Source organism: Typopeltis vanoorti, chromosome 14 (genome assembly GCF_054136105.1).
Source record: "Typopeltis vanoorti isolate ZY-2024b chromosome 14, IOZ_Tvanoo_1.0, whole genome shotgun sequence".
NCBI classification, from domain to species: Eukaryota; Metazoa; Arthropoda; class Arachnida; order Uropygi; family Thelyphonidae; genus Typopeltis; species Typopeltis vanoorti.
The window spans coordinates 47163219-47680028 of NC_143562.1; the positions used below are offsets into that span (position 1 = coordinate 47163219).

The 516810-nt window shown below is 35.4% G+C and overlaps 2 protein-coding genes and 1 non-coding gene across 5 annotated transcripts; 2 read left to right on the forward strand and 1 right to left on the reverse strand.

The window, feature by feature from the left end:
- The first annotated feature begins 2947 nt into the window (after nucleotides 1-2947).
- Nucleotides 2948-387261, forward strand: LOC150099427 (protein vein-like). 3 transcript variants are annotated; one of them, XM_090403331.1, is made up of 7 exons: nucleotides 2948-3614; nucleotides 274634-274796; nucleotides 276571-276734; nucleotides 285557-285668; nucleotides 287792-287850; nucleotides 326247-326335; nucleotides 385133-387261. In XM_090403331.1, the coding sequence occupies exons 1-6, from the start codon at nucleotides 3008-3010 to the stop codon at nucleotides 326312-326314; spliced, it is 1173 nt and encodes a 390-aa protein (XP_090259457.1). In that variant the 5' UTR covers nucleotides 2948-3007; the 3' UTR covers nucleotides 326315-326335; nucleotides 385133-387261. The 3 variants fall into 3 exon arrangements, with proteins under 3 accessions (XP_090259457.1, XP_090259458.1, XP_090259459.1); XM_090403332.1 differs by having other exon boundaries at nucleotides 276604-276734; XM_090403333.1 differs by lacking the exons at nucleotides 326247-326335; nucleotides 385133-387261 and adding an exon at nucleotides 319596-319730.
- On the reverse strand, nucleotides 378097-378394 carry LOC150099428 (signal recognition particle RNA). Its single transcript, XR_016549438.1, has one exon.
- Nucleotides 387262-435609: 48348 nt separating the features above from the next.
- LOC150099429 (cytochrome P450 4C1-like) lies at nucleotides 435610-506383 on the forward strand. The gene is made up of 11 exons (XM_090403609.1): nucleotides 435610-435848; nucleotides 464899-465011; nucleotides 467693-467778; nucleotides 477769-477959; nucleotides 480582-480651; nucleotides 482980-483109; nucleotides 485362-485550; nucleotides 488785-488958; nucleotides 491290-491356; nucleotides 502318-502497; nucleotides 506182-506383. The coding sequence occupies exons 1-11, from the start codon at nucleotides 435626-435628 to the stop codon at nucleotides 506343-506345; spliced, it is 1587 nt and encodes a 528-aa protein (XP_090259735.1). The 5' UTR covers nucleotides 435610-435625; the 3' UTR covers nucleotides 506346-506383.
- Nucleotides 506384-516810: the final 10427 nt, after the last annotated feature.

The following is a 516810-nucleotide window of genomic DNA, read 5'->3' on the forward strand; positions in this document are numbered from 1 at the left end:
GTCTCTGGGCTCCTTGGACCTAAATTTAAGAAGCATATGTTTTAGCTTTTTTTCCTTTTCTTTGTTTTTGTGCATTATAGAGTGCTGGCGGACTGCTTTGATGTCCTTGTCATTACAATCAACTTGAATTTTGAATTTTTTCAATTGGTCTCTCTCTCTCTCTCTCTCTCTCTCTCATACTCCAGGTTTTTACCTCGTATAAAAGAATAAATCAATTGATTGTTTTGTATATTAATATACTAATTCTGTTTTCAGAGAATTTTAGAAAATTTTTCAACCCTAGTTGTAGAAAGTGTCATTTGAAGTAATGCGCAGATTTAATGAATAGAAGAACACATGGATATAATACTGTTCAGATTCCCGTAAATTATAAATTTCATGTAAGAGCACTGTCGCTTATTTTAAGATGGTTATGAAATGCATTGGTCTTGCCAATGGTGTATTGTAATTGTGAAGGTATCAGTTCGATATTTAGGCATTAAAAGTTAAAATCAGTCATATGTAATTCTAGAGTCTATAGTGCTTTGATGTTAATTTTGATATCAGTAAGTTAGTAGATCCCTAATTCTATTTTTATATGTGCTATGGATGTGAGCTTTTGTAGCAGAGAACAATTACCACCCGATTTAAAATTATATTTGCATTTGAAGCCATAAATAACAATCATGAAGGGAACATTTTTTAGGTAGATTTTTTATATTGAGAAAGAGAATTCTAACTAAATATTGGTGAATAATCTAGTGGCTAGGAAATTTGAACACTGCATTTTTGTAAGTATGTAACTTTATCGTTAGTATGCGTATAATTATCTGTTAGTCTGAGGATTCAGATGAGTAAAGTTGTAATTACAGCTAAAAAGGCTGAGACTATTATTATATATGTTAATTACGTGCGTCTCTCTAACTGGTCCACTTTGTTGGATGAAAATTCAGAGATTTGGAAGGGTGAAATCCTACCATTGTATGAAACCAGCTAACCCACCTTTAAATGAAAAATCCTTATAAAATTCGTTTCCTCTCATTCCAGACAAGATTGGAACTAGCGACATTTTCCAAAAGGGCAAATTGCTCTATGGAAGCGTCATTGTTTGAGGAAGAATTATGTAAATGTAAACTTAGTTGGTTTTATCACTACCCAATGACCCAGGTTAATTAAAATACTGCCGCTCTTCTACAAAAGTAGAATAATTTTTCCGGGATTGAATGGTAATGACTGTTTCTATTTGGGTGTTGAATGTTCTGATGATTGGCTTCAGTTTATCTGGAAAGAGTCTTATAGATATTTATGCCACCATGGAATTCGAACCTTCAGTCTGTCAGTATCAATGCTGTGAACTCTCCCGTTATTTCACCAAAGCAAGCAATGTTGCGTTTGCTGTATTTGTTCTGAATATCACAGGTCATGCAGTGGTTGATTTTCAGTTTCTGCGAGGAAAAACTAAAGCAATCGCAGCATGAGATCCGCTAACTCAGAACTGAGCTGAAAGCTAATTGATAACAGAAGTCAAGCACATATGGTTTTTATTATTTCTTGACTAAGCATACGTGCGCGTGCGCGCGGACAAACGCGCGCTCATTTGTTGGCGTCTCTTAAACAGGTCTTTGGAAGCGTGTATTATTATTATTATTATTTTTTTCATTAAAAAAAGGGACAAATCTCTCTATTTTTAGACAAAAAGACACGACCATCTCAATAATTTCCGTTATCTCATACACTTTTTGATAGATTTATTAATGCATTTCATTACCTACAAAATGCTGTTTACAATAATTTCCTCTCACCAAAGAAACTATAATTTCTCTTTCGCTGCAGTGCCACTTTCCTCTGAGCAGTTATTGACCCTATATAAATGGCAAATTCGTTCGGTCGTAGAATAATGCTGTCACATCTAGGTTGTTGCTCTTAAGAGCACCATCAAAATTCTTGACTTATTACAGAAGAGAGCAGTTTAGACTGATTAATGACACATATTTCTCAGATTCACTCTCTCTTTCACACAGGCGTTTAGTTTCTGCCGTGCTCATTTTCAACAGATATTTTTATGGTCGGTCTATCAGAATTCGCATTGATAGTTTTAATTTTCAAAGTTTGCTTTCTTCTCTACTTTCGACCCATCCAGAGTATTACTGCATTGGCTGAACAACCTTTTCTGTGTCTTTTGTAGCTGTCACACACACACACACACACACACACACACACACACACACACACACACACACACACACACACACACACACACACACACACACACACACACACACACACACACACACACACACACACTGTTCCATAAAAGCGACAGTTATTTTTGAAGTCACCCTCATCTCTCTCTCTCTCTCTCTCTTTCTCTCCCTTTTGTGTGTGTGCGTGTACGTGCGCATGCACGCACACAAAGAGAGAAAGCTTTAAAAGAATGCAAATTATGAAATGATGATTATCTCATTTTTGGAAATGGGCTGTATAATGATATTTTTTAACAGAGTGCCAAATATTTTTCATTGTTTCTAGTTATGGATGGACAGATAAGGACCACGATATAAATTCTTAATCGATACGATCAGCTTAATATGATACGTTCACTTGCTTTACGAATGAGAAATATAAACAAGTAGTGCTTGAATATAAATAAAATTAACAAAAATTAAAAAAAAATAAAAAAGGAGCACTTTTAATCAGCTGGTAAAAGTTGCACAGAATAAATTGATACGTTCCCAGACCGTTCGTATCAGCAGTCTTTAAATATGTACCTAATTAATTTTTTTAATTGGTCTGACACACACACACATACACACGAACAGAAGAGCGGAACACGGTATACGACATGCGCAGACAAATTGTCAGGTCAAGTTCAGCGCGCATGACGTTGTCTTGGGAGCTAACGCTGAGGGCTTTCCCGCAAACATGAAGCGACGAGCGTCATTCAAAGCATGTCTGCGTGGAAGTTGAGGCACCCTTCCCGCTCTGCCCCACTCCCACCCAGCCCTCAGTCAGGCTTACTAACGGAGGCATGAGGACTTCAGTCCTTCGCTGGCTGGTGCTCATCGGCTTAGCGCTCTTTTCTCCGTGGGTGCGGGCCAGCCCTTGCTTTCATGCAATAGATGAAGAAAGTTTTGATCCTGCTTCGAAAGCATATTTATCTCCGGTGGTTTTTCAAGGAAAACTTATAGGATTTTCTTTATCATCGAATAGCAGCATCAACATTGGTGGCAGTGTCATTATTGCCTTATTTCGGATTCAAAAAGTTTATAAAATGAAAGAAGATGTAGTGCTTCAAGATAAATCGGATGTTTTTGTGGAATTTTCTTTGAGCAGCAGTCGCAGGAAAAGCGGCAGCAGTGACAGTGGTAGTGCCAAAAGCAGTGGTGGTCGAGGCAGTCGGCCACCCCGCGTGAATCGTACAAGGGTGGGCCGGGGTACGGACGGCTCAGAAAACATTGCTTGTATGGCAGCTGTGCACGAGCGGGACTTAAGGCCAGAACAGCGGTATATCGTGTTTGTGGCTCCGCGATCTTCCAAGCACTCAGCTGTTGCCACCTTCGTTGCTGTGGCCACCCCGGAGGTGCACACCCGGAGATCTAATCGGGCTGTGCGTAAGATTCTTTGTAGGCGCTGTGGTGAGTAGAACTGTCTTTTGTTATTTTTTAGATGGCAGGATGGTGAAGTACAATTTTGACAAAAGTAGTAATCAATAGTTATTTATCATTGGAGAGTGTAGACGATATTCATCCTGTTCCTGATATATATATATATATATATATATATATATATATATATATTCCCTCTACAAGTATCATGTTATCAACTTAGTAAAAAAAAAAAAAAAAAAAAAAAATACAGTTACACATGTATTGCTTAAATGAAACGTTATAATATTTAACTTTCCTTTTTAAAATATACTTACATTACCGACTTTTATGAGTTTGCAAATTAAATTCTGTCAAGGCATAATTCCATAGTCTGACACATCAAATCATCAAACAACGTAGTTTTTGTAATCCCGTCGAAACGCTGAGTCCAAAATATATAGCTTGCATTGGAACATTTTACAAAATGTGAAAAATCGTATGTATTGAAAGTGCTAAACATATCTCCGGCATTGCTCTTTTAACTAAACGATTAGATGACCTCGCTCGCACGATGATGATGTAAACAGTGAGTCGCCTGTAGTGGCGGGCTTAAGGGAGGTCAGACACTGTTTATCATAGCCATCTGGAGATTGGTCGTCCACTGACTACATCTGGTATTTTGTATCCCTTTTTATGCAACGTATCATGTGCCGAGTACGTACGAGTTTCAATGTGGCCTCTCTCTCTCTCTCTCTCTCTGTGTGTGTGTGTGTGTGTGTGTGTGTGTGTGTGTGTGTGTGTGTGTGTGTGTGTGTGTGTGTGTGTGTGTGTGTGTGTTTCCATTTGTTTAAGTGAGTAAATAAGTGGTATTCAGAGCACCTGGTTTCAAATAATTTGTGAAATTATATTAACTAATTCGTTAATATAATATGACACTATGAAAAATAGCATATGAATATTTTACTGGATTCTTTTTTCCTATGTTCGTTCATAAAAATTAGGAACAGGCTCAAAGATTATCGGCCTACTATGATTATGATTCACATGAAGTTGAATGCTGTTAATCATCACTTTTTAAGAAACTGTACACTCCAGTCCTTCCATGTGAAAATAAAAGTTTTGTTAATTAAATTAATGTAATGTTTGAGTGAAAAGTTTTCAATGGATTTACGAAATTCCTGAAGAATTGATTACAGAGAAGGTTACATGTAACTTTATTTTTAGCGCAGTATTATAAAGTATGTGTTCAAGCAAAACTCAGAGTCCTTATTTGTTTAAACGTGGCACTTGCAGCTTCCTCTCATGGCTCGTTTTCATCATACGATCTAACCACGTGTCACAGCATCCATTAAATGGAGACCGGTGTGTTTGATGATCACGTGGCATTTCTTTATTGACTACAATTAAATAAAATAAAGCTAGAATTTTTATATCGCACACGGTATTGGACCACATGTTTAATTTTTATTCTAACAAAATATGTGTATTTATAATAATAGAAATTTTATGGATTTGCAACCAAGGTTCCATTAAAGTTGCGTTGTCGCGAATAGGTTGTCAAATATCGCGCATTTTGATTGTGTTTTATGTCAGTAGATTCCGCCAAAGAAACTTAATTTTTCAAAATGAACATTTCATGAACATTAAATAACCTTATTTATTTATTTTAAAAAAATATTCTATCGTTTGGGTTTATGCTGAACTTAGACTTCTTAAATAAATAAATAAATAAATAAATAATATATATATATATATATATATGTATATATTATTAAAATAAAATAAAATTAAAGTAAAAATCAAATAGAAATTTTATGGATTTACAATCAAGGTTCCATTTAAGTTGCGTTAACCTATCAGCCTATTTTAATGTAATATGAGTACTTATATATATATATATCATCGGAGATATCCTTAGTGTTTCATGTGAACTCTCACTGTTATGTTGTTAATAAAAATCAAATCAAAACCACGCAGTTAATAAAACACTACACGTATTACTAATGCTGAAGAGAAAAACAGTTGTCGAAGTAGGCAGCTGTTATCTCGGAAATCATTTTAGTTTATTATTTGTATAACATTTGTTATTGGCTTTATAAAAATAAACGTGTTGCTATTCGAATAAAAAAAATGAACGATAAGCGCGTTTCTAATAATGCTTATCTGATGCATTTTTCCAGTATTTGTTCAGCAGGTAATTGAACATAGTTTTAACCTCAAATTGCTGCATCCCACGCCATTGTGAATCAAAATTGCTATTGTGAATCAGCTATTACAGATAGTGTTTATCCAGTATGTTTCATTTTATTTATTCAGCATTTAATCATGCAACTTCTAATTAAATTTTAGGTTACCGACATGCACTCAGCCATGAAATTTATCTTCAGACCATGAAAACAAATGGCGATGTCCTGTAACTCCTATGCAGATGGTCTACTCATCGCCAACTTCTGGGACAGAGTTGCTTTTATGTTTTGGTTTTAGACTTTTTAAAAAAAAGTGTTTACATTTTTTTTCTTATGCTTTCCCCCCATAAAAATAATAATGAGAGAATAAAACGGTATAATTCACAACTTCTGTAATCAGACTGGCAAACTTCATAAAGATTATTTATTGTTTAGACGAATTTCTGAAGTAACTAAAATGGCTTGAAATCCATATAAACAAAACTAACCTGGTTTCGAATTTTAAGCTAAAATCAAACAGGCAGATACTCTCTCTCCCTCTTTCTCTGCCTGTACAGTACAGTAGTTCGAGCGACTTTATAAAGTAGGATTAAAATATCACTTGTCTTTTGCTGGCTGTAATTTCCTTTTCTCGTTAGATAATGTACTGATGAGATTTAGAAGTACCTAAAGAAATTTTAGACATACAAGCCATCGATCTTAAAGTAAAGTAAAGTAAGATAATGTCTTATAGAATGTACAGTTTAAGAAATCCAAATAAAATATGTAACAAAAATTGCATAACACGCTTATAAATATAACATAATATGAAAGTCTGTAAATCATAGTAAATCATAGTAATGTAACCTAAATCTGTAACTGTAAATCATAGTAATGTAACGTAACGTGACGTTGCACAAAGTTTGATTTACTGCATGTGTAGTTCCAAATATGCATGCTACTGTTAGGAATGCATTTCTTGTCCGTGCCAATCGTTCGGTTTTTTATCTTGAGATACAGGCTAGTTGTTTACTGAAATCAAATTGCGATGATTTTGTACTTCAGACTGCTGCTGTTGATAGATCCATTTCGACAAAGTAGACATATGTATACAGGCCTCATCACTCGTTCCTCGTTCTTTGCCCATTAACGCCCACCGCTGATCCCCAAGGTTTCTGGGGAAGGCAGGGAGCACGAGCGGCTTTCTCTGTCTCCACGCTTGGCTGACCGATTCCGAGTTGCACAGAACTATAGAAACAAGGGTGTGCTGTGTTCGTTTGTTGAGTACAGATCCCAAACAAGTTTGATGTGATGAACACATTAGGATGAGCATGTCAGGTTACGTTTCTTTTTCTGAAAAACTGAAGAAAATTCATATTACATATAAAAAAAAGTAAAATATAAAGCTCAGGAGAAATTTTTACGTTTTTCTTGTCTATCACAAATAAAGAACGATGCATCTTGTTGGAGATTGGGTTAAAGGATTATATCTATTGTATAATTCACACTGTAATTTTCAAGTTAGATCGAAAATGTGCTTTTCTTACGTATTTTTTTTCCCCATCTGTATTATGCGCATTCTGAATATTAATGTTTTTTATTTATTACTATTCACTGCATATTACTGAATTACACTTATCATTCTTTACGGTAGAATTCAAAATATAAAAAAGTTTATTAATAAACCTCCTTAATTTGATATGGCTCTATATAACTGTATTGCTGTTAGAAATAATTGTTAAGGTTTAAAGCATTTTGTTCTTAATATAAGAATAATGTTATCAAGCTTTATAACTATTGATCGAATATATAAAACCAAGAAATTAATTAACAAAATAATACATCAATAATTAAATCAAATTATACCACATTAAATTAATTTATACCACAAGAATAAAAAAAGTATTGTATACATTTCCGGAGTAAAGATAAAGCAATTGCTTTAACTAAGAAAAAAGACTAATTACATAAATAATTTTGCACTATATCATATAAGTAGAGGAAATATTCTGACAACTGAATTTTGTGTTAGTTTGATCTAAAATATGGAATATTTCAGTTCGGACGGAAAAAAATAAAAGCACTATGTTAGAAATTTCGTTTAATTTTGTTCATATGCCATTCAATTCTAGACGTATAATCGTTATCCAAAAAAAAAAAAAAAAAACTGGATAACGATGGCTGTCTCTTGTGAATAACACTACATCTGCTTTTTGGTTTGTTTGGCAGTTTCCAAATTATAGCATTTGAACATGAGGTTATTTTCTTAATTTTTCACTTTTATGATTAAAATCCGAATTTTTAATCTCTGCTGTGCGATATTTCAAATGTACTTGCCACTTTATTTATTTATTTTTGAACTCCGTCAATGTGTAAACATTCTCTGACTTTTACATCAACTTTGCGATTTCGTTTTTTTTTTTTTTTTTTGAGAGATTTGCAACATATGAAAATGATTGGAGGAGAATAAAAAGATGCTTTTCACTCTGAGGGATTTAAATTCTTCCAGTTTAAATTAAAATTATATCGAGGAATTTGGAATATATCCTAGATAATAACTTTCATCGAAACTTGACTGCGCAATAAAGCAGATCCACTCTGGCAGATTATGTTGTTGAAAACTTACGGGCAAAGTGTTATTCAAAATAAGTGCCCTTAAGTATTTTCAAAAACACACTCAAAAAAGTTATTGAATCTTGAAATTAAGCTCGAATTTTAAGGGAAGATGCATATATATGTGCAAAGACATGTATCCAACTATCGACCAATTAGTATCTCAGGAGTGGTGATGAAGATTTTGGAAAAAATGGTTACGGCCCGCATTCAGAAAATGCATTGACAGTGAATCTCTACTTTGCAATGAACAACATGGGTTTACTAAGGGAAGATCATGTTTTAGCAACTTGCTCACATTCTTTAACAATGTTACTATTGAACTAGAGAAGGGGAATGGATACACCATGATACTTTTGGATTTTGCTAAGGCTTTTGACAGAACACAGCATGGAAGACTGTTGCATAAATTGGAGAAAATGGGTTTGGGTTATACAATATTAGCACGGATAAAAAGATGGCTGACTGACAGGATAGCGAAAAGTGTTATATGGGGGGATCTGAATCTGTAAGGTTTAAGGTAGTAAGTGATGTACCACAAGGATCAGTGCTTGGTCCACTTTTATTCAATTTGTACATTAATGATATTAGGAAGGATTTGACAAGCGACATACAGTTATTTGCTGATGATGCAAAGATAGGTAGGGTAATCAGGAATGCTGCTGATATGCAGTCTTTGTAGAATGATTTGAATGGGCTGGAATTGTGGGCATGGGAAAATGGGTGTCAGCTCAATGTCAGTAAATGTAAAGTCATTCACTTCAGCATGATTAGATATCCAATGTCGTATTATATTGGTGGGGTTAGGCTAGAAGAAACTGATGAGGGCTGAGGATCTTGGAGTGTTAATAGATAGGAAGTTGAAGTTCAGGAGCCATATGGCAAAGATTGCAAATACAACTCAAAAGATAATTGCAATGCGGAAACGAACGTTCACATGTAAAGATAAGGATGTTATTTTGCCTCTTTACAAGACCTTAATAAGACTTCACTTGGCTATTGTGCGCAGGTCTGGTCTCCTGGTTTCCATTGTGATTCTGATATATTGGAGAGAGTACAAAGGGGAATGTTAAAAATGATATCAGGATTGTGGAATACTGATTATGAAGACAGATTGAGAATTTGTAGACTACAGACACTAGCAAACAGGAGAAAGAGGGGTGATATGATTGAGACTTACAAACTTCTGAAAGGTTATACAGGATTTCAGTTGATGGAATTTTTCGATTCATGGAGGGTGTGGAAAGGACGAGAGGGCATCATTGGAAGCTGAGAATGAAGGCCGCCAAGAAGGGTGTGAGGGCTAGATTTTCTCTCAGAGGGTGGTGCGTGATTGGAATGGATTGCCTTTAAATGTGGCGAGTGCAAGCAGTGTGAATGAATTCAAGAATGAATGTGATAGCTGGTGTGTGTAGTATGTGACTTCCCTCAATGAATCACTGACTCCATGGAGATATCTCTTAATAATAATAATAATAATAATAATAATAATAATAATAATAATAATAATAATAATAATAATAATAATAATAATAATAATAATAATAATAATAATAATAATAATAATAATAATAATATATATCAGTAGTTTACTGAGTTATATATATATAATTTAGTAAAAATGTCCGATAATGCAAAACACATTATCGGAAATTCTTAACTGTTTTGTTTACTTGGGAGAAGGAGTAAAAAATTTATAAAATTACTTGGTATCCTTAATATATATTATTCCCAAGGTAAAAAACTTTTCACATCTTTATCTCATCCAGAGTTTCTTATTCAAAATAAAAGCACCTTGTAGCAACTAGTATAGGTAAAGTTGATAAAGCGCTGTATTACTAAAAACCTATATATATATACATATATATATATCAGAGTAGTAAATAATAAATGAATTTATTAGTTCAGTAAGAAGCACTGCAATTCAACTAAACTAAAACTCCGTAAACTGCCTGATTATGTATATATATATAATATATGAATTTATTAGTTCAGTAATAAATATATTTTCAGTAATAATAATAATAATAATAAAGGAGTAAAATAATCAAGTTTATAAAATTACTTGGTAACCCTAATATATATATAATATATATATATACACACACATTATCAGGTAGTTTATTATATGTGAAATTATAATAAACTATGAAATTATAATAAATTATATATAAATATATATATATATATATATGTGAAAAGGTTTTTACCTTGGGGATAATATATATATATATATATATATATATATATATATATATATATATATATATATATATATATATATATAATATTAGGAGTAAAATAATCAAGTTTATAAAATTACTTGGTAACCCTAATATATATATACACACACACACACATTATCAGGTAGTTTATCCCCAAGGTAAAAACCTTTTCACATATATATATATATACATAATCAGGTAGTTTACGGAGTTTTAGTTGAATTGCAGTGCTTCTTACTGAACTAATAAATTCATTTATTATTTAATTATTTACTACTCTGATAAAAAAAACATAGTGTCTTCATACATCTTGTAATATTTCACATTTATTACAGGAATTTCTTTATAGCGAAAATATTTCTTTCTTTCAACTGTCCTTTTCCTCACTCTATCTGTAGCTGATGATCAATTTCTTTTGTAATGATGTTCCAACTGGTGTACCTTCCAGGACCAACTTAAGTTGATCTAAGTAACAAATGGAATAATAAATTGCGCCTGTTTACTAAGCTTCGGAACCAACTTACATATTAAAATGAATTCTTTTGCATTTATCTAATTATAGAATTTTTATATTCATCGTTTTCTATCAAGTAAAATGATACCCATAAAAATGCAAAGTATTTGCAGTACAAAATATATATTACTAATACTAGTGTCTAAGAATAAGGTTGCTTTAGGTAGTAAGACTTCCGTGCTGTTTGCAGCTGAGAAGGAAATAGTTACATTTAGGTTTGAATGAGAAAAATGTTTGCTGTGAGATTTTGATTGGTACGAATACATTATATTTCTGAATAACAAAAATGCTGATGTTGTTAATGCGATGACCTTGAGAAATACGCACAGTTTTTATTCAGCCCCACTGGGCTGTCGCTGGTAGGGATGAGTAAGCATATTGATATCGATTAGAATAACAGTGAAACGGAATGGAATACAATGTCCAGTAATATCACTGTGTTGCTACTGTCCTCATCTAATTCAATCGTTACTAGTATATAAAGCAGATAACTAGAATAAGATCGCTAATTGACAAAGCCATCCGCAAAGTTTCACATTGCTCTTTACTTGCTCCTGAAACCTAATTGGAATTCAGGAGAATCCACTCCGACATACGAACTAGCCTATTATATGCTCCCTCCGTTTTGGCATCATCCTTGTGTTACTTGATTGTTTTAACCTCCTTCCATTCCTTTAGCAACATATCTGAATGAACTCAGACTAGGTGTCCAGGTTGATCAAGCGGATAGCTTATCCTCTGGCGAGTCCACCGTCTCTGTAGATTTGAATCCCACTGTGGGAAAGAATGTTTATGGATGCTTTTAGATAGTAAATGAACTTCATCGATTGGTGTGAGATTGCCTGCGTTTCGTATCTAAACTGGCTTGAAAAAGTAGCACATTAGGTCTTTAGTGCAAGGATTTTGGGGATTCGAATTATCTAATTCTTAGTCCGCCCATTTGGCTAAATACTAATGTACTTATAGGTGTACATCTTTTTGTGGGAGGGATTCACATTAGAAAGATAAAAGACATCAAAAGTACAAAATGTTCTCTCTTTCTCACGCATTTTTTAACGCATGTCCAGTTAAATTCCATTGTTGTATTTACATCGAGATTTTGCATCTTTTACACCTTCTAGCTCATTCACCTCCATTCTCCCACTGGCAGTCGACTGTCAGACATTACAGTCTTTCCACAGTATGATATACACATTCAAAATGTTTGCTTAATAATTCAACGGTTTCTTGTAATGCAACCACTTTTCTGCTGTCTGCCATTCACCAACGCTATTCTTCCATAATCAGTTTTCTTTTATTTGCCACATAACGAAATAATTTCCTAGCATTTCCTTTTGCCTGCTCAGCTAGTTTTGCCTTTTTTACGGTACTTGCTACTTTTCGATTTCTATTTCTAGTTCATTCATTCATCTCTTCATCATCGTTCTCTCTGTATTTCATCTATATCATTAATCATGCCATTCATTAATTTAATTCCCAGTCAGTTTCTCCTTCTAATTCTGTATTCGACAGTACTCTTTTTGACATATCATTTGATAACGTCCACGTACTTCTGGCATCTTTCTTCTTCAGTTTCTCATGCCATAGTATTTTTTGAGGCTTCCTTCTAAGTTTTTCATATTTCCGATCCTGTATTTCTACCTGTATCCGTTTCCTTTGAAAAATTTATACATACGCGTGACTACCTCTCATCAGGACCGCATAGTCATTCTTTCTTTTCAATTGTTGGCCACCTCATTTAGAGTTACATTATACTTTCTCGGATGTAATTTTTAGAACTAACAGTCTTGATCCCTGGTCCTCATAACATGCTGACAAAGATAATAATCATCAAGTACTCTATAAATTCTTTTTATTTCCCCATGTGCTGTTTTCTTCTACCTCCTGATGTTTCCAATAGTTAAAAGTTTACATGAATGCTATTTTCTACTTAAATTTGTCAAATATGCTTCTTTGATCACTGAGCCTATAACCCACAGTATATATTTGTTCTGTTTGCTTCTACTTTATACCAAGTAGTTTCAAACCAATTGATCTTTTCATGAAACTTCGTTTTTTTCTAGCTTTACTTCTTCTTTTCTCAACAATATTACTTCCTGAAAGCTCCTCTTTTCTTCTGTCTTCTGAAAAATAACACATCTTTCATCCTCTATCCCGATGAGGACTTCCTTCTCTATCAACCATATCACACTTATGTAAATAATTTTTATACACTTTGTACTCGCTACTGCTACAAATTCCTTTTGTTTATTCCTAATTTCGCGATTGCTAGACATATACAACAATTTATCCCACAATAACAACTTACAATTGGTATGTATTCTAAATTATTTACGTGAACAAATTAATTAAATTGAAAGGTTTCGTAAAGGAAATGTAAATACCAAAGAAAATGTAGGAGACAAAATAGCAAAGTCATTTTTGGAAAAAAACAAAAACGTATTAAAATTTTGACCATATCTAAGTTGAACACTTAGAGGAGAAATTTTACCTCCTCAAGTAGTGTGGAGACAGAATTTTTAGGAAAGTTCAATATTTTATAGAAATATTTTGTAAATTAATTCATTTTTGCAAGAAAAAAAATACCTTATTGTTGCCAGCTGTACTCATTAAGTATTTTCAATTGAATATACTGTTAATTTTTTTTCTGTCCATTTTATTTTATTCATGCGACGCCAGCACCACATTTCAAAAGCCTCCAATCTTCTTACATCTTCTCTGCCTAGAATCCAGGTTTTACATCCATACAGTGCAATGCTCCATATCAATGTCTTTACTAATTAAAAAAAATCAAACCAACAAGTCCTGAGAGAGATAAACGAAACAAGAACTCTATTAAAATCGATCAAAATTAGAAGGAATAGGTGGTTTGGACATATACTTCGACATGATGGACTTGTGAAAAGAATAACTGAAGGCAAAATAGAGGGGAAAAGAAGAAGAGGCAGACCAAGGAAAAGCTTTCTTGACCAAGTCAAAGACAGCACGGGTTTGAGGAGTTACCAAGAGGTTAAGAAGAAAGCAATGACAGAGCGGAATGGAGGAAATTGCTGCTGAGCTACCAGTCCCAAGACTGATGCAACTGATGATGATACTGTTAATTTGAACTAAAACTTTTGGTTACTAGTTCTCCTTCTGTAATGTGCTGGTAAAGATAATAATCTATTAAGTACTCAAATTTGGGGGGGGGGGGGTGCTTCTAAGACTTCTCTAAAAATTCAGATGCAGTCCAGAAGAGAATGATCAGTTCACCGATGACCCCTGTCTTACAAATTCTTTCTCTTCAGTCTCTGTCTAGAAACGGCCAGTTTATTATTTCCACATTGTGTCTCTTCCACAGATATTTTCATAGTCTAGCATTCATTATACCTTCATCTGCTAAACCTACAGGTTACGAGCAGCAGCTGCTCAGCATCCTTTTACAGCTGAACTGCAGACTCATGGAACCTGTAACTCCCAGCCGTCTTTTATTCCATCACCTCGGTTGTTCTATAGAAGAGCCTTCACAGTGAAGCATTTCTCAAAGAGAACTACAACCTCCAGCTCTTCCAGAATAATATCAACAGATTATATGCTCTTGACCCTAACCTACACAAGCAGCATTTATTTGATACTAGCCTTGTGGCCTCTCCTGTGTGGGAGTGAAACCTCTCCTAATAGGTTCAAGTGACAGCACTTTGTTCGGTTATAACTAGGAATAAAAATAAAAATAAAAAAACGAAACAAAACAAAAAGGAATCGAATTCGAACCGATAAACTGATAAAATTGATATTTTTTTTTACTTAAAAAATCGAAAAACACTTAAAACGATATTGTTGAAAAACCTAAATCGAAATTCGTACCGGAAGCGAAAAAAAAACTTGAATACAAATTTAAATCAATAAAAATATCAGGTTAAGGCGAAATAGCGAAATAAACCTATGATTACAACACGATAAAACTATATTGCACCTCCTCACTGGTAAAATTAATTACTGATTCTCACGGGATTCTATTTCAAGCCATCAAAGAGTGCAATGTAATGCCGCTTTTCCTCATTACATCCAGGGCTCACCCCTCCAAAGTCTGCAACTAATTACTTAGTAAAGTCAACGTCGGTATATTGCCACAATGATATCCTGTTCTGGTTTCAAACCCGGCACCTCACTAGCATGCCAATGCAATAAGGTGGTTGGTGAAATAATTTGAGTAGTTGGTGAAATAATGCGCAAAAGTTTACTAAAACAGACAATAAAGAAATTTAAAGGTATAGTACCAGTTGTATACAAAAGTCGTTTACACGACTGTCTGGATTTTGATAAACATATTTATATATCATGTTCAAAAAAATCTTGAATCGGAAAACCTAATAAAACTGAAATCGATGTTTCTAAAATTCTTGAACTTGAATCTGAACTGAAATTTATCTTTTTTAGTTTTCCATTTTTGAACTAAGATAAACAGTATCTTACAAGCAGGGCCGGATTTAGACTTGCTGAGGCCCTAAGCTATGCAAAACCCAGAGGCCCCCACTACTGTTTTAAATTACATAAACTGGTCTTTTTGTTCTTTTATTTGAGGCCCCGGCAGATTGCGAGGCCCTAAGCTGTAGCTTTTTTAGCTTATACGTAAATCCGGCACTGCTCACAAGCGACGGAGATTTGAAGTGCTTTCGGTAGAACATGATCAGTTAAAATTCGAATATAAAATTAAAGATTTTTACAGATAAATAAATAAAGAAAAGTAAAGATTTTTGAATGACACTACCTTTCATTGGAATATTATTTATGGTACTATTTAATGCACATTAATGTATAAAAGTTACTTATATGTGTATATTTCTGTGTTTTATATAAAACTCACTTGAGTTTTAGTTCTCTTACCACTTATTAAATTAATACAACAAACAATAATGTGAAACTCATTCACATATGCTATACATATATATTCCCTTTTTCTATGAATTTTTCCGCTAGGTTTCGCCTAAATATACGAATATGATGCATTCGTTAAACTTTTATCCATCCTGTTATCCCATATGCTATCGATATGTGAATATCCATGAAAATCTTAATAGTGACCGAAATGTTTGATGTATAAGTAATTTAATTTTTACGGCTGTTGTAGGGGAAGACATTTTTCAATAAAGGGTTGTGATGTAGAAAGATTCGATAGCTTTAAAAAAAAGAAAACAACTAGCTGTTGTGCGTGCGTGCTTGCGTGTGTGTGTGTGTGTGTGTGTGGAGTAGGATAAACAACATTGACGGATGTACGGATGATTTAGCTATGTAAGTATAAATTAATATATTGTTAATAATATTAATAATTTAGTATTCCCCTAATTAGTATTAATGTTGGAACTAAAGATATCAACATAAGTAAGTGACGAACTGGTTTGGTTTTAATTACTGTCAAAGTAACTAAGGCAGCAAGAAGTCAATACATTATGTCTATTAATTGTGTGTGTGTGTGTGTGTGTGTGTGTGTGTGTGTGTGTGTGTGTGTGTGTGTGTGTGTGTGTGTGTGTGTGTGTGTGTGTGTGTGTGTGTGTGTGCATTCTTTTGGCCAGTTTGCCTGCTTTGCGGGATGAAAAATTCGAGTGTCTGGAGAAAAAAAATATCTAATCTCACTGTATGAGATTGCTAACTCACGTTCATTTGAAAAACAAGTATTTAGAACACTGTTGAAAAATGTAACTATTATTATTATTATTATTATTATTTTATTCACATAATTGATACATAGTCAAAACAAGATATCATATAAATAAAAATTTGACTGGTGATTCAGAACAATTTAGATTCTACCAGTGGCGGCCCGTACATAAGCACTGCGACACTGCAGCACCCTAAGGAAAAAATGAAAAACATAAATTTTGTTTGTGTTTATAAATAATAACAATGCTTACAATATTATATAAATGCAATACAACATGTTAAAGGTCACAGTTTATGTTTCGACATTAATTGAATAATTAATAATTGGAATTGTTCGATTAACGCTTTAGATTACAAAACAAATACACTGCGATCTAACGTAGTGTCCATATTATCATATTCAACCAATTGCAGCCAGACTCGCAGATAATCGTTTGCGCTTCTCATTTGCATAACTAGTGAATCTGACACTGTTCTTTGGGCACTGTATAGTATGCTTGCGCGCGTTATTTCTGTGAGATAAGAAAGGGTGAACTATTTTTTGCAATCTTATTTTATTTTGTTAAAATAACATATAATTATTTATTTATTATAGATACAAGGCTGAATTATCAGGAATGTCACTTTTGAAAATATGAAAAGAATTATATAATTATATTTTTTCAATTATCGTTACAAGAAACAAATACACTGCGATCTAACGCAGTGTCAGAATTATAGTGCCAATTGCAGATAGACTCGCCGATATTCGTATACGCTTGACACTGGTCTTTGGGCAGTGTATCGTATACTTGCGCTCGTTATTTCTGTGAGATACGAAACTTTTATTATTGGTGTTTGTTCGTGGTGAGGGTTAAATATTTTTAATAAAACAATTTTTTAACATGTAAATTTATTTATTAATAAATTAGTTACTGGTTAGGAAAAAAATATATTTTTAAAAATTTTATTTTGTATATACAACACTTCCACTTAAAATTTTCACCGGCCACCACTGGATTCTACCCAAGAATCTCAGAATAGTCCATCAGGTAGCGTCGTAAAATATGGACGATTATAAGTAATGCTGTTTTTTTGTAGGTCATATGGGGTCACTTCATTGATTTTTAATTGCTGTAAATAGTTGGACAGCTTCTTTGAAGTTGCGCCAAGTGCACCGATAACTATTGGGATGACTTTGGTGTGTTTAAGCCACAGTCGGCCAACGTCGATTGCCAGATCTCGATATTTAGTAATTTTTTCCAGTTCTTTGTTATTGATGTTGTTATCACTGGGTACTATCTATCTATCCCAATGGCTTTAACAGGCCTTTAAGGCCCACAACCTTCCAAGCATGCTTGGATTTCGTAACCGAAATACGAGGATAGAATGGTCACTTCTATGCCTCAAGGTATTCTTGGCTGTATCCGTGTGTGTTCACGGGGCCGGTTTGCCTGCTTGCGGGATGAAAAACACCAGATAAACTGGCGGGAAAAACCCTACTGCCCGCGCCCAAGACCGGCTAACTTGGCTATGGCTGAGGAAGATCCTTCAGCTCCTCACGTCTCCGACGGGAATCGAACCTAGGACACTCCTTCCCCAGACATATGGTTGCGAAGCGCAAAGCCACTAGGCTAACCGCGCGGTATCACTGGGTACTGCAATATCGATAATCAAAACCTGTCGATGTTCGATAATTGTGATGACAGGTCTATTGTGTTCCAAATGCCGACCAGTTTGTATTCTAAAGTCCCAGAGAATTTTTGCTGTTTCGTTTTTCAATACAGTCTCTATTTTATGCTGCCACCAGTCATCAGAAGTAGGAAAGCCATATTTTTGGCATACATGCCAATGAACTATTTTGGCCACTTGATCATGGCGGTATTTATAGTGAGTTTGAGCTATTTTGCTTCAGGCACTGATTAGATGTTCTACACTCTCATCTTTCTTATCGCATAATCTGCATTTGCTGTCATTATTGATGTTGAAAATTTTTGCTTTAATTACATTAGTTTGTAATGCCTGTTCTTGAGCTGCTAGAATAAATCCTTGTTTCATTTTTAATGTATCTGTGTTGTAGCCATTGCCATGTCTTGTTCACGTCAATTTTGTCGTCAGTATCTCGAAGAAATTGGCCATGCAAAGGTTTATTTTTCCAGCGCACATATCGGATCTTTTGTTGTTACTTTTTGTAATCGGATTTGTTTCTTGTTGCTTTTAAAAGGCCCTCTTGTGTAATTACTTGAAACATTGGCTCAGAGCTATTGTCGATGTAATTTCTTAAACCAATTTCTTTTTCTTCCACAGTCTGTCTCATTTGCAGCAGACCCCGTCCACCTATTCTCCTCGGTAGGTACAACCGGTCGACATCACTTCGTGGATGTAATGCATGATGCATAGTCATTAGTTTTCTAGTTTTGCGGTCTAGTTTGTCCAGGTCTTCTTTTGTCCAATTTATTATGCCAGCTGTGTATCGGATCACTGGTATAGCCCAAGAATTCATTGCTCTAATTGTATTTAATCCATTTAGTCTTTCTAAAGAGTTAGTCATTCTAACTCTTTTGATGTCTTCTGATGCTGCCTGTTGTTTAATTTTCGAGTGGAGAACATCATTGGCTTCTAATATTCCTAGGTACTTATAGTGTTCGTCAGCTGAAATCGCTTTTATATATTTCTCTTGATCAAAATTAAAATTGATAGTGTCATTAATTTTTCCTCGTTTAATAGATAAAATTGGGCATTTATCTAAACCAATTCCATTTTGTTGTCCTGACTGAAAATACGAACTGTGTTCAATAAAGAATCTATTTGCTGGGCCGATTTTCCATATAGCTTCAAGTCATCCATATACAACAGATGGGAAATTTTAATATTACTTTTAGGAATTTCATATCCAAGTTTTGTTTTCTTCAGAATCAATGGCAAAGGTATCAAAGAAATGTTGAAGAGCAATGGTGACAAGGAATCACCTTGGAAAACTCCAAGTTTAATGCTGATATCTCCAAATCGTTCATTATTCACTATTAATGTTGTTTTCAATGATTTCATAGCAGTAGCCAGAAACGAACATATGTTTTTGCTAATTCCAAATATGTTTAGTAATTTTAGGATCCAGGAGTGTGGGAGGGAATCGAATGCTTTCTTGTAGTCTATCCATGCCATGTTTAAATTAGTTTTTCGTCTTTTTGAGTTTCTGAGAATCATTTTATAAATAAGGATCTGGTCTTTTGTTCCTCTAGATTTTTGAAAATTGCCTTTTTGTTCAATCGGATAAATCTGATTAGCTGATAAGTAGTGGTATATGGAATTTGCTATGATTGCAGTCAACTGCTTAAGCATAGTTGGTAGGCATGTTATTGGACGATAGTTACTTGGGTCCGCATCCTTATCTTTCATGAAGAGAAAAGTGCGCCCAGATATCATCCAGTCTTCCACTGAGCCTGACTGCAACCAATAATTAAATTGTTCTGCCATTCGATCATGTAGACTGGTTAGATGTTTTAACCAAAATTCATGTAGTTCGTCTTTGCCAGGTGTACTCCAGTTTTTTAATTTTCTAGCTTGAGCACTAACCATTTCTTTAGTGATAATGACAGTTTGCATTTGTTTTTGTTTCATTTCCGATTCTCTTTCCTTAATCCATGAAGTATCTTTATTGTGTTCAATAAGATTATCCGATACTGACTTCCAAAATTTGAATGTTTCTTTTTTCCGGGTGAATGATGGTTTGCATTTGTATTTCTCTGGAGAGACTGGAAGAACTGACGTTGGTTCTGTCGAAATTGCATATTTTGTATATGTTTATTCTTGCTTCATATCTTTTAATTTTCTGTGCATCGCTGTAATTCTTTGTTTTAGCTCTTCGGTAACTTCAGCAATTGTTTTGTTGGCCAAATTATATGTTTAATCAGTTTGTTTTTGATGTTATTATTTTTCAACCGTCCTTCTTTAAAACTCTTTAAGTTGCTTAGATCAGCTCGAAGCCTGTTGACCTTTCGTTCTAACTGGAATTTCCATGGTGCAGATTGTTTCATCCTCGGCTTTTGCTCTTTAGGTTTGCAACCAAGCTTCACTGAAATTATATAGGCTGTGCTGTATAGGAGTTGATTTGTTTCCTTTATACTGTTGGTTGTGATGGTTTCAATTACAGCATTTGCGTCTAAGATGAGATGTTTTAGTTTAAATTGTTGTAAAGCTTTTAATGGTGGTAGTCTTATACGGTCGTTTATGGAGTTCATATGTTACAATATCCCTGACTTCATTTTACACTGCCCTTCTGTCAAAACATTCTGAGGTATGTCGTCAGCTTGATGTTTACTGAGTTGAATTCCAAAGTTTGATATAGCTACCTCCTGATGATTTTCTGTTACTGGAGTTGTTGGTTTATTACGTAACTCTTGCAGCTCAAGTTCAGTAAATATTTTGTTACGGAAAATGAAATTCTTTTGGTCCATAAATCTTTGTTCTGTTATTGCAGATTCTGGGAATTTTTGTTTCCAAATTAAATGCATACGCTTTCTGAAACCTCTTTTTTCTGGTGTTGATCTGTAAAAATATTTCATAATTTCTCTGTTTTCTTCTATAAGCCATTTTTTACGTTTGGTTTCTTCCAGTCGCTTTTCAGCTTCCTGCCCTGATTGCCCAGCAAGGAGTGCTGGGTCCTGTAGCCCACTTGTCGCCTGATGCCCAGGATCCCCAACATCTGACGCAGTCCTTGATGACCCGAGCGTCGACTGATCCGGTATGGATCTCTTCTTCCTTTTCACCATTAAGATGGGGGGATGGAACACTGTTAGTCTGGCTCCTCAGTTGAGACCTGCCTGACATGTTGGCCCTGCTGGCAGCTATGCAACCGCCAGAATAGCTCTCTCAACATCACTGAAGCACGCAAGCCCCTCCGCCTCGACAAGGCCGTATTCCTTCGGTGGGGGGGATTATTATTATTATTATTGCCCAGAGTAAATAACATTTACTGTAATAAGAAGTCGATAAATGACTCGATAGCTTTAATAAATGATAATAATTATATGATATGATATGATAATAAAAGTTTAAATAAACATTATTAATAAAAATAAAACAAGGAACAAAATAATTACAAAGAATGAGAACAAAATTAGGATAAAGTAATTGTAAATGTGAATAATCATAAGCCATGATGCAAGATTAGGGAGAATTAAATGTCGTAGTGTATTTATTGGCTTTTCCAAACAATCTCAATCGCCGAGTTAGTCAGCCTTAGCCTATGATTTTAACGGGTTTTTTTATGGTAATCCTATTCAAAAGAGGTTTTTCAACGTATAATGCATCAGTACTGTAGGTGGACAGAAAGGTGAGAAGAAAGAAGAAACTTGTGCTTTTAATTGGGTAAGTTAAACAGCACGCCTTTGCCGCTCCACAAGAAACTTTTTATTTTTAAATCAGTTCTATGCATGAAGGTTGTTGCAGATCCTGTTGAAAACCTGGAGATTGTAATTGACTTCGTAAGGCTAAGGCTATTTCAGACAATAAGGAGACTAATAATAAAAAATATAAAAAAATCACATTTGACGTCTGTGCTGTAGACGCCGTATGGTCACTGCCGTACCTCACATGGTTTTGGCAATGATGTCTTCTGCTAGAATAAGTGGTAGGGTCGCAGATTTCCTTTCCACACAAAGTTTGTAGGACAATCACAAACATCCATGCCCACGGCGGGATTCACACCCGCAGCCTCTTGGTTGGAGAGCGGACACACTAACCACTCGGCCAACCAGGAGAAGACGGAATGAAAAAAAGGAAGACGAAAAGCAGATTACGTGGATTTGCAGTTGGATGTTAAGCTTAGTGGAAAGTGAAGGAATGCTTGATATCTATTGGAGCAGAAATAATAATAATAAATTTGTTAGTAGTCGTTAATTGTCCAAAACTCTTGTGATATGTTATTGTCACATTTGAGGGAGAGATTGTGATATTTAGAATTACAGCCGGTGCAGCTAAGGCTAATGTATTATGTCTTGCAAAGTGAGTTTTTTAAAAAAAAATTCTGACTGGTTGGTTGCATTGAGGAATTGAATTCTGCGCTTCTGGGAGGAAAAAGTTTTCCACCTACGTATAAGAACGGTTGACTTACCTTCAATGAAAACACCCTTAATGTTCTTTGCATCCTAGACGAGATTCGGATTCAGGTGGGTTCAAACAAAGGGCATCATCATAACTAAGATGAAAAGCCAAACGGCTATTTTTTTTTTTTTTTTTTCTGGCGAGGTTGATAAGGGGCATCATCGTTATCGACTGAGTTATGCAGACTCGATATTTAATGCTGAGATTATTAACATGCCATAATTAAAAGAAATTAACTCGTCATATTCTAGTTTTTTTCTAAAAACAGACAAGTAGATATTTTGGAACTTTCTTTCTGGTAAGAGTACTTTCATCAAATAACCAAGTGACTTCTTTGAGAACGTTCTTCTCGTCTTTGCACATACTCTTTAAAATGTTCAACTTGAATAGTTTATTGTAAGGGAGAATCTGTTCACCATAACAATGCATATAGAGAAGATGATAATCTAATATAGCATGATTACCTAAGTTTAATGACAACCTTTTTCTTGGAGTTGAGTATTCTATTGTATATACTGGCATATACAGGGTGTTCGGGATAAATTTGACATATTTATAATTAATTATATTTTTCCGTAAGTTACATGTATTAACACACACTTCTCTTCATTTAAAAGTTTGGACCCTTCTTCATTCATATACAAGATGTCAGAAAGGATGGATAGCTGGAACCCACCTGAATCACGGAAGAGAATCACTTGTATCATGATGATTCGTGCCCGCCATCAAAATAAGGATATTACGACTGCTGCCCAATGCTCCCTGAATACAGTAAAAACAATCAGGCATGAACTAGAGACTTGCAATGGTGACTACGAGGATGTAGCAAGAAGAAAGATCCCTAGCAGACGATCTGATTGCGTTCGTACAGCAGAATTCCTCGCAAATCTGCAGGAACAGGTGTTGAAGAACCCTGGCATTGGAATTCGGGCTTTGTTCGTGGAGTTGCTAACTGTAGTCAAGCCCTGGATAACAAGGGTAGCCAATGGTAGGCCGTATGTACGGCCCCTTGCCACACCTCTAGGAAAAGTCAAAAATGGTTGTCTGAAAATTTCTACGACTTCACCAGTCCAAATGTTTGGCCTCCAAACTCCCCAGACCTTAACCCCATGGATTATTTTGTATGGGGCGCAGTTGAAAAAGACACCAATCGCACTTCCAGTAATACAAAAGCCCAGTTAATGGATAAAATTAAAACAGTTTTTGCGGCCCTTCCCAGGGAGACTGTAGCATCAGCTTGTTCGAGGTTCCGAAGCAGAATTGAAGCTGTGATCGATGCTAATGGTGGTTATTTTGAGTAAATCTTGTTGATAGTATTGTAATTAACTCTGCCTGTAATGTTTTTTTGTCAATTCATTAAATTTAATAGATACAAAGAAGATTTTCTTTTTCCTTACGAAACTGTCAAATTTATCCCGAACACCCTGTACATCTTTCACTGAGTATGTCTTTGAGTAATTTAATACATTACAGTACATTATATATATAAAGTGGTATCTCGCTAATCCGAACCTCTTTAGTCCGAACCCTCCAGTGATCCGAACTGCAGTTTGAAAGAAAAAAAAGTTTTATTTATTACGTATTAATATTTTGTCTACTATTATTTTTATTTAATAATTATTATTTTAACTCTTATTATTTATTTTATTATCATTACAGTACAGTATTTTTTTCATACTGTCGATTGTACGGTTATACTATAGGCCTATTTTGATTTATTCTAAAGACCTGCTTTTAAATGTAATTTCCCCAAATTATGACGTTACCACATCAATAAAAATTATAAATTTGTAGACTGCTTGGGAAGCCGTCGAACCTGAAGCAGTTCGAGTGTCATGGAAAAAACTGAGGCCTTCTAGAATTTACTAAGATAACTACGATGATACACAAAAAGAGGAAATTCAAAACGTGCATAATTTGGTTAAAAATATAAATCCAGATGTTCAAATTTCACAACCAGATGTTACGAAATAGATTACAGGTAGAACCTAAAGTGAATTCGAAATCAAATCAGATGCTGAAATTATAAATATATGACGATAGAATAAATTAGAAGACGATGATGACGATGAAGAACTCGAAGAAAAAAAAGTAAAACATGAAAAGTCAGTTGACAGTTTTAATATGTGTATAGAATGGACTAAGCAGAATGATACGCCATTCCACAAACTTTTATTGCTAATGCAGCTCCGAGAAGAAGCATTCGAAAAAACTTTAGCTTCCAAGAAGCAAAAGAAAATTGGTGACTTTTTTACAAAGAAATAAAAAACTTTTTTTGTGTTATTTTGTGAAACGTTTTTTGTGTTGTGTAAAAGAAAGTGAACTTTTTTACGCAAAATCAGTTACGTACTGAACTATGCAATTTTATTAAATCAGAATTCTGGTACATACAGGTACATACAAACTAAATTTTTTACTAAAATAAACTTGTGTACTGTATTATTATTATTTTTTTTTTGTTTTACATTACAATACAGCGGCTTTTTTTTTCTATCAGTTACTTAATTTATTTACAGAATTAAATTGACCTACCATTAGAATCTGATTTATTTTTGTCTTAAACGCTAGTTATTGTTGTCTCTTGGGGAGGAAATTCGATAATCCGAACTTTTCACGAATCCGAACGAGCACGGTTTTTATTAGTTCGGATTAGAGAGATACCATTGTACAATAGTGCCCAAAAGCTAAGGGCAAAGTACATTTTTACCTGTATATGAAACAAATTTCATGAATATAGCCAAAAGCGACATAAATTTATTAATTTATTGCCAGCATACAAATAAATTATATTACAATAAATTATAAATACGTGTTATAAAAATCCTACAAATTTAATTGCAGTGTGTTTCTGGCAAATGAAAAAGTCAAATTTCCTAAGCACGTAGTTAAAGAATTAATGTACCGTGCTTACAGAAAACGATGCAGAGACACATTTCAGTATAGAATATGTCCCCCCCCCCCCCGAGCTGCGATGCACAACGTCGTACCACCAAATGATTCAGGAGTTCTTGAAGCAAACTGGCCCATTTCTCCTTCAAAGCAAGGATAAGGGGGCGGGGGATTTCGAGCAGCAATGCGTTTTCCTATTGCGTCCCAAACGTGTTCTATGGGGTTAATATCTAGAGAGCGGACTACATTTGATTAATATTCTTGGTATCCAGAAGTATCTCCATTGCTGGTGTACGATGTGGTGTGGCACTGTCATCCATAAAAAATGAACTCATCACTTAGAGCACTATAGAACAATCAACATGGCGTTGAAGCACTTTGTTGCAATATCGTTCACCAGTCATAGTCCCTTTTTTCCAGCACTCGTATTTCGGTGCGTCTATTAAGCATAATGCCTCCCAACACCATGACTCCAACACCGCCATATTTATCCTTTACAAGAATATTCTCGCTATGGTAAGCAGTACCACTTTCACTCCACATCAAGTATCATTTAGAATAGGAGGAAAGACGAACGACTCTCATCTGTAAAGATGAGACTCTCATCTTCTTCAAGCTTTCCAATAATTCTTTCTTGCTTGAAATCACCTAGATGATGTCTTTGAGAACATAAGACATCCAAGTTTGCAACTGTATACCTTCACGAAAAGAGCTTCCTTCAAACACAATTCGCTTAGCGCAGCCTTTTGCTACTACGTGACCCCTTTGCGCACGATTCGAAAATTTGAATGTGTACCCACTTTCTACTCGAAATCGTCAGTTATGCAAGTTATCACCAACTGATTCGTCTGAATTTGCGGTTGTAATATTTATCGTTAGGTTGTAATGTTCATCGTTAGGTTTGGACACCAGTGTGTATATATATATATATTATTATTATATTTTTTTTGTTCCCTGTTAATTTACTTTCTGTTAATACAAATCAAGTATTTTGGATCTTTTTCGTTCCACGTGACCACTGGTCCATGTACTATTGTTGGGCGCTCTGGCCTCTCCCGTACTGATAATACCAATTTGTTACATAATTGTTTTATTGGGTTAATATCGACACTTTGTGTAGTTCTGTCGGCTTTTTTTTCCCCCTATCATTTTTTCAAACCCTTTTGCAAGAACACATGCTACATTTTAACGTGCAATACACACACAGTAATAACGTACAGTAATCTAACGTTCAGAAAAAGCGGTGTCGATATGATTACGGAATTAAGTTTCCATTCACTATTTATGCACATATTGATGCTCTTTTGTAACGGTATTGCAATATATGAGAATTACCAGCAAGTACTTGACGTGTATTCTATTATGTTTATGGTGTCTCATTTTACCAAAAGAAACGTAATGTATTAAATATTAGTTAATAATTAATCAGCATGGTTGGCGGAGTCGTTAGTTTATCCACTCTCCAACCAACAGGTTGCATCGAATTCCTCCGTGGGCATGCATACGTATAAATGTCTTTAAATGATAAATGAATTTTATCGCCCTGTGTGCGGCCAACAGCAGCTGATAGGCCTGATCTGGCCTGAAAAAGTTTCATATCTCCACAGCAGGGTTTTCGGATTGTGTTAAAAATAAATAAAAATATAAAATCTTTAGCCCACGTACTGTACCAATGTACTATAAGTTTGCAATCTTTCGTCAGCGAAAGTATAAAAAACTAATTCAGTATTGCTGTATCACTGAGTGTATCGCTTTGCATGTATCAAATGAAAAACCGGCTCCTGATTGATTTGTGAAAGTGTAAACTTCTAGATAAAGTTTGTAAATAAAGTGTTCATTTTTAAGATATCTTTGGCTTCTAAAATCTGCATTCCTCTGAATGTGTGTAGCAGGATTTGTATTTCTTCTTGCTGGCCTGCATTCTACATCTTTATTGTGTATGAGCAGTTCTGCTTGATGTAGATAAAGTTTCTTACAAGAGTATAGTCGACATCAACATAGCTCTTTCGGTTCTGGTAAGCGAAAGAGTAAGACCACTTTACGAAAATAGCTGTAGATGAATGAAGCTGTTTATATTTTTGCGATGCTTTCAACACATATCGCGTTCATCTGCAGTTTCTGAGGTTTATAGTTATGCGACTGGATGTTAATATCCAGTTGAGTGATATCTTTTCAACATTTATATTGATAGAGTCAATCCTTCGTATAACTGAGAAGAATTTTTTCCCTTATTCCACAAGCAAACTGGAAAATTATTTCCGAGGAGATTACCCTCGTGAATTGATATCTTATGTTGTTTTATGACATGTCCCAAACAACAGAATTCAGAAATGGGAGGTTATGGTCATCCGAATTCTATTATTAGAGGCAGAATTCTTCTAATTCTTCTTCAATAGAAGGGGGTACATGTATGAATTATAACTCTCAAGGAATGCATTCTGTGAAAACATTCACTCCACAAGAGTCGTATTCCTCTTGTTTTTCATCCACATAATCGAGCTCCACAATACGAGGAAACGAGGGATCGCATAAACCTGTCATTTATCAGTCCAACTCCACACACTAGCGAGTTTCAGAATCACCGACAATCATTTTGCAAAGTAGCCACGTCCTGCTCGCCTAAACCGCAGCAGAGTTAATTAAGATATTCATCTATATACTATACTCTTGTAGGACACCTTACCTTGGTCAGAGAGCACCGTCCATAGAAGGAAGAGACAAAACAATAAAACAAACAAAACGAAACAGCCAGTATTCAGCTAACAAGAAGAAATTCATATTCTGCATATTGTCCGTATTCTGAAGTACACAACGCATTTTGCTGTGAAAAAATCCTACGCACTCACACTCCGCTCTTGCATGTTAAAATAAGTATCAGGATATACCTCGTTTTAGATTGAATGAACGAAGTAACCTGTTTTAGATAATTTGAAAACCTTTTCAAAACTATTGCATATCAATTAAATTCGCATAAAACGAGAACAGTTTATCCATATAAAATAATTAAAAGATAGAAGCTAGGATAAACGCATTCTTGTATTAGCCTACCTAACATCACTTAGATTCCACATTGTAATACAGAAAATAATGCAATAAGTGTAGCATCGTACTTTTAACTATAAAATAAAATAAACTTAATTGAGAAAAATAAATATCTAGTAAGAAAAACATATAAATTGCCGCGCTGGACAAAGTGGAAAGGATGAGTGAACGAATTACTAAGGGTCATCCGGGTTTGATGATACCGAAGGAGACGGTAGTGAAAAGAATGAGTGGTTGGTCAGATGTTGATGGCTGAGATGAGGTGTTTTTCGAAAAATATTTCCAAGGATAACTGGTTCGCTTTCCTCTTCTTCTTCTACATTTCGGTGTAACAGCTGATGGCTGCCGAGATATTTTGAGAAGCCTTTGAACTGTTTTCTTAGGTAATACCTAAGTAGTTCTTAGGTAATACCTAAATTATGAAAATCGTGAATAGGTTATCCTAAGTGCATAGCCTGATATCAACAATTCCTTTTAAGTTTTCATGTTTGATTTCCATGCATATGTTTACCTCAGTTGAAATGGAAGGCAAAGCAGTTCAATTCTCAACATTAATGTCAATAACGACATGAAATGCTTGTTCAAGAAAACGCAAAGAAAACTGATATTGATATCTCATTTCACGACTTCTGAGTCGTGAAACCCGAGCTGCTCGTACACAAATTGTAGTGATGTAGGAGTCTTTTCTAATTTTTCTGTACGGTAGGTATTTTTCTCAATAGAAGTGCTAGGATTTCTTGAGAGCTTTTGAGAGTGCGTTTCAAATCGCTTAAATGTAACATACTGGACTGTCCAAATTGACCACACGCCTAAATAAGTGAATCGCGTAAGTTCACATTTGCATAAACCAAAACAGTACAAAACACTAAGTTTTATAGAGTAGTAAGAAAATCTTGGAAATCTAATGCGGAAACTGTCAGCTAGGAGTTCAACGGTCTAACAGAGATACAACTTTGTAGCAGGATGTGCAAGAGCTGCATAATACGAAAGAGCAGTTGCAAATAAACCAAGGGTAAAGATGTCAAGCAACTATGTACACTACACCATTCTAAAGAACATTGTACTGTTCAATGGAGTTTTGGAAGTCAACATATTATGGATCCACGAAATGGAATGTATCTTTATGCAATTGGATGGGCGATTGTACGCGTCCCGGATGGCTTAGAACAGTGATCAGCAACCTTTTTGTCCTTGGTAAATTCTAGTGTCCAAAATGATACACTCTATCAGTATGCATCCTCTGGATAATGCAATATTTCCTATACTGTAGCAATTTTCCGGAACAGAATTATATATATTTCTACACGACAATGGACCATTTCATACTGCAGGTGCTACTGAAACATTTTTTCTTCATTTAAAAAATGATGCGTAACAAAATAACTATATATATATATATATATCCAATAAAATGTTTTATGCAAAATTTTATGTTATGTCAATGTTTATATCATGAAAAATCAACGAACTCCAAAATGCACAGACTGATTGTTTGGGAGTGGTTTATTGTATTCTTTTTGTACGAGATAAGTAATGCAAGATGATGATCTTAATAGCTGTATTTTTCAATAAATTTAATTTTTTAGTTGTGTGGCAATACTGAATCTTATGGCATGTCTTTATGCCACATGATATTTCCCAAAGGTGCGCAGTTATATTTCAGAAAGATGTCTTCTTCTTTAGAAATGTAATTTGCCGAGGGAGCGTTTGTAGACACGCTAGAAATTTGTTAATAAAATGTAGATTTCTAGCTGCAATTCATTGTTAGCTTTTCGAAATTCACATAAAATTGAGATCAATTCTGAACAGCACAAAACGATGCAGGAAGTTGAGTGATGGGAGAATCGATATTTACATTGACTTTCCAACTGGGTGGCCGAAGTCCACCTAAAATAGAATGAATGTAGAACGAGTTGATGAAATAATTCAAAGAAATAAAGCGACTTTAACAAATTATGTTTCGTTCTCCAGTTCCGTTAAGATCGGCTTTAGTAGTGGAACTGTGCATAATATTGCTTATAATAACATTGCTTGGTACTGAATGTTATAATAACATTCAGCACCAAGGAAATTGATAGAAAATAACAAAATATGATATCGTCTGCATTGCTTGATTACATCATTACAGTGCACGAAATAACGCCTTGCAGAAGTCTTGATGCAATTAAGTGAGTTCATAACTTTCCTCAGAAATAAAGAAGACTGTCGGTAATTGAAACCTTCTAATATCCACTATGTCCACTATCTCTTCGGAGTAATTAAGTGATGCTATTAGTGATTTTATGGCGAATGAAGCAACAGTTACTGATGGCTCGTGCTACGCATTACTACGGCATTTAGGAGAGACCATTAAAAATAAATAAAAAATAAATAAAATAAAATGAAACAAAACTGGGACCTTTTAAAGGGAATTGTGTTTTGGGACTTCTTTTAGAACAAATTGCTTTTCTACGGTGCGGCAGATACAAGATATCCAATTTTCGATGTTTTTGCTTTTGTCTGGAAAATCTGAAGGGGAAAACCATCCATCACTATGGCACGTATTGATGAGCATAAGGTCGTATCTTGGTAAGTGATGCGCTATTCTCCAAAAATGTCAAGAGTGGCCACGTGAGTTTCTCCATATCTTTCCGGGCTTGTGTCCAGTATCTGCGCCTACTAATTGGAACTTCAGGCTGCAAAGACGTGGCTGTGGATGACGTTCTCCATTTTTATCCAAGTGATTTGATGCGAGGGCAGCAAGGCGATAGTTTTATGATTAAATGCTGTTAGATAAATTATTATGATCGTAAACATTGTATAAAACATGAGCACAAGTTTTGAGCTTAATTGTGGGATACTAGTAAGAGCAGAAGTCTTGTTGATACCAAGCTATTAAGAAGTTTTCTGTTTTGCCAAAAGATCAGAGGAGGTATGTGTGAAATAATTTTGGTGTAATTTGAAAAGATTTGTGGTCATGTGTTAACAGAATGAAACTGATTACAGGTAGTAAGCCTTATCTTTGTAGGTACTACCAAATGTGAGAGCATTAGGTAGTACCTAATGTGAGACGGGTAAGGAATATGTTTGAGTGATGTTACAATGGTACTACTTGGATGTGTGAGGTGGACGTGTAGAAGGAAAATTTGTGTCTGTTATCCTTCTCGAGGAACCTTCTGGTTCCTCGAGGTATAGAAAAAGGCAAGGACTTTGCATTTGGTACTTTCAAAGTTGCATAAATACACACAGAATATTTCGAGTTTGCATTATAATATGGTAGTTTACTTAGTAGCTATTTATATTACAATATTTTTGTATGATCACAGTATAGATAAACGTAGCAAAACATTTCTTTATTTACATAATTTACATTGTTAGTTAGATAGGGCTAAATGGCCTCGCCTACTCCCCGTATACGGGAATAAAAAGGCGTTAGCTGATTTTTTTTTTTTTTACGTAATTTACATTTCATTTGGTATTTATTACACTTTGTGATTTAATTTTTCTTTCACTGTTTTCTTGAACTTTTTGAACATTATTAAATGTAAGCAAATTTTTTTATTTATAGTGTTAAGCAGTGACACACATTGGTATGAGTCTGCTAAATATTTCAGTTTTCAGGGAAGCATATTCACCTAGGAGTACATTAATATGCTTGAGTTACCACACAAAATGCTTTGTGTGGTATAATTGTATAGTGTGGTATAGCTATATATGTATGATATGTTTCTTGAAAAACTTCGTAAATCTTTTGTGTGTAAATTGCTAAAAACGAACAGCTAAACTGAATGAAAGAGGGGAACGAGAAGTTGTTTCGGTAGGAGTGAAGCGTGAGAGCGAATGGTAGTTGACTAGCAGTTGCAAGTGTATTTCCCAACTTAAGAAAATGAGGAGAAGGAATTGCGGTAGTCAGTTTATCGGAAAATATTCATGAAAATACATATAAAACAATAACAGAAGGTTTACGAGAAAGTGATTGGAACTCGTCTGTGTTTGAGGAAAGAGTTGTCTGTTAAAATATCTCTCTCTCTTTAGGATTTTGCAATAGTATTAGCTACATCAGAAGATGATTTACAAAGACCATTAAAATCATTAAATGATATCTCAGAATAATATAATATGCAATATCTAAAGGAAAAACAAAAATAATGGCATTCAAAGGAGAAAACTCAATAAGAAGTAAAATAATGATAGATAATAAAATATTAGAACAAGTAAATACTTTCAGATACTTGGGATGTGATTTATCATACGAAGAAGAAAAAGACAAAAATATCAAACTTTGTGAAAGTAAATGGCATAATAAATAATATATTTAAGCCATTCCTGGTACAGAAACACACTAGAATCAGACTATATAATGTTTTGTCAAAACCAACTCTACTATACGGAAGCGAAACATGGATCATAAAAAAGAAAGATGAAAAACGAATTCAAACAGAAGAAATGAAGTTTCTCAGAAAACAGCTGGATATACCAAGTGGGACCATAAAGCAAATGAAGAAATTTTACAATCCCATAATATAAAACCAATTAATTACTACATAGGACAGTATAAACAAAAAATGGCTAGAACATTTAAATCGAATGGACAACAGTAGACTACCAAAAATATTATACGGATATAAAATAAGTGGAAAAAGAAGAATCGGAAGACCAAGAAAGAGGCCTAGAATAGACAACATTTTTTAATGTATGGTTTCTATTTTCTTAGTGCGGTACGATTTATCTGTTATTACTCGGAAAGGCTTTTTGGTGTTTTCTAAGTTTTAAATGTCTTTCCTTACAGGAGTCTTCAAGATATTAAATTTTGTGGTATTATAATGCCAAATGGCAGACAATTAAATATCTTAGAGATTAAAGATAATCTCTTAGATAAATATCTAAGAGATTATCTTAGAGTTGGCAAAATGTTTATACAAAATCAATGTGTATATTTTAGTTGCCTTCATATCTCAGTCGGAGATATCTTTTGAAGAAACTATTTGGTTGGAAAGACGTGTTCGAAATCCCATCTACGACGCGAAGAACCTTTATCAAGGCTTTTCTGTGGGAGTTCAGTAGTTGGTCTCATAAGAAGGTCGCAGGAATTTTCTTGCCAGAAACCCCTTCCTGGAAACCCTCATCTCCGAACTGCCAGGAGAATGCACGCAATTTACACACAAAAGATATACATTTAGGTATAAGACTAACTATATTATTATAAAATTATGACAAAAAAGACAATCATGGAAGACAAGAGGCCTTAAAACGCCTGTAAGCACCTCGGATTGTAATTATTATTTATTATTTTTTTTTAGTGAGAGATAATTACATATTATTTCCATAGCTTTTGTACCTTGTGAGTTCTATATGATTTTCATTTGGGTTGGAACACACGTACACACACACGCACGCACGCACGGACACACGCACGCACGCACACGCACGCACGCACACACACACACACACACACACACACACACACACACACACACACACACACACACACACACACACACACACACACACACACACACACACACACACACACACACACACACACACACACACACACACACACACACACACACACACACACACACACACACACACACACACACAGATGCGTGCGACTGTCGATGTGTTTTTTGAACAGGTGAGGGTTGTGGTCTTTGGGAAAGACAGAAGCTGTTCCAAGGAAACAGAAGTAGGTAGATAGAATGAAGCGGAATTGGTTCGGTAAGTTTGAAGCGTAAATGGGTGTTGAAAAGCAGCTGTTCTTGTTCCTTGGGTTTGGAAGAAACTGGAGGAAGGATAGAAGCCAGTTCGGCAGAACATTTTCCATGGAAGTACATGTAATGTAGGGCATAAAGCAGAAATTATGCGTCTGTGACAGAGGGACTCATCTGTCACAGACGCATCTGACAGAGGGAGTTCATCTGTGTGAGAGGGATCATCAATTACTCCGATGCCCTCTTTGCCAACACCACGAGGTGGTAGGAAATGAGAACTCACCACGTTATTTTCCCCAAACTACATAGCATGGAAGCTGAATTCAAGGATTACCAAGTAAGGAAAAGCACCTCTCCTGGGAATTGGACGGATGTCCCCGGCAGGAGAGGAAATCATCTTAGGATTTCTCAGGCTGTGAACCAACAAAATTCCTGTAAAATAGGTAGATGGAACGTGAGATCTATGAATTAGTGTGGAAAACGAATTCATAGATTAGAAAATTTAAAGTTGGAAATGAGACGGCTGAACATTGATATTTTTGCAGTTAGGGAGGTAAGAGAGTCAGACTATGAAGATTTCTGGAGTGGACATTACGGGTTCACCAAATGATATAGCAGGCTTTGGGTTCCTGGTAAATAAGAAATTAGGACATAAGATTAAAACCGTTTGGGGATATAATGAAAGAATAATCCTTCTTCAGAATCAAGCAAAACCAAGAGATCTAGCCATTATAGAGATATAGATGCATAATATATACAGATATATATATATACAGAAGTACTGATGAAAGTAAATGATCAAGTACGTACGTAATCATCCGAAAAACGGATGATTACGTACGTACTGCATTGTCGGCTAAGTTCATCTGAAGAATTTTGGTCAAAAAGATCTGCCATTTCTGACTCGCCTTGTATATGCACTAGTTGAAAAAAAAAACACACCAGCATGCAACATTACAGACTTCTGAAGCGTTTTCATCGCAGAGAAATTTTTAAATGAGTGTGAACGACACTAAAACAATTTATTTTATTATATTTCTTATGCCACAACCGAATCTCGAGACCCAGCACCAGCCTCCTAATAATGCTATTATATTTTCTTTCTTTTTATTTTCTTTTAGTTTATTAGTTTGATATTGGCTTAGGTGCTGCTTATTAGACACCAATAGTAATATTGAAGAGCAACTAGCCGTCTTGTTTAGCCGATAGAATAGTGTCTCTGCTCCTCGGCTATGGATTCGTTTTCTACTCTAGTATCCATTCTTGTGAAATTTTTATAAGTGGCATATGCTTTTCATTACCAAACTTTCACTCTTCTTATTGGAAGCCTAAAGTGACTTGGAAAAATACAAAATGATAATTGCTGCACTCCAGAAACTTCCGTTCAATATTTTTTTAACGTCCACAATGTTAATGCACTATGTGTTTACAACATTTCGTTGATTAAATTATCATACAAAAAGTTCAATAGTTGCAAAATAACAGCTTCCAGAATTCTGTCCTCCAGGAATTATTATTCGAACATTTCCACGGAGTCCTGAAACTATCTTTGGATGTTCACTTCCACTCTAACCGCTCGTTTTTCACCTACTTCTGATTGCTCAACATTGCTTCAAGAAATACATTCTGTTCATTAACCACTCATTATGAAAAAAATAGAGTCCTCATATTTTGTTAACTACATTCATATTCGGCTTTTTATTGTCTTGTAAATTGTTTCCTGTATATAGCATGAAATCTCTATGCTAACTTGCATGTCCCTATCATTATTCGCATATTTTGTCTTTAACTTAAATATTTTCTTCACATTCCGTAAATCTATTCTTCTAGTCAGCATTCCAAAATATGGCATTATCTTATAATGCCTCTGCACCTTTTTCAGAATTCTCTCACATCCCCTCAACATCTAAGAGACAAAATCTGAGCACGATAGTCCAAATGTAGCGGTATTAAGTTATCATAACGAGGAAGTCTGTTATCGCTCACAGATCCCTTGCGTCATTTTTTGTATCGAAGTCCCGTGAATATAATCCACAGTTTCTTCCTTCAGAATGCATCACCTTACGCCGATACACTGAATCGGCATTCGTTATCATTTATCTATTGCACCTGTCTATTCAGATTCTCCTGCAGGGGATTTCATATCAGAATCTTTTATTATCACTTTTCTTACCTTTGCGTCTTCAGCAAATAACTGGTATTTCTCCTTCCAAATGTTCTCGATTGGAATAACGTGAAACTTTAACAACAGCGACGCGACTCAAGGTCACCTTCTCCCTGCTGCACATTTATCATACTGAAATATGAAATACTTTCGTCAGTTGCAACAGTCAAACTCACGATGTTGCAACCTTCGTGAGTCTAATTCGTGAGATAGTACTATCATGAGATGTCTCTATTTCCCTTATTTAATCCATTTGATACATCATGAGTGACTCTGAAATGAGTAGATACTATTAAGGCAAGAGCTTCCCTTCTCAAAGTGGTGCTTTTCCCATAGTGTCATATCCTTCTAGAATTCAACTCCTATCCAACTTCTTAAAGACTTAATAACTTCTCTAAAGTACTAACTTACAAATCATTCATTATCTGTGATTTAGTACTACTTTTGCGCGATGGAATGGAACTATCTTATTCTCTTTGCACTTCTTTATGATCCTCTAGGAGTCAATTCTTACTAAACATCTAGGTCGAAGACGTTAACACTTCTATATTTCAATAACAAACGCACGAGCTAGAGTCTTATTTAATCCGACTGATGGCTAATTAAATGATGCGTTCCACAGTGATAAAAGCACTGTGGATTGGGCTAGTAACAGATTGGATTTGACGTTATTCTGCTAGAGGCAATATTCTACAATCAAAGTCTTTATGAAATACCATATTCGTTTTAATCTAAGCGATGACACAATAAATTAATTTCCTTAAAATGAAAATGAATTTATTTACCAATAATCAAAAACAAGCATCAGATTTTCAGAAAGTCGTGCATGATAGAAATGAATTAGACTTCTATTTCATGCTTCACGCCCACACACTCACATGCTAAAATTGTTTGATACAAGCCACTCAGGACATAATAGAAAAGAAAAAAAGTTAGTACGAGTTGTTACGTGCGAGATTATGCTCGCAGGGCACCATTAAAATCTCCGCCGCTCATGGTCCGCTTCACTGCATACAGCATGTATGTCGGTATTCATGTAAAGTGGTAGTTATTACTATCAGATTTTAAAAAATTAAAACTACTCGGAAAATTTTCCTCATAGTATGAAAATTTTCCGAGTAGGCATAAAAATCCATCTATTCGCAATATGTTTCATACAAACGGACTGATGACAAAAGACGTGAGAGGGATAATGCTTACTGATTTACCTATTCACCCACTGTGCTGGCGTGCTGCAGGTGTACAACCTTTCCTGGGTGGGAAAGGCTAGCGTGGCAGGATATCCCAATGCCGTTTTCTATCAATATTTTGAAATATCGTTAGCACTTCCAACTTACACTTTGTTCTTTCATCTGTTATTCTCATATAAGCGGATGCTGTTTTCTATGTGGATGTTTTCTTATATACTACATAATGCAGAGTGGAAGCGATAATTAATGTTGACTGAAACAGTGCTGCTCCAACACATATATCTATCTATTATATATATATATATATATATATATATATATATATATATATATATATATATATATATATATATATATATATATATATATATATACTCTCTGAACTTCAGCTATCGGCTACTGTCATACTTGCATCTCTAGTCCCTTCAGTCTCGTCACTCCCACCAGTATGACATACTATATACCATCTGCAATTGCTCCAGTACAAAATGTATTCGTTTAAATAGTTATCCATACTCCTCTTCTCACACTATTAATTTACTTGAAACAGTTTTTATTAATCCTCTACACATACACGAGTTGCAGAACATACAGCATATTAGCGAAGTGTGTGGACAGTGGATTAAGAGAGAACAAACCTATAGATAGAGTTTGAAATCCAAATCCCTCGAGAACATTTTGTTGCAGGTGTCTATTCCAGACAAAGATACAGAAAATTGAAATAGGAGAAGAAGCAAGAGTAGGTTAAATCGATTAGCAATAGCAAATGAATGTCCATGATAATGTTCATATTGTTATAGGCGTAGTGGAAGGTGATGGATATCAGTTCAGTAGAATAGATCTCATGGAAATACCTGTAGAAAAAGAATGAAACAGAAATAGATCTTCTATAAGATAGCTGTTGAAGTGAATGAAGTGAAGTGATACCAAAGGAAATTATACCATTCTTTTCTGAGATCGAAAATGCTCCAGCTCTGATTATTTGTACAAGAAAAGAAATTGTTAAATGAGAGAGAGAGAGAGAGAGAGAGAGATTGTAAAGCTCCATCATGTTTGTCTCTAGAGAAGGTTTGTCACTAATCCTAAGTGCACCTACGGTACTAAACATAATAGAGGTTTGCAAACTATTCTGGATGGGATTCACATATGTAGAACAAACGAATATATATCTTCTTGTTATTATAAGTCTGTCTTATTGTTATAAGAACATTAACATTATCATGTGAAAGAAGGAACTGGAGGTCAAAAAGCGTTAGATTTGATTATAGTGTCAGAGGGCGTTTCAGTTAAAGATGTAACTATTTTGCCTTCGGTTAGTGATAGTGATCATGCGGTACTCACTTGGGAAGTTACTAAGTTTATGAATGTTCTTCAGAAAAGTTTACACGCTGAACTACAAAGCAGGAAATTATGATCAACTGAGGAGTATACTGAGTTCAGAGAAATGGGATTGGTTGTTGGATGGGAAGAATATCGACAGCGCATGGGAAGCATTTAAACAATACTTGAATGATGCGATATCAGAATGTGTCCTGAGAGGAGTTGGAAGAATAAATAGGGTAGGAGTCAAATAGATGCGTAATTTTATTAAGCAAGAGATTCGTAAGAAAAAGGATGATGGAAGGAATACCGTATGCATAAGGATGATGGAAGGAATACCGTATGCATAAGGATGATGTCCGTTATGAAAATTATAAACACCAGGCTAGAATAGACACAATTGTTGTACGGAAAGGAAACTCTGAGTATGAATAGAGACTGACTCTACGTGCTAAAGACAAGCCACAAGAATTCTATCAATATGCTGCAAGTAAAAGAAAGAATGGATACGAAAGAATAACTCTTCTAAATGTTCAACTAATGAGTGCTCATTTTGTTAAAAGATATCAACCTCGAGTACACGTCATTGAGCTCACTGCTACCTCTTCACTAGATGAAGAAACTCTGGCATATGAGGAAGAGGTATTAGAGCCATTGCACAAACTGAATAAGAATTCACCAATAGGGACTGATGGGATATCAGCACATGTGCTAAAAGACTGTTAGCTGAACTGGCTATTCCTTTGACCAGGCTGTTTACTATGAGTCTCAGAATAGGGACGATTTGTATGGAAAGAATGTATGGTAATTTAATTGCACAAGGGTGGTGCAAAGACCGATGTATCCAACTATCGACCAATTAGTATTTGAGAAGGGGTGGTGAAGATTTTTGAAAAATTGGTCAGGGCTCGCTTTCAGAAATGGATTGACAGTGAATTTCTACTTTGCGGTGAACAACATGCGTTGACTAAGAGAAGGTCATGTTTTAACAACTTGCTCACATTCTTTAACAATGTTACCATTGAACAAGACACTGTGAAGGGATACACCATGATACTTTTGTATTTTGCTAAGGCTTTTGGCAGAATACAGCATGGTAGACTGTTGCATAATGTGGAGAATATGGGTTTGGATTATAGAATATTAATGTGGAATAGAGCATGGCTGACTGATATATATCAAAAAATGGTATACGGGGTATATTATCTGCAAGATTTAAGATAATCAATGGTGTACCACAAGGATTAGTGTTTGGTTTACTGTTATTCAATCTGTACATTAATGATATTGGGAAGGATCTGACAAGCTACATATAGCTATTTGCTGATGATACAAAGATAGGTAGGGTAATCAGGAATACTGCAGATATGCAGTACTTCCAGAATGATTTGATTAGGCTGGAATTACGCGATTTATTTGATAGATGGTTCAATATTGTTTTTCAATATTGATAGATGCTTCAATATTGTTTTTAGTGTTAGAATGTTTTACTCCATCGGATTATTGATTCAGAGGATGTGAGTAGTAGGGGAGACACTCTGAACAAGATCAAGACCAAGATAAGGAATCGTGACGTTTTTGCATGATAAAATGATTGACGTCATTGTGATGGAGGAGTGGCATGACGTCATGAGGTTGGAATGTTTGGAATTTCCCTGGGGGGCACATATGTGTCAGTGACATAACTAGTGTATTTTTGTTTGCATATTGCTTTGTGGTGATGGTTAGAGATAAGATATCTTGGAATTTCCCAGGGTGACACACATCCGTCATTATTGTCAAGTTTTGTCTTTGGATGTCTATAGATGGCAGTACTAATTTTCCAATACAGTTTGTGGTATCTCTTTCCTGTTAAAGGTGGGAATTCTTAGAGTAGAGTTGTGATGGTGGCATTGATTCGGGTTTTCTGAATAATTTAATTATATGCTGGTGTCCCTCAAACACAAACTTTCTTTTTTTTTTACATAGCCCATACATATTTTATTCTAAATTCATATTCTAAAGACCATGGGAATTCTTAGAGTACAATAGAGTCGATGGCGCAGCGCTTAGGCTTTTCTGAATAATTTAATTACATGCTGGTGTCCATCAAACACACACTTTTTTTTCCCCATAGCTCATACATATTATATTATATATTCATATTCTAAAGACTATGGGAATTCTTTCTAGAAATTCTAATGATAATTTAAATTATTTACAGTCTTTCCAGAATGGCTCTTCAAAATTTGAATATTCCAAGAATTTTTTTTCCATAGCTCATACATATTTAATTCTACATTCATATTCTAAAGACTGTGGGAATTCTTAGACTATAGTAGAGTCTAGTGGCGACAGCGTTTAGGATTTTCTGAATAATTTAATATGCTGGTGTCTATCAACCACACATGTTTTTCTTTCTTTTTTACATAGCTCATACATATTTTATTCTATATTCATATTCTAAAGACTATGGGAATTCTTAGAGCATAGTAGAGTCGAGTGGAGGCAGTGTTTAGGCTTATCTAAATAATTTAATTATATGTGTTCATCAAACACACACTTTTATTTTTCCCATAGCTCATACATATTATATTCTATATTCATATTCTAAAGACTATTGAAATTCTTTCTAGAAATTCTAATGATAATATAAATTACTTACAGTCTTTCCAGAATAACTCTTCAAAATTTGAATATTCCAAAAAAGATATTCCAAAATAGTTGAATTTTATATCCACAGCACAACAAAAACGCTCACATAGAACAATATTTCTGTAAATAACCAGAAATTATAGTTGACTACATCTTTAGATTTCCACCCGTTTATTTTTTCTGTTCATTTTCATGGAGATGACTCATTAAGTTCAGGTCTTAGTTTTCGGTCCTCTTTTCACACCATGGAACTATAGTTAGTCATTTTGTATACAACTAATCACATCCTGTATTAGATGACTTGCAGTATTGTTCAAAAGGTATAATTTCCCACATTTTTTTCCCCATATTCCTGGCGCTTCTCTGATTACTGACATCATGGAAGAAAAGTAAATTCAGTGCTTGCCTTTCTCTTAATCTCATGTATTTCCAGTCTTAGTTTTCGACATCTATCACACTGTGAAACTGAAGTTTAGTCTGTTTGTATTAATCACATCATATATGAGCTGCAGTATTGTTCAAAGGGTATCATTTTCCACGGTTGGATGTTTCTCAAACACTTACATATGACTAAGTGATTAGCATTCGAATGATTGTGATGACACATATTCTAAATTATTCATATCTGATTAAGGATTTTATACGCTTATTGTTTTCAAGTATATGCATGTTTGTTTGTTCACATTTTGTGTAGCTAATAAACGAATTTATTTCAAATGAATATTAACTCTGTAATATATACTTTGTTAATTTCTATGTTACCTTTTATTTCACTGTAATATTATTAACAAATTGTATTTACTGAATCTAACATACAGAAATTAAATAAAGTGAAAAAGACAGTATTTTTTTATTTATTTTTCTCTTATTATTCTGATTTAACATTTGCACTCATGTTCATAGTGTATAATTTGCCACTGGTGCTTAGGTGTAATTCATGTGATTTTTCTCCATGTGACATTTCAAAACAAGTTGAACTATGGTTTTTACATAGTTCAACTCTGTAAAACTCATTTCCGTTAGTCCCAATTGACTGTTGTCCTCTCAGCCAGACATTTATTCACAGTAGAGATATTTATATATATATTTTAACATAATTATTATATTAGATATTCTTTCCAATACAAATAAATAATTATTTATTCTTATTTCAAATGAAAATTAAATTAGAAAGAAAAAAAATCAGCTAACGCCTTTTTTATTCCCCTATATATGAGTAGGCGAGGCCATTTAGCCCTATCTAACTTTTGGAGACTGAGTGGGCAGTTGAATCTCCACTGGTACCAATCAGAGATAGATGACTCACGGCTATCACTAATTATGCAGTACACAGTGAAGAGAGATGGCTCAAATGTGCTGCCATCTCATGGTCCCTAACCCTAACACAATATATTTAATGTCTGAAATAATATGGGTTCTCCAGTCGATTTTCTTGAGTTTACGGGACAAAAAACCAGAGTTTCCAGGAGGAAAAACCCGCTTGCCCGTGCCAGAGATCGACTAACTCGGGAACTGGTCGAAAAAAGCCTTATAAAAATTTTCTCTAGTCGCTGACTAGACTCGAAACAAAGTCTTCCTTCATGCAGCTAAGTGCCATGATGTGCAAACACCACATCCACTGAGCTACACTTTTTTTTAAAAATCAGCTAACGCCTTTTTTATTCCCGTATATGGGAGTAAGATCAGAAAGAAAGGAAGAAAAAAAGAAAGCTTGCAAAGAAAAAATGTTTATGCTCAAATAAATATTTATAATCACAGTAAACAAGAAATTCAAAATTCATCAGTTTTTTCAAAGTTTTGAAATTCATGCACATATTGTTTTCATCATTTGGTACAATTAAAGAGAAGAACGTGCCTGGCTATTAAGTTCGTTAATGTTTTTTTGTTTTGATTTTTCTCTTCCAATGATGAGTATTATTTGATATATGCATGTTCATTCACTTGATTTTATCTGCACACTACAATAGCTGTTTTCAACAGCAATCTTTTTAAGAGTTTTAGTAACGTGTTGGTATGTAATATCTCTCTGTAAAATAACCAAATTCTAACAGTCGTAAAAGTGCGACTGTTTTTTTCTAGTCTGTTGGAGGTATCTACAGATATAATAACAAAATTGTGACATTCAAGGTGAAATCATCTGCACTAAAATTCTGGCTATTAATTAAATACGAGATTCCTTTTGTTTCCAAGAGTTGACAATTTCTCTCTTGAAATATCTGAGGGCTAAGATGAACAAATAAAACTTAATTCACTAAGTGGATTTAAAAATAAGGTCTTACTTAACACATCAACAACACCCAATTTGTCCATTCTAATTTACACATTTTATTTGAGTGAAAAGTTTATTTACAATTGTATTTACAGAATGTAACATACAGAAAATAAATAAAGTGAAAAATACGATCTTATTTTTTGGTCCTTAATCTGCTTATTGTTAATTTTCTGCTGTTGTTCAAAGGTTCTTCCCATGGTTACAGAATTGCCATCATGTGGTTTTTGACAATGTGAATCTCATCTGAAAGTTTCTTTCTTTGTGATCATTGGGAATTTGTTACTGTAGTAAAATTAAGGGTCACATTTTTATTATTTTGAAACTAATACATATATTTTTGAGCATTATTAAAAGCACAGAAACGTTTCCAAAGCATTTAAAAGTACACATTATGTTTTACGTTTTGGGAATCCAATTTCATTTAAATTAAGTACAGGTCTCCCTATAAACTTTGTTAATGTTTTTGATTTTTCTTTTCCTTTGGCGAGCAATATTTAATATTTGCATGTTGATCCTATTATCCAATTTCTTAGTTTGTCCAGAGATAGTGAACCAATATTTTATTAACCAAGCATTCTGTTTTTTAACTCTCAGGTAATTCATTCCAAATACAAGGTGATTTTGTCAATGCATATCTTACAATAATTCCATCAGAAATATGAAACTGTTTAGGAAAGAAATTTGAATTCTTATTCAGAAGAAATTGAAGATCAATTATACCAATGATAACCAAAATTTCGTATTTTTCACGCACTGGAGATTTTCATATTCATTTTCCTTCATTCTTCTTAAATTACCTCATTGGCACCACAAATAAATAGTTATTTATTATTGTTATTATTATGATTCCACTGATTATTAGCTCTGATCTTATATTTTATGTTAACTTTCTGTTACAAAATTCTGAACTGTTAGAACTTTTCACAAAGAAACTTTCAAAGAATTTTGTGGCTCACCCATTATTTTTACATTACCGGACACAAAACACCACAATACAATACAGCAGCTGCATGTGGATGAAAGATTACCTTAAGTTCAAAGTCACTCGACTCTATGGTTTTTTCTTATTTATCCCTATCCTGACCGTTCCTTCAAAAATGAACCTTTTGCACAGGTGACTCAACAAAATGATTTCAAATGCTGCTGGATATACTGTTGGTGTGTTTTTATCTTACTTTGTGTGAGGAAAAGTAAAATTTGTATTTGTGTTATCTGTAGAATACAAACATTTTTTCTATACCTAACTTGCAGTGTAAGTCGCGTTTTTGCGTTAAATTATCTGCTGTCTCTCTGTAAAACAACCAAATTCTAACATTTTGGATTTTTGATTATGTGAATGAAATGTTTTCTGATAACACAAACAATGTCAATACGTAGCAGTAGAAAATTTCTAAAATAATGAATTACGTGGATATCAGTTTTCACAACTTTTTTTACCCCATCCCTAGCATTAATTTCACAGTAGTGATTTATTTTACAATAATTAAACAGAATTGCATTAAGGTATAAAGTTATGGATTTAAATATCAAATTCTAATCAGAATAACTGGGTAAAAAATTCACTGTGGAAAAACACAACAACAAAAGCACACATCTTTGTTCATCTACATTTACAAATGCATATTTTATTTTGCTGAAATACTCTTTACAAGTATATTCACAGAGAAAAATTCGAAAAACATTTAATTACCTAAAAATATTTCATGATATTTAGTTTACACTCTTAACATTTTCCAAAGAGTTCAATAAAGAAAATTTCCGTTACTCACTGTTTTTTGGTTACATTACATCAAAATAGATCATGCAAAACAGTTTTGAGATCCGATACCATGGTAAGCACAGATCCATACATTTGATATTGTGTCTGTCTGGAAATGACACCATGCCTCTCTAAACTTTCTGGGTATTCTTTTGTCACCAAATATACATAAACAGTTTTCTTATAATGTTCATAAATGTACCAAAATAAAGAATCTTTATCGAATCTAATTTTACCATTGACGAATTTAAATGATTAGCGATAATTTCCCCCATGATACAAATAGCTGGAAATTCAATTTCCAAAAATAATAAATGATTATCAATGTCATACATTTTTGGTGAAAATCTCTCAGCTTCTTCACAACTAATAGAGAAAACCTTAATTCCACCAGCTCCTGTATCATCGAGCATTAATTCCACATCATGGCATCTCAGAGTATAAAACTCACCGAGGTCCATTTCGTAGTCAACTCTTCTTTGCAAGTAGTAGCCAAGGATGTCAGACTACTTCCTGTGTAAATTTTCCCAAGGGGTCCTGGTTAAACACATCATAATGTATGTGTCTTCAATAATAATAATAGATTTCCATCCTTTTAGAGCTATGTGAAGAGTTTTGTCTTGTGCTATTTTCCTGAAGAAAAAAAATTTCAATGACTTGTGGCTCAACCATTATTTTACTTTACTGGACACAAAACATCACAACACAGTACGATAGCTGCACTGGCTGAACGAATTTGCCGTAACTGCAAAGACACTTGACTCTTTTGTTTTTCCTTATAGTACTATTTACCAGACCCTTAACCCTGACTGTTCCTTCCAAAATGAAACTTTCACACAGATGATTCGTCGACATGTTTCTACATGCTGTTGGATATGATGTTGGTGTGAGATTTTCTTACTTTGAGACATCATAGTTATCTGAAAACATTTCGATCACATAATCGAAAATCCGAACTGTTAGAATTTGGTTGTTTTACAGTTGGCATGAATTACCTGAAAGAGTTAAAAAAAGAATTCTTGGTTAATAAAATATAACCATCAGCTGAAGTGAGAAATTGGTTCACTATCTCTGGACAAACTAAGAAATTGGATAACAGAATCAACATGCAAATATCAAATATTGCTCACCAAAGGAAGACAAAAAATCATAAACATTAACAAAGTTTATAGGGAGACCTGTTCTTGATTTAAGTGAAATTGGATTCCCTAAATGTGAAACATAACATGTACTTTTAAATGCTTTTGGAAACATAGTGAACGTTTCTGTGCTTTTAATAATGCTCAAAATATATGTATTGATTTCAAAATAATACAAATGTGATCCTGAATTTTACTTCAGTAACAACTTCCCAACGATCACAAATGAAGAAACTTTCAGGTGAGAGTCACATTGGCGAAAACCACATGATGGCAATTCTACAACCATGGGAAGAACCTTTGAACAACAGCAGAAAATTAACAATAAGCAGATTAAGGACCAAAAAATAAGATCGTATTTTTTTCGCTTTATTTATTTTCTGTATGTTAGATTCAGTAAATACAATTGTAAATAAACTTTTCACTCAAATAAAATGTGTAAATTAGAATGAACAAATGAGTGTTGTTGATGGGTTATACAAATTTAAGTTAGAATTTTTTTTATTTTTTAAATCCACTCAGTGAATTAAAAGTCTTATTTGATCATGCAAGCCCTGAAATATTTCAAGAAACTGTGTCAACTTTCACAAGCAAAAGGAATTGGGTATTAAATTAATAGCAAAAACCATATGTAAAAACCATAGTTCAACTTGTTTTGAAATGTCACGTGGAGAAAAATCATGTGAATTACACATAAGTACCAGTGGCAAATTATACACTATGAACATGAGTGCAAATGTTATATCAGAAGTATAAGAGGAAAAAAATACTGTCTTTTTCACTTTATTTAATTTCTGTATGTTAGATTCAGTAAATACAATTTGTTAATAATATTACAGTGAAATAAAAGGTAACATAGAAATTAACAAAGTATATATTACAGAGCTAATGTTCATTTGAAATAAATTCGTTTCCTAGCTACACAAAATGTGAACAAACAAACACTCCATATACTTGAAAACAATAAGTGTATAAAATCCTTAATTAGAAATGAATACATTTAGGATATGTTTCATCACAATAATGCGAATGCTGATCACTTAATCATATGTAAGTGTTTGAGAAACATCCAACCGTGGGAAAATTTGAACAATACTGCAACTCATATATGATTTGATTAATACAAACATACTAAACTACAGCTCCACAGTGTGATAGAGGTCGAAAACTAAGACCGGAAATAAATGAGATTAAGAGTAAGACAAACACTGAGTTTACTTTTCTTCCATGATTTCAATAATCAGAGAAGCTACAGGAGCGTGGGAAAAAAAAAGTTGGGAAATTATACCTTTTGAACAATACTGCAAGTCATCTAATACAGGATGTGATTAGTTGTATACAAAATGACTAACTATAGTTCCATGGTGTGAAAAGAGGACCAAAAACTAAGACCTGAACTTAATGAGTCATCTCAATGAAAACGAACAGAAAAAATAAACGGGTGGAAATCTAAAGATGTAGTCAACTATAATTTCTGGTTATTTACAGAAATATTGTTCTTTGTGAGCGTTTGTGTTGTGCTGTGGATATAAAATTCAACTATTTTGGAATATCTTTTTTGGAATATTCGCATTTAGAAGAGCCATTCTGGAAAGACTGTAAGTAATTTAAATTATCATCAGAATTTCTAGAAAGAATTCCCATTGTCTTTACAGTATGGATATAGAATATAATATGTATGAGCTATGGAAAAAAAAGTGTGTGTTTGAGCGACACCAGCATATAATTAAATTATTCAGAAAAGCCTAAACGCTGCTGCCACTCGACTCTACTATACCCTAAGAATTCCCATGGTCTTTAGAATATGAATATAGAATAAAATATGTATGAGCTATGTAAAAAAAAAAGAAAAAAGTGTGTGTTTGATGGACATCAGCTTATAATTAAATTATTCAAAAAATGCCTAAATGCTGCCGCCGCTGGGCTCTACTATACTCTAAGAATTCCCATAGCCTTTAGAATATGAATATGGAATTAAAATATGCATGGGCTATGTAAAAAAAAAGGAACCTTTGTGTTTGAGGGACACCAGCATATAATTAAATTATTCAGAAAATCCTAATGAATTCCGCCATCACGACTCTACTCTAAGAATTGTCACCTTTAACCAGAAAGAGATACCACAAACTGTATTGGAAAATTAGTACTGCCATCTATAGACATCCAAAGACAAAACGTGACGCTAATGACGGATGTGTGTCACCCTGGGAAATTCCAAGATGTCTCTTATCTCTAACCATCACCACAAAACAATATGCAAAGAAAAATACACTAATGATGTCACTGACACATATGTGCCCCCAGGGAAATTCCAAACATTCCAACCTCATGACGTCATGCCACGCCTCTATCACAATGACGTCAATCATCTTATCATGCAAAAACGTCATGATTCCTTATCTTATCTTGATCTCGTTCGGAGTGCCTACCCTATTACTACTGATGCGATTTCAGAGTATTAATAACTACTGTATAGTTGTTGTCAATACTTCCACCAATTATCAAAAATATGAATACCATATTTTTTGCATACATACCAATGAATGATTTTGGCCACTTGATTATGGCGGTATTTGTAATCAGTTTGGACTATCTTGCTATAGGCACTATTATTAAGAGGTGAGACTGTTTTTCAGTGTCATCTTTTTGGTCTCATAATCTGCATTTTCTGTTATTACTAATGTTTTCAATTTTTGCTTTGATTGCATTAAAATTTGTAATGCCAGTTCTCGAGCTGCTAGAATAAATTCTGTTTCTTTTTTTAATATACCTGTGTTGTAGATACTGCCACATCTTGGTAACGTCAATTTTTTACTCAGTGTCTTGCATGGCCATACAAGGGTGTATTTTTCCAGCGCACATATTTTTTGCTGATCTTATTTATAATTGAATTTATTTCCTATTGCTTTCAGATAGTTTTGTGAAATGACGTGAAGCATTTGCTCAGTGTTATTGTCGATTTAATTTCTTCGATGTAATTACCGATTAATTAATTAATTAATAATATTGTGATTTACTTTACTTTGAAAGTAATACCTTGCACTCCTGAAACTGAATACTTGTATTTGCCTTTGCAAAATGGCTTTTTTTTTATGAAAAGTAACATGTTACCTTGTTCATTAGGGGTAACTGTGATCAGCTGCCGCTGGTCAGAAAATGCTTTGATTATGGCGGTATTTGTAATCAGTTTAGACTATCTTGCTTATTATTATTATACGGGTATCTCCATGGAGTCCGAAAACTCATCGCGGGAGACCTAATCTATCTACACAATCAATGATACCTCTCCTTGGACCCATTAACAGACAAAGCACTCACTGACTCTGGCAACCCATTCCACTCATTCACCATTCTCCACGCAAAAAATGTTGTCCTCACACCCCTACTAACCACACCTTTATTCAACTTCTAGGGATGACCCATTGTTTAGGTCCTCTCTAACCAAGTGGTGAAATATTTCCCTCGCATCTATCCTATGAAACCCTTTAAGCAACTTAAATGTTTCTATCATATCCCCTATTTTTCTCCTATCAACCAGCTTTCTACAATCCACACATCTTTAATATTTTCTCACAGAAAAGATTGAAGACAGACCACTCATCATCTTGGTCACTCGCCTCCAAATCCTCTCCACCGATTCCTCATCTCCAAGAAACCCAGGGAGCCAGGGGAGAGAGAGAGAGAGAGAGAGAGAGAGAGAGAGAGAGAGAGAGAGAGAGAGAGAGAGAGAGAATAGGGTGGCTTGCCTTATGTACAGTGCGTGCATAAAATTAATACACTTATTTCAAATAATATATAGATATTATATCAATATAATATCATTCTAATACAATAAACAATTGCGACTGCTTTACTGACATCATTTAGAATAATTAGATGTTTTGTTGCTCCAAGTTGAGTTTCAGAGGAGAATTACATGCTAAACAATCAAAGCAATTAATGTCAGCAAGTAGCACTTCTAAACTGTAGCCAACAGCATGCTTCCTCAGTGCTTGGTTTACTTTACATAAATTTTTTTAAGATATATCACTTAGTTTTCAGAAGTAGGTAAAATAATCAATGAATAAATTGTCGAAATAGGACGAATGATGAAATAGGAAATAGGGAAACTGTGAACAACATAGAGAGTCTCTATACATAATTAGCATGAAAACGTTGTAGTATTTAAAGCTGTTCTTTCGTTTGCTGCATTGTTAGGAGAGTGCGTGCTTTCAGCATCACGTGAACGCCAGTACATGATTACAGCTGAATGACTATCTGAGAGTTGTAGCGCAAGTTATTATTTAGCTGTTCAGGATTGAGGATGATATCCCTAGATTCTACGATTTTTCTCTCCAATTCATCATGCCAATGAAAAATGTTAGTAGATCTGTTCCCAGCGGACTGTATGACTTAGGTTTTCATCATTAGTTTTCATCATTTTCATCATCACACATCCACAAATTGCACATCATTGTGGTGTGGAATTTGTGGATGTGTGGAATGAGTTCGATGGGCGAAAGGACTTATATAAGATGGATGGGTTACATTTGAATGGAGTTGGTGTACGGAGACTTGAAAGAGTGTTGATGAATGATGTGGAAGTGGATGTACAGACTCAGGGAAACTAGATTTATTAAGAGGGGGGAGTAGATATGCAGACTTTAGGGGGGGAAGTTAAGTGTATGAATGAGTATATTATGCCCTGGCGAGTACGACGGACAACAAATCAGAATGGGATAGTTAGTATAAGGCATCAAAGTAGGGATGGGCTTCTGCGATTCATGTACACTAATGCCAGGAGTATTAGGAACAAGAAGGAAGAGTTTTTGGCCATGGTTGGCACTTCCAGCCACAGGTTGTCGGTATTAGTGAAACATGGCTGACAGAAGATGATAAAGCTAGTGGGATTGAATGCGATGGGTATAGCGTGTTCAGGAGAGACAGGGTGAATAAAAAGGGGGGAGGAGTGTTATTGATGATAGCTGATGAGCTTCAGCCAAGGAGTATAGAAGTTGAACTGCAGGATGGGGAAAAAAGCACATTTGAGGCTGTTTGGTGTGAGATAGAATCTAGCAGAACAAAATATACAATTGGGTGCTGCTATAGACCGGGTGATGGAGTGGATGGTGGGGATAGTATGCATAAGCAAATAGAAGAAATGAGTGGAAGGAGGGTAATTATTATGGGTGATTTCAATTATGGTAACATTGACTGGAAAGAGGAGAGGGCACATCGGAAGAAGGAATTGGATTTTATGCAGTTATTAAGGGACAACTATCTACGGCAACGTGTATTGGAAAATACCAGGGGGCAGAGAGTGCTGGACCTAGTAATTGCAACTGAGAATGTAGCTGTAACGAACATGACCATGTTGCCACCAATTGGTGAGAGTGACCATAAGGTCATGACTTGGGAGGTGGCTAAAGGAGTCGAATTTACAATTAAGACTGGGTACATGTGGAATTACCGGGCTGGTAAGTATGACAAGCTTAGGTGTGTGCTTGGCTCAATGCCATGGCATGTAAAACTGCAAGGGCTGGATGTTGATAGTGCATGGGAGGTGGTTAAGAACTGTTTACAGGAAGCAATGGTTGACTGTATACCAAGAGTCCGAATAATAAATCAAGTAGGGGTTAAATGGATGAATAACACTGTTAAGCTTGAGCTGCAAAAAAAAGAAACAATTGTGGAGGGAATTTAAGGAGAAGGGTGACCATCAGGTGCAGGAACAGTATAAAGCTCAGGCCAGGATGGTAACAAGGGTGGTAAGAAAAGCAAAAGCAGATTACGAAAGGAAATTTGGCCATGCAGGCTAAAGAGAATCCCAAACAGTTTTTTCAATATGTTGCAAGTAAAAGGAAAAATGCTCATGGTAGAATGATCTTAAAAAATGCTGAGGGTAGGGAGGTAACCGAATCAGTCGATGTTGTGGAATTACTGAGCGAGCACTTTGCAAGAGTATATCATCCAGGTGGTGACTTTGCAGAAATGGAAGACCCAACAGCTTATACTGGAATTGTGATGAATGAAGTAGAGGTAACTAGTCTATTACAGAACCTCAATGTCAATACATCTGTTGGATTAGATGGTATACCAGCTCGTGTCGTACCTGAAGCGGCCAAAGAATTGTCAGTGCCCTTGACTATTTTGTTTAATTTGAGCCTCAGGACTGGGTCAGTCCCAAGGGGGTGGAAAGAGGGGAAAATAGTTCCACTGCACAAAGGTGGTTCCAAGGCTGCTGTTGAAAATTACCGGCCAATCAGCATAACAGGAATCATTATTAAGGTCTTAGAGAAATTAGTCAAGAGGAAAATACAAGATTGGATAGAAGAAAATGGGATACTATATCGGGGACAGCATGGTTTTGTGAAGGGTAGGTCATGCCTCAGTAACTTGCTCACGTATTATAACACAGTGACGGCTGAACTGGATAAGGGTAATGGGTTTACAGTGATTCTACTGGACCTTGCTAAGGCCTTTGACAGGATACCACATGGAATTCTAATCAGTAAATTGCAGCATATGGGAATGGACATAGGGTTGGTGAGATGGATAGGAGGGTGGTTGACGGAGAGATATCAGAGAGTGGTTGACGGAGAGATATCAGAGAGTGGTTTACTCAGGAGTAGAGTCCACAAGACGGCCTGTGACTAGTGGTGTGCCACAAGGATCTGTTCTTGGACCACTGCTGTTTAATTTGTTCATAAATGATATAGGAAAGGATCTGAGAGGAACAGTTCATTTGTTTGCGGATGATGCGAAGTTGGGTAGGGCAATAGTGAATGCAGATAACGTCAAAATTTTGCAGGATGATTTGGATAGATTGGAGGTCTGGGCTAGGGAGAATGGATGTCAATTTAATGTGGCAAAATGTAAGGTTATGCATTTTGGGGTGAAAAGATTGGAGGCAGTTTACTGCATTGTGGAACCGTGCTCCAGGAAATTGATGAGGCACGGGATTTAGGAGTGTTGGTGGATAAGGAATTGAAATTTAGGGGACACATTGCAAAAGTGGCCAAATCAGCTCATCAAATCACTTGGTTGCTGAAGAATACGTTGACAAGCAGGTTATTGTTCCTCTGTATCGAGCCTTGATAAGACCCCATCTCGACTACTGTGCTCAGATTTGGTCACCTAGGTTTCTTCTTGATGGGGAGGAGGTGGAGAGGATCCAGAGGCGAGTGACCAAGATGATAGCAGGTCTGTGGAATGAATCGTATGAGAACAGGTTGAGGATTTGTGGGTTGCAAAAATTGGTTGATAGGCGGAGGAGGGGAGATATGATTGAGACATTCAAATTACTGAAAGGTTTCTATAAAATTAATTCAGAAGATATTTTTGAGAACAGGGCTGGTTGTGGGAGGACTAGGGGACATCCATGGAAACTGGGCAAAAGTGTGGTTAGTAAAGGTGTTAGAGCTGGGTTCTTTACTTTTAGAGTAGTGAATGAGTGGAATGCGCTCCCTGAGTCTGTGGTGGATGCTGTGACAGTGAATGAGTTTATGGTATGATAGATACTTTATGAATGTCGAATAGTTGTGATGAATATGATTTAGGGCCTCCCTCGATGAGTCTAATGACTCTGGAGTTGCCCGTAATAATAGTAATAATAATAATAATTAGGATTATCCGAGAAAAGGATATGGCTTGATAAGGGACTGGCTCGCTGTCTCTTGTAAGCAATGTCCCTCATGTGTTCCTCCGTACGTAATTCAATAGATTTGTCTGTCTGGCCAAAATAAGGAATATCACAATCGCACTGAATTTTGTATACACCAGGAAATTTAAGATGATGATGACATGGTTTGGGGTGACTTATTAAGGAGCGGATTTTTGGAAGTGGAGTGAACAAAGTTCTGATATTGTATTTTTTTAGAACCTTGGATAATTTTTGTGAAACTGAACTTATGTAAGGAATAGATATATTGCCTTTAAATGTATTTATTTCTTCTGTGTGATGACTAGGAGGATTAAGAAGGAGTTTTTCAATAATTCTTTTAGAATATCCATTAAGTACGAAAGTAGTTTTTTAACCTTCAGTGTTTAGTGTTTTTTCTTTTATAATGTCACCTGATAAAGACTGTTATAAGCCGAAACTAGTCGTGTTTTACTATTATATATATATATATATATATATATATATATTTAATTCAAAAAATAATTAATTAAATATAATTAATTATATTTAATTTTTATTTAATTCAGGTAATTCATATAAGTTAAGAAAACATATAAACTATGAAACAAATACATAGTATAAACTTATAAATTACAAATTGTACGTAAACTTCATTGCACATAATGCATAAATGTTTTAGGCAAAATAAAATAAGGTGCATATTTTAATTGTCATCACTGTCTTCAAAAAATGACATTTCGTAGATATTCTTTATTTACGAGTGGCCGGACGTCGTCATCAGTTGAAATCTCTTGGACATCATTGGTATAATTCTCATTGCATACTTCGGCTGGTTTATTTATCAAGAAGTCAAGAATAAGACCATGCTTACCACTATGCTGCAATTTTTTATTAAGTTCATAATGTGGAGCTAAACAAATATCCAGTTGTCTCGTGAATTTTCCGGAGCGCTCCATTGAGGGATCAATATCCGTAAATAAACTTCTTAACTTTCTTGCCAAGTCCAATTCTGCGAATTTCTTTAAACTGAATTCTTTAACGGATTCATCACAATCAAAATCTTCGGCAGAACTTTCCCCGTTATTTGATTCAACGTCATCTATTAATTGTACCAGTTCCTCCTCATTTAAATCTTTTCCCCTATCAATTAATTCACTAATTTCGTTTTCGACCATATCGCAAAAGCCCTCTAAGTGGCCATTACTATAAAAATGTTTTTTTTTTACATAAAAAAGCATTACATATTGCATGTAACAGAAAATAAAGTGCTCAGCTTAAGATCAACACACTTATGATTTTTAATGTGCTTTTCTGACAGAAAACGAAGATTTCAACGATAAACACTTTATACGGTAAATAATTGACGTACATCTAATATAAATTCGCTGCTTATAACTACATGCGTGATACCGGTAGATACAAATTTAACAAAGATAAAATTTGATTTTTAAGTCTCTCGCTGAAAAATATATGAAAAGATAAAAGGGCCAGAATTTGTAAACGGTGTTATATTGAAACGGTGTTATATATATACCATTAAATTTTGTCAAGATGTCTGAAATAGTTCCACACAGGAGGTTATTATATGAATTCGGATGAATGGATATGCAAAATAGGATTGTGACATGTTGGCTCTCTGATAGGTATCAGAGCGTGGTGCATGGAGGAGCTGTGTGTAACATAATAAGGGACATTAGGGCTTAGACTACTGCTGCTGCTGCTGCTTAACTTGTTATTAATGACACTTGCAAGGAAATATTCACATACTGAAACATTGACATACTGATAATCCTTGCAGGCTGATTTTATCAGCAAATGTTTACGTCAGTTTAATGTAGTTATGTACAAGGTTATGCATTGTGGACTGCGAATATGCAAGCTGAGTATTATATTAATGGAACTTTGTGTTATTTCTTACATAATGGAACCTTATGTAAGAAATAACGCAAAGAAATTTACAATATTATTTCTTACTTGATGTAAGAAATAACATTTTAATTTTTGTATATAATGTATATTGTGGTTTGCGCTGTGGTCGCAACTTGCTGGTAGTTCCTAAGGTAAACAAAGACATCCTTTGAACACCTAGCAATAAACAACTATAATAAACTGTGTAAATAAACAGTAGTTTGTAATTTCAGGCTATGCATTTAGAAAATGATTGAGTGACGATCTCGTGGTACTAAATATGCTGACATTTATTTTAAACATATATTATAAAGAGATTGCTAGCAATGTCAGCTATATATTATATCTTTGAAAATGCTGTATATGTGACATCATGTAAAATTAGTCTAAATACAGTCATTTAATTTTGTAGCGACTGTTTATGGCACTTGGTTACATTGTACAGTTCCTTCTAATTTGTGTTTCTCCCCCCCCCCCCCTTTCTTTATTTTTGAGTTGTTTCTTCAAACTGTCACTCTTTATATTATCACTGTATAATACTAGTTTCAAAGAATAGTAAAAAATCGAAATGCGGAAATATGTAAGGTTTGCGTTATTCAAAGTTTCCAGAGACTCTACAAGTTTCATCTCGAATTTTATTATTATTATTATTATTATTATTATTTTTTTTTTTTATATATATATATATACAAAAACTTGGTGAATGTTCCTTCTCATTTGCAATTTCGACCCATGGTCCATACGCCTAAGTAGTAGGAACACGTTGAAACTAGAGACGCCAAATGTGTTGACACCCTGTGTATATATATATATATTGTTGATGTTTTAGTAAAAATGTTTTAATATAAAAAAACGACTAGTTCAGGCTTGTAACAGCCTTCATCAGGTGACATTATAAAAGAAAGAAAAAAGAAAAAACACTAAAACACTGAAGCTCTTAAATAAACTATGAACATCATAGAGAGTCTCTATACATAATTGACTTTAAATCATTGTGGTTATATTTAAAGCTGTTCTTTCGTTAGTTGTATTGTTGATGTTTTAGTGTTTTTTCTTTTTTCTTTCTTTTATAATGTCACCTGATGAAGGCTGTTACAAGCTGAAACTAGTCGTGTTTTTATATTTAACCCTTTTTACTTAAATATCGGTTCTAGTCATTGTTTATTCATTGTTTAGTCATATATATATATAATAATTTTTTAATAAATAATAAATAATATTTTTATTCATTGCTAAAATATTTACACGTATGTATAGAATAGTTATCTTGAGTATAATTTTACAAAATTTTTCTACATTGGAGTTCAGTTAATAATTTTAATAACACTCTTTGCCTCTGTATTATGCATTTACAACACATGTTCTAATATTAACAGTGATGGTTATAAAGGATTTTTTTTTGTGAATAACTAGTATAATAATAATAATTTGGGAGGCATTTCTAATTTCTTCTTCGAAGCTTTGCAGAGCTTATCTGAGGAAGATAATAGATGGCGGTGGTTTCGTGGTTATGTTCCTATACTGGTCGCAAATAATAATAATAATAATAATACTAATAATAATAATAATAATAATAATAATAATAATAATATTTTTAAATTCAATAATTTTTTTAATTAAAATTATGATTATATATTATGCATTTACAACACACATTGTTCTAGTTTATAATTTTATATTCTAGCGAAATATATTGCACATATTTGAGAAATATATTCCACAGCAAACCTTTTCTTCTTTCAGTGAAGAAGAATAGGTTTGCTGCCTCTATTGGATTTTTGGGGAGATTTCGATTAATCGATCAATTTGCATTCCCCTCCCCCCCCGTATACAATTTTTCAAAGTAATTTGTTCACGAATTGTGAAATGTTATTTTTCGCAACAAGAGATAAGAGCTTTCTGAAAAATTTTATTTTTCTCAAATGATCTGATCTTTCGATTACAAAAACGGAGAGGATCTCGTATTTAGACATAAGCGGAAACACAAGTGTCGATATTGTGAACTTCGTAGTGCACTGGATTGAGCCCATTGAGCCCGAACAGCTATACAGTGAAGCAAGCAGAATGAGACGAAGCTCCAACACCGTGCAGCAGGGAGTTAGTAAGTGGTAGCGAGTAATTGTGTATGCACTTTTCCTATTATACGTGTGATCTAACGGATTTCCTTCCTATTTTTACTCACTCCTCCTTATTCATTGAAGTACAGATACTTTTTAAATTAGAATTGGTTTTCCTATTTTATCTTTGAATTGTGTGTGATTTTGCACAATAAGATATGGCAGCAATTACGAAGATATTCCCTGAGATATTTTGAGAGAGAGAGGGAGTAATAAGGAACTAGGGAAGGGCATTTTAAATTATATATAATCCTCGTAACAACTTGAGTTACGATCACGGCTATATTAATACACTAGCAGAGGTCAAGCGAATCAATGATTCATAATTATCTAATACGAGAATTACACTAATCTACCAAGAAATGTCCGGACACTTGAGCAATTTACAATTGATACCAGCAGGCGAACCCTAATATCGGGTATGTCCACCTTTGGCTTTGATCACCTCCTGAGGGAGAGGGGTGATCGAAAACATGCTGCTGTGGACCTCGATTGCCGCTAAAATTCGTCCCACAGGTATTCGATGGGGTCAGGACTTCGCGCAGGCCAGGGCAGTCATTTAATACCCATCTGTTCATACCATTCCATAATAACAACTGCAACTTTGTGTCATAGAACATTGTCGTCTTGATAGTAACACGGATCCGTTCCATAAAAGCTCCACAGTGTAGGCAGCACCGTTTTAACACTTTCCTGTTCCTCTCAGTCATTTTCGACGACCTCCCTGGGTACTTCCCTGTAATAGTGATGCCAGAACGTCTTCATTTGTTAATCACATCGCCACCCGTTGATGTCGGATGCTCCAGTTGAGCAGCAATGGCACGCATGGACATGCCACCAATGTGACAGCCCACGATGACACCTCTCTTGAAGTCATTGACTTCAACTGCTACTATGAAATACTGCTTCCTACAATCTGTACACTAGTTTTTATGTTATTAACAAATCTGGAATGTTTCATCACTTCAAATAACAGGAGTGTCCGGACAATTATTGATGGATAGTGTATGTATATTATATGAAATTTATTTTAGTGGAAATTTATGATCACTTTCCAAAACTTGGATATAGGCATACATTCAGATATGGATGGTGATCAAATTTAAATTCACATGTGTAGAGTGTGTTAGGTTGATTACAGTAAACTTCATGACTAGTGTCCCTGGCGTAATATACGTTTTTTATGTTTCCCACCTACGAAATATTGTAAACTTACAGCACACTAGCACCAGGAGTGGAAAAGCACAAGTTCTTAACATCTTCAAAATCATTTCGAAATTTTTTTTTTTTTTTTTTACTAAAAGAAAGAGCCAAAAGGATTTATTTCGGCGATGCAAAATTATATAAATCATGATATAAATCATTTGATGTATATAATTTTGCATCGCCGAAATAAAGCCTTTTGGCTCTTCATTTTAGTAAATACTTTACACACCGACCGAGAGTTCGCTTACGAAAAATACACCTCTCTGACACTTCGAGTTCCTTGGCACGGAACGAGAGTTTTTGCTCTTTTAAGGTTTCTCCTGGTCTCTGATGAGAACCAATCAGTTCGAAACATTGGTCCATTTTGATAAGGTTTAACTGTCAGGCCAGTTAAACCTTATCAAAATGGACCAATCGGAGGCGAATATAAGGACGCTTGGGCAGCGATCACGTTCTCCTATAAGGTCCGGCTAGGGCAACTCGTAAATTCCGGCGAGTGAATTCCCGTAAGCTCTCTGGTTAAATTTCGTACGAAACTTTTATAGTATCTGTTTTCGGCTTTGAAATAATGATGGATTTAATATCCACTTGATTTATATAATCATTTCGAAATTGTTTTTTTCTTCTACCTATTGCTAAGGCCTTACTTATCCTTTGGGCTGAAATATTTTGTTTTAATTTTTTTTTGTAATTTTTTATATTTTTTAAAAATATAATTAATTTTTGCACCTTCTGATGTAATCTTGGTATTCTTGAATTGTGATCTCAGCGAAACAGTCATTTTATCCAAAATAAACAATATGAAAAAAGTAAGGCACTTGAGAAACACCGAAGGGGAGCGGGTAATTTGGCCTTGGCCGTAGATAGAAGAGATGTCAGTCTTCGAAATGATTTGAAGATGAGAAGATGAGAACTGGTGCCTTTTCCATTTCGATGTACCTTTAAGGTAGGATATGAAACGCTTTTACCAAATGATTGAGGTCTAGTTGAAGTTTGATGTTTATCAAAGATTCTTCGAATGCTAGCCTGGTCATTCCTATTAGCACTCCTAGTAATTTTTGTTGTTTACTTCATTGTCGGATTGAACTCAGTAGAACAAATATTTTGACAAACACATCTGTAATGAATGATGATGTGATGACAGTTCGATGTGCTACCTGTGACTGCAAACTTCCGATAGACAAAAAATCATTGGAGCTATGAGTTTATTTATTTATTTATTTTTTGACATTATGATATACATAATTTACATAATTCTTGCCTTCTGCTTGATCATTGCGAATGTTCATTGGTTCTTTTAAATTCTAAAAAAAGTGTTCTCTTTCTCATAGAGATGCAACCAAGATTAGACTAGTTGTAAATTATGCGGCTTTTATTATTTGTAAAATTGTTTTATACTGTTACTCATTGAGCGGCTTGATGTTACCCTTGTATTAAGAGGTGGAGAAAAGATTAGGTGTCATGATTTTTTTTTATTATTATTGCATCTGTTAAAGTGTTATTCATTTTTTACAGTAAACAACAGCAACAACAGTTTTAGATTAAAGACGTGAAATGAAAGTAACTGGTTGGCATAGGTAGTTTACCTCGTTTAGAGTAATTGTATATATTTTTATAAAAACCATACCGTGTCTCTCTCTCTCTCTCTCTCATATATATATATATATATATATATATATATATATATATATCAGCAAAGTGCTTTATTATTCCTACAGGTTTTTCTGTGGGTAGTAGAGTATTTACAAAACTGTATACAATTACTCTAAACGATATATATATATATCGTTTAGAGTAATTGTATGTATATGAGTAGTGTGTCTGTGTGCGTGTATGTACACACACACACACACACACACACACACACACCATCCCGTCTGATAGCCAACAGACGTCATGGTTTTTGGGCACATCCATCAATGGACCAAGCCCCATCTAACTGAAATATCCCATACCCAGCTTCCATCAAGCTTGACAGTTGAAATTATTAAAATGCAGTCCTGCAGGAATTTGGTGGTAAAAATGCATTTTAATTGCATTTCTAGTAACGAGTGGGACCACCTTTATCCTGAATGATAGCAACTACCCTATGGGGCATGCTTTCAACCAATTTCTGATACGTGGTAACAGGAATATTCTTCCGTTTCCCGTGCAAAGTTACCCTTATTACTGATGACTGCTGCTGTAGTCTGGAGAGTGAATTCGATGTTCTAATTCGTGAGAAAGATGTTCGATGGGGTTGAGCTCTGCTGAGCCGGCCAATTCAACCCTGTAACGTTGTTTTATGGAAACCAGTCTCGGACAGGCAGTGCAGTACGGCATGGAGCATTGTCGTGCTGAAATATGCAAGGGTCACTGCTAAGGTACTTCCACAGCGTCGGAAACATGAAATTGTGCAGGATGTGCCCAACGTCATGGTTTTGGGCACATCCACTAATGGATCAAGCGCCCACCCAGATGAAACGCCCCATACCATTACCGAGTCTCCATTAATCTTGACAATTGGAGTGATTGCAGACTACCCATTCTCCGGGTAGTCTACAATGAAACATTTGGAAGCGTGTTTCGTCGCTCCACAGAACTCTTTCAATTATCTACGTTCTAGGATCGGTGTGAAAGACATCAGTCTAAATGTGGTTTGGCGTTGAGGGGCGGGGGGTGATGTGCAGCTCTGTTTTCTAAGTAACCTAAGGTATGCATCTCTCTCTCTCTCTCTCTCTCTCTCTCTGTGGACAGTTAGCGCTGTCAAATGTCCCTGCAGCATAGCATCTCACCAACTTTCCATCTAGAAATAACATAAGCAATGGGGTATTTTAGTATCCTGAGACGGTTAGCAATGTCAAGAACAGAAAGTTCGCTGATGTAACATCCAGCTGCCATCCCGCGTTGGAAGTCTATCCATTCAGCTGAATGTGGCATCTTGACATCAAGTACAGTGCAAAATATGCAGCAAATCCCACTTCTATTACCAAACTTACTCAGGCATTTTTCCTGAATATTTGCATATGGTAGGATCCGATACTTACATGGGCGTAAGGTGTCTATAAACTTTTGGACATCTTACGTTATAAATAAATAAATTTATTTATAATTAAATATATTAATTAAATATATTAATTAAATATATTAATTAAAATTATTAAATTAAATTTATTAATTAAACTTACATATAAATTAATGTAAGTTCGTAACTTTTACGTAGCAGTTTTATGTTGTCTCATAATATTCAGGGGCGTGTGTGCACCCCTGATGTGCTAACCCAGACGTATATGGTTTAATTAATCTACTGTATCCTAGTGTATGAATTATGACAGTATTAAAATCACGAATTTCTGGGACAAAAAATGACTTATTTGTGCCAGAAATTGAATTACCTACTAAATATTTCGCGTAATTTCATGCAATTATGCGTAGATGTCTTAAAACACATACATCAATTCCAATTTAAAAGAAAACATGAATGTTTATACAGATTTTAAGATATTCAAGCACACTTTCTTGAAATGATGCGTAAATGTTACCTAATAGTAGCAATAAGTTTGCAGCTGTTAGGTGTGAGGTAGAGTCTATCAAGATAAAATAAATCGTGGGGTGCTGTTATAGATCTAGTGATGACAATGAAATGTATAGCCAAATAAGCCGAATAGGTTATGGACCATCAAATCAGTTATTATGGATGACATTAATTATCCATAATAGCTTCCATAACCAAACTTAGGTTGCATAGCAGTGAGATCTCATGAAAAGAATGAATCTAAATATATTGATGTGTCTAACCATCAACTTATTGGTATCTCTGGTGAAAGTTTTCGAAAAGTTGGTAAGAGTAGCTTACAGAAATGTGTTGACAAAGAATTTATACTTTGAAATGAAAAACATTTATTAAGGGACTGTCATGTTTGAGTAACTTACTTACATTTCATAATAATGTCGAAGTTGAGTTAGCACAAGGTAAATGCGTATATCATGATACATTTGGACTCTTGTAAAGCTTTCGATAGGATTCAGCATGGAAGGCTTTTGTATAAGTAGATAGTGACAGATAATAAAAAGTAGTGTATGAGGGATGTGAGTCTATAAGATTTAAGGTGACCAGTGGTGTACCCAACGTATCAGTGTTTGATCCACTGTTATTCAATCTTTACATCAACGATATTGGGAAATATTTAGTAGGGAGGGAGGGATGCAAAGATAGGCAGGGTAATCAGGAATATAACTGATTCAGTACTTGCAGAGTGATTTGAATAAGCTGGAATTGTTGGTATATGATAATGGCTATCAATTCAATGTTATTAAATTTAAAGTTATGCACTTTGATTTAATGAGATGTCCAATAACGTATCATATTGTCGGGATTATGCTCTAAGAAACTGATCAGGCTGGTGAATCGTAGAGTTTTAGTAGATAGGAAGTTGAAGTTCACGGGTTATATAGCAGAAATTGCGATTACAACCCGTAGGATAATTGCAATGTATCCATGGAAGTTATGAATGAATGTAGTAAAGAAAGGGGTGAGAGCTAGATTTTTCTCTCATTGAGCAGTACGTGACTGGAATGGCTTGTCTTTGGAGGCTGAGAGTGCAGATACACATACCGGCCACTGAATTAGAAACCTTTATGCAGATGTATGTAAATGTCACTGATGCAGCGTATATGTAAAATACTTGGTCACTTGTTCTAGGCAACTATTTAAGGAAGATAATCGACAATAGTGTTGATCACAATGGGAAAAACAATGGATCTTTTGGAATTCGATAAAAGGCTTATTGTGAGTGCCCGTATGACTAAAGGCCACGATTTTGCAAACAGCAAAGCTGACTGGTTTCTCAAAAATGAGATATCCCTGGTGTTTAATCAGTGGAAAAAGAATTCGCATTACTTGTCTTAGAGGCGTAACTGTGGTCCTAGTGGTCTATGGTAACTGTGGTCTATCAGTAGCGAGACGCCATCGTCTAAGAAGGCATGTACGGACAAACAGGACTTCATGTGTGTGCAGCAATTGACCGGAGCATTTAATGAAGGCTGTTCCTGTCAATTTTCTCAGCGAAGTATGGGCAGGGAATCGGAGAGGATCATAATTGTATGCATACAACAAACCACCGATTTCTAAGAAGTTTCTAATTCAGTGGCGGTATGTGTAGTATGAATGAATTCAAGAGAAAGTATAATATGTAGTTTGAGCGATTTGGCTTCCCACCATGAGTCCATGACTCTCCTGATGTCTTTTGTAATAATAATAATAATAATTTTTTTTAATAATAATAGTTTATTATCTCTCAAATAATTACATGAATATACTAAAATTTAGGCAACAATGCAACTTTTGCTTGCAAAATGTTTCAGTAAAAATTATAATTACTCGTAATATCATTATCATTTGCAGAATTTCTCATTGACACAAGAGTAAAAAGCGTGTATTATTACCATTAATAATAATCATAGTAATACTTGACACTTAATAACTCACAAGCTAAACAATATTACTTATGTTGAGTTTACATAATAATAATTTTTTTTAATTTAAATATGTAAATTAAATATATAATTTTAAATTTAAATATATAACTGAAGTATTACTATCACATTTTCTGTTTACTACAAGTATTCATTACAGAATATTAAGTAAATAATGTTAGATAAATACTACTACTAGGATGTAACTCAACTGCATCCTCGAAGCTCTGTAATTAGCTTATCTGAGGATGACACTAGTTATATATATATATATATATATATATTATTGATTTGGTTGCTGTGTTGGAAGTAGGCAGGTGTTCGGGAGGTCAAATGAATGATCTGAAAGATCTGATCGAAGTGAAATTGCCGATATATCCTGTGTTATTGCATCTGTCTTGATGGTTCACATCCTTTTATATTGTGGGCTTCTTTTTGAGCTAATTAGGAGTATTTTTTTCACAGTGGCAGCCCTTCTATGTCTTCTGAGCTTTTAATTTGTATCGGCTTTGAAGTTTGTGACTTCCTTATGAATATCTTGGCATCTCTGGTCCACAAAAATTAGTAATTTTTTTCCATTTTTTCTTTTCTTGCTTGGTACAGCATATTCTGGTTGAATGGTGTTAAATATTCGGATAGGAAGATTGGTGTATTGTCTTACTGTGCATTCAAGTCCTTGGCAACTGGTTTTCTCTGCCTGCTGGCTTTTATGAGATTTTCTCTTGTGGACTTGTTCGTAAGACGAATTATGACTGGTGTAGGTCGTGGAAAGCCTTGGTTTTTGCTCTTCCTAGGAATTCGATTTACGGTCTGAATGTCATTAAGCTGTAGTGGGATATCAATTACATGGCCTAATTTTAAAACCACGTCTCTGTGGTTTTCTGTAGGCGCAGTTTCAGGAAGACCGTTTATGACAAGATCTTCTTTATGTTGTTGCTGATTTAAATGTTCGTATTGTTGTTTTAGAGAATGAAGTTCTTGATAATAATAATAATAATAATAATAATAATAATAATAATAATAATAATAATAATAATAATAATAATAATAATAATAATAATAATAATAATAATAATAATAATAATAATAATAATTCCAAATTTCAACATAATGAAGAAGTTTCAGATATATTAGATTATTGAGAAATACATGAAAAACAGAGAACTTTTAATATTGAAATATCTATATCGTTATTCTCAAGAATTTATCACGAATTTTGATAACATTTTGAGAGATAAAAGTATATGAAACAATTATTACTCTGAATATTTAATGTGAGAAACGGATAACTTTTGGAAGAAGTGAGTAACTTCTTAATTTGAAGAAATGGATGTTTCTCCACTGTTGTGGAGAACTACCCATGTCATTCGGACTGTCAGCTAATGAGTGAAATCAAGTTAATTTTAATCATGCCTATGTATATTTTTGTCAGAAATTGCCTTGTGATATAAAAAGGGAATTCGTGATTCGTCAATGTCGTGAAGAATGATGCTTATATATCACAACGAAAAAAAATATTTTAAGCCTACGATGATATATGACTTGACACTACAAAACGAAAACTGCACATGGTTCTCGGTAAGATCTGCAAAATACCCCTCTACAGTTGCAATCACTTCTTGCTTCGAAGAAACACGCTGACCAGCGAGGAAGATTTTTAGTTTTGGGAAGGTATAGAAATCAGAGGAAATAGTTTAATTAACTATGATGGCGATTTTAGCAACACAACACAACACAACACCGATATGTCAACTCTTCCTTAATCCAGACTTTTTTTAATCAACAAATTCCAAATTCCTTATTATGCTCATCAGTTTGTTAATTTGTATTTTCCTTATAGCTGATTTTGTCTATATTATGCATTCACAAAATCATTATTGAATTCATTACATTTATTCACTATCGCAGCAAGTTCTTTCTCAGTCATACCCAAAGAGAACTTGTTAGTTAGCTTCTATCCTAATTTCCTTACGCTTTTTTTTTACATATTGTATTTATAAAATTTCTAGGATTCACCTGAGTTAGCTGTCAAATTTAGCTTCAGATTCCTTTTCGATATTTTCGAAAGCCTTTTCTACTTGAGTACTTCTTAGGAAGCTCAACCACTCACCAAACCAACTCAAATCTTGCTTTGAAAAATTTTTCGGTGAATAAATTGTATATATTATGCTGCAAAATATCCTTAAACCTTAAATGTGTTGCATTTACTATTAGTTTTTTTCCATTAAATTATAAATTCCATTTTTAAATTGACATTTTTTTGTCATATTCTCGAAATCTGCTTTCTTAAAATGCGATCTTTTTGCTTTCATATCACGACCTCTCTTTTTTTAATTTCGCTTTTTCTACGAAGGTTAAATAATCGCGTCCATAACGTGCGTCGTCTCTGGGCAGTTGATATTGACTATTCTTAAATCATCTGATGTTATAATGAATCAAAGATTTTTACCGTCCCTAATTGGTTTGCCTACATATTACTTTAACAACTTTCATGAATTATTTCTAACATTAGTTTTATCCTTAATGATTTCATATCCATTTCCACTCACATTTTCATCTGTAAAATCACACCCACACATATCACTTATTTACGACTGTGTAATTCTTCCAATCAACAGCACTGATATTAATATTTTATTTTTTTTTAGCTCACTGAATAACCAGTGAGCTGAAAAAACTACAGTAGTCTGTTAATTGTGCGATAACACACTTCCACTTTTAATTTTACAGTTCTCTTTGTTAACATAGTCTCAGACCCCTCATATATGCACATAAATTTAATGAGTCGTGAGTTTTGGAGATTAGATCCTTCCTTATAGTAATAATATTCCTCGTGTATTTTCTAGTTGTTCTGTTCCGAAAACATAGTAATTATCGTCATATATTTTAAAATCCTAACCAAATTTGGAATAATCCGAGTGCAATATATGAATTGATATTTCTAGTTAGTACTTTGAACCACAGAACGTTATTTTTTATGTAAAAAAGATCATGGCATTTCATTCAAGGGCGAGTTAGCTAGTCTCATACGATGGTTTCCCCCCCCCCCCCCCCAGAAACACGGGTATTTCATCTATCAAAACAAGCAAACCGGCCTCGTGAAAACACATGGCTACAGACAACGCTGTTGGATAACAAAGATAACGGGAAATCATCTTGTTCTGAAATAATTCCCTAGTAAAATACAAGGTTGAGGGTACTCATGTATCGAAACTTCTTGGTGAATTCCCATTCAAAATGTAGAACGGGAATCAAGGGATAGTCATTTGCAGTGATTGTCCCTTGATTGCTCTTTTATATTTTTAGAACAGTGTAGCTTTCTCCGTTCTATGCCAATGCTTTCAAGCCACCCCCTGTTCCTAATAATGATCCAGGAGATTGTGGATTCTCAGCCTTGTCAGATCAAAATTCAATTTAATATCATTTCTCTAACCATAGATGTTTCACTATCAAATGGAGATTACTGTGTATTAGTAAAATTTACTTTATTTACTAATCATGTTGTAGATACTGTGTGAAGGTGTCAAAATTTCCTTATTTGTATATTTTATTGATGCATTTTGAAATTGTTACTTCCTTTAGCATGTCACTGTCACTGTTCACTGGGTATCTACAGATGCCGTATGGTCACTCTGATGCTCGATGATGTTCCACACCAGGCCTCGCCATGTAGTCCTATTGTTTGCTTTTCTAGCTGCCTCACCTCTCTGAAGATCAGTCACTCCACACACGCCATCCATCCATCTCATTGATGGTCTATCCCTGACTCTTTTTCCAGGAACTTTACCTTCTATTACTGTTCTGAGAAGTCCTCCTTCCATCCTTTCTATGTGTCCAAAATATTTTAACTTTCTTCTGTCTATATCCTTAAGGAGCCTTAAAGTTCTACTAATCTTTTCTAACACCCATTCATTTGTACGCCTTTCAGTATATGATATCCTCAACAGCCTTCTGTAACACCACATCTCAAAAGCAGATATCCGTTTCCTATCTGACTTCTTTAGGTTCCAAGTCTCGCATCCATAAGTCGCTGTTGGAAAAACAACTGCATCTAAAATCCTTAACTTAGTTCCCATGGAGATAGATCCATCCTTCCAGATTTTAGACAGGTCTCTTACTGAAAATTATTTTCGCTTTCCTTGTTAACGACAAATCTTGTACTTCTCATCAGGAATTTTTACTAGAGATATATTCATGTGATGAATTCTGTTTAGTATATGTTCGAAGCGACATTGTCATGGAATCTTCATAAACTGTCATATACTCCTTACTTGTACCGATTTGGTAGTTGAAAGCGATAGTACAAGAGATGAACTACAGATGAGAACCGTAAAATCAGTGGATGCTTTTAAGTATCTGGGCTCCATGACGGATGTTACGGACATAGCATTGTGAGCAGTGCAGTTATTAGGAGCGGGAATGGTATTTTACAGAGTCGTTAAGTTTCTAGGATAACTAAGTATATCATGTATTGAGTGATTATAGAAAAAAATAATGACTTATGGATTTTTGAATGTTGAAAGCCATAGGAAACAAGTGGAAATTGTGGAAATGAATTTCTTCAACAATATGAGAGCCACTCGTATGGACTTCCTAATGAATGTCTTACATTCGAAGAGATTTGGAAGTTGAAGAGTCTGTTACAGACAGAGAGAATAGAGACACGTGCTTTGAAATGGTACGGACATGTCCAGAGAACTAGAAAACTAAGTCCGTTGAGAATAATGAATGTAGGTTGAAAAGACCTCCTCTTTTCGACCCTCGAAGGTTGAAAAGAAGAAGACTAAGGATTATGTGGAGAGAGGGACTTTTGTGCTATGGACAAAGGAGGTTAGGATGAAGATTGAACAATCGTAGGGAGTAGAATCTGAGAACGGGCTGCTTACAAATAGAAACCCTTGTCAGCTGTCTGTTCTTCACGATTTTGATTGGGAGAGGAGTGATGATATCGGAAATATTTAGTGCCCTATGGCCGAAACTGTAGTTAAAAAACTTCTTATTTAAATATTATTCTGAAACATTATACTATTAGGTTTTCATATCTTGCGAAATCAACTAAAGCAATGAGGCAAAGATATTATATCTAAAAATTGTTCATGTTCTTCTACCGGTTTTGGCTATTGTTGATATTTCTCTGCTGTTCCATTTTGTGAGTTTGAATTCCATCTTTGTAAATGTTACTTGGTGATAGTTGATTTTTGTTCCTATGTGATATCATCACCACCACCCTACCCACCAACAGTTTGAATTGGGTTGGAAAAGTACCGCCCTTGACCTGTAGAGCAAAATTAATGGATTATCTTATTGTGGCTCACCGACAGTACTAGTGCGCTGTAAGTTGCAACTCTTGTGAGTAGGATGGTATTCGAAATGTTGGACACTATTTTGTCAATTTATTTTTCAAACCACTAAAAGTGAGATAGCGATGGGTGAGACAACTTAACAGATTACCAAAACATGATTGAATTATAGAAATACCCTACTGTAATTGTTGTAACTTCCGGTAGAAGTGTTTGTAAAGTATATGTTATATTACAAAATGGTTAATCGGATGAAGAAATCAATAGCGTGATCCTCAGATGATATGATGGAACCGCACTGGATTATCGCCTGAGAGATGCAGTTTTTCAGGATAGAATAAAAAAGTATGCATATTTTTAAATTTTAAATAAAAATTTAAATGTTTAAATTTATGAACAAAAGCTTCAATAATGATATGTCGTCATTTTAAATACATTTTGTTTTCAGTTTTGAAAATTGAAGATCCATATTGGTACTCGATTTATCATTAGAATGTTGTTTTCGAAATTTCTGTATTTTCCTTCTAATTTTATATTCTAGTTCATTTGAAAGTGAGTAAAAGTTCGAATTACTATTTAATTTCCAGTCAATTGTAATCTTATAACTAATTTTCATTTAGATTGGTAAAATGTACTGTTATAATGTTTTTTTTTAAAGCAGTATGATTATAATTATATCCTTAATTTTAACAAAAGGTATTGTAATAACGAGTATGATTTTTATTTTTTATTCTTAAGTGTATATGCTTTGAATTCGTGGCATCGTAACATGTAATTGCCCGTGCGCTAAGAACAACAGGCTGTGGGGAAAAAATATATATATACATAGTGGTATAATAAAAAATTATGAATTTCTAAGAGTTTTTCCCTGAGATTTGCTGATGATTATGGGAAAGGGATAGAGAATTTTTCTAATTTCTATAAAACAGTGTAGTGTCGAATGGTATTAATTAAATTTTTGATAATACTATCCGTCTTCGAAAACCTTAGTAGTTTAGTTGATAGTGTCCTTTGATAGGAAGGATCTGGAACTGAATTCGGTCTAGTAAGATAATACCATTTTAAAGGGCTTTTCCCAAAACATGCATTTTTCATCTTGGATGAAAACCACCAGAGAAAGATTATGGAAAGAGGATTTACTGTATGATGGTGCCAAGTAAATTTTCTTTTACTTGGCGCCAGCATGCCATCGAAAATTCGATCTTTCTTATAGAAGCAGCACAATTTTGAAATTCAAATTGTTGTTATACATTTGAATTACCTTGCACTTTGCGCTATTCATTATACCAAACATTGCCTACTTTTAAGGTCATTACAGGTGAGAGAATGATATGATATAAAATATACCAAGATATCAACGCTATGCTATAATTTTTTTATGTCATTAGTATTGGTTGTATCAACGATATAAACATTATGACTGCAGCAACTCTAGCTGTGAACTGCTCATGTTCATTAGCTGAATATGTTCTTCAAACATTCTGTCTGTTTTGTGGAATGAAAGTTTCTAACAAGAAGAAAAAAAGAAATTTTCTTCTTTCACGATCTCACGAGAGTGATTAAACCACGTTCTGTTAAAAATCTCCTTTTATAAGGATTTTCCTACGAGTCCTTCCAATCATCTTCCTCACCACTTCATTAAAAATGTTCTTTTTGAATTAACCCCCACATGAAGGTATCCTCAGCATACAGTGCCATTCGATAATATTATGTATATTTCATCTTAGTGTTGTCATTTCTGGAACTAATGGCAGTGTTAAAGCAGATTAATGACATAGCATCATTGAATACAATTGATATGATCGAGGTTCATCCTTACAATTTAATTATCACAAAGCTGAGTCATATATACCATGCAGGGCTCAACAGCTGTTGGGTATTATTAATTTCTTATTTGTCTGTTTTTTGGATTGAAAGTTTTTAACAAGAAGAAAAAAAGAAATTTTCTTCTTCCACCATCTCAAGAGAGTAGTTAACCCACGTTCTGTTAAAAATTCTGGGGGGATTGAGACAGCCTTCCCCTGCCCCCCGCCACTAGTGTTGCCTTGTGGTACATTGTTGGTGCTTCAGACAAAAGAAGCCCCAGAGATGAATCACAGGCAACATGAAGCTAATGTCTCAAGCAAGGCGTCCAAAGGTTTCCAAGCCTCCTGGATTACTTACAATTATGATGAATACAAAACATAAAAAGTTCCATGGCGGCTCGATCGTCGCCCTGAATAACAAGGATCGCGTTGCTTGTTTAGGTGGAGGGCAAGCTTCGAAAAATATGTTGCAGTCCCCTAATCAACACTACCTCAAGATATGTTCCCTAAACATAGAAGGGATATCTAAATCCAAAGCCGAAGTCATCGGCAAAATAGCCAAAGATAAAGCAATTGGCGTCTTGACTCTCCAGAAAACCCATGTGCCTGACACAGCCCTCAATAGACCAAAGATCCCAGGACTCATTCTCGTGTCTTATAACTGCCACCTCAAGCATGGCCTAGCAACCTATATCCGGCCTGGTCTCAAGGATATAACCCAAAGTGTTTCTGATACAGAATACTCCATAGGTATTAAAGTTCAAAATATCACCATCTACAATGTCTACAAAACCTCCATTGCAATCCTGGCCTGATCAGATGGACCGACCTCCTCCTCACCCTGCTATCTATGTTGGTGACTTCAATTCCCATCACACCATGTGGGGCTATTCCTCTAACAACTGGGATGGTAATAATATAGCTAACTGGATGGATACATATAACATATATTTGAATTATGATTCCAAGCAGGACATCACTCTTTACTCAGCCAGATGGAACAGAACCTACACCCCAGATCTGTGAATAGTCACTAAAAACTCCGAAGACTACCCTCTTCCATCAACCAGAACCATCCTTAACAGATTCCCTAATAGTCAACATCATCCTACATTAATAGAGATAGGAACATCAATACCAGTCATCAGCGGAACACCAATCGTTAGATGGAATCTCCGCAGGTCCACCTGGACTGCATTTCAGAAACAAATCGAGCAAACCATTAGAGCAATTCCACCCACTCTTAATTGCTATCCTAGATTTGCTAACCTACTCAAATCTGCAGCAAAAGCCTCTATCCCTAGAGGCTACAGAAAACAATATATCCCATGTTGGAGTAGAGAAAGTGAGGAGCTCGAAGCCAAATATGAGGAAACTGAAGATCCAACTATTGCTAAGGAGCTCATATCAACTCTGGATAAAAACAGAAAGGAAAGATGGATCACAGCCATTAATGAACTCGATTTCGTCATATCTAGTTGGAGAAGCTGGTCGCTTCTGAGAAAATTAGGTGGAGCAGAGCCAACGACACACAAAACAAGAGATAACTTCTGATCAAATGGCTAACCATTTATTGAAAACCTCCAAGATTTATCCCAGCTCTACCAGGAAAATTGCTGTACAAGTTTCCATCAGACAAATCCTGAAGACGGAACCCGAGCTTCCTGAACTCGTACACCCAGTATCCCGGGAAGAGGTACAAATAGCCTTGAAACTTACCAAGAATGGCAAAGCTGCAGGAGTGGATGATATACTCCCTGAGTTCTTAAAACATCTTGGTCAACATGGTCAAACCAAACTTGGCTGGCTGCCTTTTTCTCAGAAATCATCATGACTGGTAAACTACCGAAGCAGTGGCGGGAAGCCAAAATAATTGCCGTGACCAAACCAGGGAAACATCCAAATGATGTGAAAAACCTACGACCTATCTCCTTGCTTTGCACCACCTTTAAGCTCTTTGAAAGAATTCTCCTTAGAAGAATTTCACCACTGATTGAAAGAGCACTCCCAACTGAACAAGCTGGCTTCAGGCCGGGAAGAAGATGCTGTGACCAAGTACTGGTCCTGACACCTCAAATTGAAGTAGGCTTATAGAAGAAACTAAATCTGGAGCCACTTTCATTGACCTAACATCTGTTTATGACACTGTCTGAATCAGGGGCCTCCTCCTCCTAAAACTAGGAAATATTATAAAGTGTAAAAAAACTTTTAAACTTTTTGAATCTATTCTCCCCAACAGAAAGATTCGGGTCCTTATTAGCGGAAAAAAGAGCAGGCCCAGATTCCTTCACAACGGTCTTTCTCAGGACTCTGTGTTATCCTCTATACTTTTTAACATCTACGTGTATGATCTACCTCATACCAGATCAAGCAAGTATATGTACGCCGATGACCTAGCGATCTTACATCAATCCACCTCCTTTACCAACCTATAATCAACATTGAATACAGACCTCAACACCCTGGAAGAGTACTTCAAGCAGTGGTACTTGAAGCCAAATCCAACGAAAACAGTGTCCTCAGTATTTCACCTGTACAATGCAGAGGCGAATCGACAACTCAACCTTTCTTTCTGTGGAAAAATGGTAGAACACGAGCCTCACCCAAAATACCGTGGAGAGAGCCTGGACAGAAGCCTAACATAAAAAAGCCACATCATCAACCTCTCCAATAAAATTAAAACCAGAAATAATATCATTTCAAGGCTTGCTGGAACAACCCGGGGTTGTCGTGCAGAAGTCCTAAGGTCGTCTGTACTAGCCCTCGCATTCTCTGCAATATTGTGCCCTTGTCTGGGAAAGAAGTACACACACACACTAACATTATAGACATCCAGCTAAACTCTACCATGCACACAATTAGTGGGACAGTGAGAAGCACCTCTCTCTCCTGGCTGCCTGTGCTATCTAACATTGCTCCACCACACATACGGAGAAGACAAGCCTCGATTAAGTAATTTAATAAAGCAATGAGCAACCCACTCCTGTCCCTACACCAGACTCTCATAAACCCACCTAGTCTTCGCCTCAGATCTAGAAAGCCTCTCTGGTCCATGGACGAACTCTCTTCAGCTGCGCTGCCATCAATATCTGACACATGTAGAGAATATTGGTCCAACAATCTCCCAACAAACGGCTTCCTGGTAGAAGATCCCTGTGCTCCGCAGCCTGGTTTTGATCTTCTTAGAAAGATTTGGTCATCAATAAACAGGATTAGAACTAGTCAGGGCAGATGTGACTACCTTCTACATAAATGGGGACTCTCAGATCACCCTCATTGTGATTGTTCTTATTGTGATTGTGATTGAGTATGGTGGTGGAGGTGGTTATGGAGGAAACAGAAGATCACGGTCCCATCTCACCACGAAGATGTTATTCCTGTAGTCACTCTAATAGTCCTCGTCATAGTATCAGCAGAACTCCTCATGTTAGAAGATGATGATACAATGTGAAATGCGCCCCCCCCCCCTTTAATGGATCAAGTTTTCTCACACAAGACACAACTGCTCTCTAATTAAACCTCGGATACAGCTACATGTATGTTGTGAAGTATTGTGAGAACGTGCTGCTTGTCATACTTGTTGCAGCAGGACGATAATTGTCCCTGGCTGACAAGTTACTATGACAAGTTACTTTTGCTTTATTTAAAAAAAAAAGACTTAGAAAGCAGGTTGTGCCTTTTATGTAATGAACTTTTATATGTTAAGATTTTCATCATTTGTTTCTGGAAATTGATTGTACTTTTCACTTACCAGTTTCATGTAGCCATAAGCATAAATAAAATAAATTAATTTTTTAAAAAAAAAAGAAGAAAGAAAACAATTCAAAGCATCCTTGTGAGCACGCAATTTTTTTACTTTCTGAAGTTTAAGCAATGGTTAAAGAGATGAATTTATTTTTTCACTTCCTGATTTTTGAATTAGAACCTTATGGTTATTACTGCCTTATGGCAGTAAGAGAGTACTTGTCAAACAAATGTTCCTTAAAATAATTAACTAATAAGCAAAATTAATTTTAACATGATAAAAGTTTATATGCTGGGACCATGGTAATTTCTACATGGATGATTAATTTGGCACACCGTATAACTATTATCAGCATGGTTATTGCCTTTTCTTAACGATATGTTATGTTACGCTCAATGGCCCGACATGGAGAAACTAGGCTTCATGATAAGTATCATCATAGGGAGTTAATTTTTTTTTTTATCTAGTTTCCATGTTTCCATCCCAGAAAAACTTTTTCTGTAAATCTGTCATTTATTCTTCCCTTAGGTAAACTAGGTAACCTATATATAGACTAGATATCTATATATAATCTATCTATATATATAGACTAGACTAAACATGGAATGTTTTCAAGCCATTTCCTGGGCTCCAATAAGCAGGGAGGTGGTCTCAAACCGATCGATGAAATTCTTATCTCGCCTAAAGACAGTCACAAACATCCATGTCCACATTAGGATTCCAACCATAATTTGGAAGGCAGGTACGCTAACCACTCAGTCAACTAGGCTGACAAATTGTATCCTCATAACTTGCTTTGTGTGCTTTGTGAACGAAGACATTTCAAAAGAGCTAAAAACTAAATCAATAGAAGAAAAACTAAACAATTATAAACAAAAATGGATAGAATATATAAACCGAATGGCCAACACCCCATATCCTAAACAAATATTAAAAGATAAGCCAATTGGAAAGAGAAAGCAGGGTAAACCTCAAAAAAAGGATATTGGATGGATAATGAGACGGGAACAGACCAATATGATCTATACCTCTAATTAGAGTTATGATGATGAATGAACGTGCTTTGTCTGTCAAAGCGTGCATTCTCTGGCAGATTTTTCTGTTTTATTAAATGAAAAGCTAAAGTTTCCGTTTCATGGATGCATCTCTTCGTTGTAAACCATAGCATATTTGTGCCATGGTTAGGCGAAGGGAATTGGAAATGCAAATTCTTACTCTAGAGCAGCGGTCGCCAAACTTCTTTGCCCGTCGACCCCTTCAAGAGTTTCTTGACTTTTTATCGAGCCCCTCTATTTTACTATTATGTAATTTTAATATTACCTAATATGTATGTTGATGAATTTTAGAACTTTAACGCTCACTTGTATGTCGATGCGCAAAAATGAGACTCGGTTCGAATACGTGTAAGTATAAGTAAATAAGCAACTGCGCACATGTTGCAATCTCGCTCCTGCCACGCCAGCCGGGAGGGAACCACTAACATCCGTTTATTGGTAAATACGTCATTTTGGCCTACTTGATTGGCCTCCGTAACTATTTTCACGACCTTACTCCATCTTATAGGTCCTATTCATATCACTGTTCCCACGATTCACTCTTAATTGCGTTGTCATTCAGGATGGAGGTAATCCAAGTTAACTGAATTAAATATTACCCGTACAACGATGTCTTATGTTTTTCTATCGACCCCAATCGACCCCTGAGCCCGAATCGACGCCTAACAATGTTATATTGACTATTGACCTCTGGGGGGGGGGGGTCGATATCGACCACTTTGGCGACCACTGCTCTAGACAGAGTGAGAATATAATATTTTTCATGCCATTCAGACCTGTAGCTAGTAGATCTGAGACGTTATTCAAGGCCATCAAGGCCAATGGACAATGTGTACGAGGGTAGTAAGAAAAGTTCTCGGCCTAATAATTAAAAAACGAATTTATAATTTCAAAATTATTTTTATTTTTCAACATAATCTCCCTTAAGACTGATACATTTATTTCAGCGATGCTCCAGCGCCATTATCCCGTCCCTGTAATGATTCTCAGTAAGATCTGCAAAATACCCCTCTCCAGATGCAATCACCTCTTGATTCGAAGAAAATCGCTGACCAGCGCGGAAGAGTTTTAGTTTTGGGAAGAGACAGAAGGCAGAGGAAGTCAAATCTGGGGAATAGGGTGGATGTTCCAATAATTCATCCTGCAGATCACATATTTTTCCCATTGCCAAAACACCTTTGTGGGCAGGTGCATTGTCCTGATGAAAGATGATTTTTTCTTTTGCAAACCGGGTCTTTTCTCACGAATTTTTTTTTGTCTAGTCTGGTTATAAGATAGGAATAATATTCCCCGGTTATTGTTTTACCATTTTCAAGATAATTAATGTTTTGGGATCATGGCATCATGGTCATGGCATCGATGTTTTGGGATGCCTTTAGCATCCCAAAACATCGATGCCATGACCTTTCCTGCTAGTAGTAAATCAATGCACAAAATCAGTTTATTCTTGTTAAAACGCTCCAAGCACTGTTCAGAGATTTTCATTCGGGTACGTTTTTGATCTGCTGTGAGCAAGCGCAGCATCCATCTTGCGCAAAGCTTTTTCATTTGCAATTCTTCATGGAAAATATTTCCTACACGTTCTTTTGAAATGCCTATAGTCTCAGCAGTTTCACGCACTTTGACTCGCCACTCATCCAGTACCATATCGTGCACTTGATCAATGAATTCTGGTGTTACACTTTTTGGACGTCCTTCACGTGGATCATCTTCAATGCTGATACGGCCACGTTTAAACTCGGCAGCCCATTTCGTAATTGTCGAAAACCAAGGAGAAGAGAGCCCATAAACTTTTATGAACTTCGAGCGAATTTCGTTTGGCGTTAAACCTTCTTTTACAAAGAATTTTATAACCACATGATACTCAATTTTATTCATTTCAAGGGATACAGACAACACTTTTGCTTCAAATAGTTATAAAACAAAGTACTTGACAGAATGATTTGCAGTTTCGCACGGATGCTTACGACAGATGTACCAACTTAGAAAAAAAATCTTGCCTATAGTGTTCCACTATGCCTGAGGCCGAGAACATTTCAGATTATCCTCGTATGTCTCAACAGTATGCAAAAAACGTAACTTTTCAATGTACAAATCCTATCGCGCGTATGAATTACTGTTGGTCACTTGTATACATTGTTTGGCTCCTTTTACTCCTTTTCTTGCTTCACTACCTCATGACTCACCAACTACTGTACTGTGAATTAAAGCAGTCATCTCCTACGCTGAACTGTAGGACATGGCCGTGGCTAGCAAGAACACCCGACAGCATACGAATCAAATGAAAGGTACGCTTATGTGTCATCATGGTCTATTAATTTACTCTATCTGTGACAACATCTGACATAATCTGTGTGATATACTTCTTTATAGGCAGCTAGTGTATTGGGATGCTATTCTTGTAACATCTTCCTCACTTTAGAAATTCCCTACTTACGATCAGAGAGCCTCTGTTAGTGAAATTGTTTCTGGTTGTTGAACCATTCTCTGTACACGAAAGTCACAGTAACGCAAACATTCCAGTAGGAGGGCGATTTTCATGAAAATTGCACCAGCTCGTCGGGTTTCGATTATCATACAGCGGTCACAATGACAGTTTGTTATCACCTTACTGTGCGCTCGCGCTCGCGCACACGCACGCACGCACACATACACACGTGGCCTGAAATAGACATGAGATACCGTCTTTAGTGAACTGTTAAAAATCGATGAATGAAAGTGATGTACTGCCTAATATTCTGAATATGTATCTATGCTCTGAGTATATGATGACGCTCAATATAAATAAATACACACACACACACACACACACATGAAATGAGTTTCTGATATCATATAGGGAAATCGTCTGGATGTATCATTGTTCAACCATCGAGAATTCATACATCCTCATTTAGCAGTGTGCTGAAGAAATGAGAGTCGAAATGATACCGAGACATGAGGAAAAGCCAGGTTTGGTTCTTGAGATTAGTTTACTCATCCCTTTCCGGTCGAATATAAAAAAATATTGTATATGTGAAAATGAAAATCGCCACATACAATCTTTTAAATATTTCCCTGACACGTGGAGAACTCCATGCACGAATTTTCAGAAAAGACTTGAAGACTACAGATCTTTGCTTTCAGCAATCAATATTTATCGTCCATTGCCATGGACCACGTTACGACGGAAGCTGGTTCAATGGAGAAATGAATTATGTTACTTGCTCTTCCAGTCTGATGGACTTTTTTTGGGGGGGGGTTTGTATGATGATGTGGGATTGCTTGCGGCTTGGATTAGTTCCACGGCTCTTAGTACTAACTGGTCCGACACTGATATTCTGGATAAGTGCGTGCATATCCCACCGATATACTGTGGCAGTTTTGAGTTTTGGCTCTAACATCTTCCAATGCTCATTGTCATAAATCAATGATTGTAGACAAGTTTTTAAGAAAATAACAATTGGAACAACGTAATGGTTAGCACAATGCCTTGACTTGAGCTAAATAGACTATGCCGAAGGAAGAACTGGAACGTAACATTGCGGAAGTTAAGATAGTCCACTTCAGTAATGAAATTACTTACAGATGCGTTCAAAGGACAGTGTGTAATAATATCAAAACTTCTCACAAGATATTAGTAAAGAGTCTTCTACGAGAGCTGAAGACATTTCATGGACAAAGATGGGGCAACAATTTATTAATTTTTCTGAATAAAGACATGCTTTGTATCTGCACATGCATAATATATTTTGGTAAGGAGAGTGTGCTGTGTATCTATATACATTGATTGAAAAGAAGTTAAGTATGAGGAACAAACAATCATGGTGCTTATCTTAAGATGATGTTGGACCTCCTTTCGCTGCAATGACTGCAGCGATCATACGGGGCATACTTTCCAAAAGCATACGATAGCAAATGGTAATTTTGGACCATTCTTCTTGTAGGCATGTAATGAGATGAGGTCCTGGAGTGTTGTGGGACGGACGTCCGTTGACCTCACCACGCTCCGGTTCATCCCACAGATGTTCAACAGGATTCAGATAGAAGCTCTCAGTAAAGGGTGGTGATGTTCATGTCCACAAACCACGCAGTTAGAGCAGCTCCTTTTGACACGATGTATTGTTTTTCTGAAAGAGACAATGGTCATTTCCATAGAAACTCTACAAAGTAAGGTTTGCATTGTCCAGATTGTTCAGATACCTCTCGGAGTTGAATGTTCGTGGCACCATAAACAGAGGTCCGAGGCTTAACCAGGAAAAATAAGACCATACCATCACACCGACATCTACGAACTTCATAGTTGGAGTCACGCACTCTAGTAAGAGATATTCACTGGGCATACGCCATATCCACGCCTGTCCATCTGCTCTGTGGTGAGCGTAGCATGAATCGTTGCTCTATAACACAGCTTTCCAAGCTTCCACGTACTACTGTACACGCTCTTTGCACCACTGAAGACGACGTTGCATGTTGGTTCGGATAATGTGGGACTTGCATATTGCAGTCGTACCATGAAAACCTATGTTGAAAATCCTCGGTTGTGAATGTTTTGTGCAGATTCGTGTTCCAGTTGATGCCTGGAATTTCGCATTCAACGTGTTGGCTGACGAATAGTGGTTTTACATGTTATCCTATGCTTTGTATCATCTACGGTCACGTTCGGTGAGTATGGTAGGTCACCCACTGTGGGTAACACATTTCAGTTGACTCATTGCGCTTTAATCTCTGTATGGCATCACTGATTGCTGAGTTGCTATGGCCCAATTTGTTAACAAATTTGAACAGATAGGCCTGCAACAAGATATCCTATCCCAACGCCTCTTTTAAACTTAAATAATTTAAAAAAAAAATAATAATGATAATTTACTGATTGCTAAAATATTTATACATACAATAAACATCTTGTGTGACATTGCACCTTATAATTTTACAGAGTTCAACACTAAGTACTTCAATTTCTACATTGGATTTCAATTAAAATTTTTAATAATACTTTTTTGCCTTTATATTATGTATTTACAACACATGTTCTTCTAATATTAACAATGAAGATTATACAGATTTTTTTTTTTCAAAGTTTGAGAAAGAGTGATTATACAAACAAATTTCTGCATTTGTTTATACGGATTACTTGTAGATGAGTGAGGCAAGTTAATACCACCTACTTCGAAGCTTGGGTTAGCTTTTATGAAGACAGTGCGATTTAGCCTTCACTATTTATGTTGTTGCTACTGTTCATGTATGGGATGTTGGCAGATGCTAGTGATTTGTGATGTGTATGTTAGTGTTAATGGTATCTTAACTTTGTTGGTATATTTTCCAGAGTTCGTTTTTTAATGTTCTGTAGTTATCTACGTATTTTAAATTTCTTGGTAGGTTGTTGAGTTGCGTGAGTATCTGATGTGATCTCACAAAAGAACCGTATGAGTTGTTGAAGGGTGTGGGGATGTAGAGGGTTGTTGTAGGTCGTGTTATACGATATGTGTCTTTGTTGTTTCGATAGGTGATGTTGAAGTAATTCCTTGTTAATGTTATGTAGTGTTTCAGGTTTTTAATGCTCAGAATTCTGTGTATCGCCATATGCTTGTCGGATATTGGTTGTTGCGTGTAAGGTGTCCAGATCACTGTTAACACGATTTTCCTGTGTAATGTTTCTAATTTTGTTAGGTGGCTGTTTGATGTATTTGCATAGACTGTTATTCCGTATCTGAGTAGGGATTCGCAGATACCGTGATATAGGAGTTTTTTTTATGTTGGATGGAATAATGTCTTTAACTTGGAAGAGTTTTGCTGCGATGATCCGGTTGGTGTGTAGGTATTCTATATGTTTTGTCCATTTAAGGTGGGAATCTATATAGAGACCGAGGTGTTTTGCGTGTATTACAGGTTTGATTTCGCAATATTGGCAGGTATTTTTGTTGTTAATGCAGCGGTATGTGTAACAATGTATCGATAGTGATGAGGAACGTATGATTCTTGGGTTGTGTATTATCAACATCAGTGTTTTGGTGCCGTTGATTAGAATTGCGTTTTGGTGGAAGTATGTTGTGATTTCATTTAGGTCTTGTTGTGCTTTGCAGAGAGCTGTGTTAATGTCTGTGTGGATTGCTAGTAGTGCAGTGTCATCTGCGTATTGAAATATTTGACTTCTTATGGACATGTTATGAACATCGTTAATGTATATGTTGAATAAAGTGGGTGATAATATGGCACCTTGAGGTACACCGTGTTTTGTTTGTATACTCCGACTGTGACATGTACCTATTTGTGTTACTTGTTTGAGAGGTAGTTCTTGAACCATGTATGCAGTGTTCCTCTTATACCTATTGAGTATAGTTTGGTGAGTAGTATGTCATGTTCAAGTGTATCAAATGCTTTGGTTAGGTCCAGCAGTATAAGGACGGCGTACTTGTTTATGCCGATAGCTTTGTTTATTGTGTCGGCGATGTCTTCTAATAAAGTAATGGTGCTTTTTGTTTTCTGAAAGCCGTATTGGTTTTGTGAGATGATGTTGTATTTCTGTAAATAGACCTGTAGTCTGGTGTGTGTTACTTTTTCTAGAATTTTTGAAATGACTGGTAGTGTAGCTATTAGTCTGTAGTTCTGAGTATTGTTTCTTTTGCCGTGTTTGTATATTGGCGTAATTACTGCAGTTTTTAGTTGCTGTGGAATAATGCCTCTGTCGAATATTATGTTCACAAGTTTCAAAAGTATTGGATTTATTTGTTCAAAGTGTGTTATAAGGTCTGAGAGTCTTATTTTGTCTATTCCTGGAGTGGTCTTTGGTTTTAGTTGTAGGATTGCTTCTTTCAGTTCCTGTTTTGTTACGGGTGAAAAATACATCGTTTGTTGTTGACTTTGTGTTCGGTAGTTTTTAGTTGATCGTTGGTAGTTTGTCTTTTTTGAGTTGTGTGATGTTGTTTGTGAAAGCATGGTTGAATGAGTCTGCTAGTTCCTCTTGGTTTGTGTCCTGACCGAAGCTTTTTGCAATAAAATCTTGTGCTGAAGTTTTCTTTTTTCGAGTAGTTTGTTGGGCTACAAACATGGGCTACACTCAACTATTTCGTTGAGTGTAGCCCATGTTTGCTTAATGTTGTCGTTATATTCCATGAATTTTTGGAAGTAACTACGAATTTTTGTTGTTAGTTGATTTCTTGTGTTTTTGTATAAGGTTTGTAAATGTGTGTTACTGGGTGACTTTTTAAGTTTTTTCCATAGATTTTCTTTTACAGTAATAGTATTTATTGTGTCATCATTTATGCATGGATTGTCTGCTTGTCGCCTCGTTTGTGTAGGTTTTGTTGCTTTTTTGTATATTTCTGTGAACTTTAGTTGAAAATTCTCGTATAATGTTACAGGATCATTTATTTTAAGTAGGGAATTCCAGTCTGTATTTTTTACTTGGTTATCGACAATGCTCTTTAGTATGATCGGGTTTTGTCGACTTTTGTGGTGGTGGAGGGGGGGGGGTAGGAAACGTAATAAAACGAAGTTGAGACAAAGTAGTGATCGGCAATTTTGACGTTAATTATTGATGATGTATATGTATTGATGGGAGCACGTATGTCGATATGATCAATGCATAATTTTGTTAGTGAGTTATTGAGTATTTCTTCTTTTATTGGGGAGTTAATGGTAGAGTTTATGTTGTACTCACTTAGTATATCTAGATATGTATTAGTGGTTGAAGAAGCGTGGTCAAGCGTATTTATGTTGATGTCTCCTATTATGATGAGCCTGTGTGTTGTACGGGGTTCGATGCCGCTTAGCCATGTTTCTAACTAGTGAAGAAAACTGAGTGGATTATTATCTGGGGGTCTGTATATTGTGTTTATTGTGTATTTGATACTATTGTGGCTATTTGTGATTTCCAAAATTAGTGTTTCCGCATGTTCGAAGTGAGTTTGTTTTTCAGTCACATTGTATTTTTCTTTGATAAATGACACATTGCCAGCTCCTCTTTTGTTTGGTCTACGTAGGTTGTAGGTTTGATAATTATTTATGTTGTATGCGTAAATTTCTGTGTCATTTATTGCAACTTCGGTCAGTATTAGCGCATTTATGTTTATCATGGTATAATTGAGCTGTGTTATCAATGCAAGCCAGTGTTTTTTTTATACTTCTTATGTCTGTGTGTATGATAGTGAAGTTCGTATTGGTGGAAATGTTGCCTGACCATTTCTTCAAAGAGTCAAAGACCTTGAAGTTTATGTTGTCTGACCGGATATGTTCGCCTGTGTTTGAGATCTCTATTAAATAGTTTTTAAATGAGTTCTAATCTTATTCTTAAGGATGTGAAAAGCTACTGTTTTATATTGGTAGGATGTGTAAGTCGGATTCACTTGTAATTATGTATGCTCGAGTGTTTCATTCTTTCTCATAAATATCTGGGAATTCTTTGTCCACAGGAACTTGTAGTTTTTCTCTGTTTTTGTCTTCCTTGCTTGGTATAAAAGATTTTTGAAGTATGGAGTCCAGTGTTCCGTTATATAGATTGGTGTTGGAAGTTTCTTATCAGTTAGGATCGTTGTTGTCGGCCTTGTTTTCTTGCTTGCTGTAAGAATGGAGTCTCTCAGACTTCTGTTGGTAAAACGAGCGATGATTGGTCGCCACCAATCATCGCTCTCTTTGTTTTTTTGTCTCTCTTTGTTTTTTTGTGGGCCTCAGTTAATGGAAGTGATATCTGTGGTTGCGATTTGAATTCCAATTTTGCTGCCGATCAGTTGCATTATGTTGCTCAAGTCTTCTGTATTTTCTTTCATTATTCCCTCAATTTGAAGTTCTTTTTTTTTCTTTCTTTTTGTAGCATGTGCTCCATTTAACACTTGAATGTGTTTACTTCTTTCGGCAATTCTTGATTTTCGAGCTGGAGTGTTTCTTGCGTTTCTATCGCTACTGTTAATTTCGTTTTTATTTCTCGCAAGGTGTGTAATATTATAATAATATTTTTATTTTTATTTTATTTTTTTTTTAAATTATTTCTCAGATAAATTACATTATATGAAGACAATTATGCATAACAAATACTATCTCGTACATAATTTAAAAAAAAAAAAAATAATAATAACAATAACTATTTACAACATATATTATTATAATATTCATAATGATGATTATTACAGATGTTTCTTTGCAATTTTACACTCTATATATACAATATCAATGGATATAATCACTCTATATTTCATACTTTTGTTACAGTTATTACATACATTTGATACATTACTTACATATGATTACATATGATACATTACTTACATTTGTTTACATATGATACATTACTTACATTTGTTTACATATGATACTTACATTTGTTTATATATGATACATTACTTACATTTGTTTACATATGTTACTTACATTACATACATTTCTTTACATATAATACATACATTACATACTTTGGTTTACATGTGATACATCTAGGATGAGAACTAATTTCTCTGCTTTCATCCTCGAAGCTTATATGTAAGCTTATCTCTGAGGATGACACCAGTTAGTTATTATTTATTGGTGTTTTTTTTTTTTTTTTTTGCTGTGTTCGGAAGCTACGAAATCTATGATTGAGAAAATCATCCACGTATCAAACAGACCCTAAACCCAAAGTATGGTGGAGATACGTGGACTATATTTTTATCGTTTTTGGAACCACACAAAAAAGGACCTGTTCGACTTTCTTAACAAAATCAACACTCTACCCCACACAATCAAATTCACTCTAGAACTTGAAAAAGATAACCAATTATCATTTCTGGACACTTTAATTAAGAAGCTTCCGAATGGTGGTATCAACCTCTCAGTTTACCACAAACCTACCAATACAGGACGTTATTTACATTTCACTTTCTGCCACCACATTTCTCAGAAACTTATATTGTACACATGTTGAAGAACTGTGCCTCCCTCCTTACAACAGAACAACAAGACCTCCAGGAAGAACTATCCCTGATATCCACCAACCTTACCATGAATGGATTTCCTCGAAGACTCGTCCACAAGATACTTTTCTCTGAACCCGAATTTTTAAGAAAGCCACAACAGTTGCCCGCTGTATACAAAACCTTAACAGGAACCAAGGACTAATCTTGCCCGTGATCTGGAAGACCCTTATCAGATCCTTCAAGTCGCCAGAACTGAATTATAGTGCCAACTATAGAACGTTCCTAAATAACAACAAGTGATATCATGCATGTTCTATGCATGTATTGTACGCGCTCTGTTCTTTGTTTAATATAATTGGAATCGGTTGATTATAGTTTGTAACAGTTTTTTACTTTTTAGTGCCTTACATCAGTTATGTACCCTGAAGATGCCAACAGCCTTAGTTGGTGAAACTAGTTGGTATAACATAGTTGTTTATTATATGCAGTTGATCAATATAATCCCATTAAAAGTCTTTCCAAGTTCGGCTTCTTTTATGGTTGGGAACCATAATGTCTGTTTTGATTGTGGTCCAAGTGGAGGGTCTCGTTTTGTGATTGGGGGAATATTTCTGCGCAGTTCTTGGATGGAGTCTGCAAAGTATTGGTTAAAGTCATTTGCTAGTTGTTGGATAGGTTTTACGTCTTTCATGAAGCTGTGTTTTATGGTTTCGGAGGCGGTGGTGTTGGGAACAAAATCTAACATCTCATTGATCAAATGCCAGGTTTGTTTCATGTTGTTTTGTGCAGAGGTTAGTTTGTCTCTGTAGTAGCTTCTTTTTGCATTTCTGATTTGTGTTGTAAGGCGATTCCTTGTTATCTTATATTCAGTTTTTAAAGTTGTGTTATTTTGATATCGCTTTAATTCTTTCCATAAAGCGTCCTTTCTGTGTATTTCTAGGATTAAGTTTTGTGTTATCCAAGGATTTTGTGTTGTTTTTGAACGAATTCTGACTTTCTTTGTAGCTTTCTTATATATTTCCTCCAGTGTGAGTTTAATGTTGCTGTATAAGATATCTTCTGAATCTGATGCCAGGTGTTCCCAGTTTGTTTTTCTTATTTCGTGGTTGATTATTTCTTCGTCTATTATTGTTTTCTGTCGCTTTTCTTCTGTGGGACATTGCATGGATATTGTCTTGGTGTGCAGGTTTAGAGCGGTGAAGTAATGGTCTGCTACTTTGCACTTTATGACTGATGCAGTGTAACCGTTTGGTGGTGATCGGACGTTTATATGATCTAGACAGGAGTCAGTGATAGTATTTGCGAATATTTCTTCTCTAGTACATGATGTTATTGTTGATATTAGATTATACACGGGTAGCGTGTCTAGGTATTGTACAGTGTTGTTCTGGTTTTCGTTTGCAATATTTATGTTTATGTCGCCAATTATCATTAGGTATTCGGGTGAGCATATTTCTTCGCTTGAAAGCCAGCAATTGAGTTCGTGCAAGAATTTTATTATGTTTATGTTTGGTGGCCTGTAAATATCATTTAGTATTATGGGATGCTGTCTATTGGTGGTATTAGTGATTTCGAGGCAAAGGGTTTCAGCATGCTCAAACTGATAGGTCGTTTCTTTTGCTATTAATTTTTGTTTGATAAATATTAATATTCCATCCCCTCTTTTTGTTTGCGGCATGATCTATGTTGTTGGAAGCCTGAAATTTGGAAAGCAGTCGCTTTGTCATTAGTTAGGGATACTTCTGTAAGAATCAATATATCATAATATCAGTGTAATTCCTCAGATAAGCCTGTAACAATAACCGATGTTTTCGGATGCTTCTGATGTTAATATGCAAGATTGAGAGACCTCTTGCTTGTACTGTGTGTTGTTTCCTTGCATCAAGCGATTCCAAAGTACAATTACTGATGTATTCTGGTGTAATTACATCTATCTGATGGTTCACATTCATTTTTGTTGTGTTGAGATCTTTTTATTGAACTAAGTTGGAGTCTTTTGTTTCACTCTGGCAACCTGTCTATATCTTCCGAGCTTTTTATTTGTATAGACTTTGAAGTCTGTGACTTTCTCAAGAATATTTTGCTGTCTTTGATTCATAAAAATTAATACTTTTTTCTGTTTTTTCTTTTCTTGCTTGGTTCAAAAGATTCTGATTGAAAGGTGTTAAATACTCATATAGAAAGATTGACGTATTGTCTTGCGATGCATTTAAATCCTTGACTACTGTTTTTTTCAATCTGCTGGCTTTTATGAGATTGTCTCTTGTTGCCTTGCTTGTCAGACGAACTTTGACTGGTGCGGGTCGTGGCGAGCCTTGTTTTTTGTTCTTCCTGGGAAACCGATTTATGGTCTGAATATCATTATGCTCTAGGGGGGGATGTCAATTGCATGGCCTAACTTTCAAACTACGTCTCTGAGATTTTCTGTGGATTCAGTTTCTGGAAGACCGTTTATGACAAGGTGTTCTTTATGATGTTGTTGGTTTAAAACTTTGTATTGTAGTTTCAGGGAATTAAATTCTTGACGGAGTTCCGATGTGTCTTTTATCAATTTGTGCTGCCTGTCAGTTAATGCGTTAATGCTGGTTTTAATGTCTTTTACTTTGTAAGACTTCTTTGACTTTTGAGTTATTAAATTTAACAAACTCTTCATATTCGCTAATTTTTTTTTGTTATCTCTTTATTCTGTTTATCAAATAGTTCTTGGACAACATCTACCAAGCTGGCTTTTATATTTTCTAAACCTTTTTCTAGTAATAAATTTACGGAACTCAAATTATAAGACTCACCGGTATTTTGTTGTCTGTTCAGTTCATCGTCCGATTCTGCCTACGGTGTAATCAGTTGCGCCGTGGGTGGCGGCGTTTCTTTGTTCTCTCTACAGTTTAGCCACTTCCATTCATCTCGTTTGGCATTGGATTTGCGTTGCCATGTTGTTTCTGAAAGTCTGGAACATGTAAAGTGAGATTCCTATGGCATTTCCTGCAGGTTATATGACATCCGTCGGACGGTAATTTCCTTCAGGCACTTGTTACACTTATAATAATAATAATAATAATAATAATAATAATAATAATAATAATAATAATAATAATAATAATAATAAATCTTGTTGTGCATATAAAATATAAATAGTGTTACTAGATACTCTGTTTATTTTGTTCCAAAACCATACAATGTTTGCTTTACTGCTCTTTCTGTAACGTTTTGCATTTTATAACTTAGATGAACTATTGTTCTTAGGTTATTCACATGATTTTTAGCTACCACAAGTTTGTACAACAGCGTAAATTTAAAAATAAATATAGAATTTAGACAGTAAAAGAATAACAATGCCAACAAGTACGATATTATGTATACGATTATTATGTTCTTGAAAATAAGCGTGTGTGTGTGTGTATGTGTGTGTGCCTTGCGCGCGCGCGCGGGCACGTGCCTTCCGTTATATGTATGGTTGCGTCTTCTGTTGCGTATGGATCATAACTTGATGCAATCATATAGATTAATGCTAGGATTTATATTCAGATGAATAGGATTTAGCATGATTGCTGTAGACTCCTAAAGCAGCAGTTTCAAAAACACCAAGCAGAAAGCAGAATGATCCCAAATACCAATGTATTTGGGGTCTTTCTGCTAGATAATCATGCGAGTTTGCTGAGGATCACTAGTAATCATAGTAAGGAATGCATTTTAATCAAGTGGATTCAGTATGTTTTGATTCCACACTCAAGAATTATGGATAGCTTAGCAGATATGAACCCAGTATAGGGAATAGAAATATAACCTTTAACTTCCTCGTTCAAAAGTTAGTCGAATTTTCTGGCTGTCTTTTTCTAAGGCACGTTCTAAAATGGTTCGTTTGTCACAATTATTTCTAGGAAAGTTTTAGTCAATAGCTGGAACGCATCGGTTAACTTATTATTTCCATTAATAAGACCACGAACTCATGCTTTCAAGGTTGAAATAATTCCTCATTTGTAAAGTTTATAACTGTGAAGAACTGCTAAATTGTTTTGAATTTCGGGCTAAGCAACTAATGAGGTATGTCAGTTATTTGCATGTGTCCCATTTGTTTTGTGAGACGAAAAAATGCGTTTCCCGAGGAATAAACCTCCACCATCATACTAGATCGATTAACTTCACCTTCAGTTGAAAATGGTAGGAAGAAGCATGAAGATATTTGTTAGTGTATGTTTCTTTCCGGTTTTCGGTAGGTGAAGATTTTTAGCTTTCTCAACAGTGTGGTCAGTTTTATATCCTAAGAAAGGGAGAGTGAACAATTTGACTTTAGTTCAGCAGTGAATTTTATATGATTGTATAATAATAAATTTCGATTCTCTTTTTTCGCAAATGTTCAAAGTGACTTGCAGTAGCACTGAAAATTGTATAAGTTTTAATGTCATCACTTTGCCAGTACCGTGCGTAGTGTTCCTGCACTAATACACTGATATCCTAAAGGAATAAGCTAGAATCAGTTCTTGCCTTTTCAGTAAGCACGCAAATGCCTTTTTCGACTTTAACTTTTATGAATATATGTTCTTATTCTTGGATATGATTTTCTTGGTTAATGAATGGAAAAATATCACCAACCTAAATAGAATTGATGCCGAAATCTCTGTTGTTAGCAACATCCCTTATCCAGGTCGGAGATACATTCCACCTGAATTCCCAATAACGTTTTCCATTTTCCCAATACTTTGGAGTTTTTTTTTCCTTGACCAATAAATTTTCCAATTATGCTGATTATGTTAAGTCTTTCAGAAGTAATTTTCATTTTAACTTCATGTAAAGTATATAATTTCGTTTCTGATTGTCTTTTACATGTAAAGATGCAATGCTTTTCATCCTCTAATTCATAGGTTCCCAAACTTTTTCGGGCCACCGCCCACTTTGCAAGACATAAATTTTGTAACGCCCCCCATTATAACAGTTTTCCGCGTTCAAGCAGTTTGATATTTTTGACGTAAATAGCAACTAATGATACATTACTGTTTATGCCGTTAAATTTTTAAAAAGAAGTGGCCAATATGTGCTTCATCTTGAACACAGTTATTGCTATACCGATTTTGGTGAAACGTAGCCCATATGTAAAGATTGTAAAATGTATGCTCGAGTAACATTATGCACAGTTTCATACAATGGTTTAAATATGAAAATGTGAAATACAATTAAGAGATTGCATTGCATTAGTAAGAATCTTATTGTAATAATTAAAACACCATTAAATATATTACAAAATTGTTTATTTCTAACATATAAAGTAAAAATACAAAGCAAAAATAACAAATTAATGTGAAGTTTCATACAATGGTTTAAATATGAAAATTCGGAATACATATTAAGAGACTGCATTACATTAGTAAGAATCTTATTGTAATAATTAAAACACCATCAAATGTATTTGATGGTTTATTTCGAACTTACAAAGTAAAAATACAAAGAAAAAATAACAAATTAATGTGAAGGATGAGCCTGGTGAATTTTTAAAAGTTTGTTAATATCGGGTTCAAGCTTCGTTAAAAACAGTCGTAAATCGCCACGCTCAGTTATATATAATCGGTTCCTTTTCTTAGATAGCAAATTCACTACAGCACTAAACCCACGCTCAGCCAAATAAGAAGATGGAAATGCAATTAAAAATTTCTGCACTATTTCCCATAATCCACGGTACAGTGTCGGTTTTGATTTTTGAAGCCAGAACTCTTGGTATCCAGTTTTGAATTTTATTTTTAGTTCTTCATTTGTTGTGAGTTCTATGAGTTTCACTTCTAAATTTGATGATCCTGCTGTGCTTACATGTGAGAAAGGATCTAGAACCCAATTTGGTATATTCATGTTTAGAATATCCTTGAATCGCTCATTGAAATCATCATGGAGAACCTCCAAGTGTTGGCAGTATGTAAGTAAATCTTCCTTTTTGAGAGACACTGCTGATAAATTTGAAAAGTGGCTATATTCCCCTCGGCCCATATTCCGCTTGAACAGAAGAAGTTTCCCTACAAAAGCGGCAATAACGTTTTTTGTTTTAATTCATTTCAATTCATCACCTTGTAGTTGTAGATTGACTTCATTAAATATTTTATAGAGGTCTGTCAAATAAGCGATGTCATTTTTGGATGTAATCGTTGGAAATGTAAGGATGGCCCGCAATCCGTCGTCTCTGTTTTCTAAGAACTCTAGTACTGAATCAAACAAATTGTAAAATCGATTCAGACAAATACCTTTTGAAAGCCAGCGAACTTCTGTGTGAAGCAGCAAACGATTGAAATCTTCATCGTTTTCACTACAAAGTTGGCTAAACAATCTGTTGCTCAATGAATTGCTTCTAATCTTGTTGACTACTCTAATAACGTAATGGAGCGACGTGTACAGGCGTTCACTTAATTTTTCGCAACCAAATGTTGACGATGAAGAACACAATGTATAGCGAGTACATTTGGTACTGCTTGTTTCAAATGTGCTATCAACCCTTGTGGCGCCCTGTCATTGCTGGAGCACCATCAGTAGCAGCAGACAAAATATTACGAATAGGAATGTCAGGAAGGTGAATTTACATTTTGTATGACTCCACTTATCTATCACACTTTCGACTGATGATTGTTGCAAAGTACACAAAAAATAATGAAACTTATTCCTAAACCACTGGTATTTATAGATTTGAAATCTAGCCCGAATCGACTTGCATGCATTGACTTGTTTGCGATACCATCGTACTCGTGCTTTGAACAAGTCACTGCAAACACCCATATTCCTGGGTGCTTGCAGAACAAAACATACTGAATCGAGTGAATTACCTACGTAATAGTTGACCGACATTCTACTAGTTAAGACTCATCTGCTGCGTGGATAGACTAAAGCCTGTATAGCACGATCAATTTTTACAATAGCAAAAAATTAATAAATCTTTTAAGTATATAAAAAATAGAAGTTAAAATATTCTGTATGACACGTTTAATTTTTTATTTTGCACGCAAGCGCATTTTGTTCGTCCGACCGCGACATTGTCCGAATAATTATAAATAATAATTAATAAATAAAATAATTACACAAGATATAAACAACAAACCTACAAAACATAACCACAGAAAACAGTATAATAAGTTTCGAATAATATTTGCTTTGTTTTTTCCCTCTAGTTAGCAATATAAGTTAGTACTTATATATGAAATATAAGTTAGTACTAACTAGGCTAACTAAACTTTACGATTTTATTTCTTTCTTGCCATTATTATTTTTACTCGTAATATTAAATTATATAAAATTGGGTTTATTTTTGTACAAATCAATTAGAAAAGTGGTTTTATATATTTTATATATATTTTGAAATGAAATATAACGAATATATTTGCTACTGTAAACATAACCTATTATACTCACATATATACATGCTCTATTTTCTCATTGACATGGAAAATTGACATTTATTTCTATCTGGCATGGTCAATTTTCAAATGATTAAATAATTGAAATAGAAAACTGATAAAAATATTGATCGTGTAAGACGGGCATAAGATGAATTAAAATGCAATATTTAAATTTTAAATGATTATCTAATCGCAAAATCACGAAAATAATTAATTTTTAAATATATATTATTAATTTCTTCTATAAAGAGCCACCGACCCCTAGACCACCTGAACGCCCCCAAATGCTTCTGATCCCACTATAGCCCCCCCCCCCCCCCAGAAGGCTTCAACGTCCGCTGGGGGGGGGCGGTACCGCCCGCTTTGGGAACCTATGCTCTAATTCTTGCTACCATTGACGGATATCTGCAGAATTATTCATTCCTTTTACTCTCGTCTAGTGGATCAGTAACCTTCTTTCATCGGATACTAATCTTGCTGTCCAAATCATCAAGAGCAAAGGGCTGATTGTGCGTCAAAAATCTGTCCTTTAACTTCTTGCAAAAAAAAAAAAATAATAATTAAATTAAATAACTGCTTGATAAAACACTGATCCACGAACAAAAACAGATTGGGATTATTATCACTTATACTCAGAAATCACTGTAAATTATGAATCAACAATAGGTGTCTTCCCAGTATCTGTTGATTCCTCATTTATAGAGCGTATATGCCGTTTTGTTTAAAAATACATCATACATTTTTTTATATATCATATGAAATATCAGATCCATCTAGAAATAGCATATTATTGTTCCAGAGGGATATTCTGCTTGCTTAAACGTCATATATTTGAAGAATGGGTGTCTGGTTACAATAAGATGTAGTTTTTTGTTTTATTATTAGCCATTCCACTGAATATTTCTTTGATTACTTGCGCTCGCTGGTAGGCTATCGCTTTTTCAACATAATTCAAGTTATCTTTTTCTGAGTATTTGAAATTCTGAATTAATTCCTGAATTTACTACAAGATGCTCATGTTTTGTAGGTAAATGACTATATAATTTCTTGTAGAATCTCATCATTTGCGAACATTGCCAAATTAATTTTCACCAAAATTAAATTTTAGTTCATTACCACCGTATAAAGTAAATACAATTCCTAAATACTTGAAAAAACTATCCGACCACAGGTGCTAGAACCCCAGATGGCAGATCGCCAAGAAGAGTCAATTCATGTTGAAGAGGAGAAAGGAATAATGCGATGCACGAATTCGATACCAACAAGCGAAATCACGTTCTTTATACGTAAAATTTGCCAACTGTAGTACAAGCAAAATAGTTACCACTTTAAAATCTACAATTTTCACAAAAGAGAAGCTAATTTTCCGACGTACAGTAATAAACGCTCATCCCACGAAACGCATTGATTACCCTATTATTGGAATGGATTCACCTTCTGCCACGCGCAGAAGTGTCGAGGAGTCCGCATCTGTGGTCGGATAGTAACTCTGAACACAGAACAGCCAACATATCACTTGAATTACATTTATTAAAAACTAAACTATTTAAAGAAGAAAAATTTAAGTATTTTGCGATTTAAATGTAAATTCAATTATTAAATTATTATCTTCAAATTAGAAAAGTTTTAAGAATTTTTGCAATTAGAAAAGACGTGTGTTGCAGAGATTGCTTATTATGTGGTCATTCCGATAATTTGCTAACTTTTGATATTTTAATATATTTGGTATCAAAATATCTTTTTGATATTTTTGACGCATATCAGATTAGATAAAACGCATTGGTAAGGAATCTGCGTGGTTTCCTATTTTTATATTCCAGCATTTAAAAAGCTAATTTCAACTATTGATATTATTTTTTTTTTAATCGTTATGAAAAAATCTGACGATACCCTGAGACAACGCTGACATTCTAGTGTGTTGTTGTACCCTGCTTGGATGAACTAACTAGTACAATAAAAGTTTGAATCACACCTGACGGAGTTCTACAGTAGCTCGTATTAGCTTTTAAATATCAATTTACTCGAAATTACACTACATATGGCGTTTAATGCATATTTACAGTGCTCATTGTCAAAAGACACGATATACATTATATTTCTCTATTGAAACAATGTAAAGAATATCTTCAACTGAATTTGATATATATTCTGTTTCTGATATACATTATAATCACACACACACACACACGCACACGCACGCACACGCACACGCACGCACACGCACACGCACACACACACACACGCACGCACACACACACACACACACACACACACACACACACACACACACACACACACACACACACACACACACACACACACACACACACACACACACACACACACACACACACACGTTGAGGAATGAAATATAAACATTACTATTATATCATAAAAACTGCCTATTATAGAATAGCAGTCTATTTCTAAATTCAGAAATTCTTTGCTGATCCAGATCTTTAAACAACTTCACCTTTTTAAATGCTGTGAAAGTTAGGCCTTTAAATAATAAATTGTCAGAATATAATATTATGGGAATATTTTCCCGTCATTTTACATTTATATAGCATATTAGGAATATATATTACTATGTATACCGACATAAAATTAAAATAATAAACTACAGACTTGTTTCCCTGTCTTTTTTTTTAATACTGACAGACGGGAATCCATCACACCGATTTCATCTGTTTTTGCATTTGGTGGATCTACAGACGTCTTAATAAAGTGCACGTTTCTTGAGAGCATATATGGAGACATCCCTCAACTTGGAGCTGTTTCTAACTTTGTCAGCTTGTCAGAAGACAGGCGGGAAGCTTCAGGAAATGTAAGGTATCTAGTCTAAGTATAATAAAATGTATTATGGAAAATTAAATTGGTTTTAAACGGTTATATAAGTTTGAGCTGTTTATACAGCTTCACTTTCATAGACAAATTCCTAACAGTGTACTCTAGGTGGAACTCCAATCTTGAAGTTGTGTAAGCAGCTTGAACTTAGATTTATTGCCTTTATCGAGCTGGCCGAGCCACCAAATGCAAAGATATACTATTTTCGCTAATGTGTAGTTCCAGTCTGACTGAGAATAACAGGGAAATTAGGTCTGGGAATTTAGGAAAAAGACAAATTTAGACGTCTGCATTTAGTATTAAATGCAATGTCTGTATTGAAGCTGTATAAAGAACAACTTGAACTTGTATCATATACTAATTTTAAAACAGTTTCTTTCTTTCTACCCTTGATGTTTATTTATTTACTTAGATTATTTATAGCAACATTTTTTTCCCTTGGTTTAAATTCAGTATTATAATTCGTTTCGATGGTGTTAGTTTAACGAATTGCTTCGACCTTCAAATTTATTATTTGTTTGATTAAAAGTGACTGCTGAAATAATATGCTTCCTTGATGTTTTCAATTTTAACATCATCGTGTCATGTCTCCGGAACAACTCATCACAGTTATTTTATTATTATTTTTATCTGTCTTAAGGCTTCCATAGTTTATTTGATGCCATAATAGAAATTATATTCGCTGATATTGCGGTTTAAAATCAAGATATACCTTACATACCTTATATGCTAGTTTATTAATTTATTTTGAATCAAGATACATTAGAGCCAGGATACAATGAAAGAATGTAACTAATTCTTGATTTTTGTTCTTTCAATCCATTGTCGAAATATTAATTAATGTTATTCTCGATCTGCATTAAATTATTTTCAGTTCTGTAGAATTTAAACAGCGAAGGTGTGGATTCAAGAAAATGAGTGTGAGATTTATGTGCATAGCAGAAAACGAAGACCAAGGTATACTTTGTGGAAAAATAAATAACGGATAACGTCTTATTTTTAGCACAACCTTAAAACGTGGGCTTGTAAATATCTTCAATTACGGATTTAGAGAAATAAAGAAAATGTCATTATTTCTACTATCTAATACAGGGGTAGCCAAACTTCTTTGACCGTTGACCCCTTCAAGAGTTTCTTGACTTTTTATCGACCCCTCTATTTTAGGTATCCGGAGAGTTCATCGAAAAGGCAATTCATCGAAAGACAATTCATCGAAAAGGCAATTCATCGAACGAGAATTCGTCGCAAATGCAATTCATCGAAAAAACAGTTCACCAAAAATTTAAAATTTTCGAAAATGTTATGAGAAAATTGATTCATTTAGAACAAAACCTGAACCGTGAATAAGGAGATTACAATGCTACTTTCATAGGGAAAATTATAGAACAATATGGTTCTTATAGTCTTTCTTGTCCGATAACTGTTTCATGTCTGTTCATGGGACTGATTTGCCTGTTTCCGGAAAAAAAGCCCAGCCGTATCTATATTATGCCTGCTAACTTGCCTTTAGCAGAACAGGACTGATAAAAATTATGCGTAAATGAGATCCAACTACCCAGTTTTTTCTAACTAAATAGCTTCGTTTTTTCCGACTGAACTATGAGGGCTTCATTATTATTATTATTGTTGATAGTAGTAATATGCGCCTCCAATACAGCAATTATTATGGGATGAATTTTACTGATTCGCTATTTGAAACTTTTACAAGAAAACGTCGAACCGTTCCAGTTTTCAGTTCAGCTATATTCGGCGCGACAAAGAAATAACGTGTGCAAATTATGTACTGGATTACAAAAACTCTCTGACTTGGCGGAATTAGTATAAGTTGCAGTACAAGAAGCAGTCTGCATGGTTAAGGTTTTTGTTCTAAATGGATTATTTTACCATAACATTATCGAAAATTTTAAATTTTCGGTGAATTGTTTTTCGATGAATTGCATTTTCGACGAATTATCTTTCTATGAATTGTTCATTCGATGAATTCCCTTTTCGATGAATTCGCTTTTCGATGCATTCGCTTTGCGATGAATTTTCCTGTAACCTTATTTTACTATTACGTAATTATGACAGAACAAGCAAAAAAGACGCATATGTGAGTTTTTAGATTGTTTATTTTAGAGTTACAGTGTTTCTTAATAATAATATAGTATATATTATTATATTGGCTTAATGTCAAAGGGATATATTTTTGTTTTTGACGTCCTTATTAACATTATATATTTGATAGGAGGGATAAATAATATATACAATATATAAAATTTAATTTAGATAACAAAATAATGATAATACAATCTTCCTATAGGTATATATAGGATGTACCACGCTATTTATTGGTTCCATTTATTCGTTTATTCAAACTATTTTCATGACCTTGCTCCATCTTACAGGTCCTACATGTCACTGTTCCCACGATTCACTCTTAATTGCGTTGTCATTCAGGATGGAGGTAATCCAAGTTAACTGAATTAAATATTACCCATACAATGATATCTTATATTTTTCTATCGACCCCTGAGCCCGAATCGACCCCTAACAATGTTATATCGACACCTGGGGGGTCGATATCGACCACTTTGGCGACCACTGATCTAATACAACATTTTTAGACCTTTTTATGATGATAATTATCCTGGTAGTCTTCCTGCTTTATTTTTTCAGGATAATGTTCTATATTTCAGAATCCATTTTTCTTAAAGTTATACTCAGATCCTTATTACCTGAAGCTTAAGAGATCGACATGAGAATTATACACACATACTCTTAGTATGCACACACACACACACACACACACACACACACACACACACACACACACACACACACACACACACACACACACACACACACACACACACACACACACACACACACCCGCTCGCCCGCGCGCACGCGCGGCTTCTGCAAGCAAGTTGGATATGTGCCTGAAAGTGATTCTAACACCATCCTTTGAATGTTCTATCAATTTTTTCAAGCACCAGTACGCCGATTATTTATTTACTTACTAACCGTGATTTGTCTGAACTACAAAATCAAAATTGTGTATAAGCTTATATCAATGTATCAGAAGTTCTTATAAGAAATTGATACATGAAACTTATTTGGATAATTGCAACAATAAACAGAGTAATATTAATAAGAAAATTAAGATTCATAAATAACGATTAATGACAAATAAGAGTGCAATCATGTATTTTAGAATTTCATTATTTACCCCTAATGGCTAAAGGACCCTTGACTATAATAAAATATCATAGAAATTTCATCTTTTAGCCTACGAGCAGGGGTGTAGTCGGGCCAGGGCGACGCCCTGGTACCTTTTTTACAACTATCAACATTTTTAAATTCATTATAATAAATTATAAGAATTATAATAATGAGACTTATCATGCATTTCCAGCTTTCGACCAAAAAATAGCAGCTTGCCGCTCTTGTCATTTCGTTTCAGAAAACAAGACAATCTCTCTGCCATATGGCCATCGTAATAATAATAATAATAATAATAATAATAATAATAATAATAATAATAATAATAATAATGCCGCACTTCGTGCTCTGGATTTTTGTTTCCAAGCTACAGCCCTGACACTTTTTCTTTTAGACCAACGAGTATAAGGGTCCCTTTAGCTAATGCGAGTAAAGGATGAAATTCTGAAATATAGCAGCAGATCAAATGGCTGTGCAGACGGTCTATGATTGTGGTATATATAAAAAGATAAGCCGAAATCTGAAACGTTTTTATGTCATTTTATGTCTTACCGGCTTACCAGCCGGGAACTCGGGGGGTTGGGCGCCGTAGGCGCCGGGGGTGGGGCAGAGCCCCCCACTATATATATATATATATATATATACACAGGGTGTTCGGGATAAATTTGACATATTTATAATTAATTATATTTTTCCGTAAGTTACATGTATTAACACACACTTCTCTTCATTTAAAAGTTTGGACCCTTCTTCATTCATATACAAGATGTCAGAAAGGATGGATAGCTGGAACCCACCTGAATCATGGAAGAGAATAACTTGTATCATGATGATTCGTGCCCGCCATCAAAATAAGGATATTACGACTGCTGCCCAATGCTCCCTGAATACAGTAAAAACAATCAGGCATGAACTAGAGACTTGCAATGGTGACTACGAGGATGTAGCAAGAAGAAAGATCCCTAGCAGACGATCTGATTGCGTTCGTACAGCAGAATTCCTCGCAAATCTGCAGGAACAGGTGTTGAAGAACCCTGGCATTGGAATTCGGGCTTTGTTCGTGGAGTTGCTAACTGTAGTCAAGCCCTGGATAACAAGGGTAGCCAATGGTAGGCCGTATGTATGGCAGCAGGATTCGGCCCCTTGCCACACCTCTGGGAAAAGTCAAAAATGGTTGTCTGAAAATTTCTACGACTTCACCAGTCCAAATGTTTGGCCTCCAAACTCCCCAGACCTTAACCCCATGGATTATTTTGTATGGGGCGCAGTTGAAAAAGACACCAATCGCACTTCCAGTAATACAAAAGCCCAGTTAATGGATAAAATTAAAACAGTTTTTGCGGCCCTTCCCAGGGAGACTGTAGCATCAGCTTGTTCGAGGTTCCGAAGCAGAATTGAAGCTGTGATCGATGCTAATGGTGGTTATTTTGAGTAAATCTTGTTGATAGTATTGTAATTAACTCTGCCTGTAATGTTTTTTTGTCAATTCATTAAATTTAATAGATACAAAGAAGATTTTCTTTTTCCTTATGAAACTGTCAAATTTATCCCGAACACCCTGTATATTTTGCAGCCTCATGTGCCAGTAGGCATGGAAAGACTTGATGATGATTATTTATTTATTTTATGCGAATACAATTAATTGAAATGTCATTTTTGTACTTTCTGTTTCTTTTCCCCCTTATAATCCTACTCATGAAGAGTTATAAACGTAAAGTATCTTAAGGAATGTAAGAATCTTACTTCTGAGACCAAACATGGCATATTTTTCAAGCCGCTTCAGGTATTCAAAGCGCCTCCATCGATATCCCTTTGGTTGAAAAGACCTGGATTTAGAATCTTGGATGCGAAGAACCTGTATAATGGATTTCTGATTAAAGAGAGACTTCGTAGCCCAGTGTATAAATGACTGTTACGGCAATGTCTGATGGTTGGAAATATCTGGGATTAGGATCCAGGATCAGAAGAATAACAGTTTTCAACTGAAGGTCAGTTAGTCAGTCTCATACGAAGGCGAAAGGGTTTTTCCTCTTGGAAACTGGAGTTTTTCATTCCATAAATTAGATAAAACGCCGAGAAGAACACTCGCAGAATATTAGACATAAGAACATTAGACAGAAGAATATTAGACATCATGCACTAAATTCATAGCTTTTGCTTCAGCCCCAATTCCAACGAACCAACCATCATATCTTTAATAAGAGGGGTGGTTGTCTCACATTAGGATGAAAATCATCTATTTCTAAATCATTAGCGTATTTGCATAAACATATCCTTCATATCCAAATCCAGTTAAAAGTCTCGACTTCTTCTTTCTCTCGTGTATTGATATTTAGTTCGTATGTTATCAATTTATATTAAATGCTGTTCTGCCTAGCGTTTCGTACAAATTACCTCACTCTTTCAATGTATTTTTTGCTGTAATATATTACCGGACGTCGATATCGCCCTTTATCTTTCTCTACCTTGGGAAATGGTAGTCAAACACGAGCTATGAATTCCTATGTATTAAAATGAACATGGTTTTTAATTAATCGAATTTGACAAGTGTCCATTCGGTGTTGCCACTTGCTCAGTAATAATGTGCTGGCTGGAGAGCGGAATGACTATGGATTCGAGCTCACTGTGGGATGTTTGTGAATGTCATTAAGTGGTAGATGAATTTCTTGTTCCACTGTGAGACCAGGAACTTGACTATAATAAATTGGGGGCCTGAAATGACTCCAAACGTTCAATTTTTGATCACTAGAGCAGGATTTTCGATTATCTAACCCATTCATAGTACTAATTATGCTACAGTTGGATAGAATTCAAATAAAAAAATACGATCAGTCTCTTGTTTCGTTTTGAAAAAAAAAATAGAATAATAGTACACACAGAAAAAATAAGTTGTAAAATCAAATTTTGGAAGCTGCTGCACTGAGTCGCACTCGTAGCGTGAGTGCAACACACACTAAAGAAGACCAAGATACAATGATTGGATTTTTATAAGCTGCAAGTGTAACGATTCAATAATTATTTGAACCGTTACACATATTTATTCAACAGTTACATACCGTTATATATACAGAGTGGCCATAAAATAACTTTCCCTCTTTGGAGTCATCTGTAGCTAAAACCAATAAACGGAATGAGGCCGAATTTTATATTGAGACTTTTGAAGGCATTTTGAAACGATTTCCGCGAAAAAAAAAAGTACAAAAAGTCCCCGACAGGGGAAATTTTGCCGCTGGCGGAGCCGAAAGCAGTCAAATATTTGCAGTAAACGTAGGTAAAAAAGATTATGCAAATTTTACTGTGCGTACGTGACAGCAGCGCCACCAATTCCACTTAAAAAGGGATTGGGAACGTTCAGGCAGTTATTCGAATGACTAACGAATTGTGCTCAATATGCGTCCTACCTTGCCTCAGCGTGCTTTACTTGTTAAGTTGTTTTACCCTAAACAGTGCAATGTCGTAGTGACCCTTCGGGAATTTAGAAGGCTTCATAACCTGCATACAGGTCGAATGTCAGCTGTAGCACTGAGCGCTATGATTAAGAAGTTTGAAGAAACTGGATCACTTGGAGTTAGACCTGGCAGAGGACGTAAAACAGTGCAAGAAGAGACAGTAACAGACGTTACACAAGAAAGGTCAGCAGATTGAAAATCGTGTATGTGGTCCAGGGGACCCTGATTCTGTTGAATAAAACATTATTTCCTGTGAATTCAATCACTACATTAATTTCTTTTCTCTCGCAAGTTGTTGTTTAGTTTATTATTATTCTTATTATCATTGTAACACGCCACATATCTAGCTGAAATGAGTGACGCGGCTGTCGCTTACACCATCGAAATGTTATTATTCGATTTTCTCTGATTTTAATGTAATTATCCGCTTGTTTTCTGCTCCACCAGCGCCAAAATTTCCCCTATCGGCGACTTTTGGTGCTAAATCTTTTTTTCGCCGAAATCATCTCTCCATGCCTTCAAAAGTTTCAATATAAAATTTGGTCTCATTCCATTTATTGGTTTTAGGTACAGATGCCTCCAAAGAGCGAAAGTTATTTCGCGCTTTGGAGACATCTCCATATATATATATATATATATATATATATATATATATATATATATATATATATATATATATATGTAAAGGTGGGTAAAGCTCTCATCACTATCCTTAGTGGTCAGAGCTTTAGATAGTGGGTAAACCTTTACTCGTTGTAAAGGTTTACCCACTTTTACAACGAGTTGCCCTGGTGCTGCACTACCTTTAGACTTGAACTACGTTCAGGCGCAAATTTAACTGTTTTGCTTACTTGGGAGGAGGAGTAAAAAACCAAGTTTATAAAATTACTTGGTATCCTTAATATATATTATACCCAAGGTAAAAAACTTTTCACATCTTTATCTCATCCAGAGTTTCTTATTCAAAATAAAAGCACCTGGTAGCAACTTGTATATGTAAAGTTGATAAGGATCTGTATTACTAAAAACCTTGGTATTTCAGGGTCTAGCTACTCACTGAGGAGAACTCAAAAAAGGTTGAAACCGGTCTGGGTAGTGCCCCCCCCCCACCCATAATGTATAACAGTATACATCTCCTAGTGAGATGTGTTTTACATTATGGGAAATACTAAGAATAGTGATCAGAGCTTTACCCCCCTTTACAACGAGTTGCCCTGGTACTGCACTACCTTCAGACTTGAACTACGTCCAGGTGCAGACTTAACTGTTTTGCCTATTACTTGGGAGAAGGAGTAAAAAACCAAGTTTATAAAATTACTTGGTATCCTTAATAATCCTTAATAATATAATAATATAAAATTACTTGGTATCCTTAATAATCCTTAATAATATAATAATATATATTATTCCCAAGGTAAAAAACTTCACACACACACACACATATATATATGTGTGTGTGTGTGTGTTCATATTTTTTACTGACTGAATTCCAAGAATTAGACAAACAATTAATTTTATTTAACAGACAACATGTTTCTTCAGGCGTGAGAACATTCAAAGCAAACATAAAAAACACCACAAAGATTTTACCACTACAAAATCGACTATAAACTACAGTTAAGTTTGAACTGAAGTTGCAGTCCGGGCTAAAGTTCTATTGTTAGGCATCTGCGAGCGTGTGACTTCACGAGTGTGCCAGTATCTGATAGCAGAGCTAAATGAGTCCGGTAAATTATTACTGATGTTGCTTTTTATGTGATGAGAGTCCAGGACATTTGTTTAGACTCAACTATGCGGCGTTCTACCTCGTCATGGCATATATGAAGATTTGATGTTGTGGTCCAGTTTATCTCATGTTGGCGGCCTTCACTGTTTGTGTTCACTGAGAACAGGACATGGCTTGAGAGGGCGCTTGCTCTGGTTCTGTTGTAAGCAATGTCCCTTTGATGTTTCTCGAGACGTAGGACTTCTCAGTTTGGCCATAATATGGTTTCCCGCAGTCACAGTGATTTTATACATCCCCTGGAAACTGAAGATTTGAGCCTGTTTAGGTTTGCTTAGAATTGATCTGAGTTTAGGAAGAGTAGAAAAGCACGTTTTTATGTTACATTTTTTCAAAATTCTTCTTAGTTTCTGGGAGAGCGGGCCGATGTACGGTAAAGAGATATAACCTTTTGGGGTTGTCCTGTGTTTCTACGTTGTTTTGATGACGGCGGTGTAGTTGATTATTAATAGTTTTTGAAGAGTAGCCATTATTTGCGAACGTTCTTTCTAGATGTTGTCGTTCGTTTTTTAGCTCTTCCTCATCTGACAATACAGACCTGGCACGATGCGCGCTAGAGTGGAGATGACACCCAACTTCTGTGCACGATAGTGGTGTGAGGACGCATGCAGGTGCGTTGATTTTCTGAAGATCGAGATTTTTATGGAGTCAGACATCTTAGTAAGTTTAACGTCTAAAAAAAGGCAGAGATCCATTTTATTCAATTTCTATGGTCAATTTGATGTGTGGGTGGAAAAATTGTTTAAGTGATTTAAAAAAATGTGAAGATTATCTTTACCGTATTCCCAAATAAGGAATATGTCGTCATCGTATCGGAGCCATATTTTACGCTTAAGTGTAGCAGAGGAGATTGACTTTTCTGCGAAATCCTCGAAAAAAATGTTGGCTAGTATTGGAGACACGGGATTGCCCATTGCCAATCCCTTATTTTGTTTATAAATTTTTCCTTCAAACTCAAAGTAGCCTGAGTTAACACAATGTAATAGCAGAGCAAACATCTTTTTTGAGATCTTGTTACTTAAAAGATTAAGAACCTCTTGAGTTGAAATATTTGTGAAGAGTGCTACCACGTTAATTCTTGAGCTTTATATTTTTAATTTTAGAGACGAAGTGGTTTGAATTTTTGATGTAAGAAGGAGATTTTCCTGCAAAACCTTTTAAGGATGATGCTAGATATTTTGGTAACCTATATGTAGGTGAGTCAATACTATCAACGATAGGCCTTAGTGGAAAATTTTTCTTGTGTACCTTCGGGAGGCCTTATAATCTGGGGATGAGCGGATGTAAAGAACAAAGAGAAAGGCTAATGTTTCGTGGAAGTTCCATGGTCGTTTTTAGAAGGTTGTTTGTTTTGTTATGTATCTCCATCGTTGGATCTCTCTCTCTATCTCCGAGTATGTATCTGATTCTAATGACGTTAAGACTTTGTTAGGGTAATCTGTTTTATTTAGGACTACAGTTGCATTACCCCTGTCAGCTTGAAGGATGATGATATCCTTGTACTTCTTAAGATTTTTAATGGCTAGTTTTCACCAGGGGAGATGTTATTAGATGGAGGTTTTGCATTGTCGATCGCAAATATTGCTTCTATGCGAAGTAGACTCGCCTCTGCGGTAGGAATTAGTGAAGCAACTTTTTCTATCTTGGCTAGAAACAATTCTCTAGGAATTGTTTTAGGCGAAAGGACAAAAGTGAGACCTTTTGCGAGATTTTGTTCTTCGTCATGATTAAGAATGTACGACAATTGGTTTATCACTAATTTTTTTGAGTCTTTCATGATGATTGTTAAAGGTGGAACGTTCTTGTGTTGATTGGAGCGAATTAAACTTTCTAATTAGCTTATATTTATTTATGTATTGAGATCTTAAGGTCCGACGTGTGCTGATTTCTTGAATGTAGTTCCATGATACGCAGTCTAAGGATGCGTTAATTGGTTTTCTAAAGATGATTTTTTTGGTAAAGAGAAGAGCTAAATTGCGTTTGGAATTCTAATTCTTTCTGATAAAAAGTTCTAATTTTGCTTTTTTTTTATAGATTCTGTGTGCTCTTTCTGTAGTAATGATTTCCCTGAATTGTAGAAATTTCGGAATAATAGAAAATCAATTCTAAGCAAACCCAAACAGGCTCACAACTATCTTCAGTTTCCAGGGGTGTATAAAATCACATGTGACTGCGGGAAACCATATTATTGCCAAAGTGAGAAGTCCATCCTCCTACGTCTCGAGGAACATCAAAGCCATGTCCTGTTCTCAGTGAACACAAATAATGAAGGCCGCCAACATGAGATAAACTAGACCACAACATCAAACTTCATATATGCCACGACGACGTAGAACGCCGCATAGTTGAGTCTAAAGAAATTGTCCTGAACTCTAATCACATAAACAGTGGCTTTAGTTATAATTTACCGGACTCATTTAGCTCTGCTATCAGATACTGGCGCACTTGTGAAGTCACACGCTCGCAAATGCCTAACAATAGAACTTTAGTTCGGACTGTAGCCTCAGTTCAAACTTAACTGTAGTTTTATATTAAACACACACACACACACACACACACACACACACACACACACACACACACACACACACACACACACACACACACACACACACACACACACACACACACACACACACACACACACACACACACACACACACACACACATATATATATGCGAATTCGCTTGTTTAAAAAAACGATCGAGCAAAGCTAAAAGACACTGTTTATTTGATGAGCACAAACTGAAAAAAAGGTTGACCTTTTTTAGACAACAAAACGGTGACTATTGTTGAAGTTCAAACTGCAGTGTGTTGGTTACGATCGTATTCAAAAGGCAAATCATTTTCTCAGTGATAAAGAAGTAACCGAGATGAGGTATACTTGGTTTGCCGTTCAGCCTTTTTTTTATATCTTAGCAGTCATACAATAATTTATCCACAATTGGATTAAATATATGTGGTAGAGGGTTTTTGTTGCCTGGTGTGAGGCCGCGTCTCTTCCAATCCTGTTTATCGAAGCGCTGAAGATGCCTTAAAAATTACCACACTTTATGGTTATGCATGGAAACCGGATGAACTTATCTATACGATATTAATGTACTACAGGTTTACAATCTTTTGTATGTGGGATTCATATAAAATAACAACAACAAAAACTATATTGAGAAACGACGCATTTATTCTCTTTTGTTTTATGCTAAATTTTAAAAAATTAACCATGTTGCATAGACATCTCCATACTGTTTCCAAACAGTTTATTTTCATAAATCTCAATACAACATTGTTCCACTTTTGGCAGCGGGTGCATACTGCTCTCCTTGACAGACATTCCTCTAAATGTTAATAAAGATACGGATGTTTTAGTTTATTTCGTCATCCAAAATAGCAATTCTTGTCAATTCTTATAACGAAGTTATGCGTGTTTATCTCTCTCTCAATATTATAACTCTTTCGAAAGAGTTTCACAGGTTCATATAGAACTTTATGTTGGCCAGTCAAAACTTTGCACCCATTTTTTCACATCGCCACAATCCTTACAGTACGACCTTGTACATGACTATATTAATACGCATCTTAGCCATTTCTAAAGAATTTTTATACCAGCGTAGAAATCTCCAGAATGTCAATATAATGTTGGCTTCATTGTTGCGGAACTACGACAAGGTATTGTAGTGTATCTCCTCAATAATATCAATAATCACATCACAGCTGCATGATACTCTGATAAATAATATTCTCTTGACAGCGTCTATGATCACACACTTCGATCTGAAATAAAGCGTGTGCATAAATTCTACAACTTTCTAATTGTCTGTTTTTCAACTGTAAGCTACACACTGCTCATGTCCAGTCCTACTATTTTGTAGGCAAAAATGAAACAACCTTTTCATGGAGACCGATACACTGTATTTCAGGGTATATCCACAAATCTGTAAATGTGGATGGCCCGAACTACTGATTGACAGCATAATCTGCTGAAGGACTGCAGCAGGAACATACTACACTTTGCCGAGATCTCTTTATATTTTCGACAGTTCATAAACAACATGACTATTATTTGGATTTATTTTCACTGTTAGGTTTTCGCCCTTTTATTGATGCCAGCCAATGATCCCAGATGCTTAATTGCACTGCAAGCTTGTAACACAGTATTGGAGCTTAACTTTAAGCCTTACTTCATTTCCATCGTTATATGCAATCATATTTGAATTATTACAGTTGAATTGTCGAATGTTCATATTTTTGTTGTTTTCGCAGAGCCTATTTCACAAAGTGATGTTTGGGGGAAATTTTTCCCCCCAAACATCACTTCTATGGTATCCTCGGCTTCGCAAAACTTTGCATCCTTTATTGATCAACACGTTACTTGTTACCTGTCTACCTGATGACTCCGTACAAATTCCAAATCCATCCTACCTTCAATGACTCTCCCTCTGCAGACTGTCTCCAGTCACTCCCTCAAAGATGGTCAATGTCTGTCTTCTTTTTTTTTTAGAGAAACTTGTGCTATAGTTTTATGAATTATTTATACCTAATCACAAGGAAAAGGTAATAATTTATTATAAGGCCATATATATTTCAGTCTGAAAATTACAGACTATCTTCACTGCAAAAATACGAGGTAGAATGCAAACGGATTTATTTGAAACAGAATGAGCCGCGTGATGTTATATTTCCAGTAACGTTATGTTTTAATTGAGGAATAGGTTAATCATTAATAGCATAAAAAATTAATGATGCGTTATTCTAATCAGACGTTTCCATATTTTTGATAACGATTATAGTTCATTCCGATTCAAGTTCGCACGCTGAAGCAAGGCTTCAGCGCCCGAACACTCTTCTTAAATAAACGTTCAAATTTGTATCAACAACGATGTATTAGTCGTCTTTCAGATCAAAGAATTTTGTGGTGTGTGTCTACTCCGTATTGAGCCAATACAGATTTATCGGATTTCCCCTGTTAAATATATCATTGATGTACTTGCATTCTCTTTTTCATTGAGCTTCCAGTTTGTCCAAAGTAGTATAGACGGCAGTCACAAAGAACTTGATATGCACCTGGGAGAGACATTGGAGGCGTTTATCTTTTGAAGAGGTGAAATAAGTTGAGAGTTTATTGATGGGGATAAAAGTAGCTACGAAATCATAGTAAGAATTCTGGAAATCGGTTCTGAAACGCCAGAAATGTAAGGAATTGGAAATCGACTTACTTTTTCCTTGTTGTTTAGGTTAGGTTTGTAGGAGTCAAGCAGATGTTGTATAGTACTTTTTGAGAAGCCATTTAATTTCATATATTGTTCGACATTTGAGAGTTCTTCCTGGAATTGATGAGGAGTCGAACAATTAGTCTTAGCTGGTCGAAATAAAGACTTTATCATTCCTGTCTTTCGAGATGGATGATGTGCAGATTGTTGAAGAATATAGCGTCCAGTGAAATTGGGCTTTCAATAAACCGATGTGGTTAAATCATCCGATGGCTAGTGGATGAGGGGAATATCTAAAAAAGATAATTTGTAGTATTTTTCAATTTTCATAGTGAATTTGATAGGAGGATATAAAGTATTTATAGTAGCTCAAATTGTTGGTAATGTTTCTTTATTGTGAGGCCACTCAGCGAAAATGTCAATATATTGAATCCTTGAAGGTTGAGGGTGTATGGGCGAAAAGAGGTTGTCTTGTAGATGCTCTAAATAAAACGTGGCTAGAGCAGACTTCCCATGGACTTCCCATGGCAGTTCCTTCCGCTACGTTGTAGAATTAGTTTCGACAAGCAAAATATCCAGAATGCATCACAAATTCAAATACTTTTACTATATCTTGGTGGAATGTTTCAGAAAGTAGCTGCAATGTCTCCTTGAGAGGTATGTTTGTAAATAGGGATTCTATATTGAATTTCACCATAAGATCAAGGTTGTGTGGAAACATTTTGGTTATGCGATACGTAGGTGAATCAGTACAGTCTACAACTGGATGGAGTTGTAGTAGTAGCTAAAACATTCGTAAAGTTTCTTTATTGTAGCCCCACAGCGAAAATGCCGTCAATATATCGACGACGACAGAAAGCTACAATAGGTATGGATTCGGCAAATTACAAAAGAAAAATATCCCTTTTACTGTGAGATCGTTCAGTTTACCAGGAACTGGATCATGACCCCCACAAACAGGCAACTTAAGAAATTAAACTCCCTTCCAGATGAAGTTATAAGTTTAGATGCAGACACCATAGAAAAGCTAAAAACTTATATGAAGTAATAGAAGAAATAATAATAATAATAATAATAATAATAATAATAATAATAATAATAATACATTTTCAGAGTGCTTAATTTTTTAGAAATATAAATATACAATTCTTTAAAATTAGCTAAATATTTATCCATCGTATTTACATATGGATTGGCGTGAATATGCATACAATTCACTATACAATGCAGTAATACAACGTCCTTTCAATAGTAATAACAATAATAATGGAATAATTTCATATAAATATGCATAATTTTTCTACTTTTGTCATTTGTATTTTTCTTTTAATATTTTTTATACATTCTGTATTTAATACAGATTTTTTTACCACAGATGTTTTTAATACATACATCTTTAATAATAATTATTTTTATTGTTATTTTACTTCACTACAAAAATTCAGTATACTACAGAATACATTCTTGTGGCGTTTCTGCTGTCTGCTTCGAAGCTTCTGCAGAACTTATCTGAGAAAGATAATGGATGGTGGTGGTTTCGTGGTCTTGTTTCAGCACCCGTAAAAAAGCTAAGTAAAAATTCCTCTAGTCAGTGACTAGAATAGAACAAACGTTCTTTCTTCGGGTGGTTTAGCGTTCTGAAGCACATACCACTTCTATTAGTTACACAGGTGCTATGTAATAATAATAATAATGATAATGATAATAATAATGGAATAAATTATATAGGTGTATGTAATTTTTTCTGCATTTTGTCATTTGTATTTTTACACCATATAATTAAATAATAATGATAACGATGTTCAGGCTGTCTTTTCACCCGCTACAGTGTGAAAGCCTCTCTCTTATTGCAGAGAATTGGGTCTAATTCTCCCATGGTGACCCAGTCCACCTTGGAGAGTGTATATATTATTATTATTATTCCTGACACCTCCAAGGAGTCCGAAGACTCATCGCGGGAGGACACCTACAACTGTCTCAACCACTACACCGAACCTCTACTACGAATCATCTCCATCAACGCCATCTACCGCCCACCTCCACCACCACCATATATTTGGATGAATGAATGTATTCAGGTGAAAGACAGTCACAACCACCCATGCCTAGGTGGGATTAGAACCCGCAGCTACATGACTGAAGGAGGATATCCAACCAAGCCCGAAATAATAATGATATCAATAATAATGCAATACCAATATCAAAGTTTGTTTGTTAGTATATGGCAGATTTGTATATTTAGTATTCAGTATACAATTTATGGAGTACATTCCTTTTTGATAATTTTGTTTGTTGTATAGCGTTTCTGTTGTCTTCTTCGAAACTTCTGCTGAGCTTATCTGAGGAAGATAATAGATGGCGGTGGATTGTATAGATTATATGCATGATTAACTGTTTATATGCATGTGCTTGGAAACATGTATATAAAGATATATGCTTGTTATTTTTTCGATTAATGTGTAGAAGTGACACCACGGCATTTCCTCTGTTTAACCTTTTTGAAGGGGGGGGTTAGATTTGGATATGGCCTGTTTGTTTCCTTGAAATGGTGTTTGAAAGGAATTAGTTATAGGTTTGTGGGTGTATAATTTCCCTCTAATTTTCAATCTCCTTACAATATCTATATAGCGCCTGTTTCAGTTCTCTGTGGGCCACCTGGTTTTCTCGTCGAATTCCAGTTTGTTGATCATGTGAGGTGTGTAGAAGCTTCGGGTGGCTTTTTCTGTAGTGATTTCTATACTTGTATGTTATGTGGTTTGTTGACTGTGGTCTTGTTATCTGATATGTTGTTCTGGTTACTCTATAAATTGGACTGAAGTTTAGTATGACTGTGTAATGACATAAGTGTTTCACCTTAAATATTTTATGTTCTGTTCTTGCTGCCCGTATATGTATGATCTCTTCCCTTTGTTCTCACAATATCAGTATTACCATTTTATTTTTCAACGAATGTAATCTGTTAAGTTCGTAGTCTGCGCAGAATGCGGATGATAGCATCACCTATCTTAAAATGATTTCAGATAATGCTTTAAAGATGAGTATTTTTATGTGTTTCGGAAAATTGTCTTTTAATCGATATAATTTGTTTGCTATTATCCTCAGTTTGTTGTGTAGATAATTTGTATGGCTATTCCAACTTTGATTAGCATCATCGTGTTGTTTTCACCTGTATGATGGTTGTGGTTTTAGGATCAGCACTTTGTGTATAGGAGGATGGATGTCAGATAGTGAGATATTTAGTTTCAATAGGTAGGATCTGCGAGTTTTACACATCATTAGATTTATTTTTTCAAGGTTTATATATATGCTGTTTTCAGTTAGGCAGTTGGTAATCAAAGTGATATCATGTTTCGTATTTGTGTAAGCTATATTCGCTTTGTTGTTGTGAATAGATGCAATGGCCGTTTTGTCTGCGTATTGGAAGATATCACTTTTTTAGGGGTGATGGCTAATATCGCGTGCTTGTGTGTGTGTGTGTGTGTGTGTGTGTGTGTGTGTGTGTGTGTGTGTGTGTGTGTGTGTGTGTGTGTGTGTGTGTGTTAAACAGAATGGGAGAAAGAACAACTCATTGTGATACTTCACAGTTACCGACACCTCTTTGCTGAGCACGTATTCTATACATGTGATTTTTTTTTTTTTTGGCTTTTCGTGTGTGTGCTTTGAACCACTGGAATAAACGACCTCCGATTCTGATATGTGTTAGCGTGTTAGACGCTTTTGTTAGTTCAATAAAAACGACTAATAATATTCTGTTTTTATATAACTCAGAGTTTTTTAGGTCTGTGAAATCTTCCAGGAGTGTTGGTGTTCGTTTGTTGTTTATAAAACGATATTATGTTTTTGGGATAATTTGGAATTTTTCAATGTATGTGGAGAGTTTGCTATACACAATCGCTCCGTGATTGCGTTGATTACAAACAATGTGGCGATGGGTCTGTAATTAATTATGTGTCCTTTTTGATGTTTATGTAAGGGAGTGATTAATTCAGTCATTAGTGTTTCAGGTGTGTGCCCGTTTCGAAGATTTTATTTGACAGTTTAAGTATAACTGGACAGTTAGTTGAGCGTTTTTTTGTTTGTCTTTTGGTCTGATTCCGTCTATTCCTGGTCTATTGTTAAGGTTAGTTTGATGAATTGCAAGTGACTGTTCTTCTTTTGTTACTGTGGGGAGCCGCATCGATTGAATTGCCCGTGTTCCTAGCGGAGAATATTTCTTTGTGTATGTGTGTGCGTGTGTGTGTGTGTGTGTGTGTGTGTGTGTGTGTGTGGTGGTGAGGGTGGATGTTTCTTGCAGTTTTTTGAAAGAATTCACAAAGTGCTGATTAAAGTTGTTTGCCAACTGTGTGAGTGATTTGGGCTCATAAGCAAAGCTGTGTTTTATCGTTTCTGAGGCAGTGGCATTTCATTGATCAGGTACCAGGTTTCCTTTATATCGCTTTGTGGTGTTGTTAATTTGTTTCTATAATAGTTTCTTTTTTGCGACTCTGTGTTGTTAAGTAATTCGGTTTCTTTTGTATTCAGCTTGTAAAACTGTATTGTTAGGCGACCTTTTAAATTGTTTCCACTTCAGCCATCCGTTATGATGGCTGAAGTAGCGCGTAACTAGGAGGGGGGGGAGCGGTCCGTCCCTGCCTGCACTTTTCACGTGAGACAATTTTATTTTTCGACGATTCTTTTATTTATGTTAACTTAGTAATTTTTATTACTTACTTAATAATTAGTGTTTAACAACTATGCTTACAACTAAAATAAACATAAGGTTTTAATTTATTTCCCTATACGTCGTTTTGAATTTTGCAGTATTTTTGATGTCTATTGAGAGGAGTGGCAAACTCAGTAACCGCCCCGGGCGGCAAAAGCTCTAGCTACGCCACTGGACGGCTGCTGTATAGCTGTTTGGAGGGGTCCGTTTATTTATGTGGTCAATGCAGGATGAGGTGATTGTGTTTTAGACTCTCTCTTCTCGTGTATACGACCGCAATTGAGGTTATGTTATATGCTGATAGGAGATTTGGTATTGTGCTGTTATTTATGTTCATAATGTTTATATTTATGTCACCAATAGGTGATTATCAGGTATTCTGAGGCGCCTTCTGTAGTGGAAAGCCATCAGTGTAATTCAAGAAAATTTTTATTGAATATGAAGGAGTTCTCTTGTTTGATATTTTTTTTTTACTTCGATGCATATATTTTCCGCATATTCTAATTTATAGTTTATTTCTGTTATTTCTAATTTATGCTTGCTAAATATTATTATATAACCACCTCGTTTAGTTTCTCTACAGAGCTGGTGTTGAAAGTTCGGAATTTGATTACTGGTTGCCGTCTTCGTTTGTTGTGGATACTTCTGTTAATACTAAAATATCTATGTTATATTTATTTTTCTTCAAATAAGCTTGCAGGGTCAGCCAGTATTTTTGAATGCTCCTGATGTTGATATGGAGAACAGATAGTCCTTTTTTTCTTTTTTATATTTCTGGCCAGTCTCTTTTTTCCATTAAGTTATCGATTTAGAATGTGGCAGTTGTCATATTCTGGGATAACTGGATCTGTGGACTGAGTTCATGTGGGTTGGCATGTTGTTTCCTTCTTTAGACCCATCAGTGTTCCTTTTAATGTAGCACCTTGTTGAGATCTTCTACGGATATTATTTGAATTGGCTTTACATCTTGTGTCTTTTTAAGGAATATTTTGTTGTCTCTTATCCATAGAAACTGGCAGTTTTTTTTCCTGTTTTTATTTTCCTTGTATGGTAGAATAGTTTCTGATAATATGGTGTTAAGCACTCGTACAAGTAGATTCGGGTATAGTCGTGAGTTCCATTCAGATCCTTGGCTACTGTTTTCTTTTCTTTTCTTTTCTTTTTTTTTTATTTATCCTACTAGTTTTATGAGGTAATCGTTTGTTGGGTTGTTTATGAATCTTACTACGACAGGAAGAGGTAGGGAAAACCTTCGCTTTTCCTTTTTTGAGGTAATAGATGAACTGACTGGATATCGTTTGGTTCAAAGGGGAGGGAGGCAGTTTTCTGCTATAACTGAACTGCCGTGTCTTAAACGTTCAGTCAATGCGGTTTCTGGAAGGCCATCTATGAGGAGATCATTTTTATGCTGTTGTTGGTTTAGGAGCTTGTAATGTTGTTTTAGAGAATTTAGTTCTTGCCATAGTTCCGTTGTCACTTTTATTAAGTTATGCTGTCTTTCCGTTATCACTTTTACGCTGGTTTTCATTTCTCTAACGATCAGTGGTACTTCTAAAGAACTATTATTAAATTTAATAAACTAAACTAAAATTATTAAATTTAATAAATAAATAATATATTTTAGTATTACTTATAAATATTACATGCAATGAAGCTCTTAATCAGTATCACATTTCAGTGACAATTTCAACACAAAACATTGCACTATAAACCTCCCTTTTCCGATCTAATTAGTTCCAGGAAAACTATCGTATATTGAACCCTTATTTCTCGTAGGATCAGTGTCGGAAACTAAGATTATGTTCCTGTAAATACACTTGAAGACAGCCTCCATAGCTCAGTCGGTATAGACGAAGCCCTTTGATCGGAAAGACTGGGTTCGATTCCTGTCCATGACGTGAGGAACCTTTCCCTGGTCTCTTTCGACTAAAGGCGAGTCAGCTGGTCTCATACCGGGATAGAGGGTTTTTTCTCCCAGAAACTCGGATTTTTCATTCCTCAAAACAGACAAACAGGTCAGTAGAACACACTTAATTTAAGGACAAGAATACTTGCAGGAATAGCGGTAACTCCCTTATCCTCGTATTACGTAATACTCGTAATACTTGGAATGCTATGGGTGCTTAAGTGCCTGTTAAAGCCACTGATGGATGGAAGGAAAGACACTTGAAACTATAGAACACACGCAATTTACAGACAAAAATACTAGCTGTGGTGGTCTTTGTGGGCAGTAGAGTGCGTTGATGTAGGTGATTGGTAGTAGAGGTTCGGTGCAGTAGTGGAGACGGAGTGTTGTATAGTAGGTGTCCTCCCGCGATGAGTCTTCGGACTCCTTGGAGGTGTCACAAATAATGATAATGATATATATAATAATAATAATAATACCTACCGAAATGGCCACCAACCTAAATTATGGCACTTAAATCATATAATAAAATGATAAAGAAACACTTTTATTTAATTACACAAAAAGTGAAAATGATAGAGGATTATCGTCTGGAGTTTCTTAAAATAAAAATCTATATATAATTTATTTTGATTTTTTTTTTTATGTTGAGCGCATATAAGAGAGGTTGATCAACCTATAGTACATTAGTGCCGTATATGGGTAGTAGGTTGGGAAAGGAGGAACTTGTTTACATTTGATTTAAATTACTGTATATTGTGTTCCTTGGGAAATACAACAGGGGAAGACTGTTCCACAGTACAGCAGTGGCAGGGATGAAGGAAGAGGAAAATAAACTGGTTCTTGTTTCAAGATACACTGTGAAGGGATGTTGAGCAGCAGCTGCATGTATTCCAACGAGCTTATTACTAAGTGGGGGAATTATTGATGCTATTTCAGATGAACATTTCCCACGGAAATATTTGTAGAATATATACAGGGTGTTCGGGATAAATTTGACAGTTTCGTAAGGAAAAAGAAAATCTTCTTTGTATCTATTAAATTTAATGAATTGACAAAAAAACATTACAGGCAGAGTTAATTACAATACTATCAACAAGATTTACTCAAAATAACCACCATTAGCATCGATCACAGCTTCAATTCTGCTTCGGAACCTCGAACAAGCTGATGCTACAGTCTCCCTGGGAAGGGCCGCAAAAACTGTTTTAATTTTATCCATTAACTGGGCTTTTGTATTACTGGAAGTGCGATTGGTGTCTTTTTCAACTGCGCCCCATACAAAATAATCCATGGGGTTAAGGTCTGGGGAGTTTGGAGGCCAAACATTTGGATTGGTGAAGTCGTAGAAATTTTCAGACAACCATTTTTGACTTTTCCCAGAGGTGTGGCAAGGGGCCGAATCATGCTGCCATACATACGGCCTACCATTGGCTACCCTTGTTATCCAGGGCTTGACTACAGTTAGCAACTCCACGAACAAAGCCCGAATTCCAATGCCAGGGTTCTTCAACACCTGTTCCTGCAGATTTGCGAGGAATTCTGCTGTACGAACGCAATCAGATCGTCTGCTAGGGATCTTTCTTCTTGCTACATCCTCGTAGTCACCATTGCAAGTCTCTAGTTCATGCCTGATTGTTTTTACAGTATTCAGGGAGCATTGGGCAGCAGTCGTAATATCCTTGTTTTGATGGCGGGCACGAATCATCATGATACAAGTTATTCTCTTCCATGATTCAGGTGGGTTCCAGCTATCCATCCTTTCTGACATCTTGTATATGAATGAAGAAGGGTCCAAACTTTTAAATGAAGAGAAGTGTGTGTTAATACATGTAACTTACGGAAAAATATAATTAATTATAAATATGTCAAATTTATCCCGAACACCCTGTATATTACAGAAACCAGACGTCTGAGCGAAAGTGAGGGGAGTGAGTTGGTAAGAGAGGGGTCATTAATAAGGCTAATTGCTCTATTCTGTATTAAGTCAAGCATTTTGAAGAAGATTTTAGGGGGCTCACCCATTTGTGAGAGCGGTATTCAATAGCTGGGCGGATTTGTGATTTGATCTGAACAGCTGTTCAGGGGTGATGTAACGTCTTAAACGAAAGAGAAATCCTAGTTTTTTGAGGCTGAAGATGCAATAGTTGTGATGTGTTTATGCCAGGAGAGGTTTAATGTCAGGATAATTCCAAGAAAAGAAATCTCAAATTGTCTGGAAATTTGGGTTTTGTCAAAAAGATACCGAGAAAAATGGTTCTTTTCTTATTTGCATTGAAATTGATGTGGTTATCTGAACCCCATTGTAGGATGACTCGGGGATCAGAATTGAGGGCGGTGGTGTTTGATGTTCTGTAAGTTGAGGTGAGTTGTGTAGGGTAAGGTTTATCAAATGAAAGAGAGGAGTGCAATGTGCTGCCGTCTGCAAAACTGTGTATTGGGTTGGAGGTCAATTGAAGTAGGTTATGGATATATAGCAGGAAGAGGGTTGGTGAGAGGACAGAACCTTGTGGAAGCCCAGTATTAGTTGAATGGTGAGAGGATAAGGAACCATTCACCATCACACTCAGTGTGCGTCCAGACAGATAGTTGACAATCAACTACAGAAGTCCTGGGACAGACCAAATGATGGTAGTTTGCTTAGTAAGCCTTTGTGCCAGACCCGCTTTGGAAATGTCAAGGGCAACCACTTGAGATTCGCCAAACTTCTTCATGGCATTTGTCCAATGAGGTGGCATATGCGAGCAGATCTTCTGTTGATCGGCAGCGATGGATCCATACTGGTGGTCGTTTATTAGGTAGATGCCTTCAAGGTAGTGTAGGAATTGACAATTGATGATTTTTTCCCATTACTTTAGGCAGACAAGCATGTTTTGAAAGATATGGCACCATAATTAATTAAATTGGAAGTGAACGATTAAAAGTGTATCATCATTGAACAAAGTTTTAATTTTTATTAAACAAATAAATAAGATGATATAATTATGTTACTACTTACTTTTAATGAGATGGTTGAGCTTCTCGGCCCTTGCAGAGTTGCTGAATATCTGGCTCAATATTGGTGAACTTCATTCGAAGATCGGCACAAACACTAAGACGATTTCTGTATATTGTTTTTATTTGAAGGAGCGATGAAAATCCTTTCTCGCAAAGATAGGTTGTAGAAAACTGCAGGACGATTTTCAATGCTTCTTCAGATAATTCCGTAAATTCGCTTCTCACTGAAGACGAGATCCAAAATCGAACAAAACCAAGATCACGGAATTGCAATTTAAGTCCACTGTCACTTGAAAGCTCCTGTTCCTTTTTCGATAACGAAAAGTCGTTCTCGTGACTGCAAGCCTGAAATGGATCGCGAACCCACAGAAATTTCTTTTAAAAGTTATTCGGAAAATATGTTTCAAAATGCCGTTTCAGATTTTTGAGGTGGTCACAAACCCTTTCCACAAACTCATAATGAACAAAAATATTATTTTCCACTACAAAGGATTCCAATGTTGGAAAAGGTGCAAATTGTCTGTCTTTTACATAATTAATCCATAAAACCAGTTTTTTCTCGAATGCCTTTATTTTGTCGTAGGCATCAAGAACAGTTAAAACATTTCCCTGAAGAGAGAGATTTAGTTCATTTAATTTCTAAAAAATGTCTGACAGATAGGATAGTGTTGATGACCATGCTTCGTCAACAAGGAGTGATGCAAAATCAGAATGACGTTCATTTACAAATAATGAAACTTCGTGCCTTAATTGAAATAACCTTGTTAGTACTTTGCCTCTGGAAAGTCAGCGAATTTCAGAATGAAGCAAAAGTTGTGTATATTCACTGCCTATTTCATCGCAGAGTACTGAAAATAACCTGTTATTTAACGGTCGAGCTTTAATGAAATTAACTAGCTGGACAGCGTTGTATAGCACAGTTTTAAATTCTGGTGGCATTCGTTTGGACGCTAACACTTCCTTATGTATGAAACAATGCACCCAATTCATATCCGGAGCTACTTCTTTGACTTTAGAAACAACCCCACTATGCCTGCCTGTAAGGGCGTGAGCTCCATCCTAACAGAAGCCTATACATTTTTCCCACTGGATCCTTTTGTGTATTATGTAATTATTGAGAGTGTGAAATATTTCTTCTCCAGTTTTTCGGGATGGCAAAGTTCTACAAAACAGAATAAAATCATGAATGTTGTTATCATGCGCATATCTTACGTAGCATATTAACTGCGCATCATTTGTAACACCAGCAGTCTTGTCTATTTGTAACGCATAATAAGGGCGCTTCTTAACTCTCTTGATTAATTGTGATTCTACGTCACCTGTCATATCATTAATTCTGCGACAGACAATGTCATTTGAAAGAGGAATCATATCAACATCTTTTATTAACTTGTTGCCAAAGATAGTTTTTACCACATCTTTTATAGCTGGAAGTAGTAAATTTTCCACGATAGAATGAGGTTTCTCTGTTTTCACTATGTGCAAACTTAAGAGATAGGATGCTTCCAGTACTTTGCTATTAATGGAACCCATGGCTGAAATTATATCTTTCCCATGATTTAATGTCCCTAAGCGTCGCTGAAAAAATCTAATTGGATTATTTTTCACATCGCAATGTTTAGTTTCTAAATGTCGTCGGAGTTTCGCAGGTTTTATGCACTCGTTTGACAACACTTCATAACACAAAACATATTGAGGATTCTGTTCACTTTCATCTCCACACCAAGTAAACCCAAATTCCAAATATGAACGTTTATATTTCCTACTGTATTTTTTCTTTGAATTGCTTGTTTCTTCTACTTTAATAGTATCAGCCTTACTGGCCATTACAACACTTGTATTACAATTAGGGTTATCATTACCTGGCTCTTCTATTCAAAGTCCTAGTTCTAAGCCACTTTTCCATTATTAAAAAAACGTTTCCGAAAAATATATAAATATATAAATACTGGGGTTAACTCACGGCACACTTTGTTCAAGTATCACTTAGCACTTATGAAGATATACTGAGCCTTGGTTGAAGGAAACCTTCAATAATAAAAATCAATACACAACAGGCAATTGGTTGAAATGTGGATAACCCATGTTCACTTGAAATCTGACAAAACAACAAGGGAAGGCGGAAGCAATAAAACTATATTGTTTTTCACTTTACCCTTCTTTTATTATTCGTCATTCTGCAGCTACAAATTTAGCGGCTGAATGACGAATAATAAAAGAAGGATGAAGTGAAAAACAATGTAGTTTTATTGCTTCCGCCTTTGACCACTCTGACGCTATTTGTTGTTTTTTAAGGCTTCATTTGATTTCAATAATTTTTACTTATTCAATTTTAATTTGTCTTGTTTGGATAGTTTAAAAAATATTTATTTAATTAATTTAAGTCTGCATGGGAACCAGCTGTCCCATCTTTGAAGACCACCTGTGGTCCGCGGACCACAGGTTGAGAAACACTGATATAAAGCTTAGTTTGGATAAAAAATAAAAATAAACCATATTAATTAATTCAATTATAGCACTCAATTAATGATGCCAGTTAGAATACTCTCTCTCTCTCTCGGGTTTTTGCTGTGACCTCAATGAGTCAGCAAGCTGCTTTTGAAGAATACGCATCCAGGTCCCCTCGGCCTTGTCATCCGGAATTTCATAGTCATAAATAGGTGTCCAAAAACCGATGAACACTGCATCTGATACAACCGCAAAGCAAATTTCAAACAAATTTGCTTGTGGCAATTTGTATAACTGACAATTTCTAGTAGAAAGCGGATACACATTAAATTTTTCGAATTTCACGCAAAGGGATCACATAGTCACTCAACAGGACAAACGGCAAAAGGCTGCGCTAAGCGAATTGTGTTTGAAGGAAGCGCTTTTCGTGAAGGAATAAAGTTGCAAACTTGGATGCCTTGTAATGTCTCAAAGACATTATCTAAAATGTAGATGATTTCACGTGGGGAAGAATGATTGGAAAGCTTGAGAAAGCCGCATAATTACTGATATTACAAGAGTTTGGAGTCTCACATAGCGTTGTATCCAGGCTCTGGGCAGTGTTTCAAACAATGAAATGTGTTCTGTTTGCTAAGAGGCCGCACAGCCCTCGCTCTATCACGGAGCATGAAGACAGATTTTGGTTATAACAGCAAAACGTAATCGAATCACCACGGTAGATTAGCTTTCAAGTCGGCTCTATTCAAACACAGGTACACGAATATCTCGATAAACTCTGCAAAATATCTGCGACAAGTAGGCTTATACGCCCGAAGGCCTGTAGTCCCTTGATTCACAGCAAATCGTATAGCACGTTTTCAGTGGTTTTGTACCCATAAAACTTCGCAAGACATCATTGAACTAATTTATTCTTTACAGGATGAGAATTGTTTTAGTCTTTCCTTCGATTCTAGACGACACTTGATCTGGCATGAAAGTGGTAATGTTTACCATTGCGCGATTGTTCTTGAAAGGGATAGATACGGAGGTACTGCTGTCATGGTGTGTATGTGGGGGGGGGGGGGAGGCTTTATGCTTATGGACGCACTGAACTACAAGCTAGAAAAAAAGGGGGCTATGACTGGTGAACAATATTGCATCGAAGTTCTTCAACGCTATGTTCGATTGTTCCGTGGTGCTGTAAGCGATGAATTCATTTTCTATGGATGACAGTGCCACACCACATGGTACACGAGCAATAGAGATACTTCTGGATACCGAGGATATTAATCGAATCGATTAACAAGCACGCTCCCCAGATCTCAGTCCTATAGAACATCTTTAGGACGCAATAGGAAGACACATTGCTGCTTGAAATTCCCTTCCAAAAAACAAACAAGGCCTTATCATTGCTCTGAAGGAGCAGTGGGCCAGTTGGCCTCAAGACCTCCTGAATCTATTGGTGCTCAGCATGGTAAGACGTTGTGAGAGCTTCATCGGCGTGAACATGTTCCATACTGAAATGTCTCTACGCATAGGTTTCTGTCAGCATTGTACATTAATTGTTAACTACGTCCTTAGGAAATTTGTAACTTTTGTTAAAATCGCATTGCAATTTAATTTGTACGAAATTCATAACGTACGTTTTTGTGTAGTTTATTAGTATGCTAGCAATAAATTTATGTCAATATTTGGCTGCAGTCATGAAACGTTTCTCATATACAAGTGAAAATGTATTTCGTCCTTAGCTTTTGGACACCAGTACAATTAGAAAAATGGCTGTGGAAACAGCATGAAGTAAACTTAAGCAGGCAGTAGTAAAGCGCGCTGGTTTACTGTATATATATTTTGTCTATTTAATTTAATTAATTTAATTTAATTTTATTTTTAATGCATAATTCCATCTGAGCTCGCATTTCAAACTAAGTAAGTTCTGTTGTCAACAGATAGCATTTAAGTTTCTTTATAAAAAGCAATAACTTTCATAGCTTCAATATAACAATTCTGAAGTATAAGAATTCCTTTTCACTGCACTATATATACTGGTTAGAAGAAGTTAACAGACATCATATTGTAAGGAGCATCCAGCCATGGCGGCCACCTTACTAAGATGCAGGACCTCCTTTCGCTGCGACGACTGCAGTAGTCCTACAGAGCATACCTTCCACAAGCGTATAATAGCGATCAATATGAATTTTGAACTATTCTTTCTGTAGGCATATAATCAGGTATTGGACTGTTTTGGGGGAAAACGTCCCTGGAATTCTCCCGACACTCGAGTCGAGTGAATTCCAGGGCTCTGTTGAGGCAAGTAAAAAAAAAAAAACTGCTGCTGTAACCACGCTGTTACAGCAGCAGTTTTTATGACAGGGTGCATTGCCTTGCTTAATGAGACAATGATCATTTCCGTAGAAACGCCACAAAGTAGGAATCATTGTATTGTTTAGAATGTTCAGATACCTCTCAGAGTAAACAGGAACCATACCTTCGTACTACCACCTCCGAATTTCATACTTTGGGTTATGCACTCTGGTGAGAGATGTTAACCGGGCATCTACCACACCCTCACCAGTTCATCTGCTCGGTAGAGGGTATAGCAATCATGACAAACTAGTAGTTAAAGTGGAACAGATATGGTTGACAGCAGATTAGTGGGTTGAATTAGAGATTGGCTGTCTGATAGGTATCGACAGGTTATGTATGGGGAGGGGGGAGAGTGATATCCCAGAAGAGGAACGTCACAAGTGGCGAGCTCCAGCGGTCCGTTTTGAGGCGAATTGTTGTGTAATTTGTATGTAAATGACATTGGAAATAACTTAAATGATGATATACTTAAATGATGATGTCAGTTTAATGTCGCAAAGTGTAAGGTTTTAAAATTTGGGAAACAAAGATGGAATTGCAGTGTAAAGCATTGGCGGGGATATTTTGGAGGAAGTCAGATGAAGGATTTGAGGGCTGTGCTGGATAGGGACGTGAAATGTCGTGGACATTTTGCCAAAATTGTGACGACGACACAGCGGACTAGGGGAGTGATGCGGAGAACACCAACGTGTACAAGTAAGGGTGTTTTGATTCCATTGTACAAGACTTTGATCAGGCAGCCTATGGATTACTGTGCACATATTTGGTCGGCAGGTTTCCAAAGGGATTATGAGATGTTGCAGAGGGTCTGGAGACGATTGACTAAGTTGGTTTCTGGTTTCTGGAATGTGGAATATGTGGACAGATTGAGAGAATGTAAATTACAGAGACTAGTGGATAAAAGGAAGAGGGGAGACATGATCAAGATGTATAGGTTGATAAGGGATAGTTACTAGGTATGAGAATTTTTATAGAATATCTGGAGACAGGGGAACGAGATGCCATCTCCTGGAAACTGTGTAAGGTGAATGTGAGCAAAGAGGTGAGGAGTAGATTTTTTGCATGGAGAGTGGTGGGTGATTGTAATGCATCACCTACGGAGGTCTGTTGATAATAATGATGATGATGACACAGCTTTCCAAGCTTATACGTCCCACTGTGCGTCTTTTCACCATTGAATACGACGCTACATGTTTTTTTTCGGGGAAATGTGGGGCTTGCATATTGCGTGTTCCAGGCGATACCCTAATGTCCGCATTCAACGTGCCGACCGAATGGCAGTTTTCACATATTATCCTTCGTAGCACCCTAAGGTCACGTTTGGCGAGTGTGGTAGATCGTCCACTGCGGGTAGCACTTGCAGTTGACTTTCTGCGCTTCCATCTCAGTATGGTATCACTGATTGTTGACCTGGGATGGACCAGTTTGTCTACAATTTTCTGAACAGATAGGCCTGCCAAATGGCATCCTATCATCGCAACTATTTCACCCGGACACAGTTACACTGACTTGGGGGTGTCATGTAACTCGTTACATGGCACGATGCACCTTACCCATGCGGGTGTCCATTGACTTCTTTCCGAAGAGTACATATACAGTCCAACTGGTGAATTCAAAGTCCACCATAACTCTGGGTTGGACTCCAACCGTCCGCATGGATATTTATTAATTTCTGTAAGTGGTGAATGACTTTCACCGTCTTATGTGAGACTACTATTTTACTTATTACTGATTTCAGAAAGTTTTATGTTTGTTCTTCAGAGTCGGTTTGTCATAACTAATAGTTAGCCCGTCCAATGTACTAAAACTAATGCAATAGGTTTACGACCTTTTCTGAGAGGGTTTAATATAAAGAATGTTATTTTGTATTTCAGTAAACAAACGATTTAATTCAACGAGAATTATTGGAGGTCAGTAATTGTCTTCGATGCTTCACAAAAGAATAAAGTAAGAGGTTATTTTATATGGGTGGGCATTTTTAAGAACATATTCTCTCGTAAATAAGAAAACGAATTGACATGTAATTTACAAATGTCATAATCAATATTACATAAAAATATAACCAAGTACCCAAGAAGGAGGAGATTATCTGCAAATGAGTGGCTACTTTACCAACTTTTATTTTTAGTAATCTGTGCTAGTGTTTTTGTTATCTATTTTATTGTTCGAATTTCAGAGAATTTCATTTTTTAAAATATTCAAGTGACCGGGTCTGAATTGCAGCTACATTTAAGTTTCATTGATATTGGCTCACTGTTTTAAATATGAAATGTTTTTACACAATTCACTCACACTTCTTGAAAAGAAGTTAACGAACACACCCATGGGCAAGGTGCATCGTGTCATATAACGAGTTACGTGTTTGTAGCCGGTATAAATTGGAGAAATATGATGCTCCAAAGTCGTGCAACTGTGCCCAGGTGAAATGGCTGCTAGAAGGAAACTGACGCAATTTGAAAGAGGCGTTGTTATAGGATGTCATTGCAGGCCTATCTGTTAGGGAAATTGATGAAAAATTGGACCATAACCGCCTGGTCAGTAATCAGTGATAATATACTGAGATGGCAATGCACGGGAGTCAACTGCAATTGCTATCTGCAGTGGATGACCCACGCTCACCGAATGTGAACCATAGGGTGCTACTAAGGATATGTAATATGTAAAAAGGATATGATATGTAAAAACCGCCATTCGTCGGCCGACACGTTGAATTCGGAGTTTCAGGCATCGACTGGAACACAAAACTGCACAAAAATATTCAAAACCGAGGATTACAACATGGGTTTCCATGGTAGCACCGCAATATGCAAACCCCACATTTCCCGAACTAACACGCACCATCGTCTTCACTGGTTCAAAAAGCTTGTACCCTGGGACGTTGAAGCTTGAAACGCTGTGTTATGGAGCAACAAAACACGTTACATCCTGTAGCGAGTAGATGGATGGGTGTGGAGGATGCCAGGTGAGCATCTCTTTCTAGAGTGCATAACCCCGACTATGCAATTCGGAGGTGGTGGTGTGATGGTATGATCCTGCTTTTCTAGTTTTGGCCTCGGATCTCTGTGGTGTCACGAACATTGAACACCATTTGGTACCTGAACATTCTGTACAGTACAATGCTTCCTACTTTGTGGCGTTTCTACGGAATTGATCATTGTCTTTAGCAATTAAAAATTGCTAAAGATCATTAACAATTGGGGACATTTTCACCATGTTCGAAATGTGGTTAGAGACTCTGCGATTGAACGATCCTACTTGTAGAGATATCTGCTAAGAGGAGAAATTGTCCTTACAGTCTTCAATTATTTATTTTAGTTCAGATAAGTTGGCTTTTTCAGAGTACGTTAAGCAGCGTCAGAAACGTTTTCCAAATTTGGTAGATATCAGTTCTACGAGCTGCATAGATACAGACATCTCTCATTCTTTCCCATTCATTTTGTCAGATTGGGCTGAAGTTCTCATGAGGAGCACGTACAACGTAAGAAATCACTCCTCCAAGTTTATTCAAAATCGTTTGATGCTACCTAAACAGGTATATCGCGCAGGAAATTAACTCCCTCATTTTAGTGTGAATGAACTGAATTTCTTGGGATCTTTTCAGCATAAGTACAACTGCAACCCAAGTTTAGTTGAAATCGGTTGAATGATGCGATCTTGCAATCTGCACAAGTGTCTCTTCTCATACGAAAGAGAAGCAGAATATGAAGTAAAATAAAATGACAATTTGGGGACATTTTCACTATTTTCAAAATGCCCTAGAACTTTTTATTTTTATTATATTAACTGGATTTAACTTTAATTTTGGCAGTCTGCATCCTGTTGGATTCTTCCTTTTAACAGGATACTTCGAATATAAGAGATCGATAATATTTAATTGATAACCGGAGTTGTTTAACTCCGGCTATCAATTAAATGTATCAAAACAAGATTGAATTTCGGCCCTAATGGTGACTCGCTAAGAACACTGCTCGAGAAAATTAGCAAAATACTTAAAATGTGGTGCAACTTGTGCAGTTTGCGATGAAGCAGGACAAAATTTGGTATGGTAGTGTACAATATAGTAACACTGTCATGAGGCGACAGTGAAAAATTTGACAAGTAAAAGAACATTATATACAGGAATATTACCAAAAAGATCACGTTACAGAATTGGACACTGTATTCTCGAAATATGGTTTAGATAACATCAGTACGGCGTATAATACCCTCTAAAGGCTTCTTTTCCTTTAGAGAATGGTCCACACGGTGGATCATAGCTCACCAAATCACCAAATGTCGGTGTGCAATTCGTCGCCGAAGGGCATCCCACTCTTTCGATTGGATTTAAGTCTGGCGATCATGCAGGCTACGGCAGTCGTTGGATATATTTAGCTTCTCAAACACTTTAACTCTATAGGCAATGGCATTATCATGCATGAAAAGGAAACCTGAGCCATCCTTACAAAGTTGAAAGGATATGTTTTTCGGTGTCGTTGCGCAGTTACAGTATCCTTATAAAAAAAAAAACAGGAAGAGGGGGTTCTGCCGTTGATTATTATTCCGCCCCACACGAGAACATTGCTTTCATCGTAAGTGTCCCTTTCTTTGATGTCAGAGGGATGGCAGAATATTCATCGTTCTCTCCAGATCAAACAATGTCTAGAATCCGTTTTTGGACTAAACAGGACTCATCAGAGAACACGACTGTACTTCACTTGTCAGCTCCTAAGTCACATATTCTTAGTGCTCGACGAGCACTAAGCCATTTGTGGTTGATAGGATTCAAACTACTCGCTTTCTTGCGTAGAGTCTGCTTGAATTAAATCAGTTAACAGAGTCTGGTTGGTAATGTTTTCACCTGTGGCCGCATCATCCTAAAGAGGCAGTTGCTGATAGGACATCGTAGGATTCCATCCTATGATGCCCTATCTGTTAGAGCTGGATAGCGATTTGTTCTATTTTACATAGTTATAAGGAGACCTTGTATAGCTCTTCTTGTAATAGTGCCTATCTCCTGAAATTGTGTCCATCCCGAGACAACACTTCGTGATGTTTAATCAATGTATCATCTTTTCCTGCGACTGCTGAGCTTCAAGTTGTCCAACGGCATCATCTGAAAGAATCACTACAGGATGATGACTTTCCTTCCTGAAAGTACTGGAGATGTTGGTAACCCACTGAACAAATCAAAAATAAAGTGATGTGTGGCAACCTGTGATTTTAGAGGCATGAGTAATTTGCACTGTGTATAAACCTATTGAGTGGTAGACAAATTTTTTTTGGACACTCGGAATTTGCATACCACTGTGCGTATTATATTATGTCGAATGTTTGCCTCCAGAAACACTGTTAAAATAAATATTCATGAAAAACATTTTTTTTTCTGTTAATTCGATGAGCAATTTACTTAGCTTACAATCGCTGCTGTAATTCTTGATATTTAAACAATACAACTATGAAAGCTCATTATCAACAAAATTTTCGACGTCAGTAAGAGAAAAGGCTCACTTGTGGAATGGAATAGTGAGTTAAATTCTTATAACAATAATGTAAAATGCATGAAGTTACAGGTGAGGCTCTGTGTCGTCCATTATCGAAATGTTTGAAGAAGGAAGAATATTTGGCCTTGATTGGCTCTACCAGGCCACCGGTTATTGGCATTAGTGAAAGATGGCTGACAGAAGATGATATAGCTAGTGGGATAGAATGAATAAAATGGGGAGGGACAGAGAGAATAAAATGGGGGAGGAGTGATTCCTTCATCCCATCACACGGGAGGAGGGAATTGGATTTTATGCAGTTATTAAGGGATAACTATCTGCGACAGCATGCAATGGAAAATACATGTTGGGTCAGAGAGTGCTTGACCTAGTAATTGCATCCGAGAATTTGGCTGTAATGAATATGACCACGTTGCCACCAATTGGTGAGAGTGATCATAGGGTCTTGACCTGGGAAGTGGCCAAATGTGTGGAATTTTCAATTACGACAGGGTACATTTGGAATGACCAGGCTGGTAAGTATGACAAGCTTAGGAAATTGCTTAGTTCAGTGCCATGGCATGTAAAACTCCAAGGATTGTTAGTGTTGATAGTGCACGGGAGGTGGTTAAGGAGCGTTTGCAGGAGGCAATGGCTGACTGTATAGCTAGAGTCCGAATAGTAAATCAAGTAACGATTAAATGGATGAATAACACCATTAAGCTTGAGCTGCAAAAAAAAGAAACAACCGTGGAGGGAATTTAAGGAGAAAGGTGACCGGCAGGCACATGAATAGTATAAAGCGCAGGCCAGAAGATTTTCTAAGGAGTGTGGTAAGAAAAGCAAAAGCGGATTATGAAAGAAACTTAGCCATGCAGGCTAAAGAGAAGCCCAAACAGTTTTTTTTTTCGATATGTTGCAAGTAAAAGAAAAATGTATATGGCAGAATGATTTTAAAGAATGCCAATGGTAGGGAAGTAACCGAATCAGTTGATATAGTGGAATTACTGAGTGAGCACTTTGCAAGAGTATATCATCCAGGAGGTGATATTGCAGGAATGAAGGAACCAACAGTTTATACGGGAATTGTGGTGAATGAAGTGGAGGTGAATAGTCTATTACAAAACCTCAATGTGAATGCATCTGTGCGATTGGATGGTATACCAGCTCGTGTGGTACGTGAAGCGGCTAAAGAATTGTCAGTGTCCTTGACCATTTTGTTTAATTTGAGTCTCGGGTCTGGGTTAGTCCCGGGGGGAGGGTGGAAAGAGGGGAAAATAGTTCCACTGCATAAAGGAGTTTCCAAGACTGCTGTTGTAAATTACCAACCGATCAGCGTAACAGGAGTCGTTGTCAAGGTTTTGGAGAAAGCAGTCAAGAGAAAAATACAGGAATGGATAGATGATAATGGGACATGGTTTTGTGAAGGGTAGATCATGCCTCAGTAACGTGCTCACGTTTTATAACACAGTGACGGCTGAAATGGATAAGGATAATGGGTTCACAGTGATTCTGCTGGACCTTGCTAAGGCCTTTAACAAGATGCCACATGAATTGTAATCAGTAAACTGCTGCATATGGGGATGGATATAGGGTTGGTGAGATGGATAGGAGTGTGGTTGATGAAGAGGATATCAGAGAGTAGTTTATTCAGGAGTAGAGTCCAAAAGACTGCGTATGACTGGTGTGCCACAGGGTTCTCTTCTTGGACCACTACTGTTTAATTTGTTCATTAACGATATAGGAAAGGATCTGAGAGGAAGTGTTCATTTGTTTGCTGATGATGCAAAGTTGGGTAGAGCAATAGTGAATGCACAGGATGTCAAAATTTTGCAGGATGATTTAGGTGTTTTGGAGGACTGGACTAAGGAGAATGGATGTCGATTTAATGTGGAAAAATGTATTTTTATGAATTTTGGGGGTGAAAAGATTAGCAGCAGTATACCACATTGGTGGAACTGTACTCCAGGAGATTGACAAGGCCAGGGATTTGGGAGTGTTGGTGGATAGGGAGTTGAAGTTTAGGGGGAACATTGCAAAAGTGGCTAAATCAGCTCATCAAATCACTTGATTACAGAACAATACTTTGACGAGTAGAGACAAGCAAGTTATTATTCCTCTGTATCAAGCCTTGACAAGACCCCATCTAGACTACTGTGCCTAGATATGGGCGCCAGGGTTTCTTCTTGATGGGGAGGAGGTGGAGAGGATCCAGAGACGAGTGACCAAGATGATAGCTGGTCTATGGAATGAACCTTATGAGAACAGGTTGAAGATTTGTGGGTTGCAGAAATTGGTTGATAGGCGGAAGAGGGATAATATGATTCAGACATTCAAATTACAAGGGTTTCTATAAGATTAATTCAGAAGATATTTTTGAGAACAGGACTGGTGGTGGGAGGACTAAGGGCCATCCATGGAAACTCGGCAAGAGTGTAGTTAGCGAAGGTGTTAGAGTTAGGTTTTTTACTTGGAGATTGGTAAATGACTGGAATAAGCTGCCAGAGTCTGTTTGGGTGCCATAACTGTGAATAAGTTCAAGGCGAAGTATGATAGATACTGTGTGAATGTTGAATAGTTGTTCTTGACATGGTGTTAGGGCCTCCCTCGATGAGTCTTAGGACTCCTTGGAGTTGCCCGTAATAATAATAATAATATTGATTCTGTGATTCTGAAGAAAACAAAACTTGGATATGAAATTCCTAAATGTAATATTAAAATTTCCCATCTGTTGTATATGGATGACTTGAAGCTATATGGAAAATCGGCCCAGCAAATAGATTCTTTATTGAACATAGTTCGTATTTTCAGTTCAGGACATCAAAATGGAATTTGGTTTAGATAAATGCGCAATTTTATCTATTAAATGAGGAAAAATTAATGACACCAGCAATTTTAATTTTGATCAAGAGAAATATATAAAAGCAATTTCAGCTGACGAACACTATAAATACCTAGGAATATTAGAAGCCAATGATATTCTCCACTCGAAAGTTAAACAACAGGCAGCATCAGAATACATCAAAGGAGTTAGAAAGATTCTGTAAACAAAACTAAATGGATTAAACACAATTAGAGCAATGAATTCTTGGATATTACCAGTGATCCGATACACAGCTGGCATAATAAATTCGACAAAAGAAGATCTGGACAAACTAGACCGCAAAACTAGAAAACTAATGACTATGCATCATGCATTACATCCACGAAGTGATGTTGACCGGATATAGGAGAATAGGTGGACGGGGTCTGCTGCAAGTGAGACAGACTGTGGAAGAAGAAGAAATTGGTTTAAGTAATTACATCGACAATAGCTCTGAGCCAATGCTTCAAGCAATTACACAAGAAGGCCTTCTAAAAGCAACAGGAAACAAATCCGATTACAAAAAGGAACAACGAAATATCCGATATATGCGCTGGAAAAATAAACCTTTGCATGGCCAATTTCTTCGAGATACTGAGAACAAAATTGACGTGAACAAGACATGGCAACGGCTACAACACGGATACATTAATAAAGAAACAGAAGGATTTATTCTAGCAGCTGAAGAAGAGGCATTACAAACTAATGCAATCAAAGCCAAAATTTTCAACATCAATAATAACAGCAAATACAGATTATGCGATCAGGAAGATGAGACTGTAGAACATCTAATCAGTGCCTGCAGCAACATAGCTCAAACGGACTATAAATACCAACATGATCAAGTGACCAAAATAGTTCATTCGCATGTATGCATAAAATATGGCTTTCCTACTTCTGATAACTGGTGGCAGCATAAAATAGAGACTGTATTGGAAAACGAAACAGCAAAAATTCTCTGGGACTTTAGAATACAAACTGATCGGCATTTGGAAAACAATAGACCTGACATCACAATTATCCAGTGATAACAACATCAATAACAACGAACTGGAAAAAATTACTAAATATCGAGATCTGTCAATCGAAGTTGGCCGACTGTGGAACACACCAAAGTCATTCCAATAGTTATCTGTGCACTTGGTGCAACTTCAAAGAAGCTGTCCAACTATTTACAGCAATTAAAAATCAATGAAGTGACCCCATATGACCTACAAAAACAGCATTACTTGGAACAGTCCATATTTTACGACGCTACCTGACGGACTATTCTTAGATTCTTGGGTAGAATCTGAATTGTTCTGAATCACCAGTCATATTTTTATTTATATGATATCTTGTTTTGACTGTGTATCAATTATGTGAATAAAATAATAATAATAATAATAATAATCTAATAATCTGAGAGGCATAAGCTATAAAAAGAATGACTAACTCTGTGTACTTTAAAAAATATATTGCAACAGCGATGTTTTTAACAAAGCCATTTCTAAGAATTGGAAAAACTTTAGCAGTCAATTTTTGTTTATAGGGCGCAGTGCTCTCTTTGCACAGTATTCATATGAGATTCCTACTTTCTTCTTATTTGTAGCAAAATCTGCATTCGTGGAAAACGTTTATTGTTCCAGTGCCTCTGTGAATGGATGAAATTACATGTTATGCAAGAGTAGACTTGTTTGAATATTGCTAAGATATATAGTCTGCATTTTTCTTAGGTGGACATTATTCGAAGCATAGTCACATTAATATGCACTTTGTAAACTACCACATGAGACAGTGGATTAAATTTGCACTTAGTTGAAGTAAAAAAAGAAGCCAAATTGAGTGTCGAATAAAATGTGACCAGTCTCTTACAGAAATTGCAAGGTGTCGCTTCTTTCACAAAATAATAGATATATAGTCAATGTTTGAAAAGACCTTCACGGTATTAAAAGTATTTCCATTTCTTTTGTTCAAGAAAGGGGAATATCAGTGTAATGATATTTTTGTACTCTACAGATCACATTTCATTTAATACACTAGTTGGCTTATTTTAGCTTACAGAAATCAGTGAGTTACAGCAGTGCCCTTTAGTTGAAGAGACCTGCCATCGAATCTGATTTATGACTTTAAGAACCTTCAGGGTTTTTTTTCTTTCTTTTCTTTCTGAAGGTCAGATCGCCGATATCATATGGAAGTGGAAGGTTTTCTCTCCTGGACATTCCGGTTTTCTATTCCTCACAATAGGCAAACTGGTCAGAAGAACATACAAAATATACACAGCAACAATTTGCGTTACCTAAGCACAAACTTCCATCTCATGTAGACGCCTAGGCTCATCCGTCACGCTAATTAGTATTACGGACGATCAGAAGTAATGCTCATTTTCAAACTATCCTTCTTATTAAAAGCGGGGCTGTTGAATATTTCTGACCTCTTTACCATGACAAACACAAGTATCAAATCTGAAAAGAACTAGTTTACACTAACTTGTACAGTAGAAACCATGTAAGATAATATATAGCCCTAAAAGTTAATATGTCGACTGAGGATGCGAAATTTTCTCTCTTTTATTTGATGGAGTACATTCTGAGCATTCTGAGTACGCCTATTTTGGAAAAGAGTGATTTATCTATCAGATTATTTTCCACCTTCACTTCTCCCTAATCTTACTGTTTATGTCTGGCCTTGGCAGCATTTCAGATGCAACTTTGCATTCAGTTGTGTAACAAGAACCTTGTGGATGGCTGCTGTGCCAACATACTCTTGATGGTGGAGTTCATGGAGTACAGTTTTGTTTTTATATATATATTTATATAACTGAAACTGTCTGCTGGCGTCTAGTATTGAACTGTCTGGATATTTGCCAGACCCTGGTCTCCTCTCGTATTGCATCCAATGTACGCTGCTAGATGAAGTCTCTTCTTCCCTCCCTCTGCGCGACGTCTTTTATCCCTTTTTCCAGACGATTCTGCACCGCCTCAGCTCTCTGTGATGACATCACTTTTTGATATTGTTGCTCAGTTCATTAACACTTATGTAACGATGCACTGTATTCGAAACGTATGCTCTGAACAGACTATTTTTTTAATAAATGCATTTAAATAACCAGAAAAATAAATAAAGAGAAATATTGCAAATATTTCTCTTTGTATGCTAATATATGACAATTCTTTTCATATTTTTGAATTTTAAGCATTAGCAACTTATCAAAATATCTACTGATTAATAAACTATCCATTGATTATATTTAGCCTTTCTACATCGTTTGTTAATTAACTAAAAGTAATATTAATATAATTGCTTGAACGACTTTTTGTAAGGATATATATTTATATTTTATTTCATTTTTATACGTGGTATAACTGAAGTCCGTTCTCGTAAGGAAATGAGATATAATATTAAAGGAGACAATGATTTTAATTATGCACTGTAAATCAATATTGTCAAATTATCGACTTCAACACAGTTGTTGCCAGATATAATTATCATATTAAATTTATCAACAATAATTTACCGATGTTTTAATTAATACTATTATGTTTGTTTTCAACTACTAGATCTTTATGTATCTTCTCACAGAAATAAGTTTAATTGATCTGATAATAAACAATGACGTAGAAAACATCACAGTTAGACGACCGTGGACGGCTATTATTATTCATTCGTCTGGAAGGAATACTCATATGTTCCAACTCACACGAAGCGCTAATTTCATTATGAAAAAAATCTCATGAATGTAAAATAATTTATACGCTACACACACTATCTTGCAGTAATGATATCAGTCCTAAATTGACTTTTCTTTTTTATGAATTGATAGCTGTATTATATAGTAAGTAAGCTTATGTAAACTGTTTTTTTGCTGATTATTTTCTAGACTCCCGTCGTTGTTTTTACCTTAACAATTACTGAAAAAAATTGATTTGAATCATGAATGGCAAAAGAATGTAACTCAAGTGTAGAATTTGCTGTAGAATTTGAAATACCGAATTTTCTAATATTTCATAGTAGAAGCTTTCGACGAGTAGAATTAGTTTACCTGTAGATAAAAGTTATATCATGTTAGTTGCAAGTTGCATCACGTTAGAAAAGCAAGGCTAGCATTATATTTTCGCAATAAATGATATTTGTTTGAGAGATCTTTAAGCAAAGTTTTATTCTTTCCCGAGAATTGTAATTCTATAGAGCAGGTTTTGGAACACTGCGTCGAACACTTCTCTACCCCCCCCATCTCTCTCTATCAAATCAAAGTTATTCTTTAGGAATGTAACTGTTAGTATGTCTTTTAAGAAATCGAACGATCTGGATTTCACTTCGCTAGCATTCATGACCTGACATGGAACATCTAAAACTCAAGAAAAAAAAACACTATGATTAGTGAAGAATTAGCGGTTACGTCTAGTAGCGAACACCAGTGTACACTAGTTTCCATAAATTAAGAGGAAACTCCACCACGATAACTCAAAAAACTGTATGGGGAAATTTTATGCAATTCTGTGAAATCCAGTATGATATGAGATATGAAAGAAACACACAAATTCTGTAAATAAATAATTTATTCGGTAACACATGGGTACATGAAGACAACGGTCAAAAACAAGAGATCAAGGGAGATTGTCAAAATGCCTCAATAAGGAATGTGGTCATCCCTAACAGTAATACTGCGCTCACAATGATGTTTCATACCAATTATAATAGTTCAGTAGGTAATAACAACCATTGCTCCTGCAAAGCTCCTCCTAAGTCCCTCAAGATATGGGGCAGGGGTAGTTTGAGAGTGACAACACGTCTACTTAGAGTAGCGTTTCTCAGATTTTTCCTACGACGGAATACTTCAAAAATCGTGAAATTTTCACGGAACACCTTGGTTATTTTGTAATGTATTAATAATTAATTAATTAATTAATAATTAAATAATAATTGATTATTAATTAATTGCAATATTAATAATTAATTATGGCATAATCATAAAGAATATTAGTACACTTATGTATACGGTGGGGCATGTTGACAAATATAAAATTACATTTAAATCAGTTATCAATCACTGGACTAATGAAATCTTGTAGCATACTGTAGTTTCCTTAGGCCAACATTATTAAATTCATTTGTGCTGATTTTCATTGACATATCCCATTCTGATCACCAAAAATTTATAATATTATTATAAGTACTTACGAGTGAATGCAGACTTTTTCTCCTGTGTGCTGGTAATTTCGTCCTCCTTTTTATACATCCTGGAGATCGGTTTGTAGGCTGGATGTGGATGAACCACTATCTGTTGCGTCACAAACACCTTCAATAAGAGATTTCTTAACACCAAAATTAAACAAAGTACCTTTCTCTTATTCATATTAAAATTTAAAACTGTAAGCCTATTACTTTTAAAAAATTACGGTACTACGGTTTCGAAACAAGCACTTTCACCCTGCAATATGAACTTGCGAAGAAAGTATTCAGTATTACTAGGTTTGAGAACCGGATATATACTACCTTGATCTTCAATTTCATTGGAAAATTTTTTTATACTTCCTTGCTGATTGGTCACTAACATTTGCAACACATGTTATTTCGTTCAGTTTTGAGAACAGAGGATACACCGCCCATTGGTGTAATCGACTTGCAGGCAATTTTTATGATCGATCATAAACAGCGGTATTCCCTTTCCCGAATTACTTCCATGTTTAAAAATACATGGCTTGGTCACTGACATCATGGAACACTTATTCACTTTCCGCGGAACACAATTTGGGAAATCCTGATTTAGAGCATCCCAGACATGCTTAATAGGATTAAGGTTAGGAAACCTGACTGCCCATCCATAGGTACGATAGTCTCTTGTTGCCTACAACAGCGCTTCCCAAACTGTGGGCCGTAGGTTTTGTTGAGGGGGGCCGTGAAATAATGAAAACAAATTTAAAATATTTTAAGACTAAGTAGATTTTTTTTATTTTAAAAGAGACGTATTTAACTTTTATTATTTATTATTTCTTTTTTGTTATTTTTTTATATTTTAATACAAAAATTCACACATTGGTGTTGGTTCACAAACTTTGCTTCCTGCATATTTCGGCGCTTAATGAATATTAGTAAATATTGTTTATTCATATGTTTCATTTCAAAGCAGTGGTTAATCGTATTTACTTCGAATGCTCTCCAGGGAAGCTCCAAATCTTCCTGCCCCTTTTATCAAAGCGTTCGTAATCAGGGACTGTTGATATTGACTTTATATACATATCAAAACTCGTTTTATATTATCACTGTCATCCGAGCTAGTTTTCTGTTACCAATAAAAGTTTCGCATATACTTCACACATGAAAAAAAAAAGCTTAAACAAGTTCATGTGGGGAGATAGTAACTCGCTTGCAGTGGTAAACAACACCCCTCCCTAACAACCACTATACTGCAGAGACAATAAAAACAAGTACTTTTATTATGCCAGTGAATAAGGAATGAGGCGTCTGTGTAATATATTTCTCAACAAATAGTGCAATTAGAGACAACTGGGATAAAAACACACTAATTAATGAATCACATGTCCCCTCATACAGAAACTATGCTGCTGTATAGACTAAAACAAAACCATATGTTGCATGGGCAAAACGGTATCTAACTAAAAACTATTGTTATTAATTAGATGTGTGTGAGTTCGATTTCCCAAGGCAGCAATAAAATTCAACCGAACGTGTTAAAATTCGTAAAAGTGTTAAAACTAAGTAATATATATATATATATATATATAATGAATGTTATGGCAGTTTCACATATGGAATTCGGTTGAAGAGAGTTTGCATTTCAACTCAATTGTCAGCTGTGCTTTTATCTTTCGGTTGCGCGATCTTTTGTTAATACCGCACCAATCATATGCACGTTTTAATAACCTGCCTTGGCGTCTGTTTCGCGTTAGGCTTAATTACCGTAAAGGGAGAAAAGTCACAAAAGAGAAAAATGTTCCTGGTCTGGGGATTCCCTTATTCAGGTAATATTCACTAATTTCATGTTATCAGTCTGTGGTGTGCCAGTATCGATAAGTGGTGATATTATTTGATCTAGTCTACGTTAAAAAATTTAACCCTGAGATGGATAAGTGGCTGATAAAAAATAAAAAAAAAATCCCGCGAAAATCAGAAGAAGCAGAAACAGATTCAAAAAAAAAAAAAAAAGGACAGTATTTCATATTTTACCAGAACATCCCGCATCGTCTTCAGAACCAAACGGTAAGAGGCAAAAAATGTAATATATGCATTTGATTTTTGCAATATTCGCTGTGCATGTTTTGTATTGAATATAAATACAATAAATATTATAATAATATATCTCTCTATTACGATTTTTTTCGCGGGGGGCCGTGAAATATTTTAATTTTTGCAAAGGGGCCCTGACATCCAGAAGTTTGGGAAGCACTGGCCTACAAGTTCGCTCGAATGAGGACGAGCATTATGGTTTTCTAGGATAAATATATTCCTTATGCACTCGCATACGGAGGAACATAGGGATCTAGGACCTCGTCTCTATAAGTTGCAATGGCCCATTTCAAACGTTGTCTCCTGCTGTGTGTGGGGATAAGGGCATGCAGACTACTGGTTGTCTTCATACAGGATATAATCGTGAAGCCTTCTGGGCACAGTGGAAGCAGATATCTACAAGGGTGGTCTGAAAGGTTCTCTGCCTAACAATGAAAAAACGAATTTATAATTTCAAAATTATTTTTATTTTTCAACATAATCTCCCTTAAGACTAATACATTTATTCCAGCGATGCTCCAGTGCCATTATCCCGTCCGTGTAGTGGTTCTCAGTAAGATCTGCAAAATATCCCTCTACAGCTGCAATCACCTCTTGATTCGAAGAAAAACGCTGATCAGCGAGGAAGAGTTTAGTTTTGGGAAGAGATAGAAACCAGAAGGAGCTAAATCTGGGGTGGATGTTCCAACAAATCATAGTGCAGATCCCTTAATTTTTCCATTGCCAAAACACCTTTGTGGGCACGTGCATTGTCCTAATGAAAAATGCTTTTTTACTTCTGCAAACCGGGTGTTTTCGCACGAATGTGTTTTGTCTAGTCTGGTTAAAAGATTGGAATAATATTTACCCTTTTCAAGATAATTAATAAACAAAATGTTTTTAGCATCCCAAAATACCGATGCCATGACCTTTCCCGCTGATGGAACCGACGACTTTGTCTTCTTTGGCGCTGACAATCCAGCTTCTGTCCACTGTTTTGACTGCTGTTTGGATTCTGGTGTGTAATGGTGAATCCATGTCTCATCCGTAGTATTAAATCGACGCACAAAATCAGGTTTATTCTTGTTAAAACGTTCTAAGCACTGTTGAGATTTTCATTCGAGTGCGTTTTCGATCTGCTTTGAGCAAGCGCGGCACCCATCTTGCGCAAAGCTTTTTCATTTGCAATTATTCATGCAAAATATATCCTACACGTTCTTTTGAAATGCCTATAGTCTCAGCAATTTCATGCATTTTGACTCGCTGGTTATCCAATACCATATCATGCACTTGAACAATGATTTCTGGTGTTTTTACTTTTTGGACGTCCTTCACTTGTATCATCTTCAAGGCTGGTGCATCACGTTTAAACTCGGCAGCCCATTTCTTAATTGTCGAAATCGAAGAAGAAGAGTTCCCACAAACGTTTATGAACTTCGAATGAATTTATTTTGGCGTGAAACCTTCTTTTACAAAGAATTTTATAACCGCACGATACCCAATTTTATCCATTTTGCTCCAGACAGCTGTATAAAACAAACTACTTGATAGAATGACTTGCAATTTTACATGAATGCTTACGACTGATGCACCAACTTAGAAAAAAATCTTTCCGATGGTGTTGCCATCTATGGTCGAGGCCGAGAACGTTTTAGATCACCAGCATATGTTCCTGTATCCAACGCGAGGACATATCGTAACTGATTCAGTGGTAGCACTTCTGTTTCGTTGATAATTGGAGATATCGTCACCCACTAGGGTGATGGTCCGTGGCCTTTCTTCCCTGTGTCTACGGGTTGCTCTTTATGACTATTCGAATGGGTTCCACCATCTGTGAACCACAGAGGGACTCACGTGCAACCATCTGACTACCTCCACCTGAATTTGGCCGGCTTCTAGTCTTACGATGACTCGTCACCTGAATATTCATTTCTTAAATGATGCCGTGAAGCCATATTCGAGAAATTTGCTATCACGATACCATTCCAAAAAAAACCAGCTTTTATGCCGTTGCTCATTTGCATATGTTGTTGACAGTGCCCCTCATTTGTATACGATAACCAGACTGAGCGTCATTTTTATATAATCTCCCCGACTTTCATATTTTCCCTTTTTCTCTCCAAGTTATCGCGATTTTTCTCTTTCTCCCTTAATTTATGAAACCAGTGTAATATGGATTGTATATATGTATTTTTATGAGAATTCAACCCAAGAAAAATTCTGTATAGCACATTACCACTCTCTATGGACAAAGGATTCGATAACCTTATTTTAGATACCAAACACTAGAGCTCTTTTTACAATGCTATATATTACTAGCTGCTTCAGGACTCTAGTAAGTAGGGTGATGGCCTCAGACTAGGCGATGGCGTTCCTCTGCCACCTGAAGATTTTCACAAATATTATACTCACCGGGGAAATCGAACCCAAGGCCTATTAGTTTTCGGAGTGATATTCACTTGAGCATCCAGCTCGGCTACAGTATCTATATTATATTTGCAGAAATGTTATAATACTAGGAATTTGGAATTAGATTTTAATAAATAAACTGATAATTCATATCGACTTTTTTTTTTTTACCTGTACATGGGCATGAATGTTTTGTGAATGGCCTGTAGATGGTACCTGGATGTCATCGCCCTGTTTGAAACCATTTACACTGTGACTATTGGAAGCGGGAAGTAATTGAAAAGGTTCATGTTCGATCTCTAGTGTTAAGTTTTGGGATTGTCTACCTCTTCTCCCATTCATATTAATACAAACATTATAAACTTTTTATAAGTCTTTTGACCGAAATGGGGAGTTTCGGTCTTGTCCTAAGTTAAACTCTAGATCTGGGTAGGACCACTTCAGTCGATGCAATGACAAATGTAGTGTCGTAGGAATTGTTAAAAATTCTGGTTCTGACATACAAATAAAAAAAAAGAAGCCATCTGCAAATTTTTGGTAATTTTTTATGTGAATAATCCCATCAACAAAATTCGGTAGGTGGGCTAAGGGTTAAATAATCTGGAAAGCGTGCGCTAGAGACCAATCATGGAACTTTTTCAAGTTACATAAGGCCGCCAGTAAGAAGGATGGTATTCTCATACGGGACGATGAAATTCATCTACTTCCTGAAAATATTCACAAAACATAATGTCCATGTTTAAGCCAAATGTAGCAATATGAATTATGAATTTATGTTTTTATTTTCTGTTTGCTGTGTTTATTATGAACTGTTTTTGTTGAAAATTATTTACGTGTGATGTCAATTTTACATGGCATTTGTAACATTTCTAGCATTTTTATACTTCATCATGCACCCCCATCAAGCTTAGTGTCTGATTACTATTTGGGTTTTCATTCATTTATTAATCAAGGTTCGTCTTCGAAAATGCTTCACAGAAATATAGGTTTGAGAATTTTCAGATGGATTATCTAGTGTATTGTCATCACTGTTTATAATCTTTTCTTTTCATTTCATACTTAGCGTAGGTGAAAAGTTCGGGTTAGAAGAATATTATCTTGGCCTTTGCAACTTAACTCACGCAAAGATTGTTACTTGTGTATTTGATTTCTATAATGCGTTGCCGATTTTCTTTGCTCGTTTTTATACAGTATTTATTTCTTGTTTATTAAGTTCAATAAGTCTTATTTATCAAATTTGTGAATAATTTTTTCTGTGCCTTTCTCTCTTTCTTAAGATTAGATCTTTGAAATTATCTTCTTATAAATTTTCTTCGATATTCATTTGCTATTATGTGTAATAAGTAAATTTATTGCTTCAGATTATAATTCTCATTTTATGAAATATATTGCTGTTTTTGTGATATATATGACAAGAGATATCGGTGATATCTCTTGTCATATATATCACAAAAAAGATATCTCCAGTTTCATTCCGACCAAAGTTTGCTTTATTTATGATTTTTCTGTGTGCAAAAACTCTATATGATGCATTCTGTATGAGTACAAAACTTGCTTAAGAATCAAAAGAAACTAAATTCTATTTACATGTCATATTTGACGTGAAAATCAACTTCAGGTTCTTTCCATTTGCAATCATTAATTATATCATACACATTTACTACATTTGGTAGTAAGATTTTTAATGTTATGCAGCACTTCTCGTCGCTTTGTATGAATTATATTCCTGGGCTCCGTAGTTCAATAGCAATTGGCATCGCGCCACGCTTGACTTAACGATGTTTGACTTTCGTTAGTATTATGCGAATGTAAATGGTTAGAATTACGGAAGAGACAGCTGAGACTATGAGGACAACATCCTGCGTCAGATCAAAGCACATGGTGACGTGTCAAAATAATTGCCCATCTGTTTCAGATACTCTCATATGCCTGATGGAGAATCGAATATGGATTCCATTCTCCACATATGTATAACGTATTGTTGAAACGTTGCAAGTACTGTAGTGTGATTTTTCACATTTTAATTTAATTCTGTTTTTATTCCACAATTTTAATTCTTCAAATTGAATGAGTGATGCCGGCAACATTTTTTTTTTTTTTTTATTAACAAAAAGCTATTTCACCACCTTACCGGCCATTATGGATCAAATACGCAAACAGACAAACTTGACTTGTTTGTCTGTTTGTTTACTTGGGATATGGAGTAAAACCAGGTTTAAAATAGCTTGGTATCTTTAACATTTATTATACCCAAGGTAAAATACTTTCTACATTTATATCTCCTCCTGAGATTTTTATTTAATAAGGTTAAAACACCTTATGGTAACTTGTTCTGGTAAAATACTTATAAGCTCTGTATTACTACAATCTTGGTATTTCTAGCCTGGCTCCCACTGACGAGACCCCAATAATTTTTTTCCGGCACGGCCCGGTGAGGGGCTTTGTCGGTGAATGCTTTTCTTCGGAATTTGAGTGGTTCTGCTCTGTGGTGGTGGTGGGTGGAAGGCCTTCACTGAGTGGAGCCACCGCTGAGATGGACGGTCTTTCGCCCAAAATTGAGTGGCCTAGGGATCGTCCGAATTTTTAGAGACGGCTTTACTTATTCATTAAGGTCGAAACCGATGGGGGAGGCTATTATGATTTCGCTCTCTTAAGGTTTTTGCCTTAAGGGAGCAATTTGAGTCTCTGGGGAAAGTGTTTTCCGGCACGGCCCAGTGAGCGGCTTTGTCGGTGAATGATTTTCTTCGGAATATGAGCGGTTCTGCCCGGTGGTGGTGGTGGGTGAAAGGCCATCACTGAGTGGAGCCAACGATGAGATGGACGGTCTTTCGCCCACAGTTGAGTGGCCTAGGGATCGTGCGAATTTTTAGAGACGGCTTTACTTATTCATAAGGTCGAAACCAGTGGGGGTTATTATGAGTTCACTCTCTTCAGCTTTTTGCCTTAAGGGAGCAATTTGAGTCTCCGGGGAAAGTGTTTTCCTGCACGGCCCGGTGAGGGGCTTTGTCGGTGAATGATTTTCTTCGGAATATGAGCGGTTCTGCTCGGTGGTGGTGGTGGGTGGAAGGCCATCACTGAGTGGAGACAACGCTGAGATGGACGGTCTTTCGCCCACAATTGAGTGGCCTAGGGATCGTCCGAATTTTTAGAGACGGCTTTACTTATTCATAAGGTCGAAACCGGTCTGGGTAGTGGCCCCTTGCCTTTAATACAAGGCATCATACATCTCCTCCTTTGCATTAAGGGTAAATATGAAGATTACTGATCAGAGCTTATTCTACTTTTACCATTAGTTGCCTTGGTCTTGTCTTGCCTATGTGCAGGGTCAGCTAGACTTACAACACTTGCAGGCGCAAACTTGACTTGTTTTTCTGTTTGCTTACTTGGAGTAAAACCAGGTTTAAAATAGCTTGGTATCTTTAACACACACACACACACACACACACACACACACACACACACACACACACACACACACACACACACACACACACACACATATATATATATATATATATATATATTAGAAAATAAATTTTAAATTACTTTAAACCGAGATAAAATATTAAATTTTAATGAATGATAATGATACAACTAGTTTCAGCCTTTTACAGCCTTCTTCAGGTATCCACTAAAGGTAGAACACAGTAATAAAAAATTGAAGTTACAAAAAACTGAGAATTACAGGCAAAAAATGTAATTCTCAGTTTTTTTGTAACTTCAATTTTTATTTTTTTTAGTGGATACCTGAAGAAGGCTGTAAAAGGCTGAAACTAGTTGTATCATTATCATTAAAATTTAATATTTTTATCTCGGTTTAAAGTCATTTAAAATTTATTCTCTAAAATATATCATTACAACCGAGTAGAAGATCAAGAATACATCTATAGCCTAAATGATGAGGCATCTCTTACTGACATCAAAAGAAGTTATAAAAAAACATTGAAGAAAATAGGACTGAGAATGAATAGGTTGGTTTTCCTAAAACATTGTAAATTCAATCAAGTTTTTCCTAATTTCATTTCGTTTCAAGAAACGATTACAACAGAACGCGCTAAAAGAATTTATCGTGAAGCAAAGTTAGATCTTCTCAGCGAAAGAATCTCAGATACAAAACGTTGTCTTGCCCATCCATTTGTTAACGTAAAAAGATCTCTTTAACTCAAAAACCTGTAGAGGTTATGAATAATGATAATTTTCATGATGTTATCTTTAACAGTGAAGCGCAAGCTATACGGATACAAAATAAGAATAAGCTTAATCTTATTAAGAAATTTGATACTCTTAAGAGAGTTCAAAACACATCTTTTCCTACTAAAGCCTATATTAATCCTGACAAAGTTGTAGTAAACAATTCGTCACATGTTTTAACAGTTGCTGAAAAAGATATTCTAAGCAAAGGTCTAAATTTCATTCCCTCACCTAAGTTTATTTAGTAAGTAGAGATTCCAAAAGAATCTCTACTTACTAAAATAGAAAAAGCCAGTTCACTTATTCCTAATCATTTGGCAAAATTTCTCCGTATTGAATCCATCTTCATTATCAATAATGCTAAACCTCCAAGAGATAATCTTTCTCCTGCAGAAAGACAGGCCTTAAAGAATCTTAAAAAGAACAAAAACATCATTATTTTACCTGCAGATAAAGGTGCCACAATCGTCCTCATTTCTGAAGATTACCACAATAAAATGCTTCAATTGCTTGAAGACAATATTACATATTCAATTCTTCAGGATGATCCAACAAGGGAACTACAAAACCGCACAAACAATCTGTTAAAGACTACATTTGAACTTCCTCACAATATGTATGCGCCTTTCTTTACGGTCTATTCACCCTCTTATTCCACGCATTTATGGAGTTCTGAAGATACACAAAGAAAACATCCCTCTTCGCCCAATTGTGGAAGGAATTGATGGTCCTACGTATAAGCTTTCGAAACATCTTGCAGAATACCTCGTGTTTCTCCAATAAATCTTCATCGTTCATCAAAAACACCACAGACTTCGTTTCTCATATCAAAAATATTTCAATCAGTGAAAATGATATAGCAAGTTTTGATATTATCTCATTATTTACTAACGTCCCTACTGAGGAGGTATTAACATTACTTAAGGACAAATTCTGAAAAGATATTTGCTTTACTAAAGCATTGCATTCAATCTGGCTACTTCAGATATAGGGACTCCATTTACAAACAAAACCAAGGCCTATCAATGGGCAACCCTTTATCCCCTGTTCTAGCAAAGATTTTCCTGGAAGATTTTGAAACAAAAGCCATATCGTCCTTCTCATTTAAGCCGAAACTTTGGAGACGTATGTTGACCTCATTTTCATTATATGGAGTCAAGGACACACATCTCTCATGGATTTTCTTCAACATCTTAACAACCAGCATCCTAATATAAAATTCGCCGAACTAGAACGAAATAACTTCCTTCCTTTCCTGGATGTAATTCTTACACGATGCTCTGATAGATTTAAAATATCTATATACCGAAAGCCAACTCATACTAACAGATATCTGTACTGTCAATCTCATCACTTTTCACCACAAAAGCTCGGAACTATTTCTACCTTACGACACAGAGCACAATCTCTTTTAAATGAAATATATGAACTCCAAAAAAATTGAACAACTTTCTCTTATCTTTAAACAAAATGGATATTCTGAAAAAACAATTAAGAAATTTCTTCTGGGCAGCGTACTACGGAAACTATTGATTTTAAAGGTAGCATCTCAATACCTTACATTAGTTCAGTCTCCAATAAATTGGCTAAAGTCCTTAAAAAATACAACGTCAGGACGTTTTTCACTACACTCCCTAAAGTCCGTTCTCTTATAATCCATCCGAAGCCTATTCATCATAACCTGAAATATCCAGGTGTTTACAAGTTATGGTGCGACTGTAATATTCCTTATTTTGGACAGAGTAACAAATCTGTTGAACTGCGTATTGAGGAGCATAAGAGAGACATCTCCTATAAAAGATCACATGCATCTGCGCTATCCAGTCATGTTCTTTTCTCTAATAACCCTCTTGACGATCTACAGAGTCACTCAGTTTGCTGGGATAAACCCGTAAACATTTTTTGCTGTAGTGATGAGTTTGAAAGAAAAATCATGGAGTCCAGAGAAATCCTCCTTAATCCTTAACATTTGAGCAGCAATTTGAGTTATAACATTCCTGATAGCCATACTGCAGTCGTTCAATACTGGTGCTCACCAGAACCTGCAAGCACGCATACAACAAACAATAGCACGTTAGATAGAACGACTTGAAAAATACAACGTTTTTGTGTCAATTATGTATTGCATTTTTTTTCTGTAATTCTCAGTTTTTTGTAACTTTAATTTTTTATTTCTGTGTTCTACCTTTAGTGGATACCTGAAAAAGGCTGTAAAAGGCTGAAACTAGTTGTATCATTATCATTAAAATTTAATATTTTATCTCTCGGGCATGTTCTTCAATAAGTTGTTCAATTGACTTCAATTGAATGCCCGAGATATTAAATGCCGTAGAATCGAAGCCTCAGCTTTGTCCTCACGTACATGTGTTCACTTCGGAAGATCCACAAGAAGCTACGCAAATGAGATATCAAATATTATAGAATAAATGTGTACTATGACACCGTTGCTATGACAACGCGGAGAGAAAAATCTTGGAGTCTTTGAAAATGACATTAGATCCTAAGCATCCGAGTATAAACTTGTCTTAATACATTTCTAGCCATGATTAGACAAACACGTCCACGCTAATGTGTAAACATGCACACATACTAAATACTGCAACATACAATTAGAAATATATAAAAATAATTTCGGTCTCTTCTATAACAACATAATGCTTGTTACCTTTGTTAGTCTTGACTCTTTTGTCTACCAGTTTGCATGTTTACATGTAAAGAAATCCTGTGCAACTAGAAGGACATGTTGAAGTTATGGAACATTCCAGGTTTGTTAATAACATAAAAACTGGCGTACAGATAGTAGGAAGCAGTATTTCACCGTAGCAGGTGGTATGGCAACATGATATGAGTTCAGTGGCTTCGAGAGGGAGGTGTCATCATGTCATCATGTATAGACATACCATCAATGGCATGTCTATACGTACCATTGTCGCTCAATTGGAGCAACCAAGATCAACGATTGGCGATGTGATCAATAAATGGAAACTTTCTGGCATCTCTAGTGTAGGAAAACACCCAGGACGGCCGCCGAAAATGACTGACAGGGACAGGAGAGAGATAAAATGGATGGTACACAAAAACCAGCTGTAATCGGCACAGACCCTCCATGATGAGTTCCAGAGTGCCAGTAGCACCATGGTGAGCACTAATACTGTACGAAAAGAACTCCATTTACTGGAGTTTTATGGAAGAGCAACGGCACACAAGCCGAATATCTCAACAACGAACAAGGCCGCTCGTTTGGCCTGGTGCAAAGAGCGAGGGAAGACAATTGACCAGTGGAAAACGCTACTTTGGAGCGAGGATCGAGATTCACCTGTTTCCGGTCTGATGGCAGAGTGTGGAGGCAGCCTGGTGAACGTTTGTTACAACAGTGTGTTGTACCTGCAGAACGTTTTGTGGTGGAAGAGTAATGGTGTGGGATACATTCAGCTGGTTTGAAGTGGGACCACTGGATATTCTGGATAATCAAGTGCTGCCTACACTGTGGAGTTTTTAAGGAACGGACCCGTATTACTGTCAAGACAACAGTGTCCCATGCCACAAAGCTGCAGCTGTTATGGAATGGTATGAAGAGATGGGTGTTAAACGACTGCCCTGGCCTACGCGGAGTCCTGACTTGAATCCCATCGAACACCTGTGGGAAGAATTGGAGCAACAATTGAGGTCCAGAGCAGCACGTCTTAGATCTGTTCTCAGCTGAACTCAGTACTGCTTTGATGCAGGAATGGAGACAAATTCCACCTGATGTCTGCAGCACGTTGGTGGAAAGCATCCCTCAAAGTGCAGGAGGTGATCAAAGCCAAAGGTGGACATACCCGATATTAGGGTTCGCCTGGTGGTATCAATTGTAAATTGCTAAAGTGTCCGGACAATTATTGATAGATAGAGTACATATATATACAAAGGCTCCTCGCATTCTAGATGAGATTTGATTGAATCAAGACCGAAGCAATTAAAATTATGAATCCAGTATCGTCTTTAACTTCGTATATTCTTGAAATCTGTTTACCTATTTTTCGGAATGAAAGATCTTTACCCCACCCCATCTCCACTTGTATGCGAACAGCTACTTCACCTTCAGTTGTATTGCCCTTATAAAGGTTATTCTGGACCCCTTAACGGAATTCAAACCTTGGTCTATCCAGCCGAACGGCGACAAGGTTTGAATCATGCTGTTTCTAATTGAAGGGCAAATATTGCAGCATCTTTGCGACTGTAGGGCAGAGTCAATTGGCACTCACATCAGTTTACTCCATGATCTTTAATGAGATGAAATCTTTATTAGATTACATAATATTAATAAGATTATATCTTTAATGATAATCTATAATGAACGTTTATCATTTTTATAAGTCTGATGTCGAAAAAAAGCAAGAAACAGTATATGAGATTAATCCTTTAAGGAAAATCTTTAATGATGTCTTTAATTATGATGTTTATTGATATGAAATATTTAATGATGATTTTTAAATGATGAGTTTAAATTTTGAAACCGAAGTTCTTCTATAATAATTTCATTATAAACATACAGTAACGAACTAGTTAATCCGAAGAAGCTGAATTTTCGTCATATTTTCGATTTTGGTTTGGTTTTTTGTTGCAGCTCACAATAAAATTGGTTTCGGTTTTGGCTTTAGCTCACTATTTTGGTTGATTATTGCATGTTTTAGCTGTTTTAACTGTCTCTACGATATTTATTAATAGTCTTGTGCGTTTTTAAAAGTCTAAACAAGTTGACATTCTTAGTTTTTTTATTCATTTTGTATAGCTTTAAAATGGATTCATCTCCAAGAAAGTGTTCAAGAATATGTACTCTTTCTCAGCAAACACCTATGCCTCAAAGACAAATTGCCAATGAATGTGGTGTTGGTTTGAGTACTGTTAATGTAGTTTTAAAGATGTTTAGGGATACAGGCAGTGCCGGTTTAAGGGAAAGCTCACAGGGCACCCGCCTCGGGCACCAAACGTAGGGGTCGCTGAAACTAAGGCCGGCACTAGGTCCTTAGAACCTGTGCTCCTTCCAAAAATAATGAAAATAATGATTTGCAAATTTCAAATTCAAAAAAATGGCACTTTACTTCCGGAAAACATCAGTTCGCTATTAGAAACTTTACAATTTTAAAAGCAATCAATTTGCAGACAATAGTTCCAAATACAGCATGGGTCGCATTAATTTTACTGACCATTCCTAAAACGGTAGCAACAGCTGAAAGGAGTTTTAGTAAATTAAAACTTATCAAAACATATTTGCGATCGACAATGGGGAGTGAGAGATTAAATTCTTTAGCCTTGTTATTTATTGAAAATGCTGTTACTTAGAAAATAGACATTAGTGAAAGAATAAAAGCTTTCGAAGATTTAAAATCAAGAAAAAATATATCTAAATTATAACTGATTAAACTAAAATTACAGTGTAAAATCAATAACTTTTGTTTGTAATCATTTTTAATTGTTTCTTTATTATATAGTATATCTGAGTGAATAAAAATGATAAATAGAAATAATGAAGTTATGAAATTATTTTAATATAAATGAAATTATTTTAATATTAAAATATTTAATATTTTAAGTTATCAAATTTTAATAATTTGAACAAGTACTTATACTTACAGTTAGAAAGTACTTAAGTATAAAAAAAAAACTTAGGGGCATCACACAAGGAGTCTGCCTGGGACGCGAAATTATCTTAGTCATTCACTGGATGCAGGTACCTTTTTTCCTGACTGAAAAGGAAAGTGTGGGCAAAAAAGAAATATACACGTACGCAAGATCGATTATTAGTTAGGGAAAGTGAAATGAATTGAAGATTGTCTACTATAAACTTAAATAGAGACTTGGCAGCTAGTGGGATTAATGTTTCTGACATCACAGTCCATCGACGATTGTTGGAAGCATGGAAGACTGGCCACAGATCAAAGAAGAAACACCACTTAAATTAAGGGGATATTAAATCCCACATAGCTTTAAAACCGAATAAGAAACTCAAAGATTGGAATCAGAGAGTTTCTCTGATTCCAATCTTTGAGATTCCAATCCAAACTCGTTCGCAGAGTATATAAGTTCTTTTCGCTATACACTTTGGCATTAGGTCTAGCTACTCACTGATGAAGCCTCAAAAAAGGCTGAAACCGGTCTGGGTAGTGACCTCTCTCCATAATGTAATAACAGCATACATTTCCTAGGAAATGTGTTTTTACATTATGGAAAATACCTAAGAATAGCGATCTGAACTTCCTCCACCTTTGCAACGAGTCGCCCGGTATTGTACTACATACTAGGATCACTTGCATTTGCTAACGCTAGTGTCGCCGATACTTTATAGTTTACTATATTCGGCAAGAAACTCTCTGATCTGATTCCAATCTTTGAGTTTCTTATTCGGTTTTAAAACTATGTGGGATTCAATATCCCCTTAATTTAAGTTGAAGTTTAATTTTTGTACTTATTTTCTTGCAAAATTAAAAATTTTCTTTAAAACGTGAGTGTTCGGATTAATTTGTTCGCTACTACGTGTGTGTGTGTGTGTGAAACATTTCTTGTTTAATTTTTATTCATTCATTCAAAATGGTATTATTATTATTATTATTATTATTATTATTATTATTATTATTATTATTATTATTATTATTATTATTATTTTACGATGACCCCACACATGAAGGGTCACGAACTATAGCACTGCAGTAGCATGTGCGGGCAAGTATTTAGGGCGAAAATGTAGGTTGTTGTTTTTTGTTTTTAAAGGATGTATTTAGTTGGGAAAGATTGTTCCACAGAATAGAGGTGGATCGCATGATGGAAGCCAACAACAAATTAGTTCAGTGTGTTTGAACTAATAAATAACTAACTTGTTCACGCTCAAAAGGCTCATGGTTATTATTTCTGTATATGAAATAAATTAACGATAATCAGTAAATTTCAATGTCACATTTATACTTTGTTTATCTAGAGATATCTGATGTACTATACCAGCAACTGTTAAAATTTTTACGAAATTTGCTTCTGAGCAAATTTCGTAAAAATTTGCTCCTTTTATTTTTTTTTTATATTTAAAATAAAATAAAATTCTACACCTACCCAAATCATATTTTTCTCTGTTATGAAAACATATCTCTAAATGAACTGTGAATGATCCTGACATTAATCCAAAAGAGAATTCATGAGATATAGTGAAAAAGAGACTTGGCACACAGAAAATATGTCTAATGCCTTACACTGAAGGGATCAGTAAGTGACTGTGAAGTGTACAAGTCGTTCTTATTATTTTATTTTATTTTTATTCTTTGTGTGAATCCCACATGGAAAACGTTGTAATCCTATAGTGCTTAGCAAAAGCTAGAAAATTTGGAAAAACTGCTCTAGTGATCAACTCTGGCAACTTTTTCCATGGCACTTCTCTCCTCTAGTAAGTAGCGTGGTGGTCTTATTCAGGGCGTTGAAAATCAACAAACACCTAATGACATTAACATATATTCGTGCCCATAGTGAGATTCGAATGCATGACCTCCATTTCATCATCGCATTATTTACAACACATGCTTATAAATAAGAAAACATAGTGCAGTACAGAGAATACGTATACACAGAGCTATAGTTTAATTTCGATGTTTCTTTATTTATCCGATGATGATACAACAGCTTGGATAACCACAAGGACATTCGCCACCATCTCATTTATCTGAAACTTGTGTGTGTTCTGCTAGCAGGTTTGCCTGGTGACGGAAGGTAAAACTCACTACCTTCGTCTAAGACCAGCTAACTCACCTTCATTTGAAAATCTCCGATAAAGGTTCTTTGCTTCCTATACGGGATTCGAATCAAGGTCTTTACAACCAAAGACCTTCGTCATGCCGACTGAGCTATGCAGGATCTAAATTTGATTTTTAACGTTACCTACACAACTGTCATCGGCACTATAGTGCAGAAGCATGGAAGCGCCTTCTCCCCCCCCCTCCCCTCAAAAAAAAAAGTGATGACGGTTCTGTCATAAAATTGTCGACGTATTGCCTTTACATCATTACCTTTATTGCCTCAGTGGCTCTAACAGGCACTCAAGCGTCCAAGATCTTCCAAGAATCCATGGATTTCGGAACCATAACTCCAGTGTAAGTCGTCAGCCGTGTTCTTATAAATATCTTTGTCTGTAAATTGCTTGTGTTCTTCTGGCTGGTTTGCCTGTTCCTGGACGAAAATCCCAACTTTCTTGGAGGAAAAACCACTGTATGAGATTGGCTATCACCTCCACTTGAAAAGTCCCGATAAAGTTTCTTTTTATCCTAGACGGGACGAATTGATGAACTCTCTCTCTCTCTCTCTCTCACACACACATACGCATGCACGTACACACACACACACACACACACACACACACACACACACACACACACACACACACACACACACACACACACACACACACACACACACACACACACACACACACACACACACACACACACACACACACACACACACACACAGTCTTACAGTGGTTGTGGTACTTTTTCATTTGCGTTTCACTTACTTGGAATTTACCATTTCTCCATTTTCTCTAAGCCTTCAACACCGACACCAACAGCTACTAAACATCCATCTATGTTGAACTTAACTTCTAACCCTTCGAACTTGCTCCTCTCATTTCTCTTTCATCCAATTTACCTTTATTATCTCAAACAATCTTGCACATCCGCTCTCCAATCAGCAGGCGGTGGGTTCGGATCCCTAGCTTTAGATGAGAAATGAGTTGCATTTTCTGGTCTGAGACCACTGAGAAACTGAGACCCGAACGCAGGTAAAATGGGGGGGGGAGCAGTGGTGAACTACCCTGTAAAAATCTCACCAAGAATACTTTGTGGGCAATGCCTACAAAGTCACCTTCGGTCGGAACGACTGAAAGGGAAAACCAAGTATGTGCATTTTGAGGATGTTTTGAAAAGCGACTGTTTTTTTTTTTATATTATTATTATTATTATTTTATGTGAGTGAACTTATATTCTGGAAGTCATTCACTTGTTCTTGCTGGATGAAGGATATATATCCTTATGACTTGCTATTATCTTATTTTTTAATTTAATTTATATTTTATATAATTTTTAGTAGTGGAAGTAAAATTTGTTAACATGAAACTGAGTAGATAACATATTTGGACAAATTAAAACCATGTCATCCGCAAAGTCAAAACTTGATTTTTGACTAAAGAGGAGTATTGTTAGAAATCCTCAATCCAATAGACTGCCCATGGTTTCGCAAACAATCACCCATTCAACGGTGCATTATTTTATCAGTCGAGCTATCGGTATGCTCTTCTAGCTCTTTAATCAGAAGTAAGGTAGTAGTCTGTGGAATGGCCATTGCAGAAACGAAACTTACTTGTAAACTTAATGCGCTTTCCTGCACGGGGTCAGTAAAATAAACCTGCTTTCGTATGTGTTTTTCTTTATTAATGGTGGCTTAAGTTGAATTAAGAGCATTATATGTTACATGTTGGCTATGTGCCAAGAAGTAATTCGAAACCATTTTTTATTGCTGATTTCACCATGATGTTCCTTAAAACTCACAAGCAGTTCTTGCACGATGATTTTTTTAAATGACAACTCCATCTACGGAAGCCAGAAAATCTATAGAATATTATTCTGAGCGTGGGTGACCAAGCTTCAAACTCTATTATGAAGGCCAAACATGTTTTATGCTAAGTCAAATGTTACATTAACTTTGCATGATGTTGCGATGATGAACTTCCACTTAAGAAATAAGAAAATGTACCTAAGAAAATGTGTATCATGTTCTGAAAGTACTACTACATTATTGTTTCTGATATTAATCATCATTGTAGGATGTACATAATCTGAAATACCATTGAAATTTATTTAGCTGATTGAGCCATCGATTTAGCTGATTACAGTTTTTTTTCCCTATTTTAAATCGCAGTTTTTTTTTAGTTTATGCAGATCGTATTTAAGATATAAAGAGCAAGATAGATTTATTGTGAAACATTCTGTGCAGAACGAGTACTGCACATTTACTATTTTTGGTCCAGAAGATGCATATTCTGTTGAATGTAAAACCTGTTCATGACTTGGGTTATTTTCCTAAGTGTGAAATAAATGCAAGTTCCTGAAAACTAATGGTTTCAGTCGCAAAAATTGAACAAGGAGGGCCTCTTATACCTTTATTCTAATGTAAACGTTTCAAGTTAATGAACTAAACACAGAATTAAATCAGCTTAATGTTTAAATTGTTTCAGAATGCCAATTACTTTAATAATTTTAATGATTGCTACCGTGGCAGACTATAGTTATTATTATGGTTTGGATTTATGTCTTTCATCACATAAATTTATCTCTGGCGTCTGACATTTTCTCCACATCCACCAGGAAACATATTTTGTTATGTAACAATACAGTAGACTTAGTTGTGTTATATATTACAATCTGAATTTTTTTTACCATGCGCATTATATATAACTAGCCTCCATACAATTAATTTCCCCTATTATTTAAAAATGGCTATCTTATCTTACGTAATTATTATAGTTTTGAAACTGTTAAGCAGTATTTACTATGTTTTAGTAATCCCCTTTCTCTGAGATGTCTATATTTAAGCCTTTTTATGAAATTACTCTTTAATGCCTTTTTCAAGAGTGCGTTCTTTTTTTACTGTATGCTTTTCATTTATATGCTTAATTTCTGCTTTTTACCAGAAGTGCTTTTTCCAGCTCTGCGCTTTGAGCAGCGGACAGTTCATCTTAATCTACAGTGGCAGGCTTCTGATACTGCCACTTGTAACCTGATCACTGTCTAGGGTTTTGCTGCGCGGTAGCTCATTCGCTTCCCACTCTAATCTATTTTAAGGGTTCCACTCCAGGCCTTATAGTCTTTTCGTTCCTTCTTTCTTCCTTCCTTGTTGGTCTGGGAGGAAATCCTTGAAAATGACTTTCCGTCGTTGGGAAGAAACAATACTGGTTGGCGAGAACGTGGCCTTCGTGACTGTCACAGACGGCATCACTGTCCTACTAGGCATGATGATACTGAAATACTCTGGAAGCGAGATTACACAATATGCTCTCAGGGAAAGACGACACGCAGTCTCTTTAAGTGTTAGAAAGTTAAGAATCCGTGCCAACTATCTTGCTAAGCGCAATGCCAAACACATTTTCAGGCATTTTTTTAATAGTTCACTGAAATTTTGATGGAGGGATCGCACTGTTATAGCTGAATTATTATTTTTTAAATGTAGATTACTTTTTCTTTGATTTTTTGTGTATATTTGGTATTAGTGGTAGCAAGGCTATTTTATTTCGGAACAGTGTCTTTCAAATTACTCCGAGATAAAATTGCCTTGCTATTAGTAGAATTAATGCGATCGCATTGACTCTACTAGACTAAACTTCTCTAAATACATTCTTATATTTGGATAAGAGAAATTACTGTAAATTTCATGTGCTTCTTTTGAAGACGGTATTAGATGAATTTGCTGTTTTTATTTATTTAATAGCAAACTTCTTCTTTAAAAGTGTATATTTTAGGCTCAATGATCCTGCAATTTTACCTGTCTATCTTAAATTGTTCTTTTCACCTGTAGGGAAAAGATGGAAATTTCTCCATCTTTCCCCTACAGATTTACTAATTTGCTAGGTTGCTAGTGCTGTATAATCTAGTGTTAGACATTCCATGTTTACTCCAATTCTGTTGACGCAGCATTATTTCTGTGTTTTGAACCTCTGACATTTATTTGGCCATCCATATATTTTATACATATTTTTGCATCCTTATAAGAGGCTTTGTATATTATATGTTTAATTGAACTAAATAAACTAAATTAAAATTAATTACTTTGCAAATATTGATTGATAGAGTGTATCTTCATAATATACCTATCGGCTATACCAGCGACTTTGGCATAGTTTCAAATTCCCGTCATTTTGACTTGTGATTACTAGTTTTACCTTTACCTTTTAGAGGAATTAAAATAAATGCTAATTTTAGAAATTAAACTTTTGCTTAACTTTCTAATCTCGCATTATTGCCATTGTTGTACTTTCTTAACTAGAGACTATGGGTAGTAATAATAAAAATAATATATAGGCTTCCTTCAAAGCTTACACCGAAGCCCGTAATAGATGCAAAAAAACAATCAACGCTTCCAAAACAGAGTTTGAAACAGAAAACAGAAAACTAGCAACCTGTTCAAACAGCAGCCGAGCCTTTTGGTCTCTAGCCAAAGCAATTGGCCGTAACTTCTGTCCAACACTATTCCCACCCATATCACACCCCGATGTCTCTACTGCATCATCACCCACAGAAAAAGCTAATCTTCTGGCCTCACACTTTGCTTCAAATGCATGCATAACTGACGATGGTAAATGTCCCTCAACCATTCCAGACACCCAACATACAATGACACCTATATCCTTTTGCCAGAATGAGATCAGAAAAATACTGTCCAAATTAGACACAAAAAAGTCTTCTGGCCCTGATGGCATTCCCCCAGTTGTTCTGAAAGTTTGTGCTCCAGAACTGACCCCTATCCTATGTCACCTATATGTACTCTCCTACTTCACTGGAATCTATCCCACAAACTGGAAATTGGCCTATATTCAGCCCATTCCCAAGAAGGGTGACAAGTCACTGCCATCCAATTACTACCCTATCACGCTTACCTCAGTCCTGTCAAGGGTAATGGAAAAAACCATCAATTCCCAACTCCTTCACTATTTTGAAGACACTCACCAAATAAATGACCGCCAATATGAATTCCGCCAATGCCGATCAACAGGAGATCTACTCACATACGTCACCCATCTCTGGATAAATGCAATGGAGAGGTTTGGCGAATATCAAGTGGTTGCACTAGATATCTCCAAAGCCTTCGACCGGGTCTGGCCTACTAGGCAAACTACCATCATTCGGCCTGACCCAGGACTTCTGTAGGTGGATTGCCAGTTTTCTGTCTGGACGCACCCTGTGTGTGATGGTGGACGGCTCCCTATCCTTTCATCACCCAATTCATGCTAGGGTCCCACAAGGTTCTGTCCTCTCCCCAACCCTCTTCCTTCTATATATCAATGACCTACTGCAATTGACCTCCAACCCAATACACAGTTTTGCAGACACAGCACACTACACTCCTCGCTTGCATTTGATAAGCCTTACCCTACACAACTCACCTCAACCTACAGAACATCAACCACCACCATCCTTAACTCCGATCTCGAAGCTATCCTACAATGCGGTTCGGATAACCTCATAAATTTCAACGCAAACTCAAACCAGTTCTGTACTATTTCCCATAAAAAAGAACCATTTTTTCCCAGTATCCTTTTTGACAGTACCCAAATTTCCAGACAGTTTGAGATCTCACTCCTTGGAATCACCCTCACATCAAACCTCTCCTGGAACAAGCATATCTCAAATATTGCATCCTCAGCCTCAAAACAACTAGGATTTCTCTTTCGCTCAAGACGTTAGTTCATCCCCGAACAGCTATTAACATTATATAAGTCACAAATCCGCCCAATTATTGAATACTGCTCCCACATATGGTGGGGCCCCCAAAAGCTCTCTCGAAATGCTCGAATCAATACAGAGGAGAGAAATTAGACTTATCAACGATCCATCCCTTAGCAACTCTCTCCCCCCACTTTCACATAGACGTATGGTCTCTGCAGTATGGATATTCTACAAATATTTCCATGGGAAATGCTCATCTGAAATAACATTAATAATTCCTCCGCTCAGTACTAAACTCATTGGAACACGTGCAGCTGCTGCACAACATCCCTTCACAGTACACCAAGAAGCAAAAAGAACAAATTTCTTTTCCTCTTCCTTCATCTCTGCAACTGCTACACTGTGGAACAGTCTCCCACCTGCTGTGTTTCCCAAGGAATACAATTTAAAGTCATTCAAATCAAATGTAAAAAAATTCCTCCTTTCCCAACCCACTACCCATACACAGTACTAATGTACTATAGGTTGACCACCCGACCTCCTGTGTATCGGCCCAACATAAAAAAAAAAAAAAAAAAAATAGGCATCTTCAGGATCAAGGATTTATCAGGGGTGGTCCGTAGAAGAATTCCTCGATACCAATCATATATCTTCCGGAAACTTTCACCAATGACGCACAATGTTCACTGGCAGCTTATTCCATTCGCTCAATAAAAGCCATTAAAAAAACCTGGATCTCACATTTAACTTCACCACATCCGAACTCAACTTCCACGGATGACCTTTCTCTAGATAGGTTATGCAGCCAAATATGCTGAATTAGACTTGCACATTATTATTGAAAGCAAAGGCAAATATACCGTTTACATTTTCTAATAAAGAATGCGTGGATATGAGTTTGTATGGTTTTTGTAATATAATGCAACTACGGCATTGGGAAATATCGGCGATGATTTACATGATGAAGAGTCCGAGATTGGCAGTATTCAGTAATCGTTGCGTACGTTCCTATGGAGAGAGGACATGCTGGGAATGTTTTTTTCGGTATTTTTGACAAGTAAAGAATAACATGGAATAAGAAACCATTTGTATTGATTTTTCAACTAGTTTCGTGAAAATCTTTTGTTTCACTTCGTCAGGATAATTACGTGAATAAACTAAAAAAACAAACAAACTAGAAAACAGGTAATGACAGTTAACATATATATTTGAACATGAATAACAATGGAAAGGGCGCATTTGGTATGACGTTGTTTGCTGGTTCACGGACTACCATATACTACTGGTAACTGCGTGAGTGTCCTATAACATTCCTAGTGTTCAGTGATGCTCACCCGACATTACTGATTGCTTTGATTGGTGAGATTAATAGAACAATAAATAGATGAACACATAATTAAAATGGTACAGCAATCTCGTGTTAGTAGCGGAAGAATTTATTTCACTCTCGATGTTTCTTCATGCATATTAGCCTGAGAAATATTGCACAATACACACCTTATCTCCCTATCACAGTCGAGATAACATTTGTAACATTTGCCCTTCCGTGGCCTTCCATAACGACTTTTCATAGAAAGGAAGGTTAGCCAACCTCATACAAAAGTGACAGGGATTCTCTTCCCTGATTGCTAGACTTTTTATTCCGCAAAATAAGCAAATCGGCAGCAGTCAACACAAAATTAACAGCAACAGTTTTCTAGCCTCATCTTAGTTCATCTTGCTGTCATTCCAAACAACTCAGTCTGAAACATTGCAGAACTGTGTCTCTGCCATATCCAGCTAATTAATGATCTTTTAACCGAAGAGATGGATGGGTCAGAAGTTCGAATTCTGTGTTGGTTCCACACGTTCTCCCCTTTGTTTCACCATTATACTTTGTTCACCTGAGACATATCTTCTTGTAATCAGCAACATCACAATGGGCTTTCGGTAATCCACACGGAACAGTAGTTTCTGACACGGAAAAGTAATTTCTGACACCGTTTTTCAACAAACATGTAGTGTAGTATCGTGGATGTATAGCTGATAAGGCTATACAACTTTCGTATAGTATTCAGATTCTCATATCTGAATGTTTGATAAGCGATAATTAAGGTGGATTTTTGCAAAATGATCCGATGACACCCTTGAGAAAGTTGCTATTCATAAGGAAAGATGTAATGCCAACACGACAGTCGCTAGATGCATATGCATCTAGCGCAACTTCTTGATATAGAGCAACTTCTTGATACGTACAGCTGGAACTGCTGACAGAGGATATAAACCGTTGCATAAGAAATGGTTCCATAAATGCGAATGAAAAAATAGATAAACAAGTGATATTAGTACTTAATCTAAGAGATTTTATTTGTGATCGTATATCTTATGCATTAATAAATGCAAATAGGTGAGGATTTGTAATTATTTTTGTTTTATTTATTTATTTTAATCCAATAAAAATAAAAATTTACAAATGCTGCAGCTTTTCATTTTATATTCTTCTTCTTCTTATTTCGCTAGGAGTCTTAATTTCATCTATGACACTCTAGCACTCTAGCTGATATAGAATTCCCGTGAATCGGTCTGACTGACACTTTTACAGTACATATGGCGCTACCATCAAATGTATTCGAGATCGATTTTATTGTTTGCGAGGGAGAAAACTTGACCACCCCAGAAGAAAAACACTACTTTTCAAAAACGACACACACACACATTAAGTATTTTGAAAAAGTTGAACATGTTAGCCATTTGCTGAGTCATCATCACTGTTGCCAAATCGACACCAGAAACACGAGATTATAGGATTATAGGATTATATCCTAAAGGATTATAGGATTACTTGTGCATGCTCTGGATAATATCTCATCATTTCTCTGATCTCCATTTGCTCACTTTTTTCATTTATGTTTTAAAAGAGTTTTCTTTTCTATTGTCTATATTTTTTAAGAACTTGATATGTGAGCTCCGTCTACGATTCTGTTATCTTGGCCGCTGCTTCTGCTAACGCTCTGTATGCTTGATACTTTTGCTTTGAGTAGTTATTGTTTTCCTATTCTTATATCCTATTCTTATATCTTCATTCTTTTAAGATTATATAGACATGAACAAATATCAGAATGACTTGTATTTCAATACATGGATATCTTTCATAATTTATGCAGATAGAAATATATTTGATGTCGCTGGGTGTGTTCAAGCGTGCTGTTTATAAAAGCAGGAGTTGTAAGTGTTTGAAAGGTGAATTCGTATATCTTGATTTTGCAATGTTAATTGCCGCAGCAGCATAGTTGAAAAGATGACACGTGCCTCTTTGGATGGAAACTCCTTGTTGATTTTCTTCACCGACATGATGAACATTTGTTTGAAATAAAAAGGCATTTTTATTTATCTTATCTGAAGATAAGATAACCGGTCTCATGCGATGGCAGTGTTTTACTTCCTGGATATCTCTCGTTTTTCACTTCATCTCGGAAAGAGACCATTTGACCTGAGAACATAATGTGAAATTCACGGAAGAACATTGAATAATATCGAGAAGTACAGGGTCTGTAAAACGTGCCAATGCAGGAATGGTCAGGGGTAGTAGAAGTTGGGGACCTGAATATAGGAGCAATAAAATATCAGAAGTGTTCACCCATATAAAAACCAACAAGCCAACCCAACTAACCGTTGTTACAAGGCAGTGAAACCCAAAGAACACCCGGATACGGAAGAATAATCATAGTGTAATTTATTATTTACCTTGCTAACCTTTGTCAATCCCGATTATTGGTACACTAATGTAGCCAATTTTAGTCGGAGAGTCGTTTGTTCCAAAATTAATGTGTTTTTTTATTTTTTTTTATGTCACTCTCAAAGGGTTATAAATCTATCGTACATTTGTACCCTGGGTTGACAAGTGTTTCGTCTATTTTCTTCACTGTTCCTTAGAAAAAAAATGAGAGAATATTGAGCTCTTAGAATGGCAAAAACCTTATTTGGGCGAGCGAGCTCAACTCTGATCCTTTTCGACTTTAAGTATGTTTATAAAGAGAAATATAACGAACAGCTTAGTTATTTTTCAAAATGCCGCAGTTATTTCCGTTATTGCCATTTTTGACATCTCATTTGACTGGATTGCTGGATTTCACAAGACTCATACAAAAATCGTACATTTAAGCCAACTCTGTAGGGAGTTACTTATAACATCGGTAAAAGAAAACCACTTATTACCTCAATTTGTTTTGTAACAAAACTTACGTTCGAATCTCTACCACGAGGAACATTTTGTATACGCTTTCGACTAAGGTTGAATTATGAGATATACGGAATTAAATGACGTTTTGTGTTTTTCGTTGGAAAAACAGATAAAAGAGGTCACTTGACGCGTAATGAAATCACAATACATTCGCCTTAAGTTCCATCTCGAAACATTTCTCAACAATAACAGCAGTATCAAATGTACCACTGATATGAAGCATACATTTTAACGTAACCAATTGGCCATTCAATATGCAACATATCGATTGGAAGTTCAATTTATAACGGTTGTGCATTTTTTTTGTTTCTCCCATCCACAAAAAGTTATTTGTAAATCTATAGTACATTTTGTACCGTGGGTGAGCTAAGGAATTTTTATCAATTTTACATATTTTTTGTATGTTTAATTTATTTTTTATATAGTCCAGAAATCCTGCTCTAGAGACCAAACGGGGAACTAAGAGTTGCTAAGAGACAGGACAATAAATCTTTAATCCAGAGATCATTTTAAATCCCATTATCTGAATATCATCTCAAGTTTTAGCCTTTTCCAAGTGCTGAAATGTTATGAAGCAATTAATTCGCAAGCCAAAGAGGTGACGTTTTAAATTACTAGAATCATGTCTAATATTAACTGAATACTGGTGAAGTTAATATACAGTCACTATCGACTTAGGATGAATGCAGCTTACGACGGCCATCCCATTAACATGATCACGATTATCACCTTACTCCCGTAACTCCTGGAGAGAGGGATTACTGCTGCCTTCAAGACATTTATTTAAGAAAAACGTCTGCTGAGACTACTGCTGCTACAGAGGGTGAAAAACTCTCAAGAGTTTTTTAGAAGAATATCATATTTTCATCGTACAAAGAATGTAGATGGAGCATGTAGTTAGTGAAAGTTATATGAATAGCTTTTGGAAGATGCTGCTGAAAATATATATTCATACATTCGCAGGATTCGTAAAAGACAAAGTTTTCCAGGAGATTATTGACAAGACCGCTGCTAGTTAAGAGCTGGAAGTGTTCACAATGAAAAAGTAGAAAAATTAGAGGAAGAGCTCTCAAATAAAGACCTTATAGAGCTAGAAGCACAGAAAACTGCAGAAGAGGAGAGAAAAAGCAGAACTAGAAGATGCAGCACAGCCCTCCCCCCCCACACACAGAGAAAAAGTTTACAGTGAAGAAATTGGCACATGTGCGTCTATTAATAATAACGAAATTCGGTTGTTTGACGAAATGAGCCCAACATGGAGAGATTCAAAGCAGTCAGAATGATGTAAGTTGCAATTCCTTGCTACAGAAAAATTTATAAGAAAAGAAAAGGTAATCTGAGCAGACTACACTGGACCTGGGCAAAATGTATATATTTCTAATAAAAGCCCCTCTTGCTGTCACCTTACGCCCTGAAAATTAGCGTAAACGTTTCGCAAGTTAGTCATATAGCGAACTACCCTCACAATGCCTTGTTTCAGTTTCTTAATTTGAAGAATTTGTTGAACACACACACACACACACACACACACATACACACACACACACACACAGAGAGAGAGAGAGAGAGAGAGAGAGAGAGAGAAATGTGCAGACTTAGCCACTCCTACCTCCTATCGTCGAATTAATAAAGCAACAGTTTTGAAGAATTACTTACTCCATGGATTTCCAGCTGTTATTTTATCAGTAAGTGCAGAAAAGCACTATACACTCATATTTCATAATTTATCACAGTACAGTACTGTACTGTTTACCGTAATTATGTGAGTCTATGCATTGCATCATTTCACTGTAAACAAAGAGTAAAATTCGTTTAAAATATAAGAAACACAGACTTATAGATCTCAGCATTCAGGCATGTCAATTATTAACATATCCTTCTGGTTAGTATAATGATTTCCGAATTATGACCTTTTCGACTTACGACGGGATAGTCGGAACATAACCTAATCATAAGTCGAGGACTGAATTTACAGTTGATATAGTTTCTTGTTTAATTTCCTAGAAGTTGTTTTCAATAAGGGCGAAACTAGTCTTGTCTATGCAAATAATGACCAGGGAATTCAGCCGACTCCTTACGTCATAAACTATTCTTCAATGTCTGCACGCGGGCAAAGTCTAGCCGGATTCATATACAGCTTGCATAAATTTTCTTTCCCAAATCCCGAGTTTTTAATTTCAAATAATATACAAAAATATACACAGTTTACGGGCATAAATGCATTAATTTCATAGCGGTGTTTTGATATAATCTAAATAAACAGCTAGAGATTTCGTGTCAAAAAGCACTTTAGATCATTATTCTTTTTTCGAAGTAATAAAAGCCTCTATTGGACTGGCGTAACACGTTATCTTTGGTTGGAAAGAACTTCATTTGAATCGTAGCAAGAACATTTTCTACAGTAGGTATGTTCAACCAACGCTGAATTTTTCGATGTATTAGACGAAGAGCTGATGGTTTTCTCCTCGTAAATAGCCTTTTTTAATTTTTGTAAAACAGGAAAATTGAGCTGATGAATACACTCAAGTGGCATAAATAATGCATTAACTAATCGTGTATCTGGCATTAGTTATAAACAGCAAAATCCAAAACAAAACAAAACAAGAAATTTTGGTGTGTGTGTGGGGGGGGAATTTCACTGTTTACAAATTTAATAGCTATACATGAAACGATAGTGAAGTAGATATTTTCAGATAATTCTTTTGACACACATGTTTATTAAAAAAAACTCGAAGGCTGCTGTTAGTAACAGATATTTTTTATCAAAATTAATTAATTATTAATCCCGTCGTGTGGTAATTTTTGCAGGCTTGGTTGCCCGAGTGGTTAGCGCACCTGCTCTCCAACTAGCAGGCTGGAGGCTCGAATCCCGCCGAGTGCAGGGATGTTTCTAATTGTCTTTAAATGGAAGATAAATGTCAGCTCTCGGTGTAAGATTTCAGAAGCATTCTTTAAGTGATTCATCCTATGCACATCCTCTAATTAACGAAGAAAACTTGAGAGCAGTCAAGCTCTTATAACAAATATTATGAGAGCTTGACTGCTCTCATAATATTTGCTGTGTGTTGTATATATACTGAAATATCCTGATGCTCTGAGGTGTGAAGAAGCTGTTATGAGATTTTGTCTCATAACAGCTTCTTCGGGTTTTCACTTGGAAGGTTTAGCAAATGCGTTGACTACATGACACTGCCATGATGCATCCATTTTCACCGTATATGTGTTTGATGTGTGCTCACAAAATAAACCTTCATTAAACCAAGAGTATTCTTGATTTTGAAGAAGGTGGATGTCCCATCTATTAGACCTTTAGTAACAGCGTTAAGCGTTTGGAATATATAGGTGAAATCGATTCCTGCCGCGATTGTGATAAGGGTGTATTCTGCTTGTGTATTTTTCCGTGACCCTATATAGAATGGGTATAATAAGAGAATAAATAGATTTAAGAACCAGTATGACGCTTTTCCTGAACTCGATCTCGACTGCTATGTCAAGATGATTATTATTATTAGTGTACTTTTTAGTTACATTTTGGGATTCTTACCTAATTAGTTTCGCGCGCGCATATGTGTGTGTGTGTGTGTGTGTGTGTGTTATAGAATGTGTTGGAATAATGATATACATTTTTTATGAGTTGGTCTTTCAGATGGTGTTGGATAGTCCAACATAAACCGAAAGAGGGTTAGCTATTAATATAGGAACTGATTCTAATTGAAAAAAAGTAGTAATATAACTAAGTTATAATTGGTGGAATAGTGCGCACTACGTTTATTTTTACTACCAGAAGTGCTCAGATACTTTCCCAGGAAAACTTTCTAGACCTCTTCTACAAAGGAGACTTAGCTTTTAGCTGATGATCGAATGTATTATCTCTATCTACATGCTGCGTACTAATTCCATTAAAACATTCCTTTATTATTAATTTAACTTCTTGTGTGTTATATCTTCTGTCATTCCAAATGTCAACCAAATCAAGAAAGTTATCGATTATTCTGGAATGCTTTAGAAATCCTATATAGTTGTTATTATAAGATAAAAGGAAAATCTTAGAATCATGTTAAATCCCTGTCATCTAAATGTAAAATGTATTTTTGTGACTGCTGTGTATACTGCTGTGATTTAACTATTACCCAAACTACGAGTACTAAGAATTCATGTGATGAAATAAACGAGTACATAGATATCATTTAAATAATCAGAATCCTTTCTAATAAAATAACTGTTACCCGTGCTCATATGTTAGATTTCGATGTGCGGCTCCTGTCTAATTTTCTACACTCAGATAGAGAAAGGCTTATGAAAAATTTTATTTATTTATTTAATAATATGAATCTCTTCCATGAATGGTTGTAAATTTCATGTACATTAGTACCGTGATTCTCTAAGGGTTAAATAATCTTAGTATCCTTCTTTAAACCGAAAACTGAAAATTCTAGAGACCGAATTTTCGACAATTAAAAAAAATTCTACTCTGCACGGTTTCAACCGGTACTATATATGAGCATTATCAGACCATGGTCACATGGTCGACTTTCTTTAGTGGATACTCTGGAAGGCAGCAATTGCAATTTCCGCTGTTAAATCAGTCTTAGGTTGAGAAGTACGGGATGATTGGCAGAGTGCTCTGTGTACCGCTCTCCAAATAATTAGATGCAAGTCCGAATCCAGCTGTATAGATGGACGTGAAAGCTTGAAAAAATTTCATGTTTTCTCACTAGAAACGTGTTTCCAGATTATGTAAAAATTAAAAATAATTAAATATAATAAAAAAAAACCTTTGCCACCCAAGACACTGATATACTATTGATTTACAACCTTCCATGGGCGAAGTCACTCAAAAAAAAAAAAGCGTTATCGAATATTTTTCATTTCCTTAGAATTCCATTTTATTGCCTGCCATATTTGTTATTGTTCTGAGTTACAGCTAGAGCAACCAAAGTTATAACACACTGCATTGTGTGTTCTGGCGATTTGCTTGTTTTGCGGGGTAAAAATCCCAAGAACACGATACCTCACATTCATTTGAAAAGCCTCTGTAAAGGTTCTGCGGCCTAGACTAATTCAAACTCACGATTTAAACCAAAATGGTTTGTCTTGTCAATATACCTACTCAGCTATTATTGAAAAACAATTCGAAATAATAATAATTTCCTCTTTTTTGTTATAATTTTTATGGTGAATCCTACCCAAGAAATGTAAACCAACAGTACATTAGTTTCATTACCGTCGGTGAGCTAAGAGATAATCAGGAAATCTTACTCTAAACACAAACATAAAAATTTCAGCCTACCTCAGACCTCCAACTTTCAGCTGGATTATAAGTGTTTAAGAATGTCTCAAAGGAGAAATATGGAATTAAAATCCATAGAAAAGAATTCTCCACAATAGATTCACCACACCACTTCAGCGGATAAAACACACACACATGTGTATTTGTGAAAAGAGCCTAGGTTTACTCATATGTCACATTGGTGATTACTCAGTATATTGTTTACTCTTTTCTCCTCCATGAGTTAGATTCAGCTGTTAGTTTTCTTCTTGGTGCTACCGATTAATTCTCAGGTTGCTGTTTAATTCTCCAAATAAAACTGATCTGTAATGTATAGTCAAACTATGAATCTGTGTAATCTGTGTTCATGTGTTTTTGCCTCCTAGACGGACTAAATCTGCTGACAAAAGAGTTGATAATAATAATAGCAATATGTTTATTATACACAATATTTATTACATTATATACAATAATTGAATAGCAAATGAATATAACCTCCATGCGTATTTAGTGTTTGTAGATTTTGAAAAAGTCTTTGATTCTCTACATCAGTCAGAAATAAACAGTTTAAATCAGCAAGTCATCCCACCAAAGTAAATCAGATTCGTAAAAACTGTATATCAAAAATCAATAGTCAGCATAAAGCTAGAACATCACATTCGATATCGGGAGAGGAGCATGGCAAAGATATCATATATTATCCAAAATGTTTTCAGCTGGATTAAGTGTTTAAGAATGTCTCAGAGGAGAAATATGGAATTAGAATCCATAGAAAAGAATTCTCCACAATAGATTCACCACACCCACTTCAGCGGATGAAACACACACACACACACACACACACACACACACACACACACACACACACACACACACACACACACACACACACACACACACACACACACACACACACACACACACACACACACACACACACACACACACACACACACACACACACACACACACACACACACACACACACACACACACACACACACACACACACACACACACACACACACACACACACACACACACACACATTTAGTCTGCTTGACTAAATAACCAATAAAAAGACCAAAACAATGAAAATTGGCAGGAATGAATACTTTAACCACATTCTGAATGGAGATCACAAACGAATTAAAGCATTTTTAGTTATTTAGGCACAATTTTAGTGAAGATGATAAATTAAATATGAAAATAGATAATAGAATACACAAAGCTGGTATCACAGGGAGTCAACTGAATAAATCTGTATCGAATTTGAGAAACATTAGTCAAAACACTAAACTGCCAGTATACTAGATAGCGTTCAGACTAATTTTATCTTATGGATCAGAGAGTAAGGTTAGAAATAAAACAATTAATTAAAAGACTACAGACCACAGATATGAGCGTTCCGAACTTGAAACAGAATGGGTCACTTCTGAGTAATTCAAACAAAATGAGATATGAAACATTAACAGAGCAGGTGTTTCTTGCCAGGAAAAAGACTTAGAGAAAGACAAAGATCTAAGTGGTGCTTAGAAGACCAAATATAAAATCTGACATTTCAAATCCTGCTAATTACAAATTCATTTAGAAGAAAATTGTGGATAAGAATTTAGTAATGTAACCATTTTGCTGTACTGTATATACATCTCTTGAGAGTACATATCAGGAAATTAATGAATGATGACGACATTTTTATAAACACGATACCCTCAAAGCTGTTCGGGTAGAGTTTTTTTTTTTTTTTTGATGATGCATAGTAATTAGCTGACAATTTATTATTACTTAATAGTATCGCGTGTTGTAATTTCAAGGGACTCTAATCTATTTATAGTTTCTGTAAATAGATTAGAGTATCCATATTAAAAATACCCTATAGAATCCATAGGGTATTTTTAAGGTCGATGTAAATATTGCGCACTGGTTTACTGAAAGTGCATTGAACATAGAATGAATATAATACAGTCTTATTGTTTGGCTAAACTTGCTATTGTGGCCACTGGAAATATATTTCCTTGTTTGTTGACGAAAGACGTGGTCTGATTCTTGAGTTGCTGTGTACTGTTTTTGTAGTAGTGCCTTAGAATTAACAATTAACATTTAGGAACTGTGTCTCTAATTTTGAAAAGTTTCGCTGCAATAGTTCCTAATTTCAATTAAAGGTATTTGTTAATACGTCTAGTTCACTCCATACCGTGATCTATATGAAGCGGAGATATTTTGCTGTTTTCTGTATTTTTCTGGGATTTTTAATCTACCGTAAAATGTGTTTCCTCTGCTGAGGTGAATAGAATTATTGAGGAACCACTTTGTAAGTTGATTTATATCTTCTTGTGCTTATTCTACTGCTTTCTGAAGTGTAGTTTGTGCTACATCAGTGCTGTGATATTTGCATGTGGAAAGTATATGGATTATCATTCATGCAAATATTAAAACGACACAGAAGACAAAATGGCTCCTAATGGCAAGGCACATCATGTTTCTATTAGTGTACAGAGTTTCCTTTCTATAATTTTAAACTTTCTGAGAGGTGTTATTCCATCCATCCAATACTCGTCTGTTCAAAATGGATGGAGCTGTCTGATTAAGGATTTTAAGCACTTTAATGCAAAAATTCCTTTGCTACATCCTACTAAGGATATTTTATGTTTGAAGTAATGCGTACTATGCCTGTTTGTGCGATGAAAAATGCACATTTGTGGGAAGAAAACTCTTATTTCTTAGTCTATACCTACTGAGCTATGGAGGCTCTCAGAGGTGTAATTGAATCCGTTTAATTTGCCATCGATTTGTCTTGCTGTAGTTATGTAATTATCAAAAATCAATAGTCAGCATAAAGCTAGAACATCACATTCGATATCGGGAGAGGAGCATGGCAAAGATATCATATATTATCCAAAATGTTTTCAGCTGGATTAAGTGTTTAAGAATGTCTCAGAGGAGAAATATGGAATTAGAATCCATAGAAAAGAATTCTCCACAATAGATTCACCACACCCACTTCAGCGGATGAAACACACACACACACACACACACACACACACACACACACACACACACACACACACACACACACACACACACACACACACACACACACACACACACACACACACACACACACACACACACACACACACACACACACACACACACACACACACACACACACACACACACACACACACACACACACACACACACACACACACACACACACACACACACACACACACACACACACACACACACACACACACACACACACACACACACACACACACACACACACACACACACACACACACACACACACACACACACACACACACACACACACACACACACACACACACACACACACACACACACACACACACACACACACACACACACACACACACACACACACACACACACACACACACACACACACACACACACACACACACACACACACACACACACACACACACACACACACACACACACACACACACACACACACACACACACACACACACACACACACACACACACACACACACACACACACACACACACACACACACACACACACACACACACACACACACACACACACACACACACACACACACACACACACACACACACACACACACACACACACACACACACACACACACACACACACACACACACACACACACACACACACACACACACACACACACACACACACACACACACACACACACACACACACACACACACACACACACACACACACACACACACACACACACACACACACACACACACACACACACACACACACACACACACACACACACACACACACACACACACACACACACACACACACACACACACACACACACACACACACACACACACACACACACACACACACACACACACACACACACACACACACACACACACACACACACACACACACACACACACACACACACACACACACACACACACACACACACACACACACACACACACACACACACACACACACACACACACACACACACACACACACACACACACACACACACACACACACACACACACACACACACACACACACACACACACACACACACACACACACACACACACACATTTAGTCTGCTTGACTAAATAACCAATAAAAAGACCAAAACAATGAAAATTGGCAGGAATGAATACTTTAACCACATTCTGAATGGAGATCACAAACGAATTAAAGCATTTTTAGTTATTTAGGCACAATTTTAGTGAAGATGATAAATTAAATATGAAAATAGATAATAGAATACACAAAGCTGGTATCACAGGGAGTCAACTGAATAAATCTGTATCGAATTTGAGAAACATTAGTCAAAACACTAAACTGCCAGTATACTAGATAGCGTTCAGACTAATTTTATCTTATGGATCAGAGAGTAAGGTTAGAAATAAAACAATTAATTAAAAGACTACAGACCACAGATATGAGCGTTCCGAACTTGAAACAGAATGGGTCACTTCTGAGTAATTCAAACAAAATGAGATATGAAACATTAACAGAGCAGGTGTTTCTTGCCAGGAAAAAGACTTAGAGAAAGACAAAGATCTAAGTGGTGCTTAGAAGACCAAATATAAAATCTGACATTTCAAATCCTGCTAATTACAAATTCATTTAGAAGAAAATTGTGGATAAGAATTTAGTAATGTAACCATTTTGCTGTACTGTATATACATCTCTTGAGAGTACATATCAGGAAATTAATGAATGATGACGACATTTTTATAAACACGATACCCTCAAAGCTGTTCGGGTAGAGTTTTTTTTTTTTTTTTGATGATGCATAGTAATTAGCTGACAATTTATTATTACTTAATAGTATCGCGTGTTGTAATTTCAAGGGACTCTAATCTATTTATAGTTTCTGTAAATAGATTAGAGTATCCATATTAAAAATACCCTATAGAATCCATAGGGTATTTTTAAGGTCGATGTAAATATTGCGCACTGGTTTACTGAAAGTGCATTGAACATAGAATGAATATAATACAGTCTTATTGTTTGGCTAAACTTGCTATTGTGGCCACTGGAAATATATTTCCTTGTTTGTTGACGAAAGACGTGGTCTGATTCTTGAGTTGCTGTGTACTGTTTTTGTAGTAGTGCCTTAGAATTAACAATTAACATTTAGGAACTGTGTCTCTAATTTTGAAAAGTTTCGCTGCAATAGTTCCTAATTTCAATTAAAGGTATTTGTTAATACGTCTAGTTCACTCCATACCGTGATCTATATGAAGCGGAGATATTTTGCTGTTTTCTGTATTTTTCTGGGATTTTTAATCTACCGTAAAATGTGTTTCCTCTGCTGAGGTGAATAGAATTATTGAGGAACCACTTTGTAAGTTGATTTATATCTTCTTGTGCTTATTCTACTGCTTTCTGAAGTGTAGTTTGTGCTACATCAGTGCTGTGATATTTGCATGTGGAAAGTATATGGATTATCATTCATGCAAATATTAAAACGACACAGAAGACAAAATGGCTCCTAATGGCAAGGCACATCATGTTTCTATTAGTGTACAGAGTTTCCTTTCTATAATTTTAAACTTTCTGAGAGGTGTTATTCCATCCATCCAATACTCGTCTGTTCAAAATGGATGGAGCTGTCTGATTAAGGATTTTAAGCACTTTAATGCAAAAATTCCTTTGCTACATCCTACTAAGGATATTTTATGTTTGAAGTAATGCGTACTATGCCTGTTTGTGCGATGAAAAATGCACATTTGTGGGAAGAAAACTCTTATTTCTTAGTCTATACCTACTGAGCTATGGAGGCTCTCAGAGGTGTAATTGAATCCGTTTAATTTGCCATCGATTTGTCTTGCTGTAGTTATGTAATTAGAATGATATACCGTATTTGCCGGCGTATAAGACGCACCCCCATTTTTCTACACATTTTTTAGGAAAAAAACTTTATCATTGAATATTATAATGAATTTACAGTATTTCAAATATAAAGTAATATAAGTAGGTCTACTTTCAACAAATACCTAATCTAACTAGGAAAGAGTACCCACATTTTAATATTTTTCTTCAAAAACGAGAAATTCATCTCCAGAGCTAAATGAAGAGACATTTGAAACCTCTTCTAAATCAGAATCTGAGTCCTCATACAACAACTTGTCCTCTGTACCATCCAGTGCATTACTAATGCCACACTTCTTAAATGATTTAACCACTGTCTCAGTTTTCACAGCATCCCACGAAGCTTTGACCCACACACAAACTTGCGAAATACTAGACCTTTTCCTTCTTCCATGATGGCGTAACCTCAAAATCTGAAGACTGCATCCAGCTATTCCGCTTCTCCTTCATAAATCCCTTAAATGGTTTATTAATACAGACATCTAAAGGTTGAAGCTAACTAGTTATCTCCTGGAAACACAGCTAACTGAGTTTTCAATTCCTTGAGTTTATTTTTAATATCTTCTGTTCTGTGAGAACGAAACTGATCCCATACTAGCATGGCAGGATTCTTAAACAGGGCGCCAAGACCACATTTTATCTATCCATAACTTCATTCTCCTGCATCCATCCAGCCTTTTGCGTAAACATGTACAAACACACCCTTTAAGCAGTTTTTCTTTGGGTAGCATCTTCCTTATAAAAATCAATAGCGGCGGCAATTTTGTTCCACTAGCACAGCAGGATAAAACAACCGTGTAGTGATTTATTTCGTGCCCCGAAGTTTTAACAGTAAGGGCACTTTTTGTGCCCTTAACAGTAGATTCCTATAGATTCCAAGGGCACCTTTTGTGCCCTTGGAATCTTCTGCAGTTTTGTTTGAGGGCACATCAAAAGTCAGAGAGAGAGAGAGAGAGAGGGTGGTCTGAAAGGTTCTCGGCCTCGACCATTGATGGCAACACTATCGACAAGATTTTTTTTTCTAAGTTGGTAGATCTGTGATAAGCATCCATGTCAAACTGCAAGTCATTCTATCAAGTAGTTTGTTTTATACAGCTGTCTGAAGCAAAAGTATTGCCTGTATCCCTTGAAATGGATAAAATTAAGTATCGTGCGGTTATAAAGTTCTTTGTAAAAGAAGGTTTAAAGCCAAAAGAAATTCATTCGAAGTTCATAAAGGTTTATGGGCATTCTTCTACTTCGTTTTCGACAATTAAGAAATGGGCTGGAGAGTATAAACGTGGCCTTACCAGCCTTGAAGATGATCCACGTGAAGGACGTGCAAAAAGTGTAACAACACCAGAAATCCTTGATCAAGTGCACGATATGGTATTGGATTATCGGTGAGTCAAAGTACGTGAAACTGCTGAGACTATATTCATTTCAAAGGAACGTGCGGGATATATTTTGCATGAAGAATTACAAATGAAAAAGCTTTGCGCAAGATGGGTGCTGCGCTTGCTCATAGCAGATCAAAAACGTACTCGAATGAAAATCTGTGAACAGTTCTTGGAGCATTTTAACAAGAATAAAACTGATTTTGTACATCGATTTATTACTATGGATGAGACTTGGATTCACCATTGCACAACAGAATCCAAACAGCAGTCAAAACAGTTGACAGAAGCCTGTTGTTCATCGCCAAAAAAGACAAAGTCGGTTCCATCAGCGGGAAAGGTCATGGCATCGCTGTTTTGGGATGCTAAAGGCATTTTGTTTATTAATTATCTTGAAAAGGGTAAAACAATAAGGGAATATTATTTCGATCTTTTAACCAGACTAGACGAAAAAAAAATTCGTGAGAAAAGACCCGGTTTGCAGAAGGAAAAAAATCATCTTTCATCAGGACAATGCATCTGCCCACAAATGTGTTTTGGTAAATGGAAAATTAAGGGATCCTAACTATGAATTGTTGGAACATCCACCCTATTCCCCAGATTTGGCTCCCTCTGACTTCTATCTCTTCCCAAAACTAAAACTTCCTCGCTGGTCAGTGTTTTCTTCGAATCAAGAGGTGATTGCAGCTGTAGAGGGGTATTTTGCAGATCTTACAGGGTCGGATATGCTGAGAAAAGCATCTGGACACCTAGTTGTGGTCCAAAACATGGATTTTAATTACATTTCTAGTACCGAGTAGGACCACCTTTGGCCTGAATGACAGCAATAATCCTTCGGATCAGACTTTCGACCAATTTCTGATACGTCCAACAGGAATATTTTCCCATTCTTCGTGAAACTACCCCCATTGCTAATGCTGATGACGCTGCTGTGGTATGAAGCGAATTGGGCGTTCGAATTGGCCCCAAAGATTTTCAATTGGCGTTGAGGTTGGGACTCTGAGCTGACCAGTCCAACACTACAACGTTGTTTTGTGGAAACCTGTCTCGGATACGCAGTATGACAGGGAGCATTTTCGTGCTGAAATATGCAAGGATCACTGCCTAAGAACTTCCACAGCTTCAAAACATCAAGTTGCCCAGGATGTCCAGGTAACCATCAGACGTCATGGATTTGGGGACGTCCACCAATGGACCAAACCACATCCAACTGAAACACTCTCATACCATTAACGACCTTCCACCAAACTTGATCCATCAGAGTGAAACATTTTGAAGAGTGATTTGTTGCTCCATAGAACCCTTTTCCAATCATCGTTTTGCGTGAGGAGAGTGATATATCTTCTTCGCACCTGCTTTGCAGTGGTAATCTAAGGCAGGCAAAACTCTTCTTAGGTTGACTGCGAGGTCTGCCGCTGATGACTTGCGGGATACTCGAATATTCCGAGACAGTGCTCATCGATCTCGGTCAGTGAGTGTCAGTGGCCTCCTAGGGCGTTATTTTGCTGTGGTAGCACTATTAGCTTTCCATCTACGAATGACATGAGTAATGGTCGATTTCGGTGAACTGAGTAGGGTAGCAATGCCAGTGACATTATGTCACTGACAGAAAGACCACTGATGTGACACCCAACTATCATCTCACGTTGGAAGTCTGTCATTTCAGCTGAACGTGTCATCTTGACATCGCGTACAGTGAAAATCATGCAGCACATCCCACCTTTTATTACCAAACACGCAGATATTCCCTGAATATTTGTATCCGAAATGTGTATGGCACGTGAGGTGTCATATGTTGTGTCCAAATACTTTTTGACACAACATATATATATAGGGAATATGGAGATTCAAGAAACAGCGACGTAGACATTTGTCTTTGCATGACTGTAAACAATTTCAGTTCGCAATAAACTGTCTTATAGATAAAATATAATCCTAAAATTTATTTAAGCATGCAACAAAGTTAATAGAGTATACATTATTTCATTACATTCTTGAACGTTAAAATCACAGACTGTAAGGATGTAAAGTATTTCGAAGGAAGCCGACATTTCTGCTTATATAGGATTAACTGTCTAAGAAATAAGAATCTTCTATAAGTTAGCCATACAATATTAGAAAACTTTGAAATTAATTTGGCGTTTTATAGGCGTTCTACTCTTCAGAAGTTAACTGATACCATCAACTTCGACCGATATTATCCACTGCTAATCTGGAAGATGGAAATAGGCATGAAATACCTATTTCACCCCTATTTCCTATACCACCAGGCTTTCTACTAGTAATTTTCAGTAGAAAGACTTCCATGATGGATCGGCAGTTATTAAAGTCAAAGGCTGAACAATGCTTAATTTATTTCTCAGTAAAGATATGTTTCGTTTATATCCGCATGCGCCTCATGACTTTTGTTAAGATAATAAATATTGCGTTAACTAACTTGTTAACTTCAAACCTCCTCTCCCTTTTTTAACTCTCCTCTTTTACGGACATGAGATTTATTGATTTAGTTTTTAATAAAGTTAATTCATTTACTTTATTGATAAAAAAGTAATATAGTGAATTAATAAAATTGATTAGTTCATTAACTATGTTAATTACTTGTTAATTTGTGTAGTTTGTTAATATAGTTAATTAATGAAATTACGCACTTGAAGTTAATGAAGTTAATTATTTCAATTTATTAAATAAATTACTTTAAGTTAACTGATTTAGTTCATTAATTAAATTACTTGTAGTTAATCGTCTCCTCTCCTCTCCAATTATCTGTTCTCCAACTAGAGAACAGACAATTGTATTCTGCTGAACTGATGTTTGTTACCCATCATATTTTAACTTAAGTTAATCAGATTACAGCTACCTGACAGAATCTTTCGACTATTATTATACAATTCCCACATAAACTTATTGAATCACCTTAATATCTTCGATTATCTTAGCATCCATCGGTGACTAAAGAATATGGGTGACTAAAGTTAAGAGCTGTAATCCAGTATTGGTTTTCAGAGCTATTTTTAGGTATATCTTATCTTATTTCCTCATACACGTGAAGCTTTTCAATAATATTTTTATTCGAAAGTAGCACTTGAATGGTACGTTTGAATAAAATAAAAGTAGTACTACTATTTTATGTTTAGGACAGAACATAAAAATTGATCTTCTGTCCTAAACATAAGATATACGACTATATACTAAATACTACTATTTAGGACAGAACATAAAAATTCATGTTCTGTCCTGAACTTATTCCTAAGTGGTTTGAGAAACATGATCGCGAACTCAGTAATCGTCTCTGATTACGGAATCACACAACGCTTTTCAGTGCCCAGTTTAAAATCTGCATGGATACATTACAGGGATATCAGAACGTGTTGTACTGGAGTGTAGTTCTCTGCGCACATCATTAAGGATCTTGAGACATTATCATAGAAGAATGGCTATAAAGGTTCTAAACACTCAGACTGCATTCACATCAATGCGCTGCGAACTGAAGCTATATCGCACGCGATGCCGAGGTAGGATGTTTTTACGAATAGGCAATCTATGTATTAATTTTTGTATCTTTTAATTCATGTAATTTCTTTTCTTTCTTTCTTTTCTCACGTAAGCAACCTCATTTTTTGCTTATATATATATATATAAAAGCAAAAATGAGGTTTCTTATATATATATATTATCATGTATTACTCCAGTTTCTTACCGTTTAGACCGGATGTCCTTGACATAAAGGTCAATTTTATGCGAAGCAACTGCCTTCTACTTTTCAAATATCTAAGTGTTTGCACTCTAATTGTGTGCTTGTCTTTGTTCTTCAGAATTTTATCATATAGCTGTTTTCTTTTCTTCATGCTCACTGCTGATGGAATTAAAATTTAATGAAATTCATCCGATAACCATCAAATCAAAAAGTAGCAAAAATAATCATAATTCAAGAAAAAAAAAAGTCAAATGCATAAAATATATATTTTTTATAGAGAGATGTGCATAAAATGTACATACTCTGTATATAGAAAACATGCCTATCGTTATTCACAAAGGAAAACATTTCTTTATAGAGAAATTCATCGCACGTGTTTCCTTTTTACCACATATTGTGTATGTATATTACATATTACTTGTATAAAGAAATATGGTTAGGCATGTTGTCATAAATGACATCTTTCTAGATATCCTTGGTTTAGAGTTTCTTTTCAAACCATTACAAACAAATTCCATAGAGATAAAAGAAATAATCCCGTTAATTCAGTTTCACATTTGTGATTATATCTTATCATCACACGGTAAACAAGATAAATGAAGCAGTATAAGTGGATATTAAATGTACAACTGGCATGTTACTGTACATAATCTTTTTTGATCTTAATCTTCCTTTTTTCCCCATATAATCATCTAAAATCCCATTCTCCATTATTCTGTCCGAAGATAGCCAAAGAGTTCTTTTTAGCCGTTGCTCTGTCTAGAATCTGCGGCAGAAGAGGTCGTAGACATGGGGTTGGGCCAAACAGATCTAAAATAGAAAGCTGTTTGTCTCTGGTCTTTTCGCGGCCATCCCTCAACTGCACGTTATTAAGTACGTGAGCATGACGTCACAAGGCTTGCCGCAGTCTTGGCGGGCGGCAGTTGAAGGTGACGACGGTTTGGACCATCGTTTTCGCTAGGAAGGTGTCATCTTGCGGGGGCCGATCCATCACCGCTAACGTCACAAACGAGAGAAGGTGCAGTCATAATGGCGTGCAGACCGACACCGCAAGCCGAATTGTCCTTGTCTTTTCTGGGCCCCCAGGGATGGATAGATGGTAATGTCCTTTCTTCTTTAGGTATTGCGACAGTGATCTGCTTTCGTCGCTTCTATATTGGTGTCAGGAAATTTGAGGATTATTGTTTTTGGATATTGGTTATCCTGAAAAGCGAAATTTACAGAGTTGAGGTATATTTTGTAGACGCTTTGAATAATAGTATTATTCAAGCTAAGTTTTTGCCATAAGCCCTTCACCCTCTCTTTCTATAATAATACATATATCACTGTTCTAAATTTACTGGTTTGAAAGATAACTCTTTCTACCTTTGAGTATCTGCAAATATTTCTCGACGTAAGTACAATGAGACAAATGAACAACTGTGATTTCATTATTCTGTATACTTCGATTGCAGAAAAAAAAGAAGAACTCTTAAGAATATATAAAGGAATAATAATAATATTCGTATTGCGTTTCCCTCCCTTTCGGGGAGCAGGTTGAGCCCTCCTGATGAGGGATTGTATATGTATATATTATTTATGACTGTAGATCAGTGTGTGTTCACGGGGTTGGTTTGCCTGTTCTGAGGGACGTAAAAATCGAGTTATCGGGTTGAAAAACCTTCTACTTCCGTATGAGACCGGCTAACTCACCTTTAATCGAAAGAGACCCGATAAAGATTCTTCACGTCATAGACGGGAATCGAACCTAGGTGTATCCGACAAAAGGGATTCGCCTATGCCGACTGAGTTACAGAGGCTCTACAAATGAATATATATGAAATGAATCTATATAAATATATAGATTTTAAATTAACACATATCTAATTGTGGAAATTGTACATATTTACAATAAACAAAATTTCAGTCGTGCTTTATGTAAAGCTGGCTTTGGAGTTGGGATCGAAAGTCTTAAGTTATCCAAGTTGCCAACTGGTTGGATGAGTGAAAGCGTCTCAGTTCTGTTAGCAACTATGTGTTCGAATACCACTCTTTCAGTTTTTGTGAACGTCTTTAGTTGGCAATGGAAAATTATTTCCTGCCTTTATACTATCAATTTGCTTTGGCTTGAAAGAGTATCATGTTTGGTCGTAAGATTAGTGTGTTATGGTAATAAAATGTGTCTGGTAATAAAAGGTAAAAAAATATGCTTCATGTTTTGCACTGTACGCGATGTCAATATGTCACACACACACACACACACACACACACACACACACACACACACACACACACACGCTTATTTATTTATTATGAATGGGAAATATATCTCTCCTGTGGTTTGTCTGTTTCGCGAGAATCAGAACAACCCTTGTTCTTTCCATATGAAACAGGTAGCTCTCCTTAAGTTAAAAGGAACTTATAAATGCTCCTCTAACTTTCTCTAACTTTTATGTTTCTTCTCAGTAAAATAGAACGATAAAATGCATAAACAATGCTATTATTTTTGAGAAACTACTTTTTCACCACCACATATAAATTTCGGTCTCATCCTTTTGGATGGTTCTTATTTTCTACACAAGCAACGATCCAACTGTTCATCAAGTGTGCATTATAACCACTGAATTTCTAGATATTCAGCCCTGCATTTTATGGTAAATGCGTACTGAACTGCAAATTCGCAGCTGTAAAGCAGTGGTGGAAGCATGTTACTGTAGAGATGCTTTTCAGCAGTGATCAATGGATTTTATAGACAACATTATGTTATTATATTGTGACGTCTTCGTTAAAACAACAGCATCGTTAATAATGATGAAGTTCTACTGCGATCGGTGTTATATTCAAGGAAGAAGTCTCACAATGCGTATCTGTGCGGACTACTCAATTCGAATAGAACAATCTTTAAGTGACCATATATTCACAGTTAACAAGAAAACTGAGAAAGCATCCAGATCTTAGTAGTCCAGTTGTGCAGCTGTACGGAATGAGTTGGAGAGACGGTAAACACACACACACACACACACACACACACACACACACACACACACACACACACACACACACACACACACACACACACACACACACACACACACACACACACACACACACACACACACACACACACACACATGCAAATATTCAGGGAGTCTTCCTGATATTGCTATCCATCTCATTATACCGAAATCTACCATTGCTTATGTCATTCGTAGATGGATAGTTGATGGTGCTACTACAGCAGGAAAACGCTGAGAGGCCACCGATGCTAACTGACCGAGATCGACGAACTTTGTCTCGGAATGTTCCAGCATCCTGCACGTCATCAGCGTCATCACCAGTCCAAACGACGTTTGGATTGGTGTCTTCCACATCATTCGTGGACCGTAGATACTTTTGGAAAAAATCTTGGAAAAAGGTTCTGTGCAGCGACGAATAACGCTTCCAAATGTTTCACTCTGATGATAGTGTTTCGATCTGGAGTTGGAGAGATAGAAACGATTCCGGCAGGACTGTTTCTGTCAAGCTGGTGGAGGCTCGGTAATGGGATGGGGTATTTCATTTGGATAGGTCTTGGTCCATTGGTGAACGTATCCAAATCCTGATGGCTACCTGTACATCTTGGACAACTTCATGCTTCGGATGATGTAAAAATACTTCGGCAGTGACCCTTGCGTGTTTGAGCACAACATTGCTCCATGCCATACTGCACTGCTTGTCCACGCTGGACTGGTTTCCACAAAACAATGCTGTTGGAACTGGCCAGCTTATTGTGCAGACCTCAACCCCATGAAACTTATTTGGGAGAAATTAGAACGTCGAATTCGTTTCAGACCACAAGACCGTCATTATCATCAATGGAGGTATCTTTGCGCGAGGAATGGAAAAATATTCTTTTTTCGTCGCATCAGAAATTTGTTGAAAGCATGCCCCGAAGAATAGTTGCTGTCATTCAGGCCAATGGTGGTCTCAATCGGTACTAGGAATATAATTAATACGTATTTTTTTATCACAACTAGGTGTTCAAATACGTTTGTCAACATAGTGTGTATCTATATTGTATATATACAGTGATTTGATCTCATTATTAATTCAGATACATCACGTTATATGCGCACTTAGTTTATATACTACACGACTTATTAAGGATCATTCATTAAAATGCTTTGCTGGATGGGACTATTTTCACTTCAGCTTTCTCGAGGGTGAGGACAGGACTTGATAGGGTATAGATAGATGAAATTGTTCTAAAATACTGATATGTACATTATCATCATTACCTCCAAATTACTGATAGAAATCTCAGGGTTGTCTAGGATTTTAGGATAGTATTGCACATTAAGTTTACATTATTATTAGTTTACTAACAACAGTTTTCTTCCAATTTATTCTGTTATTTGTTAGGACTCCGATACTGTTAGATCTTATATCTCTATCTTTTAAGGCACTACTTAATATCAAGGTTTAGGTGGGCAGTTCACCTAGATCTTGACCTTTCTCTAGATAGCTTTCCTGAATCAAACAGTAGTTTTACTAACCTTTTCTCTCCCTTTTTTATGTGATCATGCCATCTTACTTTAGCAAGATTTAAGAAAGAATGTGCTGACATTTTTTTTCTTAAGTGCTAATAATCTCAGATTCCTTTTTAATATGATCATGCCACTGATACCATCTGTTCACTCCACTAATTTTTCTCACTGTCATACCTGTAGTCTCTGGTCTTTGATCAACTCTTTTATTTCTAAACCAATTCTGAGGCAAAATTGGTTTGTAAACTTTCTCTTGTATACTGCTAGTTTAGCGTTTTGACTAACTTCTCTCTGATTTCATATAAATCTGTTGCACTGGCTCTCCATTATCACTATGCGCTTATTTTGTCTATTTCCAGTAATTAATTTGCTGCCTTCACTTAAAATTGTCTAAATAGCTAAGATATTTATTTGATTTATAGGTTATCCATTTGAGAACGCAGTTAATGTTTTCCATGTTGTTTCCTGTTTTCAAAGTTTTTGTCTTTTTTCATGCTGATTTTTATACCAAAGTTGTTTAAGTAGTTTAAAGAAGCCTAAAGATATGGTCTTAATTTATTTAGAAGTATGACATTATCTACACAAAACAAGCAGTTGAGGTGAGCCACTCCAAGTTTTATGCACACCAACTAAAACGAGATATTTTGTCTCGTTTTAGTTTTTAGGAAAAACTTCGTTTCAGATTCCGTCTCGAAAGCCAAGAAGGTTCATTATTAAAAGGCTTTTCAACTGAAGTTGAATTAGATGGGCTCATCATATGGAAGTGACAGGTTTCTTTCCTTCAGGAATATCGAGTTTTGTTTTATATCGAAAAATAGGTGAACGAGCCGGAGAACATAAGCACTTAACAGACAGAATACTTGGGCCTCCATTGCTTTAATTCTGTAGTATTTTCAGTCAAATTCCAAATAACTATCCGTTGGGGAAAGTCCATTTTCAGATTTGTTTTTCTCGAAACCTTCAACGACATCTAGGCAGCTAGTTCTATTTTACCGAGATTCTTTGCGATTTCTTCATCTTTTAGAACCGTAATTTGAGGACTAACAAATATACTTCCATAAGTTTGGCCTTTGAAATTTTTGGAAAGCTTACAGTTATGTACTAAAATGCAGATCTTGCAGGTTTTACATGAAATCCAGTTTAAAATGTGGAGGTAGCATTTTTGTTTTGTTTTGTTTTGGAGAGAATGTTCATTGATGGAGTTGAATTTTAGAGTACTGTCTCTGTTCCTGGTTCAAAGTAATTTTGAATAAGCCATATAGAAAATATGCCTCAAATACAAAAATAAATAAATGAATAAGAAGAAGAATGAATACTCAACAAGAAATGATATAATGTTTCCCCCATTGATATATCGCCTTATAAGCACAAAAAATTTGCAACATTTTGGCGATTACCCAGAGGTAATGTAATTAAATAGCCACAGCTGTTTCAGTCCTTGCAACTATTTCATCCAAATATTTTCACTTTCATTTTCACTTGCTGCATGCTTGAAAAGTAAGAAAGCCATCGTCACAGAACTGCTTTGAACGTTTGCGCGCATATAAACGTGCCTCTCTATCGCTCATCTCGCTCACGAACAGTAAAAAATTCTATTCTTTGTCTGAAAATATTAAGCTAGGATTTTGTTTCTCTTTCTAAAAACAGAATATTTTTATCCTTGAGCTAATAAGTTCTATTGCCTATTGCCGAAGAAGATATCCCAGCAGTTTAAATTGCTAGATAAATTATGCTATAATAATATATCGATAAATTCGAATCACTAGCAAGGTTGCCTTATCGTTTCTGTTTAATTAGGCAGATTGGTAGATTAAATAGGCTTCCGTTCTCCAGTTAATAGGTAGTCGGTTCGAACCCAAACTGGGACCATGAATATTTGTGGTAGAGGATTTCATCCTCGGTCTGCGCGCACGGGCGCGCGCGCGCACCCCCCCCCCCCACACACAAAGATACGTATTGTTGATCATTTCATAAATGCATACATCTGATACCATGATTATTTATCCAGACTGGAAATGGACGACATCACATTTACTGCAACAGCGCATTGCAGTGACAGTACAGCACATGTAGGATATAACTGTGAGGTACTTGCCTATGACAGATTCTAAGGTTTCGTTCCAAATATCTGATGTGGAACCTTATTTCAGAGAAAAAAATTCTAGTAAGTGAATTTTTGTTGTCTCCAAACCACTGTCGCACCAAAAGAATCATATACCTAATCCCCACCCCCACCCCCGAAAAAAAAAACCTTCGTCGAGTTAAATGAACTTTATGAGACAGGTGATGAAGTTTCTACTTTTTTTTTAACCTTGAGCCCTTATTTTGCATCTAAAGGAATAAAAATATGAAATCCTCGTGAGAGTAATATTATGTCTCACCTTAACACTTATAAAGGAACCACTTTTGTGGTTCCTATATAATTGTTTTACACAGTCTAACTTTCAAATGTAACTTAATAACATCAAGTGAATGAAATTAAATGTAATCCAATCGGAAATTTGCAATTTTCGATTACTTGTATAATTTATACCAACAGTTGGACAAGAACTTATCCTTGGCCAGTTAGATCTCCAGAACTTAACTCCTTAGATTATTGTTTCTGGAGTCATATCCAACCTTAGCATACACATAAAAGACTGAGATAGAATTCAATCCACTGTATCGATGCTACAGACTTACATTGGAACGGCCAACCACGATGTGAATGAGAGAGAGAGAGAGAGAGAGAGAGAGAGAGAGAGAGAGAGAGAGAGAGAGAGAGAGAGAGAGAGAGAGAGATTTGGGAGGGACAAGCATTATTACCACTTAATTCTAGCGATTCTAAGTATATGAACGTGCTGAATCCAAATCTGTTACCAAAAAGTTGCCTCGTGTAAGAAGTTTTGTTTTTAACAAATATATACACTTTATATAGTTTTTTGGAATAGTTTATCATGAATTATTCATTATTAATACTTAACGGTTAAGCATTATCGGTTAACAGGTCTATTGTAGCTACCACGTGCCTTGTGATTCTTAAATTCATGTGGTAGTAGACTGAAAATGAATTGAAGCATTTTTCACTATTTCAACACGTATTAACCGGTTTAACATCAAGAAGTCTGATGACATTATGCTTCATAATTCTAATTTGTGCTCAGGTGTCTTTGCACCCCTTGTTCATTCAAATATTATTCTTACATTGAACATTTAATTTCATTCACTTACTGTTATTAAGTTACATTTGAAAGTTTGACTGTGCAAAACGAGTATACTGCTTTTGTGGAAAAATATGATGGCGCTCCCGATGACAGAAATTCCAATGCGTCCATAAAGGAGCATTCCCAAAAATCTCTTCAATTCATTTTACAAAGAAGAAAATATATAATAATAGCAAGAAGAAAAAAAAGAGGAGAAGGAGGAAGCTTTGTAACTCAGGGAGTATAGAAGAAGCCCTTTGGTTGGAAAAATCTTGGTTTGAATCCTGTCTAGGACGCGAAGAACCTTTATCAGTAAAAAGTGAGTTAGCTGGTCTCATACGGGCAGCATGTTGTTCCTCCCAGAAACTGAGTTTTTCATTTCAGAAGACAGCAAGCAAGCCGGCCAGAAGAACACACACAATTTTGTAGACAGCATGTAATGCAGATAGGATTAACCACCTTATTGTAAGCATTAAGCAAGTTTCTACGATATTAATTACTTGGTCGTGACAAACCATTAAGCTTAACACGAAAGAGAAATGAGATGATGAGATAATAATAATATTGATAATGTTTTCTCACTAGACGATGGTAGAGTGTATGTTTTAATTAATTGGTTCCTAACAACACGACGCATTTACCAAAATAGGCAATAGAAATCTGTTTTAATCGTTGTGTTCAGATTATCATCAATCTGTAAATGCTTATTATGAGTATTATCGATTCTCAAGAAAACGTTGTCTTGATCGGTAGAATTAAGTGTAACTACACATATCAAGATTTCGTATCAAATCTTGATATGTCCAGTTCAACGAAAAACGCCCACTGATGCTCATATCCATGTCTTCAAAGCTATTTTATATAACACTTGTTACAGATGTCAATACAGTTTCCAAACAGTCGTATCGTTTTAGGAACTGCAAAATGTGCGAATATTCTTCATAGTGCTTGTTTATTTTAATTGGAAATTCGGTCGAAGCAACTAGGCTTCAAGGCCAATCTTTTGTGCCAGTTAATTGTGTGTACACTCTGCAGCGAGTTTGTCTGTTTTGTTTTGCGGGATGATAAACATCAGCTTCCTTGAAGAAGACCTTAGAATCTAGGATCACTAACTTACCTTCAGTTGAAAAGCTTATAGTTTCTCGCATCTCAAAAATCATTTTAACCAATGTGCCGTTCATTGAGCTCTTTCGAATCACCCTCGAGACTGGAAACGTTGCATTGCTGTCACTTTTTGAAGCAAGTTATTTTGAGATGGATGAGAAACATCACGTTCAGATAGAACATCAAATGATTTAATTTCTCATAGATGCTAGCGTACCTCAATAAAAATGAAGAAATGAAGAAAAACAGTTCAGAAAATTATTGTTTTCGAATTGCTATTCATAATAACATCAAATGAAGTGGATGTCAAGGTACTCCTCGTCTGAAACTTAGCTGTGAACTTTTCAGCAGAAAAGATCACTGTAAAGTACGCAGCTGAACATTTTCAGCCCAGCGGAACTCTCTTCAGATGCTCTGAGAATGCTTGTGACATATTACGTAACTAGAATATGATACGTACACTGTCAGGAAACTCATCATTAAATGATGAGTTTCATTAAATCATTAAATTTTAATGAATCATTTACTGCCAATGGATATCACTTGCTGATGAACAAACCGGTCTTACAAATTATTCGAAACATTGATGCTATTAAATATATTGACCCTTCCAAGTATATTTTGAGTTATTTGACCAGCAGAAAATTCAGAACAATTTAGAGTTGATTTCTCCTCCATTTTGTAACGCTCACACAGTCCTGTCATCGATAATTTGCCTGCCATTAATTCTTATTAGTATCATAATCATAATCAAAATCATATCATTATCATAATTCTTATTAGTATAGTAACATCATTCTCCACTTCACTTTAAACTGAAGTTCTTATCTGTAGTATATCGAAGAAGTTCAAGAAGAATTAAGCACATAGCAATCTGTTTTCATCAGAATGTTCATCTTCCCATTTATGTTTATACTATAGTTCGGTATACTGCAAGAAAAATGTCATTTTCGAATACATCCAGATATCTGAAGATGTGATCAAATTTCTCTTCTTGGAATTACTCTAACCTTCAATATTTCTTACTATTTATTTGTAATACTACATTTGTGTTGAAGGCCTTATCTCTAACCAGCTTAACTCAATACAATTCACAGATCCGTCCAGCCAAATGAATACTGTTTTTGCATTTAAGGTGGTACTGCTAAAATATTTTACTAAAATACTTCAATAAATATAGAAAAGAGCAATTAAATTGATTAATGACCCGAATCTCACCAGGCCATCCCACTCTTTTCAACGTAACTGTTCCATTTCTGCTGTTTGCCTTTGCTACACATATTTGTTCATCAAATTCATTGGCAATTCTCCCAATCTCCGCTAAATATGTTAAAACATACGCAGTAGCTGTTCATCACCTCATCATACTTCATCTAAATTCACAGAACAATATTTGCTTCCTCTTTATTTATTCCCTTCACTGCTTTTTTGATCAGTCTTTCCTCGTGTATTCCCCCCCCCCTAATAAAAGGCAATCTGCCTATTTTTCAAATACAATGACCATCATATTCTTCTTTGTACTAAACTTTTTATCCATTTATAGTACTGATATACTATAGATCGGATAGTTCTTGGTGTATGGGATTACAAGAACAAATTTATGAAATATTAAATTAAATTGTATGTGATACGTCATAAGATCTGACCAGTTATCAATACTTATATCTGTAATGCTTATAAATCTGACGTCATGAAACGATTGGAAAGCATCGTTTCCTCCTCATTTTACCTTCATCGAGAGAATGGCATTTATCAGGGAGTTATGCAAAATAACTATTATTCCAGAAACATTGTGGTCTTATATGTTATAAAATTATACAAAATTATATAACTCATTTTCATTTTTACTTCCCGATACTGTTTATGGGGAAGTAAAACAGAAGGGCTGTAATCCTTGAGATTACAGAAGTTTCTTCTACAGAACTGAGGTAGATGGAATAAAAGACGACTGGGAGTAACAGGGGTGAATCTACCATTCAACTGTAAAAGGAGCTTGAGCAGCTGCCGCTCGTGTTCCTGTAGGTTTGCATAAATGAGAGGAGGTATAGTTGAAGTTAGTTCTGCTGAGTAGTGTCTAGGAAAATATCTATAGACGATATTTCAATGCAGAAACCGATGGTCTATGGGGATCATGTCTGAAGAGAGTCTGGTCATCATAAATCAACAAAACTCCCTTCTTTGAACTACATCAATAATTTCTAAAAATCAATATTTTTAGAAAGATTTGAGGTGTGTCATCTCAAATATAATAACCGTATTCCATGTTTGAGAAGATTTCGGAGTTAGAGTAAGCAAATGGGACAGAAGAAAAGTAACGTGTAGAGTGAAAAAGGATGACAAGTTTTCTGGAGGCTGAAGATGCTACAGAAGTGATATGATCATGCCAAGAAAGATGAGGAGTAAACGTCAATCCGAGAAGAGAGCTGATCTTGATCAGCTATTTTCTCAGATTGACGTTTACTCCTCTTGAAGTTGAGTATTATCAAAAGTAACTGGAGAATAACTAAGGTATTTTTTGCGAGAAAATATGCAAAACTGTGTTTTGAAAGTGAAGGTGATTAGATTGTTGTCTTGCCCCATTGCAAGATGATGTGGAGATCAGTGTTTAGAGCACTTGTCGTAGACAACCTTGAAGCTTCAGATATTTCAGCAACGCAAGATTTAACATATGAGTAGTAGGAATGGAGAGCAGCATCATCGGCAACACTGTGAATAGGGTTTGAGATAAGTGAGAGCAGGCCTTAAGGAAGATGGTAGTTAAATAACAGAATCAAGAACATCTGAATTACCAGAATAATCTGTAGAAGAACACCTTCCATCATTACTCGTAAAGAATGACGTGCGAGAAAACCAGCAATCCAAGTACAGAGGCAGGAAGGTGGACCATAAGATGGCAATTTGCTGAGAATATCTCGGTTCGAACATATTTGACTCTATCAAATATGGTGAGATACTAAAAATGTTTACAGTCTCAATATAATATTATTATCGTCTAGACCAGTGTTTCTTAACGGAAATATATCATTCCAGAGGACCAAAACTGTTTTTTTTTTGGGGGGGAAGGGGAGGGGAGATTTGTTTTGGATGCAAAAATATTAGGAATTACGCCATACAGCAATGTAACACCTTCAGACAAAACATAATTTATATATATACTCGTATATAACAAATGAGAAATATACACTTAATTTTTAAAATAATTAATAAATATTAGAATTTCCTTTTAAGGAATGCTGTATGCTATACACTATGCCGTATTCATTCCCTATAGAACATGTATAGAGTGATGGTATCTGAATCAGATACCATCTTTCTGGACCAAAAGACTTTTTACTGCCTAGGTCGTTTAGTATTAGTTTTGTATTTTTGATGAAAGAATCACATGTGGCATAAGGTGCTCGAGAGACGGTTAGGGAGTAGAAAGCTAGATGATCAGAAATTGTATCCGATGCCTCTGTAAGGGACCAGAAGACATGGCTTCCATTTCAACAGGAAGAGAGCTCTCCGACGTTGGTCTTCACGAACTAAAGTTTGTGCTAATGACTGTTCTGCATAGGATGGCATGGAGAACACTCTTTATGGTTGTATATATGATCTTGAAGTTTTTTGGGATGCATGAATACTACATGGTTTGTTTGCTGAAGCACGGATAGACTGAGTATGAAGCACTTTTTCTTGTGACAAGTCACTGTAGTAAGCTGAGATTTTTTTTTCTTCAACTGCTTTGGTACTTCTGTTGAACCAGGGCTTGGAGAATGGACGAAAATTTTGAGTACAATATGGAATGATAGCATTCATCTGATATAAAGTTCAGGGAGTTTTGTGTGAGGAAAAAAAATTGTAGAAGATTACGATCTGAGTTACCGAGTGGAGAAGTAACCTCTACGGTGTATCTAGAAGGAGAACTGTTTTATAAAAAACAGATTAACGATATTGGATGATTATCTGGTATTCAGGTATGTAGATGTACGATTTGCGTTAACTCATTTTGACTATTTTGAATATTCAAAATACTTGATAATTTCATATATTCATCTAGGCAGCTTGCCTGCTTTGCGGAATGAAAACTCGAGTTTCTGGCAGGGGAAAACTCTGCCACTTCCGTATTGAGACCGGTTCGTTCGTCTTCAGATGATAAGTTTTATAAAGGCTCTTCGCAACCAAGACGGGCTTATTCGATCCTCACAAGTATTTTCATCCAGCATCATCGTCGATCGTTATGGAATGAGATACGGAGGTTCGATGCGAATAGCTATCAAGTATTTGCTGGCTTTTTTTTTTTTTAAATAGAAGTCCTGCGAAATGTTGAAATCCCAAAATACCCAAGCTTAGTGAGTGTGTTTCCAGTTAAATAAAGTGAAACTCTTCCTTGCAACCCGAATTTGTCTTATGCCATCTCGGGCCTCCAAGCATTAATCTCTGTCAGCAATGAAAGTCATTTATCATCAAGTCTTTAATTTTTATATAGATAATATAAATATGTTAAGCGTCCATTCTATCAAGTATTCCTTAATCTGGGCATGTTAGGGCCATTCAAAAGTTGTTTGCTGTACTCCTGTTGTTAAACCAAACATTTGTTTACAAAATACACTTCAACGCCTTTAACATAATCTGCATTCTACCTTATCCCTGCTTCTCAAAGCTTGGCTAACTCTTGTATCTCTGTTAGCAAACTTTTTTTTTGTTATGTGTTCATTAAGTCGTAACTATAGCAAAACATCATCATCATCGATATTGGTGGTAGTGAAAGGTTTCCCAAAGAATGGTCGTTTAAGCTTATGGAACAGATCAAAGTTGGAAGGGGTCATGTTGTCTCGACTGTGGGAAGGTGAGGAGGAAGCACTTGCCATCCATACTTTTGTAAACGTTCCATTACTTTATGTGAAACATGTGGCTTCACTTTACCTTACATTACTTAGCAAGAATGTATCATTCTTGTAATCAGAATTTTGTGGTATAAAATGTCTCTTGCAGAAATTTCCTGTAGTATGCTGTCAAAGTTGAGCATGCAGTAATTCTGTCTGTCGCTGTCATTTGTCGTAAACCATTATTATTATTATTATTAACTTAATCTTCGTTGTTACTATTATTATTATTATTATTATTATTATTATTATTATTATTATTATTAGACCTCTATGGAGTCAAACGACTCATTGCGGGAGTTCCACTATGACTCTCTCTCTCTATCACACACACACACACACACACACACACACACACACACACACACACACACACACACACACACACACACACACACACACACACACACACACACACACACACACACACACACACACACACACACACACACACACACACACACACACACACACACACACACACACTTTTAAGCTACGGTATTCCAACCACATATACCATTCTTCAGAGATTGCCTCTGGTTCTCCTTCTGTCTCCACCCATTCTATGAAAAAGCTCATCTGCATTAATACCTACACACACACACTTCCCTTTATCCGCTAGACCTCTATAATTTGACGCCGATATTTTTTGGACTAAGAAAGGTTGATGTTTCCACTTTTTTATTAACTTTTTAGTTCTCGTTCAAAATTTCGTATGCATGTTTCGTCAATGGCAGCAATTATTTAAAAAAAACTGTTACCTTCATTCTGATAACAATACGATAAAAAAGTTCCTCAGATGGTATAGATCCTAAATGGTAGCAACTTTTCCTATTCTTCAAACTTTTATTTAGAATATTGTCTGTCCATCATTGCCCATAGCAGAATTCGAATCCCTTTGCATGTTGGCTGGAGAGCAAGTACCTCAACTCATCCGTACAACTAGGCTGATTTTTGTCCTTATTATTCTTGGGGACAAATGCATGCTATATTTATATACTTTTTTTTCTCTGACGGGATCTCGAGATTTTAATTTATAAAACAGTAAATTGTAATATTCATTTTAGTTATTGTTTTATGGTTTCGTGATGTATATGTGTATAGAAAGTTTAGTCAAATTGATAAACTGAGATACAGTATGATGTTTATCGTATGCGTGTACAATCATGGCTCGTTCTGAATGCCAGTTCAGAACGAGGTTTTTGACAATTTTATTTATTTATCCATTTTTTGCAGGCTCATAAGATTTACGTGCCTCTAAAAGAGCTGACATCAAGCGATATTTGCTTGACATTTTAATCCCCTGATAGCTGGCAAAATGATTGCCTTTCAAAGCACTTTTAAGTGGCCCAAAGAAGATGTGTCCAGACCAGGTCTGGACGCAATGGAGGATACATCAGGATCTAATTGTAATAGGTCTTGTATAAAGAGGGAAAATAAAACAAAAACTATTGACAGTAATCTACGGCGTTTACTCTGAATCGTTAGCATCAACTTCTCATGCAAACGCTGTCGCTAAGATGTACTGTCTGCTGTAATTATCCTTTCCTTTCATTTTAATTTCAAGGACTAGTTCTTGTGAATCCCAGAAAAGTATGAACATTACTTTTCCATCTGAAGATATGATCTGAACTGTTTGTCCAGAGGACGTGAAGTTTTTCCACTCCAAATTCTCTTATGTGACCTCGAACTAGCAGATGTACATATATCACACTATTGGTTCCAAAGGTCATTAGACATGTCCACTTTTATTGTGCTCTTCCATGAATTGTTTGAAGCATCATGCTCCCAAATTTTATGGAAATGAAGTCTGTTTTAGATGGGCTCTTAGACAGAATCATGATAGAAAAATAGGTGAACGTTGGAACCAGCTACTGCATACTGCTCTCAATTAAACAGAAAGTGCATTATATGGAGAGTAAGGTGAATAGGGAAGAGAGATGAAGAGATTGTAGTTGTTCGGAATTACCGCCAAATCAGCTAGGCTATGAGGCCAGTGTATTATGTATGTAAACTGTGTATTCTTCTGGCCTGTTTGCCTGTTTTGCGAGGTGAAAAACATTTATAAGGTTCTTGGCGTTCTAGGCAAGATTAGAAACCAGGTCTTTCTAACAAAGAGCATCATCGAGACCGACTGAAACATCAATATTAATTTACTATTCAGTAAATTAGCAGTAATATGCAATTTTGCATATGAAAAGAAAAAAAAACATATACTGTGTGTGTTTATATATATATATATATATATATATATATATATATATATAGAAGCATGAGCGGAAATATATATATATATATATATATATATATATATATATATATATATATATATATATATATATATATATATATATATATATATATATTTCCGCTCATGCTTCTTGGATAATACAGTATTTATTCACCAATGATCCTATTGGACAGGAAATAAGCAGTAACTTGCTCAACGGCTGAAGCAGAAAATGGAATGCAGTTTGCAGTTATTCTTATTGACAGTTTATACTGCTGTTCAAAATGAATATACTCTTTCTTTATTTTTTTCACCAGTCAGGAAGACAGCATAGCTTCAAAAATCAAGTCCAGCAAAACAAAAAATCCTTGAGGTAAAAAAACAACAACTTTCAGATGTTTCCGTAGCACTTTTTACAAGGTTTAATGTTTCCTTGCTTGTTTAAATTTCATTAATATTTTTTACCATCTAAGACTTTTATGGTAAGCGCAAGAAATAGCAGCATTATTTGTTTTAAATATGATATGATTTTCTGTTTGAAAAATATCAAATTTGTTTCTGTTTTGTATCTGATACTGTGTCTGCGTGTGATTCATCAGTAATCCTATCTCTACAGTTGTTTCTGATATTTCTTCTTTATGGTATTTTTTCTTTTTTAAAATTTAATTAAAAGAACCAATGAAATACGTTTTGCCAGATTAGTAACGTTAGTAACGTCCTAATTTAGAGAAAGGACACCATGCAAATTAACAGTGATCACATTAAGGAATCTGATTACTTAGATAAGTTTTAAATATTTTTAAGAATGAAAGCGGTAGGATTTATTTGTCTAAAATGAAATGTGATTGTGTTTGTGAAAACAAACATTTCTTGCTTGTTTTCACAAATTTGAGTATACAGTATGTTTGTTTTCCTAAACAAAAAAGTGTTTTATACATGTTAGTGAGGCATCTTTGGCTGTAATTATAATATTATCCGCTGTTTCCAACCAACAGAAGGTATTAAATATCACTCAACTGAACATAAAGATCATAACAGCGCTTAAGAGATCATTTTGCATTTTATCTTCGCCAACAAGTAAACATTTATATATAATTCTTCTGAAAGAACTAGAGCTTGTTTTGGAAATATCATTCTACGTTATTCTATTACGAGTGATTAAGGTGTATGCGTTCTAACCAACTGGCTGCAGGTTCAAATCCCGCTGTGAGCACGTATGTGTATAATTGTGTTTAGACTGTAGATGAATTTTGTCGTCCAGTTTGAGACCACCATCAATATATTAGAGAGAATTGAAGCTGCTTGAAATTTCCATGCTTGGTCTCTAGAGAGGAAATTCTACTCTAGAATCCAAATGTTAAAAATAAATAAGTAAATAAAAAAAATTAAAACATAAGAAAAAATTCTTAGTCAACCCATGATACTAATGTATTATAGGTTTACAACCTTTTCTTGGTGGGGGGGGGGGTTTACATAAAAAATATCTGTTTGTGGTGTTAGTGAATATGTTCTTTTTTATTGCCATTCCCCTTTAGAATTTATCGTTGATTTAATTTAATTTACTTTTATTACGTTCGACACGCACACTGATTTGAATTTGTCCTTTCGTTATATTGATAGATGACTGGAAATAAAAGATTTTTTTTTTTTTTTTTTTTTTTTTTTTACCAGTCAGTGTTTTGAAGTTCGTCATTGGTTATTTTGCTTGATGGAGTGGAGGCAAAAGTCATTTTCGATGGATTTTGTTTGTTTTTTATATGAGTATACTAGTTGGATGAAAGCTGTTCTTAAAAACGTTTGACTTCAAGTAGAAAGTACAAGCAAATAGTAAAAATAAACAGTTAAAATTTAATTAATTTCATTTTCGACCGCACTTGCTTATTTATTGTTGGAAAACTGGTAATTTAGTTTTCCAAATCCACTTCCTTTTCTCTCTCTCTCTCTCTCTCTCTCTCTCTCTCTCTCTCTCTCTCTCTCTCTCTCTCTTTCCCTCCCTGCGTTTTCTAAATCACGCATATACAAATGAACACTTATTATTTTATTTTTTTGTTAAAAAATTAGGAGTAAATTTAGATTTATTTTCCAACCTTTATTTAATTAAAAATTCCAATTATTGCACTTATTTCCTGCCTCTCTGACCGAGTATGCATTATCTCTGTTCTAGTGTGTGTATATACAGTATATATATAAGTTAAAGATACCAAGTAATTTTATAACCTTGCTTTTAATCCTTTTTCCAAAGTAAGCAAACAGACAAGTAAGTCAAGTTTGCACCTCAATGTGGTTCAAGAACTTATGGTGGTGGTGCAACACCAAGGCAACTCGTGGTAAAGATGGATTAAGTTCTGATCACTTTCCTTAGTATTTCCCATAAATGTAAAACACATCTTCTAGGAGATGTATGATGTTATACATTATGGGTGGGGGTCACTACCCAGACCGGTTTCAACCTTATGTATAGGTTAAGCGGGCTCTAAAAATAAAACGCCCCCGAGAGATCGCCCAACTCAGCGTTGTTCCACTCGATAACAGGCTCACCCCGTCACCGAGAAGAACTTCTCAGCATTGGCTCTACCCTGTGGCAGTCTCACCCCACCACCACCAAGCAGCGCCATAATCTTAGCGGTGGCCCCCACTCAGAGACAGGCAAAAACCTGCCTCCAAGCGGAGCCTCTCAAAGCCAGATCCGCCCCGCACCGGTTTCCACCCTCATTGGGATCTCATCAGTGAGTAGGTAGACCCTGAAATGTCAAGGCTTAAGTAATGCAGAGCTTATCAATTTTACCTATGCAAGTTGCCAAAAGGTGCTTTGACCTTATTAATTAAGAATCTCCGGATGAGAGAAAGATGTGAAAAGTTTTTTACCTTGGGTATAATATATGTTAAAGATACCAAGTAATTTTATAACCTTGGTTTTAATCCTTTTTCCCAAGTAAGCAAACAGACAAGTAATTCAAGTTTGCGCCTGAACGTGGTTCAAGACTTATGGTGGTGGTATCTATCTATCTATCTATCTATCTATATATATATATATTAATGATGACTAGAGCGAACAGTATCAATCTGTAATTTAAAGCTGACATACATTTTGCTTTTATACGCATTCCGGAACTTTTCATTTGGATATTCAGCTATAGGGCCAAGCGTAAAATAAATAAATAAATAAAAATAAACGTTCAGTGCTTTCTGATTTATCTTCATAAAATGTACTTGCTTACGTATTGTTATCCTGTCTGTTAATTAATTAAAATGCATCTAACCCAAAAGAAATTTAGATTCATGGTAAAGAATGCACTAGAATTCTCGATTTCCACTGATGCTTTATTCTTCTCCTTCCCCATTTGATGTTTCGGCAGTAGGATAAGTATTTTTCTTGAGAATACTTATTTTTATTCAAAAGCTAATTCTAATGACTACACGCATTTGCTTGCAGAAAAGTGTTGATAAACACAGTAATAATTTCCAGAACAGGATACACATAAGGAGTTCTTTGTGAAAGGAAGAATTATGGTAGTTTTGCTTAATCTTGCCTCGTTCATGAATATCAGTCATGTATTTGGCGAAACTCCAAATCGCTAGCAAGCCTTCTTCTGTGCTGCTGTAAACGCTTATGCATTGCTAGTAGGTCTGAAGTATCGTTAATTTTTTCTGTCATATCATTCACTTGTTTTATCACGTTCTGAAAATTCCACGTTCTTACTGTGTGATTAGCATAAAAATCAGAAATTAACTGATACTTATTTTTCAAATGTAATGCAATGAGAAATTCCTTATTCCAGACTATGGATGTTCACATTTCAAGTTTTCGGGCTTTGAACTCTTTTTACGGTTGAAGATGATAAGAAAGACCCGAATTATAGTGACAGTTAAACACGGAAGATTGTAATTGCTCGTGCACATATTTTTATGGAATATAGTTAGTTCTCTTAAAATTTGATTTTGTAAAATCCTATTAAAATGTTGCTCTGTGTGGTCTTACAATTTTCTTTTCACTTTATATTGCTTATGAACCAAAGCATGAACGAATTAATAAAGGTTAAAAATTTTAGCTGATGCAACTATAAAATTGCAGGATGCCAACTACTCCATTTCATGATAATGTATACTCAGTGGCGGCTCGTGGCTTGAAATCATGCGGGTGCTGCATTCGAAATATACATACACACTGTAAGTACAGTGTATATACGTGTTTGGATAAAATATCAAAATTATGGTAAAAATTTAAAAAAAATTAAACATGAAAAAATATTGTTTATTGTCGATAAAATTATACGGTTTAGTATAATTCAAAATTACTTAAAAATAAAATCCATTATCATAACCCCAATAATGTTCTAAAATAAAAACTATAACAAATGTTATGTCTTTAATTGTAATGTCCAAATATTTATCGAGACGGAGTAAACACGACGAACACTCTACTACTGGCGCAAACTGCGTATAAACAACAGTGGCACTGCGCGACGGACAGTGCCGTATTACGCTAATAGCTCGCATCTCACTATGACGAGCATATGCTTGCTCGCGTAGCAATATGACACTGTGGTAAACACAGTGCTGCTAGCGTCCTTCGCCCTCCTAAGTGCTACAAGATGGATTTTTATTATTTTTTATACAAAATAAGAGAATTGTATGGGATTGTTGATGATAAAATTAAATATTACAAACAAATATAAAAAAAAATAATTAATATATTTATGTACCGAGAAAAATTAGGGGTGCTGCAGTTCCGCAGTGCCTATGCACGAGCCGCCCCTGCTTATACTGGAATGTTTTTCTGCTGTAAAGAAGTTAATTTTGATATACTGATTTTCTGCTGTAAAGAAGTTAATTTTGATTAAAAATATCAGATCACCAATAATTAACAACCATCTTTGAACATCCAGTAATTCGAGGACCATACCAATAAGTTCCCTCTGTCTTCTTACCAATTTGCTGACAACTTGCATTGAAGCACTATTGGTTTTGCAATCTCTGTTTGTAGGAATTAATATAACGAAACAGACTATTATACTGCATATTAATGCTGGATTTAATATCCACTTGGTTTTTATAATTTTGCATCGCCGAAGTGAAGCCTTTGGCTCTTTATTTTAGTAAAAGACTATTATACTGTATATTTTTTCATGTTAAAATGATTTTGCCTAATTAATGTAAAACTCAATAGTGTGGTTTTGAAAGGGGAAGCCTACAACATTGTTCATCCCTCACACTTTATCGCGAGCGTCTATAAATTGAATAATGATTGAAGTCTAATTTTTTTTAACTTCTATCACTTTGAGATGTTAGAGTTTCTAAAGGCATTATTTTGGAAGACTTAAAAAGGGTTATATTGCTAAATGATTTTAAGTATATTTTGAGTACCTTCTGAATATATTTTGTACTTATCCATTAGTAAAGTTAATTGAGTAATTTTTTTCCTGCTACTATGTAGCCTAACAAAGCAACCTAAACTATTCAAATAATATCTGTATTGCATACCTACTTTTAGAAGAACTGTAAATTTTTACAAAACTATTATCGTTGAATTAAATTTTAAGCGGAGAATTAAGATTGTTTAACTAACAATAGAACGCATATATATTACGTTGAAATAATTCTTGGCACTCGACTTTCGAATGAAATCAATGAAACACTATAATATTGTAGTTATAGGATGCTACATCAGTAGCCTATCCATTTGTGACATTGACAAAAGACTGCACCATTCAAAATTAATTGTAGATAACATTATCAATCTATGGCAATGTGAATATCCACTTCTCCAAGAAACTCACAAGAAGAGACCCAGAAAACAAATGTCAAAGGATCAAATGTTTTTTTTTTTTTTTTGAAAAGTGGTACGGAAAGATCTCTGCAGCCAATGTGGAAACAACCAACCAAAATATCAAAGAGTTAACAGGAGCATTCATGTTTGTAAGGTAGTAGTATGGCACTACCTTACAAACTTTAGTCCCTGTTATTAGAAAGGGGTAGTCCCATATAAGCCACTTTACGTCAACGAAATTAGCAGCGCAGACTACATAGGTGTAAATGACATCGTGAATGATCCTTAAAACATTGGAAGCTCCTGATTTGAAGCAACGAATCGTGTTATTTTACAATAAGACTGGCGAGTGCGGACCTGGTGGATGCCTGGAGGAACTTATTCCCGAGTACAATATCGAACAGTGAAGTTTGGTTGCAGAGGTGTAATAGACTGAAGCTGTTTATCTTGGATAAAAGGCAGTGCTTCATAGATTTGTGGTAGCTTTACTTTTTCTCAGAGAATTCACTTACTATTACGATATGGTTTGAAGCAAACGATACACAAAATTTAAGTGCTCCGCGAAGAGTACAGACCACAGTCAAATACAACACCTTTAGGATGAAATGGAACGTAGGATGTAGCCAGATCACAACGATGATAACAGCATTAAGGACTGCTTCGAAAACTGGCGAAGAAAGCTGCCTAGAATTCTGGAATTGTTAAAATAGTGCTAACACGCTATTTAGATCATGTTCAATATGCTGTAATATTTCTTCTTCTCCTCCAACACTTACTTGATCTTCGGGTATATCTAGTAACAGTGTAGCTCGCTTACGATTTTTAACACGTTCCTAGAAAATCGCAACTTTTTTCTTTCCATGATAATAACAACATATTATTTATTGTCGTGCAGGACCACCCCTCTGAAAAAACTGATCCGGAACTCTATATAACACATGAGTGTCAGAGAAACTAAATTATAATGGGAGAAATAGTGAGAATCTGTGTGTAAGAGCAACAGTGTTATGTAACTGTGTTAATGACGAGAATGGACATTATCATGGAAGTGATAATGCCCTTTACCGTCATGTTGTGTTCGTCCGTTTCGAATCCATCAAACATGTGCAAAGATGTCTGCATATATAAGGCACTAGTGAAGAACTGAAAGCTGTCCAACTGAGTCATGCAGACTACAGACAAGAGTAGGCAAAAGAAGATGCAGGTAGATTATTATGTCTGTACACGAATTCTAGGAGTATCAGAAATAAAGGGGGTAGAGGTTGTTGCCTTGGTCAGCATTCTTGGATCTCAGATTGTAGGCATTAGTACGACCTGGTTAACAGAATCAGACATACTAACTGGTATCGAGTGTAAAGGGTACAGTATTTTTAGGAAGAATAGACAGGTTAAGAAAGGAGGGACGTGCTGCTATTGATATCGGATGACTTGAATCCAGTTAGTGTTGAGACCTATGATTGTAATACTAGTAACAATTTTTTATGTGAAAGTGAGCCATCTGGTGTGAGGTGGAAGCTAAAAAGATCAAATACATAGTGGGATGTTGTTACAGACCAGGTGGAGCTGTTGCTAGTGACGAAGAAATGCATCACTAAATAAAGACGATGGGCGCGAAAAGAGTAGAGTAATCATAATGGGGACTTTAATTATCCAAATATTGATTGAGTAGTAGTAAACTTTCATGACAAGAACGAAACTAAATTTATTGATATGATGCGAGGCAAATTCCTCAAGCAGCATTCGACAGAAGGACCTGGAGGCTAAAGAGTATTAGATTTGATTATAATGTCATAGGGTGTTTCAGTTAAAGACGTAACTATTGTGCCTCCGTTTGGGATCAGCGATCATGCAGTATACTCACTTGGGAAATGGCTAAGTTTATGAATGCTCCATTCAGAAAACGTTACACTGCTGAACTACAAAGAGGAAATTATGACCAAGTGAGACTCGCAAGCAGAATGGTGTAACCATTCTGCTTGCGAGTTTAATAGATTTAAGGTAACCAGTAGTATACCACAAGAATCAGTCCTTGGTCCACTGCTATTTAATCTATATATTAATGACACTGGGAAGGATTCGACAGGCGACATACATACAGCTATTTTCTGATTATCAAAAGACAGGTTGAGTAATCAGAAATGCGGTTGATATGCAGTATTTGAAGAATGATTTGAATAGGCTGGAATTTTGGGCGTGGGAAAATGGATGTCAGTTCAATCTCAATAAATGTAATCTCATGCACTTTGGCGCCATTATATATCCTATGTCGTATTATATTGGTGGGATTACGCTAAAAGAAACTGATGAGACTAGGATCTCGTAGTTAGTAGAGAGGAAGTTGAAGTTCAGGGGCCATGTAGCAAAGATTGCAAATAACTCAAGAGATAATTGCAATGCTAAAACGAACTTTAGCAAGTAAAGATAAGGATGTCATTTTGCCTCTTTACAAGGCCTTGATAAGACCTCACTTGGACGATTGTGCGCAGTTCTTATCTCTGGTTTCCGTTGTGATTCTGATATAGTGGTGAGGGTGCAAAGGAGATTGTTAAAAATCATATCAGGATTGTGGAATACTGATTATGAAAACAAATTGAGAATTTATAGACTGCAGACATAGCAAACAGAAGAAAGAGGGATGATATGATTGAGACTTACAAACGCCTGAAAGGGTCATACAGGATTTTAGTTGAGAGAAGTTTTCATTTTACGAAGGTGGGAGAAAGGATGAGCGAGCATCCTTGTAAGCTGAGATTGAATGCCGCCAAGAAGGGGGGGGGGGGGTGAGATCTAGATTTTTCTCTCATCGAGTGGTGTATGAGTGGAATGGATTGCCATTGGATGTTGTGTGTGCAAGCAGCGTGAATGAATTCAAGAATAAGTATAACAGCGCGTGCGTGTAGTATGTGGCCTCCCTCTATGAGTCCCTGATTCTCTAGTGGTATCTTTCAATAATAATAATAATAATAATAATAATAATAATAATAAATGTGAGTCGAGGATTTTTAATATCGATTAAGGCATCTGAGGCTAATTGATATTAGTTGCTGGTGCGCCTCTATCTGGTTTATTTGTTCTAAGTAATGGAAAAGTCGAGGTTTGGGAGAAATGTGATTTGAGTAGTTGAATGTTATGCGTTGTCCACTAAACGCAGTGTTACCATTATTAATTTGAATTATTAACAATTCAGTGCATCCATAGATTTCATTGACATTAATTTTCACTTGCACACGCATAATGCAGCTGATGTCTGTTGGCTTTTTGATTTTTATCAACTATTAGGAAATAAAGTACTGCGTTTATTTTTCTAATAGTGCATTTAATGATTATTTATTTTCATTTAGAAAAATTACAACAGGAGATAAAAAATCATTGCTTGAAACTTAATTCTGCAATACTAAAATATTGAAGAATAAATACGAAATAGTCTTCAAGAAAAAGAGAGAGAGAAAGAGAGACGATATGCAATTTGACAACGTTAGAGGAGCGCGGTGTATCAGCAATTCATTCAATTAAACAAATAAAAATTTGTCTATTTGAGATATCTTTTTTATTATATTTTTTTTAGTGTTTATAGGAGATAAAATTCGCTAGGTTAATTTATGGTTACTACTTGAAAATAACAAAGTTGAGATTTCATCAAGAAAGGGAGCAATTTTCAAGATTTTTTTCAGATGAAGATGCAGTAGATCGGTCTTAAAATTAGACTGCTGTAGTTGCTCTTGAGAAACTGAATTTTTTAATTTCTCATTTGTAAATTGTCAGGCTTTTCAACTAATAATGCCTTAGTTCTGTGAATGGGCAAAAAGTTGAGAAGAAAGAAGACTTTTATTAATATTGAATTTGAGGAGTTAGTTGTTTGCCAAATTCCAAACCCGCATGGTGATTAATGAAACCTAAAGTATACAGTTATATTTTCAAACAACCTGTTCATTTGGCTTTATTTTTGTGAAAGTTGTAACTGTCGAAGTTGTATCAGGTTGCATAATTCACCTTTAGCTCGGGGTTTACGTTCTCCGCACTCTTGCTATTTCTTGGCTCTTCCTGAACGTAATTTATTGAAATTTTGTATTTTATTCTGTATTTTGGATCGTTACTAAAATTTATTACTTTCGTCGATTTATCGTTTCGATCTATCTCCATAAAGAAATTAGGGAAAAAGGTTGGAATGCATATACAACAATTCATCTAATTGGACTGGATTTTTTTCAAATACCTATCCGATATTTCGGAGGTGATCATTCTTTTCGTGATATTTCGCTAAACCGAATTAGCATACTTAAGTATAAAGAGCTAATAACTTGCATTGGCTAACGCTAGTGTCGCTGATACTTTATAGTTTACTATATTCGGCAAGAAACTCTCTGATTCCAATCTTTGAGTTTCTTATTCGGTTTTAAAACTATGTGGGATTTAATATCCCCTTAATTTAAGTAATGTTTTCATTGCCGAAATGAAGCTTATTAGCTCTTTATACTTAAGTAACTTAATGGTTGCACCTGTTTGAAAAACTCGTTCGCAAAGTATATAAGTTCTTTTCGCTATACACTTTGGTATTAGGTCTAGCTCCTCACTGATGAAGCCTCAAAAAAGGCTGAAACCGGTCTGGGTAGTGACCTCCCTCCATAATGTAATAACAGCATACATTTCCTAGGAAATGTGTTTTTACATTATGGAAAATACCTAAGAATAGCGATCTGAACTTCCCCCACCTTTCAACGAGTCGTCCGGTATTGTACTACGTACTAGGATCACTTGCATTGGCTAACGCTAGTGTCGCCGATACTTTATAGTTTACTATATTCGGCAAGAAACTCTCTGATTCCAATCTTTGAGTTTCTTATTCGGTTTTAAAACTATGTGGGATTTAATATCCCTTTAATTTAAGCCGACTTAGCATATTTATACTATGTAAACTAACAGTTAAGAAAATAATCATAGACTCATAAAACGTGCATTTCGCAAGAGCATTATTATAGAATTGAACTTTATGTACTATAAACATAAATTTCATTTTGTCTAAATTTACCACTAAATGGTTTGACTGAAATGACTAGACATATTTTAAAACGGATCAGATTGTAAACATCAAATTTCATTAAGTGAAAGAAGAATTGTTCTAATCATTTTAAATGATTTTGACAAAGTTTGCAGTTATAATAAAAGTGGCTGCTTCTTGTGTTTTTCTTTCTCTTTTTTTTTGTTCTATCGCGAAAAAAATACTTCATAAACTAGTATTGAAACTATATTTAAATTGAACTTGAATTATTGCAATTAAAATTCTAAAACTACTGTACTACAATACACTATGCATGTGAAGAAATATTAAATGGATTAGCAGGCTCTTATTTTCTATTTTCTTGACATGCATTGGAGGCGAAAAGCTTACCAACATGTTAGCTACACAGAGGAAACAGAATCTCCTGTTCATGCATCGTCTCACAATGCCGTCAACATACCACTGTTGAGCTTTCAACAACGAATTGGCAGAATAAGAGGTAGATGTATTATTCTCCGGCTGGAAGGGAAGAGTTCTGATTCGTTACCATCAGTTTAAGTTCACTTCCAGTGATTATCTAGGACTGGCTTGTGGTAGATCCTTACTACTCTTACTCTGGAGTAAGAGTAAGGCCAAATTAATGCTAAATTTACTGTACGCTTTTACACATGCCGAGCGCAGAATTACAAACCTTTATGCAGATGAACGTAAACGTCACTTACGCAGCGTATATGCCAAATACTTGATAACATACATCACCACGTATTCTAAGCAACTATTCAAGAATACTGCTTGTCAGTAATCGTCAATAGTGTTGATCACAATGGGAAAAATAAGAATCACTCGGTGTTCGAAAAAGGGTTTATTGTGGGTGCCTGTCTAGCTAGAGCCACGTTGCAAACAGCAGAGGTGACTGGTTTCCCAAAAAGTGAGATATCTCGCGTGTAAAATCAGTGGAAAAATAACCCACATGCTTGCTAAGAGGCGTAACTGTGGTACTAAGACAGTCTGTCAGGAACGAGATCATCTTCGTCTGAAACGGCGACAGGATTTCCTGTATGCAACAATTGACCGAAGCATTTAATGAAGACTCTTCCTAATCCGTATCTCACCGAACTATCCACATGAAATTGAAGACGATCGGCATTGAAAGTCGCATGCCTATACGGAAACCACTGATTTCTATGAACTGTCAGATTCGTCTACAGTGGCGTCAGGAACACTCTGACTAGACACTGAAAGACTGGAAAAAAGTGATGTGATCTGACGAGTCACAGTATACCCTGTTCTGTACTGACGGTAGGCAGAGAGTTTGGCGGGAACTCCATGAAGCAATGTGACCCAACGTGCCTTGTAAATACCACTCAAGGTCCTGGAGGTGGTATCATAATGTGTGGAATGTTCCGTTCGTAAGGAACGGGTCCCCTGATATTGCTGGAGGGTCGGGTGTTCTCCAAGGAATATGTAAATATCTAAATTGCTGCCGATCAAGTCTATCATGCAATGTTGACTTTTTATCCAGTAGGTTGTTTCGGACGACAATGCTACTGTCCATCGGGCAAGAATTGTTCAGCAGTGGTTCAGTGAGCATACAGTGACTTACACAATCTTCCCTGGCAGCCACAAAGCCCAGGCCGGAACCCCATTGAGAATGTATGCTTCATGTTAGAAAAACAGATCTGGGAGCAAAGTACTCTTCCATCAAATCTGAGCCAGTTAAAGGACTGTCGGGTGAACGTCTGGTATATTGTAGACGTAGATGATCCAACACCCTGTAGAATCTATGCGAAACCGCATATGTGCTGTAATTCGGACTAAAGGAGGTCCAAGACGGTATTAAATAAAAGTTTCTAATTCAGTGGCCGGTATGTGTAGATTCGCACAGTAAATTTGACATGCCCTTGCAGAGTATGTCAAACATACACTGCATGTAAGAAGTAAGGATGGGAGAGCAACCTTGCCATGGAGATTAAATATGGCAACGGCCCTTCAGGTCTCAGATAAGTAAGGTGGTCTCTTTCACCGAGTGATGAAGGTCATTTGCTCATCTATCATCTAGTGGCCTAACTATCATTTCCTTTAACTAGAGAAGATGTGCTTTTGTGACGGCAAAAGTATCTTCCCTTTGTTTATATAAGTGCATAAATACGATACACGAAACTGTTCGCAGCAAAATTTTCTATTATTAGTATTTTCTTGTTTTCGCTAGAACGACGATAATGTCGTGGAAGAATTTATATTATTCGAAGAACGTTGTGATACGGCAATACTTGTGTAAACATTTGACGAAGGTACGAAGTGTCAGAGCGCAGTTTAGGAAAACCTCCAACTGCTTTAGGCTTATGTATTTGTAGACATCTAATTTTGTTTTGAGTATTAATTCACTCAGTCGGATAACTACAAACGGACCGAGTGAAACCGAAATTTGAATGCCTTGGAAAATTTGAATAGAGATCCTAAATATTAAATTTGATTAAATTCAATCCAGCCAACCATTGCGGAATTATAACTATCAGTTTGAATCGTTTTGCTAAATTTTTCCAACACAAATTATGAGTGGATTGATAGGGCAGTTGATACAATTGACTACAATTGATTTTGAATGCATACTAGAATATAGACTTATTCTAGTGTACTTCATAAATGGCAAGTTTTATTAGAAATTGATAGGTGCTTGCTAATTTTGAGATACTCATCAAAATCATCGGCTCTGGGTTTAATTTTTCGAGAATACGATTATGAAACTCACGTTTTTCTATGATTCTCTCTCAGTGTTTTTTGCAGACTTCTGTGTTTAGTTAAAGTCCATATTTTATTCCAATTTTTTTTTCTTTTCGCTTGTGAAAACTTTATTAAAAAGTACTTTAGATAAATTTTTGTTGATAATATGATAATGATGATACCATGTCAGTCGAATTCATAAGTGTAAAGACATTAACAGACAGTTTATTTACTGCGAAACTGTAAGAGATTTTCAAGAACTGCTCGATACGTTCCGCACCACGAAGTAATTTATTTGTCTCTCTCTCTCTCTCTCTCTCTCCATTTCTAGCGCACGACTCCTACTCAGTGCTTAAATTGGATGCGGCTGACAGGTAGCTGGTCAACGTCTTCTATTTCTTTTCACTTTGTGTGGGCCGCCCGCTCTGGCATATTTACCTGGCAGAGATCGCAATGATGTATGATGGTCCGCAGCTCCTCTAGAGAAAGTGATAACCTGTGACCAGAGCTAGTCTTGCAGCCCTCCGCCTCCACCACGCCCCGGTTCGCAGGTCGTTCCGACACGCTCTTTACTCCCGTAAACGACCCGCAGTTCTTTTCTCGTGATCGCCTTTATTATGACCGTGTCACGAGGGTGAGTCTAAATAGAGACGTCACAAACTCAAATTGGAGACAAGGTGTGGACCTCTGAAATGCGCTACTCTTGTCTTATTCCTTTTCTTTCCCATTCCTTTTATGCTAACGGGAGCCCAGAGCTGGACCTTCGAGGTCAGCCCACACAGGTAGTAGGCGACGGTGACCCCCCTTTCCCGGAGAGTTCAGGCCATTGTTACCTCAGCGTTGTCGTAGAGCTGTCCCGTATAGGGTGTGGTACTCAGTGTTGAAGCTAAAAGAAGTGTTGGTGACAGAGGAGTTCTAAAAACTCCTCTGCCGAGAGGATTTTGGCAATTTTCTGGCACATTTCTGTTTACTATAATTTGATCAAGATGATGTCTGGTCTTCGTTACAACTATATAGGTTCAGGTTGGCGTAGACGTTCATACTCTCTCTCTCTCTCTCTCTTCTTAAGACCACACGCAGCGCTTGGACTGCCGTGGTATCCCGCCAGAGTTTGCAGAACTAGTTCGGTCCCCTACTTAATTGGGAGGCCATTGTCTGGGACAAGTCTGGTTTATTAAGTCTGTTCCTAAGATAACTGATTCGAAGTAGGAACATTTATCCAAATTTTGTTAGTGCAATGTATTTCTATAATTTAAATTCCATATATTTCAGATTCGTTAACTAACAGTTGAATTTGCTCTATTCTGTTTTTTAAACTGCCGTACAAAACTGCATAAGGAATATTTTATGTCTAGTGAAAATGATCATGCAATAAGTCGAAGTAAAAATATGCACTGATTGTTACCAATTTCTCTTAAAAATAATAATCATTTAATGCTCTAAGAATAAATCATTCCTTACTGACTTTTATAAAATAATTTTAGTTCACAATAAGTATGTAGAATTTTCGACCAAAATACAAATAGGATGTAAAATAACTTACATTGGGTTTTATAAATGACTCACTGCCATTTTTTTCATGTATGATTAAGCGATACACGAAACATCGGGATACATTCTAATGATTTTCCTTCGCTGTCGTTCCCTATGTTTAGAAATGTTTGAAGCCAGTCATTGACGTCATTTTGAATGCTCATTACATTAATGCTATCATTTTTATTACAGATAACAAAAAGGAAATTAAACTTATTTGCAGTTGCATCGTATGCTTATTCTTTTTCTCCAATTTTATAATTAAACTATCTGTAATATACTGTACTATATTATCCATATTAACTAAATTTGCTCTTCCGTGGAAACAATTCCTTACTTTTTCTCTATTAGCAAATTGCTGTTTGCTTTACTTACACGTGCAATTTGTTTTTCGTAAATTGCGTACAACGTGTGTGTGTATGCAATTTATAAATTTTACGTGTGTGTGTGTGTGTGTGTGTGTGTGTGTGTGTGTGTGTGTGTGTGTGTGTGTGTGTGTGTGTGTGAGGGGTATCTTGTTTAACGCCATCGTTGCTCACTCCTTGTAACTCCAATCAAAGAACTCCACATTTACCTGAGCATATTATAATATGCATCTCAATAATAACAACTAGTCAATCAAACAAATTAAAATAAAAAAATGAAGTTAAAATAAAAACAGTGAAGTTATATATATATATATATATATATATATATATAAGTTTTAGTAATATTTATTTAAAAAAATATTACTAAAATTAGCCTCAAAATAAACAAAAATCTAATACCATGAAATCTTTCGAATCATGTTGTTAACTCCTTACTGATTTTCCCTTTGGAAAAAGTAGTCCAGTGTCATCTGTTATATTTTTTTTCCGCTTCGTATAGGACGGATATTCAGGTAGCCATTTAGCTAATAAATATTCCATTTTAGTCAAGAACAAACTCAAAATGCCAGAAACTTTGCTCTCTGTTAATAATGTGACAGTTGACTTACCGTTTATTTTTTCTATTTTTTAACTGTCTTTGCATTTCATAACTGTTATGAAACAGAAAGAGTAAATGTATGTTCGCTCTACATGAGTTGTGCGTGAGCAATTCTTCACATATTACAATATAAGAAACTGATGAGTTCACGATGGAAAAATGGATATTGTATGCCGAATTCCCAGAGCGCGATGGCAGGAGGGAGGGCTAGTTTAATATCTGTAAAATAACTCAGGGATTGAAAGTGATCTTTTAAATATTTTGTGAAGCTTTTTATTAACTTTATTTTATTATTGCATCTTATTTACTTTTTAGAATCTTTTTGATATTTACTCCAATATAACAATTAAATAATTGTTTCTGAGCTTTGTTAGTTTTACACATATTTTCTTTCTTTCTTCTTTTGTGTGTGTGTGTGTGTGTGTCTCATCAAGTTTCCGAGCTTTCTGTAGTACTGTTCCAAAGACCAGTACATTTGATTGATGTTATTTTGTCTATTTTTCTAATTCGTGCTACTTGAAATTTTCTGAACAACTCAGCCACACCCTATAGAGGAAGAAAAATATATACAACTGTTGGATGATGTCACAATGATGATGATATAACCACATATGCAGCTTTATACCAGCTAAATTTGAATTATGCACTGCACAATAAAATTTTCTCTAGAAAAGGAAATATGTTGATCTAGAGTCTAGATCAACATTATATTTTTGTTGCCCAAACTGTGTTGTCATAATACTCACTAAGACATGTTAATAGATCGTTTTTGTCGATAAATTCTTTTAGGTATTAAAGAGATGCCACTATGATTTTTAATTCGGTAAATAAAACAAATGACAAATTCAACAAATGAAAAATGAAAAAAAAAAAAAAGATAACAGATCGATGTATGCTCAAGTATTAGTGAACGATATTTCGTATCATATCTATTAATATCAATGCAAATGCATCTTTTTTCATTAATTTAATACTTGTTTCATAATAGCTGCATTTGATTTAATGAATAAATATTGTATTGTATTACTTGTATTATTATTATTACACTTCAAAACATCATGAAAATATATCTGTTCTTGTTTAACTTATTTTAAAGCGATTCTTGATTTGACTTTTTCTCGCATTAATCAAGTCAGCATATGTGCATTACTGGAAGTTAATGTACTTTAGCCATATATGACAGTAGACGAATCACTGGAAAAAGCAATTATGTTAAGCGATGGTCGAAATATGAGACGGGAAGGAAGAAAGACAGCGAAGGAATTGGATAGACAACATACAGAAACTTACCCGTATCAAATTGTTTCTACTGAAAGAGGAGACAAAGAGAGAACGAGAAAGAGAAAGAGAGATGGAGATCCTATGTTCACATGATCATTACCTGAAGTTAGAAATGACTAGTAGTATGTGGCAACAAAAAAATCAGACATGATTTGGTTTTGCCTAATTTTGTCCTTAAGATTATTCAGCTGAAAGGAAAAATTGTACTTCATCAAATACTGTTTAAAGCTGTTCAAAGTTGAATTTTTCGATTGCTGATATTTCTGATTTTTTTCTGCGATTTTTCTTCTATCTTTCTAAAAATCCAATGATTATGTCAAAAGTCATATCGTATTTTCTGACACGTCAGTTCGTTTTTGGTTTGTGCACTGTAGACAGATAATTTTATTTGGGCTATTGTTGTCATGGCAGATAATTCAGCTGAAACTAAAATTCATGTGACTGTACAAATTTTAATAAAAATCCTAAATACCAAAGGTTATTAAATTCCATCCAGTAAGTACAGAATTAATACAAATTCGATTTGGTTTGCCAAATTTTATTCACCCCCACAAGCAAACACCAGAAAGTGAGTTTCTGGTGTTTTGCATTTTGTAGAAAGCACCAGAAAACTACTAGGAAAAAAAAGAACAGATTTAGCATAACCAACAGACATGCTGATCAATACTTGCATATGTTTAATCATGTAAACATTGTTCCGTAATTATTTTGAGGTCCCGATTTTGAACATCATACGTTTCTTTGTTTCAACAGTTACTGACAAATTTTAATTTTAAAACATTAAACAACAGTCTTACAACATAGCAAACTTCATTATGTTTCCTGAATTTTTTTAATGTTCTGCAGGCCGCCCCCTCCTTTTTGTCTTATGTGAGTTTTCTCTTTACTCACTTACGCAGTTTCCGCAAAATCAAGCATTTTGATTTTCTAATTATAATTTGATTAAATATGTTAAAACCTTATTTATCAGTATCATCGTAATTACATTAGCGATGGAGATAGAGTTTTATTTTATTTAACTTGATAAACGATACATTGGAAAATAGGCAAGAAAAAGACTGTTTACATAATATAAGCATATATATTACAGAGAAAACAAGGATTTTTCTTTCAGATATACAACAGAAAGGAGGCAAACGATACATGAGTGGTAGAGAGGATGTGTCTTTTTAGTAAAAGAGACAACATTGCAGTTCCGTATCACTCTTAGTTATATTTCAGTTGAAGTGTATCGTCGTCGGCAATCCAAAAGAGGGTACCAGTTGGATTACACTGCTCTATGAATTTCGCGACACTTCGTGTTTCTTTGTAATAATCAAGTTTCAGTGAAAGCCTGCTTTGTAGTTTCCGACGTAGGCCGGTTATTTCTTGTGTGCTTAAGGTAGAAGCTGTAGATGACAGCCTTAGCACAGATGAAGAGGAAATTGCATATTCTGTGTCTATTCTCTTCTGTATGGACTAAATTCCAGTAGTCTTCTTCTCTGTGTGTGTAGTTACAGATGCTAGAGGCAGTATTCAGAGTATAGGTGATCATCGCTTTGTTTGCAAGACAGGTTAGATGTATGTGTGTTCCAAGGTACCTGAAACTTCGCAGAAGAGACACAGATCCGATTCTCTAAGTTGAAATTTGTAGAGCCTACTAGGAGTTGGCAAGATGTTATGCCGTAGCCTCCACTGTATGTCGGAATCTGGTTTGGCACACTTCGATTTATATGGAAGACCCACTGAAAACTGTATGGTATGTGCAGCATTGTAGATGAGAGAGTTAAGGATGAATATACGAAGGGTGAAGTTGGAGGCACTATCATGAGGAAGTAGCATATCTTCATATATATATATATATGGATGAATATATGTCCCAAAATTCACGCAAGAAGTAATTTTGATAGAAAACACAGGTTTTTAATTAAAAATTGTAATTTCTTATTGATTCATAAAGTATACAGTATAGGGTTAGGCATGGAATAGCATATCGTGTAAATGGCCTCCACGGCTTTGCTGGCACACTTTTGTCGAAATTTTCCATGACCGTTTTGCATAAATGTGGCTGAATTTCGTTGATACAGCGCTCAATTTCCTCCTTCAAGGTGTGGGTGATCGTGGGCCTTAGACTTCAAAAAACCCCAAAGAAAAAAGTCCAACGGCATTAAGTCACGTGATCTGGGCGGCCAATTCTGATCACCAAAACGGGAAATTACACGACCAGGAAATGACTCATGCAGTAATTGAATTGTTTCTCGCGCTGTATGGCATGTGGCACCGTCTTGTTGAAACCACATGTCGTCCACATCCATATCTTGCAATTTAGGCACAAAAAATTGGATTATCATGTCGCGATAGCGAGCACCATTAACTGTTATTGCCTTACCAGCCGCATTTTCGAAGAAGAATGGACCGACGATGCCTTCAGCCCAAAATACGCACCAAACAGTGACACGTTGTGGATGCATTTGTTTCTCAACAATCACTCGTGGATTTTCTGAACCCCAAATGCGACAATTTTGTAGATTAACGAAGCCATCAAGATGAAAATGAGCCTCATCGCTGAAGATGATTTTGTTCGAAAAATAAGCATCCACTTGTTGTTCCATAATCCATTCAAAGAACTCTCTTTGCTGTGTGTGGTCAGTAGGCTTCAGTTCTTGAGTCAATTGAACTTTGTAAGCATAAAGATGAAAATCTTTCGTGAGAATACGCCGTAGAGAGCTTCTCGAAATGCCCAATTCAAGACCATGGTGCCGAATTGATGTTCCCGGACTCTCAGCAACACTCTCACGAACTGCTTTGATGTTTTCTGTTGAACGACTTGTTGAAGGACAGCCAGAGTGTATAAGATCACTAATTGATCCAGTTTCCTTGAATTTTTTAATTAATTTTCACAGTTGATGAGGTTAAATCACTATTCCGACCATATTTTATACGAAAATTGCGAACTGTAGCTGCCAAACCTTCATTATTTTTAAAATATTGCTCAACAATGAAAATGCGTTGTTCTTTCGTGTAGCGCTCCATTTTTAATAACCCTGAACTGTCAGCTGTCATGCTGTCTTTTTTTTCTCGTTGGCAACACTTTACCGCACAAATGGTGCTAAATTTAAATCTTGCATGAATTTTGGGACACCCTGTATATATATATATACCATGTTTCTGGAATTAATATTTGTTAGCAAAATATGTTACTTTGCATATTTCACGACGTTCAGAGCAATTTCTCTCCTCTAAACGGCCTTGTGTGTGTGTGTGTGTGTGTGTGTGTGTGCGCGCGCGCGCACGCACACGCACACATTACGCACATACAAAGAAAGAGAGAGAAACAGAGAGAGAGAGAGAGAGAGAGAGAGTAAAATGACCCGATAACCTTATTTTTCTAAATGAAAAGTTGGATATACGCAAATTCTCTTTGAAGAGGCGGCATAGCCATGTGTTGTGTAAATGTCACTCATGAACTTAAGTTCTGTTTCATAATCGTATTTGCTTTTAATCTCGAAAACAATTTAACTATCCAATTTCTTATTAGATGTACAGGTTTTCTTTAATCTTTTTAGGTTTTCAGTTAATATATAACATTTCAGTTAATATATAAAATTCGAATTTAAATAAAGTTACAGTAAATTCTGCATTTATAATTTTCTGATCTTTAAAGTTAGTTAATTCGTATGATGTTACTACTTACATTTAGGTTGTTATTTTAATTTAAAGTTTTTAGTACGGGAGGAGCCTCCCCCCCTCACACACTGCTTTTCCGAGAATCGAAATGACCATTGTAAATCGAACCCTAAATTCCCATAGGCTCAGTGTCATTAATGGAAATTACGTTTCTGGAAATATACTTTGAACTTATAATACCATACACCGAAATTGCACTTTAATAATGAAATGGTAAAGAAACACATTTACTTAATCTTGCAAAAGCGAAAATTTTACGTTATTTATCTTTTCGAGTTATCTTTATAATTTCTTTTTAATTTATTTTCTTTTTAATTTTGGAACATACGGCGAAATGTATCGATTTAAAAAAAAAAAAAAAAAAAAAAAATCGATAAATTTCGCCGTAGCATGAAAGTGACATTATTGACACTTCTGAGGGCTTTCAATATCCGCTTTATTGACAATTTGTTTTCAAAACTAATTGAAATATAATAAATTTGCATATTGTAAGTTTTTTTCCACTTGGTTAGACTATAATAAATTTAGTTCAATCCTTTATCCAAGTGTAAGCAAACAAAGTTTGCGCCTGAAGTATCTTCAGGACTGAGGCAACTCGTGGTAAAGGTGGACCAAGCTCTCATCACTCCTTGTTTCAGCATCTCCCATAATGCAAAGCACATCTCCTTGCGGATATGTATAATGCTATGCATTTAAGGGAACTCAACTTCAATAAAGGTCGAAACCGATCTGGGTAGTGACTCTTCCCTTGATGCATAGCATTATACATGTCCGCAAGGAGATATGTTTTGCATTATGAGAGATACTGAGACAAGTAGTGATGAGAGCTTGGATCCACCTTTACCACGAGTTGCCTCAGTCCTGAAGATACTTCAGGCGCAAATTTTGTTTGCTTACACTTGGATAAATATGCAAATTTATTACAATAAATTTGCATATTTTTCAGACTGGAGTCAATTAATCACCTAGAATTAGTTTTTTCAATATCATACTGAAATTCTTTGACTGCCATTTCCCATTTCGATAACGTCTTCGATGGTAGGCTTTTTTTTTCATGGACATGCATTTTATTTCAGCAGTTAATTTACGTTTTTGACAGAGACTTTTAGAACCAACCGATTTGCTATCTCAGCCACCGTTGCTGCCTTTTCCAAAGAAGTTCTGTCCAAAACTTGAAATTCCTCAATTAATTGTAAGCAGTGTTTCTTCAAATTTCCTTCAGATTAGATTCATCGAGATCATTCCACGCATCTGTAACGGTTTATATAAGCGCCCAAATGCTGAATTTTCGCCAAACGCTTTGCATCGTTGAGCTATCCTCCTCATCGACAACCTTTATTAGGACAGAGGAAATCATAGCAGGTGTTTTTATTATTATTATTTTTAACATATATATTTATATAATATTCTGTGACGGAAAATTTAGATTTTGGAATGAAAAATAAATCATGTTTATTCATTTATCAGACTCAATCATACTACTTAAAAATTTTATTCATGGTTGTATGGTTGGTTTTCAGTCAGTAGGAAGCCTGCTGTCGAAGGATACGCGTCGCTATCTCCTCTCTTTGCCCATCATTTCGTGAATCTATGCAGAAAATTTATACCAGTTGTAAAAGCGGGGGACAGTAAAGCGAGCGGTCGTAAAGTGGCGTGTGTACTGTACTCATCTTCTATACGAAACAATAATGGTTTTTAAATGTGCTATGCATTCCAAAATATGGATATTTCAACTTTTCCCACGATATAACGTTTCCCTTAAATGAAATGTTTCATAAAATATTTTGGGCTGTACCTGAATTATTCTGTGCACTATGTGCTTAATTTGTATGGAGTCAGAGACACAGTTAGTGTTACTATATTAATCAATAGTCAAAACAGCTGACCACTATGATCAAATACTGTTGAATTTTCTAGTGGTGCCATCTGTTGTCGCAATTTGTCTTCTGTATTAGTTTCTTTGGCCTGTATGCATTCGCATTCATTTATGGAAGATATTAATTGGTAAACAGAGATGTCCTCAATACCAGATTGGAATACAATTTAACCATCTTAGAAAATACATTATTATATTGCATACAGATATATGGTAGAAATTCCAGTTTTCTCTTATATAAGCAAATTTTCAAAATGCCCTTGTTTATATTCAAGATCATTTTCTAATGAGAGATGACACCATGGATGTAGCTAGTGTTATCTCAGTGATTGTTAAAGTAGCTATTATTTTTATCATCAGTTTCTGAATTGTGCGTATGTGAAGAAAAGCGATGTAAACCACAGATCTATATCAGGGTCTCTGATATAGATGACTTATGTTTGAAAATAATTGCAAGTCGTAAATTCTACAAGAGGGTAATGGCCAAACTATGTACGCGAAAAATCTCTGAGCCATCAATATAAAATCATACAATTATGGCAGTGATGAGACAACTCACTATGGAGATAATCCTTATCAACAGTTCCAGTGGATGTCACTGTGCCTTGGAAAAAATGTTTCTTCTATTATTACTCCTTGTACTTTCACAAAAAATAACAAACAAAAGAAATAATTATCCTTATTTTTTTTTCCGAGTTCGTGAGAATTCTTTGAAGCTCATAAGTGATAATTCTATTATCCCATTCAGGAAGGCTTTTGTTGGACTACCAAAAATATAAGAACAGAAATTTCATACTGGGCTTCCAATATGTGTACAGTTAGCAGCTGTGCAGGTGGGGAAGTAGCGTAATGAGAAGAAAAGGACAGTGTTTTTGGAGGTTAAGGAAGCAGTGCAAGTGATGTGTTTGTGCCAAGAAAGACTAAAGGTGTGTCCAAGGACGCATTTGAATTTAAGAGTTAAAGCAGATGGCTCCAATATATTTAGAACTACTGCTTTGAGTACAGTCTCCCTCTTCATAGTAAAATATTTGAATAGAAATCAAAATGAAATGCAAGATTAAAAGAAATCTTATCCACAAACTTTGAATGCGAATGAATACAAATTTATTCCTTAATTAATTGGGAGTTTAGACCGATGATTATAAATGACGTCAAAAACAGTTCATTATGGAGTAAATTAGAATTTATTTCACAATACCAGCGGTGTTCCTACTCACAATATTTCAGAGGAGTGTGATCTGCTTTAGGTGCATTTTGCAAAATGTGTTGGCACTTGTGAGAATCGTTTTGTCCATTTGTCTCTCTACAAGTTATTCCCGGATTCGGACTGGATGGAAGTTACTAAATTTTGGTACTAAGGAATCCTTATGAATATTTGTTGTGCCAGGCCAATTTTTTCAGGTGAACAAAAACGCAAAACGTGTGGAAATTATATATTGCAGTAACTTTGCTCTGTTTGAATGGAATTTAAAGCTTGGAATATCGAATACATACCAGAAAATGTTCATTACGTTCATTTTTGTTTCAATCAGCTTGTTTTTCCTGAAAATACGATTCAGATGTATATTAATAATTTCTCATTGACTGAATTGTATGTAATAAAATTTGGTATTTGTGATCTTAATTGAAATTTCGAGTCATTTAAATTATGATTTTAATCCAACAGTTTGCTGTGGCCAAAACAAAATTACGTGTTTAGAATATATGATCCAAACACTTGTTTGCTTTTAATAAATCGCGTTAGAACTTTTGACACAAGAGGGATTTTTCAGCAGCAGCAGTACCACCACCACTACTCGATAGAGTTCTTTGAATAACGTAACTATGTCAGAGACATTATGATAGTTCTTCCAGAAACAACGGAAATGCGGAAAATCGAAAATTTGGCACTCATAGAAGTTAATACTGTATATCAACTTTGATAGGTGTTAGTTCAAGGTAACAGAATGAATAGGACAGTTGATTTTGCCGTTAAACTCGTTCTTTGTTCAAGACTGCTTAAAAGTTTTTTCTCTTTTGTCCTAATTCCGTTTTTATCACCAAACCTATTCCTATATGAATTTTGAACTAGAATTATATTCTTTGACAGCTAGACATCTTGCTGATCATGCCAAAGTCCCAGTTGGAAACGGACATACCTCTTGAAGGCAGAGTTGACTTGAAACGGAAAAGCAATATATTGCAATCACCGGTCTATTAGTAGCACATTCTAGGATGAATTTTACATTTCTTTATGTTTTCCCATTTATAATGTGCATTCGTTATTATGATACTTTTCTCATCGTTCGAATTCTCAGTACAACGGACTTTTATTGAATATAACGATATCATAATTTTCAACGAAAAACAATTTGAAAGCCAAAGGGATTAACTACAACTAGCAGTTACTAATAAGTCCTTATATAACTAATAAGCTCCATCATCGTTCGACTCCGTCCATCCTTTCCCAAATTTTCTTAAAATCTGGGTTAAAAGTAAATCAAGTAATTACTATATTTAGTTGAATTCATTCCTCATATTTTCACGCCTTGACGATCGTTTTTAATTTTAATCTTGATGGATCGGTTTTTTTTTTATGATGGAAGAAATTTTTTTGCAATCTCTATCTATTAATAACTAATTGTTAGCTAATTATTTTATTTCTATTGCAATCTACAATCTACTATTTTTTTTTTATTTAGGACTAAAATCATGCGATGAAAGTAAGATTATAAGACTAGCAAACAGATTTTTAATGCTCCAGTATACCAACGAAACACAAATCTTTGTTGTGTTTTGTAATATATATATATTGTTATGTTTTGTTTATGGCGATCGCATGCATGCGTTTATACGGAGTTAAATGATGAAACTGTAACTACAGTTTAAGTAAGCATATAATCACCATAAACAAAACACAACAAAGATTTATGTTTCGTTGGTATACTGGAACATTAAAAATCTGTTTGATAGTCTTATAATCTTACTTTCATCGCATGATTTTATTCCTAAATAAAAAAATAATAATAATAGAGTTCAATAGGAGTAAAAGAATTAGCTAATAATTAGTTATTTATAGATAGAGATTGCAAAAAAATTTCTTCCATCATAAAAAAAAAACGATCCGTCAAGATTAAAATTAAAAACGATCGTCAAGGTGTGAAAATATGGTGGTTTCCATTATTGTAATCGCCTGGATAACGCTTTCAAAAAGGAACTTACACAAGGCTAGTGATAAAACGTTGAAACAGCAAACTATCAATGTAATACATTGATAGTTGAATGTATAATAATAATAATAATAATGATAATAATAATAATAATAATAATGATAATAATAATAATAATAATAATAATAATAATAATAATAATAATAATAATAATAATAATAATAATAATAATACCCTAAGCATGGTCAGAATATTATATCCAAAAGTTTATTTGAAAGAAATATACATACTTTATTTAACAAAAGTATTTTATAGCCATTTTAAATTAAAATATCTAATTGGTTATGGATAATAATGATGGAATGTTATCATGCCTTTTATGTAGCAGATTAGATCGCCTTGGAATATAAATAAGCATGGAAATAACTGTCATACAAAAAATATCAAATTATGTTCGTTCAGGATACTTGTATTTGTCTATTAGATTGCTTGAAAGATGCGCATTGATAGTTTGCTGTTTCAACGTTTTATCACTAGTCTTGCGTAAGTTCATTTTTGAAAGCGTTATCCAGGCAATTACAATGATGGAGACCACCTAGCAAGTCATCACTTAAAGATTTGACATCTTCATTCTACACACAAAACGCATTCTCTGTAAGAGTTTCCTTAGTAAGTTCCGAGATGAATAGGTTGTTCGTGGGTGGTATTAATATTTTAGAACTGTGTAGGGCTTGCCATTAATCTGCAGTTTGCAGAGCTAGCCTGTAATATAAAGTAATGATGTGTATCAAGAGGGTTGTCTTGTCCTATCAAGTTAGCAGGCAACAACCGTTAAGGAGGGGAGAATTGTGCTGACGAAAAACAAACAGGGAAGTGATTATATACCTGCTGGGAACAAGAATAGTCGTCGAGCAGGTGTGTAGCCTAGCCACCCTGGCAGTAGCTCTGTTACTCAGGCGGCACATGGCTGAAGCAGCCGGCTTTCCTCCCCTCTCATTTAACCATAACCCCCTCCCCGTATCCTTTGGCCAACCCAGCATTCCCAAGCGTGTAATCACAGGGTTTCTTTTTCCTCCCTCCCTCCTGTCAGTGCCGTGTTATGTTATAAGTACGTGACACACTGAAAACAACTTCATTATCGTTTCTACGTATTATTCCTCCCCTTCCGAACATGCATATATGTTTGTATGTGTATAGCGTACTGCAGCCACCTTGGGCACTTTGAGGATACCGTTTATTCGCCACCTGGGAGGTCATCGCTAGCACCCGAATATGTTCAGGATAAAAGGGTGGGGCATTACGGTCTGATTACAGCGGCGCACATAGTATAATGAAGCGCGACAGCGGAGGTCTGTTTGCGGAGTGAGGAGCGCCAAAGAGTTATTTTGCCCAGGTTAAAAGCCTCTGCTTTGGAGCGATGACTGGTCGGCACCGGTACCTGTAATTTGTAACTAGGGTTTCATTTTTGACGGAATTTCGAATGATAGCGGATTTGACGAGGAAAGGGAGGACTTAAAAATTTCTAGTTTAGGTGTCCCTTCAGGATGTCATAAAATTGCTGACTGGATATAGTTGCGTGTGGATCTATTATACGTTTTATTTTACCCCTCTGATAATAAAATCCATTGTGGAAATTCTGTATTGAGATTTTTGTGTTTATTCATTCTAGTTAAAACATTTTAATACGTCTGAAGTGGATTTATTTATTATTTTTATTTTTATTTTTTGGTTTTACGAATTCTTCTCTTTTTAAGGTTCTAAGTAAATTGGAGTAATTTTGTTAATATCAAGAAAATCATTTTGTTATAGTTTATTTTCCATATATATATATATATATATATATATATATAGTTTCTTTTCCCCGTACTGTGTATCCCATGAGCGGTTTAGAGATATGGAAACTAAATATACCCATTTACCCATTACTATACCCATTTATTTCATTTCTTTCCAGTTTAGAATTAAGATAAAGTTCGGTTTATCTACATAGTTTCTACATATATATCAAGGGTTCCGAAACCTTTTTTTTTTTTCAGCTAATGAGAAGAGTGGACTTTTAGCATCGCTTTCGTATGCTAATTTGCACAGAACTAGTTGTTAGTGTGGTAATCTAGTTGCAATAAAACAGCATAATTAAGCATATAATGATCTTAATCTTGATAATATAGAATGTATACAAAAATTGCAATTGTGTATTATAGTTAATTTTGCATGATGGCTGTTCCAAAAGCTTAACCCATCAAGTATCTTGTGGACCGTAGTTCGGATATTCCTGCAGTTTAGATAATTCAGTGGCATACACACTTGAGATACTAGGAACTGAATTGATAACCGTGAACTGTTATTTTAATAATAATTATGAATTTCATAACAAAAAGACTGTGCTTTCGAATCCCGCTGTGGCATTGATGTTTGTGATTGTCTTTTGTGAAAGAACTTAATGGAAAAACAAAACGTACACAGTCTAATAACATCAAGGACAAAGATGGAAACATACTCATTGATAAGGAAAAGATAAATGGAAGATGGGTGGAGTACTTATGAGATCTCTATGATGATGATAATGGTAACATGTTAGATGATTCACGACATCTTAAGTTAAACGTAACCACAAGAAAGGAGGTAGAACATGTAATTAAGAATCTTCCTAATAATAAATCCCCTGGGTGTGATAATATTCCGACTGAGCTGCTGAAAGCTTTGAAAGCTATTTAGTGGAATCCATTCAGGACATCTATAAAACAATACAATTACCTAAAGTTTTTACAACATCTATTTACATACCAATTCCAAAGAAACATAATGCACAAAATTGTGAGGATTACAGAACTGTGAGCCTAGTATCCCATGCATCTAAAATTATTTTAACCATCGTTAACAAACAAATTGAAAGAGCCATAAGCGGTGAATTGAGTGAACAACAGAAAGGCTTCAGAAGAGGGATGGGAACCATTAATGCTATCCTGGAACTAAAAATGATAACAGAAAGATCACTTGAAAGAAATAGAAACATTTGCATATGCTTCATAGACTTTTGAAAGACTTTTGATCGGGTAAAACATAATAAAATGTTCAATATATTAGATAAATTAGACAAAGAAGATCATGTACTTAAGATTATAAAAATGATTTACACCAAACAGAAAATGCAGCTGTTTAACTCTGAGACTTCAGAAGTGAAAATAAAAAGAGGAGTTAGACAAGGTTGTATCCTTTCACCAAATCTATTTAATATCTATAGTGAGACAGTGATGAAAAAGATTGAAAAACAAAAAAACAGAGTATCAATGGTATAAAACACAACAATCTTAGATATGCTGATGATACCATTCTAATAGCAGAAAACAGAAATAAATTAATCAAATTACTGCACGTACTAATTGAAGAAGGTCAAGAATTTGGATTAAATATTAATGCAAAAAAAAAAAAACAAATTTATGAAAATCTCAAAAGAAAGCAGATCCGAGCCAGAAATATTCATAAACAATATGAAAATTAAACATACAACAGAATAGAAATATTTAGGCACCTACTTTACTGCAGATGGAAAGCAAGATAAAGAAATAAAACTAAGAACAGCCATAGCTAAAGATGCATTCTAGAAAAATAAAGATCTGCTCAGAAGTTCTGTGAGTATAGACAAAGAAAAGAATGATAAGAACATTAGTGTGACCAATTTTCACATATGGAAGTGAGACCTGGATATTCAAGAAGAGAGTAAGGCTATAGATAATGGCCTTTGAAATGTGGTGCTATAGGAGAGCTCTGAAAATCCCATGGACAGAACATGTGACAAATACAGATGGCCTACAGAGAATGAGAACACAGAGATCTTTATTACAGGAAATGATCCAGAGAAAGATGAGATTTGCAGGATATGTACTGAGAGGTTCATCAGGACAGAGGATACAAACCGTTTTAGAAGAAAAAATAATGGGAAAAGGATCAAGAGGCAAAAAACAAAGGACATGGCTTGCAAATATAAGATCATGGACAGGATCACATGGCTATGCAGAAACAAAAAGGAAAGCTACCAACAGAGAGAACTGGAAGGACATGGTGCTGCAGCCTCTCACTGAGGAAGCTACATGAAGAAGAAGATTGTCTTTTGGTGGTAGATGCATTTCATCGCCCGGTGTGAGAGCACTATCCCTGCTTATTTGGAAGTGTAAAGTGGCTTGAAAAAGTTTCATGTCTGTTTTCTAGACCACAGTTGTCAGACTAGTTAAAACATGAATAAGAAATTTAAAAAAATATCGTTTGCCAGCCCACGGTACTAATGTACTATGTACTATAGGTTTGAGTCCTTCGTGGGTGAAGCCACATAAAAAATCATCAAAAACCTGGCTCAAGCAGATGTCGGACATCTACCCATCACATCACATCGCTAGTCATCATAATATAAGAAGAATCACGAACGCTCTATAATCCTAATCTAATCTAATCTAATCTAATCTAATCTAATCTAATCTAATCTAATCTAATGCTAATCCAATAAGAAGCAAAATAGTAATAAACAAAAAAATAATAGAGCAATTAAATACATTCAAATATTTAGGTTGCACAATGTCATATGAAAATGAAGCTGATATAGAACCAAAGATATCAAACTTTTTAAAAGTAACGGGCATTATAAATAAAATTTTTAAACTCAATTATGTACAAAAACACACACGAATAAGAATCTACAATACAGTAGCTAAACCAACCTTACTTTATGGCAGTGAGATATGGACAATAAAAAAAAGCAGATGAAAATAGAATTGAATCATCCGAAATGAAATTTCTGCACAGAACTGAAGGAGTCACAATAATGGACAAAATGAAAAGCAGCGAAATCAGAAAAAAAAATTGGAATTACAACCTTCCTAAATGAAACAGTTATTTGCTATAGAGAAAATTGGAAAGAACACATACTAAGAATGAATAGAAGCAGAATACCTAAACAAATTCTAAATTACCACCCAAAAGGTACTGTAGAGGAAGACCCTTAAAAAGATGGAATTGAGTCCGGAACAGGCCACTTGGCCTATAAGCCTGGAAAGGAAGAAGAAGATGAACGCTCAACTTTGTACTTAGTATACACCGTATTTCAAATGTTTTGTATTACTGATACCGTGTTTGTTGCAAAAACCCAGTCAGTAAAATGCATGTTTAGTTTTTTATTTTACCTTCCTTAAGAAGTTACTCTAATTAATGCACAGAGGTTAAAACGTAAATTGTTCATAAAAAAAAGAAAAGAAAAAAAAAAGAACATTTACTATTTGGTTTATATACCAGGCATAAACTATCGACAACGATAATGTTGAACGTTTATAAAATATCGCATAAAAATCTAAAGACTGACTAGTATTGTCTAGTACAGTTGTCAAGGTTTATATTATCTTACGAAAGTAAAATATATTGTAATATTTTCTTGTGTTTCATTGTGCAACTTAAATTATCCGTCTGTAAATCTTCAAACCTAGTATAGAACGTTAATCGAATTAAACCAGATTGATGGTTTACTTTAACTATTCATCTACGGAATCTTCATTATCAGAGCATACATGAAAGAATCGAATTTACTCATTTTGTATTTTATTTAAAATAAAATACGAAATGATTTAAGCCCAGATAAAATCTGTGCTTCTGATACCCAAAGTACTTCATTCAAACTTGCATAGTGTTTCAAGAAATATGCCCAAACTAGATCAAGGAGCACGCACGAATTCATTTGTATTTCTAATTGGCATAGTATATGCTTTATTTTTATTATTAGCATGAGATAAGTGACACTCACTATCCTTCAGGTCTTTCATTCGATATTCCTGCTTAACTCTTGATTCTAGAATTTCAAACCGAGCTCAGAGATGGGCTGCCACTTGTGTATATCTTTTCAAACAGCTTGCTCATCAGTGCATCCTACATAACGGATCTTGAGAGATTTTAGAATAACCGTATCCTTAAGAAGCAGAGGAAGGGAAAGTTATATACACGAAAGTAGTTTAAGAAAAAAGACAAATCTTGCCTAAATACTGGCTGGAATATTTTCTAAAGATTAACACACAACAATCAAGCAAGCTTGGCTGTTAAGATTTTGGGCTTTATTTTACTATACTCGGTGTGTTATCGTTTAAAATAAAAAAAAAGCCTGTGCTACATGCTATGTATGTAAGGCCCTTGCCGGAAAGGTGTAGAAACTGTATTAAGTGAAACGTTTTAAACACGTCCTGTGAATGAAGTCAAAATGCTTATTATTAGAACATTTAGCACTGAGATTATTTAGTTAATTTACATTATTTCGAAATACATTGACAATTAAGAACTTAATATTATTTTTCCGTGTATTCAGAGTAATCTTCAAAATTAAATTGATCTTTCTTAACCATTTATTTGTCTATATATTTATCTCTATAATTTTTGTACATTAACCAAATAATCTAGGTAGGTAGATAAGTTATTTACCCACAATTTATATACATGAATACAAGACAAAGTATTCAGTTTTGTTTTCTTGGAATTCATATTAAAATGATTTTTTTGTATTAATTATAAGCAATAATTAAGGAACACGTACAGGATACGTACAGGAACACGAAAACTACTACATACCTTTTCAGTATTACTTTTCGGAAACAGTTCTAGAATTGCAAATTTTGAGATTATATGTTAAAATAATATTCTTTTTTTTTTTTTTAAATTCTGATATATAATATAATATCGTACATGAAAACAAAATTAATAGAAATATAACTTGAGTAGTTTAGCTTCTTTGCATTCATTGTTGCATGCAATTGTAGATAATTTAGAAAAATTAAATGTCCACAAGAATGCATGTTTCCGATGTCCTTTACTAACGCAGGCGAAAACTAAACTTTGTAATGCATGCATCGTTGCCAAAATGAATGAATGAATAAGCGAGCAGAAAAAACAGCTATAATACCGTCACTTTGCTCACTGGTGACTTGAAACACTTGAAAAAAAAAGTAACGTGTGTTCTTCACACCAGAGTTTTCTGGACTATCTAGCCATTACCACCAAGCCTTAAAATGTACATTACTTTTAAAATTCTTCGTGGGCGAGATAACATAAAAATAAATAAATAAAATTGATCTGTTACCCAAAAAATGAAATAAATACGATCGAATAAACGTGATCGAAGTGTAATGCATTCATATATCTTGGATTCATTGATCCAGGGGATAAGAAATTATGAGACGGTAAGAGATAAAAGATGATATGAGGTAAAAATATTAAAATTTCAAATACTGTTAAGGTAAATGTCACAAATAATATTTCTGACCGATTCTTACTGCAAAAACATACAGAGTATGGTGATTCAATGTTGTATTCACAGCAATTTTGCTATGCGGAAGTGAAACAGTCCATAAAAATAAATAAAAATGAATGAATGAATAAAGCAATTCAAAATGGAATTAAATTTCTTAGAGCAGTTGAATGTACATGTCTTGTACATTGAAAAACACAAGTTGACATATGACTAGAATTGAATCGAAATAGAAAACAACCATGGAATACACGGCATGTAAAAACTAAATATTCAAAAGAAGAAGAAGATAGTGAATACGTGAGCACATTCTTTAAGACCAACTTTCAATTTACAGAAGAGTGTCGAAATTTGACAACTGTTTGTCTTTGAAACATCGGAGATAAGACTTCTTTCAAAGTACTCTCTTTGTAAAACAAACACTTGTGCATTTTGAACTGAGGAATTTTATTACAATTATTATTGCTGCAGTAAACTTATTGCAAAATGAGGTGACCTGTAATGCAATAAAATAAACTAATGAGATGTCATTATTCATATTACTGGTGTTTATGTAGATCAGGGGTCTCCAAACTACCTCCCGCGGGTCAGATGCGGCCCGTGATATGATTTTATCCGGCCCGCCAACTGGACTAATTTTTCAATAAGAATCTGCAAAAAAAAAACAAAAAAACACGGGGTGTTGATAGATTTCAAACGCATTAATTAAAATGTGTTCAAAATATATTCCCGAATAGCAAAAAGTACTAACCGTAATCCAAGTTACGGTCTTTCTGACTGTAAAAGGTCGGTTAAAATGGACTAACGATGAAAACAAATTTGAATTTTACAAGCAAATTTCTTCAAATTTGCTTGTAAATTTATTTCTATTTTTGGGACAACGTATCTTTGCGAACAAACTTTTTCCCAAATGAAATATATCAAGTCAAAATACAGGGCAAATTTATCTGGTGAACATTTGAAATCGCTACTTGTAAGTGCACTTCAAAATTTGAACCTGAGTTTAATAAGATTTTAAAAACACAAACACAGTTACATCATTCACATTAATCGTTTTATTATAATTTGTGATAAAAATATGAGAATTTGCTGATAGTGTTTGTTGTCATTAATATACGATAATTTAATCTCACATACTCTGTAATCAGTTTTTACCTGCTTTCAATAAAACTCATATCTAGTTCTAGAGGTTTTTTTTTTACTAAGGCCCGCTGAACAGTGCTGAAGTACCCAATGTGGCCCTCACGTTTGAGGGCCACATTTGAGAGTCAAGTTTGGAGACCACTGATGTAGATAATTAAAATAATATTCTATCAACAACTCGGCTTGTACACATCAAGTTGATCTGGCATTATATCTTTCTATCTCTTGTGTCCTTTTTTTTTTTTTCAGGAAACTGTAGTAATATACGCATACGCATATTTTGCGGAAAGGAGTGTATTTCTACACACTCTCTCTCCTAATAAGATTATATATATATAACCTTATAACTTATAATTTTATATATAATAAAGATTAAAAGGTTTTCGCTTTTATATTATTAATTAATATCAGTAACGTGCAATATTTTTAGAGATGCTAAAAATAAGAAAAAAATATTTTCTTATATTTTCTTATTTCCTGCTTCTCCAGATTAAATGCCGTTATGATCTACATTTCTGAGAAATTACCGAGCAGCTCTTATATATTCCATGTTCTAGTTTTATTCAGCAAAGTTATTGAATTTTAAAAAAAAAATTCCTCGTATTTCTCTCCCTCATCTCTGACTTCTATTAAATTTTAGGAAATTTGTTATATTTTAGAAAACTTGTTATACTTGTTATGTTTGTTCATACATTACTGCTTCGCATTTCGAGTCTAGCTGCTCTTTCTTCAAGCATTTTTAAAGGATTTAAGATTGCGTTTTGAGTGAACGAATATGACGGAAATAGAGGTACGCGTTAGTCTAGGTTGGAAAATGGCGAAATGCCAAGTGATGACTAAGTTTCATTCCCCCCTTCTCTCCCTTCTGCAACTGTGTGCATCACCAAATCCATTTGGCCTCCGAATTATCGTCCACCAAGCTTGTTCACAGGTGGACCCTCTCTTTTCTATTCCCTGTTCCCCATCCCTTCCTCTTGCCGTGTCTATTGATAACAGAGTATCCAAGTAGCAGTGAGTATGTAATTGGATTTTGGAAGCAGTGCCTCATATGAGTCAGTCATTATCCCATCTTTTATTTTCTAGGACTGATAATGTACAATGAAAACCTTTGACTTGTATCTCATTTATGCAGAACATCAATAAGTTGATACTGCTCATCGTTGTATTCGTAAGAATAGTTTCAGATTTAAGACTAACTTCGGGAATTGTTTATGACTCAATATAAGTATTACATTGCAAGAAATGCAGACAGATATATGCGAAAAGACTCAAATAAATTCGAAAAGAAAAAAGATTCCAAATTTTAAATGGCCTTTTCTGATTTGCCATGAATTTTTGATTATAATATACAAAAAAATGTTTATTATATAAAATCCATTTGCACAACAGACAATTTGCTTCAGCAAATTTTGCCGTATGTTAATTGCAGTTTTGTAGTATTGTTTTTAAAGGATATCTTATGTAATAGAGGGAGAGAAATATTACATTACGTAATAGAAAACTGGGTATTTGAATCGTTTGTTTTAATTTTTTCGCTCATCGATGGGGCTATTTATTAGAACAAAATACTGATTGTCTTATTTACCATAGAGAATTACATCTAATTTCTTGCTTTTATTTGCAAAGGATATCAATACAGAGTGATATATGTTCTCCAGTTCTTTTTTTATCTTTATTCCTGTTCACCAATTTATCTTTAATGTATCTTGTTTCCACTGTATATTATCGAGCATACATTTCAGTTCAGTTCGTTCAGTTCACTTGATCATAGAACGTAAAGAAGAATTTATCACCATCATCATTATTATTATTAAGGACTGTAATATAGTGTAATATAGGCTTTTAAAGGTACTAAAATTACTTAGACTGAAGGCTGAGGAGAACTTACGGATAACTCGTATTTTTCTTATTGGAAACATACGGACTAGGCTAAGAACATCAGATAAGAACATTGCGGGCTCGTTGTAATAAGACACAATAAGTGGCCTATTTTTCCTATTTTCGTATTCCACCAAAGAAAACAAATTTGGATTACAATTAAGGAATTACAGGAAGTATGAATGGTTCCCTTGTAGTTTGCACAATAAAGAGCTGGTATGTTTCTTTAAGTTAAATTTTTTTCTTTAGTTGTCAAGTTTCCAAACTCTAAAAACAAATCTGAACAAATATTCTCTCATAAACAACATCTCGCAGCTTTCCGCTTGCTTTTCTGGAAAGCCTCCATGCCCATCTAGTTGAGGAATATTCAGTTTTTGCTGAATGCCAGTTAATGGATCTCATCCGAAAATGGTAGTAGTATATCCTCCTGGTAAATCGACTTTTTTTACTAACGCATCTGCTTTAAACAAAAGAAGTAGAAAGAAAGATGTTATTTATATGTAACATTTACAAATATGACAAAAACACAAAGAAAAATGGGCATAAAAATAAAACTTTTGCCGCCCCTTCCTTCCCCCACCAAACTTATACTCTAAATTCGTTATAGAGAGCTGTGTTTTTCTTTCTTGTTCTGTAATTCTTATATCCTGGTAGGAAAAGTGTATTTTAGTGACATACAGCAGCGTAAATTCTGATAGTTATGCAACAATTTCAATATCACTTCTTTGTTTGTTTGTTTTTTGCTAAAAACGAAACCAAGAAATTACGGATTTAAGAATATCTTACGCTGCTAATTCACTGGAGAGTGATTTGCATTCCAAACTACTATAGTGGAAAATAAAATCTAATGTCTCAAATGTGCAGGCACAAGGATGTCTTCGATTTTTGCTTCATTCTGTTTTAGATATTTTTTTTGTCAAAACAGGAATGAATGAGGTCATGCTTTGCTAAACTGAGTATAATAATTTAAATGGCCGTAAAGTTTAAATCTCAAGGGAAATTTCAGCCGACAGATTCTTGAACTTGTTTCCACTCATTAATTTGAAAAATTCTGTTCTGAAAAAAAAAAAAAATTCTGTTCTGTACTTTTACCAAAATTAAAATAAAATGCTAAATCTGTAACTTATATTTATTATATTACAAAAATAGTTGAATTTAATTACTCATCTTTGTTATTAGTCTAATATAGATGCCTCAGTACTTAATTTAGCGTATACCCTTAATATTTTCAGAATAAATAATTTTTTTTAAAATTTCATGCTTGATTTTAGAAATAAAAGTTTTACATAATAAAGAACGTAAGTAAATAAAAAATTTCAAGAGTAAATATATGAAATATGTAGCATAAGTGAAAACTCGTGTCCAATAAAAACTATATTTATATTTTAAGTTCTTATTTGTTGAGTGCTTGATCTATATGCAGTTTTTTAAATAGTTTTTCTGATCCATGTTCATTTGTGGTAGTATTATCTTCGACAGCCAAACCTTCTGGTATTAGGTTACTAGAGTATGATATATTTTCGAAATTTGTCACTTCAAGTAGTGAAGCATAAAAGAAATGAAATATAAAAGCATGAAATGAAATTTCAATATATCGAAATGTCATCTGGGCGAGATGATTATCATTCTCAGACTGCTGTATTACATTAGTTATGTAATAAGAACTTTTTATCTTTCATATTAAGTTAATCTTAGTTTTTGTTAATGAAGAAACGTCTATCTAATTGCATTTTTTCTTATCAGTAATATGCTTGCTTTATAGAGAAGTATTTTATATTATCTGGGAAGAACTTATCTTATTATCATCGCGAATGAACATTAGAGATTACATATTTTTGTTATTTCTACTAGGAAAGCAAAAGCCTTCGAAAAATCGCATTTTATTGGATTTCCTGGGCAGGCGCTTCATAGCCACGGTAATTATAGGTGGTTAAAACAAATTACTTTTAGAGATAAGTTTGCTTCCTCCAAACACAGTTACTTGTTATACAACACTCATCACCTATAAGAAGATGTTAGTTGAGTTATCGCCACTCTAACCTTCAGCAACCTGCCAAATATATCTAGCACAATTGCGGTAGACTAAACACAGGCCGCCACTATGCAGCCGCTGAAGAAAGATATTATAAAGATGTCGAATGCACTCTCGTTTTCTTGTCATATTTCAGGAACAAGGAAAACGAGTTCGTTTATATAAGGATGTGCTTGTTTAAAGATGAGTATGCAAAAATTCATTCTTTGCCGGCACGACAGTGCAGAGATGAAAATACAATGTCATTGTATTTCATTTTAACCACAGTATTAACCACAGTATTTCATTTTTGAGTTAAGTCAAGAAAACAGACCTTGGAGATTAGAACACGAGATTTTCTGGTATATCATCAGTTATATTCATAATAATATATCATAACATAATGATATCATAATATAAGGTATCATAATATAATATAATTACTGATTTGTACTTTGTTTAGGAGCGTATTGTGGACATTGTGGGAGATTCGCTTAGTTCCATCTCTGTATTTTTTCAATTGAAAGAGAGTAAGTGGCTTAATACGACGGTATCACTCCATCCCGGATGTTTTTTTTTTAACTCAGCATTTCATACTGATATTATTATTTTTATTGAGGTAAAAAAACAAAGCAGGGAAATATACTAAATAATAACCAATCGAGTTTTTTTTTTTTTTTAAATAATTTCTGGGTTGTAGCTGATATGAAATTTGAAGAACATCCTCCCCTTCAAACATCCCGTTCGGGAGTGGAAGGGGGTGTTCAAAAGTTGTCTTTCTCTTGAAGCTTTAATATTTCATCGATCTAAACAGAGAATGAGCACAAAAGCCACTTAATTGACAAATACAAAACATCGAGGCCTCAATTAAATCTCCACTACGAGTTCTCGCAATGGTGCAATGTAGAAATTCTTTGGATCACTAGAAAAGACAAAACAAAAAGATATAAATTAAAAAGAAATTGAATCAAATTTTTAGTGTTATGTAAGTGTAAAAAATACTAGAACTAATAGAAATTTTCGAGGGAAATTTTATAAATGAGGAACTACTGGGTTGCTGCTATATACTGAGACCTCTCATTGTTAAAAACATGGTACAGAATAAAGATATGCATATATTCGCGTAAAAATAGCAACACCAGCACAGAGATCATATTAATTAGTTATCATCTAGTTCAGAGTAGGATAAAATCAGCCGAACACTTAAAGATAAGTGTAAAAGAATTTTGAAAACAGTGAGTGTTAAGCAGCATAATCCTCTCCGCTCCGTCAAGATCTCCTAACACCAACTCTAACCAAATGGAAAGAAGAACACTACTCAAATTAAAGAATAATAAAGACATCATCATACTTAAAGCGGACAAAGGCAATAATACTGTTATCTTAAATACAAAACATTATGAAGAGAAAATTAACAGTCTATTATCAGACACGTCTGTCTATGATGTTCTCAGTACAGATCCTACACACACACAAAAAAAAAACCATAATGACACCAACGAACAATTACGTGGAATGACTAACTGGCCTAAAACTCCATGCACTCGTTGACTCCAAGATTGTATGGCGTTCCTAAAATACACCGTTACGTCCAATAGTTGATGGAATCTATTCTCCAACTTACCAACTGTCTAAATATCTAGCCAAAATTTTACAACAACACATTCACAACTCGGATACGTATATCAAAAACTCACAACATTTTATTGAGAAATTAAAAAAAAAACACCCCTATCTCTGAAGATGATATACTAGCAAGCCTTGACGTCACATCTCTGTTTACAAACATTCCAGTTGTGGAAGTCATCAACATTTCAGATAACTTGTTCCCAAGAAACATCACTACGTTGTTCAATCATTGTTTACTTCAAACTATTTCGTTTGGAAAAAAAACGGTCTACAAACAACTTACCGGGTTAGCCATAGGTAGCCCCCCTCTCTCCTTCTTGTGCTGACTTATTCATGGAAGACCTAGAAGATAAAATCTTATCTCAAATTACCCCAAAACCTAAACATTGGTACAAATATCTAGATGACATCTTCATCATTTGGAATAATAAGAAAGAAGAACTAATGGATTATCTCAACAAAATCAATAGTTTCCACCATACCATCAAATTCATATTAGAAATTGAAAAAGATGAAAAACTTCCATTCCTAGACATCCTAATAAAGAAACAAATCTTGATGTTTTAAGGATACTTGACTGAATAATATATGCACGTAAACACAAGAAAGATATTTAATTAACCAAATATTTCGGTCTGGAAATAGCAGACCATCTTCAGTGGCACTACAAGAACAGTTAAAAAAAAAATACGAGGTGGAATACTAACAATAGATCATTTAAAAATAGAACAAGCCGCGTGATGTTATATCACTAAGTATTAAAGGGAATATTTTTAAGCAGAGACATGATTGAAATAAAGATATTAATTAATAATATTAAATAACATAAAATTAATATGAATTAATGAGTTATGCTGATTAGACTTTCCCAGATTTTTGATATAGATATACAGTCATTCCGATTCAGGTTAGACTATGGAGTAAGGCCTCTACACTTTCTTTGAATAAACGTTCAAATTTATAACGGGATCTATGTAAGAGGCGAGTTTTTGAACAAAGGATGTTGTGGTTAGTTTCAATCCCGTGCTGAGCCAATCCAGATTTTTCAGGTTTGTTGTGATGAATGGAGGATTGATTGGATTCGTTTTTCAAGAGAACGTCCAGTTTGTCCAAAATAGGAGAGATCACAGTTTTTATCAAATTCCCTGCAACTGATAGAGGCCTGATAGAGGTGAGCTAGGGGAAGACCACTGCGATGTTGAAAGGATAACATCCAAAAAAGACTTTAGAGATTGGAATACTAGACGGGATCGAAAGAATTCAATAAAGAAAAGAGTGTATCAGTCAATAGCATACATAATATGCTATTGACTGATTTTTTATTTTAATCATTTTAATTCATTTATTTCTAATAAAGTTTTAATTTCATTTTATTAAAATGAAAAGTTTATTTCATTTTAATATCAACTTTAATTTTTGTTCATATTCTCAAGCCATAAATTCATACTTATAATACTAAGGACTGCCGGATTGTAATACATATCAAATTTAATATATATTAATATTATATTGAAAACATACATTTTTGTTCTACAATTTCTGATAAGTAAGAGGAATATTGTAACGAAATTTGGATTCTGTTGTATTAATGATTTTCCGCTAATATTTTAATATTAGTTTTAATGATAGGAAAGAAATCTAAAATCTCTTTTGTGCTAAGGTATTACTGATAAATGATTGTGCACAACACAACTGGCAATCTCCAATCTCTCTCTCTTTCTCTGTCTGTCTTCTTTAAGAGTGATTTCCTTCAAGATATAATGTCAGCTTTATTGTGGAGAATAGAATCACCTCCATTTGTAAGAGAAGCAATTTTTACTTGCCGACCGCCAGAAAGTACATGATACCAAATCTGTGTAGCACATCAAGAGACATCACAGTTAGCTGGGGTACGATGAGTCTTCTGACTCCATGGAAGTTGTAATAGTAATAATAATAATAATAATCCAGATGCTCTGCCAAGAAGGTTTCAGTATAATCTATAAAAAAGATTTTCGGGCCTTCTTAGAAGCAGTTTGTCGTATTTTGCAATTTCTAATGATTTTCGTAATCTGTAAATGTTTCGTATTTTTCAGGGCATAGAAAACATTTCACTTATTTTCTATATTTTAACATAGGATTTTTAATGTGAAGTTTTATGACTTCTGTTATCGGTTGGCGTTTAGGAGAATTCTTTTGTGAAAAGATATTCAATTACATTCTGGGCGAAGGTTGTATATATATATATATATATATATATATATTCAACGTTTAAGGTCTTAAATATATTTTTCAGCTGTTTTCATCAGACGTTTTCTTGTAGTGTTTTTGATTTTTAGAATTTTTAAGACATATTATGGAAACAAGGAAGGAGTGAACTTTATCGCGTTTGATTTCTAGAGACAAGGTTTCGAGTTGAAAACTATGAGTTTTCAACCTTTCGTGAGTAGTAGTCACATAAAAATAGGATATCATCAAATATTTAAACCAAATTTTCCTTATATAAATATATAAGAGAAGAAGAAAAAATAACGAGTTAAAAGGGTTTGAAGCACTTTTATTACTTAAAAAATCTTGATTTCTTTACAACAGAACTTGTGTCCTGTAGACTTTATTTTGCTTTGCAAATAATAGAAGCTGTTTTGCTTTGAAACGTAAAATACGTCGTTTATATTATAAACTATAAATTAATCTTCTGTAAACTCTTAATGTTTTGTAAAGAATCACTGAATTGTTTTGTAAAGAATCACTGGATGCAACTAATTGCAGAATAGCAGCGTCTTTCCAGCACCATATACCATAACTAATGGAATTATACCGTATTACGGAAAAGTGCCCGCCAATATCACGCAAAAAAATTAGTATTCGCTGGTGCATGCAATCTTACTTGAAATCTTAAGGACATGCACTACATCCACATGGGATAACCAGAAACCAGAAACACATAATTGTTACATCCTCACTGATAAGAGAATATTTCAGGGCCTTATTCAGGCAAGGATAAATTATCTAGTTGCAGCAATGATGGTTCGCTTTTATTTTATTATTAAATTTTTTTTCGATAGCTCGGTTTTTTTAGTCCGTTAAAAGAAAAAAAACGACCCAGATCACAAGGAATTTACATACGTTACACACACTGACGCTTACTTCGAACAGTAATATTTAATCAGTGCCATTTGTATATGCATCTATTTGTACAATAGGACTGTAGATGAATAGAGTTAGCTAATCCGAGAACTTTTTATTCAACATTGCACTTTTTCAAGCTACTCCAGGTCTCCATTAAGCATGATGATGGTGGTGGTGGTTTTATACCAGGCGATGAACATGATCTCCCCAAAACTATAATGAACTCTGGAGGACAGACTGTTCTACGATACCTACACAGGTGTTAAAGGAAGGTTGCAATGAGCTGAGCATTCATAATGCGCATAAAAGTACGCACTTACACACTGTATCTAAAAAGTTGCAAAGCAGTTATTATCTGTGTTGAAGTGGATGACTAAATAACTGATTGCTTTTAATAACTTCTATAATGTAGTAAGTAAATTGGAAAACATATAATAGGAAAGAATATAATTTCTTTGAAAGTGCGGAAAGCAGACGTAGCTTTGAATTTTTTGTTTATCTCTAAATAAAGGTTCAATTTCAATAACTTACACGCATTTATCATGCATCCACATTTCTGTCACATGCTATGATTTTAATTTAAGTATCAGTTAAAGGATTGTTTTTGTATTTTACTCTGAATTTAGTGTATGCACGATTATCACATTTTAAAATTATTTATGAAGATTTTATAGCTTCAGTAAAGTTTGATAAACTGGCCATTTACGAGTTGCAATTTCACATAACTGTGACAAGTTTCAATAGTCAGTTCCATGAGAAATTTTGTTTTCTTTGGTAGCTTTTTAAGTCTAATGCTGAAGTTACAGAATTGATCATTGGTTGGTTTCACTCCAAATAGTGCACAACTAATTATTAGTTGGTTTCACTTTAAAGCGCACAGTCCTTCAGTTATTTGAGTTTTCGGCTCTGTAGCAAAACAGTCTGGAACAAATTCATGTAAGCAACTTGACCTGTAGATATTTCTTAAAATAGAACTGTAATTACTATGTACGTATTAATGTTTTCATTATAAAAAGTGTACTATTATTCTAGCATTTGGAGACTCCCTTAACAACTCAATTACACCTTCCCATGTAAAACGCATACATGACGTATTTTCATTTTGACTGCATATTAATATGGTGTGTGACATTTGGTAATAGAAGTAGTCACATTGACCTGCCTAGATGGATAACGAATTCAGAATATAAAATTTGATTGCGTTAATATTATATATATATATATATATATATATATATATATATATATATATATATATATATATATATATATATATATATATATGTTTAATATACTCGAGACACCTTCCCACAAACTTGATTTTTCCTCCCCAAAACAGTCAGTTTCTTGAACGAAAATATCTCACTAAATAATTCAGAGATATAGATTAAGTGACTTTCAGATGTGGAAAATTTGGAAGAGTTGACTGTTCTGATGGCATGGTTCTGGAGTTATTTGTTTTAGTTTGCCATGCTTCACACTAGCGGAGCTATGTTTATAGGGTGAATGGGTACGGTTAAGTGGAAGTCTGTGTCGTTCTATGTATCCGGTCAACGACCCTAGTAAGCTGATTTAGCGTGTCGCCGGTGTTCAAGACAGCGTTGCAGAATTTCTGTCAAATTATGAGCATTATACTACTGTAATATCTTTGGTGCTAGTCTGGTTAATAAACCTAAATGTCTCATATTATTTATCACTAACTTATTTCGTAATTCAAATTAGGAATAATTTGTCTTTCGATTTATATTGAATGTAAATATGGTGTAAAATCGTCTTCCACTTAAAAATAATTAAGATTAAGTATAATTGAAAGATTTTTAATATTTCATTCATGTCAAAGTTATGTATGATGCTTACTCTAATTATCTTATCTGAACACTTCTCCCCACAGTTTTGCTGTCATGAGATTTTTATAATATAGATTTTTAGTTACTAATCTGTGCTTAGTTTCTTTGGTATGATTTATTACTCGACATATAAAGAAAATAAACGCAATCAAGACTCACCAAATTAAATTGTATTTTATACATTAAATATCGGTTGCAGCTCTGATACAAATACTGTATAATAACGCGTTTCTAGTGAAAGATCCAGAGAGAGAGAGAGAGAGAGAGAGAGCGGTATAGCTGTTTGATAGTCCTTTCTTTCATATTTATGCTGCAAATCTTGAACTGGTGAATTCTTTTCTTTTCTTTTTTTTTTTTTTTTGTTATTTCACTCTGATCACTTTATTCCCCCAATCCTCCCCGTAAACTTTCAGGAACTAACTAAAGGTTCCACGAGCAGATTAAGCATGTGAGAATGGTTTTTTGACCTTCGTGTCATCACTTATGACTAGTGAACAGGTTGCCATCTACCGAAGAGTAGCTGATGGCTGTATTGCCAACCACGCCCTTCTAGACGATAGCTGAATTACTCTAAGTGGGTCTTCTAGGGTGGTCTTATTACATGAGTATAGATTTTTCTTGTTTAAGTTTAGCATATTAGTATAGCAGAACTACGTATATGTTTATAAGAGAATATGTGGAAATAAAAGTATTTCTTGGTTTAAAGGAGTATATGCGTTGCAAAATACGATATGACAGAAACATATACTAAGTGCCTTAATTTAAGAATAAATAAATAAATAAAATTGAAAGAAAACTGAAAATTCGTAGTATTGATTTGCTAGGTAATAGGTATGAGCCTTGTCAAGAAGATTAGCAATTAAACTTCTGTAGCTTGTCATTATACTTTTATTTTCAACTTAAAAGTTTAAAAAGAACTATTATTGTTTATTAGTGAATTAATATACGTTTCTAGTAATAACGAGCTTAGTGTAGAACACGACATTAATTATGAAATATCTTCAAAGGCACATTCCATAAATCACTATTAGAGTAACGAAATAGTTTTTATTATGTAAATTTTTCTGGCAATCAATAAATATCGTTCCTGAGTTATATATGAAGAGCTAATAATTAAAAATTAACAATTAGGAGTGAACGAATAGTACCAGTAGCAGAATCATATGAAAAACGAAGATAATAAGCATTAAAGAATGTGTAAGCAGAGCTAATCTGAGGTGGTAGTGTTGTTACTTCAACAGAATTGGGGAAAGAAAGATTAGCAAAACAGATGTTTGACGCAGGATCGCAGGGGAAAAATGCACTCAAGGGGAGACCAAGGTCTAGGTGGATTGATGCCTGATGCACTTTCTGATGCATTGAAGTGTAAAAAATGACATTAGTGGAGACTTGACAAATAACTGATTACTTTAGGAGGTATATCATTTCGTGTATGTCATTTTCGCAGAGAGATGCGTGAGGACGTTTTTTCAAAGTCATGACCTTAGCAATATTAGTAATCTGCCTTAAAAAAAACAGGAACTAACTGTATCACACTGGGTCAGGTGACTTTCAAATAAAATCACTTTTGAGGTTAGAGAAGCAAGCATGAGGCTGAGTCTTCTTTGGTTTCAAATGACTGGTTTTATGGTAGAATATGTAAAAACAACTCTGGCCAGTAAGATTATGGTCAGAAGATCCTTTTCTATCAATGGTCCTAACATACTTAAGCGCCCGTGATCTTTTCAAGTATACTTGGACTTCGCAACAGTAACTCGAGGATAAGGTGGTCAGCCCTATGCCTCTCAGAAGGTATTAGTAGAAATATAATATTAAATTGTTGCAATTGTTAAGCATGCAAATATGTGTTATAACCTCGAACACAGAATGATATCAAGGATAATTGCCAAAGGCATGGGAAATGTTATAAATTGAATAGAAATATATAAATATTATAATTATATTAAAATGTTTAAAATGATTAAACTGCATGAATAAGAACATTAAATAATTAAAATGTGATGAACCAAGCAATTGAAGAGATCAGGAATTTAACCGGACACATTCGTAACAGTTATGGGGTTAGCAAGTGCAGCAAGCAGTTGCAGAACTCATTGTATATTTATGTTTGTATGAAAAATTACTCTTAAGAGATCTGATGCCGTTATCGAAAACTACTCTGATAATAACTCCCATATTCAGTAGTTTTGATTATTTAGAGAATATTTTCCCTCCGTGAAGATAGTTTCAAAATCATTTGGTTTCGGAATGAATGAAATGATGCTACAGATCTATCTAAAAAGAAAAGAAATTTGTTCATATCAGGGTACAGGAGGTTTCCCTTAAATTCTGTCCTTTTTTTTGCAGTTTTCGGAAATTTGAATTCTTGAACGTCTTCATCTTACTTGATGTATTAATTGGAATGACGATATAACAGTTGCATTTATTTTTATTATGTAGTTTGCTTTGTTCTTGCTAATCCTTTCAAAATGTCATTTCATAATTCTGGAATATCTTTTTAGATGTTTTGTTTCGCTTAATACTGTTTGGAAATAAAATACTTGGAGTAACTATGATTTATTCCATAGCATTAACTACTGCGATAAAATGGAAAGAGCTATTTATTAGAATAACAAATTCTGAAGCCACTTCTGATGAAATGTGAATAACGTAGTAGTAAATAGCAGTCCAGACAAAATATTTCGCAATCGGCCATTCTGCCCCATCAGGTGACACTCGTATCACAGTGAAAACCAGTATGCTGTACCTGATACTAAAAGTGTGTGATATTCTTCATTCGAAGTGGGTGATATTCTTCATCCGACATGGACAAGGGACGTGATTTGATGACTTTGACAAAGGCATGAAGGTAGGGTATTACACTCTGCATCAGTAGAAGGGTGGCGATATTCAGGAAACTACCTCTATTGTAAGTACGCGGAGTGCTGCAGTTAAGGTGTTCCAATAATGGAAGGATAATGGATACAGGATAGCAGTAGCCAGGCCAATGGTAAGAGCCCATGCCTCATCGATTCTCTTAGTGAACACAAGTTCTGCCTTGTGCAAACCTATAGACTAAAACATTGTCGTACGGCTGGCAGTATAATTTAACCATGGAACGAATGGCGGTGTTTCTGAGACCACAGTCTAACTATCTTATCCTTGATGTTGATCTGCAAAGCAGGTGCTCAGTCACGATACTTATGCTTACTCCTAATAATCGATAACTACGTGCATAGTTTGCATCTGAGAGATGTCATTGAACCACCGAAAATCAGAAAATAGTTTTCCAATATTTTTCCAAAAAGATTGAAAACTAATTGGATGACTCTAGTTTCCAGGTATGATAGCTAGGCAGTAGGTGGAGGATCTGGAGAGATAAATCATGCCGATATTATGGTTCTACAGAAACAGGCAGGAAGCAGCAGGATTCTAATATGGGGATATGTTTTTTCTGGGAATCTCTTGGAGATTACAATACCCTAGACTACTAAGAATGCTACAAAGTTCCTATCCATTGTGGCTGATTAGTAACGTCTAGGTATTATTACCAGTAACAGTAACTTCTAGATATTATCGTGGCTGCCGAACTCGCCCGATTTGAATCTTATAGAACAGCTCTGAGGTTGTGTGGATGAAGAGGTCCGACATTTCAATTCTCTTCGACTCCAGACACTCGGAGATCTATGGAAGCAATCCTGAGGACGTAGCGCAGTACATCTCCTATTTTGTTCAAAGATCTTTTCGAGTGCATTCCACTGCATAGCAACAGTTCAGGTAGCAGAGTGGGGAGGGAGAGAAGCTATGAACTATTAGGACACCGTTCATAATCTATATACGATGTAATTCTTGTCCCTCACTAGATCATCAGTGCAACATTCAAATCTTTATTTCAGTGTTACTACGTAAGGTTGAGTATGTCAGTGAAGTGACAGTTCCAATTTTAAATTTCATAAGGATATGGTCCAAACGATTGAGGAAACCAGCATCGTATCCCGCGCAAGAATTATCTTTCGATGGATTTGAGCATATGTATCTGTAAAATAGATGAGAGAATTTATTTCGACCAAAATTTCTCGATGTGATGGAAAAAGGTTGGCGATGAATGCATTTAAGTTGTTGATCCTCCGTCTTTCCTATATAAATGAAAGTTGTATTACCCGTACTAGCAAAGAAGCGTGTTCCAGAAGATAAAACAGCAGAGATAAATCAAAAGGTACAGGAAGAATAGGAACAGTAAGTGTGCAGCGAGTGAGTTCGAAATTGGACTGCGAAGGAACAGTGACTAGCTGCGACTCATGCTCTAACAAGATTAACAAGTTTTGAAAAGAGTAACAGAATGAGACTTGTCACTTTAGCCTAACAACGCGGCGCAGCGCATGAAAGTGCCTGTCTAAGAGGCACGAAGTAAACATGAACGTGCGTAGCAGAACAGCGCCCACGGAAATATCTGGAAAAGAGGCGCCAATCAGTGTCTCTACAATAGAGGACGAAGTGAACAGATCAGAAATAAGTTATTAATTATTATGACTGCTTTCTTTTTGATAATGTTTTGGGACACTTCTCTGTAAAGGAAAACACTACATCCAGCTTTCTGGATGCAAGAGCATATGTAGCTGTAATATGTGTTTGTCGTAAAACATTCGAAACTCTTTTCTAATTAAAGAAGAGAAAAATCTTCAGGACGTGAGTGTTATTATACATAAATGCAGGAAGACAGTTCTTCTGTTTTGTAAGAAACAAGACACGATTAAGTTTATCTGGGAAGAAAGCCCTCTCAGGATTTTTTTTGAGCATTGAAAATTTTAAGAAATAGGAAGAAAAGTATAGAGCTAGGATCGGTGTTAACTTAGGGAGATATGGCGTTGTACTCGGAAAATGATGCAAAGAGACATTTCTTTGCTTTTTTTAATGGAAACCGAGTTAGATAGTGTGATTGAACAAGTGGTTTTTATTTCTCTGACAAACTGGCGTCAATAATCTGAATAATAAATACACACTCAGTTGAAGGAGCTTAAATATGGTTAGAGCGACTGTTAAAAGTTTTTTTTTTAAGTTCTACATTAATACTTTGGAGAGGCAATGTATATATACCAATATCAGTTTATCTTGATGGATAGAATGAGCATTAGTGGAATTGCATTACTCAGCAGAGCAACCGACAATACCACGAACAACTTATAAATTCTCAGATGATAGCTGATAAACAGAAGTTTGCAAACTTCTGTTTGCGACGCTTAGTGCGAATTTCTGTTTGGAAAACAGAAGTTCGCACTAAGCGTCGCATCCAAATAGCTATTACCATATCACCAGGTTTTGTAGTAATTCATCAAATAAAATCGAGATATCCAATTTGTAACGTATATTTACAGTGTACTGCTCCTTATGGCTATCTGTAGCTACTTAGATTAATCATGTTTTAATTTTGTGATGTCTGTAAGAATAATATATCATTTCTATGAGAATTTCATCCACAGAACTGTAAGCTATCACCGATTAGTATCGTGAATGGGTTATGGGATAAATAATCTGAACATGACTAACTTGATAATTTTTTAAACCACTTCACAGTAAGGAGGGCAGTAGTCTCGCATCGGCTGATGAAAGTCATCTACCTCTTAAAAAGTATTGTAGAAGTGGTGGAAGTTCTAGAATTGCGTCTTGTGCAAAATTTGGTTGCTTAAGTTTTTGTAAGACGTTTCATTTAATATATAGGCTAAAGAGGAGTGCCACAAGATAATATAAGTTCTGCTATGCAAGATTTGAAACCATTAATGAGATTGTGCATTCGATATCCATGTGGATCACAGGGAAATCCTGATATTCTCCATTTTAGTAGTTGTAATATATTATGCATTATCCCGCTCATATCGCTTTGCATATTGGATAGTAAGAAGTCTGTTTACAGTCAAGTGATTTTTGTAAATTTAAATTTGCAAATTTAAATTTATAAATCTGTGATCTCCTGTGTCTTCCCCGTGTGAGGCATGTTAAGTCGCATTTTCTTTAAAAATCCTTCCAGGTATTCCTCTCGTCCTGGAACTGAATTCGAATCGAGGTCTTTCTAACTTTAGTTACATCGGTTTGTCGCTAACATGTATTGATGCACTCAATAATCAAATGGAGCAATTGTTGTTGGTACAGTCCTATCCGGTACTCTGCAAAGGGCAGTGCATTTGTATATGCATTTTTTTTTCTTCCTGCGATGCTTCGGGTGCAAGTTTAGTTATTTATTATTAAAAGTTTCAGAAATATTTCTTAGTGAATGATTTATGTGTTTCTTTTCTGGCGACCAGACATCCTAATGAGGACAGATAAATTGGCTTTCACTGATATATACATATAATACAACAGGGTGTATAAATTCCAGAAGATTCTGCACGATAAGTTTGTCATTGATTGATTCAGTTTCCCAAAATAATTTTGTTGAGACAAACAATAATCAATTAGCGAAACAAACGAACTATGAACATGTTATTATAATTACTGTAACTTAATATTCTTCCAGTTTCTATGTACTTAATTCTTATGAAAGCGAAGAAAAAAACTGTCAGTATTTCATACCTATTCGTTCTCAAGTTCTTCAGAAACATTAATGGAAGTACTATAAATTACATTGGGCAACTTGTGCTCTTCATTTCTCGACGAAGCAGCAAACATATGCTCTGGCAAAGAATAAACTATGTTGACATGCAGTTAGATAAATTCATATACGCTTCACCACATTGACAGATAACGATCTACTTTCATTTGTTTGCTATTATGACTCAGTTTTACCCCACTGAGCAATAGTAGGTCTCGAAATGGACCATTTTCAGTGAAATCATAGATCTGCTCTTGGTAAATGTTAATGTTGTTTAAAACTCTGGTTGTCATCATTCCCTCTTTGGTTCAATAATTCCAACTGTTATTCTCATGATCATTACCGTATTTACTCGAATATAACTCACCCTCAAGTATATCTCGCACCCCTGATTTTACTTTACGAAAAAAGAATAAAAAGTCTCGCATATAGTTTCCCTCGTACGCGAAAAAAAAAGTTTAAAACTTTAAGAAATAGACAGTGAATGTTGTTATGGCAGTTTTAGATATTTTAGAATTCGGTTGAAGAGAATCAGCATATCAACAACAATCGTCGGCTTGCCTTTGTCGTTGAGTCGCACGATCTTTTATTAATACCGTACCAATCATATGCACGTCTTCATAGTTACGCTAACTCTACCGGCCTACCATTGCTGTCCGTTTCGCGCTCAACTTTCACTTCTCATTAGTCATTCGCTAATTTGAATCTTTAGCGACAATGCTAATTGTTACTCAAGATTAAAATATATCGCGTGATGAAGGTGAGCGGCCGATCGCGTAAATAATATTGGTAATTAAAATTTCGATGCATTCATTTTATAAATAATGTGCACAATTGTAAATTATAATGAATACTGGGGATTTAATTATAAACGTCAATTTAGTTTTTTCCTGAAAAAACTTAGGTTGAATTCCGAAAATATCCGCATATATCTTGCACCACGATTTTTAACTTTAATTTTTGGGGAAAAAATGCGAGTTATATTCGAATAAATACTGTATTTATCAGCAAAACAACATGTCTCATTATTTTTTTTCATAAATGATATTTAACAGTGAAGTCGAGACTGACCTTTCTTCTTGTTGCAGATGGATTCAAACAAAATTTTCAGCAGTTGATTGAAGAAAGGATTTTCGCTAACGTATAGCCAAAATAAATAAACCACCTGTATAGGATGTCTCTTCAGAAGTTGTCAACATACGCACGTGGGCTGTACAGACAGTTTTATGTTAGTTATAAAGTAATAACATTTACCTTCCCACTACACGGCTGTCCAATAACAACAAGTTTTGCGCCATATTACACTCACGGACCGTAGTGTTTATGTCCTCTCTCCCTCACTATGTGAATAGCTGCCTATGTAACTAAGCTAGCGTGGGTATAATGTTCTTAGCAAACAGGTGGCTTACGCCTCTTTTCTTGCTGCCCACGATTTGTTTTGAATTTTGGACAGGAAAGTTTAGTGGTTCCGTGAATTAAGTGTGGCATTGTTGTCATTCGTAATGGCAGACTTTAATTATTGGAAGTTTTTTTTTTCTTTTTCGGTCATATGGTTTGTTAAGGATTTCTACCATCTGAAGCACTTATTTATTTTTCTTTCTTCGTTTCGTATAAGGCTGAAGATGAATTTGTGTATATATAAAGACGCTTACGTTTACAGTTGAATTATTGAAATATAAAAGAAGCAAATTGCCTGACTGAAAAGTTCAAGGAAGTTTTAAAACCTCCGATAAAATAGTCGATTTATTGCTTTTCCAAATAAGAACCCTAACACAGGAAGTGAACCGATGTTGCATTATTTATCATGACACACACACACACACACACACACACATACACACACACACACTATTTGTTGGATTTCTGTTTGGGAATAGTCAAGCATAACAGTGAACCGGGTCAATAATTAAACGCTAAATAAATACTTAAGTTCATCTTCCTCGCAAATTTTCTCCAATCTTCTGTAGAAAACAAAAAAAAAATAATCAAAACGTATATATAAGATGTATTATTTATAACTGCAAATTATTTAACCAGAACTACCTAATTAATTATATTAAAAACTGAATCCAACATATCACGAGAACACGATTATTTCTGTTATTTTTCCTTTAAAAAGAAAAGCTAATGTATAAAAACTATTTAGATTTCTAGAGAACTATTCTCATGTACTTTTAGGTCGCTTTGATAAAGAAATGATTTTACAAACCCATTTATCATTAGAAGAAAAGTCAAAATGCTATTGTATCACACTGCTCAGAGGTTCGTTACTTGTAGACTGCTCTTCTATATGAAGAAAGGAGCCGATATTTTTGATTGTGGCTGTGCCAAAACAAAGTTAACATCGACACGTTGGTCAACATAAACACCTTTCATTATTTTATTATATCAACCAGTGGAACGTTTCTGCAGTCAAAAACTCAGTTCACTTCACAGTGCGCCATATTTCACTTTATAATCCTACTATTTTGCTGTGAAACGTCACACGCAAAATTGAAAAAATCTGTTATCGATGAATAAAAATGATTTGCATTGTTGATATTTTATAAAAAAAATAAAGGAAGATAATATTTCTCCGTTATGCTTATCATGCATTGTGTGTAATCAGAATATTTATTGTCTTCTTTCTAGGGTTAGCACATGAAGAATTTGAAGTTTAGTTTAGTTACATTAGAGGAAATCTTAAATAGAAAAGTTGTCCGACTTGCAGCATTAGAGGAGTTAAGATAGATAGATAGATAGGGAGAGAGAGAGAGAGGCGTCTTAATGTTGACTTGAATTCTAGCTTTGATGATTTCCTAATACAGTAAAGAGTTCTCATACTTTTCATGTTTAATGCGTAATATCTAGTAATATAATTTTAATATCTGAATCTCTTTTTTTTGTTTGTTTAGATTTCACTTTCGTTCCTATACATTACATCATCATCTAAACTGAAAATGTACAATAAATAATAAAGTTTTACCTTTCCATTTATTTTTCCATTTCTATTACACTGTTACATATTCTTTAGTTTAATAGAATGATACGAATAAATTTTGGTCTGATTCTCTTATTCCACTGTCATATTGTTTTCAAACCCATTTTGCGCATGACGTTTTGTTTATAAATTACTATGAAAACCGATAAGAAATGCAGTTTTTGCTCATGAACAAAAAATGACTTTTGGATATAAATATTTTTATACTTTGCTTTAGTGCTGAGAATTTGATAACGCCATAAGATGTGTTTTTTTATGCTAGTAGGTCGTGCTGCGCCATTCTGTGCATTATTTGATTTATATGTAGCAAATCTCGTGTTTCATTTGCTTTTAGAAATACTGTTCTAACCTATAACTACCTGCTGATATCTGTCAGACAGTTAGTTTTCTGTCTATCTGAATTTGAATTACCATTAGTAGTAACATCTCTAGAACATTATATGTGAATAAATTGTCATTTGCCTTTGCGAAATCCAATAGTATCACAGTATGCGCTTCTTTTTTTCTAATGCTACTTTAATTTTATCATAGCATAAATCATCAAAAATCAAGGTAAATAGATTAATTTTCTTTTCTTTAAAATATAGTTTTGTTTCTTAAGCTGTGCTTGTAATTCGTAAATTAAATGGCTTAACTAAATGACATTATTGCTATTATTAATTAATAGGTTTATACACTATGTATAAACCTATGTTTATACATAGTGTATCTAGCGGCTTCTGTAATATACTGGGAGGCATCCTGGATTAATACGTTCACTTTATCTTTAAATGGTATCCAAGTGTATGGTATCGGAGTGCTAGGTTTTACTGAAATAGCTCTTAGCCAACTGCAAGCTGTTTCTGTTTTTCACATCTTTTTCACTTTGCATACACGAAAAGCATCATGCGATGAATTTTATAATAATCAATAATAGTCAAGTTCTATTAATGTAGTCAGCCGAAACTATAAAACATAATGGCTTTCACTGAATTTTGAAGGAACTCTTTTGCTTAGACAAAATTTTAAAAATGCATCTAGCCTTACTCTAAGTATAGTGATCTGATTTTCACTGCTAAACTACATCTATTTTCTATAGCAACTACTTACATCTCGATTTATTTTCATTACAAAACAAACTTTATATGCTAAATGTCGTTATTTTACGTTTTATTTCTTTAATATGTACTAAATATTTAATTATTAGAGAAATTTAAGCCAGTTTGAAAAAAAAAATGAATTACATGAGAGAAAGCACGTTCAGCTAGCTTTTACACCTTACAGCAACTGGTCCGATTGGCTGAGTGTATAGCTTCTTCGGATAAATTCTCCCTTTTACAACTAACAGATTGTGATATTGTTGATGCTTGTGAAAGTTTTTAGGAAGTAGACGTTTTTTACCATCTAGTGCAATAACATTATTCTGCTTATCGGAAGTCTGCATTAGCTTGAAAGAAAAAAACACCTTGGTTAACCTCTAAGCAGAGTTTCCAGATAATCTAATCTTAAGCTATCCACAGTACGGAATTGCTATAATAGGATTTTTACAACACTTGGTATGTAGGATTGTCATTAAAAATGTGAGAAATTCAGTAAACCTCCTAGTATATATGAATGTTTTCTCGAAATGATTGTCTAAAATTTTGTAATTTTAGACAATAATTTTACTTTCTATAAGTAATTCTTCAGTTTTTTGAAAATTTTCGAAGCATTCTGTATGCTTGTTATTTTGATGATAAAGTTGTTTCAAGAATATTCCTTATAATAAGTAAGTGTGAGTAACTTTGCTTTATTATATTATGCAGGAAGATCTATTCTTAGAATATTTCAATGAATAAATATTAGAAACATGTGACCTTTCCGAACATTAGAAAGTAGGTATCAAGGCTATTAGTTTTCTTTCGAAACAGTCACCTTTCGGGTGTTAGCCATTCAGCACTTCTCTTTTTCTCCCTACCGTTGCTCCACCTATCGTATGAATTTTACTGTTTAAGTTGAGGAATGTGGCAATCATTCCATTGGTGAGAAATGAAATTCTTCTGCTTTCATACAGTGTCGTGTTACCTGAACGTCTTCTCTAGATCATGGGTGGATACTGGTGTCATTCCTGACTCTGCCCTCACAGTAGAAGAATGTAGTACAGGTAACATCGCTGATTACATCAGTGTTTCACGTGATAAATCACATGGTCTCATATGGGCATAATCGTATAGTGGGAATTCGCATAGAGCTTTCAAAATGAATTGCTAACTAATGTTTGCCACACATGAAATAAACTATTTTTTATATGTTGAGAGAGAGAGAGAGAGAGAGAGAGAGAGAGAGAGAGAGAGAGAGAGAGAGAGAGAGAGAGAGAGAGAGAATGTTCTACGGTGCGTATGTTTTCTAAACAATTTGTATAACTATATGTACTTTGATTCTACCTAAGTACTGACATAAAATCACTGGCATTTAATATTGGTATTCAATGGACTTTATGCAGTTGTTACTAGTACTGCAGATGCGTCTACGTTCTGAATGGAAGGAACAACAGCATAAATACTGTTGATCTTTACAAATACGGATCTTTACAATAATCGCGCTTATCAAGTTTATGCACCACAGTGTTCATATCTCTGTGATCACGGGTCTTATTAATGCTTTTAGAATAACGATAATAGTCCAATCCAGGAATGTTATTCTAATTTTAAAAACAAATAAATAAATAACACAAGCATTGATACATATGCACACAAGCATTCGTTCTCCATAAACACTAAACCTCTCATAAATAAAAATGGTCCTTTTGAATATTTTTTTGAAGTGGATATCAGCTTATCTCTCTTCCATTCACTCCGAGCCTTGCCATCGTGCCAGAAAAACACAGACATTTAATAGAGATGCTTTAAAGAAAACTACATAAACAGAAAAGTGCACTACGAATACGGAAGTAGTTGATTTTAAAGTTTTTTTTTTCATCTGTAAAACAAACCTGTCAGAAGAACACAATTAAGAGATATAATACACACTAGCATAATAACAGACACAAAACAATTAATAGACATAATAATATATTTTTATTTATTTCGTATGGTGATTCAACGGCCTTGAGCCCCTTTTACAGGGAGGTACGGCACCACCTCAATCCCCCCTATTTTTATCCGGGCTCGGGACCGGCATAGCTGACAATTTAAACATATGGCTGGAGGGATTGTCTTAAGTATTCCTGAATGTATCCGTGTGTGTGTGTGTGTGTTTTTTCCCGCAAGCAGGCAAACGGGGCCGGTTTGCCTGCTTGCGGGATGAAAATCCCCAGATAAACTGGGGGAAAACCCTGATGTCCACGCCCAAGACCGGCTAACTTGGCTATGGCTGAGGAAGAGCCTTAAACTCCTCACGTCGTCCACGGGAATCGGACCTAGGACACTCCTTCCCCAGGCATATGGTTGCGAAGCACATAGTCACTAGGCTAACCGCGTGGACAATAATATATTAATAGAATATTACTTCATATACTTCAGTTGCTTTGGCCGAAATTCAAATCAAAGGTATTCACAGGCCTATTCGCCCATTTTGTCAGATGATAGATATAACCGTCAGGAGCAAATAATACTTCTTACACTCTGCATCTAAGACTGCAGCTAGTTTAGTTTAAGCCTGAAATAGGATTAAACCTCCCTCCCCTGCCTAAAGTGGCACCTGAACACAACTGCACTAATAAGGTATAAAGAAAAAAATATAGCACTGAACTTCGACACCCGTTTAGTCTATAACATATATCGTTGTAGTTATCGAGTACTTTTTTTTTGCGCCAGACTTAGTTTAACAATAATGCGATGCGTTTCGAAAAATAAAGTAATAGGATGTTGAATATAAAAAACGAACTGTTCTCAGGGATGAATTCAATGAAGAGAGCTTTAGCATTCATACGATCATGCGATGACTGTACATAGGCATTATGTGGTCATTATATTTATGGCTATGCTATATGTAAGAATGTAGAACAACTAAAAACGTTCTCGTATGTGAAGTTGTGGAGTATGATACAAATCGTGTTAAGATTTTGTGCCAACAGAAAATAATCGCTTACTGATTATTCATCATCTCCCCTGAAGAGGAAAAAAATTAAAGTAACACCATCCGTAGATTATGCAAGAGTGATTTGTGATCACACAAATTTTCCGGATAACAGCGGATAACGATCTGAATGTTGAACGCTGCTGTAACACATTGTATTAGTACCAGCTGGTCATTCATCACCAACTCTCTCCTGTTGCGTGAAGGTGTCATCATGCTGTCGGTATAAAGTACGAATTGCCACTATACACACGAACAGTTGCATTCGTCTTTATAGCTGTAAGTGCTACTTATCACTGGACGCTTTGCGGCCGGTGGCATTTCTCCGTCCATCTTTTTTTTTGGATAAAACAGCACCTCACTGTTAAACCATTTCAGGCTTACCAGCCAGGGTTGTATGCAGCACGCTTTTGTCCCTGGTTAAAGAGAATTGACGGATTTCTTTTATTCTGGGTTAGATGCCTTAGTGCTCTGGTGAGATACATGCATAAAGATCCTTAGCGATTATGCAGGAAAATGATGTAATACTAAAGTCGATTTATTCATCAAAATACACCAAAACAAAATTAGTTACATATTAGCATTTATTTATTTGTTTATTTATTTGAAACACTCTCATATACGAACAGAAGGAATATAGAATTTCGTATGGCACTGCCATTTATTTAGCATCGGATGGCTTTCAGATTTCAGCACAATAGGCCCCAGACATTACTTAAAATTTCACTTTTAAGATTATATTTGTGTAGTATGCATGTATACAGTATGTACCAATAAAATTGATCCACACCACAATTTATTGTATGGTTTGTCCAGACAGTATGGTTGACTAGATTTATCGTGTTAGACAAAGGATGCAAATCTTTTATTACGCATTTCTGATTTAACCAGTTGTGCATCGCATGGAGTACAGAAACAAGAGCTCTGTGGTCAGCCGAATTATGTGAGCCTTAATAAGTAATCTGTTGTAATAGCTGCTAGTGGGAATTCTTAAGCAGAGTGGAATATAATATAGTGACTGCATAGTTATCAAGTATGGGAGTACGTTATTTATGTTTGTGTCAAGGAAATTTTTTATAATGACATTCCCATCCACGAAAGGTAGCAATGGATAGCGTATTAGCTGCAGATTGGCGATTAAATAAACCAAAAATTCTATTCTAGAGAAGAAACACGATATGTGTTAAGCAACTTCACTCCTCCATTAAGCAAGATGGATCTCATAATAGGAGATGAAAATTACCTAATTTTGTGAAGTGGTAACAGTATCATCTAATCTTATGTTATCTCCTCGTGAAACGAAAGTGGAGAGACATTTTTGTGTCTTTCACCTACGATAGATTTTTGTAAACCTATAGTACATTAGTACCGTGGGTGGGTTAAGGATTTTTTTCCCTATTTTAATTATTTTACATATTTTTGAATTTTTTTCAAATTTAATTTTTAAATAGTCCGAAAGAGACCAAACACGGAACTTTTTCAAGCCACTTCAGGCATCCAATAAGTTGGGTGATGGCCTCACACCGGATAATGAAATTCAGAAATTCATCTCCCACCAAAAGACAACCATATTCATCTCCCACCAAAAGACAACCATATTCATCTCCCACCAAAAGACAACCATAAACATTCACGCTCATGGTGGGATTCATACCCGCAGCCTGTTGGTTGTAAACGGATACTGCTCTCCAACCAGGCCAACCAGGCTGGCAATGTTTGGCTTATTCTTGTTTCTTCTCGGTTTTTATTTTGTTGCTGTGGAAGGAGTTTTCTTCTCTAAATGCAGAATTATTAATAATAATAATCTGCAGTACTTACAGGTGCTTAAGGCCCACGACTTGCCTACATTAGTTTTTGTAACCATAATTTTTGTATAATTCCAAAGTGTATATTTTTATATGTAAATTACGCGTGTTCTTCTGTTGGTTTTCCTCATTGCGGGATGAAAAGCTCGAGTTTCCAGGATTAAAAATTCCTGCTGCCTTCTTATAAGAACAGATAATTCACTTACCATTGAAAATACCTGATAAAATTTCTTCAGATCGGGATTCGAACCCATGTCTTTCGGCTTCGACTTCGAAACCAGCTGAGCTTCAGCTGCCTGCTAAATTCCGAATCCCTACTTTTATGAGTGTCTGTTTTTATAGTGTGGAGCAGGGGTTCTCAAACTTTTTAAATTTTGTACCACATAAATAAGAATAAAAAATATATATGTACCACCATGGAACAGTCTATTTGTTACAATATTAAAATACATTTTTCTGAACATTTATTTAAATATTTTGTGTAAAAATTTTATCACCAAAAATAACGTAATGTACCATTAGTGGTACGTGTACCACAGTTGAGAAACGATGGTGTGGAGGACAAGAGAAGAAGGCAGTCAGATAGATATGTCACCTATACGAAGTGCACACCTTGCACCCTTGGTCTCTTGGTCATTCCAGCGTGCATCCATTAGATAACTACGATCCCTCTTTTTTCGACTGTCGTGGCCCAAACAATATGAACTTTTGAACGGAGACACGCACGACTGTTCCTTCCCTATAGTGGAGAATATTAGTCGGGAGATCTGGGCAATTGTGTTTTATTAATTTATTTTATCATTCTTGCAAACAAGAGATTGCTGCAGAACCTTTAGGCGGTACACATGGCGTAAAGGTCATATGTACCGTGCATAGGCAGTTATGATAAAATAAACTGCACTATACAGTCAAAATATTGACATCCGTAGACGTCCGTGGATTATGACCATTGTCCTAACAGTCGTAAGTCCTCCCATTTGCTACCAGAATGGCCACGTAGTAACCTAGGGGCCTGAAAGAATTATATAACATTTGTAGAAGGTATGTCGTAGCATGTCGTCAGAATTGTTTTTATACATCTCCATCTGTTCTGGATTGAGGATCTCCTGATTGATTTAATCCTAGAGATGTTTTATGGAATTCAAATCTGGCGAATTCGGCTGCTGTTAGCACCTGGAAGTGATTGGCATGTTCAGTGAACCACTCGAGAATGATATTGGCAACGTGTCGCATTATTCTGCTGGAAAACACCAATATTATCTAGGAAGACAGGCCGTGAAGGTATATACGTAATCAGCTACAATGAATAGGTATTTTGTTGCATTCGTAAAAAAAAGTTCCAAGGAGCTCGCAGGATTCCAAGAGATTTCGAAAAAAAAATATCTCCATATAATGACTCTGCCGCTACTGCCTGTTTCTGCGGGACATTGATTTCTAAGTGATTCCTCTTTCTAGGTTTTTGCCTAATCCTTCACTTACCTTCCACACAGTATAGATGGAAACGATATTCATCTGAAAAAGCACTTTTTATTCCAGTCTTCAGTAGTCCAGTGACAGCTCTCCCTACGATCAGGCCTTTTTTTTAAAGTCCGTATGATCATGTCCCTTTGCCCTTGTCGACCACGAATTTCGATAAACAATACGTCACAAACCTTTAGACAACCAAATATTTCTGCATAATCTGGAGTTTGAAATAACAATTTCGAACATAATCGTACTGGCTTGGTTGGTCGAGAGATTATCGTATCCGCTCTCTAGCCAAGACGCTGTGGGCTCGAAACTCCTCATGTGCACGGATAACTGTCCTACTAACACCGTGTGAAAGGGCATCTGAGACATTACCACTTCTTGTAGCAGACGACGTCACTCCCAAAACCCTATATGGTACGTGAGTGCCATATACGGCGTCTACAGACGTCAAATATGAACAACTAACCAACATAACTGAAATCAAGTGTTCAACGTGAACTCAGAACATTCCCGAAAAATAGTCAATAATGTATTTGTAACAGATAGTGTAACAACTGTTGCGCACCGCTTAAGATAATACCATCTATAAAGAATCCGTTCGTGGTCGAAACGAGGTAGGCCAATGCACGCGCTTTGAAGATGGAAGTTGGCACGCCTCAGTAAGAAGAAAGTGCATCTTAGAGTACAGTAATGGAAACGCATAGCACCCCGGGCGATATTTATTGCAACACCACCAAAATACTCAAATAACCTAAATTAATACATTTATTTATTTAGGTTATTTAATAAATTTATTTCAAAAGATATGCTTAGAATAAAGTTAAATTTTAATTCACTTTATTGAAGGACTCAAGGAATGCAAACCCGGTCCAGCAGTCAACAAAATGCATGCCATAACCAAGAAACTGTTTTTGTATTTACTGAAAGAATTCCTTAATCGAACTGCATTGTTGCAATAAACGGACATTGTTTTCTCAAATTTTCATCGATCCATCGAAGGCAGGCTATTGCCCTGACTGTCATCGTCTAAATGCAAAAGACATCCGAATTATGTGCAATGACTTGCATCATCTTCAAAGGGAAGGAGAAGATAAGCCAAGAGTTTGGTGGACGAAGCCAAAAAGTGTGTGAAAGTCAGCCAAGAACTGACTTTTTTCTATGTTAGCAAACAGAAATTTTGTACAAAGTGAAACAAAGTTTCATTTCTTGACTGACTTTCATTTTATATGTAGTGCTAAATTTGGAGTCGTTTTAAAGTTCATAAGATATCGATATATTCTGACGTTGGTACATTCGCCTTAAAAATCTTTTCATGGCTGCTGTTCAATTTTAAACCATTGAATATAATCACCGAAGACTCATATTATTTTTATTATCTTTCATTATCTTCAGAATGCATATCTATAGAAGTATTAATCATTGCTCAGTAACTAAATGCATCACTGTGACTAAACGCTTTCACGAATAGATAAAATCACGTGAAGGCATTTAGCCAAGCACTGACACTTTTCTTTCTGAATAATTTCCTTTGCTACTGCTCACAAATAATTATAAGCATTATATTGGAAAGTTTTAGGTTCGGTATATATGTCTTATATGTTTATACCACGTAGTTTCACATTAGCGCTTCTTATAACTAGTATTAGATATTTTCTTAAGAGAGAGAGTGTGTCTCATTTTTAACTGTGATGATGAACGTTTGATTCATTTATTTGCTCGTCCTATTTCTGTTGATATAATTTCTTCCTTTCTGGTGTGAAAATTTGTCAGAATAAACTATTATCAACACAGGATTATCGCGTGGCTAGATCTAACGCGCGCGCCAGCGCGTGTGTGTTATTTAGTGTTATTATTTTGATTTACAAAATTGATTTACACTTGATATGCTTTAAAACCATCTTGGTATTTGTGCTACTTAAAAAAGCAATCTTTGAAGTACTTGTGATTTCCTTTTATCACTGCATAATTAAGAGATTGAGTTTTATTTGGGTTTTATCACTTGGTTTTATTATTGTTTTGAACCCGTTGGGCAACTTGAAAACATTGAAAAGATCAGAAACAATTAAACATCTTTTAGTAACGTTATCTTTCACTTATTCATAATAGTTAATCAAACGACTGTAGATTTTCGTTTGGATCAAATATCAGTTTGTTAGTTTTTAAGTTCATTCGAAAATTCTTACATTTTTGAAGTCAATTAAATATCATATAATATAATTGCATATTCATTGCAGTAATTTTATAATAACTAATGAATGCTAAAAAATTTGCCATTTATATGATATATATATTTTTTCACATTTAACATATCCAGCTGTTTCCACAAAAAAAATTATCAATAAGGAGGTATCCTACCTCATACCAAATTAACGCTTCGACTTTTATATGTAGTTTGCTTTGTCGCTAAAGAAATGCCGACTAAACTTTAAGTGTTTAGCTGGAAACAACTTTATCCAGTATTACAATAATTATAGACATCACCACAACATTAGGAAGTATGTTGTTCTGCTACCGCTAGGCTCACCTTTCACTATTTTAATTCCTTTGGCAGTAGTTTATTGCTTTAAACAGGTGATCGACGTTCATCCAACTTTATAAGATGCTTTAGTTTATCGATAATGTTAAGGTGTGCCTTTTTAATTGGCTATAAATAGGAAATTAGTAAAACATTCGCGCTTTGTAATAGGATCATTAACTGGCAGTTTTCGCTCTTGGTGCTTGTGTGCGAACGCTTATGACTACCGCCAAAGTGAGTATTTACTCGAGGAAAAACACCTGCCAAATCAATCTTTCCTTCAACTTTTACGAACCTGGGGGGCTTGGCGGCAGTCACTCAAGAATCAGGGTCAATTCCAAGCGTAACTTTATATTAGTAGCTATTTAAGATGCTTCAGGTCCATCTGAAAATTGGTAGTGAGACAGTTTATATATATATAAATTGTCACTTAAAATATCACTTAAAATATTTACTCTTAAATATAGTTAAATTAAATATATTTTTTAAAATATACTGATAAAAGAATATCTATGTATTGAAGTATATTGTTATAGACTTTTGTATCAAATAATAGTACAGGTAGTACACAACGGCGTCCTTCCGATTCAGCTCTGTGGTAGACTGTAGGATCTCCCTCAATCTTGCATCCATATTATCATGCAAACTATGTAAATTGGATAACTAGTAAAAGCTGCGAAAGTTGATATATATATATATATATATATATATATATATATATATATTATTTCCATCCACGAAAGGTTGTATAAACCTACAGTACATTAGAATATGGATGGGCTAAGGTTTTTTTACTATTTTTATTAATTTTATATTTTGTTTTTGTATTTTTATTTATTTTTACATAATCCGGAAAGCCTGCTCTAGAGACCAAGCATGGAAACAAATCAAGCGACTTCAGGCCTGCAATAAGCGGTGTGTTGGTCTCACGCCGGGATTTAATATTTAAAAATTGTAATATTTTAATCTAAATATTTATATATTTTATTTCTTTTGCATGTATTTTCACGTGCATACACAATATACACTTGAAAAGTACACTCAAAAGAAACAAAAGAAAATGAACAAGGGAAATAGCATATTTAATGCTGGATGTGAAAGTTGTTCTCATCATGATCTTTTTAATTCTTGATTATGAACTGACAGAAATATAAGGGCAGTGATTCGAAATTTGTTTAAAAGTGATTATCAGTTCTATTGTTGCAATGTTCAGGATTTTGTAGGAGCAGCTTATAAGAACAATATTTGAGTTGAAGTATGGTCTTTGTCTTTCGTACAGTGAAATAATTATTTTTTCCAAGACATACTAGGCTTATCCAGTTTTGAATTCTTCCGTATCGTATATATGTTTTTTTTTTTCCTATTTCTTCCGACCTTGGCTGTCCGTCCTGTTGCGTATCCTCTGTCAGTGTAGTTCCCAGTATTCTGTAACTGCGTTGTATTCCTTTTCACTGATTACAGAATATTGCCACTTGGAGCGCAACTCTCGCATCTGCCATCAGTTAGATGACTTTCCTTGTACTTTAGGTCATTTTAGTTTGTGCCTTGGTCGAGCGTGTGGTTTCAAGTGTTTAAATGAAAGTTGGAGCCAGCAAAATGTTGACGTGTAAATGTTGTTAAATGTTATAATTTGTCTTTGTTTAATTTGTTTTCTTATTATTATTATTTAATTGTATTCAAGTTTAGTTAGTAAACTTTAAAACTTTTTAAAACTTATTAAGTTTCAATACTTATATCATCTCAGCTTTAATTCATGAATTTTAAGGTTTTGCATGAAAGCATAAATTTATGATTTTATTATAATATATCTTTTTTTTTACTTCTTTACAATAAAAACGAGATCTTTTAAAGCTGTCTGTATTGGTACATAAAGCTTTGAGTGTCATACGAGGTTCCCCGAAGCAGAATAATATCCAGTACGGTTTCTACTGACTTTCAAAATATTCAAAGAAGAAAATTAAAGATATATTGATTCCAACTCTTTAATGTTCCAGGTCTTATCTGTGGACACTACCATGTCTGAATTGCTTCTTCGTCACTTTCCATAAAAAAATATATGGAGAAAAAAATAACCATAACTAAAGCACAAAGAAGTGATTTCATTTATATCGATACTGTGGCGAACTGCTTATCAAGCATGGAATTTAATATAATTAAGCGAAATGGCTCCTATCTCAGTGAAGGTGAAGTGCGAAGTTGAAATACTAGAAAAAAATAACGCAGAAAAAAAAAACAACTCAAATATAAAGAGAGAGGAATACAGAGGTGGGAATATTTTATCATTGAGGTTCTATATCGTTGCTAGATCATGGGGAAATATATCGTAATCCATGACTAAATATCGTGTAGTTCATTTTCTTAAACTTAAGAAAAAACTTTCAGTTTTTTTTAGTTTTTGCCTTCATGATATCTAAGAAATATAGGATAATTTATACAGGTAATACTCGGATCCTATGAAAGAAGCTAATGAACCAGTGGTAACTCAGTCGTGTTGAATAGCTTGATTTGCTTGATCGGAATTACGTTATGAGATCGGTATATTATTTCTGTTAACTGCGTATGTTCTATGGCCCGTTTGCTTGTTTTGTGGGATTAAAAAATCCTTCCACACTAATAATAACAGAGCAGCAACATCTCCATTTGAAACTCTTATTAATATTTCTCGAGTTCTTAGCAGTATTCAAATCCAGGTCTTTTCGACCCAAGGTCACTTTTTTCTTGATACGGAGATGCTCATTGTGTTATGCATTAGTAAATTTTTCTTTGCATCGAAGAACTGAGTTTTTTTTTTTTTTTATGGCCGACTAGTTGGTCGGGTAGCTTCACTGGCATCGATATTTGTGAATGATTTTGGTGCTACATGAATTTCTTGTCAGGTGTGCGACTACCACCCTGCTTATTGGAAGTAGGATTATGTGTTCGTCAACTCACCTATTATACTAATGTGCTCTACTATTACAACCATTTATGCGTGGGATTTTACATTAAAGTGTTACTCGTGAAAACCATGAAATGCCATTGAAATGATTTAAACCAGTGCATAAGTACAAAGGGTAATTTCGGGGAAGATCCTGAGTAGAGGAAGAGTCTCAAATTTTGGAAAGCATGAAAAATACAAGTATTGCACAAATGTCACTTAATAAATTTCTTTATATCACTTTTATATGTTTGCATTTCATATCTTCCACACCACTTGCATATTTCACACTTTCATATTCCGCAAACGAAAACATCCAAGTTACAAATAAAGGAAAGTAGGAAGTGTTTTTTATACTTTGTACATCAAACATAATAGCCCTTTGATGTAATAAGTATACATCAAATATCTGCCATGTTTCTTTCGGTTTCAGTGTTTTTTCGAACTAATTGAAGCCAGCGTCTCTTCGTGGGCTTAAATTTTAGAATATTAGTAAATGAAGCAGTTTTAAATAAGATTGGCTTCGGATATGTATTTTTCATTACATACGGTTCAAGTATATTATTTAGTGTGCTTAATTGCACAACAAATTAGAATGAGTATCATTTGTACATAATATGAAGAAAATAGTTATACATATAATGTGATATATGTTCTATAAATAAATAAAAAAATATGTATTGAATTAGTTAAAAACGCAAAAACCATTCAAAGGAAGTGTCCCTAACGTTTGCGATTAACTTGGCTGAAGCAGCAATTCTTGATGGAATGCTATTCTGCGACATGTGCTTAATTACCTTTTTTACAGTGAAAGTACAGTATAATAATAGAATATATCCTCTAATGCATTTTCTTCCCAGAGGAAGTAGGCTGAGCTTCTTTAACTCAAACGAACATTTTGAAGAAAGGTGGTTAGCCATTTCCATCCTGCAGTCATCAGTCATAGTGAGCTCAAGGCTATCAATGAATCAAATCTTTCAGGGTAGAGATTATGTCAGACAAGTGTCACCATCTCGTGATCTTAAATCTTAAAAAGCCATATACATTCGATATTTTTGAGATAGAAGGCTAAAAAACCGTAAAGAAACTCTACCGAGTGTGTATATCAAAGATCGACTAACTTGGGAAGCGATAGAAGAAAGGCCTAAAAATTCCCTATAGGTAAGCTGGATACACAGGCTCCAGTATAGTATAATCGTTTAAATAAATTTAATTGGTATTTTAATTTTATTCTCGAAAATTAAAATGGAAGTGGGTAATTCCTGTATTATGTTGACACGAGTATGTCAAGGTATATAAATTGTACCCCTTCAATAATTAATCTTCTTCAATTAACATGCATACTGTATTTCATGAATAGTATTATATAAATATTATATTCATATTATATTACTGTATATTGTATGAATATATGCCCTCTTCGGTGGCCTTGTTGGCAACGCTTTAGAATGCTAAGACAAAACAAAAGAGATAAAAACTCTCTCTATATATGACAACACCTTTAATAGAGGGTTGAAGTGGCATCATTAATCATTGGTGCTTTGAACAGAACTCCCGGATAACCTACGGCTCATCTACGATAGGTTTTTAACCGATTCTGGGTAAAGTTCACATGAAACAATATAAAATTATTGCGTGGTGTTTCAAATTAATTGGGGGCTACATTTTTTCTAGTGGGTTTCTGCTAAAGTTAAGTTAACAATAGAATAGTAAAGGAACTGATATAACCACAAGAAAGAAAGAAAGAACATACGAGGATATAAGAATATAAAAACGTAAGTTACCTTCATAACTCTGCTACTAGTATGTTCTTTCCTGTGGGCATATCAGTTGCTTAATATCATTTTAGTTCTAGGTGTTTATCAGAACTTTCCAGACTCCTTCATATACTTTTTTGTGCTTAATGCTGCTGGAAATATGTCATTTCTGGAGTACGCGACATATTACTTAATGCATTAGTTGTTGAATATATATATATATATATATATATAAAATAAGTTTAATGACTATTACCGAGAGAAAAGATGGCAAGATATATTTAACAAGATACTACTAGTTTACTAGTTTCGTTACAAGAACATCATCAGGTATCATACTCAAAGAAATATATAAAAAATATTTTTTATATATTTCTTTGAGTATGATACCTGATGACGTTCTTGTAACGAAACTAGTAAACTAGTAGTATCTTGTTAAATATATCTTGCCATCTTTTCTCTCGGTAATAGTCATTAAACTTATTTTATAATATTCCTACTGAGTAAAAATGAATTCTCCTAATATATATATATATATATATATATATATATATATATATATATATATATAAGTAACTAATTATATGAAGAGCCAAAGGCTTCAATTCGGCGACATGAACTTATTTAAGTTAAGGGATATTGCATCCCATATTGTTTCTTAGCCGAATAAGAAACTCAAAGAGTTTCATGCCGAATATAGAAACTATATAAAGTTCGGCGATTCGGAGCTTGCTCCACCCTTTCTATGAGTTGCCTCAGTTTGCACTACCAAACGGGTCAGATGCTGCTATCCAGGTATTTGCTTACGCTTGGAATCGCCGAACTTTATATAGTTTCTATATTCGGTGACGGGGTCAAATGGAATATAGTTTATATATTCCATTTGAAGAAGAAAAGTGAGAAGAAAATTTGAGCTCCAGAATAATTGTAAATTTTCTCAGGAAAGTTTCCATTGTCTAAAAATAAATTTGAAATTGTTTAAAACCGACTCCGTCACTCTCGCATCCATTTTTAGCGTAGAAAGTATTTAAGTTTGTAAATTGAAATGTTGCACATAATGCAGTTGTTGCAGGGCAACTTAAAGGGTTATAAGTTTGTGAAAGTCCATATAGAGATAGAAAATTACCAACGAGATCCGTCTTTAAGGCAAGGTTAGGTCTGAGCGTCAATATTCGATTCATCTAATTAATCTGATGGTCTTTCTTTCTATCTTTCTCGTATATTTACTGACAATGATTTTATGTATGTTTTTATTATAATCTGAGGAATCAAGACTTATTATGTCGTTGAAGGATTGAAACAGTCTTTTCTATGGTCAGAATTAACCACATTAATAGCTAATTTTAAAAAAATGAAACAATTTGATGACAAAGCTCAGGATTACATCCCTCAGAACAGGCAAATACACACACAATCACATGGATTACAGCTATTAATACTTCCATCCCAGCCGTAGATCTAAATTGTCAGCTATGTGCTTACAAATAATACATTTAGTTTAATCCTTTATCATAGTATAAGCAAACAAAGTTTGCGCCTGAAGTATCTTCAGGACTGAGGCAACTTGTGGTAAAGGTTGACCAAACTCTCATCACTCCTTGTCTTGGTATCTCCCATAATGCAAAGCACATCTCCTTTCGGACATGTATAATGCTATGCATTAAGGAAAGGGCCACTACCCAGACCATTTTCGACCTTTATTGCTTCTGCCTTAGTATCACCACCTCTGGGTCTGGCTCCCACTGACGAGACCTCAATAAAGGTCGAAACCGGTCTGGTAGTGTTCCTTCCCTTAATGCATAGCATTATACATGTCCTCAAGGAGATGTGCTTTGCATTATAGGAGATACTAAACCAAGGAATGATGAGAGCTTGGTCCACCTTTACCACGAGTTGCCTCAGTCCTGAAGATACTTCAGGCACAAACTTTGTTTGCTTACACTTGGATAAAGGATTAAACTAAATTTATTATAGTCTAACCAAGTGGGAAAAAACTTCCAATATGTGCTTACAAAGTTACCACGACTGAAGGGTTAAATCACTATCATCAAAAAATTCACGACATTTATTTTTCTTTTTGCTGCTTTTAAAAATTTTTTTGTTTGACTAAAGTTAATCTTTTAATGAAATAAACAGTAGAGTAGTAGTATCACTGTTAGGATCGGTGTGTATTTCATTTTGGATATTTGAGCTGTGTGTGTGTGTGTGTGTGTGTGTGTGTGTGTGTGTGTGTGTGTGTGTGTGTGTGTGTGTGTGTGTGTGTGTGTGTGTGTGTGTGTGTGTGTGTGTGTGTGCGTGCGCGCGCGCGTGTGCGTAAGAGGGAGAAAGGGAGAGAGAGAGAGAGCTCAACAGTAGAATGACATTATTAATAGCTTTTCGACTATATATTGTCTTTGATATATTTTACAGATTTTTTCATTTTTTGTTGATATAAAAATGTGTTGTACTGTACTTTATAATTTCTACTCTTATTTTTTAGAAGTCGTATGAATCAGATCTAAATCGAACAATAATAATATTACAAACTGTTCCTTTCTGCAACTGCCACTCTACATCCATTGGCGACATTCTGTCGAGCAGAGATTCTCATGCATCTTAAACTCAAAAATCTGCCGCCATACCCGTCTCCGAATTGTAGATTTATAGACAGACGTCTGGATCTTAAATTTCTCCTGTGTTATCAGTTTTGCTAAAATCAGGGAACCAGAGAAATAATTCTTTTGATGATTCACTGGCTATACGAACATAGGTTGTTTTTAAAGACTGCTATCTAACGTACCGCATCTATTACTGTTATTTATGTCGTAAGAATAAAGCTAAATCGCATTCTCGAATGAAGGAAGAAAGAAGAACTCGGGATGTGCTTCCTTCCTCTTTTCTTTCCATAAGTACTTTATGGCCTAGCTTCTGGATCCCTGCAGTCTGAAAGAAAATATTTCTAGGAAGTGCACAAAAATAATGACTTAAAAGTACTCTATGCAAAATAAAGAACTAAAGCATAACGCAGCCGATAAGGAATGCATCAAAATGGTTAAAGTTTGAATGTAAGTTGAAAGTCTTGTTGAGAGAAATTAAAAAATACAGCCTGCTTTACTAAATAGCATTTCTTAAAGAAAATAGTATAGTAATTTAATTCTTTAGATTACAACAAATATATATAATAAGCACAGAACAACAGCTGAAATAAGCTAGTTTGTGCACATGAACACAACGAGACCATAGATTCGAAAATACAATACACGAAATTGTTTACCAGAGATGAATGGAACCTAATTATGCAAAAAAAAAAAAAAAAAAAAAAAAAAAAAAAAAAAAAAAACACCACAAGTAATTTATTATTTTTCAGTGTGATCATCCTCCACTTACTATGCTTATTCCGTTTGGATTTTAAAATTAATTACTGTGCTAAATAAAAAGGATAAAGATGCGTAGTTAAGCTCTTCGATTGCAGAACACTAGCCATCAGCATTATTTTAGAAACTGTGAGTATGCGATGGTTTCTTCAATTTTTTGAAATAAGTAAAAATCACGAAGATAAAGATAAGCGGATGAAAGCAGCAAGTTATTTTTTCAAATTCTGTATCTACATGTTTCTGCGGTTGAAAAATTCTGTTACTCAGTCTTCTCCTATGTTTTTATAAGCTACTTCAGGTTTAAGAATAAAGGTGTGCTTACTGTATGCCCAGATCACTTGAAATGACAGTCTTTCCTTTGGGCCCTCATCACCAAAGGCAGACTTTATGGTATTGGAATACAGCGATTATTATGTAGTGTCCCTTTCAATCCTCCCATATTTGAACCTACTACTATTACTATGAAAAAAAAATTCAAAAACTAAATGAATGCAATTTGTGGTATGAGAAACAGGAACTCAAATAATGTAACAATTACTATTTTAGGATGTTCTAGTTTAGTTCCACTTCAGAAGGTGATTCATTGGTGTCACGAACAACAATTGGCATCACTTTCTTGCCATGTTCTTTTCCACATTGGTGAATGATAAGGAAATTATATCACACATTCATTCAAGTATCAGAGGAATATTAAAGGATCACGTGCAGCGTCTTTGATGATCCCTATTAAATGAAATCGAAGAGATCAGTTTCTTGGCCTATGATGCTGGGCAAAGAAATTGATCCGTGATCCCGGACTCCCAATTCAACGAGCGGGGAAGCTTTTCGCGTGGAATTTGCAAACCTACAAACTCTAGTGTAGCATAATTCCAAGGTTCGTAGACAAAGGTCGAATTCACAAACTAGGGCACACCAGCTTTTCCAACATGGTAAGGTAAATTCTTGTATCTTTCATTGTATCTTTCACGAAAAAAAAAAAAGAAAAGAAAAAAAATGCTATCGTGGCTTCTGCGGGGAAAATAAAAAAGGCTTAGTAATTCGATCCTCTTTTTAACATATCTGACATTTTGCTTTAGGGATATCTCGGACCACATCTGTTTGGCTGTGAGGATTTTCGGATTTCCATTCACTTGCACGGCGTGAAAAAAGTTTACTTGATTGGCAGAATCTAGCTTTATAAGAAAACCAGGGGCTTGAAAGAGGAATGTCGATTCACCTTATCATCTTAGTATTTGTCTCAATAAGTAATAATTCTCATTTGTCCCATGGTAATCTGCACTTCCTACGCAAACAGATGCACCCTCCTTTTGCAGTTCTCGTTGCTTTGTCGTACGTTGTACATTCATTTATCTCGATCCTTGACAGACGGATGAAGTCGGACTTTTGAAATCTGGTGCGAATTTATTCCACTTTCTCGACGCAAACACTTCGACTTGCATTTCCAGGCTGTTTGCTTACGCTCTGCCTCGCTGGCAACTTGTCGTTTTTCCTTCAAGCGACTGTCATGCCACACACAGAGGCATGAGCAGTAACTTCAAGGTCATGAAATGAAATTATTTCGCTTTTCTTTTCTTATAGCGCATATATTATTCTAGCGATTACATTTTTTTTTTCACGTCAGGTTTGAAAAGGACTCTGTATTTTCAGCTGTTTGTTAAACTATAAAAAGGATCGGTATTAGTATTGGTACAAAGACCTTCTGGTAAGGTTACTGTCCTTCCTTTCGTCTGTATTTGAAGTTCGATGTTAGTCTGGTAAGAGTAGACTACTTTTCATCATTTAATTTTTTCACTAGCTCCATCTCAATACTGTTGACATAATTAATTAACATCCTTAGTTAGGAAGATGCCGATGTTTGAAGTCCATGTAAATTCCTTTCTTCACTCCTTCCTATTTATATCCTGCACCATGCGGGCTTTCGAAACCAGATCCGACGGAATGCGAAATTAAAGCTCCCCCCCCCCCCCAAGTCTCCTATGTGTGTATATTGCTTGTTCTGTTCTTCTGACTTGCGGGACGAAAAACCCGAGTATCCTTGCAGAAAAAACCCTACCACCTCAGTCTCAGTTGGAGACTTAAGCTACCTTCAGGTGAAAAGCCCTGTTAAAGGTTTTTCGCTTCCTACACGGGATTCGAACCAAACTTTTTCCAACTAAAGCACATCATCGAAACCAAGTGAGCTAACAATTCTGATTTATACGTGCTTTTCGAGATGAGTTAGTTGATACAGACAAACTTTCTGATCATGCATTGAAAGTTTTAATAGAAAACGTTTAACAGGGAAAGAGAGAGAAGATTAAATGCCTTCCTCATTATTACTAAAATTAATATATAAGAAGCTAAATGACTTGGAACCTGATCTGATGAATTCCGGATTCCGGAATTTGTATCAGAGGAATATCAAGAACAAAGTGTATGCTGACAACGAACAGTACAGGAATACCATTAGCAACCAAACTGAGTTTGCAAGAGAACCATCGGCATGGAGAATGATTCACAGGAACTCAATCCTTCTATATAAGGAATACATAATTGAACCTTATATATAAGAATTATGAAATGCGACTTTTCCATCTCCGAAGAAAAAGTTATATGTTCAATTTTAGTCAACGAGCAGAAAAACCGTTTCCTGGCTTTTATCGGTAGATTCTACAGTTAGTTAATCTTCGGTTTGCTAATCAGTTAGCTTCTCTTTGACAAGTGAGTAGATAGAAGTTTTACTGCAGGAAGAAACTAATTTTTCATCCCGAAACTGAATAAAATCGACCGTAAATGAAAAACAAAATAATGGAAATTCCGTCTACGAAAGGATGTAAACTTATGAGTATTGCGGATGAACTAAGGGTCGAGTAATCTGGCCACCGCACTGTAAAAACCAAGCATAAGCATTTTTCAAGCCACTGCAGGTCTTTAATGTATTAGCAGAATGGTAGTCTCACTCTGCGTGATGAAAGTCGTCTGATTCCAAAAGATTTTCTGTGTAATTCGAACGCATGCACTGATAGTTCGGAAAACAAGGTACATTAACTACTCGGTCAACCAGGCCCGAAACGTTTAAATGTATATAAAAACAAATACTAGTTATGATTAAAAATTATCTCTTCTTTCTAACTTTTTTTCATATGGAGTTAAATAATGTTAGAAAACAGAGCAATGAAAAAAGATCAAAGTTACTAAAGAAAGACAGACAATAATATTAGGACAATATTGAGAAAAAACATCAGAAATAATGATAATTAAAAACTGATAAATAAGATAGCACTGCAATAGCAGCTTTTGCAAAAATTAACTATAAACACACAAGCATTTTAAGAAATTAATTGGTCATTTGAGCTACTAATATTATTTTCTGCAGTTATTTATAAGAACTCAAAACTAAACATAACTGTAGACTGCTACAAATATTCATCCAATACTACTTGTATAAAGAAGCTGAGTAGTCCTGTAACTCTAACGTTACAGGACTTTGTAACGTGTTTGTTTTGCTGTTACTCTTAAGGAATTCTTGAAAGTATGAGTTCCACCATAAGAACCGCAATTTACCTTAATCTTCTCGCAATGGGCATACTTCCTCTTAAGATAAAGTGATGAAAACCTTATTAAAACAGCTTGTTCAACCGACATTGTATTTGTTTTATCGAGGTCTGGAAAGTAGACTTCGCTTATCAGAGATCTACTTAGCAGTTTCGGTTTATTTTGCATCATTAGGATGTATAAATTCTTCTGAGTATGCGCGCGTTTCATGACATGTGCACTTACTTTCCTGCGGGGTTAGCAAGAAAAGGTCATATCAGCGGAGGTACCAGTATACGAAGGTGGACTGAAAAGTTCTCGACCTAACAATGAAAAAACGAATTTATAATTTCAAAATTATTTTTATTTTTAACATAATCTCCCTTAAGACGTATACATTTATTCCAGCGATGCTCCAGCGCCATTATCACGTCCGTGTAGTGGTTCTCAGTAAGATCTGAAAAATACCCCTCTGCAGCTGCAATCGCTTCTTGATTCGAAGAAAAACGCTGACCAGCGAGGAAGAGTTTTAGTTTTGGGAAGAGACAGAAGTCAGAGGGAGCCAAATCTGGGGAATATGGTGGATATTCCAACAATTCATAGTGCAGATCCCTTAATTTTCCCATTGCCAAAACACCTTTGTGGGCAGGTGTATGGTCCTGATGAAAGATGATTTTTTTTTTCTGCAAACCGAGTCTTTTCTCACGAATTTTTTCGTCTAGTCTGGTTAAAATATCGGAATAATATTCCCCGGTTATTGTTTTACCCTTTTGAAAGTAAAGTGCCTTTACCATCCCAAAACACCGATGCCATGACCTTTCCTATTGATGAAACCGACTTTGTCTTCTTCGGCGCTGAACATCCGGCTTCTGTCCACACTGTTTTGACTGATGTCTGGATTCTAGCGTGTAATGGTGAATCCAAGTCTCATCTATAGTAATAAATTGACGCACAAAATCAGTAAATCAGTTTTATTCTTCTTAAAATGCTCCAAGCACTGTTCAGAGATTTTCATGCGAGTGCATTTTTGATCTGCTGTGAGCAAGCGCGCACCCATCTTGCGCAAAGCTTTTTCATTTGCAATTCTTCATGAAAAATATATCCTACATGTTCTTTTGAAATGCCTATAGTCTCAGCAATATCACGCAGTTTGATTCGCCGGTCATTCATATCATATCGCAGACTCGATCAATGATTTCTGGTGTTGTTACACTTTTTTGGACGACATTCCCGTCGATCCGCTTCAACGCTGGTACGGCCACGTTTAAACTCGAGCAGCCCATTTCTTAATTGTCGAAAACGAAGGAAAAGAGTGCCCATAAACTTTTATGAACTTCAAATGAATTTGTTTTGGCGTTAAACCTTCTTTTACAAAGAATTTTATAACCGCACGATACTCAATTTTATCCATTTGAAGGGATACAGACAACACTTTTGCTTCAGACAATTGTATACTACTTGATAGAATGACTTGCAATTTCACATGGATGCTTACGACAGATATACCAACTTAGAAAAAAATTTTGCCTATAGTGTTGCCGTCTATGGTCGAGGCCGAGAACGTTTCAGACCACCCTCATATCTACACATAATACTCTAAAATTCTATATTCTGTTGATTCTTTTTATTTACTGTCATATTTAGATGAAATGTTTATTAAGACATAGAAGTTAGTTATTTAAATATTGATGTATATTTCAGCGAAACCGCCCACAGTTCGTGGTCTCTCTGATATCAAGATTGAGGAAAAGAAAAGGTTACGACTGAAATGCAAAGTTTCGGGAAATCCACCTCCTCGGATAGAATGGTATCGAGACGGAATTAAAATTCGGTCACGTGATCGGATACAGATTAAAACAAAAAGGTATCATATTTTCATATTTTCATCGTTATTTACACTATCGTACGTGATTACGGTGTGTTTTTTTAACTTTACGATAAAAGCATGTTTACAAAGCTTGAGTTAAACTGCTCAATGCATAAAAAATGGTTTCAGCAGCTGTGAAAAGAATTAAATCAAATGGAAAAGTAACAGTTATTTACATATCCTGAAGATAGTCGAAATGTTATCTGATATGAACGCGTTCGGATTAGAAAATTGATTACAGAATCTTTGAAATGGTAAAATCAGCTCAAGTTTCGAAGTCAGTTTCTAGCAAAGCTGTTTGCTCGTTTTTGAAATAAATATTTTCTAGGTATTAAATATATTTTGATGAATTATCTATCTATGTCTTATTTGCTGAAGGTTTTACAAAAAATCTGTCATTCAGTGTGTTTCGCAAAATGAACAAGCACCGATTGGATTCTGGGTCGTATCCTTCCATAAGTTGACAAGTTAATCTTCATCTCTCTATGAACAGGTTTCATAGAAATTCGTAGAATCCTTAAAAGTATTTGTGGAAAAATTCCATTTTCTTTTTGCTTATTCTGAACAATTTCATGGGAACAAGGGAGAAAAACGTATCAAAAGTATATATTGCAATAACTCCCCCCCCTGCATGAGTGTTACTTAATAAAATTTGGAATTTAGGATAAACTTTGTATTTGTGTGGTATAAGGTTTATTTTAATTGAATCATTTTTATTGATAAAATTATCGAAATGTTATTAAGAACGCCTCGATAGCCGGATGGAATTAATGGGATTTGTTATTTAGCATCTATATTAAAATGTCTCGTCTCTGTAGTGACAAAATTATCATCGTCGCTGCCTAATCTAATCTAACAACTTTTTTTTTTATTTCTAGTCGGGGCTATTTTAACGATAACTAACTTTTGTAAACTGGAGAACAACCGCTTTCTACCATTAGCTTTCATTACCAATAGCTGACTTCATAACTCTGGCATCTCTCTCTCTCTCTCGGTGAAATTGGCAAATCAGATTGACAAAAACTCGAGAAAAGAAAACTAGATGTTTATTGCTCATAAAACAAAAACGCATCGGCATTTAATAAACGGGACGCCTTATTTCTTTCGACACATCATCTAAAGTTTTACAAATCCATGACCACTCGACACAGCTCTAAATAAAGTAAGTTTGTTACACTCTGATATTCTGTGTGCGTTGAAGCATAGTAACTATTAATTAGTAATTGTCAGATTACTAAGCGTCAGTTACTAATCTAATTACTAGTTGTCCATTCCAAGGTCAAGGATGAGTGGATAATATTTTTTTTAGTTATTTTTGTATTAATTCCCTTTTTATTGGCAAGACCATTTTTAAATAAATAAATAAACATAAACATAATAATAAACATAATATTTATTAATTAATTAATTCCTGTCTGACTTCATGGAATGAACTTTAGTACTGTATTTAGGATATCAGAGTTGAATTCTTTGTTGAGTCGTTTCAATTGGTTTCCTTATAATGACCAAATTAGACAAAATTGTGTCTAGAATACATATGAAAAAACGAGTTTTGAAATCTTGGGACATTGAATACTGTCACAATACTAGGCAAGCTTTTACGAGATTATTTCCTTGTTAGTTTTTGATCAAACTTTTTAAATTATAAGGTATTGTATGATATTAAAAATAAATGAATCTGATTTGAAAAGTTGCCATATTTTCATGTTTTACATTCCTAATTATGTATTTCTGAAAAATGTATATTTATTTGACTCTCTCTTTCTTCCAGGCGTTATTCTCGCCTGGTGATTAAACGGGTTAGTCTACAAGACAGTGGAGCATATGAATGCCAAGCCGAAAATGTGGTCAGTAAAAATCCAGCTTCTGCAACTGCAGAGGTTACCGTAATTCGTAAAGGTGACAAAAGGCCAACAGTTCCTCAACCAACAAATGGTAATTGCATTGAATATGATTTTGTGCTATGTACGAAAATATCAATGTAAGCAGTATTTATCGATATATATATATATATATATATATATATATATATATATAAATTCCAGCTAACAAAACACGTGTACACATCAAATATCAGTCATTGTTTTTTTCTCAGAAAAAAACAAGTTGAACTACGCTTTTAAACTTGGATTTTAAATATCTGCTTTCATGAAACCATAACAGCTTTCAGAGACAATACACCCAAATCCTAAGAAAAACTAATTCCTTTGTAATAAATTATTAGCGAGAACCGAAAAAATTATTTTTACATTTCCTTGTTTAATCTCTGAACTTTGTGTTCAAAATATAAACATGACATTTATTGAAACCACTTCAAGTTAGCAGGGTGACGGTCTCAACCGACATCCATGGAATTCATCGCCCACCTGATGACATTCACAAGCATCTCAGCCCATGGTGGGATTCGAAACCGCAGCCATGTAGTTAGAGAATGAGTACCAACTACTCCGACAACCAGGATAGCAATTTACGGTCAGCGAAATCTTATGATTTTACTAAGTATATATCACAATCTTAACAAGATGTTTGGATTACGCATATCATAAACGAGTTAGAAAACTATAGATATAGTTATCATAAACTTTGCATTTTTATATTTATTTTATTTATTTATTTTATTTATTTACTGTAAGGCCTGAGACTACTATGCAAAGTAACAACAAACACTTTGCATAGTATTCTCAGGCCTACAGTAACATTCTAGCTCGTAGTCCGCTGAATAAAACCAAGAATATTAGTCAGTCGCCTGCTATTCACCGAAAGAGAAACGAATACACGATAATAGGACCATAAATAGTGATGAGAAGAATACCTCACTTCTGGAGTCTCGTTGCAGGAGGTGCCCAACAGCATCAGTGTAATACACGACGTAATCGAAATTCTGTATAATGAATTTCCTTTCCATGCCAACTGCTGTCCTGTCCGAAACATAAGAAGAAATTACCTGTTCCCCGCTGAGATCTGTGAAACTGTTTCCAAATCCAGTTAGCACACAAACGTTTTTCAAATTTTAATCTTCTCTCTCTTTTATTTATTTCTGATCTTCAGATTTTACATAATGGATCGTTATTGACACCATGAATTGAAATGCTTTATGCAGAATAAAATACAGCTTTTCCAGTCAAGGAAATAAGTAATACACATACATCATATAGTTTTGCGACATTTAGATATGCAGATGAATATAAATAATCGAATATGTTCTTTTATAACCTACAAAAATTATAACTGCTTAAACTAAATTGTTGTTTTGACCTAATAAATAAAATTGCAATTGTCACAGCACTTAGACGAATTAATTTCTGACGTATTATTTAAGAAACAAATTTATTTATTTATTATTTTTTTTAAAAGAAAAACAGCAAATTCGAACTATGTATCATTGGATAGTTTCTAAACCAGATCTTTTTTTATGAAATGCTAGTTGCTTTCCTAGTAAATTCTATCATACTTATATTTAAAAAAAATTCAACTTAGCAAACACATGACGAAACATACAAATTAGTTTAAGCACAATATGTACTTAAATTGATTTTAAACTATGCAATTTTATTCTTCAATTATTTCAATTTTGAAATTAATAATTTCGGGATATTTTGCGTCTGGCATCATAAAAGAAAACAAAAAGAATGTTTCTTTTTGTACCTTTACATGATGTTACTTAAACATATGAGCTAGTTCAGTGACTCAGACATCACGGAAACGTTAATTTTTAAATTAGGGTGGCAACGATAAAGTGATTAAGCTACTTGGATTATTTACTAGGACCATTTTCCGGTACTTAAATGAAACGCTGGAGAAGCACGCCTTCATTTGACATCCGCTATAGTCTCTTGGAATGCTGTTAAACAGTAACGGTTATTTCACTGCTTCTGGAATTTAGGTTAAGACAGTGTCTTCAAGGAAAACGTTTTCTTTCTTGAAGGTCCATTACGAGAATGGTTGCATGTATATTAGATGCTTCATATGTTTCCACTAACACAGTTGGGCATTCATAATGGAATACATTAAATCACGCAATAGCTGTTGAGAAGTCTCTTCAGTCATGTGACGTCATGAAGGTTCCGAAACTTTTTTAAGAAAAGAGAGATAGAGAGAGAGAGAGAGAAAGAAAACATAAAAAAAAATTTTCAAGCTGCCAGACAAAATATTTGTGATTAGTTGCATCAAAACCGATTATAAGGCTAATATAAAGAAACCTTCCCTTTCCCATATTATTCCTATAATATTTATAGATAGAGCAATTTCCAATTTATAGCCCACTGTACTTGAACTTATGTAGTAGTGATTTCAGCAAAAAAAATACAAACGTTGACTGTGTTCATATTGAATTTGTCTCAAACGTTTTACTATTTTTACTTTCACTCAGTGAGAATACTGTCATTTTATCAAAATGTGATATTTCATGATAAAACTCTTTTACAATGATCCTTATAGATTATTTGCATAATTTTCACAATAAACCTCCAATTCTAATCAACTTGACTGACCTAATTAAAAATTGACTGAACAAACTGAACAAATTTAATTATTTTCAATTTGTCTTTCTGGGTCAAATTTTGCTTTCATATAGGAAGATAATCCGGTGGAGATTAAAGAAGCAGTTTTTTCTGAAATGAGGAGTAAAAATTTGCTTGAAAAAACAATACGACAAGATATTAGTCTGCATATAATTTAAATAAGCAAAAGAATGGCGTGTTGTGTACTTTAGCTTAAATAAATAAACAGGTTTTAACAAAACAAGGGATAATTTTGAATCTGTTTTAATTATTGGTTTTAATTATTGATTATAGGTTTTAATCTTGTCCAGAGAGAGAGAGAGAGAGAATTCGAATCTCAAGTGAAGGAAGCAGTAGCTAGCTAAACATAAAATACACATAGCTAAAATAATTAGTTTATCTCCAAAAGAAAATATAAAAAAACGTCAATCTGACCAACGATATTGGTTCAAATAAGCTACAGTCACTAATGCGGAATGTGCAATACAATACATGCGGGTTACACATTACATTTTCACTCATTTGGGCTAAACCATCAGATAAACCTGTCTTATATCACTTTATAAGTACAAAACAGAAAATCAACTTCACAACGAAGTTGACTGGTATGATGGATTCAGCTTTCGGAAGAAGAAGAAATAAATTAGGTTAGATTGTTTTGAATTACAACAGAAAACTATGAGGACAGCATGCTGTGTATTCCTCTGGCCGGTTTGTCTGTTTTGTGTGATTTATTAAAATGTTCTTTGCGTCATTCCATCATAGGATGAATGCTTTTTGGTCTGATAGACCAAAAGGTATCGTCACTATCGAATAAGTTACTGAAAAGAAACAGATTATCACTAATCTTTAAAAATTAGCGATCCAAATCAATTTTACTTGAGATTCCTTCGAACTAAAGGACCATAAAATATTTTAAATTTTGGATGGTTTAAATTTGAGAACAGCGTTTCGTAAATTCCTGCCAAAAGATCAGGCCAGACCCGGATCAGTATATTGAAATACAGCACGACCCAGAAAAGTCTTACAATAATGAGTGTTTGCTCTACTTTCCGGTGTGGTTCTCAAGTTGATGACATTTCGTTCTCCAACCTAAAGGTCATGGTTAATTCCAATGCCGGCACGTTTACGAATGTTTTATGTGAAAGATGAATTGCACCAGCTTGTGATAAAACGCCTTCCCTAACTGGAAGTTGCTTAAAGTTTCATCTTTATTCTCTGGAGGTTCTAGATTATTTAAATTTCACCCTAGCTGTGCTACTACTATACTTTCGTGGATGGGATTCATATAAATAAAACTGTGTTTGCTGCTTTAAGAAAAATAACACGCTACGAAGTACGGCTTGTTTTTTTTTAATTATTTTTAGTTTCTTCTTGCAAAGCGCAGTGTTTTCACTTTTGTTTTTGTGAAAAAGGCATATTTTATGCTTCGTTTACATTGCGTAATCATCCAAAATGCAGAATTCGTTGCCTACTAGATGGCGTTTTCGCTAAGTGATCAACATTCTTATCTGTGGTATTATCGACTTATCTAACCTTTAGCCTACCCACGATACTTTATTGTTATGTCAGCAACCGTTCATGGATCTAATAAAATGTATCCTTCTCCAAACATTGTCGCATCTACAAAATGTAACTTTCAGAGTTTAGTTACTGAAAGTGTTTTAGATAAATTTTATACGGTCTTCCTAGAAAACTAACGAATTGAAGACGGTGTTGATAGAAAACAGTCGCAATGCCACCACTTTTTTTAGAAAGGATTTTTTAGGTTTCATAATGCAAACATTAGTACGATCAAAATCAGGACTTCAAATTTCTTCAAAAAATCGTGTATAGTAATAAAGAATACATCACAGCATAAGCTGAGTTCTCAAATAATAAATGGATATGCTATGCTCAATTTTTTCTCTATCTTTATCATCTTCGCTTTCCTTTAATTTTATCTTCCTAATCCATTTCTCTTTTAATCAAGCAAATGGCTCTGCCTGACTGCTTCCTACTTCTCTGTTTTACGCTTACTCGTAGACCTTACGATGCAGGCTTTCGTAAGGTCTACGACGGAATAGGGCTGACTGCAAAAAAGTGTATCGATCCGTTTTATTATTAATAATATATATGCTTTGCCTGACTTATGATGCTCTTTGGTAACTGTTACTGTTACCAAAGTTATAAAAGTGATTTCGATTATTAATCGAAATCGCTTTTATATTGATATTACATTTATAATATCATTATTTTAAAATGATATTACATATCACAAAAACTAATTATTTAAGATTTCAAAATATCAAGTATTTGTTTATAATATTTCCGTATATTTTATAATTATAGCAGAAATATGTAGTTCTAATTGTGTAAATTGTTTTAATTTGCTACATTAAAATTAGAATGCGCAAATCTTTTTCAGTACAACTAGTGTAATGTAACACTATAATAATACCATAGTTCAATAATACTAACACTAAAACATATTTATTATTATTATCAAAATAACAATATTGTGTACAAAGATCAATAGACATTAATTACGGGAATTCCTCAACATTCAGGTAAAGAGAAGATTTATATGTACTCTCTATGGCATGCTATAATAGTTATCAGTTTGAAGAGAAAATCGAAGTCAGACTTTTAGGTTCATTTTTCATATTTTCACACGAATATAATTCATTCTGTATGCAAACAAAAATCTATTTTTGGGTATTTTTAGTCTAAGGTGACTGCTAGGTTGTAAAGTGGATTGTGATGATGTTGCTTTGCTGAGTCAGAAACCGATTCTTTCATTCTAGTATTAAAACAAATCAAGGGAGTTGCTCTCATGGTGATGATCATAATGTTTGTGAAAAAGACAGCTTCTCACCTTCTGTTTGAAGCTCTAAGCAGATATTCATCTGCCTTTCTTTCTCTGTGTCTCTCTTTTTCCATGAATGTGTAGTGTTGTCTGCTCTAGCGCGTTGCATACCGTGTGGTTTTTAATGTTGCATAGACGAGATATCGAGGCGTTCTTCTTATGAGTACAAACAGCCGCAGATAGAACTGCAATTTCCCAAGACAACGGGGTTATTTGGTTATTAACAGACATTCCATGTAGATGCACCGAAAAGTTCCTGTTTATGCTATTCCCCATTGTATGTCACTTCTGGTTTAACCACTCTTCTCCAATAAGGTTGAAGTTGGGGATATTTTCGAAGATGGTAAAGGTTTCCGTTGTGAGGCTTCTTGCTGTTCGATTAGTATTACACAGACTTCGAGCATGGTGGAGGAGTAATACTTTGCTGAGTACTAGCAAGGTATTACTCCTTGCAAGCAATATATAAGATCTTCTCCTGTTAGTTGCTGAAGGCTTCAGATGTGATTTCTGGAATGACTATCCGAAGCCCAGATTTCATAATATCTGTTTAGTCTGTTTTCCATAATCAAAGGTTGCTTGAAGTTTGAAAAATAGCTATAAGAGGCTTATACGCCTTAGGGATAGGGTGCTTCTATGAATTACACTCCAAATCATGTAAAAAAGAAGGTTGCTTCTTTGTAGGCTTCTTATTCTGGAAAACAGGCTCCTTGAGTGTTTCAGCAAGTGAGTCTGGTTTCAGCGTGTGAATATTGTTTGTATGAAACTTTATAAAAAATATAAATTTCAATAACTGCAAACAAAAATCTATTTACATTTTACAAAATTTGTAAATTAGTTGTATTTTTAAAAATTGTAAAACATATTAGAAAGAAAATAAATATTATAGAATACAAAATCGAACAGTCAAATAATTAGGAAGGAAAGGCTATCTGTTTTGTATCACAGGAGATGCTACAGATATGGATCGCTTTCAACTATACGAGATTCGCATTATCTTCACTACTCCAGAAGAAGGTACCTGCAGGCTTCAATTCTTCGTTGAATTTGGCTATAATTTTCGGTTCTCTGTAGTGCTGATTTCAAAGGAGAGTCTGCTTTATAGTTTATTGCGTAAGCTCCATAAGAAGGGGTTGCTCATACTCAGCGAATGATGGATGCTGGTTATGTCATGTGTTTATAGTAAGAGCTGTAGTTGACAACCTTAGTGCAAATGAAGAAGTTACATATTCTGTCTCTCATCTGTATGGAGTAAATACTTGTAGTCTCTTAGTTGTGTGTGTGTGTGTGTGCGTGTGTGTGTGCGTGCGTTGTTATAGATCCAAGGTACTGAATATGTGATAATCGCTCTGTTTGCAGAAATTACATCAAATCGCATTAGATATGCGTGTTCGGTCATTTTCAATTTGTGATCTTCATTGGAGAAAAAACACGTTTTGTTCTAGGAGAGATCCTATTGTAAGTTTGAATGGAAGATGTAGGGTATACACATCTTCATTCTTCTGTGGTTTGTCGCAGTAATATGGGTAGATGGTGGTATTTCTTGATCTTGCAGAGTAGTCTCAGAATACACGAGCTAAAATATGTGTTCATGAGAGTTTCCAGTAGTAAACTTTATTCTTTCAGCGTAGCTACATTTATAAGGGCTATAATGATCAATGTTTGTACCAACGCGTACAAATAGCCATTAAAAAAGTCTTTTACAAAGATTTGCAAGGTTAGGTTTTCAGCAGTAGACTTTCGAAATTTTCCACTTCAGATTTAGGTCTATGAGGTCTCATAGGATTCTTATTTCTGCTCAGTCTATGTAGATCAAGAAGGTGCGGGCCAGTTATGCAACTTATTCAGTTTCTGTTTGCAATCTAAGCACAGGTATCTGGGATGACCTAATCAGTGTGTGTGTGTGTGTGTGTGTGTGTGTGTGTGTGTGTGTGTGTGTGTGTGTGTGTGTGTGTGTGTGTGTGTGTGTGTGTGTGTGTGTGTGTGTGATGCTTTTACTGAGGTTCTCTGTTGGAAACGCTCAGTAAAAGGAGAACAGTTTGAGGGTGACAATGTACATACTATTCAGAGAAAGATGATTCTAGATTTTTTACAAGGGAGACTAGGCCCTGATTTCTCTTGTTGAGTGATGACTAGACTGTCGAGTTGGTTTTCTTCCGGAGAAAAAATGCGGTTGTCTTTTGGGTATCACTGTGTTGGCACATAGACAGATATAGGCATTAGATGAGTACTTTACTTTCGCCTATCGTGTTTATCTGAGGAGTGAGCCAACAAAATTTGTAATTTCAGGCATACAAATTGAATTTGAATGTTAAATGTAGGGTGCTATATATCTTTTTGATTTCATGCCGTTAGTCTGATGGCGTTAGTTTAAAGTCAAGAGGTTTTGGTTCTACTTTCCCTGAACTTCACAAACGCAGATACTACTGAAGAAAGTGATGCACAGAAATTAAAGTCTGGGATTTGGGTTCGCGTTACTTTGAATTACATCCGATGCAAACTAAGACCAATATATTATGTCTATGTGAATTGGGTACGCATGTTTTAAACCAGCTTGCCTGTCTTGCTTGATCAAACTCTGCCACCTCCTTATCAGGGAGACTTATCCACCTTCTTGAGAAGTCCTGATAAGGGTTCTCCTCCTGGATGGGATTCGCTATAAAGTCTTTACAACAGACGGGTAAATGTTGCAACTTCCTCGCGAAGACATTACACTCATCATAAGTTAAATAAAACGAGTTAAATTAAACCATTTTGTCCAAATACAATATCAAACTTTGGAATTTCACTTTCCATTTTCATCTTCAGAATCACAGTTTCCTTATTGCCATTTCACTCAATGTTATTTTATTATTGCAGTGTTTTGAACTATCAGTTTATGTTTTACGTTGATAATTAATTAGCTCATTTCTTTTCATTTCATAAATCATTTCTTGTTAATTTAGCGCCACAAATAATTTGTAGGAGGTTGACTGAAGGAGAATGAAGCAATCTACGTATGCCATGCTTTCTAAATTTCTATCATTTAAGACATAGGGATCGGAGTTTGCCTTATTTTCAAGCTAAATGTTAGGATGTTAGGAAATATTCACACAGAACCACAATACAAACAAAGTTTCAGGTGTTACTCTGCAAAGTCACTCTGTCTAGTAATACGAATCTTATAAACTAAACTAATGTAGTTTGGAGTTTGGCATGCTATTTATTTCACTCTGTTCTTTAAATATCTTAATTCCCTTGATATAATTTGCATATCGAAGAAAACTTTTAGGTGAAAATTATCTTGTGCAGCTGATAGCAGAAATAGCAATACGCCTCCTGTAACCAATCTTAATTCGAGATCACTAAGTCTAGCATTTACTCACGGTATGCGTTAAATAATACTTATTTTGTTATCGTATTTTTCCGCATAGATTCCACCTTGTGGCCTCTAAAAGGACAACCCTGTCCTCCTTATGAATACGAGTATTGCCTGAATGGAGCTAAATGCTATCTCTACGAGGCCGTTGGAGAATATGTTTGTTTGTAAGTATGTTTTCTATCTGCTGATGAGTAACAAAACTAAAAAAATATATATATTTGTATTACTTTTCGATTATTTATTTGATAATTACCTGACATACTGGACAAATGATATAAGCATTTTAGATAAAGAACATGGAGTTTTCAAATATCTCAGCTAACTGTAGTAGTACGTCCAAAGATATTCGCACACGCAAAAAATAAGTTATCATGTAAATAATTTAACTTGTAGTATGTTGCACAGGGTTTCACTATTGGATATCAGTTCTACTAATGCCCTTCACTTCCGTACAAAACTCAGAAACAAGCTTAAAAGATTAACTAGGATACGAAGAAACTTTATAATGGCTTTTCAACTGAAATCGAGTTAGCTAGTTGCATATAGAAGTGGCAGGGTTTTTCACTCACAGCAACTTAGTTTTTATCATTTCGCAAAGCAAGAAAAATCTGATTAAAAAAAAACATACGCAACTGAAATACATTAGTCACATAGCCTTATATACTTTGGCCGTAAATTCAAAACAACCACCCAATCCAAACAGAACTGAATAGGAACAGTAATCTAAGTCATCCAAATACATGAAAACAAAAGTTTGTCTTCCTATGTGGTTGTTCCTTTATGCATTCTGATCCTTTCATCACACAAATATTTGTAATGATACGCTTTTACTGCACTCTCTCATTTTCGGGTGTATTTGGGGTGTATTTACAAACCAATTGATGTGTGATATCACATTCGGCTACAATACACATTGATCTGGTGGAGCACACGGTTTCCATCCCCATCCCATTTTTCGTGTTATGTAAGGCTCAGTCACCTATAATACCAGGTAATGTGGCTTCTTTGAAACCTAATTAATCCTCGTAACATATTTGCAATTAGTGACTGCTAATTGCGTATATTCTTCTGGCCTGTCTGTCTGTTTTTGCGAGATGAAAAACCCGAATTTTTGGAAGCAGTGTGAAAATGATAATTCATCTTCCGTTAAAAAGCAATGATAAAGGTTCTTCGCTTTTTAGACAAGCTTCGAACCCAGGTATTTCCATCCGAACAGCGTCATCGAGTACATCATATGCACAGAGCTACTTTAAAACGACCGATGTAAAGTAGCCCTGTACATATTTTCCAAGATATCGCTTTTTGGTGTAGGTACTATACTTCATTTCTTCTTTCAATAACATATTAGGCTCAATAGTCTGTTATGGCTTGAGTTACTTAGATTTTATAAATCCAATTTATGTTATGAGGGATTCATCCAACAAAAGGACGTGGTCACTATTGACTGCGCTTAACAGGTTCTCTAAACGCTTCGAAATTTCTATTTAGAGTATGAAATGGTACAAAATGTCAAAAATTGGACACAGAACCGAAATTGGGTCAAAAAAATAACTTATATGAACTGATCCCGTGATCCAGTGGTTTAGGCTTCACTTTTATGCTTAGTAAAAATACTAAAAGAAAAATTAACCTGGGTTCGATCACAATGGAACTTATATAAAAGCCTTCCAACTCAGGGTGATTAAATATGCCTCATACTTAAGGTGACAGGGTTTTCCTACATGAAAATAGTTTATTTTTCCTTAGCTCCGAAATACACGCAATTAACGTACCTAATTGGCTTCAGTAGCATATTATGTTGTTACTGTTGATTCTTACAGTAACGTTTTATAGAAGAGACATGGTTCCCTTACACTGCTTCAGTGTACGAAGTATTATATTACCATTCTTGTTGAATATATGTTGTGGGCAATTTATTATTCAAGTGGGTATGTTCAATATTAATTTTTAAAGAAGCAGTTTTTATTTTTACTCGGTAACACAACATATGACATATTTTACATGGCGTTTAGTGTAATACAATGGAAGAAGAAGGGGATTATTCAAAAAACATACTGGTGAATAACCACAGGCTGATATATTATTATTAAAAATAAGAAATACATTCTCACAAACACAATATACCTAGAGAATTTTTTCAACTTTTATTTTTATGAAAATGCTTTTATCCTTTTTATATAATAGTCAACAGCAAATCGGGTGCATTGTATTATTTCATTTACTTGACAACTTGCTCGTAAGTGATTTTTTATGAAAATATAACTTAATACATTATTTTCTTTTTTAGGTGTGCGGATGGATTCAGAGGTCGTCGTTGCGAGAGCAAAGCTATCTCCACGTTAGGTAGTACGTAATTATTTTATTACATAATAATATCAGTAATGTGTTTGTTGAGTTTGTGTCAATTACTTTTCTTTTATAAAGGACATATCAATGGCTACCAGAACTTCAATCTGAGAAATGGTAAGTACTATTTATTAATTAGGGAAAAAATCATATAGCTGCTTCAAAGAATATTTATATTTTTGAAAACGCATGTACAGAAAGACATGTAAAACTTGTAATCCATTAACAGGCAAATTAGCATAGTACTATTGTCATTTAGTGTGTATTGAGGAATTATTTGGTGCATAGATAGATGATGTTGGCAAGGAGATCTTGCTGTGGAACAAGGCTTTTATCTTCTTTCTTTGAGATTGTGCGATGCATGTTTCCATGCTGAAAAGAAGGTGCCAGATGAGTATGAAAGATTGCAAAGACAATACAGAATGTGTTTCTACAGGTGCACAAGTTTTAAGCATAACTGGGGAGGTAACCATTAGGATCAGAAGACTTGTTGGTATCTTGGCTGTTCAGGATTCTTCCTATGTCTTTTTAACGAAGGATTAGAGGAGGCATGAAGTGTGCAGTTTTTTGTAATACTTTGGCTTCATCGTTTAATAGGAATTATGGAATTATAGAAATATAGGAGAGATAGAGAGAGAGAGAGAGAGAGAGAGAGAGAGAGAACTGCATCCATCTCGTGGAACTAAGCCCTAACACTCATATTATTGTCTGTAATGGTGCAAGTTTCGTCGAGTTTTGATATATACGATTTAATACTCAATATTTCATAGGAAGCAAACCCTGCTTTTTGCTACCAAAGATCAACTAACTCAGAAACCTGCCGAGGAAAGGCCCAAAAAACGTTTCTATAGTCGATGACTAGAATCGAACTTATAATGGTCATCCTTCATGCCTCAAAGCGCTATAAAAGCATACCAATTTCACAAGGCTAGCTACGCCATAAAGAAATGATTCTGTTGTAAATTTATAAATATCTGACGTCACATTTGATCGACTGAAATTATTCTTTCAAATTTAAGTAACATATACTAATTAATTTCAGAGAAAATAAGCTTATGCGATTAATAGATTTTCTTACAGGTATAATTTTTAGCTATATAAGTATACTATGTTATATTGATTTGTAATTAGAGAGGCTACGCGAGAAATTTTCAGAATTCAGATAGAGTTTAAGTTTATTTTATTGGACATTTAATCACAGAATAATTAGTAGAATCAAAATTAATAGAATCAACAGAATTAATAGAATCAAAAATGAGTCTATTAATAGAATCATTTTTAATTTTTATTTTTCTGAATACAATACAGAACATTTTTTAAAATACTGAATTTGGAATGTTCAAGAATTTTGTACTATGAATACGTAAGTTTCTGCGGTTTAGCAGGTTTATAGATAGCTTCCAGTATTGAGACCACATGCTTTAAGATAAATATTAGTTTAATAAAACTAAACAAATATAACCCTACAAGCTTCGTAAGTCGTCAGACTCGCATCGTTTCTTTTTCTTTTTGAAGCAAGTTAAGTTTTTAATCAAGTTATATTTCATTTTATTGGAAACAGCTGTGGCTTTGTTGTATGTAAATCTGTTAGTAATTTCCCAAAAGTCTGCCGGTGATAATGTTATGGTGTTCAGTTACAAAACTAGAGAAATTCGCATCAAACGTAAGAACTTCATCAATATATTAAAGTTTCTGGTGCGATGTATAGACAAAGGTATTACACCTAAATTCTTGAGAATCAAGCATACATTCCATTCAGACAAAGCAGATAGAATCTACAAGAAAACAGAACTGGTCTGGTGATGTTAGGAGAGCGTATCTCAGCCACTCGATTACAGCTTTCAGAGCTACATCATGATACGTTCACTGTACATAGTGAACCAGGAACGTTACTACCGGCAGACTTATGGGAAATTATTGACGAACCTACATACAACAAAGCAGCTGTTTCCAATAAAGAGAAAGAGAATTTGATTAAAAATTTAACTTGCTTCAACAAGAAAAAGAAAAACAAGAAAAACATCTAGACTACTCAAGAAATTGTCATTAATCTTTCTTCCAAACACCTATCTGGCACCCAAAAGAATCTCTTAGCTAAAGGGTTTAATTTTGCCTTATACTCACCGAACATTCCAAAAGTGGACATATAAAAGGAATATACAATCTTCCAAGAGACCCTGTAGACCTGGTCCATTTAGACTTCAGCTTTATTACAAACTCAAAACTAAATTACCACCTAGAAACATACCGAAATTGGAGTTAACAGCTCTTACCGAATTACGACGAGACAGAAACATAGAAATAGTCAAGGGAGACAAAGGAAATACAACAGTGGTTATGAACACAGACGAATGCATAAGAAAAATGAACAGCCTATTAAAAGATTCTAACACCTATTTAGCCTTAGATCGGAATCTCACATGGCATACACATATATAGCTAATGACTTGCTTGATTAAAAAGTTACCTAATTGGAAGAAGAATTGAAAAAATCTTCATCATCTAAACATCCATTAGTCCCAAGAATTTATGGGCCACCAAAATACACAAAAAAAGATATTCTGTTACGGCCTATTGTAGATGGGAGAGATTCCCCGACCTCAAACTTGGCAAAGTAACTGTCGAACCTGGTAGTTCCACACATAGGAAAGACAAAATCATATGTGAATAATAGCTTACATTTTATTGAAAGGTAAAAGATTTAAGTATAGAGAGTCTGACATTCTGGCAAGTTTAAATGTAGTCAGTCGTTTGAGTAATGTGCCTAGGGATGACACAGTGGATCTGCTTGTAAACCTTTTCCTCACCAGACAGTTAGACTATTCAAACACTGTATGTTCCCAATATTTCAGGACAAATATTGGGAACAAACGAGGACTTGCCAACTTCCTCATGGAAAATTTTGAAATGAATGCTATTAAAAACCGCCACAAGAAACCAAAAACTCGGTTACATTACATATTTTCGTTATTTGGGCAAGAACAATGGATGGCTTAATTCGTTTCAAAGACTGTCTGAACAGCTTGCATCCCAATATAAAATTCACTCGTGAACTGGAAGATCACAACAAAATACCTTTTCTTCATATCCTTGACGAAACAAACAAGAAAGAAAAATAAAGATTGTCTTTTTCAGAAACCTACCGCAACTGGAAGATTTTTACATGCCACTCCACACCATCGTCCATTACAAAAGATAGGTGTGATTAAAGCATTACGAGATAGAGCATACAATATGGCCAGTACGTCGATTATTTTGAATGAATAACTGCGCTACCTGAGGCATAATCTCACACTCAGTGGTTATGAACTCCAGACGATCAAATCAACAAAATTCTTAATATACTTCCTACAGCTCCTTTACTTAAACACGATTTTAAAAATGCAATCATTCTACCTTATATCAAGAATGTTACAAAGTGGCAACTTTGCTCCCTGAGTACAACATTAAAGTGACTTTTTGCTATTGCATAAAATCTCTAGATTCTTATATCTACCAAAACCTCCACATTATCCTCTGAAAAAAACCAGGCTTTTATGCGATTCATTGCTCTTGTGACATTTGCTATGTAGATCAGATGGAAGATCGCGGGAGATCATCATGTGTGAACACGTAAGAGACGTCGGGAAAAAAAAAAGAAGAAGACAGCAAAAATCTGATTTGGCATCTCAAACTACTACCACAGGCCATTAATAGTTTTTCGGTAACCACAAAGACTTATATTGATCATAATTGTTTTACAAAAAAGCCTCTCAAATGCTACGGATCCACACACAATGTATCAAAAATTAAGGCCTAATCCTACATCATGTTTGGTCGTACTTTCATTAAAAATCTAACTGCTGCGGATCTAGGATACAACACGTGCGATGCAACAGAACGTGAAAGCAGCATCTAGCATTGTTCCAACACACATACAATAATTACTTTAACATTTTTTATTTTATTTTATTCTGGTGACTTGTTTAGATGTGCCAGTTGTGAAGTTCTGATAATAACATCTGACATGTGTAATTAATTGTTTCTACTCTCTTTTTTGTTACAACTTTTACTAACACCCTTGTAGATGTAAGTCTGACGATTTCCAAAACTTGTAGTGTTATATTTGTTTAGTTTTATTAAACTCGTTATTTATTTTAAAACATGTAAATTCAATACCGGACGCTGTATACAGAATTTTGTATTAGATTTTTCACAATATAATTTTGAATCTCAGAAATTTTTGTACTCAGTCCATTACACAGTTATTACTTGTGTAGCTCTCCTGTTAGTTTTCTTATTAGTAATGCACTGTGCTTATATTATGATGTGTAAGCATCTATTTCCGAACTTTTCAAAAGATCAAGCCAAGAACTAATTCACAATCGATTGAAGTTAGAGAATATTTCAAAATAAAACCATTATTCGTAATATAGTGATTCACTGCGTTACATTGGAGCTATGCAGAGAAGAGAGTTTTACAATGCTTGACAGCAGCAGTAATCTAGTAGTTTTATTTATTTTTGTATTCATTTATCGATACAAATAGCGTGCTATTAAGTGTATATGTGTGATTACGTATGCGTTATTCGCTACGTATATGTGTATATAAGCAAGCTAACAGGCGATGAACCGAGAGAGAGAGAGAGAGAGAGAGAGAGAGAGAGAGAGAGAGAGAGAGAGAGAGTCTTTGAATTCTTTGCTTTCGAGTACTGCTACTACTGAGGGTTTTGTGAATTTTTTTAGGCTGAAGATGAATTTGATCATCAATTTGAGGCTATCCGCTTTTTTTTTTTGGAGACCTGAAATCTCTAGCATACTTTCAAGGTTATATAACCCTTAATCCACACACGATACTAATGTATGATAGGTTAACAACGTTTTTGTTTGTGGGAGTCACATTAAAACTCAGATGTAAAATAGTTCCATGATTTCTTTTTCCTAATCGAAAGACAGTTTTACTCGCAATTTTCAGCTTTTTGATCCTGAGGGAAACACATGCCCAAATGACGGTGTCATCTTATCACGGAAGTAGGCTTATAAAATAGTCCCATACATATAAATGTTAAACGTCATTGTTTCAATGGTTATTCTTTATATTGCTGGAATACCAGATTATAACTAATTTTGTTATTTTTACATAGAACTTATGGTCAGTTGTTTGTTGATTTGTACGAAAAGGTTTTTTTCAAGTCTTTGAATTCAAATTTGAATTTATTCTGTTATTTGAAGGCTCTTAAGTTGATGCTTATGTATATTTGGCAACCTTTATCACAGCTAACGAAATAGTTTTCATTAAAGACTGCGCTTTGTCAAAGATATCCATCAATTAGTATTCAAGCAGATAATACCAATACAGTTATTATCAAATATAATTAATGACGGCTTAGGTGTTTTCTGAATTCAAGAAATCAGAGAACATTGTGAGATCTTTGTTGGAATTAAGGAAATACAACTAACTATCATAATGAATTTACGTAGTGTGAAGGGAGAAAAACATCGGAACGTCATCTGGAATAATAAAAATAAGTGACATTATAAATCGACCCTTATTTCATAGCCAAATTGTTAACTGAAAAGTAAACATTTCGAAAACAGACCAGAGAGAGCTTATGAGAATACAACCTGGTTGTATTCTCAATATTGGTCTGCACTACTTAAAAGACATGAGCTTCGCTGATGAGCCCGTATATTCGCCTTTTATTAGTGCTTTTAATTAAGGTTTCACTGGCATGGAGCTGTTTCGAACCGTTGTTTCTCATCAAAGACCAATCAAAAATTTTAAGATAGCAAAAATCCTCATATCACTACTATAGCAATCTTATGTTGGAATGTTGCAGTTTTCATTAGTGAACTCTCGATCACTACTTAATTGTAATTTAAAGAGCAGTCTAAAAGGTTTCAGTTGGCTATTTAAATAAGAGAAATAGGGATATTCTAAATCTACCCTTATTTATTTACTAGTAAATAAGGACAGATGTATTTATTAGTAATTATTTACTAAGAGGTATTAATAATTTATTACTTTTTACTTGTCACTCATTTACTCATAAAAAACTCATATACGACCGTAACCAAGCCCTTGTCTTTTACATATTGCAAGCCAATGCATCGCCAATGATGTTGTAGGTTGTATTCTCAGAAGTACTGCGATCTATTTTCGAACCTTTTTGCGTTTCAATCCATTATTTAGCTATGAAATAAGGATTGATGTATAATATATCTTGTTTCTATTATTTTACCTCCCTAAATTGAAGTCTTTTTGGTTCTTCTTCGACGGTCACTTGACAATTATTTTCTTAATTTTCGTGAAGTCCAGGTGTGATGATGTCCTTTGACATATGTGAAGACTTGCTTTCCACTTGCTATATAATCCTTTAATGGAAGCTTAATAGCTTATTTGTGGCTATGCTCACGCCCTTGCAGCGAGAGATCTTGCTCACAATATACGCGGCGACATGTTGAAGAAGTGCGAGTTTCTTATATGAAAGCATGTTTAGTGTATCGACTGGAACCAGAGCTGGATATTAAAGGCGATAGGAAACATTTTGATGAAAGCAAATAATAGCACTGTATAGGAATAAAATTAGTACTGAGATTAAAAATATGTGATGATATTTTTCAGACTCGAGATTGACATTCTATAGGATTTTAGCCGCAGAAGAAAGAAGAAAAAGAAGGATAATGGCAACTTTTCGCACACTCTGTTACTAATGTAACGGAACATGCAAAAGGAGAGCAATAGTAGGCACCTTGTGGTGATTTTCCTTCTGTGTTATCTCAATTTTCAGCGAATATTTGGATTTCGAAAATTTTAATTTCCATTTGAGGCAGAGTTTTATGTAGCTGTAAAGATTTTAGTAATGTTCTTGTTTATCAGGATTATCCCTACGGAGGTAGCAGAGATTTCCTCCTCCCGGAATTTTGGGTTGTTACCTCTGCAATGACAAACGAACAATCTGGAGAAAATAAACACATTTAACAAACCAACGCAATACACGTGGTTGGTGGCCTTAGTTTTCTTACTGTATTTTCATAGAACACACGAATAAACAATAATAGTTTATTCGTGTGTTTTATTCTTTTTACAAACTGAATGATGATTTTTCAGTGCGCACTGCAGTATGTATATATATTTTCATGTCTGAGTATGAAAAAATATTCCTAACTTTAGTCACTTAGTCACAAAAATGTGTATTGATTTGAAAAGATTACGTTGTTTAAAATATGTTTTCGATTTTTAAAGACAAAAAATAGTTGATAAAAATATTGAGCTCATTTCCACTGTCATCTTCCCCTTGTACATACAGAAATAGTTAATATTTTTTTAAATCGGAAAACTGAGAACATATCTAAGAAATGAATCGAAATAATCACAAAAAATAATTGTGTGGCAATTGGGACAAAATGGATTTGTACTCAGACTAAGTTATTTATTTTTTCGGAAAGAAATATTAAGAAAACCTTAGTTCCCCTCTCTGGATAAGGGGAAACGCTTTGATTTTTCTGTGAGATAAAATGCATTTACCACACTTGATAAACGTTCAGTAAACATTGAACGGAAATTAGAAGCTTTCAACCGACTTCTTTTTTTTACTGAAAAAAAGGTGCAATTTATTTCTTATCACTGAAGAATTTGGCATAATAAACACGAATCTCCAAACTGATGTAGTTATTTCCGACTTTGATAGATCGCAAGTTTCTCTCCGTATTCATTCCATCTATAATTAATAATTAGTTGGCTAGCAGTTGAATTTTATAATTACAACTAGCCAGCTCGGATTTCACTAGCAAAAGAAAGATGATAAATAAAAGGGTCATGTTGTAGAACGATGAAGACAAAATGTCACCACTTTAACTTTACAATAACCAGATATTCTAACACCAAAACATAGCATGAAATCATTGAATTCCCATTTAACAGAAGAAATTTTACTCATTTTACGATACAAATAAAAGATAATAAATTACTATGATCAATATTATTATACACAGAATTGTCTTGTACAAAATAAAGCTTTCATGAAGTCAAAAGGAAAACAAAACTTTAATAATAATAAATTTATGGATGATAAGCATTTATTTTCTTCTACAATGCCGGTTCTTGACAATATTTTCAGCACTCTGCAGTATATTAAATTTGGGAGACCATCCGCAGTGATATCGGTTGTTCTTGAATTGTAACTTGGTAATCGAACTGGAAGAGTAATTTCTGTCTGGTCATAAAACATTTTATTTCAAAATAGAATTCATTCATTCAAGTTCCAAATATGTAAAGTTTGTACATTCGATGTAAAAAACAACAACAACGATGTTCGTCTGTATTCGTTCAACTGTTCAAGAGAAAACATCAATACATTCCTTCTGTCCACTCAACACTAAACTCACACACGCTGTATTGATATACTATAAGTTCTCCCACCTCTCGAGTATGAGACTGGTACAAAAAGTTAATTTAGAAATTAAAAATAATTATACCTCTGGGTTGGAAATTTGGACAAAGTTGAGCAAAACTGTTGAGATGAGATAAATTATATATGTAAAATATTATTATATAAGAATTATAAAGTTCTAGATTAAAATACGAGAATGAACTCTAGATGGAAAGATCTGGGTTCGAAGTCCTTCAGCTGTAAAGCCCTTATACATCTTAGATGGGTTTCGAACCCAAGTATATCCAACCAAAGTGTGTCGTACACAGATATAAGTGTTTCCACCCCCGGAAGCTGGATTTTTTTTTTATCTCGCAAGATTTACAAACTGGCCAAATAAACACACACACAATTAATATATAATACACTGGCCTTACCAACTTCGATTTTAATTGCGATTATATGTTCATCGGCTCAATCCTTCGATGCTCTTGGGACACTCTCCCTCTATGAGTCTTTGGACTCCCTGGAGGTATCACATAATAATAATAATAATAATAAGATTTTATCGTGGAACACTTACCATGTTGATATGAAACATCCTGATTTTAGTATATAAAATGCAGTTTCCATTGCTTAATGGTGACTTTAATCTTTGACTTCATAAATGACAGCACAAGTCTAAGAAGATAATAAAATCAAAAACTGAAGCAAGGTTATCCGCATTTTAGAAGATATTAAATATCGCACGTGCCGGCCATAATAAGAAGAGAAAGAGTAATTTTTGCCAAATCGGCACAATAAACAAACATATCGTTAAAATGGAATCTCTGCATATTTGTTCTGATTAGCATAAAGTTTATTATTTTATTGTTTCGTAGTGAATTAACAGAGTGAAAGTGTTTTATATCTTAAACGATTAATACTCAAACTTTTAAAGAGAAATTCCTATTAAAAGTATTAAAATTATTAAAAGTATTATTTTAATTAAATAATATTTAACCAAAACAATATAAAGGCTTTTTTGATTCTTTATATATTTAGTCAAAAATAAGGCCATGGAATTCAGTTCTTTAACGGAATTAGAAATTATTCGAATATATTAACGTCAAATAGTGCTGATGATAGTATCTCACATGAAGAAAATATCCAAGTAATATTTCGAACATTATACTGCAACTCCCATTTACGTTAGCGCTATCTCGAGCATCGCCCCCTCCCAAAAAAAAACAAACAAACAAAGGTTTACATATGTACAGTCGACTGCACATTTATGTCAGCAGATGCCAATTCAGAAAATATCAGTAGTATCAGTGGCCTATTCGTTCACCATCATCACTGCACAGTCTTTTTGGATAATGCAGTATTTTTCCATTGGAAAAAGACTTCATTATCCAAAATCAGCAGTACTCAAAATGATCTGCAGACAGAAATGGCAGGATTCCCCTTTTGCTATTAAGTGCAAGGAAGACTAGGAACTTACTTCAGTAGACCAAACGGTAGCTGAAACGATGGTAATGTGACATAGAAACGATGAATCCTGAATTCAGAGAATGTGTAGGGTTAGCAGTAGTAGAAAAGTGTATTTTCTTTTGGTCTCCTTGCTCTGGAGACCAAAGGTTCTTGAAAAAGTTCCATTTTGGAACTTTTTCAAGATAATTGAGACCTGCAATAAGCAGAATGCGGTCCACAACTGGACCGCATTCTGCTATTCCATAGAAATGTAAGTGCATACTGTAAGTACTATTGTGAATATGGTATGAGAAAAATGATGTAGAAACCTTAATTGTTCAACTCATTCAGAGTCCCGATTTCAATCCAAAACAACACCTCTGAAGAGAAAGGGAAGGCCAGACCAGTAGGTACAATAACATTACATGTACTGGTTAGGTCTTGTCGAAAGAAGATTGATCAAAAGTACCTGACTTATTATCACAAATTGATGAAAATAGGTATAAAGAAAGGTTTGATCAGTGCCAAAGACTTACATGCTTCTGATTCTGAACTATGCAGTTTACTTCCTTTAAAATACAGTCCTATCCCAATAATTATTTCACCAAAGTCTTTATCTGTAAGGAGAGTGATGGTTACATCGTTACTAAAGGTGTAAATAGGGTTAGGTAATGACAGTTGCTCATCTGTTATTTTGCAGTTTAATTCAGAAAACCAAACGGAAAAAAAAATACCAGTTTTATATCAGCGAAAAGTTTGCACTTAATCATCATCGCAGAACAGTTTGTCAAAAGCTGTTTATAATCATGGTTATAAAGCCAGTGAAATATTAATATATATATATATATATATATATATATATATATATATATATATATATATATATATATATATATGTTGTATTTATTTTGTTTTTTGGTGTTGTGAACTAAACCATAAAATTATAGATGGGTGTTATCACTAGTCATATCCTACACCTTCGGATGTGGCGACTCGATTTAATGTAATGTGACTTAGTGAATATTATTTTTAAGCAGTTGTTCGCTTTTTTTTTTTTGTGAAACACAGACGTCACCAAGTTTTGCTTTCGTGCCTTAACGAATTAATGTTGCTTAGAGGATGAAATTCATGTTTACTGAAATCTCGGTGCTTGTGCAATATCTGTCTTGGCTCTAATATGTTGAAATACGTTATTCTGAGAATGGCTAAGCCATTCCAATGAATGTCTTTTCGAAACACCGTCCGTTTCGTGGAGTCGTCAATATTACTGAGGAATAGCATTATTAGTTTAAAATCTTTTCTTCTTACACTTCCTAAAAGTTCTCTGAATTTGGAATGAGTTGGTTTGGATCGTTTAGAATTACAGCCAGTTTACATATTAAGGTTAGTATAAAGTCAGTAAGTGAATGGCATTATGACTTGAGTTCTAATAATCGTGCATACACAGGATCCTGTCATCTATTGTAACATACGATATTAAAGCTTGGAAAGGTTTCGCCGACTTTTGGAAAGAAAAGCATTGTATAAAAGCAACGTGCTAACGCGTTTTTCTTCACTTCGATACTTCACGCAGGCACACACACACACACACACACACACACACACACACAAATTACAAAAATGTATTTTTTTTTTTTACTCTAATCGTGAAAAGTATTCGGTTTTCTTTGACAGCTATCAAACAGGAGATTCATTTTGTCCTTTTACGAGGGGGGCTAAAAAAATTCTGATAAACACCTAGAAAAAAAGATGATATTAAAACATTTCTTCTTATACTGTATATCCTAAAAGAAAAACAACAAATTATTACAATTTGATTAAACATGGGGGTTATTCTTACAATTATTTTCCAAGATGGAAATAGATAGATACTTGGAAATAGATACACTTCTTTCTAATCTATTTCCCAAATGGAAATAGATTAGAAAGAACTGTACATTGCGTGTAACCAAGGGTTGTAGCCATACTGGTTACTATAAAAATACAATGTTGTTGTATTATAAACAATCAATAAAAAAATTAAATAAATAAACGAATACATAACAGAAAATAATCGAGACGTAATATATAATATTGGAGTAATTTTCTATAATATACGTTCAAAATAACATTCAACATTATTTTTCCCATGAGGTTGTCTTTCGATCTTTTTCTAAAAGTGTACCCTGGTGTTAGAGAATTTATTTTATTGGGCAATTTATTGTAGCTGCTTGTTGCTAAGTGCTCAACTGATTTGTGAAAAATTTCTTTGTTTGTTTTGAGAACTACTTGCAAGTACCGGCCACAAGCAAACCATAGTCCACATTATATACAGAAAATTTTAAAATGTTATTTCTTAAATATAGTATACAATTATGTAGATAAAGTTTCCGTAATGGCAAAATGTTAAGAATTGCAAATAGGTTACTAGTTGAATACTCAAAGAATTTAGTAATGGCTATAGCTCTGATTCTTCTATTTTCTATTCGAATCAAAGGAAACGGAATGCTTGTAGTAATCTCCATCTCAACAGGTGATAACATATTGCAATGAAGAATTTATCCATGAATAATACAAGCATCTTAAAAATGTTGATTAAATTACTTAACTATAGCATGTGTTCGGTCTCTCTCTCTCTCTCTCTCTCTCTTAAATCTGAAGTCTATTTTGTCGTGTAGATAATTCTGGTTCGAAAGTAAAGTAATCAGTTACACATTTTATGCATATTAATCGAATTTTAATAAAACCTTGAACGTAACACACTTGAAAACAAGCAAAAATTTGACCTTTGTAATAAAGATGATAACTTGCTTTTGAGGGAAAATAAATGGAAAATACCAATCTGTTCTCCAAGCGTACTTTATGATCATTTATCCACCTACACTCTATGAAAGGATCTCCACCTCCTCCATTTCCTAAACCTTCTCCTTGTAAGAATTTGGAGGAGTTAAACTGGGTTATTTATGGCAAAGTAACTCCGATTGAGGGAAGTGTTTTATGCTTCCTAATTGCATGTATTTTCTCCTGTCGATTATTCTGTTTAGGATGAAAAATAACCGTTTCCAGAAAATAAAATGCCTACCACCTCCACATGAGACCGGTTAACTCGCATTTAGTTAAAAAGCCCTTATAAAAGTTCTTAGTATCTCAAACGGGATTCAAACCATCTTTCAAATCGAAGAGAAAATTTCGCGACGTCTTTGCAACTGTACGACGGAGCCACTGGAATTTGAATAAAGCTTAGTCATTTGTTGCAGATGAATCTAGATTGACAAATAAAGATGAAGAATTTATGAGTATACAGTACTTCAATAAAGGATTTCCCTACGATTGTTCAACGTGAATTCTGAATGATGTCTTTTCAAATTTGATTTGTCGAAAAATGTCTCTTCTGTTACCAGAACTTTGGAGCCTAGATTACGAAAGATGGACTCCATTTTCAAAATTACTTATTGGTTCATCATATTCACCAGAATAATTCATAGCTTTTCCTTCAATAAGGACCGCCTTCTTTTAACATTATCATTAGTTAATCTTGGTAGCTTAAATGTATGATAGAGAAAACAGATTGTTTTTTCTTTGACTCATTAAAATGCAGTAGTAAAATGGCTCTTTTATATCATTGAAATTTTTGTCCGGCAGTTCCTCTTTTCCGTGTTAGTTATATAAAAGTTTGAACAAAATTATACAAATTCTCTTTAGTAAGAAACAAATGATAAATATGTGGTATTCTTAAAGCTGTTGGAGTGTTTACAATCTGTACCTCCCCCAAATATTAATATATTTGGGGAGATACAGAGAATTTATTAAGTACTAGCCAACAATCCAGTTGGCTAGTACTTAAAAAAAAAAAAACCTAGGTAGAACGAGTTACAGTAATTAACTTGAAGATTATAAAAGTTTAGATGATCTTTCTTTTCATTAGCACATTTATTTTATAGCCAAACCATGGAGATCATGTGAAGCGAATCTATCATTGTATTTGTGCAAGAAAGAAATGATACTAAAACAGTCAGCGTTCCGAACATTAAGAAATATTTCCAGAGATAAACAAGGGAATCGTCAGCATTATTGTAGAAGGTTAATCAAGAAGTACTGCATTTCAAAACAAAATTGCATTCATAAAGACTATTATAAGGAATGTAATATATTTAAGGAAGCAAAAATATCGATTTTATAGAAGTCATAACATGATAGCAAAATTTGGAGCGTTCATTTTGCTATATTGTAAAAATACATACAGAAAACACTTATTATTAGATAATAAAACAAGACAGGTTCGAAAACTTTCTTTTCACATTAAGGAAGATTCCACTCATGCTGAGTATGGATATCGCAATTTAGGGATCTGACATTTATGGATACAGCACGAAAGATCACTTCCACATCGAGTATCGTAATAAGCTCTACAAATAGTGATATACTTTTTTTAAAAAGAGTTTGATTTTTTAAATACAATAACGAAATCTCTGGAAGATTTGAACTGGTGCTGCCCGTGAAATAACTGCAGTATTCCGTTGTTAATATTTTACACAATGTGTAAGCATCGTTGCCACCGTACATAAGCAAGTTATCGTGGCAATCTTAAAGGACTGGTTTTAATGCAATATTTAGTATTTTAAATATTCACAGTAGTCTGTCGAGCAGTTTTAATTTTTGTTTCAGTTGGATTATTTTCCTGAACACAAAATATTGTAATAGCTCTGGTGCTTAGGGTAGATTGGAATTTATAATATGCGCTAGAAAATAGAGCTCTGCGAATTAACTTTAATTTCAATTCGATCACTTACGTTGTCCAAATTTGCAAAAACCATTCAAATTATTTTTACTGAAAATTCCGTATTGCATGCATGAAATTTAATAAAATGTCGTGTTTAGAATATGTATTAAAATTTACCATGTCGTTTCAGTTTTGGTTTTAGTCGGCCATTTGTACTGGCATAACTGAGCAAATCAAAATTAGATGCTTCTACATGCATAACATGGTATGCAGACATTATTATAGTCGTATATGTAATAAACGTGTTAATCTGATTTAAGAACTTATTTTGGTTCGTGTTAAATATTCGGTGATTTTTAGTAAAGATTAAAACAGAAACAAAGACTGACTTTCAGTAAAAAATATACTTGTACTACTTCCATGTTAGTACACAAAATCGTACTAACATGGATGTACAAGAAATTCTGTTTTCATTAGGGCCTTCCTCGATGAGTCTAAGGACTCCTTGGAGTAGCCCGTAATAATAATTATTATTATTGAAGTTTATTGTTTCAATCCCAACTATAATAAGACTTTTGATTTGTAGTAAAATGTTTATTTTTATTTACCGTTATTTTTACTGAATGCCACAAAGTATTTCGCTAAACAGAAACTCTGACAGATAACGATAAGAAAAAATTGAGGATCATTGCGATACAGTGTTTAGTTTATTTGGAATTCTAAATGGAGAAACCGAGGCTATGAAGCAAGCATATTATGCCTGTTAACTGTTTTCACTGGCCATTTACCTGCTTGTGAGATGAAAGGAATAACCCTGTTCACGTCCCTAAGTAACAGACTGATTTTACGAATTTACCTTCAGTTGAAAAGTCCTTAAGAAGGTTCTTTGCGTTGTTGACTGGTTAAACAAAAATATCTGCTAACTGAGGGGAATTATCGCACCATCTCTGCAAATGTGTTTGCAGTACAGTGACAAATGATGTCTAATATTGCTTTGTCTGATGATATCTAAATTGTGAAATCTTTAAAATTTTACGATACTTTCGAATCAGCTACGAACTTGTAGCTGATTCTAAATTGTATTTCCACTTTAGTATCGGACTCCGTTAATTTAACGAAGTTATTCACCCTATTTATTATGTCAACAGTTTAAATAAACATAAAAATGCTTTGAATTTCTCTTTAGAATGTTTAATGTCTTAATATACAGAAAACGATCGTTTATAACAAGTTAATACAGTCATGCATCCATATCAGATTCATATGGACTTCTGGGAAAAGAAATTCTTTATATTTTAAAAATGACACTTTAATTAGTTGAATATTGCCAAAAGAATTTTTTTTCACATTTTCTTGTATGCTTTAAAATTTTTAGATAATCGGATCACTCTAGAGACAAAACGTGACACTTTTTCAAGCCACTGTACGCTTCCAATTAGCAGGGCGGTGATCTCACACCAGGCAATAAAATTCACAAATTCATCAAATGAAATTCGCCTAAAGGCGTTGACGAACATGCCCCAGGCGAAATTTGAACTTTGTCTGTTGGAAAGCAAATATTATACACTATCCACTTGCTCAGCCGGGACCGAAAACTATTAAAACTGTTCAGAGGTTTGATAAGTTAATTTTATTAAGAGTTTGATGTGAATGAATAAATAAATATATAGAATAAATAAAAAAAAGTGCCTCTGTGGTGACGCAAAGCAGTGGGTAATGTTCACATTAAAGGAATCTTTATCAACTTTTGATTAAGTACTTTTTCTTACACTGATTTATAACTGAAATTATTTGTTAAAAGATAATGAGACTAGCCATTGGAATATCATTTTATTTCCAATTAGAAATAAATTTAAACATCAGAAATGTTCGAGTCTCAAACAAGATGGTTCATCCACAGTAAAAACAATATCCGGGTATTAATAGCAATAATTCCAGTTTCTAATGGAGATCTTAAAACGCATTAAGTCCTTATGTTTGTATTAGGTCTCTAACTGCTTCCATGATCGTATACATAAATCTCTGATGCAGTATAAAATAAGAATTAATCTTTAAGATTAATACCAGTTCTTTTACATTTATAGTCGCAATGCCGTTCAGAAAGGCGGAAAGGTTAAGCCTTTATGAAAAGAAGAAAACTATTATGCCACCTTATTTCGATCAATGCATTTTCAACTTAAAATTGATAATACCTCTCTCTCAGACTGGAATAATTTATTCCTATAGCTAAACATTTGAAATCATCAATATTTATAACTATTTTATTTATTCTAAAATAATTAAAATGTAACATTTAACAACCAAAAGAGTTGCCTTTGCAACTCTTTTGGTTGTTAAATGTGCATTTAATTTAAGAGAGAAGAAATACATTGATATATATTTCTTCTTATTCTGTAATTGGTGGTCGATTAATTAGATTCTTTCCTATATTTAAATAGTTCGAAACTAAATTTAGTAGTTTATATATATATATATATATATATATATATATTTAAGACAGTCAGGAATTAGGATGTATTAAAGGTTTTTGTTATACTTTCTCGGGTTCTAGTCAGTTAAATTTATTTTTATAAATGTATACATCCCGAGTAAATCCTAATTCTCCCCTTCTTGGATCTAAAGATCAGTAGATTTCCTGACTGTCTTAAATTTTCAATTTTTCGAAAAACCACCCACACTGATAGATATTTACATGGTTCTTCTCATCACTTCCCACCTCAGAAACTGGGCATCATCTCCACCCTCGCCCATCGAGCAAGATGTCTCATTTCCACAGAAGAAGACCTTCAAACAGAGCTTAACTTCCTGAAAAACACCTTTTAAATAATGGATATTCGTCTCGTAACATCACTAAACGCTTGAGACAACGCCAACATCCTCGACAAGAAGATGACTCCATCCCTATCACTCATATACAGTTGCCTTTTATCAGCACTCTTACCCCAAAACTAGCTAAGATTCTGAAAAAATTCAACATAAAGACCGACTATACTACGCTGCCAAAACTTCGTTCTTTTCTGAGTCGACCAAAACCAAAACACAACCATCTGCATTTTCCTGGTGTTTATAAAGTTTTGTGCAACTGTGGTCGACCTTATTTTGGCCAGACAGACAAATCTGTTTCACTTCGTCTTGAGGAACATAGACGTGACATCTCCTACAGTAGAGCACGAGCGAGCGCCCTTTCCAGTCATGTCCTTTTCTCGGCAAACTCTAACCTTGAAGAACAGCCACATCAAGTTGATTGGGAACGCACTACTAATTTATATATTTGCAAGGATGAATTCGAAAGAAGAATCATCGAATCAAAAGAAATAGTTCTGGACCCTTCACATTTAAACAATAATCTTAGCTACAATCTTCCCGATTCCCATAGCGCAGTAATCCAGTACTGGCGCTCAAAAATTAGCTGTCGCACACATTCTACTCATGCCAACGGTAGCACGCGGTCACCTATTCAAATATGACTGTTATTATTCTGCTTTTTATTAAGCTGTAAAGTTCATTTTTTACCGTGTTATTTTATGTCTTATGTTTTTATTTCTCACCTGAAGAAGTCGGATCACCGATGAAACTAGTTGTGATGTATTAAAGGTTTTTGTTATACTTTCTCGGGTTCTAGTCAGTTAAATTTATTTTTATAAATATATATATATATATATATATATATATATATATATATATATATATATATATATATATATATATATATATATATATATATTGTTATTTTTATCTCAATTCCTCATCTGGTCATTGTTTCGTCAGATATCTTATTCAAACACAGCAATGAAATATTGTGTTTACAAAATATTCTCTGATGCTGTATATAACCTTCTTGTTATATACAGAATTTGTAAAAACGAATCCAGATTTGAAATGTTAACTTCTGCAGTAATAGTATTGCCATTATATTTATTACAGGAACTTATAACAGCAATATTTCTACAATAGCATTGGCGAGCTGCTTTTGCATTGCATTTTCGTAAATCAGCTATCGGAAAGAAGTTCAGTCTGAGTAGGAGAGTCTGACTTCTAATCGTTATTAAATTAAATTAATAACTTTATGTTTTATAAATAAGTGACGAGAAAACCTAATATCAACTCTCTGTGAAGAAAAACTATCATTAGTTCGCTTACTGAATAAAATCCATTTAATATCCGGCATTTAATATTTTCTACTTGGATAACAAATACTTTAAATTGAAATTATATTTCTTACTTGAAAATGACTGGCATACGTATCGCTTGCTAAATTTAGAAACTTAAAAAAGAAGAAATATCGATTCTATTAATACGCTGTATGTTTTCTTATATATATATATATATATCTTTGATGCTAACCTTTAGGCTCATTTTCTGAGCAAACTACACTTCCTGAGGAAAAGAAGAACGAAAGTTTTTATACTTTCGGGGTGTTGGCAACGATTGTTATAGGCTTTCTTCTGGGACGGTTTATCGTCATGAAGACTAGTGGGCCAAAAGCGTTACGGCATTCAGAGACGTCGCACTGTCTCGTCTGGTCGAAATTCCATAGTCTGTGTCTTGTCTGACTTTTACGTCACCAAGAGTTTGCTTCGCTTCTGTCAATCACATCTTCTTAGAAGGAGGAGGAGGAAGTAGAGATAAAAAAAGAAAAAAAAAAGCGTGGCTTGCTCAGCAGGCCTTTGGGTCTAGGTGCGGACTGGCGGCGATCCAACACTCGTATGATGATTGACGACACGTGTGCTGAAAGCGGACCAATAGGCGTGGCCAAGGTCAAGAGAAATACTCAAACAAGAACCAAAATTAGAAAGAGAGTACAGAGTATAATGCATCAAACTGGAAGTCTCGTTTTTTCAAAGAGCTGCTAAATTTTGAATTGCTAACTCATGTAATCCTATTAACCAAAACATCTTATATCATAAGTTATAAATTTTTCATCAGAAAAAGAGAAAGGAGCATCTTTCCTACTACTTCTTTGGCTTATTTTGTATTTATGCTATTTTATTTGCTTATGGTTTCCATAAAATGTACAGTTTTGATGAAGACAGAGAATTACTATTATTATTATTTCTGAAAAAGGAAGTAAAATAAATATTAAAATATTTTCAGTGAAGTTTCATTGGTTCTTCAGTTGCGAGCCATATTCTGTTTGGTATCATTAGGAACAAACCTTATGGTAACTTCGATAACAATGGTTCGAAAGAAGAATGACCAATATATAAGTTCGATTCTAGTTATCGACTATAAGAAACTCGTTCTATTTTTTTTTTCAGCGAGTCCAGAATTAGTCGAAAGGTAAAAAAGGGGGAAAAAAAGGAAAAGAAAGTTTTCCTTTGCTTTTTTTTTTTGCGCAGAAGAAACTTAGGTTTTCAATCTCTCAACTTGGACAAATCGACCCAAAGACACATACAAGTACATGCAAAAAATCCTACTTCAGGATTAGGAGGCATTATATGTTGTCTAGCACGCAGCAGGAATGCACTCCACAATGGCAATGGTGGAAGAAGGGCTGCATGCTGAATTTAAAAAAAAAAGTAGGAATAAAAAAAATACTGCTTATTCCGTTTATGGAATGAAAAGCGGTAAGAATTCATTAATAGTTTTGCTTATTGTTGAAACCTCACAAAATAATATTATACTTGAAAATCTTTAAAAATCTAAGAATACCTAATAGCATTTTTTGCTGAATTAAAATAAACAAATAATCACTTCTGTCTAATACACAGCGTTCTTTATTTCTTTCCTTAGAGAAATAATTTTATCAAGAGTTGTCATAGCAGCAGCGATTTAAGAACAGTTCAGTATGACAATGACTTTCAAATATGATGGAATAAACGTTTCATATTTCGTTATTTTGTGGAAAGCGTCCAATCCCTATATCCAAGTAATTTGAAATTATGAAGTAAGCACTGCTATAAAATTTTTTTTTATGGATCCTCATATCTTTGTGCGATGGCATTTTTATCATAGAAACAACAAAACGTTGAATCGAATGTCCAGGTTTGAGCTTTTTATTTATGTGTTCGCTAGTTTTTCGAATATTCACTATGTATTTGAGTGTTTTACACACACACACACACACACACACACACACACACACACACACACACACACACACACACACACACACACACACACACACACACGGCGCATTTCAAAAAATGTTCATATTTAGTCTCTATGGCAAGGGTTATTTAACCCTTAGCTCAATGATGTTCTAATGTATAAGTTTACAACATAAAAAGGGATTGAGATCCTACGAGTTGTGAATTCCTGAAAATATGACTCGAAAAAATAAAAACAGGGGGATTTTACCAAAAAGGGGTTATTTAGAGCGCTAGTGCTAGGGATCTGTTTCTCATTCTTATCTTACCGAATTCTCTGATTGTCTCTTGACAGGATAAACCGCGATGGTAATATCAGAGAATGCAACAGAATAAAACATTTAAAAAACTTAATATTTTTTTATATTCATATTTTACGATTTTTAATTTTGTGTCCTCTTGACACAACTTTGTTATCGATCAAAAATAAGTCTTCTAATGTCTTTTATTCCCAACGGAAGGCAGTGGAATTCTTTTAGCCCTATCTAACTTTTTTAGAAGTCAATAGGCATCTGATCTCTACCCTTAGCTATCACTAATAGCAAATCACAAGGCTATCAATTCTAAGACATATATATTATTGTCTGAAACAGCGAGTTCTGCTGTCGATTTTTAAGTTGCTGGGTTAAAAAAGTCGATTTTCAGGAGAAAAACACTACCTGTTTCGTCAAAGTTCGATTCTCGTTTCGATCTTTGACCGAGTTAGTACATTTTTTTATCTTTTGTCTGACCAGCGCTATGTGTTGATAAATAAACTGTTTGTGTGTATACCGAGGAACTCTGGATGCAAATATAGGTGGACGCAGTATTTACGTTTTATAGATCTATGTAATTTACTTTTCACCAATCGTGCATTGGTAGTATCTGATGAGGAAGGTCTTTATCATCAGATACTACATAATCCAAATAATGGAACGTTATTTGGATTATGGAAATCAGAAAAGTTCGAATAAAAAACAAAAAACAAAACATTATTCAAAATGAAGCCACAAATATTATAAATTCGTCTCATGTCCGCTCAAGTTAATTTTTGTCAAATGTGAAAATGTGGAAATTCTCTTACATTGTTGAAAATGTGTGTTGAAATATATTTTAATGCATAGAAATCAGTGAAACGTAAAAAAAAAAAAAAATCAGAAATTTCTCACTTTTAAGAAATCCTACTTCTCTTATTATCTGCATAGCTTATGAAAGAATGCATCAGTTGGCTGCTTTCATACATGGAGAATCCCGGATTCCGGGATTCTCCATGTATGAAAGCAGAATTAATCGTGCAATGTTTTTCCTAGTGCTCAGCATTCATTAAGCTCAGATAGCGTACAATTTATAGATATATAAACCATCTTACTTCAAAGGACCTCTTTGTTAGTAATTAAAATGTCACGTAATAATAATAAAAGGGATTGTCAGCACGAGTAGGGCTTTGTTAAACTTTTAAAGTATCGTGTTGTATTTACGCTTTCATGAATTTGAAACCATTTATGGCGTTATGAATGGTTTCAAAAATGGTTACCTCACCCAAATGCTTTTATATTCTGTCGTTGTTTTTTTCTTTCTACTTTCTAATAACATAATTTTTTGTTTGTTTAATAAGATAAAATGATACCTACTTCACATCGGTACAGTTATATATATAATCAAAATATAAAAAAAAAAGAAAAGAAAAAAAATGTTCAGTAAACGTCTCGTTTTAGTTTCATTTCTTGTATTTCTTTAATCCAGTACTAATTTCACTTTTTAACAAACTGCGTTTATTGCTACTTCATTTGATTATTGTAATAAGTATTATAAGCGCAATGCAATTTTTTTTTATCGTAGTCTCGAATTTTTTCTTTCATTTAAGGACAAAAACATTTACATTCGCAGGAACTTTTTAGGTAAAAATATTTTCCTTGGACCGTTTTTGAAATATAGTTATCATCGTGACTATAATGACATTTTTCAAATATATTAAGTTATGTAACTTTTTTTTAAAAAATCAATAAATATTCTCTTAAAACATTTAAGCTCTTTAGAAGAGCTATTAAACTATTTTAAATTATTAGTCTATCATTTTTGAATAATGTAGTATGATTGGCATTCATGGAGTACTATGGAGTACATAGAGCGCTCTGACACAGAAGTATTATATGAGTGACGTTGGAAAGTAATGCCTCCCTTCTGATAATTCCTCACCCAAAAGTTAGTGCAATAGAAAAGTTAAAAAAAAAAAAAAAGGTAGTTTGAAGCATCTACTTTATTTGCATGCACTATTTCTCAGCATGATCTTCCTTCGTTTCAATATATTTTCTTCACCGAATAACAAGTTTTTCAAATCCACTGTGGTAAAATTCGTCAGGCTATTTTCTAAACCATTTCTTTAAATCTGCTTTAACCTGTTCATCACTTTCAAAATATATATCTTTCAGATGTCTCTTTGATTTTGGAAATAACGAGAAGTCTGATCGAGGTAAGTCCTGGCTGTATGGAAGATGTTCCTCCACAACTTTAAATTCGAACATCCCCTTTAAGGTATCCCTTTTGAAACATGAACAGGGCAAAGCAGAAATTAGAAAATGATTCAGAAAACAATCTTGACCTGTTTTATTATGACGGCTTTGAAAAACTTGTTACGTAGTGGCTAAAATGTATTCAATGAGAAGAATATTATGTTGAGAAATTGAGCATCCAAAAAAAAAAAAAAAAATAGGTTCAGTACTACTGTCTTTTTTTTTTTTTTTCATTGACATATCTTTTTTTTTGGGGTGGGGAAGCTATCAAAATGAAGGCATTATATGAACACTCCTTGTATATTTCAAGGTATATTTAGTTTGTATTTAAGCAATAGTTTCGAAGTTAAATTTGTAGGATATATAGGACAGTGGTCAGCATTAAGTCAGTGTGAGGAAAGGTCGTATATTATCTCCACTGTTAGCTTGCGGCATTTAGGAAAATAATATTAATTCTGATGTTAAAACAGAGAAAATTAAACTTCGTTCTTCATATTATGCAGATACTGTTGTTTCACTTAATTAGATCTTTTCCAGACTTCATACATATTAACGAAATTAAATAACTGTCGTAAAATTCTGTATGAAAATTGGTAACAAAAAGGCCAATTCTGTCGAAATAGGTAATTGAAAAGGTAAGTCTGCTCTGATGAATAGCCATAGTGTTCAAGTGATTTTGTGTAGAACAGGAGTAAGACCAGCATATTGAAATACATTTTAATTTCCTTAAACCTTCTGTAAATGTTTTAAACATAATATTTAAACTTACAAAACAGGTTTTTAAATATTTAAAGTTTAAATAATTATTTTCCAATAATAATAATAATAATAATAATAATAATAATAATAATAATAATAATAATAAAAACGCAAAAACTGCAGTTATTTGAGCATATAAACGAAAAAGCTGTGCATGTCAAATAAAATAAAACTAGGATTTAACCCCCAAAATATTCCGCGGTGTAAGTTTTTATTTTCTTTCTTATGGATTATCCATAAACGATGTTATAACATTATTTAATGTTAACTTAATTAAACCCTTTCTCAACCACTCGCACACTTTTAAAATTCTTTCTCCAATATAGAACTGTCACAATTTTTTTAAAGAAAATTTTATTTAAATATATGAAGTTTTGCCTTTAAAATGTCCGGATAAATTACCTTGTTTTTCTAACTTCAATAATTGTATTACAGATTATTATATATGCGTTTTGAAATCATAAGAAAAAGGATTAAAAGATTAGGCTGTATTTTGTAAATTTCCTAATTAATTAATTTTTTTTTTAAATCAGTGCAATCTGAAAGTTTTTCTTTCTTTTTTGAAAATAGTTTGACTCCTTTGTGTCGTGATATCGTTTTTGTTATAACTCTCTCTTCTAGTCATGAAACACCACAACTGAAGTCATGAATCAGACCACAACTTTTAGTCTGATTCCCATAGGTAACTTAATTTTCACCATCGTTTTCTTTAAAACAACATACAAATAATTAAAAAAAAACGCACGGTGAACCATTTTGAAAAACAATTTATTATTTTAAGATAAAAGTGTGAAAAAAAGAAGATATTTCTTCATTTGGTAGTTTGGTTTGCAACCTTGGTGGGAAGGAAGCAATGTGTCAGTTTCATCCTAGACATCTTAGAAACCAGCATAGTGAACATAGAACATGAAAACAACAAGCACACTTCATCGTAGGAAGTGGCGCCACATGAACAAAGATGAAATGGTAATCATCAGCTAATTAATCATGTTAATTAATGCAAACAGTAAAAAAAAAATCTAAACTAATCGTGATGGTAGAACGAGCATGAAATATAAATAAACACATATAATGATAAATTGTGAAGTTGACATGGCAGTTAGAAACGTTTCACAGATGGAAGGGCATCGCTAAAACTATTAAATGTTTTTAAGCATTTAGAACACTTAACTAAGCACGTAAACCTTTCATCGGTTAATTGATGGCGTCGGCAGGCTAGAATCCCCTCACAGGCAATCTGTGTTTTCTTTAGGAGACTGATACTGACAAAAATAAAGAGTTGGGGGGAAAAATAATAAGACCGCCATTGTTTGTTTATTTATCGTAATTTTCATTTAACTCCAGGAACGGACAACAAACTCTCACAACAATGTTTAAATCAGAAATTATTTTTGATTCAACTCTGGTTTTTCGTTAATTACGAAATTGGCAGTATTCAATATTGTGATTTATGGTAGAGACCAACACATGCAGTCTGACTAATCAACTTTTCATTGCGAAAGCAATAAACACTCTAATATTTCTGGTTATTATTTCATGAATTTCCTGTTATTCTTTCATTTCAAGCGTTATAATTCTTCGATGTATTTCGAAGTTTGGCTCTAGTATTATTGCAAGGTTGCATTATTTTGTAAAATTTGAATTCATTTATGTGTACATTTCGTTTACTGATGCTGCAAAATGAATATTATTTCCTTACATTTTTGTTTTTTTTCCCTTCTGTATTTTTAGTTCTTTGTAGTAGGTATCCATACGATCCTTTTTTTAAAAATATTTTATTTCTTTTGCTGATTTTTGTTTATTAGATCTCTGCAAGTTTTTGGATGTTTGTCACCCACAACAAATTTTATTTTTTCCCCTTACCATAGTATTTTTTATTTATTCCACTAAAACCCATAAACGCTCCTACAATTGCAGGAAATGCGTACCACTACGTAATATGTAAATTACTGACCTGTAAAAGAGATTATTTGTTCGCTCATAAGTCACTATAATCTTGTAAGAGGTGACTATATGGAAAAGGCAAAGTTTCAGAGAGAAATGACAGGTATTGCCATTTGAAAAAAAAAAAAAAAATGTTTATGTGTGTTAAACAAAGAAAGCAAAGCTATTTTTTGGGAGAGTTGTGTTTTCTTTGTTTAATATATCAAGTCTAGGAACATCGTGATTTTCAGAATTAAAAGTATTATTATCTGTACGTATTGTTATTGTTCAGCGATCAAGTATTCTTGAGTCCACTGTTAGCAACATGCTGAAGAAATGGAAATCTAGAGGTAGACTTGAAATACTGAGTGACGGAAGTTGACGTTCCTTGAGAAGGTTGATTAACACCCGATTGTCAGAACATAAAGAATCTGTGAAGATGCGAATGGCTATAAGAAACTTCATAAGTTTTGCACTACACTTAAGGAGCAGCGTGCTATGAATTTTCATGGATGAAGTCCACGAGCCTTTGCTCTTAAAAATGAATACACACTGTCAATTAACATGGGCCAATGCAAAGAACCTGTACCATAGAGCCATGGAAATCGTTCCCATGCATCATGATGAAATACTTCCTGCCTGAAATGAACAGTGAAGTTGTTCAGACGGCAGTGTAATGAGGTTCAGCTGCTTCATGTGGTATAAATCAGGTCTACTGATCATTGCGTATGAATCTTGGAAAAACTGCGATAATGTCTTATGTCACAAAGCACTAATCATAAACATTTGGTGTGAAGAAAATAGCACCGGGAAATTTACATTTGGACAGCAGATTCCTGATCTGAGCTCGATGGTATACGTTTGGGATGACCTGGAGCGTAGAATTGGCACATGGCCAAGACGGCGCCCTCTTCATTAGTGAAACTTTTTAATGATAATAAAAACAAAAGCAAAGCGCACCCCCACAACTTTCTACCAGAAATTAGTACGAGGACTTCCACTACTCATTAACGTAATTATTACTGTCAAAGATGAAACAACACACTGACTTTTTGTCAATAAGGTCATGTTAGACATGTTTTGTTTAGATCTGATAAAAATCACATGGCAGGTGACTTTTGGTAATTAATGTTCATGAATAATAAGGCATAGTTAGCAAAAAAGCAATACAGGGAAATCAGTCAACAGGACACAAGCAATTTACAGACAAAAATATTATTTGTAGTAGTGGTGATGATGGCGGACGGTAGATGGCGTAGTGTGTTCATAGCCGTAGTGTTGTAGTTGGAGGATTAAGCAGGAAAGACAAAGTGAGTTAGGTGTGGAGTAGTGCCGTTCCACAACAAGTCCTTGGCCTCCCCGAAGATATCACATAATAATAATAATAATCTCTGTAATATCATTTGATTAAAATGCTTTATAATTTCAGTTTCTTCATTTCCAAAATAAAACACAAATGCGACTAAAACAAGTGTACAGAGGTGGCTTTAAATCAAGGAAATTAAAACGAGAAACTATTTTTCCACTCAGTTACAAACATTAATTATCCCATAAAAAATAAGTACAATAATAATTATACTAATAATTTATTCCATGATCAAAAGAGAAAAGAGAGAAAAGTAAGCGATACATTTTCTTGAAACGTGATTGATCTGAGGATATATATATATATATATATATATATTTTAATATTCTTAATTTGCAGAATGAAAGTTCTTTTGTTGCGATGGTGATATGGGATTTATAGTATGAAGGTAATCAGGCAAACACGGTAACGAGATACCGTATTATATTACTCTAGATTTTCTTAGAGGTAGCTATTGTGTGAAAACTGATGTTTCAGAAGTTTTGGGACAGAGTTTTTAGACAGTTTGCTATTTATGTTTACAGGTTTCAAAGACACAAAATATGCATAACGAAGTTACTCTTTGGAGAAGCTGATTTGGAATTCTGCAAATCGAAGTCATTTGAATCTTTCTTTGGAATACTCTAATGGAAAAATTCATTATAAGCATAAGTGGCTTCAGATAAAATCATTGATACTGGTATTATCTCCATGATGCCAAAAGACTTATCTCAGAAGATAAATAAATATTTTAAAAAATTAAAGGAATGTTTTTTTTGGTAAAAAGAGAGTGAATAATTAGTATTTTTTACTTGTTAAAAAATAATAAGAAAAAAAACTTAGAGGCATTTTTCACTTAGGGAGTGAATTAGCATTTTTCCCCTTGTGCAAAAATTCGTGGATGCGTATTATTTACTATTTCACTGAGATACAAAAAATCTCCAGTTACAGCGCTGTACACTAACTTTCATTACATTTTTTTTTTTGAGTGGTAATGGAAATCTTGACCGCATAGAGATGATGTGGAGACAAGAGTGCCCAACATCACAAGAATTTGCTGTTATGCATTTTTTAAAATTAGCACAATAGTTATGTTACCCGGAATACTTGATTTCACACTGAATTCCGGAGAAAAAAAAAGATAATCGATTATAGTCATGTTTTTTGGGTTTTTTTTTTCCCCTTTTTCTTCTCCAGCTGATTCCCAAGATAGTTAATCTCTGGAACGAACTTGTACTTTTAAACCTTTAAAAAAAAAAAAAAAAAAACGCAGAATGCACTGTATTAACGTGCAGTGATGTACTAGTTAAGATTAGGCACACGAGATGGCAGTAGCTATTTGTTGTGTTCTCCCTTTTCCTCTCCGTCTCTCTCTCTCTTTCAGTTGTGTTGCTTTCATCTGATCTGATTTTTAGGATCGCATAATAATCCTAAATATCAGAAATAATTCAACTACGAAGGTGAGAAAAGAGAAAAGAAAAAGAAAACCTTACTGTACAGTTTTCGTAGAATATTTCTGTTCGGCTATGATCCAATTTTCGTTTCTAGAACAGGATTTCTGGATTATTTAACTTTAGTCCATACAAACCCACCTACGTATTAATGTCTATTAGGTTTCTTCAATAGGTGTAATTTATTAAAAAAAATCCTATCCATAATTTTTGACTGCAGTTCCAGTGTGTATTCAAAATTCTTAATAAAGACTTGTTCGCTTGCTTCCAGCTGATTCTAAATGTGCCCTATTTTATATGCAATATACATTAACGAATGGTTTGGTTCTTATATCATATCTCTAAGAAAGTCAGTAGTGAAGTCATATTTTGACTCATGTATTTATTTAAATTTATAAATGTGTCCTTCAAAAATAAAATAAATAAATAAAAATAACCCTGCAGTTTTAATTACTTAATAAACTCACAGATTTATGTCTGCTCTCACGTAATTGTCACGTACAGTGCTGTCCTCTTGCAGTCGATTTAAGAAGTAGATTAGAAAAATTTGTGGAGTGAAGCAGATCAGTATGCTAAAATGGTTCGTCAAGCTTGTAGTAAAAACAAAAAAAAATATATATATATATATATAGAAAATTTCCGAGTATGTTAGGTCAAAAGGAAGCAGTTTAATTAAGCAATAATAATAATATTAACGCTAAAGTAATAAAATAGTTGTACAAAAAAGTCAGCGAGGACGATGCGCATTTGTATGCAACTTCATAGACACACATTTATGATTCTGTATTGCAAATTTGTGTCAACGTTGACTTAACAAATTACTTGGCGTGGTGTTAAAGTCAACGCACCAAATTTAGTTGTACGATGTTGGCAACTGTGAATGGAGGGGGCTGAATTTTCTGTCAATTCTTACAGATTTAGGAGATAATTAACTGAAGAAGTACAAAGCATGCTTCAAACTGACCTCAGAAAACGTTCGCGAAATTAAAGAAATTACTATATATATATATATATATATATGTTAAGGATACCAAGCAATTTTATAAACTTGGTTTTAATCCTTATTCCCAAGTAAGCAAACAGACAAGGAAGTCAAGTTTGCGCCTGAACTATGTTCAGGTCTGAGGCAACTCGTGGTAAATGGAGTAAGCTCTGGTCACTTTCCCTTAGTATCTCCCCTAATGCAAAGCACATCCCCTTGCGGATATGTATGATGCTATGCATTAAAGGAAAGGGCCACTACCCAGCCCGGTTTCGACCTTTGTATAGGTGAAGCGGGCTCTAAAAATTAGACGATCCCGAAAGATCGTCCAACTCAGCGTTGTTCCACTCAGTGACAGGCTCACCCTGTCACCGAGAAGAACTTCTCAGCATTGGCTCTACCCAGTGGAAGGCTCACCCCAACACCAAGCAGAGCCATAATCTCAGGGGTGGCCCCACTCAGAGACAGGCAAAAACCTACCCCCAAGCAGAGCCTCCGAGAGGCTCTGCTTGGGGGTAGGTTTTTGCGACCGGTTACGACCTTTATTGAGGTCTCGTCATTGCGAGCCAAACCCAGAGATGCTAATGTTGAAGTAATGCAGAACTTATAAATTTTACCTAAACAAGTTGCCACAAGGTGCTTTGACCTTATTAAATAAAAATCTCAGGGTGAGAGAAAGATGTAGAAAGTTTTTTACCTTGGGTATACTATACGTTAAAGATACCAAGTAATTTTATAAACTTGGTTTTAATCCTTTTTCCCAAGTAAGCAAACAGACAAGTAAGTCAAGTTTGCACCTGAACTATGATCAGGTCTGAGACAACTCGTGGTAAAGGTGGAGTAAGCGCTGATCACTTTCCCTTAGTATCTCCCCTAATGCAAAGCACATCCCCTAGCAGAGATGTATGATTAGGTAAAATTTATAAGCTCTGCATTACTTCAACTTTGGCATCTCTGGGTCTGATTCCCACTGACGAGACCTCAATAAAAGTCGAAACCGGTTTGGGTAGTGGCCCTTTCCTTTAATGCATAGCATCATACATATCCGCAAGGAGATGTGCTTTGCATTATGGGAGATACTAAGGGAAAGTGATCAGACCTGCCCACCTTTACCACGAGTTGCCTCACACCTGAACATAGTTCAGACTCAAACTTGACTTACTTGTTTATTTGCTTACTTGGGAAAAAGGATTAAAATCAAGTTTATAAAATTGCTTGGTATGTTTAACGTATAGTATACCCAAGGGAAAAAAAAACTTTATATATATATATATATATATATATACTCGTTTTTGGCTCAGGGAAGTGATTTTCAAAATTCAAAAATTATTTCTCTCATTTACTTTTCAAATATAGTTTTCACAGGTGATATTAGAAAAATGTTTTTGGGAGTGGTGATCACTATAGCTTACAAATGGATTTTCAGCTTTTGTCATTTTATGCGTTTATTTATTTTAATAAATATATATTATTATTAAAGAAACCAGATTTCTTGGTTACACTCTTGCCATCCGACCAGAATTTCGTTTCCAAATCAATTTTTAGCAATCCTAGTTTAAAGTATTAATATCAAAGTTACTATTTCTTAGTATACAGTAGCGAACAAATTAGTCCGAACAAGCCGAATCTTCAAGTTTTTGGTTTGAATTTTGTTTCGGTTCACAATAATTTTGGTTTTGGTTTACAATTTGGTTTTAGTTCACTATTTTCGTTGAGTGCTGCATGTTTTAAATGTCTCTACGATGATTATTAACCCTCAGCCCATGTCGGTGGGACTTTTTTGTCTGGCCGAAAACTATTGGTTGTAATATCTTTTAGGATGGGACAGGTAGCACCATCTGTGATAGCGGTATATATATAAAACTTTAGGCCGAGCACTACAATGTAGGTTGGTAGTCCGTTAGTTTCGGTTTGTCCTTTCAGGTGTAAAGAGGTCTCGAAGTTGCTGAAGGACAAAAAAGTCCCACCGACATGAGCAACGGGTGTCAAATGAAATATTGAGTTCGTGCTCTTTTCATTTTATTACTGTGTCTGGTGATATTTTTGTGCAAAAATTACTAAGAAGGGTGAGGTAAGTGTTAAATTTTTTTTTACAATAACTGTAGCAAAAAAAAAAAAGTTTTTGAGAAATGTAATTTTTCGAAATTTTTAGTTCCAAAAATGGCTCTTCGCAATTCAAATGAGATTGTTTGTTCTCTCCGCAAGCGTGAACCCATTAATTATGTCGAGAGCGAGGCGTCCGAGGAAGAACATGAACACTTAGAAACAGAAGAAGGCGGCGAAAGGCGGCGATAATTTTTACACCGAGAAAGACGAAGAGAACTTCGAGCGACCAGTTACTCCAACTGTGGGACGAAGACCTTATATTCGAGGTAGAAACGGTCAAGTGTTCTTCAAATATTCCATAAACACGTGGTCGTCGATCATCGGATATTCGAATGCATTTTCCGTCTCCATGAGGAGATGCGTTAAATATTCGCTGTCCATTAGACGCATGGAGCTTGCTTATAACGGACGATATTTTGACTATTATTGTTTTGCAAAGTAATCAAAACATTCGATCTGTTGCGAGTAACGTAAACGATACATTTCGAATGAATATTTTTATTAAATAAATAATGTAAATAAAAAAAAAGCATGCGTTTATACCATTTTTTTTACCTTTTTACGATTGCTATAAAATTAGCAACTTTCAATTGCAAAAATAATTATTGTAATTTAAAGATACGATGATGTCATTAATTTTGTGTTAATGTATATACATTTACCTACAAAAAAAAAAAAAAAGGGTTTTGATCTACAAGCAGGAGATATGAATTTTAAAATTTTGCTCTTTTCCAACGCTTATTTGTTTAAAAAATTATTTAAATAATTTTTTTTGCTATTGTTATTGCTTGTGTTTTGGAATGTATTAACAATGTGCTCCGTGAACGTCAGCTTAATTATTCAATAAAAACATTATTTAATAAGATCCGGACACAAAAGTCACACCGACATGGTTTACGTTGATCGAAAACAGCGAAATGGGATGAGGGTTAATAGTGTAAACAAGTTGACATTCATAGTGTTTTATTAATTTTGTGTTGCTATAAAATGGATGCATCTCCAAGCAGTGCCGTAGCTAGAGCTATTGTCGCCCGGGGCGATCCCTGAGTTTGTCGCCCCTCTCAATACACGCTAAAAATACTGCAAAAAGTCAAAACGACGTATATAGGGAAATAAATTAAAACACTATGTTTATTTTAGCTGTAAGTATAGTTGTTAAAAAATAATTATTAATTAAATAATAAAAATTACTAATTTTATTAAAAAGTTAATATAAATAAAAGAATCGTGGAAAAATAAAATTGTGTCTCACGTGAAAAGTGCCGCCCAGGCGGACCTTACTCCCCCCTCCTCCCCCGAGCTATGGGGGATTGATTATGAGAACATTGATTATCATTTTATCATGCCCTCTACTTCACCATGGTTTAGCCCAAAGCAGGAAATCTACTATCTCATATATATATATATATATATATCTTGAAATTAATTATAAACTCTTCAATTAAATCTCTTCTCCTTTTATTCATCAGATTGCAACTAACTAATCAGTGCACATAATTATCATAATGCAATTCAAATAATTCTTAGTCAGTCTTATGTAAATTTCCTCAATTTTCTTAGCAGCCACAAAAAACTTTAGCAAGTAAAACTGTGAACCATAATCCAGTATTGGCTTTATTGAAGGCATGTATAATGGTATCACTATTTTCTTTCTCTTATGAGTGAAGCTTCATTTGATGTTATACTGAGCCTTATTAATTGCCTTACTAATGTGATTCCTGAACTTCCATTTCCTATCAACCAAAATTCTGAAATCTTTATATTCATTAACTTTTTTTAAGCCTGTCCAGTCAATTTATATCCATCTAATATTATATTTTTTAGGAAATCAGATATATTTGCATTTGTTAACATTAAGTCCCACTTCCCCTTCCATTATTTTAAAATTCCCTTGTAAAAGACCTTAAATCACCAGAATAGTTGTCTACTTTGGCCTACTTTACATCATCAGCAAAGAGAGAAATTTTGCTCTTAATATTTGAACCTAAATCATTTATAAATATATTTAAAAAGCATCTTAACACTGTACCTGCCTTAAAATGGAGTTGTTTATTGCTTTATTGGCATATTTCATTATGTAAAACTGATTTTATTGCTAGAGGAATGAGGAGGATTGAATGTTTAGATGTGCATGAGAAGAGTGCATTTTGAATACTAAGTACTCAGGAAGTTAATATGATAGTGAGACTGGATGGGATTTTGTTATGTGTTTAAGGGAATATGCCAAGAAACTGACAGTTTTGCTGACTAGCTGTTCACTGAAAGTGTGGCTGCTGGAAAAGCACCCAGTGGAATGAGGATAGATGGTGCCATTGTCTAAGGTTGTTGACAGAATGAAGGCATCAAACTATAGACTAGTTGTATTTCTTCCGTATTATCTACAATTTTAGAGAAATTAGTGAGAGATCATACATAAAATTGAGCCAATGAGGGTGATCAGCACGGTTTCTTAAGAGGAATTCTTGTTTCAGAAATCTGCTTATTTTTAAGGGTGGTCAATGAGGGAAAGGCATATGCTGCCTTACTCGCCTCTCTCAAAGGCATTTAACAGGACACCTCATGATAAGTTTATTTATTTTGCAAACTTATTTCGATAATTGAATATACAACTTTGATAGATAGCAGAGTTGCATATAAGGAAGCAGTATCAAAGAAAAGGAAAGGTCATAAGTGAGGTTCCACAGAGCTCAGTACTAAGACCTTTAAACTTATGATTAACATTTTTGAGATTGTCATTGGATCGTAGAGAGATATTCCTTTGTTTGCAGATGATGTGAAGCTTGAAATGGGTATTAGTAATAGTGTTGTAGCCCTTCAGGAGGATTCAAATAAGTTGGACAGTGGTGAGCAAATGAATGAGGATGTCAATTTAATGCAGTTAAATGTAAGGTCTTAAAATTTTTGATCCACCAATGGGAGGTTGCATGCTCTGTTGGTGAAGGAGGCAAGAGACCTTAGGGTGAGGTCAACATAAATTTGAAGTTTAGTGGCAGTGAAGGTAACCAAGAATGCTGCAATGCTGATAAGGATGACTATCAGAAATAAGAGGATGATAATTCAATGGTATAAAGCTTTGATCAGACCTACACGTGGATTATTGTGCTCACATCTGGGTCTCTAGGTTTTAAAGGGGATGAAATAACTGTGGAAAGAGTGCAATGGCAGATAACAAAAATGATATTGGGACTGCAGAACATTGATTATGAGGATAGACTGAGGGCATGCAAACTGCAGAGTTTAGTGGATAGAAGACTAAGGGGGTGATGTGATGGAGACATTTAATCTGTTGAGAGGTATTTACACGATTGATAATGGGAAGATTTTTTTCGTATGGTAAAACAAGGAGCTATCACACGGAAGTTGCAAAAAAGAAGTGATACATTGAGAGGGATTTTTTACATGGAAATTGGTTGGACTATGGAATGCACTGCCTGATAGAATGGTGAGAGTGCAGATAGTAAAGCAGTATAATATGACCTTGTATTATTAACCACCTTACTGGCCATTATGAATCAAATACGCATCCTCATATGCTTCGTATCCATCATATATTTCAATGTAATATCAACGGTATTAAAATTTTAATATGCACTTCGCATCCATGATAACCTTGACATCTATAGACGTCTTGGCTGGTAGCATGGTTAACAATACAGAAACATTAATAGGTAAGTACTAGTGTATAATTATGTATAATGTAATTTTGTAATATAATTATGTGTAATAACTTTGTATATACCGTATTTGCCGGCATATAAGACGCACCGGCCTAAAAGATGCACCCTGTTTTTTGTACACATTTTTTAGGAAAAAAAAACTTTCAACAAATACCTAATCTAACTAGGAAAGAGTAGTACCCACCTTTTAATCTTCTTTGTCAAAACCCAGAAATTCATCTCCAGAGCTAAATGAAGTGACACTTGAAACCTCTTCTAAATCAGAATCTGAGTCCTCATAAAACAAATTGTCCTCTATATCATCCAGTGCATTACTAATGCCACACTTCTTAAATGATTTAACCACTGTCTCAGTTTTCACAGCATCCCTTGAAGCTTTGACCCACTCACAAACTTGAGAAATGCTAGGCCTCTTCCTTCTTACTGACAGCATATCCTCAAAATCTGAAGACTGCATCCAGCTGTTCCACTTCTTCATAAATCCCTTAAATCATTTATAAACACAGACATCTAACTAATTATGAGCTAACTGAGTTTTCAATTCCTTGAGTTTATTTTTAACATCTATTATGTGAGAACGAAACTGATCCCAGACTAGCAGGGCAGGCTTCTTCAACAGTCTGCCAGGACGCCTAGACCAAATTTTATCTATCCATAACTGGAATGCTCTCACACACCTCAAGGAAGCAAGAAAGAAATCGTGTAACTCGGAACAGAGAAAATTTCCAGAAAGGAAATTAATAAAAAACTGAGTATCGGCATATAAGACACATCCTGTTTTTCAGACCTATTTTCAAAGAAAAAAAGTGCATCTTATACGCCGGCAAATACGGTATATTTGTATATGTGTATATATATTTATGTATATCTACATATATTTGTGTGTGTGTGTGTGTGTGTGTGTGTGTGTGTGTATATATATATATATATATAGATATAGATATACATCACTTTGGTATATATCAGAATGTATTTCCAAAGGTCAGGAGGTTAAACAGAGCAGGCATGCAATCTAGAAGAACAAGGTATTATTGGAAGAAGCACAAGTTGAGTAGTAACAACCATTTACATGAGGAATACAAAGAGCAGGTAAGAAAAGCAACTCGCTAGAGAAGGGTGGCAAAAGATCAGCATTTAGCTAATAAAAAACCCTAGGGAGATTTTTTGATATAAAGGGTAAAAAAAAAACGATTATGGAAGGATGACATTGATTAGCGAAAGCTGTGGAATGATGATCACTGTAGAGGATATAGTTGAGGTATTTAATAAGCAATTCAAAGAAGTATTTCATTCTTGTGAATGTGACATCATGCAAAACTTGAATGCAGTGAGAAGTGAGAAAGAGAAGGAACTAACTGAGCAGGAGGTATATGACAAATTGAACAAACGATGTTAATAAGGCTGTAGGACTTGATGACATTTTGCCACATGTAATGAGGGAATATTCCAGGGAGTTAACAACAGCTTTGGAATGTTTTTAATATGAGTCTTGCACTGGGTCAGGTTCCCAAAGGACAAAATTGTTCCACTTCATAACAGAAGTGATAAGACTTAGGTTTTGAATTATAGGCCAGTTTGTGCCTGAAGTTGTAGTTAAAGGGCTAGAGAGTTAGTTAGTTAGGACCAAGATTCAATTCTGAATCTTGGTCCTAACTAACTAACAACAGCAAAGGGTTTGACAACCAGAAGGTTTGACAACAGTAAAATACTCTTTGATGGTCAGCATGGGTTTGTTAATGGAAGATCATGTTTTAGCAATCTGCTTTCTTATTATAACAAGGTGATAAATTAATTGAATAAGAGTGATGCATATACAAGAGTGTATTTAGGTTTTGTAAAGGCCTTTGATAAATTGCCATATGATAAGCTGGTAATTAAAATTGGAACAGATGGGGCTAGATTAGTAGATTAGTGCACTGATGGCTATCTGATAAGTATTAATAAGCTGTCTGTGGAGGAGTGATATCCCAGAAGAGGAAATATATCCCAAGGGTCTGTTTTGGGACTGTTGTTGTTCAACTTGTATGCTAATGATATTGGGAGAGGTCTGAATGGTGATATGCCATTGTCTGCAGATGATGCAAAGTTGGGGGAAAAACTATGCAGAGTAGAGTGGATACTGTGGCTTTATGAGTGGACTTGAATGCACTGGCTGAATAGATAAGTGAGTGAGGTTATCAATTCAGTGTTGCAAAGTGTAAAGTTTTAAAATTTGGGAAGCAACAATGGAATGTAGAATACACAACTGGTGGAAATATCTTGGAGGAGGTAGAGGAGATGAGAAATCTCAGAGTGATTGTGGACAAGGACCTAACATTTTGGGGACATATGGCTAAAATTGTGAGGACAACACAGTGGATAACAGAAATTATGCAAAGGGCACTGACTTGCAGAAGTAAGGATGTTATGGTTCCATTGTGCAAGGCTTCTACAAGTCAGTGCCCTTTGCATAATTTCCATTATCCACTGTGCTCACATTTAGTCACCTGGTTTTCAAAAAGATAAAGATGTACTGTAAAGGGTGCAGAGACCACTGACTAAGGTAGTTTCTGGCCTCTGGAATGTTGAGTATGAGGATTGAAAAAAAAAATGCAATTTGCAGAACCTGGTGGAGGAAGGAGATATGATTTAGACATATAAATTAAGGGATTATTACTAGATTAATGTGGAGGAGGTTTTGTACAGAATGGGCGAAGACAAGGAGAGAATGAAAGGTCATCCCAGGAAGCTATATAAGGAGAGTGTGAGCAAAGGGGTGGGGGAGTAGATTTTTTGCATGGAGAGTGGCAAGTGATTGGAAAGCATTGCTTGAGAGTGTGGAGATAAATATATTTAACACGTGGTATGATAAACCATGTGTGTATGTGACAGTGGAATCTCCCATGATGAGTGGTTTGATTCATCATGGGATAATAATAATATTATTATAATCCTGTATTATTGAATTAATACAGAAACATTATTAAGTATTAGTGAATAATAATGAAGCATATGAATAGTTATCTGTAGTGATCATGTATTAACTTTACTCTGCTATTTTCTTTTGTTACTAACAAGATTTATTTTACTCCAGCTGTTCCTCGTGTACCAATGGATTTGGATGCAACAACTAGGATGTTGCAGCTCTACTGGGGAAAATAAATAGTGTTTATGAATATAAAAGTAAGCAAATTTCTAACCACATATGAGATAATTTATTAAAATTTTATGCTAATATGGTGATCATCTGACATCTCAGGATCTAAAATTTTGAATTAGATCACACTCATAGTTAAAGAAATTAAGTAAAATTTTAAAACAATATACTGTATGTATATATATATATATATATATATTTATGAATGTTCTGATGTTTTGGATTAGTGACAAGCATATTATCTAGGCAAGTAGTTTACCATAATTACCAAAGAGTATACAATATTAATATGGATTTTCAGTAAGAAGGGGTATATGTGGAAACTACAGGGCAGGTGATTATGACAAGCATATTCACTCTCCAATGAACAGGCTATGGGTTAAAATTTTTCCATGGGCAGGGATGTTTATGACTGTCTGTAGGGGCAGGAGATGATTTTTTTTGCCTGGAGTGAGACTATCCTCCCTCCACTTATTCAAGAAAGCAACTCGAAAAAAAGTTTCATGTTTGGTCTCTAGAGCAAGGTTTTCAGACAGTGTAAAAATAACAAATAAAAAAATACAAAAAAAATGACTAACAAATTTTTATTTTTCCATTGTACTGATGTATTATGCAGCTTACAACCTTTAATGGGTTAGACATACACAAAAAGATAATAAAACAATAAGAATGCAATATGCCTCAGCCTTGTAGAATCACTAATCTGGTATTGATGCTATTATCACTCATGCTGTTTAGTGAGAAAACAGACATCTAAAGCTATTAATTAAGTAAATTTATTAGCTAATGAGATTAATAGGCCAATATTTTGCCTTCATCACCAAGGCATCTTCATTGGCACAAAAAATATAATTAGCATGTAACATCACAGTGTGCCTCACACAAACTGCCAGTTAGTGAGAGGCAGACTGTGAAAGGTAGATTTGGGTTGGTTGGTTTATTGACCCAAGGACAGCAAACATTATATTGTGCCATAGCAGATTTCTGACTCTCTTTCTTACTATTAATAAAAGTAAGAAAGCGATAATTTAGCAAGTAATATGTATGTACAGCAGTTGTGCACTCAGGATTTAATCTTGGGGGGGGGGTGGAAGTTGAGTTGACGATTTGAGAATAGACACTATGAATTGCATACGACCTATGACTGAGAATGTGCAGTGATTGGCAATACATGAAACCCGTGATCTCCTCTGGCCTGGCTTGGGCAAACGAAGTAGTGCTTGGTCTGCCCGAGCACTACCTCTTTTGCCTTGCATTCACAGGAGCCGTGATTCCCAGTAACTATAGGGTATTCCCGCTTTATGTGACCGTTAATTCATAAGTAGTATAGAAATAGAAGACATGACACAACATAAATAAAAAAATTAATTTTAATTAGGAAAAGATTTTTGGAAAATTTTCTAGTGCTTTTTTTTCCCTTTTCCTTTTTTTTTTTGTGGGGGGGGGGCTCCTATCCTCCTTGGGTGCACCAGTGATGTGCAGAAATTAAGTTAAACAATGCACCTCTGTAGCAGTTGGAAGAATGACAATACGTTGCACCCTTCAATTGGAAAAGGCCTACATTCGATTCTTGTTGTGATGAGAGGAATCTTTATATAGGTGATTTTCAATTGAAGGTGATTTAGGCAATCTCATACAGAGGTAGCAGGGTTTTTTCTCCTGGAAACTTGGGTTTTTACACTGTGCATACGGACAAATTGGACTTGAGAACACACACACAATTTACAGACAAAAATACTAGTGGTGGTAGTGGGCAGTAGATGGTATTAGTGTAGATCAGGGCAGTCCAAAGCACTGCCTGTGGGCCGCATACTGCCCACGATGCAATTTTGTGCGACCCACCTGTGGGTTTTGATTTTCATGAGTGAAAAAATAAAATAACAATTTGAATCAAGCATTTTAGACATTTTAATTCTATCACTAATCGATAATCTCGATGTTGGTAATTTTATTTGGTGTTTTTACATCACAGTATACTCACATGTTTTTCAACACTAGTCGCATGCTCACGAGGAACGTGAGCATGCAATTAGTGTTGTTCGTTTGTTAAGCTATCCAGGTTGTGTCTCTGCTGCTCACCAAATTACTAGATGCACATTGTGATGTGGCCCTCGGATAAATACTTTTTTTAATGTGGCCCTCATATTACCTAAGGTTGGACAGCCCTGGTGTAGATGATGATAGTAGTTGCGGTTTGCTGTCAATCAAGCATGTGTCTAGCTAACTCTGAGAAAAATGAGTGTGAGTGCAGGAATGACTGTGCGGAAATAGCCAGCCCAGGGACAGATGAGTGAAGGAATGATTGTGGGCTTCAGGGGATGTTGAAATGAATGTACACAAATGTCTGAAGTACCAGAAATAAGGGAGCGGAGTGTTTGGCATTGTTAGCTCAACTTGACCAAAAATTATTGGCATCAGTGAGACCTGGTTGTCAGAGGATGATGTGGTTACAGGGATAAAATGTAATGGATATTGTATTTTCAGAGAAGATTGAAACAGGTCAAGAAATAGGGCAGTTATTGGGAGGGTCATTATTAATGATAGTTGAAGAACTCCGATCAACAAAGAAGTTAAGGAAGCTTGTAGATCTGATTGAAATGGTTCATTTGAGGATGTCTGGTGTAAGATAGAGGCCAATGAGATAAAATATATATATACATTGTTGGTTGCTGATATAGATCTGGGAGTCCAGAAGAGAAGATGTGGATGACATGCATCAGCAGATTAGCACAATGAATGTAGGCTGAGCAATTATCATGGAAGACTTCAACTATGGTGATGTAGATTGGAAGGAGGAAAGGACACATGGCGAAATGGAATTTATACTTTTATTTAAGTTAAGGGATATTACATCCCATATTGTTTCATAGCCGAATAAGAAATTCAGAGTTTCATGCCGAATATAGAAACTATATAAAGTTCGGCGAGTCCAAGCGTAAGCAAATACCTGGATAGTGCAACACTGAGACAACTCATAGCAAGGGTGGAGCAAGCTCTGATCACTGTTCTTGGTATTTACTCATAATGTGAAACCCAGCTCCAAGGAGCTGTATATTACTGTTATACATTATGAGAGAAGGTCACTACCCAGACCGGTTTCAACCTTTATTGAGGTCTCATCAGTGAGTAAGAATGGGAGTTCATATCTTTCATCACCGGCCTGTGGAGTCTAAAAGTTGTGCTGAGGGTCAGCAGATAGTGAGAGAGGAAGAGAAAAAGGTAGAGAGGATAGTAGTAGGTATTAAAGAGGCCTCACTCAACCTGCTTGGCCCACACAACCTATTAACAGGTCTGTGGCCAAGCAGATCTCCGACATCATCTCCCTACATCCGTTCTCACAGCTCTCGTTGGCCAGCCATCTTCAGATGTCTGACCGACAAAACAGGAAAAAACAAATACAAAGAGAACACACAAATGAACAAAGAACAGAACTGGGATATAGCAAGAGAAATTACACAAACAAAAAAAGAACGAGTGAATTGCAAAATTCAGACATGAAAGAGTGGGGAAAAGAGCCTGGCCCGAGTGATACAGCCCACGAGGAGCTGCACAGCCTTACAGTAAGCCTTCGCTGCTCAGGTTCTCAAGTCTACCCCTCCTATGTGGATTAGTCATCAAACCTGAGCTAAAATAATTTTCCAATAGCTGTTATAAAAATTCCGTGTAGATTTTAAGAAAGACCGATATCATCTTCCGGTCAAGTTCTTCTGGCAAATTCCCTCATGATCCAAGGATATCTCTTTCCATGTCTGACTGTGTCAGCGACTCCAATGGTTGCAAAATTGTCTTTTCTCATCCTCGTTAGGTCTAGGTGACCGTTTAATTGATGATGCACGACTTTGGTTATATCTTTGATATAGAGTTCTCCCCATTTAAGTCTTGTGCTCCTTTTAAAGAATGAGAAAGTCGGTTCCCCTTCTATAGTCATTTTACTGAACATGTTGTTTATTATTTTAACGGTATAATAGAACACAGAAACTAAGTAAATAATTAATTTATTCACTTGATGCTGATATTTCGCTGGTATTATAACCAGCATCTTCAGAGCACAAAAACACTGTTTGTCACAATACGCGAGACTAAAACAACATGGTGTACATTAACAAAATTGTAGCAGCAACACAAAGACTAGAGTCCTGATTTTGGCGCCCTCTATCTGAAAAAAAAAAAAAAAAAAAAAAAAAAAAAAAAAAAAAAAACGCTATCATATATTGCTAGAGTCCTAGAAAAGTGCTAGTTTTTCCTTAATATGACTGTCTCCCAGATCTTCGGCAAGTTAATACAGCCATATTTGTTGAGATTTGGGGTGTGTTTTAGGGCTTCTGTCGCCTCTAAGAACAATCTCTCTGATTTATATGGGTTTCTGTGTAGTACTTTTGTGTTTTTTACTTTTGTGAATATGTCTCTGTTGCTGCTACAATTTTGTTAATGTACACCATGTTGTTTTAGTCTCGCGTATTGTGACAAACAGTGTTTTTGTGCTCTGAAGATGCTGGTTATAATACCAGCGAAATATCAGCATCAAGTGAATAAATTAATTATTTACTTAGTTTCTGTGTTCTATTATACCGTTAAAATAATAAACAACATGTTCGACGAACACATAAGTCTGTCCACACATTTTACTGAACAGTTTTTCTGCCGTTTTGAGAGGCCCTTTAAAGCTCTTTAGAATTACAGAACTATTTAGGGTACTACGTCAAAAAAGTAATCTGTTTCTTCCATAGGTTTTTTGTTGTCTCGTTGCTCATTTTCTTCTGATGGGGATTACTTCTTCCATTTCTGTGTGGTTTTCTGTTCTGGTCTCGCTTTCCTCCTCCTCCTCAGAACCTGAAGCTTCTGCTGGGCTTCCGTTGTCTGGTTTAGTTCTTTTTGTTTCTCCTTCTTCTGGTATAATGGGTCGTTTGGAGGGCCTGCGGAAGTGGGCATGCGGCGCCGTTAGGATGGGGGTGCCGCCGCCAGGGAACGGTTTGTAAGTTAATTTTTAAGAAACAAAATTTTTATCATAAAAACAAAATAATTCTTAGAATGATCAATATTAAAATAAATGAGGCCGTATACACTGAATAAAAATTAAAAAAAAATGTATATTGCCGCCTCTTCGATCAGCCGGCTGTTTACAATTTTTCAGCTAGAGCAGGCTAAATGCTTGCCTGCAGAATGTTGTGTCTACTGCAGTCTATCTAAAGTGAAACAGTGAACAGTTTTTATGCGCAGAAACGAATTTTCGTACAAAACATTTGTTGCTAGTTAACCAGTCATATGGTACGCATCTCGGTAGGCTACTGACAGTAGCGCAGTGCAGACTATTATTTCGTCTCTGGACGAAATAATAGTCTGCACTGCGTCATGTTGTGTAATAATTTCTTGTGGGTATAAAATAGAAATGGAATCGAAAATTTTAAAAAAAGTTATCCGGTGCACAAAATCATAAGTGTCATGCTGCAAAAGAAGCAGATATTAAGAAACAAACTGGGGCTCTTAATAAATTTGTTAAAATATTCTGATGCAGACTGTAACCAACTCGATACATCAGAAATCAGAGTTGAAGAACCGTGCACATCATCCAGTTTGCATGAAGGTACTATTGCAACTATTGAACCAGATCATTGAACATGATTTAAGTGAAAAATAGTTAGGATTTAGTCAACTACAACAAGATTAAGTTGTAGTTGACCACGACACTAATACATTGTTAGTCTCTGTGAATTTAGATCCAGGTGAACAGGGAAATATCGATGAAAAATTACGAGTTGTTTTAATTGAAATGGGGCTTGTTAAATAAAAATATAATATATCCCAGAGATACATATGGTCGTAAATTTGGCGACACGTATTATAATAGAAAAATGGAAAACGGGAGCTTGTGCCAAGAACATGGCTCATTTATTCCGAAACTTTAAATTCTGTTTTTTGCTTTTGTTGCAAACTTGTCGCACCTACTGAATCACCCACTGAGTCTTGTAGAAGGTTATAACGATTGGAGAAATGTAAGTACAACTTTACATAGACATGAGACTAGTTTAACTCACATGAAAAATTTCTTAAAATGGAAGGAACTTGATAAAAATTTAAAAAAAAAAAAAACTACTATTGATTTCCAAACTCAAAGCATATATGAAATGGAAAAGAAACATTGGACGAGTGTTTTAGAATGCTTGAATGAAATTATAAAATTCGTTGGTAGCCGAAATTTAGCTTTTCGCAGATCATCTGATAAATTATATGAAAGAAATAACGGCAATTTTTTAAAATTAGTCAAACTGTTTGGGAAGTTTGATCCCGTTATGGAAAATCATGTTGAAAGGGCCTTACAACAAAACAATAGAGTACACTGGTTGAGTAAAGACAGTCAAAATGAAATATTGGCAACTTTAAGTAACGCAATCAGGGATACAATTACAATTCTAAAATCTAAATATTATTCCATAATTTTAGACTGCACACCTGATGCAAGTAAAACAGAACAAATGATCATTATTATTTGCTTTGTTTCCTGTGACAATAGAATTGTCAAGATCAGGGAAAACGTTTTAGATTTTGCAGATATATCAGATTCCACAGGACGTGGTTTATGTGCAACAATAATGGAACAACTGGAAAAATGGAACATTCCCACTGAAGACATACGAGGTCAAGGGTATGACAATGGGACAAATATTGGCTCCAAAATTTGCTTTTGAACAAAAATCCTCTAGCTTTTTACGAGCCATGTGCTGCTCATACTCTAAATTTAATCATTAATGATACAGCCAAAGTGAATGCAAATACAATTAGTTTCTTTGCAATTATTCAAGAAAAATATACAATTCTTTTCATTCTCTTACAGACGTTGGGCAATCCTTTTAAAGTTCGTAAAACATTTAACATTGAAACAGCCATCAGAAATGTGATTGGAAAGTAAAATTAATGCAATCCGCCCTCTACGATATCAGTTAGGAGAAATTTATGATGCACTTTTTGAAATTTTAAATAATGAAAATTTTAATAAAGAAACTCAGCATGAAGCACAAACATTATATGCTAAAATAAAGGCCTACAAATTTATTTTCTCTCTTATAACTTGGTATGATTTACTTAACAGAATAAACCCTGTGAGTATAATGCTTCAAGACAAAAATATGAACATTACACTTGCTTTAGAATCTATCGTAAACTTAAAAATATTCTTACAAGAGTATCGATCAGATACAAATTTGAAAGAAGTTCTAAAAACGGCAAAATAACTGAGTGAAGAGGTGGAGGGAGAACAAGAATTTAAAACTGGTACGGAAGTTCAACGATGATAGAAGACACGACAATTTGACCAAGCATCATGACGAAACGCCACAATCGCCAGAAGATAAATTTAGAGTGAATGTGTTTTATACACTTCCAGACGTTGCAATGTGTTTGTTAAAACGTTTTGAACAACTAAAAGATATGATAATTTCAATTTCTTGTATAGATTACTACAAATTAATAACGAAGATTTACGAAAAATTTGTGACGAATTAGAGATTCTCTTGAAGGACTGCGACAATAAAAACGTAAATGCAATAGAACTATACGACGCGTTATGTGCTTTCCGGGATATTTTTCGGAAGGATAATTTAAATATTCAAAAGCCCTTTCGATATTCTTAATTTTATTGTGTCCAATAATTTATCTTTCCCTAACTTTTCAATTGCTTTAAGAATACTATTAACCTTAACTGTTAGTGTAGTGAGCAGTGAACGTTCCTTTTCCAAGTTGAAATTGATTAAAACCTACTTAAGAACAAGTATGGCACAAAAAAGGCTTGTTAGTTTGGCGTTAATAGCTATTGAAAATGATATATGTGCGGAATTAGACATTAAGACCATTATTTCTAATTTTGTGAATATGAAATCAAAAACCTTAAAATTTTAATTTAAAAAATTTCAAGTATATTTATGTAATTTAAATTTATTAATTTATAATTAATTAATTTATTTATTTATTTATTAATTTATGTAATTTAAATAAATTACATAAATTAAGTTACATAAATTTAAATAAATTACATAATTTAAATAAATATATATAAATTTATTTAATTTATTTTCTGTTATTCTGTAAAGATATTTTTTGAATACTTATTAAATGTTCTAATTATTTCTGAATTATTTTATTATTTTCTTATCTATCTTGAGTTTCTTTTAATTTCCTAAAAGATAGTTCCACTTATAAAAATTATTACAAGTTACTAAGAATTTAGTAACTTGTAAAATGCAAGAATTTTTTAAACTTTAGTTCAAATAAATTTTAACTTTAATAAAATTCATTTTAATTTTGTTAGCGATTCGGGTCGGTGAGAAAGCTATAATCCCTGTATCATTATATTCAACGATTAAAGTGAAGTGGCTTTATCAAAATTTGCTTTAACTTTTGAGAATTTTTTGAATATTCAGGTTTTTAACGATTATCCTTCCTAGTCAACACTCCCAGTTCGTTACATTTAGCGAACCTACATGTGGCTGTTCTGTCAAAATTTATTTAAGAAATTTCAAATAATTTAAATTTTTATTATTGTAAAAGAATCTCACACTCCCGTAAAAGAACCACACAATCGATATTATGGGATTTCTGTGCATTACGTTTCTTTTTTTTTTTTTCTTTGTTGTTCCTTCTTCGTTCCTAGTGGTTGCTGATTTCCTTTTGTAACTGTCACGATAGCTGGGGATTGGAGGATTGGAAAATCTTCTGGCTCCGTTATTTGAGGCCATTCTGCTGTTTTTCCTGTAGCGGGAAAGTCCTGTTTTGTGGGTTCAGGACTATTTACTGGAGTGGTTGTTTGGGCTGGCAATATGGTGCCTCATATTCTTTCTGCCTGTGTCCTGTTAGGACAAACGTCTACTTTGTGGGTTGTTTTTTCACATTTCAGGCAAGGTGCTTCACACTGAGCTAGGGCATGTCCTGCCACCATGCAGTTCCTACACTTGTTCTTGGGATAGTCTGTGCCTAGGTGTCTGAGTGATCTGCACTGAAAACATTGCTTCCAAACCCCAGGGTAGTTAACCACTACCCTGGCAGAGCCTAAAAACACAAAGTCGAGCACTTCTTTCTTCATATTCATCCGGAAAGTTACTTCTCCGGTCTTCCAATTAGGGAAATCGATGTCATTGGCGATTTGGATATCGCGTGCATCTCCCCATGTCTCAAATACTTTCTTTATTACTTCAGTTTCCCCCTCGAGATATTCTAGAGGGGAAACCTCTCTATCTTTAGTGTCTTAAGGATACTACCTACTAAAAAGTGATAGATGGTTTTCCCCTGGCACTCATTGCCTTCTAGTAGTTTTTCCATAGTTTCTGCATTTTTTGCTACAACTTGATATCGGCCGCCTCCATAAGGGGTAAGACTAAAGATATTGTCTGTGCCTATGACATCTACTAGAGCTTTCGCTAACGTCCACTTTGGGATCTTGGCATCTATTTCGACGCCGAGCATCCTCACTCACGGTAAAAACATGGTCATAATTTTGAATGAAAAGATTAAGTTCACAAACGGACAGACCTTAAGAGAAGGCCTGCACAGACAGAAATAGGGACCAAAAAACTGTAAAGGTTCTTACCAAAGAGATACTTCTTTGCAGCAGGACTGGACCTCTCTCTCACGGCCGCTGGAACTGGAACTTCTGGAAACCAAGGGACATTTCTTGCAGCGAAAAATGGTCATCAATCATTGAGTTGATGAAAAACAACATCAAATTCAATTCAGCAAAGAACACAGATGAAGGAGTCCAGATTTAGCCTGAAGATGCATTGGACTACCGTCTGCTCACCAGACATTTAGACGAATTGAAAGTCCCATATCACACTTTTCAACTTAACAGTGAAAAAAACCTTAAGGTGGTCACAGAGGTTTGATAGAAACCATACCATCTGAAGAAATAGCCACTGATCTCAAATCGCAAGGATTAACACCAATAAAAATATCACGCATGTACAGAGCAGATAAGCAGCACATGCCTCTGGTCTTGGTGGAGATCAGTAAAGATCAATGAGAGATTTATGACCTTAAGACTGTCTGTAACTTGGTTATCAAGACTCAACCCTCAGAAGGAAGACATCTGCCGGACAATGCCATCGCTGTCAAAAGTATGGTCATGCGCAGAAACTTTGTAAGGCAGAATACAAATGTGTAAAGTGCAGAAATAATCATCCCTCGCACACATGTGCCAAGCCAAGAACCACTCCTGCTAAGTGTGCTGACTGTGGCGGCCCATATCCAGCTAACTACAAGGGCTGTTCACTCTGCCCATCTAACCTCACAAGGACTAGGGAGGCAGTAGCCCATCCACTCAGAAGCAAGTCACACAACTTGAATTGGAAATTAAAGTGCGGGCTATTACACCTGATAAATCTTATGCCTCTGTAGTTTCCTCACCCAACAAATCGGCAGAAACCATACCAAGCAGCCAAAACTCTGCTGCAATGCTTGCAGCCACTTTGGGAGAAATGCTATCAGCTTTTAGCAAATCGAATCAAATCCAAACCATGCTGACACAAACAGATTTCTCAAAAATACCCAAGTCATATTCTCATTGATTACTGGATAATTCGGCCATCACAATAAATTCTATACAGGTTGCATTCTGGAATGCTAATTGACTTATCAACAACATTCTAGAACTCCAAGAATTTGCTGCCCACTACAGAATTGATATCCTGTTAGTTAATGAGACCTATCTGCGGCCCTGTGATAATCCCAAGCTAAGAAATTACTCTTTAATTAGAAATGATAAGACCTAATGCCAGAGGTGGAGGTACTGCAATCTTTATCAAGAAAAACATCCGTTACAATGAGATAAAAAAGATTTCTACAACTAATCTGGAAAAAACTGGCATAGAAATTTACACCATTAATGCAGGCAACTTAAAAATATATTCTGTTTATAACCCTCCAGGCAGAACTCTGTTATCTTTTGATCTTTCTCAGCTGCTTGACACTACGGAAGCAACAATAGTAGCAGGTGATCTAAACTCAAAATATCCCTTATGGAATAGCAGGTGTGCCAATTACAATGGAAAAATCCTTCATAATTTTGCTAAGCTGAGAAATATTATCATCGCAGGCCCAATTGAACCAACACACTATGGAACACACAGCAGGTCCGATGTATTAGATATAGCCATATTCAAAAACACATCTCATCAATTCCAGCTGCAAGTAGTTAACGACCTCAGTTCGGACCACAACCCAGTACTTCTAAAACTGGGAGAGGATCCGGAACTTATTCCCAGTCAGTCATTTACTAATTTCACAAAATTTAAGGTTACAATCAACACTATCATGGATTCGGTGCCGAATATCTCCTCCTGTGAAGAAATTGATGCAGCAGTCAATAACCTGGAAAGCAAAATTCAAACTAGCTTAACTGCTGCCTCTTCTATTTCCACTCCAGCTCAAATAAACCTACTTCCAGAAGAAATCCTTGCTCTAATCAGAAACAAAAATAAAATCAGACGTCGCTTTCATAACACGCTATCTCCTCAAGACCGCCAAGAGCTGAACAGAGCACCAAACTTACTTCAATATGCACTAAAAGATCACAGAAATCAACAATGGGAAAGAAAACTTTGTTCACTGAAAACTGAAGATAACTCCTTGTGGAAACTGGCAAAAGCTCTCCGCACGGACTGTTCCAATATCCAGTCCATTCACAGAGAAAGAGGTATAGTTTATAGGGATGATGAAAAGGCAGAAGCCCTCGCTGAAGCTCTTCAACTTCAGTACAGTCCTAATTATGCATGCAGATTTGGTTTTCATAGAGAAATTTCACCGGCGAGTCCATACTGCGCTCCGGCAGCCTAGCAGCCGTGAAAATATCTGTCCCACCTCGCCTAAAGAGGTCTACTCAATCATTAGGAAGCTTAACAACAAAAAAAGCCCCTGGCTCAGATGAAATTAACAACAAAACAATCAAGGCCCTTCTGCACAAAGCTGTCATGCATTTCGTAGCAATCATAAATGCAATACTCAGACTAAACTATTTTCCAACCCAATGAAAACAAGCAGATATAATCCTCGTTCATAAGCCGGGAAAAGCACCTCAGTTACCACAAAGTTACAGGCCCATCAGTCTCCTTTCATGCTTGGGAAAAATTGCAGAAAAAATCATCCTCAGTCGACTTCAAGTTGTGGTGAACAACAACAACTCAATACTAAAAGAGCAGTTTGGGTTTTGAACCAGGCACAGTACTACACAACAAGTTCACAGACTGGTTGAATTCATCACTACTGGATTCAATTGGCAACAACATACAGGAGCTGTTTTTCTGGATGTAGCAAAAGCCTTTGATAAGGTTTGGCACAAAGGCCTCATCTATAAATTATTTAACGCCAAAGTTCCGCTCTACCTTATCAAACTTATCGACTCCTTTCTGAAAAACCGGAAATTTCAGGTCAAGTTGAGAGGACTCAAATCCTCTTTGAAAAGAATCACTGCAGGTGTTCCTCAAGGTTCGTTGCTCTCTCCGCTGCTTTTTAACATCTTCGTTGCTGACGCCCCTAACATGACATCAACCACCACAGCTTGCTATGCGGATGACATGGCAATTTTGAGTAGATCTCTCAGGCCGAACTTAGCTACACAGTGCTTACAAACCGCAGCAACAAACCTAGAAAAATGGCTCAGGAAATGGAGAATAGCTGTGAATGCCGACAAAAGTACTGCCATTCTCTTCACAAGATGGAAGGCATCCCACTACAGAGAAGTCAAACTTTTCAACACAACTATTCCATGGAAATCCAGCACCAAATATTTAGGCATTCAACTAGACAACCGCCTCAACTTTAACTCTCACATCGACTATGCCTGCAGCAAGGCAAACTCTGCAATTATGCAATTTTACTCTCATCTCAACCGAAGAAGCCATGTTGGCACCGAAAACAAACTACAGATCTATAAAACAATCATTAGACCCACATTAAGTTATGGATCACTAGCTTGGGGTCGCACCCCTCCTGGCAACATCAAAAAGCTACAGGTCATCCAGAACAAATGTCTCCGTATGATATTCAATGCTCCGTGGTTTGTCAGGAATACTCTCCTCCACCAAGACAATGACATTCCTGATATTCACACGTTTCTCCGTGATACTGCCATTACATATTTCACCAAAGCAGCTAGTCATCCCAATCAACTCATTCGAGAGTCATCTAACTATGATGAAAACGATAGGTGGAAACACAAGCATCCGAAAGTGGCTCTGCTCATTGATACAGACGCTCCCACACTGCCCTAAAATGGGTGAGCCAGGTGCTCGATAAATTCTCATTAATTTAAACCATTTTTCATAGAGATGAAGGGATAATAATCCATGGGATTGAGGTCCATCAAGCCACAGAAGTTATCAGTCACTTCTTGCAGCAGGGCTGGCAAACATGGAGCTCTCCCTCAGGGTCGCTGGAACTTCTCACAATTGACATTTATGTCTTTAGGGGTGAAGCAAGATGCTTTTCATATTCCCCGCTATCTGTTGTGGTTACAGTGAGGGTAAAATTTATGAGCAGTTTGCTCGACCTGAATGGGCATGGAGATTATGCATCGCTATAGGAGGCTAATATAGCTTTTGGTCTTCTATATTTGAATGTGTCCGTTGCCTCATATGCTGCAGCTTGCTGAACCAAATCGTTGGGGTGTGTGGACGTCTTTAGGAAAAACTTGATTGCTAAGGATTGTAGAAAAGAGAAAATATAAGGAATATTTGCATCTCTATGAAGTTGGTTGTTTCTAACATACCACGGGGCGTTCAGAATCAATGAACTGCTCGCCAACTGGATCACGAACAGGTACTGCAATCTCGATTAGCACTGGGACTGGATCTCGCGAGTAGGTAGACCTAGTTAATACTGAGTTGTAACTTGTAACTTCTGTGGCTTGATGGACCTCAATCCCATGGATTATTATCCCTTCATTGCTAAGAAATAGATTTGTGTTAAAGATTAACGAGCACTTGGCTCACCCTATTCAGGGCAGTGCGGAAGTGCCTGAACCAAAAAACAGAGCAGCTTTCGGGTGCTTAGAAAACTCCTGAATGAGTTGCTTGGGATGAGTGTTACAGAGCATTGAGGAAATGTCTGGAATATCAGCAACGATATGCAGGAGAGCATGTCACTTGTTGATCATGGAGAAGATGACTTGGGTATTCCTGAGGAATTTGTTGGTGTCGGCTTGGCTGGGGTTCATTTTGCTAAAGGCTGTTAGCATCTCCCCTAGTGAGGCAGCAACCAACTAAATATCATTCCACAAGAACAATTTGGCTTCCGTCAAAATCATAGCACCACCCAACAGATCCATAGACTGGTAGAATACATCACCACAGGATTTAATTGGAATCAACACACTGGAGCCGTCTTCCTGGACATCTCAAAGGCCTTCGATAAGATCTGGCACCAAGGCCTCCTCTACAAACTTATCATCGCTAACCTTCCACTAAAGATGATACACCTGATCAAATCATACCTCTCCAACAGGAGGATGCAAGTCCAAATCAACGAAACAGTCTCAACCTAATGGAAAATCCTTGCTGGAGTTCCTCAAGGATAACTGCTAGCCCCAATCCTGTTCAACATCTATATGGCAGACATCCCTCAAAATCCTCTCACATCCACCATCGCCCTTTATGCAGACGACACGGCTATACTAGCCAGATCCCGCCAACCACATCTCCTTACCAAAAAACTAGAAGACACCATCCTGAATCTAGAAAAATAGTTTAAAGACTGGCGACTAGAATTAAACCCCCAGAAAAGCAAAACAATACTCTTCACAAGAAGACGAGCATCCCCCAAAGGAGACATCACCCTGTTCAACTCTAAAATTCCCTGGAAAACTGAAGCCAAATACCTCAGAATACTTCTCGATGAGCGATTATGCTTCAACAGCCACATCAAGAGCACATGCACCAAAGCTTCAAAAGTTATTGCCCAGCTATATCCTTTGATCAACAGACACAGCAAACTAAGCTCAAGAAACAAAATTCTACTGTACAAGACAGTGATCTGTCCCACAGTTATATACGCCTCCCCAACCTGGAGCCATACCTCCAAGACAAACATCCTCAAGCTACAAAGACTACAGACCAAGTGCCTGCGAATGATACTGGACACCCCGTGGTTCATCAGGAACGCCCAGATCCACCGGGACATAAATATCCCCTACATCTCTGCACTACTACGCTCCTTAGCAGAAAAAATCTTTATGAAGCTATCTATGCATCCAAACCAACTAATACAACAAGCTGGAAACTATGATGGTAATGACCACTGGAAACATAAAAGACTGAAGACCATCCTAATACTCAACGACGAATAACCACTTGTGCCCACTCAGGGCGAGCTAAAATAGCTCACGAATCTCTCCCATCACTGCTCCCAAAACAGACAACAGGGAATATGAAAAGCGTCAAGCTTCACCCTCTGCGCCATATACAGGGTGTTCGGGATAAATTTGACAGTTTCGTAAGGAAAAAGAAAATCTTCTTTGTATCTATTAAATTTAATGAATTGACAAAAAAACATTACAGGCAGAGTTAATTACAATACTATCAACAAGATTTACTCAAAATAACCACCATTAGCATCGATCACAGCTTCAATTCTGCTTCGGAACCTCGAACAAGCTGATGCTACAGTCTCCCTGGGAAGGGCCGCAAAAACTGTTTTAATTTTATCCATTAACTGGGCTTTTGTATTACTGGAAGTGCGATTGGTGTCTTTTTCAACTGCGCCCCATACAAAATAATCCATGGGGTTAAGGTCTGGGGAGTTTGGAGGCCAAACATTTGGACTGGTGAAGTCGTAGAAATTTTCAGACCATTTTTGACTTTTCCCAGAGGTGTGGCAAGGGGCCGAATCCTGCTGCCATACATACGGCCTACCATTGGCTACCCTTGTTATCCAGGGCTTGACTACAGTTAGCAACTCCACGAACAAAGCCCGAATTCCAATGCCAGGGTTCTTCAACACCTGTTCCTGCAGATTTGCGAGGAATTCTGCTGTACGAACGCAATCAGATCGTCTGCTAGGGATCTTTCTTCTTGCTACATCCTTGTAGTCACCATTGCAAGTCTCTAGTTCATGCCTGATTGTTTTTACTGTATTCAGGGAGCATTGGGCAGCAGTCGTAATATCCTTATTTTGATGGCGGGCACGAATCATCATGATACAAGTTATTCTCTTCCATGATTCAGGTGGGTTCCAGCTATCCATCCTTTCTGACATCTTGTATATGAATGAAGAAGGGTCCAAACTTTTAAATGAAGAGAAGTGTGTGTTAATACATGTAACTTACGGAAAAATATAATTAATTATAAATATGTCAAATTTATCCCGAACACCCTGTATGTCCTGTGTCCAACTTGGTATTAACTAGGTCTACCTACTCACTGATGAGACCTCAATAAAGGTTGAAACCGGTCTGGGTAGTGACCTTCTCTCAAAATGTATAACAGTAATATACAGCTCCTAGGAGCTGGGTTTCACATTATGAGTAAATATCAAGAACAGTGATCAGAGCTTGCTCCATCCTTGCTATGAGTTGCCTCAGTGTTGCACTACCAAATGGGTTATGTGTTGCCCTATCCAGGTATTTGCTTACGCTTGGACTCGCTGAACTTTATACAGTTTCTATATTCGGCTATGAAACAATATGGGATGTAATATCCCTTAACTTAAATAATTTCACGTCGCCGAATTGAAGCCTTTGGCTCTTCATATAATTAGTAATTGGAATTTATACATTTACTTAGGGATAATTACCTGAAACAGCATGTGATGGAAGGGGCCAGGGGTTTGAGTGTTGGATCTGGTAATAGCATCAGAGGATTTGTCTTTAATTGCAGTAGCAACTCTAACTCCGAGCAGGGAAAATAACTATGCAATCTTGTCCTAGGAGGTTGCTCAACATATGTATAATTTCAGTCAAGAAAGGGTTTATGTGGAAATACAAAGCTGGCGATTATGACAAGCTTAGTGGACAACTTGGAGCAGTGCCATGGCATAAGAAACTACATGGAATGAATGTCGTCACTGCATGGGAAGCAGACAAGGATTGTATGAGCAAGGCAGTATCAGAGTGCATGCCCAGGGTCAGGCGAATAAACCAAGTAGGGATTAAGTGGATGACTAGCAATATAAAGCAGGAGCTGCAAAAAAAGGAAAGCACTGTGGGAGGAATATAAAGAACAAGGTGATCAGCATGTCTATGAGCAGTATAAAACAAAAGCAAGAAAGGTAACTAGTGGTAAGGAAGGTTAAATCAGATTATGAGAGAAAATTAGCTAAGCAGGCTAAATCCAAAAAAGTTTTTTTGCTACATAGGAAGTAAGAGAAAGAATGATTGTGTAAAGATAACTTTACTCAGTGCTGATAGCAGGAAAGTGTCAGAAGCAGAAGAAATTTTAGTTACTTGATTAAGTTACTAAGTGATCATTTTGCAACGGTATATAATCCAGTGGCGACTTTGCAGTTACTGAGGTAACAGACACTGATGTGAGTATTGAGGTAGATGAACTGGAGGTACTCAGTATATTGAAAAATATTCATGTGAATACAGCAGTAGGCCTGGATGGTATGTTAGTTTGTGTGCTACAAGATTGTGCTGGTGAACTGGCAGTGCCTCTAATGAAGTTGTTTAATCTAAGTCTCAGCTCTGGCAAGGTACCAAGGAACTGGATAGAGGGTAAACTAATTCCAATACATGACGGTGGCTCCAAGACAGAAGTAACAAATTACAGACCAATTAGTATCTCTGGAGTGGTGGTGGTTAAAGTACTGGAAAAGTTGGTTAAAAGTAAAATGCAGGAATAGGTGGATAGGAATATGATACTGTATAGGGGGGGGCAGCATAGCTTTGTAAAAGGTAGGTCCTGCCTTAGTAATTTATTCATATTTCATAATAAGGTGACAGCAGAATTGGATAAAGGAAATGTACTCTGATACTGCCTTGCTCATACATTCCTTGTCTGCTTCCCATGCAGTGACAATGTTCATTCCATGTAGTTTCTTATGCCATGGCACTACTCCAAGTTGCCCACTAAGTTTGTCAGAATGATATTACTGGACTTTGCAAAGGCATTTGACAGAATACTGCATGGAAAACTATTACATAAGTTAGAGCAAATGGGAATGGATATGATACGGTGGCATGGCAGAGGAGAGGGGAGCAACTAAAGGGATTCTATAAGATTGATACAGAAGAAATTTTTCAATATATGGGGAAGTAGGGGGAAAAAACAAGGGGTCACACTTAGAAGTTGTCTAAGAATGTGTGTAGGTGGTAAGGGTGTGCGGACTGGGTTATTTACTTAGAGAATGGTAAATGAGTGGAATGAATTGCCAGAGGTGGTTGCAAATGTCCCGACAGTGAATAGGTTTAAGGAAATGTATGATGGATATTATGTTAATCCCCGAACTGGCCACGACATCTATAGATGTTCAGCTAAATCTGGATACGAAGCTCTAACCCATTGAATAACATAGATAAGTGCAATTTGGTGTCACTATTTCATTCACATCGGCTGGTAGGGAGGTTAATAGCTAGAGTGGGTCTCCCATGATGAGTCTTTTGACTCCATGGAGTACCCATATAAATAATAATAACTCTGCTGTATAATTACTGCAGTCAGGTAGGATCTAGTTGTAGATAGCTATGTAAGGAAGCACAGCCAACAGAGATCTTGAACCATCAGTATAGATGGGCAAGAAATCAGAGTGAGTTGCTCTGTGTGCATTAAATAATTGCAGGTAGACAGATGATAGAGTATGAGACTTCTGTAGTTGACAAAGTGAGAGGTTGCAGGATGGAGTGCAAACCTACATGGAGGGATGCCATTATGTTTGGTGTAGACAATGTTGTCAATATTCATGCCAACATGCATACCAAAAGAACATATGGTGGTCTGACGTGTATGTGATATTTAACTTCCCAATACAGAGAAAAGAGATTAGCCCACAACATAGGATGCTCTGGAAGACACTTTATTTTTAGGGCATAATTAAGAGGAGAAAACTGTTTCTGGCTAAGTGATAGTCAGTTCATTTGCTTCAACATAAAGACTTTGAGTGGGTCATGTGCGAAAGACACCAGTAGCTATCTGTATAACCTTGATGACAACATGTGATGAAAGACACCAGCAGCTATCTGTATACCTTGATGGTGGATAGGATCTAACTACTGCAGGTTATCTTCCTTGCAGAACTATAGACTTGAGATGTAACCCAGCTTTGAACCTATAAGTGCATCAATCCACACCTAATTCAGTAGAGGATAGAGTGCAAAGGAGATTCGATGCTCTTGCACTTTTCTGTTAGTTGATGAATGCAAAGAATGTAAGTTTTCTGTCAAAGATGAGTCATAAGAACTTAGCTTCTGTGGCTACTGGAATAAGAGCTTGTCCCATTTTTAATTCAGGATCTGGGTGAAGAACGTGTTTTCAACAGAAATATACACAGACACTTTTATCTGTTGAAACCTCAACCCATTACTATGAGCCCATAGAGAGACATGATGAACTGCTTGCCAAAGTCGTCTTTCAGCTACCCTGAGAGTGACAGTAAATTGTGAAGTCAACAACATACAGAGCATTGCCTACAGTGGCAGGAAGCTATTCAGTGATTGAATTAACTTTGACAGCAAAAAAGTGTCATAGTATCATACTTAAGACAGAGCCTTGGGGAACACCCTGTTCTTGATGATATTGGCCAAGATAACTCAACACCCATATACTTCCTGCTCTCACTTGGAAAGCACACCTGGACAGAAAGTTTTTATTTAATGCCGAAAGATGTCCTCTGAGACCTAGGTTATAGGGATCTCTTAATATGCCATATCTCCAGGCTGTGTCATAAGTTTTCTATGTCAAAGAACACTGAAACCACATGTTCTTGCATTCAAGAGTGATCTCTTATACAAGTTTCTTGATGGACCAAATGGTCCAAAGTCTACTGATGTCAATGAAAGCCATATTGTGTATTGGAGAGAAGATTGTTGCTTTTTAAATTCCAAGGAAGTCTAGCATTAACCATTATCTTACAAGGGCAGCTGGTCAAAGCAATAGGTTGATAATTATTTGCTTGTGTTGGATCCTTTCTTGGTTTTGGGATAGCAGTGAACTCTTCCTCTGCAAGTAGTCTGTTATATATTCGATGGATCTCCTTCTCTTAACATGCAACAGAATACTTCCAGTGGAAGAGTTTATGGATACTTGATGGAAGATATTTATCATTTCAGACTGGATGTCATCAGGACCTACTGCACTAAGGTGAGACAGTAGAAGAGCTCTTTTTAGTTCTTCCTTAATGAATGACTGATTGTACAGCTGTTCCACTAGTAGAAAAATTTAGCTGCTGTTTCTCTTTCAATATTAAAAATCAGGAGGATATGAAGCTGATGCTGACATTCTGGCAAAATTTTCTCCCAATGTCAGTCAAGCAGGCTGGCCTGGTTGGCTGAGTGTTTAGTGTATCCCTTCTCCAACCAACAGACTTGAGGGTTCGAATCCTGCCGTGGGCATGGATGTTTGGGATTGTCTTATTTTCGTTAGGTGTGAAATTAATTTCATGGCCTAGTGTGAGATCACCACCCCCATTATTAGAGACTTGAAGTGGCTTGAAAAAAAAAGTTCCATGTTTAGTCTCCGGAGCAGGGTTTCTGGACTAAGTAAAAAAATAAATAAAAATATATATATACAGGTAACCCTCGTATAACACGGTACTTATACAACACAGTTTCGATATAACGCAGTCTACAAATTGTGGTATCCCTTGTTCAACGCAGTTTCAATATAACGCAGTCTACAATTTCTAGTAACCCTTTATTTATTTATTTTTTCATATTTTTCACTGCGGGACTTAAAAATCAAATTTTATCTTCATTAAATTTGTGTCTGCCTGTATCGCGCAAGTAGTTATAAGTATTGAACTTAGTTTTATTGTATCACTGAATAAGGTACTGTACAGAGGGCTTCTGCAGCCTGTGTCATTCTCAACAAATAGTGCAATTAGAGATGGAATAAAAACGGCGCTAACTAATAAATCACATGTCCCCTCTCACAGAAACTACGCTCTATAGACTTAAACAAAACCATATGTTGCACCAAAACACAGTATCTAACTAAAAACTATTGTCCAATTTTTTAATTATGAAATAAGTGTTTTTTTATTGCATTTGAAATTCTCAACATCATTATGACAGATCACAAAGGCTAACTTAAAATAAAAGACTACCAAGAATTGAAACATGGCCATATAATGAATGTGTGAGTTCGCCTGCCACCTCAAACACAAACAAGAAGCCATAAAATTCAACCAAGGGTTGAAACGTTTGTGTGAGTTGAGCCAATGAGTAGTGAAAAGTTCCATCGGAATGATAAATGACACCCTGTTGTGAATGTGTTAAAACTAATAGTGAATGTTGTTATGACAGTTTCAGATGTTATGGAATTCGATTGAAGAGAATTAGCATTTCAACTCAACACTTGTCAGTTGCTTTTGTCTTTGGGTCGCACGATCTTTTGCTAATACCGCACCAAAACGTCTTTATAGCTGCTGTCTTGTGTAAAACGAAATTCAGCTTGTACGTATTGTAACAATTAAAAAAAAACATGAATAACTTATAAGCATATAAAAGGATATCACCTGTAAATCGTTGACGTGCCACCTCTGGCACGAGTGTCATAGGTTCGCCACCTAGGGTTTACTGTATAAAGTGTTTATTGTTGAAAATTGTTTTCGTTTTCTGCCAGGAAAACGCATTTAAAATCATAAGTGTGTTATTCTCAAGCAGAGCAGTTTATTTTCTGGTGAGTTACATACATATGTAATGCTTTTTTTTTAATGTAAAAGTTTATTTTTATTATAATGGCCACTAAAACTGCAACGAAAGGGAAAAAACCAAGATTGAAGAGGAAATTCATTTCTCTCGAAGAAAAAAATTAAAATCTTGGATCGGTTGAAAATTGGAGAAAATCCAGGAGTTGTTGCAAGGACTCTGAATTTAAATGAATCAACAATTCGAACAATCAAACAAAATGAACATAAAATCCGAGAAAGTGTTACTGCTGGGTCAACGGTAAGTGCAAAGCGCGTTGCTCGTGTTTGCGATATTCTAATAGAAAAAATGGAGAAATCTCTAATGATTTGGATGGAAGATTGCACTCAAAAGAAAATTCCTTTGGATGGACACCTTATTAAGCAAAAAGCTCTCAAAGTTTATAAACATTTAAAAGAACTTGATCAAGATTCTTCAGAAGAAATCTCTCAGCATGGATTTTCTGCCAGTAAGGGTTGGTTCGAAAACTTTAAAAAGCGGTTTTCTTTGTATAATCTTAAAATCCAGGGAGAATCAACATCAGCAGTTGTTGAAGCTGCCCGGAAATATCCAGCAGAACTTTTAAAAATCATTAAAGAAGGTGGTTAGAGTGCAAATCAGGTGTTCAATGCAGATGAATCTGGGTTATATTGGAAAAAAATGCCAAAACGCACCTATATTTCGAAAAATGAAAGATCAGCTCCTGGATTCAAAGTTTCCAGAGAGAGAATTACTCTACTGTTTTGTAGTAATGCATCAGGTGATTACATGACAAAACCAATGTTTATTAACCGATCTGCAAATACTCATTCGATGAATGGGCTCGACAAGTCCATCCTACCTGTTTATTGGTGGGCCAACAAAAAGGCATGGGTTACAGCTAGCATGTTTGAAAATTGGTTTTTCAAGTATTTTGTACCTGATGTAGAAAGTTACACAAAGAAAAAGAATATGGACTTCAAAATTCTAATAATTTTAGATAACGCACCAGGCCACCCAACAAATTTAAGCCATCCGAATATTAAAATAACTTTTCTGCCGCCTAATACTACTTCACTTATTCAACCACTCGACCAAGGAATAATATCAACATTTAAGTCATATCATATTTGGCGAACATTTCAATTAATTTGGGAAAAAATGGAATGTAATCCAAACATCACACTGCCTCAAGCGTGGAGAGTTTTCAATATTGAATTGTGTAAAAATTATTTCTCTGTCCATTAAGGAATTACAACCCTCTACGTTGAATGCTTGCTGGAAAAAAATATGGCCTGAAGCCGTAATGGAACAAAATTTCATACCTCCAGTGGATGCCGAGCTACGTCGTATAATAAACGTCGCACACATTTTTGGTAGAGAGGGCTTTTGCGATATGGTTGAAAACAAAATTAGTGAATTAATTGATGGAGAAACAGATTTAAATGAGGAGGAACTGGTACAATTAATAGATGGCGTTGAACCAAATGGCAGGGAAAGTTCTGCCGAAGATTCTGATTGTGATGAATCCATTAAAGAATTCAGTTTAAAGAAATTAGCAGAAGGATTGGACTTGGCAAGAAAGTTAGGAAGTTATTTTACGGATAATGATCCCTCAATGGAGCACTTGGGAAAATTCACGAGACAATTGGATATTTGTTTAGCGCCATATTACGAACTTAATAAAAGATTGCAACATAGTGGAAAGCAAAGTCTTAATATTGACTTCTTGATGACTAAACCAGCTGAAGTATGCAATGAGAATTATACAAATGATGTCCAAGAGATTTCAAGTGGTAACGACCTCCGGCCACTTAAAGAACATTTATGAAATGTTATTTCTGAAGACAGTGATGACGATTGAAATATGCACTTTATTTTATTGTGTCTAAAACATGCATTATGTGCAATGAAATTTATGTACAATTTGTAATTTTTATAATTTTATACTACGTATTTGTCATAGTTTATGTTTTCTTAACTTACATGAATTACCTGAATTAAATAAAAATATTGTTTTTGTTGGATATGTCATTGTTGTTTATATAATTAAAAATGGGGTTAGGGTTAGGTTTTGAAAAAAACGATTTCGAAACCTAACCCTACTTTTTCTATGTGATCTATGTCTTGTATAACGCGATTTATATAACGCAGCATTTCTATGGAACCTAATGTCTGCGTTACATGAGGGTTACCTGTATATAAAATTGATAAAAAAATAGGGAAAAAATCACTATCTCAACCTACAATATGAGACATACTATAGGATCTAACCATTGCAGGTTATCTTCCTTGCAGAACCACAGACTTGAGATATAAGCTTTTGTGGGTGGGAGCAAAATAAATAAATAAAAAAATAAACTTTGGGATTATTGTCTAAAGTAGTGTTCTATATTATTCATTTTCCAGATTTTATCTCTATACAATTTTTGCACCGGTTGTTTGATCAATGAGGTAAATTGAATCCAAGATTCTTTTTGACTCTGTCTCACATAACATGATTTGATCTGAGCATGCTTAAAAGCTATTAAGTGTGATGTGGTGGGGCATCTACGAAATATACCCCATGCTCTGGTTTCCACCAAGGATTAGGAGGATCTCCTCTTAATTCTTTTTGACTCTGTTTATAGAAATGACGCTGTTGCTGCCTGGACAACACAGTCTGTTACATACTTTACTGCTTCATTGATAGGTGTTTGACTGTATCAGCATTAAATGTTGCAAGATGGAGAGAAAGTATTCCAGTCAGCCTGGTCCATTTTCTATATGGGCATACATGCAGGAGAACATGGTTTATATGGAGACATTGTAGAAAAATAGGGAAAATGATCATTCCATAGATGTTGTTTCCAACATCTCGCATGAGCAGCGGGAAAATGGCAGGGAAGCAGATTGTAAGATCGATTGAGGAATATGAGCAGGTAAGCATATAAAAGAAAGTATCGAGTCTATTGTTCAAAAGGGAGAGGTCATTATTGTCAAGGATCTGTTCAATGATATGACCTTATCCATATGTGTTGGCACTATCCCACAGAGTGTTGTACCCATTAAACCTATCCATAAGAAGCATGGGCTCAGGCAGTTGCAAGATAATGTTATTGGAATTGATTTCATTTAACTCAACACCCATTGGTAAATAAATTGAACATATTGTAATACAAAATCCCATAAATAGGTGAATTGCTACTGATTCCAGAGCAGTATTAAGCTGAACATGATGGAAAGAAGTATGACTAGCCACTAGGACCACCACGAGTAGGACTACCTCCAGTTCTGTCCTTGCATATAAGTGAAATTCCTTAAATGAAATATATTTCCTGCAGACAGAAACAGAAAGGTTTGCATATGCACCTCATGCCTGTCATTCCCTGATCTTTAAGCTCTGAGCATATCGCCTCATCAGGAACATCAAGGAGATCCCATTCTTATATCACTTCTCTACTAGAATTAAATGTTTTATGAGGTATTACTGTGATTGGTATTCCACCCATTGGTGTTGCTCTCAGTTTCTCAGAATATGCCAGGCACAATGTTTCCAGAACAACAGCACTTGAACATAGTTTCTTAAAGTTTTGGGGGATTCTGCCAGTTCTAAACATTTTTGAATAAAGAAAGGTGACATTTTCCCCATTTTCACATGATACCAGTATCAATGTACACTGGTACATTTATACTGGTATCATGTGTCTTTTGTTTCTTACTTCTGTTACCAAATATTGTATCCATGGTATCAGTAGTACTCGGTCCCAACCAAGTACTGATACCATGGATTATTTTGAGACATTCAGCAAGTGATAGCCTCCCAGATTTTTGGCAGTGTGATGCAACCAACTTTATCTAAGTTTGGTCATAAATAACATTCCCCAAACTTAAATAAATTCAACTGCATCACACTGCCAAAAATCTGGGAGACTAGCATTTTGAGACCTTCAGCATGTATCCATCAGTGTGCCTGTTATGGGTGCAGTGATGGACACATGCTGCTTTTACAATCAGCCTGTGTTTTCTTTCTTACTAGTGTGCTTGCCTGTGTGTGCTCAGTATATTTCTTTGTGCATAAGGTAGTTTAGTTAATATAGATTAATTAATTAGCTAAGTAAAAATAGTTAGTTCATTATTAGCTTTAGACATCTCTTTTTCCACGAAACAACGAGTTAGCCTCATAGAAAAATGCTAAGCATATCGAATTGACCTTTTTTTTTTCTGCTGCTGCTGCTGATTTTTTTATTTTTATTATTAAATTCGACTCTTATAATAATAATAATAATAATTAAAATCAGTATAAACCTATTGTGCATTGATAAACACAGTACATGAGTTAACAGTTAAATAATCTAAAACCTTGCTCTAGATACCAAACATGAAACTATCAGGCCTCCAGTAAGGAGAATGATGGTCTCTCTTCACATGAAATTCATCTTCCACTTAAACACATTCACAAAAATCAACGCCACAATTGGATTTGAACCCACAATCAGTTGGCTGTAGATGCAGTCTCTTTGGCCAACAAGCTGGACTTGGTAGTGATATAGGTAGTTTGACATAGGAGCATGGGTAAGGATTTGTAAGGATTTATAGTTTGTTTTATTTTTAATTTTTCATCATTAGAGGCAGTGAGGATGGTTTTCTATTGCCTTGTTGATTCCTTGAAAGTACTTTCTGTCACTTGGTGGATGAATTATTTTTTCAGTGGACTTTTGCTCTTTTTATGTGGCCTGCCAGACCTTATTTATAATACTGCAAACTACCTTGTGCACCCCATAGTTTTTGGTAGACAATTTCTCCTAAATATGTGTTGGAATTTGTGTTCATTATTAAAAGGGGAGATTAGAGTTTTACCAGAAGATTTAGCTAACATCTTGAGATTAGGTATATAGTGGCTGTATCCAGACAGTTCATCGCCGACAGTTCATTGCAGGAAAATTGATCGCTGAGAATTCATTGTGGAGACTAATCATCGTGAGAAAAATTATTTGCAGATAAATTTTCACATAGATTTTTAAAATCTATGTGAAAATTTTTTCACATAGATTTTAAAAATTTAAGAAATATTTTAAAGAATTAAGAAATTTTTTTAAAACATTTAAGAAATATTTTATATATTATTGAATATTTCGATTATATTTAGCTTTCTGAAAATTTTTATTCAGCATAAATTTATTCATCGCAGATATATGTGAAAAAAATAAATATTTCCCATATAAGATATATTTCAAAAAATTTAAAAAATAGCTGGCCTGGTTGGCCAAGTGGATAGCGTATCTGCTCTCCAGCCAAAATGCCGTGGGTTCGAATCCTGCTGTGGACATGGATATTTGTGATCATCTGTGGAAATACAAGTGATAATCGGCAGTAGATGCTGTTTGTGTAGTTGCAGTCAGTTGGTGATGGAATCTTGAAGATGGAGTTCTAGACCAGGTGCCTTTCTTCGATGAGTATTTGGACTCCCTGGAGGTATCAAATAATAATAATAATAATAATATTTCGATTACACAAAGGTGGTCTAAAACGTTCTCAGCCTCGAAAAATAGATGGCAACATCGGCATGATTTTTTTTTCTAAGTTGGTATAGCTATCATAAGCATCCATGCAAAATTGCAAGTCATTCTATCAAGTAGTTTGTTTTATACAGTTCTCTGAAGCAGAAGTGTTGTCTGTATCCCTTGAAATGGATAAAATTGAGTACTGTGCAGTTATAAAATTCATTGTAAAAGAAGGTTTAACGGCAAAACAAATTCATTCGAAGTTCATAAAAGTTTATGGGCACTCTTCTCCTTCGTTTCTCACAATTAAGAAATGTTTCAATTTTGTAAATATTAATATTTCATTAGCAAAACCTGCAGTATTTCAGTAATAAAATATATTTACAACTTTTTAAGATGAAACAGAAATTAGGAAACTCACCAATCAATAATATATTACTTTCATTGTATAAGAATAAAAATATTATGAAAATCTAATTAAAATCTAAACAAATAATACATAACATAAAAAACTATATTTTGTGAAATTTATCTTGCACTGCATACTTTTCATATATTGGTATATCAATGCAATAGCATTTCAATTTTATAGCGAATAATGTTTTAAACGAATTTTTTCCATGATGAATTTTCCTGCAATGAATTTTCCCAGTGTAAAATTTTGCCCTGCGATGAATTTTCCTGTTGGTGAATTATCCCTGCGATAAATTTTCCTCTCGTTGAATTTTCCCCGCGATGAATTGTCTATTAAAGAAGAGAAGCAAGACAGAAATAGTGCCAGTGATTTTGAGGCAGTACGGTGTGAGATAGAGGTGAATATAATCAAATTAGCCAAGCAAATAAGAAAAGGGTGATCATTATGGGTGATTTTAATTATGGCAATATAGACTGGAATGATGAGATAGCAACTGGAAGTAAAGAAAATGAATTTCTTGTGTTTTTGAGGGATAACTACCTCAGACAGGATGTAACAGAGGGCACACGAGGATTAAGGGTCTTGGATTTGGTCATCTCATCAGAGGATGTAATTATAAATGAGGTGTCAAATCATCCACCAATTGGTGAGAGTGACCATCAGATGATTACCTTGGTAGTTGCCAGCAGTGTGAGAACCCCTGTGAGAAAAGGGTATATGTCGAACTACAACGGGGATAATTATGAAGAGCTCAGGAGACAGCTTGCAGGTGTAGCATGGAATGAGGAGTTAGCTGGAAAAGAGATCAATGCAGCTTGGGGGATTTTCAAAAACTATCTAGTAGATGCAATGCCTGAATGTATTCCAAGGGTGAGAAGGTTAAATAAGGTAGGTGTGAGATGGATGAATAAAGAGATTAAGCATGCGATACAGAGAAAAAGGGCATTGTGGAGGCAGCATAAGAGAAGTGGAAATAACCAATTTCATGAGGTCTACAAAGACCAGGCAAGGAGGGTGACTTGGTTGGTGAGAGTAGCTAAAGAGAGGTATGAACAGTAGTTAGCTAATGAAGCCAAAAAGAATCCTAGGGAGTTCTTTCGATATGTAGCCAGCAAAACAAAGAATGATTATGGAAGGATGACATTGATTGGAGAAAATGGTATAAAGACAGCTGTTGCAGAATGTGTGCTGGAGATATTTAATGAGAAGTTCATAAAGATCTTTCAATCTTGTGAATGTGACTTCATGGAGAGATTGAGATTGATTACACTCACTGACTGTAAGTGAGCAAGAGGTGTTTGGGGAGTTGAGTAAACTAGATGTAAATAAGGCTGTGGGACTTGATAATATATCACCGTGTATTCTGAAGGAATGTGCCAGGGAGTTGACACCTGCCTTGACATATTTTTTTAATACGAGTCTTGCACTTGCTCAAGTTCCAAAGGAGTGGAAGGAGGGCAAGATTGTGCCACTTCATAAAGGAGGTGATCGAACTCAAGCATCAAACTATAATCCTATCTGTGTGTCAGGTGTGGTTAAGTTGTTGGAGAAGCTTGTGAGAACTAGGATTCAGAGTTGGGTTGACAACAATGGTATTATCTTTGATGGACAGCATGGATTTGCTAAAGGGAGGTCATGTTTTAGTAATCTACTTACTTATTACAATAAAGTAACTGCTTCCTTGGACAGAGGAGAAGGATACACAGTAATATACTTGGATTTCGCAAACGCTTTTGATAGAGTACCTCATGATAAGTTCACAGTCAAACTAGAGCAGATGGGGTTGGATATTAGATTAGTGCATTGGATTGGAGACTGGCTTTCTGATAGGTATCAACAAGTTGTGTATGGGTGTGCGATATCCAGGAAAAGGAAAGTCACTAGTGGAGTGCCTGAGGGGTCTGTTTTAGGGCTATTACTGTTTAACTTGTATATTAATGATATTGGTGAAGATTTGGATGGAGATATTCAGTTGTTTGCAGATGATGCAAAGTTGGGACAAACCATAAAGAGTAGTGAAGATGTTGTGGGCCTTACAAGAAGACTCGAATAAATTGATTGATTGGGCACGGAAATGGGGATGTGAGTTCAATGTTGCAAAATGTAAGGTTTTAAAATTTGGAAAACAAAGATGGGATGCAGAATTTATGCTTGGTGAGATTATAATGTTGGAGGTAGAGGAAATAAGAGATATGGAGGTGATAGTGGATAAGGATCTAAAATTTACGGGACACATCGCCAAAATTGTGAAGACAACACAGAGGCTTCTGGGAATGATGCGGAGGACACTGACTTGTAGAAGTAGGGAGATTCTTGTTCCGTTGTATAAGGCTTTGATTAGGCCACACATTGACTATTGTACCCAAATTTGGTCACCGGGTTTTCAGAAGGATGAAGAGATGTTGGAAAGGGTCCAAAAGTGACTGACTAAGGTAGTTTCTGACTTCTGGAATGTTGAGTATGAGGAAAGATTGAGAAGATGTAATTTGCAGAGTCTGGTGGACAGGAGGAAGACAGGAAATATGATAGAGACTTACAAGTTGGTAAGGGGTTGTTATAGGATCAATGGTGGAGAAGTTCTACAGAGAATAGTGGGAGATCAGGGGAGAACCAGAGGTCATCCCTGGAAACTGCATAAAGAGGGTGTGAGTAGGGGAGTGAGAGGCAGGTTTTTTTTGTGCAGAGTTGTGAATGATTGGAATGCCATGCCTGTGAGTGTGGTGTCTGCAAGGAGTTTGAGTGTGTTTAAGACATGGTACGATGAGATGTGTGGACCTCCCAGATGAGTCTTTGACTCCATGAGGTCTTGGGGAATAATAATAATGATGATGAGCCATAATGGCTCATATCCATAAGGCATCCACTCAGTCTGAAATAAACTTGCTATCCAAAGCAATCGCTCCAGCACTCCTTTCATTAAATAATAATCATAATATTATAATTAATACATTCTGATGTGTGAATTATGACAATCTTAATCCACAATGAACATACCCTATCTACTGAAGTATAAAGGTGGTGATAAGTCACCTGTGTGTAATGCCATATGCTAACAGAGCTTAGTTAGGTATATAGTCATGAAAAGTAGAATGATAAAGTTGCATTTGTGGGAGAAGGTCATATCATATAGTTTCAAAGGGAAAAGAATATAATCATTGGGCATTGAATGGATAAGTCACACCTTGGTTCTTCAACCCACAGATACTGTGGAGTTTTATATATATATATATATATTTATGGGCAATGGGCAGTGAGAGAAGGACACATTGGTGTAACCAAGAAGTCCAAAAAACTGTCTGGGCAAAAAAGGAGTCCTACCTAACATGGCTTAGGATCAGGTCACCCGAGATGCATTTGTGGTATGCTGAGGCACGAAAAGCTGCTGCTGAGGCAGTAAAGACAGTAAAGCAGATGGCTTGGGAATCCTTTGGAGAAAGATTAGACTCATCCTATGCAAATGCAAACAAAGCATTCTGGCAGACCATCCGCCGCCTTCGAGGGAGGAAATCGTGCACAGCAAAGGCAATTAAGGCCTCTGATGGTGAACTATTAACAACCGAGAAGAATATCCTCCACAGATGGAGGGAATACTTTGAGAGCCTTCTTAACCCGGGTGGCCCAGCAGTTGTGGACATCCAGGAGATGCAGATCAGGGCAATGACTAGTCTCACAGCAGAAGCGGTCCATTTAGCAATAAAATCGCTAAAATCGGGCAAGGCTGCTGGCGATGATGAAATTTGGCCTGAAATGCTAAAAGCCTTAAATCGAGATGATGTTCGCTGGCTGACTCGAGTGTGTCAGGCTGCTTGGATATCTGGGCGAGCACCAAAGCAATGACAGACAGGCATAATAATACCTGTCTTCAAGAAGGGAGACCAGAAGGATTGCAGTAACTATCATGGCATCTCTCTGCTCAGCCTGCCTGGGAAAGTGTATGCTAGGTGCTTGGAAAGATGGTGCAGGAGCATAGTTGAGTCAAAGTTCCAGGAAGAACAATGTGGCTTTTGTCCTGGTAGAAGCACAACTGACATGTCTTTGAGAAATCTTGGGAATATGCCAAGAATGTCTACACATATTTTGTGGACTTGGAGAAGGCATATGGTTCCTCGGGATAAGCTTTGGCAAGTAGTACAGGAGTATGGAGTGGATAGCCAACTATTAGCTGCTATCAAGTCCCTGTATGAATGCCCAGAGTTTTGTATCAGGGTAAACAGCACAAAGTGTAAACCTTTCACAGTCTCTTGGCCTCTGCCAAGGGTGTGTTCTATCACCCTTCCTTTTCATTATATTTATGGACTGGATTGATAGGCACAGCCAAGGCAGTGAGTGTGTCAGAATTGGAAGATGTAGCAATGGATGTCTGCTTTTTGCAGATGACCTAGTTCTGCTTAGCTCTTCCACAGATGACCTCCAGCAGACCCTGGATAGGTTTGTAGCTGTTTGTGCAGATGCTGGAATGAAGATCAGTGTGGCCAAAACTGAAACATTTGTGGTCTCAAGACAACCATCACAGTGCACTCTACATGCAAGTGGAGTCCCAATTAGCTCTTCCACAGATGACCTCCAGCAGACCCTGGATAGGTTTGTAGCTGTTTGTGCAGATGCTGGAATGAAGATCAGTGTGGCCAAAACTGAAACATTTGTGGTCTCAAGACAACCATCACAGTGCACTCTACATGCAAGTGGAGTCCCAATGAGGCAGGTGGAGAAGTTTAAATATCTTGGGTCCATATTCACGAATGGTGGAAAATGGGACGTAGAGCTAGATACTCGAATTGGCTTAGCAAGCTCAATATTGCAGGAGCTTGGCTGTTCGGTACTACTGAAGCAGGAGTTAAGCCAGAAGGCAAAGCTGGCTGTCTTCAATACAGTCTATGTCCCCATCCTCACCTATGGTCATGAGAGTTGGGTAATAACCAAAAGAATGCGGACACGAATCCAAGTGGCTGAAATGAGGTTCCTTCAAGGAGTTGCAGGGCTGACAAGACTCGACAGAGCCAGAAGCTCTGCAATTCGGGACACCCTCAATACTCAACTGCTGCTTCTCTGTGTTGAGAGATCACAGTTACGCTGGTACAGGCACCTGGTCAGAATGCCACAAGAGAGGCTCCCTCAGCAGGCCCTCTTTGCCAAGCCAGAGGGTGGGAGGCCACGTGGAGGGCCAAGGACTAGGACTCGCTGGACAGATTATATCCAAAACCTTGGGTGGACATGTTTGGGAATCCCACCAGAACACACCTGAGCTTGGTGGCAGAGGATCGTGACCATTGGAAGTTCTTCTTGCAGCTGTTGCCCCCACAACCCAATTAGGAAAGGTGGGCCTTGAAGATGTATGTATGTATATATTTATGGTGTTTTTATATATATATATATATATATATATATATATATATTTATTTATTTATCTCGTACATGAGAAGGTACAAGAACCTATATATATATATATATATATATATATATATATATACATACATATATATATATATATATACATACATATGTATTTATCACGAGAGGTACAAGAACCTATAACACATCATTGTTATCCGTGAGGTGTAGATGAGGATTGGGAAAGAGAGTTGAAGGGTGAAGTTGGTGGAAAACATGTTATGAGGAAGGCTGTTCCAGAAGGCAGAGGTAGATGGAATAAATGAAGAATTGAAGAAGCAGGTTCGATGTGTTTGCACATCACAAACAGTAAGTAATAATTGCTGATTAATTGAAGCAGTGACCATAGAAGTACCTGTAGAAGAGACATAGAGCTGAAACATTGCATTTGTGAGACAGAGGTTAAAGTGAGCCAGTGAAAGAAGTGTCAACTGTGAGTTGAACAGCTCTCCTCTGGACAGCATTAAGAATTTTTAGGGAAGTTTTAGGTGCACTGACCCAAATGTGTGAACAATATTCTAAGGATAAGTGGATTTGGTATTTATATAGGGTTAGTAGCTGGGTGAGTGTACAATAGCTGCTTGAATGGAAAAGAATACCTAGTTTATTAGAGACTGAGGAAGCTATTGATGTGATATGTTCGTGCCAGGACTGTCTATCCAATTAGAGAGATATGATCCTGTTTGGTGATGTGTTTACTGAGAAAAAAGGGAAGGTGAGCTGAGATCAACTTTTGCAAGAGAAAAGGCAGGATTGTGTTTTTTGGTTGTATTGAAGACAACCAGATTACCCTTGTTCCACTGAAGGATCATATGGATATCAGTGTTTAAGGCATTGCCTTACCTATAATGCTGTCAACAGACAAAATTATCTCCAAACTCAAACTGTGAAAGCGTACAGAAGGTAAGTGAAAGGTGCAGCCCCTTGTGCTGGATAAATGACAGGTGATGGGGCTACTGTAGATGTCACAATACAACATGAGGGAATGCAGGAATAAATCTAAGATTATGTAGGTGAATTTCATTTTCCAGTGTGAGACCACTTCAGGTCTCCAATAGAAGGCAGGATATGGCCTGAAAAATTACCTATTTGTTTTCTAGAGTAGAATTTATGATTATCTTACTCTTACCCTACCCACAGTACTAAATTTATGATAGAGTTACCTACTGTTGCGAGTGGGATTCACATCAACTTGCAAAGGGGAAATAGTGGCAGCAGTTTTGAGGCAGTCTGGTGTGAGGGTAGAAGTGGATAGAATGAAATATTTAGTTGGATGTTGCTATAAACCTGGTAATGTAGAGGGTAGTAACAATGAAATGTATAACAAAATTAGCAAAGTAAATAAGGATGATAATTATGAGTTATTTTAATTATGGTAACATAGGTTGGAATGACAAGAAGGAAGAATGGCAATGGAATTAAAGAACAACTTCCTTAAGCAGTATACAACAAAGGATATGCAAGAATTTCAGGGTATTGAATTTGACCATTTCATCAGAGAACTTCATTATAAATGAGGTGTCGAATATCCCTCTGATTGGTGAGAGTGACCATGATGTGATTAGCTGATGGTCTGGCTATATGAAGATATCTTGTGAGGAAAGGATATGTGTGGAACTATAAGGCTGGTGATGTGAACAGCTCAGGAGACTGTTGCAGTTATATCATGGAATGAGAAGTTGGGAGAAAAGAAGAACAGTGATGCTTGTGCAATATTTAAGAACTGTCCAGCAGAAGCAATGTTTAAATGAGTTCCAAGAGTCAAATATATTCATATATGACTAAAAAAAAAAGGAAGGTGTGAAGTGGATGAACAGAGAGAGAGATTAGGCATACAGCTCGGAGGAAGAAGGCTTGATGAAGGCATCATAAGATGAGTGGCATTAATCAATTGTAGAATACAAAGGACAAGGTGAGTATTTGGAAAAGGTTGCAAAAAAGTGCAGTGTGAACATTAATTGGGTAATGAAGCAAAACAACAACAACAACAACAAAAAAAAAAAAATAGTGAGTTCTTTCAATATGTAGCAAGCAAAAGAAAGAATGATTATGGAAAGATTATACTGGCCAGTGAATGGCAAAAGGAGAACCACTACAGAGGATATAGTTGAGATATCAAATGAGCTGTTAATAAAGGTATTCCATCTTTGTGAATGTGACATCATGTAGAGTTTGAGCAGAGGAAAGGGAGGAGGAAAGACTGATTGTGAGTAAACATAAGGTATATAGGGAATTGAGTGAACTTGATGTTAATAAGACTGTAGGACTTGATTATATATCACTGTGTGTTTTGAAGATATGTGCCAGAAAGTCAACATTTGTCTTGACACTGGGCCAAGTTCCAAAGCAGTGGAAAGACAGTATTCTCTCTTTGATGGACAGCATGGGTTTACTAAAGGAAGATCATGTTTTAGAAATCTGCTTATTTATTGCAATAAGGTGGGTTCAATGTATAAGGAGATGCATACAGTGGTATATTTAGTCTAAATCTAAATATACAGTGGTATATTTAGATTTAGCAAAGGATTTTGAGAGATTGACAGTAAAACTGGAACAGACAGGATTGGATTGGAGACTAGTTTTCTGATAGGTATCAGCAAGTTGTGTATAGGTAGCAATAGCTCAGAAGAGAAAAGTCACTAGCAGTGGTTGTGTGCCTCAAGGTTATGTTTTAGCCTGACTGCTGTTTCACTTGTATTAATAAAATTGGCAAAGATCTGAATGGTGATGCAGATGAATGATTCAAAGTTGGGAGTAATAATTATAAGAAGTAGAGCAGATTCCATTGCTTTATAAGATGACTTGAATTGACTGAGTGAATGGGCATGGTAGTGGGGTTATCAGTTCAATGTTGAATAGTGTAATGTTCCAAACTTCAAAAAAGTTTGGAAAATGAAGATGGGATACAATGTATGCAATTGGTAGAGATATTTTGAAGGAGGTGGAGGAAATAAGAGATCCGAGAGTGATGGTGGATAAGGACCTAAAATTGTGAGAACAGCACAACAGATTTTGGCAATGATGTGGAAGATACTGACATGTAAGGAGATTATGGTTCTATTGTATAAGGCCTTAATTCCATTATATGGATTGCTGTGCACAGATTGGTTACCTGGTTTTGAAATTTATATTGGAAAGGATCTAGAGGCAATTGAGTAAGGTTATTTCTGGTCTCTGGAATGTCGTGTATGCAGAAAGTGAGAAAATTTAGAATATGTAGTTTGCAGTCTGGCTTGCAGATAGCAGGAGGAAGAGTGGATATGATAGAGACATAGTTGACAAGAGATTTTTAATGTGGAAAAAGTTTTTCATAGCATGGAGGAAATAAGAGATCTGAGAGTGATGGTGGATAAGGACCTAAAATTGTGAGAACAGCACAACAGATTTTGGCAATGATGTGGAGGATACTGGGGTTAAGGGGGAAAGAATAAGAGGTCATTTCTGAAGCATATATGGAGGGTGTGAGCAAGGGATTTTTTGCATGGAGAGTGGCAAATGATCGGAATGCACTGCTTGAAAAGGTGTGATGACTGCAGAGAATATGAATGTAAGTGTATTTAAGGCATGGTAGGATTAGTGTGTATGTGACATAGGGACCTACCTTGATGGGTCTTTGCCTCCATGGAGATGATGATGATGGTAATAATACAGTATAATAATAAAACAAATACTGACTTTATTAGATGTTTAGAGGCCACATTGCCATACTGGATATAAGCTGTTGATACATCTGTGCAAACATTGGCTGTTATATTATAATAGCATACATTTTAACAAAAAGATACGGGCTTTCAAAAGACACCATAACATATGAAATAATAGAAATCACAGCTGGCCAAGGAAATAATCCTTTTTTTTTTCTTGAAATTTTCTGATTAATTTTGATTTACTTTAAGAAATCTTTAAGTAGTAGGGCATAATTTGAAATTCACTAACAAAAAGGTCATCAGATTTTGTCAGTGGTCTGCAGAGTCTTTCCAGTAGTGAATGTGGTCCCTGAAGGTGAAAGGTTGAAGTAGATTAGTTTAGATAATTACTTTATGGAAGTACTTGAACAATACATTGTAATCTCAAAGTTGAGGGTCTCCATTACTCAGTCTCTATAGATGAAGCCCTTTGGTCAGAAAGACCTAGGTTCGATTCCTATCCATGAAATGAGGAACCTTTATCTGGTCTCTTTCGGCTAAAGGTGAGTTAGCCAGTCTCATATGGAGATAGAGGGTTTTTCACCTGGAAACTCTGGTTTTTCGTCCCTCAGAACAGGCAAACCAGCCAGTGAACACACACAGATCTACAGTCATAAAATACATACTTAATCCCTCATTAGGAGGGCTCAACTAGTCTTAAGGGATGGTGGTAACCCCATACAAATAAATATATAAATCTCAGAGTTCAAAGATCCATCATTTATCTGTGTTACAAACAGGATGATCTATTTAAACTAAACATATTTGGTCGTTTATAATTAAAATACAATTTTATTTAATGCTGACCATAAAAACAAACTTATATTATAGCTTACCAGTTTCTCCAGCAGACTGTCTGGCTTTTTCAAGGCGTTTATGAAAAAAAACATAAAAACTAGTAAATGCAAATTGAAAGGAACATAAAAAATGTTGTAAACCAATTAGTAGCTAAGGTTACACGTTCACGTGACAGAGAGGACTTATTGTTCTTATGGATTATCACGCATACGTGTTTGTTGTAAACGTGCAATGTGATTACTGGCTAGCTGTAAAAACAACAGCCAACTGCATTTTTTAGACATTTTGATAAAGAAACAATCAAACGGTGTCAAATTATCTATTTACAGAAAGCCCACAGATACTGGAAGATATCTTCATTATACTTCAAACCATCACAAGACACACAAACTGAGCATTATCCACATGTTGAAATATAGGGCCAGAAAGTTTATATCAGAAGAGGAGGATACTCAGACTGAACTCTCACTAATAGCCAACACATTATCACAAAATGGATATCCTCAAAACATCATAAAAAAATATCTATACAATGACAACTCCAGACAAGAAGAATCACACTCCCAGCACATTTCTACTGTAGTGATCCCTTTCATCAAGTCAATTTCGTATCAAATAGCAAGAATACTAAGAGCCTACAACATCAGAGTGGTCTTCAAACCAACCAACAGCATCAGACAAGTTTTAGGATCCTCAAAAGATAAAGTACCTTTCTACAAATATCCAGGAGTATATTACATTCCCTGCTCCTGTGGTCTTGCCTACATAGGACAAACTTCACGGAGTTTAGAAATCAGACAAAAAAAGAACATGTTGGTGATTGATGTAAACCACAACAGAAGTATCTCTTCCGGCTTAGCACATCATTTCTGTACGTCTAACCACACGATAGAGTGGCAAAACAGCTCCATGCCATATCTCGATGACGACTACAAACATCGTTTATTCAAGGAAGCCACAATAGTGTCAATAACTGGCGGAAACCTCAACAGAAATCAGGGTGTAATTCTAAACAGTTTGTGGAAAAACCTTATCCTCTCTCTTAATCAAGCTGAACTACAGCTAGCCAGTAATCACATTACACGTTTACAACAAACACGCATGCGTGATAATGAATAAGAACAATAAGTCCTCTCTGTCGCGCGAACGTGTAACCTTAGCTACTAGTTGGTTTACAACGTTTTTTATGTTCCTTTCAATTTGCATTTACTAGATTTTATGTTGAAAGTTTATTTTTCACTTGGTTAGACTATAATAACTTTAGTTTACTCCTTTATCCAAGTGTGAGCAAACAACATTTGGCAACTCCTATAGGTAGAGATGACCTTGCTAATGCTTCTGCCTGGTGTCTCCACTTGGGCCTGGCTCCCACTGAAGAGACCTCAATAAAGGTCGAAACTAGTCTGGGTAGTGGCCCTTCCCTTAATGCATGACATTATACATATCCACAAGGAAATGTGTTTTGCATTATGGGAGATACTGAGATAGGAGTGATGTTAGCTTGCTCCACCTTTGCAACGAGTTTCCTGGTGTTGTACCACCTTACCCCAGTCCTGAAGATACTTTCAGGCGCAAACTTTGTTTGCTCACACTTGGATAAAGGATTAAACTAAAGTTATTATAGTCTAACCAAGTGAAAAATAAACTTTCAACATCTTTCTCTAAATCCAGAGTAATTTAATATAAAAAGGTTGCACACCGTTTGGCAACTCCTATAGGTAGAGATGACTTTGCTGATGCTTCTGCCTGGTGTCTCCACTTGGGCCTGGCTCCCACTGAAGACCTCAATAAAGTTCGAAACTAGTCTGGGTAGCCCTTCCCTTAATGCATAACATTATGTTGGATCGTACTTCCTTCTTTTTGATCTGCCATCTTGTTTCAACTCTGTTCTTAAACAAGTAATAAGTTGCTGGTTGATTACTAATTTAAATATAGAGAAATTTATATTTTTAGACTGCGCCACTCTATATTTAAATTAATCTAATGAAATGTAGTGAAACCAAACATCAACTAATTTTATATCAATAATATTTCTTACGTAGACCGAGTTTATCTCTTAATTTGAAGCTCCCGCTAGGTCCGATAATTTCATGAAGGGTGCAGTAAAAGAGATTCAGGCAAAGACAATTTTGAAATCATCAAAACAAAACATTTAATTCTGGGTTATATATTATACATATAAATTCAATTCTGAGAACAAGATAATATACAGGGTGTTCGGGATAAATTTGACATATTTATAATTAATTATATTTTTCCGTACGTTACATGTATTAACACACACTTCTCTTCATTTAAAAGTTTGGACCCTTCTTCATTCATATACAAGATGTCAGAAAGGATGGATAGCTGGAACCCACCTGAATCATGGAAGAGAATAACTTGTATCATGATGATTCGTGCCCGCCATCAAAATAAGGATATTACGACTGCTGCCCAATGCTCCCTGAATACAGTAAAAACAATCAGGCATGAACTAGAGACTTGCAATGGTGACTACGAGGATGTAGCAAGAAGAAAGATCCCTAGCAGACGATCTGATTGCGTTCGTACAGCAGAATTCCTCGCAAATCTGCAGGAACAGGTGTTGAAGAACCCTGGCATTGGAATTCGGGCTTTGTTCGTGGAGTTGCTAACTGTAGTCAAGCCCTGGATAACAAGGGTAGCCAATGGTAGGCCGTATGTATGGCAGCAGGATTCGGCCCCTTGCCACACCTCTGGGAAAAGTCAAAAATGGTTGTCTGAAAATTTCTACGACTTCACCAGTCCAAATGTTTGGCCTCCAAACTCCCCAGACCTTAACCCCATGGATTATTTTGTATGGGGCGCAGTTGAAAAAGACACCAATCGCACTTCCAGTAATACAAAAGCCCAGTTAATGGATAAAATTAAAACAGTTTTTGCGGCCCTTCCCAGGGAGACTGTAGCATCAGCTTGTTCGAGGTTCCGAAGCAGAATTGAAGCTGTGATCGATGCTAATGGTGGTTATTTTGAGTAAATCTTGTTGATAGTATTGTAATTAACTCTGCCTGTAATGTTTTTTTGTCAATTCATTAAATTTAATAGATACAAAGAAGATTTTCTTTTTCCTTACGAAACTGTCAAATTTATCCCGAACACCCTGTAAATGTCTTAGCTTAACTGGTCACAACATCTTACTGATTCAGTCTATGGGCATTCTGCTATCAGACTTATAGCTTTCGCAATATTAAAATAACTTTTAATAGAGTTCAATACCATAAAATCTCTTAGTAACAAATTTTACTATTATCACACAGTCAGTAAAGTCTCAATACATTAATGGTGGCAATAACTGCTTCATGAGTATACCTTTCATACTTCATACTCCAGCTGATTTCAGCAAAAAACATTATAGTTAATGTGGGGAATAACAGGAGGAATTACACATATATCTCTGCACTGAAGTAACATAAAAATTGGACAGTTCTTATCGGAAAAATCCTTTGCTCATCAAATTTACTATGGGCATACTTTATAACTATATTTACTTAGTACACTATGGCAACACTATTTAGAATAAATCTTCTCAATGATAACTGAACTATTAATGGTCGCACTTCACATGTATAGACGTACTTGGATAAAGGAAAATGCTCATTCCTTCTTTAACACTATTCGACCAATTTCAGCTCTCTGTTAAAGTTCCATGAAACTAATGGAACACGTAGTAATTCTTTAACTTCTAGAATTATTCTCAGTTGCCTATTTACATCCTGATCCTTTGTAATCTAATTACAGCACTTAATTCCTATTACTACAGCCTCTTACTTTACTCCGTGCTGCTAAATAGCTATCTCTTCATCTCTTCTTAATCTAATTACAACACTTAATTCCCATTACTACAGCCTCTTACTTAATGTTGCTAATAAGCTATCTCCTCATCTCTTTTTAATCTAATTACAGCACCTAATTCCTATTACTACAGCCTCTTACTTTACTCCATGCTGCCATGAGTGCTCCCTGCTTCCCACCTCTCCGCACTGTCGTGAGTGCTCCCCCCTCTTTCTTCACCACACTATCGTGAATGCTTCTGGTCTACTGATCCCTTGTATACTCTCGCTTTTCGCTTATATACCTTTACTTTCTTTCCTGCCAAAACTTGTTCTCACAGTCTAGCTCATATCAATTCCATCTCCTTTTGAATACCATAGCTCACGTGCCACCATGCTCGCGCTATCTAGTTTTAATTCCGTCTCCATGACAACAATCAAAATGAAACATACGTATAAGCATCATCACATAACATTTTACCTTTACATGCAGTAATGAAAATTAATAAAAAAAAAAATATATATATATATATATATATATATATTACAGTTCACATAAGGCTCATAAAGTTACATACATACAATTTCTTATAATATTATTGAAGGAATAAAGTAATAAAATAAATGGCATTTACAACAGAATCCTTTTATTATTATGACATATCCTAAAATTATATAATTAATTTATAACTGATAAAATACAGAGCAATTATATGAGTAATACAGTGTAAGCAAGAGACAAACAATAAATAATATTTACAAGTCTTGCTTATTATTATTATTATTATTATTATTATTAAACAAGACCTCATGGAGTCAAAGACTCATCTAGGAGGTCCTTTTATCTCACACACATCTCATCATACCGGGTCTTAAACACATTCAAACTCCTTGCAGACACCACACTCTCAGGCAAGGCATTCCAATCATTCACAACTCTGCACGAAAAAAACCTGCCTCTCACTCCCCTACTCACACCCTCTTTATACAGTTTCCAGGTATGACCTCTGGTTCTCCCCTGATCTCCCACTATTCTCTGTAGAACTTCTCCACCATTGATCCTATAACAACCCCTTACCAACTTGTAGGTCTCTATCATATCTCCCCTCTTCCTTCTCTCCACTAGACTCTGCAAATTACATCTTTTCAATCTTTCCTCATACTTGACATTCCAGAGGTCAGAAACTACCTTAGTCAGTCGCCTTTGGACCCTTTCCAACATCTCTTCATCCTTCTGAAAACCAGGTGACCAAATCTGGGCACAATAGTCCATGTGTGGCCTAATCAAAGCCTTATACAATGGAACAAGAATCTCCCTACTTCTACATGTCAGTGTCCTCCTCATCATTCCCAGAAGTCTTTGTGTTGTCTTCACAATTTTGGCGATGTGTCCCCTAAATTTTAGATCCTTATCCACTATCACTCCCAGATCTCTTATTTCCTCTACTTCCAACAATATATTCTCACCAAGCATAAATTCTGCATCCCATCTTTGTTTTCCAAATTTTAAAACCTTACATTTTGCAACATTGAACTCACATCCCCATTTGCTTGCCCAATCACTCAATTTATTCAAGTCTTCTTGCAAGGCCACAACATCTTCACTACTCTTTATGGTTCGTCCCAACTTTGCATCATCTGCAAACAACTGAATATCTCCATCCAAATCTTTGCCAATATCATTAATATACAAGTTAAATAGTAATGGCCCTAAAACAGATCCCTGAGGCACTCCACTAGTGACTTTCCTTTTCCTGGATATTGCACCCCCATACACAACTTGTTGATACCTATCAGATAGCCAGTCTCCAATCCAATGCACTAATCTAATATCCAACCCCATCTGCTCTAGTTTGACTGTCAACTTATCATGAGGTACTCTATCAAAAGCTTTTGCAAAATCCAAATATATTACTGTGTATCCTTCTCCTCTGTGCAAGGAAGCAGTCACTTTATTGTAATAAGTAAGTAGATTACTAAAACATGACCTCCCTTTAGCAAATCCATGCTGTCCATCAAAGATTATACCATTGTTGTCAACCCAACTCTGGATCCTAGTTCTCACAAGCTTCTCCAACAACTTAACCACAACACCTGACACACAGATAGGCCTATAGTTTGATGCTTGAGTTCGATCACCTCCTTTATGAAGTGGTACAATCTTGCCCTCCTTCCACTCTTTAGGGACTTGACCAAGTGCAAGACTCGTATTAAAAAAATATGTCAAGGCAGGTGTCAACTCTCTGGCACATTCCTTCAGAATACGCGGTGATATATTATCAAGTCCCACAGCCTTATTTACATCTAGTTTACTCAACTCCCCAAACACCTCTTCCTCACTTACAGTCAGTCTCTCCTCCCTATTATGTTATGGAAGATAATGTTGGATTCTGAAAGAAACACCAATGACTTTAATTTCTCTTCATTCAGAATCCAACAATTATACATATCCACAAGGAAATGTGTTTTGCATTATGGGAGATACTGAGATAGGAGTGATGTTAGCTTGCTCCACCTTTGCAATGAGTTTCCTGGTATTGTACCACCTTACCCCAGTCCTGAAGATACTTTCAGGCGCAAACTTTGTTTGCTCACACTTGGATAAAGGATTAAACTAAAGTTATTATAGTTTTTATGTCTTTTCATAAATGCCTTGATAAAGCCAGACAGTCTGCTGGCCAAACTGGTAGGCTATAATATAAGTTTGTTTTAATGGTCAGCATTAAATAAAATTGTATTTTAAACAGGATGATCATTAGAAAACATGGCTATAAACTTAAAGGAATATTTCAGTTCATGTGCACTAATGCCAGATGCACAGCAGTAAGGAAGATAAACTTTTGGCATTGTCAAAATTCAAGCAGGCAGCTTTCATAGATTAACTGTACACTCAAATATACAAATATTATTGAAGACAAAAAAAAATGTAGAGACTCATTAGCAAACTGACAAACTCTAATTTCTTCAGCGAGTGAGACGTGGTGAAGTTGTTTGCAAGATAGAAAAATCCAAATTTCATCACGTTAATAAAGTAATTCCAAAAAGGAGAATACATATTGAAAATTTCTAGCAAGTGTAGGTCTCTGAATACAGAGAAAAATATAAAAAAGCTAATTCGTATACAAATAAATAAACAAAAACTGCTGCTTTCAAACAAGCTTTTGACTCAATCAACAGAAGTAAACTGATTAAAATTTCAGAAAATGAGGGTTTGACAAATACCTATTAAGTTGTATTAAGAATTATTATTCAGAAACATAAGCAGTAGTAAAATATAAAAATACAGAAACAGACCAAATATCAATTAAAAAAGGAGTTACAATAGGATGCCCATTGTCACCATATTTATTTAACCTGTACCTAAAAGAAGTAGTAGATGAAGCACTACAGATGTGCGAAGGCATAACTGTAAATGGAAGAAATATACACATTTAAAGTATGCTGATGATATAGTTATTCCACAGACAGCCAAAAAAACTAAGAAAATATTCTGACCAAACTGCATCCAACAAATAGCAAATATGATATGAAAATCAATTTTGGTAAAACAAAACTAATGGTAATAGGAAGAAAAGGGAAAACAATCCAAATGAAAATAGGAAACAATAATATAGACCAAGTAAAAAAATTCAATTACCTAGACTCAGTGATCTCAATTATTTTGAAACCATAAAACACAGAATCACTAATGGATGGATAACAATAGACTGACTAGAAAAAATATGGAACAATAAAAGATTAAGTAAAAGATATATAAACTATTGATAATTCCTACAGTACTGCATAGCTTAGTACTAGATCTTAAGAAAAAAAGAAATGGATAAACCCGATGCTTTTGAGATGAAATGCCTAAGAAAAATCAATAAAACAAACTGGACAAAAGAAAAACAAATGAAAAAAGTCAGAGAAGAACTTAACTTCAAGGAAACAATAATTACAACACCAAAAAAGAGTCAACTAAGCTGGTTTGAACATGTTTCAAAAATGAACCCATAAAGACTACCAAACATATTATTAAGTAGCAGAATTGAAGGACAGCCCAGCAGAGGAAGACCAAGAAAACGATGGATTGACAACATAAAAGAAAGCATCCACTTAAAACTCCATAACAGAACTATACAAAAAGACAGCAGACAGAAAGAAATGGCGAAAAAATTTTTTTGAGGAACTCAATCTGCCATGAGCTGAAGAGGAAGAAACCAAAGCTACAGGGAAAGTTTAACAAGAACAGGTATAGGTGAGAAAATGTTTTAGAGGTTACTGGTGAAGCTTAGAATTAGAGGAAATAGTACTGGAAAAGAAATTAGAAAATAATAAAGATGACAAGAAATGATGTCTTGTCATCAGATCTGACAAGACCTTCTTAAATTGTACAGGAGTTATAGAAAAGTAGTAGAAAATATGCAAAAGGAATGCAATTAGAAGCCCATATCAATAATGAGGTGGAAACAACTGTCAAAAACCTAAAATGTGGAAAGGACAGCTGGACAATTGGATATTTATAGTGATATTTGTCTAGCATTGCTCAAATTTATTATTATTTGGTAACCTCCATGGAGTCAACAGACTCATCGTGGGAGTGCCACTCAACCAGGAACATGTCTATCATGATGAGCTTTGAAGTTATTTACACTACCTGCACTCAGGCAATGCATTCCAAACAGTAACAACACTCCACCTAAAAAATCTACTCCTCACTCCCTTCTTCACCACATCTCTATACAACTTCTAGGGATGGTTTCTTGTTCTTCCCATTTTATCATCCACTCTTTTTATAATTTATTCTGTATTAATCTAATAGAATCATATGACTATTAAAATTATTAATATTAATATATGATTATTAATTAAAAGAAACTTTAATAAATACTTCCTATATTTCGGCAATGTCACCTTGCCATCTTCATGGGAACATACAAATATGACACGTGCACGCAGGCACTACAAAAAAGCAAATGAGGCAGAAGATAAGAAACTATTATAAGAGACCCCCCCCCCCCCCGGAATATATGGACTTCCAAAAATTTATAAACAAAATGTGGCATTACATCCCATAGTGGATGGCATTGATTTCCCCCACATATAAAATAGTCAAACATTTAGCCAAAGTGCTCACACACTATACTGGCAACACACCATCACACATAAAAAACTCAGCCCACTTCAAAGCCAGTATAGAAAACCTCTCACTCCAACATACTGACATAATGGTCAGTTTTGACGTCTCCTCCCTATTCACAAATGTCCCACGCAAGGAAACCTTAGAGCTCATCCAAGCCAAATTTCCTCCCGATATCTCAGCCCTATTTCAGTTCACAATGACCTCAGGCTATTGCGTTTGGCAAGGAAAATTCTACAAACAGATAGAGGGGACAGCCATAGGTTCACCACTCTCCCCACCCTTGGCCAACTTCTTTATGGAGACTTTTGAAGAGAAAGCCTTAAACTCTGCCCCACAAAAACTCATTTGGCTTCGCTCCTTCTTAACACACTTAAACAACCAACACCCCAGAATCCTGTTCACCTTGGAAAAAGAGGAAAACAACAGCCTCCCATTCCTAGAAACTCTAATCACGCACCAGCGTGATGGATCCTTGGCTTTCTCTATTTATAGAAAACCCACCCATACAGGCAGATACATTCACCAGAAATCCCCCCCTTCACAACAATATGGGGTTATTAAAACACTATATAACAGGGCAAAATTAATCTGTTCAGGTGACAATGCCCTAACTATGAAACTAAACCACATCCTTAAAACTTTCTTAGTCTATGGCTACAACCTCAAAAAATATTAAAACCAGCAAACCACAACCCCCCCCCCCCCCCTTCACAATAAAGATTAGACTATATTTATCACCATTCCCTACATCCGGGGCACCTCGGAAAAAATAACCAAAATCCTTAAAAAAAAAAAAAAAATGACCTGACTTCTTGTTACAAGCCATATAAAAAATTGGCATCCCTTATCTGCTCTACCAAAGACCAACCACTTCCCCTAGACCTACCTGGGGTATACCAGGTCCCTTGCAGCTATAAACTATCCTACTCTGGCCAAACAAGCAGGACAGTGAATATCAGGATTGCGGGACACAAAGACTACATCCGGTTTCACCAGTATAGCCACTCTGGACTTGCAGACCATGCTCTGGATACCCACCACAGAATACGTTGGAAGAAAGCCAACGTAATACACCGCAGCAAGTTTAAGTATGAAAGATTATTCATAGAATCTGCCTCAGCTCTAAAAAACGTTCAAAACCTCAATAAATTTGAGTGCATGAGACTGCTCCAAATTTGGGAGACTTACATCATGAGAACATCAGCCCAACGGCCAAGACAACTCAATATAGCCTGCTGGGGGCACCATCAGGACTTTAGGAACAACAATAGTTTCTTATCTTCTGCCTCATTTGCTTTTTGTAGTGCCTGCATGCACGTGTCATATTTGTATGTTCCCATGAAGATGGCAATGTGACATTGCCGAAATTTAGGAAGTATTTATTAAAGTTTCTTTTAATTAATATTCCAGTATACGTTGTAAATTCCTTAAATAATTTAGAGTCATGTGTTGCCAATGTATAAGCCTTTCTACAAGAATTAATAGAATCATATAACTAACTTGAAGGTCTCTATCATATCTCCTCTTTTAATCCTATCCCTTGCAGCTGTAAACTGTCCTACTTTGGCCAAACAAGCAGGATACCAGGATTGCGGAACACAAAGACTACATCCGGTTTCACCAGTACAGCCACTCTGGGCTTGCAGACCATGTAGTTTACATTCTCTGAAAGACTCTTCATAACCAGCACTCCAGAGTTCTGATATCACTTTGATTATTTGTCTTTGGACCCTTTCTAGTGTTTCCACATCACAACGAAAACTAGGTGACCAAATCGGAGAACAATAGTCCGTGTGTGGTTTGACCAATGTCTTATATAGATGCATCACCACCTCCTTATCTCTACATGTCAATGTACTTTTTATCATAGTAGCAATATTATGTGCAGTCTTTGCAACATGTGCAATGTACCCTCGGAACTTCAGTCCACTGTCCACAATCACTCCAAGATCCTGAATCGCATCCACTTCCTGATGCACAGCTCCATCAATACAGTATATTGCCTTATATCTCTGTATTCCAAAGTGTAACACCTTACATTTATTAACATTAAAACTACAAACCCACTCATTTGTCCAAGCTAAAAGTCTATTCAAATTTTTCTATGGAGAATTAACATCAGCACTACTCCTGATAATTCTACCTAACTTTGCATCATCAGCAAACATTTGAAAATTCTCAGTCAATATCATTAACAAACAAGTTAAACAGTAGGGCCCAAGAACAAGAAAACCCTGAGGCAAGCTGCTGATCACCTTCCTTTTCTGAGACACAGCTCCATCATACACAACTTAGTTTCATTCAGAGAGCCAATCTCCAATCCATCCACCAATATATATCTATTCCTATCCTCTGCAGCTTTTACACCAACTTATCAGGTGGTAATCTATTGAATGCTTTTGCAAAGTCCAAGAATATCACTGTATATGATTCTCTCTTATCCAACACATTCATCACCTTATCATAAAATATAAGCAGTTTGATAAAACAAGACCAGTCCTTCACAAACCCATGCTGACTGACATAGAGAATCTTATGTTCATCAACCCAATTCTGTATTCTATTTCTAACCAATTTTACCAACAATTTGATTACAACTGCAGATATACATATACAGAAAAGTCTATAACTGGAAACTTCTGTTTTCGAACCATGCTTGTGGAGGGGATTATTTTGCCTTCTTTCCATACCTTAGGAACTTGACCCACATTGACTATATTATTGCTAGGGATGTTTCCTCACTGGTGCAAGACACTAGAGTGTACAGTAGATTTGCAAGTGGAAGTGATCACCATTTAGTCTTGAGTAGTATAAAATTGAATTCCATATTGAAAATAAGAACATTTAAGAAAGTTTTAAAGCTAATAAAATCGAGCAGCTCTCAGATGTGAACTGTAGACTAAAATACACAAACATTATTCAAGAAAAAATGAAATAGGTTTTGAACAGGAACCAAACCTTGGAGGTTCAGTGGCAAATTCTAAAATAAACATTGATTGATTCAGCCAGAGAGGCATGTGGTGAGGTTGCCTGCAAGGATAGAATAATGAAAACTCCATGGTGGACACAGGAAGTTAAAGAGGTAGTGAAGGAAAAGAAGAAAGTATATAAAAAGGTCTTGGCAAATAAGTCCGCATGTGCTATTAGAGAATACAGAGACAAATGTGAGAAAGCTAAACACTGTATAAAACTAGCTAAAGAAAAGTCATGGGAAGACTTTGGTAAGAATATAGAAAATAAATATCAAGAAGGCAGCAAGATGCTGTGGTGGTTGTTGAAAAAGTTCAAATATAGAAAAAAGAGTGCTGTAAAAGGAATTAGAGATGACATGAAAACTGGAGAAAAGATATCCTTGATGTATGAAGTAATTACTTTGAAAAATTGCTAAATGAAACAATCAATAATAGCACAGTGGTAAAAAACTCTCAACAGGCATGCAATCAGGAATGCATATCCATAGAAAGAGCCATCAAAAGTCTTAAACGCGAAAAGGCAGCTGAAGTAGATGATATTTGACCAGAAATGCTCAAGTATGGAGGTACATAGTTCAGAAGGCTGGGACAGAGGGATGAATTCCAGATGAGCTCTCATAGTACTCATATATAAAAAGGGAAATAAAAACTGAATGTGAGAATTACAGAGATATTTCCCTACTGAGTGTTCCTGGTAAGATTTATGCAAGTATACTTAAGAAATGGTTGAGAAAGATTGTGGAAGGGAAGCTTGGTGAAGAACAAGCTTGATTCAGGCCAAATAGAGGCTGTCAGGATCAGATTTTCACTTTATGACAAATAGTTGTGAAATCATGGGAATATAACAAAGATCTGTATTTAAGTTTTGTGGATCTGGAAAAGGCATACGAAAAGGTGCCAAGAGAGAAGCTATTCAAAATAGCTACAGTTATATGGTATTAATGGGGCATTATATCGAGCAATACTTAGTCTTTATTATTATTATTATTATTATGGGCAACTCTAAGGAGTCGACAGCTCATTGAGGGAGGCCCTAACATCATGTCAAGAACAACTATTCGACATTCACACAGTATCTATCATACCTCGCCTTGAACTCATGCACGGTCATAGCACCCACAATAGACTCTGGAAGCTTATTCCACTCATTCACCACTCTCCAAGTAAAAAACCTAGCTCTAACACCCCTGCTAACCACATTCTTGCCCAGCTTCCATGTATGGCTCCTAGTCCTCCCACCACCAGTCCTGTTCTCAAAAATATCTTCTGGATTAATCTTATAGAAACCCTTTAGTAATTTGAATGTTTCAATCATATCACTCCTTTTCCGCCTATCGACCAATTTTTGCAACCCACAAATCTTCAACCTGTTCTCATAAGGTTCATTCCACAGGCCTGCTATCATCTTGGTCACTCGTCTCTGGATCCTCTCCACCTCCTCCCCATCAAGAAGAAACCCTGGCGCCCACATCTGGACACAGTAGTCTAGATGTGGTCTTATCAAGGCTGGATACAGAGGAAAAATAACTTGTTTCTCTCTGCTTGTTAAAGTATTTTTCAGAAGCCAAATGATTTGATGAGCTGATTTAGACACTTTTGCAATGTGCTCCCTAAACTTCAATTCACTATCCACCAACACCCCCAAATCCCTGGCCTCATCAATCTCCTGGAGTACGGTTCCACCAATGTGATATACTGCTGCTAATCTTTTCACCCCAAAATGCATAACTTTGCCACATTGAATTGACATCCATTTTACCTAGCCCAGTCCTCCAAACTATCCAAATCATCCTGCAAAAATTTTGACATCCTGATGCACTCACAATTGCTCTACCCAACTTTGCATCATCAGCAAACAAGTGAACACTTCCTCTCAGATCCTTTCCTATATCATTGATGAACAAATTGAAAAGTAGTGGTCCAAGAACAGAACCCTGCAGCACACCACTAGTCACAAGCCATCTTTTGGACTCAACTCCACAAATTCAACACCACTCGTCATGCATAACCCACGAGATAAAGTCATTTGCAATTATGGCCCTCCTTCTAAACACTTCACTGTCATACCGCAGCAAAAGACTAATCATCCTAACTCTCTCACTCTTTTCTTTTGCTACCTCAAACAATTCATTCTGATCCTCTATCATTTCCATTTTATCTCCTTTCAAATCATTCATACCTGCAACAACTATCATTTCTTTCACCCTTTCCTTTTGCTCTCTAATAGACTCACTCACGTCCTTGATAGTTGCACCAGGTTGGTACGATTTTGTCAAATCCTCTACTAACACACCTTGTACTAACGAATCTCCATACAGCACTCGCTCCTTCAAAAAAATAAATGAGTTTGGTTATGTTGTCCTGGCTATTCCTCAATGCCTATTCACAGACTCGATCCCACTACTGCACGACGCGGAAGCTTTTGCCTACTGCATTTCCGCCCTGGGCCGATTCGCTTCTCGTTAGACAACCTGGTGGCTCTGAGCTCCCTCGAAGTCATCATATTGACGCCATGCTTAGTGCAGACATCTGATCGACATAGGAATGTTGGGAAACAGATCTCTAGTTCTCAAACCATCCACCAGCCCAAGCCTCCTAGTAGCTAGATTACAAGAGACAGCCACGACTCCCGGCATTTGGCTTATAAGTCAGCAGTTAAAATTGATGGACGTACAGGAAGATGGTTTAATGTTAAATCTGGTGTCAGACAAGGCTGTACATTATCCCCTCTGATTCATTATCTATATGGATTACATTATGAAGGAAAGTGGTATTAAACCTGATATCAAAATTGGAGGTGTTAATCTCAGTTCTTTGCTTTATGCATATGATGTTATACTTCTAAATAAGTTTGCTACAAACCTGCAAGATTCCCTGACTAAATTAAATAACTGTTAATAGATATGGTATGAAGGTCAGCAATAACAAGACAAAGACAATGAAAAATAGGTAGAAGCATTGAAAATATCAACTGCATTGTGAATGGAGAAGCTATAGAGCAAGTAAAACATTTCAGCTTCTTGGCACAAGAAGCTGAAATGTGATAAATTAAATATAGAAATATGGTAAATTAAATATGGAAATAGACAACAGAATCAACAAACCTGGTATGGTAGGAAGTCAAATGGAATAAGGGAGAAATTAATCAAAGCACTAATTAGCTATATACAAGACAGTGTTCAAGCCAATTTTAACTTATGGATCTGAGAGCTGGGTTAGAAGTAAAACATTTCACCAAAGACTAGAGATTGTAGATATGAGATTCCTGGGAAAATTAGGGGCATGAACAGATGGAATAAATAGTAACATCATATTAAAAACAAGGATATTATGAAAGAACTTTAATGTTAGCATCCTGGAATGTGTTCTCTTCTTCTTTGGTGCTTCAATCCGAAAATTGGTAAATATAGCAGCACATTACAACATCCTGTCTTGTGACTTCCTTTTTATCTCTTCATGGAATGTGTTAACAGAGCTAATTTCAGGTGGTATGGTCACTTAAACAGAATGGGAGAGGAAAGATTAGCAAAACAAGTTTTATCTGCCAGATTGATAGGAAAAAGACCCAGAGGAAGACTATAACTTGGGTAATAATAATAATAATAATATTATTATTATTATTACCCAAGACCCAATGGAGTCAAAGACTCATCCAGGAGGTCATATTATCAAACACACAGCTCATCATACCGTGCTTTAGACACACCCAAATTCTCTGCAGACACCTTACTCTCAGGCAAGGCATTCCAATCATTCACAATTCTCCATGAAAAAAACCTGCTTCTCACTCCCCTATTCACATCCTCCTTATACAGCTTCCAGGGATGACCTCTGGTTCTCCCCTGATCTCCCACTATTTTCTGTAGAACCTCTCCAGCATTGATCCTATAACAACCTCTTAATAACTTATAGGTCTCTATCATATTTTCCCCTTCTTCTCCTGTCCACCAGACTCTGCAAGTTGCAGCTTCTCAATCTTTCCTCATACTCGACATTCCAGAGGTCAGAAACTACCTTCGTAGGTTGCCTCTGGACCCTCTCCAACATCTCTTCATCCTTCTGAAAACTAGGTGACCAAATCTGGGCACAATACTCCATGTGTGCCTAATCAAAGCCTTGTACATGGAACAAGAATCTCCCTACTTCTACAAGTCAATGTCCTCCGTCATTTCCAGAAGCCTTTGTCTTGTCTTCACAATTTTGGCTATGTGTCCCCCCTAAAGTTCAGATCCTTATCCACAATCACCCCCAGATCTCTTATTTCATCCACCTACAACAATATATCCTCACCAACCATAAATTCTGCATCCCATTTTTTGTTTTCCAAATTTAAAAACCTTACATTTTGCAACATTGAACTTGCATCCCCATTCCCAATCACTCAATTTATTCAAGTCTTCTTGTAAGGCCACAACATCCTCTCTACTCTTCATCGTTCATCCCAACTTTGCATCATCTGCAAACAACTGAATATCTCCATCCAAATCTTCACCAATATCATTAATATACATTAATTATATACATTATGGATATCGCTCTCCCATACACAACTTGTTGATACCTATCAGATATCCAGTCTCCAATCCAGTGCACCAATCTAACATCCAACCCCATCCACTTCTATTTCACTATCAACTTATCATGCAGTAATCTATGAAAAGCCTTTGCAAAACCTAAGTATATTACTGTGTATCCTTCTCCTTTGTCCATGGAAGCAGTCACCTTATTGTAATAAATAAGTAGATTACTAAAACATGACTTCCCTTTAGCAAATCCATGCTGTCCATCAGAGATAATACCATTGTTTTCAACCTAATTCTGGATCCTAGTTCTCACAAGCTTCTCCAACAACTTAACTACAACAACTGACACGCAGATAGGCCTATGGTTTGATGCTTAAGTTCTATCACCTCCTTTATGAAGTGAAACAATCTTGCCCTCCTTCCACTCCTAAGGAACTTGATCGAGTGCAAGACTCGTATTAAAAAAATATGTCAAGGCCGGCATCAACTCCCTGGCACATTCCTTCAGAATACGTGGTGATATATTATCAAGTCGAACAGCCTTATTTACATCTAGTTTGCTCAACTCCCCATATGCCTATTGCTTACTTACAGTCAGTCTCTCTTCACCATCATCAACTGCTCTTAATCTCTCCATGAAGTCACATTCACAAGATTGAAAGACCTTTATGAACTGCTCATTAAGTATCTCCACCACACCTGCAACAGCTGTCTTTACACCATTTTCTTCAATCAATGTTATCCTTCCATAATCATTCTTTCTTTTGCTGGCTACATATCGAAAGAACGTCTTAGGATTCTTTTTGGCTTCATTAGCTAACTGCTGTTCATACCTCTCTTTAGCTACCCTCACCAACCAAGTCGCCTGCCTTGCCTGGTCTTTGTAGTCCTCATGGAATTGGTTATTTCCATTTCTCTTATGCCCTCCATAATGTCATTTTTCTCTGTATCACATGCTTAATTTCTTTATTCTTCCATTTCACAACTACCTTATTTAACCTTCTCACCCTTGGAATACATTTAGACATTGCATCTACTAGACAGTTTTTGAAAATCCCTCAAGCTGTATTGATCTCTTTTCCAGGTAACTCCTCATTCCATGCTACACCTGCAAGCTGTCTCCTGAGCAGAAGCATGAGGCTATGGCCAATGTGGCCCTGCCATAGGCGCTAATTTTACATAGGTGCAAAAATTGAGCTTTTAGTTTTTTTTTTTTTTTTTTTTTAGAATGCTGCAATTTTCTTTCCTGGCCATAGGTGCCAAAAATTCCTCAAAACGTCTCTACTCCTGAGTTCTTCATAATCACCCCCCTTGTAGTTCCACATATACCCTTTTCTTACAGAGGTCCTCACACTGCTGGTAATCAACCAGGTAATCACCTTATGGTCACTCTCACCAATTGGCAGGTGATTTGACACTTCATTTATAATTACATCCTCTAATGAGATGACCAAATCCAAGACCCTCAATCCTCGTGTGCACTCTGTTACATACTGTCTGAGGTAGTTATCCCTCAAAAACTCAAGAAACTCATTTTGTGTACTTCCGGTTGCTATCTCATCATTCCAGTCTATATTGCCATAATTAAAATCGCCTGTAATGATCACTCTTTTCTTATTTGCTTGGCTAATTTGATTATACATTTCATAGTCACTACCATCCACATTTCCTGGTCTATAACAACATCCAACCAAGTATTTCATTCCATTCACCTGTATCTCACACCATAGTGCTTCAAAATCACTGGCACTATTTCCCTCTTGCATCTCTACTTTGTATGGACATAACTCTTTCTCTATCATCAATAGCACTCCCCCTCCCTTTTTACCCCTTATATCCTCACAAAAAACATCATATTCTTCCATCTCTATTCCTGTCAGAATGTCATCCTCATCTAACCATGTCTCACTTCTTCCAACAATTTTTAGGTCAACAGACTCGATTAGTGCAACCATTTCATCTGCCTTGTTTCTTACACTTCTAGCATTTGTATATAAACACACAGCTCATTCCTGGATCTACATCTAGTTCCACTGATAACACTCATTCGATGTGATCTCTCCATGCTCGACCAGGGCCATTTCCCTTTCTGCTTACAGAAAGATTACAAGCCGTTTATCACATTGATGGCACTGTACTCCAGGAAATAGATGAATCTAGAGATCTAGAGATTTAGAGATTTAGGGTGGTAGACAGAGACTTAAAGTTTAGAGGACATATTGCTAAGGTAGTTAAGATAACACATAAGATTAGTTGGCTAGTGAAGAACACATTAACAAGTAGATATAAGGAAGTTGTAATTCCTCTTCATAAAGCCTTGATATGCCCACATCTGGATTACTATGCTCATGTCTAGTCCCCTGGGTCTCTTGGGGACTTGGAAGCTGTTGAGAGGATTCAGAGGAGAGTGACCGGGATGATGAGTGGCCATGGAATGTACCCTATGAGGATAGATTGAAGGTGTGCAGATTGCAGAAGTTGTTGATAGGAGAAAAATACGGGATATGATAGAAACATTTAAGTTGCTTAAAGATTATAGGATAGATGCTGGAGAAATGTTTCGGCATTTGGCTAGAGCATTGGTTCCCAACCAGTGGTATGTGTGCTTCCGGGGGTACGTATTATTGACTTTAGACATTATTGATGCGTTATTAGTTGTTATTGAATGAGTATAAGTAAGCGTGTTACATTAAGATAGGCACTGAACAAAAGTGTCAGTATTTAAAAACAAGGATTACAATTTATAGAAATAGGTTTAAAAGGGGTACACGAGCAGCAAAAGGTTGGGAACCACTGGGCTAGACGGACCAGAACAAGGGGTCATCCCTGGAAGTTGAATAAAGGTATGGTCAGTAAGGGTGCAAGGACTGGATTTTTGCTTGGAGAGTGGTGAATGGGTTGCCATAGTCAGCTGTGAGTGCTTTTTCTGTTAATGGGTTCAAGGAGAGGTATAATAGATTGTGTGGATATTGTGTGGATTTGGGTCTCCTGCAATGAGTCTTCTGACTCCATGGAGGTTCCCGTATAATAATAATAATACATAACTTTCTAATATCTTTCAGAAAGCCAGTTTCCTCACTAACTGAATAATCAGATTGATAAAATTCATGTTAAATATCCACTTATCATGCAGAACCCTATCAAATTCCTGTACAAAATCTAGAAAAATGACAGTGTGCCTTTCCTTCATTCCACTGTTCTTGTTACTTTATTATAAAAGGCATTCTGATTACTAAAACAACAATGTCCCGTAAAAAATCCTTGTTGGCCTGCATAAACAACACAATATTAACCTTTATTTCTACAATTCTGTATAAAAGTTCCTACCAATTTTCACAAAATCTTAACAACTTTCAGGAAAATAAAAACCCCTCTATATAGTTTGATGCCTCCATTCTATCCCCACCCTTATGCAGTGGTACAGTCTTACCCTCTTTCTACTGCTTATAATTTACCCATTTCAAGATTTTTATTAAACAGCCAGGTTACTGATATCTAGAGTGTGCTTGGTATTCAGAATACATTCTCTTCATTTAAATAAATCCATATAAAGTAAATGAATACATAAAATATAAATAAACATATAAGCATACATAATCATAATCATGTATTCATTCATAATCATAATTGTATTTGGTCCTCTGGTTTTCATGGTGATGAAGAATATATTGGAAAGGGTCTATAAAAAGACTGACTGGCCTTTGGAATATGAGGACAGATTGTAGGAATGCAATTTGCAAAGTGTTGTGAATAGGAGGAAGAAAGGGGATACGATTGAAACATTTAAGTTGGCAAAGAGTTATAAAAAGGGTTGTGGCAAAGAACAAGGGGACATACCTGGAAGATAATAAGAAGAGTGTGAGGCAAGGGCATAAGGAGTACGTTCTTTGCATGGAGAGTGGTTGGTGAGTATAATGCATTGCCTGACATTGTAGTGAATGCAGATACATCAGAGAGTTTAAAGCATGGTGTGATGAGCTTTGTTTGCAATGGTGTTTACCTCCAATGGAGTCAATGAATCTTGACTCCATTGGAGGTCTGGCGTTAATAATTATTACTAGGCATCACTAAACTTATCCGTTTTCTTGTTCATTCTAAAAATTCCATCTTCTTGTAAATTATTTCTGGTGTATTGCTACTGACCACCTAGATGAGCTATGAAACAACAAACTTCCACTAATATCAGATTTTGAATATTTTAAAATTCTTACTTATTAGGTCCTTCAATGATGAAAATAAATTGAAAGAACTGTAATGTCTGAAAGTGAACCATTTATGGCTTTTCATTGATTCCCAGTCATTTTGACTCTTCCAACAATAATTTGGAGCTGAATTGAAACTGGATTATTGTCTCTTCTGTAATCCACATGGTGGATTACAGAAGAGAAAATAATCCAGTTTTATCTGAGATAAATCCTATATTACCACCTTTCAAAAGGTGGTAATATAGGATTTATCTCAGTGGATTAACCTATAAGAGAGAGCCATATTTTCTGCTCACTAGCTTTTTTTAGTATTGAATAATGGATTATGTAGGTGGCATTTTGAAAATGCCATCATATCTGAATATCAAATGCCATTGAACTAAGATATGTGAGTATAATTCAAGTGATGTAGAGCCATCAGTGAAAATGGAGACTATGTTCAGGAACAGTTTTCAATTATGTGAAAATTTTCCTTCAAATTTCAATTTTAGCATGGTTGAACTGTTACTTCCAAGCTTATTTTCATATATGAGATAGTTGCAAAAATGATCTTATACTAGTAATTTTAAGTATTTTAAAATTTTAATATAACCTTCTTAATTTCTTATTTCATTCAAAATAAATTATATTTATTATCTTTTCAGGTCATTTATATATGCCTTCTCTTCATCCTACCAGTTGAGATCAGTGAAGCTTATAAATGTTCTATATTATTGCAAAAAAAGAATGTCTGTGAAGAGAAATCTACTGCCTTCTTATTCATAGTCATTTCGTAAAATCAAACAAACAAAAAAAGAGTTATTGGATATTTGAAAATAACTGCAAGAAATTGATAGTGAAGTTATGACTAATGGCAAGATTTAAAATAATGTTTCTCATAGTTTGAAGAGAAATAGAAAACTTTCCTTTTACATTTCAAATAATTCCAAAGAAGGAAATAAAAGAAGGGTGGGAAAGGTTTATTTCTACTTTATTCAGAAATATGACTAAATAATTAATCTTTTATGAGAATATCTTACATCAGAGAGTTGTATATATTTCAACTGGCAAGAGGCAAGTATTAGAGTGATATCTGCAATCTTTATTGCAAATGCTTTCAAGTTACTTATAGAATAAAAAGTGGAACTGTAAAAGTTAGATGTTCTGATTTAATAATTTCAGGGGAATTTTGCTGAGATTTTGCAAGAAAGAAAGCAGTAAACAGTGCCAAGATATGCATGAATCTACATGTGTGTGTGTTTGTATATTCAACTCCCTTTGTTTGCTATGGAAGCTCAGTCCCAAACATAATAACAGACTGCATTACACCTTTCAGCAGAATTTGAATATTTTCAAAAGTTATGTCATATAGTGGGGATTGGACATTGAATAACATTGTGTGTATAATAAAACATTACCTCTTAAATGAAAAATACATTTATGTACATTTATTAATATGATCCCCCCCACCCGAACATTTCTACATCATTTCATGTTTCATTGTGTTCAAGTTCAGTTGTCATGTGTTGCTTTCATAATGGAATGCATAAAATTTTTATTTAAAAGTGTGAGGTGAAAGGTGCATGCCAATTCCTATAATTCATCTACAGCATAAGCCTGCTATTGTGTATACCATCGCTGGAACTAGAAAAGAGAAAAGTTTTGATATGTACCTAAATTGACTTTTCATCAATTCACAGAACCATTTCTTATATTCCCATGGAAATTTACACAGTATCCTTATGACCTATATTTAGATACAAAGTGACATAGGAAAGTATTATATGTCAAATTGATATTGCAAAGTGTGTCACTGTGGTGAACACTGGAGGTATGAAGATTTCAATACTAAACAACATACAACCTCTACTGTACATAGATGGATGTATATTTAATGTGAATTTCACCTATATATCATAGGTGTGACCAGCTAGCTGTCTTTGTAAGAGACTTTAAAGGGTTGAAATTCATTGTGAATTAAGCTGCGTAATATATTTCTGTATTATTTTAACTTATTGAACTGACTTGTTTTATGTTGTTTTATTATTTTTTTCTTTATACATGGAAGGATTTCTCCCTTAACATTTGTGCGTATATGGTAGTGGCAGCTATTTCTGAGCTGAAGTATGTGTGTGAGTGATAAAATGTTTTTTTAAAACAGTATTTAAGATAGTTCTGATGAACACTCATCCTTACTGCAGTGTATTGTATGGAAATGACTTACACAGCAAAGAGTAAATAATTTATTTAATGTTTCTATGAAGTGGTACATAAAAGTGCAAATCCAACAACAAGGTTGTGACATTTGATAATTTTTATTCTTCACAGTTTAATGAATTGTGGCTTTTAATTATTTTGTATATTAATTCTTGAGTCTTAGGGACAATTAAATAAGTGTAGTACTTTGTGAGCTTAACTCTTGCATGTATAGTTATATGACTAATTTTATTATTTAAAATCAGACTATATTTTTTTATCATTTGGGTAATAATGTAGAAATTTTTACAGCAGGCAGTGGATAATTTTATATTAACATTATATTTTATATGGATAAAGAATGTCTTAGAGAAAAACTGAACAGAGAGATTCAACCTAAAAGTAGAAATTTGAAAAGCAGAAATAAGTTTATTGTTTATCACATAAAATGGTCTGACATAGCTAAAAACAAATAAATATGCAGTTAGTTGTTTAACATATAGCTTATTATTTATATCATGAAATTCACAGCTAAGCCACAGCTAAGTAATAACATGTAAGTGTGAACAGAATTAAATATGTATGCATAAATGACAAGATTGTAAGCAGATGAAATAAATTATGAAGATAATCTGTTTGTGATCTTATTTTAATATTTTCATACAAGGGGAATTAAAAATTCAAGGAAAGCAAAAAATAAACTCTTTGATCACTGCTCTCATAAATACATTATGTTTGCCAAGTACTATTCACATATATTATTATTATTACGGGCAACTCCAAGAAGTCCTTAGACTCATCGAGGGAGGCCCTAAACATCATGTCCAGAACAACTATTCAGCATCCACACAGTATCTATCATACTTTGTTTTGAACTCACTCACTCACTCACGGTCATGGCACCCACAACAGACACTGGCAGCTTATTCCACTCATTCACCACTCTCTAACCAAAAAACCTAGTTCTAACACCCTTGCTAACCAGACTCTTTGCCCAGTTTCCATGGATGAACCCTAGTTCTCTCACCACCAGACCTTCTGAAAAATTTCCTCTGAATTAATCTTGTAAAAACCCTTCAGTAATTTGAATGTCTCAATCATATCACCCTTCTTCTGCCTATCAACCAATTTCTGCACCCCACAGATCTTCAACCTGTTCTCATAAGGTTCATTCCATAGACCAGCTATCATCTTGGTCACTTGCTTCTGGATCCTCTCTGCCTCCTCCCCATCAAGAAGAAACCCTGGTGCCCAGATCTGTTATATACTAAAAGTGCTTCAATTCAAATAATTATTTTACTCTCTTACCTATTCATCTTATAGATATTTTTCTGCAGATGATATTTATAAACTGACTTTACTACATTCTACTTTATATTGCAAGTCTTGTAACATTAACTGCAGTGAAATACACATTTCATTTCAAGGGACATATAGGAGATAACATGATAGTTTAATATCAGGAGTTGGGGAAAAAGGAAACCATATGAATAGGACAGGTTATAATGGATAGGAGTGGTTATAGACCTAAAAATGAATTACTGTTTTTGTTTCCTCTTTACGAATGCTAAACTATCAGTGAAAAATTCCGTATCCAAGCGAGCGAAAAAACAGCTACCGAAAAGGTGATGAACTACAGCAATGTGAAATCCATGTTGATGGCAGTGTAGGAAGAACCATTGTTTGTTTAACTCGAGTGTCAAGTGCTTTTATGAGATGTTTATTTGCCAAGGTATGAACGTAGCGAGATGACACAGAGGATAGGCTAGTGAGTGGGGGGAGTAGGGGGGAGGAGGAAGAGCATTGATATCCTAAAGTCAACAAAACAAGCCAATTTGCATGTTATGATGATTACTGTGTAGCTATTATGTAGTTTGGAGGGGCCCGTATATTTATGTGGTCAATACAGGATGAGGTAATTGTATTTTCGACTATCTCTTCTCCTGTATATGACTGTATGGATGTGGTCATGTTATATGCTGATATGAGGTCTAGGCAATAAGGGAGATGAAATGGTTTCACTGATTGAGTTTATTCGCCCCAAAATCATTGGAATAAGTGAAACATGGTTGAATGAAGTTGATATTCTAATGGGAATAGATATGGAAGATACGGTACTTTTCGTGAGGATAGAAAGGACAAGAAAGGGGGAGAAGTGCTGATGATGATAATAGCAAGGGAATTATGACTAAGTAAGGTAGACATGAAAGAGGGAAATAGTGGCAATGGTTATGAGGCAGTATGGTGTAATGTGGAGGTTGACAGGAAGACATATTTAGTTGGATGTTGCTATAGCCCAGGGAATGTGGAGGGTAGTGATGAAGAGATGTATAAACAACTTGGATTAGTAAAAAAAAAGGAAGGGTAGTTATTATGAGTGATTTTAAATATGGAGTATAGATTGGAATGAAGAGAAAGTATTTGGGAATAAAGTGACCATGAAGTGATTACCTAGGTGGTTGCCAGCAGTGAGGACCTCTGTGAGAAAAGGGTATATGTGGAACTACAAGGGTGGTGATTATGAAGCACTCAGGAGACAGCTTGAAGGTGTAGCATGGAATGAGGAGTTAGCTGGAAAAAAGATCAATTCAGTTTGGAGGATATTCAAGAACTATCTAGTAGAAGCAATGTCTAAATGTATTCCAAGGGTCAGAAGGTTAAATAAAGTAGGTGTGAAATGGATGAATGAAGAGATTAAGCATGCGATACAGAGAAAAATGGCATTATGGAGACAGCATAAGAGAAGTGGTAATAACCAATTCCATAAGGATTACAGAGACTTGGCAAGGCAAGTGACTTGGTTGGTAAGGGTAGCAAAAGTGAGGTGTGAGCAGCAGTTAACTAATGAAGCCAAAAAGAATCCTAGGGCGTTCTTTTGATATATAGTTAGCAAAAAAAAAAAAAAATGATTATGGAAGGATTGCACTGATCAGAGAAAACAGTGTAAGGACAACTGTTGTGGAAGATATAGTGATTTATTAAGGAGATACTTAATGAGCAGTTCATAAAGGACTTTCATTCTTATGAATTTAATTTCATGGAGAGATTGAGAGCAGTTGATGATGGGGAGGAGAGACTGACTGTAAGTGAGCAAGAGGTGTATGGGGAGTTGAGAAAACTTGATCTTAATAAGGCTGTGGGACTTGATAATATATCACCACATATTCTGAAGGAATGTGCCAGGGAGTTGACATCTGCCTTGAACCATATTTTTTTAATATGAGCCTTGCACTGTTCAAGACTCGTATTAAAAAATACAAGTTCCAAAGGCGTGGAAGGAGGGCAAGATTGCACCACTTCATAAGCGAGGTGATAGAATGAAGCATCAAATTATAGGCCTATCTGTGTGTCAGGTGTTGTGGTTTTTTTGTTGGAGAAGCTTGTGAGAACTAGGATCCAGAATTAGGTTAACAACGATGGTATAATCTTTGATGGACAGCATGGATTTTCTAAAGGGAGGTCATGGTTTAGATCTACTTACTTATTACAATAAGGTGACGGCTTCTTTGAACAGAGGACAGGGATACACAGTAATATACTTAGATTTCACAAAGGCTTTTGAAAGATTACCGCATGATGAGTTGATAGTCAAACTAGAGAGGATGGGGTTGGATATTAGATCAGTGCATTGGATTGGAGATTGGCTAACTGATAGGTATCAGCAAGTTGTGTATGGGGAAGCAATATCCCAAAAGAGAAAAGTCACTAGTGGTGTACCTCAGGGTTCTGTTTTAGGGCAAAGATTTTGTGGCCTTGAATAAATCGAGTGAATGGGAATGGGGAATACGAGTTCAATGTTGCAAAATGTAAGGTTTTCAAATTTGGGAAACAATGATGGGATGTAGAATTTATGCTTAGTTGGGATATATATATTGTCAGAGGTGGAGGAAATAACAGATCATGGGATGGGTGGATAAGAATCTGAAATTTAGGGGACACATTGCCAAAATTTTGAGGACAACACAAAGACTCCTGGGAATGATGGGGAGGTCACTGACGTGTAGATTCTTATTCCATTGTACAAGTATATTAAGGCTTTGATTAGGCCACACATGGACCACTGTGCACAAATATGGTCACCTGTTTTTTTTTTTTTAATTTCGATGGTGCTTAATTAGGACTTTAGTCTTGTGTTGCATGCTGCAATTACTTATACTAGCCCCACTGTTACACTGGATTGTGATTATCTCGTTACTGTAACAAACTGTGTTTGTGCTCTGAAGATGCTGGATATAATACCAGCGAAATACTAGCTTTTAATTAATAAATAGTTATTTTCTTAACAATCTGTGTTCGCATCAATACCGTTAAAATCCAATTCAACATGTGGGACGAACACAAAAGCCTTTCCACACGTTTAAATATTCTTCATGGAGATGACTAAGGTAGTTTTTGACCTCTGGAATGTCAAATATGAGGAAAGGTTGAGAAGATGCAATTTACAGCGACTAGTGAATGGAGGAAGGGGGAAGATATGATAACGATCTGCATGTTAGTAAGGGGTTGTTATAGGATCAATGTTGGAGTGGTTCTACAGAAAACAGTGGGAGATTAGGGGAGAACCAGAGGTCATCCCTGGAAGCTGTATAAGGAGAGTGAGCAGGGGAATGAGAAGCAGGTGTTTTGCATGCAGAGTTATGAATGATTAGAATGCCTTGCCTGAGAGTGTGGTGTCTGCAGAGAATTTGAGTGTGTTTAAGGCACAGTGTGATGAACTTTGTGTATAATAAAAGGACCTCCTAGATGAGTTTGACTCCATGGTCTTGGGTAGTAATAATAATAATAATAATAATAATAATAAGGATAATGAATTTCTCAAGTTCTTGAGAGATAACTATCTTAGGCAACATGTAAAGGAGGGCAAGAAAGGATCAATAGTTTTAAATCTGATTATTTCATCAGAATATGTAATTGTAAGTGGGGTGTCACACTTTCCTCCAGTTGGTTAGTGACCTTGGTTGTGGCTAGACATGTGCAGACTTCTCTGAGGAGAGGATATATGTAGAATTATACGGCTGGTGATTATGACAAGCTTAGGAGACAGCTTGGAGCTATAGCTTGGAATGAGGAGTTGAGTGGTAAGGAAATAAATGCTGCTTGGGAACTGACAAAGAAATACATTACAGAATCAATGTGTGAATGTATTCTGAAGGCCAAAAGGCTGTATAAGGTAAGTGTAAAATGAATGAATGAGGGCTTAAGCATGAAATCTGGAAGAAAAAAAGGTACTTTGAAGATAGTACAGGATGAATAATGGTAAAAATCAGTTACATGAAGAATATGAAGAATATAAAGAAGCCATGAGAGTGATTCAGTTAGAAAAGTTCCTTTTCTAAATGCTGACAAATTGTGAAAATATCACTGATGTAATAAAACAGCATGGAAGATTGAGAATGAATTAGCTGAACCAATGATGTGAAGCTATCATTATGTCTAACTGTCTCTAAAACAGAACTCTTCCTACCAATGCAATGATGCTTCTCATGCCTTGTGTTGTTAAGCAGTACTAGCCAGAATTGCTTTCATACTGTTCAATGTTATTTCTCTCATGATGGGATCACTTGAAGCACTAAAGTTGCTGTAAAGACTAAGCAAATTCTTCTTTATATACCACTGGAAGCACAGCCTGTCTTTGCCTTTAGCAAATTACTATCTTGCCTACTTGGTACAACTCAGAAAAACAATCTCAATATATGGTGGCTGGTGATCTGAGCACAACACTGAAAGCAGTACCTAAGGATGTCTGTGGACCATATGGTGTTCTGCACATCACAGCAGCTACCATATAACTGTCTGAGACTCTTCTTCGGAGATGTTCCAAGTGTTCAAGATAGTAATTGGCTAAACATGAAGACAATGGGTGCCTATGGCAGTTCATTCAAGTTTAGCAATTTTGTTTTAAACTATGTAAATTAACCTGATCACAGAACAAACTTGATAAAATTTAATATGGTTCTATAGCTAATCTTCAGGTAAAAATCCAAACTACCAGCAAGAAACATTTTGGTTATAAAAGGGGGGGGGGGGGCAGGGATGATATCAGAGCTAGTCACAATTTTAGAGTAACTTAGTTTTAGAATCTTGCTTTTGGAGATGAAATTAGAGAAATATTTATTAATATAAGTACAGTATCTGGCAATGGGGTGCCTGTGTAGCCTCTGTGGAAATGATGTTTACTTCCATAGTATTAGATAACCAGAAGAGAAAGATGCTAGAACCAGCTAATTTGGTTCTAGTTGCATACTATAGGAACTTTTTCCAGGTCTTTATTTTCAGCATTTCCCAAGTTAGTCAATCTTTGGCACAGGCAAGAAGCCTGGATTTTTAACCCTGCAACTCAATAAAACTATAATTTGTGCTATTTCAGACAATAATAAATATATGTTTTAGGGACCACAAGGTAGAAGCAGTTATCTATCATACTCTTCTCCCCAGATTCCAGTCAGAATCATTAATAATCTTGAACTAGCTCTCAGCGATGGCTAATGGTTGAGTTGGCTGCCCATCATTCTTCAAAAAGGTCTAACAGATTTATTTATATTTATTATATTTGGCAATATGATAAGTCAAACTGCCAATGAAATCCACTATGGGGGAAGTGAATCCATTTGTGGCATTTGAAAAGGCCATATATTATTAGCTCACTTCTGCAATATGTTAATTTACTGGTCTAAAAAATTGACAATGTAGCAATATATAGGGTAGCATGTAAGTAATGGCATTCTGTAGAAAAAGCCCATCTTTTTAGATGTAGAGGTAGAAACTTTCTATTGCATTCATAAGTCCATAACTATGCAGAGGCGTAGCTAGGGAGGGGTGGTGGGGGCAGCACTTTGAACTTTTTTGAACTTTTGCAGTTAATTCTAAAATACAGTCTCGAGAACTCATTTCCAATTATTGTAATACTATGCGAATTTTCCTCACAATTGCTGTTAGTGTTGCTAGTTGTGAGAGGAATTTTTCTAAATGAAACAGATTAAGAATTACCTACATTATTATGAAACTTACTTTGCCAATGTCATCGACAATTTTAATAACAGAAAAGCAAGAAAAATAACATTTTAGAATGTCGAAATTAAAGTTTTACTTCAAAAATAAACATAGTGTTTTAATTTATTTCCCTATACGTCGTTTTGACTTTTTGTAGTATTTTTGGTGTGTATTGAGAGGGGCAACAAACTCAGGGACTGCCCTGGGTGGCAAAAGCTCTAGCTACACCACTACAATTATGGTCACATTTCCTTCATCTGTTTTTGATGTGGTAATATTCTAACTATCTCTGAAAGAAAACAGCTTACAGTTTAACTACAGCAATATTGAACAGGAATAATTTGGAGCAATAGGACTTCAAAGCAAAACTTGCCCATTTTGCTACTTGAAGGTGGTAAATTTCTTATTTATAGATTTACTATAAATATTGCCTTTATTCAACATTAGCTAATGGGTACTGATAAAAATTTAGATCCATTTGCTTTGCCTTGACTTGTTTATTTTCTCCTTGAAATTAGACTCACCTGCTTTTTCTTTCAAGGAAAAATTACGTGAGTGATTTTCGTTGTGTTCAGTTTGAATATGAGTTTAATAGTGCCTTAACCTCCAGTTTTTCAAGAATCAAAATTATGTGTTGATATACTACTTAAATGAAATAATAATAAAATGGAGTAAAAATTTACACCAAGGAATTAAACTTTCACCTACAGTTAACTTAAACACTCTCCTCTTTGCAGACGACCAAATAATAATTACAAATTCTGAAGATAACTTACAGAAAGCTATTTTAAATCTAAATGAGATATCCAAAGATTATGGTATGATAATATTAACAGAAAAATCAAAAACTATGGCCTTTAAAGGACAAGATCCAGCAAGAACTAAAATAGTAATAGATAACAAGATCTTAGAACAGGTGAATTCATTTAACTACCTAGGATGTATGATCACATATGAAAATGAAAAAGATATAAACGTAAAAATTGCAAAATATTTAAAAATAACAGGTGTAATTAACTCTATATTCAAACCAAACTTAGTTCAAAAACAAACCAGGCTAAAAGTATACAATACATTAGCCTTACCGGTCTTAATGTATGGAAGCGAAATCTGGACAATAAAACAACAAGACAAACAAAGATTAACAACAGCAGAAATGAAGTTTATGAGAAAAACTGCAAAGTATACCCAATTTGATCACAAAAGAAACGAAGATATTATGAAAGAATTAAACCAAGAACCAATAATAAAAAAAATTAAAAAATATAAACATAAATGGATGGAATACGTTCAAAGAATGAAAACAGAAAGATTACCAAAACAAGCCTTAAAGTACAAGCCATTAGGAAAAAGAAAACCAGGACGTTCTCTTAAGAGATTCAACGATGACTTCTAAGGCCGGAACAGGCCATGCTAGGCCTAAATCCTTGATACGTATGATGATGATGATACTAATTGATTTATGGTTTTAAAAGGCCTTCCTTGAAGTTTTACACTTAGAGGTATCAATGGTTCTACTGATTCAAAACTAGAAAAACTGGCAAGCATACATGGTGAGAGATAGTGTGTATAATAAACTTTGAAAGTGAATATGGAGAGAACAAATTAAGTGATAGTAGAGTAGAGAGCATTGATACAAAATAGAAAAATGTAAATATCGGTCATAATATGAAAGTGTGGTGGTGGAAGTTCAGGAAACGTAGAAGACTTAAAATAAAGAAATTGTCCACTTGCATTAGTTTTTCACAGGACATAACATAAAATTAAAAGGCTGCAAAAACAGCAAGGGATTAATCAAACTGAAAATAGAAAAAAACTAAAGATCCGAAATCAAAAAGAAAATTATAAGAATAATCAAGAGAAGTGGTGTAAGCAAATAAAATTAATGCCGATTCTATGATAAGAGGGGTTCTTCCTTACAAAATATTGTTTCCCTTCTGCGAAAATCAATAATATTAGTAATAGCATAAGAATGCAGAAAGGGAAGGTGAAAGAATTAATTGTTTATTATTATTATTACCCCAAGTCCTCATTGAGTCAAAGACTCATCTGGGAGGTCCTTTAATCATACACACACAGCTCATCATACCCTGTCTTAAACACACTCAAACTCCTTGCAGATACCACACTCTCAGGCAAGGCATTCCAATCATTTACAACTCTGCACGAAAAAAACCTACCTCTCACTCCCCTACTCAAACCCTCTATATACAGTTTCCAGGGATGACCTCTGGTTCACCCCTAATCTCCCACTATTTTCTGTAGAACTTCTCCAGCATTGATCCTATAACAACCCCCTACAAACTTGTAGGTTCTATCATTATCTCCCCTCTTCCTCCTCTCCACCAGACTCTGCAAATTACATCTTCTCAATCTTTCCTCATACTCGACAATCCAGAGATCAGAACTACCTTAGTCAGTCGCCTTTGGACCCTTTCCAACATCTCTTCATCCTTCTGAAAACCAGGTGACCAAATCTGGGCACAACAGGCCTAATCAAAGCCTTATATAACGGAACAAGAATCTCTCTACTTCTACAAGTCAGTGTCCTCCGCATCATTCCCAGAAGCCTTTGTGTTGTCTTCACAATTTTTGCGATGTGTCCCCTAAATTTCAGATCCTTATCCACTATCACCCCCAGACTTCTTATTTCCTCCACCTCCAATAATATATCCTCACCAAGCATAAATTCTGCATCCCATCTTTGTTTTCCAAATTTTAAAACCTTACATTTTGCAACATTGAACTCACATCTCCATTTCCGTGACCAATCACTCAATTTATTCAAGTCTTCTTGCAAGGCCACAACATCTTCACTACTCTTTATGGTTCTTCTCAACTCTGCATCATCTGCAAACAACTGAATATCTCCATCCAAATCTTTGCCAATATCATTAATATACAAGTTAAACAGTAATGGCCCAAAAACAGACCCCCCCCCCTCCCGAGGCACTCCACTAGTTACTTTCCTTTTCCTGGATATTGCTCCCCCACACTCAACTTGTTGATACCTATCAGATAGCTAGTCTCCAATCCAATGCACTAATCTAATATCCAACCCCATCTGCTCTTTGACTGTCAGCTTATCATGAGGTACTCTATCAAAAGCATTTGCGAAATCCAAGTATATTACTGTGTATCCTTTTCCTCTGTCCAAGGAAGCAGTCACTTTATTGTAATAAGTAAGTAGATTACTAAAACATGACCTCGCTTTAGCAAATCCATGCTGTCCATCAAAGATAATACCATTGTTGTCAACCCAATTCTGGATCCTAGTTCTCACAAGCTTCTCCAACAACTTAACCACAACACCTGAGACACATATAGGCCTATAGTTTGATGCTTGAGTTCGATCACCTGCTTTATGAAGTGGCACAATTTTGCCCTCCTTCCACTCTTTAGGAACTTGACCAAGTGCAAAACTCGCATTAAAAAAATATGTCAAGGCAGGTATCAACTCCCTGGCACATTCCTTCAGAATACGTGGTAATATATTATAAAGTCCCACAGCCTTATTAACATCTAGTTTGCTCAACTCCTCATACATCTCTTGCTCACTCACAGTCAGTCTCTTCTCCCCATCATCAACTGCTCTCAATCCCTCCATGAAGTCACATCCACAAGTGGTACCTGATGCCACTGATACCTCAGAAGTAAGAAATTATTGACATCCTCCCTCATGCTGTATAAGGGAGAATGTCAAAGAAATGTTGGAAAGTAGCAAAAAAGAAGAGAGACAGGGTGAAGTTTTTGAGTCTGCTGCCATGCTATGATAGCAGCAAACTGAGGAGAGCAATGATAGCTGATGAATCAATATGTAGGTTGTGCAGAAGGAATGATGTAGAGCAGGAGTTGGCAAAGTAGTCGATATCGACCCCAGTCAATGTGGTATCCAAGGGATCGATAAATGTCTAGGGATTAATAAACAGCTGAAATGATTTTGAGTAACCTAGTAAACATGCAACTATTCATCAAACACATCCTTCTCCTTAACCATTCCAAGTAAATCAATAAAATATAAGTAAATTTTTAATGTTCTTTATAAATTTCTTTAAGTATTTTCTTTAAATTTCTTTAAATATTTCTTATCGAGAAGCAGTAATAAAGTAAAATGTGAAGGAATTATTATTTTTAAATTGAGAAATTTATTACTGATAACATTTATTCATTTATTTAACATGATGAGGGATCAAGGATTCCATGGTCTAAAATGTTTGCTGACCCCTAATGTAGAGTTTTTGGACCTATGGCCTGAGTTTGATGAACTGAAAGATTTGCACAATGCTGATGGACTGTACTTAAATGGATTTGAAGTTAGGCATCTGGCCAAACAACATCATTCACTGAGTGAGAGTGTGCAAGAGCAAAGTCAGGAAAACTAAAGCAATTGGGTGAATACAGAACAAGTGTGTGTGTGTGTGAAGGTACCTATGTAGCAAATGAGTGTGTGAATGAACAAAAAATGCAAACCTCTCAAGAAACAATATCGAATGGGATAGTCGATTCAAAATGCAAAGTTGGTTAGGGGCCTGTAGGGATGCTAGACTTTCTATATACTAATTCTGGAAGCATCAGGAATAAGAGGAGAAGGATTTTTGGCATTGGTTAGTGCAACCTCACCAAAAGTTATAGGCATTTGTGAGACATGGATAACAGCAGATGACATAGTTATAGAGGGGAAAACGTGATGGATTTAGTATGTTCAGGGAGGATAAAGCAGATAGGACAGGAGGTGAGGTACGGTTGATGATAGCAGATGAACTGCAGCCAACAAGATTAGGAGTCAGGCAGGCAGATGGCAATACTTCTGAGTCAGTCTGGTGTAAGATCAATGCCAGTAGTACAAAATATATAATTGGTTGCTGCTATAGGTCGGGGGGAGGGGGGGGGTACCAAGGATGATGTGGAAGATATGCATCAACAGATTAGTACAATGAGTGCAAGTTGAGTAATTATTATTATTATTATTATTATTTGACACCTCCAGGGAGTCCAAAGACACATTGAGGGAGAGCGTGCCAACAGCATCGAACGATTGGCCCCCTTCCAAGTATAGTTAAGCATGAGCTGCAAAAAAAGAAAATTTGTGGAAGGTATGGAGAAAGATGACCAGCTAACTCATGAACAGTACAAGGATCAGGCAAGAAAGGTAACCAGCATGGTAAGAAAGCCAAAATCAGATTATGAGAAGAAATTAGATGAACAGACATTGGAAATCCCAAAGAGTTTTTTTTTTTATGTGGCAAGTAGGAGGAAGAATGACTATGAAAAGATAACTTTAATGAGTGCAGATGGTAGAGAAGTAACAAAGACAAATAAAACTGTTGAGCTACTGAGTGATCATTTTGCAACGGTATATCATTCAAGTGAGAATACTGTTATGACAGAGGTGATAGGGACTGATGTGAGAACAGAGGTTGATGAACTGGAGGTACTCAGTATATCGCAGAATCTGAATGCAAATATAGCCATGGGATTGGATATGATATCAGCTTGTATTTTAAGAGAATGTGCTGGGGAACTGGTGATGCCTTTGATTAGGCTCTTTTAAGTCTCAGCTCTGGAAGTAACAAGAGAGTGGAAGGAGGACAAAATAATTTCTTTGCATAAAGGAGGATCTAAGTCTGTGATGGAATTGCAATTTGTGATGGAATTGTATGGATTGCAAAAAGATAATTCAGGAATGAGTGGATAAGAATACTGTATTATACTCTTTGAGGGGCAGCATGACTTTGTGAAAGGTAGGTCATGCCATAGTAAACTATTAATTTTTTATAATAGGGTGACAGCTGAGTTTGATAAAGGGAATGGCTACATGATGATACTACTAGATTTCACAAAGGCATCTGACATGATACCACACAGAACTCTGTTATTATGCAAACTGCAACAATTGAGATGGACATGAAACTGGTGATATGGATAAAAGAGTGTCTGATTATTATTATTATTATTATTATTAAACAAGACCTCATGGAGTCAAAGACTCATCTAGGAGGTCCTTTTATCTCACACACATCTCATCATACCGGGTCTTAAACACATTCAAACTCCTTGCAGACACCACACTCTCAGGCAAGGCATTCCAATCATTCACAACTCTGCACGAAAAAAACCTGCCTCTCACTCCCCTACTCACACCCTCTTTATACAGTTTCCAGGGATGACCTCTGGTTCTCCCCTGATCTCCCACTATTCGCTGTAGAACTTCTCCACCATTGATCCTATAGCAACCCCTTACCAACTTGTAGGTCTCTATCATATCTCCCCTCTTCCTTCTCTCCACTAGTCTCTGCAAATTACATCTTTTCAATCTTTCCTCATACTCGACATTCCAGAGGTCAGAAACTACCTTAGTCAGTCGCCTTTGGACCCTTTCCAACATCTCCTCATCCTTCTGAAAACCAGGTGACCAAATCTGGGCACAATAGTCCATGTGTGGCCTAATCAAAGCCTTATACAATGGAACAAGAATCTCCCTACTTCTACACGTCAGTGTCCTCCTCATCATTCCCAGAAGTCTTTGTGTTGTCTTCACAATTTTGGCGATGTGACCCCTAAATTTTAGATCTTTATCCACTATCACTCCCAGATCTCTTATTTCCTCTACTTCCAACAATATATTCTTACCAAGCATAAATTCTGCATCCCATCTTTGTTTTCCAAATTTTAAAACCTTACATTTTGCAACATTGAACTCACACCCCCATTTGCTTGCCCAATCACTCAATTTATTCAAGTCTTCTTGCAAGGCCACAACATCTTCACTACTCTTTATGGTTCTTCCCAACTTTGCATCATCTGCAAACAACTGAATATCTCCATCCAAATCTTCGCCAATATCATTAATATACAAGTTAAATAGTAATGGCCCTAAAACAGATCCCTGAGGCACTCCACTAGTGACTTTCCTTTTCCTGGATATTGCACCCCCATACACAACTTGTTGATACCTATCAGATAGCCAGTCTCCAATCCAATGCACTAATCTAATATCCAACCCCATCTGCTCTAGTTTGACTGTCAACTTATCATGAGGCACTCTATCAAAAGCTTTTGCGAAATCCAAGTATATTACTGTGTATCCTTCTCCTCTGTCCAAGGAAGCAGTCACTTTATTGTAATAAGTAAGTAGATTACTAAAACACGACCTCCCTTTAGCAAATCCATGCTGTCCATCAAAGATTATACCATTGTTGTCAACCCAACTCTGGATTCTAGCTCTCACAAGCTTCTCCAACAACTTAACCACAACACCCGACACACAGATAGGCCTATAGTTTGATGCTTGAGTTCGATCACCTCCTTTATGAAGTGGCACAATCTTGCCCTCCTTCCACTCTTTAGGGACTTGACCAAGTGCAAGACTCGTATTAAAAAAATATGTCAAGGCAGGTGTCAACTCTCTGGCACATTCCTTCAGAATACGTGGTGATATATTATCAAGTCCCACAGCCTTATTTACATCTAGTTTACTCAACTCCCCAAACACCTCTTGCTCACTTACAGTCAGTCTCTCCTCCCCATCATCAACTGCTCTTAATCTCTCCATGAAGTCACATTCACAAGATTGAAAGATCTTTATGAACTGCTCATTAAGTATCTCCACCACACATTCTGCAACAGCTGTCTTTATACCATTTCCTCCAATCAATGTCATCCTTCCATAATCATTCTTTCTTTTGCTGGCTACATATCGAAAGAACTCCCTAGGATTCTTTTTAGCTTCATTAGCTAACTGCTGTTCATACCTCTCTTTAGCTACTCTCACCAACCAAGTCACTCTCCTTGCCTGGTCTTTGTAGAACTCATGAAATTGGTTACTTCCACTTCTCTTATGCTGCCTCCACAATGCCCTTTTTCTCTGTATTGCATGCTTAATCTCTTTATTCATCCATCTCACACCTAACTTATTTAACCTTCTCACCCGTGGTATACATTTAGACATTGCATCCACTAAATATTTTTTGAAAATCCCCCAAGCTGCATTGATCTCTTTTCCAGCTAACTCCTCATTCCATGCTACACCTGCAAGCTGTCTCCTGAGCTCTTCATAATCACCCCCCTTGTAGTTCCACATATACCCTTTTTTCACAGGGGTCCTTGCACTGCTGGCAACCACCCAAGTAATCACCTCATGGTCACTTTCACCAATTGGTGGATGATTTGATACCTCATTGATAATTACATCCTCCGATGAGATGACCAAATCCAAGACCCTTAATCCTCTTGTGCCCTCTGTTACATACTGTCTGAGGTAGTTATCCCTCAAAAACTCAAGAAACTCATTTTCTTTACTTCCAGTTGCTATCTCTTCATTCCAGTCTATATTGCCATAATTAAAATCACCCATAATGATCACCCTTTTCTTATTTGCTTGGCTTATTTGACTATACATTTCACTATCACCACCATCCACATTACCAGGTCTATAACAACATCCCACCAAGTATTTGATTCTATTCACCTCTATCTCACACCATACTGCCTCAAAACCACTGGCCCCATTTCCCCCTTGCATCTCTACCTTGTATGGACATAACTCTTTCTCTATCATCAATAGCACTCCCCCTCCCTTTTTACCCCTTCTATCCTCACGAAACACATCATACCTTTCCATCTCTATTCCTGTCAGGATGTCATCCTCATCTAACCATGTCTCACTTATTCCGACAATCTCTGGGTGCACAGACGCAATTAGTGCAACCATTTCATCTGCCTTGTTTCTTATACTTCTAGCATTGGTATACAAACACAACAACTCATTTCTGGATCTACAGCTAGTTCCACTGATACCACTCACTCGATGTGATCTCTCCATGCTGGACTGGGGCCATTTCCCTTTCTGCTTCTTCATTTTAGAACCCTTTGCAATTCCATCTGTTTCCTTTTGATCCCTGATCATCCCATTACTTTCCTGCCTACACATTCTCTCACCTCCTCTTGCAGCATCCACCTTTCTCACGCTGTGTATCCCTGTCCACCCTGAGCCTCCCCGTTTCCCTGCTCCTCTTGCACACCCATTCTCTCATTATCTATACTCATACCACTCACTTCCACATTCATTTCCACTCCTTCAATCTCTCCTGTCTTACTCTCCTGCTCTTCCACATCACTCCCCTCTTGATCTGATTCATTCTCTCTATTCACTTCTCTACCTTCCAGCAGCAGTCTCTCCAAGCGACTCACACCATAACCACTCAAATGCAGTCCATCGCTCCCATACAGCTCACTTCGTCCCTCAAACTTATTCCACACATTAACAAACTGTACTCCCATCTCCTCACACATTTCAGCCAGAATATCATTCATAATCCTTGCTCTCCGCCTCATTTCACCACAATCATACCTAGGCAACACACTGACCACCCTTCCTGTCACACTATTCTCCTTTATCTTTCCAAGCAGTCTCCTGACATTCATTTTGACATGCTCTTTGTTCTCTCTCAAATCATTTGTTCCAATTAATACAATTAACTCTTTTGCTCGTTCCCGCCTCATGTTCAATGCCTCAATCACTCTACTCATTTTACCGCCTGGAAAACATACCTTGTGCATTTTATCCTCTAGCACACCTTTAATAATGGAGTCGCCATACAACGCCACTCGCTCATCTTTTGTTAACTCTTTCATGCCATCATGATTTATTTTAATAGTTTTGACCTGCATTCTCTTAATTTCATTCCGCATCCATTTCATTTCTTGCTTCATCCAATCCAATTCACCTTCTGAACCTCGCGACACATTCACTCTATCATTAAATCTTTCTAACTTTCTAACTCTCGACCCTCTCTTCTCACTTTCCCTCTCATTCATCCTTCTTTGTTTCCGTACTTTCGGTCCAACATACGTCCAACTTTCACTGTCATTCTTCTCACTTTCACTCTCACATATCTTTCTTTGTTTCCGTACTTTCGGACTAACATGCGTCCAACTTTCGCTATCATTCTTTTCACTTTTACTGTCATTCATCTTTCTTTGGTTTAGTACTTTCGTTCCAACATGCGTCCAACTTTCGCCATCAGTCATTCTTTCGATTTTTTTTTACTTGCGGTTTCTGCACCACGCCATTTCTACTTTCATTCGTTCTCTCAATTTCGTTTCTTTCCGCCTCACTTTCGTCCCTTTTAACATCCGTTACGGTTGTCAAATCGCTCTTTTTCTTTTTTCCTGATTTTTTAACATTTTTTCGCCTGTCTTTCTCGCCATTCTCTTTCAAACGTGCACTCACGACACAATCGGTACTAGCACTTTCTGTCATCAACTTCATATTCGTATTCATCAATTCCTCGTTCAGGTCACATTTCGCACACACCCTTCTTCCATCCGCACTAAACATCCACAAATCATTTATGTAATCGAAGGAATACATATAACAGACCTCACACTTAACGAACCTACTGAAATCCAAATTAAAATCATGGAATGACAATGCAGCCGCCATTTTTTTTTCTCTGCAGGTTACTAGGTCTAATATTAACGTTTTCGTATTTAGTTTAAGCAAGGAAAAAAAACCCACACTAATACTATCGGTAGCGTACAACGTTTACAGCCGCTCTTACTTAAACAATTACGCATATATACTTAATTATTCCTAGTAAAACTTATCTGAATCAGGAGCTCTTCAAAGCACGTTCGTAGCGCCTGACCCACTAGCGCCCCCTTCATCCGTCTGATGGATAGATACCAACAGTAGTATATGGAAGAGCAGAATCTAGGAGAAGGCAGGTGACTAGTGGTGTGTTGCAGGGCTCTGTGATTGGACCACTACTGTTTAATTTGTACATAAATTATATAGGAAATAATTTCAAGAGCAATAGTCAGTTGTTTGCTAATGATGCAAATTTGGGTAGGGTAATAGTTATCAAGGTGATGTAGAGAGCTTGCAGGACGATTTGAATAGGCTGACAGTATGGGCATAATGGATGTCGATTTAATGTGGAAAAGTGTCACGTTATGCATTTTGGGATACAAAGATTAAAAGCTGTGTACCACATTGAGGGAAATGTACTTCCAGGAAATTGATGAAGCCAGGAATTTGGGGGTAGTAGTAGTAGTAGATAGAGAGTTGAAGTTTAGAGGATACATTGCTAAAGTAGCCAGGGTAGCTCATAGGATTACTTGGAAACTGAAGAACACGTTAACAAACAGAGATAAGAAAGTTATCATTTCTCTTTATAAAGGCTTAATATGACTACATCTGGATTACTTTGCTCAGGTCTGGCTGCCTGGGTTTCTTGGAGATGAAGTAGTGGAGAGGATCCAGAGAGGAGTAACTAGTATGGTGGGTGATCTGTGCAATGCTTCCTATGAGGATGAATTGAGGGTATGTATGGATTGCAAAAGTTGGTTGATAGGCAAAAAATAAAAAAGGGGTGGGTGGGTGGATATGATAGAAACATTTCAGTTACTTAAAGGATTTTTATAGAATTGATGAAGGGGAAATGTTTCTGCACTTGTCTAGTGGGGACAGAACAAGAGGTCATCTCCAGAAGTTGGGTAAGAGTGTAGTTAGCAAGGACATGCCTGTGCAATAATAATAATAACACTAATATTAGAGATCCACTATGAATACCAGTGTTCCAAGAAACATTATGATGGATGTCCCATATTCTTCACTGATGTACCTAAGTTCAAATAAATAAATAAAGAAAGAAATTAAACTGTTAATACACAAATGTATTAACAGCTTAAATGATCTTTTCTTTTAGTGTTACATGGTGATCGGCATTTATTTTTGAAATTATGGATTTTTACAACCGTGTCATAACTAACTATTTTTATTATCCCACCGTTTCGATCTTCATATCAAGATCATCATCTGGAGCATACACAAATATACAAGACAAGTTTGAGTTACATTACAAACCGTAAGCTAGAGAAACGATGATTTGATCACATATTATTCTACTGGCATGACCTCTAGTGAAAAAAAAATAAAATTAAATTAAAATATTTATAAATTACATCAAGCTAGATTTAATTTAAGATAACATGAATAAACATTTTTTCTTATAGATAGTTTTCTTTCAGTAACGATGTCCTATTTTTAGTATTACAATTGTTATTTTTGATTTAGGATCCTGGATTTACTACAGTCCTGTTTATAGTTGTTCTTAGAGAGGAAGGTTCCGTCGGTTGAATATATGCCTTCCATATGTATGGGATTTTTAGACCTTCATTATTGTTCAGATTGGGGTAGTTGATAGTGATCTCACAGGCTTCCTTAAATTTGCGTTCATAACATGTTTAGGTGTGATGTAGACAACTAGTGCTTTTCCAGTCAATTCTATGTAAATAAAAATGCCAATAAAATATGTAAGGTGTTCAGGGCATGATCAGAAAGGCCAGCTTCACCATAATTATTATATTTAATGTGTCGTTTATGTTCTTTTTGTCTGATAGGAATTGTGCGTCCTGTTTCTCCTATATATGGTATGTTACAGGTGCAATGAATATGGTATACTCCAGGGTGGGCCAGCAGGGGGGGAGTGGGTCTTTGGATGAGTTGAGTAAGCTTTTTAATTTTTCATGGGATTTAAAGGTGGCTTTGAGGTTGTATATTTGTAGTACTCTGTTTATTTGTGTAGATACTTGTCCTTTTCATTATTGTTCTTATTTAAAGCTTTAATGAAATTTTTCATTAAGCTGAGTTTGATGTGAAGCTGTGGTAAGAGAACTTCTTTCTAATAGATTTTTTTTCTAGAGGACAATGTTTTTATTGAAAATGCTTTTATTGCCTGACAGTAAACTGTGACCAGTTGCACATTTTTTAATCTCAGTGGCAAACTTTAGCTTAATGATCTGCTCTCATAAAAATCAACAGTATTTCATGAGTCCTATCTGCATGCCCATTAAAACTGCATGTCCATTCTTCCTAAACAGAATACACTGTTACACTTGATACAGAGGAATATCTCTTTCTAACATATAGAACCATAGTCTTCTTACTAATCTTTCATTCAAAAATCTATGAACAAGCACCATTCATCAGTATCATGTTTTTTGCCAATATTTCCATTAATTTGTTGACAGCACTGCAAAACATGTCATCACCTCTCATAGATAAAAACAATCCTCAATTTTTCTGAACCTTTGAAACACAGTTATCTTTGAGTACTTTCTGAGGAGGTTCCAACTTTTCAGTCTAAGATCTTAAGATTTTAGCTACTTCTTTAGTAAAATTCAGTTCTCTTTCTAAATCCCTTTGCTTAGGTTATGAAATGAAGCACTTCCATAACTGTCAACTGGGAAATCTGTAGCCAGTTCATGAGAACATGATGTGGTACTTCACAGTCAACTGGTGTTGAGTTGCTTTCATCCACAGGTCATGTATCATGTGGTTTAATAATTGGCACTATACTGTTATAATAAGGTATTGATGTCATGGCTGGTGGAATGTTTTATTATATGCTTTAACTTTCATTTTAAAAGCCAGAGATATTTGTTAAGCTGAAGTGGCAGTTGCTTGCATGACCTTTATGCTTCCACTTTATCACTATGATTAAAAAAAGGCATTGATGAATGTATATCCAATCTTAAAAATACTAATGTTTAGACAAATTGGTTGGACATGTAAAAAGAAAGTGATCGTGACAGGAGACTTTAAATGCAATACAGAATGATAGGAGAAGGTAATGTATGGGAACCAGGCGAGTGAGTTTGTTGAATTCTGAGGGATAAATACCTTAAGCAACATGTGACTCAAGCAACAAGAGGATTTAGTGTTTTGGATTTGATGATAACTTCACAAGATGTAGTTGTTAATGAGGTATTAACACTGTTGCCGGTTGGTGTAAGCGATCTACTTGTTTTGGAAGTGATGAAACAAGTAAAGGTTACAACCAAAGAAGAATATATGTATTGAATTATAAAGTGGGTGATTATGGGAAGCTCTGTAGTCAACTAGCATCAATATGTTGGGTAGATGAGCTGTGCAGAAAAGATATTGACAGTGTCTGGAAATTCATAAGGCAGGATCTGAAACAAGCAAGTATAACAGCATTCCAAGATCTGAATGGAATGCAGTTATACTTGCATGCTATAACTAGATCTGAAAAGGATTAACAGTGAAGAAAAAAGAAAAGGTTATGAAGGAGGTACAAGACAGTTGGTGATAATCAGATACATGAAGAGCATAAACTACAGGCTAGGAAGGTGATGAGGATAATAAAGAAGGAAATGCAGTATGAGAGAAGACTTTGCAAAGCGTTTGATAGATTACCATATGATAAGTTGGTGTACACATATATATATATGTGTGTGTGTGTGTGGTATATAGTATAGTATAAATAAATAGTATACCTCCAAAACAAGTACCTCATGATCACTCACACCAACTGGCAGCAGTGTTAATACCTCATTAACAACTACATCTTGTGAAGTTATCATCAAATCCAAAACACTGGTTAGATGGATCGGTGATTGGCTTTCTGAATGATACCAGTTGTATATTATTATTATTATTATTATTATTCAGGCCTCCAAGGAGTCAAAAGACTCATCGAGGGAGGTCCTTCCTAAGACATAAAGTCTGTCAAGACTCACTGAGGGGAGGTCCCCCCCCTGAGAAACACAAAGTCTATCATACCACTCTTTAAACTCACTGACCGTTCTCGCTCCCACCACTCCATCAGGCAATGCATTCCACGGCTCGACCACCCTCCACACAAAGAAACCACTCCTTACCCTCTTGCTCACAGTTTCCTTTCGTAACTTCCAGGGATGGCCTCTTGTCATCACTCCTTCCCGCTGATCAACCAAGCGAAAGAACTCCCCAGTGTCAACCCTGTAACCACCTCTCAACAGTTTAAAAGTCTCAATCATATCACCTCTCCTTCTTCTATCCACCAAACTCTGCAGTCCACATTCTCTCAGCCGATCCTCATAACTATCCTTGTACAGTCCTGAAACCATCTTTGTCATCCGTCTTTGTATCCTTTCCACAGTTAATTTATCCCCTTCAAATCCTGGGGACCAAATCTGAGAACAATAGTCCAAGTGTGGTCTGATCAGAGACTTATACAACGGAATGATAACCCTCTTATCTCTGCAGGTCAGTGTCCTTCTCATAATAGCAGCAATCCTCTGTGTTACCTTCACCACCTTTGCAATATGTCCCCTAAACTTCAGGTTTCTATCAATCATCAACCCCAGATCTCTTGTCTCCCCTACTTCCTCCAGTATAACTCCTCCCATAGAGTATGCAGCATCCCATCGATGTTTCCCAAACCTCAAGACCTTACATTTTGCTGCATTAAACTGACACCCCCATTCATTTGCCCATCTATCTAGCTTATTTAAATCCTCTTGCAGGGCTACCACATCTGCACTATTACTAATAATCCTTCCCAGCTTCGCATCATCTGCAAACAACTGAATATCCCCCTGCAATCCACTGGCTATGTCATTGATATAAAGGTTAAACAATATAGGTCCTAGTACTGAGCCCTGTGGGACCCCACTTGTAACCCTCTGCCTCCTGGAAACTGCTCCACCATACACAACTCTCTGATACCTATCAGACAGCCAATCCTGAATCCAGTTGACCAATCTGACATCCAGACCCATGTGCTGCAACTTAAATATCAGCTTATCATGTGGCACCCTGTCAAATGCCTTCGCCAAGTCTAAGAAAATTGCAGTATATGCCTTTCCCTCATCTAATGTTCTTGTAACTTTATTATAAAAGGCTAGCATATTGCTAAAACAAGAGTGTCCTTTCACAAATCCATGTTGATTCTCACAGATAACATTACCCTCATCTGCCCAATGCTGTACACGGTCCCTCACTACTTTCTCCAAGATCTTAACAACTACTGATGACACACAGACTGGCCTATAATTAGACACTTCCAGTCTGTTACCACCCTTATGCAATGGCACTATCTTACCTTCCTTCCATTCCCTGGGCACCTTTGCCAAAGCCAGACTTTCATTGAAAAGCCACGTTAAAAAGTACTGTCAATTCCCTAGCACATTCTCTCAAAACTCGTGGCGAAATACCATCCAGTCCCACAGCTTTACTGACATCCAGAGTACTCAGTATCTGAAACACACTCTTCTCCTGTACCTCCAGACCTCGTACCAGTCCTATCCCTCTAGCATTAAAACTGACTCCTCTAGGATGAAATACTCCAATAAAGTGTTCATTGAACAATTCCACTATGTCCTCTGCATCAGTCACTCTATTCCCATTTTTATCCCACAATATCATTCTTCCACAGTCATTTCTCCTCCTACTGGCCACATAGCTAAAAAATTCCCTAGGATTTTCTTTGGATCTTAGGGCCAATCTCCTCTCATATTCCAGTTTCGCTTTCCTTACCACACTAGTCACTCTTCTGGCCTGTGTCTTATATTCCTCATGCATCTCTTCACCTATCTCCTTATATCTCTTCCATAGCCTCTTTTTCGCATGCAATTCCTGTTTAATATTGTTTGTAATCCACTTTACTCCAAATTGCGTCCTCTTCTTCACTCATGGTATACAACTTACCATTGCTGATAACAAATATTCTTTCACAATTTCCCACGCACTGGTGATATCCCGGCCTTCCAATTCCTCCCTCCATGAAACTTCCCGAAGTTGACGTCTAAGACTATTATAATCACCTGCCTTATAATTCCACATAAGTTCCCGTCTCTTTGATACTCCTGCATGTCTATTCATTTTCCAAGTCAACACCATATGGTCACTCTCTCCAACTGGTGGGAGAGACGTCAACTCAGTTATTATCAACTCTTCTGATGCTATAACCAAATCCAAAATTTTTGAACCTCTTGTTCCCTCTGTTACATGTTGCCTAAGACATTTGTCCCTCAAGAATTCTAGAAATTCCATTCCCCTATTGCTACATGCATCTTCCTCTCTCCAATTTATACTACTGAAGTTAAAATCTCCCATAACAATCATTCTTCTTGCACTTGCCAAACTTAGCTGTCTAAACATCTCTTGGTCCCCATCCTCTGTGCTCCTGGGTCTGTAGCAATACCCCACTAAATATCCTGTCTTGCCTACCTCTACCTCACACCATACGCTCTCAAAATCATTTGTCTCACTTCCTTCCAAATTCTCCACTCTTAGAGGACATAGGTCATCACTTATCATAAGCAGTACCCCACCACCACGCTTTCCCCTCCTATCCTGACGAAAAATGCTATACCCAGCGACTTCTATTCCTGTTGTTATATCCCCTTCTGTCAACCACGTCTCAGTGATCGCAATAAATTTTGGCCAGGCTGATGCTATCTGCGCCACCAATTCCTCTCCCTTATTCCGGATACTCCTGGCATTAGTATACAGCATATAAATGCCATTGTTTCTATACCCAGCATTATCTCTTCTGGACTCCACTGGGCTCAGTGTTACCTGACATTATGATAGAGTAGTGTTTCAAAAAAAAAAAAAAAAAAAGGGGGGGGGTAACCAGTATGGAATGCCCCACAGTTCTCTTCTTGGACCCTTACTGTTTAACTTGTTTTTAAATGATATCTAATGTAAACTGGTTGAAAGGTAGTTGTGGGGTTGATACTGGGGAGTTCTTTCGCTTGGTTGAACAGAGGGAAGGAGTGATGACGGGTGGGCCATCCCTGGGGGTTGCGAGGGGTGGCCGTGAGCGGGAGGGTGGTTGAACCATGGAATGCATTGCTTGATAGAGTGGAGAGAGTGAGAATGGTCAGTGAGTTTAGGGAGTGGTATGATAGACTTTGTTTTTCTTAGGGGGGACCTCCCCTCAATGGGTCTTGATAGAATTTGTATTTCTTGGGGGGGGGGGGGGGACCTCCCACGGCAAGTCTTTTGACTCCATGGAGGCCTGGATAATAATAATAAACTGACTGAGGATCTTCAGCTGTGTGCTGATGATGCAAAATTGGGGAGAATTATAAGTAGCACTGCTGATGATAATTCCCTTCAAGAAGATCTGAATAGATTTTGGACTTGAACAAAGGAGTGGGGATTGTAGTTTTAATATTAATAAGTGCAAGGTGTTGCATTTTGAAGTGCAGAAATATAAGACCGTATACTATATTGATGGTGCTGTATTGCAGAAAGTGGATGAGATTCAAAATATGGGAATGATGGTTGACAGTAGAGTGAAGTTTGTGCAAAGGCTGGATATCATAGTGCTGCAATGATAAGAAATACACTAACATGTAGAGAGGTGGTAGTGGTGCTACTGTATAAAGCACTGGTCAGATCACACTTGGACTACTGCTCAGATTTGGTCACCTGGTTTTCATTGTGATGTGGAAACATTGGAGAGGGTTCAAAAATGAGTAACTAAGACAATATCAGGACTCTGGAATGTTAGTTATGGAGACTGGTTGAATAAATGTGGATTGCAGAGTTTGGTGGATAGGAGGAAAAGCAGTGATATGATATGATATGATAGACACATTTAAGTTAATGAGGGGATTTTATCAGATTAATCCACAGGTTATTATAAGATGAGTAGAAGATGAGGGGAGAAGAACCAAGGCTATCCGTGGAAGTTATGTAAGAGTGTGGTGAAGAAGAAGAAGGGTGAGAGGAGTAGAATTTTTACATGGAGAATTGTGGATGAATGGAGCGAATTACAAAATATGTCATTAATGCAGGGAGTGTTAAGGATGTTAAAATTCAGTATGGTAAATATGTTATCAGTTAAATGAACCTCACATGATGAATCTGCCAACTCCATGGAAGGTGTGATAATAACAATATCATGCAGACAAGTTTAAACATGTGGGGACCCAAGTCTGTTTCTGATCTCCCACTTGTACCTACATAATATAAGTCAGTTTTCTTGATCAGAGGAATGATTGCTTATTTTGGAGAATTTTAAGGTAACTCTGCCATATGTGCGACTCCATACTGTTCATACACTGAGGCATTGAACAGCTGCAACTTCATATACAATCAGAATTACTTCATTTGTAAAATTAATAGCAACTTGCAAAACAGTTTGTTATTTATAAAACTTAGCTTTTTTTTTCCCTTTATTTTTTCTCTGTGTTCTCAATGGACTCATGCTATTAATCATACTTCATATGATTTCTTCATATGATTTCTTCTTTAGTTTCTTGGAGTTTGTCAAAGAGTTTTTTTGGTGTTCCATTCCGATCACATAACTACATGCTTCCTTTCATAATATAAAGTGCTCTGACACAGTATTTAGAGAAAAAAAAATTATGGGGAAAAATTACTTCATTCCCTGCAAAATACTATATTCCCTGAAAATCATTGGAGTCATGATTCTAGATTCTATTGCCTGTTCTATATTCTCATGTCACCTTCTTCTTCTTAACATATTTAATTCAATGGCCTGTAATGGCCAATAACTTAGATTCACAGAAACCTGATCATAAATTGGTGGTTAATCTTACTTGGTACAATCCCTATCTGTAAAAAAAGTAACACAAACGACACATTAAATTTAATAATTTTCGTGAAGCTGGCCTCTCAGATCATGCTCTTAACATCCTACACCAAACTGATTGGAAACATACCTGATCTTTACGTCATACATACAAAAACCTGGTATGAAGGGAAATTTAAAGAAGTCTGTGAAATTTTGATTTACCAAAATAATTATCAAAACAATAATTATTTTGGTTTGTATTAAACCGAAGTTTTACTCTAACACGGTAGTTGTTTCCATAATTTTTAAAATGTACAGTCATTCCTCAATTTACGTCTGTTCGAAGATACGTCCGTGATCCCATAAGGGAATAAATAACACTTTTGACTATACTTTTGATCAAGATGCAACCAAGTGTAAAGTAAAAAGGTTTCTATTTAGCAACAATGTATCATGTGCAGTGGTAACAGTGCATTCATCAGCGACCTCCCTCAGCAGTCATCACGTGTCTTCAACAGTTCCTCTGTTGATTTTATTGAGAAATACGTTGTGTATTTATTGTTAAATATTTCATGATATTTTGTGCAACATATCCCCTACATGCCCAATCATAAAACTTAAGTGAAGAATTACAGAAAAAGAGGTGAGCAATTGATCTTGAAAGGAAGTTGCAAGTTATAAAGCAATATGAAACTGGTAAGCCCATCAGTGTGGTCGCACATGACTTCGGATGGTCTCATTCTACAGTGACAGCCATTTTGAAAAATAAGGATAAAATCGTGGAGGCTGTGAAAGGATCTGCTTCCATTAAATCAACAATAGTGCCGAAGCAAAGACAAGGTCCTATCGGTGATATGGCAAGGCTACTTGCATCATGGATAGAGGACCTGAAGCAAAAGCACATACCCCTTAGCACTATGACCATAACTGCTAAGGCACTAAGTCTCTTCAACATGTTGAAGGAGAAAGCAGGGCCCCAATTACGATGACGAATTCAACTCTTCTTCCAGTTGGTTCATGAGATTCAAGCAGCATTTTGCACTCCATAATGTGAAAATGTATGATGAATCTGCAAGTGCCAATGAGAAGACTGCAACAGAGTTTGTGAAGAAATTGGATAAAATTATTACGGAAAAAAAAATTATTTGCCACAGCAAATATTTAATACAGATGAGACCTCTTTGTTTTGGAACAAAATGTCCGAGCAGACATTCATCCATCAAAAGCTAAACTCTATGCCTAGTTTCAAAGCTCTTAAAGACTGTATTGCGATTCTGTTAGGGGGTAATGTGGTTGGATATAAACTGAAACCATTTGTGATATTGCACATTGAGAATCCACGAGCCTTCAAAAACATTAGGAAGCATACTCTTCCAGCTCATTATCAGAGCAATAAGAAGTCATGGATGACTCAAAAATTGTTTGAGGATGCCTTAATCAATTATGTGAGTGAAATGGAAAGCTGTTGTGTGAAATTCTACTGAATGTAAAATTTTATTAATTCTCGATAATGCTCCAGGTCATCCACCTTACCTCGGTGATCTTCACCCCCCAAGATCAAGATCATGTTTCTCCCTCCAAACACTACTTCATTGATCAAACCAATGGATCAGGGAGTTCTTGCATTGTTTAAGGCTTATTATCTGCAGGCTTTTTCACAAGCCATTTCTGCCACTGAAGGAAATTATCAGACTCTTATGCAATTCTAGAAAGCATTCAATATTTATCATGCTATTAAAAACATTGCTGTGGCTGCTTCCATATGTATGAGTGGCATATGGAAAAAGAAATTAAAAAGATTTGTGCACTATTTTGGAAGTTCTGAAAAAAATGAAGACCTTTGTAAACTGAAAGCAATCTGAATCTTGAAGTGAATGATGACGACATAATTCAACTCATAAAAAGTGCCCCTTGAAGAGTTGACCAACACGAAGAATTGGTCGAACTGCAGGAACAACGTGTTGCAGTTCGACCAATTGCAATTCAATTGCAATTCAACACGTTGTTCCTGCAGTTCGACCAATCTTGAACAAGAAAAGGAAGAGGGAAAAGAGAAACAAGAAGGGGGTAGTGAAACAATTTACAGTGAAGGGTCTTGCAGAAATGTTCTCTGCAGTTAGCAATGTTCTCAAAATGGCTGAAGACATGGAACTCCAATATTGAACACTACTTATTAGCAGAAAGGAAAGTACATGATGCGTTTTTTTTTTTTTTTTTTTTTTGCTATAAACAAATTTATGATGAAAAAAAGAAGAGGAATAAGCAAAGCACATTGGACATTTTCATTAAAAAAAACAAAGGTTACACCAGAAGAGCCGCAGCCTAGTCCTTCACATAAGGAAGGTAATGAAGATGTGATTGTGGAGCACAGTACAGTTTTATAAGGTTTAAAAATAAAAAGTATACTTATTAAGGTTAAGTTCCTAACCCCTACAACTCTGTTGATTTAATGTATCGACTTACGTCCTGCTGGATGGAACGGAACCCCAACGTAAGTCGAGGGATCCCTGTATTCTGATCACCATGTAAGCATGAAGGAAAGGATTACATGTATAGTCTGCTGCATCTGTCAATTCCTGTCTGTTCTGTGGGGAGGAAAAAAATAAAATAAAATAAGCTGCCTGAGATTATCTAGTTGAAACCTTATGTTTTTTTATATTATAGGTCAGATTATTGTTTGTGATTTTTTCCTAAAAAATCACAACAAAGATAACAAGTATTCATTGTAAGATTCATATGTTTAACATCGTTACATGGTTACTGATTACTGATGATTACAATAGATTATAAATTATTATAAATAGATGATTATAGATTAGGCCACATGATTATACATGCAGAAGTACATTTATTTGTATACAAACAGAAAAAAAAAGATTGAAATACTCAGTCCATATAAATATCTAGGACAAATCATTACAAGTGAACATAAATTTGATAATGAAATATTTATTATTATTTTTATTATTATTTCATCGACAACAACATAAAGTCCATACATTCATGAAGGTGGGCTCTAAACATCATGCCAAGCACTATCCAATATTTGAATAATATCTATCATACTTCACTTTGCACTCACTCACTCACATGGCACCCACAATGGATTCTGTTGACCTATTCATAGACTTGATCACCACAGTAAGATTCATACTCTGAACAAAAATTCTAGTCTTCACATCCTTGCTAACCATTCACTTGCTCAATTTCAAGGAATGATCCCTCGTTCTCATTCTCTCCCCCCCTCCTCCCCAAACCAGACATGTTTTGAAAAATTTCCTCTATATCAATCCTGTAAAAACCTTTCAGTAATTAATGCCTCAATTATATCTATATAGATCTAATTAGCAGAGTAGGAAATGATTGTCAGACATACAAAAATATCTTGGGAAAAATTTGGAGAAAAGAGCAAAGCTAATAATAATGGTAAATACTTGTTGGATTTCTGCTCAGGACATGGACTGGTTATTACTAACACAATGTTCCAACATAAAAACATGCACAAATTCACATGGAGAGAAGAGGCAAGGAATAAGAAAAGTCTCATTGACTATGTTATTGTTGATACTGATGTTTTCTCTCTGGTGCAGGACACCAAAGTGTACAGAGGATTTGAACTTGGAAGTGATCACTATTTAGTCTTGAGCAGGATAAAATTGAATTTCATGTTGAAAAGAAGAACATGTAAGAAAGTTTTAAAGCGAATAAAAGTTGAGCAGCTCTCAGATGTGAACTATAGACCAAAATACACTAATATTTATTCAAGAAAAAATGAAAGAGTTTGAGAACAGGAACCAAACCTTGGAGATTCAGTGGCAACCCCTGAAGAAAAAAATGATTGATTGAGCCAGAGAGGCATGTGGTGAGGTTGTCTGCAAGGAGAGAAAAATTAGAACTCAAATGTGGATGCAGGAAGTTAAAGAGGCAGTGAAGGAAAAGAAGAAGGCATATCAAAAGTTCCTGGCAAATAAGTCAGCTTGGGCTCTTAGAGAATATAGTGACAAATGTAAAAAAGCTAAACACTGTGTAAAACTGGCTAAACAAAAGTCATGGGAGGACTTTGGTAAGAACATAGAAAATAAATATCAAGAAGGTGAAAAGATAATCTGAAGGTTGTTGAAGAAGCCCAGAAATAGAGGAAAAAGTGCTGTAAAAGGAATTAGAGGTGATAAAGGTGACATGAAACCAGGAGAAAAAGATATCCTTGAAGTATGGAGTAATTACTTCGAAAAATTGCTAAATGAAACAAGCAGTGATGACAGCACAGTGGTAAAAAACACAGACTAGGCATGCAGTTAGGAATACATATCCATACTTGAAGTAGAAAAAGCTATCAAAAGCCTGAAATGTTGAAAGGCAGCAGGAGTAGATGATATTCAACCAGAAATGCTCAAGTATGGAGATATAAAAGTCTTACAGTCTCTGCACTGCATAATTCAGAAGGCCTGGACAGAGGGACGAATTCCAGATGATTAGAGTAGAGCTCTCATAGTACCCATATATAAAAAGGGAAATAAAACTGAATGTGAGAATTACAGAGGTATTTCACTACTGAGTGTTACTGGTAAGATATATGCACGTATACTTGAGAAACGGTTAAGAAGATTGGTGAAGAACAAGCTTGATTCAGGCCAAATAGAGGCTGCCAGGTGCAGATTTTCACTTTACGACAGATAGTTGAGAAATCATGGAAATATAACAAAGATCTGTATTTTAAGTTTTGTAGATCTGGAAAAGGCATATGACAAGGTGCCAAGAGAGAAGCTCTTCAAAAGCCTACAGTTATATGGTGTTAATGGAGCATTATATATCAAGCAATACTTAGTCTTTATTTGAGTTGTAATTCAGCAGTTAGAATTGAAGGAAGCACAGGAAGATATGAAGAGCTCAGAAGACAGCTTGCGGGTGTAACGTGGAATGAGGAGTTAGCTGGAAAAGAGATCAATGCACCTTGGGGGATTTTCAAAAACTATCTAGTAGATGCAATGTCTAAATGTATTCCAAGGGTGAGAAGGATAAATAAGGTAGGTGTGAGATGGATGAATAAAGAGATTAAGCATGCAATACAGAGAAAAAGGGCATTGTGGAGGCAGCATAAGAGAAGTGGAAATAACCAATTTCATGAGGGCTACAAAGACCAAGCAAGGAGGGTGACTTAGTTGGTGAGAGTAGCTACAGAGAGGTATGAACAGCAGTTAGCTAATGAAGCCAAAAAGAATCCTAGGGAGTTCTTTTGATATGTAGCCCGCAAAAGAAAGAATGATTATGGAAGGATGACATTGATTGGAGAAAATGGTATAAAGACAACTGTTGCAGAATGTGTGGTGGAGATACTAAATGCGCAGCTCATAAAGATCTTTCAATCTTGTGAATGTGACTTCATGGAGAGATTGAGAGCAGTAGATGATGGGGAGGAGAGACTGACTGTAAGTGAGCAAGAGGTGTTTGGGGAGTTGAGTAAACCTAGATGTAAATAAGGCTGTAGGACTTGATAATATATCACCATGTATTCTGAAGGAATGTGCCAGGGAGTTGACACCTGCCTTGACATATTTTTTTAATACAAGTCTTGCACTTGGTCAAGTTCCTAAGGAGTGGAAGGAGGGCAAGATTGTGCCACTTCATAAAGGAGGTGATCGAACTCAAGCATCAAACTATAGGCCTATCTGTGTGTCAGGTGTGTTTAAGTTGTTGGAGAAGCTTGGAGAAGTTAAGAACTAGGATCCAGAGTTGGGTTGACAACAATGGTATTATCTTTGATGGACAGCATGGATTTGCTAAAGGGAGATCATGTTTTAGTAATCTACTTACTTATTACAATAAAGTGACTGCTTCGTTGGACAGAGGATAAGGATACACAGTAATATACTTGAATTTCACGAAGGCTTTTTTTTGATAGAGTACCTCATCATAAGTTGACAGTCAAACTAGAGCAGATGAGGTTGGATATTAGATTAGTGCATTGGATTGGAGATTGGCTATCTGATAGGTATCAACAAGTTGTGTATGGGGGTGCGATATCCAGGAAAAGGAAAGTCACTAGTGGAGTGCCTGAGGGGTCTGTTTTAGGGCCATTACTGTTTAACTTTGAAATTAATGATACTGGCGAAGATTTGGATGGAGATATTCAGTTGTTTGCAGATGATGCAAAGTTGGGACAAACCATAAAGAGTAGTGAAGATGTTGTGGCCTTGCAAGAAGACTTGAATAAATTGAGTGATTGGGCACGGAAATGGGGATGTGAGTTCAATGTTGCAAAATGTAAGGTTTTAAAATTTGGAAACCAAAGATGGGATGCAGAATTTATGTTTGGTGAGAATATATTGTTGGAGGTAGAGGAAATAAGAGATCTGGGGGTGATAGTGGATAAGGATCTAAAATTTAGGGGACACATCGTAAAAATTGTGAAGACAACACAAAGGCTTCTGGGAATGATGTGGGGGAACACTGATGTGTAGAAGTAGGGAGATTCTTGTTCCATTGTTATAAGGCTTTGATTAGGCCACACATGGACTATTGTGCCCAGATTTGATCACCGGGTTTTCAGAAGGATGAAGAGATGTCGGAAAGGGTCCAAAGGCGACTGACTAAGGTAGTTTCTGACCTCTGGAATGTTGAGTATGAGGAAAGATTGAGAAGACGTAATTTGCAGAGTCTGGTGGAAAGGAGGAAGAGGAGAGATATGGTAGCGACCTAAAAGTTGGTAAGGGGTTGCTATAAGATCAGTGGTGGAGAAGTTCTACAGAGAATAGTGGGAGATCAGCGGAGAACCAGAGATCATCCCTGGAAACTGCATAAAGAGGGTGTGAGTAGGGGAGTGAGAGGCAGGTTTTTTTCGTGCAGAGCTGTGAATGATTGGAATGCCTTGCCTGAGAGTGTGGTGTCTGCAAGGAGTTGGAGTATGTTTAAGACATGGTATGATGAGATGTGTGTGTGATAAAAGGACCTCCCAGATGAGGCTTTGACTCCATGAGGTCTTGGGGTAATAATAATAATAATAATGTTAAATCTGGTGTCAGACAAGGATGTACATTATCCCCTCTGTTATTCATTATCTATGTGGATCACATTATGAAGGAAAGTGGTATTAAACCTGATATCAAAATTGGAGCTGTTAATCTCAGCTCTTTGCTATATGTGGATGATGTTATACTTCTATATAAATCTGCTACAGGTCTGCAAGATTCCCTGACTAAATTGAATAACTGTTGTAATAGATATGGTATGAAAGTCAGCATCAAAATGACAAAGACAATGAAAATAGGCAGAAACATTGAAAATATCAACTGCATTGTGAATGGAGAACCTATAGAACAAGTAAAACATTTCAGCTACTTAGGCACGATATTAATTGAAGATGGTAAATTAAAAATGGAAATAGATAACAGAATCAACAAAGCTGGTATGGTAGGAAGTCAGCTGAATAAATTTATATGGAAGAAGAGAGAAATCAGCCAAAACACTAAATTAGCTGTATACAAGACAGTGTTCAAACCAATTTTAACTTATGGATCTGAGAGCTGGGCAAGAAGCAAAACACTTGACCAAAGAGTAGAGACTGCAGATATGAGAATTCTGAGAAAGATTAGTGGCATGAACAGATGGCATCAATGGCAATATCATATTAAAAAAAAGAGGATATTAGGAAAGAATTTGACATTGTTTGCATCCAAGAATGCATTAGCAGAGCTAATCTTACGTGGTATGGTCACTTAAACAGAATGGGAGAGGAAAGATTAGCAAAACAAGTGTTCTCTTCTAGGTTGGCAGGAAAAAGACCCAGAGGAAGACCAAGATATAGGTGGATTGATACAGTAAAAATGCCTCAGAAGACAGAAATATAAAACCTGATAATATTGGAGTCTTGACAGGTAACAGATTGATCTGGAGGAAAATTGTAGATAGGAAGTTAGTAATGATATAAATTTTTCATGTTGTACTATCATATCCTGTACACCCCTTGAGGGTATATATCAGGAATTTGATGATGATGATGATGATTATATCACTCCTTTTCCACCTATCAACCAATTTCTGTAACCCAGAGATCTTCCACCTATCCTCAAAAAAGGGCATTCCATAGACCTTCCACCATCTTGGTCACTTTGGATCCTCTCCATCTCTTCCTCATCACTAAGAAACTCAGGTGACTAGATCTGTGCACAATAGTTTAGATGGGGTCATATTAAGGCCTTATAAAAAGTATAATAACCTGGTTATCTCTGCTAATCAAGGTGTTCTTCAGTAACCAAGTAATTTGATGAGCTGTTTTAGTTAATTTTGCAATATGTTCCCTGAACCCACCTCCAAATCCACCAACACCCTCAAATCTGTGGCTTCATCAGAATCGTGGAGCATTGTTCCATTAATATGGTACACAGCTAGTAATCTTTTCACCCCAAAATGCATAATCTTATACCTTGTCACATTAAACAGACATATGTTCTCCTTTGTCTACATTACCAGTCTGTTGAAATCATTTAGCATAACAGGATGGAGAGCTTTTGACCAGTATAAATATACAGTATGTATACATATAAATAATTATCAAGTTGTGAATATGGGAACAGTATCCTGAAAGCAACAGATTACTAGCATGCAGAAGGGATCTGTTTCGGGGCCATTTTTGTTTAGCTTGTATGCTAATTATATTGGATAAGTGGAGATCTGTAGTTCTGTTCTGCAAAGTTGGAGATGATGATATGAGCAAGAAAACTGGCATTGTAGTCTCTCTGTGTGTGCGTGTGCATGCATGCGTGTTGGCATAGACGTGTGTGTGTGTGTGCGTGCACGTGTGTTGGTATAGAAGTGAAGTCAACAATTTAGTGTTCTAAAGTGTAAAGTTTTAAAAAGTGGAAAGCAAGAATTAAATTCAGCACATTTTAATGGGGATATATTGGAGCTGGGAGGAGATAATGTTGTCAAGGACCTGCAATTTAGAAGCTACATTTTGAGAATTGTGAGGAAACCCAACAGATTATGGAAATCATAAAGAAAATATTGACATGTAGAAATAAAGAGGTTATACTTCAACTGAAGCTTTGTTCAAGTCACATTCAAACTGTTGTGTGATAATTTGGTTACCTATTTTTCAAAGAGATGAGGAGGTTTTAGAAAGGATCCAGAGAAGAATGACAAAAGTAGCATCTCTGAAATGTTAGGTATGAGGTCAAATTGAGGAAATGGCATCTACTGAGCTTGACATATAGGAAGAGGAATGAGAAGAATGGTGATTCATGTAATACGTTGGTGAGGAATTTGTATCAGGCTAATGAAGAGAAGATTTTGGAGAGGATTTGTTTGAAGAGAGTGGTGGGTGAGCAGAATCTGTAGCCTGAGAGAAAGAGAGAGAGAGAGAGAGAAAGAGAAGTTAGTGCAACAATAGTAAACTGAAGACATCTCATGTTGGTTCATTTTACTCTGTGGAAGTCTGATGATGATAATAATTTTTATTATTATTTTTTTTAATTTTTTTTTTTTTTAGTAATAGTAATTTATTGATTGCTAAAATAATTACACATACAATAGACATTTTGAGTGACATTGCAACTTATAATTTTACAGAATTCAGCTCTAAGTACTGCATTTTCTACATTGATTTCAACTAAAATTTTTAATAGTATTTTTTTGCCTCCATATTATGTATTTAAAACATGTTCTTCTAATGTTAACAATGAAGATTATTCAAAATTTTTTGTATAATTTTTTTTGTTTATATAATTTTTTAATTATAAGAATAATTTATTACATTATATTTTCATCATTATTTATTTATTATTATTTTATTACAATAATAATAATAATAATAATAATAATAATAACATATATGGAAATCATAAAGAAAATGATTTCTTTTTCAACAACAACAGTAACATTTGGCTAATTTCTAGCCAAATTAGCCAAATGGGCTAATTTGGGCTATTTTAGACCAATAAAAAAGTCATCATCAAAAGAAATTAGGTAACATAATAAGCTGTACAATTTTTTTTTTCTCCATTCAATATTAGTATTTTTGACATTAAAATTATGCACATTTAGAGACATTGACTCCTCTTTTGTTTGCAATCCCACTGACAAATGCTATATTCTATGAGCATTTGTCACTGAGAGGAAAGAGGGATAGAGAATCATTGGACTTCTCTCTCTCTTTGGTGCTCATTTCATAAAGTGAGCTGGCAATGACCAATTTAAAAATTTTAAATATGCACATCTGAATAATGTTTCTGATCATGCCCAAGCAGAGAAACAAAAATACCAATCCAGGCAGGATTTCTTATAATATTCATACCTGTTAACATCATATAGGCAGATTACTTTATTTACTGAACTAAATATGCCCAAGGGGCTTGAAACAATTTACACATTTATTTTCTAAAGGTGGAAATAAAATAATTAGATTATGTCAACTAAATATGTTGACATAAAAAGAAGCAGCATCACTACTAGGGTGATAAAAGTGCTATAACGCTCTGGTGTTGTGTAATACAGAGCATCTACCAGCTGAGTTAACCACACCTTCCCATGGTTTGTGGTATCCACAAACACGGTGCTGGCAAGGTATGCATTGCTGCCCTAAACTTTTACTTCCCTAGTTGTAGAAAATGCCAACTAAACCACAGGTGATAGATAACTCTAATCACCTGTGAATCACCACTGCCATGCTTACTGGAGGCATGAAATGACTACTATCATATATTATCTCTAGAATGGTTCCCCAGACTCTGTCCTTTCTCTTTCTTCTTGCATGCAGTGCAGGCAGTTGTGGTGGTAGTGATGACCTAGCTGGGCATACTCTCCACATCAAAATTATTGAAATAGGAAGCCTGTGCCTCCTCCATTCAAGAGTAGTAAAGTGAAGGATTTCCACAGGCCTGCAACCAGATAGTAAATTTGTTGGTAATACACAGAGAGGCTCAGACTGCCTGATGTGCCTGGAGGGAGTCTGAGGATATCAACTTGCAAGGGGAATGTCGAGCCACACTTGGATTCATGTCTGGGCATTTGCTGTGTGGGAGTTTTGTCTATAAGCAATTTACCACTACCACATATCCCCACTCTATAAATTTCCAATATTTCACTATTATGAAAAACAAACAGAAAAATTATAGTGTCCTTGCAATTAAAAAATTTGTACACACTGCCATTTTGTATACAACAGTGTATACAAAATGGCAAATATACCTGAACATCCAACAAAATTCCATGTTAAAAAAACGACAAAAAAACTTACATATAGACTTATCTGATATGCATCACCACACATCCAAATTCCATGTTATTCACTGATGAACATCAACTGATATCCCAATGACTACTGCCTACCTAAATTTTTTGTGTTACATCATGCATGAAGCTCTCTGTAAGGAGGGAAGGGTACCACACTTTGATTCTCCTTTATATGCCTAACTTTGGCTCAAGCGTTCCTTGTCTCATTTTGTTGCCTTCATTTGCTCCCTTTATCATTCTCCTAATTTTTATGAGTATACTGAAAGTTGATCCCATATGGAGTATTTACTCAAATAGGGTGATATAGTAGAAATATTGTAAGTTTTTCTAAAACTATTAAAGATTATTTTGCTCTAATTTTATCTTTACAAAATTATTAAGTACATATTTAATAAACATGCAATTTATGTGTAAAAATTTTAAGTCAATCAGAATTTTGTTTTGTTTTTGTATTATTAGTTATTTTTTAAATAATTTTTAGAAATATTTTTGCATTTTTAAATATAATTTTAATAATATTTTAAATATAAGTAATTTCATGAAAACATAAACACTGTCATACTTAAAAGTAAATGAATTACTTGGAAAAGGTTAGGACTTAATTTTTAAAAAAAAAAATGTAAGTCCACTGCACAGTACAGAAAAATAATATAGAAGGAAGCTAGTGCCACCTATTGGTGAGAATTTGCACTATTTCTATTTCATAGATTTGAATGATAACAATTTATTTTATTATTTTTTTTTAAGATTAAAATTTTCTAAAAAGCGCACATATCTTGCAAGTAAAAAATGTCAAATGCACATAATTTTTAGCGCAATAACCATTCCTTCTCATGCTTTCCAAGAGAAATGAATGCAAAACATATTTCGAGGACTGTAATTTAATAATTAATTTATTACAACAATATTTTTGTTAAATAATTTAAATCGAATTAATTGGTTTAAAATAAAAAAAAATGAAAAATAGCACATTGTTACGAAGAGACAAACTTTTCAATAGATAATACATACCATTTTATAATATTACATGCATGTTTTAATTTTTGGAACGAATTTATGTTAATCTAAATCGCCTGTACAATTAAAAGAACTTCCAGTTCAGATATCTTCTTCTTCTTCTTCTTCTTCTTCTTATTATTATTATTATTATTATTTCGGGCAACTCCAGGAGTCCTTAGACTCATCGAGGGAGGGCCTAAACATCATGTCCACACAACTATACGATTACATTCTCACAGTATCTATCATACCTTGTCTTGAACTCGTTCACCGTCATAGCACCCACAACAGACTCTGGCAGCTTATTCCACTCATTTACCACTCTAAAAGTAAAGAACCCAGCTCTAACACCCCTGCTAACCACACTCTTGCCCAGCTTCCATAGGTGTCCCCTAGTTCTCCCACCACCAGTCCTGATCTCAAAAATATCCTCTGAATTAATCCTATAGAATCCCTTTAGCAATTTGAATGTCTCAATCATATCTCCCCTTTTCCGCCTATCAACTAGTTTCTGCAACCCACAAATCTTCAACCTGTTCTCATATGATTCATTCCATAGACCTGTTATCATCTTAGTCACTCGCCTCTGGATCCTCTCCACCTCCTCCCCATCAAGAAGGAACCGAGGTGACCAAATCTGGGCACAGTAGTCGAGATGAGGTCTTATCAAGGCTCGGTACAGAAGTACAATAACTTGCTTGTCTCTACTCGTCAAGGTATTTTTCAACAACCAAGTGAGTTGATGAGCTGATTTAGCTACTTTTGCAATGTGCCCCCTAAACTTCATCTCCCTATCCACCAACGCTCCCAAGTCCCTGGCCTCATCAATCTCTTGGAGTACAGTTCCACCAATGTGGTATAATGTTGCTAATCTTTTCACCCCAAAATGCATAACCTTACATTTTGTCACATTAAATTGACACCCATTCTCCTTAGCCCAGAACTCCAATCTATCTTAGTCATCCTGCAAGACTTTGACATCTTCTGCATTCACTATTGCCCTACCCAACTTTGCATCATCAGCAAACAAATGAATTGTTCCACTTAGATCCTTCCCTATATCGTTAATGAACAGATTAAACAGCAGTGGTCCAAGAACAGAACCCTGCGGCACACCACTAGTCACAGGCCGTCTTTTAAACTCTACTCCTGAATAAACTACTCTTTGATATCTCTCCATCAACCAACCACCTATCCATCTCACCAATCCTATATCCATTCCCATATGTTGTAGTTTAAGGATTAGTATTCCATGTGGTATCCTGTCAAATGCCTTTGCCAGGTCCAGCAGTATCACTGTAAACCCATTTCCTTTATCCAGTTCAGCCGTCACCTTGTTATAAAACTTGAGCAAGTTACTGAAGCATGATCTACCCTTCACAAACCATGCTGTCCCCTGTACAGTGTCTCGTTTTCATCAATCCATTCCTGTATTTTTCCCTTGACTACTTTCTCTAAGACCTTGACAACGACTCCTGATATGCTGATCGGTCGGTAATTTGCAACCGTAGTCTTGGATCCTCCTTTATGCAGTGAAACTATTTTCCCCTCTTTCCACACCTTCGGGACTAAAATAGACCTGAGACTCAGATTAAACAACATGGTCAAGGGCACTGATAATTCTTTAGCCGCTTCACACAAGACCCGTGCCGGTATACCATCCAATCCCACAAATGTGTTCACATCTTAGGTGGCCTATATATTCTTCTTATTATTAAGTATACATATTTAATAAGCATGCGTTTTATATATAAATTGCATTTCTTTTTCAGTAATTTTTTATCACGTTTTTCTGTCTGAAAGTAAAGTGACATTTCCAAATTTTTCGAATAGTAAAATTCACCACCACCATTGAAAGTTCTGTTGAACGATAATGTTTTTTTTTTTTGGGGGGGGAGCACACATTTCCACGCGCTCACTCTTTTCAGATTACCCGTTGCTCTAGCTAGATGAGTACATTATCTCGTGACACCTCCAAGAAGTCCAAGGACTCATCGAGGGAGGGCAGTTACTCTACAACCTTCCGTTACCATCATCTACACTGGATGGAAAGGATATCAGTGCTGCTTGGGCCTTATGCAAGGCCCAAGCAGCACTGATGGTGGAGGCAATATCAGAATGTATTCCAAAAGTTAAGAAGGTAAATAGAGCAGGTGTGAAATGAATGAATCAAGAGATAAGGTATGCAATCTAAAAGAAACACAAGATGAGTAGTTATAACAGCCAGTTGCATGAGAAGTACAAAGAGCAAGCGAGGAAGATGACTCGCTTGATGAGGGTAACAAAGGTGCAGTATGAGCAGCAGTTAGCTAAAGCGGCCAAAAAAAAAAAAAAAAAAAAAAAAAAAAAAAAAAAAAAAAACCTAAGGAGTTTTTTCGATATGTGGCCAGTAGAAGAAAGAATGCTTATAGTAGGATGTGATTGATTGGTGAAAACGGAGGAATGAAAACCGCTGCGGAGGATATAGTTGAGATATTTAATGAGCAATTTATAAAGGTATTTCATTCTTGTGAATGTGACATCGTGCAGAACTTGAAAGCACTGGGAAAGAAGGAGAAGGAGGAGGAACTATTAGTAAGTGAACAGGAGGTATATGAGGAATTGAATAGACGTGATGTAAATAAGGCTATGGGAATTGATGCTATTTCACCACGTGTTTTGAGGGAATGGTCCAGAGAGTTAACAACAGCTTTTACATATCTTTTCAACATGAGTCTTTCACTGGGTCAAGTTCCAAAGGAGTGGAAATAGGCTAAAAAATTCTTCCAATTCATATGGGAGATGATAAGAGTAGGGCTTTGAATTATAGACCAGTCTGTGTGTGTGTGTCTGGAGGTGTGATTAAGGTATTAGAGAAGTTAGATGGGACCAAGATTCAGAACTGGGTTGACAACAGAAAAATATTCTTTTGCAGACAGCATGGATTTACTAAAGGAAGATCGTGCTTTAGCAATCTGCTTACTTTTTATAATAAAGTGACAAATGCGTTGGATAAGGGTGTTGTATATACAGTGGTATATTTAGATTCTGTAAAGGTGTTTAATAAATTGCCACATGACAAGTTGGTAACTAAAGTGTAACGGATGGGGCTGAACAGTAGATCAGTTCGCTGGATTGGAGATTGGCTGTCTGATAGGTATCAGCGAGTTGTCTATGGAGGAGCAATATCCCAAAAGAGGAAAGTTACTAGTGGTGCACCCCAAGAGTCTGTTTTGGGTCCATTACTGTTTAACTTGCACATAAATGATATTTGAATGGTCTGAATGGTGATATGCAGTTGTTTGCAGAAGATGCAAAGTTTGGGAGTGCTATCAGAAGTAGAGCGGATGCTGTAGCTCTGCAAGAGGACTTGAATACACTGGCTGAGTGGGAAATGTGTGGATATCAATTCAATGTTGCAAAGTATAAGGTTTTGCAATTTGGGAAGCAGAGATAGGATGTAGGGTACATAATCGGTGGAAATATCTTGGAAGAGGTAGAGGAGATGAGAGATCTGGGAGGAGTGATTGCAGACAAGAACCTAAAATTTCGGAGGCATGTTACTAAAATTGTGAGGACAGCACAGCGGATACTGGGAATGATGCAGAGGGCACTGACTGTAGAAGTAAGGATGTGATGGTTCCCTTGTATAAATCATTAATCAGGCCACATATGGATTACTCTGCACAGATTTGGTCACCTGGTTTTCAAAAAGATGAAGATGTATTGGAAAATGTTCAGAGACGATTGACTAAGGTGGTTTCTCATCTCTGGAATGTTCAGTATGAAGACAGATTGGCAAAATGCAATTTGCAGAAATTGCTGGATAGAAGGAGGAGAGGGGATATGATCGAGACATATAAGCTGTTAAGAGGTTATTACCAGATTAATATCGGGGAGGTTTTGCACAGAATGGATGAAGATAGGAAGAGAATAAGAGATCATTTCTGGAAGCTATATAAGGAAAATATGAACAAGGGAGTGATGAGCATGTTTTTTGCATGGAGAGTGGTGAGTGATTGGAATGAATTGCCTGAGAGTGTGGTGAGTGCAGAGACAATGAATATATTTAAGGTGCAGTATGATAACCTGTGTACAGTGGACCTCCCACGATGAGTCTTTGACTCCATGGAGGTTTTAATAATAATAATAATAATAATAATAATAATAATAATAATAATAATAATAATACACCAACGCCATTTACTGCTTACCACCGCCACCACCACTAGCATTTTTGTCTGTAAATTGCATGTGTCCTAAATGTCCTAAAGGCCGATTTATCTATATGAGGGATGAAAAACCCGAGTTTTTGGGAGAAAAACCCTGTTACATCCGTATGAGATCGGCTAACTCATCTTTAGTTGAAAAATTCCATATCCTAAGTTAGATTCCTGCCGTCACGACGAGAATCTAACTTAGGCCTTTTCCAGTCGAAGGACACAACGTACCGTCGTTCTTCCAATTGTGCTATGGAAGTGCTTATATCATTTTTTTAATTCCTCCCCATTCTCAAACCTTTTATATAACAGACAACCCAAATAACAGTAGCTCGAAGCCTTTATAATTTATCTTATTATAGTGATTCTCAAAATGCAATGGAACATGTTAACAAAATTTTGGAAGTAAATTTTATATATACATTTTATATATAAAAATAAAATAGTTAATTATTAATAAAAAGAAGATAATGCATTACTAAAAATAGTTTACGACTATCATACTAGTTTGCTATGCCTGGTCCAGTTCAAATATTACGCTTATGATCATTACAGGTAACCCCAGATTTACACGGATTCGTGTTTTTTTTAAAATTATTATTTTATTATTATTTTTTTTATGATGCTAATTAGGAATGTGGCTAATATGCAGTATTTGAAGAATTAATTGAATCGGCTGGAACCGTGGGCATGTAAAAATGGCTACAAGTTCAATGCTAGTAAATGTAAATTCATGCACTTCGGTGAGATTAGTTATCCAATGTCATATTATATACAGTATATCATGTTCAGGACCGTGCTTATGCATAAGCACACGAAGCTCTAGCTGGGACCCCTAAGAATTAGGGGACAATTTCAGGACTCCAGACAATGAGGGAGGGGCCCTGGAGTACTCTAGCACCTTAGGCCCTGCTCGGATTTCTTGGAACGCATTTCCCCGCATAAAACAGGGGTTACCTGTATTTCACAATCGGCTATTCCATTCCTGCTAGATGGCATGCGTATCAGGATGAAAGCCAATATAAATGATAGGTGAGGTGTGTGATGTTTTAAAGATGGTGATCGACATAGATAAGGAATGTGATCTCATGTACTTCGAAAAAGGCATGATTATATGGTACTTGCTGAAGGGTGGCAGCAACCAAAGTAGTAGACCGGGCGCTTTTGAGAAGATCAAGATCAAGATAAGATAAGGAATCGTGACGTGATTGATTGTTCAGATGATGCCGTCATTGTGTGTGACGTCATGAGTTTGGAATGTTTGGAATTTCCCTGGGGCATATGTGTCAATGACTTCAGTTCTTGTGTTTTCTTCGCGTATGGAATTATGGGTGATGATTAGAGATAAGGAATCGTGTCGTGGGTGTGGGTTGTTATCAGATGTAGATAAGTGACGTAATTTGTTAGTTGTAAATAAGCGACGTAACTTGTAACGGCACTTATTTACAGCTAACAAATTACGTCACTTATCTACATCTGATAACAACCTGAAACCATCTGAAATAAAGAAAAGATTTCAGCAAGCGTTTCACAGCGTTACATATGAACACGATCATTAAAATGTACCAATTGCGTATTAATGGGTAGGAAGATAAATATCGAATTCTGCGACAGGTAAATAGCAAGAAGTAGTGTTCAGCTACTGGAGGGAAGAAGAGGAACTCTGCCTGGATCTAATTTAAGAAAATTTTGAATTTACGATGAAATTGAAGATGTTCAGGTTTTTGGTTTCCTTAGGAGTATCTTTATTTGCAATCTTATTCGAACACATAGTAATAATTACTTATGGTTGGATAGAATTTATAGAATTTGGTATTTAGGATTACTATTAATTTTTTCTCGTTAGTCGGACAAATATGAAGCAAAAATATGTAAAACTGTTCATGTACAATATTCTGTGGCAAATGTTATGATATGACTGGTTCATACCACACAAGAATGTCATTAAAAAACTCACTCATTGCCCTAGATAGTCTTGAGTGATAGAACAGTAATATAAGAATAACAGCATCAACTGGATGACTATTTAATCCATAGAACGATTAAATAGTCATCCAGTGAATATAATATGGACTTAAAAGATAGCATCAGATTCTTGGCATGCTATATGAACGTTATAAGTTAAACCTAGTGACTCCATTTTAAATCGCTGGTTTTATATTGTGCAAGAAAACAACATATGAATCCCTAAGATGATTACATTCGAAGATGATCGATTTAGCTATCTCATATAGAAGTGCACTGGTTTTTTTATTTACAGAAATTCACGTTTTTCATCCGGCAAAAAGGAAAAACAACTCATTTTTTATGTATTTCCATGCAAAAATGGTTGTAAATCAATAGTACCGTGAATTGACTAACATATTTTTTTATTAATCTTATATATATATTTTGAAATCCGGAAATGCTGCTCTGGAGACCAAACAGGGAACTTTCCGAAGCTTTGTCAGGCCACCAATATGCATGGTGGTGGTCCAGTTCAATGCTGTGTTCTGTATTACGTAATGCAGAACATTTAATACAGAATAATTCTGTAATACGCGTTCTGTATTAGCCGCTGTAATGTCCCTCCCCAGGACTTTCGATAAGATAGCATAAGATACCAATCGTCATAAATAAACTATGTATGGTACGTAAGTCAAAAATAATTACAATGTTTTATTTCATAATTCTAGTGTTTTTTATTTTTTATTTTTTTTTTCCAATTTGAAAAAACTCAGTTCTGTACGAAATCACCCCTACTTCTAAGATATACAGGAATGTTCAAATTTGTACTATTTATAATATATTTAAATTTCACTTAATGATAATTTAATTAGCAAGGAAGAAATTAATAGGTAGTCTACAATTGGTATTTTAAGAGCAGTTGCATTCTATTTTATAAGCCTGGCTAGCTATCATACCTTTGAATCTAAACTTTAACAGCTATGTGAAATGGTTGTAAAAAAGCGTTGTAAATAACTACAACGATATATGTTCAGTACTTCAACCAGTGCAGATTTCTAATGAAATTAAGACATAATCATCATGCCTATCAGGGATTTAGGCCTAGAGTGGCCTGTTCCGGCCTTAGAAGTCATCGTTGAATCTTTTAAGAGGATGTCCTGGTTTTCTTTTCCCTAATGGCTTGTACTTGAAGGCTTGTTTTGGTATTCTTTCTGTTTTCATTCTTTGAACGTGTTCCATCCATTTATGTTTATATGTTTTGATTTTTTCTATTACTGGTTCTTGGTTTAATTCTTTCATAATTTCTCCGTTTCTTTTGTGATCAAATAGAATACACTTTGCATTACTTAAATTAAGGGGATATTAAATCCCACATAGTTTTTAAAACCGAATAAGAAACTCAAAGATTGGAATCAGAGAGTTTCTTGCCGAATATAGTAAACTATAAAGTATCGGCGACACTAGCGTTAGCCAATGCAAGTGATCCTAGTACGTAGTACAATACCGGGAAACTCGTTGCAAAGGTAGGGAAGTTCATATCGCTATTCTTAGGTATTTTCCATAATGTAAAAACACATTTCCTAGGAAATGTATGCTGTTATTACATTATGGCTACTCACTGATGAAGCCTCAAAAAAGGCTGAAACCGGTCTGGGTAGTGACCTCCCTCCATAATGTAATAACAGCATACATTTCCTAGGAAATGTGTTTTTACATTATGGAAAATACCTAAGAATAGCGATCTGAACTTCCCCACCTTTGCAACGAGTTGCCCGGTATTGTACTACGTACTAGGATCACTTGCATTGGCTAACGCTAGTGTCGCCGATACTTTATAGTTTACTATATTCGGCAAGAAACTCTCTGATTCCAATCTTTGAGTTTCTTATTCGGTTTTAAAACTATGTGGTATTTAATATCCCCTTAATTTAAGTAGAAGCCTGTGTAGCTCAGTGGATGTGGCGTTTGCACACCATCGCGCTAGGCCGCACGAAGGAAGTCTTGGTTTCGAGTCTAGTCGGCGACTAGAGGAAATTTTTCTAAGCCTTTTTTCGACCAGTTCCCGAGTTAGTCGATCTCTGGCACGGGCAAGCAGGTTTTTCCTCCCGGAAACTCGGGTTTTTCGTCCTGTAAACTCAAGAAAATCGACCGTAGAACCCACATTATTTCAGACATTAAATATATTGTGTTAGGGTTAGTCACCACGAGATGGCGGCACATTTGAGCCGTCTCTCTTCACTGCGTACCGCTTAATTAGTGATAGGCTTGGGCCATCTGTCTCTGATTGGGTACCAGTGGAGATTGAACTGCCCACTCAGTCTCCAAAAGTTAGATAGGGCTAAATGGCCTCGCCTACTCCCGTATATACGGGAATAAAAAGGCGTTAGCTGATTTTTTTTTTTTTTTTTTTTAATTTAAGTAATGTTTTCATTGCCGAAATGAAGCTTATTAGCTCTTTATACTTAAATACTCTTTGCAGTTTTTCTCATAAACTTCATTTCTGCTGTTATTAATCTTTGTTTGTCTTTTTGTTTTATTGTCCAGATTTCGCTTCCATACATTAAGACTGGTAGGGCTAATGTGTTGTATACTTTTAGCCTGGTTTGTTTTTGAACTAGGTTTGGTTTAAATATAGACTTAATTAAACCTGTTATTTTTAAATATTTTGCAATTTTTAGGTTTATATCTTTTTCATTTTCATATGTGATCATACATCCTAGGTAGTTAAATGAATTCACCTGTTCTGAAATCTAGTTATCTATTACTATTTTACTTCTTACTGGATCTTGTCCTTTAAAGGCCATCATTTTTTATTTTTCTGATGATATTATCATTCCATAATCTTTGGCTATCTCATTTAGATTTAAAGTATGTAAGTTATCTTCAGAATTTGTAATTATTATTTGGTCCTCGGCAAAACGGAGAATGTTTAAGTTCACAGTAGGAGAAAGTTTAATACCTTGATGGAAATTTTTATTCCATGTTATTATTATTTCATTTAGATAAATATTAAAAAGTGTTGCTGAGAGGGGACATCTCCTGTCGGACTCCTTGGTTTATCTCTCTCGTATATGATTGCTCATGATTTAATCTTATTTGTATTTGATTATTTTCATATATATACTTATGATGGCTTTTAGAATATTTGGTATTTGTCTTTCTTTTAATATGCTAAATAAAATGCTCCTTTGTCAAATGCTTTTTCAAAGTCAGTAAATGTGTTTCTAAATTGTATTCTCTTCTTTTCTCTATGATTAATTTTAGGCAAAAGGTCGGGTCTATACATGATCGGCTCTTTCTAAATCCATTGTGTACTTCTAAAATAAAGTTTTCGGAATATTTCATTAGTTTGTTATTTAAAATTCTGCTATATATTTTGTAACAGGAATTTAGTATACTTATACCTCTATAGTTTTTAGGGTCGTCTCTTTTACCTTTTTTAAAGATAGGGATCACAATTGTTTTTTTCCATTCTATTGGGGGGATTACCAGTTGAATAGATTTTATTTTAAAATAATAGGAGTCTTTCTTTGAACCTTGTTCCTGCATATTTATATAGTTCCGAATATAGCTTATCTTCTCCAGGTGATTTTCTGTTTCTTTCAGACTGATTTCTAATTCTTCTTTAGTTATTTAATTTTCATTTTCATTAAATGTTTGCCAGATGAAATGAAGCATTTTTAGCCTAACTTCGTCGTCGATTCTGATCCTTCAACTATTACAGCAACCTCATGATATTTCCAATATAGAAGCAAATTGAAAACTGAAGCAAACGATCTTTAGTTTTGACCGCACTTCTTTTGTACTAATTCATTTCATCAGCTTCTGTTGACAGTGAGCTAAAATTTACAAGCTTTAAAAATTCTGTAGTCTGCTTGTGTCTCTCAAAACAACGAACAGTAGTCAGAATTGCATCATTAAACCATACGCACATCATATTTGTGTCAGAAATACGTAATTAGCGATAGGCAATTTTTAATGCGACCTTGAAAACTGAACACAAAAAAAAAAAAAAAAAACGACAGATAGGAGGTAGTAGAGTAACTGGTCAGAACTGCAGTTAGCAACCAAGCGTAAACTGTTTGGCAGCGGGCAGCCTCACATGCATCACTATTGGTTATCAACTAGATGACGCCATTAAGGTAGCATTGCATCATTATCTGGCTACCATTGCGAATGGCCCAAATATATTAGCACATCCTTGCCTATCTTTACGACATAAGTAATATATCATTCGAAGTATTCGTTGTGTAGAATTATGCCGATGGAGGACAGCACTTGGTCACGACTGTTTATCCAGTTTTATTCTTACCATTTATGGTTGGCGGTCATCACAATTGTAGCAGGAATTATATTATGGTATAAGATAATCAGAAGGCGTTATTCTCCATTTCCCGAAGTCGCACCTCATCCACTGCTTGGTAACCTTGACAGATTGTTGAAATACTTTAGGCAGGATGGAGCAGTTTCCGCCCACACTTGTAAGTACAGTGCATATCTTATTTGAAACAAGATAATTGCAGTAGCATATGCTAACCATCCCTCCCCCCCCCTCTCTTGCGCCAGGAAAGAGAAAATAAGATTATTAATATTTTATAACGCAATGAATCATTCGAAACGGAATGACAGCTTATTTTAATATGCATCCCTCTCTCTGTTCATTCCAATATAAATGTATTGGATATAAGATTTAGAATATAAAAACGACAATTTAGAAACCTTAAAATATAATAAATTATCGTTATAACTTGCAACTTGTGTGTGAGTTTTAGTATGAAATAAATGCATTAATGTATATTTTATTCCTGGACTGCTTCTGTGTAAATTTCGCTACTAGATATTAGTTACTGGCGTTGCCATGACAACACCAGTCGTTCAACTCTTGTTCAGTTTTATACATTTTGGCATACTTTTTTTTTTTTTTTCAATTGTTCCAGTTGTTTTTAAATAAATAAAAGTTGTTTGTTTGAAAAATAATGCAGAATATATCACAAAATTAGCGCCATATTTTACTCCTAAAAGTTTATTTTCTGCTTATCTGATGATGAGGTCGGAATGACACCAATTTATGCGTATGAAAGCTGAAATAGCGAAAGCCCAACGGAGAATAAAATTTCCTTGAGTTAGTTTCTGAACTTAAGGTACTGCGTAGCAGCCACTTGAAAACGAGGAATGAAGTAAAACTAGTTCATGAATATTCTGCTATTTATAGTCATTTAGGGTTTAACGTTTTGTTTACAAGTCTAAGTGTTAAGATATCACATCGCAGTTAGTAATGTTTGAGGTTCACGTGGCTTCTTTGTTTAGTTTATGCGAAGCAAGCAAATAAGGCAAATTGTGTGGATTCTTTTCTTACTTCTATTTCCCTTGAAGAACTTGTGTATGAAACTATTTTGACCTAAGATATTTCAAATATCAGACGATTCCAGATAGACGTCGCTTCCGAAATAAATTTCGTCGTCTTTTGTTTCAGTAACACGAATTATATCTGCAGAAGAATTAATGTGGTCCGTCGTTGATTCTTCTGTCAATTCTTTAGCTAGTAGTGTCTATTTCAGGGGCAGTTCTTGCATAGCACTGCTGAACTACAGCATCACCAATTTTTCTCGATACATAAATATATTTATTAATTTATTTATATTTGCTTGTAATATTTAATTTTATCATCAACAATCCTATACAATTCTCTTATTTTGTATAAAAAAAATAATAAAAATCCATCTTGTAGCACTTAGGAGGGCAAAGGACACCAGCAGCACTGTGTTTAGCACAATGTCATATTGCTACGCGCGCAAGCATATGCGTACCATAGTGAAATGCGAGATATTAGCGTAATGCGGCACTGTACGTCGCGCAGTTCCACTGTTGTTTATATGCAGTTTGCGCCAGTAGTAAGGTGTTAGTAATGGTTATCGTGTTTACTCCGTCTCTTTAAATATTTAGACATTACAATTAAAGACATAGCATTTGTTATAGTTTTTATTTTAGAACATTATTGGGGTTACGATAATAGATTTTATTTTTAAGTAATTTTGAATTATACTAAACTGTATAATTTTATCGATAATAAACAATATTGTTTCATGTTAATTTTTTTAAAATTTTAATTATTTATTTTTTATGTAATTAATTATTTTATTTATAATATTTTATATTACAAATAAAATACCATAATTTTGATATTTTATCCAAACACGTATACACTGTACTTGCAGTGTGTATGTATATTTCGAAAGTTGCAGCACCCCCACGATTTCAAGCCACAAGCCTCCACTGGTCTATTTTGATTTTTTTTTCTGATGATATCGGGTTTGAATTTGTTCTACTAACCGTTTGACCTAGTTCCTTGCCCAAAACAGCTGGGAGGGGGGGGGGGGGCGGGACTTGTTTAACCTGACAGCTTCGCAACAGGAATCACTCACCTTGTTGTACTATCACTGAAAAACCTGCTTAGCTCAGTCAGTTTCGACCAGTTCCTTCAGGATGTGTATTCGAATAACGAATAGTTTCACACAAGTTGTTAAAGGGAAATAGAAGAAGTATGAAAATAATGTATACAATTTGCCTTACTTGCTTGACATCAACTAAACAAAGAAACCACGTGAACCTCAAATATTAACGTATATCGTTTGTTATCAAACTCCCATAGATATTTAAAACTTAAATTGTTGTTTCACTGCTGAACAAGACTATGACACATTTTTTACGTGATCAGAACTTTCGTTTAATTGATATTTGTAGTCATGGCATTATTTTTTTAAAATAAAAATTGCCCATAACATCGAAAATATTTTGCAATTATTTTTCAGTCAGCAATCGCTGTAATGTCTTCTTGAAATATATTCATGAATGGTTATAAGTTAAACTATAACCATTCATGAATATATTAGTTCTTCTGCCCTTTTATGCCATTTATAGCTTCTTTAATGTATAAGTTAACTAGGGGGCTCCTCCCCCTGACGCTTACGGCGTCCAATCCCCCGAGTTCCGGACTGGTAGGCCGGTTCTCCTTGAATTCTGATGACTCGACACTCAGGGTAGCCCCTGAGTTTCAAAACGTTTCAAATAACTTGACAAAAAACATGACACAAAAACGTTACAGAAAAAGGCTTATACTTTTATATTGTAGGATAGATATAATTGGAAACGGGAATTATCCCAGCCTGACTCCTTTCTTTATTTTAGTAATTTCAGAGTGTAAGTCTTTACTGTGAGTACTAATCCTATATAACCTTTCTGTCTTCTTCAGTCTGTTATCTCCTCCTACATCATATTAGATATAATTTTTCGATTTTAATTGGTTAAATGTCTTCTCCCAATCTATGCAGATAGGACGTGTCCTTCCTTACCTCCGCTTCTTTTTCTACGATATTTAGGAAAAGGATTGCTTCCCTTGTCGAAGATTTTTTTGTCTGAATCAGAGGTGGTCTTCACTTTGATCCTTTTCTGTTTTATTTCTTATTATTGTTTGTATTATTTTCAGAAGTGTTTTGCAGCGTATGACACGAAATGAATTATACAGTATTTTTTTGAATCCTTGGCATTGACATTTTTGATTGTTTAACTAGTGAAGTGCTCCTCTACAGATTCTTTCCAAAAAATTATGTCCTTAGCTTTCGCTTGTACCACCTACTTTGTCTAATGCAGTCAGGACTGTAGCCAGATTAGATCGCGCCCTGAGGCAAACAATTAAATATCGCCCCTAATTGATTATAAGATAAAAATATAAGAAAATCTCCAATTGCTATTTTGTTTTTATTACAAAATAAACATTAATGCAAAACAATTACATAATAATATTAATTAAATGTTTGCTCTACGGGGATATCGCACATCGAAACTGTTTATAAGCTCTTCTAAATTTAAATTATAAGCTATGTCTGCCTCTATCGATATAGTTGCTTGACCAACCAATCTTTCTTGGGTCATTGCTGTAAGAAAATAATTTTAAATCTGTTTAAGCTTAGAAAAACTTCTTTCCGCACTTGCTAACAGGAATTGTTAGCGTAGCAACGGCGCCTACCGCAATATGGCTGAACGAGCGCCGTGAGGTAGGCTGTTTCTATGCTACACTGTGTCAACGGTACTGGCCATATCACTGTTAATAAAAGGTACTGGTAGTCCGTACCACTGTGTACCATTCAATTCCCCCCCCCCCCCCACACACACACAAAAAAAAAAGCAAAACTTCTAGATATTTTTTAACAACTACAAAAACATTAGTATAGAAGAGTTACAGTTTTTAGGGAATACTAAATGCGGAATTCGTAAAAATACTCAAATGCTGAGATGAGTAATCCACTTTTCCATTTTTTTTTTAGGTTCCGGTTATATATATATATATATATAACCGGAATCACTCAGTCTCTTATCGGTATTGCTGCTAATTTTTCATATGTGATTTTCAATGAGGAACAATTAATCTGGATACAACCAGTTTCAATAATCTCGTACTAGTGCACATTTAGCAGGATAATTTATGGCCTGTTATCCGGTAAAATGGGATGATCAATGTCGTCACAAACATGGTCAGTAACTACCGACCTTACCTTTATCAACATGACTCAAATAATGATAGTAATGCGTCGGAAGACACCGATGATAAGTGCGATGAGGGGATTAATCTCAAGTGCTATCTAATTATTATTATTATTATTATTTGACACCTCCAAGGAGTCCAAAGACTCCTCGAGGGAGATTGTGCCAACAGCATCGAAAGAATGGTCCCCTTCCAACTACTAACCGCGCTCAAACTTACTTAACTGAGCCATTAATTATGAACATAAAGTTAACACATTGTTCAAACACTTCTAGGAAAAGAACACACAGATAAATGTGGCTTATAATTTCATTCTAGTAAATACCGTAATTATAAAAATGAAATTTAAATCACTTATTATTCCAGCGGACAACTGATTGCTGTGCTAAATCGTGAACAGAGACTCGACCAAATATTGTTGCTTAATCAGTAATGCTGCTATTATTGATACTACTTGAATTTCAATTCGGAATTTGCATTGCCAACAATGTCAGCTTCTAAATCGCAGCCAATCTCCTGCTTCTTTAGTACTTGCCTCATTTTACTTATATATGATACGTTTTTCTTTTTAACGAGATATCACTTATTTTTTCAGATGAACTGTTGTTGAACTGAGGCATTTCAATTTTTTCTCTTTTATGACTATTCTCTGTTTTAGTCCAACTGTACGAAAATTTTGAGAGGACTTTAAGCAGACTAAGAAAGAACTATATTCCAAATTTTGTCTTAAAGGGTTGAGAACGATGTCTCGTGGCCAGATTCTGAGAAAGAAGTAAAACCCCCAACATCTACCCCTTAAGTTAACTGACTGGGCTGAACAAAGCAACTTGCAGAGGCATATGTGGAAGAGGAAACCTTAACACCATCTTTCCGAGCAGTTTTCAAGGTGATTTAATTTATGAATGTTTATTATTACTTATGATCATGTATCCCAGAAGTATTACAATGAGCACGCCACTTCTTTCGATCTCTGGCTAGTATCTTAGCATCACTCCTTCCTACTACTCTTTTGGTGTGTTTTCGATGCTCCTCTTCCATGTTTGCTTAGGACTTCCCTCGGCTTTCCCTTGCAGTTTTTTTTTGGATGTCTCTCATTTTCTATTCTGTGAACAGGTCCAAATCATTTGATTGTGTTTCCTAGATAATTGCTTTTAGTGGATTTACTCATAAACCTGTTCTTTATCATTCGTTTCTTATCATTTTGGGTTTTGCTTTCCTAAGAAACCCTCAGCAGTTTGCAATTAGCCGAATTATTTTGTTAATGATCGTGACTCACAACTATACGTCAGTACAGTGAAATAAACTGAGTAGTAAATTGTTTTCCTACTGATTTCTTTTTTAAATAAAAAAGAAATCAGTAGGAAATTTGGTATGTTATAAAATATTCCTGCTGATGCAATTCTGCTTCTGCGATTTTTCCTTTCGGAGGAAAGGAAAAACTTGATCCATTCAAACCTGATCACGTGTTCTAGAGTTTTATCGTGAGGTTTGATTGCGTGTGTTCTTTCTCCGTAGCTCTAATCGCAGTTCTTGTCTTCCCTTGTCTAATTCTGAGAATTCCATAAGTTTCAGCTAATTTCCCATTTTCTGTCTGAAATCGTTTGAAGGTTGAATACCTGCTTGACCCCACTGTTGTCATAAAATTTTCAGCATTATTGCCAGTTCTTAGATAGTTTGTGAATCTATTGGATCAAATTTTCTTTCTGTATTTTTTACACGCAAATTTCCACAGTTCGTTCCAGCGAATCCCTCCCCTTCCCCGCCACAAACAACAAAAAAAAAGTTTTCTGGTTCTAAACCATATAAATGAGCTTGTTTCGTATATTCTGTTATTTTCTCATTTATCTGCCTAAGAGTGACATTTCATCCTATGCACTTCTTCTTGAGTAGAAACCGCACATTAACTTCTTTTTTTTAAAATTATTTTCAATTCTTATTCTCAGTATAGCTTCTACTATCCATGGATTTATTATTATTTGTTTTTTTCTAGTATGCTACGAAGTGAAACATCTCTATAGACTTTCATTTTATAAATGGACTCATCTTTGACTACATATTAAGCCAATTAATATTACCGGTAATAATAATATTAATTGGGTTTAACACTTCCGATTTGACAGACTGTCTCCTATTGAATCTATGTTCAGGGCCATAGCCAGATTAGATCGCGCCCTGAGGTAAACAATTAAATATCTCCCCTGATGGAATATAAAACAAAAATATAAGAAAATTTCCAATTGTTGTTTTTGTTTTTATTACAAGAGAAACATTGCAAAACGATTACATAATAATATTAATTAAATGTTTGCTCTACGGGGATATCGCACAATAAAACCTTATAAGCTCTTCTAAATTTAAATTATAAGCTATGTCTGCCTCTATCGACATAGTTGCTAGACCAACCAATCTTTCTTGGGTCATTGCTGTTCGCAAATAATTTTAAATCTGTTTAAGCTTGGAAATACTTCTTTCCGCACTTGCTAACAGGAATTGTTAGCGTAGCGACGGCGCTTACCGTAATATGGCTGAACGAGCGCCCTTATTAAGCAGCGCCGTGATGTAGCTACCTCTATGCTACACCCTGTCGACGGTACTGAATGCATTCACAAGTGATCATGTCCATTGCGCACTTTTCTCAAATGATCAGGTCTTATCTTCTTTATCTTTAGTTCTGGTCGTTCTGATATTCTCACAATATTATATGGCTTGATTTATTTCATCGCATTTCAGTGTTTTAGCATCATGCCTACATTCCCCTTTCCTGCAATCTTCAATATTTTAAGAAGTTGGTATCCTTGATTTATTGTTAAGTAGTCAGTTCTAGTATTCTTAAATCATCACGGATTCTTGATATACGGATATACGCCATCTTCTTTACATTTCACTAAAACTGTTACCAGATTTGTTTCTCTACAAAACTCGCCTAAATTTTTCTTTCATATCTTGTACTAACTTCAAAATTTCAACTGGTTTAGCTTCTTTTCATTCTCCAACCACTACATTAAAATTCACATTAGTATCAAACATTCATTGTTTTTCGTCAAGTCTATCAAATCATTTATTATCTCATATATCTACTTTCTTCTATCTCTTTGGCTTCAGATGTTGGCACATAGACCTGTACGAGTAATATAGCAATGTTGGTCGATTCAGTTGCTGTTTTCACCATGATTATTCTGTTGCTGATATGTGACAAAGCCTTTATTGTTGGAAAGACCTCGATTCGAATCCAGAGGAACCTTCACAAGAGCTTCCTAATGGACGATGAACTAGCCGGTCTTATTATAACTGGTGGATGAAATTTTCCTCTCAGAACCAGGAGTATACACACGAGTATATATTACACACACACACACACACACACACATATATATATATATATTACTGTTCATTATTTACTCGGTAGAACTGTATATAAAAAACGAAATTAAATGACTCTATTCCGATCCGAGAATGACAAGTTTAATGTTAAGATACAACTAGTTTCGTTGAATATATCAACTTCTTCAGGTATCACAGGCAAAGAATTAAATAAAAAATAACAGAGACATGATAAAATACATTAACAGATCTAGTATATATCTAGTGAGGCAGATCAAAAATGCTGAAGGAAGAGTATTATGGAGGGATGTGGACATAAGAAACAGATGGAAATTATACTTTGAGGGACTTTTGAATGAGGAAAATGCAAGGACTCACAGAGGAGATGGGCAGCCTTCTGAGGGGATGGTGCAGAACATCAGTAGAATGGAAGTGACGGAGGCCATGAAGAGGATGAGGAATGGAAAATCGGTGGGCCCCCGACAGAATTCCAGTGGAGGCATGGAAGGCACTGGGGGAAGAGGGAATTGACCTGCTGTGGGACCTGTTCATGAAAGTTTGCCAACAGGAAAATATACCCGAGGAATGGAGGGAGAGTACTCTTGTTCCCATCTACAAGGGTAAAGGGGATGCACAAGACCGTAAAAATTACAGAGGAATAAAGTTGATGTCCCACACAATGAAAATCCTAGAAAGGGTTCTTGATGGTAGATTGAGGAAGGAGGTGGAGATTGCAAAGGAACAATTTGGCTTCATGCCCGGTAGATCAACAACAGATGCTATCTTTGGGTCACGACAGATGATGGAAAAATATCTAGAGAAACAAAGGGAGCTACATCTGGTATTTATTGATCTGGAGAAAGCATACGATAGAGTGCCAAGGCAAGAAGTCTGGAGGTGTCTGAGGGAGAAGAAGGTGCCGGAGAAATATGTCAGGTTGGTACGGGAAATGTACAGAAATGTGAAGACAAGTGTTCGGACCTGTTTGGGACAGACAGAAAGTTTTCAAGTAACAGTTGGCTTGCATCAAAGGTAAGCATTAAGTTCGTTTCTGTTTGATATTGTGATGGTGGTGGTAACAGAGGAGGCGAGAGAAGATGCACCTTGGACAATGTTGTATGCAGATGACATCTTGCTGTGTGTAGATTCAAGAGAAGAAGCGGGAACTAAACTGGAAAGATGGAGAAAAGTACTGGAAGAGAGAGGTATGAGACTGAGCAGAAGTAAGACAGAGTATATGTGTTGCGCAGTGGGCGGCGGCCAGGAGACAGATCTGGAGCTGGAAGGAAATGTCATCAGGAAGGTGAGAGACTTTAGATACTTAGATTCAACAGTGGAAGAAGATGGAGGAGCTGAGAAGGAAGTGGGATGCAGGACACAAGCGGGTTGGAGGAACTGGAGGGAGATGGCTGGAGTGTTATGCGATAAGAGGGTGCCGATCAATCTGAAAGGCAAAATTTATAGGACAGTAGTGAGGCCAGCTATGATATACGCTATAGAAACTGTGGCCCTGAGGAAAAATAACATCAGCAGGATGGAAGTAGCAGAGATGAGAATGCTTAGGTGGATGTGCGGTGTGACCAGAAAGGATCGTCTGAGAAATGACTATGTCAGGGGAACAGTGAAAGTTACGAACTTAGGAGCAAAAATACAGGAGCAAGGTTGAGATGGTTTGGTCATGTGATGAGGAGGGAGGACGAATATGTGGGAAGAAGGGTCATGCAGATGGATGTGCGAGGAAGGCGGAAGCGTGGGCGGCCAAAGAAGAGATGGAGGGAGCTGGCAGAAGAGGACTTGAAGATGAAGAACTTGGATGTGGTGACAGCCCAAGACAGGAAGGTGTGGAGGAGACTCATTACAAATAGTGACCCCACTTAAGTGGGAGAAGCTGCAGAAGAAGAAGAAGAATCATGTCTCCGTTATTTTTTATTTAATTCTTTGTCTGTAATACCTGAAGAAGTTGATATATTCAACGAAACTAGTTGTATCTTAACATTAAACTTGTCATTCTCGGTACAGAGTAATTTAATTTCCTTTATATATATATATATATATATATATATATATATATATATATAGGCAAAAGACTAACCTCCTATTCTACAATTATGGTTACGAAAATTAATGAGTAGGTTTTGGGCCTTAAAATCTTGAAGTACCTGATTATTGTATTATTATTTAATATTATAATTGTTAATAAGCTGAAAGGTTTCGAGGTAGCGTGGAAGTTAACTGTCAACGGTTTCTTCATAATTTAAGAAAGAATTGAATCGAGAGCTGGATGGTAATTTGACGTCAAAGATTCGTCACCTTTCTTAGGAATGGGAATACTTTGAAACAGGGTCGTAAGAACTGCTAGGCGAATATGACACTTGCTTCGGGCGCACAAATTTCACGCCTACCTCGCGGCCTATTTCCCCCCCCCTAAAGTAACTGCAATAATATAAAATGGCGCCACTTTTTTTTTGTCTTAGGTGCAAAAACGAGCTAATTACATTTCTGCTTTCAAGGCTGTAGGATAGATAGGAATGAAACAGTTTGTCTATCCTACAGTCTATCCTATCTATCTTTTTAAAAAAAGACAGCAGACAACAACTTGAGCAATCAAGTTCTTGTCTGCTGTCGGAGCAATCAAGGAAATGTCACTAGGACTTTTTTTTTTTTTGCTATCGAGTTCGGAAAAGATTTGTTTGTTCTCTCTCTCTCTCTCTCTCTCACACACACACACACACACACAACAACAACAACAACGTAGCAAAGCTGTACTATTTTAAAATCATTATTTTTCCAACGTAATTGTACCAGATAATCTTTAATTTCTCGATAAAGTTATCATGTAAAGTTGATTAGGAAATTATGTATATTTTCCTGATTATTTTAAATTAGGAAATTTGGTGATATTGGTAATTAGGGAAATTAATATATACAGTATATATAAAACACTATCCTACAAAAGCAATATCAGAATGAAATGTTTCGAATGTCTGCTAATCATTCAGAAAGATACAAACAAGAAATTTCTACGTGGAAGATATTCAGCTTTTTCTTGATGCTTTATAGCATGCCTACTGGGCTGGGATGGATTCTTTCTTCTGTATCTCATTAGATTGTCAGTAATCTCAGCTTACAGCCTACTCGAGCAGAAATGAATATTAGCAAGTATATCCAAGACACGATTCATTTCTGAGATAGCAAGTAGTAGTGGCAGTAGCAGTAACATTTGAGGTAAAAAAAGAAAATTTCGGGAGATGCATGAAAGTTGGATCCCTCGCCTTTCAAGTAGCGCTTGCTCTACAGTTGATGAGAGTAATTTTTCTAGCTCTGAAGATAGCGATTCTGCTATAGTTTAGACGTCTTCGTGCAAAAGATGGGGGGTATTCGTCACTGAACGCACACCAACTTGTCCACGTTTCCATTCATAGGGTAAGCCAGTAATTACTGAAGGCTTTGATCCAACAACATTTTAGGCTCTTTTCGTCTCTTTCTAGACGGTGATATTCTTTCCTTCATAGTGTAACAAACTAACCTTTATGCTTGCCAACAACATCAAGTTTAAGTACAGTCCGCGTTCTCGCAGTAAACTTTGGAGCCCAATAGATATCCACATGCTACTATTGCAATGCATTGTGAACAAGCCCACTCTTGAAATGTACTCTAACGAATGGAACATGATTACGCCAATATTTTGTGATGTTATGACTGAAAAACAAGTCAGTCTCATCAGTCAGAAATATTTCATTTTCTAAATAACGAAGAATACGACAAGCAATACACCCTTGCCAGTCCTCAACAAAATTTATGATTTTCTGATGAAAATTCATCATAAATTTAGATCACTACACATTCCAGAGATGAACGTCTTACGTCATTCAAAGGGAACCTGGAATGTAAGAAATATATTCCCCCCCCCCCCCAAAAAAAAATATGGGGTAAATTTTTTATGCTCTGCGAACTGCGTATTGGATATCTTTGGGATTTCAAATCTTATACGGGAAAGCAGACTATCGATGCCGGTAGTAATGCAGTTATTAGACTCTTTACTGGGGAAAGGCTGCTGCTGCGTTACAATGGATAACGGCTATGTTTCCTTTACTTGCCGATTTTTTTTTATACCATTGTACAGATAGTTATGGTAATACAAAAATGCAAAAAAGCCAGACGTGCCTCCAGATCTCGCATCAGGAAAAGCCATCGAGGGGGGGGGGGATTGCTAGCTTATCAGTCAGGGGAAGTCTTAGTGCTACGTAGAAAGAGAAACAAAATCTTTTCCTGTTGTCTTACTTGCACAATCCATCAATGGAATCCATAAAGAAGCACGGTTTCAAGAAAGACAATCCATTTCTGCATGTGCATGCAACGACTCTATAGGTGGAGCGGACAGGTAAGATTAACAGCTGTCATTTTATTCTGTAATGAGGAGACGACATAAAAATATTACAAAAAAGTGTTTGGACATAGTTTGGATTTTATCATTTTGAACAATTTCCTTCTGTGCAAGCAAAAATGTAAGTCGAACGTAATATATCTAGATTACAGAGAAGGAATCGCGTCAGCTTGTAGCATTGCTACAAGCTGACGCTCCTTCTTCAGCAAGTAAGAAATCAGCAGCCCGTTCCAAACTTCTGAGGTTGAGTTCTGGTAACTCAGACACCATCTTTCCGAATCTTTACCATCCACAGATAATAATAATTAAAAAAAAAAGCAACAAATGTTATATCTGCTCGACAAAATCTCAGAAGAGTCAGGAGATAGCAATCTAGTGTCATGAGTAGAAAACTGCTTTGTTCGTTCACCCTTATTTTAGGGTGTTCCATATTGTTCAAGATACTGTCTATAAATTTTGAACAGTATCAAAAATGTTCCTTTTCAGGATTACAGATATTGATACAGAGATGCCTGACTGTACTAATTCCAGTTTCTCTTGAAGAGGATTTTTTAAGTTGTTTTTATAACACAGAATAATATATTGCTCCACGTGACTAATAGCACATTTTCGAAGGAATAAAATAAAAATAAAACTAGAGAGAGAACCATCAAGACACTTTTGCTTTCTAGGTGTAAACACTTTTGTTTTATTAATTTAATTTTTTACGTCCACCACGACAAAAATTAGGAAATCTATAATACATTACTACTATATGTGGGGTAATTAACAGATATAAGATTAAACATGACTAAACATACCCACGTAACCGCAGTAATACGACTTTGTAATAAGTAAATACGTATCATTTCGTCCTACGTAACACAGGACATCTTCAGCACAATTAATTCAAACAATACTAGGAATCACATACAGTTAGGCGCATGCTTACAATGGAATCCCTCTATGCATGCAGTAGCGTGTTTTGAATGAAATTAAAATATATCTGAAAAAAAAAAGAGGGTTACATAAGACTAAACATGTTTTTTAAGCTTCCAATAAACTGGATGATGGCCTTGCGCTGCGCTATTTACAGAACCAAATTCATCAACCACCTGAATATTTTCATAAGCATTCGTGTCCGTCTGGGGATTCTAATCTGCAGCTACTTAGTAAAATAGAAGTCAGGCTTTCCAGTTAGCTGCCCAAGGTAATTGTTTCAATCAGAAAAATTATTTAAACCTGAAATCCCAGATTTTATCAAGCGATAACTAAGGCCCTGATTTTGTTTTGATTGGAAGAGCAGAAACAACTATGAAGTAAGTGCATTGCGTGTCTGATGTATTCCAGCCGCTTTGCCTGATCTGCATGGAGAAAAACGCGACTTCCTTGTAAGGAAAATCCATCATCTTACCTTGAGACAGGCTAACTTCAGTTGAAAAGCCACGATGAAGGTTCTCATAATACTGGATAGGTTTCAAACGTAGGTTTTTTTAAACTGAAGAAAACCGTTGCAATCTCCTCACACTGCGTTAGAGGGGGCATTTGCTTTGCAGATATCGCTACACTAGAGATATCTGCGAAGCAAATGTTCGTTGCTGATTTGTTTGTTTTGTGTGAGGAAGAGTGCTAATTTCTAAAAACGCAAAAAAAAAAAAAAAAAAAATTGGGATAATTCTTTTATTTTTAGAAATCGCAGCGATTTTTAATCTCTTGGTCACAGTTTCTTACAGAATAACGTTTTTTGGAAGAGCTGTTACGTCTTCAATTTTCCACATCTAGAAAATGTAAAAGTAATACTTGGAAGAGTTCCCACTGTTTGTCCTAGATTACTTGAAGGGAAAAATAAGAAATTTGACTACCTTCAGAACAGAACATTGAAAATAGCGTTATAATAACAGAATAGTGATAATAACAAGAGTTACATAACAATAATAATATAATATTCTATTATAGTCATTCACATGGGAAGAGAGAATAAAGTAAGATTAACTATTACTGTTATTATCAAAATTGATTTCTAATGGAATGAGAAAGAAAAGCAGTCAATATTACACAATTTTCAGAAACAACTACAGAGCAATCTTCAATCGTTCGGCCTGGTTAGCGTATCTGTACTCCAGCTAAAAGACTGCGTTTCGAATCCCACCTAAGGCAAGATGGGATTCGAATCATACATTCATTCATCCAAATATATATATATATATTTTTTTTTTAAAACATCGATTTAATGACTAAAAACCGTGATAACTTATAAAGATTTTAATAAGAATAATACGACTAGTTTCGGCTTATAACAGCCTTACTCAGGTATTCTTAAAGGAAAAGAATAGTAATAAACATTGAAGTATCTAAACAAACTGGAAATTACAGGTAAAAATTCCACACATATACTAGTTTCGGCCTGTAAACAGCCTTCTGCAGGAGACATTATAAAAGAAAAAACACTAAACATTGAGGGTTAAAAGACTATGAACAACACAGACAGTCTTTATAGATAATTAGCATGAAAACGTTGTAGTTGTATTTGAAGCTGTTCTTTCGTTTGTTGCATTGTTGGGAGAGTGCGTGTTAGCTGCATCACGTGAACGCCAGTACGTGATTACAGCTGATTGACTATCTGGGAGGTTGTAGCTTAAGTTGTTATTTAGATGGACAGGATTGAAGATGATTTCTCTAGATTCCACAATTTTTCTCTCTACTTCGTCACTGCAACGGAAGATGTTAGTAGATTTTTCCCAGCAGACTTTGTGACTTTGGTTATCGTCATTAGGATTAGCCGAGAAAAAGATATGACTTGATAGTGCACTCGCTCGCTGTCTCTTGTAAGTAATGTCTCTCATGTGTTCTTCCATACGCATTTCGACAGATTTGTCTGTCTGCCCAAAACAAGGAATATTGCAATCACATAATATTTTATATACACCAGGGTATTTGAGTTGATGATCACAAGGTTTTGGATGGCTAATTAAGGAACGGATCTTTGGAAGTGGAGTGAACAAGGTTCTGATATTGTATTTTCTTAGAACCTTTGCTAATTTGTGTGAAACAGTCTTATGTAAGGAATAGATATATTGCCTTTGAATCTATTTGTTTCTTCTGAGTGATGTCTAGGAGGATTAAGAAGGAATTTGTCAATGATTTTCTTGGAATATCCATTAACTTCGAAAGAAGTTTTCAGATGGTTTATTTCTGTAAGCAGTTCATTTGGGTCATCAAGAAGAGAACGGGCTCTATGTCCCAAGGTGGAATTATTCCAAGCTTATGAGGAGGGAAATAACAACTTAAGCTACAACCTCCCAGACAGTCATTCAGCTGTAATCATGTACTGGCGTTCACGTGATGCAGCAAACACGCACTCTCCCAACAATGCAACAAACGAAAGAACAGCTTCAAATACAACTACAACGTTTTCATGCTAATTATGCATAAAGACCTTCTGTGTTGTTCATAGTCTTTTAACCCTCAATGTTTAGTGTTTTTTCTTTTATAATGTCACCTGAAGAAGGCTGTTACAGGCCGAAACTAGTAGTGTGTTTATATTAAAACCTTTTTAATTAAATCTCGGTTCTAGTCATTTAATTCTTCATAAAACTATGTATGTTAACCGAATCAATGATCATTCTGTCATATATATATATATATATATATATATATATATATATACACACACACACACACTTTATCAATAAGGAATGGGTCACCATGGTAGAAGTAGACCCAACCCTTTCGCAATTGGAGAGGGCTTGAGGAAGATACAGGCTGAATATCATATCAATCATCAATAAAAGACGCTGATGTTAGATCACAATATTCAAATTTCGCTTTGCAGGAAGTCCCAGTTTTTATCAGGCGAAAATTTATTACAATTAAAAACTAAATTGTTTCACTGATATATATATATAATTAACGTGAACTTTTTCATATAGGTTACAAATTTCTCGTGCGAGTTACACTACAAACGCTTCTGCATAGTCGGCTAAATCATCCTCAGAGATTTTCTGGAACATTCTGTGTTGACCTAATGAAACTAGTTTTTGAAATTTGCCTATCGTAAGACCGTGTTTAGTAAATAAAAGTGCAGGTTGTTTAATAAAGACTCTGTATAAACAGAAGTGCGAAAATATTATTTCATGCAGTTCAGTTTTCTTGCTTTTTTTAAGGACAGAAAATAACACTAACCTTCAAAGATCCGAGTTTTTAAGTACAGACAATAACAGGCAACTATTTGTAAAATTTACAATAATTTTAGCCGATCGCTATTTTCTAAACAACTGGGGACCCAGAAATAAAAGAAAATAATGATTAGAATAATCAAATTGCAAAGAAACACTATGAACATAGATAAGAAAATAAATATATTTCCTTGCATTTCTCAATGAATAAAACGAAGTTATAAATTTCGGATACTGAAATATGAAATACACTCTGGGAAAAGTATGAAATACGAAATTAGAAAAAGTAGATATAATTCAGTTATTCTGAGCAACCGGGGTAAAGGGGGGGAGTAGGAAGGTCAGGGGTTGTGATTGGAATACTTCAAAACGAACATAAAATTTAAATCAATTCCCTATAGTGTCTCAGATAATTTCATCATATATTTTACAATGAAATGAGAACTCTACAAATAACAATTTATTTCGTTTTTCAACTGCAAGTTCAATTGAAATACTACTCAATATAAATGTATAGTATTGTAAAATTAGCCTTAAATTAAGAACGTAATCCAGTTTAACATAATGTCTTGTTCATAAAAGCAGAAAGAGTTGTTCACAAACAACAGTAGTGTATCGAAAAGCAAAGTGTATTTAAATCCGTAAGCATAATGATACGACATGCATATCGGAGTAGTGCAAGTAAAAAGCAAACCGTATTCCAATTGATAGCAGTTTTTTTTTCGAAAGTATTTTAAAATAATTGTTAAAAATTTTTAAAAATGTTCATGTGTTACATAAACGTTGAACGTTTTTTTTTTTGGGGGGGGGAGCGAGGTTAACCTAACTAATCATTCTGCAGATATTTCAGCGAATTTATTTTCAAGACGTTCAGTAGACAATTGTTACAAACGTAAATTACTTGCGAAGCATGCTCATGTATTTTAGTTTAAACTACGTAGGCTGTTCAATATGTAATAAGACTATATTTATACAGAAAACAGATTACCTTTAATCGTCATCATTTACATGGTCTTTTTCGATGTAACTACTGTGAGACGCGATGCATTTTTCCCAACGATGCGTCCACTTCTTAAACACATGTGAGAGTCCGTTTTTTGAGAGTTCTTTCAAAACCGACTCCGCAGCTTTTACAGATGCTTCGTTGCTTTCGAAATGGCGGCCTCTTAGTGGTTGCTTGAGCTGAGGAAAAAGCCAGAAATCGCACGGTGCGAGATCAGGACTGCATGGAGGGTGTGGTAGGCTATCTGTGTTGTTCTTCTGCAAAACGTCCACTACACAACCAGCAATATGTGGCCTTGCATTATCGTGGTGCAATAAGAAGCCATTCTTCAGCAATGGACGCTTCCTTTTGACGTGCTCGATGATAATCGCTGCTGTGTTGATCATTGTCTCTGTGATGGACGTTGAAGGTCTTCCCTCACGTTCAAGATCTTCCACATTTTGTCTTCTTTTCTTAAAAGTTTTATGCCAGCGAAAAACCCTTGCCCTCGACATTGCTTCATCGTGGAAAGCTTCGCGTATCATGTTAAAAGTGTCCGATGCCTATTTTTGCAAACGTACACAAAATTTAATCGCATAACGCTGTTCCAAGGACGCTTCCATTTCGAAGACTGGTCGCACCTCGTAGGCGCGCGGATGAGCACTTGCGTTTAGTCACGTGACACTCTGGCACATCAGCCCGTATACGCCATCTATCAACCCCTTTTGTTAATACAGACAGCAACATTTCTTTATTCCACAGAAATTAATATTGTGATGAGTGGTTTCGCCACAGTAAAATTAGTCTTATTACTTATTGAACAGCCCACGTAGTAGTAAAAGTGTAGCTACTTCCAAAATGCCACGTATCTAAACTAGCAGAAAAAATATTTTTCAAAGGTGCAGTGATTTCTTCTTTGTATTACAAGTAAATACTAGATGATAATAATAATAATAATAATAATAATATTATTATTATTATTAAGAAAGTATGCAGTATTCAAATAGTTGAGTTGCTTAGTGATCATTTTGCAAACGTGCACCATCTTGATTGTGATATTGCAGTGCCGAATGTTCATTGACTGATGAGAGTCTAGAGATAGACGAAATAGAGGTGTTTAGTATATCACAGAACCTTAATGCTAACACTCGCATTGAGTTAGTTGGTATATTAGCCCATGTGTTACGAGAATGTGCAAGAGAATTAGCACCTCCTATAATCAGGCTGTTTAATTTAAGTCTTCGTTCTGGTAAAGTACCAATAGAGTGGAAAGAGAGGAAAATAATTCCACTGCATAAGGGAGGCAACAAGACAGAGGTAGCAAATTATAGACCAATCAGTATATCTGGAGTGGTGGTTAAAGTTTTGGAGAAATTGATAAAACCTATTATTCAGGACTGGGTGAAAGCAATATGATACTTTATAAGAGGCAGTATGGTTTTGTGAAGGGTAGGTCTTGCCTCAGTAACTTGCATACTTTTTATAATAAAGTAACAGTGGAGTTGGATAAAAGATATCCTTACTCGGTGATACTGCTGGACTTTGCAAAGGCATTTGACAGGATTCCACAGGGAACTCTCTTGCATAAATTGGAGCGAATGTGTATGGATCCGAAGCTGGTGATTTGGATTAGAGAGTTGCTGGTGGATAGATATCAAAGAGTGGGTTTGGAAGAGCTGAGTCCAAGAGAAGACAGGTGACTAGTGGTGTATCTCAGGACTCAGTGCTTGGTCCTCAATTGTTTAATTTGTACATTAATGATATAGGAAATAATTTGAAAGGAAATATCCACTTGTTTGCTGATGATGCAAAATTAGGAAGAGCGATAATTCAATTCAAACGATGTAGATATTTTGCAAGATGACTTAAATAGGCTGACGGTATGGGCTAACGTAAATGGGGCTGTCAGTTTAACGTGGCTGAGTGTAAGGTGATGCACTTCGGTAGGATGAGATCACATGCTGGAGGATGAGGTGAATGGAAATGAATTGCAAGAAGTTGACGAAGCAAGGGACTTGGGAGTTATTGTGGACAGAGAACTTAAATTTAGAGCATATTGCAACGGTTACCAAAACATCACATCAAATTACTCGGTTGTTTGAAGAACATACTGATAAGCAGGGATGAGGAAGTTATTGTTCCACTTTATTAGGCATTAATAAGAGACTGCATTTGGATTATTGTGCACAGATCTGGTCACCTGGATTTCTTGGTGATGAAGAAATGGTGGAGAGGATTCAGAGGCGAGTTACAAAGATTGTTGCAGGTCTATTGGATGTTTCCTACGAGGATAGATTGAAGGTGTGTGGGCTCCAAAAACTAACTTATAGAAGCAGGAGAGGAGATATAATAGAGGAATATAAATTATTAAAGGGATTTTATAGGATTGATACTGATGATTTTTTAAGATCAGTGCAGGAAGGCAGAGAACAAGGGGCCATCCCTTGAGATTGTGTAAGAGTGTGGTTAACAAGGGTGTTAGGACTAGATTTTTTGCTTGGAAGGTTGTGAATGGGTGGAATGCGTTGCGAGAAGTGGTTCTGAATGCTTCGTCTGTGAATGAATTTAAGGAGAAGTATGAGAGGTATTGTGTGAACAATGGTTAGTGTGTCAATGTAGGGGTCTCCCGCGATGAGTCTTTTGACTCCATGGAGACACCGTTATAATAATAATAATAATAATAATAATAATAATAATATTTTCTTTTTCATTTTGTGATCATTTTAGAACGAAATGTTATGTAAAATGTTTTATTTAATTTGTTTTTTCAAAAGAAAGTTCGTATGATTATTTTCTTGCTATTTTTGCCAACTGAACCTCAGAAATAATCATAATAATGATAACAATTGTAGCGAATTCCCAACCTTTATGACCTCTTGGGTTAGAAGAGTGAACTGGGTGAACTGGATCACCTGAAATTTCCTCTAATAGGAAATTCCAAGTCATTTCCGTTGTTTCCATGATTTATATTCACTTTGCAAGATGTGATACTCAAAATATTGTGTAAATTATTTTCGCGCAAATTTCCAAAGTTCATGATATGATTACTCAGAGATGAACATGTTTACAATAGCATTCAAAATCTTTTTGCTAGGCAGAAAAAGTGGTGTCTGTCTGTTCCAAAATACAAAGGGATCTTATACTTGAAAGCACCTCATCTGAATTTGTTCAGGAAAAAAAAAATCTGGATAAGTGTCTTAAGTGCGTAGAAAATGGTGAAAGATTACAAAAGTAAATAAACATTCTCAAATTTGGTACGCGTAATCCCTAATCCCCATTCACACTTTTGCAAAATATTAATATCACTATCTACCTAATATCTAAGTAAGAAGATAAAATATTAACATTTGTTAAAAAAAATGGGAATTTACTGATCAGTAAAACACACAATATTAATTATAAAAATCAAGTAGCTATTAGATCCAGCATTATTTCAAAGTCGAATGTCGAAACTATGAATATTTAGTAAAATAAGTTGATCAGAGAGCTTACGGGAATACCCCCACTGGCATTTCCGAGTCACTCTACCACGGATCACTTTAGAAAACATGAACGCTCTCCAGGCTTCCATACATTCGCTTTCACTGGCCTCTTTTCAGGTTTTTTTACTTTCAAGATTTCAATGGCCTCTTCCGCGCTAGAGCGACTCGTAAATGCCGGCGGGCGTATTCCCGCAAGCTCTCTGATCAACTTATTTCACAAATCTTTCATAGTTTCTACATTCAGCTTTGAAATAAAGCTGGCTCTAATATCCACTTGGTTTTTATAATTTTTGCATCGCTGAACTGAAGCTTTTTTTGGCTCTTTATTTTAGTAAACACAAAATATTAATTTCACTGTATACAGAATAAAAATATAAAAAGTGAAATAAAATGTAATTAAATAAATATTACAGAAATGTAGAAAGAAACTATATTTTCTAAAATATTATTATCATCATCAAACCTGCATGGAGCCAAGAACTCAGTGGGAGGTCCCACTATTACACACACACACACGCGCACGCACGCAGTTTATCATACCGTCTATAATAAATTCTATGATAATATATTCACTTTGTTTATGTTTATCTCAATCACAATAAAAGAGGTCAGTGATGTAGCTACAGCTTTTGCCGCCCAGGACGATCCCTGAGTTTGCCGCCCCTCTCGCTACACACCAAAAATACTACAAAAAGTCAAAACGACGTATAGGGAAATAAATTAAAACACTATGTTTATTTTTGAAGTAAAACTTTAATATCAACATTCTAAAATGTTATTTTTCTTGCTTTTCTGTTAGCAGAATCGTCGATGACATTGGCGAAGTCTGTTTCATAGTAATGTAGGTAATTCTTACTCAACTTTATTTAGAAAAACTCCTCTCATAACTAGCAACCACAATTGTGAGGAAATATCGCAGTAGTATTACAATATTTGGAGAGTTCTCGAGATTGTATTTTAGAATTAACCACAAAAGTTCAAAAAGGTTCAAAATGCTCCAGGGGCGGACAAGTCCCCTTAGCTACGCCTCTGCAAGAGGTTAAAAACTAGTAGTAATTTGAAATGGTGTAATGTTAGATAATCCGAAAAGATATACCTCAAGTCTCAAGAAAGTTACATATGTCCCTTGATTATATAAATTTTAATGAATTTTCATTTTTGGAACCTGTAGTAATTAAATGTCATTTTTAGTTTTCTAATTCGAAAAAATGTAACATAAAGGAAAATTATTCATTCCCTGTGAGACTTCAAAAGGAACTATCACGTATCCTGATGTTGCAGACTGATTTTCTTACTCAACATTTATTTTAGAAAGTACTGTAATTTGTCAAGCTTTCTCTGTTTATATTGCTGCCGAGCAAGGAATAAATTGCTTGTTATTTTGATGTCAGCCATAATTTATGTTGCATACACAGGTATACTGATTTTAAGTAGCTAGCAATTAGGGCTATTTTCATTTCAAGGTCAACTGATAGAAATTATTTAGTCTTCCTGGTACCGAACTTAATCCTAATTCGTTGCTGTTTATGATGTTTTATTTTCCTGCTTTCTTTGAAAGTTCTCCGTTCGTTAAAATATCCTCCGCAATATGCAAAAAATTCATCGAAAACAGTTCATCAAAAGACAATTCATCAAACGACAATTCACCCACAATTTAGCGGGAAAAAAGAGAGAATTAATTGAATAAAATCATTCGAAAAACAATCAACCAACAACAGTTAACAGAAACAGCAAATCATCTAAACTCAGTTCCTCCAAAATGAAATTTGCCGAAACGTATTTCATCGAAAACTCACAATTTATTCGAACTGCAAATAATCGAATGAACAGTTCACCGAAGAATGAATTATAAGGAAATTTCATTAAACCGGGATCAAATTGATCCTATACTAAAGTGTGAAGTAACGAAAAAAAATAATGATATCAAACATCCAACAATACAACATTGGCATAACATTACTTCACAGGCAAAGGAAACTTCGAAGAAATAAACAAGTGATGCACATCTAGGATGGTGGATAAAAGCGATGGGGGCTATATATGCAGTACTTAAATCTTGTCATCTCTGTGTCTGGCTCCCAGTGACGACGAGACCTCAATAAAGGCCGGTCTGGGTAGTGGCCCTTTCCTTTAATGCATAGCATCATACATCTCCGCAAGGGGATGTGCTTTCTTTGCATTAGGGGAGATACTAAGGGAAAGTGATCAGAACTTACTCCATCTTTACCACCACGAGTTGCCTCAGACCTGAACAAAGTTCATGCGCAAACTTGACTTACTTGTCTGTTTGCTTACTTGGGATAAATGATTAAAACCAAGTTTGTAAAATTGCTACCAAAATATCATTTTGATAGCATGAATCACCTTCTCGTGATTCACCCTGTTGAGTATCTACCTGTGATACCGAAGATATTGATACCGACTAAAGTGTATTCTTATTATCTTAAAAGCCATAATGCAAAATGATGGCGCAACATGATAGCATTTCATGCTAGCTGGGGCTTCTCCCAGTTGAACAAGACCCAATTGTTTTCGTCACGAAAGTAGGACGCAATTTACGAGTCGCCCTAGCGAGGAAGAGGCCAGTGAAACCTTAAAAAATGGACCAAATTAAAAAGCGAACGATGACGTCAATGTATGGAAGCCAACAGCAAAAAAAGTCAGCCACTGAAACATATCCCAATTCAACATATATAATAATATTGCAGTCTTGACAGATAACAGAGTAACTGAGAAGAAAATTGTCGATGAGAAGTTAGTAATGATGTAAACTTTTCATGCAGAACATCCTATCATGACATCCTATGCACTCTTGAGAGTACATAACAGAAATCAAAAATGGCGGTGGCTTCACCATTTAGTGGAATTATCATGAATAATCACTAGCAAATTTTCTGACCTTTTTGCCACGAAATTCACGTGGATTATCATCACGACACGATCCCAGTTTTATTTTTTATGTTTACTCTTCATACCATAATTATTATTATGGTATGGTATGGTATGGTATGGTATGGTATGGTATGGTGCAATTATTATTATTATACATCTTTCGAAACGTAAGGATTCCCTCAAATAATAATAATAATAATAATAATAATTATTATTATTATTAAGTGACATCCGTAAAAGTTATTATGGGATGAATTTTATTCAGATTTGTTATTTGAATCCTTTACAAAAATTTATCGAGTCATTCCAATTTTAAGTTTAATTATATTCAGAGCTGCAAAGGGACAACGTGTCGAAATTATGTGTTGCAATAAATCTGTGACTTAATGAAATTATAAACTACGTGACTGGGAAAACTTAGATATTGTCTGCAAAGTTCAGTTTTAGATATAACAGGTTCACTTTTATTGGACAATTTCGGCAAAGAAATTTCGAAATGATATGAATAGTTAGGTAATATTAGGTATTGTTACTGAAAACTTTAAAACTATATTTCACAGGAAAACTACTCTTTTGATGTATTATGAAAGGAATTCATCGAAACTTATGGATAATTACATTTTTCGATGAATTGCTTTTGCAAAGAATTGTCGTACGATGAAATGCCATTAGTAAAATATCTTTAGATTAACTATTTTCGATCAATTTTCATGGAATTGCCTATACAGTATCAATGTGTTATAGTTTCTGCAAGCTCTCGTGTGTAGAGCTGATATACAAAAACAAGGGATGCTCTGATTATGAAAACGATAGTCAAAAGTTGAATTTTTACATTTTTTTTATAATGGCATTTTTATATTGGCATTCAAAAACACACAAAAGTCACAGGATGCAGTTCGAAAGTGTAAAGTTATTTAAATGCAATTAAACTTGGCATTACCACTAAAGCTTCATAGATTCACATTATGGTTACTAACATAACCAACACGGTAATAAAATACACTGAGAATAACTCGGCCTGTAATCCTAAACATTAAATCAACACAGGATTTACTGATGACCAAGATTAAACACTGTTTTCCCCAGAAATGAATTCCTGCCCCCCTTTTTTTTGTCCAGTCCTTTACAACACATTTTCCTCCTTCCTTGCTCACGTATGAGTAATGGGGAAAAAGAAAATAAGAGAAAAAAAAGACATATTTGTTCTTTCGCAGAAAAGACTAGACACTTGACGTCCTTTTAATTCACATATTCAGAGTATAAGTTAGAAGGACAGCTGCAAACACCACCATAAATGATGAATTACATTCATTAAGGACACCCAGTTTTGGAATCAACGATATACAAGAGTTTCTACTTCTATCGTTCTGTGACAAACAGCTATTTGTGTTAAGAGGAAAATGGTATAATTATGTTTTTATGTCCTTGCTGGTTTTTTTACAAAGAGTTTTCTTATAGTAGTTATGCCACTCAATTGAATGCAATCATTTTAATAAGTGAACTATGTTAGGTAGTTATCAGTAATTTGCAAAGATTTTCCTCAAGTAATTCAATGAAAGTCCAGCACACGCTTCTCAACTTCCTCCCCCCCCCTCTTCTCCGCAGATATACGTTCAGGTTTTGATACTTCATGCATACAAGTGTAGTTAGAGGCTATAAATAAAACATGATAACATTTCCATTGAATATGCGTTTTTCTGTTTATTTGTTTTTGTCTTTATATATTAATCTCACACATAAGTGCAGAACTAATAAAGCATTAGTGACATAGAGTGCTAATGATCTTCACCGTTATTTTTGATCGCATTGGGAGGAGGGTGATAGACGGTTGCTTGATGTAGACTTTTCTCTGTTGTCTTTGAAAAGGGCTTAATATAGGTTTGCTTCCATGATGTAAATAGATGTGGGAGAAATATGAAAGAGAGTCTATAAACGATATATGATACATGCTAATTCTATATCTGACTCAAGGAAAAACTAGGGAATATGTACTCTCAAAATTAAACTTTAAATCAACTTGAAACTTATTAATGAAACTTATTAACTAAAAAAAATCAGGGCCTTTAAGGAGTTTCCAAGACTGCTGTTGCACATTACCGACCTATCAGCATATCGGGAGTCGTTGTCAAGGTTTTGGAGAAAGTAGTCAAGAGAAAAATACAGGAATCGATAGATGAACATGGGATACTGTATGGGGGACAGCATGGTTTTGTGAAGGGCAGATCATGCCTCAGTAACTTGCTTTATAACACAGTGACGGCTGAACTGGATAAGGGTAATGGGTTTACAATGATCCTACTCGACCTTGCTAACGCCTTTGACAGGATACCACATGGAATTCTAATCAGTAACTGCAGCAGATGGGGGAATGGATATATTTGTTGGTGAGAGGGGTAGGAGGGTGGTTGATGGAGAGATATCAGAGAGTAGTTTATTCAGCAGTAGAGTCCAAGAGACGGCTTGTGACTAGTGGTGTGCCACAGGGTTCTGTTCTTGGATCACTACTATTTAATTTGTTCATTAACGGTATAGGAAAGGATCTGATAGGAAGTGTTCACTTGTTTGCTGATGATGCAGAGTTGGGTAGAGCAATAGTGAATGCACAGGATGTCAAAATTTTGCAGGATGATTTGGATAGATTGGAGGACTGGGCTAACGAGAATGGATGTCAATTTAATGTGGCAAAGTGTAAGGTTATGCATTTTGGAGTGAAAATATTAGGAGCAGTATATCACATTGATGGAACCGTACTCCAGGAGATTGATGAGGCCAGAGATTTTGGGAGTGTTGGTGGATGGAGAGTTGAAGTTTAGGGGGCACATTGCAAAAGTGGCTAAATCAGCTCATCAAATCACTTGGTTACTGAAAAATACTTTAACAAGCAGAGACAAACAATTTATTGTTCCTCTATATTGGGTCCTGATAAGACCCCATCTGGCTACTGTGCCAAGATATGAGCGCCAGGGTTTCTTCTTGATGGGGAGGAGGTGGGGAGGATCCAGAGACGAGTGACCAAGATGGTGGCAGGTCTGTGGAATAAACTTTATGAGAACAGATTGAAGATTTGTCGGTTGCAAAAATTAGTTGATAGGCGGAAAAGGGGTGATATGATTGAGACATTCAAATTACTGAATGTCTCAATAAAATAAGGGTTTATATAAGATTAATTCGGAAGATATTTTTCAGAACAGGACTGGTGGTGGGAGGACTAGGGGCCATCCATGGAAACTGGGCAAGAGTGTGGTTAGCAAGGGGTGGAATAAGCTGCCAGAGTCTGTTGTGGGTGCCACGACTGTGAATGAGTTCAAGGCGAAGTATGGTAGATACTGTGTGAATGTTAATAGCTGTTCTTGACATGATGTTTTGGGCCTTCCTCGATGAGTCTAAGGACTCCTTGGAGTTGCCCGTAATAATAGTAATAATAATAAAACATTGTTGCTAGCATGAAGTAACTTTTTTCCAGGAATGGTCGGTAATGATGAGTCGCTTAACGGCAAGAATTTTCCTTCTAAGAGAGACACATATTTACGTAGTTTACTTATTGCAGAATACTTAACAGGAAATATTAATGGATAAGTGTGCGTGACATTTTAATTATACTTTCACAAGGTTTGGAAAATTCTAAGAATTAGAATTCTAAAAATTCTAAGAATTCTAATTCTTAGCATTTAGTTTAAGTCTTAGTTTCATTTTTAATTCTTAGCATTTAGTTTAATTCTTAGTTTAATTTTTAATTCTTAGCATTTAATTTAGTTCTTAGAATTCTAACAATGATAAGAACTAAATTAGATGGTTTTAGTGACAAGCAGTGCTTTTTTTTTATTGACGGAACGACTTACAGAAACGTGACAAGTATCGCATACTCGAAATGAAAGATAAACCAAAAGAAGGAAACGTTACGTTCTGCAATTGAGAAAGTTAGTTGTGTTTCCTGCTGTGCAGCGTATCTGTTGATTGCAGGGGCGGCTCGTGCATAGGCACTGCGAAACTGCAGCATCCCCAAATTTTCTCGATATATAAATATATTTATTAGTTTATTTATATTTGCTTGTAATATTTAATTTTATCATCAACAATCCTATACAATTCTCTTATTTTGTATAAAAAATAATAAAAATCCATCTTGTAGCACTTAGGAGGGCGAAGGACGCTAGCAGCACCGTGTTTACCACAGTGTCATATTGCTACGCGAGCAAGCATATGCACGTCACAGTGAGATGCCAGCTATTAGCTTAATGGCACTGTCCGTCGCGCAGTTCCACTTTTATTTAATCGCAGTTTGCGCCAGTAGTAGAGTGTTCGTCGTGTTTACTCCGTCTCCATAAATATTTGGACATTATAATTAAAGACAAAACATTTGTTATAGTTTTTATTTTTAAACGTTATTGGGGTTACGATAATGGATTTTATTTTTAAGTTATTTTGAATTATACTAAACTGTATAATTTTATCGATAATAAAGAATTTTTTTCATGTTTAATTTTTTTAAAAAATTTTTTACCATAATTTTGATATTTTATCCAAACACGTATACACTGTACTTACAGTATATTTCGAAAGTTGCAGCACCCCCACGATTTCAAGCCACGTGTTGCCACTGGTTGATTGTAAAGTAACTTAACTTATAAATGAAAATATTAGTCGAACCTTTAAACTATGACCAGAACGAAATGCTGTTACTGATGATGATAATAAAAAGAAAATACGAATAAATACTCGAAAATCTTTATCGTTTTTACCATAAATTCGACAGAATTAGAATCCGTTGAATCAAAATAAGGAATAAAGTGATAATCAAGACTTAAAGGAATTACGCTGTTAGCATAAAAAGCAAATCACACGATTATTGCATTATAGAACAAAGAAAAATTTGCTGTAAAGAGCAAAGAATACCATCCAGTCAATGCAATGTATCTGCATATTAGAATTTTAGTTCCAATACAGAATGTTAAAGTAAATTATATAATTAACGTTTCAAAATTTTATGTCAAATAAGGAAGTTTATCAAATAATATTGTCTTTAGCAATGTAGCTTTTATTAATATTACTTTTTGGGAAATAGCGTTTGCATTTAGAGAGCTAGACGCCAGTAAGAAAGGTTTGATTTTAGTCACTGACTAGAGGAACTTTGTCTAAGTCTTTCTCTGATTCCAGAGTTAGTCGATCTCTGCACGAGCAAGTGTTTTTTTTTTTTTTTTGGAAAATCGGGTTTTCCATAAAATGAAGAAAATCGACCATAGAACCCATATTATTTCAGACAATAATATATTATGTTAACGTTAGGGGACCGTAAGAACGGCAGGTATTTGTCATACTCTCGTCACTAGATACCGCTTAATATAAATAATAGTTTGTGCCGGCTTTCTGTGACTTGCTAAGGTGGGGATTGACTTCCACTTCCTGTCTAAAAGATAGATAAGGCTAAAACGGCCTTGCCTGTTTCCTATGGGAAATAAAAAGGCGTTAACAGATTGATTTATTTCTTTATTTTATTTTTATATAGCTTTTAATAATATAATACAGAATCGAGTGTCACAAATCCTTGTATTGATTTTTTTACTCGAAGACCTCGAAACAAGTTCCTTGCTTTCATGCTATACAAAAGAAAAGCATGAAGATATGAAAATGTCATTGTGATGTCTCTAGGGAACTAAGTTAATGTTTGTAGATTATTAATGTGGTTTTAGAGGTCTCCTGTATGATCCTATATATTTATAAAATTATAAGATAGTTGTTAGTTGATTTATCATAACTTAATTTTTCCTTTTCTTTTATAGATATCTTTCAGGAAATTTGTGCGATATGTCACCTGTTTCGGAAGGAGGGGATGGCACTGTTTTGGTTTCCAATGCGTCCAGTTATTATATTTTTCCGGGCAGACCATGTAGAGGTGGGTAAAAAAAAATTGCACATTTATTTGTATAAATAATTATTCTTTACTGGACACGATCTCTTTATAAATATACCACAAATTAAGCAATGTTTCATTAAAGTAGACAAAGAGCATAGAAGTATTCAATTATTAATTAGATATTTATGATATCAAGGTAATATGTTGACAATTTTCACATTCTCACTCTTCGCTGCTACCTCTGCACTAAAAGAAACTCAGGTATATGAAGAGGAGGTATTAGAGCTGTTGCACAAACTGAATAAGAATTCAGCAATAGGGACTGATGGGATATCAGCAAGGATGTTAAAAATGTTCCAGCTGAACTGGCTATTCTTTGACCTCAGAACAGGGAAGATCATGATAATCCCATTGCACAAGGGTGGTGCAAACACCGGTGTATCCAACTATCGACCAAACAGTATCTCAGGAGTCGTGATGAAGATTTTGGAAAAACTGATCAGGGTTCGATTTCAGAAGTAGGTTGACAATGAATCTCTACTTTGCAATGAACAGCATGGGTTTACTAAGGAAAGTTCATGTTTAAGCACATTCTATAATAATGTCACCATTGAACTAGACAGGAGGAACGGATACACCATGCCTGTTTTGGATTTTGCTAAGGCTTTTGACAGAATACAGCAGAGAAGACTGTTGCATAAATTGGAAAATATGGGCTTGGATTATAAAACATTAGCGTCGATAAGAGGATGACTGACTGACAGATATCAAAAAGTGGTATATTGGGTGATCTGAGTCTGCAAGATTTAAGGTAACTAGTCCTGTAACACAAGAATCAGCCCTTGGTCCACTGTTATTTAATCCGTACATTAATGATATTGAGAAGGATTTGACGGGTGACATACAGCTATTTGCTGATGATGCAAAGATAGTTAGGATAATCAGGAATGTTGCTCATATGCGGTACTTGCAGAATGATTTGAATAGGAATTGTGGGCATCTGAAACTGGATGTCAGTTGAATATCAGTAAATGCAAAGTCATTCACTTCGGCGTGATTGATATCCAATGTCGTATTCTATTGGTGGGGTTATGCTAAAGAAACTTATTAGGCAGGGATCTTGTAGTGTTAGTGATATCACGTTGACGTTCAGAGGGCCATGTAGTAAAGATTGTAAATATAACTTAACAGATAATTGCAATGCTGAAATGAACTTTGATATGCAAAGATAAGGATGTCATTTTTCCTCTTTACAAGGCCTTGATAAGATATCACTTGGACTCACTTGGTTTCCTGGTTTCTGTGGTGATTCTCATATAGTGGAGAGAGTGTAAAGGAGAGTGTTAAAATGATATCAGGATTATGGAATACTGATTATGAAGACAGACTGAGACTGAGAATTTGTAGACTGCAGACCTGGCAAAGAGAAGAAATAGGGATGATATGATTGAGACTTGCAAACTTCTGAAAGAATCATACAGGGTTTCAATTGATGGAATTTTTCACTTTATGGAGTGTGGGGAAAGGACGAGAGAGCATCCATAGAAGCTGAGAATGAAGGCCGTCAAGAAGGTTGTGAGAGCTAGATTTTTTTCTCTGAGAGGGTGGTGCGTAATTGGAATGGATTGCCATTGGATGTTGTGAGTGCAAGCAGTGTGAATGAATTCAAGAATAAGTATGATAGCTGGTGTATGTAGTATGTGGCCTCCCTCGATGAGTCTCTTCCATGCTAATTAATCCTTGCTAATCTTCTTATCCATGCTAAATCTGACAGCCGAATATTTGTAGTAATCAAACCAGCTACTGTACGCATAGAGGGATTCCATGATAATCTTCTTATCCGTGCTAATTAAATTAAAATTAAAATATATCCGATAAATTTATTTTATACAATTGAGGATAAAAATTTCCCAAACCTTTGGGATAGTGAGACAGTCATTAAAATTAAGATTGGATCTGTGAAGTAAGGCATCAGCACTTTCTTTATATAAACGCTCATGTTTATATAAAGATCTATAAGCAAAAACACCAGAACACCGTAATGGCTGTCTCATCTCAAAGGGCTGGGAAATTATTATCCTCAATTGTATAAAATAAATCTATCAGATATATTTTGATTTTAATTTAATTTTAATTACAGCCGAATATTTCGAGTCCTCAAACTAGCTACTGTACGCATAGAGGGATTCCAATGTAAGCATGCGCACTGACTGTTCCTTTGAGTGTAATTGATAGTATTGTTTGAAATAAATGTCTTAAGATACTTAAGACAAAATATCTACATATTATTAAAATTTAATTCTTGTTTGAATTTTTAGTTATGAATATCCCACAGGTCTCACTATATAATACTATAAAATAACGGACAAATCTTAGTTATTGGAGATAAATAAATATGGTTCCTATTTTAATCAATTTTATATATTTTAAATTCATTTTAATATGGGATTATTTCAAGCCACTTCAGGCCTCCAATAAGCTGCACGATGAAATTCATCTTCCACCTAAAGACAATCACAAACATCCACGCTCACGGTGGAATTCGAACCTGCAGCCTGTAGGTTGAATGGGGGGTAGGGCGCTAACCACTCAGCCAACCAGGCCCGCAAATGGTACGACAAATGCAATTGAACAAATGAACCAACAACAACAACACACATTGTGGTATTGAAGAGAGAACCTATTAAATGCTATAATATATTTTTTCTCTCGATTTACAGGTAATTCTAGGAAGCAGCAAAATCTTGGACAAATCAGAGGAATATAATTTAATAAAACCATGGCTCGGTTTAGGATTACTCACCAGGTATGATATCTTTACTTATTTATTTTTCATTTTTATTTTATGATTTATTTAAGAATTGATCTTTCTTCAGTTAAAAAAATATTAAAAGTTAATTTTTAATGCTGATTATTTGCTTTTTAAACAGATTTAATTCTGGCTAATAATTAAACTAAATAAATAAACTAATAAATAAACTAAACCTTAGAAGACGGTTTATTAAGTCTAAATAATGTTACGCTATGTCCCAATATTTTAAAATTATTCTATCTTCTTTTCATAAGTAAAGCAAAAAGGTTTAACTATGTTTCAAAATTAATTGGACGTTGATAAATTAATGTTTTACAGATCTATCAACTACCAAGTTGTATCTTTATTTGCATCCTATTTTAGTGGCTTTTAACTCCATGCATGACCATGTAATTTGAAATCTTGGTAACATCATTTATGAATGAGTACCAAGAAATACTGTGTTTATTCAGGAAATGTTGTTTGACAGCACTGCAGGCATTCTGTTTTTAAGTTGTACTTTTATGATGCAAAATTCGTTACTCAAGGTCAAAAAGATAATAATACACCGGCATACAAAAATAATTATATTTCACAATAGCATTCTTGTATCGTGAGAACTTGACATGCTATTACTGAACTTACTAAGCCTATCATAACTAGCATAAGGAGTGGACATCTGTATTTTGGCTGATTTTTCCGTTTAAATTGCGCAGTTGAAATAAAACTTTTAACAGTATTCCTATCTACTAATTTTCATTAAATTTGATCAAACCAGGAAGGAATTATTAATTTTATATTTCATTTTCAATATATTATTCACAAAACTAATTATAATGAACAAAAATCTTTTGATGACAATGTCTTTTAGTTGATGCTGATGTAATAACAAAAATTACTGCACTATAGCACACGTCTGTCTGTTACCGTATAAAGTTGCATTGATATGCTGTTATAATGATTACACGTAAGAAAGCTTGAAATTATTCAGAGATGACCCTTCATGCTTACACCGCGTCAGAATATATTATGCAAATTATGGAAACAACTACCGCGTTAGAGTAAAACTTTAGTTTAATATAAACCAAAATAGACACTCGACGTTTCGACTTTTACACGAAGGTCATCATCTGGAGTATACACATATACATACAAAGAAACAAGCAGCATTACAATGTACAACGGCATGCTAAAGTTACTGACCAACCGTTACAACTATTATTATTATTATTATTGTTGTTATCCATTAGGTTACAAAATAAATTTAGCTGGAGAGCAACATGTTTATAAAAGGAAAAAATTAATAAATAATAAATAAAAGAAGCATTACTTATATAAATATACATATTAATTACAGCAAACTGGTATGGACAGTGGCCAATAAAAGCTGAAAAATTGCTTAAAGATCTAAAGTCTGGGTATGCTGGAAACTAAGCGGGCTGAATGTGTACCATCCAAATTCTTGGAATTTTTATGCCATCTTTATTGTTAAGATTGGGGATGGTTAATCTAAATTTCACAAGCTTCTTTAAATTTTCGGTTTTAGTATGATGTAATGAGCAAGTATTTTCCAATCAATTTGGTGTAGTGTTAAGAGCGTGATATGAGAGGCCTGCTTCACCAAAATTGTTAAATTTAATGTGTCATTTGTGCTCTTTTTTTTACGGATAGCGATTGTACGTCTAGTTTCCCCAATATAACGTAAGTTACAGGTGCAACAGATGCAATAAACTCTAGTATGTGCTAATGATGGGAGAGGATCCTTAGAGGAGATGATTATGCTTTTTTTTTTTTTTTAATTTTAAAGGTGGTTTAAAAGTGGCATTAAGGTCGTGATGGTGTAGGATTATATTAATTTTCTCTCTGATAACCCTTTAATGTATGGGATAGCTATGGATTTACTGTAATCTATATTATTTTTTTGATGAAGTTTTATGAAGAACTTTATCAATAGTATTTTGGCTATAGCCATTATTTATAAATGTATTGCTAATAATTTTTAATTCTTGTTTAAGAGTTTGTTCATTAGAGCAAAATTGTTATAGTTTTGTTTTTTAGGGTATCGATGACTCCAAAGTTTTGCGGAGGGTGGTGATATGAGTTAGCATGTATATATTGGCTGGTATGTGTAGGCTTGCGGTAAACAGTGAAGGATAGACAGCCTGAGGGAAGATGTGTGAATAGTGTATCCAGGAAAGGGAGCGACTTCTGATTTTCAATTTCAATAGTAAATTGTATGCGCTTATGTTGTTTGTTCAGGGGCTAAGGAATGTGTTTAACGTTTGGCATCGCGTGGCGAAATAACGAAAACATCGTCAACCCATCTAAGCCAAACTGTAGGTTTTGGAGTAAAGGAGTCAAGAGCATGTTGCCCAGAAGGTTCCATAAAAAAGTTAGCAATTGAGGGGGGGGGGTAGAGGAGACTAAATGAATTTTACCTAGAAAAAGAAGGTACGGCACATGGGACGTACCTTCTTTTTGTAGATAAAATTCATTTTGCCACACGAAGTAACCGGAACGTAGTACATGGACAAAGAGAGCCGTAATGTCTGGCGGAAATTTGTTGTTTAGGAGAGGAATTGTGTCATTAATTGGGACATTTGTGAAAAGGACAGAAACTTCAAAACTGACTAATAAATCATCTTTGCCGAGTGCTATGTTTTTAATTTTGTTTATAAAGTGTTGTGTGTTCTTTATATAGGAGGGGGAATGACCTACCAACTCCTTGAGTTTTGATGCTAATTTCTTAGCTAGGTGATAATTCTTCTTCTTCTTCTTCTTCGTCACAACCCCCATCTAGGGCCTTGATCTCCCATTTTTTTGGTTTCATAACTCACTACGAGGTGGGGTTGTTACCCCACTCTCAACCATGTGTAATTATCTGTGAAGCGTTGTGTTCTTAAGACCGGTTTGCTGCTTTGCGGGAGGAAAAAAACCAGTTAAACTGGGAAGAAAAACTCCGCTGTCCACGCCCAAGAGCGGTTAACTTGGCTATGTCTGAGAAAGATCCTTAGCTCCTCACGTCAGCGACGAGAATCGAACACACGACACTCCTTTCCGAGGCATATGGTTGCGGATCGCGTAACCACTTGGCTAACCGAGCGACAGGTGATAATTAGGACTGTCTATTCCCTTAACTATCGGCCGAAGCGGAACGTTATGCTTGTGTACCTTGGGAATACCATATATTCTGGGAGAAGGGGTGTAATGGAATATACGCGTTTTTTAACAGTGTCTGATGGCCAAGAAGGGACAGACTTAAGTAACTTCACAGTTTTTTCTTTATCCTATTCGTCAGATTATAGTTGACAATACTATATCAACACCAAATATATGGTGCTTGTTCCCAAGTACACAAGCATAACTTTCTGATTCGGCAGATAGTTGAGGGAACAGACAGCCCTAGTTATCACCTAGCCATGAAATTACGTAAACACTCAAGGAGTTAGTAGGTCATTCCCCCTCCTATGTAAAGAACACACAACACTTTATAAACAAAATTAAAAACATAACACTCGACAAAGATGATTTATTAGTCAGTTTTGAAGTTTCTGTCCTTTTCACAAAATGTCCCAATCAATGACACAATTCCTCTCCTACACAACAAATTTCCGCCGGACATTACGGCTCTCTTTGTCCATGTACTACTTTCCGGTTACTTCGTGTGGAAAAATGAATTTTACCTACTAAAAGAAGGTACGGCCATCGGCTCTTCCCTACCCCCCCCACCCAATTGCTAACTTTTTATATGGAAGCTTTTAAGCAACGTGCTCTTGATTCCTTTACTCTAAAACCTACAGTTCGGTTTAGATACGTTGATGATATTTTCGTTATCTGGCCACACGGTCGCCAAACTTTAAACACATTCCTTAGCCACTTGAACAAACAACGTGAGTGCATACAATTTACTACTGAAATTCAAAATCAGAACTCATTCCCTTTCCTGGATATACTAGTCACACGTCTTCCCTCAGGCTGTCTATCCTTCACTGTTTATCGCAAGCCTATACATACCGGCCAATATACACATGCTAACTCATATTACTACCAACCGCAAAAAATTTGGAGTCATGTTAATGACTCCAAATTTTTGAGGGTGTTAACCCTCAAAACAGAGTTATAACAATTTGCTCTAATGAACAAGCTCTTAAACAAGAATTAAAAATTATTAGCAATACATTTATAAATAATGGCTATAGCAAAAATACTATTGATAAAGTCCTTAATAAAACTTCATCAAAAAATAATGTAGATAACAGTAAAACCATAGCTATCCCATATATTAAAGGGTTATCAGAGAAAATTAATAGAATCGTACACCATTACAATCTTAATGCCACTTTTAAACCACCTTTAAAACAAAATAAAAAAAAACATATTCCACTCCTGTAACGATCCTCTCCCATCATTGGCACATACTTGAGTTTATTAAACTACTGCACCTGTAACTTACATTATATTGGGGAAACCTGTACGTACAATCGCTATCCGTAACAAAGATCACAAACGACACATTAAATTTAACAATTTTGGTGAAGCAGGTCACACTCAACACCCTACATCAAATTGATTGGAAAAGTACTTGCTCATTACATCATACAAAAACCTGGTATGAACGTAAATTTAAAGAAGCCTGTGAAATTTTGATTAACCACCCCCAATCTTAACAATAATGGTAGCATACAAATCCCAAGTATTTGGATGGCACACATTCAGTCCACCTAGTTTTCAGCATACCCAGAGTTTAGGACTTTAAGCAATTTTTCAGCTTTTATTGGCCACTATCCATACCAGTCGGCTGTAATTTATATGTACACTTATATAAGTAATAATTATTTATTTATTATTCATTAATTTTTTCATTTTATAAACATGTTGCTCTCCAGCTTAATTTATTTTGTAACCTAATGGATATTAATAATAATAGGACTCTAGCTTTGATGTAGTAAGGTTCCTTTTTGTTCCACCAGAGGTCAGGCCAATAGTTGTAGCGGTTGGTCAGTAACTTTAGCATGCCATGTAGATTGTAGTGCTGCTTGTTTCTTTGTATATATGTGTATAGTCCAGATGATGACCTTCATGTAAAAGTAGAAACGTCGAGTGTCTATTTTGGTTCATATTAAACTAAAGTTTTATTCTAACAAGGTATTTGTTTCGATAATTGTGTAATGCATTCAGAGATGAATTTTCAATTACCGATATTAGTTTTGTTTTCGCTAGAAATCTGTGAAAAATTACAGCGTATTTATTAAAGGTGATTATCGATCCATTTTTGGTTATGTATTTAGACATGTAATTTTCTTTTACTACTGTGAATAAATTGAAATACTACTTTTGGATGGGGATCAATCGTTTCATGCTTGGCTCACTGTCTCTCGATGGGTCTTTGAACTCCCTGGAGGTGTCATATAATAATAATAATAATAATTTAAAAATATTTTTAATATATTTTATTGATTGCTAAAATATTTATACATACAATAAACATCTTGTGTGACATTGCACCTTATAATTGTACAGAGTTCAGCACTAAGTGCTGCAATTCCTACATTGGATTTCAATTAAAATTTTGAATAATACTTTTTTGCCTTTATATTATGTATTTACAACACATTTTTTTTTTTATTAACAATGAAGATTTTACAGATTTTTTTGTATAATTGTTTATTTTTTTATTTTATTTTTATTTTATGTTTTTTTTTTTTTAAGTTTGAGAAAGAATGATTATACATACACATTTCTGCATTTGCTTATAAGGCTAACTTGTAGATGAGTGAGGAATGTTAATCCCACCTACTTCGAAGCTTGGGTTAGCTTTTATGAAGAGAGAGGGATTCAGCTTTCACTATTTGTGTTGTTGCTACTGTTTATGTATGGGATGTAGGCATTGGATGCTAGTGATTTGTGATGTGTATATTAGTGTTAATGGTTTCTTAACTTTGTTGGTATATTTTCCAGAGTTCGTTTTTTAATGTTCTGTAGTTATCTACGTGTTTTAACTTTCTTGGTAGGTTGCTGAGTTGCGTGGGTATCTGATGTGATCTCACAAAAGAACCGTATGAGTTGTTGAAGGGTGTGGGGACGTAGAGAGTTTTTGTAGGTCGTGTTATACGATATGTATCTCTGTTGTTTCGATAGATGATGTTGAAGTAATTCCTTGTTAATGTCATGTAGTGTTTCAGGTTTTTAATGCTCAGAATTCTGTGTATCGCCATGTACTTGTCGGATATTGGTTGTTGCGTGTAAAGTGTCCAGATCACTGTTGACACGATTTTCCTGTGTAATGTTTCTAATTTTGTTAGGTGGCTGTTTCATGTATTTGTATAGACTGTTATTCCGTATCTGAGTAGGGATTCGCAGATACCGTGATATAGAAGTTTTTTTTTATGTTGGGTGGAATAATGTCTTTATTACGAAATATAATTTTGACATGTTTTTTTTCTCCTCGTTATCGAGGTATCTGCAAACATCGATTAGTACTATGGAGAGAATAATACATGATAGGTACTGAATATTGCCAGTACCTATCATGCCAGTTACTAAAAATTCAATGAAGTTAATTAACCATAAGATATTCAGGTAATCTGGTGGATGCGTATTTTTGTCGTTTGTTTTGCTGTTTGACTATAGAGAGGAAACTAGCATTAAACTGGCTGATTTTGACAGCTCTAGAGGAAGCTAAGCAGAGGAATATTGTTCAAAAATTATAGTATATGAGCATGTGGTATAGCACGGAATAGTGGAAGTAATCTCTCACTATCAGTGACAAATAGACACTAGCTGTCTTCAGATGCTAGTTAGCGGTCTAAAAGAGCTTCAAAAGTTCTTTTGGGGAAGAAAAGACTTTGTCGAATTTATTTTAATTTTATACAGCATGTGATCACTGGATTAATAGGAGCAAGAGTCGGGACAGTAGTAGAAGCGCTTAGGCAAGAGTTAGTGTAAATGAAAAGTGAAATGAAAATCTGGAAGATATTAAACATATAAAGAAGAGCTTGGCTGATGAGAATGAGAAGGAAGAGAGAAGTCAAAGGATAATCGTATATCATTGTATGGGTAAGCGATCGTTAGCGGTGTGATGACTAATAAAGTGCACAAAATTCTTTATTGGTGGGGCAATGAAACATAACCGATGAGTTGCAGAAAAGGAAAGAGCGGGCATCAAAATGATAGTTGTGGGCACAAATGACTTAGTTGGTGAAAAAAATAGTGTTGATAGAGACTTGGAGGGAGTTGTTACAGCAGGTGAAGGATAATGATGTTCTTGGAAAAGTCGTTAGTATGTTGCCGGAGAGCGGAGATAATGAACAATAAGATGGCTGAATTGTGTGAGGCAAAGAGGGTTCAGTTTGTAAATCTATGGAGCGAATATGAAGGAAAGTTTGAATGGTTTAAAATTGATAGATTGCATTTGAATGGGTTTAGTGTTGGGCATTTAGAAAGGCTATTGTTTTTTGAGAACGTACAGAGACAAGAAGTTAATGTAGCAAACGATCAGTCTACTTGTGAAGCAGGATAGCACAGCTAAACGGACTGTACGACAGTAGGAAGATAGATACGCGGTTGAAGATGTAGTTCCAACAGCACAAGATGATGGAATGCATAAACGTTAGGGTTGAGATAGGTATGAATGGAAATTGAGTTAGGATCAGGGAAACAGGAGTGGTCAGACTGGAGAGAGGTATGGTATAGCAACTAGAACAGAGAATGTTGGTGGGGGTAGAATGGCCTCAAAGACGCAGGGATTGTTGTGTTTGCGCACGAATGCAAGCAGTATTTGAAATAAGAGAGCTGAGTTTGTTGCATTGATTGAGTTAGTATGCCCCAAAATAATTAGTATAAGTGAAACTTGGTTGTCTGAGGAGGATATGATGTCAGGAATACGGTGATGTACTGCAGAAAGTGGAAGTGATGGTTGACAATAGTCTGAAGTTTAGAGTGCATATTGCATGTGGTGCAAAGATTGCACATCGTAGTGTCGATAAGATGTACTCTAACATGGTGGGATAACGAAGTGGCTGTGTCACTGTATAAATCACTTTTCAGATCACATTTGGACTATTGTGCTCAGATTTGGTCATCTGGTTTTCAGTATGATGTGGAAACGTTGGAGGAGATCAAGAGATGAGTGACTGAGACAACATCAGGACTTCAAAAGGCTAGCTATGGACAAAGATTGAAGAAATGTGGATTGCAAAGTTTGGTCGATAGGAGGAAAAGAGGTGGTATCATAGCGACGTTTAAAAGTTAATGATAGGATTTTGTCGGAATTAATTCAGAGGGGATTATAAAAATAGGAAAAGAACCAGAGGCTATCCCTAGAAGTTATGTCAGAGTCTGGTGAAGAGGAGTGTGACGAGTAGATTTTTTATTTGGAGAAATGTCAGTGAATGGAATCTATTACTGAATATGCAATTAATGCAAGGAGTGATAATGAGATTAAGATTCGATATAGTAAATATGTTGTCATTTGAATATACCTCCTACGATGAGTCCGTTTATCATATGGAGGGTGTAATGTAATAATAATATTTTTTAACACTTTATTATGTCCTGCATACATATAATAATTACACTATAAAATTATAGAAATTACAAAATTTAAAAAATTCTAAAAATTACATACATATTTAATTGTATGTAATTAAATTTGAATTTCATACAAAGTTTCCCTTTTTTATATAATGTTTACTGTAGATGGTAATCTATAGATGGTACATAATAGTTACTATAGATGGTAATTTATAGTTTGCAATTGAAAAAGACTACATTTTTTAAACAGCATTTATAGTATAACAATATGTTAAACTTTACAATTTTTGCTTTTAATAATTTTTTATAATAATTTTTTTTACTCTTTAATTCCTATATATTATATTATTATATTATTATATTATTATTTTTCTAAGAAACCTTTACATCAAAGGATTAATTAATTAAATAGTAATAATTTTTTAACAGCATTTATAGGATAGCAATAAGTTATATATATTTTAAAATTTTTGCTTTTAATGTATTTAAGAGCTGTAACTACAGCGGTTCAATGTAATAAATTTTTTTTTTTCTGTTGATCTCGGTTGAGATGTAATGTTTCTGCTTGCATCCTCGAAGCATTTTAATAAGATGACACTGGTTTTATATATATATTTATACTGGTATTTTTATATATTTATTTTTTTATATATATATATTTATACTGGTTTTATATATATTTTATATAATAAGATGACACTGGTCATATATATATATATATATATATATATATATATATATATATATAATATTGATTTGATTGCTGTGTTGGAAGTAGGCTGATGGTTTGGGAGGTCAAATGAATGGTTTGGGAGGTCAAATGAATGATCTGAAAGGTCCGATCAAAGTGAAATTGTCGATATATTCTGGTGTTATTGCATCTGTCTTGATCGTTCACATTCATTTTTGTAGTGGTCTTCTTTTTGAACTAACTAGGAGACTTTTTTTTTTCCGCTGTGGCAGCCTCTCTATGTCTTTTGAGCTTTTAATTTGGATCGGCTATGAAGTTTGTGACTTCCTCAAGAATATTTTGGCATCTCTGATCCACAAAAATTGGTAATTTTTTTTCTGTTTTTGCTTTTCTTGCTTGGTACGACAGATTCTGGTTGAATGGCGTTAAATATTCCGATGGGAGATTGGTGTATTGTCTTGTAATTCGTTCACGTCCTTGGCAACTGATTTTTTCTGTCTTTTGACTTTTTCTTCTGACTTTTTCTCGTTTGCAACACTTCTATCACTGCTAAATCATTACGTTTGACCAAGTCTTCATATTCGCTAGATTTTTTGTTATTTATAATAATAATAATAATAATAATAATAATAATAATAATATAAAATCCGTTAATTAAAACACATCACGATAACATTAGGATATCAATAACTGAGTATTTTTTCCATTATAGTAGTAATGAAATATATACATGAACTGGTGACTGTAACAGTTAAATAAGAGCTAATTAATATATTTTACAGCACTGGTTCCAAGTGGAAACAGAGAAGAAAAATTCTTACTCCTAGTTTCCATTTCCGGATACTAGAAAATTTTATACCAGCATTCAACAAATATTCACTATTGTTGATAGATAATTTGAAATCTGTGGGACAGAATGAGTGGGTAAACATTGTTCCACTGTGTTTTTTATGCACTCTGGATATTCTATGTGGTAAGTATGCATCTAACGTTTATTGTGTTTCTTAACTTGAAATGTATGTAACGAAAATGTTTTATACTCGATTAAACAAGGTATAAATTATCTACTAATCAATTTGAATTTTAATCTATGTTCACGTTGAAGATAAAATGTGAAGTTATACATTTTGTACAGATTTATTACAAATTTTATTTTTGCACTGTTATTTCTATATTTTATTAAAACCAATTGAGATGAAGAGCGAATGGTTTCGCCCTTGCTAGTGGTAGTCTGTGGGAGGCAAAGTGGAGTCAACCCAAACTGCCAGATTTTACTTGAATTATGGTGAAGCAACTTAACTTGCCATCACGAGGCCAGTATATTATAACTTAAAAAAAACTGCGTGTGTTGTCCTGCACCTTGGTGGATGAGTTTTAAATAAAAACTCATTCACCTCGGAATGAGAATGGCTAACTGACCTTCAGCTGATAAGCTCTTATAATGGTTTCTCGAGTCGTGGACAGAATTCGAATGTCCTCCTTTCAACCAAAGGGGAAATGTGCGTCTTCATACCTGCGCTCTGGAGCATCTGTCTGAAATACCCAAGATGAAGCTGAAAACACTTCGGTAGCTCCAAGAAGTCATTATAAGGATATGGAACCATGAATTGACAGTTGCATCCAAAAGGAAATTGATCTTGTAAATGCCCCACCGATGCCAAGCTGTAATAAAGGAAACAGGACCCACGAAGTACTAAACAGCAAAAAGTGAAACATTAGCTTTGAATATTAGTAAAACTATGTAGTTGAACTTTAGTTTCATACCGGTATTTGTTTTTCTAGTGAACATATCACTGTAAACTCCATATTGAAATATTTGCAAATTTGTCAAGTTTGTTGTCATTTCCTAATTATGTCACAAACTTGTACTAAAATAGCCAAATATTAATAAAAAAATAAAAATGTTATACTACCTTCTTCATTATTTGTGAAATTATTGTATTATCCCTTTTCAAATAGGCATTCAAATTTAATTGCAAAAAATAATTGCTACAGCAGCTGATGCAGTTTCTACGAACATGAGTGTATATATATATATATATACACACAGTATATTCGGCGAATGAGATATTTAATTTTCGTTATGATTCGTATATTTTTCTCGAAAGGCGGCTAAGTGTATCAATTGTAAAAACCGATTTGAAATTGGAAGTAGATTTTAGGGTTTGTTTGAATTCGTTCAAAGAGTGCTGGAAACCTTAAGTTATGAATTTGAAAGATACGTTAGAAATAAAACAGTTAATCGAAGAAAGCAGATATGAGAGTTTAGAAAAAAAAATTAAGGGAGTGAAAAGATGATATAAATGGGAAAATCATATTAAAGGTGAAGATGATAGAAAGATAGTTGACTGTTAGCATTCAGTAACGTGTGAGTAGAACTAATTCAAAATGGTATGGTGGTCACTTAAATGAAGAGGAAAAGTTAACATAGCATGATTTTGATGACAGGATTTAGGTGGTGGAGGGGTTCAGAAAAATAATTTATCAAGTTTAGTTAGAAGAGCTTCCATAGCTCAGTCGGTATAGATGATTTTTCAACTAAAGATGTATTAGCCGTTTGTATATGGAGCTGGCGGGGTTTTTCGTCCCTCAAGCAGGTCAGTGGAACACACGGAGAAAAATGTATATTACAATCAATAGTAATATAATGATTTCACAAGATGGTATCCCTGCGGTTGTATCATTATAAGCTAATAAATAGAATTGAGTTATTTTTCAGGAACAAAACTGTTGATAGGAAGTTAGTAATAAAGTAAACTTAATAACGTAGAACTCTCATAGTATTTTTCCTCTTCAGAGCACATATCAAGAATTTGATGGCGATAAAAGATTACCAAATCAACAGTTTTCAAAACAAATATTAAGATGTGTGGCAAATTAAATGCAAATAATTTTTATGGAACAGATGATAAGATAATTTATGGAATATGTCTGCACATTAAAAAAAAGTTATCTTAAAAGTTTCAAAGTTATCTTAAAAGTAAAACTTCATTTATGGAGTTTTATTTTTAAGATAACTTTGAAGTTTTGACTACTTTTACTATTTGCACGTTTATTATTATTTTTTTCGTGAATATTGCTTTTTTCTAATTTCGAAATGTATTTTGAGTAATGTCTACGACTTTCAGAGGTTGTAACGCAGTTTAGGACAAAATCTCTAAATTGTGTGAAATAACTAAAGTCACTGTTCAACACTCCACGATCAAAGTTATTGTTGAAGGAGTGGTAATACAACCATTTACAACATAAATATAATTCTCGGTTATCAAAATGAATTTGCATTAACTGCAAAACGAAACACTTTATTATTTATATGAAATATATTTTTATAGAACACAAATATTCATTACGATGATAATTTGAAGTAATATTTTCGCGTTTATTATTTCATTTAAAATTTGAGTCCATAATTAACGGAGTGTGCATGTGTGAATATCTGGAGGGGAGCGGAGTTATAGATGTCCTTAAAATTCAGCTCAGCTTTTAAAACGAACCCCCCCCACTCCACCCCCCCTCCAAATTGTTATCCTTGTTATTGTGAAGTGAGATTTAAATGTCACCATTGCTAACTTGCTGTGTTTTTGTATTTCTTTAGAATCCGTGATGGGAGTGCAAATACACGCACAGAAGGACGGCAGCCACGAATATTTAACACATTTAAAATGGTAGGTACATCATTATCAGATAATTTAATCTTAGCACAAATTGCGACCAATGCGGAAAAAACGATATACAAGCATCGATTGAGATTCGTGGATGCGGACATCAATCGATAATTGCAAACACCAGTTAAGAATGTCATGAAAATGTGTCAAGAACACTAAGATGTGGGATTCCTGCCAATTTATTCGCAAACTAATTCACGAGTTGTCAGAAACATTAAGAAAGTAATCAAGCGAAGCACTCTTGATCACATATCCAGCAGCTGATAGCAGTTGTGAAATTACTGCTATTTTTTGTGATAAACCCCTGTAGCTTTTTATTGCTAGATGTTGATGAGCACAAACCGGATCTAGGCAGCATCGTATCTGTATGAAAAAAAAAAAGACATGATTTCCTGGTAACTTAAGAAATGAAAAAACGCTCAGCAAAACTGGTTTTGGTGGCACACTTAAAAAAAAAAATAACTTTCTTCGTGTCTTAGTTTGGACAACATAAAATCTCTAGACAAGATTTCTCATTTTCTGGGGATTATCCTGACATCAAATCTCTCTCTCTCTCTCTCTCTCTCTCTAGGCATAAATATATTACAGTGATTACCTTCTTTCGCTCAAGTCGTTACCTTACTTCTGATCCCTTACATTCTCTTCTATAAATTAAGAAATTGCTAACCATTAGATAATGCTCTAACATTTTGAGTAGTCCTCCTAAGAGTTCCATAAAAATACTTCGATAATTATAGAAGAAAGCAATTAGGTTAATTAGGTTAGGGTCCATTATCTCATTAATTCACTCCACTCTCATACAGATGTTCAGATTCTGCTGTTTGCTTCTACGAACATTTCCATAACACAGCTTATCAGAACTCATCGATAATTTTCCCACTCTCTCCTAAATCCTGTTTAAACAAGTACCGTAGCTATTCAACATCTCTTCATAATTCAACTCCAAAATTACAGAACAATTTTTTAAAATATTTTTTGGCTGATTCTACTGCTACTGGAACAATCTCCCTTCTTATGAGTTCCCTCAGTGAACACAGTTATTCAAATTAAATGTAAAGAGTTTTTTCTTTCTCCTCATCCAGGTACTGTAGAGTGGCTAGTTATACTCTCGTATATGGGATCATTATAAAAATGACCCATGCGGTGTGGCGTCCCCTGTATCTGATGTATTTATCTTCGTGATTTCTATGTTTCCTTTCCACGAGCTGATTACTGTATTTTCCAATCTAAACTCCTGCTCTTGAATAGCAGAAAGAATTCTAACAAGAATTAGGCCTTGATATATAACCCATTGCACTTAAAATCTACAACGACTATCAGATTCTGAAAGGGTCAAATGCAAAAACTTGCCTGCTGCTGAAGAATAATTAAGCTTTCGGACATCAAGACTAAAGTGCACAATTTCCGCGAACAATGAGTTGCATGTTGCTGGCTATCTGCGTGACAGTTCCTTTGTGTGCATACGAATGAAATAATACACTGTGTTTGGATAGGCAGCATATGTGTAAGGTGATAATGGTTTAATATTTAAGTTTATTATTTTACACTAGGTTAATGACTTAATAAGATAATTATAATATATTATTAGGCAAACCTAAATTACCATCAACATATTTGAACTGATAGTTAATTAAAAATGAGTGACTTTGATATAAATTAATTTTTACTCAAAAAAGATGTAAACTTACTGTATGTAATAAGCCAATCATTAATGGCTACTCTGAGCCTGATGATCCTGCTAATTTTTCGATATTAGGTTCATTGTTCGACAAATGAAGTCTCAATTTTTTTATATTAAGTTTATTATGTCAAGTTTATTATTATATTAGTAGTATTATAACGCTTTACGCCTCCCTTAGCGTTCACAGCGCCCCCCGGGGGGGCTCTACCACCAAGGTTAAGAAAAGTGTTTTAAACCATGTTTTAACTAGCTGGCCAGTTGCATGACTCTCTCTTACACACACACACACACACACACACACACACACACACACACACACACACACACACACACACACACACACACACACACACACACACACACACACACACACACACACACACACACACACACACACACACACACACGCTGACCTGATTTCACTGATTAAAACGTTCAGAAGAATGCTGTATGGTTATATACCTAGTTGCAGGAGATGTTCTCACAGATCACAAAAGAAAATGGAATCACTCAGTGCTTACTCATTTATCGATCAGTAAATTGTGTTGCATCACTTAATTTTTCCTTATTTCTTCTATTTCAATAGCAGCCAAGATAAATATTGTGGCTTCTAACGCTGAATGAAGTGTTACATTTGAATTCTATAGGATTCAAGTATTATTCCCTCAACGAATGTTCACGCCTTGGTTATGGAATGACTTCATATACTTCAATTTCTCAACTGCTGGGAAGCAGTTCAAGAAATCTGTGGAGGCGATGCACGACTTTACGCAAAAGGTAGGTCAATAAGTTTGTGTCATTACCAAGTGTAAAGAACATAATCTTTTGTTGTGCAAGAGCATTTTCGTATACATAGATTCAAGTGAATTAAATTTCGTTAAGTTTTTTATTTTTTTATCCAACACACGAGGGGCACATTAAAGCTATAGAGTGTCGTGTGTGAAGTGCAGGTAAGGATTGAGATAGACGAAATCTACTGACATTCTTCTAGAATTAGAAGTGGAAGCTATTGGAAATACATTATCAGGGAGACTGTTCCAGAGGACAGAGATAGTTGGAATAAATGGGTATGAGGAGAAGCAGGCTAGATGTGTTTACATTTATTTAGCGTATGGCTCACACATGAAAAGTTACATTACATTAATCCTTAATATACATGGACATAGTAATAGACATATATACAATAAGAAGACATAATCCAGTCATAAAAGAGACACTCAAGAATAGGCTACAACTGAATGTCTAGATTGATTATCCAGTCGACTGCACTTGGTGTAGCATGGATGAAGTCTGACAGATTTCCACTGTATGCACGTTGGACACAGTCTGCTGTAATATGATTAATTGTCTGGCGAGGTGATCCACAGTCGCACCTGGGTGAGGCAATCATGGCTCATTTGTAAAGGTGGTCTGCACATCTGTCATGGTTGGTGCAGATTCGGTTAAGGGTAGACCAAGTTTTCCGACGTAGGTCAAAACCCGAAGGTATCTGTGTTGGGTCCACTAATTCATGGAAGATCCCTGTTGAAGTGTTAGGACTCTTTCCACTTCTCCTTCATGTTGAAACTTGTCTCTTCAAGATTTTTTGCTGTTAAGATTGGAGGGTGCCTTGACTTTAGCCTGTTTATTTCTAGGAGTGGGATGTCTTCATGGATTGGAAGATTTTTGGATGTGTTTACAGTTGTACTGAAAAGAAATGTTGGATAGCTGCTGCTCTTGTTTTAACAGGCAAAATAGAAAGCAGAGGCATGGTGTTTGCTAGTTCATCGAAACAGCGACCATAGAAGAGAAGAGACAGAGCTTAAACATTGCATCTGTGAGATAAAGGCTGAAGTGAGTCTGTTTAGAAAGGGTAGAAAGGTTTAGAATGAGCCGAATTACTCTCCTCTAGACAGCATCAAGAATTTTAGGAAGGTTTTGGGGGCACTGTTCCAAATGTCTGATCAGTATTCTAACGATGGGAGGATTTCGTATTTGTACAGAATTAGATGCTGGGTAGGTGTAAAAAGGGCTTCTTGAGTGGAAAAGAATGTCTAGGTTTTTTAGATTTTCTGAACAAAAAACGCCTCGGTTTTTTGTTCAGAAAATATGTTCGGGAAACCAGAATTTCGGTTTCCGAACATTAGCTGTAAGGCGGGAAAGCGTCTGTTACGCGGCAGCCTTCGTCCAGTGCAGACACCTGCTCGAATTTGCAGTGAGTTTTCTTAATTTTTTTATGCTTTGTTGTTTTTTTTCCCCCATAAACTATTATTAATTAAGCCACCATGGGACCGCAGAAGAATAGTGATAGCAGCAAAGCGAAAAGAAAAGTTGTTAGAACCACCACGATAGAGATGAAAAAAGAAATCATATCCAAACAGGAAAATGGCGTTCGTGTCTCGGATCTTGCTATGCAGTTCGGTATGGCGAAATCAACGATCTGTACAATACTCAAAAATAAAGAGGCGATCGATTTTCGTCTATATTTTATCTATTTATTGTGTTTATTCTTTTTATGTAAGATTTTATGCATTTTCATTATGTTTGTATACGATCTTATGCATGAAGTACTGTTGTAAAGGTTTAAATAAACAATCATCTGGGGATCGGGAACGGATTAATTCATTTTACATTAATTCTTATAGGAAAATGGTTTCAGTTTTCGAACAATTCGGTTTTCGAACCGCCTTCGGGAACGAATTAAGTTCGACAACCGAGGTTCCACTGTATTTATAATTTTTCCTACACATACATAGTTAAGTATCACAGAGTGTAAAGTTTGAAACTTCAAACATTTTTTGTCACTTGAATTTTTAGATTTCCATAACATATCAAAGTGAAGTTTCCTAATGTACTTGATAAAAATCTACATTATTAAACATGGGTCAAAATTAAGGGGGATCGTTGACGAATCATTTTAGAAATTTATGAATTTTGTTCTATAATCGTGGATATTTACTAAGATTCTCTGAGATTATCGCAATGTATTTAATGGATGGCCTGTGAGAATGAATCTACGAGAATACTGAAATGTATTTTTCATGTTCTAGATAATTATCGAGAAGAAAGAGTCTCTCAAAAATGCAGGTAGTAATTCAAATGAATCCACTTCCATTGAGGAAACAGAATACGTTAAGAAAAAGTTGGCCTTTCTAGATCTGCTAGTAGAACTTCATATGAATCAAAACCTATTGACTGTGGAGTCTATCCAAGAGGAAGTGGACACCTTTATGTTTGAGGTAAGATGTTTTGTCGAAGAGATTTTTGATTTAATTTAATTACTTGACTCTGAATTATTAATATAGTCAAAAGTAAATATACATTTCTGAACTTACCCCAGAACTATGGATTCTCTACATACCAATTTAACGTAGAAAATAGTCATACCTCTGGTTTTTAACGTGAAGGAGACACGAAAAAGATAACAGAATGTCGAATATGATATGCGAAGTGCATGTAGGGATATCAAATAAAGTGAGTAGACAGACCGAGCTGATGGATTATACATGTATGATCAAACCAACATTTTTGTCAAAATGTTTCATTGATTCAGCTTGACTGCTATTTTTTTATTTTTTTATTTCTTAGGATGATATACCATCAGTGATGGTCGATAACATCAATTGTTTTTAAAAGCAATATTTTTTTTCGAAGACATTGGAAAATTTCGATAGAAATAATCTAGGTTATGAGGCCGTCGTATTGTCTGCTACCTACGTATGTTCTCTTGCCGGTTTTCTTGTTTTATGGAGATGAAAAATCAGTTTACGGTATGTTTATTACAAATCTCAGGCCAGTGACAGCATCACTGGCCTGAGATTGATATAAACTCAAATAATTAAAAAGATTTAGACAAATTTTCGGAAACATGTTAACATAAAATACACAAATACCTTCTAATCTGTTTCTCTGAGGAAATGTCATTCCAGACTGAGAGGATTCGATGCAGTTTTCGCTGACTCATAGAATTTATAATTTTTATTTAGAATTTCTAAATATTTCTAATTTATAAAGAATTAGAAATCTGCGCAACAAACAAACGTAAAATTAGCTTAAAATTATTTATTTCTAATAGAATTTTTATTGCTGTAATTTTATTTAACGAATAACAAAAATATTATAGTGGTTTGCATTTACGAGATTTTCAATTTGCACTACATCTCGCAGCAGCAGCATTGTATCGTTATACATACAGTCCATATACTGAATCAAGTATATAACAATGAAGAAAAGTAATAATACTACCAAAAATCTACCCGAATCCGGGAGTTAAACATCCACAGTTCATTGCTGGCAGCTGATTTTTAATGATAGAGCCTGCATGCCTTTTGAGATGTATGATCTAGAGTTGTTAAATCGGAATCATATAGTAACAAATTCACTGCATCTTTAAGTTTCAGGAAGGCATTAACTGTGCATTTTCAAACCTAAGAGTAAAGAATGACTTTAGTTTATTGTTCTTGTTTCATTGCATGTTTATTATTAAGTCCTGTAGTAGAGATTGGTTCAGCCAAATGCAACAAACCTTTGTTATCTTATTATATGCTGATAGTTTCAATTACAAAAAGGAACAAATTAAGTCTTCTATTAAATAGCAATAAATCTGAACTAGCCATCCGAATCTCATAACTGTCATAAAACTGTCACTCATCTCACAAGTTAAACTTAATAATTTTTCTGTGAATAATTATCTTTATATTTGTTAAAAATCTGAGTGATGACCAATAAAATCACGTATGGATTACTATTTGTGTTATTAAAATATGATTCAAAACTTAAAATTCCTCTAAACCGATATATTCAAATTGTACATATCAACTCTTCTTTAAAACTCATTCATTCATGTTAAATCAATCTAATAATAACTTTTTAACACACTATGTGTACATATGTACATGTAATGGACAAAAAAAAAAGAAGTTACAATGAGCTATCCAGTCGCGTCATCTGTAGTCGCAATGCAGCGTCTACGACGCAATAAACACAGATGCAATTGATATGCAAATATACTCCCGACATTCATAGGGACGTGTGTGTATAAAGGCAAACGGAGGCCCGCCTCCGTTCATTGCATGTCAGAATGGAATCCACAGAGGACTTCGGTGATTTTGAAAGGGGCGTGATTGCTGGAGCCAGGCTGGAAGGCATATTTTTGACCAGAAAGGATGAAATTGCACATGTTCGAGCAACAGTCTCTACGGTTATATCAGAATGGCAGTCGACAGGACAAACATCATCTGGGAAATGCAATACTGGAAGAAAACGCATACTGCAAAAGAGGGACGTTCGAGTGTTAGTGTACTGTACCATGAAGTGCAATTAAGAATCGCAATTCGTGGCGGGCTACTGCTGAGCAATTGTGTGAAAAATTCAACACCGGTCGATAGAAACCCATTTCGACAAAAACTCTGCGCCGGAAACTACACAGAATTGGATATCACGGACGAGTTGCCTTACACAAGCCTTTGATCACTTCCGTTAACGCACGTCGTCGCGCCAGTGGTATAATGATCACAGGCAGTAGATTACACAACGGTCGAGAGATGTGGTATTATCTGATGAATCCACATTCGCACTTTTTGCTACAAATGGAGGAATACGTATGTGGCGTCAGCTGAAGGAAGATTACCAGCCAGAGTACTTGTTTCCAACTGTGAAAGGTTTAAATGTTTCGGTGGTTCTGTAATGATCTGAGGGACATTCTCATGGCATGATTTGGGTCCACTTGTTGTATTGCAAGGCAAAGTGGATGTTGCACGTTATCTTTCAATCATAAGTAATCATTTTCATCCCATGTTGACACACTTTTCTCATACGCAGCTAGCCATTTCAACAGGATAATGCTTCCATTCATCGAGCGAATGTGGTTACCCAGTGGTTTGCAGAACATGACGACGAAGTGTCCTGTCTGTCATGACCATTTCAATCGCCAGACTTAAATCCTATAGCACATTTATGGGACATTTTGAAGCGAGCTCTCAGGCAACGTTTCCCACCTCCAAAGAGCAAAGGCGAATTGATTCAGTTTCTGTCGGACGAATGGTGTCAAATTCCTCCTGTTGAGTTCCATGCACTGACAGAGTATTTCCCTCGAAGAATACAGTCTGTACTAGACGCCCACGGCGGACTAACGCTATATTAATCGAAACGTGTCACTGTTTCCATTTTTTTGTCCATTACATCTACGAATGTATTGTATATTCTTTTACTCTCATTCTATTTTCTGCTGAAAACACAACAGCCATACAACATTTGAGATATTTTTGTCTAGCTCTTAAAGTTTATTTACAGAATAACATCTCTACATTTTTCTCTTTCTTATAAAGTAGAACGGTCGACTTATACGGAAATAAAACATTCATAATCGCATTTCAGTACAGAGAATTCCACATTATCCTTAATAGTAAATATATTTTAAATATGATTTATATAAAACAGAAAGAAATAGAAATAATTGAAAAATTGCATCACAGGGTCACGACACAACAGCAGTAGGACTTATCTGGGCTCTCCTTAACATAAGTCTAGAAGAAGACGTACAGATGAAAATTCACGAAGAGTTGGATATGATTTTTGGAGATGACCTCACTCGGGATATTACTCCTGATGATATCAAGCAGATGAGATACCTAGAGTGCGTCCTTAAGGTAAATTTAAATTTGTGTTTAAATTTTTTAAAATATAAAGGAAAATGCAGTCACGAAGAAATCATTTATTATGTTTCCGATGGAATGAAAAAATAAATAAACGGAAGACGATTTGTAATCCTTTAAGAGTGACTAAAAATGGTTTAATTTGTTTTGAAGGTATAGATGGCGTGCTTATTATCTGATTAAGTGTAATATATATTTTTTAAATATTTGCAAATTTTTAAATTTATACAGTGTACTTTACGAATTTATTTAGATAAGCATTTATTCTGTTGTTATTTCATTTATTAAATTAATTATTTTTCTGATAGTGTTTTTATTTCTTGAGTATACCAGGGTAAACGTTTTGTTTTACATTTTCCAATTTGATTTTATAGTGATGCTTCTCATGCTGCTTGTTTAATTTTGATGTAATATTTTAACCAATGGAAATCTATATGATCCTCATTACTAATATCCTTTTATGGAAAACAGTCTTTTTTTGTTTTTATTATAGTATTCTTATACTGTTTTCTTGTAATAATTCTGCTTTAGTTTATTTCTTTGTATTTATTTATATTTATTTTTTTTTCACGTTTCTGATATAACGTTATTTTTATAACATTCTTATTTTGCTGGAGTCGAAATTTTTCTTTCGATAATCAATGATCGTTTCCTATTGCAGCAGATGCCCAACATTTCGTTTATTTGTTTTTTATTATTATAATTATTGTTATACAGTTTACTTTATTATTATATAATCTATGGTACATGTATATATCCTCTGGTATTTTCCGACGTTATTTGATTCTTTTGATTAAAAAGGATTATTTATTCTACATTCGTCATCTGTACAAAACTGAAGTGATCTTACTAAATTTTGTTTTCAGTTGTTTCAATGTCTGACATATTTCTGAGATAAAATTTCGTTTCCAATTTTTGCGTTAAATATCTCAGGAGGTTTAAACCTCGTGAGAATTAATTTCATGTATTTTTAACTGTTTTCTGTAACGTTTTGTAAAATTCTTCATTTCTGTTTTCTAATTTAACTTAAATTAGAAAACCTCGGGACTGTTGACATTAAATATATATATTTAGAGTTTTATTTAATAATTTTATTTTATTCCTAACCTACTTAGAGATATATTTATATATTTCTGTCTTTTTGTATCGTTTTAAAAATTCTGGTGTAGGATAATTTCAACGCCTGTTTTAGCAATTCACTGTTTTCCTACCCAACTAAAATAGGTGGTATTTCATACATGCGTTTACCTTTATTTTTTTTTCCTGATATCACGCTATTAATATTCTTATCTAATTCTTCAAATTACTTTTTCCTGTAATTTGAAGAATTAGTTCTAATCCTCAATAAGTTTCTAATGTCTTTTTTCTTTCCTAGTCAAAATCTCTCTGTTACTGCTGGTATTGTTTCTTGGAGTATTTAATGTTTGCGTCATACAAGTTGCTTATATTATATACAAGTTGCTTGCTTGTAGTCGATCGCATCGCCTGTTCACTAGCTCCCTCAAGATGAGGTAGCGGATAGGAGGATAGAGAGAGAGAGAGAGATTTGTATTTTTCACTCTAAATTAATTATAAAAATGCACGAAAAGCAACCTGCTAGAGCAGTGGTTGTTTGAAGCTTACGTAGTAGTATCATAATAACACTATGACTCAGTGGCGCACTCAGGATTTAATCTTGGTGGGGGGGGGGAGGAGAAATTCAGTATACGATTTGAGAATAGACGCTACGCATCGCATACGACCTATGACTGAGCATCTGCAGTGATCGCCAATACATGATACGCGTGATCTCTGGCCCTGCTCGGGCAAACAAAGTATCGTCCGAGCACTACTGCGTTCGCCTTGCGTTCACAACGGTCGTGATTCCCGAGAGCCAGAGGGTATTCCCATCTTATGTGACCGCTAATTCATAAGTAGTATAGAAATAGAAGACACGACACAACATAAATTAAAAAAAAAAAAGAATTTTAATTAGGAAAAGATTTTTGGAAAATTTTCTAGTCTTTTTAACCTTTTTTTTTGGGGGGGGGGCCTTTGGCCCCCTCCCTGGGTGCGACTTAATTCCTTTACCTTCCCATTGACCTTAAATTTGCGAATAACAGAAACTTTAAATTGCAAACTCTTAATAACGTCAGCAATTTCATGCAAACAACTTAATAATGTTAGCAAGAGCGGTGGGACTTTTATTTTATTTCGGCAATGCTTACTAAGCAACATTAAAATTGTTCAGACTGCGCGGACTTCTTTTTTAAACCAGTGAATTATTCTAGAATGAATCGCTATATGAAATCTGTCTGATTTCAATTAATGTTTGTTTACTTACAGGAGTCTCAACGTCTCTACCCGTCTGTTCCAATAATTGGGCGGCTACTAAATGAAAAACTTGTTATTGGTAAGTACTTATAAGTTTATCGGCGTTGATAGAATCTGAACATACTCATTAAGTTGTTAGATTCTAACGATAATAATCTTCTGCTTTTAAAACTATATGAGAATGCTGTTACTATACACTAATAAATTCTGTTAATAAAATATATCACCACAATATTAAACCATTACATCAAACTAAGCGACTGAATAAATTCTACGGTACCCAAAGTCATTATAATCTATACTTGGATAAGCTATATTAAGAAATGTTATAAATTTTAGATTGATTTTTTATGGTTTATTGGCGCAAGGCCAGCAAAGGTCATACTGCCCTAAAGCAAGGCTATAACAGTAGAGAAGGTAATAATAAATGGTAAGCAAGTGTTAAGTTACACACCTGCACTCCACCAGAATATGACAAATGATGAAACGGGTGTTGTATTTTTCACACACGGGAGGGTCATCAGCCCTCAGCAAATAAGAATATTTAAGATAACTGTGACCAATGAGGTGCCAAGCAAGAACAACTCCCTCTCTTCTGTTTCTACATTGGCTAGACTGCCAATGCTTAATTTCAGGCTTAATCTCGTGCAATTTGTTTGTCAGTGCATCCTGCCATGAAGACATTGAGTAATTACTTTTGATCTTATGCCCTGTCTGAAGTATGTATATGGGATTGTCAAGCAGTACATGGAAAACGTATGATCTGATCTAGCAGATGCATCTGCAATCTCATTTCCTTCAATTCCAATGTGGCTGGGAATCCGGCACAACCGAACATCAAAATTGAAGATCTACATTGGTATAATAGCTATTAAAAAATCACAAAGCAATGGATGTAGATTATACATAACAGATGAGATGGCCTGTAAATAAATCTATGAGCGTCTATATAAATTATACACTTTTGGTAGCATTTTTATTTTATATGCGCAAGCTCAAGGTGAATGGCATACAACTCTGCTGTATAATTCCTGCAATTAAGTGAGATCCGACGGGATATAATGTTGTCAAAATTCATACCAATAGCTTCCATAATCTCTTTAACAGGCATATCAAAGGGACGTGTTTTACTGAGCTTCCGAACGCAGAGAAAAGATACTAGTCCAGGTAGGAAGTTCCATAAGAAATGTTTTTAGAGCATAGATAAGAAAGAACTGTTTTCGTCTAAGGGACAGAGAAGATGCATTCGCTTAACCACAAAGACTTTGAATGGACGATACGTGGAAGGCACCAGTAACTGTTTGTATACCGTGATAATGGATAGGGTCCAACCATCCGAACGTGCTCTCCCTTGGAGAATTGTGGACATGGGACCCATAATGAACATCTGATCGTACAAGCGCACGATAAAGGCGGAACAAGAAACATAGATTAGCACCCATTCCGTAACGTACAGAGTGCGAAGAGGATTAATTATTATTATTTTTTTTTGCACTTGTCCTTACGTTTTGACAAATGGGCGTAAGGAATGTAAGCTTTCTGTCCAAGATTAAGTCCCAAGAACTTGACCTATGGTGCTGCTGGAATAATATTTTGTTTCATTCTTATATTAGGATGTGAGTAAAGTTTTCGGAGGAAGTATACACAGAGTTTTTTCTGCTGACAATCTAAACCCATTACTAAGTGCCCGCGAAGAGACAAGATAGAATATTAGATTTGATTTTTAGTCAAAACAAGCATATTTTGACTAAAAATCACGAAAAAATTCACTTTTTGCAAAATTTCACGGAAATGTTATTTTCGTGTTTACACACAAAAACACTATCAAAATGAAGCTATTTGAGTGTATTTAAGTATATTTCGTTATATGGCACATAATTTAACGCAGAGGTTGTTAAAGAAACCAGCAATACATAGTATAGTGCATTATACCTTGTTTCGACATTATTTCGACGTTAGAGGGCGCTGTAATCGAACTAATGTTGAATTTTTTAAAAATTTGCATATCACCCGATTGAGTTCTTATTAGCGAAGTTTGAGAGATAGCAATGCCCTATGCCTATATAAAAAGTTTCATATCGCTGGAAGCATTTTCCAGCGAGTATCAGCCTATGCGTGCTGTAATAGTGAAAACAAGCAGATTTTGACTAAAAAACACTGAAAAATTCACTTTTTGCAAAATTTCACGGAAAACTTTATTCTCGTGTTTTATACACACAAACACCATCAAATGAAGCTATTTGAGTGTATTTAAGTATATTTCGTTATATGGCAAATAATTTAACGCAGAGGTTGTTAAAGAAACCAGCAGTACATAGTATAGTGCATTATACCTTGTTTCGACATTATGTCGTTAGAGGGCGCTGTAATCGAACTAATGTTGAATTTTTTAAAAATTTGCATATCACCGATTAAGTTCTTACTAGCGCAGTTTGATAGTTGACACTGCCCTATGCCTGTATAAAAAGTTTCATATCGCTGGAAGCATTTTCCTGCGAGTATCAGCCTATGCATGCTGTAATAGTGAAAACAAGCAGATTTTGATTAAAACACTCGAAAAAATTCACTTTTTTGCAAAATTTCACGGAAACGTTATTTTCGTGTTTTAGACTATCAAATGAAGCTATTTGAGTGTATTTAAGTATATTTCGTTATATGGCACAAAATTTAACGCAGAGTTGTTAAAGAAACCAGCAATACATAGTATAGTACATTATACCTTGTTTCGACATTATGTCGTTAGAGGGCGCTGTAATCGAACTAATTTTTAATTTTTTATAAATTTGCATATCACCCGACTAAGTTCTTATTAGCGCAGTTTGATAGATAGCACTGCTCTATGCCTTAATATGCCTTTTTATATCGCTTCCAGCGATATAAAAAGTTTCATATCGGGCATTATACCTTGTTTTCGACATTATGTCGTTAGAGGGCGCTGTAATCGAACTAATGTTGAATTTTTTTAAAATTTGCATATCACCCGATTAAGTTCTTATTAGCGCAATTTGATAGATAGCAATGCCCTATGCCTATATAAAAAGTTTCATCTCGCTGGAAGCATTTTCCAGAATATCAGCCTATGCGTTCTGTAATTGTGAAAACAAGCAGATTTTGACTAAAAAACACGAAAAAATTCTCTTTTTGCAAAATTTCATGGAAAAGTTATTTTCGTGTTTTACACACACAAACACTATCAAATGAAGTTATATGAGTGTATTTAAGTAGATTTCGTTATATAGCACATAATTTTACGCAGAGGTTGTTAAAGAAACCAGCAATACATAGTATAGTGCATTATACCTTTTTTCGACATTATGTCGTTACAGGGCGCAGTAATCGAACTAATGTTGAGTTTTTTAAAAATTTGCATATCACCCGATTAAGTTCTTATTAGCGCAGTTTGATAGATAGCACTGCCGTATGCCTATGTAAAAAGTTTCATATCGCTGGAAGCATTTTCCAGCAAGTATCAGCCTATACGTGCTGTAATAGTGAAAACAAGCAGATTTTGAATAAAAAACACGAAAAAATTCACTTTTTGTAAAATTTCACGGAAACGTTATTTTCGTGTTTTACACACAAAAACACTATCAAATGAAGCTATTTGAGTGTATTTAAGTATATTTCGTTATATGGCACATAATTTATCGCAGAGGTTGTTTAAAGAAACCAGCAATACATAGTATAGTGCATTATACCTTGTTTTGACATTATGTCGTTAGAGGGCGCTGTAATCGAACTAATTTTGAATTTTTTAAATATTTGCATATCACCCGACTAAGTTCTTATTAACACAGTTTGATAGATAGCACTGCCCTATGCCTTATCCCCAGTATTATATATTCATATATTTTTCGTAAACTTTTTTTAATAATGGAAAAGTGGCTTAGAATTAGTACTTTGAAAAGAAGGGCAAATGAAACAGGTCATGCTAATCCTAATTGTGATGCAAGTATACAATAAACGGCGAGTAAATCTGTTACTATTAAAGAAGAAACAAGCAGTTCAAAGAAAAAATACAGTAGGAAATATAACAGTTCATATTTCGAATTCAGGTTTACTTGGTGTGGAGATGAAAGTGAACAGAAACCTCAATGTGCTTTGTGTTATGAAGTGTTGTCGAAAGAGTGCATGAAACCTGCGAAACTCCGACGACATTTAGAAACTAAACATTGTGATGTGAAAAATAAGCCAGTCGAATTTCTTCAGCGATGCTTAGGGACATTAAATCACGGGAAAGATATAGTTTCGGCCATGGATTCCATTAATAGCAAGGCACTGGAAGCATCCTATCTCTTACGTTTGCACATTGAGAAAACAGGGAAACCTCATTCTATTGGGGAAAATTTGCTCCTTCCAGCTATAAAAGAAGTGGTAAAAACTATGCTTGGCAACAAGTTACTAAAAGATATTGATTTGATTCCTCTTTCAAATGACACTGTCGGTTGTAGATTTAATGATATGGCAGGTGAAGTAGAATCTCGGTTAATCGAAAGGGTTAAGAAGAGCCCTTATTATGCGTTACAAATAGACGAGACTACTGATGTTACAAGTGATGCGCAGGTAATATGCTATATAAGATATGCGCATGATAACAACATTCATGATGATATTCTGTTTTGTAGAACTTTGCCATCCCGAAAAACTGGAGAAGAAATATTTCACACTCTCAATAATTACATAATACACAAAAGGATCCAGTGGGAAAAATGTATAGGCTTCTGTTAGGATGGAGCTCACGCCCTTACAGGCAGGCATAGTTGGGGTTGTTTCTATGGTCAAGGAAGTGGCTCCGGATATGAATTAGGTACATTGTTTCATACATAGGGAAGCATTAGCCTCCAAACGAATGCCACCAGAATTTAAAACTGTGCTATACAATGCTGTAAAGCTAGTTAATTTTTATTAAAACTCGACCGTTAAATAACAGGTTATTTTCAGTACTCTGCGATGAAATGGGCAGTGAATATATACAACTTTTTGCTTCATTCTGAAATTCGCTGAGTTTCCAGGGGCAAAGTACTAACACATTTCAATTAATGGACGAAGTTTTATTATTTGTAAATGAACGTAATTCTGATTTTGCATCACTCCTTGTTGACAAAGCATGGTTATCAACACTGTCCTATCTTTCAGACATTTTTTCGAGATTAAATGAACTAAATCTCTCCCTTCAGGGAAATTGTTTAACTGTTCTTGATGCCTACGACAAAATAAAGGCATTCGAGAAAAAACTGTTTTTATGGATTAATTATGTAAAAGACAGACAATTTGCATTTTCCAACATTGGAATCCTTTTTAGTGTTAAATGATATTTTTTGTTGATTATGAGTTTCTGGAAAGGGTTTGTGACCACCTCAAAAATCTGAAAAGGAATTTTTAAACATATTTTCCGAATAACTTTTATAAGAAATTTCTGTGGGTTCGCAATCCATTTCAGGCTTGCAATCACGAGAACGACCTTTCATTATCGAAAAAAGAACAGTTAATTGAGCTCTCAAATGACAGTGGACTTAAAATGCAATTCCGTGATCTTGGTTTTTGCTCGATTTTGGATCTCGCCTTCGGTGAGAAGTGAATTTCCCGAATTATCTGAAGAAGCATTGAAAATCGTAATGCAGTTCTCTACAGCCTATCTTTCTGAGAAAGGATTTTCATCGCTCCTTCAAATAAAATCAAAATACAGAAATCGTCTTCGTGTGTGTGTGTGTGTGTGTGTGTGTGTGTGTGTGTGTGTGTGTGTGTGTGTGTGTGTACCGATCTTCGACTGAATTTGACCAATATTGAGCAAGATATCCAGCAGTTCTGCAAGGGACGAGAAGCTCAACCATCTCATTAAGAGTTAGTAGTAACATAATTATATCATCTTATTTATTTGTTTAATAAAAATTAAAACTTTGTTCAATGATGATGCACTTTTAATCGTTTACATCCAATTTAATTAATTATGTTTCCATATGTATTCAAAACATGGGTTTAGAATGTTATAAATGGCACAGTTTTTCCGAAATGTTGATAATTCCTACTTAGATTTAAAAAAAAAAAAATTACGAAAATTCAAAACGACGTATAGGGAAATAAATTAAAAACACTGTTTATTTTTAAAGTAAACTTTAATTCCAACATTCTAAAATGTTATTTTTCTTGCTTTTCTGTTTGCGAAATCGTCGTTGATATTGTCGAAGTTTATTTCATCACTCAGTTGCTGTTTTATAGACAGTATGGCAAGATTTCTTAAACGCCAAAAAAGTGCCGCCTGGGGCGGAATCGCTCTCCCCCACTGTCCCCCAACTACTCTTCTGTAAGTTAGTGGTCCGTAGAATTGTTTTAGGCATTTTACTTGTCCTTAGGCTTAGAAAGGTTGTAGAAACGCTGGTTTAAAGCACAACGAATCCATTAAAAATAATGATGATAATTAAGAGATAACCGCTTTGAAGTTATTTTTGTTTACATAATAAAGTATTATTATTATGACTTATTTATATCACTCCAACAATTTGTTCTTTGTAAGTAGTTGATATTATATTATAGTACGATTATACAAGAAAGACACGTTTTTTTTTTGGTATAGTTTCTGCTACAAAACCGAGTTTTGTAGCAGAAATTGTGTTTTGCCAACGGGTAAAAAGAATGAATAAAACATATATGCAGTCAATTATATTCTCAAACAACTCACGTTCTTCATATTTTTCTGGATACTTGCCAGCTATCTTTCTTCTTCTTCTTATTTTTTTTTTTTTTTGTAAAAACAAACTACGCAGTTAAGGGCGGAAATAGAATTTCACTTGAAAATCTAGAAGTGGTTAGAGGGCGCACTTGTTTGTGATCTGTTTATCATTATTAAAAATAAATACACAAGGGTGCTATTTTTAATTAAATCAAAATTTAGTAATGACGCTGATTATCTTTATTCACCTTTAACACACACACACACACACACACACACACACACACACACACACACACACACACACACATATATGTTAAAGATACCAAGCTATTTTAAACCTGGTTTTACTCCATAACCCAAGTAAGCACACAGACAAAAACGTCAAGTTTTCGCCTGCAAGTGTTGCAAGTCTAGCTGATCCTGCACGTAGTGCAAGACCAAGGCAACTCATGGTAAAAGTAGAATAAGCTCTGATCAGTAATCTTAATATTTACCCTTAATGCAAAGCACATCTCCTGGAGGAGATGTATGATGCTTTGTATTAAAGGCAAGGGGCCACTACCCAGACCGGTTTCGACCTTATGAATATGTAAAGCCATCTCTAAAAATTCGGGCGATCCCTAGTCCACTCAATTGTGGGCGAAAGACCGTCCATCTCAGCGTTGGCTCCACTCAGTGATGGCCTTCCACCCACCACAACCAACGAGCAGAACCGCTCATATTCTGAAGAAAGGCATTCACCGACAAAGCCCCTCACCGGGCCATGCAGGAAAACACTTTCACTAGAGACTCCAATTGCTCCCTTAAGGCAAAAACCGTAAGAGAGTAAACTCATAATAGCCCCACCGGTTTCAACCTTATGTGGAAGCACCACCACCGAGCAGAACTGCTCATATTCCGAAGAAAAGCATTCACTGACAAAGCCCCTCACCGGGTCGTGTCGGAAAACACTTTCCACGGGGACTCAAATTGATCCCTTAAGGCAAAAAACTTAAGAGAGCGAAGTCATAATAGCCATCACGGGTTTCGACCTTATGAATAAGTAAAGCCGTCTCTAAAAATTCGGACGATCTCTAGGCCACTCAATTGAGGGCAAAAGACCATCCATCTCAGCACTGGCTCCATTCAGTGATGGCCTTCGACCCACCAACACCACCACCGAGCAAAACCGCTCATATTCCGAAGAAAAGCATTTACCGACAAAGCCCCTCACCGGGCCGTGCCGGAAAACACTTTCCCCAGAGACTCAAATTGCTCCCTTAAGGCAAAAATCTTAAGCAAGCGAACTCATATTGGCAATCTCACCGGTTTCGACCTTATGAATAAGTAAAGCCGTCTCTAAAAATTCGGACGATTCCTTGGCCACTCAATTGTGTGCGAAAGATCGTTCATCTCACCGTTGGCTCCACTCAGTGATGGCCTTCCACCCACCACCACCATCCAGCAGAACCGCGCATATTCCGAAAAAAAGCATTCACCGACAAAGCCCCGCACCGTGCTGTTCCGGAAAACACTTTGCCCGGAGACTCAAATTGTTCCCTTAAAGCAAAATCCTTAAGAGAGCGGTCTCATAATAATAGCCCCCACCGGTTTCGACATTTATTGAGGACTCATCAGTGGGAGCCAGGCTAGAAATAACAAGATTTTAGTAACACAGAGCTTATAAGTATTTTACCAGAACAAGTTACCATAAGGTGTTTTAACCTTATTAAATATAAAAATCTCAGGAGGAGATATAAATGTTGAAAGTATTTTACCTTGAGTATAATAAATGTTAAGAATACCAAGCAATTTTACACCTGATTTAACTCCATTTCCCAAGTAAGCAAACAGACAAAAAAATCAAGTTTGCACCTGCAAGTGTTGCAAGTCTATCTGATCCTGCACGTAGTGCAAGATCTACTTTTACCATGAATTGCCTTGGTCTTGCACTATGTGCTGGATCAGCTAGATTTGCAACACTTGCATGAGAAAGCTTGACTTTTTTGTCTGTTTGTTTACTTGGGATATGGAGTGAAATCAGGTTTAAAATAGCTTGGTATCTTTAACAATTATTATACCCAAGGTAAAATACTTTCTACACACACACACACACACACACACACACACACACACACACACACACACACACACACACACACACACACACATATATATATATATATATATATACATACTGTTTGTCGCTGTCGCTATGCCATATAAGGTTAAATGTATTAATAAACTGAATAATAAAATAATGTATTATTATTTTAATAAAATAATTATTTTATTATTTAATAATTATTATTTTATTTAATGAAATAATTATCATTTTATTTTAATAAAAATAAAAAATGAGATTAAATATATCAATAAACTAATATAAAAGAGAAATGAATTTTCATGGTCACATTTCATTCTTAAAAAAACTATGAATTGATCTTTTCAAGTTGTATAAATTAGGACTGAGCTCGGAGTTTATTTTTTTTTTTATAATTTTAATTTTAAATAATTTGTTTGCTTCGGAAAGAACTTCAAACATTACTGAGTACTCTTTGGTTAGAAAAATCTGGGTTTTAAATCCACTCTAGGATTTTTATAACTCAGTCAGCCAGTCTCATAGAGAACTGCAGTGTTTCTATTCCTGTTGACTAGTATTTTTATTTTTTTTTTCATTCCATTATCTGGCAAACCGGTCTTGGGAATATACCTATTGACATTTCACATTCGTCCTAGGGAATGCAGCTGCATTAAAATGCCTGTAAATCCATACTCCGGGGATTCAACCCTTTCTTGGATGAGAGAGAGAGAGAGAGAGAGAGAGAGAGAGAGAGAGAGAGAGAGAAAGTTTCAGAACAAGAAGGAAAATACGGATTTCCTTAATTCGATAGTCAACTATTGAATTATGCAGACATAGCTACATGGTCACGTACAAGATACAGCTCTGAGGATTCATGTTGAGGCTTCACGATCTTTCATCATTCGACAAAGAACAAATACTTCATCATCAGTTCATTTTTTGAAAAAAAAAAAAAAAAAACATTTAAAAAGTTTCTGTGTGGATGTTGATTGCACTATTTTGAACTTTATGAGGTGTGATAGAGATCTAATGGAACTAGAGGCGCCCGTTGTCTGCCTGAGAACACACGCAATTTACACACAAGGTTATATAATTAGGTATAAAGCTCTCTTATCCTAAAAATAAAATAAAATCATATAAAAATAAATAAAAAATAAAAAATGATGATTATGAAAGTAAATTTGACAAATCATTATCTGTGAAGTCTGTCGCAGTTTCGCAGAATAGAGAATTCCTCCAAGGTTTTCACCTTTGCAGGGCATTCAGCATCCTCAATACACTCCGTCGAAAATTAGAAAATGGTCTGACATCGCCTGGCTTTCAAGTTGCTTTGTCGTGTCTATAAACAACAAAAACGCCACTAACCTCACGAGCAGGTTACAGATTAGCAAGTGAGAAGAAGAAAAAAAAAGACAATGAATATATATTGCAAGATTGTAATCTGTGTGAAATAAGAATTATTTCACAAAAAATGTTTCACAAAAAAATTATCTAACAAAAAATGAAGAAAAATTGAACTTTATATGGACTTAGCCATTTGCTATTCGTAATTCTTTCTTTGTTTTACTTTTGAGGAAGGTAAAAGACGCGTGAATGCCATGACACTGATTATATTCATCAGTACTTATATAAAGCTTATAATAATACCGAAAGTCCATTTTGATTACATTCATACGTGAGTCAAATGAGAATTTTGTAATTCCGACTTTTATTTGATAAAAGTTTCTTCGGAATCATCCGCTCACCACTAGACCCACAAGAACGCTAGACTATTCGCAGGAGGTAAATGCCTTGAAGAATGGGGAATAAGTATCGTCGATATACATTGATTTAATAGACGATCTCGTTACTGGCAGAGGCTTTCTTTTTCGATATTCTATAAAAAAAAAGAAAAAAAAAGAAAAAAAAAGAAGCATTTATGCAATAAACGCACATCACTGTATAAATTTCATCACAGTTCGTGCCAACGCATAATAAAATCACTACTCTTGCTAACTATCTATACAAAATCTGCTATCAGAAATCTTTAATAAAATCTAGGAAGCAATAACGCTTGAACTTAAACAGGAAAATACAGAGTACGGAACTATAAAATCCTATCCATAAAATTAAATTTATGGTCCTCATGTTTTTATTGCAGGTAGAGTGCTTTTAATGACAATATTTACAATCAATCAATCAGTGGATCATGTCATCTGCTGTTTTAGAGAATACACAATACTTACATTTTAATTCATTGCTTGCTTGCTTAATTTTAGTCATTTATTTATTGTATGAAACTTTTAAAATACCTACTCTATTTTTACAGGTGGCCACACCGTTCCCAAAGGGACTACATGTTATTGTCATATATATATGTTGCACAGAGACCCTACAATATTTCCTAATCCAGATGTATTCGATCCGGATCGATTTCTTCCAGAGAATGCAAAACATCGTCATCCCTATTCATTTGTCCCATTTTCTGCTGGTCCGAGGAATTGCATTGGTAAATGAAAACTTTTCTTTTATATTGTGAATGAATTACATGTAATTATCTGTACACCTTCTATAGGTGCTTTTATTATTATCAATGGACTTGGAATTAATAGGTGTTTCTATTGTGCAAATTATCCTTCTCATTTTCATCACAGTATTTTGATGCAAACTTTCATTAAGAACACACAGGTCAGTATGAAGCTAACAAGTAAAGGACGATATCGAAGAAACTGACATGACTAGGGAAACTATTAACTTATTTTAAACAACAACTTGGGCTTCTCTCTAATTTCAAATCTTGTCCATATTTCTGCAGACGACAGTTTGTCTTTTCCATTATTACTTCAATGATTCAAATGTCAGAATTTGCCATAACCAATGTCCTAAACATTGTTCTCACCTTTCTTAAGTGGAGTCGAAGATTTATTTAGTGTTTTTTAGTGTATTTGATTTGAATGCTATGAAAACACAGTCCTGTCTTATTACCTAGAATAGAGAGAGAGAAAGAGAGAGATACCCCAGTTCTTGGTTCTTCGTCTACCAGGAGATCTTTCCTCTAATTTTCCCTCCAGTATTTCCAGAGCCGTTTTCCCCTCTGATGTTAATTATGTCCTGCCGTCTTTCATTTTATATTTATAAGGTCTTCCGTGAGTGCTGTTTTAGTGTCCCATTAATTTCAATGCTTCTTCATTATTTTTTTTTTCTCGTTCCAAGAAATCTTCAGTGCTCTCCTATAGCACTACTTTTCACAGGCCTGCAAGTTTTTGATTATGGATTTTGTATATGTCCACGTCTCATATCCATAATTCAATGTAAACCATACTTAGGATTTTATTATTCTTATTTTAGTCTGTTTATTTATTGAGGAGATCATTTGTAATTTACAAGTCCAAAATTCTTCTTTCGCCTTAGTTATTCTTGATTTTATTTCCATAACTGTTGTTCCATCTTCTGTAATCTTAGTCCTAAATCATTGTACACTTCACATTTTGAATAAATCCCGTTGATATTCTTAAATTTGTGTTTTTTTGCTGTCATTTGTTTATACCATATACTTGGTTTTAGCTGTATTTAATACTAAGTTATATATATATATATATATATATATATATATATCACTTTCATACATCCATTCATACAACTGTTTATAAAGTCTCATATTTCATGATTTTTTTTCCTCTACAGGACAAAAATTTGCAATGATGGAAGAGAAAACAGTAATTGTCAACATCTTGCGCCACTTTGAAATCCGTTCAAAATGTTCAAGAGACAGAATTCATGTCATGCTGAATTTAACATTAAATCCCAACGAAGATGTGTATTTAAGGTTCATTCCTCGCAGGCAGTTAACGAAGAAATAACATCGAATAAATACTAAGAGTATTAATATTGTGCATTCATGATGTAAATATTTTTGTTCCTTTGCTATAATTGAAAATCAAAAATTTCATAACTGTAATTATTACATACGATTTGTGTGACCAAACCTCGATCAAAAGCTTAAGGTCCTAACTAGTTCTACAAAGAGAAATGCAGACAGCAAGGACTAATAAAACATCACCAATATTTTTACTTAAACTTTCTTTAATTTTTATTTTCATATTATCTGATCGAAAATATCACATATATTAATGATCTTGTGTAACTTGAACAATAAATGATTTTTTTATTATTCGATTAAAACAAAAAAGACAGGACATAGTTATGTTTAAAGTATTTTGATCGGATAGTATACTCCTTAGTGGTCTTCAGCATATTTGCTAGAAATCACCACTTATGCATCAAATATACATATGCAAATGAATAACTCAGTAATAAGGGATTCATTTTCGTAAATTATACAGACTAACGATAGAATATTCCTTTACAACATTGGAACAGTGAAGTTAATACGACATGAACTTTCTCAGAATTATTCGCTAATTTTAAATGATACATGAAGAGAGAAATTTAAGAGAAATACCACTTCCTTAAATATCAGTTGTAATGCTATTCAACATTTGAGCGTAAGGTTTCATAACTTAACTTTATATAATATAATGTAATATAACTTAATAAATTTCCTACATTTTTGGTTATCTCACTACTGGGCGATTCTGTCGATTCTTTCTCGCCTTTCTCAAGTGGAGTCGAAGATTATTTAGTGTATTTGAATTGAATGTTATGAAAACACAGTCCTGTCTTGTTACCCAGAATAGAGAGAGAGAGAGAGAGAGAGAGAGACTTCAGTGAAGATCATCTTTCTCTTCTTAGGATGACTTTCTCCTTCTTATTGATCTTAAGTAGTTTCTTCAATTTGAAGGTTAGCAATCATGGTACGTACGCCGGAGTATTTGTGCATCTGTCATCCTTTTGACCTTGTAATAGCGCTTGTTACCCATCCGTTTCTTTACATTCATCAACCCAAGAAGTTCTTGATCTACCAGGAGATCTTTCCTCTAATTTTCCCTCCAGTATTTTCATATACGTTTTCCCTTCTGATGTTAATTGTGTCCTGCCATCTTTCACTTTGTCTTTATAAGGTCTTCCGGGAGTGCAGTTTTAGTGTCCCATTAATTTCAATACTTCTTCATTATTTTTTTTTCTCGTTCCAAGAAATCTTCAGTGCTCTCCTATAGCACTACTTTTCACAGGCCTGCAAGTTCTTGATTATGGATTTTGTATATGTCCACGTTTCACATCCATAATTAATGTGAACCATAGGTAGGATTTTAATATTCTTATTTTAGTCTGTTTATTTATTGAGGAGATCATTTGTAATTTACAATTCAGAAATTCTTCTTTCACCTTAGTTATTCTTTATTTTATTTCCATAACTGTTGTTCCATCTTCTGTAATCTTAGTCCTAAATCATTGTACGCCTTCACATTTTGAATAAATCCCGTTGATATTCTTAAATTTGTGTTTTTTTTTTTTTTGCTGTCATTTGTTTATTGCCATATACTTGGTTTTAGCTGTATTTAATACTAAGTGCTTTTTGAACGTCTATAAAGCATAGCTATTATTTATTTCTACTGATCTTACTGATCAACAGAGTTTGGCATTACACAAGTAATGATCGAACTCTGTTTGCAATTTCTTTTCACATCCAGTCCTTTACACAGCGTATATGACGACTGCACCAAGTTTCTACTCAACTCCATATAGAACTTTTAATACAACTACAGCATATGATTCATAAGACATCATTCAAAACTAAACCCTTAACTTTCTCAAATAACTTTAGTAATACTAGTGATGAAAAGTCGTCATATTAAGTTTTATTAAAATTCTAGCCTTTTCTTCCTTTAACAAAATAACAAAATTTTTTCACATTAAAAAAATAAAATATTTTTAATGTGAAAAAAATTGTTTTTTGTTTTTTTCACATTAAAACAATAATCATTAATTGGCTATAAAGTCTTTCCTGTTGTTCTAATGTATTTTTCGTTTATGACTTCTTGAATTGCAAATATTTTCTTTATATCTTGAAACTGTGTCTATTAAGCTATATGAATACGTTCGATTGGTTACTTTATATAAAGCTTAGAACATATTTCATTTTAATAATAATAATAATAATAATAATAATATATATATATATATATATATATGTATATATATATATATATATATATACATATATCATCTTTATACATTCACTCATACAACTGTTTATTAAGTCTCATATTTCATGATTTTTTTTTCTCTACAGGACAAAAATTTGCAATGATGGAAGAGAAAACAGTAATTGCCAACATCTTGCGCCACTTTGAAATCCGTTCAAAATGTTCAAGAGACAGAATTCATGTCATGCTGAATATAACATTAAATCCCAATGAAGATGTGTATTTAAGGTTCATTCCTCGCAGGCAGTAAACGAAGAAATAACATCGAATAAATACTAAGAGTATTAATATTGTGCTTTCTTGATGTAAATATTTTTGTTCCTTTGCTATAACTGAAAATCAAAAATTTCATAACTGTAATTATTACATACGATTTGTGTGACCAAACCTCGATGAAAAGTTTAAGGTCCAAACTTTAGTTCTACAAAACAGAAATGTAGCAAGGAATAAAACATCACGAATATTTTTATTTAAACTTCCCTTAATTTTTTTTCATATTAACTGATCGAATGATTTTTTTATTATTCGATTAAAACAAAAAAGACAAGCCATAGTTATGTTTAAAGTATTTTGATTGGATAATATACTCCTTAGTGGTCTTCAGCATATTTGCTAGAAATCACCATTTATGCATCAAATATACATCAGACATACATATACAAATGAATAACTCCCTAATAAGGGATTCATTTTCGTAGATTATATGGACTATCGATAGAATATTCCTTTACAACATTGGAACAGTGAAGTTAATACGACATGATCTTTCTCAGAATTAGTCGCTAATTTAAAATGATATATGAAAAGAGAAACTTAAAGTTTTATGTAATATAACTTAATAAATTTCCCACATTTTTGGTTATCTCACTACTGGGCGATTCTGTCGTTTTGTTAGTAGCGAAAATAGATTCTATTGAATGTGTGCAACGTGCAGCCTCCGTTAGCTCAGTCGATATAAACGAATCCTTTGGATAGAAACACCTGTTTATATCCCATCTAGGAGGCTAAGAACTTTCATAAGGTTTTTCAATTGAAGGCGAGTTAGTTTTATACAGACGCGACAGGGTTTTTTGCCTCCAGGAAATTCGGGTTCTTCATCAAACCGGCGCAATAAAATACTTATTTTTTGGACAAGGAAGGCAACGGCAAACCACCTTGCAATATTATTATTATTTCGTAGTAAAGTAGTACCCATCAAACATTAGGAGGTTCATGAGAGAAGTGTCTAACGTCTTGTGAAATCAATGGCATGGGTAAATCCTGTTGGTTTTAAGAAATATATAAAAATATTGTATGCGAGAGAGAGAGAGAGAGAGAGAGAGAGAGAGAGAGAGAGAGAGAGAGAGAGTGGCTGACAAGATACACAGGCAAATAATACTGGCCAATAATAATACAAATTACAGCACTTAATAAGCAGCTGGTGCACACGGTTTTACTTAGTCAATGAAAATCATAGGAGTATGCAGAACAATAGGGGAAAAAGAATCGTTTCCAGTATACTTCTGTTAGTCCTCAATTCTTACAAAAGAATTTCTTTCATAATTCCTTAATTTTTGTTTTTTTGTTTTTCAGTTTGAAGGAGAAATGCATTTTATTTACTGCTTACTAATCGGTAGAAAACGTTTGACAAAATTATTTGACAGCGTTTGGTTCATAGGAGCTATAAGTCTTTTTACTTCAGCAGTTTTATTGTTTAATTTTAAAAATAACTGAGACTGACTGTTTATCCTCATGCTCCAAGAATATGAAAATTCATATATAGATAAAAATCTCTATTTCCATCTTAAAGAATAAATAAAGAACTCTCTATATATCTAGAAATGCGAAAGACCAAAAAAGTAGAGTAGACTGACCTTAGCTATAATTCAGAGAGTTTTCAATTTCAAGCAGCCATAAACATAGTATCGTATGTGATGAAAATATATATAATATGATGAAAATTATTCGCTGCCATATCCCTGTTAAAAGTTTGTTCTTGTACTGCATTTCTTTATCCATTATCTTGACTAAAGAGTATTTTTGTCAAGATAATGTTCTTTATTTATAATAATGGGTAAACAGGTATTACAGAACATACTTTTAATTAATATGGTGATGAATAATTTTTGTCGTCAGGTGTGATACAATCACTTTCTTACTGGTGGCATGAAATGACAAATATTAATCTTTGTCTGGTTATAGATTAATATGTAAGTCCAACGTTTGGTGCATATAAAATATTTACGTACTATGAAATCAAATGTTTTTATGATAGCTTCGTATTCGTGGCACGTTTAAGAAGTAAAAAAAAAGATTTTAAAAATAGCATGCATTTTATTACTGTGGATGAGGAGGGATCATTCGAATCCCACAAGGGCGGAGTTTTAAGCAATTTTTATCAGTCTTTTCTTTTACTGTTTTCTGACAATCATTCGATGTTGCATCTTGTAAGCTTCTGTATTGTGACAGCGCTAATTATTACACTGATTTCGAGCCGTATTTTACCGTACATACTGGAGATGTAATTGTACGAGTGATTTCGCAATTAAATGGTCAATTTGAAACAAATTCATAACTCATTATAACGATCCTAAATACGAAATTTCATTCAATTTCATCAAGCCAAAAAATAATTATTATTATCAATTTGAACCGTATTGCTAATCAAAAGGAAAGTTATAGAGAAAATAGGAATTTTCAGAAAGTATTCTTGAACTCAGAATTTATTTAACACCGAAACTTGGACACCGCTGTACAAGCATATGACCAAATATACTAAAGTAGGAATTATCTTATAATGGTTTGCATATTTGACGTGATTCTCACAATGAAAGTTTGTGATCCTATAGTACTATAGTGGGTTCATTTTTAATACCTAATCCGGAAATTCTGCTATAGAGACCAAACATTTTTTTCATGCCAATCCCCTGAACGAGATGATGGTCTTACACTGGGCAATGACTTCCAACTTAAAGACATTCATCCAAAAGACAAACATCTATGCTTACGCTGTGTTTTGAACAATGGCAGTATACTATCCACTTGGAAACCAACCTGGACACGATAGCAGGCATGACACACACACACACACACACACACACACACACACACACACACACACACACACACACTGCAACTAACACTTTCACTCTGTCGAAGTTCTCAATGTTGTGTGTAATTATATTTTTAGTTTTGTAAACAATTAATGTAACACATGACCATGTAAATCCCATCATTTATGAAATTTGGATACTTATTTGTACTAAATAAAGCATCTTGCCACTGTTTTATTTTCTAAAATTGACATTTTCAACTAAAGGAAGAAGAGTTGCGTCATCAGATTTAATTCAGGTTCCACTTGTCGAGTTCAATATGCAGACAATGTTAGCAATTATTTTCAATCATGACACGAATGCTTTTTCGCTATTGCAAATCGCATGGGCAACTACATGGAAAGAAACAGGTTGGCATAGAAAATTACTATTAATTGAGAAATAAATATATAATAGAGATTTTTGAACCAATTTTCCGCTTCTCAGAAAGAGCACATTTTATTCTCCATCCTGACGAAATTACACGATAATATGCCGAAATATCAAGGCATAACAAACGAATTTTTACGGGAGACAAATATCGTAAAATTCTTGTTTGTCTGAAAATGCAAGCTTATTTCTTCTCTAATTTTATGTGAAAAATCAAATATGCAAAGGAACTTGGAATATTTTCAACCCGAATTGGAATGTTTTTTTTTTTTGTTAATCTTTGCAGAACTGGTTTGTTTTCTAATCGCTTTTAAAAATTATTTTTTCAGTGATTTTGTGTAAACGTTACCGTTATCATCAATAATCTTATAAATGAATTATTATAAGATTAGGATTTAAATGAGTGAATGAATTTTTTTAAAAATCGTAAATTTACTGTCATCGAAAAAGAATGATTACCAGCGCCATCCATTGGTGATTATTTGAACTATCTCCCTCCATTACAATTTTTTTAAATATTAATACTTCCATCACAAGCAAAAGATATCGACAAATTCACATTGTTCATTTTATGTTCAATTTTTTTCATTAATTTTGGAAACGAATTTGTGTTAATGTCAAGCACAGCTCCTTAAACTTTTATTTTTATTTTTTTTTATCTGTGACCCTTTTTCATATTCATTAAGTTAGATTTTTTATGCTCTAGTGCAGCGATTTGCAAACAGTGTACCGCGAGAAGTCTTCAGGTGTGTCGCGAGATTTGTGAAAACAAATTAATTGAAAGAAATAATGTCGTAATTTTCGCATTTATTCCTTTGAAGCTCCTATAAAGGATAAGTAATTACTATTATTAATATCTTCTATATGTAAATCGATGAAAATTATGTCTATTTTTTTGCCAGATAGTAAAAAAAATTAAACGAATTTATTTTTAGTGTGCCGCAAAAAATTTAATAATTAGTCTAGGTATGCCATATGAAAAATGTTGAAAATCACTGCTCTAGTGTCATATAATCATGGCGTTTGATTACGTTTACGCTTGCAGTAAACGAAAAAAAAATATACTCTAGAATGAAATTTGTAGTGTATAAGAATTTTATTATAATAATAAAATTATAATAATTTTATTATAATGTTATTATAATGAACATTTAATTTAAACACGTTTATTACTGTCTGCTCGGACCCCCCCCCCCCTGTGGTATTTTAAGAATCCTGCTAAAAGCTTTTGTTTATGAGAATTGCAATTAAGAAATTTAAGGTGTCTCGTATATTATTATTATTATTATTATTATTATTATTATTATTATTATTATTAAATAAATAATTGCAATTTATTTATAAATTGCAATTATTTTTCAGTATAGTTTTTGTCAGTTTTTTTTTTGTTTAAAAGTCAGGTGATAAGTTCAAATTTCCTGAATAGTAGAATCCATCATCAATTAAAGATCTGTTTAAGTTCGATATTGTGTGTGTGTGTGTGCGCGCGCGCGTGCTGATACTCATGTTACATCCATTGTCCATACTCAATGTGCATGTAAAATTAATTTTTCATTATTTAAATTTTCCTATCATTTTGTATACCTGACAGCCCAAATATAAGGCGTTAGAAGGCGCTCATCTGTTATACCTTAAAGTACAATGAATTTTGCTAACAAAAGTTTGGAAGTTAAATTTAATCTGAAATTCACAATGTCACCATAAAGACAAAAAGACTAATCTTTCAGCTAGATGTGTGGCAATCTAAAAAAAAGAGTCCCATTGACTTTTTAGTGGGCACATACTTTTTTCAACTGCAGAAATAATATTAACGTTTCCAATCTAGTAGCCCTTTGATTCTGCTGATGATTGTGTTGTTGTTTAAATAAAATAAACAGTCATTGGAAGAATAAATTGGGGTGAATCTAACTAAATAGATTGTTAAAAGGCACACTCACAAGTTGCTGAAATTAATCCTTCTGTTTAGCTGCTATTTCAACCTTGGATCGATCGCTAACTTAAACAACTCTCTTTTCCGGATTTTTAGATCTCCCCTCTCATCCTACTCATCCTCGACTATCATGCATGATTAATTTTATGAATTTTATTTAATAATAATACTAATAATAAGTAATAATAAGAAGCTAAATCATTATTAACAATAATTTGCTGCTGTTATTGTATTATGCTAATAGTCTAGATCAAATATTATGACCACCAATGATATTTCTCAATTGGCCATTACACCCCTCCAGATGGCACTTCTGATGGATATGGACAGGAGTCATGATTCCACGGACTTCAAAAAGGCATGAATTCAGATACCTGTTGTAGGGTGGTAATATCCAACCAGTTCTTAATCTTGTAGACTGTTTCGTAGGGTGTTGTAGTTAAGGAGTTCTGATCTAAAGGATACTGGACAGGATAGCAGTCTTAGAGCCGATGCTTAGCGCACACTGTATATAGACTCACGTCCAGTCCTGATTAGGGGAAGAATGGCAGTCTTTCTCAGATCACAACCCAACATATCCTCCTCTACCGCGTAGTCAAGGTATCTATGCTTAAAATGTAATCTTCGATGACTGTCTACTGTTTCTATTTGCGGGACATTATTCGGATACCTAAGAGAGGAATGTATCGGCTTTTCTGATGGTTCCTTTCCAGTAATGTCTGGTGAACAGTAAGTCTAGAGTTAGACAAAAATCTTGAATTATGATATAATTTCAATGACATGGAGAGGAGATGTGATAGACGCATATAAATTATTAAAGGGGTTTTACAGGATTGACACTGATGATTTTTTTTAAGAGCAGTGCAGGAAGTGAGAGAACAAGGGGCCATCCCTGGAGATCGTGCAAGAGTGTGGTTAACAAGAGTGTTAAGACTAGATTTTTTGCTTGGAGGGTTGTGAATGGGTGGAATCCGTTGCTAGAGGTGGTTGGGAATGCTTCGTCTGTGAACTAAAGTATGATAGATATTGTGTGAAAGTATGTCAATGTAGGGTCTCCCGAGATGAGTCTTTTGACTCCATGGAGACGCCATTATAATAATAACAATAATAATAATAATAATAATATTTTATTTTTCATTTTCTGATCATTTTAGAACGAAATGTTATGTCAAATGTTTTCTTTAATCTGTTTTTTCAAAAGAAAGTTCGTATGATTATTTTCTTGCTATTTTTTCCAACTGAACCTCAGAAATAATCATAATAATGAAAAGAACTGTAGCGAATTCGCAACCTTTATGACCTCTTGAGTTAGAAAAGTGAACTGCGTCACCTGGAATTTCCTCTAATAGGAAATTCCAAGTCATTCCTGTTGTTTCCGTGATTTATATTTACTTTGCAAGATGTGTTACTCAAAATACTGTGTAAATTATTTTCGCTCAAATTTCCCAAGTTCATGCTAATATGATTCTCAGAGATGCACATGTTTACAATAGCATTCAAAATCTCTTTGCCAGGCAGAAAAAGCGGCGTCTGTTCCAAAATACAAAGGGATCTTATACTTGAAAGCACATAATCTGAATTTGTTCAGAAAAAAAAATCTGGATAAGTGTCTTTCAATTTCAATGACATGGTATTCAATTTCAATGGATTATGATATAATTTCAATGGCATGGTCCAATAGAAACAGAGAAGGAGGCGACAACTTTATGGTATAGGAATGTTTTCCAGGAATCTAATGGTGCCCTGACAGCTATATGCGACTATGAATGTTAAATATTAATTATCCATTGTGAATGATGAGGTGCAGAAACGTTTTAATGATTGTCTTCACTATATTGTCTTCACTATGGTACAGTTAAAGTTAAAGTTACGAACTTAGGAGCGAAGATACAGGAGGCAAGGTAGAGATGGTTTGGTCATGTGATGAGGAGGGAGGACGAATATGTGAGAAGAAGGGTCATGCAGATGGATGTGCAAGGAAGGAGGAAGCGTGGGCGGCCAAAGAAGAGATGGAGGGAGTTGATAGAAGAGGACTTGAGGATGAAGAACTTCGATGTGGTGACAGCTCAAGACAGGAGGATGTGGAGGAGACTCATCATCAATAGTGACCCCACTTAAGTGGGAGAAGCTGCAGAAGAAGAAGAAGATATGGCACAGGTGTTTCAACAGGATAATGTTCCGTACCACGTTCAGATATCGTTCAAGAGTGATCCGTTGAAGAATACTTCGACTTCCAGGCGTTACCATGACTGTGTTTCAATCTTCAACATCATCTCTAGAATTATGTGGATTGAAAGATATAGCTTTTTTTAATTTTCTCTCCCCAACATTCGCAGGTCATGATATTGGGTGATCTGAAAAGTTCTCGGCCTCAACCATAAATGGCAACATTATCGGCAAGATGTTTTTTTTCTAAGTTGGTACATCTGTCATAAGCATCGATCGAAAATGGCAAGTCATTCTATCAAGTAGTTTTTTTTTTATACAGCTGTCTGAAGCAAAAGTGTTGTCTGTATCCTTTGAAATGGATAAAATCGAGTATCGTGCGGTTATAAAATTCTCTGTAAAAGAAGGTTTAACGCCAAAATAAATTCATTCGAAGTGCACAAAAGTTTACGGGCACTCTTCTCCTTCGTTTTTAACAATTAAGAAATGGGCTGCCGAGTTTAAACGTGGCCGTACCAGCCTTGAAGATGATCCACGTGAAGGACGTCCAAAAAGTGTAACAAAACCAGAAATAATTGATCAAGTGCGCGATATGGTATTGGATGACCGGCAAGTGAAAGTGTGTGAAACTGCTGAGACTATAGGCATTTCAAAAGAGCGTGTAGGATACATTTTGCATGAAGAATTGCAAATGAAAAAGCTTTGCGCAAGATGGGTGCCGCGCAGGTCAAAAACGCACTCAACTGATTTTGTGCGTCGATTTATTACTATGGATGAGACTTGGATTCACCAGTACACACCAGAATCAGTCAAAACAGTGGACAAAAGCCGATTGTTCAACGCCAAAGAAGACAATGTCATGGCATCGGTGTTTTGGGATGCTAAAGGTATTTTGTTTATTAATTATCTTGAAAAAGGTAGAACAATAACCGGGGAATATTATTCCGATCTTTTGACCAGTCTAGACGAAAACATTCGTGAGAAAAGACCCGGTTTGCAGAAGAAAAAAATCGTCTTTCATCAGGACAATGTGCACCTGCCCACAAATGGCAATGGGAATATTAAGGAATCTGCACTATGAATTGTTGGAACATACACCCTATTCCCCAGATTTGGCTACATCTGACTTCCATCTCTTCCCAAAACCAAAACTCTTCCTCGCTGGTCGGCATTTTTCTTCGAATCAAGAGGAGAGTGCAGCTGTAGAGGGGTATTTTGCAGATTTCCATTATAATTTTGCAGATATCCATTATAATTTATATTTATCTGAGACCTCCAGGGAGGCAAGGACTCATCAAGCGAGGCTATAAATCACCCAAACCACTATCATACCTTCTCTTACATTCATTCACACTAAATGCACTCACTATCCCCTAAGTGCAAATTATTCCACTCACTCACTGCTATCTGGGAGAAAACATAGCTATTACCCCTTTCTTGACTGTGAACTTAACTTTCACGGATGTCACCCTTTCCACAGCTTCTTTATCCTCTTTGAACCCAGGAGACCAAATCTGCGCACAGTAATCCAGGTGTGGTCTTATCAAAGCCTTATAAAGAGACAAAATGACTTCCTTATCCTTAAAAGTCAAGGTTCGCTTCCACATCGCAATTATTCTCTGAGTTGTATTTGCAACTTTTGCTATGTGACCTTTGAACTTTAAATTCCTATCCACCAATACGCCAAGATCCATTGCCTCTTGAATTTCTCGTAGCATAACCCCACTAATATAATATGCCACTGGAACTCTAATCACGCCAAAGTGCATAACTTTACATTTATTAACATTAAACTGATAGCCATTTTCGTTTGCTCAAATTTCCAGTCTATTCAAATAATTCTGTAATTGCTGAATATCACTAGCATCCCTGACTGCCATGCCTATCTTCGTATCATCGGCAAACAATTGCACATCAGATGTTAGTTCCTGCCTGATGTCATTAATGTATACATTGAACAATAGTGGTCCAATAATACGATGGACCTGTCTTATCATTTCTATTTTTATTTACATATACTGTTAATATCTCGATATTGTTTATCTTTATTGGTTTTATATCTTTGTTATATCTTATCACACAATATTCCTATTTTATCTAAGGTTTGCAGTTATGGCAAAATTTACTCATAAATCACTATTAATCATTGGGGTTCCACTATCAGGTCCGAAATAGTGTTTTTTGGATCAGTGTATTGCAAAAAAGATTGAATCGGACAACTATTTTTTTTATCAACAATAATAAGTTTAATTTCTGATCAAATAATTATACATATCACATGAAATCACAAGATTCATTTTATGAAAGGTAATTCTTAGTCTTTCTCAATCACTCAACTTGGTTTCTAATATATTCTTTCGCAGTTACTTAGTTACACTTTCAAACAGCATACTTTATATTACAACTATCAGGAAGTTATACACATAACATGAATTCGTTAGGTGTGCTTGACATTACCAATTTAGTATCTATCAAAATACAACATACATGCATACAAATATACCTCTCAGAATCTCATTCCTTTTAAGTACTTAATCATAATCTAGGCAATAATATTTATACAATCCACCTCATTGAGTTTCAAACATTCCAAGATCAACGAACATACTTTGTCATAAAATTCAATCATAAGTACACATATAATCAATCAAAGAAATTTCAATAGCTCAATATTTTCTCCCAGGGAAATTAACTGCACTCATGGTTCGCTCATTAGCTATTTCACACTTTTATGAGAAATGAGAAACCCTCTAAATACTGTCTCCTTAACTAGACACTTTAGGAGTTCGATAGGGAATTCTTTCTTAAATCACAAACAAATTATGAATAAATAGACTCACATGGGTCTCTTCCTATCTTGCATGTATCTTCCATCTTTTTTTCCTTACTCTGGAGCTCGAGGGGGGGGGGGGTTCTCCTCCGTTCCGTGTTTTGGAATTCTCTTTGAAGCGTTATAGGGCACCGCGAATAGTCGTGGCAGCTGGCGGGATATAGGGTAGGCTTTTCCGGCGTCTTGAACTGCCTGGCGAAGGATTTCTGAGTAGGTCAAGAAGTCGTGTGCTTACTCGACGTCAGGACCAATACGGCAAGATTTCTCCTTAACTTATCGCCACCGGATATCTTCAGCTGTGACTGGAACAACTATCAGTGGTGGGCTT

Bases quoted from the DNA above. Each gene is read 5' to 3' on its own strand.
- LOC150099427 (XM_090403331.1), top strand. From the start codon at position 3,008: ATGAGGACTTCAGTCCTTCGCTGGCTGGTGCTCATCGGCTTAGCGCTC. The intron at 3,615-274,633 runs GTGAGTAGAACT...TGTATATTTCAG, and splicing joins GATTCTTTGTAGGCGCTGTG to CGAAACCGCCCACAGTTCGT. The intron at 274,797-276,570 runs GTATCATATTTT...TCTTTCTTCCAG, and splicing joins ATACAGATTAAAACAAAAAG to GCGTTATTCTCGCCTGGTGA.
- LOC150099429 (XM_090403609.1), top strand. From the start codon at position 435,626: ATGCCGATGGAGGACAGCACTTGGTCACGACTGTTTATCCAGTTTTAT. The intron at 435,849-464,898 runs GTAAGTACAGTG...TTTCTTTTATAG, and splicing joins AGCAGTTTCCGCCCACACTT to ATATCTTTCAGGAAATTTGT. The intron at 480,652-482,979 runs GTAGGTACATCA...TGAATTCTATAG, and splicing joins TATTTAACACATTTAAAATG to GATTCAAGTATTATTCCCTC.